This window comes from Homo sapiens, chromosome 1 (genome assembly GCF_000001405.40).
Source record: "Homo sapiens chromosome 1, GRCh38.p14 Primary Assembly".
NCBI classification, from domain to species: Eukaryota; Metazoa; Chordata; class Mammalia; order Primates; family Hominidae; genus Homo; species Homo sapiens.
The window spans coordinates 36,759,207-37,330,793 of record NC_000001.11 but is presented as its reverse complement, the minus strand read 5'-3'; the positions used below and the strand labels follow the sequence as shown (position 1 = coordinate 37,330,793).

The window sequence follows — 571,587 nt, the reverse complement described above, 5'->3', positions numbered from 1 at the left end:
CATAGGCTCAGAGGCTCACTATCAAGGGGGCATTGGAGTTCACCCCTTCATTTTACAGATGAGGAAACTGAGACCCAGAGAGGGAAGTGATGGGCTCATGGTCACATAGCAAGTCACTGGAAAAGCTGGGGTCACATCCCAGGCACTGTGATTCCTGGGACAGGCTGGTTCCAGCTCACAGGCTGGTGCCATGACCAGCTGCAGCAGTAGCTGTGGGTTCTGGAGCCAGATGCACCTGGCTCAGATCTGGGCTCTGGGCTTACTAGCTGGCAACCTTGGGCAAGTACATTCCTCCTTCCCCTCTGAGCTTCAGTTTCCTCACCCTTCAGGTAAAACTAGCAATCCTCATCTTACAGCATAATCGTGAGGACTGAACAGGACACGGTAAAAAGATGCCTTGTATTGCACCAGCCCATAGTAAGTGCTCAGGAAATGTTTTGCATCTCTTCTCCTTTCCGCTCTTCAAAGCTTGGCCTCAACATTCCAAATCCCCCATTTCGGGGCCAACCTTTTCACTTTTAACCAAGATCTTACAAAATCTTCTGAAATGGCCAGGTTTTGAGTTACCTTAAACTGCATATCTTCAGGCGAGCTTATTTTTACTAATTAATTAATTAATTAATTAATTTTTGAGACAGAGTCTTGCGCTGTCACCCAGGCTGGAGCGCAGTGGCACGATCTTGGCTCACTGCAACCTCCGCCTCCCAGGTTCAAGCAATTCTCCTGCCTCAGCCTCCCAAGTACCTGGGATTACAGGCATGCACCACCACACACAGGCAATATTTTGTATTTTTAGTAGAGACGGGGTTTCACCATGTTGGCCAGGCTGGTCTTGAACTCCTGACCTCAGGTGATCCATCCACCTCAGCCTCCCAAAGTGCTGGGATTACAGGCATGAGCCACAACACCCGGCCCAGGCAAGCTTCTTAAATTCTCTGGGACTCAGTATTTTTATCTCTAAAATGGGGAAAATAATCCCTACTTCCCAGGATTTTTTGGGAATTAAACAAGACAACACAGATGAGATACCTAGCGTGATGCCTAGCCTGTGGTAAGTGCTTCGTGAGCAGCAGACATCTCTGAGTAGTGATAATTTAAACTCCAAGGAGGCAGAGGCGAACCCATGTATGCCCTTGGTGGGGCCACACCTGCATCAGAAATCCTGACAAGCATGTGCCTGGCATTTCATGGGACCCTCCAGGGTGCCCTGCAGCAGTTTAAAAAGGCTGATTTAGGAGGAATATTCTCCTCTGCTGTGTCTCTTTTTTAACTTATTTTGCTTTGATTTCTCCATTTGCTACTAACCATGTATGAGTTACCTGCCTCTGTGATCTGTACATTAAATACAACTGTTCGGTGTGAGGAGGAGGCCGTGTTCATTCATGGTTTTTTTTTCTTTCTAATAATAAAAACAGAGCTTTTAACATCCTTTGGGCTACTGTGCAATCTATTTTTTTTTTCTGTCTCAATAGAATTGGAAGGGACTTTGGGGTGGTCGGTGACCTTGGACACTCTGGACTCCTTTGGACTCCGGATTATCATGTGATTGACATCTCCTATTCTGTCTGCTCTAAAGAGTCATCTACCCTCTCACACTGAGAATAAAAGCCAAAGTCCTCAGCCTGTTCCGTTCTCAGGGCCTTTGCATGTGCTCGTCCCTCTGCCAGGAATGCCATTCACTCAGATGCAATCCTATAATCACTTTCTTTATTTCTTAATAAATATTACATGTAATATTACATATTATTTATATAATTATATTATAAATGTTATTTATAATAAGACATATTTTCCTATTTTTTTTTATTAGTGAGGCCTCTCCTAACCACCTTATGTAAACCACCTCTCCCATCTCTCTCCCCTTCCCCTGGTTTACCCTGACAGTGTACTTACCACTGCCTGTCATCCCACTGTGTATTTATTTATTGTCTTGCTCTAGACGCTGAGTCTGTGAGCACAGAAACCATGCCTGGTTTTGCTCACCATGCTATCCTCCATGCCCCAGCCAATTTCTGGCCCAGAGTAGATGCTCATTAAATCATTGTTGAACGAATGCTCAGCTGTGGGACTGGGGGTTGGGTGGCTGAGGAATGGCACCTGGGAGGGGTTGCTGAGGAGGCTGTGGGCCCTGGTGATTTCTCATTGACGCTTTTCTCACTCAATCCTTGGGTCTTGGAGAGATGGGAAGTGGCAGTTGACTCTGGGGCAGCTGTTTAAGTCTGACATAGCAGGAGCCAGAAAAAAAGGTGGCCGTGCATGGGCGGCCGTCCTATCTGCCAGTCAGAGACGCTCTGCTGCAAGGACGGGGAGTTGGGGAGGGTCCCTGGGGCCACCCTACCTTCCCTCGTCCTCCGTTTTACTATAATAACATCTCACCTTCACCAAACACTGACTGGGTCCAGGCGAAGTTTTTTTTTTGTTTTTTTTTTTTTGAGATGGAGTCTCACTCTGTCACCCAGGCTGGAGTGCATTGGGGTGATCTCCGTTCACTGCAGCCTCTGCCTCCCAGGTTCAAGCAATTCTCCTGCCTCAGCTACCCGAGTAGCTGGGACCACAGGCGCCCACCACCATGCCAGGCAAATTTTTGTATTTTTAGTTGCGACGGGGGTTTCACCATATTGGCGAGGCTGGTCTCGAACTCCTGACCTCAAATGATCCGCCCGCCTCGGCCTCCCAGAGTGCTGGGATTACAGGCGCAAGCCACCTCGCCTGGCCCAGGCACAGTTCTAATTGCCTTATGTGGATTAACTCACTTAACCCTCGCAACGAGCCTTTGAGGGTAAGCACACATAGCATCCCCCACTTATAGGTGAGGAGACTGAGGCACAGGCACTTAAGTAACATACCCAAGACCACACAGCTAGTTCATGGAAAAACTGGAATTTGAAGCCAGGTAGCTCTGGCTCGAGAACCCCTGAGCTCAATCACTGTGCTTGAGTGAGCCCCGCTGTGCCAGAGCCAGAGGGAGGAGGGCCTGGCCTGAGCTTCTTTTGGAGAAACTGGGCTAGAACTTAGGCCTCCTGACTCTGGGAAGGGACTCCTGCCATAACCTCACAGAGGGTGGCTGAGTGGGAAAGGTGTGGGGTTTTCAATCCTGTCCCAGCCAATTCAGCAGCAGTCTATAGAATCCTGCTGGGCCCAGAGTGCTGCAAGCTGGAGCCCCTGCCCTGACAGCAATGGGCACTGAGGATGAGGCCAGGGTCACCCATGTTCCCTGGGCCCACCCTTTGTCCTTTGAGTCTTACTAGAAAGAACTGGGGCACAACCCCAGCTTCTCTGTCCTCAGCCTCTGAGCCTGGGGAAGGGGATGGCAGAGTTGACAGTGGCTTATCTAGGTGACATCAGAATTGCAGCCACCTGGGCTTAGGCTTCCCAGACTTGAAGCATCTGCTTGTCTGTGAGTTTTGAAGCCACCCCAGCCCTGGCCACCCTGCTACCTGTCTCCAGGGTCTTCTTGCCTCGGGAAGTTCAAGGCACCTGGCGATACCTTGCAATGGAATGAGTATCCTGCCTGGAGCCAGAATAGCTGGATAGACATTAGGCTCTGACACCTGCTTGCTAGGTGACCCGGGGCAAGTTGCTAAGCATCTCTGAGTCCCTATTTTTCCATCTCTAAAACTGTTTAGCTTTTTAAAGGGCTGTTGTGAGAATTTTCTTTTTTCTTTTTTTTTTTTGAGATGGAGTCTTGCTCTGTTGCCCAGGCTGGAGTGCAGTGGTGTGGTCTTGGCTCACTGCAACCTCCACCTCCCAGGTTCAAGCGATTCTCCTACCTTAGCCTCCCAAGTAGCTGGGATTACAGGCGCCTGCCACCATGCCTGGCTAATTTTTGTATTTTTGGTAGAGATGGGGTTTCACCATGTTGGCCAAGCTGGTCTCGAACTCCTGACCTCAGGTGATCTGCCTGCCTTGGCCTCCCAAAGTGCTGGGATTACAGGCGTCAGCCACCATGCCTGGCCTAGTTTGAGAATTTTATGTGATAAATTAAGTCAGAGCTTCTCCAGCTTTTCCACTAAAGCAAAACCTAATGGCAAAAGAGAGTAAGCTGTATCCTGGGGTTTGAGGGTATAGCTTAAAGCAGATAGCCACAAGCTCAGAATTTATTTGAAGTCTTACTGTAGCTTAAAAATTCAGGTGCATTTTGCATTCTGCTCCATAATGTATCCATGTTGTTTCTTTTAACACAGTGTTTTAAGTTACTTATCATTGGGTAATTTCAGTGCCAGCAAGATGGGCCGTGTTTGTCATGTGGCTCTGCATACTCCCTGGCCCACGGGTGGGAGCCCCCAAGGGTTGTGTGTATTCAGTTGAAGAAGCATTCGTGTAAGTAAAAGTGCTCTAGAAAGAACAGAAAAAAAGCGACATAAAGGTCAGAGAGTTTTAATGTGAATGTTGGCAGTAATGGAAACACATCCGTCAGTTAGCAAGATGGATGAACGGAAGATGAAAAAGGGAAGGCAAGGGGAGAGGTAGGAATAGAAATGGGATGGGGCGCTGGTCAGGCAGTGAATGCAAATCCCAAGTGGGCTAGGCTCAACTCCTAAGCAAAGGGGGAGATTCAGAAGCCGGGGGGTTGAAACCCAGGACACTGGTCAGCAGGCACTGGGGCTCCCTAGCCTGTCTGTTATACCATTGAGGAAGCCACTGGCTTCCACTGTTATAGTGGGTCATATACTTTTACTTACTTTTTGGCTTAGGGTAGCTTTCCTGTAAGCCTTCCCTCTCCCCCTGAGAGTGTCCTTTTTAGCACCAGGGGTGGTCTCTCTATATTCCTTTCATGGCCATGGGGCTTAGTATGCAACGTCCCTCCAGCAACCTCCCAAAGTCCTCCTTGCTTGGAGACCCCTCGTGTCAATGCTCATCGGAGGGCTATGGCAATGTCCCATAATCCTTCAGGTGAGTATGCAGATTAGGCTCTGCTGTGACCTGGGCACAGGTGCAAACCTTTAGTCTCCTTTCTGCTCCTTTTGGTATCTTTTTAAAAATTACAAAGCTTCCATGCAGAAATGTGCACACGTCACAATATTACAAAATGTCTGAAAGCAAATATTTCCCAAAGAATTGTGGGAACACAAGCAAACACCTTTCTTTCGTTCTCTGTTATTTCTGGATGAAAGCAGATAATGAGTTACCCTTTTCACAATCAATGTTCAGTGAATTTTTGGCTACATTTTTCGGAGCAAATATAAACAGGGTAAGTTGAAGGCATGGATTATTGCAAAATAAAATTGGGATACATGAAGCTTAAAAGTCTTAATTTTAAAACTAGTCCTCACAATAGACCAGAACTTGATCCTCTCTAATTCTTTGCAAACAGCGTTTGCATTTTATTATCAAATGTGTCTTATATCAGCGTAGGATGAGATTTGGCTCATGTTTTTGCATAAATATAATAAAAGGAGGCTTCCCAGTGAACATAGATTTGGGAAATAGTGTTTACTTATTTCTCTCAATTCAAAAGAGTGTGAACTGGAAATTTTTTGTTTCAGTAATTTTTTCTTTTGAACACAAAGGCTGTGTATTGTTTCTTTCTACAAAGAACACAAGCCAATCTGGGGACAATTATGGTTTTGTATTTCTCTCTGGGGAGCACAGGCTCATGCTGTGAACTTGCCGATCAGCAAACCAGGCTCCATGCCACCAGATGGGATGTGAACTTGGCATGGGGATGACCAAAATCCTGGGATCCAGACTCAGGACAGGCAGCTAGCCTCCCCTGGGGCAGGCAGGGACCAGAAGAGCCCCAGAGGGTCTTGTAGAACAGAGGCGGAGGAGGAGAGGACAGAAAGGACAGGGAGACAACCAAGGTATGAGGTGGGAAGTTCTAACATTCCTCTTTGTGCTATTCCGTCCTTCCAGGAATTACAGGTAGGGGAGATGCTGGTTTTGGGTGAGCTCTGGAATTTCAAAGAGGTTACCTTGGGTCTAGAGCAGATAGGAAACTATAGAGAAGCAGTGAAGGGCCTGGAGTCAGCCAGACCTAAGCCAGACCTGAGTCCTTTCTCTGCTGCTCATGGTAGCTCTTGACCATGGGCACTTGATGTCAACTCTTTGAGCCTCCATTTCCTTGTCCTGTAGAATGGGGTAATAATAGGACTTTAGAAGATTGTTGTGAAGGTTTACTGGAGAAAAGAAAAATGTGTAAGAAACACTTTACTTGGTGCCTGGTCCATATTTGCCAGCTCTTGGTTGTTAGTTCAAGCTGAGCAGAAGCACCCACATGCAGAAGGATTTGACAGTTCTGGACCTGGGCCTCAGTCTACTTTGCATTAGAGTAAATTATGTATGTCTGTCGTGATTATAGTTAGAAGCTCCCAGAGGGTTGGAAACTCCAAGCTCAGATACCTCAAATACTAGGTAATTGTGTTTTGAGTTGCACTAAATTTAATTCCTCCTTTAAACCAGTAATTTCAGCTCCACTGGTTACCTTCCTTTCTTTCTTTTTTTTTTTTTTGAGACGAAGTCTTGCCCTGTCACCCAGGCTGAAGTGCAATGGTGCAGTCTCGGCTCACTGCAACCTCTGCCTCCTGGGTTCAAACAATTCTCCTGCCTCAGCCTCCTGAGTAGCTTGAATTACAGGCGCCTGCCACCACGCCCAGCTAATTTTTGTGTTTTTAGTAGAGACGGGGGTTTCACCATATTGGCCAGGCTGGTCTCGAACTCTTGACCTCGTGATCTGCCTGCCTCGGCTTCCCAAAGTGCTGGGACTACAGGCGTGAACCACGGCGCCGGGTCCCCTTTTCAGGGTTGTTTCTGGCAGGGGAGGGTCCAGGTTCTTGACCACTTGTCTTTTTAGTACACTCTTCCTGCAATATGCACTCATTGTCACCAGGTGGCAGTAGAGTCCCAGGCCGCTTTGGGGAGCCGGGCCATAGCAAAGATTTCCATCCTTGGGAGACATTTAAAAATGGATTTCTACTTATTAAACCAGTTCAATGAGATTAACCTACTTACCACCCTCAACTTTAAGCATGGCAAGCATCAGAGCAGCTAATGAGACAAAATACAAAGTGTTTGGTACACTCAATTATCTTTTCTGGACTAATCCCTAAAGAGCGTCTAATCCGGTGCTCCCATTCCTCAGGGAAGGCATTCTCTTCTCTCAACACTCAGGTTCACTCCACTTGGTGTCACCACTCCCTGTAGCTTCCTTTTGCTCTGGCTTTTGTTCACTCGTTCAGCCAACCTTGAGGTGCATCTTCTCCGTGTGGACCCCATGCAGGGGAGTGCTCAGCCGGGGGAGGGAAGGGGAAGGGCTATGGAAACAGAGAGGGGGGTCACAAACCCAAGTGCCTTCCATGGCCAGGGTGGTAATGGAGATGGGTGAATTGGGTCTGAGTAAGAAGAACAGGGAGTTGGGGAGGGGCAACCTGGAGACTTGGGGCCCCACCTAGAGGGTGGCAGCTGCCACTCAGTTCCACGTGATTGTTGCAAGGTGGGAATGTGGCACAACACTGCCATATCTTCCTATTCTTCAAGATAAATTAAATGTTTAGGTTTTATATCTATATCTATATCTATATCTATCTATCTATCTATATCTATCTATCTATCTATCTATATATATATATCTATATATATATATATCTATATCTATCTATATATATATATAAAACATCTCTTACTTTAAAATTGTGGGCCTGGTTTGACTCTCGTGCTGTGAGTTTGAGACTCTGAAATAGAGGCTTATGGCACAGTGTGATAGAGTGGTAAAGAAGCTGTGTCCAGAGAACTGTGGGAGCCCAGAGGAGGGAGCCCCAATTCTGTCTGGAGCATTCATTCATTATTCATTCAGTAAATATTTACTGCATTCCTATCGTGTGCAGAATGCCTGGGATTCATAGTCGAACAAGATACACAGAATCCTTACCTCCATGGCGTGCACAGCTCATTAGGGGAGGCAAATACCGAACGCTGAATGATGTTATGTATGATTTGGTTGGATATTGTATAGAATAATCTGAGGGACAAATTTACAGTGCAATGAGCGTCCGCGGGTGGGTCAGGGAGGCCTTCCCTGAGGAAGTGATGTTTGGTCTGAGATCTGAAGGATGAATAGGAGTATAACTTGTCCATTGACCAGGCCAGCCACTGGCCATTTAGTTCCAGAAATGAGCTAAATGCCCACTGGGGAGGGTATAACTCAGAAAGGGCCATGATCTGGAGAAGAGGACACTTGCTGGGAAGGTGTCCCAGACGGTCAAAGTTGGACCCTTTTCCTCCATAGAATGTGCAGGACAGAGCAGAAATCCACTGGGGAAGAGACGAGGGAGCAGAGCAGCTTCCCTGCTTCCTTCCACCCAGAGCATGTGCTGTGAGAGCAGTGGGTGCCCAGGCCAGCAAAGGAGAGGCTTTGGGAGGGTCTGGGGAGAGTGGACAGCTCCTTCAAAGACCAGAGAGAGGGTCTCAGGCTAGCATTTTGGGAAGGAAAATTGGGGCAGAGAATGGAGGTCCCCGGCTCTCAGGCCAACAAGATTCCAAATTCCATCAGAAGGATGAGCAGTGCTCACAGGGGAGCTGAAGGCTGAGGACTCTGGGGCTGAGGAGGCTCCAGGCCCACAGTTACAGCAGGAAGGCTTGGAAGTCAGGTGCACAAAGTTTGACATATAGGAGAATAAGCTCTCCTGATCTGGTTTTGTATTCTGTTTCCCTGCTGATGAACTGTGTGATCTTAAGCAACTTACTTAAACTCTCTGAGCTTCAGCATTGTCATTTGTGGGATGGACATTTTCTGTCTGCTTTGTGGATGGGGTGATTAAATGGGATTAGGAAGGTAAGGGCCTAGCACTGTGCCTGACTCGCAGTTGATGTTCAATAAATTTGTGTTCCATTCCTCTGCCTCCTGCTCCTCTTCCAAGTAGAATAATTGCTCCCAGGAAACTCCTGTCTTCTGTTGCTCTCACATCCACCAACCCCAGGGCACAGCCCCCAGGACCTCAAAGTCACAAGTCCCCACTCCTGCCTGTGTCTCCTCTCCATCCTCTGCTTCATCCGGGGCTCACCCTGGCCACTCCTTTTGCACATACCTTTTTATAAAATAGACTACACATTCAACAGCAGACACAATCATACGTTTCCAGAATATCCTCTTTGGAACAGAGAAAAATAAGTCATGCTCTCCCCAGTCCTGGATCTCTAAGAGCATGGGTGGGGAAGGAGAGTTGTGCTGAATCCTGGCTCTGACATTCCCCAGTGTGCAACCTTGGGCACCATAATATGCGGAAAGGTGAAACAGTTTACAGATGCTACTGTTTTTATTTTGCAGGATGTTTTCTGATATGAATACTGAGGTCAGGAGGTTTTCCTTAGCACTTATTACTTTTTTCTATTAAGTGGAGGACTTGGGTGGTTTCCACCCACGGACCTGACTGTTGAATGAATTTAACAGTCTCCATCAGTCCGCAAGCAAGTGCACCCTGGTTTTGCCGTCTGCTCAGCTGGTGTGAGGCTCCAGGGTGAGAGGCAGGCAAAGGAGATATTCTTGCTAGAACCTTCCCTCAAGGAGCCTTCTGGAAGGCAGGCCACAGTTCTAATGCTGGATCCTCTGCTGGTTGGTGGTGGGACCCAAAGCACTTGGCTGCCTGGCCCTGACCCTCACCTTCCTCAGGGAGGACGTCATGTTGTTATAGACATAATGCTCACATTAGGGGCTCAATCAGCCGTTGGCTATTGCTATTACTATTCATATAATGAGATCATGTGTGTGAATCACACGCACATACTTTGCACAGAATAAGGGGTCAATTTGTGGTAGCAATTTATTTATTTATTCCATACCCCTCACTTCTCCCCTTCCTGACCTCAGGTAACCACTAATATACTCTTTATCTTCATGAGATCCCCTTCTTAAGCTGCCACCTATGAGTGAGAACATGTGATATTTGTCTTTCTGTGCCTAATTGATTTCACTTAACCTCATGGCCTCCAGTTCCATCCATGTTGCTGCAAACGACAGGATTTTATACTTTTTTTTATGGCTGAATAATATTCCATGGTGTATGTATTCCACATTCTCTTTATCCATTCATCTCTTGATGGGCACTTAGGTTGATTCCGTCTCTCAGCTACTGTGAAGAGTGCTACAATGAACACAGGAGTGCAGATTATCTCTTTGATGTATTGATTTCCTTTCTTTTGGATCTATACCCAGTAGCGGGCTTGCTGATCATATGGTGGTTCTATTTTGAGTTTTTTGAGGAACCTCCATACTGTGCTGCATAGTGGCTGTACTAATTTGCATTCCCACCAACATCTAGTGATAGCTATTTATAATAATCATGCTCATAATCATAATAAATAATGTACTCAAAGTCCTTGGTGGGCACAGAATGGGTCCTCAGTAAAGATTCTTAAGAAAAATCCAGGGGGATTCTGAGTGTAGACCCCTTGCTACAGTGCCTGTGCCTGCTGGTGGTGAGTGCATGGTGGTATCAATACTGATGATCATGAAATGAGACCAAGTTTGTAAAGCACTTCCCACAGGGTGGGGCACATGCTGGGTACTTGGTGCATGTTTCTTTCCATCTCCCTCCAGCACCAGGGGCGCATTCCTCAGACCAGAAAACTGCAGAGCCCTAGGCTGCAGCGTCCCTTTTAGTAACTCCTGGGCACAAGGCAGCCACCCTTCTCCTGCATCCTGGCTGTCTCCAGGTCTGGCTCTTCTGGCCTTGGCAGACTCTAGGCTGGTCAGGCGGCTTGAGCACTACCAGTACCTCTGTGGGCTGCTCCAGGGTTGCCCTACTTCTCCCACCCCGTGGCCATCCTCAGATGGACATGACTCTTGTAGGCTTTAGTGTCAACCCGGAACTGAGTGCCCCTTCTGAGAGGGGGATCTTGAGATCCTCTGGAGCCCTGACTCTGCACCCAGAATCTAGTCTGGAAGGAGAGGATCTCTGGGCACTGATGCCCCCTTCCTCATTCCCAATCCCCAGTTCAGGGTGCATCCCCAGCCTCCCAGGAACCTCCTAGGTGTTGGGACAACCTTGGCGTGAACTATGAGGTCCTAAGGGCCTGTGCTTAGGGCCACACCCACATTTTCAGGAGGCCCTGGGGACTGCAAGAAAATAATCACTCGTGGGGCCTGGGGAAGCTGGTTTTGTCAGTTAGACTCATTCTGTCCCTCTTCAGGTAGACACGTGAATGATCACATATATGCCACACACATACCCTCTCTATCATGTGCACAGGAATGTATGCCCAGGTCTTTCCCTAGACACGCCCCACATACCCAGGCCCTCACCCAGGCACACACGCGCACACACACACACACACACACACACACAGGCCCTTACCCAGAGACACATACACACCCAGGCCCTTACCCAGGGGCACACACACCCCCCCAGGCCCTCATCCAGGGATATACACATACCCAGGACCTCACCCAGAGACACACACACATACACCCAGAGACACACGCACACCCAGGCCCTCACCCAGGGACACACACACACCCAGGCCCTCACCCAGGGACACACACACACACATACCCAGAGACACACACACCCAGGCCCTCACCCAGGTACACACACACACCTAGACACACATACACCCAGGCCCTCACCCAGACACATACACACGCACACCTCCAACAGACAGGCACACACACTCACTCAGGCCCTCACCCAGGGACACACACACACCTAGACACACATACACCCAGGCCCTCACCCAGACCCATACACACGCACACCCCCAACAGACAGGCACACACACACTCAGGCACACCCACACACACTTGGGCCCTCAGCCAGGGACACACACACACCCAGAGACACACACCTAGACCCTTATGCAAGCACACACACACTTACACACCTCTACTCTTACACGCTTGTAGAAGCTCCAGGATCCTGAACACGTATCTGAACCCCACCACCCCGCACTTATCTCCTCACACACTGTAGATATTAACATCCCCCTCCTGCCCTGGCTCACAGACACACACGTGCACTCACACATATGAGCACACGTGGACACCTCTACACCCTCCCAGACGCCCCCACACCCTCCTGAAGCACAGGCACATGAAGGTACACCCCCACACGCCTGTGTGAACCCACACACTCCTCCCGAACCCACACACCATGGGCACACCCCTCCTCCCAGCGGCAGCTCTGGACCTGCCTGTGCCCACCCCCGCCGTCGTTCCCCGTAAATGTGCAGCCATCCCGCGTCCCCGCGCTGCCGCAGCCCCTCACTCGGGGCCCTCAAAGAGCACGCTTATAAAAACATTCTTCCCGTGATGGAGTGCTTCCTTTGGGCTTCTTCGGCTTGTAACAGATTAAAGGCGAACAGGCATTTGTCATGGGGAAGTGTACCCAGTTGTGCTGGAAAATGGACTTTTCGATGAGCGTGAGAGCTTGAACCTGTCACAGAGGGGAGAGCCTGTGTTATTGCAGCCTGCCGGGCCGCGGTGGCCGCTGCGGCTTATCGGCTGTGGCAGGCATCACCTACGACTGCAAGGATCCCATTACGGTAAGTAATGGCTTAATCACAGCCAGTTTGTAATGGAGATGACCTCTCCGCGTCCCGCTGGCCTTTTCGGATGGATTGCACCTCTCCACACCGTGACTAACAGCACTCCGTTCTGCTCTCCTGAGAAAGGGCCACGGGGCTCAGCCGGACACGACGCAGACGGCTCCGGGGAGGCTGCAGAGAGGGGGGAGCGAGGGCAAGGGCAACGGGAGGAGGAAGGGCCCGGGCCCTGGGCACCACCGCGCCCAATGTCTCACACAGGCGGGAAGCTGAGACGGGGAGAGGGCACGATGCCACACGCGGCCCCCGTCTTTTCAAGAGTGATAGTGACAGTGAGAGCTGCCATTGGGTAGGTGCCAAGAGAGTGTTTGTGTTTCCCAGGCTTTATCTTGCTCCAGTCACGGGAAGTAGAATATTACCATCACCTCTTTACAGATGAGGAAACGGAGGCTCAGGAAGAACAAGTGACTAGTGCAGGATCACAAAACAGACAAATAACGGAACTGGGGCTCAGGTTGGGGCTGGGCATCCTTGGAGCCAACGTTCTTGGCCATTGTATCCAGAGAGAATCCATTCTGCTTTTGGGTGGGGGACCTCTCGCCACCTTCCTTCTTCAGCAGGGCTGTAGCTGAACTTTCCTTGTCGGTGTGCTCTTGTACAGGGAAGCTTCACTTTCTGCCTGTTTATTTGTGTGTGTGCCACATGTTTGAGTATCCCTCTGTAGCTGGCCATTGGTGGGGGTTGAAGGCCACTGCAGCCTCAGCCCAAGATCAGGAGGTCAGGAGCTCCATGGTGAGCACAGGAAGTCTGTCTTTGGATATCGCTAGACCGTATGTCCCAGGGGTTGACTTGGGGGGATCCTGGAACTCGTTAACGGCCCCATCCTCTTTCCTCCACTAAGTCCTGCTCCTGCCACTGTAGCAACGATGCACCAGGGCACCAGGCAAAACATCTGGGGACTTAGTGGAAGAGCAAAAGGACTCTCTTCTTTGCTGTTTTGTTCATTTCTTCAGAATCATGTTTAGCTCCTGAAGAAGAGGGTGGAGTTTAGAAAGATTTGGAGCTGAGTCCAGGCTCCATCAGTGGCCAGCAGCATGACCTTGAACAAGTCCTGCACCTCCTTGAGGCTTGACTTCCTCACTTGCACAATTCCTAAACCAACTCGTAGAGACATGAGGCTTAGATGCCATCGTGTGTGTGAAGTATCTGAAAGTGAACCTGCTAGCTGGTTGAGACCAAGGTGAAACACCTTTACCAAAGCTTGCTGGAGAGAGGACAGGAAGCAGTGGAGTTGGGTCCCAGGCATGTGGTCTATGTGTGGTCTTGATACTCTACCGCAGAAGATGGTAACCACAATGGTAATTAACATTTGATGAGACCTCACTGTGGAACAAACACTAGTGCTTCCCATGGATTTCTCATCTAATTCTCCCGAAACTCTGGGTGATAATGAACATTATTATGATTCCCATTTTATGGATGAGTCAAATAAGATCAAAGATCCTGCCAGTGTCACATATTTAGGAAACGGAGCTCCTGGATACAAACCCAGGCTGTCTGGCTAAGTGTCAGTGCGTTTACTACTGCGCTTACCTGTGTTTGGGATTATTCAGAAAATCCCAAAGTTCTGCTCCCTTTGCTTTTGGAATACAATGCGAGCACTTCTCCCATTGCCTATGAACTCCAGTATGTCCCACATTCCAGTCCAGGGCAGGGGCAGGAGACTGGGCGCAGCTGGAGGGACAGGGCTGAACCCAAGCTGTGTTCAGGAAGGCACCTGGCCACAGAGAAGAAGGAACATTGGTGGGATACCCTGACTCTAAGGCAGAAAGCAGAGAGAGCTGGGCTCGGAAATTCATGAAATTGTGTCTGGACATGGGGTCTGCAGAGAGCACTTTGTTTTGCAGACTGATTTTTGCCGCTATGCTTATCTGCAAGGCTTCCTGAGACAAGGCTGCTGCCCTGTGACAGGAGGGAAGTGGCTGCTGAGTTTCGTTTACTTAGCAATATCTATTCAACGAATATTTATTAAGGGCCTACTATGTACCAGGCACCGGGCCAAGCAGCCGTTGAGTTTCCTTTGCTTAACAACATTTATTCAATAAATATTTATTAAGTGCCCACTCTGTACTGGGCCAGGCACTAGGGATTCAGTGGTGAGAAAGACAGACAAAATTCCTTCCTACCTGGAGGCTGGCCAAGGAGATGCAAAGAAATCCCAGCTCAGCACCCTCGGAAGCATTTATCAAGGATGTACTCTATGCCAAAGACTGGTACATCACCCTATGTCATCCCTCATAACAACTCTATAAAGAAGTACTACTGTGATGTCCATTTTTTCAAATGAGAAAGCTGAGTTGAAGAGAGCTTTAGTGACTTGCCCGGGGTTGCACAGCTGAGAAGTGACAGAACTGAGCCTTAAACCCAGCTCTGCTGAAAGCCTATGTTTTAACAAATGTGACTCTGCTATCTTGTCTACTGGCAATATCCCTGCAGATCTGAGACCTTCATGGGATATGGAGTGGAGGAGGGGGACAGGGCTCTGCTTTCTTCACCTGGAAGGCTGCTTTCTTACTTCTCTTCCTCACACCCCTCCTCCAACCCAGCTTTCCCCAACCCCCAATGCCTAGGCCTTGCCTTCTCTGCAGTTGGGGAGAGCTTATTCTCATGCTAATTGCAAAACTAATTGTTCTTATTGCAAAATCCATTATATAGTATATTTATATTGCAGATAATGAGCTGTTTGGATTAAATAGCTCACTAAAAGTCAATAAAAAGAAATTTGCTTCCCTGTTCCTCCCCTCATTTTTCACCAGCACCGTTAACACAGCCGTCGTTCTCCCTGAAGGCTGGAATTCATTAAAGCACCTGGAGCTGCAAGGGGATGTCGCTGTGTGGTTTTTCCCTTTCCCTTTGAAAAGGCCTTTGGAGGAGAGAGTTGGAAGACAAGAAGCAGGTTCTTTCCCCTGGTTTTAGTGATGCAGGGGTGACTAACCAACTAGAGTGCATCTTAATTTCTAGCAGAATCGAAGAACATGATTTCTCCAGAACAAAAGCCAGAGCTCAGGGGGTGGGGGCATGTGATGGGGGAGTGGGTGTGGACCCAGGAGTGAACTGACAGCCACTGCCACCCTCAAAGGAGGGGAGAAATATCCAAGGTCCTCGGCGCTGAGCTCTTTGCCCCCAAAGGGCTTGGGGACTGGAATGAGGCAGGGAGATGACAACCCCAGGACATGCTCTGGGAGAGTGAATATCAGATTTGAAGCTAAGGGTCTGGACTTCCAGGTTCTGGCCCTTTCCAGCATCTCTTGTGGGCTCCTAGAATTTTCCTGGTCTACCCATTTCTCTGGTCTTGGTTCTAAACCTGAAGGTGGTTTGTGCAAGCTGAGACCTACCAGGAAGAGGGCTGGTCTGTGAAGTTCTGGGTTTATTGGCACAGGTCTTCTGGAATTACTGTTTTATTTCATAGAGTGTGGATTTTTTAGGAGGAGCTGACATCAAGACTTGAACCAATGTCTGTGCACTTGACCTTCCATGGCACTGCTCTGTGTAATCAAAGTGGGGCTGAGAAGAGGGGCTGTTTCTTATTTTTTTTCTTAGGAGCCAATCTCGTGTTTGGTCTAATAAAATGGCATGATCAGAGTGTTAAGATGACCTGGATGGGGGCTACCAGCTTTGTCAAACCTACAGCGATTAGCCTTTTCTCAGCCATTCATTCATTCATTCATTCCATCCATCAGTAATATGTATTGAGTGCCCATGAGGGTCAATGTGGTGTGTTAGCCCCTAGTGATGACTCTGAATAAAATCAGGCGAGGTCTTTTCTCCGTCTCATGGAATTGTGGGGGCAGATACTAGCCAGATAGTCACACAGATGAGTGACTAATTAAAACCAAAGCATGTGCTTTGAAGGAAAGGAGAACACTTCTAAGAAAGTAATCCTAGGAAGACCTAACCTGGATGGTGGGGCCAGAGAAAGCTTCCTGAAGGCTGTGCTAGGTGGACTGAGCTCTGCGGGGGTGAATTCCTCAGACAATGAGGGAGGAGGAGAACATTTGAGCAAAAGTCCACCCCAGAGAGAGAGCAAGGGGCAGTAATGGGACAGCAAAGAGGGTCAGTAGGACAAGGCTGGCATCCCAGCACATGTGAAGCAGTTAAGGAGTTTAATTCTTTACTGTGGAAGCAATGGTAAAACTTTGAAGGGTTTAAGGCAGAGGAGTGGTGTGATTTGTGCTTTAAAAAGTTTTCTCTGGTTTCCAGTGACATATCAGAGGTAGCATTGGGAGCATTAAGCTGCAAAGAAGGGTGGAGGAGCCTATGGAGAGAGGGGAGAGGAGAGAGGAGGAAGGGAGGGAGGGAGGGGGAGAGAGAGAGAGGGAGAGAAAGAGAGATGGAGAGAGAGAGAGAGAGATAGAAAGAGAGAGAGAGGAGGAAGGACCTCGGTAAGGATGGAGAAGAGGCAGTTTGCCCAGAGAAAATCAAAGTTGTATTAGAAAGAGGAGAGAGATGCTGGCCATCTTCCCATTCAGTGCAGTACCGAGCAGACCATAATTTGGGGGGCTGATTTTAAACTCTCAGATGACAGTGATGTGGCACCTCACTCCAGCGGAGAGTTCCTCAAACCATTCATGGAAGCTTTGGGAGCCTTGGTTATATCCCCAGGGATGCTCAGCTTAGTGCTTGGAGAGCTGGCAAAGTCATTGTAGAGCTGTCTCATGGGAGCAAGGCAAACAAAGAGATGCTGGGTCATTACTGCATGAATGCCCTGGACTTGTGGAAGGGAGAAGCCTTGGCATTCGCCAGCCTGGAGCAGGGGCTTCGGGAACCTCCAGATGGAACAGACAGGCTAGTGGCAAAAGGAAGGCAGCCTGAGAAGGTCTCACTCCAGGCGGCTGTAATGGCTGTAATCTACAGCCATCTTTACTTAAGGACTTCAAAGGGAGATGAGAAGAGCGAGAGAGGCAGTTAGATGCTGAAGCAGCTTGAATGTGACGGAGATCAAAGGCAATGGAAGGTGGTTCTGTGCATTTCCCCAACCCCTTGCCCCAGCCTAAGCATCCACAGAGATGCTGGGATGGAGGGATCCCTAGGAAGGAAAAAGAGGCACCAGGAAACTTGAATCCAGCAGAAGGGGCACAAGAAGCCCCCCATAGACCAGACAGCCCCTCCTGGGTGGGGGTCTGAGGAGCTTAGGGTTCCTACATTCTGGGGCCCCCTCCTCCAGGCAAATAATTAAGGACTCCTAGGAGGAAATAATGATCCCTTTGAGCCACAGTGGTGTCCCCTGTGTGGGTTTGTGCGTGCCCCTAGATTCCCCTCCAGTCCTTCAGAAAGTTATGAAGTTGTCGTGGCAGTTGGTATGTGGCATGTAAGTGGGGAACCAAACCGACATGGTCAGGAAGGGCTGGTTATTTTTGCTGCATCTCTGGGGTGGGTTAAGAGATGGAGGTTGTTTGGGGGTTGCTCCCCTCTGCTTGGCAGGCTTGGGATCCATTGTTCTTGGGAATAGGGGCATGGACCAGATGGCCCCTTATTGTAAGATTTTCTTCCTAGGTCTTTTTAAAAATTTATTTATATTTTGTGTAGAGAGAGAGTCTCACTATGTTGCCCAGGCTGGTCTCAAACTCCTGAGCTCAAGTGATCCTCCCACCTTGTCCTCCCAAAGTTCTGGGATTATAGGCATGAGCCACTGTGCCTGGCCTCTTCTTAAGTCTTGATGGTGCCCCTGGATCTGGGCAGGAGTCATTGCCTGTTGACCCTGCAGCCAGCAGTGACCTGTTCCTATTTTGAGTCATTTCTCTGCTCTTAGATCTAGCTCTTCTGTGAGTGCCTGGGTCTCCATGGACAGCAAGCTCCATGAGGCAGAGTCCCTGGAAGAGGCACTGACCATCCTTTTGGACACAGCTCAGAGCCAATAATAAGAGTTTGAGTGAATAAGTGAATGAGTAATGACTGACATTTTGATTGTGCTATGACAGGTGCAGTTCAGGAGAAGCTCCCTTCTGGGAGTAGGTAGGGATCTGGGTGCCTAGGTTTCTGGGCTTTGTGGAGGGTGAGACATTTAAAGGGTTTAGTTTCTAATAACCAGAATCCAGGATGGAGGCTTGGAGGAAGGTCAAGGGCTAGGTTTTTGGCAGCGCAAGGTAAAAACTCCATGTTTACGCAGATGACTGGGATAGGGAGTATAGGGGAACTTGTGGGAAAGGTGGGCTTAGGAGAGTGAACAGGGCAGAAGCTGAGAGTCTTCAAGTGCTATTGAGGCAGAAGGGGGCAGCTCAGGATAACTCCAAAGGCTTCAGTGAACACAGGGCACTCACATAGCCTGTGGGTCTGGAGGCTGGAGGACTGTGTGTGTGTGTGTGTGTGTGTGTGTGATAACAGCTCTGAACTTCGGAGAAATGCATGAAGGTTCTGGGCCTGGGACCCCAAGAGGTATTTGTGGGGGTCTTTGGGAGATGCTGTGAGAACTTGGAGTAGAGGGCATGGTCCCACAAGGTGAGGAGGTGCCTCGGGGTGCCTGGAGTTCCAGGTAGGGCAGACAGGGCCTCTGGGAGGGCAGATGCAGGGGCCTCTGGGATGTTGGGGGAAGGGGCATTCCTTCAAGCTCTATCTTCCCAGCACTAATTGGAGTGGCTGGCCAGGGAAAGGCTGGGCTTAGGGCTTTTCCCCCTTCAGTTGGGATGTAAGAGAATTTCCTCCTCAGCCTCTGCATACTATAGAAAGCAACTCACAGAGCACATGTGAAACCATGTATACCCAACTGGTAAGGCCAGCAGAGGTAACTGGGGGAACCCACCCTCAGCTCGCCTTGGCCTTCCCCTCAGCCATTCACCTGCAATGTGGGGGACCCAACACAAGAAATAGATGAACAGGCATCTGCCTTATGGGGCATGGGGTTGAACTCACTGGGGTGGGAGAGGGGCCCCTGGGGAGGAGAAGCTCAGGGCCTGGTAGAGCTGGACCTCAGGGAGGGTCTGAGAAGTGGTTTTTCTCCCCTGAGAAAAAGAAGTGAGTGCTCAGAGCCCTGACCTCAGTCCTGGAGGAGCTCACAGCTCCGTAAGGAAGACAGATGGGAGCTTGGGAATAAGGTGAGCAAGTAAAGGCAATGAGAGCAGATTTGTGAGAGTGTGTGTGTCACAGCAAGTGTGCACCTTTGTGTGTGTATGAGTAAGTGTGCACCTTTGTGTGTGAGTTTCGGGCACGGTGGCTCACGCCTGTAATCCCAGCACTTTGGGAGGCCGAGGCCGGCAGATCACAAGGTCAGATAAAGATCCTGGCTAAGACGGTGAAACCCCGTCTCCCCTAAAAATACAAAAAATTAGCCGGGCTCGGTGGTGGGCGCCCGTAGTCCCAGCTACTCCGGAGGCTGAGGCAGGAGAATGGTGTGAACCTGGGAGGTGGAGCTTGCAGCGAGCTGAGATAACGCCACTGCACTCTGGCCTGGGCGAAAGAGCGAGACTCTGTATCAAAAAAAAAAAAAAAAAGTGAGTTCCTCAGTGTGTAAGAGTAAGTATATGCCTCTAAGTGTGCAGCTCTATGTGTGTATAAGAGTAAGTGTGCACTCTCACTTACTCTGTGTAGAGGAGTATGTGTGTACTTCGCTGTGTGTGTCAGAGTCAGTGTACACCTGCACGCCGGCCCGTGTGCATGTATGTGTATCCTAGGTGGGGTGACAGGGAAGATGTGAAGGAAGATTCGGTGCAGAGTACGTGTTTGTGTATTTGAGGGTTTTTGTGATGCACAAACGTGCATGAAGTGTCTGTGAATGTGTCTGGGATGCTTGGGGTGTGTGTGTTTGTGTGTGTGTGGGCCCCTGCTGCATGGTCCAAGGGCTGTGTGAGTTGTGCTTCTTTGGTGTGAACAGGGAAACCTGGGTAGGGAAGGAGTATGTGGGTGTGTGTGTGCGTGTGTGTGTGTGTGTGTGAGAGAGAGACAGTGCACGCGAGTGTGCCGAGTGGCAGGAATGACAAATGATTAATCTATAGAAATCTATATTCTATTCTTCCATGCGTCCACTCCACCCTTCTCACGCGCCCATGCATCACCTCCGGAAATCTATCACCCGACTCCCAGCCAAGGACAGGCTGCGAGGAGCGAGTGCCTGCCTTATTGATGGACTTGCCTGGTGCTTTTTACACATTTGGATACGTGGAGAAGGAAAGCTCACTCTGGCTGTGTCGTTCATGCTCTTATTCACTTATTCATTCATTCAGTCAGTCATTCATCCAGCAAATAGTTCTGGAGTGCCTACTGTGTGCCAGGAATGGTCCTGGGTGCTCAGGGTGTGATGATGAATGAGGCATTTCTGGCATTAAGGGCCAGTGGGGGTCCCAGACAGCACATAGGCCACTTTGGTAGAATGTGCAGGGGGCTCTGGAATAATACAGGGGGTTTGGAAATTAACCTCGGGGCAGGGGGCGGTTCACAGAGGCTCCTGAAGGAGGTGACATCTACGGGAGCTCTGAAGGGTGATACAACCAAAGGGTAGGGAGAGGAGAGGGTGCACCAGGCAAAGAGATTAGCATCTGCAAAGGCCCAGAAGCAAAGAGAGCTTGCCTCTTGGGAAAAGCTCAGAGTGAGTCAGATGGCTGGGGTTGGAGTGTGAGGAAGAAGTGGTAAGAGATGATGCTACAGAGGTGGCTGGTGACTGAGGGGCATCCAGTACCCTGTGAAGGAAGCTGGATTTCATCCCAAGGGGAGCCACTGAAGGGTCTAAGCAGGCATCATGTGGTGTTGCATTTTAGAAAGTGACCTCTGGCTGATGGTGGGGAGGCTGGACTGGAGGCAGGGAGGCCAGTTAGGAGGCTGTCATGGCAATGCCAGGGAGGGATATGGTGGCTTGGATTCCAGTGGTGGCAATGGGGGTGGAGAGGTATGGCAGAGTCCAGAGGTATTTTGGAGGTGGAACTAAGGGCTTGGTGACGGAGGGGTGTTGGCATGAGAGAGTGGCAAGCATGACCCTAGGTTTTGGGGCAAGTCACTCGACCTTGCTGAGCCTCCATTTCCCCATCTCTAAAATGGGGAGAACAATTCCTGCTTCTTAGGGTTGCTTTGAGGCCGTTTGGTTCACACTCAATGGACCACTGTTGGAATCCACCTTGGAACGGAACATCTAATCTTCCCTGTTTGGTTCATACTCAATGGACCACCATTGGAATCCACCTTGGAACAAAACGTCTAATCTTCCCCTCCCATTACATGAGCCACCTCCAGGTCTGCTCTTATCCAGAAAGGTTTGGGCTGATCTACCCCCCAGTGGCTGTTTCTTAAACCACACTTTGGGCAACCCCTGGACTGTGGTGCTAGTCCCAAAAGCCCACTGCTTTGAACCCCTGAGGGAGACTTGGAGGTTGTCCAAGCCAGCTTCCTGTTCCAAGATGGGCAGCCAGGCACTCAGAGAAGGAGAGGACCTTCTCAAGGTCGCCCAGTGTGCCATTTAAACTTGCTGGTGTTCAAGAAGCCACAGGCCATCCTCAGGCAGGCTGACCCCCTAAAGGTCATTATGTCCCACCTCCTGCCTTCAGACCCAAAGTATCTCCGACCAGCAGGTGGCCTGCCTGTTCTTGGAGGTTGCTAGGGAGCTGAGCTTCCTTGGCCGAGGCATGTGATTCCTGGCTGTCTTCAGGGAAAGGGCACTGGCCAAAGTCCCAAGGAGGCTCCCAGAGTGGCTCATTTTTCAACTCGTCCTTGTGGGGTGCGAGGAGACGTCCAGACACAAGTGTTTACTTCAACTCCCAGGGCAGCCAGACAACTTCTGATCTTGGAAGCCTCCTTGCTTCAATCTATTGCTTCTGTACATTTGGATAATGTTCCATTTTGCAAAACAACAAGTTCTCTTTAGACGCAGGCAGAGCTGACAGTTATCACAGCAAAAGCATTATTTTGTTTCTCTTTCCTCCCCCTCCGTCACTCCCTCCTGAGCGAGCGTGCATGATGGCATTAGAATACCGCAGTGAAAAGGCTTCTGTTCATCTCTTCGGAGGGTGGCATGAGAGGCGCTGCCGCGTGGGGGGCCACGGGAGGGCGTCTTGGCCAGCATTCCCACCTGGGCCTTTCATGCACTGCTGCATTTGCGGAGGAAACGACACTGGTGACAAAAGCGGACCCGGCTCTTCTCGAGAAGAGCTGAAAAGTGCCAAGGAGAAGGCCCTGCACACTTAGAATATTTTCAAATTAAGTGACAGCGGGCACAACACGATGGGGGAGACGGCTTGTGTTTCTTTGGAGCATTCAGTCACAATTCATCATTATCCAATTTTTTTTTCCCTTGAGTTTTCTCTCTCACACATTTTTTATCCCAATCTGACAGCTAAATGAGGAATCACACTGCCTACATTATGTGTTTTGTTCAGGAATTAACCCATCATCAAACACGGGCTGCCAAGTGGTTGGTGTGAGCAGAGAGTGACTGCACCAGCCCTAGATGGCCCGTGTCACACGGGGCCCATCCAGCTGGCCATCCTGAGGACTTGCTTGGAAAAGGTGGCCGGCAGGAGACATACCAGCTTCTCAAGAAGGGCTGAAGCCCAACATGGAGCTCTGCATGTCCCCGAGCTCCAGCCACAGGCTTCTCAACCAGAAGAACTCTCCAGGTGCTTTGGCCTGATCCTTTGCTAAGTTCATGGTGTCATCAGATGTGAGGTCATTCTGCCCCTCCATCTGCCTCTGGCAGCCTTGAGAAGAGAGGCATCAACCCCTGACCTCTATGAAAGGGTTAATTCAGCTAAGCTGATAGCTCTTCTTTTGGGAAATCCTTGAAATACTTGACTCTTTCCTACTGCAGTGGGTCTACTTGCTTTACCTTCTCAGCACGTTTCTGGGTACAAACTCAAGCTTCAGCTCAGAGCAAGAGGGAAGCGAGGGATCTTTGTGGGTGCATCTGGTCTTTCAAAAATGGCCAAGTTTCTTTCTTCTTCCCTTCTACCTTGTTCTTTCCTTCTCCCCTTCTACCTTGTTCTTTCCTTCTCCCCGATTTCTTTTCTTCCCGACTTCACCCTCTTTCCTTCCCTCCTTTCCTTTCCCCCTCCTGTCCTTTCTCCTCTCCTCCTTCTTTCCTCCTCCCCAATTTTTTTTTTCTATTCCAGTGACGAATAAGATCCTGCTTTGGATAAGACAGACCCGGTGTTTGCAATCAGATAGTTGCCAATGTGGTGAGTTTTCGGAAGGCGAGGCGCAGGGCACTCCCTGACTGTGTGTTGGGGAGCCCCTGCTGAAGACAGCTGCAGGAAGCTAGGTGACGGGCAGACAAGGCTTGGGGACGTCGGGAAGCCCAGGCAGGGCACGCTCTCCAGGACCTCGACTCTGCTGGCAGGACACCTCACCCACAGAGTGTTAGTTGAGTGAGAGATGAACCATGCCTGGCTTTGTTCATCCACGTAGCCCAGCTCCTAGCACAGACCTGGTGGAGGGGCTCAGTAGGCACACTAGGCATGAGGTCAGTGAAGAGACAGGAGAGTGGTGGTGGCCATGAGCTGTGGTGCTGACCACATCCAACATCCCCAGTTTCCTTGGTGGCTGGCAACTTCTAGCCAATAACTGGTGCTCCCAAAATCTCGTCACCTTGAATGACCCCCAGCTTGTGTTGAGGAGGGGAAGATTATTGTATGCTGGGGAGAAGGCAGTCCAAACAGCTAGAAGCACAGGCCCTGAGCCATGTGGTGTGGCTCAAGTCCAGGTTCTGCTACTTCCTGTTTGTGAGGCTTTGGCAAGACCTGTAATCCCACTGAACCTCAGTTTTCTCCTCTGTAAAATGCAGATGATGAGAAGAGGCTCTGTCTCTCCAAGGTGAGACGAGGATTAAATGAGATGATGTGCAGCTGGTTTGACACACGCCGTTTTTACCTATTTTAACAGGAGTGCTGAGAAATTTGCCCCAGCCTCCTCTCTCTCACTCTGGGCCCCAGGGTGTTCTTGCCCTTTTCCTTCTCTGGCCAGCACAGCGGTCTACCTGTCCACGTGTTCTCTCCTTCCTTCCAGCTTGGCTAGGTGGGGATGCTGGTGAAGAAGCAGATGGCAGCCGGGGCTGAGTGTGACGGTGATGACACTGTGAAAGGGTGATAATTTATTCTGTTCAGCCTTGACTCGGAGTTGGAAGGAGAAATCAATTACTTCTGAAAGGCAAGACTGAGGGTGACCTCCCTTTCTGACCTCTAACAGGCAGCCGGCCCTTGGTCTCCTGGCTCCTGGAGAACAGGCCTGGAAGACCCCCTGGGGCCCATCCCTGAGCAGGGACTTACGGCAAGGATTGGGAAGTGAGGAGCAGGCTGCAGGTTCAGCCCCAGAGAGAGGGGGCTGGGAGGCAGCAGGGCTCTGGCCCCATGCGGCAGGGATGCCAGGTGCAGGAGAGTGCTCTCAGTGTCTTTAACTTGGCCCGGGCACTGGGCTGGGCCTGGCCTGCACGTGGGTCTTTTCTTCATTCATCCACTCGTCTTTCTTGTGAGTGGTGGATGTCTTCCAAGCAGTGGGGAGAAAGATGTAAAACTAATCCCCACTCTAATAAAAACAGTCTCCCGATTAAATATGTATGAACACATATTGATTTGGGGATTAAACAGAAAAGAAAATTGAGCCTGTAATTGAGCCAGGGAACATGTACGGGGTGAGACTTGGGATGTGCTTCTCCAAACACACCTGCTGGGGCTGGGCTGGGGCTGCCCAGGCGTAGGAAAGGTGCTGGGAAGCCTCCAGCACCCACTGGGTGCTCCTCTGCATGAGGGGCCAGGCCAGCCTCTGCCTGCTTTTGGAGGAGCCTCTGCCCTTTTCCTAATTTGGGGAAATTCCCAACATTCCAAAGGAATTTGGAGGAATGGGAGGGCTGTACTATTCCTACAGATGTCTGAGTATGAATCTTTAGCTGGTGGGCAGCTGAAGAGGCAGGCTTCCATCCTGTCTTAAGGAAACATGGATTATTGCTCACTTGTTACATGCAGGTCCTGAGGAAATGGAAGAAGCTGATCCAGGATTCCGCCTACAATCTTTGGACTCTAAATCCAAGGTTGTGTTTACTATAGGCCAGGGCTGGGCAGTCCAGTGACATCAGAACCTGCAGTCATAGGACTGCACATCCTCCAAGCTGCAAGGGCTTTGGCCTTGAGTTCAGCTCCTTGCCTGAAATTTGTCACCTTCCTTCACTAATAAAAGGAAAGTGACCAATTTTTATCACAAAGTCATCTAACTTCTCTTTGGATGTCTCCAGGGTTGGAGAGCTCCCTACCTTTCAAAGGAAGCTGGGAGCTCTAGGATGGAACCAAAGCCTATCTTCCTACCATGCCTATCTGTAGGCTCCACACCTGTTCCTTGGTCAGAAAAAGAAGGGAAGGGGAGAATAGATTGTTGAGCACCTGCTGCGCATAAGGCCCTGTGCTTGGTAGTCTCAGGTAGACTATGACCTTTTAGCATTCCAAGAATACTGTGACATAGATCTGATTATTTTCACTTTATAGTCTAGGAAGTAGACTCAGAGATATTTGCTAATCATCATAGTCATCATCATGATAACAATGGAAACCATTTATTGAGCACCTGCTATATGTCAGGCACTTTACGTCCATTATTGCCAATCCCCACCATGACCTTGTAAAGTAGATCTATTACCTCCATGGTACAGAGAGGAAACCAAGGCTCAGAGGGCAAGAGATGTGGCCATCGTGGCGCACAGCCCAGCCACAGCTTGCCTGACCATGGCCACTTCCTGCATTGTCCTGGAGGAGTGTGGTCTCCAGGTACTCACTGTTAACTCCCCAGGTTGCACCTGCTCCAGCCCTGTGTGGTCCAGCTAGAGTGCCTCTCTCTCCCAGAGCTGGGCTCCTGCCTCACAGATCTCTGCATGCTTCTTCCCCAGGAATGTGCAGGCACCCATTCATCATTTCCCAGCCCACACCCTCTCCCCCTTTTCTTCCCTGATGCTCCCCAGCCCCTGCCATTATGTTTGCTGGAATCTGACTTTTCCCACAGGCTCACTTATCCTCAACGTACACCAGACTTTACAATTGACAGAGCATTTGCACATTTATTGTCTCATTCAAGCTTCACAATAATCTGATATCCTGTATGACAGATGAAGAATTTGAGGCACAGAAAAGTCAGGCAATTTACCTCAACTCTCAGAGCTAGTGAGTAACAATGGCAGGTCTGTCCTCCCAGGTGAGATGGCACTTGTCCCCGGAACAGGTGCCTTTGTGGGACCCACGAAGACACACTGACACCATGTGATGAGGTAAGAGGAATATACTGTGTTGGGTTTAAGGTTTACACAGACTTGGGTTTCAGATCCTGTGCTCCCTCTAGCTGGTTGTGTCCTCCTGGGCAAGTAATGTAACTGCTCTGAGCAGTGTTTTTTTTTTTTTTCAAGCTTCTCTTGAACACTTCTCTGGATTTGGAGCCAGAACCCCATAGCAGCATACCTTTTAGAAGTGCCCCCAGGACTCAAGGTTTGCCCACATGGCTAATTGTCAGAGAAACACCTGGCAAGCCAGCTATCTCCTTTGGTGTGGCCCTGGGAGAAAAGGAGAAAGGCATCAGATGTGAAGTGGAGAAATTGGAGCACCTGGTATCCCACGGCAGTGCCCAGCTCATCAAGACCCATGGGGAGTGCTGAGAGCTCACACGCTCCCAGCTGCAGCCATCTCTGCCCTGTGGTTATTAAAGCAATGACTTAATTTTAACGAGGGTCTAAGTGTTCTTCAGGAAGCTGCTTCAGCCCTGATTAAAGGAATGAATCAGGCAGGATCCAGCCTCTGCCTAGTGAGTCTGGGAACGGGAGCATTGGGCTGTAATAATGGAGGCGGAGAGTTGTAGAACCCAGAGTCATCTGAGCTCTTTTTCGGAGACTCCAGCATTTGCTGAGGAAACCCAGGCTTTGGGGCTGCATTGTTCTCTTCTTAGGTAGGAGGTCTGGTGGTGGAGGGCCAAGGCTTTTACCACCAGTGGCCTGGGCTTGCCTCCTGGCTCTACTGCTGACCAGCTTGCAGGACTGGGGCGAGGGACGTAGTCTCCCTGAGCCTCAGTTTCTTCCTCTGTGAAATGGATCAGGCTCCTGCTGAGACAATGTGAAAAAGAACATCAGGTGCATTTGCAGAGCCAGGGCCTGGCTCATGCGCCGGTCAGATGAGGAGCTGTGACATGATATCCCATGTTATCAGTTTTCTCTCTCTTGCCTTAAAACCATGTTTGCGTGCACCTGCTACATGCAGGCTATGATTAGAACCCCAGGCTTCTGATTCCAAGTCTAGGGATTTTCTTGACTCCAACATTCAAGCTATGAGAAATTCAGCCCCCAGATTCTTCTGGAGGTCCTGTAGAATCTTCTTCTGGAAGTCCTGTTGATTGCAAATTCCAAGCACCTGTAGAACCTGCGGGGGTCTGGAGTTTGTCCTCCTGTCCTGGTGCCCTGACCACTTCCGCAGATGAGTACACAAGTTGAGATGAGTACACAAAGCGGGGACAAGTTGCTCCCTTTCTTCTGCTTCTCTGTCTTAACCCTCATGATGGTTGGGAGAAGGGAACGTGTGGGTAGCTTTCCAAAACCACCTCTCCCACTTCTCAGCCTGGCAAAGCTGAGTCTGGGAGGGTTTCTGCCTCCTCCTCCGCCTCTCCTCGGTAGCTCAGCAGGAGCCCCTCAAGGAAAGCATCGGGCATTTTCTGATTTCTGAAGGCTGCCTACCTGGTGGAGGGAAACCAAATCCCATTGCATCTAGGGTGGTCCTGTGTGCCACACTCGTGGGGTGCAGGGCCCAGTGAGTTTGCCTCCCATGGGCTGGGGCCCCTGGGTTCTCTGAGGAGGTTGGTCGCGGGGCCTGGGCTCCCGAGGGGGGGCTCCCAGCTTCCTTCTGTCTCCCAACCAGCATCACTACATGCTTCTGGGAGGTGTCTGGTCCAGGCTCTCATGAGCAGAGCCCATTGTCACCTCCCTGTGGATGGAGGTAAAGGGTCCAGATGTGATTTTTGTCACTCTCCTTCCCAGTGTTTTCCCACTTGCCATGACTTTCAAGGTGTGACATGATCTGGGGGCTGGAGATTTCCCATTTCCCTCTCAAGATCCAGGCACCCTCCTTCTCATCCTGCTCTAGGCTTTGGGAGGGTGACCCATATGGACAATCTCTGGCTCCTGAGTGGCACTGGTGAGTGGGTGTCACCATAAGGAGGCTGGGGACAGGGTGGAGAGCTGGGTTGGGACATTGGTTTCTCTGATGCTTTCCCGTAGGGCCACCGCAGCTTACGTGTGGTCCTCGAGGGAAGGTCCTAGCTTTTTTCAAGGCAGCCCCCTCTTCACAACTCTGTCTGCGTCTAGTAACGGCACTCTCCCCTCACCCTCTTGCATGGGATTGTTATAGTCCTGCAGTTCTGCCTCACCCTTGAGGCTTCCTCATCCGCACTTGTGTAAAGTGCCCCTTTATTAAACTCTCCTCACCTGCCTCCTCACCTGGCTGTGTGGTCCTGGGCAAGTCACATAACCTCTCTGAGCTGTATTTTTTTTCAGGCTTCTCTTGAACACTTCTCTGGGTCTTGAGCCAGAACCCATAGCAGCATACCTTTTAGAAGTGCCCCCAGGACTCAAGGTTTGCCCACATGGCTAATTGTCAGAGAAACACCTGGCAAGCCAGCTATCTCCTTTGGTGTGGCCCTGGGAGAAAAGGAGAAAGGCATCAGATATGAAGTGGAGAAACTGCATGGAGAAATTGCAAGTGGAGCTTGCATGAGTCATTGGTGTCTGCAGGACCCTGGCCGGTGCACCCCTGACTGCCTCTCTGATCACCCAGGATGCTAGTGCAGCAGGCGCAATGGCCGATTGCAACTGGGTCCCTTCTGATTGGGCAGCGCCTGTGCCAAGCCAGTTGTTAACTATTTTAAATTTCACCTCAACTTTATTCCCTCATTCACTGCTTTCCAGACATGCTGGCCAGCTTTCTGTTCCTTAACAACCCAAGCCTGAACAACCCAAGCCTGACCATGACATCCTATGCCATTTACCTGTGCATCAGTCAGGGGCCCAGCAGGAATAGCAGGCACACTTGACTGGGAATCTGAAGACTGTGGACAAGGATAAGGGACCCTGCAGCTAGCAACTGTGGGAAGATGCTAGCACCTGGGGTCTGAGGAGGCGCTGGGAGGAAATGTGCTATCAGAACGTGAAGAGGGCTGAGCCAGAGTCACAGAAAGTTGCAGCCACTGCTAGAACCTGGGCAACATAGAAAGGAGGGGCAGGAGAAGACATGCATGAACTTCTCTCTCCTCCAATGCTCTGACTTCCTGCTGGGGTCTTCCATTGCCTGAACCCAAGTAGAAGCCAGCCAGAGGCAAGGGAGCCCAGGGGTGCATTCCACAGGGCTCAGCCCCAGGGCATGGAGCAGATCAGAGCAGGGAAAAGAACTGAATGGAAGCCAGGGGAAGAAACTGAGAAAAGCCAGCACAACTTTATGTTGTGTTTGTTGTCCTTCTCACCACCTAAAATATTCATACTCATTTGGTTGGTTGATAGTTGATTGGCTTTCTTCTCTGCTAGAATGTCAAGTCCACAAGGGCAGGGACCTTGTCAGCTTGGCCCACTCTGAGATCCCCAAGGCTGAGTGTGTGCCTGGCATGTAGCAGGTCCTCAAGAACTCCACCAAATGGAAGAATAGACAAAGAATGAGAATATGTATTAGGCCCTAGATACAACCCAGTGGCTCTGTTGCTCAGGGCTCCCCTGGGCCATCTTGGTCCTCACTTGGGTTCAGGCTGGAGAGGTCTGGCAGTAGGCACCCCCAGAGAGGGAGGTGGTATGTGTCAGCTCTGTCAGATTGGAATCTGGCATTGGCTCCAGCAGGCTCCACAGCCACTGTAGCTGGGCTGGGGTTTGTTCTGGTGGGTGGGTGGAAGCCAGAGCTCTAACTTCCCCATATCCTTGGCTCTGAGCTGCGGGCCCAGCTTTGGAAAGATTGCGGGGAGCAAACACCCTGGGCTCTGGGAAGTTCAGGCTTGGTGAGAGGTTCCAGCATGAAATGGGAGAACTTTCTTTGTTTTCCTTCCAGCCACAAAACCAGAGACTGAAAAAGGAGACAGAGGGTGAGCAAGAGAGAGAGAGAGAGAGAGAAAGAAAGAAATAGAGAGAGAGAGAGAGAGATGGAATTGGTCCCTCTAATTGGGTCAGATGACCCATTTCCATTGCATCTGTGGTTCCTGATGTCCAGGGAAGGCCCTGGGGGCAGTGCTGGGAGGAATCCTTGGCAATGTTGGGTCCCATCACTCAGTGTATCTGGGCACAGTGTTATTCACTCAGTTCATTTATCCATTTGCTTAGCAAATATTCATTGAGCATCTACTATGCAGTAAGCCCTGGATATAACTTGAACAAGTCATGGGTCTGCACTTTCTGCACATTGCCTACATTGCAAAGCCCCCAACGGTGGTATTACTCACATCCCCCAGCCCTTCCAAGATAGCGAGCTACTCCCTGAAACCTAACTTGATGGCGATATTCCCAACCTGCAGTGGACCATACCATGGACATTTTTCCACATTACTGTATCATAACAGTTCCTTGTGGGAGCCTAATTCTGGCAGTGTGTGTGTTACTCGGTGAATCCCAATGCAGCCATTCCTTATCTTACTTGGTGCAGCCTCCCAGAGGCATCACTCACACTTCTCGCTCCACCCTAGTGGTGTGCATCTCCCAGGACTGCCTGTACCATGCACACTCTTTACACCATCGAGTCCTCCAGGGGAAAGTTACTCTGCTCACCTCCACCTGGATCTCCCAAACCTACAGAGAAGTATTGCCTGTGGCTGCTGGTGGCAGTGGAAGGGGACAACATAAAGGAAAGGAGACCGAGCAGAAAAGACAGAAGCCAAAGCCCAGATGCTCCTGGAGCAGGAAGAGACTTTGCAAAATGGCTGCAGCTCCTTGCAAATGATGTATGAAATGAGGAGCATATGCCGGGAGCGATTTGTGTGCAGGAGCTTGGCTTGGCTCCCTGGTCCCTCCTGGCAGTGCTGTCTGCTAAGGCCCTGCGCTCCCAGCCCCAAGCATTCTGGGAGTCCTCTGAAGGTGGGCTCCAGGCTCCTCCTCCCTCCCTCTTCCCAAGACAAGGTACTGTACACAGTAGGTGCCCAAGCTGTGTGGCGGACGGATCATTTCTGCCTGTCCTGGTTCTCTGAAGACAGAACAGGAGGGAGGAGGGCTGAGTGAGTCTGAGATCAACAAGCCAAATCTTGGCATTTCCCAGATGGGGAAGCGGAGTGCAGAGAGGAGGATGAGCTCCCAAGGTCACTCAAGGAGCCAGTGTCTTTTGACCTCCAGCCGAGGTGTTCCTAATGTCACCTATAGGCAAAAGACTTACTTTCTCCTGGGTGGTTCCGAGTCTATTTCTAATTGTGTGGCTTTGGGCAGGCCCCATAGCTTCTCTGAGCCTCTATTTCCTCGTCTGTAAAATGGGAGCAGCGACACTAATCTGACAAAGCTTTGCAGTGCTTAGCAACACAGTACATGTGAGCTTCACCCTGTGCTTGGCTTATTGAAAGCATGTATTACCTGGGAGCTCTGGTTTCCCTCCAAGGCTCCAATCCCACGTTTCCAGCAGCTGGTGCCTCAAATTAAAAAGGAAAAGGCATACTCAGTTGAGTCTGTGCTTCCCATGATTGAGGCTGCTATCCTCCCCAGCTCCTGGGGAGGCGATCCCAGAGTCCTCTTTGTTCCATCTCGAGGCCCCACTCTCTGCTGCATCCAGTCGGGCACTTTCCTGTCCTCCCCCTATCTGTCCCTTCCTCTCTACTTCCTACCTTGCTACCTCTGGCCTGTTGGTTAGTCTCTGAATTACTCAATATTTAAAAAAAATTCCAAGTGATAAACCCTAGTTCAACTGGGCTTAAACATAAAAGGTAATTTATTGGTTTACAGAAGCTCCATTTTTCCAGTTTCTCAGGCCAGCATCTGTGGCATCATCCTTGACTCCTTTCATGCCATTATACCCAACATTTAATCCCTTAGCAAACCCCGTTGACTCCATCTGCAGAATATACCTGCAGTCCATACTCTTCTTCCACCTTCATTGCTACTCTTCTGGTCCAAGCCACCACAACCTTTTACCTGGACTGGTGCAGTAGCCTCTCAGCAGGTTCTCCTGCTCCTGCCCTTGAACCCTCTGGGTGGTCTCTGCACAGTACCCAGAGCTGTCCTTCTAGAATCAAAGTCAGATCAAGTCCTCCCTCTGCTCACAACCCTCCAATGGCTTCCTCTCTCACACAGAGTCAACTCTAAAGTTTTCAACACTGGGCCCCCCGACCTCTCTGACCCACCTTCTCCACTGCCCTCTCACCCCAACCTGTAGGAACATGCCATGCACAGACCAGCCCCTGGGCTCCTGCAGTTACTGATCCTGCTGTGTGGAATGCTGTTCCCTTCAGTGTTTGTGTATCTCATCCTCTCGCTTCCTCCCAGGCTCTGCTCAAATGTCACCTCTAAGAGAATTCCTGAACATCAGCTCAAAAGTTGGCACACCCTGTTCTCTTTTTCTTCTCACACTCATCATCACCAGACATAGGTTTGTTTATTGTATATGCTCCTCCACTAGAATGAAGCTTCCATGCAAACAGGGATGCTGTCAGTGCTTGGCACATAGTAGGTATTCAATAAACACTTTTGAATAAGTGGAAGAATAAGTGGCAAGTCTTGTGCTAGGTGCTGGGCATACAATGGTAAACAAGACAGAGTATCCAGAGAGTTATACTTTATAGCTTGCTGTCCCATGGAGGTGATAAATACCAAGTAATAACACAAACAATGATTTAACTACTATTGAGAAATGTGCTACAGGGGCATAGCACAGGCTGATATGAAAGTGAATTAACTGAGAGTCCTGAAGCGGAGGAAAGGGTGTAGGGAGAAGGTGTATCTGGGAGGGCTTCTTTGAGGAGGTGGTACCTCAGGTGAGACTTGATGGACAGGGAGTGGTCCCAGTGAACGGTGGGAGGAAAAGCATTCCAGGGAAGAGACTGTTCAAAGTCTGTGATTGGAAAGAAAATTCAGTGCTTTTATGGAGCAAGAGGAAGCAGGTGGCCATGGCAGAATGGAGGTGGGAGGTTGGAGGGAGAATGAGCTCAGATGGGAGTGAGGCATTGAGTTCCCAGAGGCAGGTACTGCTGCTCATGTTTTGTGTACTTCTAACCTGAGCTCGGTCCTGGCACCTCTCTGTCAATGTGATGCTGTTTGAAGGGCAATGGACAAGGAGTCTGGCAGACCTGGAGTCTAACCCTTACTTGCTGTGTGTCCTTGAGCAAGTCCCATTGCTTATCTGAGTTCGTCTGTTCCTCACCTGCCACTGTAGGGATCAGTGGCCGCACCACTGTCTCCAGGAACATGCTCTATATCCCATGATGCCCGTGCAGGTACACAAGGTTTTCTGCCATCATGGTATGAGGCTGGTACATGGGGCCACCATTTCTGCTGCAACCAAGGAGCAGAGGCTCCTGGAGACATTTGAAACTTCAGAAATGTCCTCTCTGGGCATCTTCCACGATCCTTTGATGGAGCTGGGGTTTCTATATCCACAGACAGAATTGAAAGCAAAACCAAACACCCTTCAGACCAAGTCACCTCTGATTCATTCTCATTCTCCGTGACTTGGAAAGTCAGGGAACCGCGTCATATTTGGTCCCTTCCCGTTTCCCCGAGAGGGATCTGCCTAAGTGTGCAGGCTGTCTCGGACATGGTTTGTGTCCCCTGCCTAAACCGTGACGCTTACAGTGAAATGAGATGCTTGCATCTTGCAAGGCTCGATCATAAAGGATGGCAGTGCCAGGATCGAAGCAATAGGTCATGTTGATATTTTCACATTAGTTTCTATTCTTATTACATTTTGATGGATGGAGAGAGTGGGGATTTTATCGTAATCTCATTCCTGTCTTAAACTGCTAATTCATGCCTGAGTTCCCTCTTCCATTTTGTTTCTACAAATTCAGTCAAGTGCTGATGGGATGAAGATTTAATATGCAGCTGCAAGAAGAGGCACGCTGATAGGAAAAATGCTAGCTGGGGAGCAGTGTTTTTAGGAGAACGGTCTAATCAAGTCATTTTGTTATGAGAGCGCCTTGTTGCCCTGGGAGATTGGGGCTGCCTGTATATAATAATAATAAATACGTAATAGTAAAACAATATCTTATATTCAATATGGTGCTTTTAATTTTTCAAAGTGATTCATTCAAACATTTTTGTTTTTTTTCAATCCTCCAAATAGCCCTGTGAGACTGGAAGGGTATTATGATTCCAATTTTATAGATGAAGAAACTGAGACTTAGAGAAGGGAAAGGACTTAGACCAATGCCTTTTAAACTTGAGCATACAGATGAATCATCAGGAGGTCTGGGGCAGAGTCTGTATTTCTAGCCAGCTCTCAGGTGATGCACGCTTCGAGGAGCAAGGGCTGGATGCCCTTTGTGTATGCGCCTGTGATGTTATGGGTCTTTGCGGATATTCTGTGACTCCCTTTCACCTGTTCTCCCCTGTACTACACACTTGGGCAGCTAAAACCTCCCACTTACTACTTCCCCAGGATCCTAGGCTATTGACAAGTCCCCTTCCCTAGGGTCACCTGGCTCTCCTCATTCTGTCTCACCTGCTTCCTCCCACTCTGTCCTTGGTTTTTCCTTTCCCTTACGGTGATCCAGTCAAAACCTTGTCTCAGCCCTGTTCACAAAACCGTACTCATCCTGACTCTCCTGTCACCCCTCTTCTCAGCAGCATCCACCCCTCCACTCCATCAAAACTCTCACCAGGGCCTCCTGCCCTGCTCTCCTCTTTTGGGGCTGTGTGGGCTGGGGATGCATTCCACAGGCTGCAGAAGGCCAGAAAGCTGTGTGTGGTTGGAAGGAACTCCTCAAATCAGGGGACAAAGTAGAGACCCAGGGGTAAGAATCCTGGAACCTGCAGGGCGTTCTGTGCCCACAGCCCTCTACAGTTACAAAACGCCCTGGCACCCATGCACACCAGACTCTCACAGCCACCCCCAGGAGGTCCCTCTTCAGACACATAAATAAACTGAGGCTCTGAGAATTTCTGTGACCTTGCCCAAGGTCACAAGCCACTCTAGGCAGAGCCTGAACTCAAAGCTGGGGCTTCTGATCCCAAGTTCAGTGCTCTCTGTAGAGATCACCAGGGTTGCACTGAAATACACCCTAGGTAGCTCTTTCTGGGGCATTTGCACAGTTTCCCACATTTTAGACCCATGGTGGAAGTCACACTGCAAAGCCATTTCTGCCATTTCTGGCTGCTTCCTGCTAGCTTCTTGTGGCAGGTAGCATGAATTCCGTACATGCTGGCGAAGTGTATGGATGGACAGAGGCATGTGTGGCACGAGCCCCGCAGTCATTCCCCAGCTCGCCACCCCTCTTCCAGGCGTCTCCGGCATTCTCACTCCATTTCAACTGCGCTCCTCTCCTGCTGCTCTCTCTGTTTCTCTTTTTCTCTCTCCTTGTCTCTCTCTCTTTTCGGAGAATAAAAATGACTGGACTTGGCATTATCTGCTGGTTTCCATGGTAATAAAATCTGTTTCTGATAATGGCCCTTCCCTGGTGTGGTTAGTTTTGGTAATTTTAGCAACACTGTTGCACAGGCCACCTGCATTTCAATACCATGCAAGCTGGATTCGACTGCCGCTTTCAGGTTGAATAGAAATAAGGGAAAGTGCTTGCTCTAAAATTTCTAGGCTGGATAAATGCTCGAGAAGAAAAGGAAAAGTTACATAAACTGCCCAGACTTGGATGTGCATGCAGCCTAAGACTGGAGTGTGATCGTGTCACTCCTGCTTAAAACCCTTCTCACGACTGAACTTAACGTGTGCAGCATGAGTCCAGACCCTCCTGTGGCTGGAGTTAGGGCCTCCCTTAACCTGGATTCCTATCACTCTCTATGGCCCTGGACTTATGGTGCTGTTTCCTGCCTTTGAGTCTCTGTATTGATCGTTCTGTCTACCTGCAATGCCTTTTCTGCTTCAACTGCCTGGTGAGCTCCTACTCAGTCTTCAAATTCCGTCCCAGCATCCCTGCATCCCGCAACCAAGGTCTTCCTTCTTTGCGCCTCCCCCACAACCCTGATTTGTACATTCTTCTGCTATGCAAATGTATCCTGTCACACTGGCAGCATTTTAGTTTACCTGTTCTTCTCTCCCATGTCACAGTGAACTCTTTGGGAACAGAGATGCTGGCTGGATTCATTACTGTGGCTCCAGGGTCTGGCATATGGCATGTAATCATGAATTAAAAAATACATATCCTAACAGCTAGCAAGAATGTCTCACTTGGCCAGGTGCGGTGCCTCATGCCTGTAATCCCAGCAGTTTGGGAGGCCAAGGCAGGCGGATCACCTGAGGTCAGGAGTTGGAGACCAGGCTGACCAACATGGTGAAACCCCGTCTCTACTAAAAATACAAAATTAGTCGGGCATGGTGGTGCATGCCTGTAATCCCAGCTACTTGGGAGGCTGAGGCAGGAGAATTGCTTGAACCTGGGAGGTGGAGGTAGCAAGATTGCACCAAGATTTGAGCCAAGATTGCACCACTGTACTCCAGCCTGAGCAACAAAAGTGAAACTCAGCCTCAAAAAAAAAAAAAAAAAAGTCTCACTTTCTCTATGTGCGGGGCACTGGGCTAAACACTTTATTTGCATCTTTTCATTGCTCCTTCCTCACCCTAGGAGGTAGCTCTGACTATTCTTCCCATTTTACAGATGAAGACATTGAGGCTCACAGGGGTCAACACACTGGCCCCAGATTACAGAGTTGGCTGATGGAATGGGTGTGAGTTCTCTGAATGTGCAGACGAATCAATTCAGGTGGAAAATTTGAACGACTGGCACTGAGCTCATGGCCTCCTTTTGAATCTGCCGGAAGATTTTCCTGTAAATCTTTAGGGGGAGCTGTGAGGGTGCTGCTTACAGGCAGAAACAGTTCTTCTCTTGTCTGGCTCACTGGGGAGGAGAGGGTGGTGGGAGGGCCAGAAGGAGGGGGATGAAGGGGGGGATCACACAGATGTAAGGGGCTGCACACACAGATTTTGCCAAGGCTGCAAACTTCTAGGGGAGAGTGTCAAGAAGATCTGGGAATGGCAGGCTGGAGCCTCCAGCAGCCCAGCCTGAGTATGGGCCCAGTGCTAGCCTTTGAGCCCGCTTGCCTCTTCTGAAGGCGTAGGAGAGGATGTAATGTGGGGCCCTGGCCCCTATGAAGACTTAAGACCTGTGAGCCCCGTCAAGCAGCTCAGGAAGGCTGGAAGAGAAAGAATGCAGGGAAGGACGTGCCCAGCCTCTTTCCCCAAAGCTGTCGCTGCTACTCTGGCCACCTGGGCCACCCTGCTCTGATCTGTGTGCAAGCCCAGCCTGAGGCTCCCCAAGGACTGGCTCTGGTGGCGGCATCTGTACTTGGAGTTGAAACGGTTCTGCAGAGGTGTTTAGTCTGGCCTGGGCCAAGGAGGGGGATAGCGGGGGCGCTCAGAGCTTCGGGTTTTCTTAAGCAAGTTGCCCCCCACTCTGTTCCTTCCAAGCCTATGGGATTGTGGCAGGAATTTGCTACAAGGCACAGAGCCCGTGGCAAGGCAGAACCCTAAGCTTTTATTCCTCCCATTCGGGGTCAACCAGGATAGGGCCTGCGGGGTCTTTCCACAGATCAAGCTCTCAGGGAACAGAGGGCAATAGACAAGGGTCCTCCCCAGCCTCTGGCTCCACAAGTGTAGGAGTTGAGCCGGACCCCTCAGCTCAACCTCTGACGCAATGCCGCATAACATAAGAGAGCAGCCTAATGTTCCCCCCTCATTTGACTTCAGGTGAAATTGGGTAAACTGGCTTCTGAGCTCTGAAAGTAGGCAGGACTAGAGACGGTTATTAGTAATAACAGCTGACACTTTTATAACGCGATATGACAATGAAGTTGGTCCTAATATCATTCTCATTTTAAGGTCAGAAAACTGAGACACAATAAAAATAAATAAACAAAAAAGAAAACCGAGGCACAGAGAGCTTAAGGACTTTGCCCAAGTTCTCATACATCCACAGTAGAGCCAGGATGTGAATCCAGGTACCTGTTCCTGTAAGTATCAGTCAGGGACTGGTGGAAACACAACTGAAACCTGGAAGAACATTCTTTCCTTCCTTTTCTTTCTGCTTACGTTTTGTAAGCACCATCAGTGGCCCAAGCCCGGGCTCCTCTGCGATGGTGGGAGGGCAGAATGATAGAAGAGGAGGGGCTAGTCCCAGCCTCTAAGGATGCTCACTTGGGCTGTGCCCACCTTGGCGTTGCTGTGGGCTGATGGAGCTGGGAGCCTAGGGAGGAGCCTCAGCTGGGTTTTGGGATCATGAACCAGGGCTTGACTTCCAGCTCAGCTGCCTCCTAGATGAATGGTCTTGGGCAAGAGACCAGGACACCTCGCAGCCCAGGTTCTGCTTCCTTCAAACGGGCAGTGCGTGCTTCGCACTGGCTCTCCTGCAGGCTGGCTTGTGTTTCCATGAGATGATAAATGGCTTAGTGTTTTACAAATTTAAACATCTCCCCAGGGGTGAGGGAGTTTTAGAAAATGTGTTCTAGAAGGAATAGCCTACTTTTCTTCTATGTGGGGACCTTGACTGGGGACGTCTCAGAGGCACGCTCTGTTCCAGACATTGCTCCTCTTCCCCCAACCAACCTTCTTCCTGGTTGTGCATCGGGAGTGACTTCCTTGCTTTACACATAGCAATGTCAATAACTGTCGAATTGAGGCATGAGCTTGGAGATAGGGCAATTGTCAAATGGCTTCTGGCAGACACAGGCAGTCTGGGACTTCTCAGATTCAATTTAGATAGATTTTTCTGGCATCAAAAGAGCTGCAAAAAGTTCCTCCTCATTACTCCCATTTTGCAGAAAGCAAAACTGAGGTATCTGGAAGACCTGCCCAGCCAGTGCTAGGTCCAGAACATCTGGCTTGCAACATGGAACTGACACACCTCCGTTTATGCTTCAGGTTTTGTCTCAAGCCAGGATCTTTTCCTGGGAAGGAGTTGATTCAAACTAGGACAGACCCATGTGTCACCCCAACGACGAGGAGCCAGATGCTGTCCTGACTGACTCTCAGACCTTTTCCCCTGTGCTGGCCTTCCCCCTGTTGGGACCATGCTCCCTGCTGGGCAGATGCCCTGAAATACTCTGTCCAGCTGCCTCCCCAAACAGGACCTCCACATAGTAAAGGTCAGAGCCAGAAGGGCCCTGTAGGATAAAGGGGGAAATTGGGGCCCAGAGGGGAAGAGGCTTTGCCCAAGGCTACTCTTCTAGTGTCCTCGGTGAGATCATGCTTCTCCTGGATTTCCTAAGCTGATCTTTCTGGAAGGACCACAGCACCCTAATTCCTTTTCCCGTCAGGCAATAACTGTCTTGTTTAAACTGTCTCTAGGATTAGTCAAACAGTCAGAGATCACAGCCAACAGCTGCCCTGTTCTCTCATTACCGGGTGCCTATAATTAATATTTATAAACCAAGAGGGTGCTCGTCTTTCTTTGCTGAAAAAGAATTCAGTATTTCCAGTCAGTGGCTGCAAACATACAGCCCCTTGTTACCCTACCATGGAAAAAGAGCTTGACTACTTCAGCAGATGCACTTGTAATTGTAGCTGGCAGAGAACAGAGCCCGGGGTGGGCAGGGGGAGGACACTGGACAGGAACCCAGGGTGGAGGGTACAAAAATGGAGGAAGGGGAGACAGACTGGGAGAGAGAGACAGAGATATGGAGGGTGGTAGGATCACAGACACAAAGAGACACACAGAGAGAAGAAAATGAGAACACAAGCAAGAGAGAGAAGAATCATACAACCCCAGAGAGAAAAGGGGGTTCATCCAGAGACCAAGAGAAAGAGGTGGGAGACTAGAGAGAGACATACATACAGGAAGCAGGAACAGAGATGCAAAGAGAGCAAGAGACACAAAGGATCAGAGGCAGAAAGAGGCTGCCAATTAGAGAGGTTCGAAGGAGGGCACAGCGACTAGCAGGGAGACAGAGGTGGTCAGAGTATTTCAGCCATTGGCCATCAAGTGGGTGGCACTTGGCACAGAACCTGCACATAGTAAGCACTCAGTCAATCCATGGCCCGGCCCTTGTTGGCACTCAAAGTTGCTCACCCAGCATAGATCCTGGCATAAGCTCCCCACTATGGGAATTGACATCCAATAGATCTGCCCCCTACCCCCTAGCCCTAGCACAAAACCTGGCCTATGGTGGATGCCCCTTGCCTGCGGGTGATCTGGACATGGTGTTGAATGAATCCGCACCTCCAGCCTCCAAACCTTTGCTTGTGCTCTTCCCTGCTTGTGACCAGCCAGGTGCCGGGGAATGAGCACTGGGCTGGGAGTCAGGAAATCTGGTTCCTGACTCTGCCACTGAATGGTTGGGCAAGTCTCTTTACTTCCGTGTGCCTCAGTTTGCCCATATGTTAGGTGAGAAATGGTCTCAAATGGTCTTTGAAGTTCCCTCCAGCCTTAGAATTCCACGACCTGAGGTTCTGACTCACTTCTGTTCGCACCCTGGCCAAATGGGCACCCTGTATTCCAAATCCAGCCCAGCTGCCCTCCCTGATCTCACCTGGGATGTGGGGCAGGGCAGTCCTGGCAAGGACAGGCTCTTCTTCAGCCATCTGGGGCTCTCTGATTTGCACATCAGAACCCAAGAAGGGCTTTTAGCTGTTCATGCCCCCAGGCCGCAGTGAAGCAGGCAAAGCGGAAGCCACTGAAGAGGTGTCTTGAAAGTGGGGCTCATGGGAGCCATGAACTTGGCCCCTAGAAGTGGATGCCACATGGTTATTTATGAGGGCTGAGGCAAAGGCAGAGCGTGTGAGAAGGGAAAGCCATTTTTCAGGAAGGCAGAAGAGGTAGGACTGGAAAGTTGGGAGCCGCCATGTTTAGAGAAAAACCAGAGACCTTTAGGGGAGATGCTTCAACTAGCGGCCTCTTAATTTTACAGGTGGAGGAGAATGTTACCTAACAATCCACTCCCCAAACTCTATGTCCTAAAACAGCAATCATTCATTTCCATTGATCTGTGGGTCAGCAGATGTAGGCTGCGGTTGGCTGGAGGTGGCTTTGCTTCACATGCCCCTTCTCCTTCAGCTCCTGAGACCAGTGGGATGGCCTAGGCATGTTCTCTTCATGGCTGTGGCAGTGGTGGCAGAGAGCAAGCAGAAATACACAAGGCCTCCAGAGGCCTGGGCTTAGAGCTAGCACACCATTGCTTCACCTCATTCGATTGGTCAGAGCAGGTCACATGGCGAAACTCAAAAGGAGAAGTGAGAAATACACCCACCCACATGAGAGGGCACTGCAAAGTTCATGGCAAAAAGCATGAATACAGGAAGAGGCAAACATCTGCCAGGTGCCAGGTACTGTGCCCAGAGATAGGGATTTACAGTAAACAGGACAGACAAGGTCACTGACCCCATGGAACTTGAAATAAAGATGTAAACACGTGAATGAATAATAGTCATAGATCATGAAATTGCAGTAAAGGAAATCATGGGGTGGTGTGGCAGGGAGAAACTGAGACATCCACTTTGATACAATAATCTGGAACAGCCTCTCTGAGGAGGTGGTCTTTGAACAGAGCTGTAAGGTGAGAATAAAGAGAGGGAGGAATAGCTTCTCGGGCTGAAGAAGCAGCAGGTGTAGACTCCAAATCCAGTTCTCTTTCCAAATGATCCTGCTGCCTCTTGAGGAGGGAGCTCCAGAGATCTTTGGGGTGTCACCTTTTTCTCTATCACTGGCCACTGCCTTCATGACTAAGTCCTCCAACCAGGTTCTCACATGCCTCTGTCCTTCCAACCAGTCCATCCCCCATCACAGAGTCCTTTGCAAACCATGATTCTGACTATGTCCTGCCCCTGCTCAAAACCTCACAAGGGCCCCTGAGAGTCTACAGAATGAAGTCCGGGCCCCTGAGAGTCTACAGAATGAAGTCCAAGCCCCTGAGCCTCATATTCTAGGATCTGTAGAGACCAGTCCCAGCCCTCTCCCTATCTTCGTCACCTGTCCCATTCTCTTTGCTCCCTTCTCTCCAACCAGGTCAAGACAGTGCTAGAGGCAGCATGAGAGCATGGGCATCCAGACTCTGAGTTCAGTGTTTTTTCTATCATCCTGTGCTGCCTCTGGGATGGGGGGACCCAGGATGGTTTTGGATGGCACCTGTGCTTCATCCTCAATACCATAGTCTACGTCTGCAAGTAGACTATGAGTTATTTGAGGGTAGTGGACATGTCTTCATCATCACTATGTCTCCGTTGCCAGCCATCCCAAGGGTCTGCCAATTTTGGTGGGACTATATGAAGGCATTGGTGTATCCTGGGGTAGCATCATGACCTGCCCAGAGGAGACTCTTCAACTTTTCTCCAACTGCAGACAAATCTGCACTCTGTCCTCTATGTCCTCGTCTTGGTGGTAGGCAAGGACTTGGGGTGGGGAGGGGGAGAAAGGTAGGGCTCTTAGAGGAATCAAAGGGGCCTTCCAGTCTTCCTCTTGCCTTCAAGTCTTGGGCAACAGGATTCCCAGCCATGGCCATGCATATGGGATCAAAGCTGGGTCTTTGATCAGCTTTAGGGACAAAACTTCCAGGGAGCAGCAGAGGGCCTGGCATGTAGTAGGGCTCCATGACTTGCTGAATCGCTTGTGGGAAGATCCATGGATACTTCTGAGCCTGAAATCTGGTCCTCAACCCTGACATTAGAATCACCTGGGTAGCTTTTACAACACGTTGGTGTCTGGGTTCCATCCCCGATCAATTAAGTCAGAATCTGGGATTGGGACTCAGGCATGCCTTTTTTCAAAACTCCTATATTAATTAAGGTCATCTTAGTGGCCGTAAGGGATAAACCTTTAAATCTTAGAGGCCTCACTCAGGAGAAGGATTTCTTGCTTACATAGTCTATTGTGCCCTGGGCTGATTATGTTCCACACAGTCATTCAGGACCAGTGGATGGAAGCTCAGTTGTCTTCAACATGCGGCTTCCAAGGTGAGCTGGGTTTCTAGTCAGCAGATGGGGAAAGAGAGAGTGAAGGGTTGCTTGGGAGGATTTTTACCGGCCAGGCCTAGAAGTGAGGCACACCACATCCACCCACACTACATTGGCCTGAGCTCCATCAACGGGCCCATCTATATGCAAGAGAAGTCAGGAAATCTAATCCTTGGCAGGGAAGCCACTTTCAAGCAATGCTAGGAGGGAATCATAAATCTCTGGTGGCCAGCTGGACACCCTGTCACAGCTTCCCTAGTGATTCTAATGTGTGGGCAGAGTTGAGAACCACTGGTCTAGAGCGTCACAGCTTGATTGGAATTTTGTTCCAATTTCTCACCGCCCAATCTCTAGTGCTGTGGGGGCTCCAGATGAGCCTCCTTGGCTGCCATGCCTTCCTGTTTCATGTTTCTGACAGCCCAATCTGTAGGATGGGTGGGAACCCACAGGGAGTCTCAGTACAGTAGCCTCTTCCTGCTGGAAAGGTTTGTACAAGGGAGTCATGGGACTTGAGTCTGGAACAGATGGAGTCAGACCCTGCATGGCCTTAGAAGCCAGCCTGGGAGGCTTGGCCTCTGTTTGGAAGCCATTAGAGGGTTGAAAGTAGGCAAATGACAGCATGGTAATGAGCTGCAGGAGGGTTAATCTGGTAGAGGGTTGTGCAGAATCCTGGGGTAGGGGGAAGGCCACCAGGCTGTCATGTTCAGCTCTCATTTTCTTCTCCAGACAGATCAAGCTTTATGTATGGTCCTGCCTGGTCTTGGGGGGTGGGCAGGGGGTCTGCTCAGTGCCCAAAGGAAAAGATGGTGCTTAAATCCTGCCTCACTTCCCACACCCCTTCCAGGAGATCTTCCTTTCACTCTTCTTGATTGGCCACCCTTGAAACTATTCAGAAGAATATATTCTAGACTCTGGAAACAATTCCACAAAAGAAATTCCCAACATTTTATGCCATGGGGATGCTATTGTAAAAACTATTTATAGTCTCCCAAGGGGATGCCTTTGTGGGGCAACACTCTTTTCTGTTTACAAGGTCTGTTCTGTTTCGTTTGTAAGGGAAAATCAATACTTTACAGGTGAATTCATTCATTCATTCATCCAACAAATATTTTTGAAGCCCAGGTCCTATGCCAGGCACTGTGGACACAACAGTGAACAGGACGGGCATAGAGGTCCCTGCCCTCATGGAGCTTGTGGTTTTACCCCCTTGCCTATACTCAGAAATGTGTCCACTGGCAGATGAGCATGCTTGTTTCCAAATGCCCCATTACTAAGCCCCATTTAGGGCTTTTCAAATCCAAGCGATACACTGGCATTCTTTGATAAAAACCTAATCAGAACACAGACACAAAAGTACCTTTACAGCATGTGGAGTAAACAAAATAATTTCTTCTCAAGAAAGTGTAAGGTATTCAGGCTTAGAAAATCTTGCCTGAAGATGTTGAAAGTCAAAGAACTAGTTTCTGTTCAGACAATAGTTTATTTGTAATACTCAATTTCAGTTAGACCTCATAGTCCTAGTAGTTTAAAAAATATTTATTGTGTTTCTGATTATAAAAGTAATGTATGAATGCTGTAGAACATTTGGGAAACAAAAGTAGGAGGAAGAAAATAATGATCACCCATAATCTTATCACTGAGAAATAACCAGCAGTAACATTTGGATGTTTTTCTCTCCAATTTTTCTTTTAATGCTTACATTAAATAAAGTTGCTATCAAAATGCTATATTATAAAAATTTTCTTATTTATAGTATTAACATTTATCACAAGCATATATGTTTATCACAAACATATTTATCAAAAGCATGCAGTCTTTGAATATACACTTGTATCATAATTTATTTAATTCTCTATATGATAAACATTTACGTTTTTCTAGTTTTTTGCTGTTACAAGCAGTGCTGTGCTGCCCATCTTCATGCATAAAGTTTTGTCTGCTTCTCTGATTATTTCCTTAGTATTGATTATTTTAGAAATTAAGGTGTCCAATTAAAATATGTGCAAAAAATTTGAAGAGGCATTTCATAAAACAACATATGCAGATGGACATAAGTACATAATGATACACTGTTCAGTATCATTACTCACCATAGAAAGTACATTAAAGTCACAAAGAAATCCCACTAAACATTAGATGGGTAAAATGAAAAAGACCAACAGTATTAAGCGTTGGTGAAAATATGGAGCAACTGGATCTCTCATATGTTGCTGGTGCAGTTGAAAATGGTACAACCACTTTGGAAAATGGTTTCTACTGAAGCTGAACACACACCTATGCTATAACCCAGCAATTTCACATCTAGGTATATACCCAAGAGAAATGAGTGCACGGGTCCATAACAGAATATTCATATATATTCTATTCATCATAGCCCCAAGGTAGAAATAATCTAAATACTCATCAATATGTAAGAGGATAAATAAATTATAGTAGTTTCATAAAAATGGAATACTACACAGCAACAAAAGAGGAAGAACTATTGGTAGATGCAGTTATACGGATGCATTTCACAGGTATTATGTTGAGTGAAAAAGCCAGAAAAAAATATGTTCCATATGATCTCATTAATAGGAAGTTCAAGAACAGGTGCAATGAATCCATGTTTGTTAAAATCAGGACAATGGTTACTTCTGGAGGGAGATACAGACTAAGAAGATGCAGGATGGCAGTACGATGATGCCAGCAATGTTCCTTTTCTTGATCTTGGTGGTAATTATATGAGTGTATAGAAAAGTAAAAAAATGATGAAGCCATATAATGAAAACAAATATGCTTTTTATGTTTCACTGTGTGTAGGTTATCTTTCAATTAAAAAGAAATTCGGGTGGGATTTGGATGACATCAGAAAGTTTTACTGCCAGGAATTCAGAAATTCAAAGATCCATTCTTCCTGGTTACTGATCAACCTGCCTTTGAGGTTTTAAAGAAGTGATACATAACGAACAATAGCAGAACTGGAATGCAAGTACCTCTTTATTAATAGTCATCCAAGTGTTACCCAATGTCCCCAATTCAGAACTGAAGTACAAGGCTGAGTTGCAGTGCATGCCTTAGCTTGAGGCTCGAGCAGGGTGCAACACTCCTTCTCCTTCTTGACAGCAACATACCCAGGTGTGCCCTCAAGCTCTGTCCATGGGATAGAGGCAGGAAGTACCAGCAAGAGCACTCCCTGGAGGTGCTGACCTTTTGAATATGGACTGATGGGTGCCTCACACTCCGATCAGTCAGATGGCTATTTCTCCTTCTTTGTGAGGGCAGCGGGGAGTCCTAAAGGGATTGGGCAGGGGACATCTGGCATAAGGAGTATAGCTGAAGCATTTCTCCTCTCTCCTGATTTCCAGAAGGGAAAAGGGAATGAAGATTTTGTTTTTTGTCAAGTTACCCTCCAGGGAGTTTGCATCATTTTCCACTCTCACCAATAGCACACAAGAAAGTCAATTTCACCACATCCTTGCAAGACTGAGTGTTACCATTTTATCAGGCAGGATATGGAGCCTCAGCATGCTTGCCTTTGACACCAAAAACAGAAGCTGTTCTTTCCTTCCTAAGTCGCTCTGACTCTGAGGCATGCCTGGGTGAAACTAAACTAGTTGCTTCTGCCACACTGGATTAGACCTGGAATTGGTCCAAGAGCCCCAGACAAGACCTAAGGATGGCCCTGAGGATGGAGCCAGTGTATTGGAGCCCAGGGAAGGGGCTCCTTGTTGGATGGAGAATCCATCAAGTCCTCTTTCTGGGTAACATTCAGGGGGACACAGACAAACCGAAGGCACTGACTGGAGCTCAGCTGCATCCCAGAGCAGGCTGAGTGACTACTTTCTGTTTCCGCTAGACTGTGTGCCAACAGCCCCCAAAGAGATAGTTCCCCTGTGACCTGTTTCTCCCAGGTATCTTGATGATAAACTCCATCAGCAAAGAAATCAGGATCTCACCCCTGCCTCCCTAAAGGCCCAGGTCAATATGAATGTTTTTTCCCTTAAAACCTTTTCTAATTTGTCCACAAAAAATGGTGCCATGGTTGTAATTAGCATTGCTTCTTTGACTGCAAGTGAGGTTGAACCTTTCTTCCTAGGTTTATTGGACATTTGTACCTCCACTTCTGTGAACTGGCTGTTTATGTCTTTGGCCACTTTCTCCCCTGGGATTTTCCTAATGGCTTTGGCTGGTCTCAAGAGCTTCCTCTCCTTTTTCAGGGTGGGGTAGATGTCTCTGGCAGTACAGGCCAGTTGGGTCTTGAGCCATTATGAGTGTGTATGGATGTATTTTTGTTGCTGTTGGTAGCTCTTGGCATTTTTTGTCTACAAGTACTTTCCCGGGAAGCTGTGTCAGCCCTGCAATTAGCTCCCTCAATCAGGAAAGCGGCTCATCGTGAGATGAGACACATCTCAGTGGCTGATTGCCTGGAATTTGGGAGCAAGCTGGCGGGCGATAATCTCCCACTTTCTCCCTTTCTCTGGGTCTCTTTTCCTTTTTCCATTTTAAATAACTGCTTGATTGTAAAGAGGGATGATTCACTACTCGAGATTTCTTCTGTAACTTTATGGGGAGGTTAAGAAAAAAGAACTGCCTCCTCCTCTTCCCCTCCCCTCACCAAGTCCCAAATCTCTTCTGTGCCAGTTGCTCCCACAGAAAGGAAGGGAGAGGGAAAAAAGAATGCAGGTCTGGCTACATTCCCACACTGCCCAGGAAAGTCCAGATGTCCTCCTTCAGTTTGACCACCGCTCTGGGAACCCACTTCCTAACTGCAAATCCCCTCCTACTCCCAGCTTCCTGCTCTACTACCTTACACCTCTCAGTGTCAAAAAATACTCCCCTATGTCTAACTCCAATTCCTCTTACTGAATTTCATTTTGTTTGGCCTTTGGAGCAGTTATTCCCTATCCTGTCTGATGCCTTCTTCACCATGTACTTTCCAGCCTCCCCATCCCCTCCCTTCCCCTCCCCTCCCTTCCCCTCCTTTCCCCTCCCCTCCCCTCCTTTCCCCCTCCCCTCCCTTCCTCTTCCCTCCCAAACTCCCTCCCTCCCCTCTTCCTCCCTCCCTCCCTCCCTGCCTCCCTCCCTCCCTTCCTTCCTTCCCTCTTCTCCTTCTCTCCCTCCCTCCCTCCAATATTTATTGAGAACCTAGCATGTGTCATACATGCTCTAGGCACAGAAGCCAAGCACTGAACAAAGTAGATACAGCTCCTGCCTTCTTGGAACTTACATTCTACTTGGGGGACCAGACAATTAAAAATATACAAATACTTTTATAATGTAATGGCTGGTAGTGATCAACTTAATGAAAAAAAGTAGGGCAGGAAGGGATGCTCTGTTGCAGTGGGTAGTGATGGCCTCTCTTAGCAGAGAGAAGAGTGAGGCGAGGGAGGCCATCCCATAGACATCTGGGGAAAGAGTGTTCCAGATGCAGGGAGCAGCAAGTGCAAAGGCCCTGGGGCAGGAGTGTCCAGGTGTATTGTGGCCAGAGCATCAGTCAGAGGTGAAGGGCAGAGAGTTGGTAATGAGGTCACAGAGGTGAGTGAGGACCAGATTATGCAGGGCCTGGGAGGCCATGATGGAGGCTTAGTTTTTATTGTAAATAGGATGGGAAGCTATTGACAGTGTTTCAAGAGAGGAGTGATGTGATGTGACTTAGGTTTTTGAAGCCTCATCTGGTTGTTCCATGCTGATTAGATGGTAGACGGGCAAAAGTAGAAGCAGAGAAATAACCCAAATAACCCTCCTCCCTCTCAGTGAAATAACCCCCTCCCTACAGCTGACAGCAGGGAGCAAATTCAGCTGGAAGTGTCACAGGCAACTCGGCGACTGTGCAGTGAGCCAGAGCCCAGAAGCCACTAAGGTGTAATTCATCTTTTACAAAGACAGGAGTTAAAAGGACAGATTACAAAATTCAGCCCAGTGTTTTGTTTTTTAAATATGAACATCTACTGTTTTTTTTTCTCTTTTAGATGTTTTGTTGATCAAATTATATTCTTGACATGTTGGGGACCTTCTACATTTCCCCAAATGCTGCCTAATGATGCCACAGTGCAATTAAGACTAATTTGTTGGCAGAAATAGTAGGAAGTTGTTCAGTTCTACAAAAGAACAAATCCCAGTGTTCTTATTATTATCCTTATTATTGAGGCCATTATTATTGCTAGAAACACGTGTCAAGCTGAAAGAAGCAGGAGGGAAGATGAAAAACATTTGGGAAGGGAAAAGAGGTGCCTCTGAGGAAGTCAGAACATTTGGAGCCAAAATTCCAGAGTTTGTATCTCGCCTGCACTACTGGCTCTTTGTGTAAGCTTGAACAAGGGACTTAATCTCACCAAGCCTCAATCTCCTCATCTGTAAATTGGATATATCAATATTATCTACATCATTGGATTATTGAGGAGTAAATGAGATGAGATATTTAAATTATTTCCTGAAATACAGAGTATTGTATCATTTAGGATTAAGTTTGGTTGTGACAAACATACTCAAAATAACAGTGGCTTACTTAAGTAGATGCTTACTTCTCTTTCACCTACAGAACTGATTTAGGCAGTGCAAAGTAGGTGCTGAATCTATTCTATCATGTCTTTAGGGACCCAGGTTCCTATTGTTCCCTGGTCTAAAATAGTGGCCAAAGCTCTATCATGGTTACTGTCCAGGCAGCAAGGTGGGGAAAGAGTGACAAAGGGGCCAAAGGGCACATGCCAGCTGCATTTAAGTAAGCTATCCCCTGACACATTCATTTACATCTCATTGGCTAGAGCTTAGGCACATGGCTGTATCTAGCTGCAAGGGATGCAGGGAAGTGTAGCCTTTATTCCAGGAGGCCTTTTTGTCCAGCCCCAAAGTGAGGATTCTAATACAATGGAAGAAAGGAAGGCTGCATTATAAGAGCCTGCACATTAAGAGATAAGTGGAGGCCTCTCCAAAGGTGGCCCTAGAGGAAGGAGAAGGAAGGGAGAAGAGTTAGAATTATATTCTCATAGACACCAACCCAAATATCATATTTTGTCTTTTTTTCTCCCTCTCGCTCCTACCAGTCAACTACCAAGTCCTGCTGTCTCTACATCCTAAAATTCTCTTATATGCCCTTTCTCCTCCCAGTCTCCATGAAAACAGCCCTAGTTCAGACTTAATCATTGCTCACTAGGACCATTGCAAATGCTCCTCACTGTCTCTCTTCCCAATCTGTGGTCCCTCTTCTTTACTAATCCCAGTCTGTGACTGAGACCCAATGGAGTCCCACACTTCTTACAGGATGATATCCAACCCCTGAGCTCAGCCTTTTAGGCCCTACAGGATGGTCCCCAATCTCTTGTTGGCTCTGCTTATATACCTTCCGGGCAGCCAGGCAGAATATTTTGTTGTTAGTTGAATGAGCCACATCCTCTGCACTTCCCTGTCTTTGAACCTGCTCTTTCCTGTACCATTCTTCTCTTTCTTGATTGGAAAATTCCTATTCAAGCTTTAAAATCCACATCAAATGTACCCTCCTCTTAAGTCTTTAGTGCTGTGACACTCATTTGGCTGTTTGCCTTCAAACCCATCTCTTACTCTTCCCCTTCTCCACTCTACCATGGGGGTGTTGTGGAGGTGAAAGTGACTCCTGCAGAGTCACTTTCTCTGGCTGAGTTTAGTCAATAAGAGGCACTGGTGGGAGACTGGAGGATGGAAGGAAGAAGGAAGCCAGGGCATTTCTCATCTTTTTCTTTGCCTGGGGTAGCATCTGTGGCAGTGAGTACATCTCTTTGCAGACAATGGCCCCCTCTGTGGTTTCAGATTCTGCTGAGCAGGCTTCCCTGTAGTCTAGCTCCTTGCAGGAAAACCCCAGCTCTGAGATAGAGTAAAACCATCTCTTTTCACTGTCCTTCCATTTCCAAAGTAGCTGGTGGCTTTTGGCTATTGCCAATTTTTTAGTGGTGCTAATTTGGGCTCTCAACTCTTCCATCATCTGCATAATCAGCTCCCTGCATTAAATTTCCACTGTATGAAATACCTAGAATGGTTTATCTTTTCTTAACCAGACCCTAACTGATTCAAGTGCCTGACAGTACTGATTCAAGTACTTGGCACAGAGTATGTGTTCAATAAATAGTTGTTGAGTAAATACATGATGAATTGAGCTTCTCTTCCAACCATGGTTCCCCAACTTGCAGGTGATTTATTTATTATAGCATGCATTGCACTTGTTTGTTGATGCATCTCTCTCCTCCTCCGTGGTAGCTGGGGATGTAGACACAATAATCTATGCACCCTGACTCCTGAAAAGCATTTATTTCATTTTCTGCAGCTGGGAGTTGGGAAGGAAAGGAGAAGAAAATAGAATGGAAAGGGGTGAAAGGTTCTCTATGGGTCTTTCTGCCTTTCTTATTTTAAATACAGGACCTTGCTTCTGGGTTCAGGCAAGAATTTATGAGTGTATTTAGGCAGCAACACAAGGGGACCTTTGGCAAGAAATGTTCCCTGTCATGCTCTGACAGCCTACAAAGGGAGGCAGTTGAAAATATCAGAAGGGAGATAGATTTTCTCAAACTCATAGAGGCTCCCAGCCCAAACCCCGCCACTCCTTTAAATGTCACCTAGAAATGGTTGGGGGAAGAGGGGAAGCTACTATTTTCTGGCTGGGATGGTGATTTGGTGGGGAGGAAACACCATAAGTGTTCTCAGATTTTAGTCTGCTCTGAAGACAGAGCAAGGCAATGAGGTTTCACTTGCAGTTAGAAGGATTTGTATTAGACATTGGAAGGAACTGTCAGTCACCTCTTCCCTGATGGTAATGTGAGGTAACTCAGGTGCAGAATTGCATTAACATGATCTCCTACCGGTCTCCCAGTCCTGTCTGCTCTAGCCAGGCTGGTCTTCATTCTGTCCCCTGAACATGTCTCAGGACCTTTGCACTTACTGTTCTCTCTGCCTTGCCTGCCCTTCCCCCTCATTATTGGATCCTTCTTGTTATTCAGATCTCAGTTCAAACACCACCTCCTCAGGGAGGCTTCCCTGACTGCCCCATCTGAAGCGTCTGCAACCTAGCCATTGCCTGGTTTCATTTCGTGATTCATTTGTCACTATCTGTAACCATCGTATTTCTTTATGTCCATACCTGTTTATTTTCTGTCTAAACCCACTAGATTATAAGCCTCTTGGGGGGCAGGAATCCTTTCTATTGTTTTCCCCCATTCACACCTGATACCCAGAACCAGTGCCTGGCATATAGTAAGCACCCAGTAAATAATTTTTTGAATGGGGGAGTAAATTAGTGGCTTTAGGAATGCCTAAGAAAACTAGTTATTGCCAGGTGCTGTGACTCATGCTTATAATCCCAGCACTTTGGGAGGCTGAAGTGGGAAGACTACTTGAGGCCAGGAGGTTGAGGCCAGCCTGGGTAATATAGCAGGACCCTGTCTCTACAAAAAATAAAAAATAAATTTAGTTGGGCATGGTAACACTACTTGGGAGGCTGAGGCAAGATAATTGCTTGAGCCCAGGAGTTTGAGGCACAGTGAACTATGATTGCGCCATTGCACTCCAGCAAGACCATGTCTCAAAAAAAGAAAAGAAGAGAAAATGAGTTATCATAGCTCAGGGGTGACCTGGTGTGCTTAGCTGAGATCAGTCTGGAAGGTCTTGTTTGTAGAGGAAGGGAGAGAATGGGCATAATCCTGGACTCACATTTAATGTGAGAGTTAAATGACATGATACCTGCAGAGCACTTAGCACGAGGTCTGGTGCATAATCAGGGGCTCTGTGAATGCCGGCAGCTGAAGGTCCAGATGCACCCCCTGCCCCTCCACATGGAGACCCTCTTGAATGCTGGGTGGGGGGTGGTGTCTGGGCTCTCTGGGCTGAAGATGGGCTCAGTACAAGGGCTGGGTTTGAAGTTGCCTGAGGTAGCCCTACTGTGGAGGCTGCTGAGCTAGAGGCCAGGAGGCAGTTGTTCTCTGGGGCCTGGAAAGACTATCAGCACCATCACTGAGCCTCCAAGGACCTTGTGCCCAGGCATGTAAAACAGTTGCTGAGTGGGTGGACTCTGGATTCAGATACCTGAATTTGAATCTTGGTTCTCCTGTTTACTAGATGGGAAGGTAGCTTAACCTCCCTGTATGTCATTTTTCCCATCTAAAGAGTTGGGATGGTAATGATAGTTGCCTAATAGTACCTGCTCAAGTCTGTGAGGGTTTAGTGAGTGTATGTAAGCACTTAGACCTGTGCCTAGAATAGAGTAAGTGCCACATATGTGTTAGCTGTCCAACAACAATGATAACTATTGCTATTAGTTCTCTGAGGGTTTTTGGCTGAATTGTGTCCCCTCAAGTTCATATGTTGAAACCCTCACCCCTAATAGCTCAGATTGGGACATAGAGACTTCAAGGAGATGACTAAGTTAAAAGCAGATGTTAGGGTGGGCCTTAATTTAACCTGACTGGCTTTCTTATAAAAGGAAATTTGGACACACAGAGAGACACCAGGGGTGCATGTGCACAGAGAAAAGGCCATGAGGACAGAGAGAAGGTCCCATCTGCAAGCCAAAGAGAGAGGCCTCAGGAGAAGCAAAACCTGCCAACACCTTGCTTTTGGAATTCTAGCTTCCAGAACTCGAAAGCTAGAAGATAAATTTCTGTTATGTTATTTTATTTTAGTATTTAAACTGTCTGTGGTCTTTTGCAATGGCAGCCCCAGTGGACTAATACACTGGGTCAAGAAATTCAGAGGCCCAGAGAATGGGGCTGAGTATCTTCTTCACCCTCATGGGACGTCCGCATTGTAGAAGCAGCTACAGCACAACCTCAGGCCTCCCTCTGCCTGCACCTCCCTGAGTAACTCACAGCCCTAGGCTCCAGACCTTCCTCCTGCCTGGCAGTCATTACCAGTGCGTCCTTAGTCTATCACTAGGCCTGTCTGTGACTTGCTCAGTGGGTCAGGGCAGTGCTAAGGAGGCCAAAGCCAGCCTTCTTGAGACCTGTTCTTTTATATGAAAAAAGCAAACAGAAAAGGTGACCCCCTGTCTGGACACCTCAGCAAACATGAACTGTTGACATTCAGTCTGTGGGCCAGGGACAAGCTTGGCTTTTTCCAAGAATATTATCAGTTTGTTTTACTTCTGTCACAGGAGGCCCTGAAGAGACTGAATGGGAGAGTGTGACTGCTCCCTGCAAATCCTCCCCATGTCTGGACTGAGGAAATAGCTCGAAGCACCATCCGTCTCCTGGTGGAGCAGCAGCAGCGTCCAGAGTAAGGACTCCTTAGACTGAGAGACTCAAAAACAGCCAGTCTGGAGGGTGGTTAGAGACACACTTATATTATGGATGGAGAAATTGCGGTCCCAGGAGTGCTGGGACCCACGGACTCCTGCTCAGCTCCCACTTACAGCAACACCAGGCATTTCCAGGGCTATCTCACCCATGTGTGGTCCTGTCACTTCCTCTCCCAATCTACTCTGATCCCAGGCTCATCCTCCACCCTGGTGGTTACAACATACAGGGAGTACTTATTAGCCTTCAGGGCAGTGACAAACTGGAGAGTGTTCAGAGGTGGAGGGTAGGATGGGAAATGGGCTTGAAAATCTATCTTGGGAGAGTCAAGTGAAGATGCATGCAGGTCAGCCCAGAGAAGGTCAAACAATTCAGAAGGGGTGCTGAGGGATGGAGGATGCCAGGCCATAAGGAAGGAGCAGGAAAAACAGCAGGATGATCCACAAAATGTCAGAGCCTGACTCAGTATAAGGGAGTCCCTTTCACAAAATAATAATAAACTTAGACTCCAATAGTCTTCAACCCCTTCTATTCCATCTCACCCCCAACTCCCAACTCTGCCTCGACCCTTGGAGTCTTATATCCCTCCTCTTCAGTCAGAGCCAATCCCAGTGAAGCAGGCAGAAATGGGCCCACCTGATTGGAGCAAGGGAGGTCTAAAGGTGGGCCCAAGTGGTTGACTGACTGGAAGGGCAGCTTGCCTTGGCTAGGGCTGTGGCTGCAGGGAGAGGATGGGCACTTTGCTGGAGGGCAGAGTGGGCAGAGGCTCCAGAGCAGCTGGTCAGCCGGGGGTCTTTGGCAGTGGCAGTAGCTCTGCTCAGCTGGTGAAGTGATGTTCTCCTCTGATTGAGCTAATTATGCTGATTGAATTTCCTCCTTCTCCCTTCAGTGCCTCCCGCCTCCTCCTCTCCCCTGTCTCTTCCCCACCCCTCCCTTTAGAGAGAAAGGGAAAGGTTTCCTTAATGTGACTGGTAATTGTTATGCACACAGTGTCAGATGTTAATGTAGACCCTGATTGACAGCTAATCAGCCCATCAGCTGTACAAAAAGAGTGAATAACTCGGTAATTTGATTTCCCCTGATTCCCCTGCGTGGGATGGCAGGAAAGTCTAAATTAGCAATCAGGGAGCCCATGGCAGATCCTGGAGGGTGGTGGTGGGGACCAAGGGGCTGCAGTGCAGCTGCAGCCCTGTAAGGCCCGGTATCCATGGTGGGGAGAGCCCCTATTGGCCTCGCTTTGAGTGGTAGAGGGGCTTTGTGAGCCACACAGGCTAAATGTGGGGGGTAGCAGAGTAAAGTCCCCATCCAGCGGGTGCCCCTTCCTTCCTTGGTGGTGGCAGGGGAGGTGGCAGGCTGGCTTCTGGGAGAGGAAGGCGGCCTGGGAGTGTCCTCACCTCCTGTTGTCTAGGAGACCTCATGGTGGAGGTGGGAGGGATGTGGCAGCTTCCGCCCCACCCTCCGGCCCTTTCGGAGCTGGTTGCCAGGGTTTCTACCATGTGACCCAAATTCTTCTAATTTAGCGAAATAGGAGTCCCCTCACTCAGCTTTTGGCAGATTCCATTCAGGTAAAATGAAACACAGGAGAAGCACCTGTGGATTATTTTCTCCCAAATGAAACCGTTTCCAGCCTTCTTGGGCAGGCAATAGTAGCTGGTCACAGTTGGCATTTGCTGGGGACTCACTGTGGCCTGGGGACTGTGCCGAGTGTTGTCTGTATCCATTGCATGGAGGAAGAAAGATTGAACACCTGGCTCAAAGTTCCACAGCGAGAAAGTGGTGGATCTGGGATTCGAACCCGGGGCAGCTCCAGCTTCTCAGCTATGGCCAGGGAGGCGGGATTAGCGGTAGTTTCCACTAGGGCCTAGCCTGGGGTGCCATCTTCTCATCAGAAGACTGTCCCACTCCCCATGAGCTCCTGCCCTAGAGACCTTTAGCCAGGGAAGTGTCTGTGTGTGTCTGTAGACCACAGACCTATGTGTGAATGTTTGTCCTTTTACAGATGGGGAAACTGAGGCCAAGGAGGGTAGAGGCTTGCCTGAGGCAATGTAAAGAGCTAATACCCAGCCTGGGCTGGAACCTGGCTCTCCTGCTCCTGCCCAGCAGTGCCCAGTGTGGACCTCCTCTCCTGCCCTGTCTCTCCCCTTACTCCTAGCCCCCTCCCCCTATTTCACCCCAACTGTGGGAGCTAGTGGTGGGGGCGGGGGGCTGGAGCTGGGCAGCCAGCAGGGCCTAGAGATGCCAGGGGAGGACTCTAGGTGGCAACAATACATTGTTGAGCAGCAGCAGCTCCACTTGCAGAGGAGGTAGGTGGCTGCTGAGGAGGGAGGGGCTTTTGCTTTGTCCCCCTCAGCGTTCTAAGAACATGGTGGCCTGAGCCTGGGAGCTGGAAGGGCTGCCTGTGGTGTGGTCCATGTGTGTGCACTTAAGTGTATCCCACCTGTGTTCACGCTGCATGCCCTGGCCCATCTGTGGGGGGCCAGGACCAGCCCATCAGGCCCCAGAGTCCATCTCTCCCCGAGCTCTTCTGCCACCACCACCGACTCCAGGTAGATCAGGCATCTGGATGCTGAGAGTGGGCAAGGGGTCTAGGGAGAGACTCGAGAAAGGAGCCGTGGTCTTGTCCTCAGGTGGCTTGGGAGGTTGGGCTTATAGAGAGCAACAGCCAGAGGAAGCAGGGGTTGAATGCGAAGCCTGGGGATGGGACTTGCTCTTGTGTGCAGGTGGTGGGGGAGGAGGTGTGTGATGGGAATGACAATACCAGCGGTAGTGCTCTTACTCTTGTTGATTGAGCTCTTATTTAGTGCCAGGCTCTGATTAAGCACTCGACATTTATTAACAAATTTAATCCTCACAACAGCCCCATAAGGGAGCCCTTATTCTCCCCATTTTACAGATGAAAAGTAACTTGCCCTAGGCACCCAGCTAAGCAGTAGGAGAACTGGCTTCTGAATCTGGGCTGTTTGTGTGCTGGGAAAGAAGAACCAAGGGACTGCTGAGGATGCTGAGCATCTCCAGGGCTTTACCATGCACCTAGCACTGGGGACTTTGCAAAGTACTTGCTGTTCATCATGCCATTTCATCCTCCCTGCAACGCTAGAAGGCGGGTTAGGATCCCATCCTCCAGAAGAGGCCAGTGCAGCTCAGAGGACGTCACGCAGCTTGTGAACCCCTGAGCTGACTCCCTGAGCTCCCTGCTCCCACTGAGGGGGCTGAAGGTGCCAGCTTCTGAGCTGTTGAGGCTGCCCAGTCCTATCCTTACCCTCGGTCCTCTGGGAGGCCCTTAGGAAGCAGACCCTGCTGGCCACCAGCTCTGAGATCTGAGCGACATTTCTGTGGTCTGGCTGCTCCGGCCTGTGGGCTGTCACCTGGGACCATCTGCCACTTGGAAGGGCAGGGCGGTAGGGCCTCCACTGTTAGAGGTGTTTAGATTCAGGCCCCTGAATATGTCCCTCCCACTTCTTGCCCTTATCACCAGCAGCCGCCCCCACACTCTACCAAAGCAGCTGGCTGGGGAGAAGCTTCTGCCCTGTGTCTCCTTGGAGACCCCTGATACCCCAGGGAAGCTGAGGTTCTGGGGTCCCAGACCCATGGCACCCGTCTCTCGACTCCTGCTCAGCTCCCATTTGGAGCCTTGGTGGTCCCATGAGGGCCAGCTCCCTAGCAGCACCGGGCATTTCCAGGGCTATCTCACCCACGAGCAGTCCTGTCACTTCCTCTCCCAAGCCACCCTGACCTCACGCTCATCCTCTACCCTGCTGGCATCAGAGAAGACCCTGCTGACCCACATAGTGTCCATGGCATGTTACTGTTCTTATGATCTCATCTGACCCCACAGCATGTCTGGAAGTTGGTGCCACATATCCATATTATCAATGAATAAACTGACACCTGGGGAGTGGGGTGACTTGCCTTAGGTAAGAAGTAGAGTGGACTTTCTGTGATCCAGAGTCCATGTTCTGGGCACAGAAAGATTGGCTGTCCCCTTGCCTCCTAGCCCACCTCCCTTGGCTACAGACTGATTGGAATCCCCAGCCCAGGGCCAAGCTCACCCAGAAGGCATGGGGCACACTTGTTCCACTGCCAAGCCTGGATGGCTGGTAGGGGGTGGGTGGGGGAGAGGTATTTAGGATAAATTCAGCCAAAGGCCAGGCACATGGGGACTAGGCTAGGTCAGGACCATGAGCTAGAGGACAAAGAGGCAGAAGGAGAGGGGCTGTCCTGCACCAGCAGTGTGGCCTGGAGGCTGGTCAGTGTTGCTAGAGAGCCCTCGCCCACAGAGGGGCTGCAGTGGATAGGTCTGGGTGGAGGGGAAAACCACTGTGGCTCCTGCCCTTGTCCCATCTCCTGCTCACTTTCACTTGGGAATGGGGGGCAGGGAACAGAGGTGTCTTGTGAACTGCCTGAGGCCACATGGGCAGAAAAGTCAGTCAGGAATAAGGCTCCAGTTGCCCTGGGTCAACCCAAGGACACCTGACAGGCCCAGAGGACCCTTCTTTTCCAGGGTCAGTCATCGAAGGCAAGTGAGGCTGGGCCTGGGGGAACTGCAAAGCACAAGGTCCCATTTGCTGATGGTCAAGGGCTGTGCACGGTGGGGAGGCTGGCCACAGCAGCTGCAGCCTTGCCTGCGGAAACATTCCCACAGCCACCCATGCTCCCACGTGGATGCATCCCACAAACACACACATACCTCACACATTTACACAGCTCACACATGACCATGAGCATGACCAATGATGTCACAAATCATAGATGTAGACAACCACACCCAGGTGTGCGTGCACACACACACACACACACAGCACAACCAGGCGAGCTGGAAGCCAGGCACCTGGGGCTTTGTGCTTGTGTTTTGTCCTTGCTGTATACCTTGAACAACTCTGGGCCTTACTATTATTATTATTTTGAGATGGAGTTTCGCTCTTGTTGCCCAGGCTGGAGTGCAATGGCACGATCTTGGCTCACTGCAATCTCCACCTCCTGGGTTCAAGCTATTCTGATGCCTCAGCCTCCTGAGTAGCTGGGATTACAGGCGCACACCACTACCGCCCAGCTAATTTTTGTATTTTTAGTAGAGATGGGGTTTCACCATGTTGGCCAGGCTGGTCTCGAACTGCTGACCTCAGGTAATCCACCCACCTCTGCCTCCCAAAGTGCTGGGATCACAGGCATGAGTCACCATGCCTGGCCAGCTCTGGGCCTTATTTTAGAGCTCTTTCTGGTGGTTCTCCTGTCTCACTCTCCCCCAGAACTGACCACCCCACGTTGCACTGCCTCCTATTGGCACTCGGAGCTTCCTTCTATGCTGCTTGCCTATTTAGGAGTCTGCTGCCCCTAACAGAGTGGAAATTCCTCCAAAGGGGGTTCTGGGGCCTGACAACAGGTAGGTGCTCAGCTGGTGCCCTCCAAACAGGTGACTGCATCACTTCCCTTTTGACAGGGTTTTACTCCACCCCCAGCCTCTAGCCCAGTGCTTCTCACCTAAGGATCTTGTTAAAATGTGTATTCTGATTTTTAGGGCTGGGGGCTGAGGCTCCTTGTTTCCAACAAGCTCCTAGGTGATGGATGCTGCTGGCAGGTGCACCACACTGAGTTGCAAGACTCGTCCCTCCAGGCACCCCCTTCACAGGTTCAGCATCCTCGCTGCCATCTCCTCACAAATGCGGTGAGTCTTGGCTTCATCGCCTTTCATGACAGGAATGTCACTCTCTTTAGGGTGAGGCTCCTTTACTATACAATTCCTAGCACTCAAATCCTTCTTCCTTCATGAAACTGAGCTCCATCTCCTGGGAGCCTTCAGGGATTGCAAAGGTCAGGGTCTCTGGATTTGCTCTCCTCCTGGCTGACAGCAACAGTTCCTGCAGTGGGTCTGGGAATGTCTCATTTGTGCATTCAAAAGTTGGTGAGAAGCTGGGTGTGGTGGCTCACGCTTGTAATCCCAGCACTTTGGTAGGCTGAGGTGGACAGATCACCTGGGGTCAGGAATTCGAGACCAGCCGGGCCAACATGGCGAAACCCTGTCTCTACTAAAAATATAAAAATTAGCCAGGCATGGTGGCATGCACCTGTAATCCCAGCCACTCGGGAGGCTGAGGCAAGAGAATTGCTTGAACTCAGGAGGTGGAGGTTGCAGTGAGCCAAGATCGTGCCACTGCATTCCAGCCTGGGCGACAGAGTGAGATTCTGTTTCAAAAAAAAAAGTTTTTGAGGTGCCCCTAACGTGTGGTAAGGACTACATGCAACACTCCAGGGAAGTGTGGCCCGGGAAGGTGCAGTGAGGCAATCGTCTCCCTTAATCTATACACCATACTCCTACTGATAAAGCCTAAGACCGAACTAAATTTCTTTAGCAGCTCCCTCACTTTGCTGGCCCATATTTTCCTTATGGTCACCTAAGGACACCGGCACTTTACCCTCACTAGTTCCTATCTTATAACAGTCTTAATAAGTGACAATTCTGTGACACAACAATCCTAAAGGATGCAATTTATTTTTTAAGTTTTTTTGTTTCCATAGGTTTTTAGGGAACAGGTGAAGTATTTGGTGACATGAGTAAGTTCCTTAGTGGTGATTTGTGAGATTTTGGTGCACTCATCGCCCAAGCAGTATACCCTGAACTCAGTTTGTAGTCTTTTATCCCTCACCCGCCTTCCCACCCTTTCCCCTTGAGTCCCCAAAGTCCATTGAGTCATTCTTATGCCTTTGCATCCTCATAGCTTAGCTCCCACTTATGGCTGAGAACATAGGATGTTTGGTTTTCCATTCCTGAGTTACTTCACTTAGAATAATAGTCTCCAATCCCATCCAGGTTGCTGCGAATGCCATTAATTAATTCGTTTTTATGGCTGGGTAGTATTCCATAGTATATATAAACCACAGTTTCTTTATCCACTAGATTGATGGGCATTTGGGCTGGTTCCACGTTTTAGCAATTGGGAATTGTGCTGCTATAAACATGCATTATTAGCTGCCACCAAACTCCGGTGTGCAAGTATCTTTTTCGTATAATGACTTCTTTCCTAAAGGATGCAATTTGTGCTCCGTAAGAGGAGTCCTTCCTTTTTTCCCCCTGACCATGTGCAGACTTAGAGGTCCTGCAGTTTCCTTGCTGGCTGGCCCATGGGCGTATTCTCTTAGCTGGCTCAATACTCCTTCTGCATTTTTGTCCTGCCTGTCCCCCTACAGCCCACTGCAGTTCAAGAACTACAGACAAATTCATTGCCTCTTTGTCTCCCTTGCCCTTCTAGAACCAGCTGTAGCAGGAGAAGTTTTTTTTTAAAATTTATTTTTGAGATGGGATCTCAGTCTGTCACCCAGGTTGGAGTGCAGTGGTGTGATCTTGGCTCACTGCAACCTCCGCCTCCCAAGCTCAAATGATCCTCCCACCTCAGCCTCCTGAGTAGCTGGGACCACAGGCACACACCACCACACCCGGCTAATTTTTTTTTCTTTTTTGTATTTTTTTTTAATAGAGACAGGGTTTCTCCATGTTGCCCATGCTCGTCTCGAACTCCTGAGCTCAGGCAATCCACCTGCCTCGGCCTCCCAAAGTGCTGGGATTACAGGCATGAGCCACAGTGCCCAGCCTTAGGAGGAGGTTTAAATTGGGAAGCCTGATACAAATGCTGTCCTGTCTTGACAAGGAGTCACTTCAGTACCCAGGCCTTGAAGAACTGTTCCCCAAAAACCTATATGCCATGCAGTGCGTCCTACAGAGAAGGAGCAGGAGGAGGTGGAGCAGATTACAGCACTTCATTCATGCATTCAGTCACTCAGTCAATACACACATGTTAGGTACCCTTGCTTGCATGGCGCTGCTATAGCTGCTGGGGAAGCAGGAGAGAGGAAGACAGACAAAGCTCCTGTCCTCATGGACTAATGGTGTCATTAAGGGGCAGTGGGGAGGGGCAGACAAAAAAAAAAACAAATAGAGGTAGAAGGGAAGAAGCCAGGGAGGAAGATGGGGACAGGGTGTTGCTCCAGGCAGCATAGTACAGTGGTTAAGGACCTGAACTCTGAAGCCAGAATACCTGTGTTCAAACCTGAACTCTGGCTGTGTGGCCCTGGGCAAGTTACCAGCTCTGTGCCTCCATTTTCTCACTCCCCAGCTTTTATAAAGTACCTGTGCAGTGCCTGGCACGTAGTGAGTACTTCCCATTAAGTGAGGTGATCCAGAGAGTCATCTTTGAAGAGGCGATATTCAAGGTTGAATAGGAGCCAGCCATGGACAGACCAGGAGAAAGGGAAACAGCAAGTGCAAAGGGTCTGAAGCAGGAAAAAGCTTGGCTTCCTGGGGCATCGAAAGAAGGCCCACGTGGCTGGTGAGGGAGAGTGGAAGAAGATGAGGCCAGAGATTCAGGGGGAGCTGTTGGGTGGTCAGCTTAGAGGTCACTGCCAGTGGTTTGAATTATAAACTAAAGCCAGTGAGGCATCACTGAAGAGTCATAAGTGGCGACACTATCTGATTTGCTTTTCCAGGCTCCTGCGTGCCATGCTGGGGTGGCTTGCAGGGAGGCAGGAGGAGGGGGCAGCCGAGGACTAGAGTCTCAACCCTAGGCTTGGCTCTAAGCCAAGCCCATAAACCCAGCCTGGCACTCTGGCCAATAAAGGTAGTGGGAGAAGTGCCTCCCCACTGTTCCAGAATCTTCTTAATCCACCAGAGCCTTGAAGGGAGAAGCAAAGAAGCCTGGAGGGGAGCTTTTGAGGGATGTTATTTTGCATCTTAATTGCATGCTAAGTAGGCCCGTGGGCAGGGCCAGCTGCAGAGCATTAGCTGCCACCAAACTCTGGTGACTCAGGCCACAGAGCCTTAAAATATTTATTTTTCTCTGCATTTGGAATTCAGCATCTGCACAGGAGCTGCTGGCGGGAAGCGGAAGTGGGAACCTGTTGGTAACAGCAATCTGGAGACAATGCAGGGCTGCACAGGTCCCGCTTCCTAAGCAGCTAGCATCGCTCCTCTGAGGGGGCTGCTGTCTGTGCCTTGCTGGCTTGCTGGGCTCTCCCAGGTACCTCTGGGACAGCGTGGCTTCCTCCATTACAAATTGATTTTCCACTTTACAGCCTAGGCCTAGAGTTTGCAACCTGAATCTCACATTCCTTTTGGGTCCATTTGAGGAAACATTCTCGCTTTGAGTCCTGAGCACAGGAGGCTGTGCGTGGGTATACTCAGGGAGTGCATGTGTACGGCTGCATTAACATAACTGTCGGTCTTTTCCCAGGGGTGGGTGCCTGTGTGGGGGAGGTGGGGGCAGCAAGGGTGCCCAGGAGCAGAGTGGTTTAGGTGGTGGGGGTGTTGCTGTTTACTCCCACCACTTACCAGCACTAGGTGTACCTCTCTGCCCTTCATCTGAAAAATGGGACTAAAGCTCCTTCCCATCGTGAGCTTAAATGAGGTCACTCATGCCAAGCTCCTGGCCTAGCGAGCGCCTGGCTTAGTGCTTGGCTGGTTCTGAGTCTCTCTGAAGGATGGGTATTGTTATGATTGGTTCCTCTGTAGGGCACGGACTCTGCTCAAGGCCTGACTCTCTTAGGACATGAGGGGAAGCTGGCCGTGGGCTCTTGGGCACCTAGAGACTGGGGAGGAGGGGCTCAGGCTGGGGAGGAGGCCCAGGGAAGTGGGAGGACATGCAGCATCACCCGCTCCTCGCAGTCCTGGCTGCTGGCGGGGGCAGCGGTAGGGGAACTGAAATGTTCGATGACTCTGATCCAGCTCTTTTATTTTGGAGAGTCTGCTGAGGCTGGAGCTGGGCTGGATTACCATGAAGTGCTCCTGATTTGCACAGAGAGATAAGGAGCTCATCATAACTGAGAGAGGGAGGGACTGCTGTTCCCGAGCAGCTGCTGCACTAGTCCTAGGTGAGCCAGAATCTCTGGCTGGGGGTGGGGAGCTGAGCTCAACCTGCCTTGGTGGCCCTGAATACCTCACCATGGCAGGAGGTGGCAGGGAGGAACAGACCCTCCCAGGCAGAGGGGCTTGGGAGAGACACATGGACATAAAGAAGACTAAACTTGTATTTCAGAAAATTGAATTAGCCATTGAGCTCTGTGAATGCCTATCCCTGCCCAAGGGAGGCACAGCTGTACACTGGAAGCTGGGGACCGTCATTTCTTTTTCTCCTCTCCCCACTGCCTCCAGCTCAAATGCCTTTAATCACTGGGGCTTGCTCAGCTGGAGGCCTGGGCTCTGACTGCTGGAAAGACACAGAAGAGCTGGGGCAGAACCTTCTGAAGGAGTATCCACAGGGGTCTGTGCAGTCCTGGCTTCAGGAGGCTTTTAGGGAGAGGCCTCTGCCCAATGCCCCCTTTCCTGCCCCGAGCCTTGGCCTTGGGAAGTTGACCGAGCCTGAACAGTAGGGAGAAGTTGCTGAACTTTCTCATTATTGGACGGAAGTCCAGTGGGCAGCAGAGGGGTCTAGGGGACTTCATTCTGGTGGGGCAAATTTCTCATATCCAAGCAAGGAAGAGTTTCACAGACATTGTCTTATGGGCTTCTCACAGCCATCCTGAGAAGAAGGAATCATCATCTACATTCTACAGAGAAGGACACTGAGGCACAGAGACGGCAGTAGCAGAAGGGGCAAGCTGGGACGGGAATACTGCTCTTCAGACAAGGAGTCTGAGTGCTGCCTCATTGGGCTGTGGATTGGCCTTGGGGGCTGCTGGGCCAGGCTTTATGCTCCTGCCTGCTATAGCCTCAAGGAGAGGAGGCACCTCCAGGTGGTCAGAGTGGGGTCTCCCTTGGCTGCAAGAAGGACAGCTCTGTAGGGTTGGGGGTCCTGGAACTGAGAGACTGTGCAGCAAGGGGGGCTCATGGAGCTCATGGGAGCTGCCTCCCTGCAGATCAGTTCTGCACTCTTGTGGGCGCTACGGAGTGGGCAAGGGTGGGGAGAGTGCAGAGAGGGAAGAGCACTGGATTAGTCTTGGGTCCTGGGCAGGAATCCAACCTCCATTCATTCAACAAACATTTATTGAATGCCTTGGTATCATCCCTCTCAATCCTTTAACAACAGCTTTGTGAAGCAGACACCCTTTCTGTATTTCATTAATTATATGATGTACTCTAAGAAATGGCAACATCTTACTATTGATGGGGTTATAACTGATAGCATTTTTCTTTCTTAGTGGTCTATACAATAGACCACATGGTTTTAAAGCCAGTGGACAGTTCCGTGAAATATAGAACTAGCCCAATTTAAAAAAATGGAAATAATAATCATGATAACAGTATTAGTAGATAATTGTTAACTGTTGACCATATGCCAGGCACTAGATTCAGAATTTTGTCACTATTTTGATTGTTATTCCCATTTTGCAGATAGAAGACTGAGACTAGTCTATAATTATACCACTCTGCACGTACCTGATCTTGCCTGATCTTGGAAGCTAAGAGTTAGGGTCAGGACTGGTTAGTACTTGGATGGAGAAAACCGAGGCTGAAGAGGTTTCTCAAGGTCACACAGCACAAATGGTGGAGCAGGGGTTGGAACCCAGTCTGGCTGACTCCAGCTCCTTGGGTTCTGGACCCCTGGAGGATGCCTCCTTCCTGCTGCTCTGGGTTAGGCCTGTGCTGGGTCCTGGGGAAAGAGCCATGAGCCAGGCACAGGAGGTCCTGTCCTACTCAGACCTGCAGCAAAGTGTTGTGGGTGGGGTGGCAATGGGGCTAAGACCACTGGAGGCTCTGAGGAGCTGCTGATGAGGATGGGAGTAGGGAAGGTGGGTAGAGAGGGTGCCAGGAAAAGTCTGAGAATGTGGAGGGAGGCTCTTTACAAACGACCTCCACATTTTCCTTCCCTGTCTCTTTCTTTGCCACTGTTTCTTGTATACCACCATCTTCTCCAGGCAAGGAGGAAGGGCAGTGTGTCCACCCAAGGTGGACTCAGAAGTCATGGGACTCTATGTGCCTCCACTGGCTCTCACCAAGGACTGACTGAAGCCTCAAAATCCAATAAAGCCAAGCCCCTGAACAGGAGGGCTGTGGACAGGAGGCTAAGGTGCTGATGGTGGAGTCTCACAGCCTGTGATTGGGAGGCCAGTTGGCTTCTGTAGTGTTGGGCTCCAGAGAGGGGGAGGGTGCTTGGTGGATAGAAACATGGGCTTTGGAGTCAGATGAACTTTGGTTGTAATGTGGGCTCCTCCACTTACTCGCTGTGTGGTCCAGGCAAGCTTAGTAAATTCACTGAGCTTTGATTTCCTCATTCACAAACTGAGAATAATAATTGTTTTAGTTACCTATTGCTGAGTAACAAATATCCCCAAAATTTAGTAGCTGAAAGCAATACACATTGATTATCTCACAGTTTCTGAGTCAGGAATCTGGGCACAGCTTGGATGGGTCCTCTACTCAGGCTGTCTCACAGGACTGCAGTCAAGGTGTCACTGGGGCTGTAGTCTTATCTGAAGGCTCCACTGGAGAAGGATCTGCTTCCAAACTCATGCACGTGTTATTGGCAGGATTCAGTTCCTCAAGGGCTGTTGGACTAAGTGTCTCAGTCTCCTGCCTGGAGGCTGACCTCAGTTCTTACCAAGTGGGCCTCTCCAGCTTGTTTCTTCAGAATAAGTACATGAAGAGCCAGAGGGACAGACAGATAGACAGACTGGAAGACACACAATACACACCTACAGAAAGAGAGAGAGAGAGAGAGAGGGAGAGAGAGATAAGAGCAAACAAAACTGAAGTTACAGTCTTTTATAACCTACTCTTGGAAGCGGCATCCCATCAATTTTGTCATATTCTTTTCTTTAGAAGCAAGTCACTAGGTCCGGGATCATCAGGAGCCAGGTCAGAATGCAATAATATTTATTTTGTGGGTAAGTCATGGGGATTAAATGAGATACTAGGTGTGAGTACCTAGCATGGTGCCTAAGCTAAGTTGGGCTATATGCTGAACAAATGGACTATTATTATTGCTGATGTTGTTGTTATTCTCAAAGCGAGGCTGGCCTGGGGCTGAGATAGGACAGAATCCAACAACTAGCCTCAGTTTCCATTGGCCTGACATCATGAGAGTGTCACGGACTATTAACAACCCCACCCAACTCCATCTCCATCTAGTCAAATCCTGCCTATTTCCCTGGGTTCACTTGGTTGCCTTCTACTCTAGGAAGCTTTTCTCCAACTGGATGATGTGAGCTGTGTTTCTCTGAATGACCCCCTTTGTTCACAGGGAAGGGAGCCACCACCCCAGGCTGGGCTAACTCGCATGAGGACACCACTAACATTGTCTGCGTTCCATTTACGTTAGACAGGCAGGTCTACAATGTTTGAAGTTTACAGATTTCTTGGATATAGCAGTGAAAGGTTTGTATTTTTTATCTGTAAGGAAAAATTGTGAAGTTTACATCATTGCAAAATAAACAGAACTGTGACTTCTGTTTCACAATTGGCGTGGTTCTTTTGTGTGCTTTTGACAGTTCTAGCATGTTACTGACAGTTACAAGATTTTTTTCTCCCTCTGGAAAATTGGGGGAGGGGTCACGTGACACCTTCCCACTCTGAATGCTCTGCTTATGTTAAAGATGCAGAAACTGTGACTCAGGGCAGTTAGGTGACTGGCCCAAGATCACAAAACAGTTGAAGCAGGAACTGAGGTCAGTTACCTGATCCCAAGACTCATGGTCTTTGTATTATATTCATTCATTCATTCATTCATTCAATAAATATTCTGTAGTCCTTGCTATGTGCTAGCCTTTGTGCCAGGCACTAGGGATTGAGTGACGCATGAGCAGGTCCTTGTCCCAGCCCTAAAGAGCTTTTACATTCCCCTTCTCCCCTGACTCCCACTGGATTACAACTTTGTCCAAATAGAAATCCACTTTCTCAGTACCCCTCCTTCATTGTGTCTGTCTACTATGGGGCTTTGAATTTGAACTGGGGACTGTATTTCAGGAGGGGGTTCTATCAGCCATTGGTGTGGGTGGAAACGTAGCAGGAAATGGCCTTAAAGTCCCAAGAGAGAAGGATCTGATAAGATAAAGAAGTTGGATGGAAGGTGGTCAAACGGAAGCCCCCATGGAAAATGGAGAATGAGGTTTACAGATTAAAGCAACTGATTGGCTTTTAACAGCTGATTCTTCTCCACCTCCGTTGCTAGCCCCAGGTCACTTTCCTGTCCCATGCATGGCACTTCAGGAGTTAAACCCAAGTCACTGCCTTCCTGCCCAGTGAGCCAGGTGATGGGATTGCAGTTAATGGTAATTTGAACAAGTTTGGTCAACTAGAAATACATAAGGAGATTGAAACATGAAAATGCCCTCGGAATTTATACAATTGATATATTGTAGCTCAGCCAGCTGTTAACTCCATTGTATGAGAGATGGCAGAAATAATTTGCAATGAACCTGACATTTGTTTACTGAACCTTTGCAAAGGAGAACAAGGAGGAGTGGGAGGTGTCACTAGGAATACCTCCCCCCACTGCCGTCGTCCCCGCTGCCCCCTTAGCAATCCCTCAGCCAGTTATGAATTACTGCTTAGCGGGACGTTTGTGTGCCAGGCATTCTGCTAGGCACTGGGCATGCGGTAGTGAACAAGAGGGATAGAGTTCCTGTCTTCCTAGATTTTACTTTCTAGTGGGAGAGACAGACTGTAACAGATAAACATATGAGTAATAGAGCTATGGAGAAAAGGAGGCAAGGTAATGGAATTGAAAAAGATGGGGGAGGTTCTGGGGGTGGGGAGCAGAGGTCTTCCGGATGGATAACTAGGGTCTTATGTAACTCTGGAGGTGTGTGTCCAGCTATCTGCTCTACCACTTCTTATTCTGTTACTAGCTGTGTGTCTTTGGGAAAGTAACTTAACCTCTCTGAACTTCAGGTGCTTCATCTGTAAAGTGGAAATACTAATACCTGTCAGAGGATTATTTGAGAGAAAATGTATCAAAGCTCATTGTCAGCTATAAAGCATTCTATTTATGTGAGTTGTTAAGATGGAATTACAGTGCAAGATCACCCATTCGTTTATTAGATTTCTTTTCTTTCCTTCACCAAACATCTATCAAGTGCCCTCTACGTGTGTTAAGGGGCACCCTGTTCCTGATTTGTTATTCTGGCCCAAACATGAAAAGTCTGGCCTTGTTGAGAATGGGCTGGAATAGTTAAATGACACTTTACCAGGGGCTTGAGTATGACAACAGGAGCAAACACAGTGCCACTTGTACATTATGTGTAAATGAAGATGCTCACATGTCTGTGTCCCTGAGTGTGCACATATTTGTGTTTCTGTGTATCTGTGTATGCGTGTATGTGTGTTAGGGGATCATGCTTTATCCCCATGGGGAAGGAAGGTGGCTTTGCCCTACTTGGGATTTGAAATATTTCCAAACCTCTTACACACCACCACCCCACGGCAGGGGACATCACAGGGGCTGCTGTTCCCATTTGGGAGATGAGGACATGAGGCTGCTCAGATTCTCTGGATTAGAGAAGCCAGTGCCACACAGTGCACAGCTCCTGCCTAGTCTATGTCACATGACATCCTGTGTCTCCCCCTCAACCTTCTGGGGCTCCAAAGACCCTATAGATTCTGTTTCTCTGAGGTGGGTGGGGGCCAGGCAGGAGGTTGGTGCAGCTTTTCCTCCATTAGAGTGCCTGCCGTTCCTGGCCTCAGTCCTGGGCTCATATAGCCCACCACATGGCAGCATGGCCCTTAGCCTAGGCCCATGGAAAGAGTTTGCAGTCAGACCCGGGCAGGGACCAGGGGAGGGTCTTTTGAGCTCATCAAGCCTCAGTTTTCTCATTTTGAATGTGTCTATAAACTGCCCATGACTTGTAGGGCCATTGTTAGGCATAAAGAGATGATGGTGTGAAGCTACCTCACGGGTCCAGCCTCTAGTAGGTGTTCCGAGAATACCCATTCACATCTCCCCCAAATACGGCCACCCATTCCAGGTCCGAGGGCCATTTGGTTCTGATTCTGATGTTCCAGGACAACAACCCAGTCCTAAACATTGGCCCAGGAGGGTATGGCCCCAGCACATCTGCCCAGTTCTTGCCAGGCTCCTGTTTCCTGGGGGTAGGGCCACGCCCGTCCTGGGCACCTGGCAACTGGCTGGGGTCCTGACTGTGTTCAGCTGGGGCTGCCTTGACTCCTGACACTCTGACTTGCCCATCCAGCTCTGAGTGTTGTTTCTGCCCAGAGATGCTGCTTTCACTGCCTCTGACCCCATCCGACTTCCCGGTGGGCAGGAATCCTGGGGACATGGCTGACTCCTTTACAAAAATTCAGTAAACAAATACAAGGTTGCTTGCAAATTATTTCCACCTCTGTGTGGGTCTTTCTGGTTGTCCGATCCCTTGGCACTGTGCTTCAATTGCTAATACCCTCCACAGAGAAGCCAGCCCTTGGCTCACTGTTGATCCACTTTATGCCCATCCTCCGCTGGTCCACCAGGGTTCTAGCAACAGGATTCCAAGATATCAGGACAAAAGCTTCCACCCACCCTTACTTGTTTTGTTCTCTATAGTCACACAAAATAAACACCATCCCCATTTACCTGTGACATCCCTCTAGGCAGTGTTTCTCAGCCTTGGCTGCACATTAGAATCACCTGGGGGGCCTTTAAAAATATTAATATTTGAGTCCACCCCAGATCAATGGAATAAAAATTTTGGGGGAGGAGGCCTGGGCATTAGTATTTCCTAAAGATTCCCCAGATGATTCTAAGAAGGAGCCAGGGCCGAAAACCACTATTTTAGAGAATAAATGATCCTTAGCTTTGCCACACCCAACCTCATCTCCTGCTGAATTCTCCCAGGAGCTACCTGCAACCATCACACAATTCAGTTTTCAGACCTCTCATCATTCTAGTCACTGTCCACTTCATGTAGTCCATCAGGTTAATGCACTTCGGAAATGTGACTTCCTATACTGAACTGGACTGTCTAGGACAAGACGATCACCTCCTTTACTCATGGTATTATACCTCTATTAATATGACCACAAATCAAATGAGCTCTTTCTGTCTATACCCCACTCTTAACTTACTTAAGGCCAACCAGCCTCTTCCCTTCAATAGCTCCTTCTCCATTTTCCTACTCTGTTTACACCAACATAAGAAAGCCTCCTCAAGTAGGTTGTAAGGTTAATTCCACAAACACATGCAATTCCAGGAAAACATTTTAGGACTCACTGCAACTTTCCACAAGGTTCAGAGTGGTCATTGGCTCTCTATCTGTTTCAACAGGTCCATTCTGAAGTTGGCTCCATCCATCGCCCCTGATTTGAGAGGCTCATAACAGGTATCTAACTCCTACCTACATTTGATACCTGCTCTTCTTAAACTTAAATAACAGTTTCCATTAAAAGAGCATTAGCATGACGCTCCCGTAATTAATCTTCTCTGGATAACTAATAGTTCTGAAGGCACGCAGAGGAGCAAGGGCATCATACACCACTAAGCTCATTTATCCTAATTGACTTATCTAAGAATTGCTGGGGCAGCTCGCCGTGTGCCTGTTGACCTGTGGCGGGGGCCCCATGGGTGCCTGGAATTGGGGGAAAGGAGCAGGGTGGATGGATGGAACCAGAGCCAGCTGGGGCTGGCTTCATCCTGGTCACAAGGCAGCAAATAACATAATGGGTCGGCCTCAGAGGCGGGCCAGCCCAGGAAGCTTTTAGAGGCTCTCAGCAGCCCTCCTAGCGCACCCAGATTACACATGCAGCTATTTCGCATCATTAAACCTCCCTATTTTGTCCCCGGGTGCTGCACGCTCTCTCTGCATCAGGATGGGCTTCAAAGTAGATGCTTTGCCAAAGTAGGTGTAGCCACTGTGGCAGGCTGACCCTGGGGCACCGGGACACATTTGCTGGCTGTTTGTTTGTTTGCTTGCTGGTCTCCCAGCCCTGGGGCTGGGGCTGATGTGCTGGGGAAGTGCATCTGCTCAGCCTCAGCCTGCCTGTTTAGATTCCCACTGCCGTCGGTGCTGGGGCTGGAGAGTGGGCATCACTGGGCTCCCAGACCCTTGGAGGCCACTGTGGTGATGATCTCCTTGCTCTCCCCTCCAGCCCCAGACCCACCCTTCCTCAGTCTGCCTGCCAATAGGTGGGCACTGAGAATGATCCTCTAGTGGAAGACAATCCTGGGCTTTGTTTGACCCTGAAGCTATTTTCCTTCCAAAGCAGGAACCAGAGCATCAGTGAGGCAGCTTAGAGCCCCAGGGGACAGACCCCTGTGCTAGGTGATACCCTCTCTGGCCTCTGGCTCTCTTCTGGTAGGTGCTCTGCACTAATGCTAATCCTTGCTCAGGCACATCTGCTCTATCTCATAACCTCTTGTCTGGAGCTTTTCCTGATGTCCAATCCACAGTGTGTGCTTGATCCTCCCCCTGAACCTACCCCCAGGTGGTGTCTGTGCCCTGCCTCCTCTGCCTCCAGGCTCTAGCCCATCCTGGTCTCCATTTTATCAGATTCTATCCTTCCTAGCTCCTGCCTGGACCAGCCTCCAGACAGGCACAGGCTGGGTGGACTCCTGGACTGCAATCTCCACTGCCAGCCCCCGTCTTATTGCCTTGGTTTACGTGCTGCCTTCTGCATGGGTTTCCCGGTTGTGTCCCCCAGGTCCTAGCTGGAAATAGAGTCCTGCCCAGCATACCAGCCCATCTGTCTGGAACTCTCATGTGCCCAGTTCCCATCCAGCTTTTCCAGTTTTGTCCTGTCTTCCAGGCCGAATCCTGTTCTCTGTGTCCCTGGCCAAACCTGACATACCACAAGAAATTATTATGTTGCCATCCTCTGCTCCATGTGTCTGTCCACTAGATCTGACAGATCCGTGGATATTGGACTAAGGCCACCCCTCCTGGAAACTAAAAATCCTGGATCCAGTTTTTGCCCTTCCCCCACCTTTTCCTGATCTGGTCCTAAATTGTAGGAAGGCTGCAGAATGAGGGACATCTGCAAACTTAGTGGCTTGTGCCTGTGTGACCTTGGGCAATTCCCTTTCTTTCTTTGAGTTTCCATTTCTTTCTCTGAGAGATGAGAGGGTTGGAAATAATGATTCCCAGGGGTCCTTTTACCTTTGAAATATAATGGAAAACAAGAGACCCTGAAGACAAAGGGTATTAATACGGTGGTCAAATCAAGCTGGATCTTCTCTCCCCTCTGCCAGGGGCCTCCACATCAAGCAGGACTTGGCAGTGGATTTACAGAAGACTCGGCACAAGGGCCCTGGGCTCTCACCTTTAGAAAATGGTGCAATTTAATGGTAATGCAATTACAGATGTGCTGAGATTGAAACAGCCCATCTTATCTCAAACTCATCTTCCCCACCAAGTATCGGGGCAGGTGCTGATCCCTAATAGCTGCTGAAATGAATTCACCAGGCAGCTGGGGGCTTCTAGGGAGGAGAGCTCTGTGCAGAGAAAGAGACGAGGGAGGGGGAGGAGAGATGGAGAGAAGGAGGATGGGAGCAGGGAGGGAGTGAGAGAGAGAGGAAGAGAGATGAAGAGAGAGGGAGGGATAGAGGGAGGGGGATGGTAGGGAAAGAGGGAGAGAGGGAGGCAGGTGGGAGAGAGAGACAGAGAGAGATAGAGAGAGAGAGAGAGAGAATGAGACAAAGCAGAGAGAGAAGGAGGGAGCCAGTGAGAGTGAGGGAGGAAAATAGAGGAAGGAGCAAATAGGGAGAGAGGAAAAGAGAGGGCAAAAGAGAAGGAGAAATGAAGAGATAAAGAGATGGAAAGAATGAAAGACACCATGAGGAAGACAGATGGAAGAGGGAAGCCAGGAAGGGAGGAAGAGAGGTGAAGTAGGCAAGGCAGGGGTTCCTAAGAAGTTAGAGATCATGGGAGAAGAGAGTAAAGTGGGGAGAGAAGAGGGATAGAAAGAGAAAATGAAGGGAGAAGATGAAGGAAGGGGTGAGAGAGGGAGCGTGTGCAAATGTGAGTACTATGGAGGGAAGAGGGGAGAAGAGAGAGGAAGAAGGGAAAGAAAGAGAGATTGAGAGAGTGCCAAGGAGAAAGGAGGCGGTAGGGAAGGAAGAGCCAAGGAAAGAAGGAAAGGGATGTAGAGAGGGAGGGGAGGGGAGGAGCAAGGGCGGGGGAGCGGGGGAGGGGGGGCGGTGGACCTGATGATTCAATAGAGAGAAATTGAGTGAGAGGAAGAGTGAAAAAAGGGAGCAGAGTAGGGTCTGTGTTTCCTAAATACTGAGCTTCTCAGACCCACTAGAGCCTCTGTGCCATCCTGAGGATAAGTTCAAATAAAAAAGAAAAGAACAACAACAACAACAACAGCAACAGCAACAACAGCAACAACAACAGAGAAACCCATGAAGGGGCTGGTAGGAATGAGCCCCTCACGACGAAAGCAGATGACAGACAGGGCAAGAACGGGAGAAAGCACTTGAAGAAGCGGACCCAGAACTAGAGAGAGGATTGGGAGCTCTGGAAAGAAGGAAAATGTAATGATCCAAGACCCTAGAACAGGCACAGCTCCACAGCTCCCCACACAGTCAGCCGGTTCCATTAACCAGCGTTCATTCGTACTGCCTGGCAATCCTAGGATAGCTTGGGTTCAGCACCACGGACAGCCCCCTCCCCGCCCCCTCCACGCCAGCAGAGACTGATCTCTCCTGGAGCTCCCTCCCACGTGGGCCCCTGGCTTCGCCCGAAAATGGCTCCTTTGGGCGGCTGGAATGCAGGCCTGTGAGCTGCTGAAGTAGATCAATTATTTTTCAGAACACGGTTTTGATCCCGATGTTACTTCACTGGATCACTGAGTGGAAAGGGCTCGCAGAGAAAATGGCATTTTTTATAACCCTGGCAAAATGCTCCCGCACTGATGAGATGAGCCACCCAGCGAGAGCGCGCGCGCACATATGATACATAACTAACCAGAAGCATAATCTTCTAAATTGAAAGCCATAATGTTTGCTGTTGGAGCTAAATATTAACAGGGCGTTGTCTCCCAATGACCCTCGGGAGGCAGCTGGCTTAGCGGGAGGCTGTCGTCATATTGAAGCAATTTGATTAAATTCTTTTCTGCCATCAGAATTAAGAAATGAATAGTTTTATGAGAGTCATGCCACAGAGGACAGGAAAATAAAATGCTCAGGAAACGGAGCGGGACCAGGTGCTTGCCAGTACCTGCCTCGTCCTTCTAGAGGGAGTGATACCAGCCTTCCAGGATGGGGCTAGCTCAGGACTGCAGATGGACCATTGGATGATAGGCGCTCTCTCCTCCCTCCAGGCATCCCTGCCAACCTATATTTTCAGCCTTCTCCCAGTTCACCCGAGAGGCCAGTAGATACACAGGGTCCTTTTCAAGAAGCCTCTCAATTATTCATACAGGAGGCAGTAAAATGTAGTGGCTTAAGTCATGGCCTCTGGAGCTAGACTATCTGGTTTCAAACCCTAGCTCTGCCTCTCCAGTAGCTGTGTGATCTCAGTCAAGGCACTTAACCTCTCTGTGCTTAAGTTTCTTTGGCTACAAAATAAGTTTATAGTAGTATCTACTTTGCAGAGTTGTGAGGACTTAATGAGCACTAAAATCCTTAGAACAGGGCTTAGTGTATAGTAAGCACTATATAAGCATTACTCCTATCTGATTTATGTTGAACTGTATAAAATCGCTGTTTTGTAGGTGAAAAGAATCAGATATTAATATCTTAATATGAAGTTTATACCGTAAGATTTTTAGCAGCTGTGGCCACTTTCCTGCCCTGTGGCCCTCATAGCCCAGCACTATTCTAAATGTTCTTGTACTTAAAGAGGTACTAACAATATGCTATGTTTGTATTCAGAAAAAATTCTTTTTATTAGAAAAATTCCAGTTAACCACAGACTCAGAAAGTTCCATCTGTGTTTCCATTGGAAGGGGGAAGGCAAAAGGAGTTATTTGTTGACTGCCCTACTAAGCGTCATGCACCATGCCAGCTGTGTTGCAATATTACGCTTGTTAAATCCTCTCAATAATCCTATGAGGTGAGTATCAGGTCCCATTTTATAGATGAAGAAACTGAGGTTCAGGGAGGTAAAATGATTTTATAAACATTATACAGCTATGGAGGCAGAATAAGAATTCAAACCCACTATATCACTCTAGAGAATGAGGGCAGGATAGAACTCATGTCTGATGAATCTCCATCCTTCCCTCTGTGTTTCTCCTCCAGCCTTCCTCTCAAACAACCCCTTCTGTTTGTGTCTGTATCTCCAACACAGGCTTCTTCCTTTTGTCTCTTGTAAAGTAATAAAAATATAAGATCGGGGACAAGACTGAGAACAGCCGCACTGCCTGTGCAGAAGACCTACTCTAAATTTTAACAACCTGGTCCTAGGAAGAGCCACCTCTGGGACACCTGCTCCTGAAAGCAAAATCCTGTCCATAGTAAATAGTCCAGAAAGAAGTGGGAGGTTGTGGGAATTTACAGAAACTGAGGGAGTAGGCTGGTGGGATTGGGGACTTGGAAAACAGCTGCCTGAAACATCATTTCTATTGGAATAGAAAAAGTCATGGAGAATGGGAGGCAATGCATGAAATTCCATTTTTTCTTGCTTTGAGTCCATGTTGAGCTCCAGTGAGAAGTGGGCAGAGAGGATTCTGTTCTGACCATTAAAATATCAGGTGAGCTTGACTTGGAAAACTATCTTTAGTTGTTCTTAAGAGGGTGAGGGAGCCTGGAGAAGGACAAGTACCCTATACAACCTTGGGGTGGTGGTGGGGTCAGTGGGGGTCTGGCTTTCTATTTAGAAGGGTGCTCAGCCGTGGTGGCTCACCTGTAATCCCAGCACTATGGGAGGCTGAGGCAGGCAGATCACGATTTCAGGAGATCGAGACCATCCTGGCTAACATGATGAAACCCCATCTCTACTAAAAATACAAAAAAATTAGCCGGGCATGGTGGTGGGCGCCTGCAGTCCAAGCTACTCGGGAGGCTGAGGCAGGAGAATGGCGTGAACCCAGGAGGCAGAGCTTGCAGTGAGCCGAAATCATGCCACTGAACTCCAGCCTGGGCAACAGAGTGAGACTCCATCTCAAAAAAAAAAAAAAAAAAAAAAAAGAAGGGTGCTCAGCCTAGGAGGGCCTGACCTTAGGAAGCATGCTAGGGGCAGTTGGGGACTTAGATGTGGGAAGAGAAAGAGACAAGTAGTATCATTTATGCTTTCGCATCTTTATTTAATGCTTTTCACAACTCTATGAGGTTGGTGTTATTATCTCTATTTCACACAGCAACTATTAATCAAATAGTAATAGCAGCAGTGGGGTAGTGGTGGTGGCAGTAGTAGTAACAGCAGCCACTGTAAGTACTTGCTGAGCATGTCCTATCTGCCCAAGGTATTTCTATAAGCCTCTGTGGTCTGCAACAAACATAACCAGGTGTCTGTCCACCATGGGGTTGTGCTTCCCTTCCATACTGTAGGGTTGTGCCTAGCAGTGTTGCCCAGCCTGGGTCTATTTCTATTCCTAACCTCACATCTAAATGGTGCCCATGGCTTGGTCTCATTCATGGAACATGAGGAAGATGATGCGTGTTCCACCTGGGTAAAGGTGGGTAAAAATAAGGGATGTCCTCCCCAACTTTGCACTTCTGTTTATTGGCTAGATGCAGAGGGCTTTGTGCCCCTAGAGGATGGCAGAGACAGAGGATGGAAGGAGCCTTGGCTCCCAAATCACTGTGCAAAAGACAGCCACCAATTAAGAAGAAACAATCTCATTCAACTACTGTGTGAATGAGAAATACACTTCTATTGTGAAAAGCTCCTGAAATAGTGAAGCTTATTTTTTATAGCAGCTACCATTATTCTAACTAACATATGGATATTATCTCATTTAATCTTCACGACAACTTTTAGGGGACAGGTATCAATAACCCATCTTAAAGATGAAGAAACCTAAACTCAGATGTTAAGTGATTTGTCTAAAGCTGCACAACTAGTCAGTGCCACAGCCAGAATTTGGAACCAGATCCCTCTGACTCTGGGTCTACAGTGCCAGTTGCCTCACTGTGACCTTAAAGAGAGGAGTGAGAACAGAAAGGGTGAGGGATTTTGGGGATTGAACTGTGGTAGAAAGGCTGTCCTTGCCCCAGAATGAGAACCAGCCTTGAGTGTAGATCTGAGAACAACCTTCCGACTAATGAGCACAGACCACGTGCTGGGCTTAGGTCAGGAAAAGGAAGGCAGGGAAAAGAGGGTGTTTTGTGTGTCCTGAACCTATGGAGCAGGCTAAAGGGACCTCCAGGAGGCTAACGTAAGGGCTTGAAACCAAGAGCACGAACCTGTCCTTTCTCCTCCAGGCCCCTTCCCCTGAGACATGGAAACAAGAATAACCAGCACCATAATTATAACAGGAGACGTTATAGTAGGTATAGTGGGAAGTGGTACTTACATAGCACTTACTTTGTGCCAGGCACTCTTGTAAGTTCTTTACATATGTAAATGTGAACCTCAACATAGCCCCATGAGGTAGGTACTATTATTATACCCATTTTACAGAGGGGCAAACAAAAACACAAAGGCACTAGTAACTTGCTAAAGTCACAAAGCTGTTAAGAGGATGAAGCTGGTTACAGGAACATGACTGGGGCCAGCACTGTCTGGAGAGAGGGATCCAGGCCTGGCCTCAAGCAAGGCCACCTCATAAGACCAGTGAGAAGGTTTGGTGTCAGGGCACCTGGGCTTAGATAAAGCTGACCTCAGTGACTGCCTAGATTTGCCTCTGGGCCTTCCAAACTCCAGCTTAATTTTCTTGGGCAATTGTTTCTGAAATCCTGACTGACTTCATGTGGGGTCTCTACAGGCGCAAAGAGAGGAGAGCACATCAGTAATTGGGATTTACTAGGAAGGAGTGTTTATGGAGTATGAGAGGATGGATGAAGAAACACACCTTCTATATGTCCTGAGAACAGAGCTTCAGAACTCAGCAAGGCCAAATATTTGGGGTGGAGGAATTACCCAGGCTGGATCAGGGCTTGGGAATAGCAGAGTCTGAGAGAGGGTGTGGGCCTGACTGTGTATGGAAACACTCCCTGCCAACAACCCTCCTACAGTGAGGAGTGGGATGCTCTGTTACTCCTTGTATCAATGTCTTAGTCCATCCGGCTGCTGTAAAAGAATCCCATAGACTGCGTAGCTTACAAACAGCAGAAATTTATTTCTCACCATTCTGTAGGCTGGAAAATACCAGACCAAGGTGCTGGCAGATTGGATGTCTGGTGAGGGATGTCTTCCTGGTTCATAGACAGCTGTGTTCTCACAGTGTCCTCACTAGTGGAAGGTGAAGGAGGCTCCCTTGGGGCTCTTTTATAAGGGTGCTAATACCACTGATGAAGGCTCTGCCCTCACGATCTAATCACCTCCCAAAGGATCCACCTGCAAGTACTGTCACATTGGGGGTTAGGTTTTAACATGAAAATTTGGGTGGACATACACATTCAGGCCATAGCAATCAGTTAGTGTTAGTTTTGCAGTGTAACAAACCATCCTGGCTCTTAGGGGCAGCTGAGCGAATCTGTGGCCTGGGCTCAGCATGGCTGATCTCAGCTGAGTCACTTGTGTGCTGGCTGGTCTGGATGGACTCCAGTGGCCTCACACACGGGTCTGGTGGCTGATGAGCTGTTGGCCAGGGTGATGAGGGCGATTGACCCATGTGTCCCACATCCTCCAATAGGCCAGCCTGAGCTTACTCACATGGTAGTTGAAGGAATGAATCCAAGAACAGCATGAGGCATGCACTTTGCAAGTGTCTGTTTGTGACGTGTTTCCTATGCTGTCCCACTGGTGAAAGCAAGTCACATGGCCAATCCTAGAGTCAGTGTGCAATGGGGAGTACCCAAGGGTGCAGATACAGGGAGACATGAACAAATTGGGCCATTATATTTCTGTTTCAGTATCTACATCTGTGGTAGACACTATACAGTTAAGACCAGGGGAGCTCTTAGGGAGACCATCCCTGAAGAGCTTTGGAGTCAGGGGATGTAGGGTGGAGTCCTGGCTTTATTCCTAAACGTCGTAAGAAAAGCAATCTCAGTTTCTCTGCCTGTATAGTGGGTGACAGGGTTATTGTAAAGATCAAATGAGATGCTTGAAGAAGTCCTTTGCAAGCTTTAAAACACTGTAAAAAATGCAATTTGCTGCTATTCTTCCCCCCAAGGAATGTAGGTGGGTCTTAATAATTTCTCAACTTGGAGTTGTCTACTTCGTGGCAAAATCTCAGCTTCCAGGATGACTTCCTGGACCACCTCTGGAGCAGCTTCGCTCAACACCAGTGTGCTTGGGGAATGCAAAATCACTTTAATATTGGTTGGAGACAAACGTAATTAGGAAGGTAAATCTGCTGAAAAAATAATCATATTATGCAAATGTGATTAGCAATGACTTTTGGGTTCTTTGTTATTTGAGAGTTTCTGTTCCTTGGCATGCATGTGGAGAGGTGGCTGCTGTGTGCGTGGGGTGTCTATTAGTAGGTGCTCAGGAAATGGGAGCTTGTGAACACAAAAGTGGGGAGAGGAGCATTGGGAAGGGACTTCTCCATCAGTTCCCAAGGAGAATCTGTTGGTCTCTCAAGGTTCTGAGCTGATTCCTGTCAAGGAGGTCCAGTGAGCAGACCCCAATTGATGACAAGGGTCCCTAAGAGGGGAAGGGGCTTTCTTCTTCCAGGCCGGGGCTGGACTTAAAGAAAAATGAGCTGGAGCTGTGGTCCAGGGGACAGCTGACTCTGGCAATGGGGCTACCCTTATTGAGGGGCTGGTGGGTTTGGGGGTGGGACTTGGCTCTGCCTTTATGGGCTACCAGGAGGTGGTCAGAACCTGGAGCAATTTCATGCCTGGTTGGGGTCTGGTGTATTAATTTATAGCAGGAATGTTCCTTCCCAGTGTTGGAACCAACAATGTTCTCTGACAGAATCAAGAGTTTTCCTCTGGTCATGGCTGGAAGGTCACACATTCTGGCTTTTGTAGCCCCTTTGATAATGGTGATGATGGTAAAAAAATAATAAATAAGAGCCACCCACTTAGTGAGTGATTATTAAGTTCTAGATGCTGTGCTAAGTGCTTCACATAATTACCTCATTTAATTTTCATAACAATTTTATGAGGTAGGTACTATTATTCTCATTTCTATTTTACAGAGTAAGAAACTGAGGCAGAGTGGTTAAATGATTTTCTCAAGATCACCTATAACAGTAGCAATTTTCTCAAGGTCACCTGTGTCAGTGGCAGAGTCAGGATTTGGACACAGACCTAGCCTGATTCTGAAGTCTATGCTGCCGCTCAGCAGGCCATGAAAACCCCAACCTTCCCTGCAGGGCACAGCACGAATGACTCTGTTGTCATTGTCTTTGCTGCGTGCACTTTGCAGTCTTGCCTGTGCACACCCCTGGCCATGCTCAGGTCACCCCAAGGAGACCCCAATGTGCCTAGGCTTCTTCACAAATTTCTGGAAGCTGGCACACTCCTGCTCCACCCTTGGTGAGTGACCTGGTCTCTACTCCTGGGGTTTCTATGCACTGACCACAGCCAACCAGTCTGGGCAATTGGGACATCTGGGTCTGGAGTGGGTGAGCCTCCTGGGAAAACTGAGATGGCTTTGGGGGCCCCTGAGCATAGGGGATGCTCATGAATCCCCCTTCTTTATGGCTTCTCTCTAGATTTCTAAGAGCCCAAGATCTCTTCCTGTGCCCTTATTTCTCTCTTGACCCTTTGGAGGCCTGGGGACCCTCTCTGTGACTCCCTCTCCAACTTCTGAAAGGAATGCAAAGCCTCAGGGAAGTTCTCAGAAGAATCCCTCCTGCCCCAGGGCCATGTCGATATTGACCACAGCAAGTAAAGGGTTGGTGGTAGTGGTGGTGGGGAGGATTTGATGAAGTCAGCACCACCTCTTAGGGCCAGGCCAAAAGTTCTGGGATGGGGAAAACCCCACCGTCCCAGCCCAGCCCAGCCCAGCGCACATTTCCCACCGAGGCACAGACAGGTTCTTCCCAGACCTTCATTCCCAACAACCACTTGGCCATCCTCTTCCCTTGGGCATCTCCATGTCTGATAGACCTGACATGTACACAGCTGGCTACTGCTTTGCCCACAAACCTGGTCTTTGTCAGTGTTTCCTACTCAGGGATGGCATCTGTGACCCGCTCCTTGGCCTTCACCCTTACATCTAATCAACAGCCATGGTCCCACATGGAAACGCTGCCAAATCTCTCCTATGCTTGCTGCTCCCTCACCCCGACTCCATCCACATTACCTCCAATTAGCTCATCATCTTGCTCCTGTATTTACTGCAGAGCCCTACACTGGCTCAGCACACCCAGCTCCAGTCTAATCCTGGTTCATGATCACACTGCTACCATAATCATCGAACGCACACTATCGATTGGCTCTCCATTGCCTATGAGTGACATCAAAGCCCTTGGGCAGCATCCAAGGCTTGCCAGGATCGGCCTCACTCTCCAGGCCTTCTCCCCTCGTGTCCCTCATAGCATGCTAGGTACCAATCTGCCTTCCCTTATAATGGGCTCCCTATGTCTTCAATGCCCCCCCACCCCTTCCTCCTGGGATAATATGAGGCTGCATCTCATGGTGTCTCTGCCATCTCTGCTGGCTCCTGGGGCAGTGTGCCACCTCCTCCCGCCATCCCCCAGCACTCTGTCTGCTTCCTCATTACGGCCCAGATTGCATTGCCGTTATTGGTTTACATTCCCGTCTCCCAATTGGCCGTCAGTTCCTGGAGGGCCAAAACGCTGGCTCATTTATTGCTGAATCCTCATCCCAGCAGAGGGCCTGGCACATAGTAGGCACTCAATTAGTGTTGGTTGAATTGAATTCCCTCACAACTCACAGAATTGATTCGATTTGGAAATGACATTGTATCCAGAGGATTGACTTTTGTCTCTCTCAAGGGCTTGTGATGATACAATTCACCTCCTCATTGGCTGCTCTTTTTGAAGAAAACAAAACTCCGATTTCTGGATGGAATTGAGCTTGTGGTCCACATGGGAGGGGCGAGAGGCCTTACGGTGGAGCGGACTTTGCTTTTCTCAGTGGCAGGTGAGGCACGTTGTCGTGCTGTGGAGATGAAAGGGTGGGGGCCACTGTATTATTTTCTGCATTTGAGCCAGAGGCTAAACGTAGCCTTCCTTCCTCCTGGCTGATAAATAGGAAAATAAATTACCAGGGCACTAAAAGTTGCATTAGGCAAATAAACATTTTGGCAAGAATTATATGTGACATTCAAGAGAAAGCAAATAAACCCTAAGTTATGGGGACCTGTCAAAGCTCTAGGAGAATTAAGTAACTAAAAATCATTAGTAGCGTCTTTGACAGCTCTTAAACCTTCCCTGGCTCCCGCCCCTGCTCCGGGAGGTCTGAGTGTTCCCTGTCATGTGTCTTCAGAGAAATCCTCAGTTCCCTGGGGCCTCAGATCTAGAGGAACCTCAGAAACCTTCCAGGCCAGTGCTTTCAAACACTCTTCTGTGGAACCCTGGGGTGTGTTGGGGCACCGCAGAGGCAGCACAGCATACGTGGGGAAGGGGCAGTTCCGAGGGCTTGGGGCCCATCCTGCCCAAACAGAGAAGCTCCTCTTTGATCTGTATGGCATTAATAGGGGATTAATTAGAGTAGAGTGAGAAATTCTCTTCTGGGAGAAGAATTCTGCTAAGTGATTTGAAAACCATTGTCCTGGAGCAAACACACACCTGATAAAGAAATATCCTCTAGAACATCATGGTAAATAATCGTCCAACCTCTTCTTGAACACCTCCAGTGACAGGGAACTCATTCCAGGATTTCCACTCAGCCCCAGTGTTCTGCATGACATCCCCATCCCAGGACTCTGCTGCCAGAAGGCTTGAGCTCTAGTCCAGGCTCTGCCATTTACTCATCGGTGAATGCTGGGCAGTAACTGAAGCCCTCTGAGTCTCAGGTTTCCTATCTGTATAAAGGAGATGATATGGGGCCCGGCACTGTGGCTCATGCCTGTAATCCCAGCACATTGGGAGGCTGAGGTGGAAAGATCTCTTGAGCCCAGGAGTTCAAGACCAGCTTGGGTCTTGAACTTGTCTCTACCAAAAAAAAAAAAAAAAATTAGCCTGGCGTGGTGATGCACGCCTGTGGTCCCAGCTACTAGGGAAGCTGAGGTGGGAGAATTGCTTGAGCCTGGGAGGCAGAAGTTGCAGTGAGCTGTGATCGTGCCACTGCACTCCAGCCTGGGCAACAGAAAGCAGAGAGCCTGTCTCAAAAAAAAAAAAAAAAAAAAAAAAGGAGATGATATATATTTTTCCTGCTGCTGTAACAAATTACAACTAACTTAGTGCCTTAAAATGACACAAATGCATTATCTTCCAGGTGTCAGAAGTCTGAAATGAGTCTTAAGGGGCTAAAATAAAGGTGGCACCAGGCATCAAGGTTATGTTCCTTCTGGAGGCTCTAGGGGAGAACACTTGGTTTTCTAAAAGCCACCTGCATTTTTTGTCTCATGGCCCCTTCTCCCATCTTCAAGGCACATTTCTCTAGTCTCTCCTGTCATCGCATCTCCTCTGACTTGGGCCCTCCTGTCTCCCTCTTACAAGAATCCTTGTGATGACTTTGGGCCCACCCAGACCATCAGAGCCTCTTTCCATCTCAGGATCCTTGGCTTCATCACACCTGCAGTCTCTTTTGCCATGTTAGGGAACATATCCCAGGTTTGGGGGTTGGGATGTGGCCATCTTCAGGGGTCATTCTTCTGCCTCCCACATAATGACAGTGCCTACCTGAGGGGACTTTTGTGAAGGTGAACTGCAAAACCATAGTATTCACAGGACAGAAGAGTATTCCATGATGGAAGAGCTGCAGGTGGGGCTGGGAGAAGGCTGAGAATGTAGCCCCCACATCTATTCCCAGAGGTACTTCATCCATAGCTGCACACCTGGGACCACACTCAGGAATAACGGAAGTAATCCATCCATTTGTGTGGCACTTTACAGCTTCATCAACAACATCACATTATTGTGTTTCATCTGCATAACCAGCTTGTTCTGGAGGAGTGTACTCTTTGGCTTTAAACATGAGGATGCTGAAGCTCACAGAAGCCCAGAGACCTGCTTGAGGCCCATAACAAGTGGGATCTGAGCAGAGATTTGAACCCCCATCTCCTGACTGCCAGGGATCGGGGGCTTTCCCACAGACCCCCATAGACTCAGAGATGACTGGTCTGCAGCAGGGAGGTGTTTTTCAACTAAGCGTTCGTGAGGCTGAGATTTAGCTTTGCTTTCAGGCCAGGGCACAGGGCTGGGTGCAGAGCCTTCCTTGGGAATCCAGGAAACAGATGGGAAGCACTATGGGGCCCAGGGTATCTTTGGAGGCTGGGTTGTACAGGGATGGGGATTCCAACTTTAGATCTAAGAACTTTTCCTTTTTCAGAGGAAAAGAAAGTCCCACATTTCTCACTTAGATGTCTCATCAAAGATACACCCACTGGGCCCTGACAGTGAGAACTGATTTAGAAACCTCAGATGGGATCTCAAGGCAGGGTCCTCAACAGGGCTGGCCTCCAGACTTTCAGAATCTCATAGCAACTAGCATGTAGGTGGCACCTACTATGTGCCAGGCTCTGTTCTCAGAAATTTACGAGGAACAGCTTGTTGAATCCTCACAGCAGCCTCGGGAGGAAGGCACCAACTTACAGATGCAGAAATTGAAGCCCCAATTCCAATCCCTGGAATTGGGATTCTAGCCTGGATGGAGTTCACGCTATTAACCACCATGATACTGCCTGTCTGTGACAAGACGGGAGGGTGGACCCTAGACCTGAGGTCTCAGGTTCACGAGTTGCTGGACCCCCTGCTTCCCTCCGAGGTGATGGGGCTGGAGAGGTAGGAGGCAGGACCACCCCAGCTCACACTTTCCTTGCCTTGGTTGGCCCCATCTTGCACTTTTGCTCCCACGAGGCAATGGGGGTCACAGGAGGCTGGGCCAGCATTGGGCTGAGCTGCTACTCCCTCTGGCATGCATGACAGTGGGGTGAAGCCAGGGAGGGTGGGGAGAACCACGCAGCCATTTTACTCAGACATGTCTGGGTACAAATCCCAGCTCTGTGAGACCACTTGGCATGCAGTATCTCATTCAACCTTCACAGCAGCCCTGCAAAGAAGATGTCATGATCCCCTCTATGGATGAAGACACTGAGGTCCAGACAGGCAGAGTAACTTTTCCTAAGGTCACTCAGCTTATATGCCGAAGAGTCAGGCCTGGACCCCAGGGTGTGTGACATGAAGCCAGAGCCGCTCCACGGCACTGGGCTCTTACCAGTGACCTGGGTGTCTTGCCGGGCACATGATGGCCACTCAGCCCTCGGGCCCTTCCCTTTCCTTTGGCTCAACCTTCCTTTGGGAGAGGATTTTGCCTCCTCGGAGTCTTTCCTACCAGGAGTCACAGGCCTTCTGTTCTAAGTTAAAGGAGGTCTGAAGATGGGATGAGAGGGAGAACGACCCCGTGACCTCCCCTCCACTGTCCTGCAGCCCAGCCCGGGGACCTCCCCAACCCCACCAGCATCTTTGCCAGCTTCCAATGAATTCAGAGCCCTCTGCAGCAGGGGATCTAAATTTAGACCCTGTGCTCTGTTAACTCGGTGAATAATGCTAATTAGCATAACAATTCTTCCTGCAATTAAGCTGGGGAGGGGGATGAGGTGGTGGTACTTGGTCCAAGACGAAATTACACTGGGAGGCTTCCTATTGCTGGTTTTCGGAGGCCTCACTTGAGGTGTCTACTTGGTTTAGCTCTCTTCTTGGATGGCTGGATCCAGAAAGTGCCTATTTGGGATGGAGGGAGGGAGTGCCTGTCTCTAACCTTATTGTGATATGTTATTGGTGCGTGTATTAAAGTGCAACTCCAAGCCCTGCATGGGAATAAATTAGGTTTTGTAAGCAAGCTGTCACCTGCTCTGAAAGGTGTGAAAAAATTATGAACTGCATTGTCCTGGAAACCATAAAATAGCACTTCCTCCCTGAAGTAAACACATAAGTTTGGGATATGAAGTTGAAATGAAGTTATATTCGGAATTTAGATATATTTGTTTAGGGAGATTTGCCAATTCTATTGTTTGAACCGGCAATGTGAAGTTACCTCTCTGTGCCGTCTGGATAACCGTTCAAGCCAGAAGCCATCAGTTTGGGCCCTAAGAGGCCACCTGTGGCTTCTAGCCTTCCCTGCAGCAGATCAGGAAGTCTGACATCTCCACTGGGTGGGGTGTGATGGGGCGGCCATAATGCCGTGGGCTGGGGAAGGTGGAGGTGTGAAAGGGGCCTGGAGAAAGGCTGCCCTAGGCTCCCCTCCATTACCTCTGATGACCCTCAGGTCATTACAGACAGCTCCTGAGCTCTGAGGCTCCTCTCCCGGGTTTTCTTGAATACTTTCATGGCACACATCTTTCAGGCTCTACCTCCATTCAGGCCTCTCCTTTCGGGGCATTCTTTCTGAGTCGTACAGAACAGAGAGGGACTCTCTCCTCCATTTCTCTGGTCATAATACCTCTATTGATGCAGCCTAACTAGGTCACTTTTCTGTAAGTGGCCATATAACTTTGTTAGCTCATGTGGAGCTTCTGGGCAGCCAAAATGGTAATGAGTGATCGAGATCGTTTATTCATTTATTCCCTACCTGTGTTAGGCATTATGCTAGTCTCTGGGGATGTGTGTGAGAGATGAATCAAACATAGTCTCAGCCCCAGGGAAGGCACAGTCTACCTGGCGACAGAGAGAGAGAATGGGAATAGGATCCAGTATGAGAGGGACTAGGATGAAAGCATGTATAAAAGGGGAGTCTCGGAAAGGCTTCACCTAGGAGGGAAGAGATCATCTGGTCCTTGAAGGATGTATAGGAGTTTGTCAACTTGTGTTCACAAGAACTTCTGTCAGTTCAGGTCCCTTCATCTTTTGTGCTTGAGTCTCTGGCATTTGAAAGTAAGGGAAGGATGTTAGATTTATGTTAGATATAATCTCTAAACTTGGTGCTGGCCTGTCAGTGGTGAGCCTGAGATATGCCATTCAAATAAATGAGCTCCCTTTTCTTGTCTTAAGTCATTCACAGAATTGATCCAGGTGCTTTACTGTGTTCTCACTTGTGTCACTCAAGAACATGGTACAGAGGAGAGGGCCAAACTCTGAGACTCTGTAGCAAGTTCTTTCAGCAGCTCAATTGCACAGGCTGACTTCTATTCCCCACCCTGGTGCCCACATGACCTCCTACCTGTCCTCTCACCAGGGGTTACCAGAGCCCCCCTTTGCCTGCTGTCCTGACCCACTCTCCCCCAAGATGCATATTTATCTAGCTGGCCCCTGTGCTCAGGGACTCAACAATGCCATGTGTTACTCTGTCTAGGCCCTCCACCCAGTGCCTGGTCGACGCAAAGCCCCTGGAGGCAGGTATCGTTCTTTCCATTTTTCAGAAAAGGAAACAAACTGAAGTTCAACCATTAGCCCAGGGTTCCACAGTTGGGAAGTGGGAGAGCTGGGATTTGGTACCACAGAGCCCGAGGATGGAGATTTCACGTTACCTAATCAGTTCCATGGCTTTAATTGCTGGACATCAAGCGGGGACTTGTGTCCTGACAGGTGGTCTGAGCCATATCCTCATGTGTGGCCCGATGTGTGGTCTGACCTGTGTTCTGACCCACATGACCTGCCAAGAGGCCTGGTGCCTGGCCTACCATTAGGTTGACGCTCTGTCTGACCTGCTTGCCACATGGCCTAACATGTGGATAAGTGGACACAGTGGCTAAAGTTCTGCCCACCCCAGGAGCCATGAGCTGTCTGGTCATTTCTGCTCCCTGGAACTAAAGCCTAGGCTGAGGCAGGCAGGCTGAGAGGCAAAACCATGTCCCTCCTTGTGAGACGAGGCCCATCAAGGCCCACCAGGCATATGGGATGGTGCTATGGGCACACACACACACACCACACACACACACATGCACACACACACGGCAAGGGCTGGCATCCTCCACGAGCACACTCCTGGTCCCTCCATCGCTGTGTGGAGCAAGCTGCTGGCTCTCTGTGATGATGGATGTGCCTCCTTGTGTCGCCCAGCTCTGCCTCCCCCCACATTCTGCCCGCAGGACTTGCTGAGTAAACGACTCCGCCTGGCTGCCTGGCGAGAGTGGTTGACGGAGGGGTCGGGGGAGGGACGGAGGAGCAGAGCCGTTTGTCTGGAGCACCAGAAGGGGAGTTGGCCACTTACGGCTGTGATGGATGGCGATTCGGCTCTGCCATCTGTTGGAGCTGGCAGGCTGCTTAGCACAGCACTGCACACCTGGCTGGGGCATCCCTGTGGAGCGGGGCCCGCCCATGTGGGGGCCAAGGGACCCGTCTTCCAACACACTAGGGCAGGAGGCTGGCAGGGAGGTGAAGGAAAGATTGTACATATGCCCCAAAGAGAGTCTGGTGGGCCTCTCACCTGTTTTCCTTACTCATCAGCCCAGGACCTCTGTGAAGGGACGCTGGGACATGCCTGGGCATTGCTGGGCCAGGAAGAGCCCATTACAACTTAGCCACCCACCTTTTTTGGCAAAGAATATGTGCAAAGCCCTTGGCACAATATCTGGCACACTCATGCTCAATAAAAGCAAAGCAAGTTGGACCATACTTCTTTGTCATCCTGGCTGGCTCCTGGGGGCGTGGGGGCATGAAGATGTTTTCAAGGTCACCTGGCTGCTTGGGTGGGGGCTGGGAGGGAGTGACACTTTCTTAGGTGTTTTGGCCCTGCTAGCCACACCTTCTTCTGTGCTGTGCCCACCCTCCCTCTACGATCCCAGAATGTTAGCATTGCAAGGATCCCTGAGAGTCACCTACTCAGAATTGTCTAATTCACAGATGAACACTGAGGTCCAGAGAGGAGAGAGGCCAAGCTCAATGGCTTGCAGCACTCTGTCCTTCTTCCCAAACCCTCTCTCCCCTCCCCAGAGGGGTCTCTCTTGGGCTTGGGACTGCACCAGGCCCTGCCCTAGTACTTGGGCTTAAATGGATGCCCCCTCATCAGGGCTCTGCTGCTCCATCCCATAACTTCATCTCTTGGGCTTACCCAGTCCTCTTTTGCATGCTCTTCTGCATGGGTCCTAGTCTCTTTCTGGGAGCTTCCTCAGTGTCCAGGTCACAGAGCCCAAACCTCATGCTCTGGGGCCTCCTTCTCCAGGACAAATTTTCTCCAGGGAGGTACCTTGGGGCCTATGGCATCAGCTGCTCTCAACTGTTCCAAGATGAGCTGATTTCCACATCAGTCCTCTGCCTCAGCTTGCAGTCAATTTAGATTGGGCCAAAGAAAAACACAAAGAGGGGCATCTTCCACGCACCTGAATCTGCAGCTGTAAAGCCATAGCTGATCTGGGTAGGGGAGCTTATCCATTTTAAAGTGGAGTTGGGGGTGCCTCCGATGAGAAGAAACAGCATGAGTAAAGGCCTGGAGGAAAGTCAGCTAAAATCACAAATTCTGTTTGGCTGAAATAGAAATTGCAAAGAAGCATCATGATTTTTCCCTGCTGTCATGGTATTTTGTTATTTTGGAGAAGGAAAATGTGGGCATACGTTACTATAATAGGGAGTAAAGTTCCCATAATTCAGAGGGAATTAAGAAGAGGTGATGGTATAGCTGCAATCTGGCAGGGCTTCTTGGAGGAGGTGACATTTTAACTCCCAAATCTTGCTGGAACTCCTTTTTCCATCCTATGACTCCAAGGGAATGAGAAAAAGGGAGGAGAAGTGCCATCAGGGCTCTGGCAGGAAACAGATGGCCTTCCATGTTAGGATAATTGGAGAACGGCTTCGTAATGGGACCATTTATAAAGGTGTGGGCAGGGGGTGGGAACCACATAGCATGCAGCATCCTGGGGCTGGTGACAGCTGAGCTAAAGCTGGGCCTGACATCCCTAGGCCTAAAGGGATGAGGAAAGGGAGCAGTTGCCAGGTCTGGATGCGAGTCTAGGGTAGCCCACTGAAGGGGCTGAACTTCAGTGAAAGGACTCAGTCAGCACAAGGCCACCCCACAGGGAGGGGGTGATACACACATGACCTCACACTCCACCCTCCCACTGAGTTCATCCGGGGGCTCCATGTAGTCAAACTCAAGGGAACCAGAGGTCACAGGAATTCTCGGAGGTGCCTCATGGGAGTGACTCAGCCTCTCAGGGAAGAGGGCAGGGGAGGAGGAGTGGAGCTGGATCTGCAGGATAAAGCGAACAGTCCTAGCACCCCCTCCCCCAGAGGGCCCAGAAGATTTTTTGGGCCCCAGAGGGCGTGAACACAGGAAGGTAAACCCCACTGGCTGAGCCCACAGTGTGCTGAGCAGGTGGGGGTGTGTTCTAGACTGATCACATCCTCACATTCTCAGGACAACCTTGGGAGAGGTGCTATTGTTTCCACTTGGCAGCCGAAGAATTGAGGCTCAGAGTGGTGAAGTGATTTGGCCAAGGCCACACAGCAAGGAGACGGCAGAGTGGGGACTGCGTGGCTGGGGGTCTGTCTGACTCTAAAGACAGTGTGTATTTTTCTGGCACTATTAACACCCCATGGGGGACCCAGCTCCTAGCAGGTACGTGGAGCTGCCTGTGGAGAGGTTGGTGCAGCGGGTGGCATTGGCTGCGGGAGGTGAGTGTTGAAATGCCAAACCTACTTCTAGATGTGACAGCTGCTCTTTGTTTGCCAGGCAGCTGTGGGCTGTAGCTTTCTGTGAGCTGGGGAAGACTGGCTCCCCGAAAAAAACAGGAGCATAATTTGGCTTCTCTTAATTGATTTGCAAATGTACTGAAGAATTGTGGTAATTCCTTTAAATTTTATTCCCATTCAAATTTTGGAGGTAAACATAATGAGAAAGGAAAGTCAGCACCATGTAATGCAGCAAGAAAAAGGTCTAGCATTTTATTTTATTTTTACCCTGGGCATAAGGAAAGCAAACTCACTATGAATACCTCATTATTTGAATTTCAAATATTTCTCTCGAGTTGAACACAAAAGGAAACTTAAAAAAATATTAACACACACTCACACATACATACCCTGAACCATTTCTGCTTTTGAATATGTGACTCAGAATGTCCTAGTTTAGGTTGTAATAGCGCAATTGCAAGAATCAATCAGCCTTAGATAGATGTGTTTACTCAGAAGTGCTTAGAAAGGAGACCAGTCAAAAGAACATTAATATCTTAAAACATTGAAATTATCTTTACCAAAGAACATTAGCTATGAGCATTAATATTTGGGAATTCTTTTTTGCTTGCAAAGTGTCTACATTCAGCTGAGCCCTGAGGTCAGGTTGTGGAGGAAAGTGAGGAAGTAGTTACTCAGATAAAAGCAAAGCATGCTGGAAAGAGCTCAAGAACTGAAGTCCTTCATTTATTCACTCATTCACACAGCAGTTATTAAGCAATAGAGAGTATGGGCTTTGCAGTCAACAGACATAGTGAAAGTCTCTGCTCTATCATTTTATTAACTGTGCCACCTGAGCGAGTTATTTAACTGCTCAGAGCCTCTGCTTTTACATCTGTAAAATGGGATTGATTATAGTGTAGTACTATCAAGCATTGAGGCAAAGAATGACCTTTTAATGAACTCAGCCCAGTACTAGTACAAGGTAAAGTCCTCAACAAATGATAGTGATTTCATGACCTTTTCCATTGAGTGTTCCTATGTCCCAGACATTGCCAAGTATGGGGACAAAGAGGTAAACCAAATGGACATGCTACCTCTCTTCACTGAGCCTACAATCAAGGAGGGGGACTGGGGCAATTACAATGTCATGTTGCACCAAAGATGAGGTTTGGATGCTGGTTGAACTCACTTCTTGGCTGTGTGACCTGAACAAGTCACTTCACCACGCTCATTCTGATTCCTCATCTGGGAAATGGTGATGAAACTTTCTGCCTTTCAGGGAGGTTGTAAAAACCAAGGAGATAAAGCACAAGAAAAAGTTTTGGAAAGGCTGAAGAGTCTTGTTATCGCACCATGAGATAATTGCAAGGGAGGGTTTTGTTCGGGTGTGTTTAACCCTTCTAGGTTTAGAACCCTGGTAGAATCAGGAATGAACACTAAAAAGTTCTGCTACGGCTTGAATGTTTGTGCCCTCCAAAACTCATGTTGAAACAATCTCCAATGTGGCAGCATACAGAGGCGAAGGCTTTAAGAGGTGATTGGATCGTAAGGACTCTGCCCTCATGAGTGGATTAATCTATTTATGGATTCACTGGTTATCTTGGGTGTGGGACTGGTGGCTTTACAGGAAGAGGAAGAGAGACCAGCACTAGCACCCTCAGCCCCCTGTTTATGTGATGTCCTGTGCCACCTTAGGACTGCAGAGAGTTCCCACCAGCAGGAAAGTCCTCACCAGATGCAGTCCCTCGATCTTGGACTTCTCAGCCTCCATAACTGTAAGAAATAAATTCCTTTTCTTTATAAATTACTCAGTTTTGGGTTATAAGTAACAGAAAATGAACGAAGACAAGTTTTCCTCCTTCTGGATCAGGTTTTCTTGGGATTCTCTGGCTATGATTGAATGGCCTTTGTGGCCCATCCGCCTAGGAGTATGTACATTATCCTGAGGACAATGCGAGGGCCAGTGCAGGGTGTCAAGTGGGAAAGCAATAACATCAGTACTGAGTTTTGGGCAAATTCTGACTGTGTATGAGCCTGGACCAGAGGAGTGAGCCTGGAGGCAGAGGTCCCAGAGATGGCTGACAGGGACTCCCTCCTTGACCAAACTTTAGTCAGGCTCCTTTAAGCCTTCTTCTCAATTAGGTTTCATCCTTAGCCTGCAGAACCTAGTTTTAGCAAGAATCCCATCAAGGCATGTTAGCAAGAATCCCTCCCCGGTCCTTGCTCTGAACCAAGTTCCTCTTAGTAATTTCCTATTCATTCACTCCCTCACCCTCCCCTTTAGCTATAAATCCCCAGTTGCCCCTACTGTGTTGATGAGTTCAATCCTGCATGAAGTGTCTCTCCCCCAGTGCAGTAGCCCAAATAAAATCTGTCTTGCCATTAAAAAAAAAATGTGTCTGGTGCAATTTTACCTTGACATGGGGAAAATGCCAAGCATAAGCCAATAAGGACCAGAAGGATGGGAAGGAGAGGACATGCTTTGAAGGTAGAGTCAAATGGTTGATTCTGGGGTGCAGAGAGCAGGGAGTGGAGGAGCTGTCCCAGGCTTCCAGGTGGAGCAACAGAGATGTGGCATCCGGGAGAGACTGTGGCTTTTGAGAAGAGAACACCAAATTTGATTTGGGATTATTGGACTCAGCCCAGTTTGCCTTTGAAGCAATCCCTTTGGTGTTTTCCTTCCAAATGCCACCACTTTGGGCTTCCCCATCCCATTCCCAAGACAACCACTGAGTTCCATGTGGCCCTGCTGTCTCTTGGCAGTTCCCCTTCCCCTTATCAAAACTGATGTTACTCATTCCTTGAAGAATCTGCTTTCCCTGGTGTCAGGTGCTTCATTTAAACAGCAAATCTGGGCTAAGAGATGCCTTCGCTCCTCCACTCTGCAGATATATTTGCATTTTAATGAGGACATTTCAGAGGTAACCCTTTACCCCAAAGACAAGGAAATCAGGTTTCAGAGGCCACAGACTAATGGTGAAGGAGAGCTTTTGAGAGTGCAAAGAATATGGGCTCTGGAATCAGACAAAGTTGAGTTCAAATCCAGGCTCAGAGGAGTCTTTACTTGTAGCTTGGCTGCTTCTAAGAGGGAACTGTTGCCTCCTTTTAGGAGCTAACCTGATATAACTTGAGCAAGCTTGATCCTTTAGTTTTCTCACCGTTTGAGGCCTCAGTTTCGTCATGTGTTGGGGGATGATCGTGCCTCCCTCACGAGCAGGTGCACAGAGCTTCACATCCCAGTGAGTGCTCCCTCATTCCCACCCTCCAGCACACACACTCTGGTGCTTTCCTTTGTGAATTTGAAGTCTCCCCCCCTCCACTCCCACATTCCTCTTCCTTGACCTTTGTGTGTGCTGGGTGTGTGGTCTGAATCCCCAGTGCAGGAGAATTCCAGCTGGAGAGGCTGCTGTTTCTAAAGATGGGTGGAGAGGCCCACCCTTGTTGCATCGCGAGCCAGGAGCAGCGGAAGCCAGGCCTCGCAGAAGGCGGCCCTATAATTAATCTCCCAGCATTCTCGCGACCATTGTCTCTTCCCTGTTGAGATCAGCCAATTAGCAGTTCCACACTCCTCTGCGTGGCAGCCACTTATTAGCGAAGACAAAGGCAGCATTGATTCCAATTTGTCCTGCATTTGGCTGTCTCTGAAGTTAAAGATTGCATTTGGGTAGCAGTGCTGGGGAAGAAACACAGGGGCAATGTAGAAAGAGCTCCTAAAATTAGTCGAAATAATTTTAGCTGTATTGTGAATGGCTAAACCAAATATAAACAGAAGAGAAAAGAAAAATCTTCGTAATGTTAATTACCATAAGCATTAAGTACCCCAAAATGAGGCTTACAATTTGTTTGGTGACACTCCGATAATTAAATCATTTTCTCCCATTGAGGCTCCTGGCAGGTTTGTGAGGAGCCTGGCTCTTCCTAAGTGGTTTTCTCTGGCCCCAAGAGATCCTCAAAATTCTACACCTCAGGTTTCTGAGTCCACAGTTTCTTTCCAGTCCAGGTGAGCTGTGCTATGTTACTGTTCACTTGAGTGATTGCCTGGGTTTTGTGCCAGCCTGAGATACTTGGGGAAGAGCTGGGTTGAAGTCTGGGCTGAAGTGGACAGGAAGATTGCCCACTGCCCATCCATCTGTTCGTCTGTCCATCCATATTCATGTACTTTTGCATTGATGCATTCACCATGTATCTTCTGAACACTTCTTTTGTGCAAGGCATTGAGGGTACAGAGATAAATAAGATACAGTTCTTGCCCTCAAAGAATCTAGCCCAGGGGTGAGGCGGTGTATGTATAAAGAATTACTTATAATACAATGTCAAAATGCCTTATAATGGAGGTATAAGCAAAGTGTTTTGAGAGCAATAAAACACCTAGGGAGTCAGGGAACACATTTCCGAGGAGGTGACATTAGAATCAGGACTAAAAAGGAGCAGGAAATTGGGAGGAGGGACAACCCCACCAAAGAGGACCAAGCAGAGACATAGGCACAGCATTTCCAAGAGCTCTGGCAGGCTTGGGTGAGGGTGAGAAGGCTAATTTAGGGGAAGCCAAGCGTGAATGGAAGGAATGACTGAAGAGGCAGAACACTCAAATGTATTTATTAAGCACTTACTATGTACCTGCACTGTGCCCAGTGTCTTATCCAAGCTACCTGATTTGATCCTCACTCCACCCCCACCCTGAGATGATTATCCCCACCTTGTGCAGATAGGGATTCTGGGGCCCAGGGATTTGACAAACCTGGGAAATCATGGCTGATGACTCAGAGCTGCTCTTAGTCATGATGCAATTTTGCAAGGTTGTGGGCCAGACTGGAGAGAGCTTGGATGCTGGGATGAGGAGCCGGGCTTGATCCTACAGTCAGTGTGCATGTATATCCAGGGGAAGGCCCTGACCTTGAGTGACTCGCCTGATCTAGTTAAGAAGACTTCATCTTCTGTGGGGATGGGAAGGTGGGTTTTGTTGCCTGTTCACTCCTCCTCTTGGCTCTGGGGTATCTTGTGTGCCATGCACTTGCCCCTTATATCCATAGCCCCAACAAAGGCATTGATACTGCCAGGGTGATATTGTCAGGGTGAGGGGCATGTATTGTTATTGTACACTTAGCTATGTGTCCCTCACACATATAGGAGCCCTTTCTCTATGCGATCTCTTCTTGCAACATGTCTGTTATTGTCCTATTAATACCGAGAAGCACAAGTCTCAGATATGGTGTGCGGCTTGCTCAAGGTCATTTGGCCAGTGTGTTGTGGTCCCAGACTTCTATCTGGCTCTAAGGCAAAAGTGACACACTCTTCCAACATTATCTTTTCTCCACTGTAAAACCTACCTATCCTATGTCCTTAGGGAGATGACATGGTTTGTAAAAGAGTTGTTTTGATGATTCTTCCTAATTTGTCTTGTCTCTATAGGATGTGGGGCCTGAAACTGAAAGAAGAATGATCTTGAAGGGGCCTGATTGGGACTGAGCCAAGTGGGGAATGGTCAGTTACTGCTTCCCAAGTGGCATCATTCTTCTTCCAGCACCCACGCCATTTATTTTGTTCCTTCGCAAGACCAAACCTTCTCAAAAGACTGTCTTTGGTTGCTGACTCCAATTCTTCACCTTCCATCCTCTTTTTAATGCTCTCCACCCAAGCTTTGTTCTCAGTCACTCCGGGTCATCATTTTCATCCAGCTCATTCATGACCTCCATGTTCATCCCTCACTCTCATGTTACCCCTTTTGGGAGCCTCTGCTGTGCCAAACCCTTTCTTCCCTAGCTTCCACGATTTTATGCTCATCTGCCTTTTCCCTCCCTCCTGCCGCTCTGGCCACTTCTTTTGGTCTGGATCTTTTTGTCCTGCAGAACTCTCAATGCCATGATTCTCCCCATAGTTTACTGTATTCCAGAGACCAGCTTTTCCCTGTTCTTCTCTTACAGTGGGTTTCTTTTTTTTTAAACCACAATTCAGAGTAAGAAATTCATTTTACATTCTGCCCAGTTAACTACACCTATATGCACCCAAAACAAAAGTGTCACAAAATAATATATTAATCTTTACTGGACACAATGTACCTTGTCCTATTCTATTTTATTTCATTTTTTAAAAATGCTGTTCTTACCTGTGGACCCTTCCTCCATAGACCCCAGCACCAGGCCTGTACCCATGGACCCCAGCTCCAGGCTGGCACCTGTGGCCCTAAGCACCAGGCCAGCCTCATGGATACAGGCCCCAGGCACACCCAATGCTAGGCCAGTCCCTGCAGCCCTATAATCCAGGAGCCCCAGGGTCCAAGCCTACTGCAGTAGACTATGATGTTGGACTGGTCCCTGTGCATCCAGCCTCCAGGGCTGCCAAAGTGTTAGGCTGGCCACTGTGGTCCCAAGCTCTAGGACAGGCCCTGAAGACACATCCTCAAGGCAAGACCCTGCAGGCCAGGTACCAGGCTAGCATCCATGGATCCAGACTCCAGGCCTTCTTTAGCTCCAGGCCAGATACAGGCTCCAGGCTGGTCCCCAAGGCCCTAGGCTCCAGTGAACCCAGGGTCCAGGCCTGCTCTTTTGGACTCAGGGTCCAGAGCTGTTCCAGTCCCCATGGACCCAGATTCTAGGCCAGTCCCACTCTAAGCCTGCTCCAGCACCCTGCTGGGCCCTGCAGACTCAGGTTTAAAGCCTATTCCAATGGACCTGCACACCAGGCCTATCCTGGTGTCAGGTCAGCCCCCAAAGATCCAGTTTGCAGGTCCTCCTTAGTGGATCCTGGAGCCAGACTGTCCTCTGTGGATCCAGGCTCCAGGTCAGCTCCTGAGGATCCAGGCTCTTGGCCCGTGCACTTGCTGACTCAGGTACCAGGCCAGTCTTCTCAAGGGCTCCAGCAGCAAACCTGCCTGCAGACACTACCAGACAGCCAACCTAAAATCTCTGGACCAGTAGTCCAGTGAAGGGCTTTCCCTACCAAACCCAGTCTGTAAAGACTGTCATAGGTACCTGCTTTTCAAATGCACAGAAACCAATACATGACCACAAGGATTACAAATAACCCAAGAAATATGACACCATCAAAGAAATAAGAGACCATAAAGAAATGAAAAGTTATGAGCTCCCTGACAAAGGGTTCAAAATAATCGTCCTAATGAAGCTCAGCGAGCTCAAGAGAACATAGACAACTAAGTGAAATCAGGAAAACAATACATGAACAAAATTAGAAATTTAAGAAAGATATAGAAGTTATAAAAAAGAACCGAACAACTATATGAAAAAGAAATCAAGAAAACAATTCCATTTATAATAGCTATGAAAATAAATACAATATTTAGGAATAAGTTTAACCAAGGAAGTGAAAGATCTGTACACTGAAAACTATACAACATAGATGAAAGAAATTAAGGAAGGTACAAATAAATGAAAAGATATCCCATGTTCATGGATTGGCATAATTAATAGTGTTAAAATGTCCATACTATTCAAAGTGATCTACAGATTCAATGCAATCCCCATCAAAATCCAGTGACATTTTTCACAGAAATAGAAAAAAAACCTGAAATTTATATAAAACCACAAAGACACTGAATAGCTAAAGCAATTGTGAGAAAAAAGAACAAAACTGGAGGTATCACACTACCTAGTTTCAAATTATATTACAAAGTTATAGTAATTCAAACAGCATAGTATTGGCATAAAAATGAACATATAGACCAATGGAACAGAGTAAATAGCCCAGAAATAAATTCATTCATTTAGTCAGTTGATCTTCAACAAAAGTGCCAGGAACACACAATGGGAAAAGGACGGTTTCTTCAATGAACGGTGTTGGGAAAACTAGATAGCCAAATGCAGAAGAATGAATTGGACTTTTATCTCACATCATACACAAAAACCAACTCAAATGGATTAAGGACTTAAATATAAGACCTAAAAGGTAAAACTACTAGAAGAAAACATAGAGAAAAAGCTTTATGACATTGGTCTGGGCAATGATTTTTTTTTTTTTTTTGACCCTAAAAGCACAGGCAACAAAAGCAAACATAGACAAACGGGATTGCATCAAACTGAAATCCTTATGTGCAGCAAAGGAAACAATCAGTAGAGAGGAGATACAACCTAAGGAATGATAGAATATATACGCAAATCATGTATCTGATATACATGTATCCAGATATATATATTCTAACAAAATATATAAGGAAATTATACAACTCAATAGCAAAAAAAAAAACCCTAATTTAAAAATGGGCAAAAGACTTAAATAGCTATTTCTCAAAAGAAGACATACAAATGGCCAACAGGTAATATGAAAAAAATCAACATTGCTAATCATCATGGAAATGCAAATCAAAATCACAATAAATATCACCTCACACATGTTATAATGACTATTACAAAAAAGACAATAATAAGTGTTGGAGAGTATGTAGAGAAAAGGGAACACTTGCACAATGTTGGTGGGAATGTAAATTAGTACAGCCATTATGGAAAACAGTATGGAGGTTCCTAAAAAATTAAAAAATAGAACTACAGCAATCCCACTTCTGGGTATCTACCCAAAGGAAATGGAATGAGTATATCAAAGAGATATCTGCATTTCCATGTTCACTGTAGCATTATTCACAGTAGCCAAGATATAAAAATAACCTAAATGTCCATCAATGAGTGAATGGATTAAAAATGTGGCGTGTGCATGCACGTGCATACACACACACACACAACACAACTCAGTTTTACAAAAGAAGGAAATTCTGTCATTTGTGACAACATGGCTGAACCTGGAAAAATATGCTAAGTTAAATAAGCCAGGCACAGAAGACAAATACTGTGTGATCTCACTTATATGTCAAAGCTAAAAATGTCAATCTCATAGAAGCAGAGAGTACACTGGTGGTTGCCAGGGGCTGGGGTTGGGGGATGGAGAGATATTGGTCAAAGAGTGCAAAGTTTCAGTTGGACAGGATAAAATAAGTTCTGGAGATATGTTGTACAGCATGGTGACTGATATAGTTTGGCTGTGTCCCCACCCAAATCTTATCTTGAATTGTACTCCCACAATTCCCACGTGTTGTGGGAAGGACCTGGTGGGAGATCATTTGAATCATGGGGGCGGTTCCCCCATATTGTCCTCGTGGTAGTGAATAAGTCTCATGAGATCTGATGGTTTTATCAGGGGTTTTGCTTTTGCACCTTCCTCATTTTCTCTTGCCGCATCCACATAAGAAGTGCCTTTCGCCTCCTGCCATGATTCTGAGGCCTCTCCAGCCATATGGAACTGTAAGTCCAATTAAACCCAACCTCTTTTGCTTACCAGTCTCGGGTATGTCTTTATCAGCAGCGTGAAAATGGACTAATACAGTGACTATAGTTAATGTATTGTATACTTGAAAATTGCTAAGGGAGTAGATCTTGAATGTCCTCATCACAAAAAATAAGCATATAAGGTGATGGATATGTTAACTTGCTTGATGTAATAATTTCACATGTTTATATGCATCAAAAACATCATATTGTATACCACAAATGTATACAATTTTTGTCAATTGAAAACACCTTTAAAAAAGAAAAAACCTAACACCCTTAAAAAATGCTGATCTTGACCCATTACATCAATTTTGCAAACCACCAGTGGGCTTTGGACCATTATTTGAAAAACACTGTTCTAATGTGTCAAATTACCTCCCACTGAGGGGCCTTTGCACTTGCTGTTCCTATCACATGGAATTTTCTTTCTCTAGGGAGTCTCATAGTTTTTTCCTTTTTTTCTTTCATGTTTCAGTTCAGAAATCTTTTCCTCAAAAGGTACTTCCTTGACTACCCCGTCTAAAATAACTCTATTAATCCATCTTTCTCTCTCCCTTTACCCTGCTCATCTTCTTTGCATCTTTTATTATTTGAAATTATATTGTTTATTGTTATATGTTTATTATCTATCTCTAAAGGAGATAATTTATCTACTTTGTTCATGGATGTGGCCTCAGTGCCCAGAACAGGCCTGGCAAACAGTGGGTACTTAATAAATGAGTGACAGCTTCATTTGGGTAGCTGTTGGCCATACTAGCTCTTTCAGCAGTTGGATCAGGGCATTGATTCACATCCACGGAAAACCCAGGTCTTCTGCTATTAATCAATCTGCCTGTTTGTGTATATATCTTTTCCTTTTAGTCTCATTCAACATAAGATTTTTAGTGACCTGTAAAAATACTTAAAATTCAGAATGATAGAACATTAACTTGAGAGATGAAGTTCAAAGAAAAAAAGAGGTGGAAAAATAATAAAGCCAGCATGTGTCAGTCAGGCTGGTTCTAGCTATAAGTGTTAAACAATTAGCTCATTTATTATCTTTTATTGTCTTACATAACAGGATGTCTTAGTCTGTTTTCTGTTGCTATAACTGAATACCTGGAACTGGGTAATTTATAAACAAAAGAAGTTTATTTTGGTTTATGGTTCTGGCAGCTGGAAAGTCGAAGATTGGGCAGTGGCATCTGGTGAGGGTCTTGCTAGTGGGCAGAGTCCCAAGGTGACCCAGGGCATCATATAGCAAAGGGGTTCACAAAAGAGCTAACCAGGCTTTTATAGCAGATCCATTCTCAAGATCCCTTCTGTGACAACCCATTCATAATAACTCCCGTGATAACTCATTACTCCATTAACCCGTTAGTGCATTAAAGCACACCAACTCCAGGGGGATGGCCCAGGAACCCAGGTTTCTTCTATCTCTGCTCTGTCATTTTTTTCTTTATCCTCAGGCTGTCAGCATTTTTAGGGATCATATGCCAGCATCATGATGCCTAAAGGAAGGAAAAAGACCACATTTTCTTAGGAAGGAAAAAGAAACTTCCCAGATGCCCCAAGCAGACTTTCCTTCACTAATTCTTATTGGCCAGGAATGGGCCCCTTTTCCACTCCCAAACCAATTATGGACAAGGGGAATGGACTTCCCATGGCTGGCTTAGATTAATCATGGGGGCTGAAATGAATAATGGAGCATCTACTATAATGCCTGTGACACCTGGGGCAAACTGACTTACACACCATGAGATACTCAGAAATACAGAGACCATGTGGTCTAGTACAGTTGCTAGAGGTGGGCTGCAAATTTAGCTCTGAGTTTCCCAGAATCCAAAGCAAAAAGGGGAAACCAAATCTTAAAAATGTACGGTACTCATCCATTTTTAAATAAATCAATTGTTTAGGATCATCCCAGCATATTCTGATACTGAGATCTGAAAATTTCTCCCATTGGTCTTCATCAGTAAGACACTGTGGTGCACCACTTCCAGGCCATACCTCCATGTTCAGTCTAGTAGCAGGTATCATATAGCTGTTTCTTATAATGTCCCAATGCAAGCTAAAGAGAAAATCCCAAAGCCCTAGCACCAACGCACAATTTAAAAAGTGGTTTGGCACTTTGGGAGGCCGAGGCAGGCAGATTACGAAGTTAGGAGATCAAGACCATCCTGGCCAACACGGTGAAACCCCGTCTCTACTAAAAATACAAAAATTAACAGGGCATGGTGGTGTGCGCCTGTATTCCCAGCTATTCGGGAGGCTGAGGCAGGATAATCACTTGAACCAGGGAGTTGGAGGTTGCAGTAAGCTGAGATCGTGCCACTGCATTCCAGCCTGGCGACAGAGCAAGACTCCATCTCAAAAAAAAAAAGGTGATTTGGGGTAAGAGAAGGAGATGATGGGAGAGGGGGCTGGAATGAACAGTGCAATTTCCATACTGGCTTTCTGATAAAATGCACTGAATTTTATCCAAGAGGAGAATTTAGACTAGGTAAAAGAATGGATGGATTATTCATCCTTCAGGCGGCCCATCATGAATATCATTTCTTTCAGTAAAGTTTTTGATAAAGAAGGGCAGCAGAGAGTTTGAGGTTGTGTTTTCTGGAAAAAACCTGCTGTGCAGATTTTCTCAAATATTCATATATTTTGACAGTTGGCAGAGTAGATGAGACATTTTTTAAATAAAAATTGATGTTCTCAACCAGAACATGTACCTGAATGGATGTCACAGTTGTGGGTGCTGTTACACTCAGCTTCCCCATGCTCATGAAATTGATATTTTAAACCCATATTCAAGGCTTTATACCTATCTAGGGTGACCAAGTTCCAGACATTTCATTTTTAGTTGTGTCCTTTTTATTCTTAAATGTGACCCATTTTGTAAATAAATTATATGGCCACTCTGTACTCATCTCGACTGGAGTTCATCTTTTTGGCCATCCAACCCAGCAGAACCTTGAAATCTTGAGTCTGTTGCAAAATGCGTTTGCTCTTCCACCCACAAACTGATCATATACTGTGTCATCCATGTCTTATTTCAAGGGCCACATTTGAGAAGTTGGATAAGGATGTATAGAACATAGGCTGTTGGGGTGTGTGTGTGTGTGTGTGTGTGTATGAGTGCATGGGCACTGTCAGTGTGAAGTTGAGGGCATGTGCAAATTTTGTGTGTGTGTGAAGGTGAATAGCTTAGCATTTATGTGTCCCAGTTGTGTGGGTCTATGTGTTTGATGGCATGGCATTCACATTTGAGTATTTGTGCGAATCCTGCCTTTTTAGATAATCTGCAATTTTCCAAGGCCAAGTGATGTTAGAATAGCTAGCAAACTGAGGTTCAGAGGGGCTGCACAACCTAGTGAGCAGTTTGCAGCATCACTGTCATTTTAGAATGAGAAGCATCCTCAGAGAACTGTATTTCAACTTCCTCTCTGTACACATAGGGAAATCAAGGGCCAGAAAGTTTAAGTGTGTACTCAAGGTTACACAGTGGGTTAAGCAATGGAAATAAACCCCTTTGAATCCATCTCTTTAGTTTTCGACACTTATCTATCTTGCATAACTCAAATGAAGCTTGATTAATACACCCTGAATTTCAAAACTTAGGACAAAACTCTCCCTATCCTGGTATGTTGACAGTTTGTGCCCAAACTCTTGTAGACCGTTTGGGTGTGAGTACTGATCTTCTCGGTCTAATTCCCCATTCTTCTTCATCTCACCTCCCCCATGTGTATTTTTGATTTTAGCTGAAGGCGGAAAGTTCGACTAGGACTTGTCACAGCTCCTACTTGGCTAGAAGTTTCCAGGCCTGATCCTTGGTATCCCCTAGGGTCCCCTCACTTATTGAAGGAAAGCAGAACAAAGCCCAGGTAGGTAGCAGTGTAAATGGCTAACTGGCTGTGGGCACCCTCTCCTAACCTGACAGTCTTTCCCCAAGCCCCAGATTCCCTGCTAGGCAGCTACTGTGCCTTTGAAGCTGGAGCCTGTGTTACTGCTCATTTGAAAAATGATAAATCTTAAAGCAATAAAATTTACACTTCGTCCTGGCTGCTCTAGCCATGGCTTCAACAACCTTTCAGCTTGCTTGCAAGTCACCTTTTTAAGGGGAGCTTCCATTTTCTCCAAGCTCAGTGGAACATTGCCTCTAAAACACATTTGCAAGGAATATATTGTGGGTTGGAAGGAAATGCAAAGCAATACTCAGGTAAAATAACCCTCAGGTCAAAGAGGTAATCACAACGGAAATAAGAAAATATTTTGAACTGAACAAAAATGAAAATAGGAACACATCAAAAACTTGTGGGATGCAGCTAAAACAGTCCTCAGCGCTAGCGTTCTTAACCTCAGGTAAGAATTCAGAGATCTTGTGAACTTGGCTGGGAAAAAGATACAAATCTGTTTTAAGTAACCTGGAGCAGAAATTTAGCATTTCCTTCAATTAGAAATGTAAGTAGCAGACCACAATTGTATTAGTGGTATGGGTTACTTTGTTGCCAATAGATAACACATATATTGAATCGACACTGCCCATCAATTTCAAGATTGAGGCAATTTATTTTCTCTGCCTTGGTCTCACAATGTGCACTCAGGCTCGCATAGATACAGGGGCAGAAATGACAACAGTTTATGTTTTTTTATTGCTTTATGAGCTATGTCAGCATAAGCTCCAAGGAAAGATGCCCAGAATTTTGCCAAAGAGGTGGCATGGGCAAGATTTTCAGGTTACCATTACAAGGAAACATCTGCAAGTGTATCTTGTGAAGAGGCCAATTCACTAGACATATACAGCAGTCTGAAAAGGTCTCAGATACACTATCAGTCTTATTTATTTTTCCAAAAACCTTTTAAAATATTGAAATATAGATTTGCAGGATGTTGCAAAGATAAAAGAGAGAGGTCTAGAGGACCCTTCACCCAGTTTCTCCCATTGGTTGCATCTTATGTAACTATGGTATAATATCAAAACCAGGATATAGCCATCGATCTATTAATATATACAGTTTTATGTATTTACTTTATCACAAATATAGCTCTGTGTAACCACCACCACCATCAAGATACATAACTATTCCATCACTACAAAAGTCTCCTTCATGCTACTCCTTTATGATTACTCCCCTGAACCCAGCCCATGACCCTTCCTAACCTCTGGCAACCACGGATCCATTCTCTGTCTTTATAATTTTGTTTTTGCAAGAATACCATACAAGTGGAATCATCCATTCTGAGACTTTTGAGATTAGCGTCTTTTTTCATTCAGATAGTGTCCTTGAGATCCATCCAAGTTGTACTGTGTATTAATATTTAGTTCCTTTTTATTGCTGCATGGGATTTCAAGGTATGAGTGTACTAACTTGACCATTCACTGATTGTAGAACATTTCAGTTGTTTCTGATTTTTGACTATGAACAATTGTGTACATGTTTTTGTGTGAATATGCTTCATTTCTCTGGGATAAATGCCCAGTAGTATGAATGCTGAATTGTATGGTTTAAATGTACGTTTAGTTTTTAAAGAATCTTCCAAACCATTTTCCAGAGTACTGTACCATCTTACATCCCCATCAGCAATGTATGACAAGTCAGATTTATCTGCATCTTCAGCATTTGGCATTGTCACTCTTTTAATTTTAACTGTCCTATTAGATGTGTAGTGATATTTCCTTCTGGTTTAATTTGCATTCCCCAATGGCTTGTGATGTTGAAGTTTCATGTGCTTATTTGTTACCTTATGGTCTCTTGGGTGAAATGTCTCCTCATATTTTTTTTTAAATCTATTTTCTGCTTGGCTTGTTTGTTATACTGTTGAGTTTTTTAAACATTATGGTAAATGACACATTACATAAAATTTACCATCTTAATCAGTTTTAAATGTATAATTCATTAGTGTTAAGTATATTCACATTGTTGTGCAACCAATCTCCAGAATTTTTTTATCTTGCAAAACGGAAACTCCATACCCATCAAGCCAGGGGTTCCCAACCCCTAGGCCATGGACCAGTACCAGTCTGTAAGAACTGGGGCTGCACAGCAGGAGGTGAGCAGCGGGTGAGCAAGGATTACCGCCAGAGTTCTGCCTCCTGTCAGATCAGGGGCAGCATTAGATTCTCATAGGAGTGTGAACCTTATTGCAAACTGTGCACGTGAGGGATATAGGTTATGTGCTCCTTAAATTATGAGAATCTAATGCCTGATGATCTGAGGTGCAACAGTTTCATGGCAAAACCATGCCCCTGCCCAGGTCCTTGGAAAAATTGTCTTACATGAAACTGGTCCCTGGTGCCAAGAATGTTGGGGACTGCTGCATTAAACAACCATTACCCATTTTTCCCTACCCTTGTCCCTGATAACCACCACTCTACTATTTGTTTCTATGAATTTGACTACTCTAGATACTTCATATAAGTAGAATCATACAGTATTTTTCTTTTTGTGACTGGATTATTTCACTTAGCATAATGTCCTTAAGGTTCATCCATGTTGTGTTATGTGGTATGTGTCAGAATTTCCTTCTTTTTTAAGGCTGAAGAATATTCCACTGTGTGTGTATTATACATACTGAGTGTGTATAATATGTTTTATCCATTCATCCGTTGATGAACACGTGGGTTCCTTCCACCTCTTGGCTATTTTGAATAATGTTGCCATAACATGCATGGGTTTACAAATATTTGTTCAAGATTCTGCTTTCAGTTTTTTTTGGGATATATACCCAGAAGTAGAATTTCTGCATCATCTGGTAATTCTATTTTTATTTTTTTGATGCTATGTATGTTTGCTCCATACTGTTTTCCATAGAGGCTGCACCACATTACATCACCACTAATAATATATAAGGGCTCCAGTTTCTCTACGTCCTTGACAACACTTATTTTCTGTTTTTTGTTTGTTTGTCTGTTGGTTGTTTGGTTTGTTTAAATAGTAGCTATCCTAATGAGTATGAGGTGATACACTGTTGAGTTTTGAGAGTTTTAAAATATATCCTGGATACTAGTCCTTTATCAGGTAGTTTGAAAATAGTTTCTCTCAGTCTGTAGCTTGCCTTTTTATCCTGTAAATATGGTCATTTTCAGAGAAAATTTCATATTTTTGATAAAGTTCAATTTATTACTTTTTTCCTGTATAGATTGTGCTTTTGGTGTTATATTAAACTTGATGAGTTCTTCATCAAGCCCTAGGTCCAGAAGATTTTCTCATGTTTTCTTCTAAAAGTGTTTATAGTTTTATGTTTTACATTTAAGTCTAGGATGTATTTGAGTCAATTTTTTTACGTAAGGTTTAGGTCAAGTTTCCTTTTTTAAGCCTATGAATATCCTATTACTCCAACATCATTTGTTGAAAATAATATTGTATTTATTTATTTAGCCTGTTAATATGGTGAATTACGTTGATTGATTTGCAAATATTGAATCAGTCCTACATCCTGAAATAAATTCCATTTGATTGTGATATATGATTCCTTTTATATATTGCATCACATATTTTGCAGTTTTTTTGTTTGGTGCATATACGTTCAGAATTGCTATGTCTTCTTGGTGGGTTGATCCTTTTATCATTATATCATTTCTATTCCCATTTTTGGTAATTTTCTTTGCTCTGATTGTGTTTTATCTGATATTTGTGTAGCCATTCCTTTCCTTTGATTAATGTTTGCATGATATCTCTTTTTCCATCTTTTCACTTTCAACTTGCCTATATTGTTATTGTTGAAGTGAGTTCCTCATAGACATTACATAGTTGGGTCACTAAAAAAAATGCATTTTGCCAGTCTCCATCCATTTTGCCAATCTCCTTCTCTTACTTGGTGTATTTAGATCACTTACATTTAATGTAATTATTAATATGTTAGGGCTTAAGTCTGCCATTTTAGTTTTGTGTTCTTTTCGTTTTGTTTTCTTTTTCTTACCTTTCTGTAGTTTACTTGAACATTTTTAATAATTCATTTTTTTTTTTTTTAGATGGAGTCTCGCTCTGTTGCCAGGCTGGAGTGCAGTCGCATGATCTCGGCTCACTGCAACCTCCACCTCCTGGGATCGAGCGATTCTCCTGCCTCAGTCTCCCGAGTAGCTGGGACTACAGGCACGGGCCACCATGCCCAGCTAATTTTTGTATTTTTAGTAGAGATGGGGTTTCGCCATGTTGGCCATGGTCTTGATCTCCTGACTTTGTGATCTGCCCGCCTCAGCCTCCCAAAGTGCTGGGATTACAGGTGTGAGCCACCGTGCCCGGTCAATAATTCATTTTGAATTATTGTAGTATTTTGAGTATATCTCCTTGTGTAGGTTTTTTAAAAAGTGGTTGTTCTAGGTATTACATTATACATACATAACATCACAATCTATTGGTACCAACATTTGTCAATTTGAGCAGTAAGAAACCTTATCTCCCTTCATATTCCTTTATCTTCCACAGTTTATAATTTGTAATATAATTGTCTTAAATATTTCCTGTACATACAGTGAGAACCACATCAGAGAGGGTTATAATTCTTCCTTCAACACCAAACATAATTTAGAAAACTCAAGAGGAGAAAGAAAGTCTATTTGGTTTGCCCATATTTTTATTCTTTTCATTGTTCTTTCTGCTTTCCTGATATCCCAAGATTCCTTATTGCACAATTTCCTTTCTACATTTCCTTATTATTCTATCTTCAAGTTTAAGTTCATTTAACAATTCTTTTAGGGTAGGCCAATTGGCTGTCGATTGGCTACAATTTGTCTTAGTTTTTAAAATCTGAGAATATCTTGATTTCCTCTTTCTCTTTTTTTTTTCTGTGACAGGGTCTGGCTCTGTGGCTCAGGCTGGAGTGCAGTGGTGTGATCTCAGTTCACTGCAACCTCTGCCTCCTGGGCTTAAGCCATCCTCCCACCTCAGCCTCCTGAGTAGCTGGGACTACAGGCATATGCCACTACACCTGGCTAATTTTTGTAATTTTTGTAGGGACAATGGCCATGTTGCCCAGGCTGGTATCAAACTCCTGAGCTCAAGTGATCTGCCCACTGCAGCCTACCAAAGTGTTGGGATTACAGGCGTGAGCCACCATGCCCGGCCTCCTCTTTATTCCTGATGAATGTTTTTGGTGGATATAGATTTCTTGTTTGACAGCTGTTTTCTTTCAGCACTTGAAAAATATTGTGCCACTTTCTTCTGGCATTCATGGTTTCTGATGAGAAATCACTATCATTTGAATTGTTTTACTCCTGCAGGTAAGGTATCTCTCTGCTTAAAGTATTTTCTTTGCCTTTACTTTATGAAATTTTGACTATAATTTGTTTTGGTGTGGGTTTCTTTGGGTTTATCCCATTTGGGATTCACTGGGTTTCTTAAATTCATAATTTTGTGTCTTTTGCAAAATTCAAGATATTTTCAGCCATTACTTGTTTGAATACTTTTTCAGCCCATTCTCTTTTTCCTCTCTTTCTATGACTCTGATGGCATGAATGTTAGATCTCTTATTAAAATTCCACACTCTCCTGAGATCCTGTTCATTTTTTTTCCAGTCAATTTTCTCTCTGGTGTTTAGATCTAGTATTTTCTATTGTTCAGCAAGTTCACTGGCTCTTTTATCTGTGTTCTCCTTTGTTCTATTGATATAGTCCTTTGAGTTTTAAATTTTTGGTTATCATATTTTTTAGTTTTAAAATTTCCATTTAGTTCTTCTTCACATCTTCTATTTTGTCAATTTTTTGGCAGAATTTGTTTCAAATGTGTTCATAATTGTTTGACAAAGCATTTTTATGATGGTTGCTTTAAAATCCTTGTCAGATAATTCTAACATCTAATGTCAACTCAGTGCTGGCATCTGTTGATGTTTTTTTCTCATTCAAGTTGAAATTTCCCTGGTTCTTGGTATGGTGAGTGATTTTAGACTGAAACCTGGACATTTTAGGTATACTGTTACAAGACTCTGTATTTTCTTTTCCTTTTATTTTATTTTTCTTCTTTTTTCTGAGGCAGAGTCTCACTCTGTCACCCAGGCTGGAGTGCAATGGCACAATCTTGGCTCACTGCAACTTCTGCCTCCTGGGTTTAAGTGATTCTCCTGCCTCAGCCTCCCAAGTAGCTGGGAGTACAGGTGCCTTCCACCATGCCTGGCTAATTTTGGTATTTTTAGTAGAGATGGGGTTTCACCATGCTGGCCAGGCTGGTCTCAAACTCTTGACCTCAAGTCAAGTGGTCCATCCACCTTGGCCTCCCAAGTGCTGGGGTTACAGGTGTGAGCCACCACACCCAACCTGTATCTTATTTCAGTCAACTGTTTTAATAAGCTTCTTCTGGCATTGTTCTGGTGGAGAAAAGAGAATGGCCTATCATTCCTGTAAGGTGGGAATGAAAGTCCAGTTTCCCATCATTCTCAGCAAACTATCGCAAGGACAAAAAACCAAACACTGCGTGTTCTCACTCATAGGTGGGAATTGAACAATGAGAACACTTGGACACAGGAAGGGGAACATCACACACTGGGGCCTGTTGTGGGGTGGGGGGAGGGGGAGGGATAGCATTAGGAGATATATCCAATGTAAATGACGAGTTAATGGGTGCAGCACACCAACATGGCACATGTATACATATGTAACAAACCTGCACGTTGTGCACATGTACCCTAGAACTTAAAGTATAATAAAATATATATATATATAAATAAAATTAAAAAAAAAAGAAAGTCTAGTTTCCTTATTCAGCCGTAACTGACATTGTAGTGGGGCAAGAACTGCTTGTTACTGCTCTGTTGGAGTAGGAGTTCAGGTTCTACATTAGGCCTCTACTGATACCATCTGGGCGGGAAGAGGGAGAAATACTTTGTTTCCAGATGGCCTCCACTAACATAACAAGGGTAATGGTAGTGGAGTGGCCTCATTAACTGGGTGGTGGTGAAAATCCTGGCTCTCCACTAGGCCTCCTCTGATACCACTTAAGTGGGAAGTGGGAGGAGCACCTTGATACCACTGGGCAGGGGTGGACGTCCAGGCTCCCCATGTTATCTCTACTGACACCACACAGAGAAGTCTTATTAACAGTTGGCAGAGATAGAAGTCCCAGATCTCTACTTGGCCTTTTCTGACACCACACTAGTGGGGGATAGGACATCTCATTGTAGTCTGGTGAAAATGGAAGTCTAGGCTCCCCACTCAGTCTTTGCTGGTAGGGGTGGGAGTGGGACCACAGTTTTTCTGTGATATGTGACTGGAAGAGAGAGAAGTTATTTTCTAGAGTTTTCTATTTTGCTAAGCTGCTCCTTTGTCTAGAGGGTGTGGGCTTTGACTTAGAGATTTTTTTTTTTTTCTGTCTACATTCATTGACATTTCCAGGTTGTTGGCTTCTCCAGCGCCCAGTGGGACATATGAGGCAAAGAGAAAATTCAAAGAGCTCCCTGCTGAGTCATTCCTTGGGTCCTGAAGTCCCCAGCCAGTTTGTCTTCTTCTCACCACCTTTCAGAGTCTTATGTTTGTTTTATAAGTAATTTTCAGGGTTTGTAGCTATACTTAGCAGGAAGACTAGTGTAAAGCATACCTACTGTATCTTTCTGGAAGCAGAAGTCCAGTCTTATGTACTAAGACAATGGAAGAAGAAGAACAACAACAAAATCAAGCTTTTTGCAGATATTGGGGCACTTTGATTATTTTGTCTGAAGGCAATGTCAGCAAATTGAAGTGTCAGTTTGACTGAACTCTTGGGCATCACCATAATTAATATCAGGCCTTGGTGTGGTTATTAATAATATACCTCAACTGTTTTACAGATTTTGATTGAGTGTATTCAACCTTGAAAGAAGAAACTTGCTAAATAAGCTGGTTTTGTGAGTCACTTCATCATTAAGGTGAACAATAAATTTATTCAGCTCATTGATGTTTTTACACTTAGTTTTGATGTCTCAAAACCACTGGCTAACATCTCTCCTTGCAAAACCAGTGTATATTAGTGAGACAGAACCAGCTTTTCAAGGCACTTTGCATAGGATAGCAATTCAAAACACATCTTATTACAAAATTTACCCACTTTAGTTCCCTATTGAAAACACTAACAAAATCAGGAGGCAGACACTTTCAGGTGAAGCATTCTAGGGTAAGAGAGGCAATGATTCCAGCTGTATCCAATGTGTGCCCAAGGCCAGCTACTGCCACTCCTGCAGTTGTGCCTGTCAGAATTCTAGCTCCATCTGCTCACTTTCTCCAATTGATACCATGGTTTTCCCTGGAACTCATATTATCTTGTTGAAATTTCCTTAACCAGTTATTTTACTATCAAGAAATTTGCATTTAATGTCTTATAGGCATCATCATTAAACATAGATCCATAAACATAGATCCATAAAATGCCCTCCACGTCAACATCTGTTCAGTCACATGACTGTAAGGTAAAGAACCCACTTAACCTAGGTCTCCCAACTGGTTGCTCAAATATGCCTCTCAAACACATTAAAATGCATTATTTTATGGTTCAGCCTGGAAGAGCAAGTTTTCTAGCGTGGCTGCTTCTTTTTGCTCCAAAACATCCTGCCATATCTACACCCCGGTTCCTCATCTTCTCTTCCCTGACTTGGAAGGGCTTTTCTTTCCAAGGTGATTTTTTGAAAAATTGTGATAAAATATACATAACATAAAATTTATCATTTTGACCATTTCTAAGTGTACAGTTTAGTGGCATTAAGTACATTCACATTGTTATGGAACTATCACCACCATCCCTTTCCAAAATTTTTTCATCTTTGCTAACTGAAACTTTATGCTCATTAAACAATTCTCCATTCCTCCTTCCCCTCCAGCCCCTGGTAACCACCACTCTACTTTCTGTTTCTCTGAATTTGACTGCTGTGGGTACTGCCTATGAGTGGAATTATACAGTATTTGTACTTTTGTGACTGGCTTACATAACTTAGCATAATGCCCCCAAAGTTTATTGATGTTATAACATGTGTCAAAATTTCCTTATTTTTAAATTGAAGTTCCTTATTAAAATTTTAAAACATTTTAAATTGTTTTTAATTGAAAAATAATTTTGTGTATTTATTGGGTTACAATGTGATTTTTATTTTTTTGGAGACTGAGTATCAAGCTTTCACTATGTTGCCCAGGCTGGTAGTGAACTCCTGGGCTCAAACGATCCTCTCATCTTAGCCTCCTGAGTAGCTGGGATTACAGTGGGCACCACCATGCCTGGCTACAGTGTGATGTTTTGATCTATGTATACATTATAGAGAGATCCAATCAAGCTAATTAACATATCCATCGCCTTATCAACTTATTTCTTTTTGTGCTGAGGACATTAGAAATCTATTATTTTTTGCAATTTTGAAATATATGATACATTTATTAACTGTGATCACCATGCAGTACAATAGATTACTAAAATTTATTCCTCTTTCTAACTGAAACTTTGTACCATTTGATCAACATCTTTCCTTTCCCCATCCCTCCCACCCTCCGACAGCCTCTGGTAACAACCTTTTAAACTCTCTGCTTTTATTAGATCAACTTTTTAAGATTCCACCTATAGGTGAAATCATACAGTATTTTTCTTCTTTGCCTGGCTTATTTCATTTAGTATAATGTCCTCCAGGTCCATTCATGTAGTCATGAATGACACAATTTTCTTCTTTTTAAAGGCTGTGTAGTATTCCATTGGGTATATATATACACCACATATTCTTTATCCATTTATCTGTTTATGGACCCTTAAGTTGCTGCCCTAGCTTGGCTATCCTGAATAATGCTGAAATAAACATGAAAGTGCAGACATCTCTTCAACATACTGATTTCAATTTCTTTGGACATATACTCAGAAGTTGGATTGCTGGATCATATGGTAATTCTATTTTTAGTTTTTTAAGGAACCTCCATACCATTTCCCCAAGTTGCTGTACTAATTTATATTCCCACCAATAGTGTGCAAGGGTTCTCTTTTCTCCATATTCTCTCCAAAACTTGTTGTCATTCATCTTTTTCATAATTGCCATTCTAATAGCTGTAAGATGATATCTCATTGTAGTTTTAATTTGCATTTTTGTGATGATTAGAGATGTTGGTATTTTTCATATGTCTGTTGGCCATTCATACGTCTTCTTTTGAGAAGTGTCTGTTCTTATCCTTTGCCCATTTTAAAATCAGGTTATTTGTTTTCTTACTATGGAGTTGTTTGAATTTCTTATATATTTTGGATATTAGCCGCTTATCAGATGTGTGGTTTGCAAATATTTTCTCCCAATTCATGGGTTGTCTCTTCACTCTGTAAATTGTTTCCCTTGCTGTGCAGAAGCTTTTTAGTTTGATGCAATCCCATTTCTCTATTTTTGCTTTTGTTGCCTAAGCTTTTGGAATCCTGTCCAAGACATCATTGCCTGGACAAATGTCATGAAGTTTTTCCGCTATGTTTTCTTTTAGTAGTCTTACAGTTTCAGGTCTTACTTTTAAGTCTTTAATCCATTTTTTTTTTTTTTTTTTTTTTTTAGATAAAGTCTTGCTCTGTCACCCAGGCTGTAGTGCAGTGGGACGATCTCAGCTCACTGCAACCTCTGCCTCCAGGGTTTAAACAATTCTCCTGCCTCAGCCTCTCCAGTAGCTGGGATTACAGGAAACTGTCACCATGCCCAGCTAATTTTTGTATAATTCATTTTGAATTGATTCTTTTTTTTTTTTTTTTTTGAGCAATAAAGCTTTTTAATCACCTGGGTGCAGGCGGGCTGAGTCCAAAAAGAGTCAGCAAAGGGAGATAGGGGTAGGGCCATTTTATAGGAGTTGGGTAGGTAGTGGAAAATTACAGTCAAAGGGGTTGTTCTCCGGCAGGCAGGGGCGGGGGTCACGAGGTGCTCAGTGGGGGAGTGTCTGAGCCAGGAGAAGGAATTTCACAAGGTAATGTCATCAGTTAAGGCAGGAACTGGCCATTTTCACTTCTTTTGTGATTCTTCACTTGCTTCAGGCCATCTGCATGTATACATACAGGCTTGGGCTCAAAGGCCTGACAGGAACCTTTAAGAACATTTAGAAACTCTACTCCAAAAGTCTGTTTAAAAGTTGGTCGTCTGGAACTGGTTAGATTCTTAGCCCACAACAGCAAAGTCTTTAACCCATAAATCTGCAATATTTACAATATTATTTTAAGTACAGTATCTAACCAGGACCACATTGTTTATGCTCCAAGACAATGCCTCTCATCTTGTTTGCACGTCTCTGTTACTCCCAGGGCTGAATTCACTTTCTTTTATTTTAGTCATATGTATTTCCTTTAGATTCCTATTAATACTTCCATTTAAACACTTGACCACAGCATATGACAAAATTTTGTTTTCACATCTTCCTCTCACTTCTAGATGATGAACCCTCTAAGAGCAGGGTTTTCTTTTATTATTATTATTATACTTTAAGTTTTAGGGTACATGTGCACAATGTGCAGGTTAGTTACATATGTATACATGTGCCATGCTGGTGTGCTGCACCCATCAACTCGTCATTTAGCATTAGGTATATCTCCTAATGCTATCTCTCCCCTGTCCCCCCACCAGACCCCAGAGTGTGATTGTCAGGCCTCTGAGCCCAAGCCAAGCCATCACATCCCCTGTGACTTGTACATATACGCCCAGATGGCCTGAAGTAACTGAAGAATCACAAAAGAAGTGAAAAGGCCCTGCCCCACCTTAACTGATGACATTCCACCATTGTGATTTGTTCCTGCCCCACCTTAACTGAGTGATTAACCCTGTGAATTTCCTTCTGGCTCAGAAGCTCCCCCACTGAGCATCTTGTGACCCCCGCCCCTGCCCACCAGAGAACAACCCCCTTTGACTGTAATTTTCCATTACCTTCCCTAATCCTATAAAACAGCCCCACCCCTATCTCCCTTTGCTGACTCTTTTCAGACTCAGCCCACCTGCACCCAGGTGAAATAAATAGCCATGTTGCTCACACAAAGCCTGTTTGGTGGTCTTTTCACACGGACGCACATGAAAGTGATGTTCCCCTTCCTGTGTCCATGTGTTCTCATTGTTCAATTCCCATCTATGAGTGAGAACATGTGATGTTTGGCTTTTTGTCCTTGAGATAATTTACTGAGAATGATGATTTCCAATTTCATTCATGTCCCTACAAAGGACATGAACTCATCATTTTTTATGGCTGCATAGTATTCCATGGTGTATATGTGCCATATTTTCTTAATCCAGTCTATCATTGTTGGACATTTGGGTTGGTTCCAAGTCTTTGCTATTGTCAATAGTGCCGCAATAAACATACGTGTGCATGTGTCTTTATAGCAGCATGATTTATAGTCCTTTGGATATATACCAAGTAATGGGATGGCTGGGTCAAATGGTATTTCTAGTTCTAGATCCCTGAGGAATTGCCACACTGACTTCCACAATGGTTGAACTAGTTTACAGTCCCACCAACAGTGTAAAAGTGTTCCTATTTCTCCACATCCTCTCCAGCACCTGTTGTTTCCTGACTTTTTAATGATTGCTATTCTAACTGGTGTGAGATGGTATCTCATTGTGGTTTTGATTTGCATTTCTCTGATGGCCAGTGATGATGAGCATTTTTTCATGTGTCTTTTGGCTGCATAGATGTCTTCTTTTGAGAAGTGTCTGTTCATATCCTTCACCCACTTTTTGATGGGGTTGTTTGTTTTTTTTCTTGTAAATTTGTTTGAGTTCATTGTAGATTCTGGATATTAGCCCTTTGTCAGATGAGTAGGTTGCGAAAATTTTCTCCCATTTTGTAGGTTGCCTGTTCACTTTGATGGTAGTTTCTTTTGCTGTGCAGAAGCTCTTTAGTTTAATTAGATCCCATTTGTCAATTTTGGCTTTTGTTGACATTGCTTTTGATGTTTTAGACATGAAGTCCTTGCCCATGCCTATGTCCTGAATGGTAATGCCTAGGTTTTCTTCTAGGGTTTCTATGGTTTTAGGTCTAATGTTTAAGTCTTTAATCCATCTTGAATTAATTTTTGTATAAGGTGTAAGGAAGGGATCCAGTTTCAGCTTTCTACATATGGCTAGCCAGTTTTCCCAGCACCATTTATTAAATAGGGAATCCTTTCCCCATTGCTTGTTTTTCTCAGGTTTGTCAAAGATCAGATAGCTGTAGATATGCAGCATTATTTCTGAGGGCTCTGTTCTGTTCCATTGATCTATATCTCTGTTTTGGTACCAGTACCATGCTGTTTTGGTTACTGTAGCCTTGTAGTATAGTTTGAAGTCAGGTAGCGTGATGCCTCCAGCTTTGTTCTTTTGGCTTAGGATTGACTTGGCGACGTGGGCTCTTTTTTGATTCCATATGAACTTGAAAGTAGTTTTTTCCAATTCTGTGAAGAAAGTCATTGGTAGCTTGATGGGGATGGCATTGAATGTATAAATTACCTTGGGCAGTATGGCCATTTTCACGATATTGATTCTTCCTACCCATGAGCATGGAATGTTCTTCCATTTCTTTGTATCCTCTTTAATTTCATTGAGCAGTGGTTTGTAGTTCTCCTTGAAGAGATCCTTCACATCCCTTGTAAGTTGGATTCCTAGGTATTTTATTCTCTTTGAAGCAATTGTGAATGGGAATTCACTCATGATTTGGCTCTCTGATTGTCTGTTATTGGTGTATAAGAATGCTTGTGATTATTGTGCATTGATTTTGTATCCTGAGACTTTGCTGAAGTTGCTTATCAGCTTAAGGAGATTTTGGGCTGAGACAATGGAGTTTTCTAGATATACAATCATGTCGTCTGCAAACAGGGACAATTTGACTTCCTCTTTTCCTAATTGAATACCCTTTATTTCCTTCTCCTGCCTAATTGCCCTGGCCAGAACTTCCAACACTATGTTGAATAGGAGTGGTGAGAGAGGACATCCCTGTCTTGTGCCAGTTTTCAAAGGGAATGCTTCCAGTTTTTGCCCATTCAGTATGATATTGGCTGTGGGTTTGTCATAGATAGCTCTTATTATTTTGAGATACGTCCCATCAATACCTAATTTATTGAGAGTTTTTAGCATGAAGCGTTGTTGAATTTTGTCAAAGGCCTTTTCTGCATCTATTGAGATAATCATGTCTTTGGTTCTGTTTATATGCTGGATTACATTTATTGATTTGTGTATATTGAACCAACCTTGCATCCCAGGGATGAAGCCCACTTGATCATGGTGGATAAGCTTTTTGATGTGTTGCTGGATTTGGTTTGCCAGTATTTTACTGAGGATTTTTGCATCAATGTTCATCAAGGATATTGGTCTAAAATTCTCTTTTTTGGTTGTGTCTCTGCCTGGCTTTGGTATCAGGATGATGCTGGCCTCATGAAATGAGTTAGGGAGGATTCCCTCTTTTTCTATTGATTGGAATAGTTTCAGAAGGAATGGTACCAGTTCCTCCTTGTACCTCTGGTAGAATTCGGCTGTGAATCCATCTGGTCCTGGACTCTTTTTGGTTGGTAAGCTATTGATTATTGCCACAATTTCAGATCCTGTTACTGTTCTATTCAGAGATTCAACTTCTTCCTGGTTTAGTCTTGGGAGAGTGCATGTGTCGAGGAATTTATCCATTTCTTCTAGATTTTCTAGTTTATTTGCGTAGAGGTGTTTGTAGTATTCTCTGATGGTAGTTTGTATTTCTGTGGGATTGGTGGTGATATCCCCTTTATCATTTTTTATTGTGTCTATTTGATTCTTCTCTCTTTTTTTCTTTATTAGTCTTGCTAGCGGTCTATCAATTTTGTTGATCCTTTCAAGAAACCAGCTCCTAGATTCATTAATTTTTTGAAGGGTTTTTTGTGTCTCTATTTCCTTCAGTTCTGCTCTGATTTTAGTTATTTCTTGCCTTCTGCTAGCTTTTGAATGTGTTTGCTCTTGCTTTTCTAGTTCTTTTAATTGTGATGTTAGGGTGTCAATTTTGGATCTTTCCTGCTATCTCTTGTGGGCATTTAGTGCTATAAATTTCCCTCTACACACTGCTTTGAATGCGTCCTAGAGATTCTGGTATGTTGTGTCTTTGTTCTCATTGGTTTCAAAGAACATCTTTATTTCTGCCTTCATTTCGTTATGTACCCAGTAGTCATTCAGGAGCAGGTTGTTCAGTTTCCATGTAGTTGAGTGGTTTTGAGTGAGTTTCTTAATCCTGAGTTCTAGTTTGATTGCACTGTGGTCTGAGAGACTGTTTGTTATAATTTCTGTTCTTTTACATTTGCTGAGGAGAGCTTTACTTCCAACTATGTGGTCAATTTTGGAATAGGTGTGGTGTGGTGCTGAAAAAAATGTATATTCTGTTGATTTGGGGTGAAGAGTTCTGTAGATGTCTATTAGGTCTGCTTGGTGCAGAGCTGAGTTCAATTCCTGGGTATCCTTGTTAACTTTCTGTCTCGTTGATCTGTCTAATGTTGACAGTGGGGTGTTAAAGTCTCCCATTATTACTGTGTGTGAGTCTAAGTCTCTTTGTAGGTCACTCAGGACTTGCTTTATGAATCTGGGTGCTCCTGTATTGGGTGCATATATATTTAGGATAGTTAGCTCTTCTTGTTGAATTGATCTCTTTACCATTATGTAATGGCCTTCTTTGTCCCTTTTGATCTTTGTTGGTTTAAAGTCTGTTTTATCAGAGACTAGGATTGCAACCCCTGCCTTTTTTGTTTTCCATTTGCATGGTAGATCTTCCTCCATACTTTAATTTTGAGCCTATGTTTGTCTCTGCACATGAGATGGGTTTCCTGAATACAGCACACTGACGGGTCTTGACTCTTTATCCAATTTGCCAGTCTGTGTCTTTTAATTGGAGCATTTAGTCCATTTACATTTAAAGTTAATATTGTTATGTGTGAGTTTGATCCTGTCATTATGATGTTAGCTGGTTATTTTGCTCGTTAGTTCATGCAGTTTCTTCCTAGTCTCGATGGTCTTTACATTTTGGCATGATTTTGCAGCGGCTGGTACTGGTTGTTCCTTTCCATGTTTAGTGCTTCCTTCAGGAGCTCTTTTAGGGCAGGCCTGGTGGTGACAAAATCTCTCAGCATTTGCTTGTCTGTAAAGGATTTTATTTCTCCTTCACTTATGAAGCTTAGTTTGTCTGGATATGAAATTCTGGGTTGAAAATTCTTTTCTTTAAGAATGTTGAATATTGGCCCTCACTCTCTTCTGGCTTGTAGAGTTTCTGCCGAGAGATCCACTGTTAGTCTGATGGGCTTCCCTTTGTGGGTAACCTAACCTTTCTCTCTGGCTGCCCTTGACATTTTTTCCTTCATTTCAACTTTGGTGAATCTGACAATTATGTGTCTTGGAGTTGCTCTTCTCGAGGAGTATCTTTGTGGCATTCTTTGTATTTCCTGAATCTGAATGTTGGTCTGCCTTGCTAGATTGGGGAAGTTCTCCTGGATAATATCCTGCAGAGTGTTTTCCAACTTGGTTCCATTCTCCCCGTCACTTTCAGGTACACCAATCAGACGCAGATTTGGTCTTTTCACATAGTCCCATATTTCTTGGAGGCTTTGTTCGTTTCTTTTTATTCTTTTTTCTCTAAACTTCCCTTCTTGCTTCATTTCATTCATTTCATCTTCCATCACTGATACCCTTTCTTCCAGTTGATTGCATCAGCTCCTGAGGCTTCTGCATTCTTCACGTAGTTCTCGAGCCTTGGCTTTCAGCTCCATCAGCAACTTTAAGCACTTCTCTGTGTTGGTTATTCTAGTTATACATTTGTCTAAATTTTTTTTTTCAAAGTTTTCAACTTCTTTGCCTTTGGTTTGAATTTCCTCCTGTAGCTCGGAGTAGTTTGATCGTCTGAAAACTTCTTCTCTCAACTCGTCAAAGTCATTCTCCGTCCAGCTTTGTTCTGTTGCTGGTGAGGAACTGCGTTCCTTTGGGGGAGGAGAGGCGCTCTGCTTTTTAGAGTTTCCAGTTTTTCTGCTCTGTTTTTTCCCCATCTTTGTGGTTTTATCTACTTTTGGTCTTTGATGATGGTGATGTACAGATGGGTTTTTGGTGTGGATGTCCTTTCTGTTTGTTAGTTTTCCTTCTAACAGACAGGACCCTCAGCTGCAGGTCTGTTGGAGTTTGCTAGAGGTCCACTCCAGACGCTGTTTGCCTGGGTATCAGCAGCAGTGTCTGCAGAACAGCGGATTTTTGTGAACCGTGAATGCTGCTGTCTGATCGTTCCTCTGGAAGTTTTGTCTCTGAGGAGTACCTGGCTGTGTGAGGTGTCAGTCTGCCGCTACTGGGGGGTGCCTCCCAGTTAGGCTGCTCAGGGGTCAGGGGTCAGAGACCCACTTGAGGATGCAGTCTGCCCATTCTCAGATCTCCAGCTGCGTGCTGGGAGAACCACTGCTCTCTTCAAAGCTCAGATGGAAATGCAGAAATCACCCATCTTCTGCGTTGCTCATGCTGGGAGCTGTAGACCGGAGCTGTTCCTATTCGGCCATCTTGGCTCCTCTGAATTGATTCTTGTATAAAGGGTGAGATATGAGTGCATTTTCATTCCTCTGCATGTGTATATTCAGTTTTTCCAGCACCATTTATTGAAGATACTGTCCTTTCTCTTCCAATTGTGTTCTTGGCACCTTTGTCAAAAGCCAATTGACTGAAAATACTTGGGACTACTTCTGTGCTTTCTATCCTGTTTAATTGGTCAATGTATCTGTTTTTATTATTTTTAAATTATGCTGTTTTGATTACAATAGCTTTTTAATCTATTTTGAAATTAGGGAGTGTGATGCCTCCAGCTTTGTTCTTTTTGCTCAGTATTGCTTTCGTTATTCATGGTCTTTTCTGGTCCCATACAAATTTAATATTATTTTTTCTATTTCTGTAAAAAATGACCTTGGAATTTTGATATAAGTGGTATTGAAACTGTAGATCATTTGGAGCAGTATGGACATTTTAACAATATTAATTGCTCCAATCCATGGATATAGGTATCTTTCTACTTATGTGTGTCTTCTTTAATTTCTTTCAATTATTATTATTATTAAAAAAAAATTTTTAGAGGCAGAGTCTTACTCTGTCACCCTGGCTGGAGTGCAGTGGTAAGATCATAGTTCACTGCAGCCTTGACCTCCTGGGCTCAAGTGATCTTCCCACCTCAGCCTCCCGAGTAGCTAGGACTACAGGCATGCACCACCATATCCAGCTAATTTTAAAAATGTAAAGATGAGGTCTCACTTTGTTGCCCAGGCTGGTCTCAAACTCCTGGCCTCAAGAGATCCTCCCATCTTGGCCTCCTAAAGTGCTCGGATTACAGACATGAGCCATCACACCTGGGCTTTTCATCAGTGTTTTAGGCTTTTTTTTTTTTTTAATAGTTTTCAGCATGCAGGTCTTTTAACTCCTTGGTTAAATTTACTCTTAAGTATTTTATTTTTTTGATGCTATTATGTGTGAGATTGTTTTCCTAATTTTTTTGAATAGTTCCTTGACAGTGTATAGAAATTCTATGAATTTTTGTGTATTGATTTTGTAACCTGCAACTTGATTGAATTTGTTTATCAATTCTAACAGATTTTTAGTGAAGTCTTTAGGATTTTCTATATATAAGATCATGTCATCAGCAAACAAAGATAATTTCATTTTTTCCTTTCCTATATCGATGCATTTTATTTATTTTTCTTGCCTTATTGTTCTGGCTAGGACTTCCAGCACTATGTTAAATAGAATAGTGAGAGTGAGCATTCTTGTCTTCTTCCTTATCTTAGAGGAACAGCTTTCAACTTTTCACAGTTGAGTATGATGTTAGTTGTGGGTTTGTCATATGTGACCTTTATTGTGTTGAGGTACATTCCCTGTATATCTTTTTTTTTTCTTTTTTGGAGTTCTTAACATGAACAGACATTGAGTTTTGTCAAATACTTTCTTGCATCTCTTGAGATAATCGTGGAGTTTTTGTCCTTCATTTGTTAATATGGTGTATTACATTGATTTACATATACAGAACCATCCTTGCATTCCTGAGATTAATCACTTGATCATGGTGAATAATTTTTTTTAGGTATATTATTGAATTTGGTTTGCTAGTATTTTGTTGAGGATTTTTGCATCTGTGTTCATCAGGGATATTGGCCTGTACTTTTCTTTTCTTCTAGTATCCTTGTCTGGCTTTGATAATCAGAGCAATACTGGCCCTATAAAGTGAGCTTGGAAGTATTCCCTCCTCTTTAATTTTTTGGAAGAGTTTGAGAATAATTCATATTAGTTCTCCTTTAAATATTTGGCAGAATTTATCAATGAAGCCATCAGGTTCTGGGCTTTGCTTTGATAAGAGACTTTTACTAGTCAATCTTTCTCATGATTGGTCTGTTCAGATTTCCTATTTCTTCTTGATTTAGCCTTGGTAGGTTGCATGCTTCTAGGAATTACTCCGTTTCTTCTAGGTTATACAATTTGTTAGGTTTAGTTGTTCACAGTAGTTTCTTATGATCTTTTGTATTTCTGTGGTATGTTGTAATTTTCCCTCTTTCATATCTGATTTTATTTATATGCCTTCTCTTTTTTATTTAGTTTAGCTAAACATTTGCCAGTTTTGTTTATCTCTTAAGAAACTACTTGGTTTTATTGATTTTTAAAATATTGCTTTTCTAGTTTCTACTTTGTCATTTCTAGTTTGATCTTTGTTATTTTCTTCTTTCTGCTATGTTTGGGCTTACCTTGTCCTTCTTGTTCTTCCTCTTGTATTACACCTTGAGGTGTAATATTATGCTGTTTATTTGAGATCTTTAGTCTTTTTTGATACAGGCATTTTTTTTTTTTTTTTTGCTGTAAACTTTCCTCTAAAGACCACTTTTGCTTCATCTCATAAATTTTGATAAATTATGTTTTCATTTTTGTTTGTCTTGAAATATTTTAAATTTTCCTTTTAATTCCTTCTTTGACTCATTGTTTGCTCAGGAGACTGTTGTTTAATTTTCACGTATTTGTGATTTTTCCAAGATTCCTCCTATTATTGATATCTAATTTCATGACATTGTTGTCCAAAAGGATACTTAGTATGATTTCAGTCTTTTAAAATTTGTTAAGACTTGTTTTGTAGCCTAACATATGATCCATCCTGGAGAATGTTCTGTATGAACTTGAAAAGAATGTGTATTCTGTTGTTATTAGCTAGATTGTTCTATAAATATCTATTAGGTCAATTTGGTCTAAAGTGTTCAAGTCCAATGTTTCCATGTTGATTTTCTGTCTAGATGATCCATCCAATGTTGAAGTGAAGTATTGAAGTCTCCAACTATTATTGTATTGCAATCTATCTCTCCCTTCAGATTCATTATTTACTTTACATATTTAGGTGACCCAATGTTGGTTGCATATATATTTACAATTGTTATATCTTCTTAATAAATTGACCCCTTCATCACGATAGAATGACCTCCTCTGTCTCTTTAAGAGTTTTTCACTTCAAGTCTTTTTTTTTTTCTTCTGGTGTAAGTATAGCTACTCCCACTCACTTTTGGTTTCCGTTTGCATGACATCTTTTTGCATCCCTTAACTTTCAGTCGACCTGTGTTCTTAGTGGTGAAATCAATCTCTTGTAGGCAGCACATAGTTGGGTCTTTTTTTCTTTTTTAAAATCCATTTAGCCACTTGTTATCTTTTGATTAAAGAACTTTACCCACTTACATTTAAATTAGTTATAAATAGGTAAGGATTTACTATTGACATTTTGTTAATTGTTTTCTGGTTACTCTGTAGACTGGTTGTTTTTATCTTCCTCTATTACTGTCTTCCTCTATGGTTTGATGATTTTCTGTAGTGGTATGCTTTGAATTCTTTCTTTTTATTTTTTTGTATATCTACTAAGGATTTTTTATTTGTACTTACAATGAGGCTTACATAAAATATCTTATACTGATAACAGGCTATTTAAACTGATAACTTAATTTTGGTCACTTGTACAAATTCTACACTTTTACTCTCACATCCAATTTGTTTTTGTTGACATGTCTTTTATCTTTTGTAATTTGTGTTTCTTAACAAAGTAGTGTAGCTACAGTTGTTTTTAATAGTTTTGCCTTTAACCTTCATACTAAAGATATAATTGATTTTCACACCACCACTACAATATAAGAATGTTCTGAATTTGACTGTATGCCTTATATTTACTAGTGAGTGTTATATTTTTATGTTGCCACTTAACAATCTTTCCCTGCAGCTTGAAGGAGTACTTTTAGCATTTCTTGTAAGGCAGGTGTAGTGGTGACAAATTTCCTCAGGTTTTGTTTGTCTTGGAAAGTTTTTATCATCCCTTCATTTGGAAGAACAGAATTGCTATTACAGTATTTTTGGCTGGCAGATTTTAATTTTTTCCAGCTTAAAAATATATAATTTCATTTCCTTGTGGCCTGCAAGGGTTTCCTTTGAAAAATTTGCTAATAGTCTTATGAAAGGTTTTCTTGTATTGAACAAGTTGTTTATCCATGGCAGTTTTCAATATTTTCTCTTTGTTTTTAAATTTGACAATTTGATTTTAATATGTCTTGGGGTTGATCTCTTTGGATTTATTCTACTAGGTATCTATTGAGCCTCCTGGGTGTACAAATATCTCTTGGAGACCCTGCTTTCAACCCTTATGTGTATATTCCCAGAAGTGGAATTGCTAGATCACAAGGTAATTCTATTTTTTTTTTTTTTGGAGAAACTGCCATGCTATTTTCCATAGCAGATATACCAGAAATATGAAACACTTCATGAATTTTTGGGTTATCCTTGAGCAGGAGCCATGCTTATCTTCTCTTTAGTTTTTCAATTTTAGTATATGTGCTGCCAAAGCAAGCACCCAAGGTGATTTTAAACCAACATTAAAGGAGGCTTTAGACACTTCTTTACAGATTTATTTAGGTATAATTTACAAATAAAAATTTTATATATTTGAAGTGTACAACTTGTTGTTTTAGTATATGTATACATTGTGAAATGACCACCACAATCAAGTTAATTAACACCTCACCTACTTACCATTTTCATTTCTTTCTTTCTCTCTCTTTCATTTCTATTTTTCTTTCTTTTCCTTCCTTCCTTCTTTCCTTTTTTCTTTCTCTCTAATTTCTATTTTCCCTTTCTTTCTCTCTGTTTTTTTCTTCTTTTTTGTGAGAACACTTAAGATCTACCATTTTAGCAAATTTCAAATATATAATGTAGACAGTCCCTGACTTATTATTGTTTAACTTATAATTTTTCAAGTTTATGATGGTGCAGAAGCAATATGCATTCCAATATAAATCATGCTTTGGACTTTGAATTTTGATCTTTTCCTGGGCTAGCAAAATGTGCTATGATATTCTCTTGTGATGCTGGGTGGTGACAGCAAGCTGCACCTCCCAGCCAACCACCCAATAACAAGGGGAAACAACCAATATGCTACAGTGCACTGTTGCCAGCATTTTTTGAATATTGTGTTTTGTATCAAATTAGGTCTACAAAACACTCATTTTTGACATACAATATTTTAAACTTATGATGGGTTTATTGAGACATAACCCCATCATAAGTTGAGGAGCATTTTTACACTATTTTTTAACTTTAGTCACAATGTTGTACATTACATCTCCAGAACTTATTTATCTTGCATAACTGAAACTTTGTACTCATCGACCAACATCTTCCCATTTCTCTCTTCCCTCAGGCCCTGGCAACCACCATTCTACTCTCTGCTTCTATGAGTTTGACTATTTTAGATTCAGTACATGAGAGATCATGCATTATTTGTCTTTCTGTGACTGGCTTATTTCACCTAGCATAATGTCGTTTGGGTTTATCCTTGTTGTAAATAGCAGGATTTCCTTATTTTTATACACCACATTTTATTTATCCATTCATTTGTTGAGGAACATTTAGGTTATTTTAATATCTTGGCTATTGTGAATAATGCTACAGTGAACATGGGAGTGCAGATACCTCTTTGAGATACTTACTCCATTTCCTTTGGATATATATATCCAGGAGTGTGATTGCTGGATCATATTTAATTTTTAAAGGAAACTCCATACTGTTTTCCATAATGGCTGTACCGATTTATGTTCTTACCAAGAGTGTGCAAGGATTATCTCTTCTCTATATCCTTGTCAAAGCCTATCTTTTGTCTTTGATAATAGCCGTTCTAACAAGTGAAGTGATATCTGATTGTGGTTTTGATTTGCATTTACATGTTGATTAGTGACGTTGAGCATCTTTTCATATATCTATTAACCATTTTTATATCTTCTTTTGAGAAATATCTATTTAGGTCCTTTGCCCATTTTCAAATTGGGTTATTTGCTTTTTTCCTCTTGAGTCGTATGAGTTCCTTATAACACTTTATCAGATATATGGTTTGCGAATATTGTCTCCCATTCATAGGTGTCTTCTCTCTATTGTTTCCTTCATTGTGCAGATGTATTTAGTTTGATGCAATCCCACTTGTCAAGTTTTGCTTTTATTGCCTGTGCTTTTGGAGTGAAATCCAAAAAATCATTGTTCAGAACAACGTCAGTAAGCGTTTTCTCTATGTTTTCTTTCAGTAGTTTTATAGTTTCAGGTCTTACATATAAGTTTTTAATCCATTTCAAGTTGATCTATTTCTGGCATGTGGTATGAGATAATGTCCAATTTTATTCTTCTGCACATGTATATCCAATTTTCCCAACCCCATTTATTTGAGATACTTCTTTATTGTGTGTCATTGGCACTCTGTAAATGCATGGATTTATTTCTGGGCTTTCTATTCTATTTCATATTGGTCTATGTTTGTTTATATTCCAGTACCATATTGTTTTTATTACTGTAGCTTTGTAATATACTTTGAAATTAGGGAGTGTGATGTTCCAGCTTTGTTCTTCTTGCTCTAAAGATTGCTGTGACTATTTAGACTATTTTCTGGTTCCAAGTGAATTTTAGGATTTTCCCCCATTTCTGTGAAGAATGCCATTGCAATTTTGATAAGGATTGCATTGAATCTATAGGTCACTTTGGGTAGCATGGATATTTAACAACATTAATCTTTCTAATCCATGAACATGGGCTGTCTTTCTATTTATCTGTGCTCTTAAAAATTTTTCATAATTAATGTTTTATAATTTTCAGTGTACAAGTCTTTCACCTCTTTTTTTAAATTTTATTTTTCCATAAGTTATTGGGGTACAGGTGGTATGTGGTTACATGAGTAAGTTCTTTAGTGGAGATTTGTGAGAACCTGGTGCACCCATCACCTGAGCAGTATACACTGCACCATATTTGTTGTCTTTTATCCCTTGCCCCCTCCCACTCTTCCCCCCAAGTCCCCAAAGTCCATTGTATATTCTTATCCCTTTGCATCCTCATAGCTTAGCTCCCACATATCAGTGAGAACATATAATGTTTGGTTTTCCATTCCTGAGTTACTTCACTTAGAATAATAGTCTCTAATCTAATCCAGGTCATTGCAAATGCTGTTAATTCATTCCCTTTTATGGCTTCATAGTATTCCATTATATATATATATATATATGCCATAGTATTCCATCATATATATATATATATATATGCCAGAGTTTCTTTATCCACTCTTTGATTGTTGGGCATTTGGGTTGGTTCCACAATTTTTCTATTGTGAATTGTTCTGCTATAAACATGTGTGTGCAAGTATCTTTTTTGAATAATGACTTCTTGCTTAAGTTTATTTCTAAGTATTTTGTTCTTTTTGATGCTGTTTTCTTAATTTCCTCTTTAGGTAGTTTATTGTTAGTTTGTAGAAACACCACCAATTTTCATATGTTGAATTTGTATCCTGCAACTTTATTGAATTTATTAGGCCTAACAGTTTTTTTATTGAGTCTTTAGGATTTTCTACATATCTAATCATATCCTTTGTGAACAGAAACAATTTTACTTCTTCCTTTCTGATTTAGATGCCTTGTATTTATTTTTCTCCTCCTAATGCTCTGGCTAGGACTTCTAGTACTATGTTGAATAGTGGTGGTGAGATGGCATCCTTGCATTATACTAGATATTAGAGGAAAATCTTTCAGTTTTCTCCCATTGTCTATGATGTTAGCTGTGGGCTTGTCATGTTTGGCCTTTATTATGTTGAGGTGCATTCATTATATTGTTGAAAGTTTTTTTGTTTGTTTTGAGATAGAATCTCACCTTGTCATCAAGGCTGGAGTGCAGTGGCACAGTTATAGCTCACTGCAGCCTTGAACTCCTTGGCTCAAATGATCCTCCTGCCTCAACCTCCTGAGTAGCTAAGGCTATAGGAATGCACCACCATGCCTGGCCAATTTCTAATTTTTTTTCTGTAGAGACAAAGTCTTGTGATATTTCCCAGGCTGCTCTTGAGCTCCTGGCTTCAAATGATCCCCCCACCTTGGCCTCCTAAAGTGCTGGGATTACAGGCATAAGCCACTGCACCTGTCTGAGTTTTTCTTTTAAATCAGAAATGAATACTGAATTTTGTCAAATGTTTTTCTGATCTATTGAGATCATATGTTTTGTCCTTTGTTCCATTAATGTGGTATTCACATTTATAGATTTGCATATGTTGAACCATCCTTGCATCCTTGGGATAAATCCCACTTGGTCATGGGCTATAATCCTTTTAATGTGCTATTGAATATGGTTTGCTAGTATTTTATTGAAGAGTTTTGCATCTATAATAATGAATTAGGAATATTGGCCTGTAATTTTCTTTTCTTGTGGTATCTTGTGGTGTCTTTGTCTGGATTTGGTATTGGGTAATGTTGGTTTCGTAAAATGAGTAAGGAAGTCTTCCTTTATTTATTTATTTGGGAAGAGTTTAAGAAGGAATGGTATAATATTTGATATAATTCAGCAGTGAAGCCATCTGGTCTTTGGCTTTTCTTTGTTGCCAAGCTTTTGGTTACTTATTTAATCTCCTTACTTGTTATTAATCTTTTCAGGCTTTCTATTTCCTGTTGATTCGGTGTTGGCAGGTTGTATATTTCTAGGAATTTATCTACTTATAGGTTATCCAATTTGTTGGTGCATACATGTTCATAATAGTCCCTTATGATTTTTTTTTAAATTTCTGAAGTACTCATTGTAATGTCTCTTCTTTCATTTCTGAGTTTATTTGAGCCTTCTTTCTTTTTTTCGTATTCTGTCTAGCTAAGGGTTTGCCAATTTTGTCTATCTTTTCAATAAACCAAATCTTAGTTTTGATCATTTGTTTCTATTGTTTTTCTATTCTCGATTTGATTTATTTCTGCTCTGATCTTTATTATTTCCTTCCTTATGCTAACTTTGGACTGAATTTATTCTTGTTTTTCTAGTTCCCCGATGTTTAAATTTAGGTTGTTTGTTTGAGATCCTTACATTTTTTAATGTAGGCAATTTATCTATTATATAGAACCAAAGGTGTGTATTTAGTTCTTGGCAATTTTATCACATGTATTGATTCATATAACCACAATTGTAATCATGATGCAGACCTGTTCCATCAACACAAAGATTACTTGTGCTACCCTTTTAAGGTCACACCCACCTTCCTGCCTACACCTCTTCCCCTCCCTAACCCCTGGCAACCACAGATATGTTCTTCACCTACATAATTTTGTTACTTTTAGAACTTTGTACAAATAGAATCATACAGTACGTGACCTTTGGGGATTTTTTTTTTTCACTCAGCATAATGCTTTGAGAACCATCCAGGTTGTTGTGTGTATTGACAGTTTTTTTTTTTATTGCTAAGTAGTATTCCATGATACACCTCGGCTTGTTTAACCATTCACAGATTGTAGGACATTTTGGTTGTGTCCAGTTTCTGGCTATTACAAATAATCCTGCTATGAACAACCAGGTACAAGTTTTTGTGTGGACATAAGTTTCATTTATCTGAGATAAATGCCTAGGAATGTGATTGCTGCCATCAATGGTCAGTAAATGCTTAATGTTTTAAGAAGCTGACAAACTATTTTTCAGAGTGGTTGTGTCATTTGCCTTCCCACCAGTAATGTAAGAGAAATCCAGTTTCAGTGCTGAATTTCTTTGTTGGTATTGACACTATTTTTTTGGCATTTTCTCTATAGGTTTTTCATATTGTTACTATTTTATAATTTAACTCCCCTAATAGATTGTATATTAGGTTTAAAATATCCCTTCAAGAATGATAGTTTCACACAGCTATTGCTCCAGGTTTTTCTGAAATGGAGATGGTAGTTTAGGCTCAGTTGTGGTCCACAACAATAAAACTCATACTTTAAATAAGTTTTAGGCCATCCTGCCCTTCCCCCAATTGCTGCTACATTGTGGTAGTATCTTCATTCTCAAATCTTTGTGGGAAACTTCAGTGACTAGGATAAGGATATGACACCCTTGATACTTTAGAGTTCTGAGTTTTGATCATTATGTGGGTGGCATTTTCCTACTAATTTCAAATTTTACTTCAGATTTCCTATTTTAACTACTGATCCATGGTCCCATTTGAACATGCAATTTAAAAATCATTGCATTATGAAATGATATAAGAATAATGAAACTCAGACCATAAGATGCCAGGAATCCATTATGGCCAGATGTTGAAATAAGCATATTTCCACATTTTGTAAATAAAATATTTAATGAAGTGCATTTTTGTTAGGATTTTGAATGATTTGTACAAGAAACTTTTTTTTGTGTCAAAAGTTAAAAGAAAAGACGATACATTTACTTTGAAAAATCTAGGTCTGCATTTTTGTGTGACCTCTGTGGAAATTCCACCCTACCCCGTTTTTAGTCTGGTGGCCTGACCTAGCTGTGTGGGCAGCAATATCACTGCCATTTGTGCTTTCTGCAGTCTTGGCACATTCTCTGATCATTGGCTCTAATCCTAGTTCTAACTATACTGTTAATACAACTGAGCTCCGGGAAACACAAAAGTACTTGTTTTTTCAGTCACTGTCTGCATATAGAAAAGGTTTTAGAAAACTCCAGTTAAAATAATGGATTGACCATGCACATTTATCTTTTTTCTTCTCATTTAAAAATGACTAATAAAATTTGAAAAATGAATAAAATAGTCATGAACTCACAAGGACAAAACAAAAATGGGAGAGGGGGCATCAGTGGATGAGAGATTTCAATAAATCTTCAGAAGATACAAATTGATGGAAGAAGGGCAACTGATCCATCACTACACAAAAGGCCCCTGTATTCAGTATGTGCAGAGTAGGATGTGGATGAGAAGTGAGCTGACCCATCCCCACAGGATTTTAGAAAGACCTAGGAGGCAGAGATACTGGTTACTGAGCAGGCTTTGGGTGATGGGTAGAGCTACAAACTGGGGGATTTTTTGGAAGACTCTGTAGTGGAAGAGTTGAACCCCTCTCCAAACCCTATTTCCCAATTCTGTGTACTCAATGCCAGAAGACAGACATCCCTTCTTATATGATCCTCTAACCCCACGAAGGAAACTGAAAGTTTATTCTTTGTACAAATTCAGCCCAAGAAGTTTGGAAATGAGATGGGGCATGGAGATGGAGACAATAAATCTACAGATGAAATAATTATACCAGAGGTGTCCAGTCTTTTGGCTTCCCTGGGCCACATTGGAAGAAAAAGAATTGTCTTGGGCCACACTGGAAGAAAAAGAATTGTCTTGGGCCACACATAAAATATACTAACACTAACGATAGCTGATGAGCTAAAAAAATTGCAAAAAAATCCCATAATGTTTTAAGAAAGTTTACGAATGTGTATTGGGGTGCATTTAAAGCCATCCTGGGATGCATGCAGTCTGCAGGTTGCAGGTTGGACACACTTGAGTTGTACCGTCAGCCTCCCTTCCCTCTGCTTTCCCCACCCTTAACAAAGTAGAAAGACAGAATGTTTTTCTCTGCAGAAACTGAATTGCCCCAGAAAAAGACCTCCAGACAATGATTTATTTTATTCTATTTTTCATTAAAAATACTTATATATATTTATGGGGTACAATGTGGTGTTTTAATACATGTATACTTTGTGGAATGATCATATCAAGCTAACCAACACATCCATCACCTAAAATAGTTATCATTTCTTTGTGGTAAAAGCATTCAAAGTCCACTCTTTTAGTTATATGAACTATGTGGTACATAATTATTAACTATAGTCACCATGCTGTGCAATAGAGCATCAGAACCTATTCCACCTCTCAAACTGGAACTTTGTACCCTTTGACCAATATCTCCTCTTTACCTGCCCACCACCTCTTTCTCCTAGGCCCTGGCAACCACCATGCTACTCTTTTCTTCTATGAGTTCAATTTCTTTAGATTCCACATATAACTGAGATCATGCAATATTTGTCTTTCTGTGCCTGGCTGGCTTATTTCATTTAGCATAATGTCCTCTAGGTTCATCCTTGTTGTCACAAATGACAGAATTTCCTGCTTTTTAAAGGTTGAATAATATTTCATAGTGTATGCGTACCACATTTTGAAAATGTATTCATCCATTGATGAGCACTGTAGTTGTTTCTGTGTCTTGGCTATTGCTGCAATGAATACAGAAGTGCAGATATCTTTTCAACATACTGATTTCATTCCCTTTGGGTGTATAACCAGAAGTGAGATTGTCAGATTTTCTTACTCCACTTGTGTTGCTATAAAGGAGTACCTAGGCTGAGTAATTTATAAAGAAAAGAGATTTATTTGGCTCACAGTTTTGCAGGTTGTACACGAAGCATGGCTCCAGCACCTGCTTCTGACAGGGCCTCAGGAAGCCTCCATTCATGGTAGAAGGCAAAGAGGAGCCAGTGTGTGCAGATCACACAGTGAGACAGAAAGAAAGAGAGAGGGGAAAGTGGGAGGCTCTTTTTAAGAACCAGCTCTTTAAGGCCGGGTGTGGTAGCTCACACCTGTAATCCCGGCACTTTGGGAGGCCAAGGTAGGAGGCTCACTTAAGCCCAGGAGTTTCAAGATCCTCCTGGACAACATAGTGAGACCTCATCTCTACTAAAAATAAAAAATTAGGTAGGCATGGTGGCACACACCTGTGGTCCCAGTTACTCAGGAGGCTGAGGTAAGAGGATCCCTTGAGCCTGGGAAGCAGATGTTGCCACTGCACTCCAGCCTGGGCAGCAAAGCAAGACCACAAGAACCAGCTTTTGGGGGCTCTTGTGGGAACTAAGAGAGTGAGAACTTTCTTGTTACCAGTAAGAGGGCACCAAGCCATTCATGAGGGATCCACCCCCAAGACTCAAACATCCCCCATTAGGCCTTACCTCCAACATTGGGGATCAAATTTTAGCATGAGGTTTGGAGGGTCAAATATCTATACTATAGCATGGATCACATGGTAATTCTATTTTTAGCTTTTTGAGGAACCCCCCCATACTTTTCCCAAAATTGCTGTACTAATTTACAACACCACTAACAGTGTACAAGTGTTCTCTTTTCTCCACATCCTTGCCAATACTTGTTATCATTCATATTTATGATAATAGTCATTCTAACAGGTGTGAGTTGCTATCTCATTGTGATTTTAATTTGCATTTCCCTGAGGATTAGAGATGTTGGGCATTTTTTTCATTTACTTGTTGGCCATTTGTATGTCTTCTTTTGAGAAATGTCTGTTTAGGTACTTTGCCCATTTTAAAAATTGGGTTATTTGTTTTTTGTTGTTTTTGTTGTTGAGTAATTTTAGTTCCTTGCACATTTTGGATATGAGCCCCTTATCTGATATATGATTTAAAATATTTTCTTCCAATTAGTGGTCGTCTCTTCACTGTGTTGTTTCTTTTGCTATGCAGAAGCTTCTTCATTTGATGCAATCCCATTTGTCTGTTTTTGCTTTTGTTTCCTGTGCTTTTGGGGTCACATTACAAAGTCATTGCCCAGGCCAGTGTCATGGAGCTTTCCTTCTATGTCTTCTTATGTTTAAGTTTTTAATCCATTTTGAATTGATTCTTGTGTAAAGATGAGCCATGAGTCCATTTTCATTCCTCTGCATGCGGATATTCAGTTTTCCCAACACCATTTATTGAAGACTGTCCTTTCCCTATTGTGTGTTCTTGACACCTTTGTCAAAAATCAATTGATTGAGGACAGGTGCGGTGGCTCATGCCTGTAATCCTAGCACTTTGGGAGGCCAAGGTGAGAGGATCGCTTGAGCTCAGGAGTTCGAAACCAGCCTGGGTAACATAGTGGGACCTCATCTCTATTTAAAGAAAAAAGATCAATTGATTGTAGAAGTGTGGGTTTATTTCTGGGCTCTCTGTCCTATTCCATTGATTGATGTGTCTGTTTTTATGCCATCACCATGCTGTTTGATTACTATAGCTTTGTAATATATTTTGAAATCCTGTAGTCACTCACTGATATTTTGTGCATCCACCAATGAGATGGCTGTCATCATTCCTTACCACCCTAACATAAGTCCAGCTTACATGAACCTTGCCCAGGCCTCTGAGTTTTCAGCTATTTCTTAAATGCAGGCAGATGGTCAAAGATCACAAGACAATTGATAAAAGTCTTTGATAAAAGAAAATGAAAAAAAAAAAACCCACAGAGATAATATAGGGAAAAGAAAAAACTTCCAAAGTAACTACCACCTCAATTCTAATAAATATTCTCAGAGGACTATAATAAAGTATTGCATCTATAAAACAAGAGCAAGATACCACAATGAGCTTGTGGAAATAAAAATAATAGCTAAATTTTAAAAATGGAAGACAAAATCAAGGAAATATAAGGCAGAAAAAAAGATAAAGAGTTGAAAAATATGAGAATGATGAGGAGAGACATGAAGAATAAAGCCTAGAAATTCCACATCTGAATAATAAGTTTCCAGACAGAAGATAATAAAGAAAGAAGAAAAAAAAAGAAAGAAGACTGGAAACATAGGGACAGAAACAGACGAAATAATCTAAGAACATTTTTCTTTCCAAAATGAAGAACACCAGCCAGGCTATGTATTGAAAGGCCCGTAGTGGACACATCTCAGTGAGAATTAAAAAACACCACATTGAGGTATATCATAGAGAGGATTTAAAGCCAAGAACTAGGTGTCCCCTAAAAGCTCCCAAAGAGCAAAATAATGCAAAAGATGTCACATAGAAAAGAATATAATTAGAAAGACACCAGGCTTCTCAGTAGCAACACTGAATACCAGAAAGCAATTGAACAATAGCATCAAAAATCTTACAGAATATAATTCTCAACTGGGAATTTTACACCCTGCCAGGCTAACAGTCAAGTGTGAGGTCAAAGTTAAGACATCTTCATTCATTCATAGACAATTTGGCACTTTTTCATAGGAAGCTTTGAGAAAACATTCCAGTAAATCCTGAGTAATCTAAAAAAGAAGTCATGGGATCCAGCAATAGGTGGATTTAACTCAGGAGAGTGGTGAAGAGAAGGCTCAGGCTGACAGCTCAGAGGCCACTAGTGGAGCATGAAGAAGGAGGTTGGAGATGAGTATGGGGAAAGAATTAAGGATATGCATATGGAAAATTTTGCAAGTAAAAATAATGATTAGTTTTTTAAGACCATCAGAATGCTGCACATGAAAGGAATTGTAACCATACACCAATTAACTCTGCAATGAAATCACAAATAATTTGTTGTGTATCATATTGATATAAACCCTTATGTTGGTAAGGAATCTCTTCCTTGCAAGTAACTAAAAACTCAAAGTGGCTTAAACCATAAAGGAAATTACAGTATTTCTGTTGCATATTTGACAGAAGGCAGTTTAGCCTACAGATGAGGTTTGATTCAGGGGCCCTCTGAAATCTTTTAATTTCTCCTCTTGGCATTCTGCAGTATCTATTTAAAGTAAGACTGGCTTTCCCCAGAGTTGCAAGATGGTTTCCATCACTTAGGGACTTTAATTTTCCTCATTCATGTCCATCAGGGAAAGAATATTTCTCCAGTTCTGCAGAAAAACAAGGAAATGCATGCTCTCACTTTCCTCCAGCAGACCTCTCATTGGTTGATGTTGGGTAACCTGCTTTTTCTTGAACCAGTCACTATAGCTTGAGGGTTGGGGTTCAGCCAATCAGAAACCACCCTTGTGGATGGAGACGGGGTCAGCTCTTCAAGAAAGTTTCCACTGACTAGGGAAATGGGTGGGTTTCCATTCCAAATGGGAATTAAGGTACAGTTCCAAGAGGAAAGAAAATGGATGTTAGGTGGCTACCAGTCAATGTCTATTTTACAGCATACATTATTTAACAAAAAATAGTAGTGAAATTGCTGTAAGAGGAAATGCAGATGGGGAGAATGAAAGATCCAAACCCATATCCATCATAATTCAAAATAAATAGAGAAGGTCAAATGCATGGATCAATAAACAGCAGTTTAAGCATATTATTTGGAAACATGGAGCTAACTAGTAGAAAAGTTATAAAGAATGATAAATAATTACCTTGGGGGAAGGGAGGCTGGGGAATGGGTGGGATGGGGGGGCATGATGATTTGTCATGAGAAGTTTTTTTATATGATTATATTTTAAAACTGTGTTCATGAATTACTTTGATGAAAACTTCAAAAAAAGTAAACTTCAATCTTTCATAAAAAAGAAAACATGAAATTAGATGAAATGCAAAAGCAGAAGGCTGATGACTTTGCCTTGTCACAAAGTTGTGTAAAAAAGTCCAAAATGGCACACACTCTGCCCCCAGGCCATTGTTTTAATTAAATCCACATACCATGAATATGTGGTATTCTGTGGCTTCATGTATGCTCTAGCACGCGGCTCCATTCCCCTGGCAAGTAGGAAAATGTGTCCCAGTTTGAGAAGCATAGATTAAGACACATTGGGGCAAGGAGCTTGAAATATTTTCAAAAGAGAAAACTCAAACATTTCCCAGAAACACCAAAGCCAAGGCCCCCTGTGAACAAAACACAATGCAATGATACAAAGATGAGTTTCAGAAGTTGCTGGCTTTGGGGTGCTGTCAAGAGGTCTGCCCTGGCTCTCCTCTTTCCACATGAGCCAAACCATACTGATTGTCTTTCCTTTTATCACAGTCTCACTGCCAATGTTGTTGCTCCTTTCCTCTCCTTGGACCACAAATGCTGCCTCCAGCAGCACTCAAAGGCTTTTCCTCTAGTTTGCCTACCCAACCTGATGCAAAACTCCCCATTCCTCCAGGCATCCTGTACCTCGCAGGGAATCACTGTGTACAAAGGCATTTTTGGGGCACAGGGCAAAAACATAGGATGTCCCCCTTGGGGAAACAGGTACAAAAGGACAGACCACAAACAGAATGTGGCGTAGGCACCGCAGGTCCTTCTCAGCTGCTGGGCCTGGAGATAACCTCCAAATCATAAAGGCGGACCTCAATGTTGATGGCTAGAAGTGGCAGGAGAAGGAGCTGTTTTCAAAACTGATGACTTCCTGTTTCTCCAAGGGGGGAGATTTGTATCTTACTTATGGGCAAATTATATCTTAAGACAAATAGTTTAATGAGACTTTGGTTTAACAACTGTAAGCCAAAAACATTCTTTTCTGAAATGGAATTTGCAGGGCAGTGAAGAATGAAACCTCTCTTCATCGTGATGTTAACAGTGTGTCTCCACTTTGGGCTGAGTTAGGTGTTTGCAGTTCATGGGAAGCAGAGACTGGAGATATCATTTTCTCTGTTGCTGGACCCCACAGAAGACTGGGATGGGGAGGAGGATCTACACTCATGTTGGGAAGATAGAGACAAAGCAATTCTATGTGCACAGTGTCAGGCTGGAGCCGAGAGAGAGAGAGAGAGAGAGAGAGAGAGAGAGAGAGAGAGAGAGAGCCAGCACTCCACACTGCAATCCCGGTCTGTCCCCCATGCACCTTCAGTAATATTGTGTTAAATGTTACAACCTGATTTTCACTGTTCTCTGGGGGAGTTTAGGATGGGACTTTTGAGAGAGCACAAATAATCCAGAGAAATGCAACACAGGGATGAAGGTACAGGTTGCCCAAAAGCTAGGCAGCTCCTTGACGTTCAAGTGATGATCAGGGCTGCTTTGTAAGACACAGAAGCATTCCTTGGGGGATTTCCAGAGATCTCAGGGGGAGACAAACCTGATAAACAGCCAGGCTTTCTCTCAGGTAAGCCGCCTGAGGACTTGGACTATCATATCTAGCTTCTAAGGAGAAGGTTGATTTTGGAAGGCTGTAGAACCTGGGGTCATGGGGAGATATTTTAGGGCAGTGAGTAAAGTTCTGGTGCTAATTCTATTGTCTTAGCCATTTATTACTGTAGTTTTGGTGTTTCTCCAAACTCTTATCAGAGAAACATAGCCAATGAAGGATCTCAACCAAAACAAATGCCAGCTAACTGAAATCCACATTGCAATAGGACACATTCTCTCAGAAATTCAAACTGGACAATACCCATGAGCTCATGCGTCATTCCTAATATTTCAGCTGAAATCCCACACCTGTTAGAGCTTCCAATTCCTCATTCATGTTACATTCACTAACTTCCATCTTAAATTACTACAAACAATTTTCACGAATTCCCGAGGAAATCTTGGAGTCCTTTTTTAAGAAAAAAAAATACAGAAACAGGAAACACAGGGAATTATAGACTAGCAATCCTTTCTTATTTCTAACCTCCATCCTAAATTACTACAAGCAATTCTCATAAATTCCTGGGGAAATCTCGGAGTCCTTTTTTAAGAAAAAAAAAAACAAAAAAAAAATCAGAAACAGAAAACAGAGAATTGTAGACTAGCAGCCCTTCCTTATTTCTCAATAAATTTCGCTTCAGTTGGAATATCAGATTCTTTGCGTGAGCCACACGTTCAACGCCTACATTGGAACTTTGCATTCTGTGTTGACAGCACACCCCTATCACAGCACATTGGGTAAAATATTTAGTTACTGATAAAAATTTAAATCCTACAGAAATAACCAAACTCACACAAAAATTTTGACTCAAATTATTACCATAAAACAAGAAAATCCCTAAACAAAGGATTATGCCCAATTAGAATTATATTCATGGAGCCTCAAATTTGTGTTCCCATTTTCACTTATTGAAACCCCCAGTTTTCAGCCCTTAGCTGACAAACAGAGTGCTGGCCCCAAAGTGGGCTAAGTTTTCAGGGAAGTGGTCCCAGCCACCTGGAGTGCTCCCAGCCAGGAGCCCTCTCCTGGAGGCTTCTGAGCAGCTGCTCTGAGCTGTCCAGGAAGCAGTTACTCTCCGTGGGCTGGGAGCCCCTTGCAGGTGGTGTTTTCTCTTTCCCTCTCTTGGTTAGAGCAGAGAGTTTCCCCGAGGTTACCAGCTCTCTAGCAGCTGTCCTTTGGAACTTGGTCTCTGTTTTTTCTCTCTGGCCCTCCAGGCCACAAACTCCCAGCTCTTCCCTGTGGCCCCCAAATGTATAAGTCGTTTGTCCAGGTGTTTGGTGAGAAGTGAGAGGTGAGAGAGTACAATGCTTGAGCAGTGCCTTTGGTGTTACAGAGCTTGACGTCAGATCCTAACTCAAGTGCTTACCCTCTGTGTGGGCTTGTACAAGTGATTCCAACTGGGATCTGAAATATGGGGGTAATACAGCCCTAGCTCATGGGGTGGTTGTGATGATGAATGAGATGATGCATGCACAGTACTTGGCACAGTGCCTGGCACGTGGTAGACATCCAATAAATGGCAGCTATTAATATCCCTTTCTACTTGAAAGTAAGGAAAGGATAAATTGCTTATTTGAGTCTAAAATAGAAAGTCAATACTTTTTTTTCTTTTTTTTCAACAGAGTCTCGCTCTGTCGCCCAGGCTGGAGGGCAGTGGCACAATCTCAGCCCACTGTAACCTCTGCCTCCCAGGTTCAAAGTGATCCCCCTGCCTCAGCCTCCCTAGTAGCTTAAATTACAGGCACACGCCACCACGCCCAGCTAATTTTTTGTATTTTTAGTAGAGACTGGGTTTCGCTATGTTGGCCAGGCTAGTCTTGAACTCGTGACCTCAATGGATCTGCTCGCCTCGGCCTCCCAAAGTGCTGGGATTACAGGCATGAGCCACCACATCCAGCCAGAAAGTTGGGACTTTCATATAAAAGTCAATTCATAGCAGCAATTGTTAGAACAAGGCCCTCATAGTTCTTATTTTTTGGTTTGTCCTAGAGCAGCAACAGAATAAATAAAAAAGGCTGAATTGTTTAAGAACATATCAACTCCTAGTTAGTCAATGATAACTAAGGTATTCTTTGAAGTAGGCCTGAAGGGCAAAGTAGACATTTGTCTGGCAGGTGAGGGACCAGCCAGGATGGCAAATGTATGGCTGGTGTCCTGTCACTCCCTCCACCTCCACCCCAGCTGCCTCTCCCCTGCCTGTGGCAGATATTATTTCTCAATCTGAGCATCTCATCTTGTTGAACCTGGATTCTGCTTTATGATAGCTTTTCTTTCCTTTTTGTTTTTCTGCACTAAAGTGTTTGAAAACAAATTTCAGATACCGTGTACTGACACTCTAGCAGCATATATCTCTAAAAAATATGGATGTTTTCTTACACAACGACAGTGATATTATCACACCTAACAAAATTAACAATAAATCCTTTCTATTTTCTAATAACCCAGTCCCTAATCAAATTTCCCTGACTGTCTCAAAATATTTAAGTTATGTTCAACACAGCTGTGGATACCCTCTACCCATGGTCAGAGGTTTAAGCAGGAGAAATGATGTTTTCAGACGTATGAGTCAGAAGCGTCTGCAGGCTGTCTTTTGGGGAATGGAATAAAGGTGTGTCTCCTACCTCAGCATGACTTGGTAATTTCAAGGGCTTTTTCCTAGATAGGGCATCCATTGTCTACCTTCCTTTCTCAGAGTTCTAGTCCCCTGAATCTTTGTCCTTCCAGGAATCAAAGGGACCCTCCTGCAAACAGGACTCTGGGACTCAGGGTCATAGGGATGTGACCTGGGATGTTTCCTGGGATGACCCCAGCAATAGGGACCTGTCCTGCCCTGCACAGCAGTGAGTGGGTGGGTGATATAAGTAGAGCGGTTAAGGGGGCCCTCAGACCACAGGGAGATGCTAATCCTCCTACCCTGGAGAACTGGTCATGGGAGCTAGACCTCTCCCAGGCTGGCCCAGGTCATCTGTCCCCTCTCCCTCCTGGGGAGTGGGCACCCAGTGTGCTTTGGAATCAATTGTCAGTGTGCCTCCGGGGACTGGCATAGATTTTCCATTTCCTGTGCATGTCTACAAGGAAATTGGAAGCTCAATTTCAGGATGCCTGGGCCTGCACAAAGGCAGTGATGATGGCTATTATCTGGAAAATGGCTCATTGTGGAGATGGGGTTGGGGGTGGGGGCAGCAAATTAAGGTAAGAGTCTTTGATCAATGACTGTGCATTCCTTTCTCAGGCAGCTGAGATTGTGCTCTGGCAGGCAAAAGTCTAATTTAGTGCAGGACACACTGAAGTCTAGAGAGAGGAGGTTGTCCTTACAGGAAGCAGAAGAGGATTTTGACCGAGATCTCATGGTCCTCAGAGGGTCCTGCTGCTCAGCTACTGGGCTTGATAGAGAGGTCAGGAGCTCAGGTGGCAGGGAAGAAACAGGGCTAGGGCAGCCTAGCAAGGGGTTTCAGGAGTTATTAGGAAATTTTGGGCTGGCAAAAGAGACCCGAGGGTTTGTATTTTTGACCTCATGCTCTTTATGACATTGCCTTAGCTCTTCTAGGGAAAGTAGAAAATGTATCCCTCCCTCCTTTCTTCCATTCCTTTCTATTCTTCCCTCATTCATTCGTTTATTTACTCCTTTATCCAATGACCAATTATCAAGGGTGCTCCGACATGTCAGCCACTGTATCCAAGGCTTAGGATAAGATCATGAAAAAGACAGACCTGGTTTCTGCCTTCATGGGATTTACAGACCCAGGGTGAGACAGACACTAAATCATGAACACACAGATAGATGCAATGATTACAAACTGTAGTTAACTATTATGAAGAAAACAAAAATGCTGAAACAGGAAATTAGATCATCTGTGCTCCCTCCCACATGTTATCTACCAGCCTATGGAGGGGGTTGAGCACTGTCTGGCACCCTGCCCTGCTTATCTCTCACCTGTGACTATTGGCTCTGTCCTGACCCAGCTGCCAGCTCTCCCTGGTATCAGGCAGGAGGTATTTGAGAGCTCTGGCCCACCCCTCTGAGACTATGTCAAGATGGTGGCTGATTAGGCCTTGACCTTAAGCCCTAGACCTATTCCTGAGACAGAGAGCCTGTCTTTTTCTTTTTTTTTTAAACTTCTACAAATATATATTTTATTTTTTATTAAGATATAAATTACATGCAGTGAAGCACACAGGTCTTGTTCTGTCAGTTTTTCTTTATCGTTTTGAAACTCTGTTATTAGATACATACACATTTAGGATTGTTCTGTCTTCTTGCTTAATTGACTCTTTTCTCATATGAAATGTCCCTTTTTTTTATACGTTAAGTTTTAGGGTACATGTGCACAACATGCAGGTTAGTTACATATGTATACATGTGTCATGTTGATGTGCTGCACCCATTAACTCGTCATTTAACATTAGGTATATCTCCAGTGCTATCCCTCCCCTCTCCCCCTACCCCACAACAGGCCCCAGTGTGTGATGTTCCCCTTCCTGTGTCCATGTGTTCTCATTGTTCAATTCCCACCTATGAGTGAGAACATGCGGTGTTTGGTTTTTTGTCCTTGTGATAGTTTGCTGAGAATGATGGTTTCCAGCTTCATCCATGTCCCTACAAAGGACATGAACTCATCATTTTTTATGGCTGCATAGTATTCCATGGTGTATATGTGCCATATTTTCTTAATTCAGTCTATCATTGTTGGACATTTGGGTTGGTTCCAAGTCTTTGTTATTGTGAATGGTGCTGCAATAAACATACATGTGCACATGTCTTTATAGCAGCATGATTTATAATCCTTTGGGTATATACCCAGTAATGGGATTGCTGGGTCAAATGGTATTTCTAGTTCTAGATCCCTGAGGAATTGCCACACTGACTTCCACAATGGTTGAACTAGTTTACAGTCCCACCAACAGTGTAAAAGTGTTCCTATTTCTCCACATCCTCTCCAGCACCTGTTGTTTCCTGACTTTTTAATGATTGCCATTCTAACTGGTGTGAGATGGTATCTCATTGTGGTTTTGATTTGCATTTCTCTGATGGCCAGTGATGATGAGCATTTTTTCATGTGTCTTTTGGCTGCATAAATGTCTTCTTTTGAGAAGCATCTGTTCATATCCTTTGCCCACTTTTTGATGGGGTTTTTTTTTTCCTGTAAATTTGTTTGAGTTCATTGTAGATTCTGGATATTAGCCCTTTGTCAGATGAGTAGATTGCAAAAATTTTCTCCCTTCTTATCTCTATTAATAGTTCTTGTGTTGAATCTACTTTGTCTTTCACAACATATCTTCTATTTATCCTTTTACTTTTAACCTCTCTGTATTTTTACATTTAAGGTGGGTATCTTATAAATAGGATATGGTTGAGTGTTATTTCTTTAAGTGATCAATTTTTGCCTTTTAATTGGAGTGTTTAGTCCACTTACATTTAATGTAATTATTGATTTCGTTGGGTTGAAATGTACCATTCTGCAATTTTATATCTATTTTTCCCCTTTATTTATTTTTCTTTTCTTCTTTCTTTAAATTCATGGGAATTTCTAACATTATATTTTTTATCTCATCTACTAGCTTTTTATCTACATCTCTTTTTAGATGGTTACTCCAGGAATTGCAATATGCACTCTTAAATTAACAAAGCCTACCTTGAATTAATATTATTCCACTTTACATACAATGTAATAATCTTACAACAGTATACTTCCATTTCCTCCCTCCTTTGCTCTATTTTGGACATTTATTTTATTTTTACATATGTTAACTCCCACAATGCAGTGCTATTATTTTTGCTCTAAACAGTCATTTTTCTTTTAAATAAATTAAAAATTAAGGAAAAAGTATTTTACATTTACTCATATATACTACCATTTTTGGTGTTCTTTATTCCTTGATGAGGATCTTATCTTCCATCTGGTACCATTCTTCTTTAGCTTGGTGATGAATTCTCTCAGCTTTTATTTATTTCAAAATTTCTCTATTTCACCTTCATTTTTGAATGATTTCTGAATTCCAACTTAGGGTGATGGGTTGTTTTTCTTTTAGCACTTTAAGGTCTCCATTGCCTTCTGGCTTGCATTGTATTTAGTGGTAAAGCAGTGATCATTCTTATCTTTTTATTTTAATTCCCCTACCTATATGCATCTTTTTTTGGTCGTTTTGGGATTTTCTCTTTAACTTTGTTTTCCAGAAATTTTATTATTACGTGTTTTGGTGATGGTGGTAAAGGCAGAGGTGTGTGTGTGTGTGTGTGTGTGTGTGTGTGTGTGTTTATATTGCTTGGGATTTGCTAAGCTTCTGGATTTGTGGGTTGACATTGTCATCACATTTGAAACATTTTATGTCTTTTAAAAAATCAGTAGACTTTACTTTTTAGGGAAGTTATAGGTTCACAGCAAAATTTAGTAGAAAGTACAGACTTCCGATATACCCCTTTACCTCTCACACATATAGCCTCCTCCACCATCAACATCCCACATCAGTGTGGTACATGTATTATAACCACTGAACCAACATCAACACATTATTATCAACCAAAGTCCATAGTTTACAATAGAGCTCACTCTTGTTGTTATACATTCTATGGATTTTGACAACTGTGTAGTGACATGTGCCCATCATTCCAGCATCATACAAAATTATTTTCCTGTTCAAAACATCTTCTGTGTTCCATATTCATTCCTCCTTCTTTCTCCCTTGAATTCCTGGCAACCACTGGTCTTTTAACTGTCTTCATATTTTATCTTTTCTAGAATGTCATATAGTTGAAATATACAATTTTCAGGTTGTTTTCTTTTACTTAGCAATATGCCTTTAAGGTTCCCCCGTGTCTTCTCAGGGCTTAATAGCTCATTTCCTTTTAGTGATGAATAATATCCTATTGTATGGATGGTGCCACAGCATGTTTATTTATTCATTTATTAAAGGATATCTCATTTGCTTCCAAGTTTTGGCAATTATAAATGAAATTGCTATAAACATTCCTGTGCAGGTTTTTGAGTGGAAATAAATTTTCAACTCATTTGGGTAAATACTAAGGGGAGTGATTGCTGGATTGTATAGTAAGGGTATATTTAGTTTTATAAAAAAACAAAAGAAACTGCCAAACTGTCTTCCAAAGTGACTGTACCATTTGCGTACCCACCAATAATAGATGAGGCATTCCTGTTGTTCGCATTTGGTGTTGTCAGTGTTTTAAATTTTGGCCATTCTAATAGGTGTGTAGTGGTATCTCATTGTTTTCATTCATAATTCCCTAATGATGTATGATATTGAGCATTTTTTCATATGCTTTTTTCATATGCTTATTTGACATCTTTCATTTATGAAAGCCCATCTTTCATATGGTTGTTGTCCATCTGTATTAAGTATCTGTTCATATACTTGATTCACTTTAAATTGGGTTGCTTATTTTCTGAATTGTTGAGTTTCAAGAATTCTTTGTATATTTTGAATAACAGTCCTGTATCAAATATGTCTTTTGCAAATATTTTTTCCAGTCTGTGGCTTGTCTTTTCATTCTCTTGACTATCACTATTTCTTTCAAAATTTTTTTCTGCCCCAATCTCTCTCCTTTTTTGTTTGAGCTCTAATTTTATTTATGTTACAATCCTTGGTATTGTCCCACAGGTCACTGACATTCTGTTCCTTTTTCTCCGTGTACTTTAGCTTTCATGGTTTCATGGGTTGCTTTCAAATTCATTGCTCTTTTCTTTTCAGTTTCCAATCTATTATTAAGCTCATCTAGTTAATTTTTCATTCCAAGTATTGCATTTTTCAGTTCTATAATTTTTACTTGATTCATTTCATAGTTTCCATTTTTCTGTTGAGGTTCCCCATTGTTTCACTCATTTCATACATATTCTCCTTTACATCCTTAAACATATTTGTAATAGATGTTTTAAAGTTTTGTACTGCTAATTCCAGCACCCACATCACCTCTAGGTAAATTTTTCTCCTGGTTATAGGTTATATTTTCCTGCTTTGCATTTTTGACATTTAAAAAATTGTATGCTAGACACTGTGAATGTTGTGTTATGGAGATATTAATTTTTATTGTCATCTTTGAAAGAGTATTGTGTTTTTGTTGTGGTAGGCAGTTAATTTGCTGGTGAGTCAGCTTGACTGTGTCATGAATTGATTTTAGGCTTTCTTAGGGTGAGTATAGAGTAGTCCCTAATGCATAGCCTTCTTGGAGTCTGCCACATGCCGAGGGCGTTCAGCAAGATCTCCACTCTGGCTGGTCATAACTCCACTATCTCCCAGCACTGTGTGATCTCTAACAAAGTAGTTTGGCTCACTGCAGGCTAGGAGCTGTTCTCTGCCAGGCAGCACAGTCTCACCCTGTCCATGCATGGCTTACTAACAGGGCAAATACTATATATATTCCTGGTGCTCCTTCTCTATGCATCTTCCAACTGTCCTGCAACCTGCTTCACAAATTCCAGCTGCCTCACACTCTAGTCTCTGATTCCTTCATGCAGTAAGACCTCTTTTCTCTCCAAATCTGTGCTCCAGGTTTGGAAAGGGCCCACTGGCAGGAAGGTGGGGTGAATGTCAAACTCACCTCCTGTGTTTCCCTTTCTCGAGGATCACAGCCAGTTAGGAGTTAGAATCTTGCAGACCTATGAGCCAGAGTAAACCATGAAATCTTGTTGCAGCTCCACCTCCCTTTTCCACCCACCCCACTGCCCTTGGCTGTCCTGTGGCCATTCTCCTGGGGCGTGGGGAGGTAGGAGAGGAGCAGGGGCGCAATAGGGGAGCCCAGAGAAGGCAGGCAGGGCATTGCCTGATACATTTTGTTTATAACTCCCCAGGGGAGCCCCAAAGAGGGAGGCAGCTGTGTCCTATTGAGCTTGTTGAAGAGGCAGGGAGGGAGGGGCTGCTGGGGAGTGCAATTAGCCGACGGTTTGAGACTGATGAAGTGGATAATGAGAGGTGCTAGGAGAGATTTTTGTGCTAAAAAGAAAAAAAGAGGGAGAGAGACTTTGCACATTAATGTGCTCAGGCCTGACTCATCAGCAACCTATTCCCTGCTGAGAGGCCAGGGATTGGAGGGCACCTCCTTCCCAGGCAGCCTCCTTGGGGATTGTCATCACCATCCTCACCATCACTAACATTCACCAAGCTCACGTGGGCCAAGCCCTATGCTAACCATCTTTTTGTGCTTTCCCTCATTCAGTCCCTAAAACAACTCTATAAAATCAGTTTTATTATCACCCATTTTACAGCTGAGCAAACTGAGGTGCAAGATGATGGAACATTCCTCTGTTACATTGTTAGTAGGTTGTGGAACTGAGTTTCTTGCCATGGTTGGACACCAGAGCCTAACAGATGCAGTCTCAGTCTTGGTCTCATGATGCAGGTTTATTTGGCTTTGGTGATTGTCCTTAAAAATATAGGAGCCTGGCCAATATGGTGAAACCCTGTCTCCACTAAAAATACAAAAATTAGCTGGGCATGGTGGTGGGCGTCTGTAATCCCAGCTACTTGGGAGGTTGAGACAGGAGAATCGCTTGAACCAGGGAGGTGGAGGTTGCAGTGAGCTGAGATCGCACCACTGCACTCCAGCCTGGGTGACAGAGCAAGACTCTTTCAAAAAAAAAAAGGGGGAACAACACATCTCCCAGAACCTACCCTGTGAGAGGCTCTGTGCTAAACTCTGAACCAGGCATGTTACATTTCTTCATTTTAGCTTTGCTTTGTTTTTCAATCATTCCTGATAATATGTATTGGGGAAAGTACTGCTATTTAACTATTTTACCCCCATTTAATATATGAAGATACAGTTTTAGAGCAATAAAATACCTTGTCCAAAGAACCACATCTTACCTGTGGTGGAACAGTGTTAAAATTTATTAGACTTCTATATATTTGCCAAGCTCATGTGGGCTAATATATATTATTATATATATGCCAGGACTTATTCTAGGTACTCAAGATTTAGCAGTGAATAAAACAGATAAGACCCCTGCCCTGGTGGAGCTTACATTCTAGTGGAGAGCCAATGAGCAATAAACAAACAGCCTGATGGAGGTGAATGATAGAGGAAAGTAATGCAGCAGACTGGGAAGGCAGAGGGTGATGTGGAGGTTGGAATTTTGCATAAACCGGTAGGAAGGGCTCACTGAGAATGACTTCTGAGTGAAACTGTGAAGGGGCTGAGGGATCCAGCCCACGGATATCTTGTGGAAGGGCATCTGAGGAGAAGGGAACAGCTAGTACAAGCATCCAGAGGCATGGAGTTGCCGGGCTGCGCAACTCATGGACAGTATTCATGAAGGCAGCAAGGAGAGGGTTTATCCTGGGGGTGTGCAGCAAGGTGGGAGGTGGGCACTGTGTGGGCAGGGGGTGATGTGGCTGAGCAGAGTGATGGAGGGGAGAAGAGAGGCCTTGAGTCAGAGGGTAACTGCAGCCTGAGTGTGCGAGGCCTTTCTGGTCATTATGTGGATGTGGGCTTTAGGCTAGTGAAAAATGAGGAATTGGAGGGTTTTGAGCCAAGAAGCTGCCTGTTAAGTGGACCTCTCTGGCTGAGTAGGACAGCAGGGCCAAGGTGGGCAGACCAGTTGGTGCAAGAGATAATGGTGGTCTTGGGCCCAGTCGGTAGCAGCAGAAGTGGGGAGAATTGATAAGATACTATTTATATTTTGAAAGAAAAGCCAACAGCGTTTACTAGTGGATTGGATATTAAGTGTGAGAAAAATAAGTCAGGGATGGCTAAAGTTTTCTTTCTGAGCATCTGGGAAGCTGGGGCTGTATTTTACTAACGTGAGGAACAGGCTTTGGGGGGAAGATGAGGACTGTGCCATAGTGGGGATGCTAGGGCCGTCTGTGAGAAGTCACAGTGGAGAAGTGGAGCAGACTGGGGGTCAGGCAAGAGGCATGGGTGGGTCCAGGTCCCCAGCTCTTTCTATTGCAGGGGAGAAGCACCCTTTTTCAGACACAAAGTCTTCCCTGATTTGAACAGAGAAGAGGTCCGAGAGATGATTCCCAGACAGGTGCACTCAGCCAACTTAACAACCTCCAATTGGCTTCTGAGTTTTGCCTTCCCCTTGGGTTCTGCCACTCTGATGCCACCTGCCCCATGGCTGAAGTGATCTTACTTTTTTTTTTTTTTTATCCCAAAATTGTCCCACCAGCTCTCTCTCTTACTCCAGGTGAGACTGCCTGATACGGTGCAAAGAACTTGCCAAAACCACATAAGTGAAGAAGAAATACTACTCACCCACTGTGTGACTTTGGGCTGGCGGTTACCTCTCTGGGCTTCTTTCCTATATCTGTTGAGTGGAGACTGTAGAAGTACCCACCTTAGAGTTCATCTGTAAGCCTTAAATGAGGCCATGCCCATCATGGCAGCCCGCAGGTGGAAGTCATTCTCTCACTGCTACACCAGGGCCCAGCCCTGTGATGCATAACAGCCCCCTCCTCTTCTCCTGGGCTCCCACTGCCGGGAGTTCCTCCCCCTTTCTCTCCACACTTCCACATCTTAAGTGCCAAATTTGAGGTCCCCTAGGAAGTTTCCTCCTGTCTCCCCAATTCTCACTAATTAACATCTCCATGGTACCCTGGCCATTTCCTGGAAAGGAAAGAAGGGATTTTGGCACTGGACAGGCCTGAATTCCTAGCTTGACTCTGCCTCTGCCTCTTGGTGATTTTAGAAGAGTCACTGGATCACTTAAAGCCTCAGTTTCCTTATTTGTAGAATAGAACCAGAATTAAATAAGATGATGCAAGAAAAGCATTTAGCACAATGGACTCAAATCAATGTTAAAGCACTTCAGCACAGATCCCACAACTTGGCTGCAAATTGTGGGATCTGTGTCCACCTGAAGTTTATTTAGACCAGAGGCCAGCAAACTTCTTCTGTAGAGAGCCAGAGAGTAAACATTTCAGGCTGTGCAGGCTAGAAGGTCTCTGTTGTAGCTATTCAGCTCTGCCATTGTGCAAAATCAGCCATAGACAATACACAAATGGGAGAGGCTATGTTCCAATAAAATCTCATTTACTAAAACAGGTGATGGGCTTGTTTTTATCCTTCAGCCATAGTTTTCCAACCCCTAATCTAGACCAATCTTCTCACTTAACAAAAAGAGGAGAAAGAATCTCAGAGCTAGCAGGCTACCTACCTCAGGCGCTTGAGCCACCTACTGAAGGGGGGCAGGCAGGAAGGAAGCCCAATTCTGAGGACTCTGTGCTGAATTCTTCTCTTCTTGTTCCAAGTGGGTTAACGTTCTTTCCTTCATTGATTTGTCAGTTGCACACATGCTAGTTACTCATTAAATATTAATTTGATTGGTTTAATATCCCAATACATCTTTGATCCCATCTTGGAAGCTTCTGGATTTGTTCTTTGGAAAGAGCTCTGAAATAAGAGGCAAAGAAGGGATCATGAGCTGGCCCAAAGTCCCTGGTGAGTCAGGAGTTCCCAGTTCCCAATCCTGGAGGATATTGTCAGCATGACAAGGACAGTCTTACAGCACCAGCCACTAGTGTGGCCATGCTCTGCAGCCATGAAATTCTTCCTTTGGTTTCTCCAATAAAAGAATCCTCTAAAAAGAATCTCATCTATTAATGTGATTATTAATCTGGAAAAAAAAGCCCACTTCTCAATAAAATGAATCTATGACAAGACAGATGTAATAAACCTGGTTAGGATTTATGATGTGCCCGGGCAGCGTTTTGCAAAAGATAACGTTCCCCTGTAATGTGGATTTGCCGGATGAGAACCATGTAATTTATTCTGTCAATGTACATAAGAAATGTTATCTGTGTGGGGAATGACTGATGGCCTCATGAAAGCTGGCAGGGAAACAAATAAAACAATTTGGGCCTTGAAAATATAATCACCTAATGATCACATCCCCCTGTTGGTGACGTGGAGTGCAGGGCTGGAAGCTGCTGCTGTTGTGAATTTGTCGCCCAGACAAGGAGCCATTTACCCTTGAGCCTGGCACCAGAGGGCAGCAGGGAGCCCCAAGAGTCTCTTATGAAGGTGCAAGTTCCTCCCTCTGGGCCTTTGCTCAGGCTGTTCCCTCCTCCTGGATGTTCTTCCAGTCCTGGCTCATGGGTCTCTCCTCCACGGCAAGTTCCGTGTCTGCAGCTTTCCAAGCCCAAACTATGGCGACAGCAGGGTTTTTGCCTCCTGAGGACGCTTGCAGCCACTCTCTGGTTCCTTTTTATGCCACTTGGCACTTGTTCCCATGGATTCAGTGATTGATGTAATTTTCTTTTTGAGACTAGACCTCATCTTGTTTCAGCATCTTCTGTAGGAAGGATCATTTCATGCGTGCACCTGAGTGTTCTCTGAGTGAATTAATGCTCAGAGGCGTAGCTACTATCTGTTGAACATGTTAAGTGTGGCATGCACTGTGCTAGATGCTTCACAACATGCTCATGTGAATGGAACCACCCCAAAAGGCACCACTGTTGTTTGCTTTTACGTAGTGGGAACTGAGTCTCCCACTTGAACTGCCGTCCAAGGTTATACACACGGCAAGTGGAGGAGCCAGGATCTTGCCATTGTGATTCCATATTGCACGAGCCCTCTGTGCCAGTCACCCTCCCATGCTGACTGCCCCCTCCTGAGACCCTTCTTCCCTTGGTTTCCATACAGCAACCTCTCCTGTTTTCCCTCTCACTTCTCTTACCACCCCTTCTCATTCTTTCCAAAACCTTCTTTCTTAAATGTTGGTGTCCATCAGCTCTGTGCTCAGCCTTTCTTCCTCTCTCAGCAGCACTTCTTATTCCCTGCTTTAGCTTTCACATGGAGGTTTTGACTCCCAGCTCTCTCCCTGTGTCCCAAGTCCCTCCAGGAACATTCCCAAGGCACTTCAGAACTGAGTTCACCATTGCTGCGCCCACCCATAGCTGCTCCCACCCCTAGCTGCTCCCCACATCCACTCCTCCTTCTGTGATCCTATTCTCAGAGGCTGGCACCTCTCCCATCCACCCACCTAAATGACCTGACAGCCACCTTGATTAGCTCTCCTACCCTGCCCTCAAGGGCAGACATGTCACCAATAGCCTCTTGTTAGCCACTTCTGGAGCATTTCATCTGCCACCTACAACTGTGCCCACTCTAGTCCAGGCCACTCTTATCCACCAGATCTTTGAGCCTCAGCAGAGACATCACCTCCCTAAGGAAGCTTTCTGTAAACTTTCCAGACGAGCTTTAGCACTCTCCAGCCTCCTCCCATTGGACCTTAGGGTGCTTGTCATTCTCCAAGGTAATGATGTGCCTTTAGACCTTTCCCCTCTAGACTGTGAGCTTTCTGAGGGCAGGGGGCCAGGTCTGATGGACTTAGGAACCCTGTGTGCCACATAAGGCTGGGCCTGGTACACAGGAGATGCTCAGAGACTCTCTGCTAAGTGAGTGAGTCAGGGAGTGACACAGGCTGGGGGAAGCCTAGCCAGAGCCCTGCCCCAGAGTGTGCTGGAGAGATAAGAAAGACCTCAGGCAGATGCACCTCTGGTCACTGAGCATGGCCCAGAATCCTTGGGAAGGGCAGAAAGCCAAGATAGCCAGAGGGAATACCTTGGACATGCCCTGGGGCACTGGTTGAAGAGTCCATGGGCAGGGTCATCAAAGGGTATGGAAAGTACACAAGAGGGAGTATGTCTGAGCCAAGGCCAGCATGGAGGCCAGAACACAAGGACATGAGGCTGGCTCTGGCCTTGACAACATGAGGAGAGGCCAGAGTACAGGCTGGAGACCAGGCAAAGCCTCTCATCAGGACAAGGCCAGGGCTGGGAAGTGACAGGGCTACCAGAGACAGGGCAGGGGAGCCTATATGTCAAACACACGCAGGCCCAAGTTCCTGTAGAGAATCTTATCTCTGGGAGTGCAGCATGAGGCTTAGACACACAGCTTAAGGTAAGCCACCACGGCTGGGACATTGAACCTTGAGTCTGAGGAAAGTGATTGTATCATTCAATGCCTGGCAAGAAACAGAATACCCACCAGGTGATTCAAATGAAGAAAGGTAGATGGAGGGACTGCTTATAGAGGTGTAGGCAGAATAACAGGAATCAACAAATGATCACCCCGAGAGTCACAGCAGCAGAGAGCTGCTACTCCTCTGAGGATCAAAAAGAAAAAGGGCCCAGTAAGAGCTGGAGCCAGGGAGGAGGTCTGGGGAGAGCTGTTAGCCACAGAGGGGTATAGCTACTGCCAGAAACATGGTGCCAAAGCAAGAAGGGGGCAGAGAATAAATGACCCAACCTCTCCTTCTGCCCTGCTGATGACTCCCATTGGCTGAACCCAGCAGTGAGGTTAAATTCCCGGGTCATGGAGCAGATTAGAAAAGGAAACAGAGTTGGTCTGGGGGGAAGTGAGGATCAACCAGTACGGTGACTCATTGTTAAGTCTCCCAGCTGATATGCTAAGGCTGAATCTGGAATCTCACTGCAGAATTGACCTGTCTGCTAGTTGGTCTGCAGGCAGGGCCATGAGGGAATCTAGCTTTGGGATTTGGGGAGGCAGAGGCAGAAAGAAGGTGAGCAGCCCTGCATGAAAATGGAGGCCTCCCTAGTTGGTCTTCTGTTCTTATCATGTGCGAACCTTGAGCCAGGTTTAAACACGAGGTCTAGACTGTGCTAAGGCTGAGACCATGACTGTAGGACTTAGTTTCCCTAAAGGTAGAGTGACAACATTAGATCAAAGCAACAATTCTCAAATGGTGTTCCAAGGAGCTCTAGAGCTTGGTGGAGATGCCTCAGGGGTTAGTAAGTATATGGAGGAGGAGGCTAAGAGAGTTGCTGCGGGGAGCCCTAATAAATGCTAATCAGGCCAGCTAGTTAATGAAAAAAGCCTTTCTTGCATTTGGCTTCGAGAGAGCAGCTCAAATGAGTTGGACTTGGAGCATTTCAGCCTGGATGTGGGTACTGCCAGAGAAGGAGGGATGGTAACTGCCAATGCTTTTGGCAGTCCTAGAGTCTGGTCCGTGGTCCAAGAGGCAAAATATTGGGAGGCAGTTAGGGTGGGTCCCAGGCATGTCCTGAGAGATGCTATGGACCAAACTGGGGAGCCAGAGGGAGAGAGAAGATAAAATCCAAGCATCATTCAATGGGGAGAGAAGATCAAAACACGTCTGACCAAGTGAATGTCTTTGGGGATCTTCTGGATGATTCCCAAGTCTGCTTGTCAGATATGATTGTTTCTTCAGATACAGATGGAAAAGCCTTCCAGGTGGGTAGACCAGGAAAAGTTCTGATGAAATTCTTTGATGTGTAGAAATACTACCCTCAGAGGGCCCCCCTGCCTGCCAGTCCCCAGCCTCCCAGGCCCCTTGGCACACACCCTGGTCCAGAATAAGGCCCTGTTTAGATTTCCCACTAATGGCTAGAATCTTCTGGTCTCTACTTGTTTGTGCTAGAGTCCTGAGAAGCCCAACTCAGCAATTGTGGCTTCTGCCAGCCTGTCTCTGGCCTCCCTCTCTTGAATTCTTCCTTCTGCCTTATTCTGTAATCTCTCCCAAGGCTGACACCTTCCCTGGGATTCTGTCCTGAGGGATACCGGCCCCAGTTTATAAGATCTCATTTCTGGCCCCAGGTATTAGGCCCTCCCCATACCCCACCTAAGTCTGCTCCACCTACCAGGACTCATCTAGTTCTTAGCACAGGCTCCCAGTCACAATCGCAAAGGGATCTGATCTGCTCTTGCTGCAATGTGCATGGAAAGAAAGTTGCAAGAAAATGTCATCAACACTTTTATAAAACAAGGTAGTTTAATCTGAATACATGTAGCTTACAGTCATAACAAATGGCTAACATTTATTGAACAATTCCAAAGTTCCAATTCCACTGTGCTAAGTTCTTCACACACATGATTTCAATTAAGCCACACCACAGCTCTCTGATAGTGTGCTTTTGTTATCCTCAATATATACAGATGAAGAAACTGAGGCTCACAGAAGAAATGCCTTCCCCAAGCTCCCACAGTTAAGAAGAGATGGAGCCTGTGTGTGTAACAACTCCACTCACCATCATTTTGGGGTTGGGAAGAGAAATGAAGTCTTCTACAAATCTCTGAAAAGGCCCTTCTCAGCCACAAATGGAGGAAACAGCACAAAAATACAGACAAACAACACAAAAAGGCTGAACAATAAGCACCATCTCCAAGAAGCAGAGCAATTAGGGGAGAAAATAAAATAGCTTTTCTCTCTCTGAAATAATAGGCTTCTATTAATTCTAAAATATTTTGACTTTGTTGTTTATGATAAGAAATCCAAGTTTGATTCCTTCTGCTTGAATCACCTCTCCTCACTTTATTGTATAGTCGGCCTTTTCCCATCCTTCAGGTCTCAGTTTTTATATCACCTCCTCAGAGAAGCCTTCTGTGACCGTACAAACATAAATTGGCCCTGTGATTTTCTGCTGGACCCCTCACCTATTTCTTCACAGCGCTGATCTGCTCAGCACCATTTGCAATTGTCTGTATGTGCATGTGTGGTGTGTGTGCATGTGAGCTTTTTCTTCTGTTCCCCTCACCCCTAGACTATAAGCTTGGTGAGGCTAGAGACCACCTCCTATGCATTCATCCCTCTAGAACCCACACCCAGCCTGAGGCATATCAGATGCCCGCCCAGTAAGCTGGTGTCTAAAAGACAAATGAATAAATGTGGTGTACTTTTATTTATCATCCTTCAGAAATCCATTTTTATATTCTCTGATCTTATTTAATAACATATCACTTAAGAACAATTTGATATCCGTTGCAGTATGTAGACTGGGAAATCATGTAAATGTGGTTATTACTTTCTGGCTATCAGCGATGCTTTTGTATTGTTGGAAGGAAGAGAAACAGGATAATAGAAAGAGCATGCGTGGGCAATTGTGACATCTGGGTATGAGCCTTGGCTTTGCTGCTTACCAGCTGTGTGATCTTGGGCATGACTTTTCCCTCTCTGGTCCTGAGTTTTCTCAGCTATAAAATGAGCTTAGACCAGGGACTCTCTGGGGCTCTTTCAGCTGTAAGAGCTGAGACTCTGAGAATTATATAAACCTAACTTGTATGTGGTTAAAATGATTGGATTTGGGGTGTCAAAGCCTGTTTTGAGCTGCACTAGAACTAGAATGGCATTTTGTTGAGATGCAGTCCTGCCCTAAAGTCAGGAGACTTCTCATGTCACCTGTGTTGTTGCAGAACCTCCCCGTTATCCATGTGTGCTGCTGGGAGTGCTGGTGGAAGGCAGAGCTACACCTCTTTCTCTCTTATAGGCCTGTTCTTTGTCTTTCCCATCCTGAGAAGCTCTGGAAACTGAAGCTGGTAAGAAAGAAGCTGCAAAAAGAAAAAAAAAACAACCTTTTTTATCTCCCACTTCTATCTTCTCATCCTCAGACCATAAAGCATCCAATCACTACTCAGCAACTGGGCTGGAATGAAAGTCACAGGAGATGTGACTGAGTTCCAGGCGCTGCAGCCTGAGGAGCCAGGAGGAGCCCAGGGGGTCACAGGGTCTGCCAGGGCCAGTGTCTCAGTGCGTATTAATTGGTGTTTAAGTGGGTTCATCAGCGCGGAGCGGCTGCCGCCACTGCTGAGCTCAGCCCGGGCCCAAGGAGCTGGGAGCTGGGTTAATAACACCTTATTTAGCAGAAAATTCCACTCCACTGGAGCATGTTTCAGAAGGAGTTTGATATGAATGAGGATTGATGTCAATCCTGCAAGGCAAAAGCGCCTGAAGCTGCTACTGCAGCCATGGCTATAAAACAAGCCATTTGTGGTGCCTGCAGGAAGGCATGCAGAGTGCAGGAGCACCTATGTCTGTATACCCCACACCCCCGTGGGATGGGCAATCCTGAAGGGACTGGCTAGTGGGAGCCCTGGTGCCCTGAACATTCTTAGGCATCTTTTAGCTTTGGACCAAACAGACCAGGGCTCAAATGGGCCCCACATATTTATTCAACAGACCAGGGCTCAAATTTGGAACTGCCAGTTCTCAAATGTGTGATCTCAGGCAACTTGTGTAACCTCTCGAAGTCTTGGTTAACTCATCTCCACAGCAGAGATATTAAAACCTGCCTTGGAGAGTTGATATGAGGCTTAAGGAAGCTTGTGCACAGTGGGTTACAGAACGACCATAGTTTCTGGCATGGAGGTGGCCCTAAATCAGTTTGAAATCCCATTTCACTTCTGTCCCAGGACAAGGCGAGGATGTGTGGGGTGGGAAAAGGAGTGTGGATTAGAAAAGGTTCTTACGCCTCCCTCACGTGGGGTGCCATTTGAGAGTGACTTGTCTCCAAGACTTGCCCTGCCTGTGGTTTATTTGGACAGCTTGGACTGAGAATCTAGTGAAAAATCAGATCCTGTCTGCCTTCAACTCCTGTCTGTCTTTTACCCAAAAGTGTGGCTGGCAGGTCCTAATGGCTCCAGGTCCAGGGGAGGCCTCAGAGTTCCAGATTAGAGACAATATGGTCAGGTTGGTTCATCTCCACAGATCTGTCTGGTAACGGCAATAAGGAATGAAATCTCTTTTTCTTTAGTTTCTTTCTTTTCCTTCTGCTGGTGCTGTGATTCTCCATTCCCATTTGGCAGCCCCTGTGTATGCAGTGTGCACTGGGAGGAAGAGATGGAGAGGGGAAGCAGGAGGCCTGCATCCTAACCTTTCTTATACCTGTCTCACCATGACTAAGTACTCCCCATGCTGGCCTCAGGAACACTGCCAGGGACCTGAAGCTTTGGTTTCGAACAGCTGTAATGTTCCTAGATATTAAGTCTGAGCAGAAGAAGCTCTGAGTTACTGTCTCACAGCTCTGGCAGGAGACATGGTTCCTTCTTCAAGGAGGAGTCGAGAGCCACAGCCACATGTTTTCCAGCTGCAGAGGATGAGGCAGTGAGAATGGGTGCACCCAGCACCATTGTGTCTCCACTGAAGGGCTTTGCGAGTGCCTCGAAACGGGGCCTAAAGCAGCTTTCATGTTTATTTTTAAATCTTTTTGGGCTTGCTGTTCTTGGCGGTGCTGATTTTAATTCTTCTCTTTCTCCAGCCCTTTCAGACGAGAGCTGGTTGACAAGGCATAGGCACGATTGTGTTTGCCCAAGTGCAGATAATATCAGATGTGGCAGATCCGCTGAGCCCCAGCTTCCGAAGAGAAATAGAACATAATAAACAGGTACCAGAGGGAGGATAAATAGGGAGGATTAAATCTGAACAAAGGCGGGAACATCTGGGACATACAAAAGCTTGTTTGGAGAATTGCTTGGGAGAGAAAGGAATGAAGAAGAAAGCAGCCCACTTCACCCCGCACTCGGCTCTGCTTCTGGGCTCTAGCAGGCACACAGTGAACACAGGGCAGCCTCTGGGGAGGGGTGGATGAGGCTGGAGCACAGTGGAATCTGTGTTTCTGGAGGATCCCAAAAGGCAAAGCTCTGGTTCCCCCCCACAGCTGTCCCTGAGGCAGAGGCCAGGGAACACGCAGGCCCTCTTCCCCTTGTGTCAGCCCTCGTTGTCCCTCCCTCAGCCTACTTTACCTGCCATTGGGGTCCTGAATCTCCTCTTTCGTAAAGTCATCTTTGGCTTCCCTGAGATAAGCAGGCAACCTCTGCTCTTCCTTGCATTGTGTCTGGGCTCTTTCCCCCTGGACCAACATGTCTGATGGAGCGTGGGCCCTATTTCAACGACTAGTTGAAGTGCTTAAGTGGTTGGGGGAAAGAATTTAGTTTTCAAAAGTGCCTTAGATGAGTCTCCTGGACAATCCGCTTTTCGGAAGCCCTGGTGACCACCACTTCTCCCCAGTATGGTTCTCTTAACTATCTTCTTGCCTCTTGCCTCATCCCTCCACTCTGTTCTCAATGCTGTGATTGGACCAATCCAAACAAAAAGGGCCCCAGTTAAAATCCTGCATGGAAAGGAAGCACTTCCAGAATGGCAGAGGAACAATCTTCAACAATCTACTCCTGCATGAAAGCAATGAGAACACTGGAAACACTGTCAGAATCGACATTTTTAGAACTCTGGAAATTAATCAAAGGCTCACAACAATCAAAAGAGTGTTTATTCAAGAAAAATGGCTTGGTTTCATCAAGTGCAGTGAGCTTTGTGGCATTTCAACTTGTCTTATTCTCATGCCTCTGTCCCTAGCGCTGTGTTAGCCTTGAAAACCAGCAGCCTCACAATCACAACAGCTGTGAAAACCACTAGCCCAACAATCATGGGATGGGGAAGAACAGGTTTAGAGCCTCAAACAAAAGTTTTATTTCAAAAGAATTGTAACTATTTGATCTGTCTGGCAGTTCCCTGGAAAAACCCCATCACAGGCTTGCCTTCATTTGACCTAACTAGAAGCTTGTTCAGTGAGACACTCTGTCTGCAGATCATTTGTTCAAAACAATCACAGGCAATTGTTTAATATCACACAGTTAACTGAGTTGGGGATACCTGCTGGGGTGAACAAGAGGCTGGCCAAAAAGCTTATATCTGGTGAATGAGATATTGAAGGGGGCTTTGAAGTGCTCTGAAATATTCCTGTGAATCTAGAAGGCCCATATGTGTAGGGCTGTGCACACGCTCAAGAAAGACCTGAGAATGCCCTAATCTCTCACCTCTGACCCTGGAACTCTGCACAAGCAGGAGATGAAGGCTTGGGCAGCGTCATTAATTTTCAGAGCCCTGAAGGTGTGTCTTAACCACACATGGAGCCCCCCTCAGCAAAGGATGGGAGGCTTATTGGTACTGGTTGAAGTTGTTTAAGGAAATCTCTGTTCAATCATTAGATAATCACTAAGGTAACTGAGCAGAGACCTCAATGGCTGCAGACTTTACAGACTTTATAGAATTAGATCAGAAAAGTCACTAAATAAACAGCAATAACAACAACAAATCCAGAGGAGGGGGGAAATCTGATTTTCAGAGTTGCCACAATATATTATTTAAAATGTTTAGTTTTCAACCAAAAATTATGAAACATGCAAAGAAACAGGAAAATATGGCTCATACATAAAGGAAAAAAGTAGTCATAAGAAACTACACCAAGTTTCTTAAGAGGAAGCTGAGATGTTGGGCTTACTAGAAAGACTTTAGATTAACTATGACAAATGTTTTTAGAACTAAAAGAAAGGACATCCAAATAATTAAAGTATAAGAGCAATGTCTCACTAAATAGAGACTATCACTGAACAGATAAATATTATATATATATATTTATATATATATAAATATATATATATTTATATATATATAAATATTATATAAATATCATATATATATGAACCAAATAGCAACTATGGAGTTGAAAAGTATGAAAACTGAAGTGAAAATTTTACTAGATAATCTCAGCAGCAGGTTTGAACTGGCAGAAAAAAGGACTAGCAAACTTGAAAATAAGTCAATTGAGGTTACCCAGTCTGAGAAACAGAAAAAAAGGAAAAAATGAGCAGAGCCTCAGAGACCAATGGGATGTCATGAAGCATACTAAGATATGCATAATGGAAGTCTGAGAAAGAGAGAAGAGAGAGAAAGATGCAAAAAGAATATTTGAAGAAATAATGGCCTAAAATGTCCTAAATTTGATGAAAAACTTTACACATTCAAGAAACTCAATACATTTCATGTAGAATAAAGTCAAAGAGATCCACACTTAAATGCATCATTGTCAGATGGTCAAAAGCTGAAGACAAAAAGATAATCCTAAAATCAACAAGAGGAAAATTACTCATCACATACAAGAGATCCTCAAAAAGATTAAGAGCTGACACTTCATCAGAAACCAGGGAAGCCAGAGGCTGTGTAATGACATATTCAAGATGCTGAAAGAAAAAGAAGGTTAACCAAAACACTCCAGCTCATCACCACTGATCATTAGAGAAATGCAAATCAAAACCACAATGAGATACTATCTCCTGCCAGTTAGAATGGTGATCATTAAAAAGGCCGGAAACAACAGATGCTGGCAAGGATGTGGAGAAATAGGAACACTTTTACACTGTTGATGGGAATGTAAATTAATTCAACCATTGTGGAAGACAGTGTGGCAATTCCTCAAGGATCTAGAACCAGAAATACCATCTGACGCAGCAATCCCATTACTGGGTATATACTCAAAGGATTATAAATCATTCTACTATAAAGGACACATGCACATGTATGTTTATTTCAGCACTCTTTACAATAGCAAAGACTTGGAACCAACCCAAATGCCCATCTGGATAAAGAAAATGTGGCACATATACACCATGGAATACCATGCCGTGGTAAAAAAGAATGAGTTCATATCCTTTGCAGCTCATGGATGAAGCTGGAAACCATCATCCTCAACAAACTAACACAGGAACAGAAAACCAAACACTGCATCTTCTCATTCATAAGTGGGAGTTGAACAATGAGAACACATGGACACAGGAAGGGGAACATCACACACTAGGGCCTGGCAGGGGGTGGGCAAAAAAGGGGATGGAGAGCATTAGGACAAATACCTAATGCACGTGGGGCTTAAAACCTAGATGACGGGTTGATAGGTGCAGCAAACCACCATGACACATGTATATCTATGTAACAAACCTGCATGTTCAGCACATGTATCCCAGAAGTTAAAGTTAAAAAACAAAAACAAATAAAAGCCTCAAAAACAAAGGAGGTATTAACACATTTTCAGATAAACAAAAACCAAGAATTTGTTGGTAACAGGCTTGCTCTACAAAAGATACTAATGAGAGTCTCTGAAGTTTAAATGAAAGGACAAAGCAGTCATTTGAATCCACACAAAGAAATAAAGAGCACAAGTAACAGTAACATGGGTAAGTATAAAAAAATAGTATAAGTACATTTTTGTTTGTAATGATTTTCTTTTCCTATTGCACTTAAAACACAATTGCATAAAGCAGTAATTATAAAATTGTGTTGAGGAGCTGATAATGTATAAAGACCTAATTTGTATAACAATCAACAAAGGAGGAGGAAACAAAGATATATTGGAACAAAGTTTTTTGCATATTATTGAAATTATGTTGGCATTATCCAAACTAAATTAAGTTAAGAAGTTAATTATAACTCCCAGAGAAACCACTAAGACAAGAACTAAAAAACAAACCATGGTAATGAAACAACAGAGAATTAAAATAATACACTAGAAAGTATCTAGCGTATACAAATGAAGGCAGTAATGGAAGGGTAGAGGAACAACAACAACAATAACAACAACAAAAACCCATGCCATATAGAAAACAAATACCAAATATCAGATATAATTTCTACCTTATCAGCAATTACATTAAATGTGAATGAACTAAACATTCCAATCAAAAGGCTGAGATAGGCAAAATAGAAAAAAACTCATAATCCAACTATACGCTATCTACAAGAGGCACACATTAGATTCAAAGACACAAATAGATTAAAAGTAAAAAGATAAAGAAAAATATACTGTGCAGAGTAAACAAATAAGAGCTGAAGAGGCTACACTAATCAGACAAGTAGACTTTAAGATTAAAAACTGTCACTAGAGACAAAGAACATTTTATAATGATGAAAAATCTATTGGAAATGCATAACAATTAAATATATACATTCACTTAGCAAGGCCCCAACATCTGTGAAGCAAAACCTGATAGAATTGAGAGAGACATAGAATATCCAATAATAATAGTTGGAGACTTCTACTCCACTTTCAATAATGAATGGAACAACAAGGTTGAAGATCAACAAGGAAATAGAAGACTTGAACAACATTATAAAGCAGACACTATGCAGAATATTTCACCTAATAATGCAGAATACACATTTTTCTCAAGTGCACATAAAACATTCTCCAGGATAGACCATATGTTAGACCATAAGACAAGCCTCAATAAATTCAAAAGAATTAAAATTATGCAAAGTATGCTCTTTGACCACTACGGAATAAAATTAGAAATCAATAACAGAAGAAAAAGTGAGAAATTCACAAATACGTTTAAATTAAACAATACATTCCTAAATAAAAAATGGATTAAAGGAAAAAAATCACAAGGTAGTTAGAAAATACTCTGAAATAAATGAAAATGAAAATGTAAACACAATATACCAAAATGTATGGGACACAGCAAAAGCAGTGTTGAGAGAACTTTATAGCTATCAGCACCTATGTTAAATAAAAAGGCAGATCTCAAATCAATGACCTACATTTCCACCTTACAAAACTAGTAAAAGAAAAGTAAACCAAAATCAAGCAAAAGGAAGAAAATAATAAAGATTAGAGTAGAAATGAATAAAATAGAGAATAAAAAATAGAGAAATTTAATGAAAACCAAAAGTCAGTTTTTGTTTGTTTTGTTTTGTTTTGTTTTTGAGATGGAGTCTCACTGTATCGCCCAGGCTGGAGTGCAGTGGCATGATCTCAGCTCACTGCAAGCTCCACCTCCTGGGTTCATGCCATTCTCCTGCCTCAGCCTCCTGAGTAGCTGGAACTACAGGAGTCTGCCACCATGCCAGGCTAATTTTTTGTATTTTTAGTAGAGACAGGGTTTCACGGTGTTAGCCAGGATGGTCTCGATCTCCTGACCTTGTGATCCGCCTGACTTGGCCTCCCAAAGTGCTGGGATTACAGGCGTGAGCCACCACGCCCAGCCAAAAGTCAGTTTTTAAAAATATCAACAAATTGACAAATCCTTTAGGAAAACTGTCCAAGAAAAAGAGAGAAGACTCAAATTATTAAAATCAGAGATGAAAGAGGTGACATCACTACAGATCTTATAGAAATAAAAAGGATTATCTGCTATACTATGAATAACTGTATGCCAACAAATTAGGTAATATAGATGAAATGAACAAATTCCTAGACAGATGTAAACTACTGAAATTGGCTCAAGAAGAAATATAAAAAACTGAATATATCTATTACAAGAGATTGAATTAATAAAAACCAAAACAACAATAATAAGAGATTCCAACAAAGAAAAGCCCAGGCACAGATGTCTTTGCCAGTGAATTCTACCCAACATGTAAAGAATTAATACCAATTTTTCATGAATCCTTCAAAGAAATAGAAGAGGAAGAAACACTTCCCAATGAATTCTATGAGCCCGGTATTACCCTAGTACCAAAACCGGATAAAAATAACAAGAAAATAAATCTATAGTCCTTATTAATATAGACACAAAATTCTCAACAAAATACTGGTGAAATGAATCAAGGAATATATAAAAATAATTGTATGCCATTGCCAAGTAGAATTTATTCCAGGAATGTGAAGTTCTTTTAACATCTGTAAAAACAACTAATATGATATACCATATTAATAGAAAAAGGAACAAAATCTACATGATAGTTTCAGTAGATGCAGAAAAAGTATTTGACAAAATCCAACTCCATTTCAAGATAAAAGCACTCAATAAAATAAAAATGGAAGGTATTTTCCTCAGCTTAATAAAACTCATCTATGAAAAAAACCCACAGCTAACACACTGGTGAAAAACTGATTGCTTTTCCTCAAAGATTAGGAGCAAGACAAATATATTCAGTCTTACCATTTATATTTAACATTGTAATGGAGTTTCTAGCCAGGGCAATTGGGCAAGTAAGGGAAATAAAAGACACCCAGATTGGAAAGGAGGAAGTAAAATTATGTCTATTTGCAGGTGACATGATCTTATGTATACTAAATACTAAGGAATACACACACACACACACACACACAAACTATTAGAACAAGTCCAGTATGGTTGCAGAATATAAGATTAATATACAGAAGTCAATTATATTTCTATATACTATCAATAAAAAATCCAAACATGAAATTAAGAAAACTATTCTATTTACAATAGCATAAATAGTATAAAATTATCAGGAATACATTTAACAGGAGTGCAAGACTTGTATAACCAACAATACAGTTGAAAAATATTGTTGAAAAAGTTAAAGAAGACCTAGATAAATGGAAAGACATTTCATATTCATGGTCAGAAGCTTTGTTAAGCTGGAAATACTCCCCAGATTGATCCACAGATTAAATGCAATCCCTGTTAGAATACAAGCTGACTTCTTTGTAGAAATTCACAAGCTAATTCTAAAGTTCATATGAAATGTAAAGGGACCCAGAATGACCAAAATAATCTTGAAAGGCAATAACAAAGTATGAGTACTCTTACTGCTTGATATCAAAACTTACTACAAAAAAAAAAAAAAAAACCCGGTAATCAAGACAGTACAGGGCTGGCATAAGGATAGACATGTATATCAATAGAATGGAATTGAGTTGATAGATTAAACCCATACATCTATGGCCAACTGATTATTAACAAGGTTGCCAAGACAATTCAATGAAGGAAAGAATAGTCTTCAACAAATGATGCTGGACACTGTATAGCCACTTGCCAAAAAGAAAGAAGTAGAACCCTACCTCACATCATATACAAAAATCAGCTAAAAATGGATCAAAGATCTAAACATAGGAGCTAAAACTATAACACTTGTAGAAGAAAATGCAGGAGAAAATCTTTATAACCTTGGATTGGACAATGGATTCTTAGATTTGGCGCTAAAAGCACAAGTGACAAAACAAACAAAAAATAGACAAACTGGACTTCATCAAAATTAAAACTTTCATGCTTCAAACGACACCATCAAGAAAGTGAAAAGACAAATCCAAAAATGGGAGAAAATATATGCAAATTATATATCTGATAAGGGTATTGTTTTCAGGATATATAAAGAACTCTTACAACTCAATAATAAAAAGGAAAGTAACTCAGTTTTTAAAATGGGCAAATAATTTGAACAGAAATTTCTCCAAAGAAGATATACAATTGTCCAATAACCACATGAAAAGATGCTTAATATAATCAGTCATAAGGGAAATGCAAATTAAAACCACTACGAGATACCACTTTACATGCATTGGAATAGCTAAAATAAAAAAGACACATAATAACAAAGATTGACAAGTACATGCAGAAATTGTAACCCTGATACATTGCTAATCAAATTGTAAAATGGTACAGCCACTTTTGAACAATTTGGTAGTTCCTCAAAAAGTTAAACATAGAGTTAACTCTATAATATAATAGAACATTTCCACTCCTAGATATATATCCAAGAGAAATGAAGACATATCTTCACCCAAATGCTTGTACATAAGTGTTCATGGCAGCATTATTCATGACAGTCAAAAAGTGGAAACAACACAAATGACCATCAACTGATTAATGGATAAATAAAATGTGGTATATCAATACAATGGAATATTACACAACCATAAAAAGGAGTGAAGTACACACTACAACATGGATGAACCTTGAAAACATTATGCTAAGGGAAAGAAGCCAGTCACAAAAGATCACACATTGTATGACTGCATGTATATGAAATGTCATGCATAGGCAAATCCACTGAGAAAGAAAGTGGGTTAGTGGTTGCCAGGGACTGTCAAGCAAGGGGGAATGAGGAATGACTGCTAATTAGTATGGGATTTCTTTTGGAAGTGATGATGAAATGTTCTAAAATTAGATAGGTTACACAACTCTGTGGCATACTGAAGAATCACTGAATGTTACACTTTAAAAGGGTACATTTTATGGTGTGCAGACTACAGCTCAATAAAAATGTTATTTGAAAAGACTTCATGGCTTCCCCATTGCTATCAGGATGAATTTCCACCTCCTGCAGGATGAGACTCCTGCTGATCCCTCCAGGCTCATCTTTTGTTCTCCCAACACCCAAGCATTCAGTGCTCCAGCCTCATGACAGATCCCTCAACATGCTCCCAAGTCCTTATCTCTGCACCTTGAAGCTTGCTGTATATACAATGTAGAGGGTATGACCAAGGGCTTGGGAGTCACATCCTAGCATTGCAGACTACTGCTTCCAGCATGATGCTGCCTCTTTGCCCTAAAAATGGCCAGACCAATACTGACTCCATCTCTGAACACTGAAGGATGCTCTATAAAGTTCAATGACCTCTTACATTAGATGGCTCCATGGCCCACCTTTCCCACAGGCTTTCCTGGAGATTCCAGTTTTTCTAGTTACTGGGAACTTAATCTAGTAGACACAGAAACTGCTCTCCTAGTTGGTGGTAGGCTCTCAAGTTGAAAAGCCAGGTGAGATCAGGGGCAGGGGCACTAGACTAAACCAGATATTGGGTGAGCGTATGGAAGAAGCTGACCAGGAGAAAGGGAGAACATGCAAGAATGTCAGTGAGAGAGAGAGAAAAGAGTCTACACAGCCCTGGGGGATGAACAGAGAAAGTCCGGGTTCAGCTGCACTTCTGAGCTTTTGTTCTGTGAGATCTTTTTCATAATGTGCCCTCTTTATGTGAGCTAACTTGATTGGTTTTCTGTTTCTTGCAAATCAAGCATGTCACCCTCCTTTAATGCCGAAAATGTCCCTTTCTGCCCTTTAAGACCCCAATAGGTCTCTTCCATCCAGGTGTGTATTTAGCCTTTCCTGCCTGCACCAATGACAGGTTCTGTGGCTTGGTCCCAGCATGCAGCAATGCACATCCTGTTATTATTCATTACACTTTCTCTTTGAGCTTATAAGATCTGGGGTTGGACAGACAATTTTTAAGCTTCAGCTTTTCTGCTGGAGAGCTCTCCTAGATGACAGTCTGAACCTTTAAATCCTGTATGTCTTGCAATGAATGTCTCATCTTTCTCTTACAAATTTCTCTAAACTAGCCGCCTGCCATCATGCTGTACTTTGAGGTTGTCACCACTGGCCTGACAATACCCAGGCAAGAAGAGTTAGCCTGACTCTGTCCTCTCACTCAGTTCCTAGTAGCTCATCCACAGGTCTCTCCTGCCTGGCTGCCTCTTCACTGGCCTCCCTGCCTCCAGCCTCTCTCTTCTTCCTGTTGCTCTGCATACATTCGCTCTATGATGCTCCCCAAAATACTGCCATGACATCAGCTAAGACAACTAACACGTGTCACATATCTACTGTGGATTTGTATACTGTGCCAAGAGCTTTAAATTTTAATTTATTCTACAATTAATCTCAAGAGGGAGCTTTTAGTTTCTCCATTTTATAAATGATAAATTTGAAGCACAAAGAGGTTCAGCAACTTTCCACTCTATGCCTAACTCCACACAACGAATCGTGATTTAAACTCAGGTCTGTCTGACTCTTGCTCTTTCAAGTAAACTGGACTGGGTCAGGTTATTCCCCCATTCAGAGACCTTCCACATGACTATTTCCCAGAGACAAAGTCCAAAGTCTTTTTTTTTTTTTTTTGACATTCAAGGCCCTCCATGAGCTGGCCCCAACCTGGACCTCCAAGTGTATTAGTCTGTTCTCACACTGCTAATAAAGACATACACAAGACCGGGTAATTGACAAAGGAGAGAGGTTTAATTGACTCACAGTTCAGCATGGCTGGGGAGGCCTCAGGAAATTTACAATCAGGGCAGAAGGTGAAAGGGAAGCAAGGCACCTTCTTCACAAGATGGCAGGAAGGAGAAGTGCAAGCAGGGGAAATGCCATACACTTATAAAACCATCAGATCTCTTGAGACTCACTTATTATCAAAAGACTAGCATGGGGGAAATCACCCTCATGATTCAATTACCTCCACCTGGTCCCTCCCTTGATATGTGGGGATTATGGGGGTTGCAATTCAAGATGAGATTTGGGTGGGGACACAGAGCCAAGCCATATCACCAAGTAAACTGACCAACTGAAGGTTCTTATAGTCATCTTTTTATTTGTTCCCTGAATTTTCATTTGGATTGTTCACCTCACATGGAAAAGTCCTTCTTCTTCTAGGAGGAACATGTAATCCTCTGATGTATTGTCTGTTGTGGGCTTTCCCTGAAAACACAGAGAATATCCTCCCTTTTGCTCTGCAATAGAAGGGTTTTAGCAAATTCAGTATGTGCTGCTTGGGTAGGAGGAGCAGAAAATAAGAAAAGGAGAGAAAACAGGACATATGAGCCCCAAAATTATTATTGAGAATTATTAAGGTGTCTCTATAATTGATGATCTAAACCAAAACACGTTTGAGAATAAAAAGGGTGCTATTCATCATTATGTGGAACAACAGACAAAACCTGAGACTCTCCTAAGACACCAGGATGGATGGCTGCCCTGGTAATTACCCCATTATGAATCTCATCTCCCCAAGACAGGAGTCAGAACTCACTTTCCCAGCCTCCCTTGCAGCTACTGGTAGGCATGTGACCTGGGCTCCTCCAATCAGCTGCATCTATGAGAGCCTTCCAGTCAGCAGAGGACACCTTGAGGCAGGAGGCTCTGTGTGAATGCTGAGCTGTTGGCAAAGGGGTGGAGGGTGGTAGAGAGCCATCAAACTTTTGGAGGCAGCGGTGATGTCCTGGGAAGGGTATTCCATGCTCCAGGCCCACAAAGCAAGCTTCAGTGCCTGTGCCTGAAACAGCAGGACCATATCCACAAATGGGCCAGTCATATGACTTGAATGTTGTTTCTGGCGATGTAGAAAACCAGCTCTCCAGTCTTCCCTGAAATTCTGAGTGATGTGGCAACGTTTGATATATTGATTTTTTCCTTAAAATCAGTTAGAGAGGGTTGTGGGTTCTGACTCATGCAACAGGGAAATATACAGGTGTTTTGTTGTTAGCTTGTTTGATGTGTGTGTGTGTGTGTGTGTGTGTGTGTGTGCATGTGTGTGTGTGTGATGGAAGCAAATTTCCCAAAGAGTAGAAGGTGGCAGCCTCAAGGCTGTAGGTAATGGAATTAAAAACAATTTTGTTCTCAGCACTGGGCATTCCTACAGAGGGTCCTATAGATGTTCAGGTGGCCGTAAAGCTAAACATGGCTTTCCTGAGACCAGCAGCTGCTCCTACAGCAAGAGCAACAGACATGGGCCCAGCAGGGCCTGTGGTCCCCTCAAACCCACCTTCCAACTCCTAAGTCTTATGTCTTAACTTGCTGTTCTGAGAACTTTCCAACAGCCCGAAGTGGGAGCTTCCCTGCAGAGAGGATCTGTTGAGGGGTGCCTGCCTAGCCCTTTGTCCAGGAGCCTCCAACCCTGGGCAAAGCCCTCCTTCTCTCACTTCCCCAGGCCAGCCATCCCCATAGTCAGTTTAGTTTGGCTCTTGCCATGTCCTTCAAAACCCAATTCAAATTCCTCCTCTTGCTCCAAGTCTTCCTTGCTCATCTAGCTCAGTGATGCCTCTCATCTGCTTACACCCCTGTGCGCCAGTTGGTTACATCATCTTGACCACTCGTTTAACAAAGAATCACATTGTCTTGTCTAGAATTGTGCTATTCTCTCTCTCTTTTTAAAGTGATCCAATTCGTCATGTGATTCTGTTAAGTTTCCCTGACTTGAGGGAAGAGATTATGACTTACACTCCTAATTTCCTCCCCATAATTTCCTTTATAGCATTAGCTGAGTGTCTTCTTTGTAGGAGATTTTCAAAAGTATTTGTTGAAAACAAAATAAGCCAAACCGATATGAAGTAGAAAAATGAAAGGAGATAAAAGCTTCCAAACTGTTGGCTTTGGTTTTCTTGGCTTAGTCTGTCATTGGCTGTTTTTAAGTACTCAGAGACCACTGTTTACGTGTCTTTCAGGTCAGTTTCTCTTGGGTACACGTGGGGAAGGCTCATCTTTCCATGAAGTCGCAAGTCACCAATTCAGAAATGTGGCCCAAGAGGACTTGCTGTTCTCTTCTAGCCTCTCCCGGGAACAGTTGCTTTTCAGAGCAAGCATGGATCTTGGCCAGCCTTCTAGGGCACACTTTGTATCAAGAGCTTGTAGTCTAGAGTTCAGGAGCAGGGGCTTCAGAGCCAGACTACCTGGTTTGAATACCAGCTCTTCCACTTTCAGGCCCCTGAAGACATATCCAGTCCTTTTCTTCTGAGCGCACAGAAGACCACCCTGCCTAGCTTCTTTGCAGCTATGTGGAGACACATGATTAGTCTGGCCAATGGGATGTGAGAAGAGATAATGAAACTCAGAGGAGAACTTGTGAGATTTATGCAAGTTATTTAATCACTCCATGCCTCAGTTTCCCCATGTATAAATGATGATAATAATATTTATCTTATAGGATTGTGGTGAGGATTTAATTAGCTATGATAGGTGAGATGCTTAGAAGGTGCTTATAAAAGCGTAGCTATGATTATTGTTTTAAAATGATGTTATTAGAGAAAGAAAAATACATATGCATAACAATTGTCAATAGAAAGATCACATAACAGTGCAAAGAGGCTTACAAAATTCTCCAGGATGTATATGTATCTACACAAACATCATAGAGAAGCAAAAAAAAAAAACGAACAAACAAAACAGATGCCAAATTAAGGGGGAGCCTGGAGGTAAGCCCACTTTTCTGGCATTTGGAGATTCTGTCTTGAATGACCCTCCACTTCTGGATGGCTGGCCCCTCCTAGTGTGCTCCAGCCAGATCCATATACATCCTAAAACAAGTGTGTTTTGCTCCCAAGTCACATTGCATATTCCAGCAGAAAAGCAGCTCTATTTATTCTTTAGGCAATTCTTTGGTCTCTTATCACTTTGGATTTCAGGCCTCTGAAGACATACCCATTCCTTTTCTTCTGAGCCCGCAGAAGACAACCCTGCCTAGCTTCTTTGCAGCTACGTGGAGACATGTGACTAGTTTGGCCAATGGGATGTGAGAAGAGATGATGAAACTCGGAGGAGAACTTGTGAGATCGCCGTGACTGCTTTTCCCCTGCCACAGTGGCTAAGAGGATAAGGCTATCAAGGGTGGAGCCTCTCTAGGCCTGGGTTCCTGGGTGCCTGTGTGGAGCCGAGACCCCAGGCTAACTCACAATGAACACGCCGTGTGAGGAAGACGTAAAGCTTTATGTATTAAGCCACTGGAGCTTAGGGTTTAATTTGTTACTGTGGTGTAGCCTACCCTATTCTAACCAATACAAGGATCTTTGGATGACTCTCCTCCAGGAATTCATATACAAAAACATCCTCCCTGCATGAGAACTCCCTATATGGTTCCAGCAGTATCTCTCACCTGCAATAGTGACTAAAGTCAAGACTCTCTGCTGGCTATTTCGTTTCTACTGAACTAGGTATTGTATTTGCTCTGTTATTACCTTGCTGCCCTGACAATCCTACAATCCACACAGCAGCCAAAGCGATCTTTTGAAAAGAATGCAAAATCAAATCAGATCATGCCATTCTCTTGCTTAAAGCCGGCCGATTCACCATCCCTGCAAACCATGATACTCAGAATCAAATGCAGATTCCTTGCTATGGCTTAAAGACTCTCTGCTTCTCTGACCTCATCTCCTATGGTGCTGCAGCTACATTTGTTCCTACTTCAGTCTTTGTACCTGGCTGTTCCCTCTGCCTGGCTTGCTCTTCTTCCCTCTTGTTATTTAGAGCTCAGCTTAAATGTCAACTCAAGGGTATCTTCCCTGACCATTGCAACTAAAATGCCCCTCACTCACACATGTGTCATTCCATTGTACCACTCTGATTAATGTCTTTATAACACTGATCAACATCTGAAAGTATTTTGCTTAATTATTTACTTACTCATTTTTTTCTCCTTTTTCCCCACTAGAATATAAATTTGAGCAGGACATGGACCTTTTCAATCTTGCCTACCCTCATATCCCAGTAACAAGTGGCTAGCAGAGTACCTGACACATCATGGATGCTCAAAAAATATTTCTTGACTAACTGGATGAATAAATGAGTGAATCATCATCAGGATTGCTGCTCGTGAACCCCTCCTCTTGCAGCTACCTGCCTTTGAATTTGCCCTCAGGCTTCCTAGCTAGTTTCTTCTTTAGCCTTTCTGACCCATCGTTCCTTCCGTAGAGTTCAAGACAACACTGCTCCTCCTATGAACCAAAAGAAAGTGCCAGCGGCTGTTGGTGACGAAGCTCTTCTTTTCTAGGCAATAAAGCCCCCTCCAGTTGTAGCAGTTTTCTCTGGAATGGTAAGTCCCTCAGATCTGGGAGTTAATTGTTACTGTGGCAGAGGCCAGGCCACCCTGACTGATAGAAGACCTTTTGGGAGATTCTTCTTTCCCTGGATGAGGTTGTACCCTGTTTATGTTGGATAAACAACTCAAAACCAGTAGCATAGAATGTTAGTGCCAGAGGGGAACTGAGAGACTAACATGTTTTCCTTTTGCAAATGAGGAAACTGAGGCAGAGAGAAGGGAGGGAAATTGATTAAGGCCTTTGGCTTATTGGTTCATTCCTTTGATCGCTGTGATGGATGTTTCCCTGTCTTTTTAACCCCCCTGGCTTGTGTACCCTGTTCCAAGGAATTCTCCAACTCATGACTCTCCAACTTATGATGGGAAACAGAGCCCACCTCCCACTCAAGAAAAAAACAATGCTTGCAGCACTATTCTCAATTGCAAAGACATGGAATCAACCCAAATGCCCATCAGTGATAGACTGGATAAAGAAAATGTGGTACATATACACCATGGAATAATATGCAGTCATAAAAAGGAGGAATGGGATCACGTCCTTTACAGGGACATGGATGAAGCTGGAAGCCATTATCCTCAGCAAACTAATGCAGGAACAGAAAACCAAACATCACACGTTCTCACTTATAAGTCGGAGCTGAACAATGAGAACACATGGACACAGGGAGGAGATCAACACACTCTGGGGTCTGTTGGGGGACGGGAAGAAAGCATCAGGAAAGATAGCTAATGCATGCTATGCTTATTACCTAGGTGATGGGTTGATAGGTGCAGCAAACCACCATGGCACACGTTTACCTATGTAACAAACCTGTGTGTCCTGCACATGTACCCCAGAACTTAAAATAAAAAAAAAAAGGCAAGGCTGAGTACTCCCTTTCCCAGGCTCCCTTGCAGCTAGGATGTGGGTGTGTGAGCAGGAGGGTGTGCAAGGCTGGCAGCTCTCCCCAACAGTCAGGGTTTGAGTTTGGGGGTGGGGCAGTGCTGCTGTGGGAGGGTCAAGGGTCAGTGCTTGGTGATGGTGGTGGTCTCAGCTGCAGGGTCTTGCAGCTAGCTGGGGATGGTAGTGGTGTCCTCCCCAAATAAGTCTGGCTGGGTAGCTTAGGCCACTGTTCTGCTGTGGGGTCCTGGTGCCCTAGAACTTGCTCTGATTCAGTGTGCTATTCAGTAACCCTCTAAGAAATTGTTTTTTCCCTTGAACCAGGCATGGCTGGTTTTTCTTGCTTACAACTAAGAATCCTGACTGATTTGTTTCTTCATTCACTTATGCAGCATATTCTTTTAAAACACCGACAGTGTGTCAAGCACTGTGTTAAGTGCTAGAGAACAATGGTGAGCAGCACAGATGAGTGCAGCCCTCATGAAGCTCACACTGGAGATAGTTAGATGATTGGACAGGAAAAGCACATTAAATTGCAACACACACTCCACTAGGAAACACCCACAGTGACATGGGAGCATTTTAGCAACCTGACCTCATCTAGGGGTGATGACAATAGAATACTTCCTGGAGGAGGTGACATTTAGGCTGAAGGAGGAGAAAGGTTTTCTGGGCAAAGAGGGAGGAAAAAGACAGCTTTAGGCTGAGGGAATGACATTGAAGAGGGCCAGAGGCAGGAGAGAGAACATGACCTTCAGAGGAACAAGCAGAAGTTATTGTGGCTGGAGCAGAGCATTCAAGAGAACAGTGATACATGACAAGGTGGGAGAAGTGGCCTAGGCCTGATGGTGCAGGATCTTGTCCCCCATCTTACAGCATTTGGAAATGTTCTTAAGGGCAAAGGAGCCACTGAAGGTTTTCAAACAGGTTTGTGACAAAGCTGGGAGTGGGACCCAGTATCCTTCCTCCTAGTCAGTTATTTTCCCTGCATCATCTGCCTTCAACTCTTCTGCAAAATGGAGTCTCAGGTCTGCAAGACCCAGAGAAAGCAATCCAGCAAAAAAGTGGTGAGTCACACACACAGCTCTTCACAATAGTCTCAGAGGAAATACAATTTCTCTGCCTCTTTTTCCCAATGACTGTAAGACTGCTTGTGCCTTTGCAATCCAAGGGGACTCTGCCTGTGCTGAGGGTGTGGTGACATCTGAGGGATGAGCTGGCTTAGCTTGGAGGGAGGGAGACTGAGGGGCACTGTGGCTGCCTCTGAAGGATTGTGTAGGCAGTGACTGGGAGCTGCCATCGACCCTGCCCACTCAGGGACCCAGAGAACAAGATGGGTGGGGCCCTGCAGAGGACATGGGGGCAGGTGAAATATCCCCAGCCTTGGGCCAGAGACTCACCAGGACCTCTTTCACAGAGCTGGGGGATGCTGGGGGAGGGGTGCCTGAGAAAAGTGGGCCCTGAAGGGGCAATCGCACCACCTAAGACCTTGAGTCTTCATGCTGTGTGGCAAGTTTGAGCTTAGTTCTGGGAATATCAGTGTAAAACAAAGGCTTTGAAGTCAATCTACCGTATGTTCAAATTCCAGCACAGCTACGACTTACTGTGTGACTTTGGGCAAATCATTTAGCCCCTCTTTTCTTCACTTTCCTCATCTATAAAATGGGTATAATAGTAATAACACCCATTTCAAAGGGTTGTGGTACAGTTTAAATCAGTCCATGAAGTACTTAGCTTTTTGCTGTTGTGACCTAGAGGGTGAGGCAAGGCAGCAAGAGTCCAGGGACCCAGGTGTCTAGCCCTCCAGAGTTCAAGTCAGGGAGCATCAGCATCTTGGCTGTGGTCAAGCCCAGTCCATGTGCAACCAGCAATTGGCCCTGTGGGTACCAGGAATCAGACGTCCCCTCTGCCAGAGGAGAGGGGACAGAAAAGGGTTGGGTAGGTACCAGAGCCAAAGTTGGGAAGGGCAGAATTTGAGACAGGCAGGCTCCTGGTCTAATTATAGACACTGAAGTAGAGACTGAGCAAGCATTGTGGTAGGTGCGGAGGACTGCACCGCATGCTAGGCCTGGGCTGACGAACCACAGCCAGTCATTTCTTCATTCCTTCATTCACTCAGAACCAGTGGATTCAGCCCCTGCTCTGTACCAGTGTCTGGGCCGGGCATTAGAGGGATGGCAGTGAGTGAGAGACATGGCTCTCGCCCTGGTGTAACTTCCAGTCCAGCAGAGAAGACAGACTTACAGAGTCATTACAATGACACTCAATGACAGGTATGTCAAGGGAAGTAAAAGGTGCTACAGAGCACATGACAGGGGACCCAATAGGATGGGAGGTAAGGGAAGGCTTCCTGCAGGAAGCAATGTATTAGCTGAGAGTTGAAGGAGGAGTAGAGTTTACCAAGGTGGGAAGAGAGGAGGGAAGGGAGGAAGGAAGGGAGGAGAGTGCTCCAGGCAGAGAGCATGGCATGGGGGAAGATGTGGTCAGAGAGAACACGCTTCTGTGGAAAAAGAATATGAGTTCAGTGGGTCCAGAACTAGACATAAGGGGATAAAGTTTGAGGTGGCTGGAGATGAATGCCAGGCTGGGCCCTGGAAGGTGCCTGGAGGAACTTGGACTTCACTTGCTGGCAATGGGGAGTTGCCAGGAACTTACTTTAAATAGCAGATGAGCAGCACTGATGGGACGGATTCCCCAGCATTGTGCAGTGAGGAACCAGAACAACTGGACATGGTGGTCCTAAGTGACCCAATGGGGCAGAGGCTCGGAGTGTCCCTCCTGCCTGGGACAGGATGTGCTCAGGGCATGGGAGTGGCTGGAAGGGCAGTGAAAAATCTCCTCGGACCCTCACAGAGGAGGGTCTGAGGGAGCCAAACAAGACAGAGGATGGTCCTCAGGGGCCCTTTTGAAAGATCTGGAAGGTCCCTCTCCTTGAGACCGTCACTGCTGGGTTGGGGGTGGGGCAGAAGCCAGGAGAGGGGAGGCTGTGAGTCCCCTGTCTGCCTGGTGATGTGGCCTGGGGAGGAAGGGGAAGGTAGCTGCTCTGAGTGGGACATCAGCCCCGCTGGCACAGAGCTCCTTGTCAGCTGTACAGTGGTGCCAGTGGAAGTTACTATGACTTCCCAGGTGATTGACTTCTGGGATCAAGACATTTCTCAGTTTGAAACCCAGTTTAAAAAAAATCAATGTTTTGTATTCAGTGGTGTTTGGTTAAAAAAAGAAAAATAGCTGCAGCTTGTGCTTTAACGGTAGAAAAGACAGAGCCCCATCAATTATGATGGGGAAAACAACAGCGTCTTGTTGCGGTTTTGTTCCTTCTACTCCAAAAATATTAAGTCATTTAGCCCTACAAGCCATCCACTTGGCACGTGGCAATGTCTTCATTTGAAAAGCAGGGGCCCTGGAGGCTTAAGGGGCAGTGTGATTTCTCCCAAACCAGAACTGCCGGGGAGCCTGGGAGTCTCACTGCTGGGGACCTGCCGATTGCTTGACCCGTGAGCCCCTCTGAGGGAACTCTGCAGCATCCTACAAGGCCTGCCCTTGTGCCCCTCATCTGACAGGCCTCCCAGGCTATTTGACCCCAGACCCTGCGAGGCACCCCCTCTGTGTCCCACAGCATTGAGTGCCAACTTCAAGCATAGCCCTTATGAAATGGCAAGTTCCTCTGTTTCTTCAAGCTCAGCCTGGGTTCATCCATGGCTCACATCTGCCTTTTCAGCCCCAGCCGCACATTGGAATCACGTGGGCTTTTTAAAGCTGCAATACTCAGAGCATACCCCAGGCCAATTAAATCAGAATATCTGAGGCCAACACCCCCCATATCAGTGTTTTTTAAAAAGCTTTTCAGGTGAGTCCAATATGTAGCAAGGTCAAGAACCACACAACAATGTAGAAAGCTCTCAAAGGGCCTGTTCTGAGTCAAGTTCCCTCGTTTTATATGCTCCAGTTGTTCCTTCTCCCAAACCTGTTTGCCCTGTTAAAGTTGAGAATGTGATATGAGAGTCGATGGCAAGAACTGGCTATTCTGGATGGGTCTTAATAGGGGCCATACTTCAACAGAGATACCAGGGTTCAGCCCTACAAGTCCACATATTCAAGATGCCTGCAGAGAATGAGATGCAGGAAACTGACTCAAATTGACTAAACTCACAGAAGCCTGATATACAAGCCAATTGCCACCTATTTCAGGCGAGACTGTTTATTTCTATGACCAAATTTAATTTCACCATTTGGAGAAAATTCTTTCTTGGGGGAAAAAAAAATCCCTGAAAAACAAAAACAAATTTCTATGTGTTTTCTTATCTTTATATTTCCAATATATGTATATTTTTTAAAGTACAGTGAAACCATTCTTGTGATTTATTCATTCTTGTGATTTATTCAATCTTAAGTGATCTTCTGTGTAACTGTATCATATTCATAATCATCTTGCAAAAAGACCCATCAAGGAATGATGCCAGAGTTTACTGAGCCGTTTCCTTTTGTTAAACTTCCAGCTATTTTATTATTTTCACTATTTTAAATCGTGTAACATCGTCATCCACATCACCATTTCCACATTAAGCACTCCTTTCTTAGGCCGATCCCCAGAGGTGGGGCACCTGAGTCACAGATGTGAGCATCTCTGGGACAGCTCAGCCTCTCAATCCTCCACCATTGTGCTGTGCATGGGATCTATTTGACTAGATCAATAATTTCCTAATGCTCCAGAAGGTGTAAATGGAACAAGGGAAGTTCCACGGTCCAAGTTGGATTAAGCAACATGAAACCACATTTTTTAAAAGCAGGACTGAGGTGAAAATAAAAGTCGAGTCAAACAATGTAAAGGTAGAAACTCCTTTTACAGCAGGACCTCTGTGAGCCTTTATTAAGCTGGGAGGGCTTTGGCACTGGGAGGATTTCAGCACACCACATTTACAAAGCTAACTTGACCTTAGACGCTTTGCTAATAGAGCCTCTTATGGGGCCAGTTTTCCAGGGAAGGCGTTTTGGGAGAAGCTGGACTAGGAGATCTTGAAGATTTCTTTACGCTCTGAGGTTCCGAGGTTTTCGATCTAAGTAACAAAGCCAGCTGCTGCTGCCGCTTTGGAACTCCAGGGCTCATTCTTCCAGTCCATTTCCTCTGACATTGGCCTACGCCAGGCCTTCGTTTTCTCACTTGAATGACTCCAGCAGCCTTCCACCAGGCCTCCTGCCTGCCACCTCTTCCCCGCTGCTCCACCCTCTGCAGCCTGTCAGACCCACTTCTTCAAACTCTGATGCTGTTATTCTCTGCTCCAGGGATCCTGTCCCACCTCCTCCTCCAGCCTTCCTCAATGTGGCTGCTCTGACCAAGTCTGCCTTGTTCCCATCACACACTCAATCAACACACGAGCCTGTGTGCTGCGGCAGGGCCTCTATGCAAAGGGGACCTGGGCTTTGGCTACCCAGGGAAATCCTGGAGGTAAGCAGAGGGCAGTGAGTTGGCATTGGGAAACAGGATGGGAGAAGTGCAAAGTCCTCACCTCCATGTCTTCTTCAATTGAATAAAATCAAGAGGTGCACCATGTTGGCCAGGGTGGTCTTGATCTGCTGACCTCGTGACCCACCCGCCTAAAATACAAAAATTAGCTGGGCGTGGTGGTGCGTGCCTGCAATCCCAGCTACTTGGGAGGCTGAGGCAGGAGAATCTCTTGAACCAGGGAGTTGGAGGTTGAAGTGAGCTGAGATTGCGCCACTGCACTCCAGCCTGGAGACAGAGTGAGACTCCATCTCAAAAAAATAAAAATACAAAATCAAGAGGCAGATGCTGTCTCTGGTGGAGAGACCAATGCCTTGAGCCCAGGCTCCCTTGTCTCCATGGCAACCAATGATGGAATTGGCAGCCAGGGGTCTGGGGTCTACACCCCTCTTCTCCAGAAACTTGAGTGCCTGAGGGCTTCTAGGGCCTGACTCTGGCATTTATGCCTCCCTCCTTCCCCTATCTCCCTGTTCTCTCTCATTTTCTTTCTACATGTATCCACCTATGTAATCATCAAGCCTCTTTGAGTGTGGTTCCCAGACTTGAAGATCAGAAAATGGTGTAGGCCTTATATCCAGATTTCAGCTCAGCATTTATCAGGGGCTCTCATCATACATGTAAGGCACAGCAGTAATCATGAAGTCTGTTTATTGCACCCCTACCATGGCCCAAGCCCCTTTCATATACATTGTTTCATTTACTCATAAATCATGAAATGTCAGAGCTGGAAGGGGCATTAGGGACGATTACTCCATTTAGCGATTAACTTTTTTTTTCTAAGTGAAAATTTTCTGCAGAAGCTCTACATACAAAGCAGATAAAATTGGTGCTAGTTTGGTTGAAGTGGGGCTGGCTCAACTGCTTTAGCCTCACCCCTTGTTTCATGAGAAATGAGGTTCAGAGAAGGGAGGTCACTTCTAAACTCACAGTGAGTTGAGGGTGCCTGGACTTGGCCCTGCAACTCCTGGCCCACAGTGCTGTGCATTTTGTGCTTTTCCACCCTGACTGGGGATGTGTGCTAACGTGGATGGAGCTCTGGCAGCCTCTGACTGGCTGCAGAGGGAGAGGCCATGCCTTCTGTTTACACTGTGACGCAGGCATATGCAAGATGGACAGATTCCCATTGAGCAGGTGGTGTGGGGAGCCCCTGCAGATGCCACTGGGTGTGATTGGATATGTGGGCACCAGAAGCCCTCACAGGACAGGCTCTTGTACTATTGAGAGCCACACAATCTAAGGCTATAGCACCTCTGAACATTTCTAGCACCTCTGGAGGCAAACAAGCATTCCTCATTTCCCTAGCATAGGCAGGCTTGCTTTATGTAAGAACGGGAAATAGCAGCTCTATTTTCTGGAAGTGGCTGATCCTGGAGGACCTGCAGACTATTGGGAAATCCAGGTTTGCCAGCACCCAACCCTGGGGGAAGCCTGCACAGCAGGAGCCTCCCTTGCCTGTCTGAGCCAACACATTCACCAGGTCTCCTGCAGAAAAACATCAGCTGGCCATGCATGTTGAGAGCAGAGTGCCTGGAAGTGTCAGAGTAGGAGGGAGGCGGATCCTTTGCTCATCTTGAGGCAACAGCTTTCTTCTCAGGCTCTTCCAAAGGGTGCCCATGCCATGTATGTGGGAGCAGGGAGGGTGGCCAGACCTGATTCTGCTACAAGGCTGGCACCTGTTTGCATTAAATAAGATTAGACTTGGCTATAGAGATGGGATGATTGTGGCTGAAAGGGTGGAGAGGTGATGACGACAGTGCTGGAGATGTGAGAAGCATTGCTTAGTCACTCCAAAAGCATTACTAGACAAGCTTCTGTGTGCCAGACACAGCAAGGACTAGGAAAAAAGATAGACATGGACACCCCCTCAAGGGGCTTCCTTGAAGATGTCCCTGGCCCCCAGGTCAGGTCAAGACAGCTGTTATTTGCTTTCTGGGGCCCCTGTGCTTTTCTTTCATAGCACTTGTCATAGTGTGCAATAGGTGTTTCTGTGATTACTTGATTTCTGCCTGTGTCTACCTCTAAACTATAGGCTTTGCCCACTCTGTATACTTAGGCCAAGGACCCAGTCCAGTAGGTACTCATAAAATATTTACCAGATGAATAAAAAGAGAGTCACTTTTGGCAATCTCAGTAGAGACTTCCTTCAAAGTCCAAGAATTTACCCTTCAGCACAGCAAGGGTTCTATGCCGACAGATTAGGCACTGTACATGGCAGATCAGTGGCAAGGAAGTGAAGACATTTTTGGCTTAGCCTTAAAGGAAATAAAATGCTTGAATGTTGCTGGGTGGGGTGGGCCAGGCTGGCATTGATGGCAGAGTGGAGTGGGAGGTAAACAGGATGGGAGGAGAAGGCTCCAGGCTTTATTCTAATGGAATCCTCAGCTTATCTTCTGTCCCCAGTTAGATCCTCAGTGAGAGGATCAGGGCAGGAATAGGACGTGCCCATGTCAGGAAACCATGGAAAGCCACCCTGCTCATTTGGACTCGAAGGGATAGTTGGAGAGACTGAGGTCTTAATCCAGCAGATCATGCCCATTGGTGTCCAGATTCTGGGGGGTGAGTGGGCATAGAGTTGGCACCAATAGGCAACATCATAATCACCATAGCAGGGAGCAAGAACTCCTCCTATGCATGGAGGAGAGGCTAAAGGCCAGATGCCTTCAGTGTCCACTGCTGTGCCTGGCTCCAGAATCTTCCTCCTCAGGCAGCTCCATGGGTTGGGGAACCTCTCACCACTGGAACCTGCAGAGAAGACCACTGTGAGGTTGGGTGGAGGAGTCCTCCTCAGGTGGTTCTTGGCAGCGACTTCCTAACTCCAGCAGCTCAAGGAAGCATTGAGACAGACACTTTGAGAGGAAGTGTGACACCTGGATATTGCACAATGTAATGGAACCAGCCAAGTGTTAAATGTAGCTTTTAAATAGGTTTTGTGTTCCCCATTAACTGCCCTGATGTTGATTAGCCCTGACAGCCAAGGAGAAGGGGCTGGTCAGCAACTTTCCCCTGACAAGGCCTCCCTGCTCCCCAGGGCAATGAGAGCTCAGACTATAATTCTGTCGTGTTCTGGAGCTGCATGGAGGGGAGTGGGTTGGGGTGGGGTGCCTCGAGGATGGCCAGCTCCCTGGAAGGGCTCTGGTGGGTGGCCTCAGCCCTAGGCTCCCATTCTCTCTCCACTCCATGCTCTACCCCCTCCATCCCAAGTAGAGTTGCCCATGGCGGCTTAGAGGTAGGTCAGATGAAGATCTCCCTTACCATGAAGGTATGGACAAGGAGCCACACTAATGAAGGATTGCTCCGTCTGCAGGTCTCCTAAGAACAGAATTACCCACTGGAGTTGGAAACACTCGGATGGTCAATGGGTTCTGATCTGCTTATCAGCCTTCTCTAGATGCATCTTCAAACTGAACATGTAGGCTTACATAGGTCTTGCAGTCAGATGGACATGGATCAGAATCCAAGGTCTAGTATTATTAGCTACATGAACCTGGGCTCAGCCCAGATCAAGCAAGAGTCAAAGAGAATGCATGGAGATCATCTAAGAGCCCAGGGAGTCCTCTCATCAGGATGCCAGAAGGAAGGATATGACTGAAACCGTGGAAGATTCTAGAAATCTGGTAATTCTCAGGCTTATCTACCCTCATGGAGCAGCATAAAAGATGACCATAAAGGGTCCTGTGGGCTTGTCCTTGGGGAGAAAGGGGCAGGAGGAGCTGGGGATATTGAATCCTGACTGTTAGCTATGATCAGTGTTCATAGGACTGCTGGTAGCTCCAGAAGATGGAGGCAGCAGGATGTGCCCCTGGGCTTTCAGGAAGGAAGAACAAGCCCAGAGAAAGTTGTCTGGGGCAGAGAAGTGACTCCAGGGTTTTAAGCCTCAGGGTGTTGAGTCCAGAGGAATGGAGATGAGGTGTTTCTCTGCCTCCTACTCTCATCATACCTCATTGAAGAAGACTTCTGGCAGCTGATCTCCTATTTATATTGCCCATCTCAGGCCCTGGGTCCAAAGTTTTTCCAAAGGAGAAACATCCCCTTTGTGTGCCTTCCTTCCTCTGGGTAAAATGCTTTTGTTCAGCTCTGGGCTTGAGGAGGCGAAGTTGTAAAGTCACAGTTTGTAATCAGTAGCTCCACCTGCCTTTTGCATCTCTCTCTGTAGGTTGCCTGATTTAGCCTCACCCTTACCCCTCTGTTCTGGCAATGTCCACTTTCCCTGGCCTTCTCCCCAAGACAAAACCTCTGAGAAGTCATTCAACACACTCAAGTTACACTGTTGAGTGGTTTTAGCTCTCTTCTTTCTGACTCTAAAGCTCATGCTCTTTCAATCACCCCACGTGGTTTTCACATAAAAATTCTCATCATAGCACAAGTCTCTGAAATAAAAAAACTGGAAATAACCTAAATGTTCAACAATTAGGGGGTTGTATAGTAAATCACGATGTATCCATTTGTTAGAACATTATACAGACATTAAAAGTGATCATCACAGAGACTGTATAGCAACTTGGGGAAAGGTTTATGATAAGACACTAAGTGAAAATACTACAATTGCTTTGATTGCAATGATGGAAAATATGTCAGTGTGTCAACAAGGGCTGCAAGATAATATGCAGAGGTGAAAAATAGCTGTGTTTTGGGTGGAGTTTTTTCTTTCCTTCTAAAATGATGTGCTTCTTTTAAATTCTTCTTGTGTAGTCGTTTTTCTTCCTGTGAGATAATTTTTCAGGGTTGGTGTAGAGCACACAAGAATATATGGTGAGACAAGGTCAAAATCTGAGAAATTTCCACAATGGGGACCCCCCAGTTTAGTGATGCTGACTCCTTCATGTTAAGAGGCTCCAGCTCAGACATAGAACCTCCATATTGTGGTTAAGAGCAGAGGTTTTGTAGTCAGATGGACATGGATCAGAATCCAAAGTCTAGTATTAGTAGCTGCATGAACCTGGGCTCAGTACAGAGCAAGCACTCCTGTGCAGTCAACACAACCAGACACAGGAGATAAACTTCTCAATACATTTTGAATAGAGAATGTCCTACAATCCCCTTCCTCCATAATTAATCAGCAGTATTGGCTGTTTCGATTCTCCAACTCTCTAGTAAAGCAAGGCTTCATTGATTTTATTTTTTGGCGAGGGGTTTGCGGGTGAGGGTTGGGGGAGGGGGGCAGGGGGAGGTGTGTTGTCTGTCACTGTCCATGGTTCTGAACCGGCACTACAACAAGTATATGGTTGTTTCTCTGGGAAATTGCAGGGCTGGCATATCCTCTGCCCCACCCTATTTTTCCATAGAAGTACATTTATGCTAACCACTTCAATGTGGTCTTCATCAGTGTGAGGTTAAAAAACTTTGGAATTCTTGGAGCTTGGCAGGAAAGGGAATTAGAAAAAATCGCAAGTTGTGGGGGCAGGAGTGGTAGATGATATGTCAGCTCTTACTGAGTTATGACCCTGGTTAATGGCTGCAAGACATATCATATGTTGGGTAGAAAGTTTTGAGTCATGGCAGCCTTTGTGAGCTTTGAAACTAGGAGAGAAAAACCATAAGACCAACAGTTGGTACTGGTACTACTTCTTTAATCTGCAGTTGTCACAGAGTCTTGGTGTACTTTATAAAGTGTAAAAAAGTGGCTTTGATGATCTGTTCCATAGACTATCTCCAAAATGACAGCAACCAGCAAAGACAACTCCAATAGGAAATAATCTGTGACTACTCTCTGTCTCTGTCATCTCCTTTCTCTATTTATCTCTGTCTTTCTCTGTGCTCATGTAGTCTCTCTGCCCCTCCTCTCTCCTCTTCTTCCCAGCCCTCCCTGCTCTCCCTTCAATCTACTTTTGCTTGTAAGAAAAACACTATGTAATTTTCTTTAAAAATTAATTCTACCCTACAAAATATGTCTAAAATATTCAAGAGGGGGAAAAGTTTCTTTAATAGAACTGTTTCTTCCAGCATAATCAAGTTAATGAGTGCCTCCTTATAATTTAATGCGAAGTAATTTTCACACTGGTGGTGAGCTTCAAAGATAGGTGAATAGATAATTAATAGCATGATTCCCCCTGGCAACCAAGGTAAACTTCAGTCCTGATTGGGCAAAAACAGTCAAGAAGAGGATGGAATTAACTACAAACAGCCACATTTGTCACCAGTGCTCTTTGGAGCAACAAGAAGAGAAAAAAAGGCAATAATGAGTGTTGAAAGAGGATGGGATGGGTTGTAAACCTAAAGTTAGTTGCAGAAGATTTTTCTGTTCATTTGTTTGTTTGACTATGAAATTTGGTCTGAACTGAACTGGAAAAGCTAGAAGGCAGGAGTGACATCCAATTTTAATAAAATCAATGGCAGGCAAAAATCATTTTCAATGTGTTTGAAGAGAGAGTCTGCTCAATTCATGGGCTGCTGGAGCAAGCCATCACATGGAGGTTAGTCTACTCCTGCTCATTAGCCCTGAAAGTCAGAGACCAAGGCAAGAGCAAACCCAACCCAGGAAGGCTGCTGACATAGGATGTAGTCAAAGAAATCTGCAACCTAGTCAGTCTTTAAAGCCTGTGGACACTTTCTACATAATGCCATCTTAATTTCTCCATTTTCTCCATTCCCATTGCCTTCATCCAAACCTTTATCATGTCTCACCTGAACTATTACAATATCTGTCTATCTTGTTTCCACATTGGCCAGAAGTGCTCTACCTACTACCCAAATCTAGTCATGCTGTTCCCTGCTTAAATCTCTTCAAAGGGATAGGAATACTTATCATAACATAGGGATACATGATACAAACTCTCTACTTTTGAATACAAGGCCCTTCATGGTCTCACTCTGCTTCCCCTCGCCAGCCAGCCACATCGCTCCCCTCTCTCCTCCCTTACCCTACTGGGCATCCTATTATTAGACTTTCTGAACAACCTGCCATTCCACTAATTTGTGTGTCATGCTCTCTCCCTTTTCTAGGTTAATCGTTTTGCCTGGAAATTCTCTTTCCCTCTCCAATCCTCTTCTGACTGACACATGCCCTTCCAGATCCTGGCAAGGCACTATCCCTGCCTTCCCTGACCACTGTCAACATCAAAGTCTTGGCCAATCGCTCTTTTTTTTCTTTTTTGAGATGGAGTCTCGCTCTTTCGCCCAGGCTGGAGTGCAGTGGCGTGATTTCGGCTCACTGCAAACTCTGCCTCCCGGGTTCACGCCATTCTCCTGCCTCACCTCCCAAGTAGCTGGGACTACAGTCACCCGCCACCGTGCCCGGCTAATTTTTTATACTTTTTTTAGTACAGACGGGGTTTCACCGTGTTAGCCAGGATGGTCTCGATCTCCTGACCTCATGATCCACCCGCCTCAGCCTCCCAAAGTGCTGGGATTACAGGCATGAGCCACCGCACCTGGCCAATCACTCTTAGTATATATTTCCTAAATACTCAACACATATCTCTATTTTAGTGCCTATTACCTTGCTTGACAATGGTTTACTCCCCTATCTCTCTGTCTTTACCATAGGCTCCTAGAGGACAGAGAGTGTGTCTTGGTTCTTGTGGCACCCAAGCTCTTAGCATGGGGCCTGGCACATAATAGGCACTCAGTAAATGTTTGTTAATAAATAAATGAAATAAGATTGCTAAGTAAAAATTAATTATAGACAAGGTTGAAAGTAAGAAGGGAATAGACCTATCCCTAGACAATGCATTTATTTAAGTCTTTATTCAAATAGAATTTTCTCCTAATTTTAATATACAACTGAGGAGTTAATGTCATCAATATTTGTGAAATTTCATACTTTCAATAGGAGAAAAATAGTACCTGTGCACAAACAGCAGCTATAAGTGAAACATGAATGGTGATAACATGAAGTGCTTTGGGAGAATAGAGAGGTGGGGTGAGATATTGCTATTGTGCATGATGGCAGGGAGGCATGAGGCCTCATGTAGCAGTTAGGAATTATCTGCCCTGACTTTCTGCCTTTATCTCACATGGTGCTCATCCTGCACCATGACTGGTGGCTAAAACACTGAGTTTCTGGAGACTCAGCCCTGGCCATAAAGGTAGAAAAGGGATCTTATTTTGTCCACTACTGTCCACACTCTTTGTTTGCCCCAGTGCCTAGTTTCTAACCCTGCCAGTTTGGTCTTTTCTTCCTGGCTCCAACTGGCCTGGAAGAGACACTCTGTGCTTGTTTTCTTGGAATCTTCTAGGATTTAGGTTTATCAAGCTCTCCCTACTGGATGTTTTAGGGGACCCCTGAGATCCTACATGTGCATCAAATTGGCTCTCTGAAGCAGGGGATAGGGAAGAAAGTGGGCCTTAAAGGACAGTGGGAACCGAATAGGCAGAAGTGAAGGATGGGGCATAAACCATTTAAGGAGTGGGGCAGGATGAGCAACACATGAGTGGGAAATCGCAGCAGAGTGCATGGCAAGGAGGGCAGTGCTGGGAGCAGGAGAAGATGCCTGGATGGATGCCCATGCCGAAGACACTGGATGGGGGAAATAGGAGTCAGCACGCAAGACAGGGAAGCTACAGGAGAACCTGAAAAAACACCATAATGGGAGTCAAACAAGAAACCAAACCAAGGCCAACCCAACTCAGGGTCAGAGCCCAAGAAGGGGTTACAGACAGACTTCAAGCCAAGTTCTTCCTGCAGGTTCAGAGCTTGGTGCATGGCCAGGGTCTTGGACTAGGGGTCATAATATGCTTATCTCCATAGGTTATTTTAGGGCTCTGACAGGGACAATGAAGAGACAAACACCGAGGGATGAGTGGTTGCCCACAGGTTGGGTTGTTGTTTTGGGAGTCCTGAGACTGACCCTACAGGTGCACAGACAAACCTGCATGCACACTCAAGTCTTCTGGACCTGAGCCTAACATCTGAAAATGGAGTGGGAGGGCAGTGGCTACAATGCTAAATGCTAAATAGCTTGAGTTGGAAAAAGCTATTGGCTTGGGCAATCTGGAAGACAATGAATAAAAGAGTAATGAGCCATGTTATGGAGGTCAGAAGAAAAGAACCATACTCCCTTGGCAAGTGTGGCTGTGGAGGAAGACAAGAACTAGGACATAGTGAGAGGGATAAGCTGAGGTTTTGTACTGTTATTTTAATAGGTATAGTTTGTTCGTAAAAAGGCTACTTAGGATAGACGATATGTGTCTATTTCTGGCCATATACTCCCAGGAAAGGAGCCAGGCCTTCCCAGGATCTCAGCCCACATCGTGCAGCTCAATGCCAGCAGGATGAAGGGACTTCTTGGGACTATCATCTGGAAACTGGGCCCTTGGATCTGCAGGAGTCTGCAAAGACAGCAGGGTCTCTCTTTGTGTCCTTTGAACTATTGTCAACATCTCCCAAAACTTAACAGAAATGTGATTTGGTTGTGCAAGGGCTGACAACTCAATGGCAGATTTCTTTGCTTTTGGCTGGAAGTACAGCAACTCAGTGTGGCAACATGAGCTATCTCCCACTGATCTGAAGCTCTGATTGCCAGTTATAGATGTCTTTGATGAATAAAAAATGGGAAAGTGAATTGATTATTACTTATGAAATGCAGATTGTTTGGTAGACAAATATCTTTCAAACCTTGAGGCCCATCAGGGAGGATAATGAAAGTAACCCTTGGCAATGAGAGGGTTGAAGTTCATGGATCTGGGGGAGGCCTGGAAAACCCAACTCCATAATCAGTGATAACAACAGTCTCTTTGTTTCTCTGTCTTACTGTTTCCCTGTCTCCATGCTTGTCTGTCTATCTGTCTCTCTCTCTCTCTGGGTTTCTTCCAGCCTTTCTGCCTTCCTGACTCAGGTTTCTAGCTTTCTATGCTTGCGCCTTTCTCATTTTGTTCCCATCTTTGGCCTCCCTGATTCTAGGCAGGTCTCTTTCTTTGGTTTTTCTCTCCTCTCTAACTCTGTCTAGGTTTTTCAGGATTCCTGACTATTGGCATCTCTCATGGCCCCACATCTTCTGGTTTCCCTGGTGTCATTTCTCCTATGGCTTCTCTCTCTCTCTCTCTCTCTCTCTCCTCTCTTCTTGGCCTGCTAGTGGTTCCTGTGACATTTCCTGCCTCTTTTCTGCCATCAAAGCCTCCCTGATTCAGCGTCTTGTTGTCTAAAGGTGTCTTCATGGTGTCTGGGGAGATTCTTATGAGTGGGGTATCTTCCCTCCTGCCCCTTACTTCACTAGGCAGGAAGCTGCATGAAGCAGAGGCTTTGCCTTGCTCAATTCTGTCTCCTCAGTGCCTAGAACAGTGCCTGCCACATAGAAGGGCTGGATAAAGCCCTGCTAACTGGCAGGTTCCATGTCTCTCGGGGACTCTGCTCTTGTTTTTATTTGCCTGCTAGGTCTCCATGACTCTCAAGCCTCTCTCGTGGCCTCTGTCTCTGTCTTGTCTGTTCTGGCCTTTTTGTCTGTCTCTTATGGTATCTCCTTCTCCCTGACTCTTGACTGTGTCTCTGTCTCATTGGCATCTCCCTCGTGGTCTCCACATCTCTTCTGTCTCAGCAGCATGGACAGGCCAGAGCTAGGGCAGAAACCGGGCCAATCCTGTCAGGCCTCGTGGCACGCACAGCCTCCTGCTGGGCCTCTCTCCAGGATCCTCTAATGGAAACAACTAAAGGAGAAGCTGTTTGCTTGGAAGCAAACAGCATCAGCCCTCCAGGCAGCAAAGGCTGCCTCCAAGTTGATTCGGCCCCTTTTCTCCAGCCCAATTGCTTTGACCAGTCAAGGGCTTTGAAGAGCCTCTCAGGGCAGTAACTGCAGTGGACTCATCCCTGGCTGCACGGAGGTGTGGGGGCCACTTTCTCAGTAGGTTCTCACCATGAGTGCCCTGGATCACAGACAGATGGAGCTGCTCCTGGAACTAGCAGCCATCTCTCCTGACTGATGACTGCCTTGGCTTCAGTTAAGCATACTGCAGGGGTCTAAGCCCGGAGGAGGGTCAGCCCTGGAGGAATAAAATTGTTGGGTCTGAGTGTCTATGCTGTCAAGGCTAAGAGAGCGAGATTTAGACTCAAAAAACTGGGTTAAAGTCCTAATCCAACCACTGACTTTATGCCTCAGTTTTCACATCCGTGAAGTGGGAATAGTAGCCTTTATCTTGTAGGGTGGATAGTGGATTCAGTGTGATAATATATGAAAAGCACAATGTCTGGACTATGGTGAACACTCAGTAAATGGCAGCTATTGGAAGTGGAAGGCAATGGGTATACACAGGAGCTCTTCTGCTGAAGAAGGAAGGCATGGGTGCTAACTCTGTGACATCTTTGAGTATTTTGAGCAGCAATGCATCTAGAGTTAAAGGGTTCCAGAAGAGACAAGAGCTCCGTTTGGCCATCTGGTCCAGCCCCTTGCCTTCAGCAGATGACTTTGCAAACCACCCGGGGCAGATGGTGGGTGTTCTCTTCTGGAAGTTCTCCAGGGGCAGACACCCCCACCTCCCCTCCCTCACTCATTTCTAGCTTTCCTTCCTTCACAGTCAAGATGGGCTCCCTTATGTTCCATCTCAAAGCTTCTTGCTTCACACAGGCCTGTTGGCTACGGCACTTGCTTCACAGGCCTGGCGAAGAGTCCCTATGGGTCAGCCTTTAAGGGAGGCCATGCAAAGTGTATGTTCCCCAGGCTGCAGCTGCAATTTCTGAGGGGAGCCTTCACAGCCTCCCATTTCAGCAAATTGCAGGAAGTCAAAGATGACACGTAGTCTGCAGTACAGTGCAGAGCAAATACTCACTTGAAAATATCTCTGCCTTTTCCAATTTCCTGGAAATTGACAAGTGTTTCCAGGATTCAGCCTTTGCAGCCAGGCCTGGCTGGGCCCTATCTTTCTCTCCACGACCCCTGCTGAACCTGTGAAGTCCCCACCTCCACCCCCTGAGCCAGCTTACACGGTGGTTCTTCACCACCCCTGGGTCCACTTCTCTTGCCTCTTTGCTGTGGTCCTGTGCATCTTGGCACCTGCAGATGCTGGCAGAATGGGAAGAGGGGTTTGGGTGTGACTCGCTTCCCCTCTTTGCTCCAGATGACTCACCACCTGCCTTAGCTTTTCTCTTCCCATCGTTACATAATCCTGACTCCAGGATTAAAAATACTCCACTGAATACCCCGTCCATCTGTCATATTCTCTCTCTCTCTCTTCATATATATATGTATATATGATCTTATTTTAAAAATACTCTGGAAAGAGCACTTCCATCGTTCATTTACATCATATTAGAAATGGATTTCCGAGTCAGCACTGGCTTCCTCCAGAATAGCAGTCCTGGAGGAGCGAGATCTCCCCAAGCCTCCAGGATTGCAGTCTGTTTTGTGCCTTCACTCCCTAATAGGTTTGCCTTATTTAAAGGACACACCTTCAGAGCTGCCAAGGACTTTCTCAGAGCAGCTCCTTGGTCCCTCCGACAGCCTGGGATGGCATTTATTCTGGGGCCTGGGTGTGGGGAGGTCCTCACCAGCCTAGGAGTAAGAGGAGGTGGTGAACTGGGCCCTCTGGCCTAATTCAGGGCCCCAAGTCTAATCTCCAGGATGGGGACCCCTGAGTTTTGCTCTGCCCCCACGTCTCATGACTCTTCCTACCTTGTCTCTATGTATTAGGAATCATCCCTCGATTGATGGAGGGAAAGTGAAAGGGCTTATATCTGTTTTCCTTTTTGTGATACAACCTGAGCGACACCTAGAGCTAGAAGTGACCAGCACCCAAGATCCAGCCTCACTCATTCATACACTCCCTCATTCATATGCTCCCTCATTCATTCTACACATACTTGTTGGGGGTTTACTGTGTGCTTGGTGTATCAGACAGACAGTGCCTTCCAAGAGTGTGCAGCTGAGGTAGGGGAGAAAGATCATGTAGACCAGATAATTTAGAGTCATGGGACATAGGTTCGAGTCCAGTCTCTGCCAGATGCCAGTTATGTGTTAGTCATCAGAGCTCAGAACCTCAGTGGTCTCATCTGTGCAATGGGCACTCCTGGAGCTGGTACAGCACTAATGGGAATGAAAGTGCAGTGACACTGGGCAGAAATGTATCATTTGGTGTATAAATGCTTTCAAAGCCTGAGTTTGCTGTTGAAAAAAAGGAAATCAGCGTATCAAAGAGATATCTGCACCTTCATGTTTATTGCAGCACTATTCACAATAGCCAAGATATGGAATCAACCCAAGTGCCCAACAACAGATGGGTGGGTAAAGAAAGTGTGGTACATATACACAATGGAATATTATTCAGCCATAAAAAAGAAGGAAGTCCTTCCATATGCAGCAACTTGGGTGGAACTGGAGGACATTATGTTAGATAAGATAAGCTAGGAACAGAAAGTTAAACACCGAACATTCTCACTCATATGCGGAAGCTAAAAGAAAGTTGATCTCATAGAAGTAAAAAGCAGAACAGAGGTTATTGGAGGCTGGGAAGAGGAGTGGGGAGGAAGGATAGGGAGAGATTTTTTCAAGGACACAAAATTACAGCTAGGCGGTAGAGTAAGTTCTAGTGCTCTATAGCACTGTAGGATGACTATAGTTAACAATAACGTACAGTTTCCAATAGCTAGAAGGAGGATATCAAATGTTCCCAACACAAAGAGATAATACATGTTTGAGATAATGAATATGCTAATTACCCGGATCTGATTACTATACATTGTATGTATCGAAATATCACTCTGTACCCCATAAGTACAATTGTTATGCATCAATTAGAAAAATAAATTTAAAAAGTTGCAAAAAAAAAAAATGCCTGTGGAAGCTGCCTCCCTCATGATCCCTGCCTCCAGCCTCGACTCCTTCCATCCACCTTTTGCAGAAATCACCAGAGTGTTCGATTCAGAGCTTAGACTGATCTCTCTCCACTGGCCACAGCATCCATTTTAAACTTCTCCAAACGACGCCTGAGGCCTTCCTCCCCTGCACCTTTTCCCATCAGTCCAGCTGGACCAAAGGCCTGGCAGAATAGACAGTGCATTTTGACTCTGTGTGCCCAGGGTCCAGTGACTTTCACTCTCTGGGTCTCAGTTCCTCATCTGTAAAATGAGATAAGCGACAATATATACTCAAAGGGTACAAATGAGTGAATTCATGAAAAGCACTTAGAGAAACACACGGCACACAAGGGACAGTCAGCTGGGTTTGTTATTAGTCGAGTTGTGCAGTTCGCCCTCGGTGCCTTTAACAATGCTGCTTTCCATGCCTGGAACTCTGTTCCTGCTCCCTCTCCCTCCACCCAGCAAACTCCCACTCCCTTCGACATGCTTTCTAAAATGTAACTCCTGCGTGAAACTTGCCCCTGTTCCTGGTCTTTTGTGGCAGACATTCTGGCTTCTGATTCCCAGGCCTGTGTCCTTCTCCAGGCCCCGCTTCCTCTAGAATGTGTGCACGCCTCAGGCTCTCAGCATCTTGTCCTCCATAACTACTCACTGAGCCCTTGTCGGGTACCAGGCACCACCCCTCCTCCCACACCTTCTCAATACTCTAGTGCTTACTAAGGTAGAGTCTGTGAGCCAAGAGTCATGTACTTTTTGGCAAGCCTGAGTTGAGCTGTGTTTTCTTCACTTCTAATGCACACCACCAGGTTCTGTGAGCACCTGCTATGCACTAGGTGATGGATCCCAATTATCCCAAGAGAGATCATGCCCATTGCATGGGTGAGGAAAGTGAAGGTGGAGTGAACTGACTAGTCTCCTGCTCCCCACCCCTCCGAGGAGCTGACATTGGCTTACGTTGGCTTCAGAATCAGGTATGGGTCTCCTGCCTGCCTGATCCTGGCCTCCCATCCTTTTTGTGCCCAGACTTGCCTCCTACATCCCTGTCCCAAACTGGAAGGCTGGCAGGAACTCTGCCCGGCTCAATAGCCTGGGCCAGGCAGGTAGGAGAGGGCTGGCCTGGCCCCTGTCACTCCCTCTTGACTTAAGCCACATATCTGTCTCTCCAATAATGTGTCCCACAGTAGGACCTAGCACGCAGGTGAATCTGAGGAGGTCACTGAGCATGGGCTCTCCTGTTGTACTGATGTGACCTAATGCACCCCGGCTGCCACGCAGGGCTGGCCTCAGCTCAGCAGAGAGGTCTGTCAGGAAAGCAGGAGGTGAGGAAAATTGCTTTTTTGCTGCCCCAACTACAATTGCCTCCAGGCTGCTATAAAATCAATAAAATATCAGTGCCTGTGAGCAGGAGCCGGGCCTTGTGCCCCTGGGAAACGCCCCGGCTCTGGTGTTGGGGACTGTTCTGTGTTTGTTATTCCGTTGGATGGATCGGCGTTTAGGACAGTTTGGCAGTGGAAGGCGTCCAACATGCCCATCCCCCAGTGCATGAGCTTGCTGCCTTTTCTTCTCCTTCCAGCAGCCTCTCTCCTCCTCTCCCTCCTCCTGTCCTCTCTGCCACCAAAGTCATCGGAAGGCCTGTTTGAAGCTTAGCCTTGTTTATGCCATTTATCCCGGGGTGGAACGATCATTGCCGATGGTCCAATGTGTGCTCACAGATGCACACTCACAAGCTCACCACTCAAACACGCAGGGGCACACACACACACTCCCCTGTGCACACACAGTGACACTCACACAAGGAGGCGGCCTGCCTTCTGCTCATCTTCTGGAACTCACAGTTTCTCTCACACCCTTGCTCACACAGACCACTCCCAACCTACCGTGGAGTTTCAGACTCTCTCTCTCTCTGCTGGAGATGAAAGGGATTTGGCAGCAACATCTCTTTGTCTCTGACTTTTCCTCCATCGGCCTCTCTGGCTTGCTCCCTGTTGCTCGCAGCATCTGCACACACAGACACACACAACATGAGGGCAGACACCGCACTCCCTCTCTCTCACAGATGCATGAGCCTCAGCTGCAGCGTTCTGACTTGCAGGGTGGGCTGGAGTGCCAAGTGCGGGGTGGGGCAGTGAGGGATTCCAGGAGGTGGTCCAAACCAGAAGCCTGGCAGAGGGCCTTGGTGTTAGGACATCTGACAACACACATACAGACAAAATAACTAAAATGGAAACAACAGCTTCCACATATAGGGGAGACGCAGTGTGGTTCTGAGCATAGACTCTCAAGCGGCCTCCCTTGGTTTTGATATGTGGCTCTGCCTCTTACAAGCCATGTAGCTTTGGGCAAGTTATGTAACCTCTCTGTGCCTGGTTTCACTGTCTATGAAATGGGAGAATATCTGCACCCATCTCATAGGATGGTTATGAATTAAACAAGTTACCACATGTAAAATGCTTAGAATACTAGATGTGTTCCCTACCCTGATGGTACTATGTGCCAGACACTGGGATAAGCACTATATATGTACCAACCTATTTAATGTCCCCATTGACCCTGTAAACAGTGATTTCCCATAGAAATGACCTGCTGGAGGCCACATAGTTAATAAGGGTGGGGCTGGAGTTGGAATTTAAGTCATTGATTCATAAGCTGCAAATTATATTGCTCCCCCATCCATGACAGCTCTCCTTTCCAGAGGCATAGTCTGGGGTAAGGGGACAGGACAGCCACAGAAGCCTGGTAGGAGCTAAGACCCCTCTAGGGATCAAGGTGGGAATCATAGGCAGATGTAAGGCTGGGAACCAAGGCAGATGCCCAACGGCATTGACTGTCCAATAGCAGAGTAGAAAGAAGGCTTGGGTCACTTGGGGTGGGGGGCAATGGGAGGGCTCTGGTCCAGGGATGGCCAATGGGGATGGGATAGGAGGATTCTGGGTCAGTGATGGTGAAGGCCCCTGGGGCCAGCTGTGGGCTGCCAGGCTGGGTCAGGATGGCATGGAGAGAGACTTGAGGCTGCCCACAGAAGTCCCAGGCATGGCATAGTCCTGCTACTCCTTCTTCTGGGGACAAGGTTGGGACCTGGGTGGGCATGAACCTGCAGGGGCGGAATGAAACACTCGCACAGCCAAGTGAGGGACAAGGTACCCAGATGCACACTGGTATTTCCTGAGCCTATACAAATGTAATCCCATTGAATGCCCACCAGAACCCACCTGGTGGGAAATCTCATTTCTGTTTACAGAAGCAGAAACTGAGGCTTTGGGGCCAGGCAAGGTGGCTCAGGCCTGTAATCACAGCACTTTGGGAGGCTGAGGTGGTTGGATCACCTGAGGTCAGGAGTTCGAGACAAGCCTGACCAACATGGTGAAACCCTGTCTCTACTAAAAATACAAAAATTATCTGGGTCTGGTGGCTTACGCCTGTAGTCCCAGCTACTTGGGAGGCTAAGGCATGAGAATTGCTTGAACCCGGGAGACGGAGGTTGTAGTGAGCCAAGATCGCGCCATTGCATTCCAGCCCAGGCAACAGGGCTAAAGTTTGTCTCAAAAAGAGACAGAGAGAAAGAGAGAGAGAGAGAGAAAGAAAGAGGAAGGAAAGAAGGAAGGAAAGAAGGAAGGAAGGAAGGGAGGGAGGGAGGGTGGGAGGAAGGAAGGAAGGAAGAAGGAAGGAAGTGGGGAAGGAAGGAAGGGGGAAGGAAGGAAGGAAGGAAGGAAGGAAGGAAGGAAGGAAGGAAGGAAGGAAGGAAGGAAGGAACTAAGGCTTTGGGAGTTTATGCTTGCCTGCAAGTTGCCAATGGCTATACTTGGGTTCCTAGAACCTTCACCTAGGGCAGGACTGGGGGCAAGACTTGATAGCAGGTGGGCGTGGGGCAGCAATGGCTGAGAAGTTTCCAAGTAGGAGAAGCAGAGGCACAGGGGTAGGGAGCAGGCGCAGCAGTTCATAAGTGGAGGTCGAGAAGTCACAAAGTCCACTTTTGGCACAGCACACCCTTGTCTCGTGATGTGGAATTTGCAGTGTGGGGCTGGAACAGAATAAAGGCTCACTTGTGTTTGGCAAATGAGCACACATTTCCTCTCCTAGGATGTGCACATTTTTTCTTTTGTTCTCTTTCAACAGTGGGCACTGAACACATCCCTTCCCCAAGTTGCAGGAAAAGCCAAGTTCCACGGGGCATGGAGGGGGGAAAGGAAGTGGGTGAGGGACAGGCAGGAGGGCTGTGTGTCACCTGTTTCAGCTGTTGGGCATAGAATGCAAGTTTGGGTGGATTAACATTTGTGCTAATTAGCATTTTTTCCAATTAACATTTTTGCATGGAAAAGTAGGACTTACAGGGTGGCAGTGCTCCATGCTAGCCAGGGAGGGAAATGGATCTCTTGGGTCTTTGGCTCTACATAAGCAGGTGGTGGGCATGGGGGCTGCTGGGATGCAAGGGTGGTGCTAGTGCCCAGGGTGATGAGGCCTGGGCAGAAGATATCACACTGGGGGATCTGTGATGCTGGCAGAATGATCTCTACAGAGCCATGCTGCATAGGTGTCCTCTAACTGTACAGGGAAGGGGCTGTTTGTCAGTTCTGTATATGTGGCACATTGGGGACCTGATAAATGCCAAGTACTGTACTATGTGCTTCAACCCCTGTCCTATGGGACTTGCAGACTAGGAGGGGAGAGAGCTCACAGTACCAATAACCTATAATTTCCATCAAGCAGAAAGATGGGAACTGTGGCAGCATTGGGCGGGTGTATAGCTCCACACCCAGGGTTCAGGCTGTAAGTTCCATGGGGACAGAAACCATGCCCTTCTTGCTCCCACTGGACCCTAGCACCTATCGTAATGCTTTGCACATTGTACAGGTTAGTAAATATGTATTGAATTAATGAAGGAATGAATGAGTAGCATTAAGCTGAGACCTAAATACGAGGAGCAAGCCAGGTAAGGGGAATAGAAACAGTGCTCCAGGCAGAGGAAACTGCGTGTGCAAAGGCTGGGAGGCTAGGAACAGAACATTAGTTCAAAGAACTCAGTGTTATTTTGGCATCCTAGGGAAGTGGATGTGGGTGTGGGGTGGGACAGGAGGGGAGGAGGAGCAGGAGGCTCCAGAGGTAGACAAGGGTTGGGTGATGATGGGTCTTGTGACCTTGTTCAGGCAATGAGAAATGAGAGAAGTGTGAGGGATGCACTTGAGTCCCCCTGATGTGGGAGTGGATTGGAGTGGGGCAACCTGAGGACAGGGAGACTCCTCACGGTGGTGGAGGGGCTGTGGCAGTACCTGAGAAGGGAGAGAATGGTGGTCTGCCTGGGGTGGGGGAAGGGGGATGGAGAGAAAGGATGAAAGGGATGGGAGGTAGACTGGATGCAGGGATGAGAGAGGAGGTCGAGTCATGGGGACTCCACGTTTCTGATCTGGACCATTGGACAGAATGTGGTGTCTTTTCCTGAAACAGAAAAATGAAAGCAAAGTGAGAGGTGAGGAGGAGGCATATGGAGTATGTTTGTTGAGTGAATCAGACACAAATGTATCTGGACCAAGGATCAGACAAAGATGTGGCTGTACTCTGGTCTCCTCACAGCCCCTCTCCCCAGTTTCTTCTTCATCTGCCAGAGGGATCTCTCTAAAGCACAGATCTGACTGTGTCATCCCTTGTCAAAAGCCATCAGTGACTCCCTAGTGTTTGTACCATGAAATCTAAAACCTTCACCATGGCCTCTAAGATCTTGCATGATGTGGCCAAGCTCACCACTCAAGCCCTCATCTTAGGCCCTTTCCCCGTGCTTAGTACATGGCAGTCACGTGGGCCTGATTCCATTGCCCCTTACCCCAACCCCCTCCCTGCCTCAGAGCCCTAGCAGGTGCTGTTCCCTCTGCTTTTCCTGCTTCCCCTTCCCCCTTCCTTACCTGGCCAACTCCAGCTTATTCCTTACATCTTGACTTCAAAGTCACATCATTAGGGAAGCCTTCCTTCACTCCCAGACCAGGTTAGGTCCCTCCGGTAGAGCTCCATGTCCTTCCTCTCCTCCTCAACCTCGAAAATTGTGGTTAACCCAGTATTTGCAGAACTTCACATCCCTGCACCCCCCACCCCCCGCCACAGGCTCCAGCTCCAGAGGGCAGCAACTGCATCTGTTTTATTCACCCCTGTAGCTTCAGGGCCTCGTGCAGGGCCTGGCACCTAGTAAGTGCTCAACAAGTATTGGTTCATGAATGAATGTAATATGAAGCATATTTTGGATTGTTTGTATCACAATGACTGTTTAGCAACAGCTAATTTCCAACATTAGTGAAGTCAACTGACACCAAAATAGCAGAAGCATTCCACTTTAAATATAACCCTCTTTGGAGATGACTCCCAAGCCTGCGCCCCCAGCTGATAATCCTTCCCAATTTCTAATCCATATCTTCCACTGGCCCCTGGACATCTGTGCCTGGATGTCTGTGTTGAAAAATGCAGCAAAACACTTTTCTGGCTTTCATATTTTGTCTTTCAAGCCCAAACCTAGGCTGAGCCTGGTCTCCTCGGGTCCCCTGACCCCTCCCAGGAATGGCAAATTAGTGATCTTGCACCAACAGGTCCTCCTTCCAGTCTCTTCCATGGACTCTCATTTGGAAGGCGGGATGCTCTGCAGAAGACGCAGATATGCCAAGGGGCAGGGAGTGTCCACGAGCCCTATGGACTCCTTATGGAATTCGTTGGCATTCCATGAAAGGGTTTGAGGTCCGGGCCATCAGGCCAAAGCAGGGGAATGTGCAGAGGCTGCAGCTGAGGGGACAAACGGGTCAGTGGTCAGAGGCAGACACTGAGCAGAAATGCAAAGGCATGGGCTGAGAGTGCATTCATTTATTTCTTTATTATTTATGATCCTGCCTTCATCCAAAAGAGATGCGAGGTCACTTCCTACAAAAACACTAGTAAAAGTCCACAGGGAGATTCAAGTAGGTAGTAGGGAGATCAGCAACGAGAGAGATGAAGGGGGAGAAGATGGCATTGGGCATGGAAGTGGCATCTCCTGTTTGAACTGTGCCTTGTGGTTGGCCAGGCTCAGTCATGACAACCGTGGCCTCATTTGATCCCTGTAGGCTCCTCTTTCTACAGATGGCCAGAAAGCCACAGTCAGTTGCTCAAAGCCACGCTGCTGGCCAGTGGCAGGGAGTGGTAACTGTAGCTCATGGAGTGGCGGGGAGTGGGAACTGTAGCCCGCGGAGTGGCGGGGAGTGGGAACTGTAGCCTGTGGAGCAGGGTAGGATGGGGCTTTCCCAGGAGTGCCCTCTCCTCTCCACTTTCTTGATATTCCCCCAACCCCAAGCCCTGGCTGCAGGCCCCTAACCCTACCTCTGTCTTGCAGAAATGTCCTGCATCTTTGTCCACCCCAAACACCCCATACAGTAGGACCAGAGTCATCTCTCCCGAGCATAGGACTGTCACCCCACAGGCTGGTTCAGAAACCCCCAATAGCTCTCTACCACTGACAGAAGAACACACACTCCCTACACCAGCACACAAGGCTCTCTCTGCTCAGGCCTGAACTGGAGGAACAGCTCAGGTCCTGTTCCTCTTCCTTTTCCAACAGATAGCAGCCATGGTGGGATTTCACCCCATTGCAAATCCATGCTGTACTTACTCACCTCTTGCACCGTTTCACCTGGACAGGAAATATAGCAAAGTGATCAGGCACATGCAGCCTGCAGCCAGACTGCCTGGGTTCAAATTCCAGCTTGCTACTTTAGCCGTGCAGCCTTGGACAAGTTCCTTCCCCTTGCTACTCCTCGGCTTCCTCATCTGTCAAATGGCCTGCCTTGTAGCTGCCTCTCTCATAGGATAGTGGTGAGGATTAAATGAGGAGGTAACATATGAGAAGAGCCTAGGGCAGTGCCTGGCCCCAGTAAGTTCTGTTTGTGTGAACTTTTCTTGTTCCTCACCCCACATTCCAGGTTTGGGAGCCTGCAACTGCCACCCCACACAACAAACATTGAACATTCCAGTCGGGACTTCCTCCTGCTTCTGTGACCTCCTCTGCTTGCAGCAATGGTTCCAGCTGTGTCCTTCCCACAGTCAGAGTGTTCTTTTGAGTCACAGGACATGGCCTTTGATCACAAGGGCATTTCTCTTTCTTTCTGAGAATGCCTTGGATCCCTAGCAAGATGCTGAACTCCCAGGGCGGGGACTCCCTTATCTCTCTCTGAGAGAGGCATAGCAGGTGCTTTGTAAACACTTGTTAGTTTTATGTTTTGTATCATTTGCCCCTTCTGCCCTGGTAAATCACTCTGCTCCTTCTAAAAGGGAGAATCTCCAGCCTGGGGGTTGAGACATCAGACAATCTCTTAAAGGCACTGTCATATATACACTGGTATGAGCCAGATGCTACCATACAGGAGGGTGAAAGCCAAATGAGAGCAGGCTGCCAGCAGGGAGTCAGATGGCAGGAGAGCAGGCTCCCAAACCCAAAGCTGGGATAGGGCATCTCAGCCAAAAGTGAGAGCGGACATGGGAATGGGGGGCTGGGAGCCGGACCCAGAGGAAGGCGCAGACCCATGGCTGGGGAAGGAGGACATGAGGTGGTCATCTTTTATTGTTCCCATCTTTTTTCTTGCTTCTCTCATACTGGGCATCCCAGTCTCTTAAAGATCTCTCTCTCTCTCTCATCAGGTAGACCTCACTTGCAGTCCCAGGCCTGCCACTCACTAGTTGCTGACCTTGGAAAAGCATGTAACATCTCCAGCATCACCTATAGAGGGACTAAGATGCGCTCTTCATGTTATTCTGGTGGAAAATATGATATAAAGCATGGGTTCCTGAACCTTTCCGGGCAGGGAAATATCCCAGGGATCACCTTTGAAGGCAGGTCCTGGGCCCCACTTAGTCCAACAAAACCAAATTTCCATGGCAAGGAGCTCAAGAATCTGTAGTTAAAAAAAAAAAATCCACAGGTATTCTAATGCCACTGTCCCAAAGACAATGTTTGAAAACCACTGGGCACGCTGGCTCACACCTGTAATCCCAGCACTTTGGGAGGCTGAGGCTGGAGGATTACTTGAGCCCAGGAGTTCAAGACCAGCCTGGGTAATGTGATGAAACCCCATCTCCACAAAAAATACAAAAATTAGCTGGGTGTGGTGGCACGTGCTTGTAGTACCAGCTACTTGGGAGGCTGAGGTGGGAGGATCACTTGAGCCTGGGCAGTTCGAGGCTGCAGTGAGTGAAGATCATGCCACTGCACTCCAGCCTGGATGACAGAGGGAGACCCTGTTTCAGAAAAAAAAAAAAAGAAAGAAAGAAAAAAAAAGAAAAGAAAATCACTTAAGAAATATGTCAAAGTAAGCTCTTAACCAAGGTTGATATCATTTTTTCTTTCCTTTTTTCCTTCCTCTTAATTCATTAATTAATAGGGTCACCATGCTTAATTAATGAAAAGTTCCCAATTATTTAATGGTTTGGAAGAATTACTGTGTGGCTGCCATTAAGGGCGCCTGCTCCACTGGGGCAGGAGGACAGTGACACCTGGCAAGGCCCTCCGAAGACTCTCCTCCCCACAAGGGGTGAGTGTCCAGGTGTCCGGGGGTTTAGGAAACAAGAGCATCTTGAAACAATGTTTTCCTCTTTTCAGGAATTTAAGCCTTCTTGCCACAATTTGTTTTGACATTATGTATTTGTTCAACAAACTCATTCATTCTACAAGCACCGAGCATCCCTTATGCACCAGGCTGAGTGAGGCACTGGGGACTCAGAGATTACAAACCAGACAACACACACTCAGTCCTGGCCTCACAGTCTAGCGGGGAGGCAGAGCCCTGTGAAGGATTCATTGAAGTGAAAGTACATGATCCTGCTGGAACAGGGGAGAAGCCAGGCCTTGTGGGATTCCAGAGGAGGGGAGTTTGGACTGGGCCTGGAGCCCTTTTGGAAAGTCTCACAGAGGGGGTGACGTTTGAGTGGACGCATAGCACAGTGGTGGCAAGCAGGGCTACTGGAGCCAGGGTGACTGGCTTCAAATCCCAGCATCTCCATTCACTGGCTGTGCATCATAAAGCAACTCTCTCAACCTCTCTGTTCCTGCATTTTCTCCTCTGTAAAATAGCGATAAAATTGTCATGAATATTAGATGAACTTACATATATAAAACACTTACAGCAGTGTCTAGAACATAGAAAAAAATTTAAAGCATATACATGTATATATATAAAGTATATATATTAAAAAGCATATATGTGTGTATACATACACATATATGATATTATTATTTTTATTTTGAGAATGCATGAAAGCCTGCCATGCAGGGAAAAGAAAGGCATTCTGGGCAGTAGAAAATCAGGTGGAAAGGGACTAAGGTGGTAAAGAACAAGAGAGGATGAGTAGTTCTGTGTGACTGATGGCAGGCTACATCCAGGGGCAAGGACAAAGGCATCTTCATGGATGATACTAAAAGGGCTTCCCTCCTAGTTCTTGTCCATGTTATCACTTACTGTGAGCCACTTGAGCACAAATTAACCTGATGTGATAGTGATCTGAATGCAAATCACTCCATTTGGTAAGACAGTGGTCACTTACTGACCACTAACCTAAGTCTCTCCCTCAGCTCCCACCACAGTGAAGCACCCCCCACCCCCAGCCCCCAGAAGAACTTTATATTGGACAGAGCTTTTTCACACCATCATCTCATCTAAGCCAGTCAAGTAGGCTCTAGGTCAGCCCGCCTGGTGTGAATCCCAGTGGGAAGTGGGCGTTTGCTCTGCTTTTGGCTGTATAGACTTTCTGGCCACCCTCCTATCTTTGGACGTCTTCCAGGCCCATGTGTTCTGTGTCCTCAGGGAGAACCCAGAACTCTCACGGTCGCAGCCACCTTTGCAGCCCAGTTGTCGGAGATGACCTAGGTTTCACCAGGCAGGCTCACTTGTTGGGACTGTCTCTAGGAGTGGGAAAATTGAGAAAGAAGGTTGCCTTGGAATGAGTTTTGCTTTTGAATGGAACAGTCAAGCCTGCTGGCTCTGGTGGGTGGCAAGTCTACAAGGTGGAATTCCTAAGGGAGAAGTGGCATCAGGGCTGGAGCCAAGAGCAGTGGCACAAAAGGCCAGTTCCCAGTGGAGAGGTGGCTTCCTCACCAGGCCCACTCTGTGCTATGGTTTTGGAAGCTCAGAATCAAGCTGGGTCCCCTGACCACTCATCAGTCTCTCAATGACTTTTTTTTTTTTCCTGCTTAAACATCTATAGTCAGCTTCTGTTGATTGCAACTAAAGACCCTCTTGAAATGCAGCTCTGCCACTTACCAGCTGTGTGTCCTTGGGCAAGTTACTCAACCCTCCTGTGCCGCAGACCTCTCCTTTTTAAATGAGACAATAACATTAACTACCTTGTAGACTTGTTATAAAGATTCAATGAGACACTTCACACATTCCCTAGCACTTGTATTAAGCCGCAATAAATATTAGGTATTTTCACTAAATCTGAGAAGAATAAGGAAAATACTCTTAGCTAAAGAGGCACAGAGAAGTGAAGTGACTTACTTGAAAGCCGTAAAGTGAGCAAGAGTAAGGTCTTTGGCCTCCAAATCCCAGATTCTTTCCAGTTTCCTGCAGCTGCCTCGTCATGTGCATATATGTGTGTGTGCGTGCACGTCCTTTATTGCATAAAGCCACTGTATTATGTGTGCTGTCAGATATTCTATTAAAAAGCAAAGTGGAAAAAACAGTGAGCAGCAGTCTTCCTCTGCCTGTGCTTCTACTGATTACAAAATTAAATTAAGCTTTGTGGCTTGCTGCTGCTGTTTGATGGGGAATACAATGAATTGCTCTTTGCCTCCCTGCAAGAAGTCTCAGAGAACAGTGCTGGGGAGCTCAGCCCAAGACAGTATTTCTTCCTCCCAATGCCCGGGGGGCAGAGCCTTCCTCTCTCCAGAAATGTTAAGCCCCTGAATCAGGCTGCCTTTTTATTAGGTTAATAAAACACCAGGCCCATCAAGTCTCAGGATCGTAAAGGTCAGTGAGTCATGTATGAGTGCAGCGGAGAGGTAGTGGGGCAGCGGCCTGCTCCCTAGAGCCTGTGGGAGGGAAGAAGCTCTCCCTCCAGGCCAGCACTGACTCTGGGATTAAGACCAAAGATGCATTCAGGGTGGTGAAGGCAAGATGGACAGGAATCCCCATATGCCCCTCTGACCTCATAGGCCTCAGCCACACAGGGTTCCCAGGGAAGGGTCAGGACAGGAGACAGCTGGGGGAAGTCAGAGCTGGCAGGAGAATAGGCCCTGCATCTGAAAGGCAGCAAGCAGGCAGGCAGATGAGCAGGAGAGTTAAACTAGAGCATCAGCAATCAGAGAGAATTTGGTGTTACAGAGCATGGTGGATAGGGGCAGGGTCTTGGAGTCACTGAGTTTTAGGTTCAAAGCTTATCTCAGCATCTGCTTTTGCCCTCCTTTGATTTGTTCTTGCTGATTTGGTTACTCATGGCTATGTAGCAAACCACCTCAAAACACAGTGGTTTAAAACAACAGTTGTTTTTCTTTCAAGAGTCTGTGGGTTGACTGGGCTGAGCTGGTTGGTTCTTCTGCTCCATGTAGTGTTGACCAGGCTGGAGTCATCTGATGCTACTAGCTGGCCACTGGCGCTGGCTGGAAGTTGGAAACTCGGAGCTATTGCCAGGACAGCCTCAGTTCTCTACATGCCTCTCCATGTAGCTTTGGGCTTCTTGCAGCTGGGCAGCCGAGTGTCAATGGGAGGCATTCCAAACTTTGGGCACTATTGTCCAAAGTGGTGAACATAGAAGCTGCCGATCTCTGAAGGTCAAGTTGTGAAAATTGCACAGCATCACCTCTGCTGCATTGTATTGGTCAAAATAGATCAAGAGAGATTCCAGGGAAAAGGAACTAGATTCTGCCTATTGATGGGGGTAGCAGCCAAATACTATTCTCCATCTTTAATTTTTTCCCCCTCCCCAGCCCACATAATGATCTCCTTAACATGTAGATAGGATCGTGTCACTGTGCCCTTCTCCCTCATTGGCTTCCCTTTGCCCTTGTGCTAAATTCCAAACTCCTTTGCCCCAGTGGCCTCCAGGGCTCTGACCCCTGCCTGACTTTCTAGACCTCATCGCATGCTACTCACCACCTTGTTTGCTGTACCCCAGGCCCACAGGCCTCCCTGCAGTTACTCCGTCATGCCAAGCTCTCCCCACCTCAGGGCCTTTGCATTTTCTGTTCACTCTACCTGGAGTGGCCACTTCATGCTTGAATAGCTCTTTCTCATTCTTCAGGTGTCAGAAATGATACCATGTGACCTCCTTTTTCATTTAGTTAGTCAGCAAATATTTACTGTGTGCCTTCTATGTGCTAAGCACCAATCCATGTCCCATTAAAAGCAGACCTCTTATTGTTCTACTTTAGCATCCTCCCTCATTTTTGCTTTAATTAAAGCATGTCATGATCTTGTTTTATTTATTTTCCTGTTCAGCGTCTATATTCCCCACCAGAGTGAAGGCAAAATCTGTGGGGCTCACCATGGTTTCCCTAAGCACAGAGTGCAACACAGAAGATGTGCTTGACATGTGAGGGTTGAATGAGTGAATGCCTCTTATCTAGTCTTGTGACCCTGGCCAGGTGACTTGACCTCTCTCAGTCTCATTTCTCCATTTGTAATGTGGAGTCCTAGAGTCTGTACCTCATAGGACTGTTGTGAGGATGAAGATAAGAGAATGCAAATAAAACATCATTTGGCATATAGCAAGTCCTCAACAAAACGTTCCCTAATACTGTTACAATTATCATGATTATTTTATTAAAGCAAGATTTGGTCTCTGCTGTGGGAAATGCTAGACTGTGTGTTCCATGAGAGTGGGGAACCATGCTGGTTGCTTCTCAGTCATGTCTTAACCACCTAACAGTGTGTGGTGCTCAGTTAATATTTATTAAACAAATGAATACCGAATGGTCTGTGTTGGCTCTATCTTCGGTCCTACAGCATGAAGTACTTCTGGCCAACGTCTTACATCATTCCCTCACATTGGTTAATGTCTAAAGTAGTTCAAACTGTAGAAAAGTCCTCCGGCAGACAGATGCTGTCTCTTCTGTGTGGTTGTCAGGTTGCTATGTGGCTTAGTCAATGCATCATTTAACCTTCAGAAGGAGAGGTTGGGAAGGGGCTGTGTGTGTTTTATTTTGTTCATAGTTGTCAGAAAAAGGACAATAATCATCATTTACTGGGTGCTTACTGTGTGCCAAGCACTGTCACTGCTTTTTATTTTATTTTATTTTTGGATGGGGTCTCAGTCTGCCTCCAGGCTGGAGGGCAGTGGCACCATCTTGGCTCACTGCAGCCTTGAACTCCTGGGCTCAAGCAATCTTCCTGCCTCAGCCTCCTGAGGAGCTGGGACTATAGACATGAGTCACTGTGCCCAGCCTTGTCACTGTTTTGTGTATATAATTTAATTAGGCCCATAAGCTATTGTCCTGATTGAGGCTCAGAGAGGTTAAGTTACTTGCCCGAGGTCCAACAGTTAGGATCTGCTCAATCCTCTCCTCTGCTATATTATACCACATTCCTAGTCCCTGGTCTGGTCCTCCTGAAACACTCCCACAGTCTCTGTAAACACCTCTATCATCACCCTTTGCCTGTTGCCATAGGGTAGGGTCAGCTTTGTGGGCCTATAATCTGTGTAGTCACACTCAGAGTCCCACACTCAGAAGGTCCCCATGCATGGTTTAATATTCTGCTCTTGCCATCATGAAATTCTTAAATATTTTTGAATAAGGGACCCCACAGTTTCATTTTGCACTGTGCCAACTCTTCCTCCACCAGGACTGGTCCTTTGGGTGAAATGGCCCAGGCAGGTACTCCTGGCCAGAGTACCTGCCCGCCTCCCCAGGCCCACCTGGTTTGCTGGTGGTCCTCGGAGGTGACAGAGATGTTTGCTCACCCAGAGAGAAGGAGATGCTGAACCTGAAAACCCTCATACATTCCTCTGACCTGGCCCAGCCAGAGGCTTGCTCTCCTCCTTGGCTGGTATGCCAGTCTCGGGCTCTAAGACAGCTACCTCCTCCTCCGCGGCATGTGTAAATATTAAGGGCTGCAGAGGGCAAACACATTCAGGAAGCCTGGGCTGCCTTTCCATTTACCTTCTCCTCCGGTCAGAGATCAGCTAGCCTAGGAGACTAGATGCAAATCTCAGCCACACCAAGGAGGGATGCCTGGGTGCCCCAGAGGCTTTGGCAGCAGGGAGGAGGATCAGGAGACAGACTTCATCTTTTTGGAAGCAGAAGGGAACCCTGCCAGGGCTGAATCTGTGGGAGGATGAGATTTGGGGCAAACTCTTCAATCCAGGGACCCTTTACCAAATTCTACAGAGCACCTACAAATGAGGTGTCCTTTTACTGGGGGCCATGAAAATTTCTCCCATATGCACAGGGCTTATGCTTTCACTTGGGTGAACTTAGTTGGGCTTCACCAGCATCCTTCAGGGTTGTCACATTACACTGGATGGAGGGAGTAACTGAGGCTCCAAGGGTTCGAAGTGGCTCCTTCTTCAATGCTCTTTGTACCTTACCATGGGCATCCATCCATGGTTGACAATACGGCTGACAATAGGGCTGGGGAGAAAGAATTTAGATAAATGCCTGATAATTGATGATTTGGGTTAATCAAGTGGCCTGACTCAGTATCAATCTGTGCTTTTAGGGCATAAATATTCTGGAATGCTCCTCTAGAGTTGGGGAGGCTGCTGGGGGGGCTGGAGGAGAGAACATAATGGATGGGTAAGTGCCTGGTGGACTGTAAGTGCTTTACACATAGGAGGATGTGTTATTCTTGAGAACAGTCAGTTCCCAGCAAACATTATTTCAAAGGTCAGTGTGCAAGGCAAGTCTTTCTTTCTGAATCTTCACCTCCTGTGCCCTCCCCGAGTGTCTCCCTCTGTCCACCTCTGGGTGTGCATCTTTTTCACGTTTGGTGCCTTCCTCTCCAGCAGCATCTTTTGGTCTTTCCTCCTATCTTTTCCACCTGTCTCTCTCGTCTCTTCTTGGGTTCTGCCTCTTCCCTGGCTGTCTCGGATCAGTCCCGTCTGCTTCTCTGTCTGTCTGCCCTCAGGCCCCTCACAATCCTTCCCCCCATTTCCCCTGCCAGGTGCTGTTTCCAAGGCCACACATCAGTGTTTCCCATCCCTGAGTGATTTATACACCTGGTTCAGCCCAGGCAGTGCTGAGTGGAGCCTGTGCTGTTTTGGGAGCTGGTTCCTGCAAGGCAAGCTCCACCCTCCATCCCCAGGCAACAATCTCTGGGCATGTCCAGTTGTTTCTATTTTCTTCTGCTGGTTTGGGCCCCACACTAGTGCCACCTGCACCCCTGCCCCGTGGTCTTCCTGTACTCACAGACAGGTCCCTGAGCAGGCTCTGATCTGCCCCTCTCCCTCTTGTCCCTTCTTCCCCTGGTCTGTCTCCCCAGGCCTCTGATGCTACTCCTGGCTCTGCCTCCACATGACTCTCTTTTAACTAAGTTTCTCTCTCTCTCTCTATACCCCCTCCCTCTCCCTCTCTTGTATGCCACTGTCTCTCTCTAGCTGTGCCTCTATCTCAGTCTGTGCCTCTTTATATTTGTTTCTGTCCCTCCCCCATTTAGCATACAGCATTTCAGTGATGCCAGAGGCTGCAAGCTGGTGAATGTGGAAGTTGCAGATCTCTGAGGATCCAGTTGTGAAAATTATACAGCATCACCTCTGCTGCATTCCACTGGTCAAAATAGATCAAGAGTCAGATTCCATGGGAAAGGAAATAGATTCTGCCTATTGATGGGAGGAGCAGCTAAAAAGTAGTGTCCATCTTTAATTTAACAACCCTCCAGCCTATTCCCCAAGCCAGATTACCCTCAGACATCTGGGGCCTGACCTGGGACCCTGGGCCACACTGTCTCCACCCTGGCTCCCCCCTTGTCTTTCATGTCACGTTGAGGAAGTTTCCTGAACTCCCAGTGACACTGTTGTCAGGGCCTGACTTACCAGGAGAGCATGAATAATTAAAAGCTGTATCTGAGGCTTGTTCTGATTTAAGCTGTATTAGTGTTGCCAACTGTCCTGACCCATTTAATATTCATGCCATTCTTGGCTCTTTTAAAGAGAGGGAAGTTTGCTACCTGATTGAAATTGCACCTGTCAGTTTCGATTAAAGATCGGGTTGACCACAGTTGCAGGGAAATTAAATGAACATTCTCTTAAGCAAAATCATAGAATTTAATGTAGCAATTAATATCTATTGCAATGTGCTGCCATCACAAGCTGCTTGAAATGTAATGTAAGGCTCATGGGGGATGAGGCCAGCAGTGCCCCAGAGTCTTGAGTCTTCAGAAATGGGTCCCTAAACGGGCCTGGTATTTAACTGACTTCTTTCTCCGACAGGAGCAGAAAACACAGATAACAGCTATTGTTCCTTAAGGCTTGGGGTAGATCATGTAGCCTTTCATCCAGTTCACATTTGGGAAAACTGAGGCATGGGGCATCAGAGACTTGTTCAAGGCCAGTTTTGGTTTATTGTAGAAGTGGAGCATGAAACAGTGGGAGGGCCAGCCCCTCAGGGTCAGGAACACCCAGGTGACGGTGCAGACACTGCAGTGGAGGAAGACACGGGGAGACCGTCTGAGCTCTTTTCAGGTAATAGTGCTGGGAATGTCTCTGAGGACCTGCAGGAGTGGAGGTCATTTAGGGTGAAGAAGTGGCAAATAGGTTTCAAGGTGTGGGCTGATTCTGATGGATTAATAGCAACCATCCTGGAGAAGGGCCTGAGTGGGTGCCCTGATCAGATAGCTGGATCTGCCATGGGCGAGGAGAGGGAAGTGGTATGTGAACGTGTTCCCCGCCTGCTGGAGGCAGAGGGCCACATAGAACAGGCATGTAACTGTAAGCCCTGGTTTCCTTATCTAGAAGACAGGATAATAACCTACTCCTGAGAGGGTCAGTGTGAGGAATAAACAGGCACATCAAGGCAAACTATGGGCTCACAAAAGGCTGTGGTGCCCAAGGGCTAGGAACGGAGGCTCAAGAGTAGAGCAGGTTGGCTTTGAGTCCTGCGTGGGTGTGTGTCCTCAGGCAAAATAACCTCTCTAACTCAGTTTCCTCAGCTACAAAATGTAGATAATAATTGTAACTTACCTCATAGATTTGCATGGAGGTTAAATATGTTAATACATGTAGCATGCTCAGAACAGGACCTGGTCCAAAAAATACTATGAATATTTGCCATTTCTAATGTGATGGTAAGAACTCAACACAAACAGGATGGAAATTGGTTGTTACTATCATATGAAATTGCTTGTCTAATGCTATATAAGAATAAGGCAAGCTGGGCGTGGGCACTCACCCCTGTAATCCCAGCACTTTGGGAGGCCAAGGCGGGCGGATCACCTGAGGTCAGAGTTCAAGACCAGCCTGGACAACATAGCGAAACCCCATCTCTACTAAAAGTACAAAAATTAGCTGGGCATGGTGGCAGTTGCCTTTAGTCCCAGCTACTTGGGAGGCTGAGACAGGAGAATCACCTGAACCCAGGAGGCGCAGGTTGCAATGAGCTGAGATGGCACCACTGCACCCCAGCCTGGGCAACATAGCAAGACTCCATCTCAACAAAAATCAATAAAAGAATAAGAAATTCATTTATTTTATTCTGTTCATTTAATCCGATTTATATAAAAGCTATATATATAGTATATATATAAATAATATATAAGTTATGAAGACAACAAAACAAACACCAGTGTTTCCACCCCAACTGATATGGTTTGGATTTGTGTCCCCACCCAAATCTCATGTCGTATTGGAGGAGGAGCCTGGCAGGAGGTGATTGAATCATGGGGGCAGATTTCCCCCTTGTTGTTCTCATGATAGTGAGTGAATTCTCATGAGATCAATGGTTTAAAAGTGTGTGGTGGCTGGGTGCAGTGGCTCACACCTGTAATCCCAGCACTTTGGGAGGCTGAGGTGGACAGATCACTTGAAGTCAAGAGTTCGAGACCAGCCTGGCCAACATAATGAAACCCCATCTCTACTAAAGATAGAAAAATTAGCTGGTCATGGTGGTCCATGCCTGTAATCCCAGCTGCTTGGGAGGCTGAGGCAGGATAATTGCTTGAACCCAAGAGGCACAGGTTGCAGTGAGCTGAGATCGTGCCACTGCATTCTGGCCTGGGTGACAGAGTGAGACTCCATCTCAAAGGAAAAAAAAAAAAGAAAAAGAAAAAGTGTGTGGCACTTCCTACTTTGCTCTCTCTCTCCCTCCTGTTCCATCATGGTAGGACAAGCTTCCTTCCCCTTGGCCTTCCACCATGATTGTAAGTTTCCTGAGGCCTCCCAGTCATGCTTTCTGTTAAGCCTGTGGAATTGTGAATCAAATAAACCTCTTTTCTTTATAAATTACCCAGTCTCAGGTAGTTCTTTACAGCAGTGTGAAAACGGACTAATACATCAACCTAAAAGCTAGAACATTCTGAAGCCACTGAAACTCTGGGGTGCTTCTCTCTAACTGGGGCCCCCGTTCCCTGCCACAGGTGACTCTCTGAATTTTAGGTTTATCATTCCCTTGTTTTCTTTAAAAATGTAGAGTCAGTGGCTTCTTGTAAATCAAAAAAAAAGTGTATGTATTTAGCAACTTTTCCATCAACTTTGTTTCTAAGATTCCTGCAGGATATTCATATGGCTGTAAGTGTAGTAGTCCACAAAGTGGCTCTGATCCACCCTGCTCACCCAGTTTGGGGTTTTATGATCACCACTGCTGTGAAGATTTCTGCTGGTGTCTCCAGGTGCTCATGGCAAGCATTTCTCTAAGGTGAGCACTTAAGAAGGAATCACTGGGTAGCAGGGCATGACAGCCTTGCTTTTTATGACTTTACCAGGTCCCTGGATGTATTCTGCAAATCACAAGGAAATCACACCAGGTCAGTCCTGGTCCTGCCAGAGCTCAAGGATAGGCAGTGGACATACCGACCTCTCAAGGCTCCAGGGCTCTGGGATTCTGCAGAACTGACAACAACCCTGTGTCTTCTGCTCGTCTACTCCCACTTTTCACACCCAAAACCTACATGGAGCTCCCCAGGACATAAGGTTCCTGGGGGATGAACAAGGTGAGCCCTGGGCTTCCACCAAGGGCTAGGGGCTGCATCTACTCTTCCCACCTCTTGGCACCAGAGCGGGGAAAGCAGCATCAGAGGAGAAATGGAAGGATTATGGATACCTTCAGTGAGGTCAACATAAGTAAACTCTACAGCTCAACTTCCACATCTGTTAAATGAGAGACTGTCTGCCTCAGATTGTTGTGAGAATTCAAGTGAATTAAGTACAGTGCTTAGAAGAGTGCCTGCCATGTAGGAAGCACCCAAGAAATGTTAACGATATTATCACACACACAAATACACAAACACAACATCTATTCACCAGGTTACACACACATACACATACACATACAGATACACAGTAATGGCTTCCATTCACTTAGCTTATTTAATCTTTACAAGAATCCTGTGATGAAGGGATTCCCATTCCCATTTTATAGCTATGGAAATTGAGGCCACACAGTTAGTACTTGACTATTCAAACAGAGGCCTTTCTAACCTGAAAATGCAGACTCTTAATCTCCATGCTGTCCATCCCCTCTGCCTCTCCCACCACAAACATCACACATGTCACACAGTCCATTCGGTGTTTTATTGAACATCCTATATGTAGGGTGAGGCTTGGGGCTGTCAAAAAATATGTATCTCATGCAACCATCACAACTGTGAAAGGTGGCTATTATTTGATCCTTATTTGACAGGCAAAGAAACTGCAGTTTGGAGAGATGAAGTGGCTTGTTCCAATTTTCCCACTCAGTATGTGGCAGAGCTGTGACTCAAATCCATGGGCCCTGGAGCCCATGGTCAGCAGACTTGGGGAGCAGGTAGCCTTATGCCTTAGGTGAAGGCCAGGTGAGACTCAATCTATACAGCAGGTGCAGGTATGTGCATCCCTCCCTGCTGAGCCCCATGCTGAAGATGCATGGTAAGGAGATACCCAGGCACTGTGTGACATCTCCAGGGGTGGCCTCATGGGCTTTCCCTAATTCATTATGTTGGCCCGTGTCTGAGGAATGGCTGGGGAGGCAGAAGGGGTGGTCTTTAAGGTGTAAAGAGAATGGGTCCAGAAGCCCAGCATTGTCTCGATGCTTCCAGCATGGTCTTGGGAAGAAGGTGCCCTATTTGGTCTGCACAGGACATCACCCCAGAATGAAATGTGCAGTGATGGTTGGTGGAGGGAAGAGGGTCTCAGACCACCATGGCTCATGCTGACATCCTTTAAGATCTCCTTTATCAACTCTCTGGATCTAATTCTAGACCCCCAAGTTGCCTTCAGATGGGAATTCCATTTCTTTCCATTTACATGTGTCCGTGGGAAAAGATAGCACTGGTCAGCTGACCCCAGGTTCTGCTCTGCTTGACAATTCTATTTCTCATTATAAAGTGATAAATTGGCTTCTATGAGGGTGGCTGAGCAGCAAGTGGTTTTGAAACTTCAGGGAGAATAAGAATGACTAGGCTACTTGCTAAAATTGTAAATTCCTGGGCCCTCCCAGCATCTATGCTTCCAGGTCCTCTGAAGTGGAGCCAAGACTATGCAGGTCTAACAGGCTTCTTGGGTGTTTCTAATGCCGGTGATCCCAGTCCACATTGGAGAAACACACACAGAGTTGTGTCAATCTGCTGTAGTCAGGCTAGGCTGGGCTCTGCCACATTAATAAATATACTCTGACATCTTGGTAGCTTAACACAACAAAGGTTACTTTTCGCTCACGTCACAGTCTGATGTGGGTTGGGTAGTAACCCTTGGAGCTTTCCTCTTTGGTGACTCAGGGATTCAGGCTCCTTTCATCTTGCCCGGTGGATGTCTTCAGTACCTGACCTCCAAGGTCACTGATGAAGGAGAAGAAAAAGCATGGATAATCACTCTCCCAGGTGGGTTTTATGATCTGGCTTAGAAGTGATATCTACCGATTCTGCTCTCACCCATTGGGCAGAACCCATTCACATGGCCACAACTTAATTGTGAGGGAAGCTGGGAAATGTAGTCTTCTTGTGTGCCCAGGAAGAAGAAAATAAAATGGGACTTGGTGAACATACAGTATTGTCTCTGTCACACAGTTGGATCCATTCTGGGTGCATTAACAATACCAAGTTTCTGTACCTGTGAGGCAAAGAATAAGCGGCTGGGCTGTGTCTGCCTCCAGGAGGCTCTGCCAGCCTTCTCTTATGTTTCTCAGCTCACTTTAGAAGAAGTTCCGTCTCTTCTTGGTTGGCTACAATTCACAGCACAGTCACCACTTGCCCATCCTGTCCATGTGGTGATTGACATACCTATAGGATTTATCTTTGATTGAGTGCAATATTGGTTGAAGGGGATGTTTTAGAAACCACATTTGGGATCAGTGAGATCAATTTTTGTAATTGACTAGTGATGTCTGCCAAGGGATGGGAGGGGCTGATAATGGCATGAGTGCCCCACATTTGTCATTCTTGTCATGCCATTGTTAAAACCAAGTCTGATTCTACATAGCCCATCCCCACTTCTGCAAGTCCAAGTCTATCCTGCTGGGGAAAGAGTTAAGAATGTGTTTTGAATGACTTCTGGCACATGTTAAAAGAACCATAGATATTAGTTGTTATCTTAGTTCTCTCCCAATATTGGTTGGTTTTTCTGAACTCAAGGTAGTATAGCTGTATCCTCTCATGATAAGGATTTCACAAGTTAAATCTTGTAGATGTGGGCTGTCAACACAGAGTAGAACAGCACTGTTACCTCCCTCTTTCTATGTACTCTGACTCTATTAATACAGCCAAAGACTGTGTTTGTTTCTAGTGACACATCACCCTAGTGATACATGTTGGTCAGTTGTCTAAACACTACAAATCTGTCTCATGTAATTGCAACCAAGCTCTGTGTCTCAGCCTGTCTGCCTTTGTTCAGATTTTCTTTACCCGAGATTAGGACTTTGCATTTACCCCTGCAAGTTCCTGCATGTGTTTCATCTTGTTCAATTCACCCTCTAGATTGTCAAGGTCCCCTTTTTTTGCCATGAATATTCTTTTGTCTACTCTTAAATTGACTTTTCATAGCCAATGTGAAGCCTGGGTTGGCTCACAAAGAAACTTAGGCTGTAAGAATAATAATCTTCATCCTGTATCCAGCACTTGCTATATGTCAGTAGTATGTTCTTTACATATATGATCTCATTTGAACTTTATAATACCATGAGGTACATATCATAATCACCATCTTACAGGAGGAGAAGTCAACCTCAGTCCCAAGGTCTCACAGAAAATGATAGGGCTGGGATTTGAACCAAGGTCTATTGGATACCAAGAGTTAATGCTCCTGGCCACTGTATCACAATGCCAGAATGGAATGAAGACCACAGCAGAACCTAGTGCAATACTTGGAGTTGTTCTTGCAGACAGAACCTTCTCCAGCTAGTTTGAGTAGAAAGGGGTTTATTACAGGGATCAGGTAGCTCATAGAATTGCTAGGAGGATCAGGAAATAATGACAGGAGAAATATTCTGCAAACAGTAGAGCTTTTCTAGGGAAACCCCATGGCCACCACCTCCCACTGCTCAGCACCTAAGACCTGGGAATTGACTGCAGCCCTAGTGGGAGCTTCTCTAGGAGACCCCACTGCTACCACTGCCTGTGGCTCACTTCTGCCTTCTACGTCTCATCTGGTCTTTCTACTTGGAGAAACCTAGATCACACACGCAAACCTACTTATCAGAAGGTGTCAGAGAAATGCAGCTCTAGCTCTCTAGTCTCTACTGTATAGGAATATCCGTTGGAAGGATGAGAGCATAGAACTTACCATACTTGGGAAGCTCTGGAAATTTCAGGAAAATCCTGGCATCCTGTCTTCTAAATGAGCCCTTATTCAGTTCACATGTCACTTCTCTCTTTTTTTTTTTTTTTTTGTTTGTTTGTTTGAGACAGGGTCTCACTCTATCGCCCAGGCTGGAGTACAGTGGCACAATCTCGGCTCACTGCAACCTCTGCCTTCCAGGTTCAAGTGATTCTCCTGCTTCAGCCTCCTGAGTAGCTGGGACTACAGGCACACACCACCATGCCCGGCTAATTTGTATTTGTAGTAGAGACAGTGTTTCACCATGTTGGCCAGGCTGGTCTTGAACTCCTGAACTCAGGAGATCCACCAGCCTCAGCCCCCCAAAGTGCTGGGATTACAAGAGTGAGCCACCACCCCAGTCCACATGTCACTACTTCTTTTTTTTTTTTTTTTTTTGAGACGGAGTCTTGCTCTGTCGCTCAGGCTGGAGTGCAGTGATGCAATCTTGGCTCACTGCAAGCTCCGCCTCCTGGGTTAACAGGTCACTTCTTTAGTGACGCCTGCTCTGATCCCTCAGGCTGACTTGCCATTTTCCCTCTATGCCGTTTACACCCCTGTAAAGATCCTTTACACCCCTGTCTGATGAAAATGACTGCACTGTATTCTATTATGTGCCTCTGTGCCCCACTAGCCTGAGCCTTCCTCAAGGCCAGGACCACATACCTGAGGTGCCCATCTCCTGATCTAGCAGAGAGTAGGTGCCAACAGACCTGTGCTGAAACCATGGATGACTATGTGAGTGTTGTGGAAGACTCTGTACTACCCTAGCTATTTTAAGAAGTGTGTGTCCTGCAGGGAAGAGTGTGAAATGCTGCCGCTCTAGGCATGAGGCCAATGCTGAGATTTGGCCTGTCTTACCAGGAATGTATGCATTCCTTACTGTACCCAGCATATTATCCCACTCCATGAGAACCCTGGAGCAAAGTAGAGAACACAGAGATCAACCTGCCTCACCGAATCTTAGAACAATCTGTTGACCTCATGATACACAAGAGGACCATGGGTTTAGGCAGCATGGCATCCCAGGACCAGCCCACAGAAGTGAACTTCATAAAAAGTGGGATGGTCCAGATCCCTTCAATATTTGTGGTTGCCAGCGAGGTCAGGCTCCTCTGAGGGCCATGACTACCTGCATCCCACGGTAGACGATTATCCTAGGGAGCTGCTGAGGCTTGCCTCCAGGAGTCTTGCCCAGGAGTCTTATCTTCTTCCTGTGGGTCTTTGCTATGCAGTGGTACATGTCCAGGTTCTTAGTTTCAAGTGACAGAAACCCAGCTTCAAGAAAGTAGCCCCAAAGGGAAATTTATTAGAAGACTCATGTGAGTGTTGAGGAGGGATAGCCTGGTCTGGGGGAGAAGAGGAACTGGGTTCTGTCTCTCTCTCTTACCTCTATCTTTATCTTTCTTATCCTCTACCTCTCTTGTTCCATTTTGCTCATTTATGTGTTCACAATATCCCCTCTGACTAACTTCTTCTATTGTCAAGAAATGTCCACTGGCATTTTCTTTGCATTATACTCCACAGTTTAACCTCCAAAGAGGGCCAGCCCCTCTTCTCTTAGTTCTGGGTCCAAAACTCTCAAGGAATGCCTTTGTCTGTCTTTGCAAAGGTCTCTGGTTCATGATTTGTCTACAACTGAACAGGTCAATGTAGCCATAGGGTAGGTTTTATGAATGGCAGTCCCATCAAAACCACAATCATTGTTGGATAGTGGAGAGGAGTTATACCAAAGAAGGGGCAGCTGCTTGCAGAATACTGCAAGCTGGGCAGACAAAATATTAAATGCCCCCTATCTAATCAGCACTTGATAAGGTCCCACATGGGTCAGTCACTCCCAGCCTTCTGGCACCAAGCATACTGCTTGAAACCACAGTGCCCTCTCTAGTGCCCTGCACTAGCACATGAAAGGCAAAGCAAATGCCAAGATGGCCCTTCATAGCCAGTAGTGGGAAGGTCAATAATTCCCATTCTGACACAACTTTACCATAAAAAGATGATAAAGCAAGACAAGTGACTAAGTTTTATCACGTGTTCAATTGATAGTGCCTGGCTGGAGCTCTGGATTGAGGCAATCTACATGCAGCCTGGGCAATAAAGAATGCCCTGATCAACTAGCAATGCTTGCCATAGGCAGAGGATGGGGGATGCTGGAATGTGCCTCCTCTGCCCTAAAACCCTCTATAGCAAGAGGGAATGTAGGGTGGAGCTCCGAAAGCTGGCCAGAGTGGAGAAGCATGTTGGAGTGTTCATTGCTAACTATTCTCCTCCCAGGCCAGTCTCTGGGTGCACAGTTGGCCTCAGTCCCCTTCAAGCATTCATTTTTTTCAGCCTCCCCTATGCTCTCAGTGGCTGTTTCCTAGGCAGAGCCGCAGCTTTGGATCTGCACATGGATCTGGAGGCTCCTCATTATTTAAAGTCAGCAATCATATCCCGACTGCATTGCCACGGGGACCTCCTGTCCCGTAAGTGATACTGAGAACATTCGGCTAATCGTGCAGGCTCAGGCTGTAAGGATACCCTTAGCAGATGATTGTCTCTCCTGCTGCCCTAATTCATCCCAATGGCCAAGTGTAGAGGGGCTGACAATGATAAAACGGGAGCTCTTGTCAGGCCAGCAGAAGCTCAGATGACACTTGCTCTGAGTGTTCGAGAATAATTGCAGTTGTTTGTAGTAGCACCTTGTCGGCAGTGCAGCTGCTAAAACAGAAATCCTGATTCCAGACTACCCTCTTAATCAGTTAAAAATAGTCCTGAGTCTTTGATTAGATTATTCCAGGAAAGTAAGAGGCCAGACACTGAGTGGAGCTGGCACCATGGCCTTGGTCATTCAGTTTCCCAAGCATTGATTGCAGCTGTTGTGTGCTGGGCCCTAAGCCCACATAGACAAGATATAGAACACTGGCCAGAATGGAGAATACAGGTGGCATGCTGGTCTCTGCCACGTCCTGTTCTCTGTGGGCTCAGGGCTCAATCACTGGCCACTTGTGACCAATGCCAGGAGAAAGGAAGACAAGAAGTCTGGTCCCAAATGCACCAAATGACCTAATTGTCTCCTGAGCCAATGAGTTGTCAAAGTGGTTTTAAGGTTCTGTTAGAGATTTGCCCTTGACCTCCAGGGTCAAGTTCAGTCTGGTCTTCCAAGCTGTCCACAATGTTTCTGTTGCTAGAGGCTTATCCACCGGGGCTCAAGGCCCTCAGGGTATGTGGTGTTGTCTAAAACCACCACCATCCAGCCTTGTCAAGAAAGAGTGCCATGATTGATTGGTGATGTCTGCTGTAGGCCGAGTATGAAGGGTTGGTAAATGTGCCATCCACTGGGCTCCGTATCTTCACTTGTTTGCCTCCTCCTGCTGATAGCTTCGGGGTCCCCATAATCAGGGGATCTCTAACTTTTTGCTGTTCCAGGTGGAGGAAAAAACTGACATCTTCTTGGGCTCCATAGGACAGTCCATTCAGGAGAGCCTGTTGGATTTCAGCTCCCTCTCCCCTCTCCCACCTCTTGTCTCTCTATGTTTCTCTGTCTCACTCCAGCCCAGCCCAGTCCCTTTCCAACCACAAGTGGCCCCAGAGTAACAGGCTCTTCCTTCCACAATCTGAGACCTCTTGGTGGGCAGACCACAGATGCTGTCCTCCCCAACCTGTAGCACCTGGCTTTCAAAGCTCTCCTCTGGGGCAGAGAGCATGAGGGGAGGCATGATGTCGTATTTGAAGCATCTTACAGAAAGCCTGGTCCAAGAGTTGGGAAGGCCCATCAGGAGATTTCCAAGTCCTGTGTACCACGGCTATGGAGTCAAATTCATCTACCTGTGTGAACCTGGTGTTAACATGCACTAGTTATAGAGCCTCATAATTATGGGCCTGAGCTCTCTGTCATTGGAAGTTTGCAAGAAGCTTTCGCAAATGCTTTCTTGGGGCGTTCCCTCCAGGCATAGAGCCAAGTGACCTTATTGCCTTGTGTGTATGAGGGGCATAATCACATTGGCCTCACAAGTTTGTGTGTGAATTAAATGAACTATGCTCAGTGCACATTAGGTCCCTTTGGTCTTTGCAGTAGCTGGTGGCCTCCTCTGGCCACACAGTCCCCACCATGGTGCTAAGCGGCCACCTCAGCTTGTCAGGATTCTCCAGGGCTCTTCTGGTTCTCACGCTTGCAGAGCTTTTGCTGAACTGGCAGCAGGGCTTCTCCCAACCTCATCTCCTGCAGTGGGGAACTCAGGCCTGGCTCTGGCTCCTTTCTGACTCTGCCTTCTCTCTTGCTCATCACTTGCTTCCCACCTCCAGGCCTTCACCCACTGTTTTGCTTCCTCCCAGTCAATCTCCAGCCCACTCCCAATTTGCATTTACAATCAACTTCATCTCCATAGAACACCTATCTGATGGCTCCTGGATAATGGGAACAGGTGCATGCTACCACACAGGCCTCCAGAAAAGAGCTTTGTATTTCCCTCTTTCCCAGCTTGGGTGTACTTACTTTCTTTAAGGTAAAGTTCAATTAGCTTGTTGATATTTATGTTAAAAAGACCTGGGAGGCGGAGGGGTCCACAAGCTTTATGTGAACCAAAGGAGGGATGTGGCTCTGAGATTGTATCAATAGAGGTCTGGTATCTAGAATGAGGGAGGAGATGGCCTGCTCTGGTCCTGCCCTCACCTGGGGTTTTGATGCCATATTCTGGGGCATGTTGAGAAGAGGAGGATGAGGCTCAGCATGGCAAAGGCTATTGCATCGATCCTGGGAGAGAAACACTATCACAGCCCCATTTTACAGATGGAGAGATAGAGACTTAGGAAGCATTGTGTGCCATGTCCAAGGTCACTTATGTAGTAAATGACTGAGACAGGATTAAACCCAGACAGTCTGACCCTGAATGGATTGGCTGGGGAGAGAGCTGGACAGGGTTGGGCACTTAAGGCCCTTAGTGATTCATTTCTGGAAAACCCTATCAGGAGAAGTGCTGAGAAGAACTGTAGAGGCCCCAGGCTGCTAGTGGAGCACTCTCTGGGCTATTTGGGGTCCTGGGCAGATGTGGGAGGTTTATAAATAAAGAAATGGCCTCAGCAAAGAGCAGAATGGCAGATGTCTCAGTAGAAGGACCTAGATTCAAGTCCTCTCTCTGCCATTTCCCAGATGGGTGGCCTTGAGCAAGTAACTTCTCTGAGCCTCAGGGCCATCCTTTGTAAAGTGTGGGTGATGTTAGAACTAACTTGCAGCCATCATGAGAATTAAATGAGCTACTGGGTGCAGAGCAGATGGCACATGGCCTAGCTCCCTAAACAAGTTGCTCTTGCTGAGGTTGGAGGTTTGTCCCCACATTGTCCCATCCCACTGTTGCAAGCAGGAGCCAGAGTCAGGGAGGGCGGAGGAGACCCGAGCTGACAGCGGCTTCTCCTCTTCCATCATGCAGGCACCTGAAGACACAGGAAGCCTTTCTGCCTTCCTCCGAGATGTGTGACAAGTGTAATCACACAGTTTAGCAGTAACACCAAAGAGTCTCTGGGTACAAGATTTGTCGCTGGCTGTGAGCAGGGCTGGCTGCAGGCACTGCCTCCAGAAGACACCTGCAGAATTCCTGTGATTCTCAGCCACTTCCTCCACCACTGCCACTCCTTCACTTGCCAGAGCTGGGACTAGCCAAAGCCTGTGGGGAGGGCTGGATAGGGGGACAGGGCTGGCTGGGCACTCTTTGCCCTAAGGGCCTATTTCTGGACAACAGGAAAAGTGATGAGTGGTCTGGGCTGCTAGTGGAGCACTCTATGTGCCCTCTAGGGTGCTGGGCAGGTGTGGGAGAGTCCAACAGCTCAGGGCAGAAGCACCTGTGTCCTTTCTTCTTACCCCCAGTAAGTCAGGACAGATGCAGTGAGGTCCAGCCCACAGGCTGCCCCCGAGGGAAAAATAACCTCAGGGAGAAATCACCTCCAGCCACTCTTCCCCACTCCTCATGGTCAGCTGATTACCTTGCTTTTTATTTCTCTGAGAAAACAGAAGCAATCAGAAGTGAACTTCCCAAACTCCCGCCCCCACCTCTATAGACCTCCTTGCATCTGTGCCCACTCGGTGGTGGTTGTCCTCTCTCTGGTGACAGTGGAGGAAGCACCCCAGCTCCTGTGCAAGGCTGGCCAGCACTTGTCCCCTGAATTTCATCCCCTCGAACCTCCTCAAGGACAGCACCCTGGAGATGTCCTCTGCTTTGTCAACTTCTCCCATCATGACTGGATTATTCCCACTATAAATGCAATGCTTAATAATATATCTAATCTTAAAAGAACCCTCTCTTGGATCTCACTTGCCCTGACAGCTCCATGCCCATTTCTCTGCTTCCCTCTGAAGCAAAACTCCCAGAGAGAGTAGTCATTGCTGGTCTCCATGACCTCTCCTCCCACTCTCTCTTGAGCACACTGCCATCAGGCTTCAAACCCTGACTCTGCCAGCATGACTTCTCTGCCCCCACAATGTCAAATCCAATGGTCAGTCCTCCACCCTCAGTAGCAGCAGGTGGCAGGTGGCTGTGCCTTCCTCCTTGAAGCTCCTGCTCCACTTGGTTTCATCCTCTGATTGTTCCTCAGTCCCCTTTGCACATCCCTATTATCTCCCAACCCTGAGCATCAAAGGGCCCCAAGGTTCAGGCTTCAGACAGCTACCTGTCTATACCCAGCCCCAATGTGACTTCTTCCAGTCCGTTCAGTCTATCTTTCCTCCTCTCCAGTGGCTTCCCAATATCACTCAGAATTAAATCCTAAGTGCCCGCCATGGCCCACAGACCACACGAGATCAAGCCCCTTTGATCTCATCTCTAAACACAAATCATTGTTAGATGAACACACAGGTGTGCAACAGGAGGAAGCTGTACTCAGGACCAAGCCAGGATTGTCTCCCTCTCTTCCTCCCCAAGCCTATAGCTGTCCTACCTCTGTACTCTCTACCCCCAAAGAACTTCTTAGCTTCCTTCCATTGTCCTCCTTGGGATCCACTTGACAACAGCCAGTCTGAGGCACCCCCCCAGCCTGGGGCCTGCTGGCCTCCCTAGTTACTTGGCTACTCTTTTTTTCTATCTTTCTATGGCAGCCATGGGGAACTGCTTATCGTTTCTTGAGCAAGTCAGGCTTTTTCATCATCCTACACCTTGCACATGTAGGTCTCTCTGGAGCTTCCTTTCTACCCTTCACCCTGCATACACAAACTTATTCTTCCTTCAAAACTCAACACAACTGTCATCTCCTTCAGGGATACTTCCCTGCTGCACCAGATTAGGGAGCGACCCAGCCAAGCTGCTGCCTGGGACACCTCCTTATAAAAAGCTTTACATCTTTCACTGGAAATGTACAGACATGGAGGAAATTTTGTTTAGCAGAACTCCCTCAGGTCCTGGAAGGAATCCTTTGAGAAACAGCTGGAAGTATATGTGTGTGTTTGTTGGCAGGGAATAAGACCCTCAAGGGAAAAGGAGAATAGGAAGGTCTGTTTTAGACTTTTGCTTTGGGAGAGAAGATGCAAATGTGGGGGCAGAGCTAAATTGCTTAGGACCTAGAGAACAGGCTGAGACTCTCACCAAAATGGATAGACCATATTGGTTTGAATAGGCAGCAGGGAATGAGTCTTCCAAAAGGCTCCTGGGCTTCTGTTTGGCTCTGCTTGCCTGATCGCTCCAGTCTGGGTTAGAAGCCTCCAATTCTCCATGAACTTAGCATTTTCTATCTTGGCAAGTACTGCCCTACACTGAGAACTTCTTCTTTTCTTTTTTTATAGATGGAGTTTCACTCTTGTCGCCCAGGCTGGAGTGCAATGGCAGGATCTCGGCTCACTGCAAACTCTGCCTTCCAGGTTCAAGTGATTCTCCTGCCTCAGCCTCCCGAGTAGCTGGGACTACAGATATGCACCACTACACTTGGCTAATTTTGTATTTTTAGTAGAGTCAGGGGTTTGCCATGTTGGCCAGGCTGGTCTCGAACTGCTGACCTTGAGTGATTCACCCACTTTGGCCTCCCAAACTGCTGGGATTACAGGCATGAGCCACCATGCCCAGCCTACACTGAGAACTTCTGCTCACACATCTGTCTCCCCCTAGACTGTGGCCCCTTGGAGGGTAGGGTCTGCATCTTATCTATATTTATGACCCTAGCTATTAGCATAGAACACTGGCTTGCTGTGGGAGCTTAACAAATGCTTGTTGATTGGGTGGCTGGATTTTTTCATTTTTCCTCTTCATCCAGATATTTTGATCTCACATGTACACAGGCTGATTTCTTCCCATGCCTGTGACTTGAGTGCTGGAATTTCTTCTACTTTCTTCTTCTTCTTTGTTTTTCTTTCTTTTTCTTCTCTTTCCTCCTCCTCCTCCTCTTCCTTCTTCTTCTTCTCCTCCTCCTAATCCTCTCTTTTTCTTTCTCTTCTTCTTTCTCTTCTCTTTCTCTCCTCCTCCTTCTTCTCCTTCTCTCCTCCTCCTCCTTCTCCTTCTCTCCTCCTCCTCCTTCTTCTCCCCTCTTCCTCCTTCTTGTCTTTCTCTCCTCCTCCTTCTACTCCTTCTCGTCGTCCTCCTCCTCCTTCTCCTTCTTCTTCTTTTCTTCTTCTTCCTTTCCTTCTCCTCCTCCTCCTCCTAATCCTCTCCTTTTCTTTCTGTTCTTCTTTCTCTTCTCCTTTTCTCCTCCTCCTCCTCTTCCTCTTCTTCCTCCTCCTCTTCCTCCTCCTCCTCTACCTCCTCCTCTTCCTCCTCCTCCTCTTCCTCCTCCTCCCTCCTCTTCCTCTTCCTCCTCCTCTTCCTCCTCCTCCTCCTCCTTCTTCTTCTTCTTCTTCTCCTCCTCCTTCTTCTTCTTCTTCTCCTCTTCCTCCTCCTTCTTTTCTTCCTCTTCTTTTCTTCTCTTCCTCCTCCTCCTGCTCCTTCTTCTCCTGCTCTTCCTTCTTGTTCTTACTGTGAAGGCTTTTTTAATTGTTTTAATTTGGTATTGATCTATCATCATTGTACTGGAATTCTTTCTTACCTGTATGTGTCTCCAGCTTGCAGGTACATGGATTAGATCATGCCTGTGTCACAGGATGTTCAGGGGACCTGGGAGGATGCACTGAGCTCAGATTCAATAAACACAGGGTCCTCCTCACTGATCTTGAGATGGTTATTTTTCTTCTCAGATTTATCTTCCCATGAGAAAGAAGTTGGAGTAGAGGATCTCAGAAGTCCTCCTCACTCTGAGAGAAGCTATGGGACTCATAGAGAGCTCCTGGGATTTGGAGTCAAAAGAGCCAACTCATCCTCTGCCACCCTTAGTTAAACCATCTCTGAAATGTGGACAGTAGTGAGGATTTAACCAACAGCAGATGTGAACATGCTTGGGAAGCCACAGGAGCCATGTCCATGGAAGGGGCTTTACACACCATCGCCACTCGTGACATCTAGCAGCCCCCACCTGTCTTGTAATCTAACCCTGATCCATGCCCCTAAAGACCTTGGAGACCTTCATTCTTACTCATTCTGCCCTCTCTATCCTCATTCATTAGTTTATTCATTTATTATTTGTATTGAATGCATACTATGTGTCAAGCCCTGGGGCACAAAATTGAACAAAGCTAGCTACTACAGCTTTAGCCCTTAGGAGCTAGTCGTCTAAAGTGGTAGGAATAGCACTTACCATTCATTGTGGCTTCTATGCCAGGCACTGAGTTAGGGCCTGTCATAGCAGTGATCTCATTTCATCCTCACAAAACTCCTGTAGAGTAGGCACTCTTGCAGTTTCCATTTTGTAGATGTGTAAACTGAGCCACAGAGAAGCTAGGAATGGTGGAGATACGATTGGAGTCCAGGTCGTTTGGTTTAAGAGCCTGGGCACCACCCTCACTCCCACCTCCAACCCCGTGAGCTATACCCCTTTACTGAGCCCATGTTCATATCTAGCCACCAATGTCCAAGACACATGTGACATCTGCCCAGAGCCCATGTCACGCCACTTCACAGGGAGGCAGAGGCAGGTTTTCTGTGAGGAAGGCCCAGCTCAGTCCAGGGACAGACATGGCCGTGGGCGCTTCTGTGGGGCAAGCCTCACTGAGTCTCGGATACCTGCTCACCTGGATGAATTGTCCAGGGTGTGGAGGGAGAGGACCCAGAGCCCGTGCCCTTCAGATGCCCCCACGGCTGGAGAAGCTCCACCCTGCCCCACCCATGCCACTTCTGCAGTTCCTTTTGTTCTTGCTTCCAAGTCACAAGGTGACAGCCTGTTCCTCCTTTCTGAAGGAGCTGTGATCTGAATCAGCCCTGGAGCCCTCTGTCAGAGCTGCTCAGAGGAGGCTCCAGAAAACCCTGCCACTCTGGGGCCAGAGGCTGCAGGACGTGAAGTCTATTAAAGAATTTTGGGGCAAATATCTCACATTCACCTCTCTGCTGGCAGCAAGAGAGAGTCTCCTGGAAATGAAGGCGGGATAAGAAAGGGCTTAATTCTCACTGTTGTCTCCTATAAGCCCTTTTCCACGTGGGTAACCTGGTGTTTGTGTTTGGAAATGTGTGTGTGCAGGAGAGTGCGTGTGCACATGCAGGTATATGCATGTATGTGTATGGGGGCTGTTTGGATGCATGTACAATAGGTGCTCCGTATCTGTGGGTTCCACATTCTTGAATTCAGCCAAGGATCAAAAATATTTTTTAAAAAATAACAATGCAACAATAAAAAATAATACAAATTTTAAAAACAATCCAGTATAACAACTATTTACACTGGATTAAGTATTGTAAGTAATCTAGGTTATACAAAAACACTACCCCATTCTATATAAGGGACTTAAGCATCATCAGATTTTGGTACCTGGGGGGATCCTGGAACCTGTCCCTCCTGGGTAATGAAGGATTCCTCTCTACATGTCTCTGTGTGCATGTGTCTCTCTGGGTGTGTATTGGTTAACTCTTGCTGTATAACAGACCACTCCATTTGTCATTGCCACACATCTGTGCATTGGCTGGGCTGGGCTGATCTAGGCTGGGCTTTGCTGGAGCATCTCTGCTTCACGTGTCTCATCTTCCTGCTGGGACCAAGGGCTAGCCCAGGCATGTTCTTTTCATAGTATTGACATAAAGGCAAGAGGTCTCTTAAGGCCTAGCCTTGGAACTGCCACTCCATCACATCTGCCTTATTCTATTGGCTAAAGCAAGTCACATGACCAAGCACAAAGTCAAGGGGCAGGGAAATGTATTCTGCCCCCTCAGTGGAAATATAGGCAGAGGTGGTGAATTGGGGTCAATATTGTATTCTACCAAGAAGTGCATGCATATATGTTTGTGTATGCCCATGTGTGCTTGCAAATGTGCATGAGAGTATATGTGGGCATTGATGGCCTTCCACATATATGCAAATGTATGCACAGCTGTGTATATGCATGATCATGTCAAGCTGTAAATGTACCTGTGTTTCTGTGTGTGTCTGCTTAGGAGCATTCCTCAGACACACACGTGCAGTGCCCAGCCAGGCCATGCCAGAGGAGTGGATGGGCTGATCCTGTGAAGTGGATATATCTCCAAACCTCACAAAGATACCTGTGGGACTGCCAATGAGTTTCTTGCCATCTGCATGTGCTGAGGTAGATCTTGCTCCATTAGTGGCCCTGAGAAAATTCGCTGGTCAGTTGTCTTGTAGTCTATTATTACCCAGATGTCTGTGTGTTCCAAACGATTGTTTTTAAATTGCTTCATTAGTCTGCCTCAGCAGACCCAATCCTGCTACACTTGACTGGCTCAGGTTCTGTGGGACAGAGTTGGTGGGAGCTGAGCAGGCGGCTCACTTGCTGATATACCTGCTTGTGCAGAAGGAGGTGCCCCCAGAGACAGACAAGGAGGAGATGCCCCCACCCACCCCGCAAAAGAGGCAGCATTGTGGAGCAGGAAAGGCAAGGGCTTCGGAATTAGAGAGAGCTAGTTTCAACTCCAGAACCTGCCATTTACAGTCTGCATGACTTTGTGTTAGTTCCTGGGGCCTCAATTTTCCTCCTGCAAAATGGGGTCAGTGTCCCGATACTGCGGGTGTTTGTGAAGATGGAAGGAGATGATGTAGTATGTGGGGCATCCAGCATGGCCCATCTAGCCAGTGACCAGAATGTGGGTGTTCCCTTCCCTCTTTCCACAAAGGGCCTCTGACCTCTCTGCAGAAGCTGGGCCTCACAGTCAGACCTGACCAATTGGGTGGGTGGCACCAGTGGCCCCCAGGGGTCCACTTAGATGAGTCATTGATGTTCCAAGAAGAACCTGGAGACCCACATCTAACCGACCCTCACCTACCCAAGAACAACCGCGTAGGCAAAGTTTAGGACACAGAACCTAGGGTTATGCTGCCTGGGCTCAAATCTCTGCTCTCCGCTCACAGTGGTATGACCTTGACCTAACTTTCTCTCTCTAAGTGTGCACTTCCCAAAGCAGAGATGATAACAGTACCCAACTCACAGGATACATTTTCTGCATAATTGAAGCTCTTCCCTTCAACCCCAAAACTCCATCTTACTCTCTGGGATGGAAATCATCCCAGATATCTTACTCACATCCCTGCCTCCCTCACCAGAGGATCTCGAAGATAATGCTTCTCTTCCTGCCTTGGAAACATGAGCGTTCGCACCCGCTATATGGTGCAGAAAGACAGTTCTGTGCTTCTTCCTTGTGACGTTTCCCCTTCTTATGAGCTGTCACTCTGCCACCGTCAGAGTATTATGGAGGTGCTCCTGCACTCTGCTCCTAAGCCACTACTGGATAGAGGAGTCCGCAAATATTTTCTGCAAAATGCCATGTGTGTTTGTGTATATGCAAGCACATATGCAATATTAGACTTGAAGTCCGATATTTTAGACTTCGAGGGCCACATATAGTCTCTGCCACATACTCTTTTTTTTTTTCTGGTTTGTTTTGACCCTTTAAAAACATAAGGACCATTCTTAGCCCCACAGCCACAGGAAAACAGGTTGTGGGCTGAACGTGGCTATGGGATTTAGTTTGCCAGCCCCTGGAGAAACGCATTAGTTAAAAATGCACATTAACTTACATTTATGGAGGTTGTGAGTGACACAGGTGCTTCCAGGCAGTGTTCCTGCCTACCAGGGACAGGCTGTATTCCCCAGGCTTCTGCACCTCTGGCCTTTGCATTCCTGTGGTGTGCTTGCCACCAACCAGGAGATACACTCAACACCAAGTGTGGAGGGGGTGGAGGACAGTTCAGGGCCTCCACCTAATTTATCTTACTTAGTTCTTAAACAACCTCATGGGAAATTCTCATGCCCATTTTCTACAGAGCTGACATTGCAACCTGAGTCACCTGACTCCAAAGCCTTGGCCCCAGGGCAGGCCCCTGCATGTGTCTTTGGAGGAGATCAGAGGGAGGATTAGGGAAGAGAGGCAGGATGGAAGAGAGAGGCACAGAGGGGGCAACAAGACACTCCTTCAGCCCATGTCCTTTATTAAAACATTGACTAAATAGCATAGTGGAGTTTTTTTTGGAAAAGTGTTGTGTTTTTTTTAAGTATAATATAGGTTTATTATTATAAAAATTCAGTCACAGAAATAAACCAAAAAGAAAATAAGAAATCAACCCCAAACCCTACCCCCCAGAAACAAACCTGGTTCTATTGTGGTGAACACTCTCCAGACATCCCTGTCTGAATGTAAACACATATGTACATGGTTTTAAGTGAACAGGAGGAGACTCCACATGCTGTTGTGTAAATGATTTTTTCTCCCGACAATATGTTGCGGACATTTTTCCATGTCAATAAATACAGATTGACAGCTTCGTGTTAAATAGCTGCATAATATTCTGTTGCATGTACAAATGGGACTTTTAAATGCAAAATAGGCCTCTGTGCTTCCTGGCTCCCCGGGTGGTTGGGTGTGGGACTGTGCCCAGAGGGAAGCTCTGGTGCCGGTGCCGCAGCCATTACGGCTGCTAGGGCCGGGGTCTCAGGCTTAGCCCATGAGGGACCAAGTCACTCCAGGTAGGCTCTGGCAGCCTCAGACTCCAGGCAGCAGCCTCGAGATGGGCTGTGGAAGAGGATGGGTGGCCCCACCCCCTCCATTCTGCAGCCATCCTATGGACTCTCCCGGGGTTTCTTTCTGAGGTGTCCTCACAAGGCATGGCAGACTCCCTGGTGGGCCCTGACACCTCCGGGCAGGGCCTGGGCCATTTGCCCACTGCAGGAAGTGACCTCTGGTTCTGCTGTCTCCCTTTTCTCGGTCCTATTCTGCATCTCTTGAGCTTCTGATCAAGATTTATGGAATGAAGCTCCTTTGGACCCATTATTTCTCCATTTGCCCTGCCCTGCTAAGCAGAGCCCAACCTCAAACATGTCCCCACCATTCTGTCTCCTTCCAACCCAAACTCCACCTCCTCAAGGGTCCACAGCCTGAGAAGCCCTGGCCAGTGTTGAGGGTCCAGCCCCAGCAGCCCTCTCACATCACCCCAGGCTGGGTTGATAATGCTTCCTTCCGTGTTTTCAGGCCTTGTACCTCCCTTGGTTTTCCTCCCACCTCACAGGTTACACTTTGGTCTCCCAGCCTGGGTTCCTTCTCCTTTCTCCTAATGCTGCTGTCCTGAGCATGCAAGGCTCTCTCCCCACCACATTCTATCTGTTCTCCCTGGGGGGTGTCCTCTATGCCCAGTGTATTAGTCAGGTTTCTGTTGCAATAACGCTCCATAACAACCATCCCAAAACCTAAACCTTCTACAACCACAAATATTTATTTCATATTCAAGAGTCTGTAGATTGGCTGTGACTTGGCTGGTCTTGATTGGCCTCAGTTGGACTAGGCTGGCCTTCAGGCTCCAGGTGAGGCTTCAGTGCACTCCATTTATGTTCACTGCAAGCCCCAGGGCAGTCTGGGCTCATGGGGAGGGCGGACCCTCAACAGAAGAGAGTGGAAGCAGGCAATGCCTCCTGGAGGCTTCTTTCAGAACTGCAATGCTGTTACTTCCATCCATTTGCCACTCATTACAGCAAGTTACATGGGCCCGCCCAAAGGTCAACAAAGGGGAGGAGAGCAGGGATATAAACTCCACCTACTCCAGAGGAAGATTTTGCAATAGGCACATCGTGCGAGTCGAGGATGCATAACAAGGATATAAAATTCTACCCCAGGGAGGGCGTGCAGAGTTAGGAATGACAGCCCAGTAGGCACGCTGTGATGATGCACCTGAGACCTCTCTGCCGAGGGCCACTCCTATAATCCATCTTCTGACAGAACTGTCCTCCAATATGTCCCACAGGCACCTTGAAACCACCCACCCTACCCAGTACTCACCTCATCCTCCTCACCACCCCGTTAGCCAATTCCACCAAATCTGTGTCCTGGTTTCCCCACCTGGGTCCTTGGTGCCCTGGGCTCAGCATCCCTGTTGAGAGCCACCGTCTCCTGCTGCTGTCTTGGCCTCTGCCCTGTGACTGATGGGCCCTTCCCGCACACAGCCAGCCTCCCAGCCACACCAGTTGGGAAGCACAGACCTCCTGGCTCTGCTGTGTTTGTTCTCAGGCCTGTCACATTGTCACACCTTCTTCCTACCTTTCCTTGGCCTCCCCCTGCATGACTTTCATTCCCTCTCAAACTTCAGTGTCGTGTTTTTTGGGAGGCTCTCCTGGACTCCCCTGGCTGAGGTAGGCCTCCATGTCTCAGCTCCCATAGCCACTGTTTACCTGTGCGGGCCAGTCTGCCTCCCCAGCCAGGGTTTGGATGCCTATGGGGTAGGGGCAATGTTGAGACCTGCTCTGTGTCCTCCACACAGATATAGGGTCAGGCATGCTGTCAGAGCTCAGGCAGTATTTGCACAGGGACTGGCTGACTTCCTGATGCGTCAGGCACTTCCTTGGCCCTTGGCCACCCGCTCTGTCCCCAGCACATTTTCGGAGAAAAGAGTTGCCCCTGTGATATGGAAATTGGGCACACTTTCCCACATCTGTGGTGTCACCCCTCTCGTGAAGGGTCCCTGACATGCCCCCAGGGACCACAGCCACCATCACATCCTAGACTTTGAGATTGGAGCAGGAGTATAGGGGACCCCTGCCTAACTTTGCACAGTTAATAAGGGACAGACCCAAGACTTGAACCCAGCTGTCTGCCATCAAAGCCGATGTGCTCACACAAGCCCTGCATCACACTGATTTGTGTGGCCTAGCAGGAGGCATCCTCCTCCACCCTCTCCTGTAAAGTCTGTGATGCTGTCTGGCTGGCTTTGGTCACGGGAAGTCCGGCTCCCTTACCTTGCCTCTTTCTGCCTCTTGCTGTACCCCAAATATGAGGTGGGCTCCCTTTTATGCAGAGGCTACAACAATCCAAAATGATCAATCAGAAAAGTGAAAAGGATGATTCCTTGGGAAAATACGGTTAGTGATTAAAAGCAACTCACTGCTTTAGAGATCCGGGACAGGTTGTTGAAATGCCTATGACGCTGTTTCCTCACCTGTAAACTGGGAATCATAGTCCCTAAATCACAGAGCTGTTGTGAGGATTAAATGAGATAATGTAAACAAATCCCGAATACACGATCTGGCATAGAGCAAGTGCTCAGTCAATGTCAGTTACCCTGCCCCAAACCATTTCCTCCTCCTCCTCTTCATCCTGTCTGGAGACTTTTCCCCAACACCGACTAAGATGAATAAGGGGTGCAGAGAGCCTCTCTATGCAGAGACAGGATCCCCTGAGGAATGGCTGAGGGTCCTGGGGGTCAGACAGAAGAAAAGAAGACTGTGGTGGGGGGAGGGCAAGATCTTGGCTTTCCCATCCCTGCAGAGTCATGCCGGAGCATGAGGAGCTAATGAGTTGGGGAGGGATACAGGGTGCAGGACAGAATCCATCAATGGGGTAAGTTGCTGGGAATGCCTGTGCTGGGTCAATAAGGGGAGAAGTTTCCAGTAGGAGAGCTGCATGGGCTGCCTTGAGGGGTAATAAGCTCTCCATCACTGCAGGGCAGTGAGCATAGGTGATGATGGCCCGATAGACAGTTTCCAGGTCAGAGTCTGTGGGAACAGGGATCAGCCTGTGGATGCTCTTGCAGGCTCTATGGGAGGCGGAGGGTACATGGGGCAAAGGTGCTGCCTCTCACCTGTTCCCTGGGGGCTGGTGGGGCCCAGCTGCTGCCTCTGTGATTTGCATTCAGCCTTCGTCTGTGACAAACTCTGCATGCAGCAGCCTGCTCCCAGAGATGTGCTATTTAAAGTGCTTCCCCTCCGCCCCTAAGGGTGCCATGTGTTTATCTTGCTTTCGAGTTAAAAAGGAAAATCGATTTCACTCTTACCTTAGGAAGGTTTCAGGGTGGAGGCTGTGGGGTGGTTTCATTTCATTAAAATGAAAGTGGGAGTGGTGGCAGTAAGAGCTTCAGATTCCCACCCACCTTGGCCAGTTGTGAATAAACAGTAGCCTGCATCCCTCCTCCTTTAGCCTAGACTATGGGGGTTCCAGGAGGCCTGGAGTTTGCCAGGAATGGGCACCTGAACTGTGGGTTGCAACACTCATCCCAGAGAGTGGGACAGAGAGAGAGGAACTAAGCTCATCCTTGGTGTGCGTGCATGTGTGTGAGAGTGTGTGTGTGTCTGTGTGCGGAGCTAGTCCACGGACTCTGCACTTCTCAGTAGTCTGGTCAACACTGGATTTCTTGACTATTTGAGCCAATCCAGGCTCTGAGCACTGGACACAATCCTCTTGGGTGGATGTGGCTTCTAGCCTAGGTACCCAGTCTGGGCTGGGAGGTTTTGGGCTCAGCTGAGCTAGACAGTCTGGCTGTCCTCCTTGCCCTCTCCTTTCATAGGCCCCCTTGGTGGTCTGCGTTTTTGCCCTCCACCTTCCCAGAAGCCAACAGGGAATCCCAGACCCAGGCTAAGTAGCTACTCAGGCTGCCTCTTTCTCTGAGATCTGGGCCCAGCAGGCTGGGTTGCTCCACAGAGAGGCTGAGGCAGCCAAGCAGAGCCTTTGCCTATAGGACAGGAGGTGCCTGACCAGAGGAGGTCAACTGGAGGCCTCTCCTTCTTGTCTCTGGATTGTTCAATGAGAAGGACATTTGGGGTTGAAGATTCAGAGCAGAGAGCTCCTTGGGGAAGTTCTGGAGATGGAAGATTGGAGATGGAGCTACAACCTCCCTTTACAGCTATCCTTCCCCAGAGGCCATCAGCCCCAGGGCTTCAGTGAAAGCAGACAGCGCTGCTGCGGGGAGACCCCGGGTTTCACTGACTGTACTTCTTTCCCATCCATCTACTTATATAACTAACATTTATTGAGGATCCTTCATTTCCAAGCTATTTTAACATTTTCTTAGGCCCATGTATTTACCTTCCAGTTCAAGGATACCTTGCATACACTGGGCTGATGGACCAGGCAAGGTTCCTGTCCTCAAGGAGCTTATGATCTAAAGAGAACCAGACATAGGACAAACTAGGTAGTGGAGGTGCTCTGATGCAGATTCAGCCAAAATGCTGTGGGAGTGAATGTGTTGGGACAATTGGTTCTGATGGAGATCTACAGGAAAAAGGCTCACGGAAGGAGTGAGTTTGGAGCTCCCCCTAGAAGGATGAGCAGGGTTTTAAAATGTGCCAAATCTGGTGAGGAGTAATCCAGCCTACAGGGATGGCCTTGACAGATGTTCAGTGACATGATGTGTGTGCTGTACTGGGAGACAGACAGTGGGCTGCAGTATGGCAGGTGGGTGGGAGATGATGCTGGGAGTGTGCACTGGGACATGGTGCCCTGAGGCCACAATGCTTTCAGCACCTGCTAGAGACTTCACAACTCTCCCTTTATCCCCATGGCTATATTTTGAGGTCAGCATGATCATCCTCAATATGCAAATGAGGAAACTGAATTTCAAAGGGACAAGTGATTTGCCCAAGGTCAGTCCATCAGTGGCAGAGTCAGGATTCAAACTTGACTTTATCTGACCCCAGAGTTCATGTAGCCAGGAACTACCAACTTAGGTATTTGGAGTTTATGATGGAAGCAATGGGGTGGAGACTGGGGGTCTCAAAAGTTTTTGAAGAGAAGAATGAAAGGGTCTCAGCTATTGACTTAAGAAGCTCATTTTGTAAGTGTGGTGGAGGATGGATTGGACTGGGAGGAGGAGACAGGCTCCAAGGATGTCCATAGGCTAACAAAAGAGCACAGGCTGCAGAGAGGGAGTGATGGCTGTGGGAATAAAGGGAATGGGAAGGAGGTAAGACGCAGGGTTCCCATCTGACAGGATGGGAGCAGTGGGGCCTTTAGAGCTGGCACTGGGCAGGGCTCTTACCACCATTGCAAGAGCCTGTGGGTTGGGAAGTGCCCATTAGGTTCACGTGGTCCACACCCCTGCCCTGACTGCAGATGCTTGAACCCTCTTAAAAAACTATGTGGGCTTTGGGAATTCAGTGAATGACTCAACCAGAATTCAAGAATATCTTGGCTTCTGATTGCACTCCTTCATCAAAGGGGGCGTGCACTCCCTTCTGGTTCTCAGATGCCTCCATCTGTTAGACATGTCTCCTCTCAATTAAATAAAACTTGCCCCTCCGCAGCCTCCATCCATTGGTCCAATTATGTCTCTTGGGACAAGGCAGAAGGATCTGATGCAAATTTCATATGCCCGATCACCAGACACTTGATGATAATTCTTATGTCCTCACAAACTCTTCTCATCTCCAGGCTATATAGTAACAATGGTATTAATATGAACACTTATTGTACTTTTCATGTTTCAGACACTGTGCTGAGAGCTTTACATGTGCTGTCTCAGGGGCTGGATCATGAGTAACTTTAAAATATCTTCATTAGGCATTCCATTGCAATCCCAAAAGCAAGAGGGCTTATTGCCAAATTTTAAGTAGGAGAGGGAATACTTTAGGAAGTCTAGTCAGGTGGCCAGTGTGAAGAGTGCCCTGGCAGGAGAGAGAATAAGCCGGGTGGCAGGCGGGGGGCGGGGCGGTGGGCTGTTGAAATAATCCAGGTGAGAAATGACTAAGACCTGGACATCAGTGATGGTAAAGGGTATGGCGAACAAGGGACAACTGGAAGACATTCGAGGGTAAAATCAACAGAAACTGGGGAGTAGCTGGATGTAGGAGGTGAAGGAGAAAGGAGAACCAGGTATCTTCAGATTTTTATCCTAGGCTAAATTCTATGAGACAGAAAATCTAAGAAGAGTATCTGTACCATTTGGGAGATGACGGGAGGGAGGGATTAGAAGGAGAGATTATATTTAGCTTTAAAACATATGGAGTTGCAAATATCAGTGGCATGCTATTTATTCACTTGTTCGTTTGTTCATTTATTCATTTAAGAAGGCTTTATTGAGAATCAACAGTGTACCAGGCACTCTACTAGGTGCTGGGGTTATGAAGACAGCCACCTTCCTCCTGATAAGTGTGAAAATTAGTATTACAAATATCCTTCAGTAAACCAATGGATAAAAAAACTACGGCACATCCATATCATGGAATATTATTCAGCACTAAAAGGAAATGAGCTATCGAGCACAAAAGACATGGAGGAAACTTAAATGTATATTACTAAGTGAAAGAAGCCAATCTGAAAACGATACACCCTGCATGATTCCAACTATATGATGCTCTGGAAAAGGCAATGTAGTAAAAAGATTAGTGGTTGCCAGGAATTAGGAGGAAAGGAGGGATGAATAGGCAGAGCACAGAGGATTTTTAGGGCAGTGAAACTACTCTGTATGACACTCTAATGGTGGGTACACATCAATATAAATTTGTCAAAACCCATAGAATAACCAAGAGCAATTCCTAATGTAAATCTAATGGAGTTTGGGTGATAATGATGTGTCATCAATTCATAGATTACAACAAATGTAGTTCCCTGGTGGGAGATGTTGGTAATGAGGAAGGCTGTGTGTGTATGTGGGAGCCAAGGGTACGCGGAAATTATCTTAACTTTCTGCTCAGTTTAGCAGTCAACCTAAAATTGCTCTAAAAAAATAAAGTCTAATAAAAATTAATGTTATAAGATGCCAAGATTGAAATCTGTACAGGGAATAGAATGCCGAAGGCAGCAGAGTGGTCAGGAAGTGTTTCACCATGATGGTGACCCTAGACTTGTGATGGAGATTAAATGGAGGTGTTGGATCTACCAGTCTGTAGCTCAGGACAGGGTTCTACATGGGCAATAATTATTTGGAATTCATCAGGTTGCCAATGCATGAGTGGCAGCCAAGGGAATCCAGGGAAGAGTGTGTGGAGTTCAGAAGAAAAGAGACTTGGAGGTGGCACCTACAACGCTCAATGCCTAAGGGGAGGGAAGACCTCAGAGGATTTAAGAAGGCAAGGTCTGAAAGGCAGGAGGAAAGTAAGAAAAGAGGGACACTGAAAGAAAGGAGAACACTGGAAAATAGAAACCGCAGCTCATTCTTTATGAGAGCGGCACTGGAGAACCTGGAAACAAGGGAAATCAATAAGCTTCTGAGAGTCCATTTGAATCAGTGGATCAGAGCAGAGAGATGCTAGGTCATCTAAAGATGAAAAATAGCTTTGGGGCTAGGACTACTGGACTGTAGCCTATTTTGTATGTCTAGGAAATATAAGAATGTATTGGTCAAAGGGGAGTTGGTCACAGTAGAAGGAAGTGAGAGTCCCTAGATAAAAGATGGTCAGTGCCCCTCCCAGGGCTATCCAGAAGTGAGAAAACCTTGGCCTGCAAGGCAGAGCTTCAGAAAATTCTGTCCCCATGACAGATACAGAGGGCGCTAGCCATACATCTTTGGGGTTTCAGGTACCGATGGCCAGACCATCTCAAGGGCAAGGTGAATGGAAGTGGCAGGATGAGGCAGCTCTAGTCCCTTTGTTCAGCCAGCCTCCTTTGTTCTGAGTGTTCACCAAGCAGCCTCCTGAAACCCATGTAGATGTGTTCCTAAGATGCAGGTCTTGGGCCTGGCCTTCCCCACGGAAGACTAAGAAATTGCTCCTCAAATCCCCCATATGCCCCTTTTTCTTCTCACCTGACCTCATGTTTCATTGGCATGATGAAACTTCCTCATCTTTTCCCAACCAAGTCTACTAACTTACTGGTATCTGGTTACATGGATGAGTGCCTATCAGGTCCAAACCCTTTATACATGCCCTGGACTCCACTCTAGCTAGTTTTCTCAAGGACTTTCCTCCTTCCATTCCCTCTTCCCCTCTGCTAGAACATCCTCATCTGTGGATGCACATGCTCTGGAATAACCCGTCTCCATTGACTAGACATCTTCCTGCAGATATCGTCTGACTTCCCTGCTATGCGCAACAAGACATTTTAAATTAAGTAACTGTCTACAGTCACTACAATCACCTCTCCACCTCGGCTTCTCCCCTTGATCTTCTCTACTCAGGTTTCTGTTCCCACTGCTCCCCGCAAACTGCTCATATCAGGATTTCCCTCAATCTCCATCTTGCCAAATCCAATGGTTGCTTCTCATTGGCACTCAATCTGATGACTCCTCCCTCTTCCTGATTAACAGTCCCTCTCTTAGCTTCTGGGTCACTGTCTCTCCTTGATTCCCTCCTGCTTCATGGCCTCTCTTCAGTGTCTTTTGTAGACATCTCATCTTTAGTTGGAGGACCGAGAGGTCCCCAAACTGTGTATTAACCTTGACCTTCTACTGAGCCCCAGACTCACCTGGTACACTGCAGAGTTGACAGAGCCCTGTGGCTGTCTATTGGCCTCTTAGAGAGCACATGGTCAAAACCAAGCTCTTAATTTCCTCACAAAAACCTGTTTTTCCCCACCTGAGCTACTTCATCTCAAGAAATGTCACCACCATCCAGCCAGACGCCCTTAGTTGTCTTGGATTCTTCTCATGTTCTCCTCTTCCACAACCAGGCCAGTTCTGAGTTCCATGAGTTCTACCTAGGGATTCTATTCTGGCTGCTCAATTCTCTGGGTTTCTACAGCTACCCCCTACAGGGGATGCTGTGATGTGCCCAGACACTCCATCTTCAGCTGCTGCATCCTTCTCCAGGAATTCCCCTCAGCTGAAGAGAACCCCCTTGCCTGAGGCTGTGCCCCCTCCCTAGGTCTACACTCTATACACAGTGGCTGGTTGATTCTGAGCTCTGAAAGCCTGGCCCTCTTGCCTATGTTCAGGACAGCTCTGAGGGACTCTTCCAGCTCTGGAGCTTCCCTTGGGGTGGTTGACAGCTCTGTTGCAACTTCATGCCAGTTTAATTTTTCTTTCCGTGCAATGCTTTTTTCCCCCCGACCTAACTCCTACCCCCCAGGTGTTATTCTTGAGTACACTCTCCATTAAATTACCTGCATGCAAATCACTGAATTCCAGAGTCTGTGTCCTGGGAAACCCGACCTAAATCCCTAGTCAAAGCCACCCTGATTTCTCCCTTGCACCACGCAATTGCCATCCACCTAGTCTCTGCTTTTGCCCCTGCAAAATAATCTATTCTTCATGAAGCTACCAACGTGATCTTTGTAAAACAAAGATCAGATCAATGACTTTCCTGCTTTAAACCTATAATGTTTCACTGCTACCCTTGGAATAAAACCCAAACTCCCCTCTGCAGTTGACAGGGCCCTGAGTGATCTGGCCCGGCTGATGTCTCTGATCTCATCTTCTACCCTTTTCTTGCTTGCTCAATTCTACTGCAGCCACACTGACCTTTCTATTCTTTGGACACCCCATGAATTTTTCCCACTTGACAGCCCTTGTATTTACTGTATCCCAGTCTAGGATGCTGTTCCCCCAGATCTTCCCGTGGCTGGTTTCTTATTTTCATTCACACCTCAGCTTGAATGCCTCCCCTCTAGAAAAGCCTATTCCAACCACTCAGTCTAAGGTAGCTCCTCTATGTTGCATTGTCTGTCACTTCACTCTGTCTTACTGTCATCATCATACTTACCACTCTCTGAAATCTTATTGCTTAATTGTTGACTTATTTTAATCTCTCCCTATGCCTAATGTGTGATCTCCCTTGAGAACAGGGACTGTGCCTATACTATTGAGTGCTTTAATGCTGCATCTGCAGTATCCAGAAAATGTGCAAAGGTGTGAATGGATGAATGAATGAATGAATGCTACCAGGAGTCAGCCTAGCAGGGTCTGATCACTCTTGGGTCTTCCTGAAAGGCTTAGATTCAGTGGATATCTCCTTTGGACAAAGCTCTAAAGCTCTTCAGTCACCGACACCAAAGGCCACAGAGAAGTCAAATACAGGAGGGACCCAAAACATCCATCAGATTTAGTAACTAGGAGATGATTGGTGACCTTCAGGAGCATCAAAGGACTGAAGGAGAGAGAGGAAGTAAATTGCAGCAAAATGGGAGTGAATGGAAGGGCAAGAAATAAATACAGAAAACACTCAGAAGAAATTTGTCAGAGGTGAAAAGTGAAGAAGGTTTGCTTGTTTCTGTCAATTTTTTTTTTTTAGATGAGCTTTGCTTGGTTATAATCCAAGGGAATGGGCTGATGTGCTACCATCATTAAAACCAACCAATAGTCATAGACTACTGGCAGTGCCAGCTTCTCTTCTAAGTCCTTTATGTGTGCATTTATTTTCCATTGCTGTGTACTAAGTTACCACAAATTTAGCAGCATAAAACAACACACATTTGTTGTCTCAAAGTTTCTGTGGGTTCTAACATGGCTTGTCAGGCACTCTGCTTATGGCCTTACAGGGTACATTGGAGATATTGGATCTCCATAGTACAATCAAGGCATTAGCTGGACTGCATTCTCATCTGGAGGCTCGAAGGGTGAAGAATCCTCTTCTAAGCTCACTCAGATTGTTGGAAGAACTCATGTCCTTTTGGTTGTAGCACTGAGGACACTGGCTTCTTGAGGGCTGTTGGCCAGGGATTCCCTTGGGCCCTAGAGGCTACCTACAGTTCCCAGAAGCTGCTTGCAGTTGCACAGGCCATGAGCAGTCCCTGGAGGATGCCACAGTTCCTTGCCATGTGCACTTCTCCAACAGGGTCATTTCCTTCATCAAGCCAGCATGGAGAGGCTCTACCTCTAGTCTGCTGAGATGGAGTCTTACATAATGTATCATAATAATGGGAGGGGCATCCCATTACTTTTGACATATTCATTTAGTTAGAAGCAAGACATGTGTCTCACCCACACTCAAAGGGCCTGAACAGACGGAGGCAGGGATCATGGGGCCATCTTAGACTCTGCACCTAACATGTATTACTCATTTAATCCTCACAAAAACACGTTGAGGTATGTCTTAATATTAGCCTCATTTTTATGGAGGAATATGCTGGTATGAGAGAGAAGGAATGACTGATGGAACAAGACCTCCAGGGCAACAGGAAAAGAGAGAATTCAGAGCCCAGATGAAGAATTCTCCTCTAATTTGAGGAGACATATCTTAGTTATTGACACTGGGGAGAAAAGAGGGGAGGAGAGAGATTAACCTCTAAGATTGAGGTAATATGCTAGGTATCTACCCATATGTCCACATAAAAACATATGTCCACATAAAGACTTGTACATTAATGCTCACAGCAATATTATTCATAACAGCCAAAAAGTGGAAACTACCCACAGGTCCATCAGCTGGTGAATAGATAATCAAAATGTGTTCTATCCATACAATGGAATACTATGCCCCATTAAAAAGGAGTCCACTACTGATACATACTACAACATGGATGAATTGCAAAAACATTAGGCTGAACTAAAGAAGTCAGACGCCAAGGACTACATACTGCATGATTCCACTGATCTGAAATGTCCAGGAAAGGTAAACCTATAGAGACAGAAAGCAGATTAGTGGCTGACCAGGGCTGGGGGTGCAGTTGCAGAGTGACCACACATGGGCATAATATATTTTTTTTTAGGTGGTGGAAACGTTCAGAGATTAAATGTGGTGATGGTTGTGCAACTCTGTCAATACACTAAAAATCATTGAATTGTACACTTCAAATGAGTAAATTTTACGGTATGTAAATTATGGTATGTAAAAAGCTGTTTAGAAAAATTTTGAGGCAATGAGTTGATAGAGTGCCTCCTACTCCCCACAAATTGGCCTTTTTCTCTCCAGCAGAGGTGAGATCCTACGCTCAGAGTAAGTCGTGTGGTAGCGGAGGGAAGAGGCTTGCCAAGAAGGGTCGAGGCCTGAAAAGGCCAGTAGGGGGACTTCAGACCAAGTTGATGTGTGGAAGGTCATCGCTGGAAGGGCTGCAGGCCCAACCCACAATGAAGACCATGACCCACCTGCAATATTATATTGTCCAGTCCTACTCCCCTCAGAAACCCAAGTGCCTAGGCAAAAAAAAAAAAAAAGAAAAAGAAAAAGAAAAAAAACAGTTGGATTAAACCAGACTTCACATTTTTCTGGGTGAAATGGAAAAAGGAGACAAGGTGGTTGAGGGTGTTGCAAGAATGGGGTCAATGTGATGGCAGTGGCAACTCGAAGAATGGGGAAGGAAGCAATGCTGAGTGCTGGAAAGGAGCCTATGGACTGAACCCCCGGAGGAGAGTCCAGAGAGAAGAGGTCTGCAGGAGGTCTAGGCCAGGCGTGGTGGGGGTGAGGGTCTGGAAGGACAGGCAGAGGGAGATGTTGCATATGCTGGTTCCTTTACCCTTCATGTCCTTCTGGAAGCATGGCACTGAGGCCTGAGCATCCCATCCCACTGTGCTGTGGCCTGAGCCACAGAACAGATGGTCACTTCGTTTGGGATAAGTGTTCTGCTGAAGCAGCCACATTAGAATAGCCTGTTTGGCAGCTTGGGCAGCAGTTAAGAACAGGGCCTTGCAGCCAGCGATCCTGCTTCCATCCCTCCACTTTCAGTGTGGACCTTGGAAAAGTCGCTTCATTACTCTCAGCATTTGTGTATTTGTTTACAAACTAGGGATAACAATAGTATGAACCTCTTAGGGCTGTTGTGAGGATCCAGTGGGACATTGCTATAAGCCCTGAGTGTGGTGCCTGGCCTGAAGAATGTTTTCCCATGTGTCAGCTGATACTGAGCTCACTGTTAACTCACAATTCTAGAGCTATGCAGCAGGGCAGCTGATGGCCCAAAGGTGGGTTTGGGACCCAAGGGCAAATTGCACATATGTATTTATGACATTTTATCCTGCATTCTCAGCCACTTGGTCCAGCCTGAGGATGTCTGTTTGATTCCAACAACTCCACAGTCTCCTGCGGCTGGGCACCGTGTACCTGTCGGTAAGTAGATGCCTTTTGACCATCCTGAAGTCACTGGCAGAAATGCCAGCTCCTGGCCACCCAGAGCTTCTCACACTGCAGAGAGTGGTTGCTCGCTGCCTGTGGCTGGGGCCCTCGGATCATTCATCCAAGGAACGAAAATACAAAAAAAATACAATACCGTTGGTCTTCAAACACTTGGCTGGAGGCAGAGGAAACCCACCCTCTTCTATTCTGAGCCCTGCCTGGGGCTCAGAACCTTCTCTCCTCAGGCACCAGGGCCCCTGGGAGGCTAAGGCGATGTCCCCCCAGCCTCCCCCAGGGCGCCTTCCATTCATGCTCTGAGTTCTGCAGGAGGGAGGATCGATGCCTTCTGTGTCTCCCGGAGACAGCCCCGCACATTCCTGCAGAACTATTGACAGCTTCGCCTCTCTTTCGTATCTTCCATACTTCATTTGTGAAAAGAACTGTAATTACCCTCGAGGAGTCATTGGAGAAAAAGTGTACAAATTGAAAAAGACTGGAAATGGGCACCTCTGGCTGCGGAGAAAACACTTTCAATATGGAACCGTTCTCGCCCGGGCCTGTGCATTCCCATTCGCCTGGCCCTTAGCTTCTCTGCCGCAAACTGTGGCAGCCTTTGTGCCCACCCTGACAATGGGCGTTTGACATGGAGGGCAGCGAGATTAATGAGGGACCAGAGTTTTCCATTTTTTCCTCTAACAGCTAACTACTTTCTTTTCAACTCCTCCTGCTAAATAGCCCGGACAATGAATAAAGCTTCGGTTGTACTTGGTTTTTTTCTCTCTTTTCTTCTTTGCTTCCCACACAGTTGGTTGTTGACGCTGCCTTAACCTAACCGGCCAGTGGCCTTGTTAACTGGTCCGGAGACATAGATCTTGCCAAGTGTGGAGAGTTCTGGGATTTGGGGAAGAAAAGGTCCCTGTTACTGGGGAGTTATCTGAGGACAAGACGCTGAAAGCTTTGCCCCAGACCCTCAAAGGTGACCATGGACCAGAGCCAAGCTCTGAGCTTCCTGCCCAGCTTCCTCATCCGATGGTGCCTTTCAGCCTTGAGGTCTCTCTGTTATGGGGACTATGTTAGGTTCCTGGGGCTGCTCTAACAAATGACCACAATCCTGGTGGTTTCAGCAACAGAAATGTATTTTTTCCCAGTTCCAGAGAGCAGAACTCCAAGGTCAAGGTGTCAGCAGGGTATGCTCCTTCTGGAGGTGCTGAGGGAGAGTCTGTTCCCCTCCTCTCTCCTGGCCCCTGGCTGCTTCCGGCAGTCCTTGGGGCTCCTTGGCTTGTAGCTGCATTGCTCTAATCCTGCTTCCATCCCCACTTTCCCTCCCCCTCTTTGTGTCTCTGTCTTCCCCTTTTCTGCCTCTTATAAGAACACCCATTGTTAGGTTTGTCCCCTGCCCCCCAATTTAGGCTGATGATCTCATCTCGAGATCATTACCTTAATTACATCTGCAAAGACTCTTATTCCAAATAAAGTCACATTCTGAGGTTCTTTCTGGGTAGACATATCTTCTGGAGACACAATTCAAACCAGTACAGGACTCAGCAGAACTTTTATGCCATCCGGAACTCAGAGCTTGGGCTGCTTCCAGTTCCCATTCACTGCCCAGTTTTAGGGACCAAAGACCATTCTCCTGTGCCCGCAGCAGCTTCATTATGTGGAGAGTGAGGGTAGCCATGGGGCAGGTGGGGAAGGAAGCCTCCCGTGAGCTTGGAGCATAAGTCATGACGCAATGGACTGAGGTTACTACTCACCTACTCCCTGGCTGTTGGCGCTGCATTGACAGAACACTCAGATACCAGCCAGGGCTTGGGGAAGTTGCTCAGGTCCCCTTTGCCCTCCATCTCCTCTTCATCTGGCCTGCCGGGCTCTGTACTGTCCATTCGGGCACACAGAATTCTACCCAGGCTTTGGCCCCTTTCACCATTTCTGGCACGGGACCTCCAGTCTCCCACACACTCTGCTGAACTCCTTCCGAGCACTGGCTTCTTCTGTCTCAGATGATAATCATAGCATTGAGACTGCACATTTGCAGGGTTTATTCTGTGGCAGGCACTGTTCTAGATACTCGGTATGCAAGAATCAATTTAATCTTCACAACAGCCCCTGGAGGTGGGTTCTATTAGTACCATGTCTATTTTATAGATGAGGAAACTGAGGCACAGAAATGTTCAGTAATTTTCTTTTTTTTTTAATAGAAAACTTTGCTATTTTTATTGATCTGTAAGAGGCAACGTAAAAGCAGTGTGGTTGTTATGCAGACAATTTTATGGTAATTCTCCTATGGGTCACTCTCTCAAATTCCGATCCTGAGTTTCTTCTCTATAGCAATTCTGTAGCTTTCAACATGCCGTAAAGTTTTGCTTATTCGTTTACTCTGGTTTTTTTTTTTTTTTTTTTTTTTTATTGATCATTCTTGGGTGTTTCTCGCAGAGGGGGATTTGGCAGGGTCATAGGACAATAGTGGAGGGAAGGTCAGCAGATAAACAAGTGAACAAAGGTCTCTGGTTTTCCTAGGCAGAGGACCCTGCGGCCTTCCGCAGTGTTTGTGTCCCTGTGTACTTGAGATTAGGGAGTGGTGATGACTCTTAAGGAGCATGCTGCCTTCAAGCATCTGTTTAACAAAGCACATCTTGCACCGCCCTTAATCCATTCAACCCTGAGTGGACACAGCACCTGTTTCAGAGAGCACAGGGTTGGGGGTAAGGTCACCGATCAACAGGATCCCAAGGCAGAAGAATTTTTCTTAGTACAGAACAAAATGAAAAGTCTCCCATGTCTACTTCTCTCTACACAGACACGGCAACCATCCGATTTCTCAATCTTTTCCCCACCTTTCCCGCCTTTCTATTCCACACAACCGCCATTGTCATCATGGCCCGTTCTCAATGAGCTGTTGGGTACACCTCCCAGACGGGGTCGTGGCCGGGCAGAGGGGCTCCTCACTTCCCAGTAGGGGCGGCCGGGCAGAGGCGCCCCTCACCTCCCGGACGGGGCGGCTGGCCAGGCCGGGGGCTGACCCCCCCCACCTCCCTCCTGGACGGGGTGGCTGGCCGGGCAGAGGGGCTCCTCACTTCCCAGTAGGGGTGGCCAGGCAGAGGCGCCCCTCACCTCCCGGACGGGGCAGCTGGCCGGGCGGGGGACTGACCCCCCCACCTCCCTCCCGGACGGGGCGGCTGGCCGGGCAGAGGGGCTCCTCACTTCCCAGTAGGGGTGGCCAGGCAGAGGCGCCCCTCACCTCCCGGACGGGGCAGCTGGCCGGGCGGGGGACTGACCCCCCCACCTCCCTCCCGGACAGGGCGGCTGGCCGGGCAGAGGGGCTCCTCACTTCCCAGTAGGGGCAGCCGGGCAGAGGTGCCCCTCACCTCCCAGACGGGGCGGCTGGCCGGGCGGGGGGCTGACCCCCCCACCTCCCTCCCGGACGGGGTGGCTGGCCGACCCCCCCAACTCCCTCCCAGACGGGGGGCGGCTGGCCAGGCAGAGGGGCTCCTCACTTCCCAGTAGGGGCGGCCGGGCAGAGGAGCCCCTCACCTCCCGGACGGGGCAGCTGGCCGGGCGGGGGGCTGACCCCCCCCACCTCCCTCCCGGACGGGGCGGCTGGCCGGGCAGGGGGCTGACCCCCCCACCTCCCTCCCGGACGGGGCGGCTGGCCGACCCCCACCCCCCCCACCTCCCTCCCGGACGGGGCAGCTGGCCGGGCAGAGAGGCTCCTCACTTCCCAGTATGGGTGGCCGGGCAGAGGCGCCCCTCACCTCCCGGACGGGGTGGCTGGTCGGGCAGGGGGCTGACCCCCCCACCTCCCTCCCGGACGGGGCGGCTGGCCTGGCGGGGGCTGACCCCCACCTCCCTCCCGGACGGGGTGGCTGCCGGGCGGAGACGCTCCTCACTTCCCAGACAGGGTGGCTGCCGGACGGAGGGGCTCCTCACTTCTCAGACGGGGCGGCTTCGGGGCAGAGGGGCTCCTCACTTCTCAGACGAGGCGGTTGCCAGGAAGAGGGTCTCCTCACGTCTCAGACGGGGCGGCCGGGCAGAGACGCTCCTCACCTCCCAGACGGGGTCGCGGCAGGGCAGAGGCGCTCCTCACATCCCAGATGGGGCGGCGGGGCAGAGGTGCTCCCCACATCTCAGATGATGGGCGGCCGGGCAGAGACGCTCCTCACCTCCTAGATGGGATGGCGGCGGGGAAGAGGCGCTCCTCACTTCCTAGATGGGATGGCGGCCGGGCAGAGACGCTCCTCACTTTCCAGACTGGGCAGCCAGGCAGAGGGGCTCCTCACATCCCAGACGATGGGCGGCCAGGCAGAGACGCTCCTCACTTCCCAGACGGGGTGGCGGCCGGGCAGAGGCTGCAATCTCGGCTCTTTGGGAGGCCAAGGCAGGCGGCTGGGAGGTGGAGGTTGTAGCGAGCCGAGATCACGCCACTGCACTCCAGCGGGGGCACCATTGAGCACTGAGTGAACGAGACTCCGTCTGCAATCCCGGCACCTCGGGAGGCCGAGGCTGGCAGATCACTCGCGGTTAGGAGCTGGAGACCAGCCCGGCCAACACAGCGAAACCCCGTCTCCACCAAAAAAATACGAAAACCAGTCAGGCGTGGCGGCGCGCGCCTGCAATCGCAGGCACTCGGCAAGCTGAGGCAGGAGAATCAGGCAGGGAGGTTGCAGTGAGCCGAGATGGCAGCAGTGCAGTCCAGCTTCTGCTCGGCATGAGAGGGAGACCGTGGAAAGAGAGGGAGAGGGAGACCGTGGGGAGAGGAGGGAGAGGGAGAGGGAGGCGGAGGGGGAGGGAGAGCCGTTTACTCTGTTTTTTGAGATGGCATCTGACTCGGTTGCCCAGGCTGGAGTGAAGTCAATGTTCAGTAATTTTCTTAGAGCAGGGTTTCTCAGCCTCATCCCTATTGACATTTTGGTCTGATAATTCTTTGTGAAGGGGGACTGTTCTGTGCATGGCAGAAGGCTAAGCAGCATCCCGGGCCTCCATTCGCTGGATGCCAGTAGTGAGTGGAGCTCTTTGCAACCCTCTGTTTTGACAACCAAAAATGTCTCCAGGTATTTCCAATTGTCCCTGGGGGGCAAAGTCAACCCCTTTTGAGAGCCACTGGCCTAAGGTCGTACAGTAGTGTGTGGCACAGCCAAGATTGGAGCCCAGGAAGTCCACACTTTTCTGCTTCCTTTTATGTGATGCCTCCTCTGGGCTTGAACCTGTGCCGGCACTGGAGTTCAAAGTGAGAGCTAACACTTTAGCCTTTAGACCCCAGGAGTCTCACGTCCACCTGGCTTTTCACTTAGCCATCAAGCCAGGCCACCTGTGCCACAGGAGGAGGGGTGCACACTTTCTTGGACAGGACAGGGCGCCTCCTCCAACCCTGCAGTTCCTTTCTAGGAACTGGAGAAGCCAGTGGCTCTAAAATGGGGGTGACTTTGCCCCCCAGGGGACACTTGGCAGTACCTGGAGACAGGTTTGGTTGTCACAGCTGAGGGTTGCAAAGGGCTCCACCCACTACTGGCATCCAGTGAGTGAGGCCAGGGAGGCTGCTTAGCATCTCACCATGCACAGAAAAGATGCAAAGCCCCAGCTCCCAGGCCAGGCATTAGGACCTGAGGACCATGGCTCCATGTGCACTGTCCCTGGATTCACAAGCCAACCCCAGGATGTTCCCTCTTCTCCTCACCTCCTGATCTCAGGATGGGGGAAGGGGAATCGCCCCCATAACACTCTCCCAGGGAAAGTGAAAGGACTTCAGGCTGTCTCCTTCAGAACATGAGACTTCCATTTGTGCTCACTGGGTGGAGGAGGGGATGGTCTCTCAAGCCTCTCCGACTCTGGCTTTTGCTGATTCTAGAAATGGAGAGGGTTTTTGGTATCTGTGGAGAATAAATAGTCATTAAAATGCCGAATTAATTGCCTTTAGTGGTCATGGCTTACTGCCTCTGGCTCTCGTCCATCCCTTCTTCAACAAAGAAGAAAGGAAGGTATTAAACTAGTGGAGCCAGAGAGCGTTATTCATGTCTCTCTCTCTCTTCCTCCCCCTCTCTCTCTTTCACACACACACACACACACACACACACACACACACACATGTGTGTGCAGCGATTGTGAAAAGCTCTGCATTTCTCTAACGACAGGTCTTCTCTGCCTGATTCCATAATGAACGAGAAGGGATCTGATCGTGTCATTCTCGTGGGAAGTGTATCTGCTCTTTCTAAACATACAGTGTCTCCGAGGCGCTAGCTGCTTTTCGTCGTCTGCTATAATCGGTCGTTTTTTATTGGCACATAAAAGGGCTTCCTGTAAAACATATTAAAGCTTCCAATTCTGAATGAAAAGCACTTGAAGTAAAATCTCTTCATGAACAGGAGCCACAATCCAGGTGGGGTTGATGGCCTCGTCACCGTACAGAAGAGACGGAGCACCCTCGTGCATAGTCTGGCACCACCCTTTCAAGGAGCCAAGGCTGAGCAAAGCATCCTGGGGAGGGACACAGCCTGGCCAGATCCTCCAGCAATCTGGGTCTTTGCTCTGGCACCTACAACTGAGCCACCCACAGATGTGCTCGGATACAACGAGGGGGATTCGAAGCCCCAGGCAAACATGTTACATGGATCCCAGATGCCTATTGTATTAGAAGAGTCAGAAAAAAAAATGTTATCTTCACGTGCAAACAAACATGGCAATATTAGGGAGTAGAATACAACATATGTATGCATTTTTAAGATTAAAACACAGGATTTCAGAGAAACTGCCTGGCTTTGCAAAATGCTGTCTTCTAGTAGGGTTTGTTTAACAGAAAAGTTTGAGTTGCATCGATGTTTGAGTCCAAGCTATAGTTCCTTAGCATGGTATTCAGACTCCTTTATGACCTGGCTCCATTACTGGGGTGAGAAAGTCACCTGCCTAGAACATAAGCTCCCCAAGTGCAAGGACTGAAGGTGTCAGGCGTACCACTGTACCCCTCACACCCAGTCCCTCCAGGGGCTGTGAAGCAGGCATTTAATACATATCGATGAAATAAATGGAAGGAATAACAATGTGGAAGCCCCAGTGTTCCCAGGAACATATGTGCTCCAGCTATCAGCTGCTTCCCTACCTAGAATGCCCTTTACATCTTCCTCATCTTAGGAAACTTCAGTTCACCCTTTAACCCAAGAGCCAGTGGCATCTCCTCTCTGGAGCCTCTCTAACTTCTCCAACACAATTCATCACACCCTCCTCATGCCTCTACCACAATCCGATTACTCCTCTAGTAAGGATGTAATTTGCTGTCTAGATGTCTGTCTCCTGCATTAGGTAAGAATATCTCTGAAGCAGGGGGACCAGGTCGATGTATCTTTGCATCATTGGCACCTTAGAACTTGATAGTTGATCAATACCTTCAGTTATAGATGAAATCAAGATGGTAGGCTTGAGACAGAGTGAGCAAGTAAGAGGATGAGAAAAGTTTAACTACTGGAGATTCTGGCCTCAATTCAGTGGTGGTGCAGGGCCTGATGACCCAGTGGGGCCTGGGAACTCAGACCTGATGTGGGAATCATTAACCCAGAGCCAGAGGAGGCCAGGGGCAGCTGCCTGAGACCCCTGCTGCTCTTTCAACTCCAGCCTGCTCAGCAAGAAAGTGCTAGTCAAACTTTTGGTTAAAGGACACCTCCTAGAAGAAAGCGGAGCTCAAAGTCAGGCAGGATTTTTGATTTTGAAACCCCACCTTTTAATCTTAAAAATGTACATGTATTTTTTATTCCACCCCCTAATTTTGCCACTCTCTAATTTTGTCTTACCCCCTATTTGTACATGAAGATAATGATGTTTTTTTTCTGGATCTTCTAATAAAATAGGCATCTGGAGCCACATGTCCCATCCAGGCATAAGGCACCATCTCTGGTTTCTGGCCTTACTCCCTGTCAGTCCACAGGCTCCAAGAACCTACTCCCCACAGATCCTTCCTGATCATTTTGGGCCCCAGGCACCAGCTTCATCCTCCTCTGGATGATGGTTGTGGAGCCTGGGAGAGAGACTGCAAGAAGGGAGAAGCAGGCCTATGAGCTTTGCAAAGGGCAGACTTTGTGACTTGCTTGTCTCTGTGTTCCTGACCCTGTGTGAGGCCCACCAGGGATCACAGGTGCAACAATTGAAAGAGTATGTATGTCTTGGGGCAGGTGGAGGGGGCAATTGAGCAACTACGTTGGAAGCATCATTACCCTGACAAAGAGGGCAGGAGGAGGCTGCTGTCTTGGTCTAATTCCTCTACTTGCAGCAAAGACCAACCCAGGTTTCCTTAGGAAAGACCAGAGTTTATCCCAGCCATGCATGTGGCCTGGACCCGGAAGCATTTCAGGGCCCCAGAGCTGCTGGAGTTAGCTTTTTCCTGTGCTTGGCATGGTCTGGGTCCTCTTTTCTCTGAGCTTCTGCGCTGTCCTCCTCCCTTTACCAGCCAGCTTCTTCACACCCTACTCTGTATCTTACAACTCAAAGTGCGGTCCCTGGACCAGCAGCAGAAGCTGCAGCAGCAACTGGGTTCCACCTCAGACCTATTTATTTTAATGAGATCGCAGGGTGATTCAGATGCACATTCAAGTCTGAGAAGCGCGGCTCGGAACCATCTCTGCTTTTCAAGCCTCAGCTTGTATGTGGCTTTGACGTGCCGTGGTTCTCTGCCTTGTGGCATCCTTTCACCTCCAGCAATGCTGCCAGCAGACTTGGTCTTTCAGCATTCCTTGTTCAGCTCCTGAGAGAGGAGTCTGATTGGCCTAGCTCATGTTTTGACCCCAGGTCATAGGTCAGAGGCTGTAAGTATTGGCTACTCGAGGATCAGCGGTGTCCAAGAGAGCCACACAGCACACAAAGTGGCCTCCCAGGCAGGGAGAGCTGGGGAAGGCTATTGCCCTCAGAAGCAGTGTGGGCACCAGGCACCAGGGTGGCACAGGCAGTTCTTGAAACTTAATTCTTGTTCCCTGTGGTCTCACACCTTCCCCTCTCATTTTGGCCCTGCTCAGACAGGCACAATAAACGTGCTGAGACTACTCCCTGTCCATTCTCACCACTCTCAATAATAGAGCTAACTCATAGAGACCCTTCACAGTTTATGGGGCATTTTAACACACAGCATCTCTTCCTGTCCTGACCGTCTGGCAGGTAGGTGGGGTAGGCCCTGTTGTTCCCAGGTAAGAGAACTCAGTCTCAGAGGGGAACACCGGATCCCACAGGGAGCAGAAGCAGCACCCGAACTGTGGCCTGGAGCTCCTGACTCCAAGACCAGTGCCCCTGCCTCTCCCCATGCTGCCTCTGAAGGTTGCTGCCCTTGCTGACAATCCTATAGGGTCACCAGCCCCAGCTCACGAGACAATGTCATGGTTAGAGCTCTGAGACCAGAGAGGAGGTGTTATGGAGGCACCATGGGTCAGTTGCATGGGTCGGCTTAGGGCTGCAGGAGCTGGATGTAGCTTCCGCTTAGTACTAGTGTGAACATGGGCTATTAAAATCATGCTAGCTCATGTTTACCAAGTGTCTGCCATGTGCCAAGCACTCTTCTAAGAGCTGTGCAGTGTGTTAGTTTATTTGATCCTGGTAAGAGCCTTATGAGCTAGTTACTATTATTATGCCCGTTTGGAGAAACTGAGACACAGAGAGGTTAAGCGACTTGTCCAGGGTCACATAGCCAGAAAGTAGGGGAATCCAGGATCTGAACTCAGGCAATCAGGCTGCAGAATGAGCATGCAGCTGCCTTTGAAGCTTCTTGGTACCTACTTTTCTTTAGACCAGTGCTCTCCAAGAGTGATCCCCAGACCAGAAGCCTCATGATTACTGGGGAACTGGTTAGAAATGCCCATTCTCAGACCCTACGTTCTGCATCAGAAACTCTGGAGCTGGGATGCAGCGATCTGTGACTTAGAAAACCCTCCAGGTGATTCTGATTTGGGCTGAAGTTTGAACCACTGCTCTAGAGGCTCAAGTTGAAATCACGTTTATAAAACTCTTAGCAGCATTCAAATATTGTTAGCTATTATCATGGCCAGCTTTATTTAATAAGAGTGAAAACACTGTTGTGTTGAATATAAAAAACACCTGCCTCCTTGGTAAAGTGCCATATAAAGCAACTTAAACTGGCCAGAAAGAAAAAAAGTATTCAAGTAAAGACTCAGAGGAGAGATATTGACAAAACCATCCTGGCACACCTGATGCTTGTCCACCTAACACCTGGCACCTGGTCCTGCCAAAATGAATGCAGCCACCCAAAAGGGAAGAAAGAATCCATTTTATCATTTAAAGGATGCGGTTGCCTCCTCCATGAGCGCAGCGTAGTTTGGTTAGTACACCAGCCAGCTGATTCACTGCCTGACTTCAGAGCTACACCCAACTGCAAGATGCTCCCATGACTGTCCACGTGGCCTCCTTGCCTAAGAAGAAGGATGCCCCAGCCCCTGCCTCCGTGCGCTTGCTCAGGTATCACAAAGATGCTTCCCCTCAGGCATGACCTACCCCCCTTGTCACTGCATGTCACCATCAGTGGGGACATGCCTTCCCTTCCTTGGGCTGGGTGTGTAATTGGCCTGGCATTACCCAGCAGTCCCTGGGGAATTGCTTCTGTCAGGAGCGTAACAAGCTTATCTCTTTAGCCTGAGTTATGTCACCATGTGCTCAATGTAAATCTGACTGCCTTCCCGACGCACTGGGCCTGGATGGATTTGTGAATAATTTCACCACCACAATTATTTTACAATTTTGAATCTTCGCTGGCAACTTAATGCATAGTTTGCAGTGAGAAGCTGCATAAATCAGGACTCCAAACAAAGGTTCTCTAACCAGGCCTGGGCTCCCAGTCATGCCTGAGAGAGGCTGGTGAGCCCCTTACACAGGGGATGGGGAGCTGGGCTTCCATCCCCCAGCTTGTCCAGTTTGCGCCCCAGCTTGGAGTGCCTTTGCCCAGGGCCCCATGCAGTGTTCTTCAGGGTAGCTTTTTCTTATTATCTTTGTGGTTTTCGTTGATTTCCACCTTTATAAGTGGGGACAGGGGATGACGGTAGTTACACCGCCTCTCCTCCATCTTCTAGAGTTACTCTCCATAATCTCTCCACCCTCCAGCACATCCACAAGTGTTAATTGAGTAGAATCCCAGGACGTTAGAGCTGGCAAAGCCCTTAGAGATAATCGTTTCTGGAGTTATTCAAAGTCTGTTCCCAGGGGTGCCTCAGGGGCTGCCTTGGGGGCAGTAAACGGGTGGGAGAGAGGATCATGTGTTAATCAGAGCGGCTCCCTTTTTATTTATTTCACACATTGGGCTTCTGTTTCAATAAAAGGGTTGAGCCACTGAAAAACTTCTGAAAATGCCTGGTCTAATCTAACTCTTTTGTTTCACAGAATGGGATCTTGAGACTCAGAAAAAAGTGGCATTGCTAAGTAATTTTGCTGTAAAGCACACGTTAGAAACTCAGGCTCTGGAATCGGTCCTCAAACCTGGCTTCTTTTATTCATCAGCTTGTGTGACCTGGAGCTGAGTCTATTTAACCCCTCTGAGCCTCAGTTTCCTCATCTGTTAAATGGGACTAATAATAGATTTGTTCTGCGGATTGATCAAGGAGACGTGTAAAGTGCTCAGCCCAGCATCTGGCACACACGTACTCAATGAATCAATAAGCAGTAGCTAATATTATTAATTTGGGTCTGTTAAACCCCAAGCCAAAGAACACACATCACAAACCATTTTGCAGTAGAAAATCTGTTTGCAAGGGAAGAAGCCAGCATGGACTGATCACCTGATACCTGCCAGGCTCCTGTCATTTCATCTTCATAAAAAGCACGTGTGTGCAGGGGGTGTGGGTCTTCTGATCTGCATTTTGCAGGGAAGGAGCTGCAGCTCCAGGCAGCAGAATGCCCCGGGCAGCCTCCCTGATGTGGTTCCACCTCCCTTAGATTGGATGCTGGCTGGGCAGAGGGTTGGGGGTCTGCAGTCATTTCAGCCAGAAGGATTTCGCTGGTATTCAGGCTGGGCTATTAACAGTTCTTTAAACCAGGTTAGCTGTTTTCCCCCAAGTATGTCTTATTAGCAGACTTTATTTAGTCCTTATATTGCCTTTGACCGTGTTTGCTTTTAGAGCATTCTATTTCTGCAGCCTGTTGTTCTATTAGCCACTCCTTTTCCTAGTTTTGTTTTATTTTTACACTCTCTGCACTTTTGTAGGTAAAGAGACTTACAGGGGCCTCATGTTTGTGAGGGTGAGATGACACATGGGAGAGGGGATGGCAAAGCTCTCAGCGAGTTTTAAGGCAGTAGGCAAATGGAGTTGTTCTTTCTCTGTTCATATGGGGGAGAGATTGGGCAGTCATTCATTTATTCATTCATTTATTCTCATTTAACTGATATTCAGCAAGCACCTCCAGGCACTGAGGACACAATGGTGAACAAGACGGGCCCCTGGTCTCTGCCCTTATAGAGCTCAGAGTCCAGCTGCGAGGGCAGCCAGATAAGTCAGCTGCAGGCAGCCTGGCTGCTGGTGTCACGATAAGTGAAGTCCTTGTTGTGGCTCATGTGACTGCCTTGCTGAGGCCCCATCCCAGAGCCCAGCTCAGGACATGGCCTGGAGGAGGTCCTTATGACGTTTGCTGAATGAATGCGTAGTTATGAGCAAATAACAGTGCCCGACACAAGTGGGGACATCAGCTCATTTCTCACATGCCCCGTCCCTTCTCAAGGGCCCACAACTGGAGTATGCTTGGCCCTGCAGTCACCCCCAGGATGATTTCCACAGTCAGGGGTGCCCACAGCTGCCACTGTCCCCACTTCGTGGCTGGTGCGCAGGTGCTGCCCTTTGGGGAATTTGCTCTGTTCGCCTTCGGGACAGGGTCCTGTTTCCAGGCTGTTCTAGAAATTCCCCAGCTTTTCTTTCTTGGATTCCATCCAGGACCTAAGACACCCCAGCTGAGGCAGGGATGAGCTGAAGAAATAAAAGTCCTGTCATTTTTAATACATGCAGTCGCACACATGCACATACATATACAGGTTCTTACTACACACACACCTACACACAGACATGTGCACACAGATAAAGAGATAGGCATGGGCATCCAGACAGACAAGTTTGGCTAACTCCGAGGTAAGTGCTAAACCCACACACAGGCACACACATGCAGAAAGTAATAAATACTAGTGGAAAACTGACTATATAGCAGACACTGTGCAAGGCACAGAAGACAGCAGCATTACAAAGAGATGTGGTCCCTAAGTCATGGAGCTTACTGTCTGTGGGGTGGGGGGAGGTGGGGAGAGAAAGAATAGACAACACATACACAAAAGATAGACTAACAAATGGAAATAAGTGCATGAAGAAAAATAACAGGACACTATGAGAAAAGTAGCAGGGAATACGCACTTGGATGAGGAATACAGTTGGATGAGGAGGTAGATAGCAGGGGAGAGAGGGTTTGAGGCATGGGGAACGCATGCACGTGCAGAGGCCTTGCGGAAGAAAAGAGCTTGATACATTCAAGGACTCAAAAGATGGAAGTTAATGTCATAGGAACACAGACTGCACATTCTACATACAGTGAAGCCTGCACGCAGACAAGCATGTGTGCCAAGCACATAGACTACACATGCATAGGCAGAGGCATATAGTGCACTGAGGCACATAGGCCTGTGTGGACAAGCACAAGCATGCAGTACACAGAGCAATGTGCATGAATGTAAACTTAGCAAAGACAAATACAAATGAACAGGAGAGTGCACCAAAGGGCACCTGGCACTTACACTTAGCTGCACAGATGGGCATTTACATGCACACACACACACACACACACGTTCCTGTAAGCACACAGACACAAGATGTGTCTATAGCATGCACCATTTCTACACAGATCTGTCCACATACACCCTCCGCACACAGTGTGCTCATCCATAGTATGCGTATCCATGTATACATGGTGTGTGCAAGGAGACAGCATGTGCTCCCGGCTTCAGAAAGCTCAGTGATTCTGAGCCTGGGATCATTAAAGTCAATGGCCATTAAGTAGCTAATCCCTCATTCAATTCTCTGAACATTTTGGGCCATAATCTGTGGCCTCCTTCAATTCTACCTGCTTTCAAAGGATTCTGGAGGGTGAGGACAAGGGAAGGGAGATTGGGGTCTTAGAGTCCCTGATGCTGTTAAGCCTTTTCCCGGCAGTGGCTTCTCCTCCCCTGGGCCGTGGGCAACTGTTGATCTCACGCTGCAGAGAGGGCTTTGCTCCGTAATCCATTTTCCTCTGCCTTTCTTTGGAGATTAGACAAGTGCCCCGCTGGCCACCAAAGCCAGCTAAAGCTCTCTGGGGCCTGGAGGCTCTCTGTTTCCAGTCAGGGAAGGATTCTTGAGGGTCTGGACAGCCACCTCTACTGCTGGATGAAAAAGGCAGGGGCTAGGGATCCTGCTCTCTAGGGCCATGGGGTCCAGCCAAGGGAGCCAAGATATCTGGCCAAAGTAAGTAAATAAATTGATCATATTTAACAAATCTTTAAAGAAATCAAACAAGGCCTGTTTGGGAGTGATGTGAGTTAAGTATTGGTTGAGCCACCCAGACAGAGTTGTTTAATATTTCTGAGCCTCTGTTTTGCCATCTGTAAAAGGGGAATAAAGATACCTCAGCCCCCACTTCCCCAGGCAGTTTGGAGGCCCTTCGAGGCCCCTGTGTGACCTGAGCCTTCTTATTTCCCTCCCTAATCTCATTGTCAGCCTCGCCACCTCCTGGCCCCTCCTGCACTACAGGCCGGTCATACTGCACAATGTCAAATTCTGCAAACGCACCCTGCTCTTCCTTGCTGCTGCACCTTTGCAAGGCTGTTTTCTCTCCTGGGAATGCCCTCCCATCACTTGCTTGCTGAACAAATTCCTTCTGAGGTATGAGGACCCACTTGAGGTGTGGCGCCTGCCCTGGAACCTGCCATGATCCACCCAAGCAGCATTAGGTGTTTGTTCCCCTGTGATCCTACAGCTCCTTGCTCCTGCCCCTAGCCAGATGGTTTCCCCTTCCTTGTAAGTTACCTCATTCCCCTGCCCCATTTGGAACTCTGTGAGGACAGGGACATGTCCTGGCCATCCTCACATCCCCAGCTGTTCAGTGAGAGCTTGTCAGATGCTGAATGGGAATGATAAAGCGCAATAAAAATGTAAGGCCATGATATTTTTTAAAGACAACCTATTTTAAAAGCCAGATGCAGAATTCCTCTTGACCAGTCCACACCTGTCCCTTGGCCAAAGTGGGCTGAGACTCCATTGAGGCAGTTCTAACCCCTGCAGGGGCCACTGCTACAGTCCCTCTTCCCCTGCCCCCCTCCTGATTCCTGGGGGCCTACACAGTGAGTAGGAGGCTCAAAACATGCCCATCACACCTGCCCCTGGGGAGGCTGAGCCGAGTTCACTCCACTTGCAGCCTTTCTGCACGTCTATTAAATTAGATTGAGCAATTACGCTTGGCTTAGAGGCGGAGTGATGGAGCAGGAGGAAGGCATGTCAGGGAAGGGAGATGCAAATGCATCGAGTCACACGTGCTGGTCCTTACTTACCCACCCGACTGCCTGACAAAAAGCCTGGCTCAACCACTGATCAATCCTGCCTCCCCGAGGGCTGAGCTGGGTAGACGGAATATGATCTGGAGTCTATGGTCCCAGGGCAACTCAGGAGGAGCTGGGAGAGGACATTTTGACAAAGGAGAGTAAGAAAACATGAGCAAGCAACCATGGGAGACAGCTGGAGGATTTGAGGCTGGTTGATCCGAGAGAAAGGGGTGAGGAGTGGACATAACATATGGAGCAGCTTAGGAGAAACTCCTTAGGGAACGCATTCCCAGGAAAGGGGGAAAAAACATAGTGTTCATTCATTTGTTCAACAAATTTATTGGGCATCTGCTAGGCACCAATTCTTGGCATTTGTGGGAGTTCAAGAGAACCATTAAGTTGGAATTTAAATGCCTGGACAAAGAGAGGAGCCCTGAATCTGAATAGGGAATGTGGAGCCCCAAGTTCAAGTACTCTTATTTCCTCTTGATCAAGAGAACTTTGGAGAAAGCACCCTTGATTTGACAGGGAGGTGGGGACAGGGAGAGAAGCCAAAGGTGGAAATAGGAAATGAACTTGGAGATGTCTGGCAGCCTGACTAATGAGACTTTGGTGCCAACCCAGCAGAAGCACCCGTGCCCATGGCTGGAGCCAGCTACCTCTGCAGACAGTGATGGAGGCCTTTTGTGTTCTGACCAGCTGAGCGGGAGTGTGCTGAAGATGGTGCAGAGAAGCGGCCTGGAGGGAAGAAAGAGGACAGAGTGGGGCTTAAGACTCACCTTGGGTGGTGGCAGCAAATGAAGTCAGGGCGTGCGTGCATTTGGGGGGCTTTGTGCAGCATCCAGGAGGAGCATCAGCCTAGTGGGAGACTTGGGGTGGGGGAAAGACTTGGCGACCACTGCCAGCTGTGCTCCTCCAGAACATTTGGAAAGCGTCACAACCAGCAGCCAGAGGGAAAGGTGGGGGCCCAGGGCAGGCCAGAGGCACTCACTCCCCTGGCCTGGATGTGGCTCCTGGTGTCCCTCCCTCCATGGCAGCCCTGGTCAGGAGGGGTCAAGAGCAAGTGAGTATGAGGGTTGAAGGGGCCGAAGAAGGCCTGGCAGAGTGGGGGAAGAAATGTCGGAAAAAAACAGAACAAAAGTAATCTTTCCCCAAATGAAGCCTTTGAGAAGGCCTGTGGGTGAGGTGCCTTTCTCTCTCCCTCTCTCTGGAATGGGCCTTGGCCCATTTTCATGAAAATATTGGTTTGGGTTGAGGAAGGTGTGACAGTGGCCTGGGGAGAATGACTATTATGGCTCCAGGAGAGGAGAAGAGGAGGAGAAAAAAGAGAGGCCTCCCTGTAGAGCCAGAGGTGGAAAGGGCTTCTCTAGGCAGCCTGCTCTAGGGTTGTGGGACCCTGGGCCCATTCTGGGTCAAGTATTCCAAGCTAAGCTTGGCAGTTCTTGCTTAGATATTAGAAAAACTAACTTGGATGCTCCACCCTCTGGCCAGTGTCAGGACTGTGAAGGTGGAAAGAATTGTGAAGAGTTTGGGGAAAGACCACAATGTGTGCCCACTTATGCCCATTGAATTGGTAAGAATACAGAAATCTAAGACACCACATGTGGAAGAGGATGTGGATGGGCACAACTTGGAATGCAGCTAGATGTACAAATTGGCCCAACTATGATGATACCCAATTTGACCTTGTCTTGTAAAGTTGAACAAGTCAAAAACTATGCCCTAGCAATTCCACTCCTAGGTACATATGCACAGAAACCCTTGCACCTGTGCCCCAGGAGACACATACATGAAGACTTACAGCAGCAGTGTTCATAAAAATAAACATAAAAACACTGAAGCCTGGAAACAAGCCACAAGTCCAATGCTGGGAGAATGGCTAAATAAACTGGTAAAATTCACACAATAGAACAATATAGAGCAATGAAAAATGAATGAGCTGCAGTGACACACAATAACTTGGATAAATTCTAGTAACATAATGTAGACTGAAAAAGCAAGTCTCAGGAAACTACACCGTATTTGATGCCTTGTTTATAAAGATCAAAAAGAAGCCCAGCTAAAAGATAATTGTTTAGGCATGGATGTATGTGTTTGTATGTCAAAACAAAGGGAGGAAGGGATGAAGATGGGGAAGGAGGGAGGGAGGAAGGAAAGAGGGGAATGAGGGAGGAAGGGGGAGAGGAAGAAGAAAGAAAATGAGAACCACAAACTCATTGTAGTAATTATATGTAGGGGAAGGTGGGATAATAAGAGCTCCATGCCCCTTCCTGACCTCCCTTGCTATACTTTCTGCCCATGATGGGGAGGCAGAGATTTTCTGTTAAAGATCTACTGGCTCAGAAATCATGGAACTGCCCCCACCCTGCCCTTCCTGGTCACCATCCTGGCCAGACCAACAGCTCCTCCTGTTCATTCATCCATTCATTCGAACATATGTACTGAGGCCCTACTACGTGCCAGGCACTGCCCTAGACACTGAAGACACAGCTCCTCCATGAACAAAAGGAGCAGATGTCCTTGCCCCCGTGGAGCTTACATTCTTGGTGGGGCAGAGGGAGGCCAGGGAGATGGGCAATAAACCAGATACCCAGTGTGCCCAGTGTGGTAGGAAGGTGGGGACAAGCATTATGGAGAAAAGGTAGGAGGGCGAATATTGGGGTCAGGGTAAGGAGGGGCTGCCATGTTAAACAGGGAGGCTGACATTGAGTAAAGACCTGGAGGAAGGGACAGTAAGCTATGAGAACATGGGAAGAGCATTTGGGGTGGAGGAAACAACCACTGCAACAGCCAGAGTGTGGAGTGCCTGGTGGGTTCAAAGAACAGCAAGGTATGCCTGGGTGGGGGCGCCGGGAGAGGAGGAGGAAGCCATGTCTGAGGGGCCCTGGTGAGGGTTTTGGCTTTGGCTCTGAATGAAACAGGAGTCACTGTAGGGTTTTGGGCAGAAGGCTGACCTCATTTGATGTCTCAGGATCTCTCCGGCTACTGCACCAACAGGGGCTGGGAAGAAGGCTAAGGTGCCACCCCAGAGGTAATCGATGGCAGCCTGGACCGGGCTGGGGTGGTGGAGGTAGTGGGAAGTGGTCAGATTCTGGGTGCACTCAGAGCTAGAGCCGACAGGGCTGCTGGCATATTAGATGTGGGGTGGGTGTGAGGGAAGAGTAAGGATGATGCCAAGGTTTTTCTGGAGAACCTGGAAGATAGCGTTGTCATACACCGAGATGGCAGAGCTGGGTGGCACAGGTCTGGGAAGAGCGAGAGCTCTGTTCTGGCTGCCTTAGGTTGCTGTCCAGGTGGACGGCCAGTGGGCAGTTAAAGGGACGAGTTGGGAGTCAGCAGAGAGCCCTGGACTGGAGACAGAAAGCTGAGTTGCCTCTGACTGTGGTTTCCTTGATTGGTCATGCCCCACCAGGCCAGCAGGAGGGCAGGAATGATTTCCCCAGTATCTCAATTTCTCAAAGCCTGCTACAGGGCCTGGCCCACAGGCAGCCTTGAATAAACGAATGAATGAACAAATGAAAGAATACACAAAGAACAAGAGCGTGTCAGCGCAATTGATCTGGTACAAGATGCCTATGTGTGACCAAAGAGGAGAATCTAAAGAAACGTGTCAATAACTCCAGGTCCATTTTCAGAGGGGCCTTCTTGAGACAGCGACCCCATCCTGTCGCTGCCTACCCCAGGCAGCCGGCTCTCCTGGTGGAAATTGACTGAAGGGGGGTCCAGGAAAGGAGGCAGGGGCAGCATTCTGGGCATTCAGGGCACTGGTGCTGACACCGCTCTCCCCTGCACCTGCTCGCCAGGCTCAGGGAGGGGAGTGGGAGGTCTGCAGAGCCCTGGCTTCTGGGCAGAGGCAGAGCCACGTTCCCCAGAGGCCTCCTGGAGCCTCTCTGCCTTCTCTTTCAGATGGTTTGATCTAGCCTAGTGGTTTTCAAACATCTCTTTTTAAGAAAAAAAAAAGTCATGGAGCCCCATGACAAAATCTCCCATGGAGTGAGGATGGGGGGAAATCCCCAGAGCGCTGCACCCATGAGGACGTCCCTGTGCTGGGTCAGGGACCGGCTGCATTAAGCAACACAGGTTCCCAGGCCCCAGTCCAGAGCCTCCAAGGCAGTGGGTCTTGTTTGCCTAGTGGGTAAGCCCTTGACCTCTGGTTTCTAATCTTGTTTCCTAACATCTGCGATTTGGAGCAAAGCCTCACCCTCTCTGCCTCAGTTTCTCTCCTGTAAAAATGAGGTTCCTAGGGTATCTTGTTTGTCGATGAGAATTTGGTAAGGCAATGTGTTAAAGCCATGCTTCTTCTCTATTATGATTATCAAGACTCCTCCAGGTGCTTTTGAAGCAGAGCAAGGTTTGGGGACAGGTAGCTGGGAGGTCACTATCACCCTGAGGATACCATTGTTGCAGGATCCCAATCAGTTCTTCCACCACACCATCTGTGCTCAAGCACCTTCCACACAGCTGCAACTGCCTGCCTCTCTCATCACCCTTCTCTGTTTCCCTCCCTCCTGCCTCTCACCTGCCTTCTCTCAGCCTCCCCACCTCCCAAGCCCTGGAGAGAGGGATGCTGCCATTCTGCACAGCATCACCTGTGAGACTGGCAGGTGGGATGGGGACAATGGATCCACATGACTCCCCTCCCTTCCAGCAGCCTCTCAGAAATTGGGGGCAGCTCTGAAGATGCTGTTTTTGGCCCAGGCACCATCAGCCCAAACAAAGGCATTTTCTATGGCTGCTGGGAAGGAGACAATTGTTTCCATTCTGCAAACATTTGCTGCCAACACCAGTGTTTTCTCTTGGAAGCCAACGTTTGGTTGAGAAGACAATGCCAAGCTAAATATTTTCTCTGCATAAAAATCCCTTTAATTTTTTAATCATTTGGCAACACCTCCTTCCTCCTCCCCTCGCCCTTCTGCTCCTCTCTTCCCTGTCACTCTCTGTCGCTGGCTGCGTCTCTGCAACACCCAACATCTGAGCAAGAGGGAAAGCTTTGGTGGGCCACACAGTGTTTCCAAACCTACAGATGGTGGGCTTTGTGCAGGCGCACATCTGGTTGATGTGTTAACCTTGTATTCTTAGATGTTTTATCTGGATATTTTAATGGATGCAGACGTAGCCTTTTCTAGTCTCCACCCTTTTTTTGTCCATTCTAGATATCTACACTAAACCCTGGTTAAGAGAAGCCAACCAGTTGCAGTGAACTGAGATTGTGCCACTGCACTCCAGCCTGGTGACAGAGCGAGACTCTGTCTCAAAAAAAAAGAGAGAGAAAGAAGCCAACCAGTAACAAAGGCCCCGAGGCTGCCAACCAGGGCCAGGAGGTAATCATAGTTCTCCATCACTCTGTGGCTGGTGGCTGAAGCATACTTATGTTCTCTCTTGCTTCCTGAGTCCCCACAAGGAGGAAGTCACCTATCTCACTCCCTGTGCCGAGGTCTAAAGGTACTCAGAATTTCTGATCCCCAAATTCCCTGGCTCTAGGGAGGTGTCTCCTTCCTGACAGCACCGCAGCTTGGGGGCTGGACCACTCTCTCCCGCCTCCATGGTGCTGCCTGTCCTTCAGAAGCTGCCTTCCCAGCATCCCACCGGGAGGTCAGGCCTCCTCCCCAGCCACTTTGGATGCTCATTCATACCTGGAATGAGCTTGTTTTTCCAAACCCTCAATTGGATTTCATTCTGATATCTCACTTACTGGGGAAGAAGAACTTCCACCTCACAACCCAGAGTGTGAAGCATATCTGGTCAGGACTTACAGAATGAAGGGATAAACGGATACATACATCATTGAATGAATGGGTGGAGGGATTAGTGAGTAGGTGAATAACTGAATGAGTGACCAAATGTGTGAGAGATCAATAAATGAACTCATCCCTGCGCCTGTGCCCAAGGACACAGCATGTGCAGTGACACTGGAGGTGAGAGGGAGGAAGGTGAAATGATGTGAAACAAGTCTCCATGGAGCACCTTGCTAGCACAGGGCAATTGTGTTTCTTCCTCCTCAGTGATAAAAGCCTTGCCACTGCAGAAAGAGTGTCAGTTCGGAGATGAGAGCTGGCTATCTGGGTTCGATTGCTGACTTCGTCACTTCTTGGCTTGTGATCTTGAGCAAGTTGCTTCACTCCTCTGAGCCTCAATTTTCTCATCTGTAAAATGAGGTATGCCTACCTTGTAAGTCTGTTTGGAGAATTTGAGGATTTGGGCATCCAGCACTTGTTAAGTATTAGCTCTTTTCTCCCTAAAGGAGGCTGAAGTTTTTAGGTCAATAAGCTTTGGGGAGAGATGAGAGTGGTTGAACATTGCCTGGCAGCACTGTGGTGAAAACTACCTTTGGGCAAAGGCCACTTTGGGCGAAGGACACCTTTGGGCGAAGGCCACCTTTTGGCGAAGGCCACCTTTGGGCAAAGGCCACCTTTGCGCTCCTACAGAACATCTAGGGAGCATGTGGATGTGAGGATCTCTGCAGGAATGCAGATATACCCAGAGGGCCATCAGACATCTGTCCTTCCCATGCCTGTCCTAGCTCCTGGTGAGTGTTTGACATCACATGAACCAGGCCAGGGTGGGTGGATCTAGAAAAAAATCCTTCTTTATATAAAGGAGGATGCTTTCTAAAAAGAATCACTACTTGAATACCTGCCACAGGCACCCCAGAGAAAGTATTTCCTGGGGTTCAGGCATATTAACCATGGTGACCTATAAATCACTGTGAACCAGAGATCAGGCAATGATGCAGGGCCAGGACAATGATGATGACCCACCTCCTGGCTGTGGCCTTGGCCATGTAATTTAACCTGTGTGCCTCTGTTTCCTCATCTGGGTAATAGCGATGACTGCATCCACCTCAATGCTTGGAATAGTGCCTGACACATAGTGAGCAATACACAAGTGTTAGCTATTACAGTAGATTGGATTATTGTCCCCAACTCTTCACCCCCTCACCTTGCAAGAGGATTTTACAGCCTCTCCCCATCAACTTTCAGCTTGTCCATGTAACTTGCTTTGATCAATGGACTATAGGTGGCTGGGAGAGTGTCCTAGTTCCTGGAAGAGGCTTTTAAGAGCATCTTCTGCTTGCGTGCTTCCTCCAGCCTCCACCAAGAGAATGGAGAATGGTGTATCTTAGATAATCATTATTTCTTCAGCCTAGGACCCGGAGCAAAAAGACATGTGAAATCCAGCCAAGTGCAGGCAAGCTGCAGCCCTTATATAATGAGAGCAAGAAAGAAATGTTTGTTGTCATAAGCGACAAGATATTGGCATTGTTCTCACTGTAGCAATAGCTGATGAATAAAGCTATTATTACTGTTACTTCTCCATCTTATAGAGGAGGAAACGGAGGCTCCTTGAGGTTAAGTTACTTGTTCATGGCTACACAGTAATTAATTGGTGGAGATGGGATTCGAACTCAGATTCATTCATTCATTCATTTATTCATTCAGCAATTACTTAGTGAGTACCTACCCTGTGGCAGCCACTGGAAAGGCAGAGAAAGCCCCTGCTCTCATGTAGCTTATAACTGCATGGAGAGAAACAAAGAAATACAAGCCAACCAGTAAATAGGTGAAAAAAATTCCAGAGAGTCATAAATGATTTAAAGGATATAAAATAGGGCGATGTGATCATGACTGGGGAAGTGGGGAGGGACAGTTTAGAAAGGATAGCTAGAGAAGACCCCTGCCCACCATTGCAGGAAGTGACATGGTAGACAGAGGAAACAGCAAGGGCAAAGGCCTGGAGGCTACAACAAACACGGCGTGTTCCAGGAGCAGAGAGAGCCCAGGGTGGCAGGAGGGAAATGAGAGGCAGAGTGGAAGATGAGGGTACGGACAAAGATGAAGTAACATATGGCTTTGTCATCTATGCTATGGTAAGGAGTTTCCAATTTATTCTAAGTACATGGAGGGTTTTAAGTAGAGGAGAAATGTGAATGTATTCGGGTTGATAGGTTTAAATGATCATGATTTTGTATGGGGAATTATTGCAGGAGGCCAGCTAGGAGACCAATGCAGCAGTGCAGGAGGGAGATGGTGGCTAGGCCCCAGCATGATCAGGGTGGAAACAAACAAAATAAACTGTCTCGAGATATACTTTAGTGGCAGAGGCTGTATGTTCATGGAAGTTTGGAGGTGGAGATAAGATAAAGAGATGACTCAAGGAAGGATGACCTTTATGTGACCTTGGGTGAGGATGGTGTCATATACTGAGCTGGGGAAAGCTGGAGTCAGGATGGATCTGGGCAAGTGGAGAAAAGCAAGAGTTCTGCCTTAGACAGGCTTGCCTTGAGAGGCCTGCATCGAGGGGTGCTGTGAGCAGGCAATGGGCTGTACTAGGCCAAGTTCAGTGGAGAGATGAGGGCTGGAGGGGTAAATCATCCTTGGCACATAAGTATGATTTCAAGGGACAGAAAGCAATCACCTGGGCACTCTGGCATTTGGAAGTCAGTTGGAGTTATAGGATCTAATAAAACTACCAGAGGAAGAGGAGCCAGTGAGGTAGTGCTGTCCAATTTCAGAGGTGAAGCCCATGGTGAAAGAAGCTCCTTGACCCTTGAAGTCTGAGACTTTGCTGTCTGCTATGGTCATCACCTGCCGAGTGCTTGAAATGTGGCCGCTCCACGTTGAGATGCACGACAATTACAAAACACACACCAGATGCCAACAACTTTGTATGAAAAACAGAATGTAACATAGCTCACTCACCCATCAAATACATTGATTACATGTTGGAATAATAATATTTCAAATATGTTGGGTTAAATAAAATATAGGGATAAAATCAATTTTACCTGTTTCATTTCTTTTACTCCTAAAAACGTCAGAAATGTAGAACATTTAAAATTACCATGAGGTTGGCATTTGATGCTTGCATCATTGTATTTTTACTGGGCAGCCCTACCTTAGAAGGACCACAGTAGGGTATCATCCCATACAATGATGTAGGTGCAGAAGCACTGTCCAGACTTGTCCCCAAGACTCTTGCTTTCCTGTCCTCTAGGGTCCCTGGGCTTTCCCTACCAAGAGTAGGTGTCAAATTTCTCAGTAAAGATTCTACTGACAACTTCTCATGGGAGTTGAACAACGAGAACACATGGACACAGGGAGGGGAACATCACACACGGGGGCCTGTCACGGGGGTTGAGGGAAAGTGGAGAGGGAGCTTTAGGACACGTACCTAATGCATGCGGGGCTTAAAACCTAGATGACGGGTTGATAGGTGCAGCAAACCACCATGGCACATGTATACCTATGCAACAAACCTGCATGTATCCTAGAACTTAAAGTAAAAAAAAAAGACTTTGCTGACAACTTCTCACTCCAGCCCATACGGACCTGTTTTCGTCTAGAAAAATCACATGCAGCTTTCATGAGAAAAAAAAAAAAAATACACACAACACGAAACTAAAGAAAGGAGCAAGCTTTCCCTGATGCACTGCCAAGTGACTGTTCTATTTCCCACAACTCACTGTAGTTTCTTCAAACACAAAGACGTTTGCCACATGGTCAACGAAATCATTTGGGGAAGTGTCAGAAGACCATACGTGGGGAGGGGGAGTTTGGCAGCCAATGAGATTTTCCCATTTCCCACAATGGTCTCTGGCCAGGGCCTACATTCGGAGTGTTCATCTATCTCTCCCGCTCAGAGCTCCCCTGTAAATCCACCACCCCATCAAACCTCAAACTCACAAGGATTGCCATTTAGGGTCTGTGTGAGCCCTGGGGACACCTTGGGGCTCTGAGCAATGATCATCTCTGCCTTCAGGGAGGAAACCTGAACACAGTAGGCTCAGGCCTTTTTTGGGATAGTGTCATTGTCCTCTGCCTGCTCCCAGCCCAGACTGGGAATGTCACCCTGTCCTGGGGCCATGAAACAGGACGGACCCTCAGTCCAGCAAGACAGGGACCTTAGAGATACAGAAAGAGGAAGACCCCAAAGAGACCACAATGAAGAATTGGTGAGATGGGGAGAACAAAGAACTCAGAGCAAGAAGAAGACCCCTGGGACAGTGGGGAGTGGGAGGCAGGCCTGAAGAACTCAGAGGAAGGGAGAGATGAAAGGAAGTGCATTCATTTACTTGTTCATCCATTCATACGTGAAAGCATTACTGAGTACCTTCTATTTGTGGGCACTGAACTAGGAGCAGAGATGCATAGTGAGTGAAACAGACCAGGTTTCTCCCCTCAGGGGCTTGCAGGCCTATTAGGAAGATATTAAACAAATAAACATCTGGATCGATTTAAAATGAAAACTGACAAGTTCTCTGAAGAATAGGACATGAGGCTACAACATCACCAACAGAAGCATTCCCTTGAATCTGAGAAACCAGAAAACGTTTCCCTGAGGAAATGATATTTGAGCTGAGATCTGAATCTCAGTTAATTGCACAAAAGGGAAATTGGGTATGACAGGCACAGGAAACAGTATGTGCAAAGGCCCTGTGGCCAGCGTGGTCTGCATTTGAGGGATGGAGGGCACTGTGACCAGAGCAGCTGCCAAGATCTGTATCACAGGACCACAGACAGTGGGACTGTGATGGACAGGGTTTGGAGTGCGTGAGGCTTCTTAAAGATCCCAAACTTTGAATTTGCCTTTAAAACTTTTTTTTTTTTTCCATTTCGAAGTTTAGGGGTTGTTTTTTAAATGCTGCTTATGTCTGAAGAAATCTGAACACAAGAAGTTGGGGAGTTTCAGAGGTAATTAGTATACATGTAATAGTTATTGGGTTTTTTTTTTCTTAATTATAAAGTAACATAATACTCAACCTGGGAACTTGTCAAACATAGAAAAAGACAAATTCTAAAATGGACCTAAACCCACTCTCCACCCATTCTCACTGTTAAGAGTATTGATGTAGAGTCTGTAAGGTTTTGAGCTTATATTATAATATATACCAGCCATTGGACTGGAGCTTTTCATATGTGGTCTTATTTTGTTCCCATAGCAACCCCATAGGGTGGTACTGTTATTATTCCCATTGTACAGATTAGGAAAGTGATGCTTTGAGATTCACTGGGCCTTTCTCTAGACTCGTCTTCTACTATGCTTTTCCTAGCTGTTTCTGCTCCAGTCACACTGCTGCTCCCCATTCCTCTAATCCAGTCTACTCCTGGCCACAAGGCCTTTGTACACACTGTTTCCTCTGCTTGTCATACAGTTTGTTCAATGTCATTTGAACGAGGTGAGAAGTAGCTGGGCTGGAGTCCAAATCCAAATGTGCCTGACCCTGAGCCCGCACAGATCACTACATTCTGCTTCCTCTGTGGGTCATATCCTCATCGTTCTCCTTTCTGTGCATACGTATGCATTTATATTTATATTTGCACTCATACTGACGGCATTACCCAGACTGTTTTGCAGCCTGTCCTTTTCACTTTGCAACAGATCATGTAACATTTTCTCAAATCAACATCTATTCTTCTACAACACTATTTTTAATGTCTGCATAGTATTCTGCAGATCAGACTGGTGATCTGCAAACATTAGCTCACGTGGGAACTCGTTGGAAATGCAAATTTGCAAGCCCCACCCCAGACCTACTGCATTAGAAACTCTGTGGATGGAGCCCAGGAATCTGTATTCTAACGAGCCCTCTGGGTGATTCTAATACAAGTTAAAGTTGAAGAACGGGTCCTTTAGGTGTTCTGTATCCTTATTAACTCACCTCCTATCATTGGTACATTTAAATCATTTCCAGGTTGACCATCAAAAAACAAGGCAATTTGGGAGGCCGAGGTGGGCAGATCATCTGAGGTCAGGAGTTTGAGACCAGCCTGGCCAACATGGTGAAACCCTGTCTCTACTAAATATACAAAAATTAGCCGGGCATGCGCCTGTAATCCTAGTTAATAGGGAGGCTGAGGCAGGAGAATCGCTCGAACCCAGGAGGTGGAGGTTGCAGTGAGCCAAGATCCTACCACTGTACTCCAGCCTGGGCAACAGAGCGAGACTTCATCTCAAAAAAAAAACAAAAAACAAACAAACAAAAAAAGAACCAGGGCAAAACAAGCATCCTCATATCTGTGAAGATCAAGAAAGTGGTTTTAAAATAAAGCAGGTGTCAAAAACCAAGCCTACATAAACAAAAAAACCATTAATAAATGTTATATTTGAAAAGAAAACTAAAGAAAAACAGAAGAGATTTTAATTCAGATCTCAGGAAATGTTCTATTTTCTTTCCTGGCAGGAACACCTGGCAGGAGGAATGTCACTGGAGCCCTTCGTGTCACCTGGGGGGATAGCTCGCTTCTGCGGGCAGCCTAGGAGTTGCCCTGCTGCCGTGCTCCTGAGCACTGTCCACGAACTCCAGGCCTTCTCTGGTAGCTTCCAGGCTTTTGGGTATAATGGCTGAGATGTTTGTTAAAGAGACAGCTGCTGTCTGGGCCCACCCAGCAGGGGGAGGGCAGAAGGGCTCGGTAGCTGTGGAGATGGAGCTGGAGGGCAAGCTGCCTCCTCACCTCCCAGCCGGCGATTTCATTAAGCAAGGGCCTGCCAAGAGGGCTCTGCCCCACTCCTCACTGCTGCCCTGCCAGGCTGCCTCCGCCCTCATTAGCTTGAGGCTGAGCCCAGACTTCTGAAATAAACTCCAGGCCCTTCCCTGGGGTCTTGGAAGACACCGTCCATCTGATGGTGAGTGGAGATCTGTCAACAGGGCATTTTGCTGCCTGTTCCAGAGCCCAGACCACCATTGATGCCTGCCAGTTCTCATTTCCCATCCAGGGAGCGAGCCTGCTTGTTGGCAGAAAGTTTCCTGGAATCAAATGGGCCTGAGGTATGGCTTAACCAAAAACTAAGAAAAGCAGTGTTAATGTTCTGGGGTGTGTCTGTTTCCTTGCCTGTAAAATGGGAGTAATAATCCCTTTCTGGTGATTATTATAGAATATGGAACAGAACATGGGCTGCAAATGGTAAGGGTAACGTATGAGATGGCTTTTTTTATGTCATTGCTGTGCTTTTTTGCACAGGTCTTTGGGGGATATACTGATCTGGGTTCATATCACAGCTTTTCTGCTTACTGACCGTGTGACCGTGGATGAATTATTTCTCCTTTCTGAGCTTGTATTTCCCCAGCAGTAAAGCAGCAGTAATGACACCTGCTTTGCCAAGCAAACGTGAGGACCACATGGGCTACCAGGGAAGAGAGCAGCCAGCAGGGTGCTCAGAGCACAGTAGGCTACCCAGCAAGTGTTTGTTGGCTGGATCTCAATCCTTCCTGCACTGGAGACTTCCTCCTGCTGTGCAGGAGGCAGTACCATGTAGCAGTCTACTTTTCAACATCTGATACCTGCAAATGTGGATCCTGGCTTCACACAGGGACCTTGAACACATTACTTCACCTCTCTCTGCCTCTGTTTCCTCATCCATACAATGGGAGAAAAAATAATACCTACTTTATAGGGCTCCTGTGAGAATAAGATAAAATCATGTTATTAAAATGTGAAGGCTGGGCATGGTTGCCTGTAATACTAGCACTTTGGGAGACTGAGGCAGGAGGACTGATTGAGGTCGGGAGTTTGAGACCAGCCTGGGCAACAAAGCAAGACCTTTTCTCTACAAAAAGTAGAAAAAAAATTAGCCAGGCATGGCAGTGTGCACCTGTGGTCCCAGCTACTCAGGAGGCTGAGGCAGGAGGATCCCTTGGGCCCAGTAGTTCCAGGCAGCAGTGACTTACCATCTTGTCATTGCACTTCAGCCTGGGCGATAGAGCAAGACCTCGTCTCAAAAAAAAAAGTAATTGTTATTAGGTGTCATTATTACCATTTTTTCAGATGTGGCAAAGGCTGAGTGTTCGTATCATCAAACATCGAAAATGTGGCAATGTCTGGAGAGTTGACTGATCTTTAGCTTTGATTGGGCATTCAGTTGACAGATATTTATTGAGTGCCAATCATGTGACTGGCTGTTTACTGGCCTTCCAGTCCCTTGAATTTGGGGTTTGTGGAGGATTTTATGCACAGCAGAGAGGCCTTATACCAGAGACGTAGGAGGGCAGAGGGGTCACGGTGAGGGTCAGAGGAGGTGGGCCACCCTTGCCCCCTTCCAATGAGGAAGCCAATTACTCAGCTTGTGTAGCCGTATCTCAGGACAATAGCCATCTTTGACAGCCCTTCTCCCGCAACCTCCAGAAAAGCAAGACCTTGAGAAATTTCAGGTTAAAAAGCAGCTCTCAAATTCCACTGCAGGTTATTCAAAGGAGAAAAAGAATAAAAATCAATGCCAACCCAGTCTCCGGTTCTGAGGAGCAGTCGCATCTTGTTTGTAACCTGAAGGGATCAATAAGAGATGCTTCTTTTGGTCCATTTTTAAAGCTCGATACCATGGATGCAATTTGGTTGACAATTATGAACAATCAGTTATCTTGTACGGTCTTGCTCCAGCTGCCGGCTGCCCGATCAGGGTAATCATGAGCTATTACTGAGGGGGCGGTGTTGTGGAGGGGCTGGTTCCTACCTGCTCACCAATGATCACTCAGAAGGAAACAGAATTTGCTGATCAATTTAGTCATTGGGATGGAGAAGTTATGAATACTCTGACACAGAAGCCTGGCTTCTTGAGTTTTCAGACCCATTAGCCAGGGCATAGATTCCTATTGATGAAAGCATCCATCTCCCTGGCTTGGGCAGTTTCAAGGGGCCAAGAGTCTAGGTTAGGACTTGCTAGAGTTCAGAAAATCAAGTGCTCATTGCTGCCCTCAAGAATGCAGAGGGACAACTGTCTTCATGACACCAACATCTGAACTGAGTGGATAAAAAGCTTCCGGGCACTCCTGGGTGTTAAATGCCCCAGAGACAGGCCTGAGCTTGGGCCTGGCAATTCCCTTGTGGGGAACCTTCCTCCAAGATACTTAGCATCTCACCCACTTTGCCCAGAACCCTACAGGGCCAGCTCTGTATGGCATGGCTGAGCCCCAGAGACCTCAACCTCTTTTGGATTGTGGGCATCTTTGAAAAACTGGTGAAGGCTCTGCATCCTATCTAAAAAAGTACTCAGACACCCAAAAATATGCACTAATTTTAGTAGGGGCCTATGAAAACTAGGATAAGAATGTCAAGGCCACGGTTTGGGAATCAGATAAATCTTAATCCCCATCTAGGCTCTGCCATTTGCATGCCATGTGATTCTGGGTAAGTAACCTTAGCTCTCAGAGCTCAGTTTCCTCCCTGTGCTGGGAATGGTAATAGTATCTACTTAACAGCCTCACAAGATAATCCATGAGAAACACTAATCCATGTGTGCAGCATGTAGTAAGTGATTAATAAACATTAACTGGTATCATTATTAATACGAATAATAATTAATTGGAAATAGCTAAAGTCATAGAGGTGATCTCTCTATGCTGCATCTATAAAATTGGACATACTAGGACCCACCACACAGATGCTTTGTAGGAAGTGTTATTTAAAAGGATTTGTGTGACACATTTAGCTCAGACCTGGATACATTTATTCAGACCTGTAGGTGCTCAATCAATAGTAGCTGTTTGTTATGATTATGTATGTTATGATTATGATTGTTAATATTTGTCACTAATGAATGTTACCCGTTGTGTCCTGGGCACCTCCCATCTTCCCAGGACTGGGCTGTGGCTAAGGGTGAGCCAATGACCCAGATAATCGTGCTTATAACAGACTGTGGCAGAGTGGTGGGGGATGGGGAGGCAAAACACAATCGCATGATGCAAGGTCTGTCATGGACATGCTGTATGACCTTGGCTAAGCCTCCTTCCCTCTCTGAGTAGCACTTCCCCTGAACATACAACTGGAGATTGAACTCGACGATCTCCAGTGGTCTAGACTCTAGTTGACTCAACTTATCTAATGAACTGCTGAGGAAATTTCCTGTAGCTGACACTGGGTCTTGCCAGGTGTGGCTTGATGGAGAGGGTGGACCACTGGGAAGAAACAGCACAGGCAAAGGCAGAGTGTCCTCCTCTGCCTCCTCCTTTCCCTTGGAAATGTAGGGCTCATTGTCTGTAGGGACTTCCTGGAACCTCCTGGCCACGGGGGATCATCCCTTCCATCGCTGCTCATTGGCCCTGCCGGGCCACCCAAGTGTTGTCTTCAGTTCAAGTCCCCTGATATCACTCCCAGAGAACTGGGTGACCTTTCTTTAGAGTACACTTCTCACTGTTTGTTCTTACCCATTTAGTTATATGACTCTTTGATTCAAGTCTAACTTCCTCACCAGACTGCATGCTCCATGAGGCCAGGGGCCATAGAACTGGCTTAATTCACCCTTGCATTTCCAGCTCCTTTCCAAGTGCCTCCCCTCATAGTAGGTATTTGATATATGCTTATTGAATGGATGAATGGACAAAAGAATGGATGGATGGATAGGTTAAGAGGAGAGTAAAAAACTTTCTACAGAGCCAGCCCCTTATAGGTGTGAGTTCAATGGAAGGTGGAAGGGGATGGAGCCCTATATATCCAGAGGTCAGTGTTCTGAGGGTGTCTGGGAGGCATCACATATTCGAATCAAAATCCAGGCCTCCTTCCAGCTCGTAGCATTGCCACTAGCAACAGGATGGAGCCATGGAGACCTGGATATGCCCTATCCTTTTCTGAGTCTTTGCAACCCTGCCCCAACACTTCTTCCCACTGAATAGCAATCTTGTGCTCTTGTCTTCCTCACCCCAAACCATCCTGCATTCAGGAAATGATCTGACTCATTCAGGAGTCCCTGAGACTTAACTGGATTCCATTCTTGGGGTTATTTACATTTTAATGACTAGGGCTTTAAAAATTAAGTCCAAGGGGTGAGGCAGAGATGTTGAGACAGCAAGACCTTGTGTGGAGGCTCTTCCTGGTGTTCAGAGAGAAGGTCTCTGGGTGTCAAGGGCTCGGGACCTGCTGGTTGATGTCCTCTGGGCAGGTTTGTAGGTCATGCACCTTTTCTTCCCAATCCCTATCCCCTGAAAATGTTCTTTATTTCCAGAATCAGGCTGGGATCTCTGTTTTGGGTATCATGGAGGCTTTCAGAACCCAGCTGCAGGCTCTCCTTAACCCTTCGTCTCCTCCCTGCCCCAGACTTAGGTTCCTCTACTTGCCCAAGCCACCCAACCTGACTGGGAGCCCATGATTCATTATCTCCCAAAGATGTGGCTCCTGCACAGGGAAGCAGAGGTGGGACTGGAACAGCCAAGCTGCTACAAAGCCAGAACAAGGTTTGTAGGCAGCCCCCAGCCACTCCCTGTAACTAGGCAGAAGCTGGTAGGGAGGAGGAAGGGAGTGAGAGCAGGCAGGCAGCACCAGAAAAACAGCCCGGTGAAGTGCCTGCAAATCCTCCTTTTAAACCATCTCCCAGAAGGCCCAGATGACGATTAGCAGCCCCAGAGAGAGCCCCGGGTGGGGAGGTGGTGGAGGTAGATGGGTTAAAAGGGAAGGGGCCTTTTCCCAGCCTCCCCAGGGTGGAGAATTGGTCTCCCAGTGAAAAGCAGGCCCACTTTAGCCTAAGTGACTGGTCTGTGCAGCGCATTCATCTGGTATTCATGAGTCTGGCATTAACTCTAATGACAAGGCCCCGCAGGGTCTGGCTTGGATACTCAGCATGGCCTTGCCGCTCCCTTTCTGGGCCACTATGTGATTTCCCATTAGTGAAATGAACACGCAGAATGCAGAAGGACAGTAGCCTGGCCTGCTGGGTGGGGCACACACACATGCATACACGACTGCACATGCCCACAGAGGCAGGCACATTGGGCTGGGTTCCGACCCAATGCCTGGGTGAGGGTGGCAGGAAAAGCACCTCCAAACCCAACTAAAGACCCTCAGGGAGTTGTTTGGGGGCTGCTACACCACAAGGTGCTAGAGAGTTACAGAGGAAGATCACTGACCCAAAGTTAGGAGACCCGGGATCAAGTCCCAGCAAACAGCTAAGATTTGCTGGGTATCATTGTACCCCTGATGCTGTCCCGTGTACGTAAGCTGCCTTATCCCCTCAAATCCTCACCACAAACACTCAAGTGGGTATTATTATCCCATTCCATAGAACAGGAAATGGAGATCAGGTAACTTCTTGACATTGTACAACAAAAGGGCAAAGCCAGGATTGAAACCAGGTCTGTCAGATTCCAGCCCAAACACAAGCCAGCGCTGTCACTCTGCCACTTACGAAACCAATGGCCTTCCCAGGGCCTCAGTTTCTTCATCTGCAAAATGGAAGCTTACACCTCTTCTTCCTCGGACATAAAATTATTGTGAGGATGGCAGGTTAGAGCTGTAGAGGCAGACAGACAAATAGATCTACTCCCTGAGAGTTTTAAGCCTCTTTGTCCATGTTAAATTCTAGGCTCGAGATGCAGACTGAACAAGCAGAAAGCATTATAGATATTCTTACCATGAAAATCCTACTCTAGTAACTTGAGACATTTTCTCTTCCTTGTGAAAAAGAGTGCAACTGACACATTGTGGGAGAAGCACCCCTAGCCAGATTTGGCAATGTCTGGGAAGACTCAAGGTGGTGAATTTCTGAGAACTCATTGCCTTGAGGGCAGAGGGGAGAGTCAACAATAGGGTACCTAAGATATCTGACCCTTCTGCAGGGCTCCAGCCCACCCAGAAAGCAAGGGAAGCAGCCCAACCCCTTCTTGTATCTAACCACCCTTTGTCTTGTTGACTCTCAGGTCAGTTCTCCCAGGGACTAGGCTAAAGGACATTTACTCCATTTATACCTGAGTCAGGGATCATGGAGAAAACACGAACGGGCTTTCTGAGAAGAGGACCAGGTAGCCAGAAGGCTGATTTTCCTATGTCTCAAGGGCCTGGGCACTTCATGGTGAAGCCACCAGGTGTAGGCTGACCTGGGAAGACTGAGGCAGCAGAATGCCCACTCCAAATCACAACCCTCTCCTCCCCTATCCTAGCCATGAATAAAGCTGCAGCCTTCTCTATAGGGGATGGGGAGGGGTGCCCAGCTTGCCAGTCTGTCACTTCCATACTGAAATGTCCCGGCTACAGGCACATGGAGATTTGTGCATTCCAAGTGAGAAAAGGGCATGAAGATGATCTGCTGATCATCTATCCTAGAACTGGAGGAGGCCACAGGAGAGAGAAAGGCAGGGCACTGGAGGGGAGCTGGTCAGGTTGCTGAAGATGAGCTTGCTGGAAGCCACCATGTGGGTGAAGCTTCACACTCCCTTTTGTCTGCTCAGCCCCCAGGGGCAGAGCAGCCAAGCTCCTTCTCTCACTTGCCCTGCAAGTCTTTCTTACCGTGTTTTGTGAGAGATTCTGCCCCAAGCACCCATGGGTGTGTGTGTATGCACATACTGCATATACACATATATATGTATGTGTGCATATGCATACACAAATGTGAGCATGTTGATGTGTGTGACATGTATGTGTGCATGCACATGAGTGTTTAACACACACGTAGGTCCACATGCTTGCATGTTGTGTGTGTATCCCTAACCTACCCTCCTACAAACTCCTTTTCCTCCCTAGGTAACTGGGCTTCCAGAGTCTATTCTTGGCTTCTTTTCTCCTGGGTCTACACTTTATAGAAGATCTCATTTTTGATCATTGCTTCCTTCCTTCTCCATGAAGATAAAACTGCCAAATCTATCTGGCCAATCTCTGCCCTCTTTCCCGAGCTCTCAAGCCTTACTTCCAATGGATGATCTACGTACATCTCAAGCCCTATGGTCCCATTGTCCCTTATCACCCTCTTCCCTAAACCAGTGTTTCCTCCAGACCTAAGTATTCCTGGGATCGCATTCATCACCATCCCAGCCTCCTTCATCTCTAACCTCTTGTCTGTTGGAGGCCTGTGGCTCCTCCCTGTGAAATATTCCCTTTTCTGTTTTCACCGCCGTCATCCAGGGCCAGGACTTTATCAGCACAAACTTTTTCTACTCAATAGGCCCCAGCTCATCTTCCAGCCTCCAGGCCCTCTGGTCCCAATCCATGCAGTTCAGGGAAAGTGGAGCCATTTATAAAAGCACAATCTGGACCTCACTTCCCATTCCAAACCTTTTGCTGGGTTCCTGTGGCCTTTGAAGTGAGCTACACCTGGACCAAAATCTCCCCTCTAGCACTTGCTACCTGTGGTAACCTGGCCATGTTATGGGGCCTCTCAGAGCCACACCATGGTTTCCACAGAGTTATTATGAAAGCCAAGCAACGCAACATGTGAAAGTACTGCAGAGTGTCTTTTATGTAATATGTATGTTACATAAATATGTTTTGATATACTTTATAAATATGCATATGTGTTATATAAAATATGTATTTTCTTAATGTCACTTCTTTGGGAGAGAAACAGTGATGTGTGTGTGTATTACAAAAATGTTGGATAATGAGTATTGTTACAAATATATTGGATAATGAGTATTGTATATGACTGCATGCACAGAAATACTTTTATTTATCTATCTTATATTCTCTTTTTCTTGTTGTTGTTGTTGTTTTTTTTTTAGATGGAGTCTCGCTCTGTCACCCAGGCTGGAGTGCAGTGGCGCAATCTCAGCTTACTGCAAGCTCCGCCTCCCGGGTTCACGCCGTTCTCCTGCCTCAGCCTCCCGAGTAGCTGGGACTACAGGCACCCACCACCACGCCCGGCTAATTTTTTTGTATTTTTAGTAGAGACGGGGTTTCACCGTGTTAGCCAGGATGGTCTAGATCTCCTGACCTCGTGATCCGCCTGCCTCGGCCTCCCAAAGTGCTGGGATTACAGGTCTATCTTATATTCATTTTTTTATTCATTCAGCAAGCATCTGTTGACACCTATTACGTGCTATGTATTGGCTCCAATATATGGAAAGATATGAATTCTAGCCTTTACGAATTTGGCACTATATATGAACTTCCTCTCAAATCACAAGCCCTGAGAAAAATCCAGGTTTATCCATCAAGTCCTAACTCCCTGTCTCAGTCAGGGTTCGTGAGGGTGTCATGGTGTTTTCAAGGAGGCCTGGCTGGAGTTATTTGCCTTGGAAATCACCAGGCTCCACAAGGAATCCTTTTGCAGCCTGGAAATCCTGTCCCCTGCCCTGTTTTTGCACTGCAGAGCGTGAGGCCCCGTCAGTGCAGATGGTGGGCCTAGGCAGAGGGGCAGAGGTGGGGCGAGAGCCCTGCGCACAGAACCTGGAAAAGTCATGCTTGCATTTGAGCGGGGGCGGCGGGGTGGAAGTCGACAAGGCTCCGTCAAACTGAAGTCTTTCCAATTTGCTTTCAGGAAGGAGCGCCATTAACGTGAGCGTTCGGGGAAAAAAACAAAAACACTAATCACCATCCGAAATGTACATGCTATTTCCCATCTGGTGTGCGGAATTGGATCGTCTCGGGAGTCTCAGGAAAATGCAGCAGATGGGCTGGGTTTGGAGCTCGTCTCCCCACAGGCAGTGGGGAGAAGAGGAAGCGACTTGGCATGGGAAGCCGGCATGTGTGAGAGATGGGGGGCCCCGCCGGGTCCCCATCAACTGGGTCCTGGAGGAACCCTCCCCACCCTCAGATGCCTGATTCAGCCAGAGCAGGTGCGTTGGCTGCCCCTGTGGCTTCTGGTCCATTATGGGAAACAGCAGCTCATGCTCTCAGTTTGCAGAAGCTCTACTCAGGCAGCATCAGTGCCAGGGAAAGATTCGAGGGGATCAAACACTTGCCGAGTAGCTGTGCCACTCAGGCCAGTCATTCACCGTGGGTCGTTGACAGTGCCTCCCAGAGTCATCAAGAGGCTCAAATGAGGTCAATGGGAAGCGCCTAGCACGGTGTCTGCATGGGTTATTATCTGGTTTGGATGCCCACAAGAAGGGACTTGGAAGTGCTCCACAGGGGATGGATGTTGGGAAGAAGACCTTGCCCTCAAGCTTATGGCCTGTTGGGCTGAAGAAGAGGTGCCCAGGGTCCCCCAGTTGCACCACTGCAAAGGGGCATCTGTGTTACAGACAGTTCATCCTGTGACCTTTGCCTGGAGTCAGAAAGGAGAGGGGTGCCTGCTCAGCAGGGAGGAGGCTGGAACCGCTCCTGGCTGGTGCAAAGAGAGAAACTCGAGGGGAAACAAGAGGGAAAACAGGGCCCCTGGAGAAAAGAACCATGAGGAAGCATGCTCTCAGAATTCTCCACGCTCAGGGTCCCTTCTAGAGAGGAGATGGCCCCCTCCCCCTCCTCCTTCTGACCCCCCACGGATGACTGCTGTCCTATCAGATGGCAGAATGCCACCAATGCTTTTCTTCTCTGCTGTAACTTTCAGTCCCCCTCCCTGGAGCACCCCTCCCCCAAACATCTAATTAAAGAGAGGAAAGTAATTAAGGAAGGGCATATAACATCCCCGTTAACACTGAACTTAATAATGCCCCCAACCCCTCCCCCCAATTTCGATCCATAAATATGGCATGCAGAACAACTCACTGCAACACCAAATTGTTTATTGCTTGCTAAGCTGGAAAGCACTTGAATTAACCTCCTGCATAAGTGGAGTTAGGAAAGATCCAGGCGTCTTTAAGTGGAAAGAGGACATGAGCCAGACAGAGTCCTTGTCAGGGAACCTGGAGGATGGGGCCTCGTTCACTCCCTCACTCACACACCCATTCATAGGAGCATTTACTGAGTGCCCACTCTGTAATAGACCATGTGGTAGTGCTTGGGAAATAGAGGAGAATAAACCAATATTGCCTCTGCAGTTGGAGACACGTTGTCCTTTGCAGTTTTAAAAATGGCAGCTGTGGCCCCGTGAAGGGAGGGCCTGCTATACTTGACAGAAGACCGGGCTGGAGACTGAAAATAGATGGCAGGACCCTCCCACCCTACCCCACCTTTCTGACTGGACCATTGCAATTTAACAAGCCTATGATGTATTTCAGGCACTGTGGGAGTTATAGAGACAAGGCAGACACTGCCCTTGACCCAGAGAAGCTCATAGACTGGGAAGACGGACTGGGACACAGCACTAATTGCAGCCTTCAGAGACCCACTTCTTAACTGAGATGTGTGCAAAGTCCAGGGAAAACACAGGGACTGCAACAGTTAACTGTCTGGGGAAGTTGTAGAAAGGATCACAAAAGAACTGACATTGAAGTTGGGTTTTGAAGCATAAGCAGAAATTCCCAGTGGAGAAAAGGGTGCAGGAAGATCTAGGTGTCATACCTGGAGAGACTGTGTAAACGTGCAAAGGCATGAAAGTAGATGGGCTGTTTGGGTTGAAGTGGAAACAGGTGGAAGAGGTGGAGAGGGTGGGGAGTCACAGGTCAGGTAACATTAGAGAAGAAATAATGAGCCAGGCACGGTGACTCAGGCCTGTAATCTCAGCACTTTGGGAGGCCGAGGCAGGTGGATCACTTGAGGTCAGGAGTTCAAGACCGGCCTGGCCAACATGGCGAAACCCCATCTCTACTAAAAATACAAAAATTAGCTGGGTGTGGTGGTGCACACCTGTAATCCCAGCTACTTGGGAGGCTGAGGCAGGAGAATTGCTTGAACCCAGGAGGCAGAGGTTGCAGTGAGCTGAGATCGTGCCACTGCACTCCAGCCTGGGTGACAGAGTGAGACTCCCTCTCAAAAAAAAAAAAAAGAGAGAGAGAGAGAAGAGATCATGGGCAGCCCACACAGTGTGGTATGGCCTAGAGGGTGAGAGAATGGGAGCCTGGCTGCTTGGATGCTAAACCTGGTTCCACGACTTACTAGCTGTCTCTCCATTTCCTCATCAGCAAAGTAGCAATAATAACAGTGGCAATAATAACAGTGCCTACCTCAAAGGGCAGTTGTGTGGATTAAGAGAATTAATGCATGTGAAGTGCCTAGAATGCTGCCTAGCACGTAGCAAGCCTTCATTTGTGTTTTTTCTCTCCTTCAAGGGTGGGAGGGGCTTATAGAGGAGATTCCCCTTCCGTGTCCCCCAAGTCCCCAAGTGCCTCTGCTTATGATTTACTTCTTATGGCTATCCCACCCCGAGACACTTGTCCAGGAGCCATTAGAGGGTTTTGAGCAGAGGAACAGCCCCCGCTTCCTTTGCATTTTGCATTTTGGAAAGGTCCCTCCAACAGTGGCTGAGATACAGCGTTTTGTACTATTATAACAGAATACCGGAACCTTGGTAATTTATAAAGAGCAGAGATTTCTTTCTTTCACTTCTGGAGGCTGGGAAATTCAGGATTGAGGGGCCCACTATATCTGGCAAGGGCCTTCATGCCGCGTCATCCCACGGAGGAAGAAGGAAGAGCAAGAGAGTGCAGGGCGCAAGAGAGAGCGGAATTTGCTTTTATAACAGCCCACTGTCACGATAACAAGCCCATTCCCAAGATAGTGACAAGGATCCATTCCTAATCACCTCCTTAGGTGCCACCTCATTCACCTTTATATTTTCATTTAAAAATTAAAATGTTCTAAAACTGGATGGCAGTGATGGGTGCATAAGTCTGCAAATTTACTTAAAAATCATTAAATTGTACAGTTTAAATGGATGAAGTTTATGGTATGTAAATGATACTGCAATAACGCCTTCTTTAAAAAAGTCCCCAGGTGATCCTAGTGAGACAATTCAGCCTTGGAGGTGGAGTGGGGCTGGAGAGGGGAACTCAGAGCCTGACTTCAGGGCTGGTGGTGCTGTGGGGAAAGGACAGAGACAGTAAATCCTACAGGAGCTTGTTCAATGCTTACCTGGACTTGAGGCTGCTTCCCTGGGCTTAAACTCCTCTCTCATCTTGATCAAGGAAGCCACTGGATTTTGTTGAGGGCTCTCCCTCATCTGGGCTCCCACAGTGCCCACGTCTGCCTGCCAGTACAATGCTTGTCCCAATACGTGGAATGCTCCGTTTCCAGGCCTGGCTCTCCTGGTGTCCCGCGAGCTCCTCAAAAGCGAGGACACAGAGCTGGGCAGAGTAGGTGGCCCCTGAGCACACGCTGGGTACTCTGGGAATGCACCATCCCTGGCTTCCTGGTTAGTGTGTGGATGATGCTTCAGGACCTAGGTGGGGCCTCAGGGATCTGGCTCTGCAAATGTCCTCTCAAGAGCATATGCTAAACTTGGCCTTCAACTCTTGGTTGTTTCAGCAGCTATTCTTGGCAATATATTTCATCCTCTACTCCTCCTCCTCTTCCTCCTCCACCCACCATCAGCCTTCATTTGTGCTTTTTCTCTCTTCAAGGCTGGGAGCTGCTTATAGAGGAGAGTCCCTTTCCTTGTCCTCCAAGTCCCCAGCTTTCTCCCTTCTGCTCTTCTCTAGGTCATTATAACTCCTACCCATCTTCCTCCAACTTCAGTCTGGGTCGAAAACTCCTACCTTGTGTATGACCTTTAGTTTGTCCTTTGTCCCCTGTGTGGGTTCTCAAGTTCTCATCCGTCCCCTCAAACCCTATACATATTCCCTTTATCTTTCTCTGAGTCTCCCTGATCTCTACCCACATCCCCTCTCTTCCTGCCTGTGCCCTCAGCATCTCCCATTTGTCCCCTTGGATTTCAGCTATGACCCTACAGCCCTCCTGTGCCATCTCGGCCCCTCCTACTCCCCCTGTGACAGTGGGTCACCAGGAATGCTTGAAAAAAAATCATAAAGACATGGTTGAGGGAAGCAGCTGGGTAGAGTTCTGGGACTAACTTGAAGTGTGATTGGTGTAAGAGTGTTCCTTTGCATTATCTAGAAAATTGTCTCTATGTTTCACTCAATGGTATGTGTGCTGTGTGGACGCAGGACCAGCCCCAAACTTCCCACCATAGGCTGTGGAATTCTAGTCCATACCCCTGCCTTTATGTCCTGGCTTCTGGCTACAGAGCATAAATTAGCAAGATAATGACCACCTAACTGGGGACTCCCTGGAGCATGTCCTTCCCAGTGGGCTCTCTGGAGTGGGGGTGGGGGTATGCCCAGAAGAAGAGTCCTGTAAAAAGCCATCAGTGGCCCCATCCCAGCTGCTCCTTCATGCTCCTCTCTTCCCTGGGGCAGTGAGGCCACCATCAATGGCCCAAGTGCCCTGACCTGAAGCGTAGGGAGCCTCCTGTCCTTTTGGCAGGGAGGGTCGCTGGGCCTTGTTGGATTCCCTCCTATCCCTAAAGAATGGCTAATCAGATGCTTATTCTCCATCCCCATCACCTGGTTCCTGTCTGTCCTCAACCTCTGTGCTTCTCTGAGTGTCCTGGTGCTTGGAAGAGACATGTGTGTAAGCTTGAGAGCAAAGGGACTTGGCTGGCTGAGTGAATAGAATGAAATGAAGGCAACTCAGAGAAAGGAGGCTGTGGCCACTGGCACCTGTCCCCGGTTCATTTACTCAACCCAACCAAACCCAGGTGGAAGGCTGGAGCCTGGGATTAACTGATTGGCAGAACTGGGATCCCTGCCGCACAGTCCCCCTGCTGCCTCGGAGATAACACAGAGCTGGGGCTGGTTCCTACAGCTAAGCTTCTTCCATCCCCTGCCCAGGCTCCAGCCCAAGCCTCTCCTGACTGCCTGCCTCCACAGCTGCATTCCTTCTGGCCCCTGGGAGACAGAGCAACACTCAGCACCCAGGCCTCGGAGCTGCCTCTGAGTCCTCAGGGTCCCAGCCCCCCACCCCCTGCCCCGAGGCTTACGAAGGGTCCCAGTTCTGGGTAGCTCTGGGAGGGGCATGTCCTTCTTTTTAAATGGATCCTCCTGAGTTGTTCCCTCAGGTCAGATACTGGGCAGGTTCTCTGGGGATGGGGAGATCTTGGACAGAGATGCAGGGAGAAGCGGGGAATATCACTAAGGTCAGGACCAAGAGGAAGCCAAGGTGGGTAGGGGTGAGGGCTTGCTAGGGAGGAGGGATCCTGGAGAAATGTCAAAATCTGACAGCAGGTTTGGGGTGCAAGCCATAGGATTTCCTTCCCTCAAGGCAGCCAGCCAGCCTGCTGGATGAACACAAAGACCCTCAACTCAGCAACCCCACAGCTTCTGCAGACCCGCTCCATGTGGTCAGGGATGGGGGAGAGTAGAGGAGCAGCCTGACATGTGTCAGTCTTTCTGAGCCTTTTCTACCCCACTCACATGCAACCTGGTGAACCTGGAGGCCAGGGATCCATCTGAGTGTGTGTGTGTGTGTGTGTGTGTGCGTGCATGCACAAACACACTGTTCTTCCTGCTGGAGGCTTGGAGAGAGTTCCCCCAAGGCTCTACTCAGGAGTCTGACACTTCCAAGCAGCAGAGACAGTTGATCGCTAAGTGTGACATGCCCTTACAATGTGCCAGGCACAGTTCTAAGCATATCACATGTATTACCTCATTTAATCCTCACAACAGCCCTGCAGGGCAGATACTATTATTATCCCCATTTTATAGATAGGAAATAGAGGCACAGAAAATTAGGTAAATTGTCCAGGGATGCTCAGCTGGTAAGAGGCACAGCTGATTTGAAGACAGGCTGTCTGGCTGCAGAGTTCATGCTTTCCCGAGTCGTGGGTGGATGTTGGTAGTTCTGTGTGTGTGTGTGTGTGTGTGTGTGTGTGCAGTAGTATGGGCATGTACCTGTACTGGTGTGCTTGTGTGTGTACAGGCACAGCACCAGGGACAGGTATTCATTCATGCCCAGTTCCCCTCAATGAAACCTAAAGGAATTTCCTCCTTTTCTTTCCCCCAAGGAGCCTGTAACTCTCCCCTGCCCAGGCTGCCTTTGCCTCTAATCAGTTCATGAAGCTGGTGCTCAGCCTGTCTGCCCTGTTGCCAGAAGGAAGAACAGCAACAAAGCAAGGCACATCTGGACACAGAGGTGCTTGGGTGTGGGGTAGGCTTGAGTCCTAGCACCTGCTGCAGCCAGCATTCTAACCAGCCCCAGCCCCATTCTGGGCCAAACACCAAGTACTTCCTCCAACATTTGGTGGTTGCTGGAAAATCTTGTCTCCCTGGAGCAAGGCAGGACAGAGGCTGTATCATTAGGGATCTGCCGTCCCTCAAGGTTGGGGTTAGAAATGTCCTGACTAAGGCCCATGTCTGGCATCACAGGGAGGGAGGAACCCAGTGCCCACTCCCCTCTGGACCTGGGGCAGGGAGGCAGCATCTCTTCCCATTGCCTCTGTCTCCATCTCCCCCTGGCTCCTCCTCCTGAGTGTCCGGGACACGTGCTCATCTCCACTCCAAGCCTGGCTGTCTGGCGCCTTGCCTGTCTTGCAGGCAGAGAAGCTCCATACCTGTGTGCCAGAGAGGCACAGGTGTGCCTGTGCCACTCACACAGTGTACCACCTACTGGAATCTTGGCGGAGGGCAGACTTGGGATGGGATCCACAGGAGAGACAGTCTGTGGCATAATTAAGAGTGAGCAAAACACAGAACAAAACAATGTGTTTTTTCCTCTCTCTTTTCTGCCACTTGCCCTAATTATTTTCCCACTTTAAAATTCTACATCAACTTTAATTAAGCTGGCCTCGGGCAGGGAAGTCTGGCAAACTTGGAGAAGTTCACTTGTTTATTTTCTTATCACTGAGTGATTGGATTTTCAAGGATCACTCTGTCTCTCTCTCTCTGCCTCTCTAAGGAGGGATGATGGCAGCCTCCTGCCCATGAGGGGACAGGTGCAGCCGAGAACTGGCTCACCGCAGCCTCTGAGGGAGACACTTCTCTACAAAAATCTATTGTTGGCTAATTCATGCTCTAGTTTTGTCTCCCCTCCCCCCACCGATTCCTGCAAGGTCAGGGATCCAGGGCAGCAATTGTTAAGCAGTGGAGAGAGTACTGGACTGGGAGTTCAGTCACTTGGGTCAGAAGCTGTTTGCCACTTACTTTTTGGGCAGGAGTCATTCATCTAGTCATTCATTCATCCACTTTTTAATTCATTTGCTCATTCTTTCATGTTACCTCATTTATTCATTCTCACATTCATTCATGTATTTGTTCTCTCCCCATCATCTGAACAACAATACGGGCCTACTTCTGCCCTCCCCAGTAATATTTGACTCCTCTGAGCCCATTTCTTCCCTCCTGCATCCCTGGGTTGTTCCAAAGACAACAAGAGATGATGTAAGTGGAAGCCAGGATGGCTCTTGGCTCAGTGAGGTGGCACTGTGGGACACCTCGGATGTTATGCCCATCACCAGACGTGGACTCTGGGTCTTTCTGGGCCTTGGTCCCTGCTCGTAGGACAAATGCCCAGACCCTCTCCAGGGTCAGGGATGTTGGCAGAATCTTGAAGTTTGCTGAATTTCATCATAAAGTGGAGGATATGAGAGTGGGGCTCTGAAGAAGCCAGGACACCTGGTGGCTGGCGGGAGCAGCAGTGTCTGAGGCTCAGACCCCAAAGTGACTGAGGACAGGAGGAGCAGGCAGATGTCTTTGCTGGGTGTGGTGAGGAGGCAGTGCATGAGGGACAGAGTGATTGAGCAAGTGAATGGATGAGTGTGTGAGTAAATGAGTGAGTGGGTGACCAAGCAGAGGACTGAAAGTAAATGAATGAATGAACAACTGGGTGATTGAAGAAAGAATAGATGGCTAAGTCAATGAATGAATGGATGAGTGAATAATAAGTAAGCAGATGAATGTAAGTAAGAAAATGCGTGAGGGGGCAAGTGAGCAAATAAGCAAAATTAATGGAAGAATAAGTGAATGAGTGGGTCATTGAGGGATTAGAAGAAGTAATCAGAGAATCACTGAATGGTGAGTAGATGAATGGGTAAGGGACTGAGTAAATGAACAAGTGAGTGATTGAGTGGATGAAAATAAATGGATGATCCTATAAACAGATGAATGAGTGAATGGATGTGATGGAATGAATGAGTACATGAATAAATTAATTAGGGAATGGATGAATGAGCGAGTGAGTGAGCAAGCAACTTTGGTCCCCACCCATGGTGCTGAAGAAAGGGAGCCTATTGCCAGAACCTGGGAGGCCAGGAGGTGCTGGTTCGTTCCCTGTGCATAATTCTCCCCACAGTGCTCCTCACACGGCAGCAGAACCCACTCTGCTTCCAGCCCATCAGCTTCTGTTCCATTATGTATAGATACAAATGGGGTTGCTGTGTATCCCTTTCTTCCTCCACCAGAACCGCACCCGAACTATTGAAACACAGATGTCAGTAAAATAACATATCTCCGGTGGCTTGTCTACCTGTATCCCTCACTGCTGAGAAATAACTCACAGCAGTGGGTTAAGCTGACAATAAACACAGGAATTGACTTCAGTGGGAAGGAGCTTGCCTGACTGTTGACAAAAATCTAAGGTGACGCAACCTTCGCTGGGCTTATTGCTTGCTCAGGTGGCAGCCTGGCTGTGCTGTTCCCTTGGGACTGGGATGAGGGACAAAAGCCCCAGGGTGATGAAAGGGTCCCTGTCTCTGAGCCAAAAGGCAGGTCACGGTGTCCTGCAAAGGGCTGGGGCACGGCTTTTGTGGTGAGCACGCACTTTGCCATTGAGAGAACACTGTACAATAGAGTAGGCTACAGGGAAGGCCTCTTCTCTTCCCTCCCTGCTCAGGCAGTTGGCAAAGATCAGGCAAGGGCTGGCGGTTGCCTTCCTCTCATCATGGCCCCATGCTGGGGTGAGATGGGGCAAGGGAGCCCCTCCCCCATTCTCAGCAAGGCACCCCAGGTGCAGGCTTGTAGAGCAGCCTGGCCCCATGGTAGGACATTTAAGGGAGTGGCTGAAGCCCCAGGGCTTCAGCGTCCAGCCACGACCAGCAGCCTGCCTACTGGGTAGCAGGAAGGGAGCTGAAGGTAGGCAGGCCTCGGCAGAGGGCACTCAAGTCCTAGGAATCTGCACTCAGCCACTGCACACGTCTACTCCGTGGTTTCCCAGGGAAGCAGAGAACATGAATCTCGGTAACTCGAGCCCAGGGCATCATCACTCACTGCGATTGTGGGGGGGGTTGAGAGCCAGAGTGGATCAGTCTAAACAAAACACGTGCACAGGGGGCTCCTCCAAAGAGCATGATCGGCCACCACTGGGTGCCCCGTCCCTCACCCAAAGTAGCTGGGGAGGGGTGGGGGGACGAGGCCAGGGAGGGGGCTGGGAGTCTTGGGTTTCTTCCTGGAAATCCTACCCTCACCACCCACCTGTGAGCCAGTGGGAGACATGAATCTCGCTGGCAGGAACTCGGGCCAGCTCAGCCGTTTTCAGGGATGTTAATGAAATGCGGGAGCACTTGTCCTTTCAGACAGCGGCCCCTTTTATTTGGGAATGAAAAGCTGCATTAGTCTGAATGAGGTTTGGAGGCCTCATAAATCCGGCGCTGGCTGCCTCGTGGGGGAGCAGGGAGCCTAGGCCTGGCTGGTGGGTAGACTTGTTTACCAACAATGCGAAAAGCCAGGATTGGCGGCTCCCAATGCCCGGAGGAGATGCGGCTGGAGATAGTGCCAGCCCTGGTGCCTGCTGGTGGCGGGGCAGCCTGGAGAGGCATGTCATGCCACCGGCAGAGAGGGCTGTAGGTCTCTCTTCATGAGTTAGGGATGACTGGGCTCCCCGATCTGCCCTGATAAAGTGTCTGAGTATTCTGCTCTTAGCCTTCCACCGCAGGCAGCAGCCCCAGTGGGGCTCCACAAGAGTGATGAGAATTGGCCCCTGCAGCTTGTCCCCTACTCAGCCCAGATGGTAGAGGACAGGGTTAATTCTATGAGCTCAGGAGTCGGCTGAGCCTATATGTGAACCTTGACATCTCACCCACAGTGCCTGGCAAATGGTGATGCCCAATATGTTTTAGAAGAAAGTAGGAAGGAAGGGAGGGAAGGAGGGAGGGGAGGGGAGGAAGGGGGGAAGGGAGGGAGGGAAGGAGGAAGGGAGGGAAGGAGGGAAGGAAGGAGGGAGAGAGGGAGGGAAGGGGAATGGAGGGAAGAAAGAAAGGTCACATACCAGCGATGTGACTTTGGACCTCTTACTTAACCCCGCTGAGGCTCAGTCTTCATCTGTAAAATGGATTTGTTATTTTAGACAAAGATCCTATCGCAGTGGGTGTGGAGAGCAAGAGGTGAAGTGATGCGTGTAAGGTAGTGAATATATTGTCTGGAACATAAAAACATGTAATAAATACTAGGGGTCATTATGGGGATCGTTGCTGCTGTTTCTGTTCTTGCAATGCATCCCACCCTCCCCTAGACCGGGAGGGAACACGCTGCTGTTAGTTTTGGGGAAACCTCTGTGTCACAAAATGGCTCGCAGCCAGGTCAAGAAAAAGGCCCAGTCCCAGGCTGGCGATGGCAGCTTCCCTCTGGCCCCAACTTGGAAGGCAGGGTTCCAGCTGCCTTCCAAGTCCAGTGACTGGGCCCCACAGCCTCTGCAGCTGGGAGGCTCTTTCCCACCGCAGCCCTACGTGGCAGCAGAAAAAAGCCTCGATCCGCAGCGTGCTGGGTAACTCCCGCCCACTCTGGGATGCAGGAGGAGCAGGCCCAGCCTGTGCTGCTTCCCTGGGGCGCCGAGGGGGCTCGCAGGTGGCAGAGCCACACTCTCACCCTCTGGGGGCCTCAGCATCCCCCTCTGCCTTCCTCCCTTCGCGTTTCTAGCACCACTTTCATGCTAGCTTTTTTGGAGGCTGCTGCTTCTCCTCCTGCTCCCCTCCCCTTATCCCTCCCTTCCACAGGCCTTGGATCTGCTCCCTCCTGGGAGCCACACCTCTACCTTTCTGCTGCTTCTGTTTCTCTGCCAAGCCACTTGCAGGCTGACTGCAGGACAACCCAGGCAGAATTAGCATCCAGGCACTCCCCTTGCCTGTCCCCAGACCAGCCTTGGGCAATGCCGTTTTAGCCCTGTGTCCTTTGCCTCAAGTTCAGGTCCCTTTCCGTTTGTCTATCAGCGCACCGAAATTTTCTTCCTTAGAGAACAGCTAGGCCTTTTGGTTCCTTGGGGCAACCAAACCTGTTGCGGAAGCTGATAGGCAGGCGATGGGGAGGGGTGTGCGTCCCCAAGGAAGGGGCTCCCCCAGCTATATCCGGGAGGCCGCGCCCTCTGCTGCCCTCTCCTGCACTTCCTCCTTACTGGCGCCCACTGGAGCCCTTACTTTTTATCAAGAGGTGGCAGCTGCTGCTTCCCTAGCTTTGGTCTGCGTGTCCTTCCCTCCGATCCCTCGGGCAACATTTTCCAGTGGCTGCTTGGGAAACCAGCCGCTCCTGCTCCAGGGCGAGGGAGGCCCAACTTTGGCAGAGACAGACACTCAATAACCTCAGTTTGTTTGCTGGATTTTTGAGGATGTCCTCAGGACGGGCGCACCCCTCTGTGTTCTTTTGTGAGGAGCCCAGGGAGTCTCTCCTCCTCCCACAGCCACAGTGGCCTCCACCTCAGGTGGGAGGGCGTCCCTTCCTAATTGGCAGGATTGGCCACACTGAGATATTCACATCCCCACACAATGCCACGGGCCTCTGCACCCAGACAGGGAGGGGAAAAAAGAGGGAAATTAACAGGCGGGTGAGAGCTCGGCTCATAGAATATTTGTAAGAAAATTAAAGATTTGCTCTTCAGATGTTGGGGGCCATGCTCTTACCAGACAGCTGGCAAATGGGAAAGATTGGAAATGATAGAATAGATCAAATTATTTAAATGAGAAAAATAAATTCACACACAGCCTAGCCGCTGCCCGGTGACAGATCCGTTTATTTATCTACTGTATCGGCACCGCTTTGTCTCTGTCAAAAAGGTCATTAAACTCGCCTAACTGAGTAATTCGCAGCCTCCTGCTCCAGCCTCGCTCCACAGCCTTTCCCTTCCCTCACACCCAGCGCCACTTGAAAAAAAATTATTATTGCTAATAAACAACGTTGTTTTTCTTTTTAACCCCTTTAGCTTGCTCCCCCACGGATCCTACTCCATCCCACGACAAATTACAGTTTCTCTTTATTCTTTCTCAGGAGAATGAGGGAGGGGGCACCAGCCCTTCCTGCACAGTTACGGGAGAGGGCTGAGAGGGAGCGGGCCCGGCGCCCACGCCCCCCTACATCTAAGGCGTGAGCGGTCTTCCTCCTCCGCAGCCCCAGGACCTGTGCGCGGTCAAGTCCAGCTTCCCACAGCAGGGGGTCTGACTTGGGCTCTCCCACCTCTACCAACTCCCTCAGCTCCCCTGGCCCAGCGTAGACAATTCGCTTTGAATTCTGCCTCTCCGAACCCCCAGCCCCAACTCTGCTGCCAGGAGGAATGGGGTTGGGGAGGGAAGCCGGTTCCCGGGTCAGTCTCCCGCTGCCACCGCCGTCCAGCCAGCGCCCGCCGCGTGGGAGCCGCGAGGCCAGGCTCCGCAGACGGCGGGCTCCCGGTCTCGCTGCTCCCGGCGGGCGCGTCTCCTCCAGCTGGTCCGGCCGCTGGGCTGCCGCCGTCTCCCAGCTCGCGGTGCCAGCTCTCGCGCTCCACGCCTGGCTCCCGGGCTCCGTGCCCTCGCAGTAGAAGGGACTGGGGCCGGCGGGGCGGGTGGGGACGTCTGGGAAGCGAGGAGAGTCCTCGTTCTCCGGGCGTCCCCCTACAATGGGGCCAGGGTCCCCTTCCCCGCCCCCCGCGCAGGTGTGAGCGCGCGAGTGTGCGCCTCGGCAAGTGTGAGTGTGAAGTGTGTGTGCGCGGGGGAGTGCGCGGAGGGAGCGCGGGCGGCGGGCGGCGCGGGAGGCGGGAGGCAGGGCGCAGGGGAGGGGGCTGGGAGGGAGAGTGTGCGCGCGTGCAACTCCACTCCGGGGCTTTGTGCGAGCCCGGGCGATAGCATCGGCGGCGGCTGGAGGAGGAGCGGCCGGAGACGCGTGCAGCCCGCCCGCCAGAGCCCGGCAGCCGGGGCAGGTGGGAGCCCGCGCGGGAGCCGAGCCGACGCGAGTCGGAGCCGGAGCCGAGTCCGAGCGGAGTCCGGGCGGAGCCCAGGAGCCTCGCTCGCGGGCAGCCCGTGGGCGGCAGCCAGGCGGGGCGGGCGCCGGCGGGGCGGCCCCCCAGTAAGATGTGCGCGGCGCCGCGGGGCGCCCCCCACTTGCAGCGGCGCTCGGGAGCCGGGCGGCTGGGCCAGGCGGCGCCTTCGGGGCTGCTGCGCGCCCGCGCCTAGAGCTGCCGCCCCAGGGAGCCCGCCACGGCCGCGCCCCGGGCACGCTCGGCGGCGCCCAACGATGACCGCTCCCTGGCGGCGCCTCCGGAGTCTGGTTTGGGAATACTGGGCCGGGCTCCTCGTGTGCGCCTTCTGGATCCCGGACTCGCGCGGGATGCCCCACGTCATCCGGATCGGTAAGCGCTCCCTGGAGCCGGGGGTCTCCGTGCGCCCGGGAGGGGGCGGGAATGAGGGGGCCTCCCAACGCGTTCCGGAGAGATTTTCCTAACCTCTCTCCGAGCTGCTGAGCCGATCGGTGACCACCAGGAGCTCCTCCCTGTGAGGACAAAGTTCCAGAGTCGGGGTCACGGGCCTTACTTATTGGGGAGGAGGCCGCCGGGCCGCAGTGGGCGAGGGGCCCTTGGCGCGCTCCTGGGAGGTCAGACCTGGCACAGTGTGGCGAAGGTTTCCAGTGCGATCCCGAGTCGAGGGCGCATTTCGCGGTGACTGCCAGCATGAACCGCAGCCGACCGAGTTCTGCGATCGGGCTTCTCCGCAGAGTGGGGACCCTGGGGAAGGCGCCAACTTCTCTCCTCTGCCCACCTCACTCCCCGCGGGCCCTTCGTCCCCACCTCTGGCATAGCTCGAGCAGCCGCAGCGAGGTCGCAGGGCACAGATTCGCATGACGAGGGCAGCCGGTCTTCTCTCCTGGTGGTCGCCCTTGGCCTCGGTGGTACCGGTTCAGCCCCGTGCCATGGGGCGGGGGTTGGGGGAGCAGGACCCCGCTGCCCGCTGCAGCTGGTCCCTCGGGGCCAAGGCCTCTCTCCCGCCTGGGGCAGTGCAGGTAGAGGGAAGGGACGATGGAGGCCGCCCAGTGCGGCCCGGGCAGGCGGCCCAGGGACGCCAGCGGTTTTTAAAGTTAGCCCGAATTCCTCCGCAGCTGGCGGCGGCTGGCGGGGCTGCGCGCGGCTTTCCGGGGCTCCGGCTTCTCCGCGTCTCTTCTCGCCGGAGACTCTTACTCCGGTCTTTAACTTTGTTGTGGCCGCCCAAGGCACCCTGCAGGCCTGAGCGCCGCGCATGTCCCGGGCCGACGACCGGCAGGGCTGGGCCTGGCCGGGCTAAGACGGAGCCTCCATCACCGCAGGCCCTGCGCCCGCCACCAGGCCGGACACCTGGGCCGCCTGGGTTCACTCGGCGCCAGCACCAGCGCCTGGCACCAGGCGAGCCGGACTCCGCCGAGCCAGGGCCACCTTCCTCCTCTACAGCTCTTCTTCAGGGCGGACCTTGGGCTGCCAGCGGCGTGAAAGAGGTGCCGGAACCGGTGTCGGGCTTGGTTTCCGTACTTGAGATTTTCCTAGGAGGCGGTCAGAAACCCAGCGGGTGGGTCTCCTCCTGGGCGGCCGCCCGGGAGCCGGACCCTCTTGAACACCATCTGGATGGGGCAGAGCACAGTCCTCAGCTCTGCCCACGCTGAGATCTTTCGGTCCATGCCCAGGACCCTGGCAGGCAAACACCAGCACCGGAGGCAGAGGAGGCCAGGCACGGGAGGGGACACTGGGGACAACCCTTATGGTCAGGCTTAACCCTTTGCAGCCCAGCCTGGTTGCTCCTGACAACCGAAATGTCTTCTATCTCTGTGCCTTTGCCTGCCCCAAGCCCAGCCTGGCACCATTCCAGGGGCAGGAAGCCTCCCCTTCCCCCCCCAGTAATGGACCAGCACTTCCTTTATTCCCTGTCTCCTTCCCTCTGCTTTTTTGGGGGCCTGCGTCGTAGGGTGTCCTTGGGGAAAAAGGTGGGGGGACTGAGAGGGTGCTATTTGCCCATCGCACGGATTGCAGTTCCCTTTTCCTTGATCCTTCTTCCACAGGGGTGGGATGGGTGTGCTCCCAGCCCAGCCTCAGGGATGGAAGTCTTTGGAGGCCCAGAAGGACAGGCTACCGTAAGGGCAGCCTCAGAGGGATAAGCTGGGAAGGCGCAGGATGATGTATCCTTACTGTGAAATTGAATGGGTTAGGGAGTTCCTCCCAGCCCTTAGGAAGAGCATCCCCAAGCCTGCCCGCCCTTTCTTGGGTTCAGCGTGTAATAATGAAATTAAAGGATGGCAGAGCCCTCCTCTCTTCTAATCTTCTTCGTATTAAGCCCCAGGATTAATTAGCGTGTCAGCCCAGGTCATTTATATCCAAGAGCCCTGCCCCATTTGATTCTCAGCCCATGGACTGGGGTGTTGTGCCTGCGCCAAACGTGACTGCCAGAGCTGTGCCAGTTTGGGCGGAGGATGGGAGGACTCTGAGGCCTCTGGAGACTCCTGGGGAGCTGAGTTTCTGTCCTTCTGAGCCCCTGCTTGAACCCCAGCTGGAGCCAGGGAGCTACAGTGGACATGGACAGAAAGAGCGAGCGAGCGAGAGAGAGAGAATCTCATGCTAAAATCCAAACACACCACCTTGGCTGGGCCCAGTGCCCTCTCCCTTTTCCCATCCCCCCCATCCCTGGGATCTCAGGGTTCTGGCTGGGGCTTTAAGAATTTAGGCCCTCTGGAGTGTGCTAGGTGCTTCTGATTCTCAAGACTGGCACCTGAGCCGGCTGAGCTTGGAGCTGAATGCTTCTCCAGCAGCCAGGCATCGCCGAGCACCAGCCCGGAGAGGGCTTTCTTGCAGGTGCCAGAGGGGCTCTCTGGGCTGAGGAGCATCGTACCCACCCCCTCTCTTTGTGCCTCTTTTGGGGGCTGAAATTTCCTCTTAGACAAGGAGATGGATAGCTCAGCAGTGTGACAGAGTGTTCAAACAATCCGTCTTGAATAGATGAATTGCATTGCTCTGTCTTTTTGTAATTGTGTCTATCAGAAGGAGAGGTCAAGGCATTGATTGCTTGGATGGTTTGCAAGTAACAAAAGAGAGTGAGGGAGAGAGCAAGGGAGAGAGAATGATTGGATTGTAGTCTGCGAGAAAAAATGATCATTGATTATTTTATGTGAATATGTGGAAGATGTATTCTATGTATGATTATCAAATGTTGTGCATTGAAGGTTTTCAAGCCATATTGTTTGGCATTTTATTATTATTATCGTCGTTATTATTGTTTGGGTGAATCCCAGTCTTAACTTACGGAAGGCAGTTTAATGCATAGATTCTCTCAGCCAAACGGGCTTCAGTGACCTCCCGTGGGGACCTGAATTTCCAGGTTACCTGACCCCAAATCTGTAGTGGAGGGGCTGCTGGACTTGGAGCCAGGAGGTCTGGGTTTTCTGCTGCATCTGCCACCAGTTTGTTGGGCCATTTCCATCAAATCACACCTCTCCCTGGCACCCCAGGCCTCAGTTTCTCCATCTGTAAACTATTTGGTTGGCCTTAATGGTTGGTATGTTCTGTGGTTTCAAAGTTCCCTTTAGTGCAGGCTGGCGGGCACTGTTATGCCATTGTAGGTTTCATGGTTAGTTCTCTCCTCATGTTATGGGCATATGTAGGATTGAGGGCCAGCCTGGAATTTGAAAAGGGAACTAGACAGTGGTGGCAGCAGCTGGGGAAGCCTGGCCAGCTCTTCTGTGTGTTGAGGAGCTCAAGTGGATGGTGGCGATCTCCAGCCAGCCAGTGGGGAGGTTTGAAGCCAAATGACTGCAGAGACATAAAGCAGGTGTTGGGGGGGGGGAGGGGGTGGGGGGTGGGGAAAAGGAAGGGTTGGCCCAGCTCTGGACTCTGAGCATCTACAGATAGAGCAGAACTGAGCTGCAAGGTCCTGAGTTTCCTGAATATACAGGGGCCCAGCAGGCAACAGCAGCCGATCCCTGGGGAGAGACACCCCCTCCCTCAGAGTTCCCAAACCGGCCTCATCTGTAACTCCTATGACTGGTTCACCCAAATTATCCTAAACATTCATCTCTTGAGTTTGGGAGCCGCTGTGTATAAAACAATGAGAAATTTCTCACAGTGACTGGTGATGCGCTGAAACATCGCTGCCTTGTAGGAGCAGACAGCAGCTGAATGAAGATCAATAGGGTTTTCCCCCCTGGAAGTAAATAGCTTCAGACAAGACCTGGGAGTGGCCCGCGGGGCCTTAGAGAGCATTAACTTGAGGAATTTCTACCTCCACTTTTCAGCCCAGCTGCTGCTGTTAGCCCCAGCTTTCCTCCTTCTCAACTGGAGTTTAATTTTCTTCCTGATGCCTGCCTCGCACTTCGCTAAACAGTCTTTTGATGTCAGAATGACCTAGGGTCTTTAGAGGTGGTTTATGCAAGGTGAGCCAGGCACCCTGGCCTCACTAGGCTCTTCCAAGGTCACCTGCATCCTCCTGTAGCCGGCAGGATGGCTGACCTCAGAAGTCCAGCTCATGTGCTGTTTTCAAAGGGCTTTGCAGGATGGCTCTTTATCCCCGACCCCTCCAGAAATGCAAGCTGCCTCCAACCACTCCAGAAATGCAAGCTGCCTAGTGGCTTTTAGGATCCTTTGTGGGGCTGTAAGCCTTCCTGAATCCCCACGTTCCCACAGGCACTCTGTGCCTGTCCCAGGAAACAGTCCCCTCCATGGGGGAGGAAGCACAGATGCCCCCGTGGGCTGTGGAACTACCCCTCCTCTTGAGAGAAGTATAAGGCCATATGTAGGACAGACTGCAGGCCTGCTTGGTGAAGGGGGTTCTTTTAGCAGGAGACCTGTTTGATCTCAGTGACTGGGACTGTTTCTGGTCTGCTGAGGTGGCGCCTCCTCTACTTGCCACAGCAGCTGCCCCTGTCTCTTCCTTGCAGCTGCAGCCTGGCTTGCCTTGCTTGCTCAGGACCTTCCAGAGGGAACTGAAACAGCGGGTGCTTCACTCCACTGGGCAGCACGGAGAGGAACTGGGGGACTTTGCACACCCCGCCTGGCAACAGAGAGGACCAATGTTGCAGGAGCAGGGCCCTCGTTGAGGCTAGCACCCAGCAGGCACTCGCTTGTCCTCCAGAGGCCAGTGTGGTAGGGCTGCAGCTCTGGGAAGACAGATGCACTAAGGGCCTGCCTGGTATGGAAACGGAGCTGATGCGGATGGGGCTGGCGCCTTGGCCTTGGGCTTGATTCCTGGAATCGCTCTTCTCCCAGGTGCTGATTCTTCAGCAGCAGCACCAGAGGGCAGTGTGCCTGTGCTGAGACGGCCACCGCAGTGTCTTCTGCCTGGGGCCCCACCTGGGTCTGGAGCAAAATCAAAATAATGAAACAACAATGACAACAGCCATATGATGGCTCCAATTTATTGTGCAATTATTAGCCACTAAGCACTGTGCCAAATGCTTTTCAAACAATGACTCATAGTGTGGGTAAATAGTAAGTGCTCAATAAATGGAGCCATAGGGCTCTTCTCTTCATCTTAGGTAGCCTTCACAACCTACAGACATTATCCCATTTTACAGGTGAGGGAACTAAGCTTGGTGGCGTCACTTGCCCAAGATCGCACAGCCAGTGAGCGGTAGAAGTGGGATAAGAAGTATGGTGTGCCTGCCTCTGGATCCCATGCATTTAGCTGGCTGTGCCATCTGGAGATGGCAAGAAACAGTTTTTAAGGGGCTGAATGCGGTGCCCCTACCCCCACTCCCCATTCTGGTTGCTGAGTGAGGTCTCACTGGCTGGGCTATGTTGGTCCTCCTCTGGGAGGATGGCCATCTGGGCTCTACCACTCTGAATTCCACTAGCACTAGTTTTCAGTGTCAGACTGGCCTTGCTGATGAGCTGTGTGGCATATTTGCCTCCTCCAGGGCCCAGGTGTGGATGGTCTTTCCCAGCCTTCCTACCAATACACATCCTTCCATGTACTACATCCCACATTGTCCTGGCTTCTGGACTCTGCTTGAGGCTTTAATCTAAGCCCTAAATAAAGGACGGACTCACCCTTGGGTGAGGCCAGTTCACCTACAGGGATCCCACTGTTCTGGGGTCTGTAGTCTACATGTCCCCACTGGAACCACCAGGCTGTCCTCAAAGACATTGTCAAAGCCTTGAGGAAACCCAAGGGCCTCGTGTCTGTGTCTCCTTCACCTCCATCCTCCTCACCCAGGGACCTGGAAAGAGAAGGTGGTTGGAGAATTAGCTGTCTTTGTTATTCCTTCCTTCCCTCACTTCCCGTTTTCCTTCCTTAGTCCTGTTCCTTCTTGCCAACATCCCTTCAAGGCTAATAGGTTTTTATGGTCGTTTTATTTTTAAGCAAGAGTCACATCCTGACCTTCTAAATTGGGCCTGCTGCCTCTGGGTCCTGGAACATGTGTTGCTGTGTCACAGACACCGTGGGTTGGGCATGGGGACCTGGATGCAAGAGTCTTCCTAATCCACCATTCCGTCTACAAGAGCAAAGGCAAACCCAGACTTACCCTTCTCTGTCTGCAGTATTCCTTCTCCCATGGGGCCAGGGGAGCCTGGGATAATGGTGGCTGCCAGGGACTGAGCTGTCTGGAAGTGAGGGGAAGCTGCACTGCCCAAAGTCACTACAAAGGTGACAGATTTGAGACAGGCATGGTCAGAAGGGTTATGTTACTTTGCAGGGCCTCCATTTCCCCATCTGTAAAATGGGGATGATACTGCCCATTGGGTTAAATACGTGTGACGTCTTTTCAAAAGAGCTTACATGCTGTCCACACTTGAGCGTTTCTTTTTGCCCTTGGAGGAGTCTGTGCACAGGGCTGGGTGTAGGGTGATGCTAGGGAGACCTCCAGGGAGCTGACTCTAAGGAGGCCCTCAAATGAGGACCCTTTGCTTGCATGACTGACCATGAGAGGGGGTGCCTCCTTAAATCCTGGCCCTGACCCAGCATCTGAATTTGCTTCTGGAGTATGCTTTTCCTCCCACTTATCTTTGTGCTCCAGAGACAAATCCTAATTGAGCATGATTTGGAGAGATCAGACCAAATTGAGGGCCAGGGGACTGGGTTTGAGGACAACAGGTTGTTCAGATTTTCTTTTGTTTCTCATAGCCACATTTCATAGCAGCCATGCCCCTAGAGCCGTCTGCCCTTCCTTCCTTTGTTTTATTTCCTTTGGAAATCGCCTCCAGGGTCCACACTGCCTCTCCCTAGTCACAGCTCAGCTGCCCAGGTCCTTCTCCTTGCTTCCTTTGACCTTTATGCCTTGTTTACTAACAGTATTGACCTTGGCCATGGTTTTCTGGGGGTGAGTCGGTATCTAGGCTTTCTCTAATGCATGTGCATTGTGCCTCCCCCACTAGACAAGGAGCTACCCAAGGGTGTCTCAGGCCATCTCTCCCCCATCACTTCCAAGAAACAGAATGATTTTTTTTGGAGTCAATAATATATTTCATTGATTCTAAGATGGGATTTTTTTTTCACATTTTCATATCTCTGACATCAGCTCGTGTCTCACATGTCATGTCTAAGTTTACTTGCAGAATTTTTTCTTTCTTGGCACTCCAAGAAAGAATGGCATGTCTTGGGTCTGATGAAATGTGGTGGATCTATTTTTGAACGTGAGTCCAATGTGTACTTGCTGTGTGACCTTGGGGAAGTCACCGCACCTCTGAGCTTCCATTTCCTCATCTATAAAATAGAAGTATTAACGTTAGGTTGAACCACGTGCAGCTATTGTTGACCTACAAAAATCTTGTGGTTGACCCTTACAGTATTGTCTGCATAGCGTTATTGTGAGGATTAAAGGAGATAAAGTACGTAAAGCTCTTTGCATAGTGCCCGATGCTTAATAAATTTTAGGAGAAAAAAGAGAGTTCCCCAAGGGTGGGGCCACATCTCCACCGACTCTGAGCTCTGAGGCTGTCTGCATCTCATGTGCCCTTGGCTTTGTGCTAACCCCTAGTGCCCCATACTCCATGCAGCCTTGTATGTGGCATATGCCCATCGCTCACATACCCATGGGCCCTGCACTGGAGTTGGTGGGCCTAGCAGTCTGTACCAATTATTCACTGTGATAGGGAGCAACAGAGGTACCCTTTCTTGGATGCTCATAATGTCAGCTCCCAGACACCGCCTGGCCCATTATTTATGGGGTGCTTGTTCTTCCCTGATTTTGCAGCATTTTGATTAAAATGCATTTTGCATATGTTCAGAGCTGGGAAGACCCTGGTTATGGGATGTTCTTAAGGGGCTGGTCCAGAGAGTCTTGATCAGCCCTTCTCAGATGGGGAGTACAATCTCACCTCCTGGGCAGGCCACTGGAGACTGGAGAGGGTCTGAGGCTAGAGGCCCTAGGGGATAGACACTTTAGCTCTCCTAGAAGACAGCAGGTAATGAGGACAGAGGCAAAAGGCAGGGAGGAGAGAGTCCCCATGGTGATCATACAGATCGGAGATGATGAAATGGAGTGAGATCCTGGGGGAGTGGTGGTTTCAACTCCAAATTCTTTGGTGCCATGCTGAATGGTAGTTAAGGATAGCAGAGCAGGGAAAAGCAGCAAGAAGGAACTAAGATTCTGGTTTGTATTAAAAGGGTTCCAATTCATAGGAGACAATTAAGTCTTGTGCTATTAAAGGGACTGATGCAGACAGGCTGCCGATGGAAGGGGGTTTATAGAGTTCTCAGAACAACTGCAGGGATGAGCTCTTTAAATATGGGAATGAGGGAGACTTCTGCAAAGCCTTTCTGCATCTGCTTTGCAGAACTGAAATATGCTATTCCAAAAAGCTGCCCAATTGGGCGGAAAAGCAGGAGCGGGGAGCCAAGGACTTTCCAGGGCTCCAGGCATCACATTTCCTGTCTATGGTGAAGAATCAAATAATCTAGGCTGAAAAGACCCCGGGGGTCATTCTAGGCCTCTGGTTCTCAAATATTAGCATGTGCCAGAATCACCCAAAGCACTCATTAAGATGCAGATTGCTGGGCCCCATCCGCAGAGCTTCTGATTCCGTGGGTGTGGGGTGAGGCCTGAGTGCTTGCCTTTTTAACAGTTTCCCAGATCATGATGATGCCGCTCATCTGGGAGCCACACTTTAAGAACTGCTGTTCTAGGTCAATGGAGGACCCCACTACATACAGGTGGATAGCCAGTCTCTGATTGAATGCCACCTGTAATGGGAAGCTCACCAATTGTAGGCCCCATCCATGCTTTACTGCAGATGTTTTGCCCATGCTAATCTTTGTTGCAAATTTTCCTCTAAAAAGCTAACATGTGTCTCCCTGCAGTTCTAGGAGGGCAATATAACTGGGGTCTGAGTGTGGGTTTGAAATTCCTCTGTCTGAGTTTCAACTCTTGATCCCTTCCCTCCTGGCTGTGTGACTTTGGGTAAGTCACTTACTTTCTCTAAGTCTAGATTTCCTTACCTGTAAAATGAGAATAATAGCAGATTTCACCTCATGAAATTATTGTGAGAATTAACATGCCTGGCAAAAACGAAGCTCTCAATGCATTTAGCTCTCAATCTAATCTTGAGGATAAGCTCATGGATTCTAAGATCTAACAGCCTGAGATTGAAGGCTGCCTCCCTCACTTCCCACCTGTGTAATCTTGAGCAAACTCTTTTTTTTTTTTTTTTTTTTTGAGATGGAGTCTTGCTCTGTTGCCCAGGCTGGAGTGCAGTGGCACAATCTCACCTCACTGCAACCTCCACTTCCTGGGTTCAAGCAATTCTCCTGCCTCAGCCTCCTGAGGAGCTGGCACTACAGGCACCTGCCACCATGCCTGGCTAATTTTTCTATTTTTAGTAGAGATGGGGTTTCACCATATTGGCCAGGCTGGTCGAACTCCTGACCTTGTGATCTGCCCGCTTCAGCCTCCCAAGAGCAAAGTATTTAATATCTCAAAATAATAATAATAATAATAATAATAATAATAATAGTTGTACCTGCCTCACAGGGTTTTTGTGAGGATTGAATGAGTTAATGCATATGAAGTGCTTAGAACACAGCCGTGGTAAGCACTCAATACATGTTGTCTATTATTCCTACTATTATGATCACCATGCCCACTGACTCTGGCTTGAGTTTGTTCCCTGTCCTACACTAGAGCTCTGCAGAAACACAAAGGCATTTATTTCTTCAGACTAAAGAGGCTTAATTCCTCCAGCATGGCATCAAAAGATGACCACAGTGCTACTTATTTATTGAAACCAGTAAGATCATCACCTCCTCAGATCTCAGCTTTGGTGTCTAGTTATACAACCCCAGATTGTTTCAGGCTTTTTAGCAGCCATTCAGTCTGTTGATTTATCCTAAGCTGTTGTTCTCATGAGATACATGAGATCTTTTCCACAAGTATTGCTGCTGATCTATAACTTTTCTTATCCTCCCTTTAGTAGTTGATATTTTGAGCCTAAAGGCAGAACCTATCATTTATCTCCCAGTAAGTTCTATCATTGAACCTTCAGGCAGTTATTCTTACTCATTGTTTCTGGACCACCAGAGCCTATTACCATGTCTCCATGCTTGGAAAGCAGGTATGGATTACACCCTCTTCTAACCACTGCCTCCCTCCTGGGGTCTGTGTTAGAGAGGTTAAGTGGTTATTAGCCTATAGTATGGTTGGGGTTGGGAATCACTGTTCTGAATAGTGAAGCTTTTGGGGATTCCCATTCTGATGTCTCGCATGCTTCCTGCCATCTGAGCCTGGGATAAACATATCCTCCCTCCCTTCAGCCAGGTCTGCCATAAACACATTAAAAAGAAAATGAGCAATGTCAGAGTCTGATGGCTTTATTCAAATGGTCTTGGATCCACTATCCTACACTTTAACGAGCTTCAGAATTCCACTGGCTTCCTTATGCCCTCAGGCCCTTTATGATCTGCCATGGTTGGCATCTCTGGACTCATAGACTGTCCCTCCTTGCTTCACCCTCTCTGATCCACTGCATTGAACATCTAAGTCCCCAGAAGGCACTGTGCTTTCCCCCACACTCTGGGACTCTGCACTGGATTTCCTTTTTTCTTTCCTTTTTCTTTCTTTCTTTTTTTTTTTTTTGAGATAGAGTCTCACTCTGTTGCTTAGGCTGGAGTGCAGTGGCGTGATCTCAGCTCACCACAACCTCTGCCTCCTGGGTTCAAGTGATTCTCCTGCCTCAGCCTCCCAAGTAGCTGGGACTACAGGTGCATGCCACCATGCCTGGCTCATTTGTGTATTTTTAGTAGAGATGGGGTTTCACCATGTTGGCCAGGCTGGTCTCGAACTCCTGACCTCGTGATCTGCCCACCATGGCCTCCCAAAGTGCTCAGATTACAGACGTGAGCCACTGCACCCGGCCGGCACTCTATTTCTTTCTGGCCAACTTCTACTCATACTAAGGTTTCAATGAACATGTCTTTTCCTCCAGGAAGCATTTCTCAACCTCCATCCCCTTCTGAGTCCCACAGCACCCTCTACTTTTCCTGTTGTAGCACTTGCTGTATTATAATTCTTAGTTACTTTAGAGATAAGTGCTGTACCAGTATGGGCCATAGCCAGGTTGTTCACCACCTTATCCAGTGCTTCTAGCACAGTGCAGGACTCCTAGTAGATAATTAATAAATATTTGTTGAATAAATGAATGCAATGGTGAATATGGTCATTTGAATGTAAGTCCACCTAACTGCCCCGGCATGCAGCTCAACACTTTTTCCATTTTGTCAATGAGGATTTTATGAAGGATGTTGTTAGATTCTTCCACGAAGTCAAGATGCTCATGCTGTCTATGGTGGTCTTCTGACACACCAGTTCTGCAACTTTTTCTGTGCCAGGACCTTTTAGATTTAGTCTTTTGGGCAGAGCTGGAATATTTGTGGGAGTGAGCCCTTCTTTCTCAAGCCTAGGATTGGACTTTACATTCATTGTCTTGTTCCTATCATGATGAATTTCTTGAGAGAGACAAACTGTCTTCTTAAAGAAGAGACTGGAGGAGAGATCACAGTCCTCCTGCCTTTTCTGACCTCACCCCTCTCTCCTTCCCACTTGTCCGTCAGCATCTCGGCTGCTCTTTCTGGGAGCTGAACCAAGGAAGAGAACCTCTGCTGTGCTGTCGTTAATAGGCTGAGCACTCAGGACAGCTGTGAGGCAGAAATGTGGCTGGGCCATTGCTCTGCTGCCCATCATAGGTCAGGTCTCTGTCTTTACCACATCACTGGCTCCTGCAAGGGTATGTAGACAACTGGTCAACATGACAGCTTGGTGTAAAGCAGAGGTGTTGACAGTTAACCTGGAGATTCAGGCTGTATAGACAGTCAACGGAGGCCATTTAGCCCTGGGAATATATGCATCCTCCACACCAGGTTCTGAGGAAAGTGAGTGTGTGCACATGTTTTTGTGTCCTTGCAGGAGATGACCATATGGAAGTTTGCTTCTCTAGCACAGACTTCTCAAACTGGGGCTCAACAGTCTTTCTTTATCCCAAGCCTGATGAGTGAGTAGTGACTTTCCTTTGTATCAGTGGGGAAACTGAGGACTTAAAGGCTGGTCCCAGTTCCTGACTGACTGGGCTGATCTGTCTACTGTACCAATGTGACTGAGAGTGAGGATGGGGCAGGTTTGCAATGGAGCCCTGAGCTTCCCCTCCTGAACACAACAGAACTGAGCTCTCCCCTGAGGCCAGGCCCCTCCTTTTCTTGCTTCCCTCCCTGGGGAAACATGACACATCATGAGCAGAAAGAGCCTGTTGCCTACATGACCATTTTTCCTGCCCAGTTTAATAGAGGTGACAGCCGTCTATTTTACTTGTCTCGTAACATTGAATCAGTAAATAAAATATGGGTGAACTCTCAGGTTTAGCTGAATTATGGCTGGTCTATGGGGACTGTGGGCTGGGGGAGAGTTGAGCAAAGAAATTGAATCCCTGTCTTCTTGCAAGAGAAGCAGAGCCTTGCGTCTTCCTTCTGGATCCAGGAAATCTTTCAGCACTTGAGGAAGCCAGGCCAGCAAGGTAATCTTGTTTGGTGGTCTCCGAGCCCATGGAAGAACCAGAACACAAATGGAGGCACCCCAAATGCTGGGGCTACAGGAGCACTACCTGTCCCCATTTTTTTTTCTTTCACGGGTTGGGATGCTGAAGACAGAAAAGAGAAAATGACTTGTGTCATGTCCCTTGGTGAGCCATGGGAAAAAAACAGACAACTGTATGGGTCCTCTGACCCTCATCCTATTAAGAAAACCTGATCTACGCTCCTATTCTCTCTCTCTCTCTCTCTCTCTCTCACAGACACACACACACACACACACACACACACACACTTGCAAATTTGAAGTTTTACATTTGCAGTCTTAAGAGAACAAAAGAGCCTAGACTTTTCCAATGTGGAAAAACCAACCTGTGAAACACTCTTCCACACTGCGAGAGAAATACAAATTGTATTCATATGTGTTTAGAAGAAGTCATAAATAACAGATGCACCGTGTGGTTCAGCAAGAGCCAGGGAGATTGAGAGACACCCCAACCTCTGTGTTCAGCACCACGGAGAGCAGCCAGGGCCGGGGGTAGCCGGTGGCGCCATCTGCATGCTGGCTTTTCTAGTATGGGTGGTGGGGTTATTGTAAGGTCTTGCTAAACAGGCATTCTTTTTTTTCAAATGCTATTCCTTTAGAACTCTGGTAGGCTAGTAAGAACTGTTATTTGTTGTTGTTCAAATAGAATAACGCATGGTAAAAGAAAATCAAGGTAATAGATGGAATTTTCTCCTTTTTTTTTTCCTTTCCACATAAATTGTTCATTAACCTTTGGTGCCTTGTACGGCTTGTCTGCTAGGGAGCAGCAGCAGATGACAAAACGAGTGAGCATTCCATTGTCAAATGTCACACCTGATACCAAGCATCTTGGTTCGGCTTGTCAGCCTCATCTTTCACATCGCATTTTGTAAGTAGGATTGTGTTCTGTATTTTTATCCTGCCAAATGTGATTTCTTAAAAGTATTTTGTGTGTTATTATTTCCTGAGTTGTGGAGACCTGCATACCTATAATAGAGCCATATTTTCTGCTAGTAAATAAAATTATTCCTCATTCAGGTGATGGGAATTAAATGTGTCACAGCTTGGTGGCATTCCCTAAACAACCCCAGCGGTTCCAGGTGCTCTACCACCTGGATGTGTCTGGGAAGGCTTGTGGTGGGGGTGGGCATTGACAAAGCCTCTCCCAGACAGAAAAGTCGTGCCAGGAGTGACCTCAGTGTTTCTCAGAAAAATGGTGCACTTTTATCCATCACTGGGGTATGGAGAGTTGGCTGGGAACACCTGGACTAGAGCTCAAAGGACCAGAGAAGGTGAAGAGTGTTAGAATGATAGAGTCAGAGGAATTGTTTCACTTGCCTCTGAGGAATTTGCCTCTGAACAAGAAATGAGGTTTAGGCAAATGGACCCCAAGGATTTAAGAGGTAAGATGGCATCTTGGACGTCACACAGCAAATAGAAAAATCCAGATGGTCAGGGAGGAAGTGAGCTATGGTAGCTACAAAGTGAGGGCTACTTCAGGGGCTCTGGCTGAAGATTTCTCAGTATGAGGGGATTTGGGGCTTTTTGATGCTCCTGCTGGGATTCGCAGAATCAGAAAAATCTGCTTTGGAAATTGTGGTTATTTTTATGCTGTTTGTAATTTTGTGTTTATTTCCTGTCTTTTTCACATGGGTTCTGGGCTGACTCATTGATTCACCAAACATTTATGGAGCACCCACTCTGTGTACTGCAGAGTACATAGGGTCAGGGGATTTGCGGGGGCTCCAGGATGCGGGGGCAATGAAACAGCACTCCTGGGCTTGGTGGTATTTGAATGTCCTCATGGTAGGTCCAATTAGGTGACCTTTAGAAATAGCTGTGGTTCCTTGAACATTTCAGTATGTACAGTTTAGACCAGAGTCTTGCACTTGGATCTTCCTCATTCCCTGGAGTCCTGGGGAGGAGTAATGAGGCTCAGAGAGATGAAGAGACGAACTGAAAGTCGCACAGTCGAGTTGGCAGGGAGGCTGCATCTCCATTTCACCCTTCACTCCTGCCCTCCTTCCTGCCCTTGCCCCTTCTAAATCAGTTTATCACTTACGTTGTTCTGAGAGTGTTCTTTCACCCCTGAGCTGTCACATTTATCCCCCTCCAGGGTTCACTTTGGCCAGTTCCCTGTCTTTTAGCAGAACTGAACCTTAACTTTTCTAGATGGATGGATGCATGTGTAAGTAGGGGGTGAAAGCTAAAGGAAGGGGTTAGTACCCAATTTGTAAGTCTCCAAGGGACATAGTCTGTCTCCTCTGGTGAGGAAATTCTTCTTTCTGACTAACCCAGATCATTCCTGATGCAGTGTAAATCCATCTCGTCCGTGGATTTTCCTGGACATGGCTGTTCTTGGAGGGTGGGAGGGAAAATCTAGCTTGGAAGTCAGTCGCTTCGGGGGCTTTTATTTCTGGGGTTGCAGCAAAGAGGCTCTCAGGCAATTAAATTGAAATGGCTGTACTTTTGCTCCTGGGGGCCTGGGTAGATTTATAATATTTTCTTTTTTAAAAAAATTGGAGTTTTTTTTTCATGGAGACAATGATTTATGGAATAATCAATTTCTTTATCTACCTAATACATTGGAGTGATCCATCAATGCAGGCATCAATCTCCCCCTGGGGCTGTGTGAGGGCAGACAGCCTTTGAGCCTGACTCATCTGGCAAAAGGTGGCTTTTTCTACAAGTGACTTTGCTCCCTGATCCTGGATCTGAGGCCTGCAGTTAAGGAGGGTCAGGGGCTCTTCAGCAAAAATATTAATGCTTTCTCCTTATTAGTCTCTGCTCTGCCAGAGAGAAATAAGGTGCAGTAAGCTCTGTCCCCATTGTGCAGTTTATAGAGACAAAGGACCAGAAAGAGTGCTCAGAGACCAGAATTTGGAGGCATGCAGGTGGGAGTGGCCATCTGTAAATCTCTAAGGGTTGCGGTGTATGAGAAGGAGCAGATCTGGTGTTAAAGGTCCCAGTAGAATCGGGGCCAGTGAGTGATGGTCCGAGAAGGCAGATTTTGATTCAATACCAGCTATCCATATTCAGTGCTTTTTAAAGATTCAGTAAGATGCCTTGGGACCTAGTGGGCTTCCTATTATGGGCCAGATTCTGGTGTTACCGAACCAGGCCTGTTTTGCCCACCGTGCAGTATGCCAATCACTGAGACGATGAGTTTTGCAGCAGAGAAAGGGTTTATTCATGTGGCAGCCAAGCGAGGAGACAGGAAAACAGGTTTCAAATCCACCTTCCCAAAGATGAGGTTTAGGGTTGTTTATGGGATAGAGAAGCAGAGTGGTCTGAAGCATGGGGAAAGGTGATTGGGGGTAAGGAGAAGTGAGGCAATCAGTTTCTGCACAAGCGTAGTCAAGCTTCATGGCCCTTCATAGGACAAAGTCTGAAAAAAATGGCAGCATCAGCATGACCTGAGGGTGGAGCTCTTGGCCCTGTGACGTCAAAAGAGGACTCATTACCCATCCATCATTTGTGGAGGTCCAGTTGAAGGGTCAGTGGTCTCACTCAGTTTGAACTGGACAGGAGCAGACTCTAAATTCCTGAAAAACAACTTAGACAACCGTTAGCATTGTGATCCATACGTCAGAGGTGTTATCTCTAGTGAGGTTGGAGAGAGTCTTTTTAAAAAAACAGCTAAAAGCAAGCAAAGCTGGCTAAGGTTTGACAAGCCTATTCAGGTTTGCCCTCGGCTTCTCAAGCACAGATTGGCCAGGGGTATTATCAAGGGGCCCTGGATTCCTTTCACTGTGAAATTCTAGGCACGCCCAACTGTGCGGCAAGAGATGCCATAAAAATCCAGGTTTTCCGAGCTCCCTGAAAAGGCCAGTGCCTGCTCCTGGCTATGCAAACTCCAGGAAGGTCAAGCCTGGTAGTGGTTGTGAAGAATACTCTTAAGCTTCTTTTTTATGGTTTTTAGAAATCTTTTTAAAGAAAACAGCTCAACACCTTTTTTTCTTCTTCTTTTTTTTTTTTTTTTTTTTTTTTTTAAGAGACAGGGTCTCACTATGTTGCCCAGGCTGGTCTCAAACTCCTGGGCTCAAGTTATCCTCCTGCCTCGGCCTCCCAGAGTGCTGGAATTACAGGTGTGAGCCACCACACCCAGCCTAGCTCAACACCTTTCTTTTTTTCGTTTTTTTTTTTTGAGACAAAGTCTCACTCTGTGTCCCAGGCTGGACTGCAGTGGTGCAATCTCGGCTCACTGCAACCCCCACCTCTAGGTTCAAGCGATCCTCCCCCCTCAGCTGTCCCAAGTAGCTGGGACTACAGGTGTGTGCCATCATACCCAGCTAATTTTTGTACTTTTATTAGAGACAGAGTTTCACCATGTTGGCTAGGTTGGTCTTAAACTCCTGACCTCAGGTGATCCACCTGCCTTGGTCTCCCAAAGTGCTGGGATTACAGGTTTGAGCCACCGCGCCTGGCCCTCAACATCTTTTGATGTCTCACTCTTCTGAAGACTAACCTCTTTGCTTGGAATTCAAGAAATTCTCTTTCTAAACTCTATTTCTGGGTTATGACCCCTTCCACACCCTCATCATTTTAATTTTAATTGGTTTTTTAAGTTGAATCAGCCAACATTCAAAAATTGGGACGTTTCATATGAAATTTTGGGTTTCCAGCTTCTCTTCCCACATTCACATATGCCTCAGTCCCCACCCCTCCTTATAGTCATTTCCTGTTCCAGGGCCAGTCACTGTCCTGCTGCTGCTGTTTTTCTTTCAGTAAAGTTAAGAAGGAAAAGTAAAATGTTTTTATTTTCAGGAGTAAACAAAAGACAGACTAGGAGGGCCAATTTTTTCAAATTTGTTTCTCTCACCAGCCCTGTTTCACTCTAGGTTTCTGCTGGCCCTGCAGGCATTGAGCCACTGACCTACCACATGGGCAAAGAGCAACTCAGAGGGAGGGATCTTGTCCCATTCCTGTTTATTGTGATGATAACAGCAATTGTTTATTGAGCCCTTTTCTGAGCTCATTTAACCCTAAGGTGAGTCTAATCATTCCCACTTTCCAGATAAGGAATCTGAGCCTTAATGAGGTGAAGGTACCCAGTGGAGTGAGTAAGTGATGGGTGTCACTAAGACTTGAACTCCTGTCTGCCTGACTCCATTGTAATCCCCTGTGTATTCCTAGCAGCTGCCCCTAGCAATGCCCACAATTGGCAATTAATAAGTGCCAGACAAGTCAACTTGAATTCCAGAGTCACAGATGGGATGGGGCCAGGTGGGAAACTTCTAACCTTAAAGTGAACAGTGGCACATTTAGGATACTCCTGATTCTTCCTTCCTTCCTTTGGTGCCTGCCTGGGCACAAGTGGCTGCTGTGTGTCTCTTGGGTGGCATTACCCAGAGTTCAGTTAACATGTGCTGGGCAGGAAATCTGCTGTGGCTCCGTTTTGCATTACCATGTCTTTGAGGTGTGTGGACATGGTGCAGGCACCAGATCTTGGCAGGAGCATTTTAACAACCTCTGTCCTTGTTCGCTCCCTGTAGTCCTCGCAGTGGCCGCAGGCCCATCTCTCCAACACAGACCCAGCAACTAATTGGGCCTGGATAACAAACCACACAGACACAAGCCCCTTCGCATTCCCCTCCTGGACTGCAACGTGGGAGGCTTTCCAAAGCTGCCACCTTCTGCTGGAGCCGGAGTTGGGGGAAATGGGGAGAGGCTGACCTGCCCACCCTAGACAGGAACAGGGTGCTTGGCACCCTCTCCCTGGCTAGGCTATGGACCTGGGGGCCCCTGTGGCAAGAGTGTGGGCTCTTTGGTGTCAAGAGTCCCCTGTGGACATTGTCAGGAGGTGGCTGCAGAAGGGAGATTTAGTAATGAACAAAGCACTGGCTCCCCAGCCCAGAACAGTGTCTGTAAATCCCACCTTGCTCAAATCCTGAGATTTTATTATTCTGCCAGCCCTTTGGAGCCAGGTGGCAGTGGGAAGCTTCAGATTAATTTGGGAGATGTTTTCTTTGCGGAACCTCCGGCTTTCTAGGCAAGTGGATTAAGTTCTGGATAAAATAAGGGCTCTTACTTTCTTGACATTTGGGGCTGGCTTTGCTTTCCCACCTGCTGGGGTTTACTTTGGGTGTGTGAGTTATCCCCACAGGCTCCCTTTGCTGTCTGCCCCTTGGGGTCTCTGCTTTAGCACATCATCTCCAGGGAGATGTGGCTTTTCCTTTCTCTCCTACCCAAGGTGGACAGAAATATCTTTCCCCATTGCACCAACCAGATAGAATCTGGGCAGAAGTTTCCTAGGCTTCAGAATCTCTTGATGCAGAGATGGGACCAGGATATTCTGACCCTGCTATTTTAACCCCTGAATGAACCAATGTAGGGAATTCTTATTGAGAGATGAAGAATGAGTCAGAAAGTGAGAGCCAGTGATTGAGACAGAGATACAGAGAGAGAGAGAGAGAGAGAGAGAGAGACAAAAACAGAGAGAGAGAGAGAGAAACAGAGATAGAGAGAGAGAAGAGAATAGATGAGAAAAGAAAAGAAAAGAAAAGAAAAGAAAAGATAAGAAAAGAGGCTAAATGGCTAAATGGGTTCTGTTACTGGGATGACCAAGTCCTCAAATGCCCAGTGGAGTCAAAGCATCCTCACGGTCAAAATGGCAGGTGTGAATGTCCTAGGAGCCCAATTGGGATAACTGTTCTCTAACCCCAACCTGTGTTTCTGGCCTCTGCTTATCTCTAGCTTCCCAGCAAAGGCCACTGGGTGTGGTTTATCTTCTATTGGATAAGTACCATAAAATGCTTAAGATTGTGCCTGCCTGGCACAGAGTGGGGCTCAACAGGTTACCTGGTGGAGTTTTCCTGGAGAAACCAGATGGGGCACACATGATAAGACCTCATTACTCCATTCAGGTATGAAAAGATGTCCAAGAATCTGCCAGAAAAGGAACTCTATAGATGGAATACATCTGTCTTTGCTGGCTCTCAGAAGCTGGTCTGCGGTTCAGCTTGCCTGGCTTCTTTCCCCCTCCCTATCCCTCCCTTCCTCCTTTCTTTCCTCCTCTCTTCTTTCTTTCCTTCAATAAATGTTGGTTGAGCACCTACTATGTGCCAGGCACATTCCTAGGTGCTGAATATAGATTGATGATCAAAGAGGTGAGATTTCCATTTTCATGGGACCTCATCTACTCTACTTAGGGCAACAAACAATTAACAAATAATGCATAGTTCTTAATTACAGCAGATGTTATGCATGGAAACAATTGGAAGGCCATGCTATGGTTTGGGAGTAGGAAGGGCCTCTCTGGAGAGGTGGCTAAGGCCTGAATAATGAGAGAAGCCTGCCTTGTGAAGAATGCAGGAGCACTCCAGGCAGAGGGAACAGAGCGTATGAGGCCTTGAGGTGGGAAGAGCTTGGCAAGGTCAAAGAACAGAAAGAAGGCCCATGTGGCTAGGGCTTGGGGTGCAAGGGGCTGGGGCAAGGCATTCGATGAGGGTGGGCATGTGATGAGGTGGATTTCCAAAGCCCTGCTCCAACTTTGTCTTGGGGCTTTCCCCAGCTGGCCCAGGTTCTGGTCTGAGGCACAGGCCAGCCTCACACTGTAGACCCTTGATATATTTGGCCCTTTCAGGCTTCAGGGCTCAGCCTCATTCTCCCTCCTCTGCATTCTTCCCTGGAGCTGCTCTTGGTGAGTGACACCCCTTCCAGCTAGGGACCTCACCAAAGCCTGGTCCAAACATGTGCTTGATACAGCAATGGAGGATCCAGCATTGCACGGCTAAGAAGCAGAGCTCTCGGCAGCGGAGGGGCCTTCTCTCCCAGGGTCTTTTGGCCAGTCCTCAATCCAGGTGAGGGAACTGTAGAGCCCTAAGGGAGCCTACTTATTCTGAAGACAAGTGGGAAGTTTAGTGGCAAAAGTTCTGGTTGGCTCCTTCCATGAAGTGCATGCCAGAGGAGTAGCCCAGGCATCTGAAGGAAGGGCATACACACACTCATCCAAGCACCCAGATGTTTGGAGGACAAGATGCCGGGCTGTCTGGCTCAATCCACTGCTGAATTATTTAACACATATTTGTGTCTGGGGCTGATATGGTTTGGCTGTGTCCCCACCCAGATCTCATCTTGTAGCTCCCATAATTCCTACATGTTGTGGGAGGGAACCAATGGGAGATAATTGAATCATGAGAGCAGTTTCCCCCATACTGTTCTCTTGGTAGTAAATACGTCTCACGAGATCTGATGGTTTTATAAGGGGTTTCCCCTTTTGCTTGGCTCTCATTCTCTCTTGCCTGTCACCATGTAAGACGTGCCTTTTACCTTCTGCCATGATTGTGAGGCCTCCCCAGCCATGTGGAACTGTGTGTCCATTAAACCTTTTTCTTTATAAATTACCCAGTCTCGGGTATGTGTTTATCAGCAGTGTGAAAACAGACTAATACAGGGGCCAGGCTAGGTGCTTTGGGGTATCCCAGGAAGAGAAACCACCGTCTGCAGTAGTGGAATTCTCTTTGACTTGCCAAGTGTGTTCATATGAGTGTCTTGTTTGATCCTCCCAACAGTGAGCAGGGTAGGCAGAGCAGGACTGAGGAGCCCCAGTTTGCACATGAAGAAACTGAGGCTCAGCAAGGTCACATCGCTTATTCCAGGTCAAACTAGTAAAAGCTGCGTTAGGAAAGTCTTGAAGTCACATCTGGAGGTGAATCATTCCTTTAGCGTTTAGTTGCTCTGTCACCTTGGGAACACAGTACCCACCTCGTTTTTCTCATCTGAAAACACAGAGAAATGTGGTGTCAAAATGCTTAGCTCAGGGCCTGGTAAACAGTAGGTGCTTAGTAAATGTAAAACTCCCTTCCACTCTGGCCTTCTGACTCTGGGCCAGCACGTTTCTTAACATGTAACCCTCTTCCTGGCCTCGTGGTTTGCAATTGTGACCTTGCACAGGAAACGTCTTGATATTTGCTGCCAGGTAGACAAAACATCTGGAAGATTGGCCCATCTTTTTTCCTCTTCAGCCAAATGTTTTGGTGTCATGAAGATAAAGCCACAGAGACTTAGCTGCCAGGGCCCAGTTCCCAGAAGGCCATAAAATACAGTGATCCTGCCTGGCCCTGCTTGTCGCAATCCAGCAAAGTGCTTCTCGCATCCAACACATGGTTATTTTTTACAAAATCGCTGAACTAGCCATGTTAGCTGTATTGATCAATAAATTACTTTGATGAAAACTCAATAGGCAATGGCCCCCTGGCACTCGTTCCCACACAAAGGAAGGACTTTTACACTTTTTCCATTTCAAAAACCTTGGTGCCATTTCCTGTCCCATTTTTCTCCTCTGTGTATCACTCCCAGGTGTTGCTGCCTCGGCCAGCACCTGCCCAGACAGGACTTGGAGATCTCTGGGGCCATAGACAGAGATTATTCTGGCCCAAGGCATGGGGGAGGTGGTGCATGGGAGGTGGAGTTAATCCATCTGCCCACGTCCCCCCAAAAAGGTTTGCTTTCCAGGGCACTCTGGAAGCCCTGGCATCACTGTTGCTTGGCATCCTCCTTGTGCCTGCAAGACCCATCATTCGTAGCCTTGCTGGGAGAAATGCGTCTCTGCATGGAAGAGCTAGGAGTCATAACAGGCCCATGGTCTTCCCTGAAATTCACTCATTTGTTCACTCATGTACATTTTTTGAGCCCTTCTACTGTGCTGGGAGTTTACCATGTGTATGTAATCTTAATGGATCCTTACCAAAGGGCAAATGTTTGAAGTTAACTTTTACCCCCTTAGACTTCACACCAGCCTCCACTGCATGCTAATAAAAGGCAGGTGTTGGGCTGAGCATACTTGCTTCGGATGAAGCCACTGCCTATCTTTGAATCCTGACTCCTGACTTCAGGCGAGTTCTTAACCTCTCTGTGCTTGAGTTTCTCCACCTGTAAAATGACTAGAAAAGCATTTACCCCATAGGGTTGTGGAAGAGATGAACTGAGTGACTATGGGAAGCACTGTGTGCTGGCTCATGTTAGCTGCCTTTCGCTGCTGAGGGCAAAATTAACTAATAGTGTGAAGTGTTCAGAGCAGTGTCTGCTACATAGAGCTCAGGGCTTGTAAGCTAGTATCATCATCATCTCATTTCACTGTCACAACAATGTTACAAGACAAGAACCGTTAGTCTCCCCATTTTACAGATGGGAAAACTGAGACTTCTTTAGGTCTAGCATCTTACCCAGGATTTCAGAGCAGAGATTTAAACGTGGCCACCCTGACTCCAGCTCGGAGCATTTTTCCATAGTGCTGGACTTCCTGGTGCAATCATAGTGCTCTGGAGTTGGAAAGCACATGGAAGACACTTGGACTGGCGGGACAAAAGTGGTACAGGTAGGCCGGGCGTGGTGGCTCACGCCTGTAATCCCAGCACTTTGGGAGGCGGAGGCGGGTGGATCATGAGGTCAGGAGATCGAGATCATCCTGGCTAACAAGGTGAAACCCCGTCTCTACTAAAAATACAAAAAATTAGCCGGGCGCGGTGGTGGGCGCCTGTAGTCCCAGCTACTCGGGAGGCTGAGGCAGGAGAATGGCGTGAACCCGGGAAGCGGAGCTTGCAGTGAGCCGAGATTGCGCCACTGCAGTCCGCAGTCCGGCCTGGGTGACAGAGCGAGACTCCATCTCAAAAAAAAAAAAAAAAAAAAAAAAAGTGGTACAGGTGAGAAAACTGACACCTGCGATGGCGCAGTGACTCGCTGGAGCGCACACAGACGGGAAGGTTGGGCAACTCCTGGGTGCTTTCTACAAGCATTACAGCCGGACACTGCACACTGGAGACTGCTGGGGTAATCCTGGCTCTGTCTGTTGCCTTGTGTAATTATGAATAGCACCCCCTTCACTCCAGGAGCATCATTGTAGCACAGCTGTTACCAGAGTAGGTTCACGAATCAAAATCACTGGATTTGAATCCCGGCTCCACCACTTCCTGACTGTGCCTTGGTTTCCCCAGGATTGTAGAAAGGATCTTGTGGGATAAGAGGCCTGGTGAACAGAAAGCACTCAGTAGACATTACCTCTTATTTATTTTTCTCAAGAATAAATGTAAAAAGTAAAAAGAATAAGTATCCATTTCTATGGCTCTTAACATATTTACAACTCATTCTGAGCCTCAGGCAACTCTGGGAGATTGAAGCCTTGAGTTTGTCTTTCTTAATTTGCAGCTGAGCAAGGAGTGGCCCGGCTTGGGTGACGTGTCCAAGGTCACACAGCTGGCTAGAAGAGAAGCACAACTCAAATTCACATCTGTGGATCTTTTTCTCCTGCACTACAGTTGCCCTCCTGTTCCAAGTGCCCCGTGCTTGGAAACCCAGCCACCCCCAAAGATGTCGGTAAATACAGCAGAGCTGGCCTCTCTGAAGACTCTGCTCCCCCCTCTTTCTAGGTGTCTGTGTTGGTGCCGAGGCCTCCCCTGCTCAGCTGGCCCAGTACTTGCCTCCTCTTCTCCCATTAACAGGGCATAGGCCACCCCCTCCAAGCTCCCCCCAACAGTCCCCACCCCTGCTTCCTCCCACAGCATCCTCAGGACTGTCGCTGTCAGCCAGGGGCCATTTTTCCTCATTACCACGATTGCCCAAGTCCCTACTTCAGTCCAGCCCAGCCCAGCCCCATTTGCATACCATTAGCTATGATGCGATGCATTATGGATTCATATTTAATTTTAGTACTTTTTGGAGGCAACTCTAGCCTAATTAAAATCTCCTTCTCCAAGAGTCTGACATTTCCCTGAACTCTGGTAACATGGGCTCCCCACGAATGGACCACACACACACATACACACACACCCCTCCAGCCATACACACTGCCGTTTCAGCCCCAGTGCTGTGGATTCTTTTTTTAAATGAAAAGGGAGAAAATGAAGAAGTATTTTTCCTCTAAGGCGATTTATATGCAGACTTCGCTTCGGCGAGCTCCCTGGGAGTTGAGCCTGGAGAGGCTGCCAGAGCCTAGCTCCACAGAGAATCTGGGGCTGGGGGTGTGAGGGGGCCCAGGCTCTGGCCTGGCCTTGACCTGCCCCTTCTCTTTGAGTCACTGAGCTTGCCCAGGCCTCAGTTTCCTCTTCCTCTTGAGATCATCAGAAGAGAAAAATCACAAGTCCTACATCATACCATAATCCTCACCTTGTTCCCACTCATTCTGAAATTAAGTCCTTGGAAATTTTCTTCCTTAATCAAGCCAAATAAAGTAGCTTAACATTTCCTGAGTGCTCACCATCTGTCAGGCATTTCACATGCACTAACTAGTTAATTCTCACAACAACAGTTCGAGGTTGATATTATTATTATTATTATTATTATTATTATTACATCTCCATTTTACAGATGAGGAAATTGAGGCTCAGAGGGGTAAGTAGCTTTCTCAAGGTCACACAGCAAGTAAATGGTGGAGATTGGATTTGACTGCGGACAGTCTGGCTTCAGAGTCCGTGGTCTTAACGATATCACAGCTGCCTCTTCCTTTTTAGCAAGAAAAGAATCAGGGAGATGGGCTGGAATTATTCCATTGTTGTAATTCTATGATAATGACTTAATTCTCTCCTGACTCAGGGCAAGATATTGGCTACCATTCATCTCCCTGGCATTTCTCAGAAATCAGTATGTCAGAATTTTCTGACCTCGCTGTCCTGGAGGCAGTGGAGCTCAGACCACATCAGGCAAGCGGGGCCATCCCTGTCTGGGAGCAGGGGTGGTGAGTGCATGGAGCTCTCCAGGGAGACAGGACACTGGCCTGGCACTGCCCAGGCCCTCCCTGTGACCTGCCCACCCTCCTGTGTCCCCGTCTCTTCATGTGGAACAGCCAGGAAGATGTGGCAAAGTAGATTGCTTTGTCTGGGCCAATGTCAGGGAGGGAAAATGTGGTATTTATTTTTTCTCCATCATTTAATTATGAAAGATTTTGAACACACAGTAAAGTTGAAAGACTTTTACAGTGAATGCCCCTGTGCCCACATGGCGTTTGTTCGCTCTCCATCTGCAGCTTGTGAAGGCACTGTCCTGGGCGATTTCTTTATGCAATCATTTCAGTCCTCACACAAACCCAATGGAAGGAGGCTTCTTGCTCCCATTTTATAGATGAGGATGCTGAGGCTCAGCAGATGAAGAAACTTGCCCAGGGGAACCCCGCTCGGTAAGGGTAGAGCCAGCCTTTGCACCTAGAGCCCTCTGAGCCCCAAGTCTGGCTCTTCCTTTCTACCCCAGCCTCTGCTTTTCCTGCGAGACCCCGTAAGTCCACTTGGCAGTGGCAGGCAAAGCCTCTCAACCAGGCCCCTCCGCGTGCTGGGAGGGGACATATGTGGTGGTCAGAGAAGAAGAGGTGGAGGTGAGACACAAGGTGTTTCTCTTGGAGGTTTGTGCTGGGCACGTTCACCTTTGCAGCAATGACTCTACTCCTGGGGCTTCTGGGAATGCAGGATCCAGGGCACTGAAGAGCACTCGAGCCCTCAGCACAGGCGGTGGCTTCTGGGCTCATGATGCTCCCTGCATTAGGGCCCCCACTTCCACCTCCCACTGCTGCTGCTCGGTTTTCCACAGTGAAGCCTGTGTCCCATCACTGCCCTCCTCATAACCCTTCTATGGCTTCTACTGTGCTCAACCATCCTCAGACAAGTCACTTCACTGCTTTTGCGGGATCACCATTCTTCAGCCATGAAGTAAAGAAGTCATTGTTGAACCAATTGTAAGTGGCTGATAGTGCTGGGAAAACGCCTCAAAAGTGCCTAGCCCAAGGCCTGACGCATAGTAGGCACATAGTGCGGGAGCGTTTGTGCGTCCTCATCTGGAATTTCCCAAGGAGCTTGATACCCCATCCCCAGCCAGGCCCGGTGGCTCCCGAATGCCACCATGCATCAGTTCTCCTGAGCCTTGTTCATTTCGTCCTCTTTCTCTGGAGGGCCCTTCCCAACACCCATCAAGATCGGATCCCACCTCCTCTAGCAGGTTTTCTAAGACACTCCCAGAAGGAATGGACTCTTCCCTCTTCTTCCACTCTCCAGCACCTGAACTCAGTGTTAGAAGCAAAGAGTCAGGTGCCAGCCTGACTCCCAGCTCTGTTTGACTCCCAGCTCTGTTACTTACTGGCTACCTGACCTTGGGTAAGTTACTTTTCTTCTCTGTGCCTCAGTTTCCTCACCTGCAAAATGGGCGTAATAACAGCACCCACCTCATTGGGAGACCTAAATGAGTTAGGATGTGGGGAGCATCTGCTCAGTGCCTGCATGTAGTGGTGCCCTATGCCGTGTTCCCTTTCTTTTGTCTAGGCTACAGCCTCTGCTAGCTGTGCCCCCTAGGAGTGGCCTCAGGAAGGCAGGGATGTGGGCCTGTCCTCTGACTCCCTGCCTCCATTCCCATCTAAGAGCCTTGCACAGCAGAGGGAAGACGGCTGCTGGACTCGGGCCATGGAGCAGCATCTGGGTCATAGGAAGCGAGTCTGGTGATAGGCAGACCTGAGTTCCAGTCCTGGTTGCACCACTAGCTTGCTCCCTGGCCTTTGGAAAGTTCCTTAACGCCTCCCAGGCCTCAATTTTCTCACCTGTGAAGTGAAGACAATAATTGTACCCCCCTCCTAAGGTGCTGAGCACAGCCAAGCTCCAGCCCCTCCAGGATCCATCGCATAGCTGCCAACAGTTCATTGCAGGCTGGTCTTGATTGCCCCACCTCCCTCACTCTGCGGCGCCCGCAGGTAACTCAGAACAGAGCTCCTGCTCTGATGTCTAGCCCACGTGCCTGGTTTGCATGGAGACTGCCCTTTGTCCAGAGGGATTTACATTTTTAAAGAGTAAGTTCACCTGAGTCCTGTGGGGCATTGACTCAAACCTCCCATTAGCTGCCTCCTCCTCTCATGCTGAGGCTTTTGCAGAAAATCATTTAATGTTTTCTCTGTGTTTAAAGAAAGCTCCAAGGGCCCATCAGGCTCAGCCTGGCTGGCATGATTTTGAAACAAAGTGCAGTCCCCAGTGGAACGTGGCAACCTCTGTTCTTTAGTAAAATCAGGGGAGCATTTCTGCACGTGGCCTGCTGGCTATATTTAGGCCTTGCCAGGCCTTTGAATTCCTCCCTCGTTGCGTTATCGAGGTCACTGTGGGTGCCAGAGGGCTAAGGCCTGGAGGGCAGGAGGAGAAGCTCTGCCCCAGTCAACACCGCTGGAGTCTGCCCTCCAAGGTCTAGGATTCATACATGGCTCTGAAAATTGTGCATTTAGCAGGAGACCCCAGGGAGCCACAGTCCCCAAGGATGCAGACAGCCTTCAAAAGGAGGAGGCTTCCCAGCACCAGGCCTCCTTGAGTCAGTATCATCTCACTCCCACAGATTCAAATGCACCGCCTTCTCCCGGTGGCTACAGCATCCTCCTTAACTCCGGGCCTTATCCCCTTTCAGGCTAGCGATTCTGACAGTCTCCAGTATGTCTCTGCAGGTCACCTCACCCTCCCTGAGAAACCCTCAAGGGCTCCCCACTGCCTATAAGATGAAGTCCAGCCTTCTCAGCATTCAAGGCCTTCCACAATCTGGCCCCCATCTACCTCTGTGTCCCCAGAAGCAGCCCTAAATCCCCTTGAGAGTTAACTCCACGGGGACAGAGGATTTTGTCAGCTTTATTTATTCCAGGTTGCCCAGTGCCTTGAAGAGTAACTAGAACATTGTAGGTGCTCAATTAATATTTGCTGAACAAATGAATGACTGACAAGTGAACAAACGATGCCATGATCTGCAGTTTCCCCACTGTCACGTCTTTGCTCTGACAGCCACTTGCAGCCAGGCCAGCCCTCCCGTCTTTATTGTGCACCATCGTTCTGTGCTTTAAGGCTTGGCCCACTTCCCCCTGGCTGGCCCAGCCCCTGGCGATCCCTCCTGCTAACTCCAGCACTGTTGTTAGGGACCCAGTGCCTTTGTTGTTCTCTGACTTTCTGGGGATTGTGTCTGCTTTTGGACTTGGCTACACACCCCTTGAGATCTAGGACATAAGCATGCCTTAACCTCCTTGGCCTCCCAGCAGCGCCCAGCATTCCTCTGTGGCTTTCAGTGGATGTGATGGGAAACATGGGACTGGAGCTGCCCAGGAGGCCAGAGTCAGCCCTAGTGGGCTGCAAGGTGGGGACAGAGATGCAGCCACAGGTAAGGTATGGGGCCTGGTCCTTTCAGACAGATTATGATGTCCAAAGAGGCTGGCATCTGGCATCAGGTGGGGACCCAGGCAAGCAGGGCCATCAGGGAGGCAAAGCATGGGGCATACAATGGCCAGAAAGTAACAGAGCCCAGAGTGGGAGTCGCAGGAGTAGGTTAAGTTCAGCAGGTGAAAATAGAATTGAGGGTTCTCTCATTAGAGAAACTGTCTTTAGAGGGAAGAGGCTGTTAGATAGGTGTCTGAGACAGGCACTTAAGCCCAGGAAACAAGGCAGGAACCCTGCATCACACCCAGGGGCCTAGTTAGGGCTCCAGCTGGCCAACTGGGGCCGTTGATGGTGCTGACTTCCTGCAGTGCTGGGCCGGGCTGGTCAAGTCCCTTTTTTCTTGGCTGGGCCTGCAGGTGGGAACACAGCGGTCTCAAGAGTGGGAAGAGGGATGAGGAAGTCAAGTTACACATAACAGGTGTATTTTCAGTGTGGGCTGCAGGCACTGCAGTTAATCGCTGTCCCCATTGTTGTCACCCTGCCTAAGTCACACATGTGCCATCTCTTCCATTGGACAGCTTTTGAGGACACACATACGCAAACACAGAGTTCAGCTATGACCATAGCATGCCAGGCATGAAGCTTGGGGAGGGACCTGATGTCCCTCCCTGCCATGGTCCCCGTAAGACCTGCTGTGAAGACTTAAAGCCTGTTGATTCAAGAGCACAAATGAAAACCAAGTGAGTGGTGATTCCGTTTGGGCAAGGGGCAGGAAAGTGGGGGCTGGGAGTCTGCTGATCAGACCCCAGACCCCCACTGCCCTCCACAACCCGAAGCTCAATTTCTCCCTGGTTCTTCTGGGGTCACTTAGCTCTCAGAGGGAACAATTGCAGTAACAATTCCCTACCTCTTTGTGTGATTCTTTATCCTTTTCAAAGCCCTTTTATGCAGTTTTCCATTTGATACACCCTCCTGTGAGATAGGCTGGTATTATTATCTCTGCTTTATAGATAAGGACATTGAGACTCAGAGAAGGTGCTGTGGCTTGTCCGAGCCCCCTCGGAGGGTGGGCTCTGGAGCAGGGATTAGATCGAAACAGAAGCATGTGACTTCCTGCCCTGTTGCATTTTCTTCTGCCCTCTGATGTGTGGGGTTTTTTTTAGAAGGTGGCTTCCTTTGTCTACAAGGCCCTGATGTTTTCTGGGGTCCGTGTGTCTAAGAGGGGTGCCAAGGCAGAGATTGGGCCGAGTGCTGCCTCGAGTATTTCATCTTCCTCCCCACTACCTCAAGTTCGTTTTGGGGCTCCTAACAGGTGGCAGGAACCATTCCCAGCCCCCTCCCTCCTCTCCCTTCTTTCTGCAGTGGGGCAGCATCCAGCAGAAGAGTGTGGGAGCTGGGGAGCCTGTGGGGTGACGAGGGGGGCACAGGAGGTGGGAGATGGCCCCTTCAGCCCAGCAGGGTGGCAGGTTATGGAGCTGGACTCAGACTTTGTAAATATGGAGACAGCAGAGAGGAAGGACAGCCTGGCTCTCTAGTACCCACCCAAGGGGCTGTCTTGGGGACCAAAGGAAAAGTTGCAAGACAAGTTAAGGAGAGGTCAAGATGAGTTTGGGGAGAGACATGGGTTTGTAGCCAGTGCTCAGAAAAGCCAGAAGCTGACTTAAGGGTACAGATGAAAACAAAGTGAGTGGCAGTGCCATTTGGGCCAGGGGCAGGAAGGAGAGGCTGGGAGCTACTTGGCCAGACAGACCCCCACCACCTCCGGATCCAGAAGCTCAGACATCTTCACTTTTTGAGGCTGATACCATGGAGGCTGAAGAAAGATATGCATGTCCAAGGCCAACTGAGCTGAAATATGGGATTGACCTGGGAGGGCATTGATAATGTTTCATAGTAGTGTCTGAAAGTATAATTTGGGCCATTGGCTGGGCTTAATTTTTAATGAATGAAATAGTAACTATTCCATTTCATTTCACAAAAATGATTTAAAGTTGTTTACATGAATTACATTTAATATGATAGCTCACTTTTCATTCAAATAATTTAATACTAGGAAAAATATAAACTAGAAAGTTTATATTTCTTAGCAGCAAAACTAAAATGCTATAGTTAAGTCATGATGTCCAATAGTTGCTATAATCGGGCCAAACATTTGACTCTACGCTCCCTGGTGGCCAAAGGGAAAAGGGAAACTGTATCTTTCCTATGGGGAAAAAGTCACCCTAGTACCTCTGGGACAAAAAAAAAAAAAAAAACAACAGCTTTTATTAACCCTTTATTTTAAAATATGTTTTCTTATCTGGAGCTTTATGTGAAAGGCTGTAAGAAATGCAACATTGGCCGTGCAGTGGCTCACACCTGTAATCCTAGCACTTTAGGAGGCCAAGGCGGGTGGATCACTTGAGGCCAGGAGTTTGAGACCAGCCTGGGCAACATGGCAAAATCTCATCTCTACTAAAAATACCAACATTAGCTGGGCATGGTGGCACACACTTACTTGAACCCGGGAGGCAGAGGTTGCAGTGAGCCAAGATTGTGTCCCTGCACTCCAGCCTGGGTGACAGAGTAAGTCTCTGGCTCAAAATCTCAAAAAAAAAAAAAAAAAAGAAAGAAAGAAAATAAATGCAACATCTTTCTAACCAGTGGCTAGCAGATTTCATAAACCATGTCTGGTACTGTCTGTTTCTCCATGTCACCTGAAGACATGATGATGAAACACAGTTTAGGGAGTGAAACTACGCAAGGAGCCGAGGATGCAGTTCAAGTGCACAGCTTGATCCAAGGATAAATCCTAGACTATCTAGAGAAAGTGGTGGCTGGCCTGCTTCTCAACCCACTCTCCGAAATGCTGTTTTTCTCTCCATCGCACCTTTACTTCATATTGGGCAGTAGGTGGTTAAGGCAGCCATCCCCAGCAAGGTCTGACTCAGCTGGTTGTTGGGTTGGAGGAAACTCTCATTTAATTTAGAGCAGCCATCATCAGGCTTCTTTGACTATATGCCCAACCAGTAACAAGGTTTAGTATGCCCCCAGTAAATCTAATTTTTTCTTTGTTATATGCAACTAGCTTAATCTACTATGTATTTTGTAAATCATACCCCAAAATAAGTAATTGAAAGGGATGAGATTCAAATCAACATTGGCAGAAGCTAGTACTTTCTTTCTCTTCTGCAGGGGATTGTCTTTTGCAGTCCTGAGGCTGGGTACACTCCCCTTTGGATGCTTGTTGCTCTCTGAGAGCATTTTTCTGGCTTCAGGAACATCCTGCTGGAAGGGGCAGAGTTGGTGCCTCATCCAATGACAGATGGACTTAGTGTATCACAACCCCAGCTTCCTCTCTCCCTAGTTGTGAGGCCTCTGAGGCAGTTCCACATTGTCTCCTAGAGGTCCCCAGTGGTAAGACTGAGCTCCGGTCACCCACAGTGGTAATTTGCTTGACAACACACCTGTTATGCACAGCCGTCCTTCACCTTTCTCATTTCCTTCTCCCCTACCTGTGTATCCTGAGATCACCTCCCAAATAAACTACCTCCACTTCAATCTTTATCTCAGGTTTTGCCTCTGGGAAAATCCAAACTAAGAGTTTTCTTTTGAGGAAATTGAGGAACCTCTCAAGGATCTGGTTTTCTCACTTTGGCAAGGAGGAGGATCCACGTTTTTTTTTTCTTTAAGACAGTAACTCAGTCTATTCCCACAAATGAGCAAATGGCCAGGCCTCTGCTTGGTGTGATGATTCTAGCCTGGAAGATTTCCTTACCAGACATTCCAGGTCCCCACCATGAGCAGGGAGAAATTCCATCGTGCACCTGGGGAAGGCCAGGACTGGTACAGTGTAGTTTCCTGCCAGGGGAATTGGCTGCAGAACATCCTGGAAGTAACTAAGTTAAGTTCCCTAATGTATGGAGTTATTGAATATAAACTTGTTAAATTTGAGAGGACAACTGCCAAATACAATTGATTTTTGCTTTAGAACAATTGATCTCAGACTATTCTTTCTGACAATAGGCAGATGAAGGACCACTTGTCTATCACAGCCATTCCTGCTTTGTGACAATGAAAAGAAGCCATTGGCTCATGGGAGCTCGTCTTTCTGAGTGCTATGGACAGTGAGGATGGGGACATGGAGCACACATTTGCAGCATCTAAAGGCATTTGATTCTTTAAGTTCTGAATGAAAATTGCTGGTTGATAATCCCAGGAATCTCTCTGGACAGTTATTGACGGGAACTGAAGCAGGGACTGCTTAAATCTTATACCTTTTACATCCTAACCTCTGTAGCCAGGTACCACTGACCACCTTCCTGGCAGAGGATTAAGTGGAATCAGGTGCCCAGTGCAATGCTTCGGTATTTGCCAGTGGATATTTGTTGAATGTGGATCTTGGAGATGAAAGACTCCCTTGGGCTTTCTGACCTGAGAAAGGAATTTGGATCTGCGCTGCTGTTTTCAAAGCTCACCTTTTCTCCCACTGTGATTTCCAGTCCCTCTGAATGCCCTTTCTGATGGGATGCTTACTGCCTAAGGGAAAGGAGACTGAATTTGGATTCAGACAGCCATGGAGTTGAATATTGGTTCTGCACCCTGCCAGCTGTGTGACTTTTAACAAGTCACTGCAACTCCCTGGACCTCAGTTTCCTTTTCTGTAAAATAGAGTTTATTGCCTTGTAAAATAGTTGTAGGCATTGAATGATATAATTGTCCACATAAAGTACTCAGCCTGGTGCCTGGCAAGTGGCTGTGTGACCTTGGGCAAGTTATTTTACCTCTCTGAACTTCATTTTCCTCTCTCAACTTCATTTTCCTCTCTCAACTTCATTTTCCTCTCTGAACTTCATTTTCCCCCTCTGTCAAATTGGGTTAATAGCACTTACCCCATATAATTGTTGTAAAGACTGAATTAATTAGAGGTTATACATGAAACATTTTTCACAGGACATGGCACATAGTAAATGCTCAATAAAAGTAGCCATTATTACTGTAATTATTATTCACTCATGTATGTGATGAAGGTAATAAAAATAACACCTGTCTTGTCAACCTTAACCGTAGGAGGGCTGAAATGAGACAGTGGACTTCTGAAGGTCATCCATTCAACAACTATTTCTTGAGTGCTTCCTGTGAACCAGTACTTTCCAGGCATTAGGGAGGGAACAGAAAGCAAAAGAGCAAAACTCCTGGGCCTCAGAGAGCCTGCATCCTATGGGGACATTCACCAGAAGCATGATAATTAAAGTAAAATGTGGAGTGTGCTCAGTAATATTAAGTTCTCTTTTTTTTTCTGAGACGGAGTCTCGCTCTGTCACCCAGGCTGGAGTGCAATGGTGTGATCTCGGCTCACTACAACCTCTGCCTCCCAGGTTCAAGCGATTCTCCTGCCTCAGCCTCCCAAGTAGCTGGGATTACAGGTGCCCACCACCATGCCCAGCCAATTTAGTAATGGTAAGTTCTAAGGGGACAAAGTAAGCAGGGATAAGAAATAGAAGATGGGGTCAGGATTGCCAGGGCCTCATTGAGAAGACTGTTTAAGCAAAGACCTGAAACAGCTGGGATATGTCACCCCCACAAGGGGCACTGTGATTGGTGCCTGCCCTGCAGGTGCTTTCTGTAGGAGCGGGCTCAGTGTTCCCTGAGAGGCCCTGTGTTGGACCTGTGATAGATCAATGCTTCTAGGGGAGGGGGCTGAAGGATCTTGGCTGAGGTGGGGCAGATTAAAATGATCATTACCTTAAGGCCCCTTTCCAGCTGCCTCAGGCCTCTGTGGGTGGTGAGTAGGGGAGATGGAATTAGGACCTCAGGGTCCTTTCCAGAAAGGACCTTTTCAGGAGGCAAGTGGGAAGGTCAGATGCTGTGTCCTGTGCTGTCTACCTGCCCTGGTGCTCACCTGGCTCCCCAACCCGGCTCCCGACTTGCAGTTCACTTCTTTTTGAGAAAGCAGCATCTGCTCTCGGACAGGGATTCTCTGCTCCTCTACCTGCCCCTGCAGCTTCCTCTCCCACCTCGGTGCACCTGGGCACCTTTCCCAGACCATGCCCCTCAGACCCCCAACTCTGTGCTCCTGAACATCCCTCCCTGATTCCTGGGGTTCCCTCCATGTGTAACTGACTCACCCCACCCTCTACTTTATGTACTTGAGCTCCAACGTTGGGCACTTGAACCTTCCACTCTACTCCATGCCCCATCTGTTCCCCTGAGCCACCCTCCCAGGTCTGTTCATGGTTGGGGGGCCCATCCCTGCTCCTTCCCTCCCCACCCCCAACACACACACACATACACACACACACACACACACACACACACTTCCAAAGTTCTGCAGAGTAGGGTAGGGCAGAGGTTAGAGAGGCTCTTATGGGAGCTGCAAACCCTGCTAGATGGACATTCAATCACTGTGGCAGGAGCCTCAGAAGCCCCTTGGGCTTTAGCCACTTGGAGGGGCCCTTCAGTGGTTCTGGGGACCTGGAGGCTTGCTATGCTCCTCCTTACTGCCTCAAACTGAAATTCAAACTGTCACTGGAGAGGGTCTCCCTTTGACACTATGGGACCCTGGGAAGAGCAACAGAGTGAAGTAAAGGGGGCTTCTCTGAGCTTTTGTAGAAGTTCCTCTTCTATAAAATGGAGATGATAACCCCATGGCACAAACCCATCGGGAGGCTCAGGTGAGATGATGTGCTGAACACAGTGCTTGGCACATGGGGAGTCCGATCAGTGATGACCACAGTGAAGAAGACGCTGCTGTCATATGCGTGTCAATAACCCGTTCATGCATCAACCTCTCCAGCAGACATTCATTAAGCATCTTCTGTGTCTATACCCTTGGCTGATGCTAGAGATACAGAGTCAACTAGACATGGGCTGTCTCTTGTGGAGTCCACAGTCTTACTGGGAAGGCAATGCTAAGTTACAAGCCCTATGGTCAGGCCCTAACAGACATGAGACAGGGTGTTGGGGAGTCCAGCAGTAGGACACGGTCAGGGAAGATTCCTATTTTAACCTGACGGGAAGAGCCACTGATGTTGGGGTGCTAGGCCTCTTCACTAGTAGAAGGCAGCTGCATTTTAGCCAGGGCCTTCTGTCCCCAAATATGGATCAGATTAATGTCTACCTGTTTTGCTGGTGTCCCAGTGTCTTCCAGTCAGAGACTTGGACTAGAGGCCCAAATTTGGCCCCTATAAGATGAGCCTGGACAACACTGCCCCCTCCCATTCATTCATTCAGTCAGTCAGTCAGTCAGCTATGCCTGCTGCTATGTGCCAGGCATTGTTCTATGCTCTGAAGTCACAGCAGGAAATAAAGCAGACCCTGGACCCTGGATTAATAGGGCTTAAATTCTAGTTGAGGGAGAGATAGAGATGGCCAGGAAAATGGGCCTGGTCACCTCTAGCTCTCCCTAGGCCTGGTATGGCCACTTCTGGCTCCTCCTAGACTGGATTGGTCAGCTCCAAACCCTCCCAGGCTGTATCTGGTCACCCTTGGTCCTTTCCAGGATGTGGGCTAGGCTTGACCACCCTGGGCACCACTCAGCTTTAAGCCTGGTCATTCCTGGTCCCTCTTAGGACTCAGACTGGGCCTGACCACCACGGCACTCCTCAGACTGAGTGTGGTCACCCCCGGCCCCTCCCAAGGTGGGCCTGGCCACCCTCACTTTCCCCAGAAGCTGGCAACAGCTTTGGACTGAGTCCCTCTGCCTGGGGGCACCTCCACCGCTCCAGATGTGGTTGCAACCTGACCCACCTGGGTCCATCTCTCTAGAGCTCGCGTGCCCCCCTGCCCAGTGCCATGGAGTATAGGGGGGCCAGCTCCCTCTCTCTGTGTTTGTCATTGAGCTCTGGAATTATATTTCTTGATTTAACAACTGCGAGTGTTTGCTGCAGCTTTACTGCCTTAAAAATGTTTTCTAATAATCCCCAGGTGTTTCTCTTGCATACAATAGCCTGGCTTGTTACAGCCCAATTAAATCCTGATTTGAGACACGTAATTAAAACTCTGAACAGAACGCGCCATAAACCTTGCTCCTTGCCAGCCTCACGCCCAAAGTGCCTGCCCCTACCCTCTGTCTCCTGCTTCCAGGGCCTGCCGCTGACATTTGTCTACTTTTGGTTGTGACTTGGTTGGGTGGAGGCCCAATCTGTAAGTCCTTGGAGGTGGAGCTCCTAGAGATAGAGGGATGGGCTCCCTGAACCCTTGGGGTCCCAATTCCCTACATGGAATTGGCTTCTTCTGGCTGTCCCTAGAACCAGCCTTCTCAGCCTCAGCACTCTTGGCATTTGGGGCCAGGTATAATTCTTTGTTGTGGGGGCTATCTTGTGCATTGTAGAATGCTTCGCAGCATCCCTGGCCAGTAGCACCCTCCCCCACAACTGTGATAACCAAAAATGTCTTCCGTCATGGCCAAATATCCTTGGGGAGATGGAATCATCCCCGATTGAGAGCCACTGTCCTACAGGGAGGCGCCAGCCCAACATCCTTGGATATGCGGAGCTGGGGAGAGCTGGACAGCCCCTGGAAGCTCATTCTTATCCCTCCACACGTGACCAAGTTCTAGCAGAATGGGAGCTACAGACAGAGACACCGCTGTTCCCCACCAGGAATGAGGAAAGCGCCCGGTGGGGAAGCTGACAGGTAGAGGCCACAGACACACCTGTCTGTGTGAAGATCCAACTTTTTTCTCACATCTTTTTGGTCTTCACCTCTTCTCCCACCTCCTTCTCAGCTTAGGATGACATGGAGTCAAGTCTCTTTGAGTAGCCCTGTCCTCTGGTTAGGACCTGCAGGTCAGCTGCCCCGCGTGTCTTGGCTTGTCCCGGTTTTGGCACTGAGAATCCAGGTCTTGGGAATGCCATTTGTCCTGACCAGAGTGGGCCAACAGGGAAGGTCTGTCCATTGCTCAGCTCACCAAGTGGTCCCAGAGGGAGTAAGAGTCTTAGAATGAGCTGCTACCCATAAGCCTTGTGTTCAATGTGCGTCATCTCATTTCAGCCTCCAGCCTGGTGGATTAGGCGTGATTAGCTAGGTGTGATTTTATGGGTGAAGAAATCAAGGCTTAGACAGACTTGCCTGCGGCAACACAGGCCATCTCTTCCCACTTGTTGTCAGGAGCCTTTTTCCGTAAGATCCTGGAAGCAGGGCCTTGGACACTTTGGATCTGGTCCATGAAGGTGCTCTCTCTGACCTTGGCCTGACGTGGAAGAAGTGGATGGTGCTGACCACAGGCTAACACAGAGGCAGGTGGTGGAGGATCTCGGGCCACCAGACATCAGCTACGAGTATACTCAGCCCAGCACAGAGCCTCTGATCAATTCTTGACTCACCTGATCACAGCCCAGCTCCCAGCACAAAGAGAATGTGACCAAAAGAGCTACTTAGGATCTAATTCTGGCCAAGAAGGCGGCTGGTGAAGGGGCATGATGAGAACTTGGGAGGAAGTGCCTTGCCAGCTCTGTTTGTGAGGTCTGGGAAGGATGCAGCCTGAACTTTTGAAGCTCAGAGGACACGGGAGCAGGGTTCCATGGCCTGAGACGGGGATCTCAGAGAACTGGGAAAACTGCAGGCCCCTGTTTCTGGCAGTGTGGCTGCACACCAACCCAGGGGAAGATAAGGCAACAGGCTGGTTCCTGAGGAAACTGTGTGGTTTCTTAGGAAGCTCTTGGGTGAGACTGAATTTATGGCAGACACATTCCAAGGATGGAAAAGGAGTGATGGTTGATGATGAAGGCTTGTGAGAAGTGATGTGATTCCTGGAAGACATCATTCCCCAGGAGTTTCAAATGCTGAGACATTGAGCCAATGTACAGAACAGGCTTAGAGAAATAGCCAGAAGTAACCATAATGGCTGTTACCTAGTACTTTTCACATGGAGGCCATGTTTGTGGACCCTGGCCATCCCGTGGATGAGCCCCCAGGCTTAGTCAATCATTTGAAGCTGAGAGCAGGGGTCTTAAAATGCAAAACAAAGGTGCCCAAGGGCTGCTCCTTCGACAGATGTGGTGGACTGACCATGATCAATCTGTGGTGACTGAACATGATCACCATGAACAATAATGATGATGATTATTATTGATGGGGTGGCAGGTATACGTCTGCTTATTAAATTCATGTGTAGTGTCAAATTGTGGGAAATTGCAATTACATCGGATGACAGCAGCAACATTTGCAAGGATCTAGATGGCTCTGTAGGTTTCATGAAACCACTCCCTCCCTCTGGTGGGCATCTGTGAAGCTCCAGGCTTCCGCAGCTTGCTCTCAGGCCTGCCGCTCTGCAAAGGTCACCGGCAGCGTCTGTCCGTCTCATGTGTGAGCTCTCTTTGGTCTGCTGTTTGTGAAGGTCTCTCACCGGGCTGAATGAAGTTGAACAAGGAGAACTGTCACAGAGAGAAAGGTGTGATTCCCAATGCAGGTTCAGAATCTAACCTGAGTCAAAAAGGGAACACGTACCCTGGAAGTGTGTGTTAAAAAATTTAGAGTTCTTTCGTTTTTATTATTGTTATTTTTTTTGCCAGGAAGTTTAGAATGATGCCCAGGGTGGTGTGACAGCTGAAAAGAATCACTATCCAAAAATTCTGGATGGCATTATTAAAAATAAAGGCTCTACAATAGAGGAGGAGATAGTACCACATTGCTCTGCATGGGAGAGGCCACAGCCAAGAGTATTGCATTAAGTTCTTGGTACCAACTCACAAAAGGAGAGTTCTGAAGGTAACAGCTGACACTTATGGAGAATCACTGTGTGTAAGATACTGCTCTATCAGTGTTCCACAGATGAACTTGCTTATCCTCACAACAACCCTATGAGATTGATGCCATTTCATAGGTAATAAAACTGAAGAACAGAGAGGTTAAGTAACTTGCTTAAGGTTACTCAGCTTAAATAACTTGAAACTTGGACATTTGTAAATTGTTTGATAAATGGGAATAAGAAAATTTAATGGTTAAACGGTTGAAGGCAGAGCCTGTATTACCTAACAGGTAGCGTGTGAAGCTCTTTAGAAGAGTTTCCTAGTTTACCGCAATTGTGTAAGGTAGGGGTTATTATCCCCATTTGACAGATGGGGATACCAAGGCTCAGAGAGGTGAGGTAACATATTTTAGGTCACCGAACTGAGAATGGAAAAGGGGGTAACCCTGATCTATGTTGACCCCACAGCTGGACCATGCGTGGAATCCTCAGAGAGGTCATCATAGCAGCCCATTGGGCCAGCACTGTCCATGCATGGGCTGGGTCCCCTAGACAGATGGAGTCTTTTGGTCTGGATGGTGAAGTGTGGTTGTGGTGGGCTTCTGGCAGGGTATGTATTAGGACTGTGCTTGTGATCCTCCCCTGGGGAAGAAGGGAGGGAAGCAGGATTAGGCTTAGATTGAGCTGCAGTGCAGTCATAAAAAAGGCCTCTGTCAGCCCCAGTGGGGCTCTGCAGCTGTATTGCCCTGCAGAGGTGAGTTGTATTGGGGCAAGAGGGCCAGGCCTGTAGCCCCTGTGTTGGTCAGTTATTCGATATGGGCCACCCCTGGAAGGAGGCATGACCTTGGGTGAGTTTTCTTTAGCTGAGGCAATCCTAAAAGCAGGTGCTGGCTGAGGGCACTCCTGGCTCTAGGGGACTAACCCAGGAGCACATCACAGTGCCCACCACACCCCCTCTCTGCCTCACACTTGTTGTCTGCATATACCTTGCCAGCCTCACATCACTTCACCGTGAGGATGCATATTAATGTCCATCAGAGCTCCTGTTAACAAGTCTTTTGGATGTTGTGTTTTATCCTCCCAAATGCTCTATGCACTGAGTATTATTAATGTCCTGCTTTATTGAAAATGGGCACAAGTGCTCAGAGAGTTGAGAGATTGGTTCAAGGATGCACATCCAGGCGGGGTGGGGTGGCGTGTGCCTGTAGTCCCAGCAACTCAGGAGGCTGAGGCGGAGAATCACTTGAGCCCAGTTCTAAGCTGCAGTGAGCTGTTATAGCACCACTGCACTCCAGCCTGGGTGACAGAACAATACTCCATATCTAAATAGAAATAAAACAGTATGTACATCCAACAAGAGGCAAAGTGGTACTCTCAGGCCCAGCCTCCTGACTCCAGCTGGAGTGCTTCTTGCATCAGGTCCCAGCACTCTCCCACGCTACCTATTCACATGGCACCCTAGGTTTGCCATGTATGGTCACCTCTCTGGCTCTTCTTCCATGGCTGATCCATTGAACATGCCCCTCCCCTTGCCCCCTTTACCCCCACCCTAATACTTCATCTGCCATGTTCGCACTGATGTTTCTAAAACTTCCATTTTCTCCTGGTTATTGAACCCAGATGTCCAAGGGACAGCTTGGAGTCCCCATGTCCAGCACTGACTTACCATCCCATCTCAGGGCTGCAGGGCAGTAAAGTAACAAGAGTTCAGGCCCTGGGATCAGACTGTCCAGTTCCAATCCTGGTTCAGTAGCCTTTTTGTGCTTCGGCTTTCCCATCTGTAAAATGTGGGTAGTGATGGTGTACTCACCTCACAGAGTCGTGAGGATCTGCTGAGCTGATGCATGGAAGCCGCTTAGGATGCTGAGTCAGCACTCCATAAATGTGAGCTATTCTGATTCTTGCTCATGACGATGTTTATAAGTACTGCCCTCCACTGAGCCTAGGTAGGAGCACTCAACAGGTGTCCCCTCACTGTTTACATCCATCAACCATCATGTCTCCTCCTCTTCACCTCTCTACATCTTAGCCATGCATCCCTCTTTGCCTTCCCCTTTAACAGCACCTCAGCTGTGGCTGGCCCCATCTTTCACTGGACTCAGTATTTTTTAGGAAGCCCACCCCATCCAGCCTCTGTCATTCAACCACCAGAATTTGACTTTGTAACGTGAACATTTCATTATGGCCCTCTTCTGCTTCCAGTCATTCCATGCCTCCCTGTTGCCCTCAGGCTGTCTGATTTCCCAAGGTGGGCGTCTATGACCCCACCATCCCACCCACACCTCCCTCTCCAGCCTCTCCCTGCCTGCAGGCCCACAGGGTCTTGCCTCACTACACTCCTGGTTTTTTCCTTGCACATCCTGCCTCAGGACCTCTCTCATCTGGGCACTTTTGTCTTTGAGGTCAACCTCCATTGCTTTCCCAAACTTGGGAAGGGCGGAAGATGGCATCGTGTTCATCTCTATGCCCAGGGTCCAAATCCTTAGAGATATGAGTAAATTTGAGCACAAGGAGAAGCAGACAATGGAAGAGTGTCAGCTCCACTGGAGACTAGGAGTCGGGCTTTCTCCTGGGAACCACCCCCCAGGTCCTCTTTTACTGCCAGGCTTGGCCTGCCCAGATTCCCAGTCCCCTTCCCAGCCCATCTACTGCTGGGAACAGCTGAGGGCTGGCCACACCAGCTCTGCCCAGCACACTGCCCCAAGCCAAGTCTTGTCCATCAGTCACAGCCTCTTGGGACATGCCAGGATACAGGGCACTTCTGTGCAGAGGCAGCCACTGGTCCTGGTCCCTCTTCACCACCCGACTGAGAACCTTTGCTGTTACAATCACTCTTTGTTCCCTGGACCTTGGCTGAACCCTCAGCAGATGCCAGGGAAAGCAAATGACCTGAAACAGGGCTACAGCCCTCAGGGATCTTGGAGTTCAACTGGGGAATGTGAGGTTCCTGGGAAGAGCTCCCTTTGGAGTCAGTGAGACATGAGTTGGCGTTCCAGTCTCTCCCTGGCTGGTGGTGTGGCCTGTGGTAGGCACGTTGCTTTTCACACCCGAGCCTGATTTCATCTGTAAAATGAAGGTTGTAGACAGGAAGCTTATCCAGCAGCCTCCCATGGAGGTGACCCTCTGGGACAGCTGGGGTGCTAGGGAGGCTGGGCTGAGGCTTGAGCCCAGCCTCTGCTGTTGGCCTACTCTGTGGTTGAGGCTGCTCACTGCCTCACTCTGGCCCTGTGAAATGCAGAAGTTAAGGAAGATGGTGTCTGTGGCCCCTTTAGGGTCATATCTGTGATCATCTAGGACTCCTGTGAAGGGGAGTCCAGAAAAGGGAAGAAGAAAGAGCAAAGGGAACTGCATTTATGATGCACCTATGATATACCTACACCGTTCTAGATGCCTCATGCACACGAGCCTGTTGAATCCTGGATGAGCTGCGGTTTAGTGTTCCTGGTTTACAGATGAGAAGACAGGCTCAGAGAGGTGAAGTGATTTGCCTGAGGTCACACAGCAAGGAAGTGGTGATACAGACTCTGGGGCTCAAGTGCTTTCCTTAGGCACCTCAGGGTAATCAATTTATACTCTCTGCCCCCTGCCAAGGAAGGAGCAGTTGTGGGGAAGTGAGGATGGTCAGGTGGGGTGGGGCCCTGAAGCCACTCTCCAGACCCACACTGACTGTGGAGGTAAAAGTATTGCCTCTTTCCAGGAGGCTCATGGCCCCAGCAAGGTCGAGACTTGAGTCTGCAGCAAAGCCACTTGCCTTCTCATCTGACCCCAGCTGTCCTATCTCCAGGGGCCACCCTCTCCACTCCCTGGAACTCTGGCCACCAACTCCCAGGGCCCTGGGCTCAGCGATTTGCAACTGCCCAGTGGCTCTAGACCTCAGACCAGCCCCTTGTGACTGCATCTATAGTCACCCTCCCATCCCTTTATCTCAAGCTCCTATAAATGCCTTCATTTGTCATCAGAAATAGAATAAGTTTTATTTTTCTCCTTCTCAAGTTGAGTCCCAGCCCAGGCAGCTCCCTGGAATTTAAATATTATAAACAGCAAATTAATGAGAGCTAGTCTGGGGTGGAGCCCTTCAGGAGCCCAAATGCTTTTCCAGAACTTCTTGCCAGTCCTCCAGCAGCCTCAGAGACTGCCTGAAGCCAGCTCCTCCTGGGAGTTCTCCCAGACCCAGGGAACATTGCTGGCCCTGGTGCAAGGGTACTGCCCTTCCAAGTTGGGAAGAGAAGCAGGATCTTGTGATGGGAGACCCAGATGGCGGCCCAGGAGTGGTAGACATGTCTATGCAGGGACAGCCTAGCTCAGCGGATACAGCAGGATGGTGTCAGGACAGGAGGTGCCCAGTCGGGTGGATGGGGCATCGTGACTGTCAAGGCTGGCTCATATTTCAGAAACAGGATCCCAAGCCTAAGGGAGGCACTGGAAGGGCTGGGCGGGGGCTCAGGGCTCAACCAGGCAGGTCCGGGTTTCTGGAAGGCTGTGGTCAGGACGGCCTGCTTCAGGGGCATGAAGCAGGAGGTCCTTGTCCAGTGCAGTGCTGAAGGGTCCACTCAGAAGCTACACCGCCCCACTTGATCCCTGCTGCCCTCCCTTATGCAAGGTACCTTAGCCTCCCTGTGCTTCCATTCTCCCATCCGAATCAAGCGTAAGAATAATAGTATTTGCTTCATAGGATTTTAATGAGCCTCAAAAGGAATAATGTCTGGGAGGGGCTTAGCATGGTGCCTGGTATGAAGTGATTGCTCAGTAAAAGTGGGGTACGGTTATCACTGTATTGTTGGTACAGGATGGGAGAGGCTATGGGTTAGGGCTACTTCAGGCTGAGATTGTGGTTGGGACAAGCTCTGGTTCCCACAGGAGATGCAGGAAGAAGACCCCATGGACCCAGCTTTTCTGAGCCAGTCTGGGACCTGGCCTGTGTCCACTGTGCCACGGGAGAGACTGGGCAGGGAAGCAGTGGGGGCCCAGACTTGGTCCCCCAGGAGGATCCCAGAGATCCAAGCATGTGATTCAGAGGGGCCATTTTGCTGACAGCTCCCTCTGCCATGCCAGACTCCAAGCAATTAACCAGCCAGGCCCCCGGGAGGAGCGCTTGGCGGCAATCAGGGTAACCTTGACCTCCTTCGCACACTGCCGCAGCCGCCTCCTAACTCTTGTCTCCAAGGTGCTTGTGTGTTGTTGAAGGGCAACTCCTCCCCAGCACAGACAGAACTCCTCCTCCTCCTCCTCCTCTGCCAGCTGGAGCTGTGCAGGCGAGGGCTCCTGGGCCTGGCCACAAGCACTGGCACTTGGGTGTCCCACTCAAGACAACTGACCTCATTTGGCCTTTACGTGCTGGAATATTTCTCATGACCCCAGCCACCTTTCTTGGAGACGCACAACCTCTTCAGTTATGTGCATGCGTGTGTGTGTGGAGAGAGGATGCGTGTACTTGGTTGCGGGACCATGGAGCATGTGTACGGGAATGTGAAGGGGGAGTGAGGGTGTGTCTATGGGGAGGGGAGTGGGGCGTGAGCCTGTGTTTGTGCAGGGAGGGAGGTGTGTCTGAGCATCACGTGAGTGTGAGGCTGGGGAGGTGGTGGGTTGAAGGGTGTGTAGGGCTTCAGTTTTAGGATGTAGTGACAGTCCTTTCCCCGCCGCCCCCTCTCCACCAGCTCGGGCCTGTACGTTTCAAATACTTCATTGTCAGCCCTGGTAAAGCCTTTATTTATAAAGCGCGGGTGTTTCATTCAGCTTAACTGAAAAGGCCTTTAAATCACCGCAGCTGGGAAGGGCTAATTGCAGTTAGAGTTGTCAAGGACTCTCTTGTCTGCTTTTGCCATCTGTGACATAGTGAATGCAAAGATCATTTTAAACATAGGCAGTTAATGTAGAGAATAATTTGAGAGCTTTAGATATTTATGGTAAATTATTTAACTTTATAGTTGAGTTTTATTGCCTCATTATTCTATGTGTGAAGAATCTTGGCGTTTTCTGTGACTCGGCACTTTGTGGAGTTTCACTTTGCAACACTCAGGAGTAAAGTTATTCTTCACTTACAGGAACTCTGGGCACATCCCAAGTCCTCCCACGGAAAGGGCTCTCAGGTCGCTGCCCATCTGGCCGGCGGCCACGGTTGCTTCTTGCCCTGCCAGCAGGGCCTCTGGGCGGGCTTGGGTGTTCCCAACGCCTGCAGATGCTTCTTCCTGCTGCCCCAGAGATGGGAGGGCAAGTGCTGGCTGCAGCATTGCTCCTGCCCCACTGGGTCAGCAATGCCCTGGAACCGGAGCTGGGACTCTGGAAGGATGGGCCCAGGCTCAGGTTTTCTTTTCTTCTTTGAGACAGAGTCTGGCTCTGTGGCCCAGGCTGGGGTGCAGTGGTGCGACCTCGGCTCACTGCAACCTCCACCTCCTGAGTTCAAGCTATTCTCATGTCTCAGCTTCTGGAGTAGCTGAGATCCCAGGCACGTGCCACCACACCCAGCTGATTTTTGTGTTTTTGGTAGAGACAGGGTTTCACTATGTTGACCAGGCTGGTCTTGAACTCCTGACCTCAAGTGATCCACCCACCTCGGCCTCCCAAAGTGCTGGGATTACAGGCATGAGCCACCATACTCGGCCTCAGGCTCAGGTTTTCGTTTGCATGAAAGCTCTTGGCCCCTCTGACCTGGTGACTTTCGTGCCCTGCCTGAGTTCTATTAAAGCAGGCACTTGCCATCTGGATGACATTTATCTGCTTGGGTAGTCCCTGATCATTGTGCAAAGTTGGGTCTTCCTAGGTACAGTACTTAGATTTCTTTTGAGTGTCTGGAACTTAAGACTTGCCTCATCTCAGAGGACAGCCCATCTATCACTGTCGTGACCTTCCTGCTATTGTCGGTGGAGGTCCTGGCCTGGGCTGTACCCATATACCCATGCACCCACCGTTCCAGTCATGCCAGCAGGATTTTGCTGCAAGCACCCAAGAGTCCATGGAGACATTCTCCAGGCCAGGGAAGCTGGGGTGCTGAAGCCTCAGGAGCAGCCTTGGTGAATAATGGATGGGGATTGGAGGATGAATACCCCAGCTTCTTTGCTCCTCTGGCAGGATCATCCTGGGAGGTAGTCTATATGTCTCCCAGCACCTCCCCATGGGATTGAGCCCAAGTTGCCCTTGATGATTATCTGCTCAGCAACACTCCCCTTCTTGGCTCCATTCCCTTCCCTGCCTCACCTCCCCTCTCTTCACCAGTGTTTCCTAGGAGCAAGTCCCAAATAAAGCGCTTGAACTCAGATCCTTGCCTCAGGGTCTGCTGCCTGGGGAGCTCTGCTGAGCAGACATGGAATCGAACCTCAGTGCTGCCAGGGGAGCTCTGCTGAGCAGACATGGAATCGAACCTCAGTGCTGCCAGGGGAGCTCTGCTGAGCAGACATGGAATCGAACCTCAGTGCTGCCCACCTGATGGACTTGGAGCTGTGACCTTAACTCTGCCTCCCCAACCCACTGGCTTGACTTTGGACATGGTGTGTTCATTGCTTTGGGATCTGCTTCTGATACTTCAACCTTGATCAGAATTTCTGTGAGTGGGCAGAGGAGTGCTCAGCCAGCCAGGGCTGCAGCATAGTCCCCTAAATGGATGTGCTAGGATTTCTAAGGGAGGGTTGTATCCTTGGGTTGGGTGGGTGACTATTTTTTTCTGTGAGGCTGCAATTCCTAGACCGAGATCTGAAATGACTGCATTAGTTTTGAGCTCAGTGGCTGGGGAGAATTTAGTTTGACCCCAAAGTTATTAATTGTGGAGCTAAAACTGTCACAAGACACCTCTAAGGTAAGTCGGAATGTGTTCTCCCCCACAACTCTGGCTGGAAGACTGCCACTCATTCTTTAAGACTCAGCTTAAATGTCACCTCCTCTGCCAGGCCTTCCTCAGCTCCTCCAGGCTTTGGCAGATGTGCTTCAGCAGCTCCCTGCTCAGGGCTTGGTAACTGCACTTATCACACTGCCTTGTCACTTCTCTTCCTTCATATCTCTCTGATCAGGCTGGGAGCTCCTTGAGGGTAGAGATTGTTCCTATTCATCTCTTTGACCCTAGAACCCGGGGCTTGGTACAGACAGAGCTCAGGGAACATGACCTTAATTAATGGATGGATGGATGGATGGATGGATGGATGGATGGATGGATGGGCTGATGGATGGATGGATGGATGGATGGATGGATGGATGGATGGATGGACAGAGAGATGGGGACAGGATGGATGGATGGATGGATGGATGGGCGGACTGACGGATGGATGGATGGATGGATGGATGGGCGGACAGATGGATGAACAGACTGATGTATGGGTGGACTGGTGGGGTGAGTGGGTGGATGGATGCATTGGTTGGATGTTGAGGAATCATGGCATTCTGTGTTGAAGCCAGGCCTTAGAACTAAGACTGATCAGCTTTCTACAGTGGCTGTCTTCTTGGGCATCCAGCTCCTTAGGATTCCCTCTGGAAGCTCAGAGAGGAGGAGATAGAGAGTCTGGGTCCCGGGGGCAGGGAGAGGGCTCCTCTAGGCTGAAGGGTGGGGTCCCTTCTTCTTGGGCTGGGTGAGGAATAGCTGGGGGAAGCTGTGCTCCAGGGAGATTTCGTCTCTACCTTCTCCTGGAGCGGGCATGTCTCTCCACCATCCCTGCCCCTACACTCCTTACAAGGACACCACAGTGAGGAGGAGGGGGAGGGAACTCAGCCGGAAGGGGCCACACTCACCCTTCATTGCTGGGTCCTACTCTGTGGGAGATCGGACAGAGAAGGGCCCCAAGTGTGATGTGCACAGCAGGGAGACGGGGAGCCCACACACAACTCTGTGGCAGGAGTTCTGGGGAGTGGCAGGAAGCATGAGTGCCTTTGAGGTCAAATGACAGCAGCTTAGGGCATAGCCTCTGAAGAGTTGCCCTCTGCCATTCAGCAGTCACTGTTGTATAGGAGGAAGGTCCGGATCCCTGGGCCTTTCCTCTGCCCCTCAATGCCCCAGCAGGAAAGATCATCCCACTGCCACACCTGAGACCCATCCAGGGCACCTTGGGGATGGACCAGTGCCCACATCTTTTGCCCAGCAGGACAAGGACCTGAGGCAGGTATGCAGGTGGGCATAAACTTTCCACTGCCTGCTCTTGCAGCCCCCACTCCAGAGATCAAGGAAAGCTCCATGAAGATCATGCTGTGAGGCCCATGTCCCCGAATGATGGCAGCTCTGGGAGGTAATTTGACACAAGAGGGCTTGGGGCTGGTAGGGAGGGTGCTCCAGGTACAGGGAAAGACCAGGCTTTTAGCACTTTGGACAGCTTTGTTAGGGACACCCAGGACCACCCTGCTCTGCTTTGGAGCCAGAGGAGGGGGCAAGGCAGGGTCAAAGTAGCAACCCCAGCCCCATCTCAGTCTCTTCCTGGAGAGTGCTAACGAGAAAGGGCCTGCCACCACCACCTAAGAACCTGTGTTTTTTCCTCTCCCACCCCCTCTTCTTTGGCCCCTCTGGCCTGCCCCAGAACTGAGAGCCCTTGCCCGCATGCCTGGACCCCCACCGTAGGGATGATCCCGTTTTAGGGTGCTCTGAATGCCAGTGCCCAGAATCATCTTTCTGTTCCTGCCCGGGCTTCACGGAGCCCTTGACCACTGTGCTGGTCCCTGCCCAGGCTTCAAGCCACATCCCAGCCTGAGCTGGGACCTTTCTCCCTGCTGTCCAGCCTGGCCCCGCCACCCCCTCCGCTGCCCACTGTGCATGTGTCAGGCTCTGCCTGAGACACCCCTGAGGCCTGGAATGTCCTGGCTAACTTTCAACTTTGCTGTCATTCACTGCAGCCCTTCTGGCCTGGGCTCTGCACCTCACAGCCCACGTGGTCAGATGATCCCAGCGTGGGGGCACCCCTTCAGCCATGCAGACGAAGGGCCATGAAAAAGGGGATTGGGACAGTTTCCGACAGGAATTTACCACCTTCTTTCTTCTCTCCCAAGGGTTTGTAGCCACCGTGCACTCTTCCATCCATGCCCCACTCCTCCCTGCTAGACCCAGAGGCATTTAATGCCCCAAAGACACCTCGCTGTCCACACTAACTCTGTCTTCATGGTGCCCAGAGCTCATAAGTTCTGGAGTTTGGGTAAGCAGGAAGGAGCCATTTGTGGATTTGGAGGAGGATCTCTGGCTGCCTAAGATGGTCACTTTCTGGGGCCAGGTGCCCTGAGTGACAGCTTTCGTCTTTACACTAGCCCTGTCTCCCACTGGAGCTCCTGACTCAGGCCCCTGTCCTCACAAGTGTGGGATGAGGGATGTGAATGTGGTAGGAGATAGTGTGCATGTGTGAGGATGGGTAGCTTTGAGTATGGTGTGAGCATTAGATTAGAGCAAGTGTGCACGTGTGTGGGTGTGAGTGTGCCTGGGTATGATGTCATGAGAGAGAGTGAATGTGTGTGCAAACGTGTGAGTGTGTTAGAGCATAAGCATGTGTGTGGCCCATGAGTGGTGGTATGTGGTTGCCGAGGCTGAGTGGGACATTGCAGGCATGCAAGGTTTGGATCCCAAGGCTCTTCGCCTGTGTGTGCGAGTGTGGAAGAACATGCTGTTGCAGTCTAGTCTGTTTTATGAATGCCCTCACTAATTCACTCTTTGGATTCTTATTGGGTGCTGCTCTGTGTCAAAGTCACCCTGCTGGGTACTATGGGCGGCATCCCCACCCCCATGGGTGGGCAGCAGTGGGGCAGACAGAGACTAGAGCAGGCCTCAGTGCCCAGAACACTGCCAGGCACCTCGTGGATGCCCAATAAGCATTTGTAGAAAGAATGAGTGGAAATCTAAAATTTCATAAATATATTATTAACTGTGATAATTCACATCAAAGAAAATCCTAGAGGCACTCCAAGACCGTATAACAGGGGAACTTAATTTAAACTGGGGGGGTCAAGGAGGGCCTGTTTTGAAGGTTTCCCCCCATGAGCATCATGGGATAGAGTATTATAGAGTAGTGGTCAAGAGCATGGATTCAAGGCCTAGCTCTGCTGCTGCTTATTGGCTGCGTGACCTTGAGCAAATGCCTTGACCTCTCTGTGCCTCCATATCTGTGAAATGAGAATGATGATGGCCCCTACCTCCTAGGGTTGCAGTGAGGAATAAAGACGTGGAGAGCACCAAGGACAGTCCCTGGCACACAGGAAGCTCTTATGAGTGTTCCCTGGAGTTATCACCCCTCCTACACCCGGTGCCAGAAGGGGTATGCATGCATGTGGGAGTGTGCCGTTGTGCCGTGTGTACCTGCAGGTATGTGAGTAGAACATGCGTGTGGGAGTGTGTGCATGGGGCAGAATAGATGTTGCCCTACATCCCAGAGTGTGTGTGTGAATGCTTTCATACGTGTTACAATGTGAGTATCCCCGGTTTGTGGGAAGGGTGTGTTTGTGTGTGCACCATGCCCCAGAGAGGCAGAGATTCCAGTAGCACAGGCAGTCCTCGGTGTCGGTGTCGGGAAGACTCCGCATGCTGCTCGGGTGTGCACATGCGTAGCTGCACCCTGATGAGTGGTGTGAGGATTGTAGAGAATGTGCGATTGTGTGGCTGTGTGAGAGAGCCCATGTGTGTGCAATAAGAAGAGGGCTGGAGCCAGAGCCACTGCTGCAGCAGGTGGGCTGGGCTCGGCCAGGGCTCGCTCTTGAGACAGCCGGGTTTTAATTGTCCGCGGAGATGATCGGGTTCTGGGGAGCTGTCAGCGGCCCTCTGAGAGCTGCAGTCGGCTCCTTGCCCTACTTGTTGGCCAACAGCCTTCACCCAGCCTGGCAGGCGCTCCCCCTCCTTCCCCCACCACCCCCACTTCCTGCTCACTTCCCTCCCTCTCCCGGCCTCAGCTCTGTTCCTGACCCCTCCACTTTCCTGCCTGCTTAAAGACCCCGGTCGCTGGGCTGCCCCTTCCACCCTTCCTTCCTGACCAGTGAGTTGACTGGAAAGGCCAGTGACTTGACCATCCCTTAGAAGGCTTGGCCTGGCTGAGGGCGGGGACTTTCCCCTTCCCTGCAGACCCATGGGATTTTTCCCTTAAGTAAGTCACCTAAGGTGCTTCTTCTCCAGCTTGAATCCACGAATTGTTCATATGCACATCTATTCTTTTGGCCCTGGACTGTGTGTTCCTAACCAGCCTCCTAGTGGTGCAGATGCTGCAGTCCATATGCCACACATTAAGTAGCAAGGACGCGAGGCTTTCAGCTGCTGGCAGAGTGGCCTTCTCCAAGGACTCGTGTCCTCCCAGCTCCTCTGGATGGTGCGCCAAGCAGGGCCGCCTCCTCCAGAAGCTGTGGGAGCAGTAGCCTCATGTGAGACCCTGCCCCTGAGGACCACAGCCACAGCACCTTTGGCTGCCAGCCCGGGGCCCTGACCATCAGAGTCCTGTCCCAGGTACTCACCTTTCACCAGCACCACGCACTCACTCCTCCCTCCCACCCAGTTTAGCTGTAACAAACTGGCACATTCCTGAGAGTTTATTGGAGACATGCCGCGTGGGATGTCCTAACCTGTCCTGGCTGAGTGGGCTGAGCTGTGGCAGCAAGAGTGGGATTCAGGAGCCGGAGGGAGTAGGGAGGAACTGGGAGCAGCGCTGGGTGCCTGGGGAGGACTCTGTTCCACCTGCAGCACCTCCTCCACACTCCCGCTCCCCGTTTGCTTATTAGCTCATGTTCCTTTGCACACGTGCTCTGAGACGCACACATGACTCCTCTGCAGCTCAGCTGGGGCGCTGCTCCTCGGCATTGCCTTCTGCCTTTATTGGGTTATAGTGACTCCTTTGACCAAGCTCCAGGCTGTCCTATCTGCAATGCCCAGAACAGTGCCTGGTACACAGTAGGTGCTCAAAAACATTAACAGCAGGAATGCTGTAGGCAGCCTATATAGCCTCCTGGGATGGATACACAAGAGTAATAAAGAGACACATGACTCAGCCCCCTCCCCCGACCCTGGCCCTCCTGGAGGAACATCTAGGCTGGATTCTAGGTGAAGTGGAGCAGACTGCAATCAGACAGGCCTGGCTGCATTCCCTAGTTTGTCACTTACAGGCTATGTGCTGTAGACAAATTCTTCTCTCCAGGACTCAGTTTTCTCAACTGTGAAATGGGAACAAGGATCTCCATCTTACTGTGTGGCTGTAAGGAGTCTCAAAGCATCTGCTGAATAGAGCTCTCATGGTGGCAGTTTCCCTTTACCTGTCCCTCCATCATCCCTGACCTTGGCTGGCTGGCTCACTGCCCCCTCTCTCTGGTCACCAGGCAGGCAACTAAAGGGGCATGGTGATGGGTGACCCACTCACCCTCCCAGAGGCCCAGCCCAGCCCTGTGGCAATGGCGGGTGGGCACTGCAAACCCCTCTCTGTTCACCTGCCCTCCAGCCACTTGCTTCCATGGAGAAACCCCAGATAACCCGAGTTGACCAAGGCAACTCAGGGTAGCAGAGAAGACATTAGCCCTGGAACAAGACTGCCTGGGTTTAAATCCCAGTGTCTGCATGTAATGAGTGTGAGACACTTAATACTTCCCTGAGCCTCAGTTTCTCCATCTGTTTAATGTGTTGTAAGGATAAACTAAAATAACCCACGTAAAACACTTAGTGCTGGTATACATCCAGCAATCAGTATGTTTCAGCTATGGTCATCGTTTTTTGAGGATATAATCATCCACTCATTGTTTCTTGGCCAAGCTGATGGGACAGGAAGGGGGCAAAGGGATGGACAGATACTGGGAGCTTTAGTTTCCTCATCTGTAAATAAAAGGGCAAGGCAGTTCTCTCACGGTTTCCAGGCTGGGATTTTGTGATGGTTCATCTGCTGAGTGGACATATTCCATCAGGGTCCTTGGGAAGGGATTCTCTGCCACTGTGGAGCCTAAACTGACCCTTCTTATTTGTTGCTTCGGTTATGCTCTGTTCCCCATGTGTGGGACTGGGTAGGGAAGAAGATACCTACTGAGGGAAGCCAGACCTTGCGGGACCCTGGGAATGGGCAGAGCTGACTGCCCAGGCCTGCAGCATCCCAGGTGCCTGTTAGTCACACCTGTCAATCTGGGTGTGGGGTGGGGGGCGGTCCCTGAGTCCAGGTGGGAAGGGTTCAGGGGTGAGGAAATCCAGGCATCCAGAGTCCAAACCACACAAACTGGATCCCAGTAGCCAAGGAGGCAAGTGGCACCACAAAAGGAGGAGGGAGAGTGTCCCAAGCAGAGGGAGGAGCAAAGAGAAGATCTGTGTGAGAAGCAGCATGGCACCTTCATGCTGCAGGGGGCTGGGTGCCCACGTGGAACACAGTGTGCAAGGCAGGGGCAGAGCACGGGAAGTGGGGCTGGAGGGCTGAGCAGAGGCTGGATCACACGGCGCTCTGTAGACTTTGGGAGGATTTAGGTTTGATCTTAAGAGCAATGAGAAGTATTTGAAGGCATTAAGCAGGGTTATGGCCTGATCAGGTTTGCATTTTTAAAATATCCCTCTGATTACTGTGTAGAGAACAAGTTGGAGGTTCATGGTTTGCTTCTGCTGGTTCCACTACAATAAAGTCAGATTCTCAGAGGGAGCTTTACTAGGAAAAGACACAGGGAAACCCGGAGATCCAGACACTCGGGAATATGTGAGCTTGTGGTGTTGTGGTCAGGTTTGCTGAGTTGCCACTCAAGAGGGTGTCCTCTCAAGAGGCATGTGGATTGGAGCTATACCTGGAAAGCCTTCTGAAATCCAGGGGACTCTAGGGAACATTCTTTCTCTCTTCTCTTGCAAACCCCTCCTTACCCTCATCTCAGGAGCAGTATGGTTTCAACCCTGTGAAACTTGAGCCAGGCTTGTTCTCCCTCCATCCACATCCTCTGCAATCTGTGGCTTCTGTGCCCCACAGCCCATCATGCCCTCTCTGGCCTGACTCCACCTCATGGCCTTTCAACTGCAGCTCCTGCCACCACTGACCAGCAAGGCTTTTCTGTGTTTCTTAGTTGAGATTCCCAAGAGAAGAACTCTGGATCAACTCTTCTTTATGAGCCAGGTCATAGGTTGTTTTTCTTTGAGTCAAGTTCCTCTCCCTTCACCCAATCATCTGTGTCTAAGGAGCATGTGATACAAAACCTGATCTCCAGGGAAGCAAAGGCTATGAATAGGGCAGTTCCCTTGGAAAGGGTGCAGATAGGGCAGGCACAGTATGAGCTCATTCCAAATCGAGAGCATTCCTGCACCTGAGCTTCAAGCCCCGAGCCTTCTAGATCTGACTGCTCAATTGGTTGTGTCAAGAGACCAAAACCAGCCTTTGAGTTATGGATGGACCAGAACTGGACACCAATCCCCAACCACAGGTAAGACCTGGCCTGTTGGTTCATTGGCACATGCCATTGGTCCAAACAAGGAGTGTGAATGGTTCCTTGCAGGCCAATCCTGCAGGTAGAGCATGTGTTGTAGCGAGGGCTGGTGGATCTGAAGCCCTCTTCTATTGCAATGACTGGTCTATTAAATTGGAGGTGGATACCATACCTAGAGGGGCAATTCAGTTTATAGAAGTCACCATAATCAGTAGCAACCCTGATCTGCTTAGCAAGCTGTACTGCTCCAACATTGTAAGGTAGCAACTGAGCATGGTCAAGGCCAGCCTACCTTGGTCTTCCAATATGTATAATTCAGACAGTTCTCCAATAGCAGATTGATGGTAAATGTCTGCAGTTCTTCATTCCTCCATGTATCAATGATCTATACAACATGACTACCATCTGCTATCAAGAGGCGGAGTTTGTTTCCCTACCCCTCAAATCTAGCTGGCCGTGTGACTTACTTTGGCCAATAGAATGTGACAGGAGGGACATCGTGCCAGTTCTAAGCCTAGACCTCTGCAAAGGCTCCTTGCATGCTTTTACTCTCTCTCAGAATCCTGCTACTGTCATATGGACTAGCCTGGCGTGCATGTTAGATGATGAGAGATGAGTGGCCAAGTCACCCTCCTTGCCCCAGTTGATAGCCAGCCAACTGTCAGTCATGAAACGAGGCCATCCTAGACCAGCTAACCCCCGCAGACCACAGATACAGTAGTGAGCCCACCCTAGGTCTGCCTAGCTTGCCCAGATCAGTAGATTAATCTAGTTGATCCATAGACTCCTGAGCAATAGCAAATGCTTATTGCTTTAAGCCACTGAATTTTGTGAAGATTTGTTATGCAGCAGTAGCTAACTGATACACCTCCCTGCTGGGAGAACTTTAAGGATGTGTTGATGTTTGCTTTCTAGCCGAGTCCATAAACCTGTGGAGGTCTGCTCCTGGAAGGCAAGACTCAAAATATGGTTGGACTCAAGTTGCAGTGATGGCTCAGTATATTGATAGATGCTCCGTAATCTGGGTGCAGTGCGTGCCAGGCAGCTGCACTTCCTGCCACTTACAGAGAATTTGCTGTAATGCATTGTGATGCATTAGCATAATAATTGCTAAGCATTCACAAATGAATAGCTCACTGACTGATGGATTTTGTACAGAATCTGTGAAGGTTACATCGAGGGTGAAAACATTTCACTGTGTCAATGAACATACTTAATTTTTCTGGAAGTGCTATTTAAATTGCGTCGTGCTATGACATTAGCATAACAAAGACATAATGCATTCGTTTATGCTGTAGTAGGGAACACTGCCATAATCAGCGGACACAGTGTAGGGGGAGTGATGTGCAGAGAGCAGCCCCATTGGGTCCCTGTGGCTGTGCAGGGGAGGTCTTGCCCTGCAGGGCCTGCCCCCAGAGTTGGCTCCACATGGAGTTCTGGGGCCTCTGGCAGTGGGTGGACTCTGTTTATTGGCTTGTTTCCTTTTCACTGATTTTCTCTTCTCAATGCTCTGGCAACCGAGTCCTGCTAATGGGTGGGTGGGTCTTGGCTGACAGAAGAGAAACCCTCAGGAGAATTAGGAAGCATTCAAATCTGTCAGGATTCACCCACCCTCTTCAGCAAGGCAGGGCAGCCTCCCCAGAATCAACCAGCTGGTCCCAGAAAACTGTTGCCTTGGGTCCTCAGTCTCTCCAGCCCCCTCCCCTAAGACCACCTTCAGAGCTGTCACAGGAAGCATCGCAGGGGAATGGCTTTATTCTCTTAATTTTCTACATTTTTTGCATATCCAGCTCTGCAAAGGGGAAGACAGAGCCTGTTAATTGAGCATCTACTGCCTGCCAAGCTCAAGCTGCTGTTTTTACATACATCAGCTCTGCTTCTCAGCTGGCTGTGCACACAATGGTAAGAGTGCTCTCATATTAGAATTTCATGGTCCAGCTCTGGGTTTCTTTTATCCAGAACTTCTCAGAACCTTTAGTATAATAGTGCATCTTATACATCTCCAAGAGGGAGATATGAGTCTCAAATCTTTAAGACAATGGGACCTGGTTTGGGAGAGGCAGGCATGATTTCATTTGTTACCCTATAAGGATTCAATGAAGTAAGGATTACTAACCCATTTCAGAGCTAAAGAAATGGAGGATTCTCAAGGAAGTAATTTGCACTGAGCTGGCAAATGGTCCATGCGGGATTTGAATCCACATCTACCTGACTCCAACACCAGAGGGATGATGTGGACTGGCTTCCTGTGGGGAGGGGAGGGGACTGACAGCCAGCCTCTGGAGGGAGTGACCAAGCAGGACTGCCCATGATTGCTGCTGGTCACACCCGCTTGGACTCTTAGATTGTGATTGGCTGTTCTGTGCCAGATGCTGGGTCAGGACAGAGAAATGAGGGACTCTCATCTGTCCTGTGTCTAGAAGCCTTTTTGGCAGAGGGATGTGTTTCAGAAGTGTGGGTGACTGGGGAGGGGATCGATCAGCCCACCCTAACCCCTGAAGTGAGGCTCATAAGGGAGGTCAACTGAGAGCTCTGGTGCTTTGGGACTGTGCTGGTATAGAATTGAAGGGACTGTAACTCAGATGATGACTCAGAGCCCCAGGAAGGATGGAGAGATCCAAGAACCATGGGGAGGGGGTAAAGATCAGCACGGATCATCCCTTCAACCAATAGCATACCTTGAGATGCAGTCGATTTCATACCTCCTGGGTCCCAATCCTCAATCTGGGCAGTTGTGAAGCCGGATAGTGACTGAGATCACTGGGTAGACCTTGTCCACCTTGGCATTCTTGTCTGCCAAGGTCCATGGCCCATGGGGATGGGGACAATTTGAGTGGGACCCTGCCCAATTGGCTTATTCCCCAGAGCCAGGAGCATCTTACTGCTTAAGAGGTCACAAAGGTTTTTCAGACCTGATGAAAATGATAAACGCTTTTCCCCCGAAAAAAAATGCACATTCATATAATAAGTTGCATAGAATGTAAGAAGTCGTAGATGCCCTGTAGGACCTCCTGTCTTGGGGGGAATGTAGCTGAGATTTAAAACTCTGGCAAAAGGGAAGGAGTCGAGAGCCTCCCCTGTCACTGTCCTGTTGGCTTACAAGGATTCACTCAAATGCCTGAGGTTGGCATTCAAGGGCCCATCGCACATCCAGCTTCCTCTCTGACTACCCCACTACACACACCCTCCCATGTGTCCATCCCCTGCTGTAGCCAAGCAGGAGAACCCAGTGCTTCCAGAACACATCACAGGTCTTCCTACTTTGGGTTGCTCCTTGGGATGCTCTTCTGCTTCTTTTGCTTCTTTGCTGTTAAAGCAAATCCTGTTCACTTTTGGAGACTCTCCTCTTTCAGGAGGCCTTCCTGCTCATTCGAATTTCATGTCATTCAATTTAGCACTTGTTTATTAACACTTCCCACCTGCTACATGCTGGGATACAGAAAGGAATGGGGTAGACGGCTTACTGCTGTCATGTGACCTCTCATGTGACCTACAGGCCAGTGGGGAAACAGACAAGGAAATAAGAATTTGCAGCTGTAATGAGCGGCACCAAAGGAGAAAGTGGAGGGTGCCTCAGGAGCACGCAGCAGTGGGGATATCATCTCCTTCAGGGCAGGGCTTCCCAAAACCGATAGTTTAAATTCCTCCTTCACAATTTTTGCCCAGCAGCATACCGATCTCCATGATCATTTACTTCTCATTGTTTTGCTTTTTAAAAGCTTTAGGCTGGGCGCAGTGGCTCATGCCTATAATCCCGGCACTTTGGGAGGCCAAGGCGGGAGATCACGAGGTCCGGAGATCGAGACCATACTGGCTAATACAGTGAAACCCTGTCTCTACTAAAAATACAAAAAATCAGCTGGGCATGGTGGCATGCACCCATAGTCTCAGCTACTCAAGAAGCTGAGGCAGGAGAATCACTTAAGCCCAGGAGGTGGAGGTTGCAGTGAGCTGAGATCGTGCCACTGCACTAACTCGAGCCTGGGCGACAGAGCAAGACTCCCTCTCAAAAAAAAAAAAAAAAAAAACCAACTTTAGATAAGCTCATTGATTTTTTAGCCTTGTCCTGGGTGATGTTATCTGTGAAAACCTGAGTCCCAATGTGCTATTTATGTATATTTAAAGTTTTAAAAAATGTTTTATTGTGATACCTATATAGAACATAAAAATTACCATTTTAACAGTTTTTAAGTATCTGATTCCGTAACATTAAGTAGATTCACAATCTTGTACATCTATCACCACTGTCCATTTCCAGAACTGTTTTATCATCTCAAACAGAAACTCTGTACCCATGAAACAATAGTTCCCCATTACCCCTCCTCCCAGCCCCTGGTAACTTCTGTCCTACTTGCTGTCTCTATAAAGGTGCCTATTCTAGGTACCTCATATAGGTGGAATAAATACAATATTTGTCTTTTCGTGTTTTGCCTATTTCACTTAGCATGACTTAGAGGTTAATCCATATTGTAGCATGTATCAGAATGGCATTCCTTTTTTTTTGTTTTTTTTTTTTTGAGACAGAGTCTCGCTCTGTCACCCAGGCTGGAGAGCAGTGGCGCAATGTCAGCTCACTGCAAGCTCCGCCTCCTGGGTCCACACCATTCTCCTGCCTCAGCCTCCCGATTGGCTCGGACTACAGGCGCCCACCACCACGCCCGGCTAATTTTTTTTGTATTTTTAGTAGAGATGGGGTTTCACTGTGTTAGCCAGGATGGTCTCGATCTCCTGACCTCGTGATCCACCCGCCTCAGCCTCCCAAAATGCTGGGATTACAGGTGTGAGCCACCACTCCCGGCTGGCATTCCTTTTTAAGGCTGAATAATATTTCATTTGTGTTTATACCACATTGTTTACCCATTCATCAAGGATGGACATTTGGGTTGTTTCCACCTTTGGGCTATTATCTGTGCTGTTTATATTTTAATATATGCATGTGTTAAACATATATATGTTAACATATTTTAACCCATAGGTACATAACTAATAAAGGATTAAGTTGGTGCAAAAGTAACTGCGGTTTCTGTCATTGAAAGTAATGGCCAAAAATGCAATGACTTTTGCACCAACCTAATAAAAAGAGTTTTCTGTGATCACCTGCCCTGAAAGCACAGCCTAAAATAAGGACGTGAGGGCAGGTAGTTTACTTGGGAGGAAGCAGGAGTGCAGGTGTGGAGAAACTGAGGCAGGGAAGGGATAAAAGCCAATGAAATGCTGAGCTGGCTGCTGCCCAGTATTTCATGGGTTTGCTGGGGCCTCAATCCCATGAAGGCCTGAAGAACCGAGCAAAACACACCACAGAGTCATCTCACTGGAGGACAGAGAAGCTGGGCACATGTCTGCAATTTCCAACACCCATTATGTTACTTCCCCCTCACACTTCCTGCTTTCTCATGAGGGGCTGAGTGACCTTCCCAAAATTCAGGTGAGACAAGGGCAGGGTACTGTCCATGACAGCTCTTCTGAAATCAGGTGAGCTGGGAGGATGTGGCACGCAGCATCATAAACGTCTCCTACGTCATCTGAAATCATTTTTCATGCCTCATTTCATGCTTTGAGAGAGTTTTTCCCTAAAGAAGTGATGTCTAGGCCCAGCGCGGTGGCTCATGCCTGTAATCCCAGCACTTTGGGAGGCCAAGGTAGGTGGATCACCTGAGGTCACGAGTTCAAGACCAGTCTGACCAATATGGTGAAACCCCATCTCTATTAAAAATACAAAAAAAAAAAAAATTAGCCGGGCGTGGTGGCGCATGCCTGTAGTCCCAGATACTAGGGAGGCTGAGACAGGAGAATTGCTTGAACCCGGGAGGTGGAGGTTGTGGTGAGCCAAGATTGTGCCACTGCACTCCAGCCTGGGTGACAAAGCGAGATTCTGTCTCAAAAAAAAAAAAAAAAAAAAAGGAAAAAGAAGTGATGTCTAAGCTGACACTCAAAGAAGGAGTAGGTAGCCAGGCAAAGAGTGTGGGAAGGGTGTTTTTGGTGGAAGAAACAGCTCAAGGAAAGGCCTGGTGTGCAGATATAGCAAGCACTTTCCTAGGCCAGAGAAGTCCAGCGCCGCCAACGCAGGGAGGAGGGGTGGAGTGTTGCTTCTAAGGAGGCAGGCAGGGAACAGGCTTTGCAGGGCCCTGGTGGCCTCTGTATGCTATCCTAAGGGCTGGGGGTAGCTTTGGAAGTATCTGAACAAGGGAGGGTTAGGTGCATGAAGGGACTGCCTGGAGATTTGCTTTTCCTCTGTTGTCCTGGGGCAGATACCAGACTGGCATGGGTCACTGATACCTGACTTTCTTCCCAAGGGACTACAGTGGGAACCTCTCAGGTCTTTGTACTTTCAAGGCCAGTGGGCACCTAGTACAAGCTCAGAACTGATGGTGATGATGATGGAGACCCTGGGCCCCCATGTGCTTTCCCTGAGTGTCAACGAATCCTCCTCTGGACACAGATGTTCTGCCCCATCCTTTGGCCCCTAGTCTAGTAGAGAGAAAAGGGTCACATGGAACTGGGCCGACTTCTGCTCCCAGCTTGCTGAGGGACATTGGGTGAGTCACTTTTCCTCTCTGAGCCTCAGTTTTCTAGTCTGTTAAATGAGAATAATGCCTGTCTTGCATGGTTGTTGGGCAGATTCCATGAGAAAACAGCAAAGAGATTGGACCCTTGAAAGTGCTCAAGACATGGGGATTTTCTTTCCTAGCGCCCTACACTCATTTTGACTCCCTGAACGTAACCTGGCTCAGCCCACCTGAGGGAAAGGGGAATAAGAGTGGCAACGGGAAGTCCTGGAGGTTGTGGGAGCCCTTGTTAGGATAGAACCCACCTCCCGTTTCTCAAGACCCTGCTCCTACCCCTTCCACTCTCTCTGTGGTGTAATTCAGGGACAAGATCATATTACATCATTGTATTTCCTCATCCAGGAGCTGGCTGGGGTGCCGTGAGCCTGTTACTTTGCTTCCAAGATGCTGGAATCAGTACGGAAGGCCTGGTCCATTCCATCAGGATCTGTCCACTTTCAGCCCTGGCTGACTCTTTGGGCCTAGGCAGAGTGGGGTCCTTAGGGGCTCCAAGGAGGTTCCAGACCACTGAAGTTCTGCAGGAAATTCCCAGGCCTCCCAGGCCCTGTGGATTCTCCTTCAGAAATCACAGCCTCATTGGGATGCGGAGCACGTGGCGGAGCCCATGCCAAAGATGGATCAGGAGCCTCCGCGTGTGGCCTGGCTGGGATGATTACTGCCGCTAAGTAAATTGCCAGTGCCTCCTCAAGCCCCCTCCTGCCTGGCTCCGTGATTCATTTCCATTCAGAGAAGTTTAATAATTAGCAAAGGGGATTTCTAACAACAGATGGTGCCAGGCCCTGGGGAGTGGTTCTGCCGCAGAAGCACTTCACAGAGAGGTAAGCTGGAGAAGTTTCCCTGTTCCCTCCAAAAGGGTGTCTCCAGGCCTCTGTGACTATTGGTGGGCCCGTTTATATAATGTGGCTGCAAGAAGAGCAGAAGAAAAGGAAGGTGTCAGGTGGGGGAATGTGGATGCTGATGACTGTGCTGGAGAGGAGATGGCAGGCAGCAGTCTTCTTCACTCTGCTATCCACCTAGAAGTCTTTGAGCATTGAGGATCAGAGCTGCCGAAGGCCACCCAGAAGCCTCCCTGGGATTGGGGCAAGGTTCTAGGAGCTGCCAAGAACTTCTAAGAGGCTTCTGATATCCAAGTATAACCTTTCCCCACTGTCCCTCTCTGGAAGTGGAGCAATTTGCGCATCTCTCATCCTTCTTAAGGCACAGAGGGGAGGACTTAGACTCTGGATTCTCTTGATTTTAGAGGCCCAACTCTAAGTGTGTTAAGTAAAAAGGGAATTAGCAGGCCCTCAGAATTGGCAGTCTAGGGGTAGACTGGTTCAGATGTGGCTAGACCTGGGTAATCAAGCCATGCCATCCCTTGACTTTGCTTCTGTGAGGCCTAGCTGCAGCCTCATTCAATTCTACGGCAAAGGCAGCCTTCCATTTGTATGGGAAGGATGTTTCCCCTCCAAGCTCTTGAATAAAGCCCTCCCAGTTGGCCTGGACTTGGTCATGTGGCTATCCTGGAGTCAGAAGGATGATGAGGCTGCTTTGCCATTTTAGACACTTGCCCATCTCTATGTCTTGGAGAAGGTGCTCTATGACTGACAGCCCTACCAGAACCAGGAGGTGAAGGAGGTTCTCCAAGGGAAGGGCCACAGAAGAGCCAGACTAAGCATGTCCTGGAGGTCCAGAGGCAAGTGGTCAGCCAATGTCCCACAGCAGTAAAGCCAGAGAGAGGCCAATTTTGCTTTGCCTGGCTGGTGGTGTCTCACAGCTTTGCATGGCTCCCCAACAAGGGCTTGTTGTGAGCACATCATCACCTAGTCAGTTCCTACTGGACTGGCCCAATGGTCCAGGACTGTCTTGGAATAAAATATAGGGTCATTCTTCTTGTGGTAGTGAAAGGCTATTGGGGGAACAAAGTCATGAAAAACCAATTACAAAACCAAGAGGAATATAAGAGACATTGCAGGGCAATCTGTGGAATCAAAGCATAATTGATTTCCCAGTGAGCATGGCAGACCCATGACCAGCAATGAAGAGGAACAAGTAATCTATGTACAGTGGAGTGGGCTGGGGAAGAGGAACCCTAGAGAAGTGTTGGGAGCCAGTTCTCCAAGACAAGCTGGATCTGGGGAGACTTATTCCAATCAGAGAAAATGGCATAGTGGTAGGATTCACTGACCTGTCCAACCATTCATCCACCCATCCATCCTTTTATTCATTCATAAAATATTTACTGAGTACAATTTTTGTGCCAGGAATTGAGCTTCCAATGGTGGGCAAAAGAGTAAAGGATGTGAGGTGAATGGTGCATAGAATGACCCAGCTAGATTAGAGGATTGGAATGAGAGAAAGGCTAGAAATGTCATTTGAGTCAGTATATGCGGACCTCCGATATCAGACTCCGGTGTTTAAGGAATTTCCTGAGGGCAATGAGGCCTGATATGGTACGGTGGCCCCACTCATCACCTGTGGAAGACATACGGATGACCTCCTAGTTCACATTAAGGGAGTTTCAGGAGCAGAGAGACCCATTCCAGCTCGTAGCAGAGAGTGGTCTTTTCACAAATTGCAGAAACTGTGTAGTTGGTTGATAAAATTTTCCCAGTCAATTCTGCCTCTGTATGTGTTTATTAAACCTTTGGTGGCTGCTAACACAGGTCTCCAGAAAGCAGAAGCAGCTGACGTGATGAATGACTGCTCAGTTTTTGGATATCACACCTGGCATCAAGCATCCTTACCCTACCTGTCAACCTTGCCCTTCACACTGCCATTGGAGATAACACTGATGTTATATATTTTTTCCCCTGCCAAATTTTTTGAAAGTATTTCATATTGCCATTTTTCATATGGTCATAGTTTCGATTAGCTGAATTGTTCTTACATCACATAATAGAGTTCTGTCCATTCGCATCCTCATGGGGTTTCATGGAAAGCTCTGTGATTTCTGGGTGTGTTGTGCCCAGCTGGCTTTGAGAAGATGTGTGTTATGGCCTGAAGCCAGGACCCAAGACTGCATTGAACTCTGTGAGTTCCGTGTCTTCCCTTGGTGAATTTCACTTATCCTGTTGCTTATGCCAGTGTCCTCTCTACAATGAAGCCCTTTCGAATATCCTCAGAAAATAGTGACTCTTTCCTCATCATGCACACCCAGGGTACTTTATGCAGGTCTCTACTCTCTCTACTCCAGTACTTATTCCATCATTAGGATTTTCATTCTGCACCTCCAGGGCCTAGCAACAGGCTTGGCACATGGTTAGTGCCAACAAATGTTGAATGAATGGATAAATAAATCTATCTGTCAATGATTATGTGTGTGTTGGGAGGCAGTTAATTTGTCAAGATCAAACTTGCTTCCAAAAACCAAACAAAACCAAAACCCAAATCTAACTCTGCTCCCAGGTGGCAGATTTGAATATGGGCCCCGTCTCCTTATTAAACGTTCACTGTTCTCAGAATGGAGAGAGGATGACCAGACACAGCCCCTTGCTGGTTTCTGAGGGGCAGGTGTGACCTCCCTGAGTTGTTTAGGTCCATTTCTCCCCCTGGCTGTCTTGACTGGCTCCTGCCATTGGTGGGGCCCTGCTCAGCCCCTGTTGACACTCTTGGCATGGTAACCTTCAGGTTTTGACTTGGGGGATGAGCTGGAGGATGCGGGTTTGGTTTTCTGGAAGGGTTGCTTTGTCTTGGGAGCCAGTGTAATTTGGGGGAAGAGAGGGTGGCATATGGTATCAATTTCATTAATCTGGCTTCTTCATGGGAGTAGAGAGAGTAGGGATTTGGCACTTTGACAAGGCCCCCAAATTAGTTTGCCTCCCTTGGGAGAGGGTTGGAAAGGCTGCCTGCCTTGGCTTTGTCTCTGGATGAGTCATTCTGTTTGCTCAAATTGTCAATTGTCAAACAACAGTAGAGAGTGCTTCCCAGGTGGGGGTGTCAGTGCTGTCCCGACAGGCACATCTGCTCCTGAGACACCCACTGCTGGGGAAATGGGAGCCACGTTGCTACCCAGTTGCCAGCCTGAATGTCATGGCAAAGACCCCAGCAAGTCCTGGCCTTGCCCCACGTGGAGCTGTGGCAGGTGGGGCCAGCAGCTGTGGAGGCTCCAGATTGTAAAGAGGGGCAGCAACTGTGACCATGTTCCTGTGCTGTGACCAGTGGGCTGACTAGGTGCATGTGAGAGAGGTGGAGGAGCTACCAGCAAGGGGCCCTTGAAAGGGCAGGTGGAGGTATTTTCAGAGCTGCCCAAAGCTTGTTTGGAAAGAGGTTAAAACATTCCCTAATCTTGGGGGAGTATCAACACCTGTGGGTAGGATACTCAGTCAACCTCCTTAACAATGTGCTTCTGACCTGCCTTATGGGAATGAGTGTCACTCCCAATGGCCACCAGTTATCCTGCCCTGCGGGGTAGTGGTAGTGATGGTGGGGGAGAGGAAAAGACAGGAAGGGCGGAGACAAAAATAAATCTATGGAGGGAGCATGAACAGAGGGAAACAAAGAAGACACACACACACACACACACACACACACACACACACACACACACACGGAGAGAGAGAGTGAAAGAGAGAGAGAAGAGCAGGTGAAACTGTGAGGAAGTGAATAATAGTGCTCCCATCACTCATGGTAAAAGCTTCCAGGGATGTTTCTACCTGCAAGAGATGGGGGTAGCTGGGGCAGGGTTGGGGCAGGGAGTCTGCCACCATCACAGAACCCCAGTGCTCTGCCAGCTCAGTTTCTCAGTACGACAGAGGGCCTAGTGGCAAACACACCAGAGGACCTGGCACTGAATCTGGGCCTCTGTTCCCAGGTACCCGGGGCCAGGTCCTTCAGGACAGGCTTACTGGGCAAAGTATGTCATTATTATCACATTATTGCTATCATTTATTGAGTGCTTACTATTTATCGTAGATCTGTTATCTCAATTATCATAACAGGATGTGCTTTTGCTATTATTAGCCCCATGTTATAGATGGAAAAAACAGAGCCTTAGAGAGTTTAAGTAACCTGTCTATAGGTGGTAAAGTTGGGCTTCTGACTCAGTGTGTCTGGCACCCAAGTGCATTATCTTAACCCTCTGCCCTTCACCTCTTGTCATTTACCTTCTAGGAGCATTGCCGATGGGCCCCACCCTTTGTCCACATCACTCTGTGTCTGTCAAGCTGGATTTCCTACCTGGTTTTCCATCTTACTTCCTCTTTACCTCCTACCTGTCACCTACCTCCTCCTTTCCAGACCATAGGCTGTGGTTCTGCTTCCTGGTGTCAGTGTTTCCATAGAGACACAGATGACCCATGAGTCTTGCTCCCTCATTTCCCATGCTCCCTCAGGGCCATGAGCTATATGCTGTAGAGTGATCCCTGAGCAGAGGGTAGTCAGGCCCTGCTGGGCATGGAGGTTGGAGCAGAAATCCAGGACAAGGCAGAGAAAAGCTTCAGAGTGAGAAGCACTTCAGAGATTTGTGGGTCCCAATAGAAAGGGCAGAGGTGCACATACCCCCTGGTCTCAGCTTGCAGTGAAGAAGGGAGGACCAGGAGCTGGGGAAGAGAAGTGAGGACCAGAAAGGCTCTTGCACTCTATCACAGCACTGATCAAACTATATTGTCATTGTCTAGTGGTTAAAAGGGAAGGCCCTAGAGTCAGGATGTCTGACTTCAAATTTTAGCCCCTCCTTTTGCTAACTGTGTGAGATGTTGTCTCTAAAGGGGCCCAACACAAGACCTGATACTTAGTAATAATTCAACAAATATTCATGATTGTTAACATTAACTTAATTGTCCTTCTCACGTATTAAGAGGGCAAGGATTCCATACATCTTTTTTTAAACCATTGTATCCCTCAAAACAAGCACATTGTCTGGCAAATAGTGGGTCTTATTATATACTTGGTGAATAAATGAATGAGGGACTCACCATGCCCGGCTCTATTATTATTTTCTTCTCAGGATCTAAGCCTGAAGATCAGAATCCATATGAGTATGAGAATGCCAAGGGGTTGGGGGGGTGGTCTGTATCCTGGAAGAGGGTTCTGATGAGGAGGATCTTGGAAATAAGCTATGATTAAATCCATCAAGGATTCAGTGGTATTCAGAGTGATCTCTCGGTGTCCAGAGACACCCGGCTTCGTGAGGAAGAAAAGAGGGCTCTTACATGGATCCACAAAGATTAGGATCTGCCTTAGTCCAGGCTTCTCAAGCTAGAAATTTTTCTCACCTTCACTCCCCCGCTAACTTCAACTGTGGGAAGTCAAAAGACCAAGGTCATCCTCAGCCTTAGCCAAGCAGAACCTTGCTGGAGCTGTCCCTGGTGCTGACCTCCCAGCCATCTCTGTCCTGGCAAAGAGGTTCTGATCCAGACCCACCCAGTCCAAGCTTGACTGCTCTGATGAACGTCCAAGGCCCCTGTTGGCTTGGCAAACTCTTTAGCTGCAGTCCAGGCCAAACCATGACCTTTCCGTCTGACACTTGCCTGATAGCCTGTCTGGTCCCATGTCCAGCTTGAGACATCACAAATCTGCCACAAGCTGCCCCAGCTGATGCAGAACTGGGCCTGTGGAGAGGTGATTGGGGCAAACCCTCAGGATAACAGATAAGGTGCACATCAGTGCACAGATGGCTGGACCTGCACCCTTGGCTGGCACCCTTTCCTGGCTAGCATGTCCTATACCCCTGTCTCTTGGGACCATGGGGCATATTTCTCTTCTAGAGCAAAACAGGTGTCACGGGTGGGGCTAAGAAGTGCCGTCTCAGCACCATGCTTCCCTGGCTAATATAGCACTGTGCTGGCTTATCCCTCGAAGGGCAGATTAATCATTTCCGCCCCAAGTCACCATCCAGGCCAGATTTATTGTGGCGGGAGCATGGGAGCCCCCGACTTTATGGTCTTGTAAATTACAGAGCTGCTTGTGCAAGAGGCAAGCTGGGCTGTAAATCATGTGTAATTGCTTGTAAATTGGGAAACAAATAGTATTTTTGCTTAAATTACCCTCCTTGCAAATGTTTCTTAGGGAATTGAGGTTCCACAGAGAACGTTTAACCTCCCTGGGAACAAAATTCCCGTTGGGACTCAATCTAAACTATCTCAGAATCTTTCAGAGCCACATCTCAGCAAGTCTGGAGGCCTGTGGGTCAAATGGAGAAGAAATGACTGCAGTTGTCATAAATTCTTCTTTTAGGTTGGCTTAAATCACATTCCCCTGGGACCTCTCTCCCCCCATTTCTAGTTAACCCCCAGAGTCTCATCTATCCCCTGGCTATGGCAAGCCCTCTCCAAGTCTCTGGGAAAACAAGTCCATGTGAGCTCCAGAGAATCCAATTTCATTCCTTTTTTCCCCCACGCAAAGGCAGTGACTCACTGTTCGCTGGCGAGTGTGGCCTCTGTGTTAAGATGTTATTTGCTTGCTTATTCTCATCTTTTCCCATTTCAATGAAATTACATTTATAATCTTTTTTACCTGCCTTGGTCAACTTGGAAGAGTCATTAAATTTTCTGATAGGCAGCCTGGTAAACTTTAATTGAATCACGAATCACCATCTTCTGGAAAGTTCAGCCCGCGAGGACTTTGGGTACCGTATAATTCAACTCGTTCATTTGACAGGCGAGGAAATAGAAGTCTAGGATGGTTAAGTGACTTGCCCAAAGTCATACTCTGAGTGAGGACAGCTCTGGGATCAGATTTGAGCCTGCTTTTTCAGGTACCACACGCCTTCCACTCCACGGCACTGGGCCCCTTGGATTTAGCTGTTACTCAGGCAGCACTGCTATGTGATAAACCTTAAGAGGATCAACAAACATTTGTCTTATAATTGGGGGAATTAACAGCGTTTCAAAACCTTTCCTAGGAAACTGACTCAGCTAATGGGCTTGGGCTGTGATTGGTGGCAGCTGGCAACTATGGGGGTCTTCCTATGTGCTCTCTCCCCCACAGGACATTTGTCAGATGCCTTGGGGATTCCTCTTTTCAATGTGGCACTTGAGGTTTGAGTTTGATGCTATTAGTGATGGCTGTGCTGGTCATATCACGTGGGGTGTCTTGGCAGGGGTGTGGGTAGTGGAAAGGACATGAATGGTCTTGAAATCAGGCACTGTTACTCACTGTGGGCATGGTCTTGGGCAAGTCACTTCACTGAGCCTCCATTTTCTTATCTATCCAATGGGCATCAGGAGCTGACCCTTTCAGCGTAACTGAAAACTATAAAAGATGAACATGAGAAAGTATCCAAGTCAGAGCCCCACATACAGGGAGCCCTGGTCCATGCTGATTTTATCAGAAGGGCAGAGATGTGGGGGTTCGGTTTCCAGTGGCCGGACTTGTCTATGGATGCTGCATGTGTGAGGAGGGGAGAGGGGTCACTGTGTGGAGGCCACCCCTGAGTCATGGAGCCTCATGGTCTGATTTCCTCCCCTTGGGGAGTTTGCCAGCTGCAGTAGATGAAGCTGCCAGGCTGGGGCTCAGGGGCCCCCTCTACAGGGAGGTCACCTGAGTTCTGAGAAATCCTGAACCCTCAGCTGGTGCTTGTCTCCAGGCAAGACCTGGAGGAGGACTCTGTTGCTGTCCAGAGGAGTACAGCAGCCCAACACAGTTGGTCCATCTGTGCCAGACCTCGCCCAGCTGTGTAAGCAGCCTGGTGTCCCCATACTAATGAGTGACTCTCTTCTTGCCCAGGCCAGGCCCACGGCTTCTTAGCACCTCCTGCCTCTGCATGCATTTGTCCATGGGGTCTTCATGACCACGGTGGTACAGAGAATCCCCAGCTGGCCTCCCAGGCCTTTGCCTGTCCTTAGGAGAAGGCTCTGGCTTTAAACCCTGTCTCTTCATCCTCACCAGCTACTTCTTTGTCCCTGGGGATGATGGACAAATGGAAACAATCTGAGGCTCAGGTCACCAGAGACTCAGTTCCATGCATTGCCTGCTTTGGGAGGCCCTTGTCCATACAGCCATTCAATGCAGAGGTGCCTCTGAGGTCACACCAACCTGGAAAGCATTCAGGAGGCTGCTGGGGGTTGAGGGGGATATCTCACTGGGGATTGTTTCCTAAAGGAAGCTGGGCCTTCAGAGGTGGGGAACTCTCACAGAGAGGCCAGCACACTCTCACTCCTCTTTATAGATCACAAGGAATAGAAGTTAAAAGCAGGGGTTCAAATCCCAGTTCCACCACTTCCCAGCTGTGCAACTTTGGGTGAGATCTTGGACCTCTCTGAGCCTCAGATGTTCAAAGGGAGCGAGTAATGGCATGCGGCTCAGAGTGGTTGTGAGGACTCAGTGAGATAATGCATGGAAGGAGCTCAGCAAGTGCGTGCCACACAGAAGGCGTTCCTCTCCATCGTAGTTATTAATGCAACTCCCAAGCCTCCTCCCAGGCATGCAGGAAATCACTGGGAAGCATTGGTGTGACTCTCACGTTCTGCCTGGCGTCTCGAGTGTCCTGGTCTCAGGAGGCTGAGCGGGGGGTTTGTTTATTCCCAGAGCTGTTTTCTCTATTGCCTGCTACCGCCGCTTGCCTCCCCCAGACGTACTTATGGAGCCAAGTGGGCAGGAGGCAAAGGAGAGAGTCCTGCCAGCCTGATGGAGTGGAAGACCAAGGATTAGCTCCTGTGGAGAGGCAGATGGGGAGACGACACTGGGCATGCAGCCGACCCCTCCCCTGGGCTCCCTGCCTCGGTCCCTGACCTCGGGGTTGGCTAATGTCTGTCCTTCCTTCTCCTCCCCCTTCCAAGTTCCTCTCTCCTCCTGGAATGGAAGCTGTCTGACTCTGTCTTCCTTCACCCTTTCTGTCCTTTGCATTGCCCTTGGCCACCTCTACCCACCCCAGGTCATCTCTCTCCTCATCATGTCCCTCTAGATTTTTCTCTTTCCTTCCTTCCTCCTTTTTTTTTTTTTTTTTTTGAGAGGGAGTCTCGCTCTGTTGCCCAGGCTGGAGTGCAGTGGCACGATCTCGGCTCACTGCAACCTCCGCCTCCCGGGTTCAAGCTATCCTCCTGCCTCAACCTCCCTCCTTCCTTCATTTTTTATCCGTTTGTATTGGTCTTTATCCACCTGGCTTGGTCCCTCTCTTTGCCTCTCCATATCTCCTTCTCCCTCTGACTTTTTGTTCACTTCTGTTCTCTCTCTCTCTCTCTCTCTCTCTCTTCCTCTCCCTCTCTCTCACTTTCCTCCACCGCTAACCACTTCAGCCACCGTCTGCTTGCTCGCCTCAGGCCCCACTGCACACAAACCCAGGGCCCTGGCTTAGGAGTCTCCAGGTCTTCTGGGTTTCTTGGCCCTCAGTCCCTTTCCTGTCTCCTTCCCCTGAATCTAGACCCATCCCTTTAATTCTTTCTTGAAAAGCGGCGTGGGGCTGAGATTAACCCCTGGGGCATGCATGTACCTAGGGGATACCAGAGGGAGCCCCAGGGACCTGAGGCTAGGATCTTCCATCTGTGGCTTGTTTCTGGGAATGGACCGAACATGCATTCAGTGAGGATGTATTAAGCCTGTTGTGTGCCCAGGACTGTGACAGAGATAAGAGGAATGGAGAGTGCCTCTTTGCAAGGATCTTTGCATCTAGTAGAAGAGGAGAAGCTGATACATGCGAACCTGTTCAGAAGCAGGTACTGGGTGGCCAGGGGCAGAAGCCATGCCTCGTGATGTCTGGAATTGTCTGTGCAGGGCCGGTGCTCCTGCCCCGCCTGGCCAGCAACTGCCCATCACTCAGTCCTTCTGTGAGCCTCCCTTCCTTTTGAATTTTTCTGTGTCTTCCCACCAGCATGTCTGGATCAGGGGTCCTTCATCTGCATCCCCAGAGCACCCTGGACTCTGGCTCTTAGACCAGTTCTCACCACATGTGGAATCATCTGGCTGGGTTTCTCTGTCCCCTTCCACCAGGCTGTGAGCTCGAGAGCAAGGGTGGTTGGTTGTCCTGATTACTGCTGAGTCCCCCGCACCTAGGACAGTGCCATTGCAGAGCAGGGGCACTCACATTCTGGGCTCTTGATAAGGTGGGCTGGAGAACAAAGAGATGTGACTTGAATGAAAGCAGGACAACCTTCATTCACGGGTCTTTGCATCCTTCGGCAAAATGATTTCATCGAACACATCCTGGCTCTGCCATCTCGAGACATTCATGTCGGAGCCAGCAGGACCCTGGAGATCACTTTGTTGAGCCCTCCCGTCTCACAGATAGGCCCTGAAGCCCACAGCAAGCCTGGCCTGTCGGAGGGAAGGGGCTCCCCCAGGGCTGTGCCTGGGGCCCGGTGGGCATCTGTGCTTGCTCGTGGGCTGTGGCCTCCTGAGAGCCACCCCTCTCAGTGCCTGCTGCTTTCTTTGTCTCTGCCCCTGGCTGTCTCTCTTTCTACCACTGTCCTCGTCCTCTCTCTTCTGCTTTTTTTTCCTCTGATGGGATAATTATGCTAATCAGCCTGTCAGAACAAAGATAATTTGTGGTGGGCTATTTCAGACTTTGGAATTCAGGCCAAGGCCCCTTTCCTGCTTGCCTCCGTATGCCCCTTCACCCCTAGCCTGGGCCTGAGCCAGGCAGGATTGTGGAGGGAGGGATGGTGGGTGCTTGAGGGCAGGCGGCTGAGTGAGGATGTGGGTGTGTGCACAGGTGGGCACGTGTGTGCACGCAGTGTGTTGCATGGAGCCTACCTCCATGTGCAGGGGAGAAGAGGCATCACCGGATGTCTGCAGAAACCAGCGAAACAGGGACAGGATAACAAGAGAGCTGCTGTTCCTGGGATATGAGAGTTGAAGACAGGTCGTCTCCATGTATGTGGCTTTAGCAGTGGAATGACCACTGACCCACCCCAAAGCTGTTTGGTGGTGACCTATGTGTTGTGCTTCCCTGATGAATCCCAAATCAGCACTCTTTCCTCTCTGAGGGATTGCACTTTGTCTCCCACCCCATCTCCCCAGCTTGTCCTAGGCTAGAAGGGACCTTGAGATGCTTACTCCCTCGGCCTGGTTGGTCATCGCAGGGTGGGGGAAGGAGGGATGCTGATATACCAGGCAGCAGAGCTGACCAAATAGGCCCAGAGGGCAGTTCTGTGTCTAGGGGGTGAATGGAGCAGCCTCCAAGGAGCCAGGCTTAGCAGCGGAAGTCTGGGAGGTGCTGATTGGACTGGCCTTGAGGCTGGATACAGGGCTCTGCTCTGCTCCTCTATTTCTCAGAGACTCTGAAGTGGGCCAGAAGAACATGGGCCCAGCCCAGGAGTGGACCCCGTGCCTAGAGGCGGTTGCTTAGCCATCCCAGGTCCCTTCACATGCCTCACTCTGTTCCCAGTGTCCCCTGCTTTCTCCAGGGGCTTCCAGTACCCCACTGGCCTCTAACTTCCATTCACCCAGTGATGTTTATTGAGTAAGTACAGGTGCCAAGTACTGCGTTAAATACCGGAGCTGCAATTGCAGACCACACAGGCTTACAGGGCACACAAGCTCATGGGGCAAACAGGTTCACGGGTCACACAGGCTCATGGGGCACAGAGTCACGGGGTACACAGGCTCATGGGTCACAGGCTCACGGGTCACAGAGTCACAGGGCACACAGACTCATGGGTCACAGGCTCACAGGGCACACAGGCTCATGGGTCACAGAGGCTCGGGGGCACAGACTCACAGGGCACACAGGCTCACAGGGCACACAGGCTCAAGGGGCACAGGCTCACGAGGCACAGACTCACAGAGCACACAGGCTTATGGGGCACAGAGTCATGGGGCACATGGCTCACAGGGCACACAGGCTCACAGGGCACACAGACTCGCGGGGCACACAGACTTATGGGGCACACAGACTCACGGGGCACAGAGGCTCATGGGGCATAGACTCACAGGGCACACAGGCTCACAGGGCACAGAGTCATGGGGCACACAGGCTCACAGGGCACACAGGCTCATGGGGCACAGAATCATGGGGCACACGGCTCATGGGGCACACAGGCTCACAGGGCACACAGACTCACAGGGCACACAGGCTCATGGGGCACAGAGTCATGGGGTACACAGGCTCACAGGGCACACAGGCTCACAGGGCACACAGACTCAATGGGGCGCACAGACTCATGGGACACACCGACTCACAAAGCACACAGGCTCAAGGGGCACAGAGTCACAGGGCACACAGACTCACAGGGCATACAAGCTTATGGGACACATAGGCTCACAGGGCACAGAGTTACGGGGCACACAGGCTCATGGGGTACAGAGTCATGGGGCACACAGGCTCATGGAGCACACAGTCATGGGACACCCAGGCTTACAGGGCACACAGGCTCACAGGGCACACAGTCACAGGGCACACAGGCTCACAGGGCACAGAGTCAGGGGCCACACAGGCTCATGGGGCACAGAGTCACGGGGCACAGACTCACAGACTCACAGATCACAGAGGCTCATGGGGTGCAGGCTCACAGGGCACACAGACTCACAGGGCACACAGGCTCACGGGACACACAGGCTCACCGGGCACACAGAGTCATGGGGCACAGAGGCTCACAGGGCACAGGCTCACAGGCACAGGCTCACGGGGCACAGACTTACCGGACACACAGGTCATGGGACACAGAGTCATGGGGCACACAGGTTCACAGGGCACACAGGCTCACGGGACACAGAGTCATGGGACACACAGGCTCACAGGGCACACAGGCTCACAGGACACACAGGTTCATGGGGCACAGAGTCATGGGGCACAGACTCACAGACTCACAGGTCATAGACGCTCATGGGGTGCAGGCTCACAGGGCACACAGACTCACAGGGCACACAGGCTCATGGGGCACAGAGTCACGGGGCACAGACTCACAAACTCACAGGTCACAGAGGCTCATGGGGTGCAGGCTCACAGGGCACACAGGCTCACAGGGCACACAGGCTCATGGGGCACAGAGTCACAAGGCACAGACTCACAGGGCACACAGGCTCACAGGACACACAGGCTCATGGGGCACAGAGTCACAAGGCACAGACTCACAGGGCACACAGGCTCACGGGACACAGGCTCATTGGGCACACAGTCACAGGGCACACAGGCTCGCAGGGCACACAGGTTCATGGGACACACAGGCTCACGGGGCACAGAGTCATGGGGCACAGAGTCACAAGGCACAGACTCACAGGGCACACAGGCTCACGGGACACAGGCTCATTGGGCACACAGTCACAGGGCACACAGGCTCACAGGGCACACAGGTTCACAGGACACATAGGCTCACAGGGCACAGAGTCACAGGGCACAGACTCACAGGGCACACAGGCTCACGGGACACACAGGCTTATGGGGCACAGACTCATGGAGCACAGACTCACAGAGCACACAGACTTAGGGGGCACAGACTCACAGGGCACACAGACTCGGGGCACAGAGTCACGGGGCACAGACTCACGGGGCACACAGGCTCACAGGGCGCAGATTCAAAGAGCACACAGGCTCATGGAGCAAAGATTCAAAGAGCACACAGGCTCATGGGGCACAGACTCACCGGGCACACAGACTCAGGGGGCACAGAGTCATGGGGCACACAGACTCACGGGGCACAGAGTCATGGGACACACAGGCTCACGGGGCACACAGGCTCACGGGGCACAGACTCACAGGGCACACAGACTCAGGGGCACAGACTCACAGGGCACACAGACTCAGGGCACAGAGTCACGGGGCACACAGACTCATGGGACACAGACTCACGGGGCACACAGGCTCACAGGGCGCAGATTCAAAGAGCACACAGGCTCACGGAGCAAAGATTCAAAGAGCACACAGGCTCATGGGGCACAGACTCACCGGGCACACAGACTCAGGGGGCACAGAGTCATGGGGCACACAGACTCACGGGGCACAGAGTCATGGGACACACAGGCTCATGGGGCACACAGGCTCACGGGGCACAGACTCACAGGGCACACAGACTCAGGGGCACAGAGTCACGGGGCACACAGACTCACGGGGCACAGAGTCATGGGACACACAGGCTCACGGGACACATAGGTTCATTGGGCACAGAGTCACGGGGCACAGACTCATGGGACACACATGCTCACAGGACACACAGGCTTATGGGGCACAGACTCACAGAGCACACAGGCTCACGGGGCACACAGGCTCATGGGGCACAGAGTCACGGGGCACAGACTCACAGATCACAGATGCTCATGGGGCACAGGCTTACGGGGCACAGTCACAGGGCACACAGGCTCACGGGGCACAGAGACTCACAGGGCACAGACTCACAGAGCACACAGGCTCACGGGGCACAGGACACGGGGCACACAGGCTTATGGGGCACAGAGTCATGGGGCACACAGGCTCACGGGGCACAGACTCACAGAGCACATAGGCTCACAGGGCACAGACTCACAGAGCACAGAGGCTCATGGGGCACACAGGCTCACGGGGCACAGATTCACAGAGCACACAGGCTCACAGGGCACAGACTCAGGGGGCATAGGCTCACTGGGTACACAGGCTCACGGGGCACAAAGTCATGAGGCACACGGGCTCGTGGGGCACACAGACTCACAGAACAGGTAGGCTCACAGAGCACAGAGGCTCATGGAAGCTCCTCAGGATCACACTCCCACCTGCTGTGGAAAGTTCCCTGCAGTAAACACATGTCCCTCTCTCTCTATTGATAAGAGCACAGGCCCCCAATCAGCCAATCTGATGAGGGTTCAGGACTCAGCCCAGCCTTATTCTGGAGGCTGTTTGTCAGAGCCTCCGTTTCCATAGCTGTGTGGCATCTGCCGAAGCCTCCTGCTCTGTGGCCTGCTCCAGCAGAGGGGGTCTTGCTCCTGGTCTCCCTTGGGTGCTGGGCATCGCCCAGAGTGATGCGGGTGGAGACAGAGTGCTTTACTCACAGGACAGTGAATGAATGCATGGGTAAGTGAACGAACAATGAATGACTGCTCTCTGTAAAACAGAGGACACAAAGCTTTTTAAAAAATGTTTTATTTCAGAAAAATTTTCAAATTTTCAAAATATGCCAGAGTAGAGAGAATAGAACAGTAAGTACCATGTGTTCATCCCCCAGAGTCAATTGTTGGCCCGGGGCCAGTCTGGCTTCATACTTCCCCACTGCCTTTGTCTCATTTCACCTGAAATGTTTCCTGTGCACCTCGGGGGCTTTTGTTCTGTGCTCCCCTCACCTTCCCAAGGATGCTGGGCTCAGGGTCCGCCTCTCTCAGTTCTTTGGAAGCCTTGCAAGGATTCAGCTTGGCCATGGCATGTGATGGTCGAGAGTGGTGTGGGGTGGACATGGCCCTGGGCAGCTGTTTTCTTGGGAGCTGGGAAGCCTGGCTGCCCACACACCAGCGTGGAAGGAGTTAGCGGGTTTTTCCCTCTCCGGTGGGCATGCGGAATGCTGCCGTCTGGGTAAATTGTGGCAGTTTCACGATGAGGCTTTGAGTCATTTAAATGGCTGCTGGTGAGATGCTGCCCTGAGTCATTTCATCTTCCTAAGTAACTTTCTCTTCTGGGCTTCTGCCTATGCAGCACCTTGGCCCAGTCCCCAGCCAAGGTGGCCACCCCTTCCTACCAATCACGCTGCCTGCTTCCCACCCTCAGCCCTGTCTTCCAAGGGCCTCTTCCCCTCTCTTGCTTCCCTGGCTCAGCCATTTGCTGGCTTAGTCTGAGAAGGGGAGAGGATGATGTTGAAAAGGGCGGGGAGCAGAGTTCTAGGGCCTGCCGTCCCCCAGGCCGAGCACCCCACGGCTCAGGACTCCTCCCCCACTGAGCCACTGAAGCCCCCACAGGCCCCGCTCTGGCTGTTGGTGGAGCCTGGAGGCCTGCAGGAGGAGGTGTCACCAAGAACCTTGTCTTCCTCACCGTCACCTACCAGTTCTGAGAATCTGGTCTGATGCCGAGCCTTTGTTAAGAAGGCCTTGGCCACAGGCCATGGCTGGCCAGCCAAAACACCAGACCCTGGCCCTGGTGGCCAGCGGGGGATCCTTACTGACAGGGATGAGGTTGTGAGTCAGAAAGGCCACAGACACTCTGGATGTGTGCATGAGCACTTGCGTGAATGTGTGCAAGTGTGTCTGGTCCTGAACGCCTTGGTGTGCTGGTTGTGTCTTTGTCTACACAGCATGTGCCAGGGTGTTTCTGAGCCTTCTGTTGTTGTGTTCACATGTGTGAGTGCTTGAGGTAGCCTGTTCAGTATGCTTGGCTGCAGCTGTCCAGATATGCTTGTGTGTGAATGTATGTGCATGTGCCCTGTGTTTGTATGGAGCAGGGCAGCCTGTGTGTGCATGCGTGTTCTCCGGGGGCGGGGGTATGTCTGTGTGTGCTGTGTCTGTGGTTCTGGGTTTGAGTGATGTGCGGGGCCTCCCAGAGAGGGCCTGTGACTCAGTGCCTGTGTTCCACTGTGTGTTGGGTGCTGTGAGTGTGCCTGTCAGCCTCTGTGTATCCATCCACGTGTTTGTGTGCACGTGTGCGCTGCTCGGTGTGTGGACGGGGAAGCACAGTTTGGGTGGTGTTGGGTCAGGCCCAGCCCCTGTACCCCACCGCCCCACACCTGCCCCTTCCTGTCCTGCTGGCAGGGTTGATGACAGCCATGCCAGGCCCTACCCTTAGCCAGGTGGGCTGTCACTTATTTAGGGCTGCTATTTCAGGAGGGGAAGCAGCTGGCTGGCGGGCTGCTCATCTGAGCCTCAGCAAATCAGTGAGCTCAGGACCCACTCTGGGGTGGCCCCTCACTGCTGAAGTCTGCTTGGGGTTGGAGGCCCATGTGGCTGAGGCCTCTGTCTACCACCCTGACACCACTTATAGCACCACCATCCAATGTAGAGCTGGCTTGGGCTTCCTGCCTGTTCTCAAAGGAATAGGCCCTTACCCAGGGCTCCTATGGACCTGTGTGTGTGTGTTCGTGTGTGTGAACGTGCATGTGCACAGGTGGGTACACACAGGCATGTGTCCCTGGGTCCACACCTGCAGGCACTTGCCCACTATGCACTTATACTTGTGTGAGGAAGGGCACCTTTCTGTGGCCTGAACTCATGTGTCTGTAGCTGGTTTTTTTCTGTGATTTGTCTATGCATGTGTGTGTCCTTGTGCGTGCACAGGTGTGTACACATGTGCTTCTCTGCGTGTGTGTGGACCTGTGTATGCATATGTATGTGCATGCACACTCTTTCCCCAGCCTCCTTACAGTAATCAGGGGAACCTCAGGGACCTGTCCTTTGGAACACAGACATGTGCTACCTGTGCTCCTGCTGCTGGCCTCAGCCCCCGTCCCCACCCCAAGAGTCCTGGAGACCCACACATGCCACACAATGCTGCCTTGCCCAGAACCCTGGAGTGGCTCCCCACATGCTTTCTGTTGGCCTTCAGGGTCGGGGGCCTCCTCCAGGCCACTCTCACTTCTCCCGCAGATGACCTTTCTGGCTGCTCTGATTGGCATGTGGCTTCCTCTACTGAAAGGCATTCCGTGACTCTTCACTGAGCAAGTCCTCTGATGCTGAGGCTGTGTGCTGGGCTCCAGGAGAGGCAGCAGGGGTAATCATGGGCCAGCATTCCAAGACGTCTTAGGCTAGTGCAGTGGCAAGATCCTGGAGCTCAGATGTAAGGTGTGCTAGAGAGAGGTGAGCTTGGTGAGGGGTGAGAGCTTCCCAACAGGAATGCCCCCCTCTATCTCACCCTGAGAAGCATTCTTGTCTTTGAGAGTCCCTGGCACAGCCCCTCATCTGGTTCCCCAGCGGAAAGGATGCCCTTCGTCCCCCTTGACCCCTTGCACCTAGTAGATCCCTTTCCTCTTAGGACTAACGGTTTCCCATCATCAGAGCTTGGCTCAGCTGGCACGAAGGAAGGAGGCCAAGGGCAGTCTGACTGCAGGGGCAGTACCCTTGGGAGACAGGGGCTGGGGGTCCTCTGCCCTCTAATTGTCCTTTCCCGGCAGCTTCCCTCAATCAAGCCATTGATTTGAGGGCCCCCTCTGTGCTTCCCCTCCAGGGGAGCTTCTTCAGGGCCATGCTTTGATTGCTGCGGAGCGAGTGAAGCCTGTGTGAGCATCCCCTCTGAGCATCTCTCACCACCTGCCCTGCATCTCTGCTTGGACATCTCAAAGGCACTCAGCCCCAGCTGGCACCTTCGGGTGCCACTTCCGTGAGCTGGAAACCTGTGGGGTCCCTACCGACTCCTTCCTAGTCACCTTTCCTTTCCCCTGCCTGGTCCATGGCCCCATTGTGCAGATTCACCACCTAAGCATACCCAAGCCCTCTTCTGTCTGCCAGCAGCCTGCCCTAGGCCATTGTCATCACCACCTAAGCTCTTCTCCTTACGTATGCCCTAGCCCTCACCCTTCAATCTGTTCCACATGTGAGATCTACAATTTTGATCATGGCACTCTCCTGCTTAAAGCCATCAATAGCTCACCATTGCTTTTAGGATGACTCCTGCCCTTCACTTGGCACACTAACTCCTTTATCCTGCAGGTCTCGGCTCAACAGCATATCTGCAGGGAGGCCCCCTTGGACCTCACTCCTCTTGCCCTCTACCTGTGCCAGGCCAGGTCCTCTTGCCATCTGTTCTGCTCAAGCTGGGAACGCTCCGCACTTGCCAGAGCCCAAGGGCAGCTCCTCCTGACTAAGTGCTATGAGGCAGGGGCAGGGGGAGGGGCAAGGACAGGGCTGTCCACACGTTGTCCTCAGTGCTAGCAGTGAAGTGTTGTGTCTGCACAGACATGGAGCCCAACAGACGTGTGCTGAATGAATGCATGAGTAAAGGGCACTTGAGCACAGTCTCTTCCTCCTCCTCCCGCTCCTCCTCACCCAAGTAGTCCTGGGTCAGCCTGCAGAGCCCTTCGGAGGACACAGCATGGACACCCTGATGGTGATGCTGATTCTCCCTGTCAGCTGCCTTGTACAAGTGTTGCACGTGCTGTTCCCTCTACCTGGAGCATTTCTCTCAGGCACATAGCTCGTTCCCTCTCCTCCAGATTTGGCTTCAAGTGTTCTCACCTTGAAGAACCCTTCCCTGAACACCATGTATAAATTAGACCCCCCAACACCCAGTATTCCCTATCATCTCCTTTTGGCTTTTCCTTCCTGGCACTTATCACAATGGAATAGTCATTTATTCATTCATTCATTCATTCATATGCTTTCTCATTATCTGTTTGCCCCACCAAACTCTAAGCTCCCTGGAGGCAAGTTCCTCCCCACTGTTGACCCGGCACCCATCAGAGCCTGCTGGCACACAGTGCGTGTTCATTATGTGTGTAAATGAAGGATTGCATTATGTAACTTATTTTCCAACCCTGTCAGGGATCCACTTTAGAGATGAGAAAACTGAGGACCAGAGAAGTGAAGAAACTCACTAGTGGTCACAAAACTAATGAGAGAGGTGGTCTGGAGGTTCACATCCAGATTTGACTGATCCTATTTACTCTCATTCATTCATTCATTCATTCAGCACCTGCTCTGTGCAGAGGCCCTGTGCTGGGAACAGAGGCACAGAGATGGGATCATCACAGCTGCTGCCTGGATGACAGCTCAGTCCAGAGGGGAGGGGACTGAAGACAGTGGTCAGGAGGAGGCCCTAACGGACATCGTGGGCCCTGAGGAGACACCATGGAGGAAGGGCTCTTTGAGTAGGGTTTTGAGGGATGAGTAGGCTCTCGTGGCTGAGTGGTACGTATTGTACAGCAGAAAGAACACTGGACAGGGAATCAGGAGGCCTGTGTTCCAGTCATCCCCACTCCCTGTCACTTTGGGAAAATCACATTCCCTTGCTGACCCTGTTTCTGCATCTGCAAAGCCGGGCAGGCCCTGTGCTGACAGTCTGTGGGCTGAGGTGGCTGACTGGCAGGAACATTCATTTCCCTTCGATGCTCCTCCCCACAAGACAGAACCCACCTGGCAGAGGCCCTGGCTGTTTGGCAGAGTGGGCAGAGCATGGGGCAGCTGCCCTCTACCTGCCCTGCCTCCTGTGGTCCTCCCGCCCCTCCGCCCTCCAACCTCCTTCTCTCTGCTTCTTCCCTGTTCCCCCCATTTCTGCCCTCTCCTCTCCCTCCTCCTCGTCTTCCTCAGCCCCTTTCATCCTCTTCTCCTTCTCCCTCCCCCTTTTATTCCTCCTCTTCCTCACCTTCTCTTCTTTCTCCCCCATTATTTTCCTGCTGCCCTGCCCAAGGGGGAGAGCACAAAGGGTAGTCAAAGTTAATTTAGGCTCAAGTACCTGGTCACCTAGAAACAAGGCCAGTCCCCCAATGCAGGGCCTCAGCCGTGGCCTCATTAATCTGCATGCGACCAGCATTGCCAGTTCGACATAAGTAGGACAGAAGCCATGCTGCCGAGGAGAGGGGGCCTTGGGCTCTGGCCACTTGGTCCCCCAGCAGTCACGTGGCCACCCCCCAAGTGTGCAGTGGGAAGAAGACAAAGGAGAAGGAAGGAGAAACAAAAGACCCCAGGGCATCTGCTGTCCCTTCTTCCACATGTCCTAGATTTCGGCCCAAGGACCCCTAAGTATTTGCTGTCCCTTGCTGGTATTGTCCTTGATCGTGATCACTCTTCTTCACCCTGAGTCCGGCATTCTGTTGGTCCTTCCCTTCAGAGGGTGCTGCCAGACTTGGAGTCACTAGTCTCAGTCTCTGCTCACATGTCCTGACCCTCAGAGGACTCTAATGTCCAGCCCCCTGCTGTAAGCTTCTGCAGCAGGTGACACTGAACAGCTTGGCCTCCTGGCCCAGCCAGCTCCTCTACAAAGCCAGAAAGACAAAGGTCATTTGCATGCTCCAGACCTTCTCCTTTCCTGGGCCCTGCTCTGGGAAAATTTCCCTTTGGGTCTGAGCACATTTGTTCCACCCTAACTCTGCTAACATTTAGAAAAACCTGGGGCCCCAGTCTGCAGCAGAGGCTGCATCATGCCCCACCCCAAACCCTCCTGCCCCACTCCAGACCCTCCGCTCCCCGTTGCTGTAACTTCAGAGGCTTCTATCATCCCAGGGGAGTGAGTGTAGAATTGGTAGGGTGACAGCATGTGATCACTCACGAGATCAGCTCCCGCGCAAATCATGAACCTCCAAAGCCACAGTTCTGCTCAGCTGCACAGAAAACATCAAGTTCTCAACAAGACAGTTTCTAAGAATAAACAAACAGATAAATCGCATGTAGCCTCTTGCCTTTACCAAAGCAAGTTGTGCAGCAGGATGTGGGTACCAATTGGGCCACAGTCTCTGTGCCTCTGCTGTGTCACCCCACCGTCTGCACAGCCAAAGACTGGCTTAGCCAAGCCCAGAGCATGTTGTCCAAAGGCCATTCCAGCTTCATCTTCCTGAAATCTGATTTGTCTGGGAGTGTGGAAAGATGGGCTTAAACATTGGCCACAACCTAACTGCCAATCTGTTAGGATTTGTCAAATAAATTATGGAGCATCCACATTTTATTGGAAAAATATTATTTTATAAATGGAGAAAAGCCTGGAAAGACCTCTACCAAAATACTAAAGGTGCTTTTTCTGGATGGTGCATTTATAAATGTTGTTAACTTCTTTATGTTATTCAATGGACATGCATTTTGTGAGCAGGAATGATTATATTTAAAAATCTGAGTTTGAATGCCAATTTGATCGTGTCTCAGCTGTGCTATCTTTGGCAAGCCACTTCTTTTCCAGAGTTCCAATTTCTACACTTCTAGGACTGGGGTAATAAAGTCATTTTCATAGCATTGTTCTGAGAAAGAAAATGAGATCATGTGTATGTGTATTGTGTGTGTGTTGTGTATGTGTGTACCCTGAAGCTAGATCTGGCACACTTTTAGAGCAACTCCAGTATGATGGCCACACACAGACACTCTAGAGCCAGGTGGCCTGGATTCAAATCCTGGCTCTGATATTTACCAGCTGTGAGATTTTGGGAAGGTTGCTTGACCACTCTGTGCCTCTGTTTCTTCTCTGTAAAGTGGGGTTGTGATATGAATTAAAAGAATTAGGGCCAGGCGTGGTGGCTTATGCCTGTAGTCCCAGCACTTTGGGAGGCCGAGGTGGGCAGATCACCTGAGGTCAGAAGTTCGAAACCATCCTGGCCAACATGGTGACCCCCCTGTCTCTAATAAATATACAAAAAGTATTAGCCGGACATGGTGGCACACACCTGTAATCCCAGCTACTCAGAAGGCTGAGACAGGAGAATCACCTGAACCTGGGAGGCAGAGGTTGCAGTGAGCCAAGGTTGCACTATTGCACTCCAGCCTGGGGCAACAGAGCGAGACTCAAAAAAAAAAAAAAAAAAAAAAAGAAAGAGAGAGAGAGAAAGAAAAAAAAGAAAGAAAAGAAAGACATGCAAAGTACACAATAAGAGCACAATAAAGATGTTATTATTGCTCTTATTACTTTATTATTGAGTACATGTTCTTTTGCTTTCTTTCCAGGCTGTTGGGATTGAAAGCCCTCTGTGAGCTGTGGGTCTGCCTTCTTGGGGAGAGCCCTGTCCACATTTGGCTGTTCCAGAGTTGAAAGAGACAGAGTGAGGGCCCTCTAGTAGCTTCAGTAGGGGGACTGGAGGCCACCATGAAAACTAGGGTTCAGTGTAGAGCTAGGATCAGAGATCAGAATAGAGTTTAAGGTCAAGGTTCAGTCTGGATCAAGATCAAGATGAAGTTGAGAAAGGAACCAGGTCTGTGTCTGGGGCCAGGGCCCAAGTTTGTCTCTTGCTTTCTTGTGGAGCCAGGCAGGTCCTGGGGCCTGTTCCACAGTGCAGGGCTGGGTTGTGCTCCTGGATGGCCTTTCCCTGGGTCCCACCTTCACCCTGGGGCCTGTTTCAGCCTCCCCATAGACTGCGTGCTGCCCTTCTTCCCAGGCAGTCTGAGCCACCCAGCAGTGCCCTTGACCCCTGCTCAGGGAGTCCCCAGGAGCTGCGCTTGGTGCCCTGGTCCCTGAGCGTCTTCTAGCTTGAGGAGCAGCCAGCTCAGACCTGGCAGGAGGGGGCAGCCTCCACAGCACCTGTGCCAAACCTTAGCTATATTTTTAGAATAGCTCCTGCCTGTCCACCTGGCGGGCAGTGGGCTGGAGGGCTGGAGGGCTGGAGACAAGGAGGCCAGGCGCTCCTTCCCCCAGGCATTGACAAGCTGTTGGAAGGCCCAACTGAGCTGACCTGGGTTCCTACACTGGGCCTTGCTGGTGAGGAGCCGGCATGGAGCTGTGTGCACAGATGGCCCTACATGCGCTCATAATTTGCCAGAATAAGTAGTTATTATTAATCTCCCCTGTGCTCTCCTTCTTACCCTTCCTCTCCCTTTTTCTGATTTTCCCAGGTTGATTGTGAGGTGCATGGAGGCAGGGGTTGCCTCTTTCTTTGATGCTCAGTGCCTTGTTCAGGACCTAGCACACAGTAGGTGCACTGTCAGCAGGAAGCCAGGCACATAGGTTCCCCCTCCATCTTAGAAGCTCATCCAAACAAGATCTATACACAGTAGGGCTTCAGCCAACTCAGATCAGCACACAGGAGGTGCTTTCTCAGCATGGAGCCTGGCACGTAGTAGGCCTCTCCCAGTACAGGATCTGGCACACAGTAGAAATTCCTCCAGCATTGGCACATAGTAGGGCGTCAGCCTTCCTAGAGTGTGCTTCAGAGCAGGCAAGTTTCAGAAAAATGTCCCCTGGGTCAAGTTTTCCTTCTCTCTTCACTGTGCTCAAGAAATATGTACTGAGTACCTAGTACTGCCCCAGTTTGATACCAGGTGTTGCATGGGGGAGCAGAGTAAGGGAGACACAAACCTTTTATTCTTATTTAAAGAACCGACAGCCAAGTGATGAAATACCACCCCTTTACAAATAACTTATGACTGAGGCAGGGGTAAGGAGTGAGGCTGCTTGGAGGAGGTGGTCCTGGAGATGAGTCAAGTTTCTCAAGTCAGCAAAAGTGCAAAGGCAAGTGTAGAGAGTGAGGGTGACCCACGGAGATGGCCATGAACCATCGCTGATCACTGCAGCAAAGTATCATACTGTGGAGGGGGTGGGGTGTCATTCTCTCATTCAACAAGTATCAGGAGCTGTGAGGGGCTGGCATGGCTCTAAGCTGTGATGCTACAGCTCTGGATAAAACTATCCTGCTTCATGGGGGGGCAGGAGGATAGAAAATAGCAGCATATTAGATGTCAGCTGCTGATAGTGCTTTGAAGAAAAATAAAGGAGGGGAAGGGTGAGGAGCTCACTGGAGGGGGTGAGCTCTTTCCACATCTTCTCTGATAAGATGACATGTAAGCTGAAATCTGACTCCAGGAAGGGAGAGGGCATGGTCACGGGGAGAGGAGAACCTGACAGGCAGAGGGAAGGGAGGGCAGGAAGGTGGGGGCCAATTGCCAAGAGCCTTGAATTCTAGGGTAAAGAATTTGGATTGGATTTTGTAGCAGTGGCCAGGCTCTGAAGGCTTTTGAGCAGAGGACGGATGGGATGAGAGCTGCAGGAAGGAGAAGATGGCAGAATTGTGGGCAGCTGAGACCAGCGTGGAGGGGTGGCAGTGGTCCAGGTGGGAGATGCCAGGCCTGGGTGCAGGTAGTGATGGGGGCAGGGCAAGAGGAGGGGCAGATGCCAGGGCTGTGTGAAGGTGGCATTTTCTGGTGTGAGGTTGAAGGAGGATGAAACAAAGGCATGTGAGGGTGAGTTGGGTACCATGATCGGAAATGCACACACCAGGCCCAGGAGTGGGCCAGGAGCAGATGGTCCATCCCTTCTGAAGCTGTTGTTTTCCTCCTGCTTGTCCCTCTCCTCCCCTTGAGCCTCCTCTCTCCCTTCCCCCATGTCCTCTTTTCCCTTCTCCTCCTCTAGCACCTCCTGCTACAATCTTAGAAACTCCACGGTCCAAATCCCAAGTATCTGGGCTTCTCCTCTGCTTTCATCTCACATGTGTTTCTTTCTCCTTCTCTGTCCTTTCTTACCCCTTCTGAGCCAGTGATCCGTAGAGGGTATAATACAAATCAAATTGTCCAGGTCTTCCTGGGGTACCTGACAGCCTGTTGGGGTGGAGACAGTGTCGGGGTAGTTGGATGCCCTGGTTTTTGTGTCTCACAGAATAGGGTTTGCATCTCAACCCTGCCGTGTATGAGCAGCACCATGATGGGTGAGTTATTGGATGCACCTCTGCCTCCGATCCCTCATCTGTGAAATGAGAAGGTGCATGGGCTAGCACGGGGCCTGGCACAACATAAGGGTTGTGTGGGTGGCGGCTGACGCTATGATTATTACTGTTTGTGGTATTGTTACTTATTCGCCAAATGTGAGGCTATCCACCCAGATAGATCCTTCCCATGCGAGAGCCACCTTCAGAGGGGAGTGTGTGTTCCAGGATCAGGCTAGACTACCCAAGTCCTTCCTGATAATGGGCATGCCCGAGTGTCCATAGCCCCACTCCAGAAGGGCTGTCCAGCAGCCCCTTGGAGCATCCTTCCTGCAGCCTGAAGCAGCCACTGAATGCTCCGTGTCCCTGTGGAAGGTCCAGTGGTCACTTGCAGACTCCTGCTGGAGCCAGGAACCCTGGGTTGCCCAAAGGCCAGGACCCCAGTCTGCACTGCACGACCTGTGCTCACATAGACCAAGGGCCGGTGTCCCAGGTGTCCCATCTGCTCTGTCCTGGTGCAGTCCTGCCTCCAGCCCCAGGCTCCAGGTGTCAGGGCTTGCCCAGGAGGCTCTGGATACCCATCGCTCTCCTGTCCCCTGGCCTGGGCCTCAACTTTAATGGAGGAACTTCAGGCACCTGGCTTTGCACTGATCACAGGCCTGGCCCCTATCCTGGCTGCATATCCTCGGGCTGCCTCTTGCAGTTCTGCCTTCTCTCTCACTTTCTGTCAGTCATTCTCATGGGTGTCCCCTGGCTCTTCACCTTGGACAGAGATTTCCGAGGGGGCCAGGAGTTTGACATCCTAGGGAAATCAGGATGCTCCAGAACGTAGGTCCCCCTTGGAGCACAACAGGGCTTCATCTGCAGGGATCCATGGGAATGAAAGACACTTCCCTGTCCAGCATAGGTGGTAGGAAGAGCAGAACATCCAGAGTCCCCATTCATCAGCTGTGTGACCTTGGGAAAGTCACGTAATCTCTCTGAGCTTCTGTTTCCTCAATTCTGAAGTAAGACTAGCAATTCTATCCTCTCAGGGACAGCGTGCTGATCATATGAAATTACACACACCAAAAGAACCTTTGAAGCCTCCAGGTGCTGGAGAATATTGGTTACCTTTTCCTACCTGAGTCAGGAGGCTCAGATTGTGCCTCTAAATTGAGAGACACTCTGAGCTATCTGTATTCTCTTGTACATCTCCGGTGTCTTTCCATCTGTTGGCAGGAAGGATCAGTCTAAACGATGTTGCAGGATCAGTCTAAATGACGTCGCAAGTCTCTGCCAGGTCTGAAAGCCTATGATTGACACTTGGGTTTTTCCATTCCCTGGCCGAAACCCAGAGGCCTGAGAGCCCATCCCTGACCAGGCAGAGGCCCCAGGCCTGGTCTTTGAGACTGGCTCAGGCCCCCTCTAGCTGCCCAGTCTCACTTCACTCCCCACAACCTCCACTCCACTGCTTCTTCTACCCTAAACTGGTGCTTTGTCCAGAAACTAGTTGCTGTGATTCCACTGTTTATCTGGAGACAATACAAGTCAATTGAAACTGCCTCATCAGGAGAAATATGTTCCACTTAGATCATTAAATTAGCTCGACACCGGCCTTTGATGAGGCCTGCTTGAGAAAGGCGTCCGCCCTTGTGCTCCAGTGATCATTGGCCACTGTGGGCCATTTGCTTAATGAACAGTGTGGCCGACGGCCAGGGGTGGAGCCAGCTGGGCACACCTGCTGCCCACAGGCCAGCATGGCTGGGGCAGCCTCTCTAGGTCTTGCCTTGCTACCACCAGGCTCAGCAGCTGGCCCTTCTGAGAGGGCACCAGGGTCAGCTCAGCCACTGCTAGAGACCATAATATAAAGATGGCACAAGCCACTGTTCGCTAGACTCTTCCTGTGTCCTCTGCCAGGTGTGGACTGAGAGCTCTGCAGACATTACCTCGCTGAAAATACCAGCAGCCTTGAGACGTCAAGGTGGTTGTTCTCCCATTTTAAAGATGAGGAAATTGACATAGACCCACATCTCTCTGACCCCAAAGCACAAACCCCTAACCACCACACTCAGTGGCCTTGGGAGATCACAGGGAAGGGGGTGCGGTGGAGGACTGAGGTGCAATATGAGGGGAGACTGCAAGAAATGGAAAACTCCAGCAACCCTTACCCCAAGTCTCCAAGGCCCCATTTCTCTTCCCTTCTGATCTGGCTCTGGCCTCTCTTGTGGCTTTAGTCCAGAGAACTGAGAACACTCTCTTCCCTCTCTTCCTCCCTCCTCTTTTCTTCTTCCCTCCCCTCTTCTCTGGTATCTTGCAACTCTCAATTTCCTGCTTCCTCTCAAATTCCAACACTTGGGGGACTACAGAAATGAGTGGGAAGCCTGCAGCCCCTTCGGCCTGAGGGGATTCCCTGTGCCATCTCTGATATTTATCTCCAGGGCACAACGTTCTTCAACCAAGTTCATCCCACTTTCCCAAGGCTTGCTCTGCTAGCAACAAAACACCTTCTAGCTATTTCTTTACTAGCAGAGGAAGCCCTGGGAAAGTTGTTCTCCTCTCTCCTCTCCTCCCTCCACCCCTTTTTCATTTCCCCTCCTCCTTTTGGGGAATAGGATTTATAAGACAGGTTGCAGCCTTTTGAGGAGCACTCAGTTTGAGCTGTATGTATCCCAGGTGGAAGGCTGAGTGACAGCTTCAGGTTTCCTCAGATGCCCTGTGTGAGATGCCATGTCCTGAGCTGGTCAAGAGCTTGGTAAGAAGCTACCAAGGGCCAGGGGCATCTTTCTGCCAAGCTAAAGTCCCTGTCTGGAATGAAGCTCTCACCCATATGGAGATACCTGGCAGGTACCTGCAGGACCAGGAAAAACAGTGTGAGGCCAATGCTTGCAGCAGACCAGCTCATGGTTGGGCAGCACGGGGCAGAGATGGGTCTCCCTGGCTTCCCAGGGCTTCTCCCTAGAGAGTAAGCTGGGAGAGCAAGCACATGTGCCTTGCTCATCCTAGAGCCCAGTGACTGCTGTGCCCACAGGATAAGAGTAGACCATAAATTAATGAATGAGTGATAGCTGGCTATCATTAATTCTGCTACTATTCGTTCATTTTCTTTTATTTATTTGCTCATTTATTGTCTACTTTTGTCAGGAGTTTTCTGGTTCGGATCTTAACATATAATTATCTCCAGGTCCAGGACTAGGGAGAGACTAATGAGATGCCTCAGGCACAATATTTAAGGAGACATTGCTCTCAGGGTCATGCTAGTGCCTGATTAGCTCAGCTCCTGAAAATAACCTTGCTGGTCGGTATTGTAATTTCCATTGTGTAGAGGTGGAAATGGAGTCAGAGGAAGGCTACTTTACATCTTCTAGTCACCTGGCTGGTAATATTTGTTCCCAGATCTATGTGGCTTCAATGCCTTCCTTCTCTCCTTGGTCTCAGTTTCTCTGCCTTGCTTGACCCCTCAGCCAGGGACCTGGGATGGGGGAGGGAGGAGGAGTTGCAGCCACATGCTTCTTTTCATGTTTTATGTGCTGCCCCAGCCCCCCCAACCCCCAACAACCACCCTCATCTCCTGCACCCTGTGCAGAGGCTACCAGGTGTCTAGGTCTAGTCCAGTCTCCTCTGTTTAGATGAATGTGACCATGGGCAAGTTACTTAAACTCCTCATGCCTCAGTGTCCTTAGCTCTAAAAAGGGACACCATAGTCATCCTTATGTCATGGGGTGCAGGAGGGATGCTGGTGAGTGGGAATGTGTAGTGGGTACAACACTTAGAACAGCACCTGCCACATAGCTTCATGTAGTTGTTATTGTTTTGCATAGCCTTGTAATCTGAAGGTGGGGGGAGTCTGCAATGAGCCCCAAACCCTCAGTCCACTGAGCTGCCCTATCAGGAGAGTGGTCCCCCACTTCCCCAGGGTTAGCAGTTCCCTGGGCTGCCAGCTTCACCTCAGTTCTCCTGGGATGGTTAGTGCCCAGGAGCCACTGGGAGGTGGAACCATGGGGGCGGGGTTTGGCCCCTGACTTCCTAGTTCCCCTCCAGCTACAGGCAAGGCATGGGGGTGGGTTTTGGCCCCTGACTTCCCAGTTCTCCTCCAGCTGTAGGCAAGGGTTGGGGGTGGGGTTTGGCCCTTGACTTCCCAGTTCCCCTCCAGTCAAGTGATGAGGTGGAGTTTGACCTCCACCTGCGGTCAAAGGGTGGAGGTGGGGTTTGGCCCTTGACTTCCCAGTTCCCCTCCAGCTGCAGGCAAGGGAACAGCCTCCCTAGCTCCTTCTAGCTTGAGCTCTCCTGGAATTCACGGGAGGTTTGGAGAGAGAGTATTCACACTTCACTGAAAACGTGTTTCAAGCAATTAGCAGGTCTTTACCAGAGGAGCCTTTGAAGTCCAAGCCCAGACCCATCTCTGTGAAGGGTTTCCGCAGAACTGACAAGCTGGCAGACGCTGCTATCAGCTCGGCCCTTTCCTAAGTGCCAGGGGCTCCTGGCTCTGGACTGGCACCACAGGACTCATGTGAGTCACCCCGCGGTGGCAGCGCCAGCATCATCACCAGCACAGAGACCTGCTCGACGGAGAATTCAATGTGTGCTGCTGCAACTGCAGGTAGTGCCGTGGAGTTCGGCTTCCAGTGGGGTCCTGTGTCAAGTCCATGGGATTTTCCTGCCCTCCAGGTCTCCCAACCCCAGGCTGGCAAGTGGAAGCCTGGACTGAACTTGGAGCTCCTGCATCCTCAAAGAGTGCTTGGCCCTGTAGATTATTATTCATTGAATAAACAGATGAATTTCTCTAACGATAGTGCCATGGCCTGCAGTTAGCCTCTATTCCTGCATCTGCAAGGTGGAAACAGGCAGGGTGAGGGGGGGATAGGCTACCTAGTCTCCAGGATTCTGAGCTTGAACTCGCTTTCCTTGGAAGGGCTTATATTGCAGTGGAATGAAGATTAGGTCATAATTCTGCTCCCCTTTAAAAGCTGCATGATCTTGAGCAAATCAATGGATGCATCTCAGTTTCTCCATCTGTGAAATGGGTAAAATAAGCTTGATTTTGCAGGGCAGTTGTGAAGACAAAAGGAGATAATGCCTAGAAAGCGCCCAGCACAGCAGGTGCTTGTGGTCTATTGAATACAAGCCACACCTCTTACTGTGTCTTTTCTGACTGCCTCTCACAGTGTCAAAGTAGACCATAGCCACGGTGGGAGGGGCGCCTTTATACAGCACTCCCCCCCTCCACCCCACTGAAGATGGAGAGAAAGAGAGAGCCAGCCAGCATGGGAGCCAAAGGCAGCTGTCCCCACTCTCCTGTCCCGTGAAGCCACCCCCAGCCCGGGCCTCTGGGCTTCTGTTTGATTCCCTTTCCCTGACATTCCATCAATCATCGTAATTGCTTCTCCCGAAAAATGAATTTGTAGTTGATTTCTTCAAAAGAGGGAATCAGCCAACAGATAAAAAGGTTGTTTTATTTAATTTGCATGAAGAGGCTGCCTGCTGCTGCCCAGCTGTGTGTCTGGCGCTTGGAGTGGGCATGCACAGGTAGATGCAGGCTGTGTCCTGGCTCAGGGATCATCTTGCCAGGCTGCCTGGATTTTTGGTCACAGAGACTGGGTCATGAGAGTCCATCCTGATCTGAAATCATTCTATCATGGGAGACCTGCACCTGCACCATACTTGTCATTTTTGGGATAGAGAAGGGCTTCTAGCCCAGGAGACTGAGACCCAAGAAACCACTTACGGGGGCAGAAACTCAGGAGGTCAGGGGGTCTAATAGGCCAGGAACCCAATACACATGGCAAACATCATCACATTTTCTTGGGAAGGGAGGTGGACATTTAAAATACATGTGTGTTTGGGTCTGATTGGGAACCACAGGCTCCTCCCTGAGATATATTTCCCTGAAGAATGTTGTGTGTCCTCTCCAAGTCAGCAAACAGTGGTGCTCCCTTGTGCTGGGGATGTGGCTGATTCTCTCCAGAAGCTTCTAGTGCCATGAGTGTGAGCTCTGTTTTCAGGAGAAATCCTTTGCAAGGGGCGAAGATTAACTAGCAAGGCAGAGCCACAGCTTAGGGTATCAGAAGTGGGATCAGCCAGGGAGAAGCATGTAAGGGGATACCTTCTCCTCTGCCAGGCCCCTCAGATGCTGGGCAGTGCCCCGGGAGGCAGGCCCCAAGGTTTTCTGAGGCACAATGCAGCAAGACTCGTAGTGTTATGCAATATCTCAAGAATATACCAAACACTTCATTCTGGCATCAAGATGCTCCAGAGACCCAGGTCCCCCATGAATATTTACCATCCAAATCTGGGGTAAAGTGGGTAAATGAAAGTGGGTTGTATTAGTAATTACTTCTAAGAACAGGTATCAACTAGGACTGTCCCTAAGACAGCAAGACATATGATTACTCTGATCATGTATCAGATGCAATAGAGACAAAGGCAGATAGAGTATCCTTCCAGAAGTTGCCCAAAAGAGCACTGGACCTCTCTGGATAGAGCCATAGGGCCTCTGTGGGGCTACCAGGGCCACAGGACGGAGGTGGAGACACAGTTGGGTTGTACCAGTTGGGGGTTGGGCTGCTTCTGCTCGGGCAAGTCCTGTCCCATCTCTGGGCCTCCATTTCCTCTCCATGAGATGCTGAGCGTCACAGTATCTTGTATAATTATTACATTCTGTAATTGCCTCGCTCCTTTATTTTCCTTGCTTATTGCTTGTGTTCCCACCTGTCATGGAAGTCCCTGAGGACAGAGGGACTGTGTTGTCTTATTCACAGCTGTGTACCCAGCTCCGAGAATAGTGCCTAGGACCAGTAGATCCTTGATAAATGGGATGTGGATTTGAGGGATCACCGAGGGACCTCATTTGCAGACACTTTTCAGGTATGATAGAGATGACTGTGTCAGGAGGGCCCAGGGACAACGGTAGTGGTAGTGGACCAGGCCTCCTCTGGCAGCCCTTCCTGAACAAGGGTCCCCCTCTGATTCACGTGGAATCCTTCTACCCACATTCTCTGAGAAATAGCAACATTCAGACTTGGGCACACTATCTTGGTTACAATTATTAAGGGAGGTTTGGAGTGGTGTTTGGAGGGGCTTCCACAACTTAAAACTTTATGAAGTTGACAACAGGATTATTGACAATGATTAAATACTCTTTGTAGTTTTCTACCAGTTAAATCAAAAAGCATTATCCTTGTAATACACATTTCTGCTTTTTCTTCCTTAGGGGCTGATGACAGCCCTGGCCTCACATGCTGTGTTGTGCCATCTCATTTGCTCTTCTTCCTAAATGATCCCTCCTAGGAGGCTCCCGTCTGCCTTCTGCATGCAGTTCTAGTCCCACCTCTTCTAAGCGGGGATGGCTGGTGCCAGCTTGTGTCAACGTAGCTCTCCTTACTATTTGCAGAAGGGGTTTGTTCTTTGCTTGTGAGTATGCAAAGCCAAGTCCAGGGTCTTTCTCTGTTGCTTTGTTTGAGAGAGTTTCTTCCTCCAGCACCCTTGCAGCACCCTGCAGGAGAAAGGCTGCTGTTCTGATGTTGCTACTCCCCTTGGGGGCTGCACCTCTCCGCCCCGCTCCCTCTGGGGGCACATGATCAGCTTTTCATGTTTCACTTCCATGCGTTGTGTGGTGGAAGGATATTAGGCTTTGATTGCCAGTAAGAGAAGCCTCGTATCAAGTAGCTGATGTGTCAGTAGTGATATTTACTGACTCATACAGCCAAATGCGGGAAGGGCAGTGTTGGCTTAGCCTTAGGGACAGCCAGAGCCAAGGACTCAAAGAGACGAGACTCAAAACTCTCTCTCTCTCTTTCCGTCTTGTGCTGGCTCATGTGTCCTCTGCTTTTCCCGGTGAATCATCTTCAGCCTCTCAAGTTGGCTTCCCCACGAGGCCAGAATCATAGCCTCTGGGAGCTCCAGGCTTTCATTTGTTGTAGTTTTATGTCAAGAGAGAAAATGTCTTCTCCCTCCCCTCTCTTGTTTGAAAGGACTCCATTGGCTAATCTTGGGTCAGCTGTCAACCCCCCAACAGTCACTGTGGTCAGGGAGTTGGGCTCAGGTACAAGAAGAGCAGCTCCCATTCAGAACACAGGTTGAGAGTGGGAGGATGAGAGTCACTGTCCTAAAAGAGGTGGGGCTGGGGGGTGACACAAACACTGCTGCTGGGGGATGGTTTGAGCTGGGAAAAGTCACTCTGGGTTGTGACTGACATAAGTGGGGGCTTTTCATCTCCTGGCCTTTCAGCAGGGAGATCTTTTAGAGTCAGTCCAGGCTGAAAACACATTTCTCCAATGAACAACAGAGATGCAACATCACGGCATTTCTGACTGACACTACTGGTTCCCTCCCCGGCAGTAGCAGGTCAAGGTTTTACTGTTTAATCATTGCAAACCCCTGCTATGTGGTCATTCAACTTTGGGTTTCAGAGGTGCTGGATTCTGCTGAAAGCACCCTCATGCTTTTTATGGGAATGTACCTCCATTGCCTGACCTGGAACGGGTCCTACCTCCTCCATCCTCTCTCTCTGCCTGGTCTGGGTTGGAGTCACCTGCAGTGGACCCAGGGTATGGTGCCATCATTTCCTACTTTAGGGAGGCCATCCACCACTTCCTGCCCCTGCCCTTCAGCCTCAGCACTTGCCCTTGATCTCCATGCTGCCTTTTCTGCAGGTGCAGATTGCACTGAAATTGCATGTGTCTTTCTCTCTTACCAGTCCATGAGTGCCTGAAGGGCATGGACTAGGTCTTATGCATGGGTTTGTTCCTAACACAGGACACAGGGCTGGACACCTAGTATATCTTTAAGGGAATGCTTATTGATTAACCAAAAGAATGTATAAAGGCTTGGCATGTACACTAGCAGATTAGGTTAGCAGAAGGCTGAGCTGTCCAGCAGAGACCACTCCATGCAGTTTGGCCATTAGTTATGTGAGAGCCCTCCAGGTTGACTACATAAGGGTAGTTTCCTCCAACTGGCTTAATTCATGGATGTAGTGGTCCCTGTACTATTACGAATTGATGGGACACTTGATTGTTCATTATAAACCTGAAGCAATCGCAATTGGAATGGCTGTTTCCAAAGAGTTCGTTTATTTTCTTTTTTTTTCTTTTGAGTCTTACTTATTTCCTCAACTAGATTGTCAATTCCACAAGGGCAGGAACTAAACCTTAGTCACCTCTGCTCCACCGCTGCTCCCTGCCCGTAATCATTTAGGCATGTGAGGCACGGGACTTTATCTCTGGGGTTGTTTCTCTCCACCGAAATTTCTGTTTCACTGAATCACAATAAACTCAGGCTGAAAATCTGTGATGTCTTAGATAGTCATCCTGTAATGAGAAATAGCTCACAGGCTGATTATAGCTTCCATCATCAAATTTTAGACTGCAGAACTGAGTCCAGTTCCATCCTTGCATGCAGAGTACAACAAGAGATTGCCTTCTCCCTTCTCAACTTTCCCACTTCCATGAACGTGGTGGCTGTCCTTAGCCATCTAGGAAGCTGATTCACACCGGGCTTGTTGTTCACTCGAGGGCGTGGCACCATGCTGTGTCTCCCCATCCCACTCTGTGCTCCAAGGATAGGACTTCAGTTTACTCCAGGGACAGCTCATCTTTTCAGAGTTAGCCCATTGTTCCTGCTCGCTGAGGGTCTTCCATCCTGCTCCACAGTGCCATCCTTCTGGCTGTGTCACACACTACAATTTGAAGGGCCCTGTCTTCTGAATCTTCAGCTAAGCCAACATGAAAACTGGTGGAGAGGACAGCCCGATATCCTCCACTGCGTGTCCATTGACCACCCGGCTGTGATCATTCACTCTGTGGGTGGCGGGGATCCTACCCCCCGCACCTGTTGTTGTATCCAGCTCCCAATTCTTCATCTTTTCTACAATAACATCATGAGATAGTTAAATTCTCTTATAAAATCCCAGATCTACTGAATTTACCTCACCTTCTCATCCCAATGTTCCATCAGAAAAAAAAAAATGAGGTTAAAGTCTGACATTCCATTTGTTCGCACATTCACTTAACAGCCCCTAGCATGCCAGACTCACTTGGCAGAGGATGGAATAGACAAAGTCCCTGACCTCATGAAGCTTACATCCCCGTGGGAGGAGAAGAAAATAAACAAGTACGTGTGTGAGTGCTGGATGGTGTTAACTGCTTTAATAAAGCCGGGGAGTAAATAAAGCTGGAGAATGGGAATGGGGTGGGTCAGGGGCAGGACAGACAGTGCTATTTTATGTAGCAAGATCAGGAAAGCATTCATCAGCCGAGGTGCCCTTTCAGCAAATATCTGGCTTCTGGCAAACTCATACTGGCTCTAACTCATCACTCCCTGCTTTCCTAAGATCTTGCAAACTATAACCTTTCAAGAATTGAACCTGAGAATTTTCTTTGGTTATCATCAAATGCTTTGGGATTTCTAGACTCCATCTTTGGAAAACCGTGCCATCTTGTTTTCCATCTCTTCCTAGTGACTCTTCCACCTCATGAAACCCATTAGTGAGCCCCCTTGCCATCCCCTGATTTGCCCTGGGTTGGGATTCCTCCAGGATGGGGGGATGATTCTAGCTTGGACCAGCAAAGCATATTTTTGTATTTTCTTCACCCATCTCAGGCTTCAGTTTCCTCCCATCAAGGCTCACTTTACTCTTCAGTCTGAGGATGATGCTCTTTGACAAAGAAGGGGTGGGAAGTTCCTCTTTGCGTTATTTATCTCCCCCTGTGGCCAAAATAGCCCCATTCCCTGTTTCTGGGATTTGTTTGTAGTTTTCTGTTTTCCCTGAGACTTGAGTATCTAGGACAGCATGTTTAAGAAGGGAAGACAAGAAAAGTGCATGGCAACAGCATCTTCTTTTCAAAATTTCAGAAAGCAATCTGAGGGAGTCGGGGCGGCAAGTCTTCAAGCGCACCATCAATTTGCGATTAATTGGTTTAGAATCCATTAACCACATTTTCCTGCCTGCCTCTGCCTGTCTCTGGAATGGTGCTTGAGTTTTCCGATTCTTTGAGTTGCCAAACTAATAATTCACCTACTTTATTTCCTGACTCGCAGTTAGTTTGTTTTAGTCTAAATAATGCATATTCAGCTTCATTAGCATATATTTGGATCATTTCCGACTTGAATGTATTCAATCCCATCAATTTACCATTAGTGAGATCATTCAGGAGGGAAGTTTCCATATCTCTAATGCTTGTGTCAGTCATTCTCATCTTTGCTGGGTGCGGGGGCAGGGTGGGGAGAAGAGATGGGGGAGGGGAGGAGAAGGGAAGGCTGCTTTCCCCAGATACAGAGCGGTCATAGGACCCCAGTTATCCCAGATTCAGAGGACTCCCGGCCTGAATAGGACAATGGTAATCCAAATGTGGTGGAGAATTCTGGATGCTAATGCATGTATTTGGATATTAAGAAGGTCAGGCAATGTGTTCACAGTCTATGGTGACCTTCTACCTGGGTATATGGGTACCCAGGATTGCATATCCAGGGACCCAGATGTTTAAATTGAAATTAAAAAATGAGTTGCCTTAGAGAACCATGATATGCATTTATTCCGCCAATATTTATTGAACCCCTACTATGTGTCAGGCACCGTGCTGGGTGCTGGGTGTACAGTGGTGAATAAAACATTCATGAGGTCATGTGAGTGTCATGAAACTTACAAATGGTAGGGGCAACAGTTGCTGAACAAGTATACCTAAGTGCATGTAACAGAATAGAGTTATTAACTACTCTCCTACTCCTTTTACATCCTTTGATTGGCTGGTGGGCAATGGGGAGGAAGGGATTGGAAGAACTAAGAAAGAGCTAAATTACTCCAAATACAACAGGGAAGTGGAAATCAAGGCCTGGAAGGAAAGGTGCCAGATATGGAGAAGAAAAGTAGACATAGGTGCCAGAGAGGGGAGCCAGGAGGGAGGCTAAAGAGATGAAAGAGAAGAGAAGAGAACTGGCAGTTGCCTTGGGATTGGAACTTTGGGGAAAGAGATGTCAAAGAGATATTTAGCATGATCTTGCTGGGTGATGTATGCTGAACTCCCCTGCTCCATCTTCCCACATTAAATGTGTTTCCATTGTGTCTGGCAGGTGTGTGCACCTTAGTACAGGGATAAGCGAGGCCCCAGCAACGTGGCACTGGGAGAGATCTCTCTGCTTTGCAGTTTTCACATCTAATTACTATTTGTAATAAGAGTCATGAAGGAAAATACTGAGGACTGGGAGGTCGGGAAAGGCTTATCTGAAGATGTGACATTTGAGTTGAGACCTGAGAGATAAGAGTTGGCTGAGAAGAGTGGATGAGACAGCATCCCACCAGAGGGGACAGCCTTGTGGACCCCTGAGCTGGTGAAGAGTTCTTTGTTTAAGGAAATGAAACAAGATCACCATGACTAGGGCAGAAGGAACTGCGGGTTTAGCATAAGGAATATGAGATTCAGAAAAGTGCTTGGTGACCAGGAAGAGAGAGCAATGTCATGGGAGTCTGCACACAGGAGAGTAGGCAGGCAGAAAGGTCTGGGCATCTGTCTGGGCTGCATGCCAGCCAGAGGGAGGGAGGCCCAGGAGATCGGGTCAGCTGTACAGACTGGATACAGACTCTCACCCAGAAAATCCAGAGTGGAAGAGCCTTGTGTCCTTACCACCCTGTGCCATCCAATGCTACCAGGACCTCAGGGAAGACTTGTCCCACCTACTCACTCACCCTCAGACAGAAGAGACATTGGAAGAGAGAGTAGAGGGCAGCCCCTTGTGACCTTACTGCTCAGGCCCTGGTCTCTAAGACACAGTATCCCTGCCCACTGTAAGTGTGGTCCAGTGGTCTCTGACCATGCAAATTCACAATTCCTTATCCCACAGTGGGGCATAAAGATGAGGTGGTGGGGGGCGAGATGCTCAAGTGGAAGTTCTCCTTCCTCTGGGGAAAAGCAGAAGGTCGAAGAGAGGGCAGTGAGGTTCCTGCCACACACCCAGGACTTACCTGGTCTACCCAGCTGAAGAAATAGAGAAGGGACATGACCTCCGTCACACAGCAGCATCTGACTTTCAGCCTTGTGTGCCTTCTATCATACCTTGCTGCTGTCCTTGAACTTGGAAGTAATGTTGGAAAAAAGTGTGTAAGACACATGAATGTCTTCCGCTGCCTCAAGCCAACCAAAGCAACTAGAGATAGTGTACCTTTGATTATGACCTAGTCACTCAGTTGTCGGTGAGTGGATTAACAGGCTGGCAGGTAAACCACAGGAAAACAAATAATTCTAAGGAAAATAATAGGAAAAGCAGATGTGATGGTGGAGGGGGAAATCAAATTGATTACCAATCAGAGATAACATCTTTATTTAAAAAGATGCCAACTGTTTGAAACTACATAGTTACCATTAGGTTTACTTCATGTCTCTGGCTGCATGAAAACATCCCTCCCCATCAGCAGTCGGTTCAGGCAGCACATGGAGTGGTGAGCACCTTGATGAAAACACCTTCACGAGTGACTTTGCTGTAATGCGTGTGAACTGAGGTTTGACACCTTGAGCAAAGTGAAGTCACTTGGCAGAGAGGTGGGGAATGGCAGGGGTGGGGGGCACAGAATCAAGGCTCTGAAGCTGCTGGGCGTAGTCACCTGGCCCGTGTAGCCTGCCAGACTGTTTAGAAAGCAGAGAGTTCAGCTTGCTCAGTGACAAGCCGCTTTAGTGTAGGCTTTGTTCTCTATTCACAAAAAAAAGATAGCTCAGATAGAAACAGACAATGTAACAGACTGCAGAATGAATGGTAAACGTGGTTCTACATATTGGGCAATTGTAACAGAATCAGTTCACATTAAATCTGTTATTCGGCATGTTTTGGTTATTAGCGTTAGCAGTGATTTGGGGTTCTCCATGACCTCTTCCTCCCTCCATTATTCCAGTACGTGCATTTGAAATAGATTTATGTGCCAGGCCCTGGGCTGGAGATACTACAGCAAGCAAATAGATGCAGTACCTAGCCTCAGGGTGTTTCCAGGGGTGAACTGACTGTAGATACACTTGTGACAGCAACCAGGTGTAACTGCCTCTCTATCCTCTTCAAAAATGTAGAGAATGAAAGAAGAAGAAAATCAAGTTAATTTAGGAGGTAGAGTGGACAGATTCCAAGTGGCAGTTTGGAAAGTAATAGCAATCTTATTTTAGCCAAGAAGCTTCTTAATAGAAGATGTGCCACTGGCTGTAAAAGTGGTCATCTTGGCTGCGGACCCTTCATTGGAAATGGAAGGCCCTGGGAGTGTTGCCTCTGTGGTCTTTCACTTCTGAACCCGGAAGGGGAAGGATGCAGAACTTCCAGTGTCCCTGGTAGCAATGAACAAAGAAACGAAGGATGACCTTGGAAGTGCTCGGTGTTTCCTACACCTCCTACTCTGGTACAAGAGGGGACTGTGGCACATCCAAGTCCCACGGGGCCAGAGTGGACTGTGGCTGTCGCATGCTTGGGAGTGGCATTCACCAGGTTTCTACGATTGGGCACTAACCAAAACCAAGGGCCAGCTTTCTACACCTGGAAGCTCTACAGCATGATAAGAATTAAAACAAGCATCGAATGAAGTCATATGATGACTAAGATCAGTCAAATTGGAGTTACGGTCAATCAGCAGGAAATTGTCAACATCGGAATTCACAGCCTTGCCCTAGAGAAGGAAGGAGAAACAAGCGGAGAGGCCAGCAGATCTGTGGGATGTTGCCCCTCAAGGAAGCCACAACAATAGAACAAGTTTATCCAGGAAGGGGAGAGGGTAATGAATCCAGGCCGTCACAGTGAGCTTCAGGTCAGATAGGGGGCAGGACAGGATGAGGAGGACGGAATGGCTTGGCTAAAGAGTTGATGCAGAGCTGGGTCCTCTGGAAGATCCAGCCAGGATCAGCAAGGAGAAAAATGTGATGGACAATTTCCTCTGGAGAAACAGAGGCTGACAAGAGAGGGGTCACAAAGTCAGCCCCAACCAGGCAGCTGGGGAGCAGACAGAACTCCTCGCCAGATGCCAGAGACACAGCATTGAGACCCAGACAGAAGGGGCTGCACACGCCGCTCTGTGGGAGTGGGTTGGAGAAGCTCTCATCTAGTCCTGATGCCAAATTAGGAAGATGGACTCTCCTCCAGATGTCTCCACTCTCAGGCATATGGCAAAGAAAAACACTCTTCTACTGAGGCGAGAACAATCATTTATTGAATGCCAGCATTGTGCTGGGCGCTCAATACAGACTGGGGAAATAAAACAGTCATTGTCCATATCCTCATGAAACTTGCAGTCTTTTAGGGGATATAGACAACAAACAAGTAAATAAATACATGTATAATTACAAAATGTGTTAAGGATGAGGAGGGAAACAAACAGGATTCACAATGAAGAATAAATAACAGAGTGATGAAACCTCAGAAAAAGTGATCAGAGAAGGCTCTTTGAGGAGGCAGGGTTTAGGCTGAGACCTGGAGTGATGAGGACCCATTTGTGCCTCTCTCCAGGGGAGGCTGGGCCGAGAGGGAGCTGATGTCAGTAGGAAGGGCAGGCAGATGTTTCTACTTCTATTCAGTCATGTTCCTTATTGAATTTCCCTGTTTATCCTGCTTTTATTAAGAGTCATCTCAGGTCTCCCATAGTAGTTTGACAAATTTACTTTACAGAGAAAGAACTTGCTGGTATGAAGACTTGTGATAAATACTTTCTAGTTCCAACCGACTGAGTGAAGGGGAGACTCTGCTGAGCTTGACTCCATCAGCTGCTGCAATGGTGACCAGAAAGGCAGGCCCCGCACCTAGAAGAACATGGTCCCTGAGACTATGCTGTGCACCTCCAAGCTATGCCAGAGATATAGGGTCAGCAGGTATCTCAGGAGCATACACTCAGCTTTCCTACCTAAAAGCGTAGCTAGTTCCACTGCCTGTTTCGTTGGCTGAGCTCATGCTGGCAGATAAGGGTAGCTCTCAAGATACAGGTTTTGAGGGAGACAACTCCTCGTTCCTATTGTTCCCTTGGATAGTGGTGACAAAGTCACTCAGGGAAATGGTACTATTCCAAATGGGGCTATAAGGAGCCCATTCCGTAATATTTCCCCCATACCCCACTCCAAAGGCACCACTCACACCATCCCTGGCCTGGTGTCCACCTACCTTGGCCCATTGTGGTCAGGCCTGTGGACAGTTCAAGGCTTTGGGTAGGGATGTAATGCCCCATGTGGAATTTCAGGCTAGTAGACTTACATTCATGTCTCATCAGGCATGTGTGATGGACCAGAGCACAAGAACTAAGGCATGGTGATGCTGGACAATTCCTTTGCCTGTATTGGCCTCCATTTTCTCATCTATAAAATTAGAGTTTGGGCTGGGTGGTTTCCAGCTCTGACACTTAGGATTTATGATTCCACAAGGTCAAGGGATTGAAGAGGTCAAGAGAGGCAGCTGATGAGAACAGAGTATAAAGACCAAATCACCACTGGGGAAATATGGTGGCTGAGGTCATTCAACATGAAGTTTGTGTGCACCTGCAGGTCTGAAGAGGGTGCACACACCTATCACCAAGTTCCAGAAGCTGAAACCAGAAGGCCAATCTCAAAAGCCAGCCTCCAAGAAGGCCCACATTGATCCTTCCCCCTGGTATTCGTGTCCTTATAATTCCTCTTCCACATTGTATTAGGGTCATCCTGTGTGACCAATAAAATATAATGGGACTGACAGGCTGTGACGCCTAATGCCAGGTCATAAAAGACATTGCCACCTCCACCTTGCTCTCCTAGATCACTCATTCTTGGGAAGCATGTCATGAAGACACTTAAACAACTCTATGGACTGTCAGGAATGGAGGCCTCCTGCCAGCAGCGAGCGCCACTGTGCCAGCCACATGAGTTAGCCATCCTGGAAGTGGTTGCTCCAGCTCCAGCCAAGCTTTCAAAAGCCTGCAGCCTAGGCTGACATCTTGACTGCAGCTCCTGCAAGACCTTAAGCCAGAACCATCCAACGAAGTTGCTTCTGAATTTCTAATTGTATGAAGAAACTTTGTGAGATAATGTTTATTGTTGTTTTAGGTCACCAAGTTTTGGAACAATTTGTTACACAACAATAAATAGCTAATACACCATCCCTGAAATTCCAAAGGCAGGGACTCGAATATGGTGCTTCCCAGACTTTATTTGCTGGGTCTCTGGCCCCAGGAGATATTCACTGAGGAAAAAAACTAGAAAATCCCTGAAATAAAGAAAGCTATTTAGTTTTGTTTAACCCAGGGTTTCTCAAACCCACATGATGATGGACACCCTTTGTGCCTGAGATTTCCAGAAATTCATGTCCTATGGAATGTGGTTTGGGAATTACTGTTCTGGGATAAATAGCACATTTGATTTTTACCAATGTACTATAATCTTATGTGCTTGTTAACCCCAGGATCTATTGGGGTTGAAAATATATCTAAAATATATCTAAATTTATTCATGCATCCATCAGTACCTTCACCCATTTATTCTACAATGTTCACAGATGCCTCTCTGCTGGAGTATAGATTCACTCCTATACTCCTGGTGCTCACAATGAGCACCTTCGAAGATGGAGATACAGTCTCCATCTTCAAAGGCTCAAAGCTGAATGGGGTTTAGCAGAGTGGTTAGAGTGTGGTCTTGGATGTTGTAATGCCTGACTCTGAAGCCCAGCTTCATCCCTTACAAGCTAGGTGACCTTGGGCAGGTTTCTTCACCCCTCTATGACTCAGTTTCCTCATCTGTAAATCGAAACTAAGAATAACTGTACCTATCCCATAGGAAAGATTTTATGATTCCACAAGGTCAAGGGATTCAAGTAACATAATAAATGTTCAATAAACATGAGTCATTCTCATTATGTATATTACCCATTCTTTAGGGTTCAGCACAGGTGCTATCTCCTCCAGGACATGTTCCTTGACACCTGTACCCCAAGGCTGACTAAGATGCCCCTAGTTCTCCTTCCTTGAGAACATCCTGATCTTACCTCCATCTGAGCATTTTCCTACTGCATAATTGGGGACAAAGAGGGGCCTAATATGACCAAAGCAGAGAATACAAAAGAATGAGGCTGAAGAAGTTTGGGGGGATTTTTTTTTCTTTTGCCACGCTGAAGTCTAGGCTGGATTCTTGGATTGTGGGAAACCAGGGAGGGTTGCAAGGCAAGGTGTGGCCATTTGGCCCTTTATTGCCAGGCCTGGCTCAGCCTACTGTTGGAATGACATACCATTAAGCTGAACCTACATGCATGCAAGCAGAATGCTGTTCTAAACACTGCGTTGTCAGACAGTGGTTTTGCATGGCAGGGAATAACTCCAAAGCTAAGGACATCATAATTTCCACCCCCACCCCAAACACTTGCCATTGCCACTTTGATTCAGACAATCTGGTATACCAGGTCACACCATCCTTTGTTCACCTGGGCAGCCACGATGAAAGGTGAAAGTGGTAATATGGCATCCTCAGGCCTGGAAATCTGGGGTGGAGGTAGCTGTGGGCTAAAGCACAGCTATAGGAGTTCCTTTTCTTGCTACAGCTACCTCGCACACTCAGAGAGATTTTGCAGAATAGAGCTGGTAAATTTAATTCAGTGTCTACCTCTCCAGTCCCTGCCTCCACTCACCTCTTCCCTTCCTCACCCCATTTCCAAGTTAGTGGCTACCTCAAAGGAGCCTCAGAGATGACCCAAGGGCCTTCCCAGCTCTCCAGAGGCAGTTCACAGCCAACAGGCCTGGCTCAGAGGCTTCCTAACCTCCCTCCCAGCCCACTCTCTTTGAGCAGGACAAGTGGTCACGTGACGGCAGCTCCAGGGAGGGCCAGTCAAGGCCTGGTACCCCCCACCTCTGCTCTCCTTCCCTCTCATACACAATTCCGGAGGCGGAATTCTAGACAATCTTTTTTTCTTCTTAAATCCGTGAAATCAGGAACCACAGGGCAAGCCGGGGCTCCGGGTCTCCAATTATCTCTCCCCCTGCCTCTCGGGGAGCCTCACACTCTCCCACTCAGCTCCAAGCAGTCAACAGCCTCTCGGAACCTGTTGAAATCTATTACCGACCTTTGGTCTCCTCCACCACAAAGGAGCTTTCTGCAGCGCGGAGATGGATTAAACAGAAATGAATTGGCCGACAGAGGCTTTTTGACCCTCTTCGTTCTTGCCTCCCTTTTCCCTCTTTTTTCCCTCTATCTTACTTTTATATTTTTTTCTAGAAAGCCAGCTGGGCAGAGCCAAGATAAGGCGACATGGAGTGTGGCCTGAATGAACGGAGGTCACAAACACCTGAACGAAATTCACTTTGTTCATTTTGCAAACTAGGACACTGGCAGTTCCTTGACACGGGGCCTGTTAGTGCTAAATTCATCACATCCGGCAAAAAAGAAAATAAAACAAAATGAAAAGCCCATAAAGTCGAACAGTTAAATATTTAGGGCTCGTGGTGAACAGCATGTCATAATATTTGTTGAATTGCATTTGCTATTCAATGCATCTTTTCCACTTAAGGCCCCAGCTTCTGGAGGTAGATGGAGAAAACGAGAAGAATTAGGTTGCATCAAAAATGAAACGTGGGCTTTATTTTAACCTCAGAAGACAAATCTTACTGTCTGCACACCCTGGGCTGCATGACTGTTAGAGCTCTTGAACGAGGGTCTCTGTCTCCCCTGGAGCCTCCCTCTTAGTGTTCACACTTAGCTCCATGTGTAATTAAGCAGATGCTCTTTGACGCTCAATTTAAATTATCAAATGTCAGGACATGACACTTTATTTGTGTATGTTTTCCTTGCTTAGCAATTCAGGCAGTACCTGGGGAAGGGAAATGTGTCTGTTCAACTTTAGAAAAGAGCTTCACCGTGTAGCTCTATGACGTCTGAAATTCTAGTATTAGAGGGTCACTTCTTTGGCATGTTACTTCTTTTCATGCAAATTCCCCAGGAGAACTCTACAGACTCACTTACTTACCTGATCAGAGGTTGAGCTAATAATATCTTTTCTTGAGATCAAAAAGTGGGAGTGGTTATAAGAACGTGGGTTGCCTAAGAGGTAGGATGGTTCTGGTCCTGGTGCTGGAGACAATAGCAGATTCCTTTTCAACAGTCCTGGGAGATCCTGCTTAAAAAGTGGGGAGTAGGGCCGGGCACGGTGGCTCACACCTGTAATCCCAGCACTTTGGGAGGCCAAGGCGGACAGATCACGAGGTCAGGAGTTCAAGACCAGCCTGGCCAATACGGTGAAAGCCCATCTCTACTAAAAATACAAAAATTAGCCAGGCATAGTGGTGTGTGCCTGTAGTCCCAGCTACTTAGGAGGCTGAGGCAGAAGAATCGCTTGAACCCGGGAGGCAGAGGTGGCAGTGAGCCGAGATCATACTGTTGCACTCCAGCCTGGGTGACAGGGTGAGACTCCATCTCAAAAAAAAAAAAAGTGGGGCGTAGAGGGGATGAAGGGAGAGGAAAGGAGGGAGGAACCTCAAGTACATGCATTGTTCATGAACTGTGAAGCTCACCTGAAGCCTTGGACTTCACCTCCCCAATTGCCTTTCCCCTGTCTGCCCTCCCACCTGCTTTGTGGTGCTAACCACTGCTCAGGGAGTGCCTAACTTTTTGTCAGGACCACAAACAGTTAGGGCAGGGGGCAAAGGGTAGGGCCGAGCCTTCCTAAAGTAGAAGCAGGGCCCTAAGAATTCTTGGGACTGGACTGAGGAATCACTGTGATCTCAGGGATCATAAGAAAATGGTCCTGATGACCACTGGCCAATGACTACCAAAATCATCATGCAGTGACCTTGGGAGTTAGTGAACAATGACCTTGAAAATTAGTGAGGCGTTGATCTAGAGCATCAACCTTGGAAATCAGTGAGTAGAAATCTGGTGAATTAGTGAGTGATGACTTTCAGGGAAGAGCACTCAGGCTTGGGGCCTACAGGTCAGGCCCAGGTCCCCAAGTGGACCAGGCCAGTGGGGACCAAGATAATTGGTAATGTTCAAGGTTCCTTAGCCACGCTCCCACTACACCAGCACTGAGCACCCTTGCCTCCCCAAGGATGCAGGGACCCAGACATTCCAAATGGCCTTTTGCTGCTCAGAGCTCTGGAGAAATCTGGACCTCAGAGCTGAGCTTTCTTTTTCTGTTGCCAGGCTCTTGTGCCATGCTCGGCCTGTGGCAGTGGCCACACTGGCTGCACTACCAGCAGAGCCCCAGGCCCTGGGAGGGCCACACTGCAAGGCCAGGCCAGAGACAAGTTCTTGGTTTCAGCAGGCTTGTCTGTTTCTACACAACATCTGGGGCTTACCGCCACCATCTGGACTTGCTCCTGATCAAAGCTCACTCTCTCCTGGTGGCTGCCAATGCTGTTATCAACATCAACCAGGCGGCCTGACCAGAAGCTGGGCAGCTTTCAGGGGAAAGGCTCCGAGGGCACGAACTGGCTCACTGGGGCATTGTATCTAGGCCCCTGGGGGCTGGGACAGAGTACTTCTGCCAGGAGGGATGTGCACGGAGTATGCTGTTGTGGGTTTGGTTGTGCAATGTGTGTGTGCCGTGTGTGTCTGCACATGTGTGTATTCCGGTATGTTTCTGTGAATATTCACATGTGTGAGTTCAAGTTTGCCTCTGTGTGCTAGCATGTCCATGTTTGTGAGTGTGTATCTAAGTGTACTGCCTTTGGGTGGGTGAATGTATGTCAGGGTAGTGAATGGTAAGAGCTCTAGCTGTGGAATCTTCCTGCTGGAGCTTCATTTGTTATCCTCTGAATAATGGGTGCATGATACTGTCTACCATTTTGGGTTGTCAGGAGCATTAGATTTAATAATGCATATTCACCATTTGTAAATACTGCCTTTCACATAGTAGATGCCTGATACATATCACATGATTCCATTATCCTGAGAGTGTGGGTTTTCGTGTGCATGTCTGTGTGTGTCTGGGTCTCTGTGGGTGTTGAGAGTAAGTCTGTGCAGATGTTTGTATCCATGTGTTGGCATGCTGTGTCCCCTGCGAGAAGGTGTGTGCACGTGTGCTCAAGAGCCAGGCGTTTGCTAAATATTTGCTTTGCTGGGCCCTGGGGAGCACAGTTGGCAGAGCTGCCAGCACTGCCGTGCAGTGTTTCTGACAGCTTGAGCACGGCCTCTGGAAGTGTGAACTTTCCCAGGGTAAACAGCTAATGATACTGCAAGGCCAGCGCTGACCCCTTCGTGGCCCTCCTCACAGGCTGGGAGGCATTAGGAGGCTCTGGCTGTGCCTCCCTCCTACTCCCCCAACCGGGTACCCAGCAGCAACAGCGACTGTGTGTGTGATAGGGGCTCAGCACCCAACCCACTCCCCCTCCCCTCTCCACAGCCAGCCTGTAAGCAGCGGAGAAAAACAACTTCTCTTAGCTAATCTCTCCCTACCCTCAGCCATCAGCACCTTGGAGAGCTCCCAACGCATCACTAGGGAGGCGGGGCGGAGGATGCCAAAATTGCACAGCACCAGGCCCTGCTTTCGTCCAGTTGCACCCGATGAAGCCATGACTGGGGTTGTGGGACTCCAGCCACTCCAGGGCTCTGCATCAAGGGAAACCCTAGTGGAAATGCGATTACCTGGTTAATTTATGCAAAACTTCAGTCTTGCTCGAATTGGGTCATAGCCTCTGGGAGTTCCTGAAACCCTGGCACAAAACCGATTTTGTGGATTAAAAAACTGGCCCTTGATCCTCTGCCCTGGCAGTGCCCTCCCTGCCCCTTAGCCCCACCGCTGTCTCTGAAATGTGTCTGACATCCTCCTGCCCTTGCACAACAGGACTTCACTTTCTATGCAGCTGTGTGTACACATGTGTGCACTCATGTGTAGAGCTCTGGGATGTATGTGTCTTGGTGCAAGCTTGCTTGTATGTGTGGGCCCTTGAATGCAGGTGTGTGCATGTGTGGGTCAGCCAGTGCATGTGTGTGTACATGCATGTGTTTACAGCCAACCAGATAGACACATAGGAGAGTGCCTTTGGGACTTGAGTTAGAACAGGTGTTTCCCAAAAGCCATGCAATGGAGGTGATCTCTGGATACACCCCCGATGGGGTTCAGCTTCTCACTAGGTTATGGGATGAGAATAAGGACAGGGTAAACACTAGGATTTATCCTAGAAGCCTATGATGTGAGACAAGGAGTTGGGAGAGAGCACGGAAGAGTGTTTCATTCACCTCTCCAATTTACTAGTGAGGAAACTGAGGCCCTGCCAGGAAGTCAGCTTGCATAAAGTCTGCAAGGATAGAGCTAGGGCCAGCATTCCATGATCCTCATTCCCATGCAGTGGTGTCCACCTCACCCACCCACCCCATTTGTGGCCTGCTGCTTCTGCCTTAAGCCCCCACTGCAAAATTTGGCTCCAGCAAATTAGGGGTCAAAATGTCAGATTTCTAGGGTCTCCAGTCAGACCTGGGGATGCCCCCTTGGGTGTCTCTTCCCTGCCCTTTCCCTGTTCCAATCAGTAGAGGTCCCTTTAACAGATGGATTAGGCCTCCCACCCCTCTACCCCCTGCTGCTGCCTCTGAAGAGAGCGAACCTTTCCAGAGAGCCTCTGTGTTTCATTACAAAGACACAGCCATATTCCATTAATTCCTCATTTGCTGTGGGCAAAGCGCTGATACGTACATTTTTACCTAGGGTGGTTTTAATCAGTTAATTTAACCAGAAACATTAATAATGTATTTCTTTGCCACTCGACTGCCCATCTGTTGAACAACTTACCTGTTGGAGAGCAATGTCACCTCCTGTGACTCAGAGCCCTCGGCTTCCCAGGAACAAGATGAGATTCTGCATATTTAATGGCTTTGCAGACCAAGGGTGAGCACTGGGGGTGCCGCTGGCCAGCCTGGTGTGGGCTCCCAGGCTGCAACCCTGCAATACAGCCTCCCTTTACCCCAGGCTCCAGACAAGGGCCATCTCCTGCCTTTGCCTTTGATCATTGCTTTTATTGTTGGATTCTGGGTTGCAGGAGAGGCTGGATCCCTGCTCAGGGGTTTAGGGAGTGGAGGGAGCTGTGAGAGAAGGGAGTCGCAGCAGACAGATCTGAGCCCTGAGCAAGCAGCCGCACCTCCCGGAACCTGTTTCCTCATCCTCCTCTTGGATATTTTGAGGATTCAGGGAGAAAGTCTACGTGAAGTCCAAGCACAGGCATAGAGTGGATACTCAACATAGGAAGGTTTTCTTCCTTGATAAATAAGCGCATGGCCCCCTGTCTTGGGGACCAATCCCAGTGATTCCTGGTAAACATCTGGATCACCTTGGGGGAGTGAAGGGTGATATTCTGCATATGTAACCACGAGTCCTGAGGGGAAGGGTGGCAGCCAGTAAAGCCCCCTGTATGGCCAGGCATTAACCATTTAGATGCTGGCTCATGGGGAGTTCAGGGAGGGGGTTCCCCAGGGAGGGAGTTGAAGCAGCTGAGGCAGCAGCAGAACTTCCAGGAGCTTGGGGATGCTGCTTAAGGGGGCGGGTGGTACCTGCCACAGGGCAGAACCCACCGCCTGACCTCCCCTACATTGTGGCTTTCCTGGGGTTCTCATTGTTCTCCTCCTTCCTCAGGAACCACGAGGCACCCAGAGTTCAGGGTGGCCTCTCTCACTGCTGAGCCTGAACCTCTGGGACTGATGTCCACCCACTCAGCTCTGTGTCCCATTTTCCCGTAGCTCTGGAGGTCACTGGTGCAAAGCCACTGTGCACCCTCTTAGTGGCACGACAGGAACTGGATCCCAGTGTGCACTCTGCCCAACACCCACCTCTCAGCCTGGTGCTGTGGTCATAGGGGCCTACCCCTCTGTGGGGCCCTGATGAGCAGCATAAAAGCAAAACAAATGCCTCTCTAAGGGCTCCCAGCATTCCTGTCTGGGAGAACATTGAGAGCTCACTCCTGGGGAAAGGAGAGAGGTGGGAGGGAAGGAGCCACTGGACCCCAGGTGACCCGAGGGATTTGTCCTACAATAGGAGCAGGGCAGGTGAGACACCCTCAGGACAAAGCAGGGCCAGGTCCTCAGTGGAAACTCCTTCTCCTGCCTTGGTCTGCTTTGATTTCATAAAATCTAAGACACATCGACAGTAATATACATAATTTTATGTACTTCCCTAAGAAAGAAAAAAAATGCCACCCATTATACTATGACACAGTGCTTTCTTATCATCTACTGCAAGACCCATCTCAATTTCAGGGATGTTAAAATGTGAAAAAAAAAAGTGTGATTTGAAATCAATGAAATATGGTAATAAAAATAGCACTAGCTGCCATTTATCAAGAGCTCTTTACGTACCCCGCTATCTCTGAGGGCTGTGTGTGCAGCATCTCACCCGATCCTCATGGAACCCTGTGAATCGAGATATCGTTCAGAGGTTAAGCAGTGTTAAAGGTCACGCAGACCATCATAATCATCCTTCAGTAGTATTTGAGAATGATCATGTGCTAACAAGATCATCCCCCAGATCTGTAGTAAGGACATGGAGTAAGGCACATGGAGCTTGTGTGTCTGAGGTCAAATGCAGCTGGTAGGTGGCAGAGGAGCTGGGATCTGAACCTCTGCGGAGCCTACTTGGTTGGCCTCTCCACCATCCTGTCATCAGCTAGCAGGGCCAGAGCTGTGCTTCAAACCCTGTTTCATCTAACTCCAAGCCATGCTCCTAACCACTAGGCTTTATTGCCTCTTTTCAAAAGCAAAGGATGGCAGAGGAGGAGATTTCGGCATCCGTGTCCACCCACAGGACTTGCCCTCTCTCTGGCCCTCCCAGCCCTCTGGAGGCTGCCCCGCCATGCCCACTCTCCACCTCCAGATGGGCACTTGCTTTCCATGCTGGCTTCCCAGCAGAGGGTGATTCCCACCTCTTCGGCCTCCTCCAGAATCCTAACAGCCAGTATGCATGGAGGGGGCGGGAGGCAGCAGGCATGCAGGGATGAGGCAGAAACTGAGAGTGAGAGCTGCTGCTGAAAACTCACAAATTGGTCCCAGAGAGAAATGGAGCCTCTTTTTGCCCATCAGCTCACTCCCCCAACCATTATCAGGAAAGCAGTGTGAGGGCCTTGGCTGGAGTGAAACTCAGGTGTGGGTGTGGGGAATGGCACTGGGGCCTCCACAGCTCCCTTCTGGAGGGGCACGGAGGCCTTGGAGGCCAGCCTGGGCTCATCCTCCTCAGAGAACAGGGCTGGAGCACAGGAGCTGGTGCATGGGGGAGGTGGCCAACAGTAACTGTAGGGGTCTTCAGGTGGACACAAGAGGCCAGAGCCAATGAGATATGGGGCATGGGAAGCAGGTGCTGAACAGACAGACCCAGGGCTTGGTGGGAGGTGCAAAATCCAACCCCAAACAGCAGACGGTGGCTTCTGGGGGTCCCGGGATGGTAAATTCTGGATCAGGCTTTACCCTGGGCCTCAGGCAGAGAGCAGCAGGGAGGGGGGATCTGGAGCAGGTAAGGCACACCCAGGCCCTGGGCCAAAGGATTCTTGTGCATCAGCCTCTAACCTGTCCAGCAGCCCTGGGAGGCAAAATTCCCATTTCACAGATGGAAAAACTGACAGGCAGAGGGGTTGAGTAACAGCTAGTTAGTTTCTGAGCTGGCACAAGAACTGCACCACAATAGTCTGGTTCCAGGTCACTAGACTCTGGTCCCTCTAGAGAAGAGGCATTAGATAAGTGAGCCAGACAGGGCAAGATGAGCTCACAGAACCAAGGCCGACCAGCTTCAGGACAGACCAGTTTCAGGGGTCAGTCTGCTACAGCTCCTTAATTCCATGCCATTTCTTCTCAGCCGTGGTCCTTGGCCCTTGGCAGAGCTGAGCCTGGGGTGGGACACACACTTTGCTTTTGGCAACCGGGAGCCATACTGCATCCAGTGAGCATCCGCAGCTGCAGCTTGCATGCATCTGCTGATGGCAGGGATGGAGCTGGCTCTCCAGGCAGGAGGAGCATCTTCCTCTTCCCCCACACCATGCACCTCTCTCCTGAAGATGAGGATATGCACCCGCCACGGGTAGGGCCCAGGGGCCATGGGCACTGAGTTCTCCTACAAAACTCTCCAGTCCTCCACTGCAGGGCTCACTGGCAGAGCCAGCACTGTGGGAGACACAGTGGAGGTGCCATCACCATGTGTCCACTGACAGCCGGGCACAGCAGTGCTGGAGATGGGAGCAGCAGTTCCTTGAGGCAGCATTTCTGTTCTGAGACAGAGAGTGAGAAAAACTGATACCTGGAAGGAGATGGCTGGCAGGGTGTGACTTAGCCAGGCATGACCATGCCTGACTCCTGCCTGTTCGCCAAAACCAGCAGGCTCGTTCCTGCTGCTCCAGCTGCTCCCTCTGCATGTCAGGTGCTTTTACTCTTCCTCTGCTCACTCTTTAAAGCAGCGCACCAGCATGGCACATGTATACATATGTAACTAACCTGCACATTGTGCACATGTACCCTAAAACTTAAAGTATAATAATAATAAATAAAATAAAATAAAATAAAATAAAATAAAATAAAATTTTAAAAAAGCCCAGCCCAAATATCACTTCCTCTGAGAGGCCTTCTGGGATTCTTCCAGGCCATTTTCTTCCCCTTGAACACTGAGTTTATCACAGTAGAGCACTCATCACCCTGATTGTTGGTTATTTCTCCATTTGACACTTTCCTTCTTCAGTTTGTGAACAAACCAAGGCAAGGACTGGCCCTTACCCATTTTTCTACCCCAGCACTGAGAAGGCACCAGTGGACATTGGCTGCATTGAACCTCCCTTGGGAAAGCCATAAAAACAGTCCCCTCTATGGGCTCCTCATCATCTCACCCTTCATAGGTCTCTTCATAGCTTTTATCAAAGCAAGGTTGGTGCCCTAAAGGCAGGGAGCATGTTTGCTTAGTTCAGCGCTGTATCTCCAGTGCCTGGAACAGTCCTTGGCCTGTCATTGGTGTTCGATGAATAGTAATTGAATGAATGAATGAGTGAATGAATGAATGAGAGAAGGGCTGCTCAGAGAGGTCAGAGGGCTGCTCACACAGGGCCAAGAATGTGGGGTTTATTCCCACTGGCTCAGTTTCCAGGCACTGTGCAAGACTAGGCAGCACATCTCTTGAAGGTCACACAATCTAGGTGGGAGACAGACGTGGAAATGGTGACAGGGCAAATGCTGAATGAAAGATGAAACCAACTGGCATTGTCTGGGGGAGGACACAGCTGGACACACCTGGCTGCAAGGTATGAACCATAGGGAGGTTACGACTCTGTCTGAACCTCAGTTTCTTCATCTGTCATACAGTGGGAATCTAATATTAATATTTAGGGGTGTGTCAGAGATTAAACCAGATGATGTTCATAAAGCATTTGGCACACTACCTGATGCACGAGAAGGGATCAGATACTTTGTCGCCATTAATAATAAATGTAATGTCATGAGCAAAGACATGGGCAAAGATGTGGCAGTTTATGGGCTTGCTGAGGGGCTGTCTGATACAGCAAAAATGCACACTGCATAAGAAGGTTAAAGGGACATAGGGCAGAAAGGTAGGTGGGGTCCTGATATATGAAAAAGGAGAATGATATCAGAATCTACCTGCTAGGGTTGCTGTGAGGATTAAATGAGATAATGAAGGGAAAGGCTTGGAACATAGGTTCTATAGGTGTTAGTGATACTTCTTGTTTTTATGACTTCAGAGCTGCTTTGGGTTCCCCTGCTAACTAACACCAGAAGGTTACACAGAAAGTCCTGTCTTTGCATTGTTCAAAGTGCAGGGTTTAGAGGAGTACAGTGTCTTTAAACCTATATTTTTAAAATTCAAGCTACTTCTCTTCTCCATGGCTGCTGACAGCCCATGCAAATTTTGAGATTGCAACTTTGCTCCAGTTCTGCAAATGCAGCTGCTGGCCTCCCCTTATAAACCTCCTTGGAGTTTCTGAGTGGCTGTGACTGGGGGTGGGGGTATGAGTCCTTCTGGCTTTTGACAAGAGCAGCTTAGCTTTCTGCTCTGGATGCTCCTATAAGGAATCTCTCCCCACTGCTTAAAAGGCCTGAATGACATTTTCCTGTGGTGTCCTCTTCAACCTCCCTGTATTAGTCCGTTTTCAAGCTGCTGATAAAAACATACCTGAGACTGGGCAATTTGCAAAAGAAAGAGGTTTAATGGACTTACAGTTCCATGTGGCTGGAAGGCTTTACAATCATGGCAGAAGTTGAAAGGCACATCTCACGTGGTGGCAGACAAGAGAAGAGAGCTTGTGCAGGGAAACTCCTCCTTATTAAATCTCGTGAGACTTATTCACTATCATGAGAACAGCACAAGAAATACCTGCCCCCATGATTCAATTACCTCTCAGTGGGTCCCTCCCACAACACGTGGGAATTCAAGATGAGATTTGGATGGGGACACAGCCAAACCATATCATGCCACCCCTGGCCCCTCCCAAATCTCATGTCCTCACATTTCAAAACCGATGCCTTCCCAACAGTCCCCCAAAGTTTTAACTGATTTCAGCATTAGCTCAAAAGTCCACAGTTCAAAGTCTCATCTGAGACAAGGCAAGTCCCTTCCACCTATGAGCCAGTAAAATCAAGAACAAGTTAGTTACTTCCTCGATAAAATGGCATTACAGGCATTCGATAAATACAGCCATTTCAAATGGGAGAAATTGGCTTAAAAAAAGGAGGCTACAGGCCCCATGCAAGTCTGAAATCCAGCAGGGCACTCAAATCTTAAAGCTCCAAAATGATCTCCTTTGACTCCATGCCTCACTGGACAGATCACACTGATGCAAGAGGTAAGTTCCCATGGTCGTTGGCAGCTCCACCCCTGAGGCTTTACAGGGAATAGTCCCTATCTTGGCTGCTTTCATGGGTCAGCATTGAGTGTCTGTGGTTTTTCCAGATGCACAGTGCAGGCTGTCAGTGGATCTACCATTCTGGGGTCTGGAGAATGGTGGCCCTCTTCTCATAGCTCCACTAGGTGGTGCCCCAATAGAGACTCTGCATGGGGGCTCCAACCCCACATTTCCCTTCTGCGCTACCCTAGCAGAGGTTCTCCATGAGGGCCCCACCCCTGCAGCAAACTTTTGTCTGGGCATCCAGGTGTTTCCATACATCCTCTGAAATCTAGGCAGAGGCTCCCAAACCTCAATTCTTGACTTTTGGGCACCTGCAGGCTCAACACCACATGGAAGCTGCTGAGGCTTGGGGCTTCCACCCGTTGAAGCAACAGCCCGAGGTGTAACTTGTCCCCTTTTAGTCACTGCTGGAGTGGCTGGGACACAGGGCACCAAGTCCCTAGACTGCATGCAGCACTGGAACCCTGAGCCCGGCCCACAAAACCATTTTTCTCCTAGGTCTCCATGCCTGTGATGTGAGGGGCTGCCATGAAGACCTCTGATATTCCCTGGAGACATTTTCCCCATTGTCTTGGGGATTAACATTAGGCTCCTCATTACTTATGCAAGTTTCTGCAGTTGGCTTGAATTTCTCCTCAGAAAATGGGTTTTTCTTTTCCATCATGTTGTCAGGCTGCAAATTTTCCAAACTTTTATACTCTGTTTCCTTTTTAAAAATCAGTGCCTTTAACAGCACCCAAGTCACCTTTTGAATGCTTTGCAGCTTAGAAACTTTTTCCACCAGATACACTAAATCATCTCTCTCAAGCTCAAAGTTCCACAAGTCTGTAGGGCAGGGGCAAAATGCTGCCAGTCTCTTTGCTAAAACATAGCAAGTCAGCTTTGCTCCAGTTTCCAACAAGTTCCTCATCTCCATCTGAGATCACATCAGCCTGAATTTCATTGACGATATCATTATCAGCATTTTGGTTGAAGCCATTCAACAAGTCTCTAGGCAATTCCAAACTTCCCACATTTTCCTGTCTTCTTCTGAGCCCTCCAAATTTTTCCAACCTCTGCCCGTTACCCAGTTCCAAAGTCGCTTCCACATTTTCAGGTATCTTTTCAGCAACGTACCACTCCCAGTACCAATTTACTGAATTAGCCCATTTTCATGTTGCCAATAAAGACATACCCAAGACTGGGCAATTTACAGAAGAAAGACGTTTAATGCACTTACAGTTCCATGTGGCTGGGAGCCCTCACAATCATGATGGAAGGTGAAAGGCATGTCTTACATGGTGGCAAACAAGAGAAGAGAGCTTGTTCAGGGAAACTCCCCTTTATTAAAACCATCAGATCTCGTGAGACTTATTCACAACCATGAAAACAGCACGGGAAAGACCTGCCCCCATGATTCAATTACCTCCCACCAGGTCCCTCCCACATCACATGGGGATTCAAGATGAGATTTGGGTGGGGACACATCCAAACCATATCCCTCCCCTAGGCAGCAGCTTTGGTTAAAAACCACTTTCCACTTGTTCCCACCCCGGAGTTTTGCTGTTTAGCCATTTCATGCTTGTTTATACTTGTATGTTTGTGCATATTTATTTATATTTGAGAAATGTTTATTGAATGCCAATTATGTGCCAGGTCTTGTTCTAGGCACTGGAGAGAAAGAGATGAACAAGCTGATAAGATCTGCAGGCCCAAGGAACTTCTAAGTGCTGAGGGTGGGGAGAAGAGGTGGACTGTACACTAGACAGCAAATAGATATTTAAGACAGCAAATAGATATTAAGCTGCATGAAGAACTTTGAGAAAGCAAGCAAGGTGTCACAGTGGCAGAGGTCTCCCCTACTGTTTATCTGCTGTATGCCCAGTACTTGACACATGGTGGGTGCTCCCTGAGTGTTTGTTGAGTGAAGGAAGGGCTGAATGGAGGAACATCTTTTTCTGGGGTGTTGATAAAGGACAAGGTCGCTCAGAATTCCTTTGCACGAACTTATGAAGATCCAAGCAGCCTCATGTGCTAATGATAATAATTAAGTCAGAATCCCTTATTTGAAACAACTACCTCAGGGAGAGGCACAAAGCACCAGGCTGATGAATTGGTTCCCCAGCCTTCCCTCCTGTTGTGCCCTGCCCAGGTGAGATGTGTGCTCACACCTGCCCAGGTGCATACACATGCATAAATGAGAGTCTAGTGGAGTAATCACACCTCCAAGGCTGTGTTAAAACAACCGGTCACTGATGCCTCAGAATCAATCTTTAAAAAGCAAAATCCATCATTTGGTGGGGCCCGTTGGGCTGAGTAGATCAAATAGTTTCACCGTTGTACTTTCTTATTCTTCTTGTGTGTCTCTAGTGCACAGGGCTGGGGAGCCCAGTGTGTGGGGCTGACTGAGATGTGGAGGATCTAGCCCTGGACCTCAAATAGCTCACACCTCAGAGGCAGGATAAATAACTTTTGCCCAAGTCACTGTAACACAGCGATTTCCAGAAGCGTGTTTCCAGTAAGATGCTCTGCCAGAAAAGGTTTCCCCGGTTGTCAAGTAAGTTTGGGAAATGTTGCTACCCACCTCTCAGAGGCTCTGCATGTGAGCAGAGCAAATGCCCAGAGAAGTCCTGCAGAAAAGAAACCTGCTCAACCTTGTTCAACTTCTAGTTTTCTCAACTTAAAGAAGACTTTAGCTTCTCTGCACATTGACTGCAGTTTCCTGGGGCCACTGAAATAGCAATGACACAATTTTCCCTCCAGCCAAGCCAGAGGTGTCCATTCTCCATTCTACCCCAGGCAGCATAGTAAGTGGAGTCAAAAGCTGAGCTGAGGTGAGAAGAGGAAGCAAGAGGACACATCTTCCCAAGCGGGAGGGAGAAAGGATACAGCCCCATTCTACTGTTGCTAGATGAGAAAGCTGAGGCTCCCACACCTGCCCCGGCACCGTGGGGCTGCAGTGTGGGACCTCCCTGGTAAACAAGGAGCTAGAGACAGGGACCAGAGCTGTGCCAAGAACAAAGCTGTGCTGTGCCTTTAATTCCAGGTGGCCGGTGACAAGTCAGGAGCTGAGACCCCAGAGGAGGTCAGAATATGTGAGCAGGAGTAGCTTTGGCAGCATTTGTGTTGGTTTTGGGAGAGTTGTGGGGATTTGGGAGAGGAAGGTAGAACCTGCAGGATGGGTGGGCTGAAGGCAGGTGACTTCAGTGGATTCTGGCCGATGGTGGACGGCAGTGATATTTTCAGCATCTTAGAGTCATGCCTCTGGGAGAGGTTTGCCTGGGAGAGCTCCTCCCAGAAAGCCAAAGGCCCTGCTGTGATTGGGGGTGGGGCTGTGGGGCGTGGTGTTGCCACCTGATGAGAATGATGTGTGCTTTGTGTGTCTGCTCCACCAGGCCCCTTTCTGTCACTCCAGCAGTATTGTTAGAGAAGAAACAAAACAAAACAAAATTGAGAGTGGAAGTTGATTCTATAATTAGTGCAATTTCTTCACTGTTCATTCAGGATCTCCAGAGATCAATTAGCTTGCTTTTAAGCTAAAAGGCATCTGGATAAGTATTTAACCTGCATAGCAATTGATATTTACAACAGACGAGGATGGAAGTAATAAACGCAGAACAGGGGGCTTCTGTTCTCCTCCACTAATTTTCCCGGTCTTGCTCCCCTGACCCTCGCCTCTGCCCACTCTCATTTCTGGAGTGACCTTAGATTGGGCCTTCTGGCTTTCTCAGGGCAGGTCTGTGGGTGGGCAGGCTGGCACAGAGGGGCTGCTGGTGGCAGGGTTCTCTCCCTGATCCTGGCATTGCTATGGAGCAGGTGCCCGGGTTTGGAGATGAGCCCAGTTGGGATGGTGGTGGGACACGCCCCCATCCAGGGAGAGCCAGGCCCTCTCTGTGCAGCTGCCTACTCATGCCAGGCACATGGCCCCTATCCACTCTTGTAAGGGACAGGGTGTCTACTGAAGGTCCCTCAGCCTCAGTCTCCCTATCTACTAATAGCGGATCCCTGCTGGAGCTGGGGTAGCGGAGGGCTTGAGAACAGCAGGAGCTAGTGTCCTCCTGGCTGTGCATAATCATTACAGATGGTCTGAGAGATATTTGTGTGTTCTTTGATTTGTCACGTAAATATCAAAGTCCTGAACTCAAATTAGCTTCTTAAAACAAGCAGCATATGTGTTTTAGGCACACATACATATACATATATTTAACAAACATGTTGACATCCTATCTGTGCTAGATAGTGTGTCAGGCACTGGGGGAGGGAAGGAGATGCCAGGATGACAAAGGCGTGTCCTCACCCTCTAGATGACCTCAGCCTAATGGAGAAGGGGGAGAGTGGGGCCCAGGACTCAGCACAGCACAACGCAGCCCCCCACCATGTGTGAGGATACGGAGGAGGACGCATAGGGAGCTCAGGAAAGCTCTTAGTCAAGGACCCCCAAATGCAAGCCCTGTGAGGAGGGCTAGGGTGTAAATAGTTTATCTGGGAGGCGGCTCCAGGAATCAGGACCATGAGGGAGCAGGGAAGAGAGACCGGTAAGCAGGGGAGCCAAGCAAGGGTGTGCAGGCAGGTGGGTTACACTGTGGGCAGCAGAGGGGGGAGGAGGGGGGTTCTGTTCTGCTGGGGCCTATTGAGAAACTGCATAGAATCTGCATCCCAACGGTGCCTGCAAGGGGCGAGGAAGCTGGACGTTTATCCACCAGCTCCCAGGCCTCCCTAGCCTGTCCCATGTGCTGGCCAAATCCGCGCCTTTGCCAGAGAGTATCAGAGATCGTGGAAGCTGAGGGCATGCAGAGGAAGTGTCTGCAGTGGCCTCTGGGGTTGGGATCAGGGGACGAGGATCATGTCTGTTGCACAAGGCTCAGAAGAGAAAAGCGTGACCCAGGACGAAACCCAGAGAAAGAAGGAAAAGCGAGACGCAGAGGAAGGTGTGCGTGAAGGGAGTGGTGAGAAACAGCATGGGGTGAGGACACCCTGCCTGGAAGAGTGGACGCTGAAGAGAGGCTGGGCTGGATGGGGAAGGGCCCCAAACACCAGGCTAAGGGAGTTGTCCTTTCTGCTGCCAGTGGGTGTGCGTGAAGAGGGGGCTGTGGAATTGCTCTGCTGACTGACCGCGGAGGTGGGACAGCCCCGCCAGTGTCTGGGGGAGGCCCGCATGGTGGCTCTAGATCTCCATTCCTTTGTCCCCTCCAGCAAGGACAGGCACTGCTCACAGGGCCCCTCCACAGCTCCCCGCTCAGTCCTCTGCCCACATTGTACTCCTGCTCCTCCTGCCTGATGACAGCCCATCCCTCATCAGGGTCTCTGGGCAGCACAAGAGCCTCCAGCCATCCTCCCAACACGGTCGATTCTGCAATATTTGACTTGCATGTCCCTGAGTTGTACAGACAAAGCTCCTCATAGCACTAGATCAATTAAAACAACTGCCACCAGGCCCCGGAACTCAATCAGGAGTCCCCCTGGGACCCCAGGGAAGTGCACATCCTCTGCTCAGATCTGCCCCTTCTCTGGATGCCTGCCTACAGCTCCGTTGAAGGCCCTCCAGCCTTCCTATCACCTCATAATAATTTCTTATTCTTATCAAAGGCATACAATGTGCTTTAGGTGATTTATGCCATTTAAGCCTCAAAATACCCCTATGTTGTAAACACTATTAATATCTCTGTTTCAGATGATGAAACAGAGACACAGAGCAGTAAAGGGACTTGCCCAAGGTGACATAGCTGGGAAGTGGTGCCTTCTGGCTGCAGAGCCCACATGCTTAGCTGAACCTCATCCTCATTCAAACACTGGGGTCATGTTGGATGCACCCTCTCCCAGACCCCCACCTCCCTCCCTCAGTTTATTATTGACCAATCCTAGAAAAGCCAACCACGCAGCTCCCCTCCGGCCACCCCCTCCCTCCCTCTCTCCCCAGTGGGTCTGTACAGGTCCTCCTCACTGTGATAATCTATCCAAGGCCAGTGCCCCTGCTGGTTGCTGTGTTCCTTCCACAGCTCAGCTCCGAGCAGGTCAGGTGCTGCCTCCCCCATGAAGACGTCCGCAAGATGCCCTCTCCTCTGAGTCTCCCCAGTGTTTAGTCCGTGGTTATCACATGGAGCGTTCTCACCTTGACAGCGTTTTGAGTTATGCCCCCCCACTCACCTCCTGTTCTGAGCTAGGAGTTCCTGAAGAACGGGGCTGAAACTAATCTCTCACTGACTCACCTAGTGCCCAGCATAGTGCCTTGTTCCAGATTGTAGCCAATTACCTGCTTATGGAATGAATGAGTTAATGAGTATATGAATGAATGAAGAACTGAATGAACAAGAAGGGGGACACACATCCCTCGTCTCCCTTTCCTCTCCCAGGACATTAGAAAGCCCATCCCTGGACCGTTTCACTGGGTGCTGCTCCACCTCTGTAAACCACATGCTGTGTCCAGCAGGGGAAGCAACTGACTTGTCCCTGTCCCCGCCCCCCCACCACTGCTGCTGAGAGAGGGCACAGAGGTGCCTGAGAAGCAGGTTCAGAGACACCACCAGTTCCCCCAGGGGTCTGGCTAAGGCGCAGCAGAGAGCAGAGCCTGGATCTTCCAGCCCACAGCTGCACTGAGCTGCGGGGGCCCTGGCAGGAAGCAAAGAGAACCCTGATCAGAACAGACAGGGAGGCGGGCCCTGAGAAGAGGCTGTTAGCAACAATCTCGCTGATCCACGTCTCAATTAATCTCCACAACACCTTGGAAACTTCAGAAAAAGTACAAAGCAGTCTAGAAAAGAAAGAGTGGGCTCAGGCCCCTGAGGACAAATGGAGCCTGGGCCTGGTGCTGGGAGCGTGAATGTCTTCTGGGACTCTTCATAATGGCAGCAGGCCTTAAGTCCTGCCTGAGTCTCCCAGGCTCACTGCACTCTGGGCCAGGCCAGCTGGGCTGCTTGGCTAAATTTAAGAGCACAGAGTTATTGAAGAGAAAGGAAAAAACCTCAACGGGTTCCAGAGGACACCTAAACAGTCATGAGGTCAGAGGGCCAAGCTTAAGCAAGGAGCTTCCCCCTGGTTTTGGAGGTCACATTCAGCTTGACACAGGCCATCATAGCATCCTCACCTGGGAGGCAGAGGAATTCCACCATTGGGCATGTTTCTAGAGGTAAAAAAAGCAATTTAAAAAATATAGGCACTAATGCTTAGGGTATTCAGTATGTTTCCCGAAACATATAACAACATATCATAGTAGAAAGATGAAGAAAGAAGTTGGTTGCAGTTGACACAGCCAGTTCTACCCCTCCTCCCCAACTCTGGCTCTCAGTTAGGGGTTAGATTTGAGCAGTGGTTTTCTTGCCACACTCAGAGCCCAGGAAGCTACAGAGCCTTCTCAGAAGCTGTGACATCAAGTCTTTCAGAGCCCAGTGATGCAAATGGGTTTGGGCAGGGGCATGCCGATAAAAAAGAAAAAAAGGCCGGGCGCAGTGGCTCACACCTGTCATCCTAGCACTTTGGGAGGCCGAGGCAGGCAGATCACTTGAGGTCAAGAGTTCGAAATCAGCCTGGTCAACGTGGTGAAACCCCGTCTCTACCAAAAATACGAAAAAATTAGCCAGGCATGGTGGCGTGCACCTGTAGTCCCAGCTATTCAGGAGGCTGAGGCAGGAGAATTGCTTGAACCCAGGAGGTGGAGGTTGCAGTGAACCGAGATTGTGCCACTGCACTCCAGCCTGGGTGACACAGCAAGACTCCATCTCAGGAAGGAAAAAAAAAAAAAAAGCCCTGATTTGTAGTATCTGCTTATTTCTGTGGTGTAAATACTCTCACTATGGCCGATTTCAGGCTGCCAATGGTTTAATAACTGGTTTTCAGAATTCCTGAAAATTTAACAATTGGCTCCTGAAAGCTGGTACTAGCCGGCTGCAGCACGTCACTGGCTTTGGTTGCAAAGAGAATTTTGCCACTTTGTAGTTTTAACAACATCCTTGACTTCCCTGGACTTCCATTTTCTCCTGTGTAAATTGAGGCAATGTTACTTCCTCTCTAATGGGGTTGTAGAGGTTCTCATGAGTGTTAAATGTAGTGAGTGGAAGGCATGCAGCATCATCCCTGGAACACAGTCAGTTGTTATTACTGCTGTGGTTGTTGTTATTTGTTTTACCCGTTGGGCTTCCACACAAGGTTTTGTTTGAAGAAAATATTCCAGCTGCACCCTGTTCCACCCCTGCTCACGTCTTCTGGGACTCATCTTACACACCCCTCCCTACACACACACACACACACACACACACACACCCTATCCCATTTCTTAGCCGCCTCAGTGTCTCTGCTCCATTTTATTAAAGCAGAAAGCAGTGACAATTATTTTCATAATGAACTGGCTCTTCAAATTAATGCCAATTACACTATGCAATCATGATTAAGATTATGCGTTAATCAATGGTGCCAACCTACTTATTAGCCTCTTTAAATAACGATCATGAGGAATGTATGGGAAGGCAGAGAATGGAGAGGAGCCAGTGGAAAGGGGGGCAGCCTCCAGCGGGGCAGGGAACTCTCTCCAGAAGCTGAGACCCAAAGCAGCCCTTCTTGCATGGGTGGAGCTTGGATCAGAACCCAGGACAATCAGATGCCTGAGCTCCCAAAGCTACAGGCTCTCTAGAAGGGAGAGGGAGCAGGAGGACCCAGGAGGGAGAGGGTAGTGGAGAACCTTGGCCATTTAGCAGTTAATGAGGTCCAGCGTCCCCTTCCCCATCTCCAGCAACACTAAAGTAGTGCAGTTGACACTGCCCCCCAGTAATGTCACCCCTGTCTTAGGTCAGGTCCCCTGGAAGCAGAGCCTGAGGCAGGGATTCGGATGCATGGGGTTTATAGAGGGGAAGAGTGCTCTTCAGGAAAACCCTGTAGGGGAATGAATAAGGCAGGGTTGGGAAGAGGACGGAGTTGGGCAGAGATGTGCCTCTGCCAAGATCTAGCCTTTGCCTGATGCAAGGTGGGGAGTGTGGGGAGGGGCTCCAAAGAATATGTCATACTGCAGATTGTCCCCACCCTGAAGCAAGGGACCGCCCAGTCTTTTGAGCCCCATTATTAGTTGGTTATTGATGGCAGGCTGCTTCCAGGGGCCCAGGTGAGTGACCCCTCCTCCTGGGCAAGGGGGCCTCTCTCACTGGGAACAATTCCCTAGAGAAAGGGGTAGCCTGTGAGTGGAACCAAAATTCAAATCGAGGTCTGCCTGTGCCTAGAACCCACTCTCTGAACCTCTGTGGTGCCCCTCAATATTTGCTGCTTGGATGTCCCATGATATTCAGCCTTTGCAGCCACCTAGCCCTTACACACTCATTAGAACACCTCCCACCCTTGTACTGAGTTTGGGGGTGGAGGGGCAGCCTCTCACCCACCATGTCTCTGAGGATGCTCTAGGGCTTCCTGTTTCTCCTGATGACCTCATGCTCCAGTGTCTTCTGCTGAGTCTTCTGTCTCCTCTCATCTCGCCTCTTGTCCTTTCTCTGCCCTGACTCACTCTGTTTTGGACCATGCCCATCTTCTGTCGCCTTCCTCCAAACAGCAGGAGCTGGTGTCAGTATTCTGTAGCTGACTTTTCTAACGATGGGCCTCCTGGAAGGAAGGGAGGCTCAACTTAAAACCCAGCATCGGACATCACTGTATGAAAAATGCATGGCCCCCTCCTGCTGTGGTGAATTTCTTACTTGACTCGCCCACCTTTGGGCCTGGGTTCTGTCCTTTGGGGTCCACTTCATCTCTGTTCCCTTTCTCTTAGGCCTTCCTCCTTGTCTCACATCTTCTCCACTCAAAACTCCAGCATCCTGTCTTTGTTTCTTTTGCATCATGATTTTGTTCCGTCATAGTCTTAATTCTTTACCCAGGCCCTGAGGTGCTTTTCCTAAGGAAACACTCACTCACCTCTGAAATAAACGCTGCCCACCCCCAGAACAAGTAGAGACTACAGCCCAATAGCCAAATCCAGCCACTCACCACCTGTTTTTTGAATTAATTTTATGTTTTTATTGATACATAATAGATGTACAGAGTTTTGGGGTACATATGATAAAGTAATACATTCATATAATTTGTAAAGATCAAGTCAGCATACTTAGGATATTCATCATCTTACATAGTTATCTTTTCTTTGTGCTGAAAACCTTCAAATTATTCTCCTCTAGCTATTTTGAAATAAACAATAAGTTATTGTAAACTTACATTAATAGTCACCCCACTGATCTGTCAAACACTAGGTCTTATTTCTTCTACCAAGCTATATATTTGTACCCATGAAACATCTCTTCATTCTGTATTTTTGCAAATAAAGTTTTATTGAAACACAACTGTGCCTACTGTGACACATTGTCTGCGGCTGCCAGCGTGCTACAGTGGCAGAAGTGAGTCCTTGCAACAACAACCATCTGGTCCACAAAGCCAAAAATACTTATCATCTAAAACATTTACCCTCCGATCCTTTGCAGACAAAGTTTGTCAACCCTGCCCTAGAAAATGTGGAAGCTCACACTTCACTTTGTTTTTCTAAATTGCATGGTAGCTTTTATTTGCTGTTTTCTAAATAGTATAGTAGCACTCATTGTTTCACTCTTTCTTTGATAGCTACTGTGTATTAAGTCCTTGCCATGTGCCATGCAGTAGCTCCATTGTTTTATGTCTTCCTCACAATAATCAGCCCTCTGAGATGTGTACCCCATCTTGCAGGTGGAGAAACTGAGTCTCGGAGAAACTGAGTCTCAGAGAGTCTGAGTAACTTCCTCCAGTGGATAGAGCTAGGTTTGGGACTGAAGCATGGCTGTCACTGAAACCTGAATTGGGAACCTCCCTGGTATTGCACCTGAGTGGAGCACCACACATGTGCTAGTTGTCTGTTCTTCTCGGCTGCCCTGCGGGGTTCAGCATTCCTTGAAAGCAGGAGCCTGGTGCTGACTTCTTTTGGTATCCCAGGGCCCAGTGACAGGGTGGCACAGGGCAGAGATTAGTGGGTATTAATGGAGCTGTTTTATATAGGATAAGACTGAGGCTCCATCCCTTGGACTTAGGTCTTAATGGCTGAGACATGTCACCATCCTTGTTGAGATGATGGCCCCTCTCTTTCCCCTCCTCCCCACCTGCCAAGGTCTGAGAGGCCAGGAAGAGGATGTGAAGCCCTATGGAGATGGCTTTGTCCCCTGACTTTTTATCCCCATTTGGGATGGGTAGAGGTATCTTTCTTCAGATCTGTAATAACCAGACCTCTTTCCAGGCTTTTTTTGTTTTTTGTGTGTTTGTTTTCACATTTTGAAGTAATAATACATACTTGTTGTAAATAATTTTGGAAAAATCAAGAAAACACAAAGAACAAGATAAAAATTATCCATAAACTTCTATCCAGAGATATTCACTGGTAACATTTTGGTACAAATCCTTCCAGTCTTTCTTCTGTAAATATGCTTTTTGTTTGATAAATAATTATCATACTGTAATATTATTTTGTAGCATTGGGGAGCAGGGAGAGGATGAAAATTTTCTATGCCATTAAGTATTCTTTAAGAACATTTCGCTAAAGCTTTGTTTTTTTTTTCTTATTACCAAAGCTCTATCTCAATGCAGAGGGCTTGGAAAACAAAAAAAAAAGCACCAAGCAAGAGCAATCCATTATCTTTTTACTTTCTAGAAAGAACTTCTGTTAACATTTTAGTGTGTGTCCTTCTGGTGTGTCCTTTTTGATTTTAATTGGAATTGCATTAAATTTATAAATTAATCTGAGGAGAAATGACATCTTTACAATATTGAGCCATCCCTTCCAAGGAGTAAGTTATGTCTCTCCATTTATTCAAGACTTCTTTTATGTCCTCTAGTAAAGTTTTGTAGTTTTCTTGATATAGGAATTGCACATTTATGGTAAGGTATTTTCTTTTTTTGTTGTTGTTTTTGTGAGTAGGGTCTCTTTTTTTCCCCTATAATTCCTTGCTGTTTATTGCTGCTATGTGGGGAGGCTATATGTTTTTCTATATTTGTATGCTGGCCTCTTGATGAGCTCTCTGTTTACTTTCTGCTAGGTTTTCACCTGATTCCCTTGTGTTTTTAAGAGAACCATAATAAGCATCTGCAAGTAGTATTAATTGTGTCTCTTTTCTGATTGCAACAACATGATTTGTTATTTTTGTCTTATTCATATCATGATTTTAAGGAATATTTTATTATGGAGAATGTCTGCCATACACACACAGAGAGAGTAGCGTAATGAATCCTCATGTGCCCTTCATCTGGCCCCAGCAAAACCCATGGCCTCTTCTGCCCCATCTGTACCCACTTTGCATCATGTGAGTAAAATTCTTCCCACATTTTGAATCCAATTTCATTCACTGTACCGTATCATCCTATGCTTTGATTGATAATGCCTACAAGTTGTTCTGCCATATGGGTGGGTTTTAATATATTGAGTAATCTCTTGCTTTTGGACATTAAGCTGTTTCTATTTTTTTCAATATTATGTAAAAAACCTTATCCATAAATGTGTTTATATATCTCCAACTTTCTCTAAATTTATATTCCTAGAAATGGAATTACTGGGTCATATGGTATTTTGATCATTTATTTCCCTTTAAACACATACACACAATCACGATGGCTTTTCTGATGAGAAATGTAACACATGTTCACTGCAGAACTTTTTAAAAATACAGAAAAACACAAAGAAGGAAATTAAATTTACCCATGAGCCTACCACTCAGAGAAAACCACCCTTAACTTTTGGTACGAATTCTTCTTGTCTTGTTTTATGCACGTGCTCGGCATGTCGATGCACACCTGTGTGGATGCACACGCGTACACACTTAAGTGTTACAAACTGTAAGCATGCTGGAGTACTCTGGAAGGGACACAGTTGTGTGTTCACGTGTTAAAATATTACCCTTTTTTCTTTTTAATAGATTTTATTTTTTGGAGCAGTTTTAAGTTCACAGCAAAAACTGAGTGGAAGGCACGGAGATTTCCCATATACCCCCTGCCCACACACATGCATAGCCTCCTCCATTATCAACATCTGCCACCAGAGAGGTACATTTGTTACAATGAATGGACTTATACTGATACATCATCATCATCCAAAGTCCATAGTTTACATTAAGGTTCATTCTTGGTGGTGTACATTCTGTGGGCTTTGACTAATGTATAATGACATGTATTCACTATAATAGTATCATACAGAATCATTTGACTGCCCTAAAAATCCTCTGTGTTTTTACCAATGCATCTCTCCCTCCTCCACCCGCTGGAAGCCACTGCTTTTTTTTACTATCTCCATAGTTATGCCTTTTCCAGAATGTCAGTAGTTGAAATCATATAGTCTGTAGCCTTTTCACATTGGCTTCATTCGCTTAGTGATAGGCACTTAAGTTTTATCCTTATCTTTTCATGGCTTGATAGCTCATTTCTTTTACGTGCTGAATAATATTCCATTGTCTGGATGTAGCCAGTTTGTGTATCCACTCATCTACTGAAGGATATCTTGATTTCTCCCATGTTTGGGCAACCATGAATAAAGCTGCTATACACATCCATGTGCAGGCTTTTGTGTGGACATATTTTCAACTCCTTTGTGTAAATACGAAGGAGTGCCATTGCACTTGCGTGTAAGAGTATGTTTAATTTCATAAGCAATTGAAAAACTTTTCTTTCAAAGTGGCTGTACTATTTTGCATTCTCACCAGCAGTGAATGAGGGCTCCTGTTGCCCCGCATCCTTGCCAGACTTTGGTGTTGCTAGTGTTCTGAATTTTGGCCATTCTAACAGATGTGTAGTGGTATCTTGTTGTTGTTTTAATTTACATTTCCTCAATGACATATAATATGGAGTATCTTCATATGCTTATTTTCCATCTGTATATATTCTGTTAAGGTCTTTGGCCCACTTTTTAATAAGGTTGTTTGTTTTCTTATTGTTGAATTTTAAAAGTGGTTTGCATATGTTGGATAATAGTCCATCATCAGGCCGGGCGTGGTGGCTCACGGTAATCCCAGCACTTTGGGAGGCCGAGGCAGACAGATCACTCGAGGTCAGGAGTTCAAGACCAGCCTGGCCAAGATGGGGAAACCCTGTCTCTACTAAAAATACAAAAATTAGCCGGATGTGGTGGTGGACGCCTCTTATCCCAGCTACTCAGGAGGCTGAGACAGGAGAATCACTCGAACCCAGGAGGCAGGGGTTGCAGTGAGCCAAGGTTGTACCACTGCACACCAGCCTGGGCAACAGAGCAAGACCCTGTTTCAAAAAAAAAAGTAGTCCATCATAAGATATGTCCCAGTCAGTGGCTTCATTTTTCATTCTCTTTACTGTGTCTTTTGCAGAGCAGAAAATTTTAATTTTAATGTAGTCCAGCTTATCAATTATTTCTTTCATGGGTCGTGCCTTTGGTATTATATCTAAAAAGCCATTGCCAAACCCAAGTTTGGCAATTTATAGTTTTGCATTGTACATTGAGGTCTCTGATACACTTTGAGTTCATTTTTGTGAAGGGTGTAAGGTCTGTGTCTAGATTCTTTTTTGCATGTGGATGTCCAGTTGTTCTAGCCCTTTTGTTGAAAAGTCTTTCTTTTCTCCACCGTATTGCCTTTGCTCCCTTGTCAAAGATCGGTCGACTTTATTTATGTGGGTCTGCATCTGAATTCTCCATTCTGTTCCAATGATCTATTTGTCTGTCTATATGCCAACATCATGCTGTCTTGATTACTATAGCTTTATAGCAAGTCTTGAAGTTGAGCCGTGTTGATCTCCCAATGTTGTTCTTCTCCTTCAATATTGTGTTGATTATTCTGGTCTTTTGCCTCTCTATGTACACTTTAGAATCAATTTGTCAATAGCCACAAAATAACTTGCTGAGATTTTGATTGGGATTGCACTGTATCTATAAATCAATTTGGGAAAAACTCACATCTTGAAAATAATTGACTTTTCTTATCCATGAACATTGAAGGTCTCTCCATTTATTTAGTTATTCTTTGATTTCTTTCATTAGAGTTGTGAGTTTTACCTCAAATATATCTTGTACATATTTTGTTAGATTTATAACCCAAGTGTTTCTTTTCTTTGCATGTTAATGTAAGTGATCTTGTTTCTATTTCAAATTCCATTTGTTCATTGCTGGTATATAGAAAAGCAATTGACTTTTGCATATTAACCGTATATTCTGCCACCTTTCTATAATTGCTTATTAATGCCAAGAGGTAGTTTTCTCTTTTGTTCCTGATTCACGTGGATTTTCTACATAGGGGATCATGTCACCTGTAAACAAAGACAGTTTTATTTCTTCCTCCCCAATCTGAATTTCTTTCGTTTCCTTTTCTTGCCTTATTGCATTTGCTAGGACTTCCAGTGTGATCTTGAAAAGCAGTGGGAGAGGGGACATCCTTCCCTTGTACCTGATTTTAGTGGGAAAGCTTCAAGTTTCTCACTATTATGTATGATGTCAACTGTGGGTTTTTGTAGATGTGCTTGAGAAGAATGTGTATTCTGCTATTAATATTCTTATGAAGTTGAGGACATTCCCCTTTATTCTTACTTTACTGAGAGTTTTTATCATTAATGGGGTGTTGGATTTTGTCAAATGCATTTTCTGCATCTGTTGATATGATCATGTGATTTTTCTTCTTTGGCCTGTTGATACTGATATAATGGATTACATTAATTGATTTTTAAATCTTGAAACAGCCTTGCATACCTGGGGTAAATCCCACTTGGTTGTGTTATGTAGTTCTTTTTATACATGATTGGATTCAATTTGCTAACTTTTTGTTGAGGATTTCTGTATCTGTATTAATGAGAGATATTGATCTGTAGTTTTATTTCTTGTGATGTCTTTGTCTGATTTTGGTATTAGAGTAGTGCTGGCCTTGTAAAATGAGTTAAGAAATAGTCCTCTGCTTCTGTTTTCCAATAGAGTGTAGAGAATTTGTATTATTTCTTTCTTAAATGTTTAGTAGAATTTACCAGTGAACCCATCTGGGCCTGGTGATTTCTGCTTTGTAAGGTTTATTATTAATTCAATTTCTTTAATAGAGAGAGTCCTGTTCAAATGTTCTCTTTCTTCTTGCATGAATTTTGACAAATTGTGTTTCATTCATTTCATCTAGGTTAGCAAATTAGTGGACATAGAGTTATTAATATTCCTCGATAATCTTTTTAATGTCCACGAGATCTGTAGAGATGTCCCCTCTTTCACTTCTGATACTAACAATTTGTATCCTCTCTTTTTTATTCTTAATTGGCCAAATTAGAGGCCTATCAATTTTATCTGTCTTTTCACATGACCAGCTTTTGGTTTCATTGATATTTTTATATTGATTTCTTGTTTTCAGTTTCATTGATTTCAGATCTAATTTTTATTATTTCTTTTCCTCTGCTTACTTTGGATTTAATTTGCTCTTCTTTTTCTAGTTTCCTGAGGTAGAAACTTGGATTATTAATTTTAGATCTTTCTTCTTTTCTATTTTATGCATTCAGTGCTATAAATTTCTCTCTATGCACTGCTTTCACTACATCCCACAAATTTTGATAAGTTATGCTTTCATTTTTATTTAGTTCAAAATATTTTTAAATTTCTTTTGTGACCCATGTGTTATTTGGAAGTACATTGTTTAAGCTGGGCACAGTGGTATGTGGCTGTAGTCCCAGCTACTCTGGAAGCTGAGGTGGGAGGATCACTTGAGCAGAGGAGTTTGAGTCCACATAGCAAAACAAGGAGGAGGAGGAGAAGGAGGAAGAGGAGGAGGAGGAGCAGGAGGGGGAGGAGGAGCATTGCCTAATCTTCAAGTATTTGGGGATTTCCCTGATCTCATTCTGTTATTGATTTCTAGTTTAATTCCACGGTGGTCTAAGAGTAGACATTATATGATTTCTAGTCTTTTAAATTTGTTAAGATGTGCTTTATGGACAGAATGTGGTCTATATTGCTGAATGTTCCATGTGAGCTTGAGAAGAATGTGTATTCTGTTGCTGTTGACTGAAGTAGTCTATAGATGTACATTACGTCTGATTCACTGAGGCTGTTGTTGAGTTTAACTATAACCTTACTGATTTTCTGTCAACTGGATCAGTCCATTTCTGATAAAAGGGTGTTGAAGTCTCCTAGTAGAATAGTAAATTCATCCATTTTTCCTTGCCTCATGTATTCTGATGCTCTCTTTTGAGCACATACACATTAAAGATTGTTACGTCTTTTTGGATAATTGACCCCTTCATCATTATGTAATGCTTCTCTTTGTCTCTGATAAAGTTCCTTGACCCAAAGTCTTCTCCATCTGAATACAGCTACTTTCACTTTCTTTTGATTGATATTAGGATGGCATGTCTTCATTCATTTACTTTTTTATTGTGGTAAAATACAAATAACATAAAATTTGCCATCTTAACCATTTTTAAGTGTACTGTTCAGTGGTACTAAATACATTCATAATGTTGTGCAACCATCAGCACCACTCATCTCCATAACTCTTTTCATCTTGTAAAACTGAAACTCTATAACTCTATATCCATAAAGAATAACTTCACTTTCCCCCCTTCCTCTAGGCCCTGGAAACCTCCTTTCTATTTTTTGATTCTCTGATTTTGGCTACTCTAAGTACCTCATATAAGTGGAATCATACAGTATTTGTCTTTTTGTGACTGGCTTATTTCACTTAGCCTACTGTCCTCAATGTTTATTCACGATGTAACATATGTCCGAATTTCCTTCTTTTCTGGATATTGTTCTGGATATTAATTGTTCTGGAATATGTTCTGGATATTAATTCCTTATCAGGTGTATGATTTGCAAATATCTTCTCGCATTCTATAGGTTGCATTTTACTCTGTTAATAGTGTCTTTTGATATACAGTTTTTTGGTAATTTTTTATTAAGCTCAATTTGTCTTTCTTTTCTTGTCTGTGCCTTTGGTGTCATATCCAAGAGATTGTTGCCAAATTCAATCTCATGAAGCCTTTGTTCTATGTTTTCTTCTAAGAGTTGTATAGTTTTAGGTCTTACATTTAAGTCTTTGATCCATTTTGAGTTAGTTTTTGTATATGGTGTTAAGTAAGGATCCAAATTCATTCTTTTACATGTGGACATTCAGTTATTCCAGCATTATTTGTTGAAAAGACTATCCTTTCCCCATTCAGTAGTCTTAGCACCTTTGTCAAAAATCATTTAACCATACATGTGAGGTTTTATTTCTGGACTCTATATATAGTTTGTCTTTATGCCAGTATCACACTGTTTTGATTACTCTAGCTTTGTAGTAAGTTTTGAAATCAGGAAATGTCTTTCAACTTTGTTCTTCTTTTTCAAGACTGTTTTTGGCTATTTGGATTCCTTTGCAATTCCATATGAATTTTAGGATTGGTTTTTCTATTTCTGCAAAAAAATGTCATTGGGATTTTCATTGACATTGAAATGTCATAAGGATTTCATTGAATCTACAGATCACTTTGGGCAGTATTGACACCTTAACAATATTAAGTCTTCCAGTCCATGAACATGGGATGTATTTACATTTATTGATGTCTTATTTAATTACCTTCAACAATGTTTTGAAGAGCTTTTTACATTTTAAATTTTATTTTTTGTGGGTACATAATAGATGTATATATTTATGAGGTTCATGAGATGTTTACCTGTATTATTTTCCTTCTCTCTAAAGAACATCTTTTAATATTTCTTGTAAGGCATACAGGCATGCAATATGTAATAATCACATCATGGGAAATGAGGTAGCCATCCCCTCAAGTATTTATCCTTGTGTTACAAACAATCCAATTACACTATTTTAGTTTTTAAATGTACAATTAAATTATTATTGATTATAGTCACCCTGTTGTGCTATCAAATACTAGGTCTTATTAATTCTTTCTAGTTATCTATTTTGTACCTATTAAGCACCCCCACCTCCCCCCACCCAGCCTACCACTACCCTTCCCAGCCTCTGGTTACCATCCTTCTACTCTCTATCTCCATGATTTCAATTGTTTTGGTTTGAGAGTGTGTGATGTTTATCTTTCTGTGCCTGGCTTATTTCACTTAGTATAATGACCTCATTTCCATCTATGTTGTTGAAAATGAGATGATCTCATTCTTTTTATGGCTGAATAGTACTCCATTGTGTATAAGCACCACATTTTCTTTATCCATTCATCTGTTGATGGACATGTAGGTTGCTCCCAAATTTTGGTTATTGTGAACAGTGCTGCAACAAACATAGGTGTGCAGATATCTATTCAATATACTGATTTCCTTTCTTTGGAGCATATATCTAGCAGTGAGATTGCTGGATCATATGGTAGCTCTATTTTTAGTTTTTTGAGGAACCTCCAAACTGTTCTCCAAGGTGGTTGTCCTAATTCACATTCCCACCAACATGGTATGAGGGTTCCCTTTTCTCCACATCCTCAGTAGCATTTATTATTGCCTGTCTTTTGGATATAAGCCATTTTAACTGAGGTCAGATGATGCCTCACTAGTTTGGATTTGCATTTTTCTGATGATCAATGATGTGAGCATCTTTTCATATGCCTGCTTGCCATTTGTATGTCTTCTTTTGAAAAATGCCTATTTAAATAATTTCCCCATTTTATTTTGTAGTTTTCATTGAGCAGGTACAAGTCTTTCATCTCCTTGGTTAAGTCCTAGGTAGTTTGTCCTTTGTGAGATTATTAGAAATGGAATTATTTTGTGATATCCTTTTCAGATTGTTAATTGTTAGGTATAGAAATGCAACTGATTTTGTGTATTGACTTTGTATTCTGTTACTTTGCCAAATTTTATTAGCTCTAACTGATTTTTTGTGAAATATTTGGGGTTTTCTACATATAAGACCATATTATCTGCAGACAGACACTTTTACTTCTTCCTTTCTGACTTGGATGCCTTCTTTTTCATTTTCTTGCCTAACTGCTCTGGATAGAACTTCCAGTAGAATGTTTAATAGAAGTGGTGAAAGTGAACATCCTAGCCTTGTCACTGATCTTAGAGGAAAAGCTTTCAGTCTCTTACCATTGAGTATGACATTTGCTGTGGGCTATTCATAAATGGCTTTTATTATGTTGAGATAGTTCCCTTCTGTTCCTAGTTGTTGAGTGTCTTTTATCATGAATAGTTGTTGAATTTTGTCAAATGCTGCTTCTGCATTGATTCAGATGATCGCATTTTTTTCCTTTATTCTGTTACTATGATGTATTATATTGATCAGTTGTTTTGAACCATCCTTGCATTCCAGGAATAAATTTTTCATTTGTTCATTTACTTTTATTTTATGTGCACCTGTATAGTTAAAATAGGTTTATTGTAGACAACATATAGTTGGATCTTGTTTTTTGATCCACTTTGACAATCTCTTTTAGTTGATGCATTTAGACCTTTGATGTTTAAAATGAGAATTGATATAACTGGATTAATATCTACCTTATTTGTCACTGTTTTCTATTTGTTGCCCTTGTTCTTTGTTTCTATTTTTGCCTTCCAGCCCTTTTCTGCCTTTCATGATTTTAATTGAGCATATTTTATCATTTCATTTCCTCTCCTCACTTATCATGTCAATTGTACTATTTTTTTAGTAGTTGCCCTAGAGTTTGCAATATACATATGCAACTAATCCAAGTTCATTCTCAAATAATGTTATACTGCTTCACAAGTAGTGTGAGTATTTTACAGTAACAAAATAATCCTAATTCCTCCCTCCCATCCTTATATCATTGCTGTCATTCATTTTGCTCATATATAAGCATACATAAGTGGATATTTATGAATACATTGTTGCTATTATTATTTTGAACAAACTATTGTCTGTTAAATCAATTAAGAGTAAGAAAAATACATTTTTTAAATTTTACCTTCGCTTATTCTTTCTTCAGTGTTCTTCTTGTATGTAGATTGAAGTTTTTGACCTATATTATTTTCCTTCTCTCTAAAGAACATCTTTTAATATTTCTTGTAAGGCAGATCTACTGGCAACAAATTTCATTGATTTTTGTTTGTCAGAGAAAGTCTTTATTTCTCTCCACTTTTGAAGGATAATTTCTCAGGATACAGAATTATAGGTTGGTTTTTATTTTCTCTCAATACTTTATATATTTCACTTCACCCTCTTCTTGCTTGCATGGTTTCTGAAGAGAAGTCAGATGTAATTCTTATCTTTTTTCCTCCATAGATAAGATGCATTTTTCTTCGGGCTTGTTGGGATTTTTTTCTTGATCTTTGATTTTCTATTGTTTGAAAATGATATGCCTCAGTGTCATTTTGGGGACATATTTCCTGCTTTGTGCTTGGTGTGCTCTAAGGATCCTAGATCAGTGGTTTGGTGTCTGACATTAATTTGAGGAAAGTCATTACTGTTTCAAATATTTCTCCTGATCATTTCTCTCTTCCTTCTCCTTCTTGCATTTCCATTAGGCATTTTTACAGCCACAGTTTTTGGATATTCTGTTTTCTTCTTCCAGTCTTTCTGCTCTTTGCTTTTCAGTTTTGGAAGTTTCTATTGAGATATCCTCAAGCTCAGAGACCCACTTCTCAGCTGTGTTCAGTCTACTTACAAGCCCATCAAAGGCACTCTTCATTTCTGTTACAGTATTTCGTTTTGTTTTGCTTTTTATCTCTAACATTTCTTTTTTTTTTCTTAGAATTCCCATCTCTTTGCCTATCTGTTCTTGCATGCTGTCCTCTTTATCCATTAGAGCCCTTAGCATATTAATCATAGTTGTTTTGAATTTCTGGTCTGATAATTCCAAAATCCATGCCATATCTGAATCTGGTTCTGATGCTTGCTCTGTCTCTTCAAACTATGGTTTTTATGCCTTTTAGTATGCCCTGTAATTTTTTCTTGATAGCTGGACATGATGCACTGGGTAAAAGTAACTGCTGAAAATAAGGCCTTTAGTGATTTAGTGGTAAGGGGTGAGGAGAGGGGGAAGCATTCTATAGTGCTATGATTACATCTCAGTCTTTTGGTGAGCCTGTGCCCCTGGGCGGTAAACTTCACAGGTGCTTCTCCCCCACCTCCCCCGCAACACACACGTGTAGAAGGGATAGGATGGCTAGGGTGGGCTGGAGTTGAGTATTTCCCTTCCACCAGGTCAGTTAGTCTCTCATGAAACCCCAGCAGGTTAGGCTCTGGCTAACTAGTTTCCCCTGAGGACAAACCTTGTTAAAAACAGAATGCTCTGGCATATTTTGAAATGATTCCTTTTCCCCTTCCACTGCCAGAAGCACATGGGGATTTTTCTCCAATATTCACTTAAGAACCTGGTAGAATTCCAGGAGTAAAACTCACAAAAGCGTGGGGGCCCAGTGAAGGCCTCCCCTGAGGTTTTTGTCTCTCAGACTTATCCACACTGAGCCTCCAGCAACTAGTCAATTACACTTTCGGTTTTCCTACCTGCACACCGATTCCCATGGAGGTTTCTGCTCCATTAATTTGTAATTCTCTCTATTTACCTATCTCTCCAATTCTGGGGGCAGTGGTTTGCCCTGTGACCTCACTTCTCTTACAGATCTAAGAAGAGTTGTTGATTTTTCAGTTTGTTCAGCCTTAACTGGTTGTTAGGACAGAATGGCAACTTTCAAGCTTGTCATATGCCAGACCAGAGACTGGAAACCACTACTTTTTAGAATTTTCAAAACAATTAAAACAATCCAAATACCCATCAGCTGGTGGATAGAAAAATAAAATGTGGTACGTCTATACAAAGTAATATTATTTAGCAATAAAGAGGAATAAAGTACTGATACATGACACTAATATGGATGAACCGCAAAAGCACACGAAATACAAAAAGCCAGATGAAAAGACCACCTATTGCATGATTCCATTTATATGAAATGTTCAGAAAAGACAAAAAGTAAATTAGTGGCTGCCTGGGAGTGGGAATGAAAACTATAATTGACTGTAAATGGGCACGGGGATTCTTACTGGGTGATGGGAAGGTTCTAAAACAGGATTGTGCTTATGGTCATAGAACTCAGTAAATTTACTAAAAATCATTGTACACTTTAAAACAGGTGAATCTTGTAGAATGTAATAATACCTCAACAAAATCAATTATCAAAAATAATAAAGGTTTAATTGGAAAAAATATAGAAAGGCATTAAGAATGAAACAAGAAATGTCTTCTATTCTTATGTTAAAGACATAAGTTCCTCTTCTTCTTCCTCTTCTAAAGGGAATTGTACTGCACCTCTGCCAGAAACCCTCACTGTTCACTTAAAAATATATCATGGGTATTTCCTGTGTCATTAAATTTTTGTGATTATATGTAAATACATAGACAATAGTTTACTATTTCTCTGGTTGAACGTCCCTAGATCTCCTTCCCCATACATGATCCATATGCCTACTGTTGTTGTTAGAGTCCATTTCTAGATATCAAATTCCCGAGTCACAGGCGTGGACATTTTTAGGGCTTTTGGTAAATTTCTAATGTCCATCTCAACAGGCTGGGTATACATTTCCCCCTCCACCCACAGTTAAGCAGGTATCTCTTTCTAAACAACTATTCCCGCACCAAAGCTGGAGCCATGGTTTATTTTGTATCTTTACCAACTGGATAGGCAAAAAATGGTATCTCATTGTTGGTTTAAATTGAGTTTATTTTAATTATTAGGGAAGTTGCACACTTCTTCATACATTAATAGCCCCTTTGTATTATTTTCTTTTCTTTTGTTAAAGGTTCATACTCGTCCTTTGCACATTTTTCTATGGGAGTATTCGTCCTTTTTGTAGAATTTAAGAGCTTTTTATAAAATAAGAGCTTCCATCTTTATGCTCCCACATATGTTACAAATATTTATTTCAAGTTTGTGTTTGTAATTTAATTTTGTTTATGGTTTTTAATGGGTAGAAGTTTTATGTTATTTTTGTGGAGCTATCAAACTTTCTTTTATGGTTTCTGATGTTTTTGAAAGGCTTAGAAAGACCTCCTCTACCCAATATTGTAAAATATTCACCTATATTTTCTTTTTTGGTACTTTTATAGTATTTTTTCTGCTCCTCCCCTTACCCATTTGCCATTAATCTTTAATTTATCTGGAATTTATTTTAGATTAAGATTGAATTCTAACTTAAATTTCTTCCAAATAATTGAATAATTGTCACAGCACAGTTAATGAATAATTCATTTACTTACTGATTGGAACTAGCCATCTTTCTCATGTTTTAAATACTTATCTCTACTTGAGTCTCTTTATGGGAGCTTTTATCCTGTTCCTTTGATCTATCTGTGTTTTCATATGCTATTAGAACATGAATTTAATTATTTGGCTTAATGATATATTTTAAAATCTGGCAGTACGAATTACCTCTCATTCTTTTTAAAACATGTTTTGGTCATTAGTTCATGTTTAGTCTTCCAGATACATTTTAGAGTCATTTTATCAGGAAAAGAAAAATCCTTTCATGATTCTGATTGGAATTAAACTGAAAAATTAATTTGGAAAAACTGACACCTCTACACGTGAACTTTACCATTCAGAAACACACCATGTCTCTTCATTTAAGGCTATGTTTATATCTCTCATTAAAGGTGTTTTTTTTTTTTGTGCTGGTCATTTTTAATTTTTTTCTTTTCTTTTTATTTTTGTAAAGACAAAGTGTCACTATGTTGCTCAAGTTGGTCTTGAACTCTTGGCTTCAATCGTCATCTTCCTGCCTCGGCCTCTGGAAGTGTTGGGATTACAGGCATAAGCTACTGCTCTCAGCCTGTTTTTGTCATGTTTTAAAACTGGAATTGTAGTCCGGCACAGTGGCTCACACCTGTAATCCCAGCACTTTGGGAGGCAGGCCAAGGCAGGTGGCTCACCTGAGGTCAAGAGTTCCAGACCAGCCTGGCCAACATGGTGAAATCCCATCTCTACTAAAAATACAAAAATTATCCGGGCGTAGCAGCATGTGCCTGTAGTCCCAGCAACTTGAGAGACTGAGGTTGGAGAACCGCTTGAACCCGGGAAGCGGAGGCTGCCGTGAGCAGAGATTGTGCCACTGCACTCCAGCCTGAGCGACAAGAGTGAAACTCCATCTCAAATGAATAAATAAATAAATAAATAAAACTGGAACTGCACACTTCTCATTTGGTTTATTATTAGTTATTTAATGTTTTTGCTGATATTGTAAAAGGAATTCATTTGCTATTAAGTTTTTTTACTGATTGTCACTGATATGAAGAAACACTATTAATTTGTGCTAACTGGTCATTTAACTTAACTCTACTAGCTCCTACTTGTTTTCATGTTTAGGGATTATTTTAAGGGTTTTTATATCATTTGCAAATAAGAATTTCTTTCTTTACAAATGTTGTGGCTCTAAATTATTTTTCTTTCTTATTTCATTGGTTAATGGCGTGATGCAAATCCTCCCCCATGCCTCTTATTTTTCTTTAATGAGAATGCCTCTAGTTTTTCACCATTAGTATGATATTAAAGGCTGATTTAAGCTAAAAAAGTTTCAAGGAAGTATTTCTTCTGGTGCTATTTTATTATGCATTCTTAACAGCAATAGATATTGGATTTTATTAAATGCCATCTTGCATTTTGTGAGTTGATTATATTTTTTTTCTTATTTGAACTATTGATGTGATGGAATGATATTCATAGATTTCTTTATATTGAACCAGTCTTAGATTCCTAGAATAAAACTCTGCGTGGTCATGGTATGTTATCCTGGTAGATTCTGCTTGCTATAATTCTATTGAGAATTTTCACAGCAATATTAATAAGTTGGTAATCTTATTTTGGCCCTGTCGGGCTCTGTTATCAGGAATTTGCTGGTTGAGTGAAATGAATGAGGAGGATTTTCCTATTTCTTGTGCTCCTGCACACTTTCTAGGTATGGCAGTTACCTAGGATATTATTGAACATTTCAGGGAGCAGGCAACTTGTCTATAAAATCTTTTGAGCCAAGCATCCTTGCTAGAGCCCCATCCCTCCTCCCAACCACACACAATTTTACTCATCTTTCACAGGAGGAATCTTCGAGTATGCGGACGGCCCCAACGCCCAGGTCATGAATGCCGAGGAGCATGCCTTTCGATTTTCTGCCAACATCATCAACAGGAACAGGACTCTGCTGCCCAACACAACCTTGACCTATGACATACAGAGGATTCACTTCCATGACAGCTTCGAGGCGACCAAAAAGGGTGAGTGTGCAGCTCCTGCCTCTGTTCTCTTCCCAGCCTGGGGAGGGGAAGCGCTGCATTTGCTGTCCAAGATCCTGGGAATGGGCCAGAGCTCCAAGTAGGTTCAGAGCCTTTTCTACCTGGTTTGGGCTTGGAGCCAGACTGCCTGGACTTGCATCCTAGCAACTCTGATATTAGTTGTGTGACCTTGGACAAAATACCCTGTGCCTCAATTTTCTCATCTGCACAATGGATGCATTTCTGTAAAGTGCTTAGAATAGTAAGCGCTGGCACGTAGGAAGTACCATATAGGACTTTACTCTTATTGCACTTGGCTTCTTTGCCCTCCACATACTGAGCCACCAGGTCAGAGACCCAATTTCTGTGTCCCACCCACCTGCTTCTCCTTGCCTTGTATTCTGGCAGTCAGAGTCCCTGATATCGAGAGCAGTTACTGCTGACATTTTTTTTTTTTTTTAGACAGAGTCTCACTCTGTTGCCCAGGCTGGAGTACAGTGGTGCGATCTCTGCTCACTGCACCCTCCGCCTCCCAGGTTCAAGCAATTCTCCTCTCTCCGCCTCCTGAGTAGCTGGGACTACAGGTGCATGCCACCACACCCAGCTAATTTTTTGCATTTTTAGTAGAGATAGGGTTTCACCATGTTGTCCAGGCTGGTCTTGAACTCCTGACCTTAAGTGATCTACCCACCTCAGCCTCCCAGAGTACTGGGATTACAGGCCACTGTGCCTGGCCATTCTGACATTTTTGAGGCCACTCTGCTGAATCTCAGAGCTGATCTGCAGACAGACAAGAGGTGCCCCACCCTGGTTTAGCCTGGATCATCCGAAGAGTGATCCTTCACCCGTGACCCCTCTCTCTGCTGTTGTGTCTGCTCCCTGCCACTCTTTTCCCAGCATGCCCTGCAGCCTACCCTGTGCAGTGAAGTGTCCATCTCCCTGCTGAGAGTCTATGCTAACACCCTCTGCCCGGCCTTGTCCAGCTAGAAAATGACTCAACTCAACCAAAACTGCTCAATAAAAAGGTCAGGACACAGAACAAAAGCCTGGAATCAGAGTGCAGAGGCCCTCGTGGGTACAACCACCCACAAAAAGCTAGACTGGGTTTTCTGTCTATGTTTGCTAAAAATTACTAAAATAATACAATGACTCCCTAGTGGTACACCTGTGATTCAGCACAGGGACCTTCCCCAGCCAGGCAGGGAACCCCAGGGCAGAGTTTCCGAGCCCTCCCGGAGTTACTTCCTCCAGGAAATTATAGTCCTGCCCTATGTGAAACTGCCAAGTTGTTGGTGAGCAGGCCCAAGACAGAAACCTAGCTCCTGAAAATCTAGCCCTGGGCTTCCAAGTGACCAAAGCCACAACCCCTCCACTCCCCGCCTCCCCCCAACCAGATGACATGACTTGCTTTCTTAAATTCTTGGATGGAACATCTCATGGTCTTTCCCCAAATCGTCATTAGAGCCCATGAGGGCCTTTCCAGTCTAGCCCCAGCTTGGCCTTCCAGCCACATCCATACCATCTGCTCCCTTAGGCCCTGGGTTCTAGCCAAACCTGCCCTCCTCAGGGTGCCATGCTTCCTCCCACCTCTGGGCTTCCGCACATGCTGCCCTCTCTGCTTGTAATTCCCTTTCTCCAGCCCACCCTCTCCTGCCCTTTGCCTGGCCAACTCATCCTTCTCTTCTCAAACTTCCAGTCCTCAGGGAGACCCTCCCCTAACCCCTAGACAAGGTCAGGTCTCCTTGCTTTCATCTTATAACACTCAACTTTTCTTTCACAAGCCTGACCTGTGTGTGTGAGAGAGAGGTCATGTGATTATTGTACATTTCTTCCACTTGTCTGCAAGCCCCCGTGTCTTTTTACTGCTCCACTATAGAACCTGGCATGGGCCTGGCACGCAGGAGGCACAAAATCAGTCCTGGTAGTTTGATCGGATGCACAAATGAAAGTGTGTCAAACCCACTTAACGAACATTGTTCCTTACGATCCCTGCAGGAAAAAAGGCCCTGCCCTTTATAGGTCATGCCCAAGGAAGCTAGGTCATAGGACCAATAACTATAACAACCAGAAAATGAGAGAGAGCTACAGAAGTGTTGTGGTACAAGCAGGAAGGCTTCCTGGAGGAGGAGAGGTTTGAGTTGAGTTTTGAAGGATGGTGGGAAAGAGTGAGGAGTGGGATAAGGCAGAAGGTGGAGTGGAAAATGCAAGTTGTTTGAAGGAGCCAGTTTATGCACTTGAGAAGTCTGTTGAGCGCCCACTGTGTGCCAGGTGCTGGGGATCCCAAAGTGTTTAAGACAGAGGTGGCTGGTTCCTGTGACCATGGAGCTTATAATCTAGTGGATGAAGCAACAGGTGCCATACTGGGAGTTGCAGGAGAGAGTGCAGGAAAGGGAGGATGGAACATTAGCTTGGTCAAGGAGCATGAGTTTATAAGAAACAGACACCTACTCAAGCTAGATCAAGAAAAAAGGAACTGCCACCCAAATCAAGATATAGACCATGTGAGCCCTCCAGAAGCCCCCATGGCCCTCCCAGTCATTCCTCTCCCAAGGTCACCACCGTTCTGACTGCTGGTGCCCCACACTGGGTTTTGCTGTTTTTGAACTTTACATAAATGAAATCATTCAGTGTCTACTCTTTTAAGCCTTGCTCTTTGCTTTGTCTCGTATCCGTGAGATTGTCTACGTGGTTGAATATACTGGTCTTCATTGATGTACAGTGTTCTGTTACATGAATATGCCCCATTTTAAACAAATCCATTTCACTTTTGTTACACTTATGTGTTGGTTTCTGCTTGGGGCTATTACCTGCATTCCTGCTGTGGACGTTCATGTAGATGTCTTGTGATGCACATGTATACTCATTTTTGTTGGGTATATACTTAGGAGTGGAAGTATGCGGGTCACAGTATGTACATATGTTCAGCTAAACAGTTATCCAAAGCTGCTGCACAGTCTGAACTCCCCACAGCTATGTTTGAGAGTGGCACTTGCCCTACATCTTCACTAGCACTTGGTAAAGTCAGTTTTATTTTTAAATTTTGGCCATTCTGGTGGTTTCTGTAGTGAGTCTCATTATATATATATAGTGAATCTCTGTCTCTCTCTCTCTCTCACTCTCTCTCTCTCTCACTATATATATATATATATATTTTTTTTTTTTTTTTGAGATGGAATTTCACTCTTGTTGCCCAGGCTGGAGTGCAGTGGTGCCACCTCAGCTCATTGCAACCTCCGCCTCTTGGGTTCAAGCAATTCTCCTGCCTCAGCCTCCCAAGTAGCTGGGATTACAGGCATCCACCACCACACCCAAATGATTCTTTGTATTTTTAGTACAGGTAGGGTTTCATCATGTTGGCCAGACTGGTCTCGAACTCCTGACCTCGTGATCCACCCACCTCAGCCTCCTAAAGTGCTGGGATTACAAGTATGAGCCACCACGCCCCGCCTATATTCTTGATTTATATATTATTGCATCCTTTGTTGGAGAGATATCTCTATTGCATATATGCATTACATGTGGGCTTCCCTTTACATTCTCTTAACAGTTTCTTTTGAGGAGTAAAGTTCTTAATTTAAAGAAGTCCAATTTATCAATATTTTCCATTATGGTTAATGTATTTTGTGTTGTTTGAGAAGTCTTTGTCTAACCTAAGGTTATGAAGATATTTTCTCATTTTTTTCCTAGAAATGCTGTTGTTTTATCTTTCATAGTTAGCTCTGTGATCTATCTCACATTGATTTTCTGTGTATGGTGGGAGGCAGGGGTTTGGGCTTATTTTTTCTATACAATGCTGATGGGAGTAAAACCTTCCATTTCTTAGGAGAACTATTTGGCAGTATCTACTAAAGCTTGTGCCTATAACGATGTTTCTAGCCACTTTAATGGTAATAATCAAAAGTTAGAAGTAAATTAAAGGTCCATCAGTAGGAGAATGGATAGATTCGGATATAATTATACAATGGAATTTTAATCAGCAATTAAAAAAAGAATAAACTTTCTCCACTCAACATCATAGGTGAACCTCACAGATATAGTATTGAGTGAAAGAAAAGAGATTTCCTCTGGGAGAGGGAGTAGTGTGCAGTGAGTGGATATTGACTGGGAAGGAGCAAGAGAGACCCTTCTTAGGTGTTGGAAACGCTCTGTAGCTTGACTGAGATAGTGTAGCATACATGAGTGCATGACGTATGAATGAAATTATATGTGAAAATTCATAACAGTCATGTGCTTAACATTAATGCACTTTACTATATTTTATATCTCAATAAAAAAATTAAGTGCCATCTTTCTGCAACCCTCAATGTCCCTGTGATGACATGCCTAAGACAGATACCATCCCTCTGCTATGACTGGCAACACCACTGTCACACCTTGGCACATTCCTGCTGTTGGATCACACTCCCCTTTGGGTACCCTCTATCCCTCAGGGAGAGCCCCATGTTCCATGATCTTTATTTTTTCTTCTCATCTTTGGTTTTTTAAACAGCATTCTCCTGAGGCATCTTTAGGACTCTTCCAAGGAACCTGGGGCTTGGGGCAAATTCTAATTAATCCAGAAATAATTCATTTTCCCTAGACAGAAGTCCTCGTCATTGCTTTCTTCCCCTCCAGCTGGATCCAGCCACCTCGGGCCCTGTGGGGGGAGGGGACACAGAGGCATAAAGCCTGGCACCACCTGCCCTGCCAGCTCTGCTTGAATTAGTCCTTCCCTCCACATGAGGCCGGGGGCCTTTCCCTGTTAAAATGGACTTTCTCTTATTGTCTTTATCTTTTCATGTTTTGTGGAAATTAAAAGATGAGTGACTTCCAGGCAGCGCCAGAGGCAGCAGCAGCGCAGAGAGTGTCTGTGTTTTCTTCCAAGGCTGACCGGAGTGGGCCTGGAATTGACCCAGGGCTCCCCAGGCTCCTCCGCCTTCACTTATTCTCTGGGCTGCTCAATTCCTTTTAAGACACAAATTGATTGGGATAATTTTTGCCATAACTACAATTGCCATGGAAAGGGAGTGGGGGGACAGCATTCAGGCTGTGGACTCCTGCAATGACTGTGAACCATTGAGTTACTGTAAAATGACCAGAAAATGGATTTAAAATTGAAGCCACAAATAATGTAATTACTGCAGTGTGATCAGGGCTGCCAGAACAAGAGTTGGCTGCTGCCCTGGAAACATCTGGAAGAAAAGCTGCTGCTGCTGCTGTAAGCCCTGCCCTGGTCCCTGTGGGGGCAGCAGTGTTCTTCCCAGCTGGGAAGTCCTCAGAGGGTGGAAGGAACATGGAGGAGACAGGAAAGGGGAGGTGGAGAGAGGCCAGGGAAAAGCAATAGGTGAAGGCCAGGACTGATGCTTCCTGCTATGCAAGAGTAAAGTCTAATCACTGCATCTCTTGCAGAATGAAACCCAGTGTGGTCATCATCATCATCACCACCATTGACTCTACTATCAACACCAGTACACCAGCACCACAATTACTGTTTTCACCAGCAACAATGGTATCATCTCCACTCTTAATATCAGCACCACCAACACTACCCCCACTGTCATCACCTCCATCACTGCCATGACAGCAACATCTTCATCATCACCAGTCTCATCAGCACCAACATCTCTGCCACCATCCCACTGATACTGTCAGTACCATCAACGTTGTGATCACCTCCTCTCTCATCAATGCTGACATCCCGTCATCCCCTGTCATTATCACCACTACAGTGAAGGCACCAACACATTTATCATTGTCAGTCTCATCAACACCAACATCAACATCACCATCCCGCCATTACTATCACAACATCAACATGATTAATTTCACCCTCAGCAATGCCGTCACCATTATCATCATTGGCAGCCTCACAATATGGTCTTTAGTATCACAACGATTTCAGTTGCCTTTGTCATAATCCTCACAGTCTGTGTCAAAATAAAAGTCACTTCTTTGAAGAACACTCTTACAATCCTCTGCATCATCAGACTTTGTGTTGGTCCACTCTCCCTTGCCTTGGTCCAACAACATGCCCAGACCTTGGACATGACCTAAGAGGCCAGGCCGTGTAATGGTAGCAGTGGCAGGGAAGCCTGGACCTGACTGCTTCAAGGCATCAATCAATGAAGGAAATCTAAGAGGCAGATGCGTAGAGGTGGTGGTGGGAGGGAATGAGACATTCAAATCATTCAACCAAGTCTTCAAACTGAAGGTGTTCCAGGAAAAAGAATAGACAGATAATATAGTGGGACAGAAACCAGAGGCATCAGGGGACAGCTAGAAGGGTCAAAACAAAGGTAGGAGAGAGTATGAGGGAAACCTACAGGGTTTACAGGGTGCCCACGGCCTCAGGCTTGGGCAAGCCCTGGACTGCTGTCACTCACTGTTACCATCTCTTCCATGTTGGTACCCAGCTCCCATGGTTGCAGAGTGACTCACACATGGCCTCCTTCCTCAGGAAGTGCCTAATCTGAAGGGGACAAGGTTGTCGGGGAAGATATGCAACACCCCCAGACGGCAGAAGAATAGCACGAATGGGCAGTGAGGGTGCAGGTCCGAGCATGGCCTCCTTGGGGAGAGGGAACTGAAAAAAGAACTAGTCCTAAATTTGACAATTCACCAGCAAACCCAGAGTTCCTGTTTTTAAAGCATTTATTATCACTGTGGTTTGTCTCACACACCTGCTCACACCAAGGGCTACCCAAGGCATGTTGACTCAAAGGTGACAAGAGCAGGAACAAGATGGTGCTTCCCCGACTTGGCTCCCAGTCCCAGAACTACAGAAGCACCAGGAGGATGCCATGCCCCCGTTGTATGTGCTCTCCTGCACCTGGCCTTGGCCACAATGAATCCTGGGTTGCCCAGGAGATACCCTCTGTACTGGCACTGCTGCTGTTCTGCCCCGTGTTACAGGGGGCTCCAGCAGACCCCTAACAAAAACTAGCCAGCTCATCACATTGCTATATCTTTCACCTTGCCCTTAAGTGGCAATCTCTGGTGTTCCTGGTAGAAGTACAGATTTCAGGAAAAATAACTTCTTTATATAAAATCTCCCATTTCCAGGAGGCAGTGGGAGTGGTGGATGTGAGTCAACAGGAAACACAACCCAAGACCACATATTCTGATGGATTCAAAACTACCCTGTACCTCTGGATCAATCTGGATCAATCTGGACCATCCTTAAGCCCAGGCGAGAGGGACCCTTTCCCAGGGCCTGTGCTTTGATGTCTTGCCCTCTGCCTCCTCTGGTTGGCCTCTCCTCCCGGGACAAGGAGTCAGTGGGACCAGGGGACATACCCACCAGGAGCCTGTGCCCTGCCCTTCCAGACTTTCCTCTAAGGATCTAGAACCCTGAATTTCCTGCCCACTTGCCCCTGAGCCCACTTCTAGGACATGCGTGGGCCTCTTCCTTGGGTCTGTCTTCCAGAGGGAAAGCCATACTTGCAGGAGGTGCACTTTTAGGCCCTAAGGGTGACCAAGGGGCAGCTGTTTGCAGTGGGTGTAGACAGTGTTTGGACATAAGGGCTGGGGTTTCCACAGAGAATGCAAGGCCCCTTATGGTTCAGGATGGAGCCAGTGGTAAAAGAGAAAGGGGGAGAATGGGGTCCTGGTGCTACCTCTCCCCATGTCACTGTGTAGGAGAAGTCTCCATTCTCACCTGACTTTCCAGATTGTGATGAAGGTACATTTGTCAAGGTAAGAGAAAAGGACGTGTTTCGTTTAACAGTTTTTTAGCTTGACTAACAGCATGTAACTATTTAGCCGTATGGTATGTAGGCTTCCACTTATACTCTGGCCCTGGGCCCTGCAAATCTTAGGGGTAGGCCTGTGCCCAGTGGGTCATTCCCAGAGGCCCTTGAGACAGCCAGGCCTCAATACACTGAATCCAGTGTATTCATTCCTGCTTCGGTGCTCTGTCCTGCCTCCTCCTGTGTGCATCAGATGTCATATGTGTGCACATAGTGTCATTCCCCTGTCCACAGGTAGGTGAGCTTGCTCATGCTCTGTTGGTGGATCTCCGATGGTTGCAACTGGCGGAAAACTAAAACCTAAATGGCGTAAGTCTTGGTTCATGCAAATTCTAAGTCCAGGGTTTTGCCTGGTGGGCGACTCCTGTGTTTTCTCTCTCTTGGCTCTGCTCAACCCACACTGACTATGTTCACAGACAGGCGCCCCTCTTTATGAGCACAAGATGGCTACTGCAGCTCCAGCTGTTACTTCCTTGAAGGTTCACTTAAAGAGGGAGGTGCCCCTTTCTCAGTCCAGTGGATCTCATGGCATCCCACTGGCTCTGACTGGCCCACAAATGTCCTCTAAACTCATGGCTGTGAACTAGGAAGGTCAGTGAGTGGTTTTCTGGGTGCGAGCCGCATTCTCTGCACCAATGGGTTGACAGTGGAAAAGAGGGGTGAAGCCCCAAGGAAAATTAGAGACAGTTGAGAAAAGAAGAGAGAATGGCTTCTGGGGAGCTCTCCCACCTACCCCAGAATGACTCTAAGAGGTCCCCTTTCTATGGATCTTTTAGGCAGAATCCCCCATTTTGAGCCCCAGCTGCCCTGGGTCTGCTCATTTGATGCTCTGTTGTGCCCACTGATGTTCTACCATCCCAGGCCGGTGGAAAGCATCTGCTGCCTCACCTGCCTGAGTTTTTGGACCTCTGCAAGAACCTGAACTGTTTGAAGGCAGGGATTCGGCATTCATTCAACATTCAGATGATGATTCGGCACTGTCGATACAGCAGTAAACCACATAGATCAAGGCCCTGCCTCTTTGGAACTTACATTCTACTGGGAGGAGAAAGTCAACCAATGGACAAGACTTCCAGTGATCATTTAATAAAGAAGGAAATAAACAGGGCATGGGGGGACAGGGATTGTGATTATAAATTGTGCGGTGAAGGCCTCCCTAGTAAGACACAGACACAGAGGCCTCAAGGAGGAGGGGGAGGGAGTCTTGAGGCTCTATGAGGGAAGAGCATTCCAGCCAGAGAGGACAGCACGTGCAAATAGGCAGGAATGCACTTAGCATGTTCAAGGAGCATCATGGAAGCCAGAGGAGCTTGAATGCTTTGAGGGAGGGAAAGAAGGATGGGAGACGAAGTCAGAAAAGTGGCGGTAGGGACAGGGAAGGGAGGAGCTACAACAAGCAGGATCTCTGGCCACTGCTATGACTTTGGCTTTTGCACTGAGGAGCCCTTGAAGCAAAGGAGTGACGTAATCTACCTTATACTGTGGAAGTCTCACCCTGGCTGCTGAGTGCAGAATAGACAGGAGGGAGGATGACTGAGGAAGCTTCTGCAATAATCCAAGCCAAAGATGATGGCGGCTTGGACCAGGATGGGAGTCGGGGCTGGGAGTGGCGGGAAGTGGTCAGGTTGTGATGTATTTTGCAGGTGAAGCCACAGGAGTTGTTGATGAATTGGGGTGTGGGATATGAGTGAATGAGAAGAATCAAGACAGAACCATGGTTTTTGGCATATGGGTCCAGGGACAATGGAGCTGCTGTTTATGGAGGTGAAGGAGGTTGGGACAAGAGGGGATCCTGTGCTGGACATGTCAGATCTGATATGCATGTCAGATATCCAACTGGTGATGTTGAGTAAGAGGTGAGATGCACAGGTCCGGGGTAGGGAACAGGCCGGGCTAGAGGTTGAAGTTGAAGCACCATCAGCCAGTTTGATTCTATTTGTTTCTCAAGTCCCCCAAGAACAGAACCTGGCACAGAGATGGTGATGCTAATCCCAGGATGGTAACATTGAATGTGGTGATCACTTTTGTCATGGGCACTTCCTAAGGAAAAGGGACGTACCCTGGCACTGTGCTCCAGTCTCCCACAACCATGTCTTTCCACCTTCATGTGGTCTTGCAAGGCAGGGACTGTTAGAACCCCTGTTTTCAGATGAGGAAACTGAGGTTCAGAGAGCTCATCCATTGTGCACCCACCGAGGGTTCCAGTTGCTGTTTTTCCCACATGTTTACAGGATCATCAGCATCACTGTCCCCATACCCACAGCCCCAGTGCTGACCCCTGTGCTGCCCTACCCTCTGTTGCAGCCTGTGACCAGCTGGCACTGGGCGTGGTGGCGATCTTCGGCCCATCACAGGGCTCCTGCACCAATGCCGTCCAGTCCATCTGCAATGCCCTGGAGGTGCCCCACATCCAGCTGCGTTGGAAGCACCACCCGCTGGACAACAAGGACACCTTCTACGTGAACCTCTACCCCGACTACGCCTCGCTCAGCCATGCCATCCTCGACCTGGTCCAGTACCTCAAGTGGCGGTCAGCCACCGTGGTCTATGACGACAGTACAGGTGGGTGGCCAGGCCTGGCTAGGCTGGGGGCAACGGTTGAGGGGGGCAGAGGCCCAGGATCAAGCTCTTGTCTGTTTGTTCAGCACAGCTGCCCTGGGGGAAGAGGCTGTGTTCCATACCCCAGTTCCACTCGGTTATGCTGATGTTCACCCCTGCACCCACTCACACCCTGTGCACCCCAGCGGCACTCATATCTCACTCAGCCCCAGCGCACCTCACCCCTGCCTCACACTCAGCTCCTCCTCTAGCAGCACAAGTGTTCAAATCTGCACTGAACACCCACCCTAGCAGCAGCACACACATCTGCAAGCCACACCGACACCTGCCCATGCCCTTACGCTCACACATTTCCATCTGCTGCAAACACATCCACCCTCACACTTGCACACTCACACACATAGCTTATGGCGTGGCCTAGTGTTAAGTGTGTACACACTGGAGCCAAACCACCTGGGTGTAAATCCCATCTCTATCACCTGCTGGCTGAGTAGCCTCTTTGTGCCTCAGTTTCCTATAAAATGTAAATCTGTAAAATGTGGGATTACAAGATGACAGTGACAAGCACTGACATGCAGTGAGCGCTGAAGGTTGGTTCTTCTCATCCTCCTCACACCTTCACCCGCCACACACACACTCTTCTCTACCCACACTCACACACAGACACCTGCACGTGCCCAGCTCTGCTCGCACACACACCAGCCCCTGCCATACCCACTTGACCGCTGACCCCAGCCAGTGCCAAGCTTGCAGACGTCAGCACCAGGCTGTTGTCTCATCCTGCCAGGACAGAAAGAGGAGATGGGCTCTGGGGCCCGTGGCTATGAGCTGCGGGCCCAAAGCTGGGCTCCCTGATGTGGCTGCACCTGTCCCACATGCTCTGCCAGCTAGAGCTAATGCTGCCCACATTTTTCTGGGTAGGACCCACCTGACCCACTCCTGCCCTGCCTTCCAAGTCCAGCCTGGGCTCTGCCTTCCAGAAAACCCTTGCTCCAATGTGATACCCCCTGCCTCTCAAGTCCCAGGCCCTTAGAGAGGGCCCAGAGCACACACCTAGCAGATAACCACCAACAAACCCAGCAAACGCACTCTGGCTTTTCCTTTGGATCTCATTCATTGCTAGGAGCTGGAGATACTTAGATAAACAAAACCCACTCTTTCTGTCACCCAGGCTAGAGTGCAGTGGTGCCACCACAGCTCACTATCACCTCGACCTCTGGGATCAAGAGATCCTCCCACCTCAGTCTCCCAAATAGCTGGAACTATAGGCATGCAGCACCACACCTGGCTAATTTTGTATTTTTTTGTAGAGCCAAGTTCTGGCTACGTTGCCCAGGCTGGTCTCCAACTCCTGGATTCAAGCAATCCTCCCACCTCAGCCTCCCAAAGTGCTGGGATTACAGGTGTGAGTCACCACACCACACCAAAACTCAGTTCTTGGTCTTGGCAAGCACTACATTGTAGGGAAACACAAACGGGACAACATAGCCATCTGCATGAACAGAGCCATCTCCATGTAGCTCTATGTACAGAGAGCTAATGGTCTGCCATAAGTCACAAAAAGAGCAAGCAGGAAAGGGAAAAGGGAGAGAAGAGCCACTGAGGGCACTGACCGCTGCCTGGTCCCTGCCTTCATCCTTAAGTCATCCTTGTGAGGATGTGTGGGGCAGGGACAGACCTGGAGAGTCCCCTAGAGATGGAATTCATACATGCTTCTGGATTCATCTGCTAAAGAAGGCTACTGTTTACCTGCTGCGAACCAAGTGGTGCAAGTGTGATCTTATTTCATTTCATGTAAATCTCATAGTAACTCCCTGGAGCGATGAATTAGAAATGAGGAAACTGAGTCCCAAAGAGGTGACATGCCCTGTGCACTGTCACCCAGCTAGTGAGTGCCAGAGCCAGCATGCACCTACAGGCCTGTTTGAGCCTAAAGTCTGTGCTGCTAGCCAGCATGGAGCTGTTTCTTCTCCTCTTTCTTTCCAAAGGCTTGAGTCCCAAGACATTTCTTAGCCTGGCCTCTTAAGAGAGAGTGACCTTGGCAAGTCACTTAACCCATCTGGCCTTGCTCTGCCCACATGTCAAGAGCTGCTGCATCCAGCCTTGAAAGAGCCCTCCAGCTCTCAGCTGCCTGTGATTCAATGTCAGCTTTTGATTACCTCCTAATGGGGACTGGAAATAGTAGGGAGAGACTCCCTCAGAAAAGACAATTGGAAAGCTGTTTATTTAACTCAGGCTTCTACAAGCATCTATTGAGTTCCTGCTATTTCCAAAGCACCCGACAGAAGATCCTTGAGAGCAGGGATCCCCAGCCTGGCTTATTCACCCCAGCATGAAGACCTTGCCATTGAGGGGCACTCCTGCCCACCTCCCAGCCACTCCAGTGTTTCTGCTGCATTGTGGAGTTGTTTCTTAATGTACCACTGTGAATCATTATCTGTCTGTGAGTCTGTGTCTGCTTCCAGGCCAGGAGCTTTCAGTGTCTCCAGGATTTAACACAGGGTCTGGTACAGTGTAGATGTTTTTCATTGTTTGTTGGCACTGAGTTGGATTGGACTGGATTGGATTAGTTTGGATTGAATTGGAAATCAAGTTGAATTAAACCCTAATTAAATATTGAAGGAAAGAGTATACGGGTGAAGAAACAAAGATGTTGTTATCCTGTCTTCTTTTGAAAAGTTAATCTTAGCATAGAAGAATGGGTGCCTGCCCAGAGGTCACACATAATTCTAGGCCATCAGAGCTAAGAATGAAATGGCATATACATTTAGTCAGAGCCAGACCACTTGGGGAATGGAAGCTCTATGGCCTTGGCTGGTCTGAGCTGACTTACCAGAGGAGGAGAGATTGGAGCAGGATAGGTGAATGAGGAGAGGATAGATGAATGAGGAGAGGAATCATGAGGGAATTACAGGTGGAGGGAACAGCATGAGCAAAAACTAGGTTGGACTGTACCTAGCAGCTTAACCAAGAGGACAGCCTGGCTAGGGGAGAGGATTCAGGTATGGAAGGTGGGAAGAAAAAGTCAGATTAACAGAGTGTAGCTGGCTATGCAAGGTCTCTGATGTCCAGCCTCAGAGTTCAGGTTTTATCTTTAAAGCAGCCAAGGATCATTGAGTATTGCTGAGCAAAGGCGTAGAATAATCAAAGCAGAGTTTTAGAAGGTGGTTCTAAGAGCAATGCACAGGGAGGGTTGGAAGGAGAGCCTAGAGCAAGGAGACTAGAGCACAGCCGACTGCACTGGTCCAGACAGGAGCAAAGGAGGCCAGAATTCAAGGGGTGCTTGGAAGAGAACATGGGGCCAGAATGGAAGAGAAGAAAGGGATGTGAACAGGGTAATGTTGAAGACATGTAACTGGAATGTCATGGGTACAGAGTGTCAGAGCAGACACTGACATAGTCTAGGTGGAGGGTGGAGGAAGTGGCTTTGCAGAGGAAAAGGTGCTTTATCATGATGATGGATACCATGCTAGCAAAACTGGCCAGAGCTGATGCTCAGGTCTGCAGCTCTTACCCACAAGTGCCTTTAGCTCTGACTATAAGTACACGTCACTTCATTCTCAGCTCTGATGGCCTGGAATTACCTGTGATCACTGGGCAGGTACCCACTCCTCTGGAATACAATTAACTTCTCAAAAGGAGATAGGATAGCAACATCTTCATTTTTTTATCCTTATACTCTTTCCTTCAATATTTAATTAGAGTTTAATTCAACTTCATTTTCCATTTGATTCAGTTAAATTCAACTCAATTCAGTTCAACAAATATTTAAAACATAGGGGAGTCAATGGGTCAGTGAGTTTGATCAAGAAGACAATGAGCACTAGGGGCTCAGGTTTGGCTTCAGCCAAATAATATAACTTTGATGATGTATAGTGGGTAGAAAGAAGTGTGCTCCCAGAATCCAGATATGTCAAAGGGCAGGACAATGTATGGGTCATCAAACCCATGGAGTGGGAAATACTCCACAGTGGGCTTTGGCTGTGTTTGCTTTGGAGATTGTGTCCATCAGGATGTTTTGGCTGCAAGTAACAGACAGCCCAACTCACATTGACTCAAGCAATAAACCGTTATCTCACTGACAAGAATTCTGGAGATGGGCCTTTCCTGGGATGATTTAGCAGCTTGACAAAGTCAGGGTGCTGGGTCAGTATTGCCACAGCTCTCTTGGCCTTCAGCTCATAGTCACAATAGGGCTGCTGAAGCTCGGAGCATGCAGTAGGTGGCATACAGAAGGTAGAGGCCAATGGGATTTTCTTCTTCATTATTTTTTTATTTTAGAGACAGGGTCTCACTCTGTCACCCAGGCTGGAATGCAGTGGCACAATCATGGCTCCTGGCAACCTTGAACTCCAGGGCTCAAACGGTCCTCCCACCTCAGCCTCCCAAGTAGCTGGAACCCAGGAACATACCACCATGCCCTGCTAAGTTTTAAATTTTTTTATAGAGTCAGAGTCTTGCTGTATTGCCAAGGCTGGTCTCAAACTCCTGCTTTAGCCTCTCAAAGCACTGAGATTATAGGTATGAGCCACCACAACCAGCCCAATGAGATTTTTCTTAATGTGACTCATGCCTCTTATCAAAGAGGAAGATCTGTCTCAGAACCTTCTAGAAGACAATCCTGTATAGCTCACTGGGTCCATACCTATTATTCTAGACATTGTCAGATGGGAATGGGATTGCCACTGATTGGCTCCTGCCAATCACGAGTCATCTCATGGGACTGGTGCATTTTCACCCAAACACAATCACAGTTCTTTTAGAATGCTGGAAGGGAGTGCAGTTGTTATCTCTTTCTATAATAATGCTGTGTAACAAACCACCTCAAAAACTCAGTGGCTTAAAATAATAAGCATTTGTTTAACTCACAAGTCCACAGGGTCAGTGATTTCTTGAACTTGGCTAGGTCGTTTTTCTGGGTTCACCTGGATCACTCACCTGCTTGGTGGTCAGCTGGCTGTTGGTTGATCTAGGCTGGCCTTGACTGAAATGCAGGTATATTCAGCTCTCCACCTGTCTCTCATCCTCCAGCAGGATAGCCGAGGCACATTGTCATGACAATTGCAGAGGGGCGAGAGAGCAAACCCAATGTACAATTCCATTTCAACTGTTTGCCTGCATGGTACCTGCCAACATCCCACTGGCCAAAACAATTCACATGGGTGAGCCCAATTGGAGGGCCCTGCAAAGTTACATGGCAAAGGGTGTGGTTATAAGGAGAGGTGAAGAATTGGGGTCATGGCTGCAATCTCCCCCAAGGAGAATGGCTATTGAGAAGGCAGCCAGTGTTTGCCCCACGAGCTTTGTGCCTTATCTATTCTATGCATAAAGACAAACTCATCTTGAGGGTGAAAGGATGGTATTAAACAAACAAACAAACAAAAACCTGGGATGAAGGAAAGGGCTACAGCCTAGGAGTCAAAATGTTATTGGGTCTCTAATTATGATTCCATAATCACTTAACCTCTGTGGTGTTACTTAACCTCTGTGGTCCTTGGGATTTTTCTCTGTAACATTGGAATGAAAATCCTTGTTCTATATGCCTTCTAGGATTGGGAGATGGTTAAATAGGGTAATGAATGCAGAAGCGCTTTGTGAGTGAAAAGCATGATTCCAACAACCATGATTCACTGCAGATATTTTAAGAGAGATTGATTAGGGGAGCAGCCAGAAAGGAAAGCTCATCTCAGGCAAACAAAGAGAGCCTAGTCCTCTGCTGGAGTGGGCTGAGAGGAGCCTCTGGTCTCCTTTGGGAATACACTGATGGGAAGGAGGGCTGACATTTGCTGCTGGAGAATGTGGGTCACCATGCATTACATGGGGCGATGTGCTTGGCTGACAAGAAGGCCCTGGTGGCCTCTGCTCCAGCATCCAGCCTGTCCCAGTCCTCATAGCCTGGGTCCCCAAAGCCCACATGCCTGCTGATGCTGCACATAAGTCTCAAAACCAAACAGGGAGGAGCAAACTGTGCACCCTGGACCTCACGGGGTAACAGATATGAAAGGGAAGCATCATTCAACCTAATCAAGAATTTCTGGGATACATTGGGAGGGGGATAGCCTGTGTGTGTGTCTTGTGATAGCTTGTGGCCTCTCCCTTCTATGTGAAGGTCAACTGATAGCCTCTTCCTCCTCCCCATCAAGTCTGGTATTAGGAAGCACAGGGCACCTGTTTGATCCAGACCACTCTGGGACTACATAGCCGTCTCCCAACTCCAGCACATGGGTTTGAGTCTTCAGTGGGCTGGGGGTTCCTGATGCCCAGTCATGGCAAAGCTTGTGTGGAAGCTCTTTAGGAGGCTTAGGCTACGAGCATACATGTCTGTCCCCGAAGCAAAGTGAGATGATGGACACCAATCAGATTGCTTTCCTGATGTCCAGCCCTCAGGAATGAGAATAATTGCTAAACAGACTCAGGGGTGTGTACCAGAGATTGTTTTGGAAACTGGGATTCTCTGCCGGAAGGCTTTTGGAGAGGGCTATCTGAGTGAGGTCAGGGGGACTCTTTCCAGATAGAGTAACAGTTGATTGAAAACTTTAATCCAGTGCAAACTGGCTTAAGCAAAAAAAGTTTGGGGGCAGCAATTTGGTTTCCTTTACTGGAAAGTTTGGAGCTAATTTTAGCTTCAGGCACCATTTGATCCAGAGGCTGAAGTGAAGATCATTAGGACTTCTTTGCTACTTGTTCTCTCTGACATCTGTCCTGGTGGAATCCTTCTCGAGGTCTACGTGGGGACCCTGGACTTACAACCTCCATATTTGAAGTTGAGTGAAAAAGGGAGTGTTTCTCACCCTCTTTTTGTGCCAGTTGTTCTAACACAGTTTCTGAGAGTCAATGGTATTGTACCTATCTCTGAGTCAATACCTATTCCCAGGCTGGGGCCATGTGCTTTGCCCCTAGAGCTGACGATGGACCCCTCCTGAGTCACAGAAACTAAGAGTGGGGGAGAAGTTTTTCCCCAAAGGAAAATTGAAGTGCCATTAGTGGTGGGGGGGCAGGGGTGGGACATGCTGTGTGAACTGTGTCACCAGGACCAGACACTGAGTCCTGGGGATGACTAGGGACCAAGCAAGCAGGAGGGGATGGCCCTCTTGGGACCTGGCCGTGTGCTGGCTCAGCTTCTTCTTTGGAGGGGAGGAAGGGGCGGGAAGTATATACAGAGTAACAAGCAGGCTTGCTCCCAGGCTATGCAGAAAGAAGTCAGCAAAAATGGACCTTGAAATAGGGACAGAAACGAACTTAATTAGACCTAAGTAAGCCATTTGTCTCCAGAAAGTGACATTCAGTTTTCCCTGGAAGTCCTCAGATTAAGTGGTTTTACAAAAACGCCAACCAAGGTAGAGGATAGATTTTTCAGTGTGGGAGGAAAAACAAAAAACAAAAAACAGTAAGTCAGTCCAATTATGGAAACTTTTGTTGAGTACCACCTGAGTGCCAGGCCCTGTGCTGGGGGTGGTGGGAACCCAGCCCCAGATATCAACGTGCTGGTGGCAGGATGAGGGGAATGAGGTGGGGCCAGAGGAGGCCATTGCTGAGGGAGGAGGCCACTGAGTTGGAGGAGAGGGTGATCTTTTCTGGACAGAGCAAAAGAGGAAGGCTTCATGGAGGAGGTGGTTGCACTAAACCTGAAAAAGTGGGTAAGGTTTACCAAGGCAGACTGCCCTTAGTGAGGACGAGGGCGGAGACACAAATACCTCCTGGCCTTACCCAGCCCAGTGGTTGGTACAGGTTAGTACCACTGAGGCTGGAGCTGCCTTTTGTGCCCATATCCTGGAAGCAGCTCGCTGGAGATGTTGAGGGAAATCATGTCCCATGTCTCACAATGTTGGGGGTGGGTACAGAAGAAGAGGGGTGAACTCTGATTTAGGCCCTGAAGGCTTTACACCCATTCTGGGTTAGAGAGAAGCAGATGGGTGTGGTCAGTGGGAATTTGCTATCTGTGCCTACTTTTGAATCTACATATGTGTGTACTGCACCACTGTGTGCACAGGCCTTAATCTACATATACACACGTGTTGATAAGCCCAAGTGTATTCCTGCCCATATTGACATGCACGTGCGTGTAGCCATGTGTTTGTATGTGCACACACACCTGCTCTCCAGTGTTGTCCATGCACGTGCACAAGTCTCTGTGGGCCACGTTTCTGCCCGTGTATGTCTGCAGACCTGTGGCCATGGGCATGTGTGTGCACACAAGTCCAAGTGGATGCCTGGAGCTGTGGATACATGTGGTACACGTGTGTCTTTTGTGCTCCATGGCCCCTCAGGGCTCATCCGACTGCAGGAGCTCATCATGGCCCCATCAAGATACAACATCCGCCTGAAGATCCGTCAGCTCCCCATCGACTCTGACGACTCGCGCCCCTTGCTCAAGGAGATGAAGCGAGGCCGGGAATTCCGCATTATCTTCGACTGCAGCCACACTATGGCGGCCCAGATCCTCAAGCAGGTGCGTGAGTGCTGGCCACCGGGACAGATGACTGGGGTCTGCTGGCCACTTCTCCCACGTCCCCTTCCCAAATGTGGGTGTGATGCTGCCAGATCTAAGTTTGACTCCTAGCTCTGCCACTTTCCTGCTGTGTGACCTTGGGTGGTTTGCCTCTCTGAGCCTCATTTTCACCAGTAGCAAAACGGACACTGCAGTATTTACTCTGTGAGTTGGCGTAAGGATGGATGATCCGCCCAGCCCGGCCTGACACAGGGAGAGTGCTGAGTAGACACGAGTTTCCATCCCACCTCTGTGCTGGTTGGAGGCAGAGGCTGCCGGGAGGTACCCACAGCCACACAGGAGCAGAGCACTCCAGGAAGCAGAGAGGCCTCAGATTCTCAGGAACAGCCCCCAGAATGCCTCACCGCCTCTTCCAGTGACTAATTCCCCGTAGCCCACGGCACTTGGTGTTACTCTCCTATTACTGGGAGCTTTATCAAGGCTCTCGTACCATCTGCTCAGCTCTGCAGTGACAGAGGGGGAGGAGAATGGCTCTCAGTCCTGGATGGGCCTTCGTTCCCAAACACAGCTCAGCATGGCCTGCTGGGGACGAGAGCCAAGCTCCGCCAGTCACCTAAGAAAATAAACAGTGAAATCGCCTACCACCCGCTCCAAGGGTGCCACAGCGGAAACCAAAAACTGATTTGAGCTGGCGCTTTGTGTAAAAGGCAATTATGTCATCCCAGAAAGCATTTCTGGTGACTGGAGGAGGCATTCTGTGGGGCTTTGACACATGACCCCTCAGGGTCCAGGTGATTTAAGGGGTGCAGGAGGAGACACGCTGAGCCGGAGTGTTCTCGAGGCCTTGAGGGGCTCAAGTCCCATCCTCCAGTTGGGCCCCATCGGGGGTGCCAGGCCTGAATGGCAGCCTCTATCCCTGGCTCCTCACAAAGGAAGCTCCTTTACACCGCACTTAAAAGGCTCATTTGAGGGTTTGAGTTCTGCTTCTGCCCTTTCACGTTGTGTGCCCTGGAGCAAGAGGCCCAGGAGTCATTCCCCTCCTCTGTAGATGAGGTTCATAATCCCCATCTCATACCATTATGGAGGCTTCAGTGCAACAAGGAAAACATCAGGAGTTTCTTCTGACACCCAGCAGGCAGTTGACACCCAGCGTTGGGCATCTTTAAAGCTGCTGTCGAGGAAACACGCATGCCCCAGAAAGCCTATAACCCCTAGCCTCCCGATCAGCTGTGCCCAGTGCCTCTTCTCCCCCCTACCCCAACCCCCACCACCCAGACAGCATGTGTAACAGAAGAATGGTGACAATCACAGCTTTGGTTTACTCGGCAGTTGCCCTCTGCCGGGTCCATGTAGCTCCTCATTTATCACCACACTGGGAAACAGGGAGAATTCTTGTGCCCAATTTATAGGTAAGGAAACTGAGGCTCAAGGGGAAAGTAATGGACCCAAGGTCATCCAGGCAGGAAGCCAGAATGGACTCCCAGGTCTGTCTGATTTTAAAACTTCTGGAATTAGAAATGAAGATTCTGAGCTGAGCCAAAGCCAGATTTAAATGAAGTTAAGCCAATTAGCTTCTTGCAGGACTTCTCTGAGACTTTAACGTGCTGAGGTGGGCTGTGACTCTTCAAAGGCGGGAGGGAATGGGCAGCATTTGCAAAGTGTACTTGAACCGGTGACATTTTCCCCAGAGCCCTCTGTGGGCCCAGCATTCTGAGGAACTCTGTAGAAAATGCATTATAGTCATTAGTATAATAGATTATAGGCTTCTAATAAAATACATAAACTATAGATAGTGCAGACTTCATGATGGCAGACGGTAAGAATTCCACAGTGGCCATGTGGCCTGCTTTGTGGTCAGCCAGGACTAAGGGAGCAGGGATGCCTCAGCCCTTCTTGGGGAGGCTGAAGACAGACCTCCCAGCTCAGGCCTGGCTAGGCCAGGGGGTTAGCAGGGTTGGGGGGAAACGTACTGCCTCTGGATCCAGGACAGGGAGCTCAGCTGAGTGGAGTCCAGGGCACTTGAGAAGACAGCCTCAGACTGACGCCATCAGCATTTCTCTAAGTGTGGCAGGCCGGGAGACGCTTACTCAAAAGAGGCAGCTAGACCCCACGGGCCCTGCAGAATTTGGAATCTTTGAAGAATGTGACCCAAAAATCTGCATTTTAATCTGTCCCAGGTGACTTTACAGCACACTCCAGTGTGAAATCCACTGCTGTCTGCCAGGCAGTCATTGTCACTGTTCAGAGGTGGTCTCAGAGGACACCTTACTCCAAGCAGCCAGCCTTCCCCAACCCACTGCCAGTCCCATTCTCAGCCCTGGGTGGGGATGTGGGGAGGGCTGCCCAGGGGTTCCCTGCTGATCACTAACACTCTGCTTTTCTGCAGGCCATGGCCATGGGCATGATGACTGAGTACTACCACTTCATCTTCACCACTCTGGTAATGTACCTCTGGGTCCTGGCACGGGAAAGGGGTGGGACTCTCATGGATCAAGTTCATTGTGGCTTAGCCTGGGCCAGCCCACTGAAGACAATTGCTGCAGCTTCCTCAGGCTGTAGGGGTGGCCCCAGGTAAGGGCACAAATATGTCTTTGTGACCTGCCCACTTGTGAGAGGCAGCATCATGTTATAATTAAGGATGTGAACTCTGGAGCCAATGTGAACACCAGCTCCTCTGCTCACCACTGTGGTTCCTTGGCTAAGGCACTTAACCTCCCTGCCTCAGTTTCTTCCTCTGCAAAATGGGCTTCTGCCTCCTAGGATTACTGTGAGCACCAAATGAGTTAATAAGGTAACACGCAGTGCCTGGTACATGAGGAGCTCTGGAAGTATTCACTATTATGATTATCATGGCCCTCGGTTCCTAGCCCACACTTCCCCACGCATATCTCGGGCCTCACGGGAATTGTCGCTTTGGATTCTGTCCACATTCATACTGAAGTCTGCCCACTCACTGTCAGCTAGCCCAGCCCACCTACAGGCTCCAGATGGGTCCTGTCCAAACTCTGAGAACATTTAGGGCCATTTAAACCCATTAGGATAATTAGCTGTGGCCTGAGTTCAGCAGAATAAAGAGATTCCTGTGCCAAAAGGGCACCCATCCTGAGCCTCACTGCCTTGCAGATAGACACCTTCAGACCCTGCTGGGGCCCTGGGCAGACTATTCCACCCATCCCAGGTCTGAGGTGAGTGACAGCCTCACTGACCATCCTGTCGCTTTTCAAAAAGCCTCCTGCAGTATGTGTCTGCCCAGCCACTGCAGCCCTGTAGGCCTCTAACCATATTCATTCATTTATCCAGCACCCAGCTAGCTCTCCCTACCCAGCATCTATGACCCCGTAGGTTCTGAGGGTCTGGTGGAAGGCGGGAAGTTTGAGGCAGTCTTACAGAAAACCAGATACTTGAACTAGGCCTCGAAAGATCCATAGGAGTTCACCAAGGGAGAAAGAGGAAGGACATTGTATGCAGAAGGAACAGCATAAGCAAAGGCCAAGAGGCAAGTTAGCTCTTCATGGTATGCAGGAGCTGGCTTGATCCAGCGGGCGAGAGCCAATTGCATTATCTCCTCCTAAGTCCATGTCATGTTGGTAGCTTGAAATCACTGTGACGGGAACGCTTACACAATGGAAGTGAGCAAATGCTACAAATAAGAGCCGCCTCCCCCAGAGAGCTGGTTATTAAGCACTTATCCTCCCTACAGTCCCTCCCTCTGCACCCTGTGCCCACAGCAGAGCTCAGGAGCCACCCTGCGATTCTCCTGATCCAGGGCTCAGACCTGGGGACCTGCCAGGAGCCATGCTGGGAGAAAGGGATCCTGGAAGCTGGCGAATGAGATCAGGCAGAGTGAAGCCAGCTCCCCTGAATCCCTTCTGGATTTCCGCCCACCTAAGCTGGCTTCTTCCTGCCATGCTGTCTCCTGGAAAGTCAAGGGAGGCTACCAGACCCCTGAAACTCTACCTCTGTCCAGAGCTGGGAGCAGGGCAGAGGAGCAAGACTGGGAAGGTGGGGTGGGGCACATTCCAGGGGTCCACAACTTTCTCCCCACTCATGGCAGCCCTCCCCATCCCATCCTGAGATCTTAGGGTGCTGAGAGCAACTCCTGGACCCGGGGACACTAGGATCCTCTCTTTAAGACCTTCGATCTTGACCCCAGTGGCCAATGGCATTAACGTGGAAGGTACTGGGGTCACTGGGGTGGTGCCTTCCCCAGAGTCTTGTCCTGGAAGGTCAGCCAGGCTGCAGGGCTGAGGGGCCAAAGCTTCAGGCCCTGCCATTTTACCAACTCAACGACCCCCCACCCCGGCCTTGGAATGAGGCTTGAGCCAGGCAGAGATGCTTTTAATAGGATATTTACGGCTGGGACTTGGAGCAAGGCCCAGAGGGGGTTTAATCACAAGCCCTGTGCAGACAGAGTGGGTGGCGAGGGCAGTACTCAGGGTGGGTGAAGGAGATAGGAAGATTTTGTTCCTGCTCTGACCCCAATTCTACTGAAACCTCCCAATGTCCCAAGGCTTTCTGCTTGGTGGCTCTATCTTATATTCTGTGTTGGATCCATCTCTGTACACCCCTCCCACCCAAGTGCCTAGCTCAGTGCCCAGGACCTTAGAGAGCATTCTTTCTCTCTACCCATGGGCAGACCTCAGCTGATTGGCCAAGAAGTAGTCGTCGTCTGTCCCAAGGGTGGTTTCTGCAATCTTGCTGGTGACACAACCCTCACCCTGGGAGCATTTAGCTATATGGGAGCTAGTCATTTATTTGTCACCAAGACTGGAAATTAGTGAGTGGGGATCAGGGATGCTAGACATTCTATGATGGGCAAGATTCTGGAGATGAGTTGTCCAGCCCCAGATAACTATGGTGCCCCATTGAGAAACATTGACTGATGCTCAGCCAGTCCACAATTGGATCTGGGAAAGTGGGTGATAATCAGAGAAAGAGATGGTGAGAAGAGGCAGAGGAGGAATGGATGGTCAACTGGGATATGATGTACCCAGGGTAGCTGTGGTGTGCTAAAGTCTCTAGGGAACAGAGACTAGCCCCGGCCAGTGTCCATTTTTCTTCATTTTCTTAATCATCCATTGATTCATTTATCCAGCAGCCATATACAAATGCTCTCCAAGGTCCTGGGCACTGCACTAGGCACTTGGGTGGGAGGGGTGTACATAGATGGATTCAACACAAAGCTCACAAGCTGGTGGCTTCCTTCATGTATATAAGAAACAAGAACTGTGCCCAGTTAACCTCTCTGTCCCCAGCACCCACATAGAAGCTGGCACATGGTAGGTGCTCATTAATGTCTGGATGGATGGACAGATGGATGGACAGACGGCTGGATGGATGGACGGATGGATGACTGCAATGCAATGTGGAAAGTAATCCGTGAAATTGTCAACACATCATCATAGCAACAGTTAGTTAAAACCACTCTGATCCCAGTTGGCCTGAGTTAGAATTGAGACTCTTCCACTCCCTTGGGCAAGTTACTTAACCTCTCTGTGCCTCATTTTCTCATCTATACAGTGGTGACAGTAATATTACTACCTCACAGGATTGTTACGCTGAGTGCATTGACGTCATAAAATGCTTAGAACAATGCTTGGCACTTATTACAGTGTAAGTGTTAAATAAACTAAACATCCTGCTTTTGTTTTCTGTGTGCTCAACATACCCCATCCCATCCAAAATTCAGAACAACTTTCCAAGGGAGATAGACTCTCCCAGTTTTATAGAAACGTGGAAACTGAGGCTCAAAGTCACTCTGCAAGAAAGGAGCAGAGCAAGGATTTTTTCGCAGCAGGGAGCTGTCCAGCTCCAAAGCCCTCTGCTGAAACCTATCATGCTGAAAGTCCACACCAAGTGTTCCCTGGCCTCCTCTGGCTGGCTCAGATTCCACACAATGCCTGACCATGTTGGTTCAGGTGTGGTAATTGAGGTCAATGGGGAAACGGAGCCTCCTGAAATCCCAGCAGCTCCCATGCTACACCAGTTCCAAAACCCTCTGATTTTAGGGCTGGACATTGTGGCTCACACCAGTAATCCCAACTCTTTGGGAGGCCAAGGCAAGGGGATCACTTGAGGCCAGTACAAGACCAGCCTAGGCAACATAGTGAGACCCTATCTCTACAAAAATAAAAATATTAGCCAGGCATAGTCGGGCAGGCCTGTAGTCCCAGCTACTTGGAAGGCAAACTGAGGCAGAAGGATTGCCTGAGCCCAGGAGTTAGAGGCTACCGTGAGCTAAGATTGTGCCGCTGCACTCCAGCCTAGGGGACAGAGCCAGACCCTGTCACTTTAAAAAAGAAAGCAAGAAGAAAGCCCTCTGACTTTCCTCTTTACACATTTGAGGCCAGCAACAGGGCACTTTGCACTCCCCATTGACTGGTGGGGAAACCTGGCATCAGGCACTTCCTGAAGTTTCATAGCAGATCAGTGACAAGAGGCCTTGGCTCCTGACTCCTGGTCCTGTCCTTGGCTGTTCCAGCTGACTGTCCTTCCTCCCCACACAATCTGAGGGTCGGGAAGAATGGACCCTTCCAGGGAGGCATAGCCCTTGCAATACACACAGTTCTGCAGTGGAGTATGGGGCGGGGTCTCCCAGAGTATCTCCCAGCAGAACCCCATCGGTTGGAGCACCAGCTGTGCTCCTGGTCCTCTCCCTCAGTCATATCCTGCTTCCGGTCTTCAGGATCCACTTCCGGCCCTGTTGCCGAGGCCTCTACCTCGTGATCCTCCCTCTTTGTGCCCATTGGTCAGTTGTGGCTTATTTGGGAGGACAGTGGCATCTGGCATTTATCTCCTTCCCTTTAGGAAACCCACATCACCAACTCTTCGCCTCTAAAAAAAATTCTCCAAATTTGCTTCTTCCATGCAGAAGATATTTTAATTACCCCAGCTGCCATTATCTGTTCCAACCAGCTTTGAGCCATTCCCAGATAACCTCGCATTAATCAGCCCCAGCTGAGCCCCTGGTACATGTCATGTGTAGGTAAAAGCCTGGAGGTGAAAAAAGAATTATAATAAATTAATAGATAAGCAATCACAATTAATGCCACTTCCTGGCAATAACAGTGATATCATGGGGAAGATATTTTCATCTGTCATTCCTTAAGGCGATGTTTTCCAAGCTTCAGCTCCTACCCATTCAGACCCATGGGGTGCTAATGAATTAGTTTATTATGTTATGCTGAATGTTTCTAAAAGGTCCCTCGTCGATACTGAATTCAGTGTGTCAACATTTGGCATCGAGAACACAACTTTTTGCCAAGCAGCAAGGTTGCACACAGTTCACAGTGTACAGCACTTGGGGTCTTGGCCCTGGGCAGTCTGAATTAAAAAAAAAAAAAAAATGGAGCTGGACAAAAGAGCCTCTTCACCAGCTCCCCATTGTCATTGTCCTCGTATCACGGGGATGGGGGCACTCTGTGCCACAGGCCCTACAACACTTTGCAGCTAAGCCCAGGCTCAGGGGTTACAGGGAGGAAGGTCATCCCAATCACTACCACCCCAACCTGCCCCCTCCCGGGCTGTGATCAGCTGCAGCCTCTGTGTCAGTCTCAACAGACCAAATGCTGCCTCTGGAGACCAGAAGGGCTGGTTCCACCAGCACCCAAGCTCCCACCAAGGCCAGAGATGCTGCCCTTCACACTGAGTCAGGTTGGCCTCTGGTTACCTAGATGAGGGTAAATCGAGTCATGGAGGCCCTGGGCAGTCTAAAGCTTTGGCATCTTTCAAGCCTTAGATATCAGGTCAACACTGAATTGGAGAAGAGACTGAATGCCATGCAAGGAAAGGTGAGGAGGGCGCCCCCTGTAGGCAGAGCTCAGCTTCTCTTCCATGGTCGCAGCAGGTCAGCCCTGGCCCCAAACTTGCATAACACCACTGTCCAAAAGGAAATCCTTCCAGCTCCCCAGACCCTCCTGGTTGAAAGGCAGTTTGGGGAAGATCTCATCCTCCACCCCAGGCAGTTTACCAACCCTCTCCTAAACTTCCAGTCTGTAGATAACCCTGAGTTAATTAGCCCCAGCTGAGCCCCTGCTACATGTCACATGTAGATAAAAGCCTAGAGGTGAAAAAAGAACTATTATAATAAGTTAATAGATAAACAATGACAACTAATGCCACTTCCCGGCAATAACACTTATATCATGGGGAGGGTATTGGGTTGGTGCCATTAAAATAATAACAAAAACCACAATGACTTTTGCACTAACCTAGTATTTTCATCTGCCCTTCCTTGAAGCTGCCCCTGAGAGGAGGATGTGAAACACTTGTCGCTACATTCCAGGCTCTTCTCAGTGATGCTTAAGTGCCCCAGGAGCCACTCAGCTGGCTGACCCTTCTTTCCACTTTGGGTAACAGGAATATTCAGCCCATAGCTCATAGGGGAGACAGACCCAGACACAAGCAGTTGTTACCAGTGGCATGAAAGCCCAGAAGTCTCAGGATAAGAGCAGAATCGCGTCTGACGCACTCTGTTGTGCATGTGTACAGGAGCAATCAGGAGGGGCTTCCTGGAAGAGGTGATACTTGAGCTGATTCTTGGAGAATAGCTCACCCAAGAGAGGTCAAGAAGACAAGCATTCTTGCCTGGAAATAGAAGGCATACAAAGGTGCTGAACAGAGGGACGAGAAGCAGGACAAAGGGTACAGGGGCCAGCGAGACTGGGAAAATTAAGGCCTGAACTTGCATCCTGGGACAAAAAAATTGAGAGGGTAGGAAGGAAAGTGAGCCTGGAGGGGTGGAGAGCTTTGGAAAACTGTACTAAGGAATTTGTACCATATTCTGAAAAGACTACAAGGAGTCATGGAAGTATTTGAAGTGTGGAAATGACAGGCTTGGATTTATACCTTAGAAAGATCCCTCTAGTCCCTGCCCAGAGGGTGACTGCCCTGGCAGTGGGCATGAGTTGGGGGCTGGGCAGGTAGAGCCTCTCGGTAGGAGGAGATGCGTCATCATAGGGAAGAGGGAGGGCTCTGGAGCTGGGTAGCCTGGTGTTGACTCTGTCACTCCCCAGTTACAGAACCTTGAGCAAAAGGCCTAATATCTGTGTGGTTCAGTTCTTTCCTCTAAAATGGGGTGATAATAACACCATCCTAGTCGTGTGCCCATGTGAATCAATGAGTTAATACAAGTAAGGTACTTTGAACAATGCCTGCCATTCTGAGATTTGTAGGTGCTCAGTAAATGTGAGCTGACTTTGCTTGTTCTGATATTGCCAAGACGAGTAAGGTAGGAAGACACCAACCTATGTCTGCCCTGGGGGCTGTATGTACCCAGTAGCTGTCACAACCTCCTGCCAGACGAGGCAGAACATAAACATGTGTCAAACACATACATGATGTTTGATATGTCCCAGACATGTTCTAAGGGCATCTACAAACTCACTTATTTTCCTTGACAACTCTATATGGTAGGTGGCACTTTCAACCCCATTTTGCAGATGAGGCAACTGAGATGAGGAGAGAGGGTGAAACTCGAGCCCAGGTGGTCTGGCCCATGTCTGGCCACCTCAGGGAGCCGCCCTGGAGGAGCTGAGGGAGGGAGACTTCTTCTGGGATATTTATTCTCTCCCCTCTTTGCTGCCCTTCTCTGATTCGAGAGGCATCCTGATCTAAACCCAGACCCATCTGTGTGTGTTTCTCAGTCACGAGTAATCGCTTAGTGGCTTCTCAAAACACAGACTCCAGGCTCCACCACAGACTATGCATCAGCGTTATCTAGGTGTGGTTCATATTCTAGAAAAATAAAATCCCCAAAGACAGCTCTGATGCATGTCTTGTCCTGGACACCCACCGAGGACATAGAACATAGAGGGTTTGGAGTAAGACAATCAACGATGCATCAGTCAATGTTTAACAACCAGCTCTCTGAAAGGGAGAAAAAAGACAAAACACAGAAATCCTGATTTGTAATGCCTGCAAATGTCCATGGTACAAATACTCCTACCATGGCCAATACCAAGCTAGCCATGTAATGTCACTGAAGGCAGAGTTGGGAAGAAATGCTAACATTCAGCTCCCACTGGCCAGTGTGAGCCAGTGGCAGCACACCATTGAAATAGACCTGGGTACAAATTCAACTTTGACTTGTATGAGCTATGTGACCTTAGGTAAGTCACCTCACCTCTCCAACTCTCTTTTCTCATCTATAAAAATAGAATAGAGTGCTATTCAATGCCTACTTCACAGGGGGCTGTGAAGATGAAGCCATGGAGTCCTTGTGCAGGGCTGAGCACTGCCACCCCCCACTCCCTACTGACACTGGGGCCACAGAGACACCCTCTGGCCATCTCAGAGGGAAGCCCGCATCTGCTGAAGCCCCTCCCTCCTCTGTCACCCAGCCCCTTCCCCATCCCAGATCCTGACCTGGAATCAAGGCCATATTTATTTGGGCAAGCTTGGGACCAGACTTTCTTGCCTGGGCTCAAGTCTGCTCCAAACCCCTTCCCTACTCCCCAAATCATTGAAGAGGAAACCAACACAGTGCATTCCAGAAGGAGGCCACTTTGGGGATGCAGGAGGAACAGGATAAGTTTAGTGCCCATTAGAGACATCTCAGAGACCAGAGGAAGCCAGTCCAGCATGAAAGGTCTCTAGGCTTTATCACTCATCATCCTTCCATGAGTCATTGTTGATTTCACTAAAGCTGCGGCTGTGATGGGGCTGGATGTTCCCCATGACGGTGGCAGTCACAGAGAGTCAAGCACACCCCAAGTGTGTCCCCAGCCTCTCCTTCCCAGCACCAGATGGAGTGACTAAGTGGGGGGCCCAGGGGAGAAGACAGGCTGGGGGCCAGAAGGAGGGCAGCTTAGTGAGGGGAGAGTGTGGGAGAGTATAGACAGTAGACGAGGAGGAGCTCAGATAGTGACCTCAAGACTCAGTTTCCCCACTAGTGGGATAGGGCCAATCTAGACTGTGCAAGTATATATTTCAAAAAATCAAAACCATGAGTCTTATGCAAATATAGAAGGAACATGCGTCAGAGATGGATTCAACTCACTAACGAGGGAACCAGTAGGATGGAAAAGCTGACTCAAGGAGCATTTGAGGAATTGGGTATTTATAGGTATTTCAGGTAGGGTTGCGGGGAGCATAGACTAAGACTTCTAGGTTGGATAGAAAATGGATTAATGTCCTGTAAGGCAATAAAACCACAACCTTGGGGAGTATCTCCTCTATTTGACAAAATTCTGCAAATTAACCCAGAGTCTGAGCTTTTAACAAGTAGCTGACAATGAAGTCAAACCCAGGTGCATTCTCCAGAAGAATGAAGTAATACTGGAGGGCCTGGTAAACTATGTTTCATTGTCATGTTGGAAAAACGCACCGCTACCCTTCTGCCTGATTTCCAGGTTTGCGTGGTTTTCAACAGGACAGAGCTCAGCTTTGTTCCTCACTCCCACCTGCCACGTCCTCTGCCGCCATCTCTCCTAGCTTAGGGACACCTGGCTTCTCCCTCCACCTGCTTCCCCTCTCTGCCTCCTTCCTTCACCAGCCCACCCTGCCCCCAGACCCAGAGCTGCAGGGCGGGGCTACAGCCAGCCTCACCTGCGTTGAGACCCTGTTCTCCTGGACCCTTGGCAGGACCTGCCTGGCCCACGACAGACAGGCTGACCGCTGCTCAGCTGCTCCTAGGAGGCAAGGGATGAGGAGGTCCTGGCTGGGATCGGGGGAAAAGGGGGAGAGAAGAGGGCCATACTTTTTGAGTCCTAGGCAGAAAAGACTATTTTTAAATATCCTCTTCTAGGGGATAAAATGCTCCCTTCAGCCTCCCTCTGTGTAACAAGATGCCCAGAACTAGTAGGTCTCCCCTTTTGAAAGGAAGCAGCCTCATTAAGCTTCCTCTGCATGTGAGGCTGGGTATTTTATGTGAACTATTTCACTGGGTCCTAGAAAGGGGATTGAACCCCATTTGTGGATGAAGAAACAGGCTGAGATCCCCTGGTTAGCATGGAGGATCAGTTGCCCAAGTTCTGAGTCAGACTCCAGGTGCAGTGGTCCTATGGGTGCTCCTGTGACTACCCCGATATCCCGCACCCCCTCTGCAGGGCTTTGCAGGGAGCTGCGACCTCAGGCCCTGGGGCGGCCCTGATTAGGGAGTGGGTAGGAGGCGGGGCTGGAGTTCTCAGCAGTGAGCATGCCTTGGTTTACACAGACCTCTCTCTATCCAGGATCTCTACGCTTTAGACCTGGAGCCCTACCGCTACTCAGGCGTGAACCTGACAGGATTCCGGATTCTCAATGTGGACAACCCACACGTCTCGGCCATTGTGGAGAAGTGGTCCATGGAGCGGCTGCAGGCAGCTCCCCGGTCCGAGTCTGGCCTGCTGGATGGAGTGATGATGGTAAGGCGGCTGGGTGAGGTGAATTCCAGGGGCTTCCCACCTGCCTCCCTTCTTTTCTTCTCTCCTTCCTCTTGTTTCTTTCTTCCCTCCACCACTTCTCTTCTTGAGACCTTCCATGTGTCAGCCAGACCCCAGGCTAGGGATTGGGGACACAAACGTGAAACAGACAGTCCCTCCCCAAGGGACCCATCTGATGGGGATCCAGACATGTAAGCAAAAGGTCACAAAGAACAGGAATAAGGCCCAGAGATGCAGGTCACAGAGGAACTCAGGCTGTGACACACAGGTGTGAAGGCCGAGAAGGCAGAAAGAAGAAGGTGTGGTCAGGGCCTAGGTAGCAGGGGTGGGGTGGGTGGGCAGGAGAAGGTCTAAGCTGCAGAGGGGGGTGCTCAGGATGTTTGTAGAGCAGCAGAGTCAGCCAAGCCTGGCCACTCCTCAGAGGCGTAGACAGAGTCACCTCCAGGGCCTCTGGGCCTGTTCGCTCACCAGGACATCATGTACCTGTGGCAAGGGAGGAGAAGGGGGACAGGGCAGGGTGGGCTGAGGACTGGAGGGCCTTGGGAGCCGCTCTCAGGCAGGCCCTTCCCTGCAGACTGATGCAGCCTTACTGTACGACGCCGTCCATATCGTGTCCGTGTGCTACCAGCGGGCACCACAGATGACCGTGAACTCCCTGCAGTGCCATCGGCACAAGGCCTGGCGCTTTGGCGGCCGCTTCATGAACTTCATCAAGGAGGTGAGTGCCCCACAGCCCCCACCAGTGTTGTCTCCCCGGGACTGTGGGCCCTGTAGAGCAGCAGAGTGGTCTGGGAGTCAGGAAGGATTGATTCTCATCCATGTGACCTCAGGCAAGTTGCCTCATGTCTCCGAGCCTCAGTTTCCCGTGTGAAAATGGGCTCCATAGGACCAAACTTATGGCATGATTGAGGGGCATACATCTTGGGCATGTGGTAAGTGCTCAGCAGCTGGTCAGCATTGCCAGCAAGATGCAGCGTGGGCTTGAAAGTACAACAGATGAGGGTGTTTGCTTCCTCGCTGTATGACCTTGGGCGAGCTGGAGAGCCTTGCTGAGCCTCAGTCACCTCATCTGTGAAATGGGTATATGAAGCATAACCTACCTCGTGGGCATGTGAGATGAAGTTAGACATTGCGTGGAAAGTGCTTAGTGCAGGAGGAGGGTCAATACATAATAATCAGCCCCACAAACTCATCTTCACATCATGGGCCCACTGACCAACTTCCCAGCCAGCACCCCCACTGGGACCCACCTCTCCTGGTACCAGCTCTCCTGTGGAAAACCCCATCAATGGAGCTGATTCTAGAGAAACCAGAGAATATGGAAACTGTCCTGCTGCCTAGACCATGGAACACACAGTGCCTACTTTTATTTCAAAGGCTTCTCCATCTGCCACTGTCCTTGTAAGCTTTGGATGGCAGGGCTTATTGTCCCCATTTTATGGATGGGGAAAATTAAGGCCTGAACTTGCATCCTGGCTCTGTTACAACTAGCTATGTGACTTTGGGTGAGCTGATTAACTCTTTGATCTTCAGTATGATATAGTGAGTGCCTGCCTGAAGGCGGTGTTGGGAAGACAGTGAAAAACTATGTGCAAAGCACCTAACCCAGGACCTGGCCAGAGTCAAATCCCAGCAGATGATAGACAAAGAAAATTGGGGAGTATGAGATCTAGGCAGAGTCATCCTGGGCCAGAGGGAGTGACCATGTCCAAGGCAACACCAAGGGCAGTGGGGGAAGCCCTCTAGAAGGACTCGGGATAGAAAGGACAAATGAGCTCTCTGTAACAATCACAGCGGGCCGGAAATGAAGCCAGCTGCCTTCTTAGGAGCACACTCATTTATTCAATCCCACTTTGTGACTGGCAGCTGGGTTCCAGGCTCCTAGCTATGCCCTGGGGGCCCAACAGAGCTAAAACAGACTCGCCTGTGCACATGCAGATCCTAGAGAGGGAGGCATCAGGTCACAGCACTAAAGGAGAGAATCCCATATGTAAATAAAGGCAGCTCTACGAGAGCAAACAGCAGAGAAACTCCCCACCTTGGATGGGGGTTGAGGGAGGGCAGCTTCCCCTGAGGTCCCAAGTTCACCATCGCTGCTTCCAGATGAGGCCAAGTACAGCTCCTCTCACACAGTAGAACAATAAATGTGGATAAGATACAGGCTTTAGGGCACCACACATGTGCCTTTGGATCGCGTCTCTACCTCTTCCCAGCTGTGTGGCTTCAGACACGTTATGGGACATCTCTGAGTCAGTTTCCACACCCGGCAAACTCCACCTCACAGTTATTGTGAGGGATGAATTCAGTGCCTGACTGGAGTCCCTTGTAGTTCCTTCACCCCTAGAAGGGACTCCAGTCCCAGATGTTTTGGCATAGGAGGGCCTGATGATCCCTTCTCATCCAGCTTCCCATCCCTCAAAACTGCACAGGACATCCCACTGTCCAATGCCCTGAGCAGGGCCCTGGCTGGGCAATCATCCGCTTGCTCTCAGGGAACTCTGAGACCTGACTTCTGGCCCCCTGTACCCCCTTCCTCAGCAGGCCTCCAGCTGAGCAGCCACTGTGTGAGGCCACTGTGAGGGTGTCGGTGTCCCAGGCCACACCTCGATCCTATTGCTCCTCTGGCTCAATCGGGAAATTTGGGAGCCTTAGGAGCCAGACAAAAGTGACTTGGAAGCTTCACCACTTTTTAACTGGATAACCTTGGACAAGCTACTGAAGCTTTCTGTGCCTCAGTGTCCTCCTCTGTCCAGTGGAGATAAAAATAGCACCTTATCATCAGGTTGTTCTGAGGATTGGTGAGTTTTGGCACGTGTGTCGCACTAGGGACAACGCCTGGCTCGTAGCAGGTGCTGAACAGGTTGGCTGCCATCACTGTTACTTCCACTATCGCTACTGTTATCACTGTGCCTTCCTGTTTGCTAATGGGGTTCCACTACCAGGTCTCCAGGCCACATTGTTTCAGGGACACCCACCCTGTTTACACTTTGCCCCTCAACCCTTGGAAATTTTGAGGCTCAGCCGTGAGTCCCTGAGGGGAGCAGATTCACCACTGCCCACCATAGAAAGAGGAGCTCCATTCTCCTTCCCAGGCCCAACGAGTGACCCTCACTGCTCACACTCCCTCACAGAACCCTTTCAGAAACATTTATCCTATCTCCATTTTACATCCATGGACATGGCTAAGGCCCAGAATAGCCCCGTGGTACCTGTGGTCCCACAGCTGGCCACAACCGAACCTCAGATGCCTGCCCGACCCCAGCACAGTCCTCCGTCAGACCATTTCCAACTTGCCCGTCTCCCCATCTGATTGCATGACAGTAAATCATTTTAAAGACTTGGCATTTCCGAGAGGAGCTGGAAAATACCAGGCCGGAGTTCAGAGCGTGTGAAGCATCTTTCATTTAGCAAGTCCTGAGCGGTGGCTAGAGGGGGCGGGCAGCGCAGGAAATGTCACTGGGAGGAGCTGCCTGCACTCCCTGGCCTGCCCTGTCCACCCGCCCACAGACAGGCCGTGCACCTGCTGGCATTTTATACCTCTGTAGCTGACAGGCAGGAAGGCTTCCCTCACAGTGCAGGTTTGAAGGCACCTGCTGTGATTTCCCCTGGGGGCCAAGAGATAGCCTGAAGGCGTGAGGCCAACAGAGGAGAGAAGGCGGAGGGACTGGGGAGCCAGCCTGAGGGAAGCTGAGTTTCCCTGTGAAGTCATAAACAGTGGCTTTTACCTTCTCTGATGCATCTTTTAATCTCTGTTCCCGACCCCTCGGTCCCCAGCTCCCTAGGCACCATGTAAGCTTCCCCGACTCCACCTTAGGTGCCTCGACCCCAGGACTTTCAGCACTGCTACTGCAACGAATCTGTCTTGTCCCACCCAATACTTGAGACCTGCATCATTCAGTCCCTCTTTGAGCCTCAGTGTCCACATCTGCAAAATGGGGGCAATGCTGATGCCCACCTGGCAGGGTCACAGTGAGGACTGAATGCGCTCATGTGGGGAAGGATAATAGCCCTCTGTGACCAGCTTTCTACTGGAGCCTTGGGCCAGGGCCCAAGTGACTGGTCCTCCCTTCCCAGCCAAGGGCCAGCCCTAATCTAAGGGAGCTGCACAGATGGAAGCCACGAAGGAGAAATAATAACCTCTGTCACATCCTTGTGATTGTGTATGCAGGCACTGTGCTCAGCGCTCTATATGCCTTTTTATACCTGTGAAGTAGGTAATTTCTCTCTTCCTGAAGCTCAGAGTGGTTGCTTTGTTTGTGCAGAGCCCACTTTCTAACCACTTTGGTTTTATAGCCTCCCTCTCCTCCAAAGCACAGCCCCACTGCCTGAGTTTGCATATGCACATTTACCCAACTACCCATTTACCTGTAAAAGTACCTTGGAGCTGCCCATGTGCTTGGAGATGTCTAAGGGTTTTCATTTGGGATTTGTCAATGAAACTCCAGGGAACTGTGGACCCCTGACCTTGTGGGTTGAACTGTGAGTGTATGCATGGGTGCTGGGGGCATTCCGCAGGGAGAGGCTGTGGAGCCCGATTCAGAATCTGCAAGGGAGCATGGCTCGGAGTGGTTAGGAACCCAATGCGGCAAAGCAAGGACTGGGAGCCAGGCTCCCACTACTCAGACCTTCCATTGCCCCGTGCCTCTTCTCCGGATACCCTCCCTCCCCTACCCTCTCTCTGGCCCAATCTGGCTGTGTGAGCTCCCAGATTTTCTCCCCTCCTCTTGCTCCCAAGTGCACATTTGTTCCCAAGGACTCCAGGATGTGTGGGCCTTGTTCTTGCCCCTGACACAGAAAGCTCGGGTATTTAACTGTGCACCAGCTGCCGTCCTAAGTTCCTGGAGGAGGGAAACAGGTCCAGACCGAGGGGTCCTGGGATCACGGGTTCTAGTTTGGCTCTGCCTCTTGTTCACTCTGTGAGCTTGGGCGACCCATGGCCCCCTTGAGGTCTGCTTCCTCGTCTGTAAAGTGGGAACCATGATCCTTGCGTGGCCACCTCCCATGGCTGCTGTGGAGGTTGCACGGCATGAACAGTGTGAAAGGACCACGTAGACTCAGTGCTCTCAGCCCGCAGGAAAGATGTTATCTAGAATCAAGTTAGCAAGCTTTCTCTGTAAAGGGGCTCATAGAAAATAGTTTAGATTTTACAGGCCACACAGTCTCTGCTGCAACTAGTCAACTCCATAGTTGCAGCACACAAGTAATATATAAACACGGGGGGCATGGCTGTGAGCTAATAAACCATTTACAGAAGCAGCCAGGGGCCAGGTTGACCCGCTAGCCATAGGACGCCAACCCCTGATGTAGAAGATGGAGCTTTTCCCACTTTAGGTCTGCCCCAACCTCTGCCTTCCTCTCTCTGTGTTATTAATGACGCTAATGACGATACAAAAATGACAAAAAAGCTACCATTTATCCAGTGTTCATCTTGTGCCGGGACCGTTCTCAGTATTTTATATGACTTATCTCATTTCACCCTTATAGCATTTGGTAAGATGGACACAATGATTAGTTCCATTGCACAGATGAGGAAACTGGGGCAGACGGGTAAAATGAAATACCCAAGGTCGCACGGCTAATTGTGGTTGGACCCAGCATTCAGACGCCAGAGTTCTTAACCACAGCACACATGGGGCTGGAGCTGGGAGGTTGGGGGGTGATTTCGGTCTCCCCTGCCTTTCGGGGGGCTATGCCAAGCGTCTGGTTCTACAGCCAAGGCCAGCTTGGCCCTTTGGCTTTTCTGCTTCTTGGCAGGCCTCACCTGCCCTACTCTGCCCGCCTGCCTCCCTACCCATCTCCCAGGATCTGACATGGGCTCCCCCTTCCCATGACTTCAGGGCGGGGGCTCATTTGAGCGCATCCAAGATCGATGTTGTACACGAGAAGGTGCAAATGTAAAGCTGGCTAAAGAGCATAATAGAATTTATGGAAATCGCTGGCTCACACCGCAGCCCGAGCAATGATGGAGGTGATTATTAATTAATCATGGTCTTGGGGGAACAGTATCAGTGCAAGGAGTAATTAAAATGAAGCATTGTACAGTTGTACCGAATGATGATTTATAAGCCCGAGGAATTGCCGCTCTGCCCTCTCCCCTCCGCAGGCTCAATGGGAAGGATTAACTGGACGAATTGTTTTCAACAAAACTAGTGGCTTGCGGACGGATTTTGATCTGGACATCATCAGCCTGAAAGAGGATGGCCTGGAGAAGGTGCGTGGTCTCAGGAGAGGGAGGGCAGGCGGAGGAGCAGGGGCTTCTTAAATCTCCTAGGGCAGACCTCAGTCAGAGGCCCAGAGGCAAGGGGCAAGACACAGTCCAGCTGCCCCTCAGGGATTGACTTGGTCCAGTGTAGCCTGTAGCTCTTGGGGGCCCATCAGAGAACAAGAAGGCCTGGTTGGACTGGAGGGTACAGAAGCCAGTGGCCTGGCTGCAGCAGACACCCACACTGTCACTCTGTGAGTAAGGGTCATTGGGGATGCCTAACCTCGGAAGCATAACAAAGGCCCATGGGGTGGATGGACTGTCTCTGAGTCCCTGCAGGGCTGTCATGGAGCAGAAGGACAGACATGTTCTTGGGTAAAAATTTAAGAATATAAAAAACATAAAACCTTTCTAACCAGAGAGTATCTCCCCTGTGAGTAGTGAGCTCACTGTCACTGGAGACATTTAAGCAAAGATAGAGCAGTTGCTTGTCTGGGAGACTGAAGGTGATTCTTTCCCTTGGAAAGAGGTTGAAGCACATGGATTCTGAGCTCCTTCGCTCTGGGCTTCTAAGGCCTCTGCGATTCCAGAGAGTTTGGACCAGGAAAGCGGGCCTGCCTGGGGCTGGGGCCTCCCATCTGGCTAACATAGAGATGTTTTAATGAGGCCAATCCCAGTCCCTGGGAACCTTCAGCATATTCTGTCAATGTCAGGCTGCTGGGCCAAGAAGGGAGATTTAATACGAGCCCTCAATTCACAGCATCCCCTGGGACCTGGATTCTGGGGGCTCAGCCACACTCTGTCCCCAGCAAGTGGGTCCCTGGGAGCCACAAGGGCACCTCCCCAACCCTGCAAGTTGCTGTGTATGAAATGTAGTGAGCAGAAGCCAGCAGAGTGGAGGGGCCACTTCGGATGCCTCTGGGGCTCAAGACTCTGATTTCGGTCCTCTCCACCCCGGCAGTGCCCTGGTTCAAGCATTTTATGTGGATTATTTTAACATGCCGCCCTGGTTCTTGAGCCCTCCAGCCATCCAGAGTGTACACACAGATGAGGCTTCCCCAAGCACAGCTCTGCCCTGCTCTGAAACTGCCCATGGCTCCCTAGTGCCAAGTCATTAAACTTCAGCTCTCCAAGAAATGCACCAACTGGCCCTTCTGGGCCTCGTTTCCACATTTCCCTGAAACATACCCCATGGCCCCATCATGCTCCCTCCCTCCTGGACCTCCAGGCCATTGCCCACACAATTGCCCTGGTTGCAGGATGTGACCTCTGTCCCTCAGGCAAAGGCTGGCTCTGCCTAGCTCAATGCTGTCCTCCTTGTACCTGTGGCCACAGTTATTCCAGTCTCTCCCGACTTTCCCACCTACTCATGGGAGCCACTGTGCAAGGGAGGAGGTGGCTGGGGAAGCCTCCCTATTACTCTGTAATTATTTCACACCATATATAGCATCAGTCCCTTAATAACAGGGGCTGTGGCCTCCCCTCCTAAGATCACAGGGGCCAGTTTGCTCAACCCTACACAAACTCTATGAGTTCTCATCAAGCGATCTTCCAGCTTCTATTTAAGCTCCTGCAGTGATGGAGAGCACCCTTCCTCCTCTGGCAGTGCTAGAGTGAATGCAGTATTCACTCAAGTAGCTGTCCCACTTTTGCTCTCTCAGCTACCCATCTCTAGGGATAACCTAAAATTCTAGGGAGGGCAATTAGGTGGCACATATGCCACTACTTCCCACCCTGTGCCATAAAAGGCATCAATAATCCGTCATTTGAGTACTCTTTCCACCTGATCCCACCTGCAACATCCTTCTCCAAACAGCCCTCCAGGCAGCTGGTTCAAATTGGCCGTAGCTAATACTCAAGAAAAACTCTATTATCCCTGGGCAGAGGTTAGCCTGCCAGAGGCACTCACCAAGGCACCGGGTCACAGCCACCCGGACTGTGAGCACAGAGCCTCCACAGGCTGGGTCCTCCTCAGTCCTAACTGGCCTCACATCTCCATAGCACCTGGTATCTAACAGAGCATGCAGTTGGAGCTCAAGTGAGGGTCTGTGCTCTTCATGTGGCCTCTGAACAGATGTTTGCCAAGCACCTCCTGCACCCAGGTGCTCTGCTAGGCACGCTCAAAGTGAGCTTGGCTCTGAGCTCAGCCCACTTAAGAGAAGAGCCTCTTCGATGCCGTCTACCACTTTCCTCTCCTCAAGGCCCTGGGTGGTCTATGTAGGCAGGGATCCCGCCCTGAGAGGATGCTGAGCTCCCAAACACAGCTACTCTGCCTCTCATATTATCACTTGTTTGCTAAGCCGGGTCATAGCTGATCCAGCCAGCTCCAACCGGTGGCTTTGGGAGGATTAAGGCAGAATTACCCAAGCATAATTACATGTCTCTCTGCTGTCTGCTCTGCGCAGCTCTCTTAATGGGATGTTTGCATTCAGCCTCTCTGTTTAATTGATTAAGTGTCCTGAGTAGCCCCCCTAACTGGGCCAAGGACAGAGTGGGCATGCAGAAGCCTTCCTTGAGTGAGAGGAGCTGAGACCAGGCAGAGCTGGCCAGAGTTGGGTCAAAAAGGATCTTCAAGAGGCCCAGGGCTTTAGGATGATTTCTAAACTTGACCTTTCCTTCTCTACCTCTAGCCTCAGGCCCGATATCCACAAGGACGCTGTAGAGAGAGAGATTATTCTACCTTAGTCTGTGTGTCTGCCAGTTTTAAATGTAAAACCACAAAGCAAACTGCCTTTAAACCCAGCAGCATTTCCCAGTGAGGTCCATCCCCTCCTTGTGCTGCCACCCCAAAACAGCCACAAAGACTGTGTCCCAGGGCAAGACCTGGCACTGACCATAGACCCCTGATTCCCTCCAGCCCCTGATTGGCATCTGCTCAGCCCTGAGACCCCTGGGGCTGCCTTCGCATTTGCTGTCTCTCTCTGCATTTTCCCCTTCAGCTGTGATGGGCTTGCCAGCAAGGGAGGTGGCAGAATTCAGAGATTCGACACCCTGGGACCCTCGTCAGGAGAGGAGGGAGAGCTGCAGGGATGTTGTCCAGAACGGTTATAACTGGAAACACAATGGCAGTGGTGATGATGATGATGATCATGACAATGAGGCTCATGATGAATGGGAATGAGATGAAGGTCTTGTCGATATGGAGGAAGATGGGTAGACCAAGGACTCGGCACCCTGTTTTCTGTCTGTGTCCATCCAGGTTGGGGTGTGGAGTCCTGCCGACGGGCTCAACATCACTGAGGTTGCCAAAGGCCGAGGCCCTAATGTCACCGACTCTCTGACAAACAGATCACTCATTGTCACCACAGTGCTGGTAAGAGCCTGCAGCCCCTGCAGGAAGGACTGTCCGACCTGGGGGTGGGGTGGCCGTTCGGGCTGGAGAGTCCCCTCTATCCCCCCCACCCAGAAGATGGAGGCTGCAGGTAGGTGGAGACTTTTAGAGTCAGCAGGAAGTTCTCAGAGAGCAGCTGGAGCGCAGCAGCGCTGCTCGCTGCCACGGGCGGAAGCCGCTGCGTTTTTGTGTCTCACTCCCACTCACTCCCCAAGTCCTTGATGTCTGAGTAGGAACCATGCTGGATGGTGGAATTAAGGGGGTTTGACAGCCCATTGCAACCTGAGTGAGGATTCGCCTCTCCCACCCCAGTTCCCAGGCAAAAGCCTTTCCCACAAGTCACCCCAGCTGTGGTGGGTGCTGTGGCCACACCTCGAGAGCCCAGCAGGTGCTGGGAGCCTGTACACATGCCGCATTCTATAGTGGCCCTTCCGAGAGCCGTCAGCCACTGCCACACCCCCTGCCTGGAATCACACCCCATCTTCTCTCTATTCCCCAACTGAATAGCACCGCCTTCTCCTGACCTGTTTCAAACCAAGAAGCAACTCTGGGGGCCTCCCATGGGCTCTCTGCACCTTTGAGCTCATGCGGGGGCAGGAGGACAGACCCAGGCTGCTGACCCCCTTGTGCTGCCAGGGCTGTGCCCACTCCACCTGTGCCTGTCCCTCCTGGAAGGCCTCAGAGGTGTCCAGAGACTCAGGACAGATCCTCTCAGGGACACAGCCCTGCTTTTGGGGGCTCAAGCCGAGCCATCTTGGGGAGAGGCAGCCCAGTCACAGCCTGGTGAATTATGACTGAAGACCCTTTGAGGACAATGCTAGCTCTAGTCAGCTCTGACTCATAATAAAGCAAATATATTTATAAGGACCATATGCTGGGGTCATTCCTCTACACAAAAGGGAGTTCAACCCGTTTTGGATATAGTGAGGCTGCCTTGGAGCAGAACCCAGGACAGACTGGTCACCCTATACCTGGCCCCTTCCACGGTGCTCAGATGGGGCTTGTTCTCACCCATGTGCCCTCAGAGGCAGCTGAACCAGGCCCTACTGGGTGGCCCTACCTGGGATGATTCACCATATATGTGCTTGGTGGCTGGGTGGCAGATGTCATGGAACAGGAAGGGAAGTAATGGGGAAAAAACCATTCTTCCAGGTAGCCCAGTGAGTGGCAGATACCAGGCATCCTGTCGGCATCCAGAGATAAATGTTAGCCTGTGAGTCTCACCATCGGCCCTCGGGGTTAGGATGATTGAGAGGATCTGAGCTAAAGATGATGGAGATCTCACGGTGGCTCCAGACAAGCTGCCCACAGAGCCTGAAGAGGTGGTCTTAGGGGACACCTGTCCCCCTCTTTGGGGCAAGACCCCTACTATCTTCTTCCCTAAAACCTCACATCCTGCTGGCCTTTATTGATCAACTTTTTGTTAACTAAACAAATATAAAAATCAGTCTGCTAAAACCAATAAGCAAAAATATCTCAAGAGGAACAGGGTTAAAAAAAAAAAAAACCTGTGATGTAAAAATGTAAAGGATGAAAATAAACAAATAACAAGAGCAAAGGGATTAGGGTGAAGACTAATGGGCAATTAAAGGGATATTGATGTGGATAAAAATAGAAAAGATAAAGGAGGGTTAAAAAGAGAACAAAATAAAAAGGTTAAAAGGAAAATAACAAAGAGAAAATGAAGATAAGGAATGAGATAAAAAGGAAAGATAGTAAGAAAGATGAAAAATTAAATAATTTATAGCTCTGACTAGACAAGGTAAAAAATGTAACACCCAAATGTCAAAAAGCAAAAGGATAAAAGTGTGACAAAGCTAAAATATAAAAGGGTAAAAATAAAATAATAAAAAGGTGCTAAAAGATTAAAAGCAGAGCTGCATAAAATGTGAGATATAAATAAAACACTTTTCACAAGGCAAGATTAAAAAAAGGTAAAACTAGGATGATTTAAGAGATTAGGAAGAGAGATGATTAAATGAGCTAAGGTGAGTCAGTCACAAAACAATACTCTGAACAGTAAGAGGCAAGCTAAAGGTAATATACCAAAAGGATACAAAATATAAGCACCTTGAAAGATCAAGGGGTTAAATTTTATTAAAATGGTAGCAGCCTGATTTCAAGGGCATAAAACCCTTCTGCAGGGGCACAGGGGATTTTTGCTACATAAGCAGAGGCAGAATCCAGGAGACACCCCATGCTCTCGACCTGTGAGTGCTTACAGCTTCTCTGTCAATACTTGCAGCTTCTTGCAAAGATCCCCGACCTGCTGTGCTCACTGAATCCCCAGAGGTTGCATTCCCAGTATCCTGCTGGTTCCTAGGTAGCCCAGGGCTAGGAAAGCAGAGAACCCCTCTTGGCTCATAGCCTGGTCACAGCTCCATCTGTCCCACAGCCTCTCAGCTGCAAGGCATCTGGGCAGATACAACCCCAGAGCTCTTTGGGACATGCAGTGCCACCAGGACATGAGGAAAGAACAGTTTGATGATCAAAAGCACAGACCTTTGGGGTGGAGTCCTGGCTTTGATGTTGATTTGCCATATGACCCTAAGAAATTGCTTATCCGCCCTGTGCCTCAGTTTCTCCACCTGAAAAAGGGAGGTGTTAATAACTGCACCTACTTCATAGAGTTCAGAGCATGAATGATTAATTAAGTGGCACAGAGTGCGGTCTAAGTGACAGCTGCTATTGTTATTCATTATTATTGATTACAAATCCAGTCCCCAGTGAGCTCAGCTTGAATACAGCATGCTGAGTGAGAGATCTTGAGAAAATCTCCACTTCTGTCCACAGGCAGAGCCCTGAACTTCACCAAAGACCCCTGCCCATGGCCACAGAGGTGATCTCTAGCACAGGCTGTTCTGTTACAAACTTAATTTGCATTTGAGTGCCTTCCAGTTTCATGGCCATTCCCTGGCTCACCATAGTCCCCCACTCTGCCCCCGAGCCCTCCCTATTTGTTTACACTGGGCTGCTTCTTATAGTTGTGTTTCTCAGCTGGCCATTGGAGGCATTAGGGTTTGCAGCCTCATGGGTCCCTCATAGTCCTAGTCTCCTACTGAGATATAGAACTCCAGATCAACCACCACCTCACCTTCTACCTTGGCCACGGTCTCAGCTCCTGAAGCAGATATCCCACCGCCTATGGATGGGGCCACTGACCATCTTAACCCCATCATGTAGTATCAAATACTCACATGGCCTGGGGGTGACTGATGATTCAGCTGTCTCCATCCCCACTGCCCAGAGATCACCGGAGGGTGAGGTGTGCTTCCCCCTATGGGGCAGTGAGAGAAGCCTACTGTTTCCTGGAGGCAGGGGAATGGAGGGAATGACCTCTGGAGTATCCCTGATGGGGATAGAGGATGTGACACAGTCTTTACATGGGCTTCCAAGAAAGTCTGTCTAGCCAGAAGTGTCCTTGGAGTCTCCTGAGGAGAGATGCTCGCTCCCATGCAAGGACTGGCCTAGGGCCCCCTGAAACTAGAGCTGCTCCAGATGCTCCAGAGAATGTTCCCAAAAGGCTCTGCATGGTCTGCATGTCTTGGAGCCCTAGGGGATGCTCTCAGGCTTGGGCTCTTTGGGACAGCTAAAAGGTGACAGGGAGTGGCCCAGCCCCAGCCACTGTGGCTGAAAATCCAACCCCATGCTTCGCAGCCTGAATGTAGGGCCAGCACCTCCTGCTGAGAGCACAGCCCCAGCCTGTCTGGGAGGATGTTGTCAGGGCAACAGTGCTTTGAGTGACAGGCAGGTCCCAAGGTACCAGTACACAACATCAAACTGCTCTGCCTCTAGGGAACAGGGCCTGGATCCAAGACCCCTGATAAGGGGGAGTTTCTCCTCCCCTTTCTTTCCCAGGAATCTGGTGTGGCAGAAAGCAGCAGCTCTGTGTGAGCTGCCACCAAACCTACCTGCTATTCTCCCCTCTCCTAAACCCCCAGCGTTAGGTGCTAAAGATGCCTTACCCTGGACAGACAGATGGACAGAGCCCTGGCACTGCCCTTTCTGGCCCCTCAGAGCCACTGGCAGCCTTCCCCATTCCTGAGATGGAAACAGCAGCAGCAGGAGACTGGACGCCTGCCCTCCCCCGCCCTCTCACCGCCCGGCCCCAGCCTCTGTTCTGGTTCCGCTCTTCCACGAGCTCATGAAAAATTCATCTGCCCAAACCTCAGCTCACACACTGAGAAAACACACCCGGCCCACTCTTGGGGGCCCAGCTTTTGAAGGTTCAAGACTCGTTTGGCTGCCGATGTGAGCCATGGTGTCACGGTGTGGGCATGCGTGCGGGTGTGTGGGTGGGTGTAGGACCAGCTACACACGGGTATCTGGATACTCAGTGATGGGTGCATTTGTGCCGTGTGCACATCGTGACCCACATAGGCTCAATTGCCTGCCAGGCAAGCCCAACACTCAGCACCCAGCAGCAGGAGAGGGGAAAAACCTGGGGCTAGAGTGTTGGCTGGGAGAACTATCCCAGGCTGGGAACGATTCTAGGCCCCTCCTGCTGGGAGAATAGGACTCCTGATACTGTGTGCTGGTTCTAACTGGTTGAAGCCAAGGCCTCAGGTCCAAGGTCCTTGGCCTCTGTGTCTGAGAAGGGCTAGGCAGACAGGACATCTGAAAATGTGGTGCATTTGTGCCAAGGACATTGTATATACTTGTGCGTGCATGTGTGGCTATGGGCTGACGTTACCTGTCAGAAAGGAGCTTCAGAACCCAGATATCAGGTAGCTAATCCCTGGATCCTTCCCAAATTGGGGATAACCCCCAAGACTCCCTCTTCCAACTCCATGGACCCTGTCACACTGGGAGAGGCTTAGCGCTAGGCCTGGCTTGCACGCTGGGGTAAGTGATCGGAGAGAAACCGGACCAAGAGCCCTGACAACGGAAAGTCAGAAACGGTTATTTTTCTGGACCCCTGTTTTCCGTGACTTGTTGAAGAGAAATATTACCCCTGTTCCTATGGCTGTTCTCCCAGAGCAATAGAAGAGCGTGAAGTTATGAAATTGAGGGCACCTTCACTGAGCAATCGATTAGCAGCCGAGAGAGCTTGTGAATTGGCTGTCTGGACATTTCCAGTAATAAATTGTGAAATAGTCCATGAATAAGTAGTTGGCGGAGTTCAGAATTACCCCCTAGGAAATGTTGCAGGTCTAGAGACACATTACTAAGGCGAGCACCATTTTAATGCTCTGGGCTTTGGCTGTTAAATATGTATGCCATCCGCAAAGCACTTCCCGAAATTAATGGCATTTTACAGCTGCTCTGAAGGCAGCGTATTTATATGGAGATGTATAGATTCTGGGGCTGTGGTGGCTTCACAAATGAAGTGCTAATTTTAGAGGATCAGGCCAGGGAGGGGCGTGAAGACAGGGTCAGGAAGTGAGCTATCTCAGGGACCTTTCCTGAAATGGTTTTCCGCTATCAACCATGAGTTTTAACCTTTGATGCATTGGGTGTGGCCTCTAGGCTGCAAAGGTCACTGCAGTAACCCGCCAAATAGCATACAAGAAAAAGATAAGGATGATAATGATTAATAATAATAATAATATTGGCAGCTAACAGTTGCCAGGCACTATTCTGAGTGCTTTTCGTAGACTGACTCATTTTATCCTCACAACAACCTTGTAAGGCAGGTTCTATTATTTTCCCCATTTTACAGAAGGAGGTAAATTTTGCCTAGGATTCTGTGTGTGGTTGGTGGATCCTCTGGGAAAGATGGTACCTTCTCTCTGATCCTTTCCATCAGCTAAAGTCAGGGCCACCAGGTGCAGTGGTGCAACTTGTCCATTGCACAAGAGCATCAACCAAAAGACCCTGCTCGCCAGGCCCCATGCCAGGGTGCAGGAGCATTGCCCAGAGATGAATTTGCATGAAGGCAGTGCATGGACCAGCCGATGTCCTCCTTCCTCCAGCCTCAGCACTTTTCCCAGGCCCCACGTGGACTCTTCTCCAACCTTGTTGAGCTGCCTGCTTGGTTGGAAGGCGAGTGAGAGAGGCACTGAGATTAAGCATGGCGCCTAGCCGAGGGTCCAGCTTCCTACCCAGTTAGACTCAGAATCCCTGGCTAGTCGGGAATCCCTTGGGGATTCAGAGACTGCCCCACCCCCACCAGTTCTTTCCCTGAAGCATCCCAAGGGACTGTTGAAAAGCTCCAGTGGATCAAGCATGGGGCAGGATGGGATTTAGAGAAGTAGCACTGCTGGGAGAGAGGGCCAAAGGCTCAAGCTTGCCGCCACAGCGGGAGCCCAGCAGGAGGCTACTGGTGAGCATCTGCTCCTAGGACCTCTGACAAAGGTCTTCACCGGGTCTTCCACTGCCCATCCCACCCTGGGGCTCATGAGGTCAAGGGAATGGCCCCGCCAGTTGAGTGAAGGATGAGGCACCTCCATAGTTAAGCATGTGCCTTAATCTGGGCATGCAGACATGAGCTTCCTGGTTTCCTGCATTCTGTCAGCTAACCATGGTCACACAGCCACTGAAGGCTTGAGACATTCTGTCACGTTGGGGTGCTGAGGCAGGTCTGGGGACGTTTGGCTGACAGAAAGAGGCCTAGGAGCTATAGGCAGGAACAGGGCAGGGGGCGAAGGAAGGAGGCTCAGGGGAGTCAGAAGAAGACTAGAGTTGTCCAGGAACAGGCTCTGGGATGGCAGCCCTTTACCTGATTTGGGGATCTGGAAAAGCAGATTAACTCCGGAAGGTCTGACCCCAGGGAACAGACAGGAGAGCCAAGCCAGAGAGAGGTGCAGCTGACTGGGAAGGATTGGAACTGGATCCCATCACTGTAGTTCAGTTCCTGTGTGATTTTGGGCAACTTACTGACCTTCTCTGAGCCTGAATTTCCTCATCTATCACATAAGGACAGTGTTACTATCTTGCAAGCTAGTGAGGCTTAAGTCAAACAGTCTGTGACAAAGAGTTTAAATCAGTGCCTGGTGCAGAGTAGGAACTCAATTGTGTTGAATTTTCTGGGAGTTCAGCGCATCCATCATGGACACGGGATGGGGCTTTGTGAGTGAAGCCAGATAGACGGTGCCGGCAAAAGCGTGGACTTGCGTGTTGACCTGGATTCGGACTTGCTGCATCGGAGCCCACAGTTCCTCACACTGCATATCTCGACTGGATGAAGTGGATCGCCTCTCTCCACTGGCTCTTCTGCCTCTTCTCCCAGTTATTCTTTGCAGGGTTGCCAGGGGTTTGTTTCTAAATGAGAAATCAGACAAAGTCATGCTCTGTTCAAATCCGGTCCCAGGCTCCCTATCACCCAGAAAGAAAGAAGCCTGTGGCAGGTGGAGGGGGTGGATGGTGGGGGGTCTGGCATGGGACAGGCATCTCTGACCCACAAGCACCTTCCTGGGGATCGCCTGCCCCTGAGGGAGGAGCACCATGGGCCTCAGGCACAGAACTCGCACTCTGGGGTCACACTAACCTGAATTCAGATCTTCTCTCATGCCGGCTAGGGGTGCTTGCACAACTCACATATCCTCATGAACTTCACTTTCTGCATCTATAAAATGGGATTATTCATACCCACCCCAGAGGGCTGACATTAAGGTGAAATGAGGCGATACCAGCTCCTGTCTGCTGAGCTCTGCTGGACTCTGTGCTAGGCCCCCCATGGGCATAAACTCATTTGCTAATTGACCAGTGCCCGGCACAGCCACCTACCGATGAGCTGTCCCTGTTACCAGTAATCACTCCCCTGGGATCCTAACACAGGGGACTGAGGAGGTTCTTGGAAAGAGAGAACGGCATCCAGGAGCATGTAAATCTAATCTTTTAAATTGGAGTTGGAAGAGAAGTTAGAGCAGACGGCTTTCTGAAGGGCTTTTTACAGCAGCGTCCTCAGACTTGAGTGGACATCAGAATTCCCTGGAAGGCTTCTGAAAACACAGATCGCTGGGCTCTCCCCAGAGTTTCCGGTTCAGTTAGGTCTGGGGTGGGGCCTGAGAATGTGCATTTCTAACAAGTTCCCAGGTGATGCTGATGCTGCAGGTGCAGGGACCACACGCTGAGCCTCTATTACTAGTGCAGCAAAGAGACCATGGGCCTTGGGATGGGTCTCCAGTTCAAAGCCCTGCTCCACCGCTCACTAGCTCTGTAACCACTGGGCCATTAAATCAGTAAGTGCCTACTGAGCTCCCGCCCTGTACCAGGTAGCCATTCATGAGGCCCCCAGCTGGCTCTCAGGACATGTGCTTTCCCGCTCCTGACTTCACGGGCCCTTTGTCTAAGCCACTCCAAGGGGTTTATAAAAACATGAGCAGAGGTCCTAGCCCTGACTCTCCAGTGCAAGCCTGCCTCCGCCCTAGCTGCTCAGTCTTCGTCACACCCTGCCCATCTGTCTCTGCAGGAGGAGCCCTTCGTCATGTTTCGGAAATCAGACAGGACGCTATACGGGAATGACCGGTTCGAGGGCTACTGCATCGACCTGCTAAAGGAGCTGGCCCACATCCTTGGTTTCTCCTATGAGATCCGGCTGGTGGAGGACGGCAAGTACGGGGCACAGGATGACAAGGGCCAGTGGAACGGCATGGTCAAGGAGCTCATCGACCACGTAAGCATGGATGGGAGCATGGGAGGGCTCAGGACCCTGGGGAGACTTGGCCTAGAACTGTCTGCACCACAGGGCTGGGCAGCCTGGCAGAAAAAGGCCCTGGGGACAGGAGTGATGGAGATGAATGCTGCAACCTTGAGGACTGGGGGGCCTCAGCTGAAGGAAGTGCACCCCAGCTCTCATGGGCTGCCTTGCTCATACTCCCAACGCCATTCTCCTCCGTACACACACAGATGCACTGGCCTCCATCTGATTCAGAGCCGGCCCCACTGGCATCTTTGATGAACTTGCTCTGGAGGAGGCCTGTGGCTTCTTGGTATCTTCTGCTCCTTTAAAAACCACCAGAGGATGCCCCAGCTATGGGGCAAGGCACCCACATGAGACACTTCACCAAATTCTTGGACACAGAGAGAAACCCGTCACTGCATTGAGTAACTCTGGGTCTAGTGGGAGTCCAGGAAGCTGAGAGCTGGGAAGAAGGGATGAGCAGGGCCTGGCTGGAAGCACCAGGGAGTCAGCCTCTTCCTCTGCCTGGGATCAGGAGAGGACTGAGGACAGCTGGGAGCCCAAGCAGGCAGGTGAGGGGGTGGGGGGTGTACCTGGGCTTCTTGAGACATTGGGAGGAAGAGGGAGAAGCCACAGGCTGGAGACACCACCACAAGGGAGGAATTAGGAGGCCCTGGGCTCGAGTCCCGGTTCTTCCTCATTAGCTTTGTGAACAAGGGCAAGTCACTCAACCTCTCTGAGCAGTTTCTCCCTCTGTAAATTGGGCATGTTGACACCCCTTCCTCACGCGATTGTTGTCATAGTGGCAGAAGACTGGGCCTAGAGTAAGTTCAGTAAGAGGGTCCCTGGTAAGATGCTGTGAGCAAACACATCATAGTTCTCAGACGCCCAGGCTGTGGCCCAGCAGGTCTGGGTTCAAGCCTCAGTTTTGTTGTGTGACCGGGTAAGTTCATCAATCTCACTAAGGCTCAATTTCTTTATTTCTAAAATAGGAGTAATTGTTGCTGTTGTTAGAGACAGAATCACCCAAGGTGGAGTGCAGTGGTGCCATCACAGCTCACTGTAGCCTCAAACTCCTGGGCTCAAGTGAGCCACCTGCCTTAGTCTCCTGAGTAGCTGGGGCTACAGGCACGAGGCACTCCACCTGGCTAATTTTTTTTTTTTTTTTTTTTTTTTTTGGTGGAGAGCAGGGTCTCACTTTGTTGTCCAGACTGTTCTCAAACTCCTGGATTCAAGTAATCCTCCTGCCTTGGCCTCCCAAAGTGCTGAGATTACAGGCATGAGCCACCATGCCCTGCCTAAAATAGGAGTCATTAGCAACTACCGTAGCTCCTGTGGTTGTTGGGGGAATTAAATAAGGCACCATTTCCACAGGCTTACCTGGCACACAATAAACATGACCTGCCTTCCAGCTCAGGGCCCTCAACTTGACTGAAGCATTTTCTATCAAGGAGCTGCTGCTGAATTCAAGGACCTGATCCATACTGGACCCCTTAGATTCCTTCTCTCATTTATCCTTATAAAAGCCCAGTGAGGTAGGTACTGTTATTAACACCCATTTTACAGATAGGGAGACTGAGGCAGAAAGAGATGAAGTGGTGGAGCCAGAATTTGGAGCCTCCCTGCCTCGTAGCCCTGTGTTCCAGCTTCTGCAAAGAACCATCCTGACCCCAGGGGCCAGGACAGAGGGAGGTTCATGCAGAGATCTTTGCAACCCACAGAGTATCAGCCAAAGGTTATGACTTCACCTCTCCAGGATGGGAGCAGACAGCATCAGGGACTTCGGTTAAGCCCCCTTGCCTCGGTCTGAGGGGAGCTGCCTACAGAGACCTTGGAGGTCGCAAGTGGGGAGGGAGGCTGGAGCTCAAGGCATGAAGGCTGGAGCCTGGCCCAGTGGAGTCACTTCCTAGTCCCCAGCAAATTGGGCTCCTGTGGAAGTCTAATAGGAGACTCAAATGGTCAAGAGCATGAACTCGAGCTCAGTTTGATTCAAACTCTTCCGCTTGCTAGCTGTGCATTCCTGGACAAGTTTCTTAACCTCTCTGTGCCTCAGTTTCTGCATCTGTAAAAGGGAAAAGATATTAATAGGACCTACTTCATAAGATTGTTAGGAGGACTAAGTCAACATAGTGTATTACATGTCATCACCATGTCAGTATTTACTATTATTATTTTTATTTTTATCCTTACAACTATTCCTTGGAGGCTGGGGAGGGGGCTTCAGGAAGTCCCCTTATCTCTCTGAGCTGCACTTTCCTAACCTGACAGTGAGAATAATAATACCTGCTCCACATTCTTCACAGCTTGTTGTGAGCCTCAGAGGAGACAACTGGTGGGGAAGCAGCTTCTAGATTATAGAATTCAATATAAACGGAAGGGAGTGGTGTTGTCACCGTTATTAGTAATAACTATAATTATTATGGAAATTAGTCAGCAGGCCCCAGAGGCATCTCCATCTTATCCATTCCCCTGCGTTTATGAGTGGGGCTTGGAGTCTGGGGCTCTGGGTAGGCTCTGAGGCTGTCATTTGCAGAGGCAAGCTGGGCAGGGGAGAAGGAAGATCACGTGGAAGGTGGAGGCTGGGTGCGGAGGTGAGCAGGGCTGGGCCACCCTCACCACTCACAACATCTCCAGTGGCCCCACAGCTTTGAAGAGCTGTTTGCAAGGGAATGTGATCAGAGAAGCCCAGCATCAGCCTGATCTCCCTAAGCTGACCCTCAGCTGGGAAAAGGAGGGAGTGTCGTCCACGGCCTCCGAGCAGCCAGGCGGTGCTTTGGGAAGCCCAGTATTCATCAGGGTTACAGGCCTGACGAGACATGCAGGGGACCTTGTTAAGCCCAATTCCCTACAATTGATGAGCCTATTAATCCTAGCTTGGTGCCATTTTTAATAACATCATAACCATATATTAGTGTCGTCAGATAATTAGTCTTCTCACTAGCCCATAGAAAGCATGCAAAGGCTTGGCAATATTATTACTTCCTTATTAGGGATCTGAATGTAGGCGTAAAGATGATGAATGCCCACCTTTGTAAGTGTCCACCCCCCGGGGCCCATTTGGAGGCCCTGGGTGGAGCCTCTGACCAACAGGACTTAAAAAGCCCTTCCCAGATACTCCCTGCTCGCCTCTGTCCCGTGCCACATGGTCTTCCAAGGGTTACAGAGGAAGATGGGGTGGCTAGAGGATGCATCGCCTTCTGCTGACACACTCGCCTGCCGCAAGTCACCTTGAACTATAGGGACAACAATAAACACGATCAGACAGAGCAGTGATTATACCCTCCATCCCCCATCTCTCATCTAAATTTCCCTCTGTCTATATTTACTGCCTACTTGTCTGTTTCCTCTTTCAAAAATCTTCTACTCACATCCGTACCTTAAATTATTCCCATGTGTTTTGATGACTCTGGAATCTAACCGAAATGGGTTCAAATTCTGAGTCTAGCACATTTCAGCTGACAGTGGGAAAGTTATTCCATTTCTCCGGCCTCCATTTCCATGTCTACAAAATGGGGATAACAAAAGAGCCTCCTGCCTGGCATTGGTAGGAAGATTTAATGAGATATGGCACCAAAATGCTTCGCCAAGTTCCCAGTGCTCAGTAAATGCTCAGTACACAGAAGCTGTCCCTCTCATCACTGTTCCTTCCAGGGACAGCCTCCCTGTCTAAAGTATGTCCATGATTAAATGTGATGGTGGTGGGAGGGTGGCCCCTCAGCCGTGGTCATCCTGCCAGGCCACAGTAGTCCAGGACCTAGACCTTACCCCCACTGGATCCAAACAGGGAGCCTCGAGGAGCTGACTCACATTGATCAGACACACAGGGAACTGAGGCACCACCAAGGTGCCACCTTCTTACTTTACTTGGGGCACTGGACTTTTCTGACACTGGGAGTCCCCATCTGCCATCCAGAGCTTCTGTGTCCTGGCACCAGGTGCCCAGGAGCCCACTTGGGGAGTGCAGAGGCAGAACCCCAAGAGTGGAGAGCCTGGAGCCAAGAGGAGAGCTGCTGCTGGAGAAGGGGGAAAGAGGTAGGCATTGAAGAGTCTCGGGTGCTGAACCGAGGAACTGGACTTTAATCCCGAGGGCTATGGAGAATCTGAACCCACTGAAGTGGAGCCAGGGGGTGACATCGACTTGGCACTTGAGGAAGGTCACTCTGCTGCTGTGCCAAACCTGAGCCAGTATGGAAGCCATCGCTGGGACCCAAACAGGGCGAGTGCTGCTCTAGGAAAGGAGGGAAGTAGATGCACAGCCAGCAGACAAGCAGGAGAACTGATGAGGCTCCCGATTGGTTGGATAGAGGAGGTAGGGGAAAGCGAGGAGTTGCGGACAGGGCATGGAATTCTACTCTGGACAGTTAAGGAGGTGATGGTGTCCTGCTCACATCAAAAGCCCCCTGGAGAAATTGAGGATTTGGGAAACATAGTGAGGTCCATTTGGGATGTGTTGGGATTGGGGTCCCTGTAGATGGTGGCCCTGTGGCTGGGCACTTGGAGGAAGGAGCAGGGCTGGAGGCTGAGCTCTAGGAGTCATCAGCACATCCTGCAGGGAGCCTGGGAGGTGGAGACGACAGCTGCTCAGGGAGAGCAGAGATGAGGACCTGGGGTGGGACCCTGAATGGCACAGATGAAAGGGTGGAAGCCACAGGATGCCTGGGCTGGCAAGGCTGGAGGGGAAGGAAGAGAATCAGGAGAGCATGGGGTGAAGGAGGCCCAAGGAAGAGAGGCTACTAGAAAGGGGGGGAGGGTCAGTGGCCTCAAGGAGGTCAAGGGAAATGAGGAATGAGCATCCACGAGTTGGCACAAGCGTGACCTCCTGGGGGTACAAGGTCAGCCCCAGCAGGGTCCTTGAGTGCTCCTATTCTCAAATTTCACCCTCGGAGACCCAGAATTCTGTCCTGGCTGCTCTCCCAGCCCCCTGCATCAGAGCAAGAGGGAGGCTAACGGGGATGCATAAAATCTCTGCAGGCCACGGGAAATGGATTCTTTTCTCTCTAAGTTGTCACATCTCACTGCAGTATGGATGGCCAGATAAGAAGTTTTCCCTGCCTCATAGATGGGGCTGGACCAAGATGAAGTATGGAACACAATGGAGACAAAGAGTCATCACTGGTAGCCTTAGCATATTGTATACTTTCCTATGGAGAAGTTGCACCACCCACACATCCGCTCTGCTTCCCAGTAACACTGAGTGCAGACCAGGGAGGGTGGCACAGCTAGAAGTGCCAATTTCCCTGTGTGACTCTTCTTACCGACGGGGAGCACTTGATGGGCTAAACTTGGCTGCTGTCCCAACACCTGGCATGGGCTGGACGCACACAGAGCAGCCTCGCTGAATGAGGGACACGTGGGTGAACACATGGACTTGCATGCTTTGCCCAGAGGCATGGTTGTTGTGGGGTCGTGACTAGCTGGCTTCCCAGCCATGGTGTGTGAGAGGAGGGCCTTATGTCAAGGCCATGACCCCAGTGCCCACCATGTCCACCATCTTCTAACCAGAAGCAGATCTGAGTTCTGGCCCGCATGCATGGGTGTCAGGAGGAGCCTCATACCCTTGTTTGTGTGGCCAGGAAATGCTCTGCCCAAGCTACCTCCTTTGGGCTGGGCCAGCACAATTGCAAGTAAAGCATGCTGGGAGCTCCCCCAGGGCAAGTCAGAATCCTGGAGGGGACAGGGCAGTTGAGGGCAGGGGAAACTGCAAAGCTGGACTCCTGTTGGAGCAGCCAGGTTGCCCAGAGCAATGACTGTGGAGCCCTGGGGGAGCTCGGGATGTCTCCAGGGTCTGTCTGGGGAGACCAGGGAAGCAGGTGAGGGGTGCAGGAGGGACTTGGGGCCCCATCGAGAGTCACTGCAGAACTGTCAGCTCCAGAATTCAGTGAGCAGAGACCAGCCTGGGGAAAGGCTTGGAAAGAGCCTGGCAGGGGTCCAGGTCCGGACAAACAGGTGTAAGAGAGCAAGAGGGCTTGAGGGATGAAGGGAGTATTGGGGGAAACCGAGGTCAGAAGGAGCAGCTGAAACATGCAAGCTCCCCTGCTGAGGATCATTCCTTCCTTCATCAATTGCACGAAAGTTTATTGAGCAATGTCTCAGCCTGGGAGCCTGCAGAGCAGAACCTGAGGCAGGGGATTATGCCATTACTCAATTAGGGGTTGTGATGCCAGGGAAAGAATGAGTGCCAAGGGCAAGGGATGTGGAGAAGGAAGGAGGAAGGCAACACAAGGATGTGTTATTGAGCTGGTTGCCATAGAGGGTGACTAATGTCTCAGTCTGTGAGTCTGCACCCTGGAAAAACTTTATAAAGTGTGTCTCAGGACCATCTCTTGGGGTAAACAGAGGAAGGGAAAACAGGTTTATCCACCAGCTCCTGACTCCCATGCATTCTGGGTTTGGCTTGGTGGCCATGGGAACCAATTGGGATCTTGCAGCAGCGTCTATGAGAAACCACAGGGCTGGAGGCCAGAGGTGGCCAGTTGGGCAGGCATTGAGATGCTGTCAGATTGGACCTGCATGAGGTTGGCCAGAGCCAGAGGATCTGAAAGGCTGCCTGAGAGGGGTCTGAGCCCAGACCCAACTGATACTGTGCCAGACCCAGAGCAGTGACTAGGGAGTGAGGGTGACCCAGGCAGACATGGTCCTTACCCTCCGGGGGCAAACAATGAATCAGACAAGTGATATTTCATTAAGATTTTGATCAGTGCTGCAACGGGAAAGATAGAGGGCTTTGGGAGTATACCCCGAGGAAAAGGCCTCAAACTTCCCTGAGGAAGTGACTATTAGGCTGCTACCTGAAGAATGAGGAAGAGATGTCCCAGACAGGTCTAAGACACATGTCTGGGTGGATGGCAGAGGCTGCTGAAGTCTCCACCTGGTCAGGGCCTGGCTGGGGCTGCAGCTGAGTGCGTGGAGTCCCGGAGCACTGGCAGGACTGTGCTAGGGCTAGCCCTGGACAGACAGCACCCTTGTGGACATGCAGGGGGTGGGGACAGGATTCTTTTGGAGATGGCGATAGAGATTGTGATGCATCCTTTGGAGTGCGCCCTGAAGCAGGGAAATTCCACTGAGCCTTCCTAAGAAATAGGCACAGGCTGGTCCCCGTGGGGACTCAGGAACCAGGCAGTTCTCCCAGGCTTGGGAGAGGCACACCCATCCTTTCTCACTGTCAGACATCCATCAGCTCAGGAGGCCTGTGTGCCAACCACAGAGACATGACCCACTGGTTGATACTTACGAATTTTCTAGCACCTGTTCCCCATCTATTTAAATATATGTGGGCTTTTCATGGTGCTGTTTTCCAAGGTTATCGATGGCCACAGTGCCAAGTGTTAAGATTGACAGCTAGCTGGCAGGTCATCCACAGATATTCTCTCTGACTTGTTATCCCCCGACCCCTGCTCCCCTTTCCCTGCCCCCACCAACTGCAGGATGGCACTCCTGAGACAGCGCTTGCTGGGGGATCTCTTTTAAACCTCCAGTGCTCCCAGTGACTGATTTATTCATTTCTGCAATAAATCTATCAAGTCAGGCCCCATGCTAGCAGCCGTGGACACAGCAGTGAACAAAACAGGCAGGATCCCTTCCCTGATCCTCAAGATCCTACATTCTAGTGGAAGAAATGGGCAATTATCTATGAACATAGGAATAGATATAAATATTCAATGAGAGCAAGTGTTCTGGGCTGGGTGGAAGAGCTTCCCTGGTTCCCAGACTGGGGCCTGGGCTGACAGGTCCTGTAGATCAGAGAGCAGTGGGGAGTCACTGTGACCCATCCCAGGAAACTTTGGGGGAAGATCTTGGAGACTCGAGAGGTCAGGGCTAGCCATGCCCTGTTGCCTTCACCAGCAGCAGTCAGGGGAAGCCAGGAAGGGCAACTGGTTATGCAGCAGAAACTGGTGATGAGGGTTGGGTGAAGGAGGACATGGATTTGGGAAGCTGTCCCCCAACCCCAGTTATGGCCATGGCACTATGAACTCTGGTTTCCCAGCCTCCAGGTGGGTTGGCAGGTGTGACGGGAAGATCTGTTATCAAAGACACACTACCATTGCCCCCGCTGTGTCTCATCTTCCTCCCAACTAGGAACTAGACCTTGGTTCTGGCCTGCATGTGTTGGCCCCAACCTCTGTCTGCAATGCCAGGGATGGTTCCGCCCAATCCCATTGCCCCAGCCTGGAGCAGGGCTCTTTGGAGCTGGACATGCTGGGAGCTCACCTGGGGGCAGGGGAAAGAGATGGGCTCCAAAGGTGGAGCCCAGCCCTCCCCCGACCAGCCAGGTTGCCCAGGGCAGTGACTGGAGAGCTCTGTGGAGCTGAGGATTCACCAGGACCTCTCTGAGGTGGGAATGAGGGCAGGTGAGGGCTATCGGTGCTAGGGTCCACTGACAGGTCAGAAGGAAGAGGGGTAGCAATGTTCAGGTGGGTTCATCCGGGGCCAGGGCACAAGCAGCAGGCTCTAAACTCTGGAGAGAGGCAGGCAGGGGACAGGATCAGGTGAACTGGCGAGAGTTAGTGCAGGAGACCCGACGCCAGAGCTCAGCCCATTAGGCTGGGGTAAGGGGTAAGCAGGACTCTTGGGGGTATTTTGATGCTCATTCTTCCAGCAAAATTTGATTGAGCCCCTACATTGTGCCAGGCTTTGCGTTAATCCCTACAGACACATCAGTGAGTGAAACAAGCTCACTCCCCACACTCCTGGGCTGTATATCCTGGCAGAGGAGCTGGGCGTCCCACAGTGACTTACAAATAAAAATTTCATAGTGATAAAGACACGGAGGAGCAGTGCGGGGGCTATGGGAGTGTGTAACCAGGACCTAGCCTTGGGGGCAGGGGGGCCCACTGCCTTCCGCTCCGTTGGGCTGTGCTAGGTCAGGCCCTGCCCTGTCTGGGCTAATACAACTGTCAGGGTATGAGGTGTGGGGAGAGAACTTGACTGAAGGGACACGGAGTCCATGGTGCCTCCAACCTGGGGACCCCTATGGGGTCTATGAAGCAGGGAAGACCTGCCCATCCTTCCCAAAGGACAGAGGCATAGGGATGGAGCTTGCTGGGCCTCAGAAATTGGGCTGTCCTCTCAGGCCCAGGAAGGGTACACACATCTTTCCTCACTGTTAGGCAGTGAGGCTGCTGTCAGCTCAGGAAGCTGGTGAATGAATCACAGGTACTAGTAGTTGACCCATCGGTTGACACTTATGAATGGGCTAGCACCTGTTTCCCCTCTGTTCAAATTTGTGGACCCTTCAGGGTGTTGGTTTGTCAGGTTCATGTCCAAGGCCCTTGAGGGACACAGTGTTTTCTTAAGCTTGGAGGCTGTGGCTCAGCAGCAGACACCGTCTGTGACTTGCTTTATCCTCTTGTAAACGGCCATGTGCTCTGTCAGCTGACCCAGAGGACACGCTCGCTGGGTGCCTCGTCTAAACCAGCAACATCCTACTCATTCATTCCCAGAGTCTCTATGAAAGGCCTACTATGTGCCAGACACTGTGCCAGCCATGGGGCACACAACAGTGAAAAGGTGACAGGCTCCGGCCTCACTCTCCTGAGCTCGTGGTCTGAGGGGGTGGAAACACCCAGAGAATCGGCCAATGCCTCTAAAATCACAACTGTGATCAGTGCTGGGAGTGACAAGTGCCTGGTGCGATGAGAGCAGTAGAGCAGTCGCCAGGGAGTTCTGATTTCCTCTGAGGCTTGTGTCTGTGGAAGTGATGATTGGGCTGAGATCTGAAGCAGAAGTCGGCATTCACTAGACAAAGAGTTTGGGGAGGAAGAGGTTCCAGGTGGAGAACAGTTCATGTGCAGCATCCGGAGGTAAGAGGAGGGGCTGGATGAACATGGATCAGAGGGGCTGCAGAAAGCCTGGGAGGAAGAGAGATGGGGAGGACAGTGTAAGAAATGTTGGAGTGCCTTTCAATGCGGCAGCCACCAGCCACACGGGGTTATTTAATTTTAAGCTTTAATTAATTAAAATTCAATTAAAGTATAAATTCAGTTCCTCAGTCTTACAAGCCACATTTCAAATGCTTGACAGCCATGTGTGGCCCGCAGTTGCCATATTGGGCAGTGCAAACAGAGAACCTTTTCATCGTTGCAGGAAGCTCTGTTGGACAGCACTGGACTAGATCACGCATGACTGTAAGCAACCCTAGTAAGAATTTTTTATCCTAAGGGTATTAGGAAGTCCTGACCTACTTTAATTAGCACCATGGATACGGATAGATTCAAAGTGGTGATTCCCACCACTTTGGGGAAAGAGCAGAAGGTGAATTCTGTGATGCCACATACCAAAGATGTGGGCAGGATGCCAGCAGAGTCCCCTGGGAATAGTCCCGTATGCATGGCAGGAGTGAGGCTGGTTTACTTAGGCAGCTGTGGAAGCAGCAGAGGGACCTGGAGGTGGCAAGGGTGTACCAGCAGCTTTCTGCAGCTGCAGGGCTCCCAAGCCAGGCAACGTGAAGTATATGCCGGGAAGCCCCATGGTCAGGGGCCAGAGTCAAGTTCACGTCTCTGGGAATGCAACACTGGGCTCAGGACAAGGCAGGGTGGGTCCAGCCATGATGCTTGCTCTTCAGAGTGAGACAGGTGCTGGGGTGGGGACAGCAGCAGGCTGTGGAAGGAGCCCCATGCATCCTGCACAGGGTCTAAGTGGCAGGAATGTTAGTTCCCTAGAGCTGCCACACCAAATGGCCATGAACTGCCAGTGCTGGAGGTCAGAAATGAGAAATGAAGGTGTCAGCAGGGCTGGTTCCTTTTGGAGGCTCTGAAGGAGAACCTGTTCCATGCTTCTCTCCAGTCTTCTGGTGTGGCCGGCAGTCCCTGGTGCTTCTGGCTTGTATCTGCTATTCCGGTCTCTGCCTCCAGCATCACATGGCCTTCTCTGTGTGTATCTGTGCATCCTCTTTTCTTTTTTTTTTTTTTTTTTTTTTTTTTGAGACAGAGTCTCGCTCTGTCACCCAGGCTGGAGTGCAGTGATGTGATCTCGGCTCACTGCAATCCCTGCCTCCTAGGTTCAAGCAATTCTGCCTGCCTCAGCCTCCCAAGTAGGTGGGATTACAGGTGCATGCCACCATGCCCAGCTAAATTTTGTATTTTTAGTAGAGACGGGGTTTCACCATGTTGGCCAGGCTGGTCTTGAACTCCTGCCTTCAGGCAATCCACCCACCTTGGCCTCCCAAAGTGCTAGGATTACAGGCATGAGCCACTGCGCCCGGTCTCCTCTTTTCCTCTTCTTATACGGACACCAGTCGTTGGATTTGGGGCCCACCCTCATTCAGTATAACTTCATTTTAACTCGATTTCATCTGCAAAAACCTTATTTCCAAATAAGATCATACTCATAGGTACCAGGGGTTAGGATTTGCACATAATTGGGGGTGGGGGGGCATAATTCAATCCACTACATGTGGCTTGCATGGTAGAGTGGTAAAATGTTGGGCTTTGAGATCACAATGAACTGGGTCCAAGTACTGGCTCAGCCACTTACCAGTTTAAACAAGCCTCCTAGCCTGATTAAGCCACTTGTCCCCATCTGGAATATGACGAGGATGTTGACCACCTGGCGGGGATACTGGGAAGATGGCATAGGCATAGGCAGCATACGCAATACACTGAGTCATGCTTGGCTTGTCTGATGGGGATCCCAACTAAGAGGTGGAGAACGGAGATGAGGAAGCTGGTGGGAACTATACTTGGGAATCCAAGCAGGCAGCTTCCAGCAGGGACACCAGACACAGGCAGCAAGCTGGGAGTCAGAGGCCAGATCTCAGACCCTTGGGAGGACCCCTGTCCTAAGAGAAGGCTGATCAGTGACAAGTTGTTAGAGCTGAGGCCACAGTCCCAACCCCATTCCTGGTAGGAAGATGTCCAGGTTTTAGTCTGGAGTACAAGGCAGGATTCAACCAGCAACCAGGGCATCTGGAGACTGAGGAACAAAAGATGGAGCTATAGCAGGTTAAATTGTTCTTACCTTCAGTTTGGGGAGCTGGGGGTGTGGTAGAATGGGTGGGGGCCAGGTGACCTCATGCAAGGATAGAGGACACTGGGAGGAGGAGAAGCCAGGAGGGTCCCAACAGATTCTTGGTAAGTGGAAAGCTGCTTATGGGGATGAAGTAATGTCCTGGGAAGACCATCCTGCCTGGTCCAGAGGTTTAGAAATAGTACAGAAAGGTCCTTGGTGAGGCAGGAGGGCTGACAAAACACTCGTTAGACCAATGAAAGTGTTGCACAAGTCAAGGGTTTGATGTCATTCAGGACATGATTGCTATAAATATTATAGCAAAGACCAAGGAGCTTCTCTCCGAGCCTCAGTTTCCTTCTGTTAAAAAAAAAAAACAAAAAACAATAAAAACCATGGGGTTGGAATAGATGTATTCCTCGAATAGACTTGAAGTTCTCTCATCCAGCTCTGACAGCCTATGATTTTATGAATCATCCTCAAAGAAAACTTGCACAAGTGGGAAGAGCCTGCCAAGATTGGGCCTTTCATTCTGAGTAATGAACCGAAACAGCAAAGGCTTGACATCTGTTCCCATCTTTCAAGGGAAGTTGGACAAAATAATGCCTTTCTCAGGGAAATCGTAACTAACGGTGAAATGTAGTATTTTCTGCCTTAACCAGAAACGCAGTGGAGAACTCCAGCCTTCCTGAAGCCCAAGGGAGAACACAGATCCAAACTCCCAGTGAAGGTCATATTGGCCAGTTGTCTTGCCACCGTAGGTATAGAATGCTGCGGATGCCTTGGTCTCCTGACCCCATTAAAACCAAAGAGCAGGAAGAATGGCAGGGAGGTTTCAAAGGCTCTGAGAGGATCTGGGGGAAGGGCTGGCCAGAAGGCCAATCACCTGTGGCCATGTGATTAGCTTTCTCACCAGCCCTTGGAATAATCATTGGCTACAAACAGCTCAGTCCCCCAGCCATAACTCTCTTATCCAACTTGCCATCAAAAGTTAAAGGAAGATTCATCACCGCCATTGACTTTGAGGTTCTTCCCAAGAATCCACTCCATTTCCAGAGACCAGTTCCAAAGGCATTTTGAGCAATGATAATGACTTTGGAGTGAGGACAGAACCTCCCAAAGCAATATAGAGTAAAGTGTCACTTAACAACAGGAATACATTCTGAGAAATGTCATTAGGCATTTTCATCGTAGTTGGAACATCATAGGCTATACTTCCACACACCTAGATGATAGTGCCTACTACACACTTCAGCTATATGGTATGGCCTATTGCTCCTAGGTACAAACCTGTGCAGCATGCTACTCTACTGAATACTGTAGGCATTTGTGTATGCAAAGTTATCTAAACATAGAAAAGGTGCACAGCAAAAATAGTATTATAATCTTATGGGACCACTATTGAATACGCAGTCCACTGTTGACCAAGAGAGTTAGGCAGCACATGACTGGACTTTGAAGGGACAGGACTTGGGGACGCCAAGTTCTGGAATCAAAGACCTTCTACATCTCTCTCACGTCAACATTACAGAGAATCCTAGAACTTGAGGACTGAAAGGAACCTTTCAGGGTATCTCACTCAGGCTCCCACCCCACCAAGGGATCCTATCTACAGCCCCAGCAGGGGCTCACTAACTGGAAGCTCCATGATACCAGGGACTCGGTCTCTTGCTCACCACTCTACACCCTCCCTGAGAGTTTTTTTTTTTTTTTCTGCTTTCTTTTGTATATACCCTGAACTGAAAGGACTCCAGGAGCTGGGGTGGCGGCAGCTTGCCCCATTCCTCCTTCTGCCTTCAGCCAGGCAAATTCCAACTCACACATTCAGACATTTACAAAAGAAAGACCATTTCTAATAGGCTCCTCCTCCCTATCTTTCCCAGGTTCTGAAGGTCATCAAATCCTTGGACTCCAAGTGTCAGTGATGGGGTGTGGGGGCTGCCTTTAGAAGGAGAAACATTGGGTAGGCAGTGTCAAAGTTGTATTTCCCAGCTGCTCCCAGCCGGGAGCACCTGCAGAGCTGTCCAGAAGCTGTGATTCCATCCATACTAGCGCTTCCCTCCTTGACATCTGATTTTGACTGGATTGCTAGTTCCTGTTCTAAGATGAGTGAAGTCAGAGCTAGTGTTAGCAGGTACCCTTTAGTAAACAGTTTGATTAATGCCCATCTCCCCTACTAGACTGTAAGCTCCATGAGGGCAGAAGTCATGTCTGTTTGGGTCAGCTCTGTATCCCTGGTGTCTGTTGGAGTTCATGACACAATGAGTGGATGAATGGAGTTGGACCAAGTTAATGGATGGACACCTGGAGGCATTGCCTTGGAAAGGGGTTTCAGAGGGAGGTCCCCCCTTGCCAGAAAGGTCTTTAACCTTTCTGTTGTTAGGCCCCAGCCTCCCTTTCTGTCCTCTCCTACTTGAGGAAGGGAAGTGATAACTTAGTTCACATTCTGAGATGTAAATATCCACAGAAGCCCCAGGGGCAGCCTCTCAGAGGGGAAGGTTATTAATTAACAAATATTCCAGAGGCTGAGATGGGGCTTGGGGATGGAGAAAAGAAGCAGAGACTCCGCCCCAGCTCCAGCCGCACTCAGAAATTCACAGGCAAATAAGCAGATCAGACACAAGGTCGCATGGAGCACAGACTGCCATTCAAGCAAAGCAGAGCTGGCTTCATGGAAGTTTAGAGATGGAGGCTGCGAGGGAGGGTTTCTGGAAGAGGCAAGATGTGCAGAGGAAGGCAGACAGTGGTGGGAATGAGACTATAAGAAGAGGACATCCTAAACAGTGTGGAATGTGCAGAACATGGGGCTGAAGGAGGGACTGTGGTAAGCAGGAAGTGGTTTCATTGGGGCCTCATGGGGGAGGATGCCAGTGGGGTCCTGGAAAGATGGGATGGGAATGAGGGAATCTAGTTTTTTAATCAGGAAAATCTCAGACCAAAAAATTGAACTTTAATTCTTCCGCTTATTAAAATTGTGATGGGCTAAAATTTATTAACACAGCATTCCTAGAATTACCCCACCCCCTTCTTTTCCACTCCGCACCACCTCCTATTAATAAAGGCCCTGGATTTGCTTCTTTTGTTTCTTTTCTTTTTTTTTTTTTTTATTTTTTGAAACAAGATCTCACTCTGTTGCCTAGGCTGGAGTGCAGTGGCACGATCACAGCTCACTGCAGCCTCTACCTCCCAGCCTCAAGAGATAGAGATCCTCCCACCTCAGCCTCCCAAGTAGCTGGGACTACAGGCACGTGCCACTGTACCCAGCTAACTTTTTAATTTTTTGTAGAGATGGAGTCTCACTATGTTATGTAGGCTATTCTCAAACCCCTGGGCTCAAACTATCCTCCTGCCTCGGCCTCCAAAGTGCTGGGATTGCAGGCATGAGCCACAACGCCCAGCCTGCCTGTCTAGTTTCTCCAAAGGAGGGTATTATCTTTGCCCAACTTGCATTTGGAGGGCTTTTAGGATATATAGAAAATCCAGAATGTGGTGAAGCAGTCAAGAAGTGGATGGGAGAGGAAAGCAGAATTAAATAAGCATTGTGGTGCATTCTGTGTCCTCTTTGTGGTTTTGAAAGACACAAATAAAAAGCACAAGCTATTTTTGAATGTTCATAGGTTACTGAACTGTATTTATTTGACAAAGCACCATTTTGAGAAGGGAGCACATGGGTTACAGCTTTAATAGAGTTCCATTCTCTGCATGTTTATTCCACCACCCTCTTCTTCAAGACCATGAGCTCTTAGAGAGCAGAGGTTAAGTTGAATTCATCATTGTCTCCCCAGCACCCTGAGCTGGCCCTGAAGGAGGGTTAGTAAATGTGGAAACAGAAGAGCGGTTAGTGACCTGGGGCTGGGACAACTGACTTCACCCTCATCTCTCCTCCAGCAATGGTGTTCTGTCTCCCGCTATTCTGAGACTTTGCTCATAGTCTGTCTTTCTCTCTCTGTCTGGTTGCAGAAGGCAGATCTGGCCGTGGCCCCCCTGACCATCACCCATGTTCGAGAGAAGGCCATCGACTTCTCCAAGCCCTTCATGACACTTGGTGTGAGCATCCTGTATCGAAAGCCCAATGGCACCAACCCCAGCGTCTTCTCCTTCCTCAATCCCCTGTCCCCAGACATCTGGATGTATGTTCTCCTCGCCTACCTGGGGGTCAGCTGTGTCCTCTTCGTCATCGCCAGGTAAGGCAATTCCTTGGCCAGACATCGGGCCCAAGGTTGAAGGTCTAGGGGTTAGGCAGGTCCTCATCTCCTCAGCCCCTGGCACAGAAAGCCCAAGGCTCAGGCCACTGCTGTACCCACTCCTCTTCCACTCCCTATGGCTCAGATTCCTTTGTATCCCTCAAGGAACATTCCATGCCTTGGCCCTCCCCACCCCCACGCTTGAATCACCTGGTCCTCACCCTCGTCTGTGTCTATAACTCTGAGATGAAGCAGTTGCACCTCAGGTCCCATTGGCAGGCTCGTAGAGGTCAAGTGGTTGCCCAAAGTGGCACCACATGAGCTAGGCACCTGGTGCAGCAGACTCAGGACATTGGGTGGCCCAGTGGGTGGCTTAGAACTTGGAAAACAGGGTGTGTCTATCCAAGCCACAACAGCAGGGGGAACAGTGCCCAGTAAACTCACAGCCATCCCCACATGCAGAAACACGGCACACATACACACATCCCTGTCTGGGCTCCCTGCTAGCAACATGCTTGCACATTTGGTTGTTCACATAAAGTAGACATAGCGCACCCTGGCTGGTGGGTGGTAGGAGGAGGTCACTATGGGACAGGTTTCGCCCAGTGTTTGGCGAACACCTAGTGCTCGCCAAGCACTGTGCTCTGCACTTTACAGCTGTTATCTTATTTAGTTCTTCCAGCCTCCCTTAAAGAGGAGACACCTGAGGCTCAGAAAGTCTCACCACTTGCCAAGGTCATACAAGCAATAGGTGACCTTACAGCATTTGACCATGGGGGTCACCAAGCCTTTTATCTATGACCCACATCTCCGTCCGGTGGTCCGCCCCTGCCCCGGGTTGGTGGCTGCTGGGGCCCGCTCCCCACCCCTTTCCAGCGGAGCCCTCTGCCTTCTCCCTCTGGGCTCCAGCCCCAGCCCCTGATCTGGTCCTTTTTTTTCTCTAAATCCTAACAAAGTGCAAAGAGAGACTTCTCTGGAGAGGCAATTTGAGATCCAATGACTTGGCGTTTTCAGCCTTTTTTTTCTCCAGAGCCTTCTTTAAAAGCCGCCCTCCCCCCACTTCACTCCCTTCCGCTCCCTCCTCCCACGCTGTGAGAGACCAAAGGGAAGGCTGTGAGTGATGAAATGTCCCTGCTCCCCAGGCCCTGTGCTGCCAGAGGCCTGAAGCTGCCATGGCCACCCTGCCTGGTGGGCGCAGCAGCCGCTGAGCCTGCCACAGAGAGGCCTTCATTTATGCCTCTTGTCTCTAATGGTCTAACAAGCCTTTGAAAGCCAGGAGCCACTCTCCAGAGCTCGCAGCATGATTTTAGCGGCTCCAGGGGTCTCTCAGCTCCCACCTTCTCGGGCTTTTCTGGCATCCGCTCTGCCCTTTTGATGTGTGTCCCATCCCCCTCTCATTCCTGGCCCTTCACTAGCAAGCCTTCTTCCCACCCTGCCTCCAGGCTCGGAAGGTGGGAGCCTCCTTCCCAAGGTTAGGCTGGGAGACTTTCTAGAAGAGATGGGTTTCCTAGAGCTGCTGTAATGATAGGAGACCCCTGAGAAGAGAGGAGAGGGACAAGAGTTTTGGCCGCCGAGCTAGGAAGAGCATCAGAGTGCACTTGTCACCTCGCCCAACACCCTCACACCACCACTCACACCTCTCTTGAGGTGGGTATAATTATCCCCAGTTTATAGAAACAGAAACTGAGGCTTGGAGAGGTTAAGTCATTGCCCAGAATCAGAAAGCTTTTCTTTGACAGAGTTGGGCTTCAAACCCAGACCAGATATAAAGTTCAAATTGGACTTCAAACCCAGACCAGTTGGGCTTCAAACCCAGACCAGATATAAAGTTCAAATCCAACTTTATATCAAGGATGACAAACGCAAGTACCTGCCAGGGCCAAAGGGAGTGAAGCAGGCATAGTGATAGGCAGCGGAGAGTTGGTAGGGACTAAGGCACCCCGGAGAGCTCACCTGGCTGAAGGGGGCAGCTGCTGCTCAGCTCCAACAGGTTGTACCAGGCAGAGATGCCGGGCCAGTGTTGCAGAGCTCATGATCCTGAGAGAGAGATTTGGATTTTTATGTGACATCTCACGGTTTTTCTGTGTGGCCACTAGTTTAATTTTTTTTTTTTTTTTTTTTTTTTTTTTTGAGACGGAGTCTCACTCTGTCACCCAGCTGGAGTGCAGTGGCATGATCTCAGCTCACTGCAAGCTCTGCCTCCCGGGTTCACGCCATTCTCCTGCCTCAGCCTCCCAAGTAGCTGGGACTACAGGTGCCCACCACCACACCCGGCTAATTTTTTTGTATTTTTAGTAGAGACGGGGTTTCACTGTGTTAGCCAGGATGGTCTCGATCTCCTGACCTCATGATCCACCCGTCTCGGCCTCCCAAAGTGCTGGGATTACAGGCGTGAGCCATCACGCCTGGCCGTTTAATTTTGTATAACACTGGCAGGGTCAAGCACAACATATCTGTAGGGTGAATGCGGCCATCTCCCCTTCACTCCTGGTGACCATGCTGGCTGCTGGAGATCTGGACACAGCTGCCCACAGTTCCAAGAAATGGGGCCTGGGAAGGGAGGACAGGTCCCCAGGTCCACTCTGGGGCAACTCCAGGTTGGCATAGGACTGTCCATCTTGCACGCTGGCCTGGCCTGACCTGTTTGGCCCACACCAGGGGACCAGGCATTGTGCAAGGCCTTTCACTGCCACCAAGATATTCTGCTTCATGCCTGGTGAGGTAGGAGGAAACAGGAAGGGAGCAGGGGGTGCTTTCTCACCACAGAGATCAGGACAGTTGGCACTCGTGACAGGGGATGATCCTAAGTGCCTGACCCAGGAGGCAGGGCTGAGGGTGAGCAGCCCATCTACTTCCTGGGGGCCACATTGCAGCCAAATCTGGGTTGAGTATCCCAAGGAAGCAAGAGCTTTGGCCATAGTGGATGCCCTGTCTCCTCCTCCACACTCCAGCTGGGGATGGAGTGTAGCCTTCTCTGTGGAGACAGAGTGTCTCCAGGTCAACTTCTAACTCCTATTTACTCTCAAGACTGGAGAAGCCCTTGCAACCGCAAGCTACAAATCCAAGATCTGCCATTAACTCCAGATGACACCTTCCCTCCTCGTCCTGCGACCATCCCACTCCTCTTCTCTCCTGTGGCCGAGGAGGGTTAGAGCCTGGACGCTCTGTCCCACTGACTGCAGGATCCTCGTGGCCTCCACATCTGTAAAATGGGCACCGTGCATGCTTTCACCTCTCGGGAGGCGATGAGGACCCCAACCTGTAACGGCATTTGATAGCCAAGAAGCCCATTCTAGAAGCGGTTATTTTTATCATGATAAGCAGTTCCACCCCTGGAACTTCATCCTGTTGAAACATCACCATTGAGCCACACTTTAGCATTCTCCCAAATCTAGAAAGGCTTTGCAGCCAAGCCCCAGAAGACAAGGCCACCCTTGGGCATCAGGGCCGACAGAGTTGTGTCCAAGGATGATTTTCCAGCAGAGTGCACCACAGCTGGAAAGAGAGGACAGCTTAAGTGCCCATCAGTCAAGGCATGGTTAGAAACACCTGCGGAGTGGTCACAGAGCATGAGGTAGATCCGGAAGAACTGACCTGAAAAGAGGTTGGTAACATTAAATGAAAAACCAAGTTTTCGGACAGTATAGTGGTATGATAGGGGATTTTTTGGGGTTAAAAATATCATATATGTTATATATTTGTGTATGTGTGCCTGGTACATGTAAAGAGCAGGACTCGGGAGATCTCACCAGAAATCAGCTTTATGTTGTCTCCCTCCCACCTTCCAGGTTGTTCAGAGGTGGGTGCTCTTCCAGTGGCCCCCTCTGGCAAGGCCTCTCTTCATGGCCCACTCCCCACACAGCCCCTGGTCCTCCAGCAGCCTGTGCCCCATGGCATCTCCCTGTTGGAATCCCATTGCCTTCTAGGATGGGAGTCAAAGTCGGCCTGGGCTGGATCTGTCTTCTGCATGGGTCCATCTGGTCCAGGGGAAGCACTGTGGACCCAGCATCCTGGGACCCGGTGGTGTCTGGGCCTGCAGGCCAATGTTGTGCAGCAGGGACTCTCCTGGTTCCACCGACAGAGCACCCATCAGCCCGACCCCTGCCCTTCACACTTCCCAGGTCCATCCGCTCAGTTACAGAGCCAGGCACTGAGCTGCCTCGCCCCCTGGGAAGCCCCTCTCCCTAGATGTGGTAGAGGAAGCGGGGGCTCTGGACACCCAGCTCTCCAAAGGCTCTCTCCAAAAACCCTTCTCACAATAGCCTCTAATCTCTGCTTTCTCCATTCTAGATCTCTTCCCTGTGGATTTTAGAGCCTCTAACCAGTTTGTGGTCATTTCCTTTGAAGATCCCTGTCTTGGTTTGAAACCTTTCTTTAGAATTTCCTATTTGAGGGATCTTCCCGCTTCATGAAAATAAAATTCTTTCCACATGACCACTGGTAATCAATGTATAATATATTACAGCTTTTAGAAGGGAGACAGAAAAGAGAGGTCACAACATCACACTTAAAGGGCATTGCACTTTAAAAAATGAAACAAAATTCCACTAGACTTGTCTCTCCTTCCAGATGTGTCCTCTCAGCATCCTAAAACCTCCCCCACAAATCTAGAGAAAATGTCCACCAGCCTGGGACTTTTTCTAGGGTCCCCCCAACCTCTCGAGCTTCTTTAAACATACATATCCTCAACTGGAACTCACGCAGTGAACAAAAACTCCCTTCAATTCAATAATCAGGACTCCTCTTCCTTAGAAGGCAGTAGGTGGCTTTAAGTAATCATTTTTTCCCTGTCATATATATATTTGTATATTCAAAGACAAAAATCTAAAAAATTATATAACGCATTGTTCTCTCCGGGGGATAGGATGCTGGAGTACATTCACTTTCAGATTGTATTCATCTATACTGTCTGAATATTTTATAAAATGTGTCTTCTGCTTTTTTTCCGTTTTAAGGTTTTTTATTATACCCAAAATTCAAAAGCATGTTCTCACTTTTAAAAATTTATGTAATGCAGATAGAGCAATAGGCTCCTGAAATTCCTTCTGCTATTTTGATGCCCCTCCCCAGAAGTAAACACTGATAGTTTTTATCTAGAGACCCTTTCAGACCCTTTAGTATGCATTTGCATATGAGTATACATAAAGCACTGAATAGTTATGTCTTTAGGAGTCTGTTTATTTAAGTGTGGTCATATTGTTCTTATTTTCTATTGCTTTTAATACATTGCTTTTAATATTTTTATTGCTTAGATCTTCAACAATATGTGTTGAAGATCTTTCCCCACCAGCACATCTCAAGTATCTCATTCTCTTTTAACAGCTGCATAATATTTCACAGTATAGTTGTGGCATCATTTATTTAATCATTCCTTTATTGAAGGATATTTTGGTGGTTTCCAGGTTTTTTTTGCAATTGCAAACAATGCTTTGATAAACACCCTTGTGTGCTTCTCTTGATGCTCCCGTAAGAGTGCTTTTTCTGGGATGGATAATGAGTTGCAGAACTGGGAGCCTGAAGGGCATGTGCACTTTTAATTTTACGAGATGCTGGTGAATTACCTTTATAACCAGAAAAGGGCACTAACAATAAAGAACAAGAAGAAATTCCCCTGCCCTGCCTCCCAGCAGAACCATGAGGATATTGACGCTGAGGCGGCTGGCACAGCTGTGTTTGCTAAACCACTGCCTGCTGGGGCGTGGATGCCCCTTGCTTCCCAGGCTGACTGTCCCTCTCCTCCTGTGGCAGGTTCAGCCCTTATGAGTGGTACGATGCTCACCCCTGCAACCCTGGCTCCGAGGTGGTGGAAAATAACTTCACTCTGCTTAACAGCTTCTGGTTTGGAATGGGATCCCTGATGCAGCAAGGTATGCACCCTCTCCCAGGGCCTCCCCTTCCAGGGTCTGCTTTCCCCAAGCGGTCTTCAGCCTCTTTGGCATCAGCAGAGCCAGCCCACACCTCTAGGGGTAGCCTCAGACCCTGATGAGCCGGCAGAAGTTTGGAGACATCGAGATACCCAGGTGTGTGCCCTTGCCCCAGACCCCTAACTTCCACCTTCACTCTGGCTGGAGCTGGCTCAGGGTCTAAAGCTAAGAAAACCACCCAGCCCAGGGCATGCGGGACGCATCCCCCACCTCCTGCTCCAGCTGAGGTGGACATAGAGCACCCTGCTGGCTGCGGCTGACCCTGCCCATGGCCTCATCACCACACAATCCAGCTGAGCAAGTTGGGCTGTGGATGGAAGGAGACCAGAGGCAGGGAGTCTGGGTGGGAGGCCACTGCAGGAATGAGGTGATGAGACCTGAACCTCGTGGTGGCCCTGGGAGTGGAAGGCAGAAATGGACTAAGAGAGCTTCAGGATACACTGTGGATGGGACTCCGTGGCCGCTTGGCTGTGAGGTGCCTGGGAGTAGGAAGGATCATGGCTGAGTTGGGGACTTCAGCCCGAGTGCTTCAAAGATGAGGTACACAAAAAGATGCAATTCTCTTACATCCTCTGGAGGGAGGGCCAATGTGCTTTGGAACTATCTGCAGCAGAGCACCTGCTCTAACTGCCAGGAGTCAGATGCAGAGACAGCAGGGAGCAGGAGGGCAGGCACAGGGAGAGGGGACCACCAGCCAGGAAAGGACACCGCCCCCTGGTCCTGCTGGCCACCAGCCATGTGCTCACTCCCTCTGCAGGTGGAGTCCCATGTCCAGAGTCTCTTATCTTAGGGAGTGCAGACAAGTTTTTGCTGTTAGAGTTTCACTGAGGGACCTGCTTAGGGGGCAGGCAGGGAAGGGGCTTCCAGGGACAGAGAAAATGTCCTTGTCCCTCAGTCATCTGTGTATAACCTTCACAAACCCTGGTCCTCAGTAGATATCCATCAGTAAACACCAAATGAATGAGCAAATGGCATTATCCCAATGTGTCCTGGGCACCCACTACATGCCAGGCTCTGTGCTGGGCACTTGAATGAAGGAGGAGAGGAAAAAAGCAAATCTGTCCCACATGCGAGAAACCTCTTGGCCATGGCAGAGGCCAGGGCAGGGACTTGGGCAGAGGTCTGGCAAGGCTGGCAGAACTCAGCAATCAAGTGACTCAAATAAGCTGCTCTCCCTCTAAGAGCAGCCCAAAGCCTGGTTTGGAGCAACCTGGGGAGGCTGGGAGTGGCCAGTTGGGGAGGGGACACAGAGCCCCAGTGGTCTCTAGCAGCTAGGAAGTGACAGGCAGCTTTCAAGGGAAGTGCCTCAATCTGTCCTTGCTATTAATGAGTGTCCTGGAGCCTCACCTTGTTTTTTTGTCCATCGTCTTTGTTCGGTGACAGTTGGGAAAGACCTGGAAGCCCCTCAATGCAGTAATAGCTTCTCCTCTTCCACCTCCTGCTGCTATTCAAAGCACTGGCCCTTGATGTATTCTCCATGTGGTTTTGATTAGGAGGGAGAAAAATAGTTATGTATTTGAAAAACTCTCCCTTGAGTGACTTCTTTGAGAAAAAAAAACATCATATCAAAGCAGACGGTTTTCAGATTGCAGGTCCAAATATTCTGGAAAGTTCAGGAGTCACTTGCAATTTAAATCTCTTGAAAGCCACCTAGTTAATTACTTCAGTTAGAAGGTGTCATCTCTATTGTGCTCCCCACCTAAGGTCGGGGAAGAAAAGTCATATATTTCGGCAAAGAGCTTCAAAAAGTGTTGATTTTTTTTTCCCCTCCTGCAAAGCACTGCATAGCAATCTTGTATTTGTATACCATTTGTATTTCCAATGCAATTTCTTCTCAAATTATATCGTTGCAGCACCACAGTATTTATGTGAGGCTGGGACAGAGGAAGGACAATTCTTCATGTTTTGCAGAATCCCAGAGAGGGGAAGTATCAGGCATAAGATCACACTGAGAGTTGGGAGCAGGATTCACTCGAGAACCCAAGGGTCCTGACTCCCAGGTGTTCTTAAGCTGGGACCACATAAGTGGTCCATGGTTAGGCATCTGAGGTTTTGATGAGCCTGTGAAATGTGAATGTATATGTTGTTCTAGAAGAGCGATTCTTAAATTTTAGCCTGCGTCAGAATCATCTGGAGAGCTTACTCAAAACATATTGCTGGTTCCCACCCTCAGAAATTACTGATTCAGTGAGTGCTGGGGAAGGGCCCAAGAATGTGCATTTCTAACAAGTTCCAGGTGATGATGTTGCTGCCAGTCCAGGGACCACACTTTTGAGAACCACTGGTCTTGGGAAAGGGCCTTAGCTTTCATTAGAGTATCAGAGGAATCCATGACCCAGGGGACTTGAGCAGCGCTAGTCTGGATGTTGTAAGGGACTGACTATCTCCTCTCTTCGCCCAGGGTCTGAGCTGATGCCCAAAGCCCTGTCCACACGCATCATTGGTGGCATCTGGTGGTTCTTCACGCTCATCATCATCTCTTCCTACACGGCCAACCTGGCTGCCTTTCTGACCGTGGAGCGCATGGAATCACCCATTGACTCTGCTGATGACCTGGCCAAGCAAACCAAAATCGAGTATGGGGCTGTCAAGGATGGGGCCACCATGACCTTCTTCAAGGTGAGGCCCTCTCCCTCCTATTGCAGCACCGTGAGCTGATCCTCTCCGGACCCTTTACTGAGCAGAAGAGGAAAGGGGGTCTCTGTCCTTCCCTAACCACGCATGGCCAATGGGTCAGAAGCCCTCTCAGCCCCACCGTGTTTGGACTAGTTGACTTTGGGGAGCTGTGGTGATGTGGGCCAACTGGGTTGGCCTCGACACAAATCCTAGAAGTTTCTGTGCCTGAGATGAGCAATGTGAATGTGTTATGATTCCTTAAGTCATCAGAGGGAGACAGATGAAGAGAGGGGCCTGGAGAAGTGGGAAGGAGGGGAAGAGCCACCCAGACACACAGGCCCTAGGGGCTTCCCGCCCTTGGCTTCAGACCTCAATGCCGTCCATCTCAAAGAAGCTAACCTGAGGTTGGGGAGACAGCAGCAGGGCCAAATCTTGAGAGGAAGGGAGGAGGCTTAGAACTTGAACAAGTGTTTACAGACATTACTGAGCATGTTACACTCTAGGAATGCTGGTGTCAGCAGATAAAATCCCTGTCACCTGCTCAAGTGACTGCTCTAATGGGTATCTGGCCATGATTTCATTGCTCCTCCTGCTCTGTGAAGTGTTGCTGAGTGCCCTAATGTTTTCCACTTTCTACTGGAGTAGCTGAGGGCTTAGGAGACTCTGGCTGGCCCTGAGAACCAGAAGCTGCAAAGGTTCTCCCAGAAATTAAAGTAGTAATAGCAGTAGCTACTGCCACTGAGATCTCACAGTAGGCCAAGAGCTGCGCTAAATGCTGGGCCTCATTTAATCTTCATGACAAATCCTGGGAGGCTGGTACTCGAATTATTTCTACTTTACACGTGTGGAAACTGAGTCCCAGAGCAGCTAAGTGGCTTGTCCAGGGATGCCCAGCTGGAGGAACCAGGTGCGACCCAGGCCTACCTTCCTCGAGGGCCCTGTTTTAAGCCAGTGGTTCTTAGATCTGGGTGTGCATTCAGATCATCTGGAGGACTTGTTGAAACACAGCTTGCAGGCCAGGCACGGTGGCTCATGCCTGTAATCCCAGCACTTTTGGAGGCCGAGGTGAGCTGATCACGAGGTCAGGAGTTCGAGACCAGCCTGGCCAATATGGTGACACCCCATCTCTACTAAAAATACAAATTACAGGTGACGTGCACCTGTAATCCCAGCTACTGGGGAGGCTGAGGCAGAAGAAAGGCTTGAACCTGGGAGGCAGAGGTTGCAGTGAGCCAAGATCGTGCCACTGAACTCCAGCCTGGGTGACAGAGTGAGACTCCATCTCAAAAAATAAAAAAAAGAAAGAAAGAAACACAGCTTGCAGGCCCCACCCTCAGAGTTTCTGACTCAGGAGGTCTAGATGGGGCCGAGAATGTGCATTTCTAAAAAGTTCCAAAGTGACGCTGCAGCTGCTGGTCCAGGTTCTGTGCTTGGAGAACCACTGTTCCAAAGGTTTCCCAGAAATGATTAGGATTTAGGAACTCTGTGGCTGCAGGCCCACTTATTTATATGTTTATCTATTAATCAACTGCTCTCAATCAACCTGGAATGGAAGCCTGGGGTATTTTCCTTTCCTCTGGGCTCTAATTCCCCATCTCCCAGCCGCTGCCTCCTCCTAGGCTAAGCCTCCAAATGATAGATGGAGCCTCCAGTGGGGCCTGAGTGAAGAGAGAAGGAAGGGGTTGGGTGGGAAAGCCTTCTACCTCCTGGGCACTGCAGCCCCCTGGCACTTTCTCCCCTCCCCGCTGCCCAGCCCCCACCATGTCCCTCCTTGAGGTTGGAAACAGCTTTGTAGTGAAGAGACAGTGAGTGAGGAAAGGAGCTTCCCTCTTGGATGTTGCCAAGAGGGATGTTGGTTGACTTGCCTAAGAGGTCACTGCTGTGTATTTAGAGTGAGGGGAAGACAACGGCATTATCAAAGGCATGTTGGGAACACTATGGGACTCTGTATGTGTTCCTGCCTATGAGTGAGTAGGTGAGGATGTGTATACATGCATGGCTTCACATGTGCATGTAGCAGCATATAATATGTGGGAATGTGCACGTGTGTGTATGTGCACACATGTGCCTGTGCACAACTCTGCCTGTGTGGGGACATGTGTGTATTTGTGCTTGGACACGTGTCTGCATCTATGTGTATGTGTGCTGAACATATGTGTGATGCATCTCTGTGATCTGGGCATGTGGACATGTGCCTGTGAATGTGTACAAGTGTGTACCCGAGGGTCTACCTGTATATGGGTACAGAGAAAATACATTTGTCTGTCTGCTTGGATATCCTCATGGGTATGTCTAGATAAGTGGAGGGCAGATGGACCTGTGTGTGTGTAATGGCCTGTGCAGGCATGTGTGTGTATACTCGCCTTTGTGTGTGTATGCCTGTGTAATGGCCTATGCATGCATGAATCTGAGTGTGTGTGTGTATAATGGCCTGTGCATACATATGTATCTGTGTGTGCATGTATAATGATCCATGCATGTATATATGTCTGGATGTATGTGTGTATAATGGCCCATGCATGCATATGTGTCTCTGTGTGTGGGGGGGGGGGGTCTATGTATGTGTATAATGGTCCATGCATGCATATGAATGTGTCTCTGGGTGTGTGTGTGTATAATGAACTGTACATGCATATGTGTCTGCATGTGTATGTGTGTGTATGTGCACACATGCCTGCCTGCTCCTGCCTATCCCCAGGCTGTGGCCCAGCCCTTTGTGCCAGAGCATCTCTCATGCATAACGCATGAACCCATCTCTAAGCAGGGCTCCCGATCAAAGTGAAACGGCATAAATAAGCCTGGTGCAGGCTCATTGCCGCTGATTGGATGTCCCTGCCTCCCTCCATGCTAAGATGCTCAGATTGGCTTCCAAGAAGCTAGCCCCAGCTCCCCACCGAGCTGCTGCCCTCACCATCAAGCAGCACCTCCCACAGCCTCCTCTGCCCTCACCCACCTTCCGTGCAAATGGCACAGCGAGGAGGGCAGAAGAGACATACAAATGCTGTCACCTGTCTGGGATGCTGGGGCTTCATGGGCCCATGCTCACAGGAGTCTGTGGGTCAGAAACAACAACTCCACACCCCCTGCATAACTAACTCCACTTTCTTCCTGTCCCTATGGTCAATTAATTCCTCTTTATGCCTGGCCACATTGTCTCCTGCCTTAATTCAAGTGAAGCTCTCCTTGCCCAGACTCCCTGTCATCAGCAGCAGCAATGGGACTGTTACATATTGGAGAAGAGCCTGAATGTAGATACATTAACTGCCCCCCCACCTCAGATGATGAGCTAGAAGCACCACCCCCCGCCCCGCCCCCGCTGAAGGTCCCTGGATGAACCAATTCCCTGCCTTGTCACCCCTCTGCCCTCTGTAGTTGGACTTCCTAAGTAGACCTTCCCCCCGGGCCAGGTGATAGCCTTCTGGTTAGCACAGAATGTTTGCAGGTTAGAGCTGGAAGGAGACCTGAGATTAACCCAGAGAAACAGGCCCAGCCCATTATCACACAGCAGATCAGTGGTGGAGCGGGGTACAAGGTCAGACATGCTGTCTTCATGCACAGTGCCCTCTCCCACATCCACTCTAGGGTCTTCTCCTAGAGAGGTGGTCTTCCCCTGACCATGAGAGTATATGGCAAGGCTGCACTACTGTTGAACAGGAGGCAGCTCCAGGAGGAGCCATCAGATGTCTAGGAGACATTGGCAAAGTCAACAATAACAGTAACACTTAATGAACACTTACTTTGTGCCAGGCACCATTCCAAGCATTTTACCTGTATTTGTTTATAACATCCTCAATAACAGCCCTGGAACGTAGATTGTTATTATCATCTCCATTTGAAACATGACGAAAGGAAGGCCCAGAGAGGCTAACTGACTTGCCTAACATCCCACAGCTAGTGAAATGCAGAGCTGGGATTTGAACCCAAGCAACCTGGCTCTAGTGCCTATGCTCTTGGTCACTGTGTTCATATGGCTTCTCTAAGGACCCAGCCACAGTCCTCAGGAGGCAGTTGGGGAAAAGTGAAGCCACAGTCAGTTGACCACATACCCAGCCCTGCACAGCCCTGGCACGTCGTAGTTGCTCTAATAATACGTGTTGAGTGGATACTGTTATTGAGTGAAAGGATGGGATTTAAAGATGGCGGCAGCCAAGTGGCACAAGTGCAGGAGATAATATCGAGGACTAGGAACTGAGTGGGCAGCCTGTATTGAAGGTCCAGAGTGCAGGACAGATGAACTTGATTTCTGTGGTTAGCATGTTCCTGATTAGGAAGCACACAGTCTTAAAAAAACGCCCTGACTGAGAGTAGAACTCACAAGGGAGGGAACCTGTTTCTGTCCAAAGACGACAACAGCAGGAAGCGGGATGCTGGGCTCTCGGGGGGCTCTCGATCCCTCGCCCCCACCCTGCAGACCCATCATTCCAGAGGAATTTCATTTGAAGAGTTGTCAGGGAGCAGCAGACATCACAAACAGCGTCTCCTGTGTTGTCCTCCCTCCGTCTTGGAAGATAAAAATTAATTAGGAGATGAAAAAAGAGGCCTTTGAAAGCACTGTTTGGCTATAAAAATATGTAGGCAAAATGTAAAGGAGAACGTTGGGAAAGCGTGTTCTTTGCAGGGAGGGCTGCACAGCTTTGAAGAGAGAGGACATCGGAAGACAGCTTCTCCAAGCACTTAGACCTTTTTCAGTGCTGGGGGTGGGAGAGCACATAACAGATGAGAGGGATAGCGGCTTAGGAAAGGAGTGGGAGCTGGGAGCCCGAGAATGCCAGGTTCCCTGGGCCCCTGGTCATTGTCAGGCCATCCCCCTTGCACAGCCTCGGTTCCTAGCATCTGACCTGGGCATGCTGTCAGAGAGGTCACCTGGTCCACACCCTGCCTCCCAGCTGCATGACAGACCCTTCCTTGAGCTGGAGGGCCTAGGAAGATGCTCCCCAAACTCAGCTTCCAGCTTCTCCTGACCCATCTGCTGGCCTCTCTCACATACAGTCTTAGCCCTGCCTTCAAGCAGAAGCAGGTAGGGGGACCAAAATGTAATGCCCAGGCAGAATTCAGTGTGATGCCGCCTGTCGTCATCAAGTTACATCAGTTTTAAAGTCAGACAGACCAGGATTTGAGTCTGGGATGATGTCTCTGCTGGTGACCTTAGGCAAGTCACTTCACTTATCCGGGCTTCCATTTGCTCCCCTGTACAACACAGATACTTATTTTCACCATGCAGCAATTAGCAAGAGGGTTCGGTGAGCTCCTGTATGTACAGTGGTTAGCCCAGAGCCAGGCATACAGGAGGACTTAGGTCAAAGGCTTTCTCTTCCACACAGCCCTCCAGTTGGCTGAACAGAAACCAAAGAGGCAGGCTGGACCCTTTCCTCTTGCCCCGAAATTCCCTCCTGGGGCAGATTACTTAACTGGAGCACACTGGAGATGACCAGCTAAAGGGCACCCACCTTATGGAGCCATTGAGATGATTAAATGTGATAATTCATGTATTCACCTCACAGCATTACCTGGCACAAAGTAGGCATGCAGTGAATGCTAACTTTTTATTGTTTATTGTTGCAAACTGGTGATACACAGGCCTGTGCAGCCCATAGACGTGATTTGGAGGGGCCACACATCGCTTATTTATATATGTATATTTTTTAAAACATCAATTGCAGCAATTCTCAGCAGCTGAGAGGCAATGTTTATCTCCAGTTTACAGACTCCCCCCAGCCTTCTTTAGTTACTTCAATACCCTGCCTGGACCCTGTCAGCATTTGAGTTTTTACCCCTTTAAGTGCCATAGCAACTCAGCACTATAGAGATTTTTCTCCCCAGTTTCTAGATGAGAAAACTGGGCCTTACAGAGAATTAAGGAGCCTTAAAGGGAAAGAGTGACTCCGGCCACCTATGGAGCCTTAGGGGCATGCTCTGTGTTAAACGCTTCACACACCTTGTCTTGTTGAATGTTCACGATAACCCTAAGTAGCACGTACTCTTACAACACCCGTTTTACAGATATGGAAAGTGAAGCTCAGAGAGGTGATGTCACTTGCTTGTGGTCACAAAAGGAGCTGGCATTTGAGTCCAAGCTGGTGTGACACCAGAGTGCAGTGGAGCTCACCCCTCTCACTACCTCCACCCCCAGCCTGTAGCCCCCCACAAGCAAGCCTCAGGCATGTGCTGCCGGGATGGGGGGAGGTGAACTAGGAGCTAGACTGTCCTTACCAGGGAGCCTGTAGCAGTGGGCAGAGGCCATGGACTCCAAAGAGGCCTCCTGTCCCCACAGAAATGACCCAAGAAAAATGATAAACTGCTCAAATCCATGGATCCAGTAAGGCCAAAGATTCCACACTCAGAGATAAGAAAGCCAATTAATATGGAAAAAGGTCTTCTTTCCAGTATGGAAAACAACCAAGGTCTTGTATGCAATCCCATTGCTACTGCATCTCTGCACACATTCTCTGAAATTCAGCTCCCTTTGGAATTGCTATATATATATAGACTTACATACATTCTCTTGTACAGAAATGTTAAATTCTCAAGATTAAGTATCTTCAGTCAGGGAAAATCAATTTGCTTCTTTGAGGAGGCTGGAATTGAAAGTCGTGAGCCTGAAATTTACTTTCTTGCCAATTTTGCTGATAAAAAAAGCATCTCTGTCCTGGCACACCGCCGTGTATTGGTTGTTCCAGATGATTCCATTAGTTGATTTGGGTGACTAGCCCTGAAACAATCTTTATTAAGGTTCCAACCAGGGCCGGGACAGGCAGGATGACACAGGAGCTGTAGGTATGTGAGACTTCGTTCCCTAGGGTGGTGATGATAGCTCTGGCCAGTGATGGGAACTCAGGCCTGTGATGGGAACTCTCCCAGAGATGGGAGAGAGGGACCTGAGAGTCCATGAAGGGCTCTGGATTTATCTATCCCTGCTTAGACAAGCCACAAGGAACCTTTACAGGGTTGTGCCCCAGAATCACTCAACTGCTCAAGGACAGAAGGACAGCACTTAAGGGGAAGCAGAGACCATGAGGAGATGGGGTTGAGAAGGGGGGCCCCAAGACAGAAGACAAGGACAGTGGGGACCATTCTAGGAAAGCAGATTTCAGACACATCTACCTGAAGGTGATGGAGGTAATAATTTAGTTGGTGCTGGAGCCAGGAGGCTCCAGAACCAGGAACCTCTTAAAATTAACGTCACAGCCAGCTTCATGCCTTGTTTTCACCTTGCATCTTCACTGGCCCAAGCTCTCTGGTGTCCTTTCCCATCTTCCTCATTCAGTTCCTTTACCCACTGGTGCCTTTCTTGTGTCTTTCCTCAGAGCCCATCTGCCTCAACACTCCCTTCAGCCCCCAACTGAAATTTCTGTCTCCATCTATGGTGTTGTGTTACTGGAAAGAGCATATGGTTTGGTGTCAGGCAGGCCTGTATATAGGAGGAATAAAGTGTTGGGGTGTGGGGAGGATACAAGGAGGAGTTTAGAGAAAGAGAAGAAGTGCTTATCCCATTCTGAGACAGAAGGAGTAGGTGGGGCTTCCTGAGTGATTCATTGTCAAGTTACTTTTCTCAGGACTTGAGATTTATTGGATGGATGACTGAGAGGGTGGGTGACATAGGAGAGTGGGTGGGTAAGATGGGTGAGAAGGAGAAAGGGATGGATGATTGGGGGATGGATAGGTGGGTAAGAGAACAGACGGATGGATGGATGGATAGATAGATGGTTGGATAGATGGATAAATGGATGGATAGATAAGTAATAGATAGGTGGATAGTCAGATTAGTTGAATTAACTAGTATGTACATGGTGTGTGGATGATAGCATGATCAGATACAATAGTGGATGGGTGGGTGAGTGGTTGGATGGATGGATGGATGGATGATGGGTGGATGGATGGGTGGGTGGATGGATGGATGGATGGATGGATGGGTTGATGGGTAATTGGAAGGATAGATTAGATGGGCAGATGCATTAGGAGGTCTGATTGCTTCATCTACCTTTGGTTCTCACCTCTAGTAGTAGAGGGAGAACTGGGAAAGCAGAAGAGACAAGGATGGAAAGGAACTGAAGAGCTGCAATCACTGGAGGGAGAAAAGTATTTAGGTTCCAATAACCAGGATGGTAGAGTATCAGGAACACGTGTATCTGGCAAAGCAGAGATGACTGGACTAGGATACTTTGATTAGAAGAATAGTTGGAATTGATGATTATCTGAAAAAGCAACCATACTGGGAGCAGAAGTCGCTTATGTGACTATGTGGTTGAGAGGGTGTATAAGTTATCTATTGCTGCATACCAAATTACCCGAAACTTCATGTTTTAAAACAATATTTGCTATCTCACAGCTTGTGGGTCAGGAATCTAGGCAGTTTCGCTGAGTCCTCTGGCTCAGGGTCCCTCATGGGGCTGCAGTCAAGGTGTTGGCTAATGCTACAGTCATTTCAAGGCATGTTCTCCAAACTCACTGCATGCTTGTTGGCAGGACTCAGCTCCCCCCAGGTGACTGAACTAAGGGCTTCAGTTTTTCACTGATAGCTGGCCAGAGGCTGCCCTCTGTTTCTTGCCCTGGGAACCTCTCCATAGGGCAACTCACAACATGACAGCCAGCTTCCATCAGAGTGAGACGAGCCAGAGAGAGTACCAGTCACAGTCTCTTGTAACCTAATTTTGGACATGACATCCCATCACTTTTGTGGAGAGTTAAAAGCAAGTCACTAGTTTCAGCTCACATTCAAGAAGAGGGGATTACACAAAGGTGTGAATACCAGAAATGGGGATCTGTAGGAGCCATCTAGAAGCTTTCTACAACAGGAGAATCTGGGGAGACAGCGTAGCAGAGTAAGAAAGGAACAGAGGGAGTAAAAGAGGTTGGAGGTGGGAGAATCTGCTTATCAGAAATTTTCTAGAAAATAAGAAACATTGGGGGAGGCAGAAGAGCTGAACACCAGGAAGATTTTTAAGGGCAAGAATATTGCGTGGGGCACAGCCTGGGCCACAGGAAGCACTGAGGTGGAAGAATAGCTGAGGAAGTGGGAGAGCGGAGAGCACAAAAGGTTTGGAGGCAGGGATTGCAGAGGTAAGAGAGTCATGCAGAGCTGGAGTAGCTGGAGAGTAGCAATGGCTGAAAGAAGGGCAGGCTGAGGACTAGGAGGGGCTGGGAGAGGCCAGTGAGAGCTGCAGGCATCTGGGCCCTTCCATGCCTTTGGCTTTGGGGCAGGTAAATTTGTAGGTTGGGGAGTGGCTGCTTATCTGTGAAGGTGCCCCCAGCCCTGTGCCCAAAGAAGGCATCACTGGCACTCAACTGATATGGTGCTCAGATGTAATTCTAAGGGGTCCTGCCTGTGGCTTTGGGGCCCCTTCCTGTCCCCATTGCTCTTCCTCAGGACATGTTTGGGTCTCTAGAAGCCAGTTTAGGAGGGGACAGCCCTTGCCAGATCTAGGAAGCACCTGGAGAATAGAAAGTACACTTTCCTCCCAGGCTCCTTAGCTCCCTCCCAGCAGGCATGGCTTCTTCCCCATCCCCCTGCCCATGCCCCAGTCCTGCGCCAGCCTGTTCAATTGCACCCATGACATCAGGCATACTGGAGCTGGGCCGGGTGCCAGTCAGGCAGGTTGACATCACAGACAGACACAGCTAGACTTGGAACCAGCCGGGCTCAGTGGGGCCTGCAGAACCACCTGTTCCCCTGAGATCAGCCAGGACAGGGCTGATCCCTGCTGGGAGCAGGCAGTTGGCAAAGCACTAAGTTCCCAAGAAATCTCATGAATGCCGTGCACCCTGGTCTGCACAGTCTCCCCAGGCAGCAAGGGACACTCAGCCCTTGCCCTCCTCTCTCCTGGCCCCAGTGACCTCTCTGCGTCTCCCCAGCATAGGCATTGCATCCTACCAACTGGACCTGGTCTTAGGGATTCTGATTCTGCTCAAGCAACAGTGTCCAGCCCAGGACCCTACAGCCCTGGGCTCTGGTGTAGCTGAAGGGGGTTTGCAGACCACCTACCCTGACTGCCCTTACTTTTCTCCCCCTCTGCAATTCGCACCCTGCTCCTTCCTCACAGTAATGAAGTAGAACATGTCTGAGGCAAAATCTTCCCCTGAAACAGGACATAAAAGAGGCCTCCATTGGTTGAAGTGAAAGGGGAGGCCCAGGACCCACTCAGCTTTGCCCCGATGAGCAGCTGTCTCTCCCCCTCCACCCTCACAGTGGTTTCTGTGAGGCAGGGCAGCTGAGGGGTTAGGGGTATGGACTCTGGAGCCAGATGGCCTGGGTTTGAAGCCTGGCTTTGCTACTTAGTACCTGGGTAAACTTAGGCAAGTGACTTAGCTGTGCCTCAATCTTTTTATTTGTAAAATGGGGCTTGTGATGGTGCCTGCCTCCTGTGAGCGCTGTGAAGAATCAACGAGTTAATGCAGGTAGAGCACTTAGAACAAAGCCTGAACGTGCTAACTTTTAATAAATTTTAGAGAAAGAAAATCCATGTTTAAAAAGTCAGCTTGAAGACCACTTGTGCCATGGCCAGGGTTTCCAGGAAGCAGGCCTGAGTCTACATTTCCGTTTTATCATTGGCCAGCTGTGTGTTTGGGGACCTTTGCCCCGGGGCCTCAATTTCTATATCTGAGCACCGTGTAGCACTTCCTTTCTCTGAAGATTGTAGACCGAGTTCAAGGCCCCAACCCACGTTGTGCAGGGTATGCGGTGCTTGGTCCCTGGTGCGCCTAGTAACGGTGTGTGCATCACCCCTTCCCTCACGGCCCAGAAATCCAAGATCTCCACCTTCGAGAAGATGTGGGCCTTCATGAGCAGCAAGCCATCGGCGCTGGTGAAGAACAACGAGGAGGGCATCCAGAGGGCCCTGACGGCCGACTACGCGCTGCTCATGGAGTCCACCACCATCGAGTACGTCACGCAGAGGAACTGCAACCTCACCCAGATCGGGGGCCTCATTGACTCCAAGGGCTACGGCATCGGCACGCCCATGGGTGAGCGAGGGGCTGCCTGTGGGAGGGGTGGGTGTGTGGGCAGAGGGAGGGCTCCACCCCCGCGTCCCCTCACACTCCGTCTCACAGCTCATTCCATGGGGCTGATAAAGGTGACGTTTTCTCTTTTTTTTCTGTTCTTTTCTTTTTTTTTTTTTTTTTTTTTTTTTGAGGTGGAGTTTCGCTTTTGTTGCCCAGGCTGGAGTGCAGTGGCATGATCTCGGTTCACCGCAACCTCCACCTCCCGGGTTCAAGAGATTCTCCTGCCTCAGCCTCCCGAGTAGCTGGGATTACAGGCATGTGCCACCATGCCTGGCTAGTTTTGTATTTTTAGTAGAGACGGGGTTTCTCCATGTTGGTCAGGCTGGTCTCGAACTCCCGACCTCACGTGATCTCCCCACCTCAGCCTCCCAAAGTGCTGGGATTACAGGCATGAGCCACCGCACCTGGACAAAAGTGACATTTTCTCAGCCCAGAAGCAGAGGGATGGAGCTGCATGCCTTGTGAGGGTGGCCCTGGCCTGAGCAATGAGAGCTGGGACAGACGCGAGGTTTGGGGACAGTTCCCAGAGGCCATTCCTGCCTTCCCTCTCCTGCCCCTGCCCCTGCTGATGCAGCTCAGGGGCACTGGGACTTCAGGGAGCCCACAGGGACTGATACACAATGGGCACAACCTCCCTGCTCAAACAGGACATTTCCACTCACCCAGATACCATGCGTCGATTTAAAGGGGACTCACAGGGATAGGGACCCCCTTTCATGAGCTGATCCAGAGGGCTAGTGGTGGTGACCTGACCAGGGTGTTGGCAGAGCCAAACACAGAATGGGCCACACGCCACTGATGGCTAGGGGTCCCTTCTCCCTGCTCAGGCTCCCCATACCGGGACAAGATCACCATCGCCATCCTGCAGCTTCAGGAGGAGGACAAGCTGCATATCATGAAGGAGAAGTGGTGGCGGGGCAGCGGGTGTCCTGAGGAGGAAAACAAAGAGGCCAGTGCCCTGGGGATCCAGAAGATCGGGGGCATCTTCATTGTCCTGGCCGCCGGGCTGGTCCTCTCTGTGCTGGTGGCCGTGGGCGAGTTTGTGTACAAGCTCCGCAAAACAGCAGAGAGAGAGCAGGTAAGCCTTAGAGCTTGGAGCCTGCACAGGATGGGAAATGGAGATTCGCGCTGATTTCACTCCTGTATGTGCCAGGCACACAGTGGTGTCTCATCTCAGCCTCACAACAGCTCACCCTGCATCCAGTCGGCCAGCAAGCCCTGCCACTCTACCTCTGTCCTGACCTGGCACTTTTTTCCATCGCCGTTGCCCCACCCCAGGCCAAGCCCCATCACCTCCTGCCTGGATTATGCCGCAGCCTTCAAACTGGCCCTCCAGCCTCCATGCTTCCCCAACACCATCCACAATTCACACAGCAACTGGTACCTTGTTTAAAACTTAATTCAAACCATATCATTTTCCTGCATAAAACCCTCCAGGGTAATTGTTGAAGGTGGGTGATGGTTGCATAGGGTTTCATTATACTGTTCTCTCTACCTTTGCATATATTTGGAAATTTCCATAATCAAAAGTTTAAAAAGGAAAAGTTAACAGGGTTGGCCCAAGCATATAGACAGTAGAACTAGGCTCAGGCCTTCTGATTAATTCAAGCATGGTTGGGCAGTAGTTCTGGGTCCCAGTAGCAAATTAGAATCACAGGGAGAAAGTTTTCAAGTGCTAATGCCCTGGACTCACTCCCAGAGACTCTCTGTTTTAATTGGTCTGTGGTGGAGCCAGCATTATGCTTTTACAAAACCCTACAGGGTGATTTAAATGTGTGCCCGAGATGAGGGCCGCTGGGCTGGGGGAAGCACAACTCACAGAGAAGTTCAAGGATATTGCAGTTAAATTATATATAGAAGGGCCCATTATAAACAAGCAACTTACATATCCGTAAAAAACGAAATGGAATCCTCTATAACCAGCAAGCCTTAGTCAACAAAGAGGAGGGGGAAAGATAATACTCGATGTTGGAATTTGCAAGGGTGTAACCGAAGGGACGCTGTCCAGCATTGCTGAGGGAAGTCTATGCAGGTACTTTTCTGGAAAGCAACTTCACGGTATGTTCAGAGTCTTCCACAGCATCCATACATTTTGGCCTGTCAATTTCCACTTTTAGAAATGTACACTGTGTAAGTGGTCAAAGATAGACATGGTTTTATTTACAAGGAAATTTGCTGAAGTGTAAATTATAACACGAAGAGATGGGAGGGAGGGGTAAACACCTAAATGTCTAACAACAGAGAATGGTTCTCTGTTGATACAAAATTATGATACATCAAAAAAGAACAACAATCAAATTCTCTGAGAATTCCCATTACAGTTAAAAGGAGCTCCCAGCCAGGTGCGGTGGCTCACGCCTGTAATCACAGCACTTTGGGAGGCCGAGTCGGGTGGATCACGAAGTCAAGAGATTGAGACTACCCTGGCCAACACTGTAAAACCCCGTCTCTACTAAAAATACAAAAATTAGCTGGGCGTGGTGGCTTGCACCTGTAGTCCCAGCTACTCAGGAGGCTGAAGCAGGAGAATCACTTGAACCCAGGAGGTGGAGGTTGCAGTGAGCCAAGGTCACGCCACTGCACTCCAGCATGGAGACAGAGACTTCGTCTCAAAAAATAATAATAATAAATAATAAAAAAATGAAAATAAAAAAGAGCTCCTCATTCCACCAAAAAGCCTAAAGGATCTGTCTACTCCACTTCTCTGCCCACTTCCTTCCCTCACTCTCCTCCCCTACTCTGCTCCACTCCTGTTCAGTCCTGAACACACCAAGCACATTTCTGCCTTAGGCCCTTTGCACATGCTGCTCCTAAAATGCTCCTCCCCCAGAGGGTGTGTTCTTGACATCTTCTGGTCATTCTTGTTTCAGTTCCAATGTTACCTCCTCAAGTAGCCTTCCTCACCTGCCCCCATTTCCAGCCCCTCTCTATCCCATTTCACTGCTTGATTCTCTTCCTAATGGCTGTCACTGTCTGAAATTATTTATTTGTTCACGTGTTCATTATCTATTCCATCTCATCGTTAGACCGCAAGCTCCCTGAGTGGGCTATGGCCTTATCCGTCTTCTTCACTGCTGCATGCCTAACACCTGGAACAGTGCCTGGCACATAGTAGGGTCGCATTAAGTATTTGTGGAATGAAGAAAAGGAGGCAAGGAGGGATGACATTCTGCATGTAGTAGGTGAGGAAAGGGAAGCCTGGAGGGTCACAGCTGGTAGGAGGCAGAGCAAGAATACAAAGCCTAGTCCCCAGCCCCTGCACACAAGTAGTCCTGGTGCTAGTGCCCTGGCCTCACTAGGTAAGTTGAGATATCAGCATCCCCCACTGCCTTCCATGCAAGCTGCAGGACAACCTCTGGAAGCCACCATCATCAGATACCTGCGGGAAACGCTGCGCTCTTGATGTTCCTCTTGGCTATGTGCAGGGACCCAGGCCAAAAGAAGGTCACTGCCACCCAACAGCCCTAGAGGGACCTGCCTCCCAGTTTTCCACCTTGAGAAACATGTGCTGGACTTCCCTGAGTGGGAAGACACTGATTCTTCCCCTTAGTTGGAAGCCCTTCCAGGAGAAAGTTTATCCATACATTCGTCAAATGTTTCTTCAGTCCTGACCCTGGGCCAAAGCTAGTGCTTTGGTCAGGGCTCGAAAGTTGGGCCCATGGGGATGAAACTGGCTGGTTCCTGCCCTCCGAGTCTAGTGAAGAAAAATGGCACAGGTAAACCAGAGCTCCTCAGACGTTAATGTGCATGCCATTCAGAACCTCAGTTTGCTCATGTATAAATGAGGTTAAGATGATGCCCCACCTACCTTAGTCTCCAAACAAGAATGTCAGGTTTTGTAGACTGCTGCACAAACTAATCATCCTGCAGGTGGCAGAGGGATGGGTGGGGTGAAGGTGTGAGAAAGACGGGTAACCTTAGCACAGACTCTGGGAGAAAGGGGAGGAACTGGCTGGAGTTGCAAGACCGGGCATCACTCTGTGCCCCTTTTCCGACCCCTCTCCTCCACCCTCCTGCAGCGTTCCTTCTGCAGCACCGTGGCCGATGAGATCCGTTTCTCCCTTACCTGCCAGCGTCGAGTCAAGCACAAGCCTCAGCCTCCCATGATGGTCAAGACTGACGCCGTCATCAACATGCACACATTCAATGACCGCCGGCTTCCCGGCAAGGACAGCATGGCCTGCAGCACATCCTTAGCCCCTGTGTTCCCCTAGGCACAGCTGGGGTGGGGACCTCAGGCCTGGGGGCTGGGCAGAGGAAAGCAAAGGAGATTGGAAGGAACGTCCCCTGTCCCCGCACTGGGCTTGGGGACCAGAGCTGCCACCTGCCTGTTGGGCCAGGAGCCTCCTGCCCTTACCTGCCAGGAAGCCAGCAGGCTCTCAGGCCAGCTGCTTGGGCTTCATCCTCCTCAGATCTTCTGTGGGTTTCTAAAGCTGCCAGCCGAGATAGCCAAGGCCAAAGGAAGCACATGCCTCTCTCAGGCCAAACTCACCTGCCCCTCAACTCTCCTCCAGAGTCAGAAGTTTCTGCCGCAGCCCTGCAGAGGGCACAGAAAATGGAAGACAGCTCTTATATTGCCATTTCTTCCACAAGAGCCCAGGCCTCCTACAGCTTGACCGTGAGGCCAGAGACACAAGCCTTCGGCGCCTTAAGGATGTTCTAGCATGGCTGCCAATGGGAGCTCATGGTGAGGGATACCCATCCCATATGCCTGGGCAGAAGGAAGACTTCATCCCTCTGGGGCTGTTCACGTGGTCCTAATCTTCTGAACTTGGCGCTGCCCCTGGCAGCCCCTGTTCTGGCAGAGTTGAAGACAGAGCTACACAGGGGAAAAGAGGAGTTTGGGGTATGGGAGAGAAGAGAATGCACAAACAGAGGCCGCCATTTTGGATTCTTATGGACAATGACCCAGTGGTTCCTAATCCTCTAGGAGGTCTCTAAGAATATAAGTGGGGGAGTGGCCACAGAAAATTCTTCTCCACTTTCTAGCCAGAGGAGAGAGGACCCCCTGAATTTCTCACAAAGGATGCCCAAAGATGCAGCCGGTATTTGAAGCCCAGCAGAGGAAAAGCAGATTCCATGGAAGTCCCACCGGCTCTTGTGCCAATGGATCTCACTTTCCTGGTTAGCAAGCTGTTGTCTAAACCCTGTTCACATTTGGAAACCTGGGCTCTTTGCCATCTTCTCATCAACAACTCCCCATTCCTGGCTGGTTGACCTTGGCCTCACTCTGTCTTTTTGAAAGAAGAGTTGGTTGAAGTGAAAGTCAAGTTGTCCCTCCTCAAAAAAGGAGTTAGTGTCCTACTACACAGACTAACTTTGGGCTAGGTGAGGGAAACCAGAAGAGACCAAAAGAACTTCTGGTCTCCTGGACTTACCAAACCTAGAGATGCTCCCCAGGAAAAGAAAGTTTCCAGGGACATAATATCATAGCTGGCAGAGGCCCCAAGGGTGGGGAGGAAGAAGCTGCCTCCTGGAGAATTAACCAAAGACCCCACACAGAGACATGAGGCCATCCTGGCCCCTTGTCTGTTGTCCAGAGCAGCTATGGCATTGTGGGGCTTGGGGAAGACAGCAGAGAAGTAGCAGCAGGTTGGGTACCAGCCAGGGGGTGGACCTATGAGTTCCAGCTTGCTGTGATGAATGCTCTAGAGGTCTGTGACTTTAAGAGTCTTGGAAAAGAATGAGACATGAAGGATTAGGAACAAAGTGTCCTTAAAGAGAACATGATGGGCCAGCAGGGTTACCATGGCCAAGGATGGAGGGGCAGGTTTTGAACAGGGGAGGGAGGTTCTGGGGATTCTGGATGAGAACTGGGGCATACCAGCCACTCCCCTCCCACCTCTGTCCCATGCTGCTTGGGAAGCCCGGTTAGGGAAGAGCTTCATTTGGATCTCAAGGGCTTTCTCATCTGGGTGAAGGGCAATCTCTAGCAAAGCAGGAGACCACAGTGGGCTCATGTGATAAACACTGTCCCTCCTCCAGACTGTGAGCTGCAGGACCAAACCAGCAGGTTCCCAGAATCCTAGCAGCTCTGACTGGCTATGTACATTGGACGAGGGAGAGGAGGGCTAGACATACACCAAAGCCCCATGCATGTAATGTTAGGAAAAGCCATGCTGTCATAAGCTTCAGGGTACAGAGGGCGTGTGCATGTGTGTCTGTGTCTTTGTGTTTGTATGTGTGAGCTTCGGGGGCTGGGGCACAGGACAGATCTGGACATATAACATAGTCCAGGGCATGCAATAATAGGTGAATCCTTGGGGATCTGATGTGTGCATATGCGTGCGTATGTGTATCTGAGTGAATTGGGGACGAGGGAGACAAATATGTGAAGCAGCAAGGCCCCATATATGTAAAAACAGGAGAAGCCATGTCATAATGGGGCCCTGGTGGGTATGCATATGTAAGCATGCATGCATGCATAGGTGTGTGCATGCTGGTGTGTGTGTGTGCACATGTACACTGAATGGCATAGGATGGAGATCAGGATCTTACCTGCAGCTAGCCAAATATGCGTAAAAGGAGAAGCCATGTCACCAAGGGGTCCATGTCTGAGTGCATGTGAACACATGTGTACAGGCATGTGTGCACAGTGGGGAGCGGGGGGAAGGCCAGGACCAGAGAGTCGTGTGACATGGGTCAATGCATGCTGTAGACAAGAAGCCACGTGGAGTTGAAGTTTCCGAGTGTGTGGGACACACACATATGTTCCAGGTCACAGTGGAAGCAAAGACAGACAATCAGGAAGGCCGGGCACCAGGGTCTGTTTGCACTTCTGTCATGGGAGAGATCATTTGTCACAGAGAGGTTCCAAGGTTGCATGGGCACACTTGCCAGGAGACGGGGGCACAACCCTTCAGGGGCTCATGCTGCTGATGCCTTTGCTGTGGACATCATGTCCTGTTTGAAGGGAAAACTCTTTTTTGTAATTCCCAGGTAACAGGATTCTAATGAAGGTATTTGCCAATTTGCTGTCAGCAAACACAATCATTAAGCGCCGTCTTACTTTGTCCAGTATAGTTTCAGAGCACGTGCCTCATTCTTGCTCTTGTCTCACACATGTGTTGTGTGTGTGATGCTACATGAGCATGTTCTTCAGAGGCTATGCATATATGTGGATTGTGACAGGAGGAAGAAGAAGTGGTGAGAATTTTTATAAAACGAACAAAGAATAGTGGATAAATAGAGGCAGAATTCAATTCGAGAAACCCCCCAAAATGTACCGACTGGTCTTTAGACTCCTGTGTGGAAGCAGGAGGGCATGCTGCCTCATCTCCTCTCCCAGGCAAACCTTGCGTCCTGATGTTCAGGTGTTGTCGGTGTGGCTGATATTTGGCTTCTGGCCAATATCCTGCATTTGTCCTAGAGACCAGCCTAGTGTTCAAAGTGCAGTGGGGACCACAGCTGCCCAAGCATGAGCTCTGTCTCTCCCGGGGCACTGAAAATGATGCTACATCTGTGAGGTGGGACGGAGTGGGGAGGTGTTTTCAGTGAGGCAGATCTTGTGTTTTTTTAAGTTTAGGTCTGTCCTGCCAGTGGGCATGGAGCTGAGCTGGGGCAGGTGCATGCGTGTGTGTGTATGTGTGTGTATGCATGTGTAGTGTGTGTGCACACACGCAGGCACTGAGAGGTGATGGGAAGCATGAAAGCTTGCTTGGATGGAGCAGAAGAAGGAACCTGCCTGAGCAGATGCTGGACTGTCCCTGCGTGGTGCCACATGCCAGCCCTGAACAGAAGAATGTCCCCACTGCATCCCCAAATGCAAGTGCCTCCTCTCCACCTGCTCAAGCTGGCCAAGTTGAGGGGCAGTGGTAAGAAGACACCAACCCCACCGCCCCTGCCGAGGCCCTGGGACTAAGGACAGTGAGCCCTCCCAATCACTCTCCCCTTGTCCTGCTGCTGGTTTCTCTGCTCTGGACAGAAGAAAATCCTGAAAGCGTTGTCAATGTTCAAGTGGCCCCATGCTGCAAGAGTCTCTCGCGAGGGGTGACGCCCCCTTGGCCAGTGTGCTGGACTTTGAGTGTCTGAGGGGTAAGAGGGCCACCCCCTCCTCACAGCCGAGACTCTATCTAACCTGGAAGCACACTCTGGCTCCACCCCCAACCCCTGCCATGCCCTAGGCCCTGGAAGATGGGAATCCTGGCCCAGGCCAGGGTAAAGGGCCAAACAGGTTAGAAGTTGCTCCCCTCCACCAGGCGTGCACTCACCAAGAACGATCAAAAGCTCCCTTTCTGCCTACTTTTCCAGGGGTACTGGGTGTGGGGGGTGGGTCACAGCTCCTGCTTCATCACTCAGCATGAAGTTGGTCCCTCCCTGAGCCACTCCCAGCTACATGCACAAACATCTGAAAGTAGGCTGGCCTCTCTGGCTCACATCTGGAGTGGTCCTGTGTGGATACCCATCTGCAAAGGGGCTAGAGGTTTGGACAAACAGCTGCATGGACTTATCATCTGGGATGGGCCCAGCCTCATGGACAGATACAAGAAATGAGCCCAACTCTGTGGGCAGGTCTCTGGATTAGACACATCTGAAAGTTGCAGGTCAAGTGGACACATCTGGAAGTGGCCCGGCTGCTGGCTGCCATGGAAGGGCCGTGCCCTCTGTCCCCATGGCAGTTTAAATCAGGCCTTCCCTTCAGTCCTGGATTTGCCCTGGAGTAAAAATTTCAGAGCTGAGGTCATACGTGAGTCACAAAACTTTTAGGTAGAAGGTTAATGTTCTGTACAATATATATATGAATGTAAAATATATATATATACTGTATATATATATATATATGCACAGTGTATATATGACCTGTAGCCCATGTGTATACAACCCTTTCCTGCACGTCTGCACACGGAGTGTACAGAACCCAGCCAGCACGGGTGAGGACCAGATGAGAGATGGGGGCTGCAGCAGCAAAGTCTGGGACGGAGGTCTCAGAGAGCCCCTTGGGGTGGCGAAGGCCCTCCACACATCAGAGCTCCAGACCCTGAAGAAGAGGGCAGAGCTACATGGTGCTGCCAGGTGAGTCCTGCACCGCCAGGGCCTCCTGTGGGAGGGGCAGGAATGGCCAACGGACCTCATCTCCATCCGAGCCTGTCTGAGGCAGGACAGCTGGGTGTGTCTGAGAAGCAATGTCATGCTAGTACTCAGCCCCTGTGCCAATATTACATTCTAGTTCTGGGGCAATTCATCAGGAGCAGAAGGGCTGGGAAAGAGCAGGCCACTCCCCAGGCCTGTTCTCACACCTGCCTGCAGAATCACAGGTAGGTTTCAGGCTCCATCTAGGATACCCTAGAAGGCGGGGCTATTCTAGGTAGCAAAAGCCTCTGCCTCTGATTCTCACCCACATGCAGAAGCAGTCACAACTTGCACACAACACAGCTCACAACTAGGGAAAGCACTTGTTAAAGAGAATGCCCCCAGGGCATGGCCAGCATGCCGATACAGTGTTCCCATGCCCCTGTTACTGATCCTGTCCTCCTGCCTTCTAGAACAGTGGACCTCACATCACCTCCCAGATTGTCTCCATTTTATGGATTGAAACTCTGAGGCCTCCAGACATGAAGAAGCAGCCATAGATTCAGTCAAATGCCAGCCAAGGGTTTGCCTTGCCTCAGACAACCTCCCCAGCCCCATTTGACCCAGAGACCAGCTGTCAGGGAGCGACCTCAGAGCCAGAGGGGTGAAAGATGAGAGGCAAGAAGGTAGCTCCTATCCTAGCACAGCCCAGGCTCCATCTGTCTGCCTTTCTCTCCCCTGCGGCATCCTGGCAGGGCAGTTGGCAGAGTGCCCCCTCCCCAGGAGGCTGCAGATCTCTGTCCCTGGCTCACCCAGATCGGTCTGTTCTCTGCAGTTCCATTCCTTTAGCCTCTTTCGCAGGTCTGAGCATCTCTGGAGCATGCAGGGGAGGAGATATCTGAGGTGGGCTTCCGTGCAGTCAGCAGCCTGCCCCAGCTTCAGCCTCAGGCGTCAGGCTGGTCTGCACTGAACTCTGGGTCTGCCTCTGGGGCCCTGACCAAGCACGCCTGACTCCAGCCCCATGAGGAGCATCCTGTCTTGGTTCCGTAGGGATCATGGGTCCTCTTACCACTGTGCGCCAAGCCCCCAGCCCACCTCTGCCTGGGCCGACTTCCTGGTTGGGCCTCCCATGGTAGGGGCCTCAGTTCCCAGGCTCTGGGCTGAGCCCCCAGGGAGCACCATGGGCCTCTGAGACCCTAGACCTGTCCCACCACCCAGACCAGAGTGCCTGGACGCCCCCCACTCCCACTCAACATGGTTCCCACACACTGGTCTCTGGGCCATTCAGGGGATGCCCTTTGTGGACATGCAGAATTTCTATGAATATAGTTTTTTGTAAACATTTTGTAACAATTTGGGTTTCATAGTAACTGTGTTACTTGCCAATCATTCTAGGCTGATGTAAATAAATTTCCAAACAAATCTGATTATTTTCCTTTTTAAGACACTGTGATATATCAAAGTGCACAGTTTGCTGTATGAAGTAATATGGTTTTAAATTTTAAATAAAATGTTTCTAGAAAACAGGGCTCCCTTGAGGCGTGTTTTCTGTTTCTCTTCTCTCCTTAGAATGAGAAGGTGCTGGGCGACGAACTTTTGTCATCTTCCCCCAGGGATGACTGTGTCCCAGGCAAGAGACCCTGGTGCCCAGCAGGCGGGTGGCTCCAGCCAGGCTCCTGGTTCAGACATTGAGGATGTGGGGTCTGTCCTTGAGACTGTCTGACCTCTGTCTTCCCTTCCCTTGGCAACACCCCTCCCTCATCTCCATCCACACACTCCCTTGGGAGTTGCCACATACTTACTCACGTGGCCCTGTCCCTTTGGTCACAGCTAGTGAGGTCGGGTAGACACCTTATCCCAGCTTGGCCACAGTCTGGCCTGAGCTTTTTCAAACTGGAAATGAGAAAGCTCTATGTCAACTGCCCTCTGGAGACGGAAACTGCTCATACAATCAGAGTACAGGGCGGGACATTTCCAGCAGGAAGGGATTCAGTATGGAGGTTTATAAAACCAGTGGAAGAGATGAGGGAGCCTGGCCAACTTGGTCCTCCAGGAATGGCTCCCAGAATAATACAGAACTGACCCACCAGTGCATGACCACCTCTGAGCCTTGTGCCAGAGCTGGGAGGGAAAGACACACCCTAGAGCTGCAATCCAGGGTCCAAGAAGTCTCCATCAAGACACGGGGGCCGCCACCACCCCACATCATAGTGCTCCTCGGCACCCAGGAAGTTGGAGATGAGTAGTGGACTGAAGCTGCTGAAAAACCTCATGTTCCCATGACAGAAACAGCCCAAAAGGGAGTGGGAAGGTGGCCTCTGCCTCACCTCTGCCTCCAACTCTCATTCAAACAGATTGAATTGGTAGAGACCCCTTTCCAACCAGAACCTTCCATGTTCTCCTATGACATCATCTTAAAAATAGCTCATGGTTATTGAGCACTTTCCATGTGGCAGGTGGTAGGCTAAGCTCTTAACACATATGATCTATTTTGAATGAGAGATGTCCCTCAAACCCTGACACATCTCAGACCCTGACTCTGCGTGACTTTTCAGTCCAAATGTCCACCACCCTTGACACGGGCTTAAGTGTCCCAGGCCTAATTACCAGGAAAGTGGCTATGATTGCACCAGCTTGGGTCAAGTGGCCGCTTGTGGTCCAATTAGCTGTGGCCCGAGGGAGAAAGGGGTCACGTAATACAATTATGGGACCCAGGATCCCTGCTTTAGGAGAGTTGAGAAAACTGGAGAAGTCAAAAAAAAAAAGGCAACATGAGTTGGCAGGTCTCCTAAAATATGCACCTCCCATTCCATCAGCTGACAAGTGCCAGGGAAGCCAAGCCACGGCCCCAGCAGTAATCTCTGCAGAATGGAGAGGAGGTCGGGGCCCAATAGGCCACATTGTCTGGGAGCTCTGGTCTAACCTAGAGCCACAGCCCAGGAGGAGACTTTGGTCTGAGCCAGGTAGGAGGTGAAGAAAGGCCCTGGGTTGCAGGTGTCAGCCATTGAGAAGCAAGGTCGGGACCATCCCTGGAGAGGAGCACCCTGAAGGTCAGGTTAGGCTGCAGGTCCAGCAAGGAGTGGGGGGATATGGACAAGAGACCTGGTAGAAATGAGGCCCACAGTGGGGGTGAAAGAATAGGTAGAGGACCCATTCATCCATTCATCCATCCATCCATCCACCCATTCATCCATCCACCCATCCATCCATCCACCCACCCATCCATCCACCCAACCATCCACCCATCCATCCATCCCCCCTTTTATCCATCCATCCATGCACCCACCCATCCATCCAAGCACCCACCCATCCATCCATCCACCTATCCATCCACCCATCCATCCATCCACCTATCCATCCATCCACCACCCATCCATCCACCCATTCATCCATTTATCCATCTACCCACCCATTGATCCACCCATCCATCCATCCACCCATCAATCCATCTGCTCATCCATCCATCCATTCATTCATTCACAGACTTAACTAAATATTTTATGTATGAGTCCCAGCTCTACCAGCTACTAGCTGTGTAACTTTGAAGAAGCAACTTCACATCCTTGAGCCTGTTTCCTCATCTGTAAAATGCATGAGTGTGAAAGCCGCCCCCTCATGGAGTGCTTGTGGGGATTAAACGAGAAAAAGCACACTGCATATTTAGCACAGGGCAGGCACATCATAAGCCAACATAAATGCCAGCTATTTTCATTAAGAAAAGGGAGAAAGATGGGGAGAAGAAAAATTAGGAGCTACTATGGGCTGAGTGCTCTCTGGATAGACAGGGGGACTCCTCCCTCCAGGACTAACCCTAACTCAGAAGCCTATCTGTGATATCCTCGGCTCTGGATGGGGGCCAGCCAGGCCTCTCAGATTACTGACTGCACAATGGGTGCAGGAGCAGTGATGTAGCTGTCCTGGCTCAGGCTCCTGTTTCTATAACCTCAGCCATTTCTGCCCCAGCCTCTCCTTGGCTAATGCCTTGTGCTCCTCTCGTCTCCAGGACATACATGGGCTCCTAGTTCTAGTGCACCAGTCCCCAGAAGCAAGACATTCAAGGAGGCCCCTCAGTCAGGAATTGGAGCAAGACATTCAAGGAGGCCCCTCAGTCAGGAATTGCTGTGGCAAGAAACAGACACCTACTCAAACTCACCCGGGCAAAAAGGGGGCTTCATGATAAGGGGTCTGACGGAAGACAGTCAAGTTTCTCTCCCTCTATCTTTCTCCCTCTCTCTCTTTCTATCTCTCATTCCCTTCCTCCCCCCTCCGCTTCCTTGCTCAAGGCAGGACATGGCCACCCCCATCTTGGTTCAGGTCCCCCCAGCTTCAGGGCCCATGTCAGTGAAAATGTCCCAATTCCAAACCGTCCACCCACTCCTTCAGCAGAGAGAGCTGGATGGTGGAGTTCTCAGAGAACAGGTATATCTGACGAGTCACTGTAGACCCACACTTCTGAAAATGCCCTGAGGATCTTGTTCAAATGAAGGCTGGGGTCCACTCGTCTGGGACAGACTTGGGTGTCTGCACTGGCCACAGCTCGCAGGGGCTGCTGGGCTTTTGGCCTGCTGCCAGCACAGCAAGTGGCCGGGCTGTGGTGGGATGATGGTGGGGGCGTGTGGGGAGGGGTCACTGAATGCAGCACAGGCCTCGGAACCCTCCTGCTCCATGCTCTGAAGGCACAAGCCCCGCTCACCCCATTCAACAGCATCATAGAAATGAATCCTCCCTTGAGTCCTTAGTTCCCCATCAGAAATGTTGATTAACTGAGCATCCCACTTCACTTCCATATTTTTCTGTCTTATCTAGCCCCAGAATATCTATGCTGGCAGGAATGCCCCAAGTCCTTCAGGATTCAAGTTCGCTCAGGACCCCTCTGCTAGGACTGATGGGCAAACCTCCCCAAGCAGTAAGATCAGGGACTCTGGAGTCCAGCTTCCTGGGTTCTGCTTCTTGCTCTGTGTCTTCTTTTCTCCCACACTTTTTTTGGAGATTGGGTCTCACTTTGTGGCCCAGGCTGGAGTGCAGTGGCACAATCATAGCTCCCTGCAGCCTCGACCTCCTGGGCTCAGTGATCCTCCCACCTCAGACTCCCAAGTAGCTGGGACCACAGGTGCTCACCACCATACCTCGCTGAGGAAGGTTATAGGGATTTGATGAGATTGTCCACACCAGGCACACAGTCTATCTCAGCCAACGTTAGCTATTACTGTGGAGGGAAGGTAAAGAATGACTTGACCCCTCCCAAATATGCCAAGGGGGAAACTAGCCCAGGCACAGAGGAATCAGGAAACAAAGGTGGTCAAATACTCAGCTTTAAGTGCAAAGTTGTTAGTCCCAGTCTACGACCCAAAACATCTGGAAGTTTCCTCTCCACTACCTCTCAAATTTGGCCAAAGTTTCCACAGGCTGGGAGGGAACTGGGGAGGGACCACCAGACAGAGATGGAGCCCACTGCAGAGGCCTCCCAGGTTCTGGGAGAACATGCAGGTTCAGTTGCCAGCCCCAGGGAGCCCTGAGGAATGGACCCACCATCTCTACCTGCATGAGTCCAGTACAGAGCCTGGAGAGGTGCCTCTCTAGATGTCTTGCTTAGTGGCTTCAAAATGACACTTGCCTTAGCATCCAGGTGACTCCCACTGGCCATCTTGCATGAGTCAGGACCATCTGTGCCCTGAAAACTTGCTCCGTTCCCATTCTCCCCAACCCATGCAGCCAAGCCCTCATTCACTGAATCAGGAAATCAGGACTCTGCCCCAAACACTTAGAGGAAAGGAGGTGCTATGGCAGGGAACCCCTGACCCTAGCCAAGTGCAACTAGACTAGAGATTTTCCTCTGAGCTGGGGAAACAGTGCCCATGCCACTATTTTATTCATTACTATTATTATTGTCATTAGTTCTGCTTCCAAGGCAGTCATTGCAGAGCCCTGGTGGCTTGGAGGTAAGAGGACAAAATATTTCTGAAGCACACTTTGATATGGTTATTTTTGTTCTCTAGGTCTGGGAGAGTCCCATCCCACAGTGGCCCCTTTCTTTTGACCTTGGTCATCTCACCCTGCTCAAGGAACAGGGGTCTGAGACCTGTGGAGATGGCTCCCACCTCCCACAGGTCCCCCACCCCCCTCTAGGTCTGGGACCTGCCCTCTCCCCAGCCATTCCCAGTGAAAAGGGCCTCCTGTCACTCATGGAGGTGCCCAGACAGGAGACAGGGACTAGGAATAGGGGGCAAATTCTAAGATCCCTCTACCATCTTAATTTAAGCAGATGGCCTTGGACAATTCATAAGCCTCAGTTTACTCACCTGTGCATTGGGAGTGCCCATTTTGACTGTAACAGGGAGCTCGTGAGAATTTTTTAAATGACATGTGAAAGCATGTGTTAAGTGTGAGGCATTGGGCTGTTTGTGAAGCTCCTTCACTCTTCAGTCAGTTCTCCCCTCTCTCCCTTCCTACCGCCCTGCCACTCAGGTCCATCTGGAGCAAGCCAAGGAGCAGCAGGAGGTCAGGGCTGGAGCGCCCCAGGGGCTGCAGGCCCCTATTCCAAGAACCACGCTGGGCCAGGGTACATGGCTCCCTTGGAGCTTTGATGGCACTTCTTTGGGAAACAGAAGCTGAATGTTTAAGAAGCATCTGTCATTATGGAAACGAAGTTGCCAGGCCATTTTTTCTTTTACTATTTTTACTGCGGTTTCATTATCTTATGCAAATGAGGCCGCTGATGAAGCCTTTCTGCAGGGTGGCCCATGCTGGGACCAGCTCTACCAAGGGGATTTATTGCCTGCCTCGGCCTCCAGAAAGGATCCGAGATGAGGATTCCCCACGGAGAGGACTTCCGGAGCAGCCACCACACCTGCAACACTCGGCTTCCCACCAGACAAGCCCCTAGCTCCTGCCTCCATCCCAGGAGTGCCCTGGCCCATTATCTGCAAAGACCTGAATGTCAGCCCACTTGGCTCAGGCCTCTGTCCCTGATTCCCCAATAGCCAGAGCCCCTTGAAGACTAAGTTACCCGTACCCAACAGGATATAAGGGAAAAGATGGGAAGCGAAATATGTTAGCTACTTGATTCACATCATGCCCATAGTGCTAGGAGAAAAGCATGATATTATCCCCTTAGTTTGAGATCTCCTGGAAGAGGCCCCTGAGACAAGGGCTTGAATACAAGACAAAGATAGGGGAATAGGGATGTGAGATGCCAAAGGGAAGCCAGCTTATAAGGGGTACAACATCAAGCCAGTCAACCCTGTGGGCAGCTGGAACTTAACTCCATGAAGAACTCTGGGAGCCAGCAGAGAACATGCAACTCAAGAATCTCCCATTGAAGGAGTGAGGGAGCTGGGGTATGTATACACCAAGTCCTATCAATCTTTGGTTTAGGACTGGTCCCCCAGAGACAGCCAATCCCAGGTACTTCTGGCATGCCACAAGGGGGCAAGGTGGACTCTGGGCCAGGACAAAGCCTCAGGCAGAGCAGTGCCCATCTTTGCAGTGGGAAGTCAGGCAGCTTGCCCAGAAGGGGTAAGGGCAAGACACTGACAGTATGTGCTATGGCCCCATGTCACAGATGAAGAAACGGAGGCTCAGAGAGGCCAAATAACTTGCCCAAGGTCCAGGGAGTATGTGGTAGGGCAGAGTCTAACCCAGGGCTCTCTGCCTCCCAGGCTCTAAAAGCCAATAGTGCCTCACTGGACCTTGGGCAAGCTCAGGCTCCCAGGGTCCCTGCCCAGACTCCCACCTGACCCCAGACCCCCCACACTCCTTCCTGCAGCTCTGGCCTCGCTGACAGCCCCTACAATGTCTTCCTGCTCCAGACTACCTCCCAGATCATCTCGTCCCAGCATAAAGTGTGTTGGCAAAGCACACCCTCTTCCCGGTGAGTTCAGCAGCTCGCAGATGTGGAGAGGTTTTTCTTCAGGAGGTAGAAGGCCTCTGTTCTGTCTGTCTAGCCCAAAGACTTACTTGCCCTTTGCTGTGAGAACCAGCTTCCCCTCCCTCCCACTAATTCAGCCTCAGATCACTAAGAATTCTCTAAACTCCAATAACACATCCTCTGGGACAGAGCCAAGCATTTCATGAGAGCCTTCTAAGCACCGTGCCCTGTGCAGGCACTCTCCTCTCTGTAGGGAGATTTAATCCAGTTCCATATTTCCCAGGAGCTGGGCAGTGGTAAAATTAAAGATGTGGAAAACCTGAAGCTTCCCAGCCCCACTTGCCTGCAGGTAACGATGAGGCCACAGCAGTCACCATAATCCAAATGTCACTTTCTGTGTCCTCTTGCACAATCCAGACCCCTCCAGCCCCAGTGAAGTCCAAGGGACAGACCTCTTCTGCACTCAGAATCATCCTCCCATCTGAGACTGAAGGCTTCAGAGCTCTTAGTGCTCAGGTCTTTTCCAGGAGAAGTTGTTATCAATAATAATAAGAATATCAATAATGATAATGGGCTGGGTGCAGTGGCTCACTCCTGTAATCCTAACACTTTAGGAGGCCAAGGTGAGTGGATTGCTTGAGTCTAGGAGTTTGAGACCAGACTGGGCAACATGGTGAAACCCCATCTCTATAAAAATAAAATAATAATATTAATAATGCTAATAACAACAGGATGCAGCTAACTGAGTGACAATTCTAGACCTGGCACTGTGCTTGGCTCTGAGCATGCCCATCTCATAGGATTCTCAGCATAACCCTATACGCTAGAGATGTCATCTCCATATTACAGATGTGAAAAACCAAGGCTGAAAGAAGTGGAATTACTCTCCCACAATCACCCAGTAAGCAACAAAATGAGGGCTCCAGTCTGGGACCTCTGTTTCATAGATTTGGGAAATGAACAAATGAATGAGTGAATCAGAAAACAGTCAATATCAATGCTGTTTACAGACACTGGGGAACGTCTGTGCTTATGGAAAACAAACATCCAAACTTGATTGGGCCAAAACCGAGAATTACTAATTATAGTCACTCATAGGAACGACCTACCATTTATGCCTAATTGCAGTGCAGTCCAATAACAATTATGCACATCAATAAATGTGTCGGATTAACTTGGTTGTGAGTTTTATTTGATCACAACCCTAACTCTGCTTGTGGTTGCTCAGACCTGGGAGGCTATGGTCACACTGCCTGGACCCCCTGGTCACTTCCGGCTCAGTGCGGAGGACCATTGGTACTAGAAGGGAAGTGGAAGATGGGAGAGGAAGGAAATGTTTTCTCCTCCTTCCTCTGCCACAGCGTGTCCGCACTGGCAGGCTCAGGGAAAGCAGTTTGGCAGGGGGTCTTTGCAGGGCGTGTGGAACATCACAAGCCTCCCCTCCCTTCCTCAGTGCCAAAGGCAGCTTCCTAATTAGAACATCCATAACCCTCAGCATCTGCTCCAAGAGAATTCAGCTGCTCTAAGATGGAGAAGTCCATTAACTTTATTGCACAAAGCGTCAGACGTGCTTTTAGACAGAGGATCGCTGCCAAGTGAGATAAACTGCCTGGACCTGCCAGCGGGATGGGCCAGAACTTCCTGCAATCCCCAGCTGTGTTCCTGGGACTCTCTCCTCTCTCTGTCCAATGCCCTGGGTGGTACCGTGTCACCCTGGGAGGCTGGAGCCAGGGAAACGGTATCTTTCAAATGCAGGTGCAGCCTGAGCACCCAGCCTTCATGGGGCAAACCCGCAGCCTGGTGGATGCCCAGCACCAGACAGGCACCACCTGACTCCCAGAATGCATCGGGACTCCCACCCCACAGCCAGGCAGCTCATTCCTACATCAGCAGAAATTGGAAGAGCTGGTGTCTTTAGAAGCAGTAGAGCATGGTGGCTAAGATGGAATTTCATCTTTGTCGCTTAGGAGTCACTCTCTGACCTTGCAAAAGTGCCTTAACGTCCTGGGGCTACTCCATAAAAGGGGCTGAGTACCCCCCACCTGTAGGAGGGTGAAATTAGACAATGCCTGGAACTTATAGCGCAGTGCCTGATGCATAGTGAGGGCTCCATAAATGAGAGCACCCTGCCTAAGTCTCCAGTGTGGAAATGGAGAGGGAACAAAAATCCACCAGTGTGGGGGTGAGAGTAAACACCAGTTTGGATTCAAACAGCCCCAGGTTTTAACCTTAGCTCTACCATGTGACTTAACTCCCTAGGCTTTCAGTTTCCTCATCTGGAAAATGGGGTTGGTATTCCCTGTCCTCTTTTCCTCACGGGAGAATCAAGAAGGCATAAAAGGCTGTGGGGCCACTAAGGGATGTTCTGACATGCAGCGTTGTGGTTCCCATTACTGTGGCAATCAACCTCATGTCTAGTGTTCCCTGGATACACCAATCCCAAGGCTGGCGGCTGGCTGGGCCTCCCTCAACTCCCAGTCCTGGAAGTCATCTCTGCCCAAGCACCTCCACCACAGCCCTCCCACCTCCTCCCGGGTGGCCCAACTCCCCACAGAGAGCAGCCCCAGACCTCCCAGCCCTGATGGATGTCTCACCATGTGGGCCTCCCAGGCCTCTAGTCTCAGATTCAGATCCCTTCCTAATAAGAATAATTAGAAGAAACAATCAGAGGGGGAGGCAGCAGCAATAGCAGTCGACCCCAGTGATTTCCCAGCCTCGGGGAGAGCCCAGTTCTGCTCCAATCCAGTTGCTGTAAATTCCCATCAAGCTAAGAAAATATAGTGCAATTTAGAAACACTGATACGGCAATAAAACACAGATCTCCAGCAAATGGAATTCGGCAACATCTAAAAATGGAGCCATACATTACTCGGCCTGAAAACTCCCTCCAGGGACGTGATGCTGGGAGAAGTTAGGGCAGTTTTATGTTCAAGATGATCTTTCCTTTCCAGATGAAGGCAGGGCCACCTACAGCAGGGCCTCTGGTAGCCCTCTCAGGCCTCTGTCCATGGCCCAGAGAAGGATTCGAGGAGGGCTCCCAAGTCAGAGAGGACCCATGGTCTGCCTTCCATCCTCCAGGGGCTGTTGGAGGGAGGGAGAGGATCTTCCTGTGTGCCATTTAGTCCTCATAAGTGGCCTTCGAGGGAAAGGTGGTTGTTTCCATTGATCAGATGAGAATACTGATAAACAGAATGAGATTTGTTCAAGGTCACTCATGGGGAAGTGGTAAAAGCTGGATTTGGACTCACGCTTGTCTGCCTCTTTCTAGTCTACATGCCGTCTTATGTCCAGCTCAGGACTCAGCCCTTGGACTCTGCAAAAGCTAAAACTAAGCCAAACAAAGCTGCTCCCTGCCTTCTGAGCAGGTAGCCTGACCCCTGGAGTGGGGACAGGACCATAGTCCACGAAGGAGTTCATCACTCTGCTTCCTGGGACCATTCGCCTGTTCCTGTAGCTCCACTCTGCAACCCTGAAACAGGAAGAGGTCCCCTGAGATGCAGTCTCCTGCCTCCTCAACAGAAAGCAGGGGGTAGGGGATCCTCTTGGGAAGGATGGAGCTTGAGAGCAGGAGGGCTTTGGATGAGTGGAGGGCAGACCCATGCGCCCATTCAACCTAACATCTCTACTTCTCTCTAGAGAGGATGGGGATGGGGCTCCATTCTCTCTCTCTGGCCTGGTACATACCCTCCTCCCTCCTCATCAGCATGCCAGGCTCCTTGCTAAACCCACCTGGCCAGCCTCCTTGCTGAACCCATTCTATCAAATTCTTGCTCATGCATGCACCCACACGGGGACACACACCCCACCCAATACTCATTTCAACCTCGACATTTGCTTAGCCAGTCCCTCCTCCAGACTATGAGCCCCACAGGAGCAGAAAGTGGTGTGCTCGTGGCTCATGACTGACTCCCACCCACTGGACTAAGCACAACTCAGGGATTGACTCCACTGACATTTGGAACACACTGGGGATCGCTTTCACATGCTCCTGTGTGTCCTACCAAGCCCTGGCACCAGGAGCCCAATAAGGGCAGAAAACCCAAGGTGGCCTCTTTAGAGTTTGTGTGTTAAGAATTACGGCTCAGGACACAGGCCTGACTTCCAGCTCTGCCACCTGCTAGTTGTCTGACTTGTGGAAGTTACTTAATCCCTCTAAGCCTCAGTTTCCTCATCTGTAAAATGCAGTTAATAGGAGGTCCTGCATGGAAGGCTGCTGCAAGGATCTAGTGAGATGATACATGGAAAGCATACAGCACTACACTTGGCACATAGTAAATGATCAATGAACGGCAATTGTATTAGTTAGCATAGGGCAGGCCATGCTGTGACAACAAGCCCCAGTGTCTTGGTGCTTTACACAGCGAACTTTATTTCTTCTGCACTTTGATTCCTCCGTGTGTCAGCTGTCGTCCATTGTGAAAATCAGTGATTTAGGCTGCTCTGATCTTGTGATTCCATCATCTCAGCAAGAGGTCTTCTCATAATTGCCTCAGCTGAGGAATAAAAGGGCTGGAGAATCATATCAGTGCTTTTTGCTGCCTCAGCCTAGAAGCCACACACATTCCTTCCAGCCACATTTCAGAGGCCAGGGCTAGACATGTGACTCCACTTAGTTGCAAGTGGAAGTAGGAGTGCATCTTCCCTGTGCCCAGGAGGGAGAAGACAGCAAGATCCTGGTAAGCACTAGTGATGTCTTCCTCCGTACGCGTGGTTACAGGCCCTTTCCTGCACCCACATCCACTTCATCTTCCTGGACCCAGAGCCAACTCACACCCTGCTGGCAATTTTCCTATTTTCTCCTTCAATTCTGTCATGTCTCCTCCCAAAGAGCGGCAGAGGAAACACAGGCCCCCACTGCCCATCAGCTGAAGCCCAGCCGTGGCCCAGGGGAAATAGCTCCTTACAGAAGACAGACTATTTCTAAAGTCCTCCCCTACTCTCCTCCAGCCCCTTTCCTCTGACTGAAGGGCCGTCATCAACTCAGTGACAACCCAGAATTCAGGTCTCCAGCATCTGATTGCAATTGTGCCTCTGACTGTCAGGGATAAATGTCTGTTGTCTTAAGGAGGATCTGTGTTGATGGAGGTGTCAGCACAGGCAGTGGTGGTGGAACCAGGCTCCCTGCGAGACGTAATTTGTGGGCAAGTCATGTATGTCCAGCTCCTGCCAGAACTCGGGCCCCTGAAGGTGGGGTAGGCAGGACCAGGGGGGTGGGGGACAGATAGGTGTAGCTGTGTGGGGGGAAGGGCAGAGAACCAGAAGCCAGAAATGAGTGACTTCCGTGGGTGAGGACAATATATCAAGTGGAACCATCAGCCCTAGGGGAAACTGTAGAGGATGCTGAGCAGTTGGGCAGGAGATAATGAGGGTCCCTGAAAGTGGAGTCTGGGAGGACTAACAGACACAGGGACAAGAACACGGGGCCAGCAGGGGCTTTGGAAATTAGATTTGAACCCTGGTTCTACCACTCAACAGCTGTGTGACATTGGATTCATTGCTCAACCTCTCTGAGCTTCCTCAGCAAAGAAGCGCTCAGAAGCCCTGCCCTGTGAGCTTATAAAAGTGCAGTGAGGTGGATCCGAAATGTTCATCCCCTTGGGGTTTGGCCCCCAGTGGGTAAGCCTGGTGGAGGAAGGCAGAGGCCCATTCTGGAGATCCTGGGCCACTGCAGTGGACAAAGGAGATTCCCCACCCAGACCCCTTTGATTCCATGGTGCACGTGTCTTTCCACTGCTGGGAATGTTGGCTGTTCATGGCTCCCAGTTGTCCCCTTCTCAGGTGCCTTCTTACCCATGAGGTTAAGATTCTCATTTTCTAGCACCCAGAGCAGGTCACAGCCAGTAACCTATGACGTGGTCAGAAAAAGGCCATCCCCTTTTCTTAAGATGGGACCAAGTCTGTGGTACTTTGCCTGAAGCTACCACCTGCCCAGATGAGACCTCATCCTTGCTCACTCAGCTTTTGCCCCAGTCTTATCCTGATCCCTCACTTTCCTTCTGAAAGCAACACATTCCTTCAACACACTTTGGGCACCTAAGTCCCCTTCTCAGGCTCTGCTTCTAGAGAACCTAAGACAGACACCAAGCAGGGCTCCAAGAAATAGAGTCTAAGGTCTAGGGGTGGCCCTGGAACCCGGCCATGACCTGGGACTGGCCCAGGCTGAGTAGGCAGACAGGCCTCACACCCAGACACTGAGCTTCTAGCTGTTGGGTGAACTTTGAACCCCTGCCTTGTGGGGAATGGCCCTGAGCTACTGTGAGTCAGGAGGGGCGTTTGGTACCAGCTTCATGGAGAGAGGGACTGAGCAAAGAAGAGGAAATTCACAACTCTTTTTATTTCTGTTTATTGCTTTATTCATTGAAGTCTTATCCCCATGTACTTAAACAGGATTTGAGGAGCTTAAAACTAAATGCATTTAAAAGGGAATGATTGTAAAAGCAAAACAGTGCAAAAACCATGTCAAAGAAGTGAAATATTTTTATTTCCTCAGAGGCTAGCTGGGATAATAAAGGCAGAGCTTCTTACGTGGACAACCAGGAAAGAGGACTGTCAGAAACAGGGTCCCTGAAGAGTCAACAGATCCCCACAATTCACTGGGAGCTTCTCCTGAAGTTAAAGGTCCCTCTAGGATATCCTCCCTGTCTAACCCCAGAACTATGTCCCCTGCCAGAGAATATGGGTACTACCCCCTGGCACTTTGCAGGGCCTTGGGAAGTCCCTTCTCTTTCTGAGCACTCAGAGCACCCCCTCTGCTCAGTGAGGGGGCTGAGCCTGAAGATCCCTGGGGCAGTTTCCACCTCATATGTTCGAGGACTGCCTAAGAAAATTGACACTCGGCAGCTCCCAGGGCCTCAGGCAGGTGGAATGTGAATCCACATCCCTAGGCCCCAGGTGGGAGATGCAGGTACTAGGAGAGTCAGGAACTGATGGGCAAGGGCAAGGAGTGTGGATGCAGGCTCGAGCTGGCCCAGGGATGAGGGAAGCACAGGGGAGAGGGATCCAGGCAGGAGGACAGAGGGGCAGTCTGCAAGCTCAGAAGAGGACCGGAATAACCAATGAGCCCATATCCAACCGGGAACGTTCACCCTGAGCTGGGTTTAGAGGTAAGAGAAAGGAGCAGGAGCAGAGAGACCACCCTGTCCTGAGCCGACGGGGCCTGGGGCCCGGGAGTTTTGGGCTCTGGAGCTTGGTGTCCTCAGGATCTCAGATGACTGTCTGTTATTGGTCCCTTACTAAGAGGCAGGCACTGTACTAAGCATTTGAGGTGCATTCTCCCATTTAATCCCCCCAACACCCTTTAAGATAGATTCCATCATTTGCTTCATTTTAAAGTGAAACAAGGGTTAAGATCCCGGCCCAAGGTCACCCAGCTGGTAGGAGGCAGATCAGGCTACACCCTGGGTTACCTCTGATTTCAAGCCAGCACTGCTAGGAACCCTGTTTCCGCACCTCCCTCAGGGGGACTCATGGTGTTCGCAGTCCTGAGAGGTCCCTAAGGAAGCCAGGCCCTGCTTTACTAATGTCTCATTCATTTTAGATAGGACATTTGTATTCTAATAAGGGCCTTCTGGAGCTAGGCCCTTTATCCTAAGGGCACTGATGGGGAAATGTAAGCACCACGTCAGGACTGGGATAGGGGAGACTTTGGCGGAGGTGTGCCCTTTCGGTATCCATGGATGCCACCTGTGGTCAGCAGGGACCCCTAGCTGCTCTAGAACCCAGCCCCACCCCATCCCAAGATACCCTAAGCATTTGCATCTCCCAGGACTCATGAGGCTGTCTCCAGGTCTGAGGGCGGCCGTCAGTGTTGGCAGCAAGTGCTCCTGTTGGCACAGGGGAAATATAAGCTGCATCTGCCACTTAAAAAGCATTTCTGAGAAGTGCAGAGGCGGCAAGAGTGTGCAGAATTGTCAGCGTGTGGGGATTAGCAGGCCGGCACATTTCCTCCTGCAGGCAGCCCTGCTCCGCGGCTCTCAGAGACATAAGGCATTTCAGGAAAAGCATCGTCCAGGCACGGAGCAGCCGTTAAAAGGAAACCCAGGGAAGGCCATGGGAAAAGAGTGGCTGCTCTCTAGGAATGATAGGCTCCGCACAAAAGGAGCAGGGTCCCTGAGGAACCAGAGTGACCAGTGCCCAGCCCGGGCTGGGGCCTGCCATCAGGGGCCAACTGCTCTACTGGCATTTCAAGAACCCCAGAGAAATTCTGCAGTTACCACCACACCAGTCTGTGAGGTTGGTACTGCCATGATCCCCCTTCTACAGCTGGGGAAACTGAGGCTTGAATGAAAAGAAATCATTAAGAGTATGGTTAGAACTTGAGCCCTGGACCACACTGGTTCAAATCCCAGCTCTACCACCTTCTGGCTGTGTGTCCTTGGGTAATTCCCTTGGCCTCTCTGAACTTCAATTTTCTCACCCATAATATGAGAGAAATAATAGTACTTCTTCTCCCAGAGGTAACTATAGGAATTAGAAGAAAAATGTAGCTAAAGTGCCAGACTCATAATAAATCCTCAATAAACAGTAGCTTTGATTATTATTAGATTATTCAGGTCAATTCAGTTCAATATTTATTGACTACTTGGTTGAATGTATTAAAGTATATTGTCAAAACAAGCCAGTTCTTTTCTCCCAGTTGATGATAATGTAGAACTCTGCCCTCTTCAGCCGGTTGCTCTGCCATTGTGTGGTTGCAGCTACTGGACCATATAAAACAGGGGGAATGACCCAGCAATGCCACTACAGGGTGTATACCCAGAGGAATATAAATCATTCTACCGTAAGGACACAAAGACACACGCACGTGAATGTTCATCGCAGCACTATTCATAATAGCAAAGACATGGAATCAACCTAGATAACCCATGGGGCTGGGTTCTTAATCAGCTAGGGGTTCCTGCTGACAGGTGGCATCCATGGATACTGAAAGGCCTCACCTTGCCAAAGTCTTAAGAGACGATGCTTCTCCTGAAATGCCTTATGTCTCTGAGCGCTGAGAAGCAGGGCTGCCTGCAGGAGGAAACATGCCGGCCTGCTAATCCCCACACGCCGACAATTCTGCGCACTCTTATCACCTCTGCACTTCTCAGAAATGCCCATCAGTGACAGACTGGATAAAGAAAATGTGGTACATTTACACCATGGAATACTATGCAGCCATAAAAAGAGGAGCGAGTTCATGTCCTTTGCAGGGACATGGATGGAGCTGGAGGCCATTATCCTCAGCAAACTAATACAGGAACAGAAAACCAAATACCACATGTTCTCACTTATAAGTGGTAGCTAAATGATGAGAACTCATGAACACAAAGAGGGAAACGACAGGCACTGGGGCCTACTTGAGGGTAAAGAGTGGGAGGAGGGAGAGGAAAAGAAACGATAACTATTGGGTACTAAGCTTAGTACCTGGGTGATGAAATGATCTGTACAACAAACCCCCCATGACAGGAGTTTACCTATGTAACAAACCTACACACATACCCTGAATATAAGTTAAAAATAAATAAATAAATATAAATAAACACAGGCAAGCAAAGCCATCCCAAAGGCACCTGACCTCTCACTGCATGTGCTGGGCTATAGGGGGCCTATCTGGAGGTCTAAGTGGGAGAGGTCCCAAGGACTGAGGAAGCGGGAGGCTAGAAGACCAGATGTTGGAGGGGGGACTTTGAGGAGTGAGAAGCTGGAGGTGAGCAGTGCGGATTGGAGTTTGGAAGTCAGCCTCAGGAGCTGAGAGATAGGAGGTGAGTATCAGGGATATGGCGTCAGAGAGGAGACTCAAGGTGTCAAAGATTAGCGTGAACCCTGAGAGGTCAGGACTGGAGGTGAGAGTTGGAAGTTAGAGCCTAGATGGGACTCCTGGAGGTCAGCTGTTGGAGGAGAGGCTTGGCAGGTCAGAGAGTCAGAGGGAACATGGTGGTGAGAAGCTGGGTGTGTATCTCAGGAGGTGTGTTAGTTTCCTATTGCCGTTGTAACAGATTATCACAAATTTAGTGGCTTTAAAATAACACACATTTTAATGACTTGGGATGTATTCCTTCCTCTAAAAAAATAAAACTCAAATTGATCTTCTTATCATTCCGGAGACCAAAAGTCCAAAATCAGCTTCATGGGGCTAAAGTCAAGGTGCTGGCCTTCTGTATCTATTTCTGTCCCTCCTCTTGGCTATTCTTCCCTTCCCCCTTCCCTCCCCTCCCCTTCTCTTTCCCTCCCCTTCCCTTCTCCAGGATGACCTGGTGGTGTCCCTGGCGGTGTCCCTGGCGGATCCAGGCAGTGGCGGGGCTGAACTGTTTGGCTTTGAATCAGTCCAGCCCCTGGAGAACACTATTGTAAAAGGACATTTCCTGCCACCTGTTATTCATAAACTCAAGAAATATTTATTGAGCGCTGAACACTGAGCTGGGTGAAAAGGATCCAGCAGTGAGCTAGACAGAGGTGGTCCTGCCTTGGGAGACTTTGTGATCTGGCGGGACACTCCCAGACCTGTGCCAGTGGTTGCAGGTGCAGGCTCGTAAGAGTCCATCGTTAATTTTTCAAGAATGTGCAAGCCAGCTGTTAAACACAGCCAGACACAGCTATTATTAAAAATTAAATTATATTAACTTACAGTTAAATAAATTATATTGAAACAAAGGTAATGAATGCTCAAACTCATCATGTCTTAATTATTGTGCTATATTTTGCGCTCGTCGATGCTCCTGTACGTTATTTATGTCTACTGAATTTGTATGGTGGAAATACCACAATGGTGCACTGCTGTGTATCTCTTCCCAGCTCCACTCGGTGGCACCAACCTTGGTACTCTGAAATTGTTAGTATTTACATCATGGAGCCTAGCAAATGCTACACATCATGCTTTTTTAAAGAGAGATATATATATTTTATTTTATTTTATTTTATTTTATTTCTTTATTTTCAGATGGAGTCTCGCTCTGTCGCCCAGGCTGGAGTGCAATGGCATGATCTCGGCTCACTGCAACCTCTGCCTCCCGGGTTCAAACGACTCTCCTGCCTCAGCCTCCTGAGTAGCTGGGATTACAGGCGCCCACCACCACACCTGGCTAATTACTTGTATTTTTAGTAGAGACAGGGTTTCACCATGTTGGTCAGGCTGGTCTCAAACTCCTGGCCTCAGGTGATCCACCCACCTCAGCTTCCCAAAGTGCTGAGATTACAGGTGTGAGCCACTGTGCCCAGCCACATCATGCTTTTTTTTTTTTTTTTGAGAGCCAGTTACTAAACACATGTAGCACACTACTGTCTGTTCCCCACTGCATAGTCCAGCTCATCCTGAATCTTGATTGTCTTAGCTTTCAGCTGGAAGTTGTTTTGATGGGGTTGGAGTGGAAGGTGGGTCCTTGTCGGGGAACATTCAGAACCTCTTGTTCCTCCTCAGTGGCCTCTGGGTGAGTTACAGACATGCAGGCCCTCAGTTCTCCCTCTCCCAGGCAGGGGCCACTTCTCTGAGGTTCTGGCCTTACCTCCTCCAAATAAAATATAAGCCTGGCTGTTCCATCAGAAAACAGCTGTTCCCACAAAGCTTGCAGGGCTTAATTCCGATTATAGACACAGCTGGACTGCAGCCCACATGCCAACATGTAACTAACTTTCACTTTACTCACATTCTCGGAAAATTGATGATTTTCTGCCATTTTATTATACTTGATGATAATTTAAAAGGCAGGTTTAGTGCATCCATAAAACTGACTTTGCAACAAGCTTGTGATGTTAGAAAAATATATTTGGCAGGGCCTATTGTTTGGAGTTATAAAACAGAAGCCAGGAAGGGCTTTCCAAAGGGACTGTTCATACCAGCATCCTTTGCCTCCAGAACCCCAGCCCATCATTGTCCCACTTCTGGGAGGTAGTGAGTTGGCCTGGGTCTTTTTCCTGCACATGCCCACCTCAGTCAGACTGAGTAGGATGATCTCTGCCTCCATCCCTGACAATGCTCATTGACCATTGACACTGGGAATCATCACCCAAGTTCTGGGGCAGACATGCACCGAACACGCTGCTGGGGCCCTCCAAGGGCAATGCTGGCTTCCGAAAGGGAATTTATAGCCGGCTAATCAAAGCTTAATTACAGCAGCTCAGCGGGCTCCAGCAGGAACTCAGGCCGAAATGGTTTTGCTAGGAAACTTTTTATGAGCTTAAGCAGAAGCAGCAAATTAGCAGGAATGAGAGGAAAATCATCCTGTCTTAACCATGTCCCTGAGCTGGGAATCTGCAGCGTCACCTTGCAAAGTGCACCTCTGGGTGGCCCAAGAGGTGAAGATGGGGGTGTGGGAGCAGCCTGGGTGCAGTCCCCTGTAGTCCATGGGCTGGGGCTGCATGAATTATGCTCCCCAACCCCGCCCCCCAAACCCCTGCCTGCCCGCACTGCAGTGAGGACCAGGAGGCAGCCTCACATCTCTTCTCACCTCTCACCTCTTCTCCATCTCCACAGCCCCCCGCATGACTAAAGGACATCACACAACCTCGTGCAACCATGTGGTCTGGAGAGTCTCCTCATTCTTAGACATCTCCCTCATCTGAACTCTCAACTCCTCCTAAGTGCATCTGATCCATAAACTCTTCCACCTCTCCTCTTCCATATTTTAAAATCTCTTTCCTCTTCACCAATCTGCATTCTGCCACTCAACTAACTCCTTATCTCTTGTTCAGCCAAGGACCTGCCTTCCAATTCCCCTCCCACTCCCCCGCAAAAAAACAGCCTCCAAGAATTATCAGGAACGTCTCCAAATCCCACGTCTCTACACCTTTGCACCCACATTTTCCTGCATGCACATCCCACTTTCTTCCTCCCTCCCTTCTCTGAGGAAAAGCAACTTTGTAGCCATTAAGAGCCACACAAAACCTGGAATCTTGTCACTGCCACTAACTAAAATGTACTTTCTTAGGCAAATAATGTAGCCTCTCTGAGCCTCAGAGTCCTTATCTGTAAAATGGGAATAAGAAAATCAATAATATGAGGTGGCTGTAAGCCGTTCCATTAGCTAATCTATGTGCAGTTAAACACCACACCTGCACATTGTCACACTCAAGAAATGATAGATATCCTATATTTAATTGTAAAATGGACAGCAGAAATCCATAGAGTTTACAGCTACCCCCTAAAAAGAGAATCTGGTTTCTAGAAAGATGAATGACAGTTTCCAGATCCCTATGTCTATTATCAGTGGTCACACCCAAAAGGGACTGGCTCTGCAGCCAGACTGGGGAGAGGGTCCAAGGGAGAAATTGCATGAGGCCAGCATGGAAGAATAAACAGAAGCTGGGGCCTGGGGACAGCAGGGAGCCTAGGGCTGGCCAGGGCGGGAGCTTCCCGCAGAGACTGGAAGACAGAGCAGAACTCCCAGGGGTAGAGAGCAGGTGCAGGGGTGTACAGGGCTGATTTCAATTGTCAGTGAAAATAGGCTTCTGGAATTCATCATTTTATTCACAAATTAAGAAAGGACTAAAACATGCTTTTTGCTGTTCTAGCCCATGTAGATGCTTTCTTTCAACTTTATGAACTTCTCTAACAATGAATAAAACCACTCTGGCATGACAGGCACCTGTATTATTCTGTGTGGATTCCTTATTCCTAATGTCATCAATTACAATAATCAGATCACTGTAACACCGGTTTGGAGCAGGGCCGTTGCTGAGGGGCAGGCATGCAAGACCGCGGCTGTTCAGAACCACTCGCTCGTGTTTCTAAGGCACTGAAAGACAACTGGAAAATGTGATTGTCCTTAAGTTTTAAATTACCTGCAATCATTAAAATAATCTAGTTCATATTCATAAAGCTGTGATTATATTTTACATACCCAGTAAACACTTTATGAGAAAAACCCACAATTCTGCAGTGAAACAGAGAGGCTCAATCTGGTGGAGTCAAAATGCAAAGACGTGTTGGCGTGAAATCAGCCCAAAACACTGAGGTGGGGGTCGAACATTGACCATGGAACATGTTCCCTACCTCTGTGGTGGGCGGTGGGGTGAGTTTTTGAAAGGTTATTAGACAGATGAGGAACAGAAGAGACAAGGGGGAAGGGAAAATAGCCCAATTCCAGCACTTCCAGAGTTTTCCGAGGCCCATAGGTATCTCTTGGTTACCTCCATCCATCCATCCCACCGTACACCAGCGGTGAAAGGTCATGGTGCTCTAAGCTCAGCACCATCATGTGCACCCTGGGACCCCTGGAGGAAGAATGCTTCTTACTCTCATTTGGTAGATGGGGAAATTGAGTCTCAGAGAGGTTAAGTGATTTTCCTAAGATCGCACGTTAAGTGGGGAAGTCAGACACCACCCCCAGGTCTGTCTGACTCCAAAGTCCACACCCCACATTTGTTGAGGCATCTTGTCCAAGGACACACGGTAGTGAATGGCAGACTGGTGCCCTCCTGGCTGGGTAACATGTGGGCCTCACCACCCAGCCTCTTCCAGATCCAGGTACTTCCTATTGTGCCATTTAGTTACTTTTTACTGTGACATGATCTGGTCACCCTCAGCATTCAGTGGAGCCCCCCAGGTGAAGCACTGAGGGCAACGCCCACTGGACACTGCGTCTGAAGTGAAGCATTTTGCAAAAACCCTGACTTAAAAAATATATATCATCCATTTCCTTTTTTAGCAAGATACATTTTTGACACCAATGAGGCTTAAGAAAGCCCAATATAACATCCCTCACTTCCCACCAGAATCAGACAAATGGAGATCAAAACTCCAGCTTCGGTGCACAGGAGAACACAGAACCTCCTCCCTGGAACTGCAGATCTGCCTCGCCCGGGCAGAGCCCGCTCCGCTAGTGGAAAAAAGATGCAGGGAATTTTCTGCAGGCAGGCAGAACCCAGAGAGAGGCAGGGCAGGAGCTAAGCATGTTCAGTGCCTTCACCCAAACCCACTAATCAGAGGAGTTCCTCCTCTTCCCAAGGGGAGGTGGGGGTGAGCGAGTGAAGAGCTAGGTCTGGAGGATGTTTCAGTGGAAATGCTTCTCCCTGCGAACCGGAGCGGTGGTAAATGATCACTCCTCCTGCCCCACAAACAATAAAGACTCTTTAGATAAAGAGAGAAAATCATTTCTAATCACTTGGCTCTTCACTCTTCCCTTTTTTGAGTTCCTTTGGCTGCCCTGCACATTTCGTATGATTGCATCAGTCATTGGGCACTGACGCCATTCAGTGCCAGCTGTGGCGGGGGCCTCCCAGGGCTGCTCAGTAACCATCATGGCCATATCCACCGGGTAGGAGAGGTTCCATGGAGCAGGATCCCATCATTGAAGCACCCTCCACTCCTTACTGATGGTTCTGAGGGCTGCTTCCAGATGGGTCATCACAAATAATTCTACAGCCATCATGGTGGATATATAGCTTTTAGCTTGGCCTCAGCCATTCTTCCCCAGGTGTGCTGTCTACCCAGACTCCCACTAAGTCCTAGGATGACTGTGGTTGGGAAATATACAAAGAACCCAAGGAAAGCCCATCCCCTGAAAGTTATAGAGACAGAGGTGACTTTTTCAGGTGTGCACTCTGAGGACCTTAGCAAATAGTAGGCATTCGTGGGAAAGGGCCAGCATAAAATGGCCAGCACTTTAAGTAGCTTCTGTTTGCCCCACTGTGGTTCCAGAGCCACTCAGGGAAACTTCTCACTCATTAGGCATCACCCCACATACCTGGAGCCTGCTGTGAGATCCAGCGACCCCGGAGTTGGCATCCCACAGCCCCAGAAGGTGGACAGGGCAAGTGATACCTGGTGTTATGGTTTGAATGATGGTGTCCCCCCAGAATTCATGTGTTGAAACGTAATCACCAGTGTGATAGTGTTAAGAGGTGGGGCCTTTAGAAAGATGATTAAGTACTGAGGGCAGAGCCCTCGTTAAGCTCCTTACAGAAGAGGTGTCACCCAGCCTCTCTCGCCCTTCCGCCTTCCACAATGTGGACATGAGAGCACAGTGCCATCTCCAGAGCAGAGAGCAGCCCTCCCTGTTCAACAAGGCCGGCACCTCAGCTTCTCACTCTGGGACCCACGCAGACAGAGCACAGCCACCATCTGGATCGTTGCTGGTCCCTGTGGCAGAGGGAAGGAAAGCATGGTGAATTGCTCCCTGGCTCTTAAAGATTCACCTACTATGTCCACTCCTACTTCCCTGGCCAAAGCAAGTCATGTGATCACCCCCACCTTCTGGGACTGAGCAAGTTCAAGCCTACTCTGTGCCCAAGAGAACTGGAAAGATCTGGTGGGTAACACTGCCAGGCCACCCATCCAGCCCCACTTACCCACCCTGCACCTGGCCCTGTATTGGTACTGGGCAGAGACATGAAGCCCAGATTGCCTTCTGGAACTGTGCTGTCCAATGTGGTAGCCAGCTGTGCCTGCTGAGTGCTTGAAATGCGGCTAGTGCAAATTTAAATGTGCTCTAAACATAAAAGCACACACCCAATTTCAAAGGTTTGGCATAACAAAAAGAATGTGAAATATCTCATTTATGTCTTTTCATTTTGATTACATATTGAGATGTCATTTGGGATCTATTGGGTTAAGTAAAAGATGTTACTAAACTTAACTATACCTGTTCCTTTTTTTTTTTTTTTTTTTTTTGAGATGGAGTTTCGCTCTTGTCACCTAGGCTGGAGTGCAATGGCATGATCTCGGCTCACTGCAACCTCCGCTACCTGGGTTCAAGCAATTCTCCTGCCTCAGCCACCCGAGCAGCTGGGATGGCAGGCGCCGGCCACCACGCCCAGCTAATCTTTGTATTTTTAGTAAAGACGGGGTTTCACCATGTTGGCCAGACTGGTCTCAAACTCTTGACCTCAGGTGATCCACCCACCTCAGCCTCCCAAAGTGCTGGGATTACAGGCGTGAGCCATCGTGCCTGGCCCATTCCTTTTTTTGATGTGGCTACTAGAAAATTTTAAAATTGCATTTGGGGCTGACATTAGATTTCTATTAGACAGCGCTGCTCCAACGCCTCTCATCCCGGCCAGTAGTGAGACACTGCTTGCAAAGGAAAGCAAGTGGATCCAGCTGTGAGTCCAGCAGTCACTGGGGGTGGGGGTGAGGTCCTCTCAGACTCAGCATCTGCCCAGCCACGACTTTGACTCCTTGACAAAAACCTCATGAGCCCTCCCTGAAGATGGAGCCACTGCCTCCACCCTGGGCTGGGACCTCATTTTCTGCGCTCCCTGGGGGCCCCCTTGCTGTGTGACACAGGCAAGCTGTGGGGTATGGCAAGGAGCATCTCTGCCACAGTCTGATGCCCAAGGAGCTGCAGCCAAGAAGGCGCAATCACCTGCGGAGAAGTGTTAATAAATATTTACCGAGCCCTTTGACAGTGCCAAGCGAGAGTACAAATCAGTCCCAGCAGGCGCCGAAACGAGTCTCCTGAGGGCTGGCAGCCAGAGGCGCCACCACACAGGGCCGGAAGCCCACTGACCTCCGGCTGCTTGTACCTACCCTGAGTGGCCCAGGCAGCCCTGTTTACAGAAGCCATGAAAGAGGACAATCTCTCACTATTGATTTTGTGCCTCTCCCCACGACCGCCGCCCTGGATAACTCACAACGTATGGATTTTTCTATAAACTCCAAATTAATATCTGCAGCAGGTGGGAATATACTGCTGCCCGATGTAGTGAAGCCTCCTGGCCCCACTGGGCTGAGGATTGGAGGACACGCAGCCTGTGACTGTCCCTCCCATGCCTGGGTCCACAGGCTGACCTCTGCTTTTAGCAGTCAGCAGGCTGGGGGCGTGGAGGCTGGCCTGCTGGGCTACGCATCCACCCCCCACCCCCCAGCTGGGATTCTTGTGTTCTCTGTGTTTGAATGAGGCTGTGCATACAGGAGTTGTGAATGCAGGTCACCCCAGGACCCTCCATTCATTAAGGAGAGACTCCCTGCGATGGCAAGGAAAGAGCGGGAACTTTGCATTTACTGAACTTCAGTTTACTCCCAGCTCCACCCCCAGCCTGTAGTGTGGCTTCAGAGATTTACTTCATAACCTCTCTGTGCCTCTGTTTCCCTATCAGTAAAATGGGGGTAATATCATATTAACATGACAAGGTTGATGTCAGGATCATTTACTTGTACAGCAAATGCAAAACAAGATCATTTCACTTGGATAAGAGCTACCAAAGAAATAAGCAAGGTGACTTTGGTAGGCCCCTTGAGGTAGGGTAGTCAGAGAGGGTGTCCCTAAAGAGGTGACATTTGGGCATAGAGCTAGAGGGTGGGAAGGCACCAGCCACACCAAGAGCTGGGGAGAGGGAACAGCAAGTGCAAAAGCCCAGAGGAGGGTAAACATAAAGGAAATTTGATTACGGAAATGTACTCAGCATTTTCCCCTGCAGGGAGCAGAAGCCCAGGGGTGTGAAGTTCCCACTTTTGCTCTGAGGGGAGGGACCCCTGCTAGGGCAGCAGGTAGGAGTGGGGGGCGACAGAAGAGAAGGGAGAGTCCATTCTTACAGATCTCCAGCCCCCATCTTCTGGGTCCAGTCACAGACCTGCTGGGAGCCCTGTCTCCTGAGCAGGGAGACAGAGAAGCAAGGCACTGCCCTGGGGGGTGGAGAGAGAGAGCTCAAGCCAAGTAAACGTTTGCTGCAAATACTTCTAATCCTATTGTCTTTAATAAAACTGCTAATTGGGTTTGGAAGTCTCCTCAGGGCCTGGCTGAGCCAGTTGGTTGCTTAGCTCCTTCCCAATCCTTCCCCATCCAAGATACCTCCTCTGCTTCCATGAATTAATTCAACCTGACATTTCAGGGTATACAGAGGGAGGAGACTGTGTTATGCGTATCTAACTATCATTCATTCACTCACATTTATATTTAGTGAGCATCTACTATGAACTAGACGTTGCCCAGGTTGCTGGGGATACAGCAGCAAACCAAAGAGACAAAACTCCCTGCCCTTGGGAACTTCCATGCTAGAGGGAGGAGCTAGGCGAAGAGTATGTAAATGGGGTGGTAAGTGCCTAGGGGGAAAACAACCAGGGCAGCAGGATGGGAAATAGAGAGGAGGGTTGTAATTTTAGATCAGGTGGCTGGGAAAGGCTTTGTAGAATTGGGGACATGTGGTGAAGAGCGGCATCCGCCGAAGGAGCCAAATGTGTGGACATCTGGAGAAGGGCCTTCCAGGTAGAGGGGACGGCCAATGCAAAGGCCCTGATGTAAGAGTGAGCATGGCATGTTTGGGGAACAGCAAAGAGGCCACTGTGGCTGCAGCAGAGTGAGTCAAGGGAGAGGACTGAAAATGAAGCCAGAGAGGTGATGGATCTCACAAAAACCCCTCTACCATACCACAAGGTACGTACCATCAGCCCCCTTTAACAGATGAGGCATGAGAGGGTTGGGGAAAAGAAGTGCTTAGCCCACGCTCAGGTTGCAGTATGCCTCAGGGTCCGTGTTTAAGCACTTAATGAGCACATACTCTCTATGACATCACTGGATGTCATCAACAGGGAGGGACAAGAGCACGGATGCCTCCCTCACCATCCAGTAGCACCAAATATCAGCCAGGTGATATTGTTCTAGTATCATCCCGCTTCATAGAGGCAGAAAAGGGTGAAGTCAGTTGTCTGAGGCTACGCTGCTAGAGAGCTGGGCTTCAAACACAGGTCTGACTCCAGTGCCCACACTCACACCAGGCTGCCACACTGGTCGATCCCTGCATTTGGACAAGAGAGGCACTCAGCCTAGGAAGAGGGGGCTAGTAGGAGCAGAGCAAGGCACAGATCCCAGCCTCCTGGGATGTGGCCTGAGATTCCATCCATCCATCCATCCATATTTCTGTTCATCCGTTTATGTATTCACCAATCCATTCATCCATCTATACTTTTGTCCATCCATCTATCCATCCATTCATCTATATTTTTGTCCATCCATCTATCCATCCATTCATCTATATTTTTGTCCATCCGTTCATTCATCCAGCCAGTCAGCCTCCTATCCACCCACATGTTTGTCTGGCTGTTTACTGGGAACCTGTTCATGGACCACAAGCAAAAGTCTTCCCTGCAGCTCATGGGGCTGGCAATGGGGCTGACCCTTTGACTCACCTCCCTGCCACACTCCACACTCCAGAGCCCACCAGGTAGCCTCACCCACCAGTTGCCCGTCGGAACGACACATCCTGGGACTTCTTGTCATTTCCTGTCCAAGATTCCATTATAAGGTGTGATTGCTGAAGTAATAGACAGATAACGGATCAGTCCGAGCCCCGCCTGGCACACCGGGCAGCTGCCAGGTTTTTCCCATTAGCCACAGGGCTTGACGGACAGTAATGGATTTCATACTGATGCTGGAGCCTGTGGCGGATAATTCCGTGATAACAGTTTATCACCCACTGACGGGAGGTAATGGGTAATCACCAGGAAGAAAGCAAACCCATCAGGGAGCCCTGGCCTCCACCCAGCCTGGCCCTAGCTTTGTTGTGCCAACTGCCACTTTCCAACTCGAGGACCAACTCCCGCCTGTGCCCTGAAGGATGGCAGAGCTGCCGGTCCACTGTGCATGTATGTGTCCAGGCCAAGCCTGGCTGGGGTGCCCAAGGACTGTTTGCAAAGACTCTCACAAGAGATTATTTTTTCTCTTTCAGCAAGCCCCAGACACCTTCCTTCCCACTGAGACTTGCAGCAAACTTGGGAGAAGACAAAGTGGGGTTTCAAGGACAAAGCAACCCAATACATCCTCTAGTCCAGTCCTCCTATGCACAGCCCCAGGCTCCAGGCCAGGATATCAGAGGAAGACTTTGGCCACAGTGTATGTGCCCCGGCCATGTTCTCTGCATCCTAGAAACCACTTATTGGAGCCAGGGTGGTGATGACCCCTTGCCACCACCTTCCATCACCTTGCAGGGGTCCCCTGCCCCCTCTTCACCTTTATAAACACTTGAGTATGCCATCTGTCCCTCACCAGGCTTCCCCCAATAGACACTGTCTCTTCCAAATCTGCAGGAAAAAATAAAATGAGTGGATACAATTTTCTCCCATTTCAGGATTTTCCCCTTTTTAATTTTGTTTTAAACATCCAGGTCCTCCTTGTCTCTCACTACTCAGAGAGAATAAAACAAATGAATAAGCACCAAATGATGATTAGTGAGAATCTTACTTGCTCAGTTCTGCCTGGATTTTCCTTGAACTTGTGTGTCCTTGGGCACGACTGCGATTTCCCAGTTTTTTAGAGGGTGTACATCTCATTAAATTGAACATTTCTAAGTCACTTCAACTAAAAATTCCTGAATTATAACCCCAGTTTCCTTTGCAGAATTTGTATCATTGGAATCTTAGCAGTTTCTGTGGGTTCCCAAGACGCTCCCCACAAAGAACCAGGTCTGGGATCTCAGATCTGGGCATGGGGGGCGGAAGCGCTGTAGTCACTAGCTGTAGACAAAAGGCTCCCTTCTAAAGACCAAAAGAGGGTCCAGGAAGAGCTGCCTATGTTCAGGGGATGTAAGGAGCCTGGGCCCAGGGGATGGGTGCTCACAGGCAGGTACGGCTGCAGTGGCCTTGAAGGGTGGATAGAAAGGAGGCCTCTTCACTATTCACAATAGCAAAGACTTGGAACCAAGCCAAATGTCCAACAATGATAGACTGGATTAAGAAAATGTGGCACATATACACCACGGAATACTATGCAGCCATAAAAAATGATGAGTTCATGTCCTTTGTAGGGACATGGATGAAATTGGAAATCATCATTCTCAGTAAACTATCGCAAGGACAAAAAACCAAACACCGCATGTTCTCACTCATAGATGGGAATTGAACAATGAGAACACATGGACACAGGAAGGGGAACATCACACTCTGGGGACTGTTGTGGGGTGGGGGGAGTGGGGAGGGATAGCATTAGGAGATATACCTAATGCTAAATGACAAGTTAATGGGTGCAGCACACCAGCATGGCACATGTATACATATGTAACTAACCTGCACATTGTGCACATGTACCCTAAAACTTAAAGTGTAATAATAATAAAAGAAAAGAAAAAAAAGAAAAAAAAAAGAAGAAAAGTGGGATATTGAAATTTACAACTATTACTGCTGAATCTAATTCTTCCTCAATTCTATTAATGATTCATGTATTTTGGGCCTCTGTTATTAGGGACATACATGTTTGTAATTGTTATGTTTTCCCGATGGAATGGTCATTTTATGATTATAAAATGTTCTGTTTATCTCTAGTAAAAAAAAAAAAAAGAAAGAAAGAAAGGAGGCCTCTTTGTTGAGGGCACCACCAGGCCTTATTAAACATGGATTGTGTGCCAAGCACCTTTCCAAGTCCTCTACAAACAGTGCCTGATTTAATCCCGACACCATTCCAGGAAGGGAGTTATAATGATCAATATCACCCCTTTTTCACAAATGAGGAAACTGAGGCACGGTGATGTTAGCTAACTGCCCTCAGACATACAGCTAATCAGCAGAGGAGCCAGGACTCAAAGCCAGGCAGTCTGGGTCCAGAGCCTGTGTCCTAACCATGACACTGTGCTGCTTCTCCCAACCATCCATGGCCGCTTGAGGCCCATCCGGGCCATTCACAGCCCTGACCAGACTGTGGGCCTGGCTTCCTCTCACAGTAGAGTTTTTCAGGGAGTGCTGGCTGGAGCTGCCTTGTTCAGCTTCCAACGGCTGACTGTGCACTTCCTCACCCAATTCTGTGTTAAGTGATGTCAGGTAAGTAGCTTCAAATCAGCCATGGTGAGCAGGCATGTTTACTTAGATGAGCAAATGCCACAAAGCAGGGCTTTTCCCCCTCTGGAGAGCTGGCTGTTACCTGTTTGCCAGCACAGCACCAGTTCCTGGGGCTGGGGAAATGACAGATTCTGTGCAGGTCAGTGAACACACAAAGGAAGGAGTGGGTAAATCTGTTGGCCCCAAGCTCAGTCAGGACTGTCTTTATTCATCACGGAGGTAACACTTGAGCCAAAACTTCATTCAGTTATACACTCATTCACTCACTCACTCACTCATTCAACACATTTCTTTAGCACCAAGGTGGGCACTGAAAAGACAGAGACAGATGCAAGGGGAGCCTCGGACGTGGGAACAGGCAGCCATGCTGCCTGCTCCGTGGGCTGTGGTGGGTGAGGACAGGGAGGTGCTCCCCCTGCCAGGTGCCCAGGAAGGCAAGGTGTCTAGGGCAGCATTCCAGGCAGAGAGGGGTTTGATCTCCACACTGCAGACAATGCAGTCTCTTCCCATGTAAATCTGACCATGCAGCCCTGCCTGGAGCCTGAAAGGGCTTCCCATTGTTCTTGGGTTCAAAGACTGAGATGGACTGGATGCTAAGGAAGCCCAGCCTCCTGCCCCTGCTTTCTCTTTGCCTCACCCCGTTTCCCATTCCCAAACACACAAGCCTTCTACTGGGTGTGCAGGGGCACCAGCCTTCCTCACCTCAGGGCAAGTGCCCAGTGTTCAATCTGCTTGGAATGTCATGTGTGCACACATGCACATGTACACATACACAAGTGCGTGCACACATACACTCTCTCTCAGCTCATTCTCCCTCACCTGGCTGACTCCCTATCACCCTTCAAATCTCAGCTCAAATGCCATTTCCTCTGGAGTCTCCTCTAACCCTTCTATGTCCCCCGCTACTGCCAGCCACACTGAGCCCCAACATTCTCCCAACACTGTGCAGTTCTCTACCAACACATTTCAGAGTCTGGGACTGAACTTCCTTTTGTGTGATTATTTGGCCAATATCTGTCACCCATTCCTAAATCAAAAGCTCCAGAGGTCAGAGACTTTGTCTCCTTTGTGCCTAGAAGAGTGCCCAGCCAATAGTAGGTGCTCCATAATTATTAGACAGATGAATGAATGAATGCAGTGGCACACACAGGCACAGGTAAAAGCTTGAGGTGTGTGAAGGAACTTCAGGTGGCTCCCTGCAGCTGGAGCCTAGTGCACAGTGAGGAGAAGCAGAGGGGAGGCTGTGGAAGGAGGGGCTCAGGTCCATCCTTCCTGGGGGACAGGCAGAGTGAATCCTCACACCCCCTCCTGTTCTTTAACTCTTGAGGGCCCAGCACAGTGGGGAGGAGCACTAGGACAGACAGACAGACAAGGGCTAGCCCAACTGCCTTGGGGAGGCCAGTAACTGAGCTGGAAGAAGGCCACCACCCCCTCCCCCAACCCATCCCCACCCCTGCCGGGCTGAGCACCAAGACTAATTAAACTGGATTTGCTCAGCCAGGCCCTGGAGGGGACAGCTCCGAGCATTCCAGATGGGCTCTATTTGTCAATTTGAAAACTAATCTCTGACTATTTAAACAGAAGCTTATCTGGGTCCAGACCAGGATTAGCATTTGGCACCTTGGCTGAAGAGGGTGGGTGGCACTCCCCAGGTGTTAGGAAAGGATTTGAGGGTGAATTTCTTTCTAGAAAGAAGAAGAGCTCAGAGCTTCTGCTCCCAGCCCACCAGCCCTGAAGGCAACCCCTGGGACTGACCAGTAACTTGCTCAGCAGGGGCCTCTCCCCCAGCCTTCCTTATGTCTGGGGTACACCCCTGTCCTGAAGCCACCAGAAGCTGGAAAAAGCAAGAAAAGATTCTTCCCTGGACCTTCTGGAAAGGACACAGCCCTGCAGACACCTTAATGTTGGAGCTGTGCCTTCTGGAACTATGAGAGAATAGATTGCTTTTTCTTAAGCTAGCAGTTTGGAGTAATTTGTGACGCCAGCTCTAGGAAATGAACTCAAGCCCTCTACTAGTCCTGACCTCAGAACCAGCTAGGGGACAACCAGATAAGAGTGACGTCCCAGAAGCAAGCAGAGATGTCTGGGGCTCAGGCCTTGGGCTTCTCTCTCCACCCTCTCTCCCTAGGTGAGCTCATCAAGGACAAAGCAGTGCTAGATGCCTTCTGTAAAATGAGGATGCATGAATGTGGGTCTCCAGCCATAACCCTGTCTCCCAACATGAAATTCACACATACAACTTCCTGCTAGGCATTCCATTGGCCTGAGAGGCAACCCAAATTTTATACAACCTAAATGAAACTCAGGCTTCCCTTGAGACCCATCTCCTCTCCCGCCTCGGCATCTCACTAAGCGGCACCCAGAAGCTCAGGCCAAAGTCATTGCCTGCTTTCTCTCATGCCCCATATCCAGGCAAATCCCACTGGTGTGACCTTGAAACTATATCCAAAAACCAACCCCTTCCCCACTGTGACTGCTCCTGTCCCAGCCCCAGCAACCGTCATCTGCCTGGACGGCTGGCATGGCTTCCGGCTTCCACACACCTCCACCCGCTGTCCACCACCCACGGCAGCCAGAGGGAGCCTGCTAAAGCGTGACTCAGACTGCGCCACCCCCTTCTTAAAAAGTCTTCAGTGCTGCAATGAACATACGCATGCACGTATCCTTATAATAGAATGGTTTCTATTCCTTTGGGTATATACCCAGTAATGGGATTGCTGGGTCAAATGGTATTTCTGCCTCTGGGTCTTTGAGGAATCGCCACACTGTCTTCCACAATGGTTGAACGAATTTACACTCTTACCCAATGTAATAGCGTTCTTATTCTCTGCAGCCTTTCTCTGCCAGCACCTGTTGTTTCTTGACTTTTTAATAATCTCCATTCTGACTGGCGTGAGATGGTATCTCATTGTGGGTGTGATTTGCATTTCTCTAATGATCAGTGATGTTGAGTTTTTTTCATATGTTTGTTGGTCACATGTACGTCTTCTTTTGAGAAGTGTCTGTTCATGTCCTTCGCGCACTTTTTAATGGGGTTGTTTGTTGTCTTGTAGATTTGCTCAAGGTCCTTGTAGACTCACAATAGCAACGACATGGAATCAACCCAAATGCCCATCGATGATAGATTGTATAAAGAAAATGTAGTATGTATACACCAAGGAATACTATGCAGTCATTAAAAGGATCAAGATCATATCCTTTGAACGGAAAGGCGTTATCCTCAGCAAACTAACATAGGAACAGAAAACCAAACAGCGCATGTTCTCACTTATAAGTGGGAGCTGCGTGATGAGGCCACATGGACACATGGCAGGGAACAACACATACTGGGGCCTGTTGCGTGGCAGGGAGAGAGAGCATCAGGAAGAATAGCTAATGGATGGTGGGCTTTAATACCTAGGTGACGGGATGATCTGTGCAGCAAACCACCACATGTTCAGCTATGTAACAAACCTGCACATCCTGCACATGCATCCCTGAACTTAAAATAAAAGTTGAAGAAAAAAAAAAAAAGCCCTCAGTGGCTTCTCAAAATCCTGTATAGTTCCCTGTCCTCATGGGACCTGAAAAGCCAGGGCTCCTGACCTGTAGCTCTGCCTGCACCCGGGCCCTCCGCTCCTCCCCTCACTCACGGCTCCCACCCAGCCTGGTGGCCCACCCCATCCCCTCCCCTGTTCCCTCTGCCTAGAATGCCACACCCCTCTCCCAGAGTGTTCCTTCCACTCATTCAAGTTCTTTCTCAGATGTAGACTCCTCAGAGAGCCATTTTCCAACCATGCAATTGGAAACTCTTTATCCCTTTCCCCAGCATCAATTCCCCCACCTCTCTGTTTCGGTTTCCTGTGTGTCTGTTTCTGTCTATGTCTGCGTGTGTCTGGTCTGTGTCTGTGTGTATTTGTGTTTGGGTGTCTATATCTGTGAGTGTGTGTGTGTATGTGTGTGTATGAGTCTCTGTGTTTCTCTGTGTCTGTGTAGGAGTGTGGGTGTGTGTGTGTTTGCGTGTCTCTGTCTGTGTGTCTGTGTTTGGGTGTCTATATCTGTCTGTGTGTGTATGAGTGTCTACGTTTGTCTGTATCTGTGTGTCTGGGAGTGTGTGTGTGTGTGTGTCTGGGTGTCCACGTCTGTGTGTGTGTATGAGTGTTTGTGTTTGTGTCTGTGTGTCTGGGAGTGTCTGTGTATGTGTGTGTGTGTCTGTGTTTGGGTGTCTGTGTGTGTGTGTATAAGTGTGTTTGGGTGGCTCTGTCTGTGTGTTGTGTATAAGTGCCTGTGTTTGTGTGTCTGGAAGTGTCTGTGTATGTGTGTGTGTGTCTGTATCTGTGTGTCTGTGTGTGATTGTGTTTGGGTGTCTATGTCTGTGTATGTGCATCTATGTGTGTCTATATGAGTGTGTGTCTGGGAGTGTCTGTGTGTGTGTCTGCATATGTGTGTGTTCTACCCACCTGCCTCCACCGCCCAGGGATAATATAACTTCAAATTGGTCTTAATCACCGCTGGTCTCTAGAAAAGTATGTGGCACATATTAGGAGCTCAATAAATATTTGTTGAATGATTCAAGGCAGATAAGAAAGGATGTCCCTAGGCTGGGCGCGGTGGCTCACGCCTGTAATCCCAGCACTTTGGGAGGCCGAGGTGGGCAAATCACGAGGTCGGGAGTTCGAGACCAGCCTGGCCAATATAGTGAAACCACATCTGTAATAATAACACAAAAAATTAGCCAGGCATGGTGGCAGGCGCCTGTAATCCTAGCTACTTGAGAGGCTGAGGCAGGAGAATTGCTTGAACCTGGGAGGCAGAGGTTGCAGTGAGCTGAGATCGTGCCGTTGCACTCCAGCCTGGGTGACAGTGTGAGACTCCGTCTCAAAAAGAAAAACTGAGAAGTGACATTTAAGCTGTGGCCTGGAAGATGAGGAGAGGATGGCAAGGCAGAGTGTGAGGGTGGAAGGAGTTTTCACGCAGGTGGAACAGCATGTGCAAAGGCCCTGGTGCCAAAGCTGCCAGGCACAGTTCAGAAAAGAGCAGGCCAGGGTGGCTGGAATCCAGTGAGCTGAGCAGGACAACATGGTGTCACCCCACTTAGCTAGGCCTCAGTCTTGCAGCCCTTCAGCCTCCTGTGCTGGCCAGAGGTGGTCCTGAGGCTGCCCCATCTGCCCTCATTCATGAGTCCCTACTGACCCTTGGGCCTGCAGCCTCTGTTTACTACTAAGACCAGGGGCTCAGGGTTTGCCTGGTGGGTCTCAGCCACTCCTTAACCTGGGTCAGGTCCAACTACCATGGCTTCCTGTGAGTCAGGTCTGGTCCTTCCTGTCCCTCCTCTGTGTGTAAACAGAGCCTCACACACTGTCCCACCATGCAGGGTGAGGTCAGCTGCCTCAGTAGAAAGCCCAGGTCCTCTCTGCTGAAGCATCTCCAGTGGCAGTCACTCCCTCTACATGTGACTTTGCCTCTCTGGGCCTCAGTTTCCCCATCTAAACAGTGATGAGTTGGGGCCTTCCAGCCAAGACAGCCAAGTTCTAAGCATTTTCCCCAGAGTAGAAAGGTATTATCATTACCAAGGCCTGAATACCCAGCCCGAGTTTCAGGACCCTCACCAACACTGGTGCTTTTCTGTTACAAATTAGAGAAACCCCAACCCAAACTGGCTGAAACATATAGACTATACATTGCTTCATGTGACTGGAAAGTTGGGTATACCTAATCACATATGGCTTGATCCAGTCTCAAACAACTGTCCAGATTTTCTCTCTCTCTCTCTCTCTTCCCCCTCCCTCTCCCTCTCCCTCTCCCTCTCTCCCTTTCTCTCTCTCCTCTTCCCTCTCTCTCTTCCCTTTCTCTCCCTCTATCTCTCTTCATTTCCACTTTCTCACTCCCCTCCCAGGCCTCTTATGGTTTCAACATAGCTACAGCACTTCAACCTCCATGTCTTCCCAGATAAACAAAAGTGTGGCCAGAGAAGAAGGCTAGGAAGAAAAGCAGGAAATGCTGAGGGGTGAGGCTGCAGAGCAGGCAACATCAGCTCCCGCAGGACTTCAGCCTGAGTGCAATAGGAAGCCATGGGAAGTTTTCAGCAGGGGCAAGATGGCCCGACCACATTGGAGTCTCCCAGGCTGGCAAGACTGTGCTGCCTTAGAGCCCCCATCAGCACTGACCCAGGTGGACCCTAACTGCTGCCCACCTCCATTGCCAGCCTTCACTTGTGGGTTTCTCCTCTGAGCCACTGTGCTGCCCTGTGGGTCGGCCTCATCCCCTGCCAGGACCCCCATGCCAGTCCAGGGCAGAGCTGCCAGGCAGGCTGGAGGCTTGTAGCACAGGCAAGGAAGGTGAGCAAAGAAGGGGAGAGAAGGAGGCTGCTAGGGAGAGGGGCACAGAGGGCCAGACAGTTCGACCCTGCTGGCCAAGCTCAGGGCTCTGAAGGCTGAGGAGCAGAGGAATGACTAGCCCCTGGGTTTTCTGAAGTGAAGAGGAATCACAGGGAAAAGAGAAAGCTTCTAAGGGAAGGTGGACATGCATGTGGGGAGTGGGTTAAACACCAGGGCTTGGGAAGCAGACAGACTTGGTCTCTGTGGTAGATTTAAGACGGCAATAAATTATTTGACAAGCCTCTCACTGGGAGGTGAAGTCTGTTCCTCCTCCTTGCATTAGCATGAGCACTGTCATAACTTTGAGCCACAGAACATGTTGGAAGTGATGCTGTGCCAGTTTCCAGACTCAGGCCTTAAGGGACTAGTAGCTTTCACTTCCTCCCTCTAAGAACAGTCACTCTTAGATCCTGAGTGTCCACATAAGACATCCAATGACTCCGCTTGGAGAGACCACATGGGGATGCCCTGAGACTATAAGGAGAGGGAGAGAGAGACATAGCTGGGCTCACCAAGACACCAGCCACATGAGAAAAGTTGTCTTGGACCCTCCAGACCAGTCCAGCAATCAGCTGAGTACCACCGGTGACTTCAGTCAATGTGGCATGGAGCAGAAGAACCACTCAGCTGAGCCCTGCCTGAATTCCTCACCCACAGCATAGTGAGATATAATAAAATGGCCCTTGTTTTTTTTTTTAATTATACTTTAAGTCTTAGGGTACATGTACACAACGTGCAGGTTTGTTACATATGTATACATGTGCCATGTTGATGTGCTGCACCAATTAACTCGTCGTTTAGCATTAGGTATATCTCCTAATGCTATCCCTCCCCCTTCCCCCCACCCCACAACAGGCCCCAGTGTGTGATGTTCCCCTTCCCGTGTCCATGTGTTCTCATTGTTCAATTCCCACCTATGAGTGAGAATATGCAGTGTTTGGTTTTTTGTCC

General features: G+C 48.1%; 1 protein-coding gene, 2 long non-coding RNA genes, 1 other non-coding gene and 2 pseudogenes across 4 annotated transcripts, besides 32 other annotated features; 3 read left to right on the top strand and 3 right to left on the bottom strand.

Annotated features, from left to right (window-relative positions):
* Positions 12,533–13,107: an enhancer, noted in NCBI's record as "NANOG-H3K27ac-H3K4me1 hESC enhancer chr1:37783288-37783862 (GRCh37/hg19 assembly coordinates)". NCBI's record gives its function as "activates a minimal SCP1, AML or CMV promoter by ChIP-STARR-seq in primed H9 embryonic stem cells {active_cell/tissue: H9 hESC(primed)}" and the evidence as "EXISTENCE:reporter gene assay evidence [ECO:0000049][PMID:30033119]".
* Positions 13,840–14,340: an enhancer, noted in NCBI's record as "H3K27ac hESC enhancer chr1:37782055-37782555 (GRCh37/hg19 assembly coordinates)". NCBI's record gives its function as "activates a minimal SCP1, AML or CMV promoter by ChIP-STARR-seq in naive H9 embryonic stem cells {active_cell/tissue: H9 hESC(naive)}" and the evidence as "EXISTENCE:reporter gene assay evidence [ECO:0000049][PMID:30033119]".
* Positions 17,142–17,661: an enhancer, noted in NCBI's record as "NANOG hESC enhancer chr1:37778734-37779253 (GRCh37/hg19 assembly coordinates)". NCBI's record gives its function as "activates a minimal SCP1, AML or CMV promoter by ChIP-STARR-seq in primed H9 embryonic stem cells {active_cell/tissue: H9 hESC(primed)}" and the evidence as "EXISTENCE:reporter gene assay evidence [ECO:0000049][PMID:30033119]".
* Positions 41,460–41,509: an enhancer, noted in NCBI's record as "active region_765". NCBI's record gives its function as "activates an Ori minimal core promoter by ATAC-STARR-seq in GM12878 lymphoblastoid cells {active_cell/tissue: GM12878}" and the evidence as "EXISTENCE:reporter gene assay evidence [ECO:0000049][PMID:35858748]".
* Positions 41,530–41,629: an enhancer, noted in NCBI's record as "active region_764". NCBI's record gives its function as "activates an Ori minimal core promoter by ATAC-STARR-seq in GM12878 lymphoblastoid cells {active_cell/tissue: GM12878}" and the evidence as "EXISTENCE:reporter gene assay evidence [ECO:0000049][PMID:35858748]".
* Positions 55,836–56,730: an enhancer, noted in NCBI's record as "H3K4me1 hESC enhancer chr1:37739665-37740559 (GRCh37/hg19 assembly coordinates)". NCBI's record gives its function as "activates a minimal SCP1, AML or CMV promoter by ChIP-STARR-seq in primed H9 embryonic stem cells {active_cell/tissue: H9 hESC(primed)}" and the evidence as "EXISTENCE:reporter gene assay evidence [ECO:0000049][PMID:30033119]".
* Positions 66,008–66,117, top strand: RNA5SP43 (RNA, 5S ribosomal pseudogene 43; annotated as a pseudogene).
* Positions 82,625–82,819: a silencer, noted in NCBI's record as "fragment chr1:37713576-37713770 (GRCh37/hg19 assembly coordinates)". NCBI's record gives its function as "represses an EF-1alpha promoter that drives an FKBP-Casp9 reporter gene in an ReSE screen in phorbol 12-myristate 13-acetate-treated (for megakaryocytic differentiation) K562 erythroleukemia cells {active_cell/tissue: K562(+PMA)}" and the evidence as "EXISTENCE:reporter gene assay evidence [ECO:0000049][PMID:32094911]".
* Positions 116,935–117,490: an enhancer, noted in NCBI's record as "NANOG-H3K27ac hESC enhancer chr1:37678905-37679460 (GRCh37/hg19 assembly coordinates)". NCBI's record gives its function as "activates a minimal SCP1, AML or CMV promoter by ChIP-STARR-seq in naive H9 embryonic stem cells {active_cell/tissue: H9 hESC(naive)}" and the evidence as "EXISTENCE:reporter gene assay evidence [ECO:0000049][PMID:30033119]".
* On the bottom strand, positions 127,078–127,184 carry RNU6-636P (RNA, U6 small nuclear 636, pseudogene; annotated as a pseudogene).
* Positions 156,870–157,039: an enhancer, noted in NCBI's record as "experimental_7709 CRE fragment used in MPRA reporter constructs". NCBI's record gives its function as "activates a minimal promoter by MPRAs in K562 erythroleukemia cells, with activity observed for the non-introgressed 1:37639441 or rs74703550 variant allele {active_cell/tissue: K562}" and the evidence as "EXISTENCE:reporter gene assay evidence [ECO:0000049][PMID:34662402]".
* Position 156,954: a transcriptional cis regulatory region, noted in NCBI's record as "Neanderthal adaptively introgressed variant 1:37639441 (GRCh37/hg19 assembly coordinates) or rs74703550 in the experimental_7709 CRE". NCBI's record gives its function as "modulates activity of the experimental_7709 enhancer by MPRAs in K562 erythroleukemia cells {active_cell/tissue: K562}" and the evidence as "EXISTENCE:reporter gene assay evidence [ECO:0000049][PMID:34662402]".
* Positions 169,160–169,231, bottom strand: MIR4255 (microRNA 4255). The gene has a single exon (NR_036217.1). It is a non-coding gene; the product is annotated as a microRNA 4255 (primary transcript).
* Positions 186,659–186,859: a silencer, noted in NCBI's record as "peak180 fragment used in MPRA reporter construct". NCBI's record gives its function as "represses an SCP1 promoter by STARR-seq MPRAs in K562 erythroleukemia cells {active_cell/tissue: K562}" and the evidence as "EXISTENCE:reporter gene assay evidence [ECO:0000049][PMID:32103011]".
* Positions 194,650–197,370, bottom strand: LOC124904027 (uncharacterized). Its single transcript, XR_007065848.1, has 2 exons — positions 197,187–197,370; positions 194,650–195,567 (listed from the first exon to the last, which is right to left on the bottom strand). It is a non-coding gene; the product is annotated as an uncharacterized LOC124904027 (long non-coding RNA).
* Positions 215,876–216,045: an enhancer, noted in NCBI's record as "experimental_7663 CRE fragment used in MPRA reporter constructs". NCBI's record gives its function as "activates a minimal promoter by MPRAs in K562 erythroleukemia cells, with activity observed for both the introgressed and non-introgressed 1:37580435 variant alleles {active_cell/tissue: K562}" and the evidence as "EXISTENCE:reporter gene assay evidence [ECO:0000049][PMID:34662402]".
* Positions 229,821–231,020: an enhancer, noted in NCBI's record as "MED14-independent group 3 enhancer chr1:37565375-37566574 (GRCh37/hg19 assembly coordinates)". NCBI's record gives its function as "activates an origin of replication core promoter dependent on BRD2, BRD4, P300/CBP and CDK7 cofactors, and independent of MED14, by STARR-seq in HCT116 cells {active_cell/tissue: HCT116}" and the evidence as "EXISTENCE:reporter gene assay evidence [ECO:0000049][PMID:35650434]".
* Positions 287,533–288,100: an enhancer, noted in NCBI's record as "H3K4me1 hESC enhancer chr1:37508295-37508862 (GRCh37/hg19 assembly coordinates)". NCBI's record gives its function as "activates a minimal SCP1, AML or CMV promoter by ChIP-STARR-seq in naive H9 embryonic stem cells {active_cell/tissue: H9 hESC(naive)}" and the evidence as "EXISTENCE:reporter gene assay evidence [ECO:0000049][PMID:30033119]".
* Positions 292,222–292,782: an enhancer, noted in NCBI's record as "H3K4me1 hESC enhancer chr1:37503613-37504173 (GRCh37/hg19 assembly coordinates)". NCBI's record gives its function as "activates a minimal SCP1, AML or CMV promoter by ChIP-STARR-seq in primed H9 embryonic stem cells {active_cell/tissue: H9 hESC(primed)}" and the evidence as "EXISTENCE:reporter gene assay evidence [ECO:0000049][PMID:30033119]".
* Positions 295,028–295,588: an enhancer, noted in NCBI's record as "H3K4me1 hESC enhancer chr1:37500807-37501367 (GRCh37/hg19 assembly coordinates)". NCBI's record gives its function as "activates a minimal SCP1, AML or CMV promoter by ChIP-STARR-seq in naive H9 embryonic stem cells {active_cell/tissue: H9 hESC(naive)}" and the evidence as "EXISTENCE:reporter gene assay evidence [ECO:0000049][PMID:30033119]".
* Positions 295,589–296,150: an enhancer, noted in NCBI's record as "H3K4me1 hESC enhancer chr1:37500245-37500806 (GRCh37/hg19 assembly coordinates)". NCBI's record gives its function as "activates a minimal SCP1, AML or CMV promoter by ChIP-STARR-seq in naive H9 embryonic stem cells {active_cell/tissue: H9 hESC(naive)}" and the evidence as "EXISTENCE:reporter gene assay evidence [ECO:0000049][PMID:30033119]".
* On the top strand, positions 296,279–535,267 carry GRIK3 (glutamate ionotropic receptor kainate type subunit 3). Its single transcript, NM_000831.4, has 16 exons — positions 296,279–296,800; positions 439,698–439,874; positions 449,903–450,160; positions 458,425–458,606; positions 460,993–461,046; positions 470,777–470,950; positions 471,543–471,686; positions 477,072–477,179; positions 480,370–480,483; positions 488,855–489,058; positions 504,968–505,191; positions 510,940–511,058; positions 513,517–513,734; positions 524,468–524,690; positions 525,557–525,807; positions 528,749–535,267. The coding sequence occupies exons 1-16, from the start codon at positions 296,686–296,688 to the stop codon at positions 528,941–528,943; spliced, it is 2,760 nt and encodes a 919-aa protein (NP_000822.2). The 5' UTR covers positions 296,279–296,685; the 3' UTR covers positions 528,944–535,267.
* Positions 296,725–297,624: an enhancer, noted in NCBI's record as "H3K27ac-H3K4me1 hESC enhancer chr1:37498771-37499670 (GRCh37/hg19 assembly coordinates)". NCBI's record gives its function as "activates a minimal SCP1, AML or CMV promoter by ChIP-STARR-seq in naive H9 embryonic stem cells {active_cell/tissue: H9 hESC(naive)}" and the evidence as "EXISTENCE:reporter gene assay evidence [ECO:0000049][PMID:30033119]".
* Positions 297,625–298,524: an enhancer, noted in NCBI's record as "H3K27ac-H3K4me1 hESC enhancer chr1:37497871-37498770 (GRCh37/hg19 assembly coordinates)". NCBI's record gives its function as "activates a minimal SCP1, AML or CMV promoter by ChIP-STARR-seq in naive H9 embryonic stem cells {active_cell/tissue: H9 hESC(naive)}" and the evidence as "EXISTENCE:reporter gene assay evidence [ECO:0000049][PMID:30033119]".
* Positions 301,506–301,555: an enhancer, noted in NCBI's record as "active region_763". NCBI's record gives its function as "activates an Ori minimal core promoter by ATAC-STARR-seq in GM12878 lymphoblastoid cells {active_cell/tissue: GM12878}" and the evidence as "EXISTENCE:reporter gene assay evidence [ECO:0000049][PMID:35858748]".
* Positions 364,229–364,429: a silencer, noted in NCBI's record as "peak179 fragment used in MPRA reporter construct". NCBI's record gives its function as "represses an SCP1 promoter by STARR-seq MPRAs in K562 erythroleukemia cells {active_cell/tissue: K562}" and the evidence as "EXISTENCE:reporter gene assay evidence [ECO:0000049][PMID:32103011]".
* Positions 371,300–371,866: an enhancer, noted in NCBI's record as "H3K27ac-H3K4me1 hESC enhancer chr1:37424529-37425095 (GRCh37/hg19 assembly coordinates)". NCBI's record gives its function as "activates a minimal SCP1, AML or CMV promoter by ChIP-STARR-seq in naive and primed H9 embryonic stem cells {active_cell/tissue: H9 hESC(naive and primed)}" and the evidence as "EXISTENCE:reporter gene assay evidence [ECO:0000049][PMID:30033119]".
* Positions 388,459–389,354: an enhancer, noted in NCBI's record as "NANOG-H3K4me1 hESC enhancer chr1:37407041-37407936 (GRCh37/hg19 assembly coordinates)". NCBI's record gives its function as "activates a minimal SCP1, AML or CMV promoter by ChIP-STARR-seq in primed H9 embryonic stem cells {active_cell/tissue: H9 hESC(primed)}" and the evidence as "EXISTENCE:reporter gene assay evidence [ECO:0000049][PMID:30033119]".
* Positions 406,119–406,619: an enhancer, noted in NCBI's record as "H3K4me1 hESC enhancer chr1:37389776-37390276 (GRCh37/hg19 assembly coordinates)". NCBI's record gives its function as "activates a minimal SCP1, AML or CMV promoter by ChIP-STARR-seq in naive H9 embryonic stem cells {active_cell/tissue: H9 hESC(naive)}" and the evidence as "EXISTENCE:reporter gene assay evidence [ECO:0000049][PMID:30033119]".
* Positions 406,289–406,489: a silencer, noted in NCBI's record as "peak178 fragment used in MPRA reporter construct". NCBI's record gives its function as "represses an SCP1 promoter by STARR-seq MPRAs in K562 erythroleukemia cells {active_cell/tissue: K562}" and the evidence as "EXISTENCE:reporter gene assay evidence [ECO:0000049][PMID:32103011]".
* Positions 419,289–419,338: an enhancer, noted in NCBI's record as "active region_762". NCBI's record gives its function as "activates an Ori minimal core promoter by ATAC-STARR-seq in GM12878 lymphoblastoid cells {active_cell/tissue: GM12878}" and the evidence as "EXISTENCE:reporter gene assay evidence [ECO:0000049][PMID:35858748]".
* Positions 471,153–472,011: an enhancer, noted in NCBI's record as "H3K4me1 hESC enhancer chr1:37324384-37325242 (GRCh37/hg19 assembly coordinates)". NCBI's record gives its function as "activates a minimal SCP1, AML or CMV promoter by ChIP-STARR-seq in naive and primed H9 embryonic stem cells {active_cell/tissue: H9 hESC(naive and primed)}" and the evidence as "EXISTENCE:reporter gene assay evidence [ECO:0000049][PMID:30033119]".
* Positions 480,391–480,890: an enhancer, noted in NCBI's record as "H3K4me1 hESC enhancer chr1:37315505-37316004 (GRCh37/hg19 assembly coordinates)". NCBI's record gives its function as "activates a minimal SCP1, AML or CMV promoter by ChIP-STARR-seq in naive H9 embryonic stem cells {active_cell/tissue: H9 hESC(naive)}" and the evidence as "EXISTENCE:reporter gene assay evidence [ECO:0000049][PMID:30033119]".
* Positions 488,914–489,483: an enhancer, noted in NCBI's record as "H3K4me1 hESC enhancer chr1:37306912-37307481 (GRCh37/hg19 assembly coordinates)". NCBI's record gives its function as "activates a minimal SCP1, AML or CMV promoter by ChIP-STARR-seq in naive H9 embryonic stem cells {active_cell/tissue: H9 hESC(naive)}" and the evidence as "EXISTENCE:reporter gene assay evidence [ECO:0000049][PMID:30033119]".
* Positions 559,910–560,509: an enhancer, noted in NCBI's record as "NANOG-H3K27ac hESC enhancer chr1:37235886-37236485 (GRCh37/hg19 assembly coordinates)". NCBI's record gives its function as "activates a minimal SCP1, AML or CMV promoter by ChIP-STARR-seq in primed H9 embryonic stem cells {active_cell/tissue: H9 hESC(primed)}" and the evidence as "EXISTENCE:reporter gene assay evidence [ECO:0000049][PMID:30033119]".
* LOC124904023 (uncharacterized) lies at positions 561,069–562,575 on the top strand. The gene is made up of 2 exons (XR_007065840.1): positions 561,069–562,099; positions 562,183–562,575. It is a non-coding gene; the product is annotated as an uncharacterized LOC124904023 (long non-coding RNA).
* Positions 564,677–565,178: an enhancer, noted in NCBI's record as "H3K4me1 hESC enhancer chr1:37231217-37231718 (GRCh37/hg19 assembly coordinates)". NCBI's record gives its function as "activates a minimal SCP1, AML or CMV promoter by ChIP-STARR-seq in primed H9 embryonic stem cells {active_cell/tissue: H9 hESC(primed)}" and the evidence as "EXISTENCE:reporter gene assay evidence [ECO:0000049][PMID:30033119]".
* Positions 570,486–570,999: an enhancer, noted in NCBI's record as "H3K27ac-H3K4me1 hESC enhancer chr1:37225396-37225909 (GRCh37/hg19 assembly coordinates)". NCBI's record gives its function as "activates a minimal SCP1, AML or CMV promoter by ChIP-STARR-seq in naive H9 embryonic stem cells {active_cell/tissue: H9 hESC(naive)}" and the evidence as "EXISTENCE:reporter gene assay evidence [ECO:0000049][PMID:30033119]".

Coding starts and splice junctions, on each gene's coding strand:
- GRIK3 (NM_000831.4), top strand. CDS start 296,686: ATGACCGCTCCCTGGCGGCGCCTCCGGAGTCTGGTTTGGGAATACTGG. Junction 450,161..458,424: donor GGTCTATGACGACAGTACAG/GTGGGTGGCCAG, acceptor ATGGCCCCTCAG/GGCTCATCCGACTGCAGGAG. Junction 524,691..525,556: donor CGGCATCGGCACGCCCATGG/GTGAGCGAGGGG, acceptor CTCCCTGCTCAG/GCTCCCCATACCGGGACAAG.